Source organism: Macrosteles quadrilineatus, unplaced genomic scaffold, assembly GCF_028750875.1.
Source record: "Macrosteles quadrilineatus isolate MER2022 unplaced genomic scaffold, UCM_ALF_1.0 Scaffold_1__1_contigs__length_201487025, whole genome shotgun sequence".
NCBI lineage: Eukaryota > Metazoa > Arthropoda > Insecta > Hemiptera > Cicadellidae > Macrosteles > Macrosteles quadrilineatus.
This window is the reverse complement of record NW_026542594.1, coordinates 64,617,967-65,141,129: the sequence shown is the minus strand read 5'-3', so window position 1 is coordinate 65,141,129 and position 523,163 is coordinate 64,617,967. Positions and strand designations below refer to the sequence as shown.

The window sequence follows — 523,163 nt, the reverse complement described above, 5'->3', positions numbered from 1 at the left end:
TGGTAGGCTTACTTCTGGTTCACTTAAATTAAATGTCTATTTGCAGTATATTCAAACTCAATGATACGTAAACGAATTGTATACTTTCAGTATCCAAACCCAATGGCACATTTGGTTAACGTAAATTAATTGTTTACTTACAGTATCACAAGTCAATGGTACGTCTGGTTCACGTCAATGGAATGTCTACTTGCAGTATCCAAACTCAATGGTAGGACTATATTTGGTTCACATAAATGGAATTGCTGTTTGGAGTATTTATTAAATCAGGCATCAGCCTAATTCCGGTGGCCCTATCATTTATTGTTTATTCATTTTTTAGTAAATTATGCTCGATGATATTAATCTGATTGTTCTTCCCTTTTTCTCTGTATGGTTTTGTAATGTGCTATTTTATTGCGATTTGTTGACTAACATAGGTTGCGACCAGTGACAATACACAGATTCTGTATATAGTATATAGGATTCTGTGCATAGCCAATGGTTGCGACTCAAATTCAAACTCTTTACTCACTCAAAAACATCTTAAAAAGTACAACGTACAGGGATAGGAGTGTCGTCATAGTATTGTTGCCTCACATTGGATACTGTGTCACTCTTGTTTACCTTTTTATTGTTATCTCGCAAATAATGTCATGGCGACCAATTAAACCATAAGGCCCATGTTAAGCTTTTAAAAGTTTAACTTAACCCTTTGAGTGCCAACGTCCGGGGAACCGGACGTTTTTAAAGCGAGCCAAAAGTGCCGACGTCCGGCCGACCGGACGTTTTTAGAACGAGCCAAAAGTGCCAACGTCCGGCTGACCGGACGTTTTGTAATGATCGAACAGTTGTCATAACAACCGAATGGATACTCGGATTCTTTTAACCCATTTATTAACATTGAGTCAAAGTTACTAGATGTGATACATCGATTTTCGTTGGTCGAAATATCGAAAATTCGATTTTTACGAAATTTTAACCTAAAAATCGCCAGATCGCGCTCGGCATTTTTAGCGCGACCTTTGGGAAAAATCATCGGCATTTTTTGAGCGTTACTTTTATTTCTCGCCTGGCACTCTAAGGGTTAAAGTTTTTTTCACAGTCGCAACAAAATATTCAGCTGTAAAAGAATTTCCAAATTGGGTAAATAGTCACTTACACTATTCTTATCACATCAAGTCTTAGGATATATTTAAATTGCAGCTCTTTTACAGGGTTGTGGTGTCTGAACAACATACTTATTCATGTTTGTTCAATTTTTGTACAAAGTAATACCTACTTTTTATTTTTACAAATTTGTTAAGAGATAATGATGTTAACCTATTGTTAAAACATTCTTAATAGATGTATTTAGATAAACTAGGTCCAGAATATATCCTACTCATGATTCAGATTTAACCAACAACCTCTAAAGAACACCCATCGACCAGGATTGAGTGCTTAGTATCCAATGAGCGTTGCCAGCTGATGTGATAGAGAGAGAGGGAGAGAGTCGATTGCACAAACCCCATGGCTAAAAAAGGCAACAATACAATCTATATCTATAAAAGAGGAACTATGTATGTATGTGTGTGTGTATATATGTTATGGAATCCGAAACCGCTAGACAGATTTTAATGAAACTTTCAGGCATTGTTAAGCATCTTTCAAGGATGGTTCGAGTGAAGTTTGGTGCAGATCCGTCAAAAGGGCTCTGCCCTAGAGGGTTTTAAGTGGGCCAATGTCAGACTTTTTGATCGACAATGTTTACAAATAAATATAATTTAAAAGCAGATGTTTACTTTCACCAACTGTTTTGTAGGTTTGAATAATCACAACATTCTGTGTTAGCATTAGTCATGATTTGAAATAGTGCCACAGTGTTTCTACAGAGTGCAGCACAGAAAACTATTTTACTTTTTAATAAGTCCAAATATATTAAACCCCAATCGCAGCACACCTGTGCACTTAACAACGTTTAAATTCTCCGATGTTAAATATTAAAACATAAAAACCTTTATCAAAGTATTAGGGAAACAATAAAAGGGATGACTTTTTTAATTTATGACAACAGCTAATTTGCAACCAAAAGGTGAGTGAGCGTAGCGAACGATCATCAACCTGGAGGCGAGTAAGCGTAGTGAACGAGCTAACCTGAAAACAAGTGAGCGCAGCGAACGATTTCCAACCTGAAGGTGAGTGAGCGTAGCGAACGAACTTCAACCAGGACGTGATTGAGCCATGCGAATACTTATGAAGTTAAGCCGGGCAAAGCCCGCGGGGTACAGCTAGTTAATTTATAAATGTGAACGTTACCACGTGCATTGCTTCCTCGTCATATCGTTGTTCTTGTAACATCAATTTTTGGATTTTTTTACTCTCCTCTTATTCGTATTCTATTATTTCACATTTTCTAATGAAAAAATTAATTTTAAGAATAACAAAAAAAGTCAATTCAATTCTTTGATTTCATTATTAAATTGTGTGTATTCGGGAGTGAAAATTTGAACAACAAATCTTCTTGGCGGGACTACGTAAACAGTGGTGGCTGGTGGGTTAACACGTAGACTGCTGAAAACCTTTACAATGGCACTCCCTAAACTGCAGGCGGAGCCCCATTGCGCTACTGAATCAGCGATCGCTATTGGCATTGAGATATCTCAGTAAGGCAAATCACAAAAGAGCGGTGTTGATTGTTCTGCGTTACCCCGAAAGTGGACGTAGTTCACTGAAACGCCCAAAGGGTGCACTGCCTGGATCAATAACCAGAGTCTTTTTAATATGGCTCGAATAGAGAAAATCCCCGGAAACGGGACAAAAGCATTGCCAGACGGGATTTTACAGGAATGTTTAGTACTAACCTACACCAAAATAAAGCTCGTATTCTAAGCTACAGCCTGGCAACAATCACATTGTCGCCAGCCGAGTGCTGGGCTCAGACAGGCGCAATATTTGGCAGGCGAGCACACTACTCATATAGCAGTAGGCCGCGAGCAGTGCCAGTGCCGCGCTACTGCTATAGCAGTAGGCCGCAGTCAACGTGTTAAAGTAGTGGGAGGAAACATAGCAACTATTTGTGAGCTTACCATCAGAGAAAGGTCTTGGTTAAAACGAAAAAAATTAGTTATTTAAACGTTGGTTTAGACTTTTTTAGTATTTTGTTATATAAACTGCTTTATTCATAATAGTCTTCATTCTCTCTTTATTCATAATTAATTGTCCTTGCCACTCACATACTTAGCACAAATATTTTTAACAGAATTTATAAACATCTCTGAACAACAATCATATAGGCCATACACAATTCAAGATCTTCCTTCAAGACCTAAAAGAAATTTATTATGTTGATAAGTGATAACCAATCTGTACATAAGACTAACAAAGATTATATTTTGAATCTAAGTTAAATTTAACCATTAAAACAAATACAGCCAAACCAGGCATACGCACCAGGAGGTAAGTTTTTACGGTTTGTTTGAACAATAATTATCATTATCAAACACATATGAATTTTAATAAAATAAGATATTCATGTAAGACTAAGGGGTGGGATTCTAGATATAAGGCATCGAAACAAAGTACAGAACATTTAATTATTCAATTTAGTTTATTTGAAAATTGAAGTACACCTAACAAATGAACTGCCAAATCACAATTAATAGGCTTACTTACTTTATTAATATTTACAACATAATATTTGTTCATAAGCAAGTTTTAGTATAATAATTCTAAATTTGTAGGTTTGAATAATCACAACATTCTGTGTTAGCATTAGTCATGATTTGAAATAGTGCCACAGTGTTTCTACAGAGTGCAGCACAGAAAACTATTTTACTTTTTAATAAGTCCAAATATATTAAACCCCAATCGCAGCACACCTGTGCACTTAACAACGTTTAAATTCAGTTATTTGAGTATTTTTGTATTTAGTTAAAATAAATGTGGTTCTCAAAATATTTAGCTTTAAGATTCTCAAAATCTGATTGCTCATCAATTTGGCACCAAACTACTAACTAAAAATATAATTACTAAACTAAGTAATTATAATACAGGTATGGACAAATGTACAAAATATTTAATACAATGATTTGAACATGATCCATGACTTTGAAAACTGTCTTAAAAAAGATTTATAAATCCATAAATACATACTATAAAATCTAAAATACATGAACATTTGGAATATTGTAAATTGAGCGTATCATACAATTCATAGTAAATAATTTATAAAAATATATATTCACCGTTTAAAATACTTCTTCAATAATGATAGTAATATAACTGGTGTGCCTGTTAGTGACAACTGAACACTTGATGCAAGTGTTGGTCGATGTCAAACTTTAGTCACACTCAGTACAGTATCAGTATAACATACACATTTATATATATAATATTAAAAATATTGTACCGTCCTAATTGTGTAATCAATCGAGATCTTGGCATATTCATTTTCATAATATATATACATGTTTTTATGATAAGACTTATACCAAAATCAAAAGAATTTTGTCTTGTTTTATAAAATAACAAGTAAAAATGTACGCCAAATGCAACAGGAAAATCTTAAAGGTGAAAACTGAAACGTAAAACTACTTTAAAATACTGGCTGTAATAGTATAAAATTGTCGTTGTTACACTTAACTGTGCAAAATAATAAATAATATTAAATACTGATTAAACCATTACTAAATACTTAAACGGTATACAGTCTTACTTTAAGACACAAACTAACCTATTTCACAGCGAATGTGAAAGGATTTTGTTCTTTTTACTTAACTATTATGACCTTATTATTACTGATACCCATAGTAAAAACCCCTTACAACCCATGAAAGTTTCAGTCAGATCACATATACTGAGCAAGGTGTGAAGGTGTATGTGATGAGCCCAAAATATATATAAGAAATCAATCTTAGTTCACATTAAACCTATTTAGGTCATTTTCCATGAGCCATTTGACTTGTCAGTCATAGAAAATAGTCTAAATGTTGTTTGTTAAAGGCACACAATGTTTGAGTATACAGGCTGGAAGCCACAGTTGAGATTTCTAGTCTTTGACTTCGATGTCTTGGTTTATCTACAATATGAGATTCATATGAGTTCAGAGACAAACTCAGGTTGCCCGTCTTTGTTGACTCGCAGTTCTGCAGGTCTGCCTCTGAACACCTCGCTGTTCTCCGGAACTTGAAATGTTGAGCCTTGGAACCCTAAAGCAGCCTCTAGCATCTGAAATGAGAGTTACATCTTATGCTTTTAGTGATGAAGCAGGAGTGAAAAACTTCACTACTCAACATGTATTCACCTATCGGTGAATTTAACAGTTCACTCTGTTTACTTTGAATTGAAATTTCAAAGTAAATTATAACATTGTTTCCTGGGGACTAATCAATATTTATTTCTAAAGTCTCGCCTCAGAACTTGGAAAGACCATAGGGCAAAACTCTATACCAATATGAAAATGGTTGTAGTCCTATAATGTTCCTTGATATAGTAGCAATATTTTTGTAAAATATTAGACCAGTCAGTTAGGTAGTTTATAGACAATTGACTAACACGCATAATAAGGCAAACACCATTAGATTTTTATATATTTTTGATTAGACTAGGAGTCTGTTTCTCCCTGATATTTTCAGACATGAGGGATCGGTCGGGGCCAAAAAAAATTTCCAGGCCAAGGTCGGGTTAGGTTGAGAGGTAGAAAAGTGTCTGAAAAGATGTGGGATCAAAAATTGACAATATGCAACGATAGTGTGAGTTTTTCACGGTTTTGCCGCATTTGTGGGACATGATGATGACATCACCATGAGCATAAAAGATGGTCAAGATTTTTCCTTGACTACAAAAGGATGTACACAATTTCGCAGTGATCACAGAATACGTTCTTGGTTTCACCGTGGCCGCAGAGGATGATCTCAATTTTCCCTAGGTTTTTTGAAAGATTTTTCAATTTTTTTAGACTGTAAGATGTTAAACAATTTGATGTGATTGTGGGTGATTTTTACGATATTACCTTGATATGGAAAAAATTATATACGATATAATGTATAAACCTATTGTAATATAATAATTATATAGATGATTTGTTTGATTCAATTCTTTCCTAAACCAACCTAACTTTAGTCTAAAACCTGAGAGACAAAATTACCCCTAAATTAGACGAGTTGAGACAACAACATTACCTGTTGGCTGTGAGAGCTGACATTGTCCAGAGGCAGCACTGAGCCACCTAGCGTGGCATAGTCACCCAGAGACAACATAGTGTTGAGACAACAACATTACCTGTTGGCTGTGAGAGCTGACATTGTCCAGAGGCAGCACTGAGCCACCTAGCGTGGCATAGTCACCCAGAGACAACATAGTGTTGAGACAACAACATTACCTGTTGGCTGTGAGAGCTGACATTGTCCAGAGGCAGCACTGAGCCACCTAGCGTGGCATAGTCACCCAGAGACAACATAGTGTTGAGACAACAACATTACCTGTTGGCTGTGAGAGCTGACATTGTCCAGAGGCAGCACTGAGCCACCTAGCGTGGCATAGTCACCCAGAGACAACATAGTGTTGAGAGACCCTCGTCTGCTGGGCTGCTGTATAGTGGCATACGTGTTGTCCATCTATCAACAAAAACACCTCCTCAAGTAAAACATTGTTCCCTTAACATTAACCTTTTATAAAGATTTTCATTTTTAGTTTATATTCACAATGTTCTTGGTATACACATTGCTTCACCCAATACACAACACTTTTTACAGCAAACATAGAGAAATAAACATAGTTTTTATAAAACCTGACTATCAAACCAATTTTGTTATACATACAGCGATAGTAAGTATTTAACTCTTTTTATACAACCATAGATAACTATAGGCCTAAAGTTTTTTTTTTTTATTTAAAGATAAATTTATGGTTGCATTATGAGGAAAAATTCCAAGCATGAAAGTAAGCTAGTAAAAATAATCATTCATAAATTAACTCAACTACTCATTGACCTTCAATGGGTGTAGCAGTAATTTGATCCATGTTGTTGTCCAAGTTGTATGTTGTGATGGTTTTATTAGTATTTTTCAAATGAACCAGTATACGTACGTAACTATCATCATCAAACATGTAGGTACAGTACTATAAGGTTAGGGTGAATGTATTCTGTACACTGACCATGGACATATCTGCTGAGTCTCTCCTGTCATGTCCAGGCTGTCCGCTGATCTCCGGCTCACAGAACACTTGCATGGTCAGCTCCTGCTCCTCATACAGCTTCAGCTTTCTGCAAATTTATAAAGCTTTCATTATCTTGTTATTTTTTACTTCAACATTAACATGTCTGATTTCCGTTACCAGTTCGAACTGTTAAGGTCCCACTTTTATACTCTACAACACCAAAACTAGACCCTCCCCAACACACACCCGCATTATTTGACTAAGGATTAAAGCATAATAATTATGTAAACAGTTTTTTAAACATTCACAAATTAATAATATTTTACACACTCAATAATTATTATTTAATTCTGTTCATTAATAATATTTATTACTATATTATTATTGCTTCACCCAAACCTGTCAGTGATTGGACAGGTCGCAGGTGGCGGATAGCAAACGCTCCATCAGATATGGTGGACAGCTGCGTATGAGGGGTACCCCCAATAAGCAGTCGAGGCAGCAGCACCTAGAGGTCGTTGGGGGGGGGGGGGGAGGGGTTCAGAGGCGAGGTGACACTCACCAAATTCCACAAGAGCCCAATGATAGTGCTGTGCCATGGCGAAGAAGTGCCACCATTAAATAAACGCTGCCTGTTCTGCCTACAATATAGTTTGGATACATAAAAACTAGGGGAAGGAAACTCTTAGGTAAAACCGAGGTTAGTTTAGGATCTTAGAGCTGTAGTGGAAGCAGTTAACTGGATAGCACATTCAATAGCAGAAGGTGGCTCTAAAATTAAACCCCTGGCCCTTCAAGTTGGGGGTGGAGCGCTGGGCTGACTGTGCCCTATAAAAACCATCAAGTTACGCATCGTCAACAAAATAAAGTTTCGGAAAAAGAACAGGACTTATGGACGATGAAAAGGACTACCTAGAGGGCTATACATTTAGGAACAAGGAACGTGAGAACTTAAGCAGTGAATGGAGCAAGTGAAATGTTATCAGAAGAACTAAAAAGATATAACATGGACATTTTACATTACAAGAAGTAAGATGGCCCCAAACGGGAAGAATAAACACTAAACACTATTACAATATACTACAGTGGCTGTGAAGATAACCGTTACTACGGAGGAGTAGGTTTTTCTGTGAGCAAAAGAATAGCTGAATCTGATATGTTTTGAAGCGGGTAATGAGAGAATGTGCAATATTAGAATTAAGGGTAAATTTAACTAAATAGAACACATCTATGATATCTTTCTACGCACCAACAGAATATAGTGATGAAGAAACCATAGATAACTTCTATGAGCTACTTGGACCAAATGCCAAATTATGATATGAAGATAGTTTTAGGAAATGCAAATGAAAAAATAGGTAAACAAAGTATATGGAAAGAGATTGCAGGAAAAGGAAGTCTCCACGATGAAAGAAATGAAAACGGAGTGAGACTTTGCAGTTTTGCAATGGCAAACAATCTCAAAATCATGAGCACACACAAGAAAGGAGATTGATAAAGAAATGTGGATATCGCCAGATGGCAGAACTAAGAATCAAATAGACCATGTTTTAGCGAACAACAGGAACAAAAGTAGTGTTTTGAATTTTAGAAGCAGAGTGTCGATCTGATCATAATCTAATGCTTACCAAAATCTAGTGTAGAATATCCATAGAGAAAAAGAAACAAAGTGCAAACACAGAAAAGATTGATATAGAAAGATTGAAATACAAGCACAATTTAAATGAATATACATCAACTTGCAAAATAGATTTCAAATTTTGAATGAATTTATAAAGGATAAACAAGAGAATATGTAACAAGAGATACTATGGAAAACATACAAAACCAATATACTGGAAACAGCAAAGGAAGTTTGTGGAAAAAAGAAAAGAAGAGAGAAAATTCCATGGCTGGACGAAGAATGTACAATACAGAATAGAGGCATGAAGAAGATGTGGCTGAACAGCAATAATAGTGAAGACCGGGAAGCCAACCAACCATAAACAAATCTACAACACGACTGCTACGAAGGAAGAAGAGGGAGTACATTAACAGTTTATTGGAGAAAGCCAAGAACAAGAACGATAAAATATCTAACAATCACAAGGAGTTTTATAGCTGTGTAAAACATTTTAGGAAAGGATATACACCTAGTACTTTTGGAATTACAAACAAAGAGGGATATATACTCACTCAGAATAACAGAAGTAGAAAATCAAGAAGGATAACAATTTGCAGATCCTTATATTGAAGAACCATCAAAAGAAGAGGCTATTAAAAATTTAAAAAAACAATAAGGCAGCAGGAGAGAACATGGTAGTATCCGAAATGCTAAAAGGAGGAGGTAAAATATGTGTAGTGAATAATGACCCCAAAATAATCCAAAAACGTTTAGAACAATACACAAACACTAGGGAATGCGTAGAGTCACTTATGATGGTGCCTGGTAACTTAAATACAGTATTGAATCGTTTGGAAAATAAATTTGGAAGACCAGACCTAATAATAAGTAATTTAATTGGGAAATTAGAATCAGTTATTTTGAAGTTTAATGGAGCAAATGAATGCAATCTAGAAAAACTGGCAGATCATATTGAAAATCTTGTAAGCACAGTAGAATTGGTAGATAAGCCAGAATACTTGTTTAATCCCATACTGTTAAACCAAATAACGAGTAAACTTAATAATAGTTTGAAGTTGCAATGGGGAGAGTATTTAAATGAGTTGGGAAATGACTGTATCGATCTAAAGACATTCAGTATTTGGTTGCGTAAGAAATCAGATGCATTCTTACATGTAAACACTAACTTTTCTCAACATAAATCTCATGACATTACATCTTACAAGAGAGATGTATCGATTGGAAACAATAAAGGAGTAAGGAGTTTTGAAAACAAATTATGTTATGGTTCTGAAAACAAGTGTTTAGTGTGTAAAGACAAACATTTATTGTTCCAATGTAAAAAGTTTAAAGAACAATCTGTAGATGAACGGGTTAAATGGGCATTATCTGAGGGAATTTGTTTTCTTTGTGAGAAGAAAGGTCATACAGCACCTAGTTGTAAGAGTAAGGAGAGTTGTAAAAAATGTAAGAAACGCCACAATACTTTTTTACACCTCCCAAATAAGATTGATTCTGGTACTAGTAATGTAACAAACTCACCAAATAAAGACCAAGTTTTGCTGCGTATTCTTCCAGTTAAACTTCATGGACCTAAGGGAGATCTGGAAACTTATGCGTTCTTAGATGATGGTTCAACATTGACTTTAGTAGAAGAGGAAATTGCAGGTAAATTGGGAATTGAGGGTCCAGCTTCTGAGTTGATCATGCAGTGGTCAAACGATGTGACTAGATCTGAGGGAAGTTCCATGAAAATATCTCTTAATATTTCGGGACTTGAAGATAATGCTAAAAAGTATTATTTGAATAATGTAAGAACAGTAAAAGATTTGTCACTTCCTATTCAGTCGATCAATATGGAACATCTTTCAGTTAAGTGGAAACACTTAAATAAGATTAAAGTCTCTTCTTTCAAAAATGCTAAACCTACCATTCTAATTGGCCAACAATTGGCCTCTTCTTGTCTCTAGGAATGTTGTGTACGTACATGGTCCAGCAGTAAGTAAAACACTTATAGGTTGGGTTGTACATGGAATAGTTTCTGATAGGAATGAACACCCAACATCACAACAAGAGCATGTATTCCATCATGTAAATTTAATCGAAGAAGATGAGTTGGTAGAACCAAGAGACTGCTGTAAAGAGCTTAGAAATTTAGTTGGCAAATCCTTAGGTGAAAATTGGCAAGATGACGTGAATGACAACAAACTACTGTCTGAAGAGGATAGAAGAGCCGAAGATATATTTCAGAAAACTACAAAGAAGGTAGGAGATCGATGGGAAACAGGTTTATTGTGGAAGAAAAATTTTGATTTACCAAATAATTACTCTATGGCTAGACAACGATTATGTAATCTGGAAAGAAGAATGGATAAAGATAAGGAATTTTGTGAAAAATATGTACAGAAAATAGAGTAATATATTACTAAAGGTTATGCTACAGAAAGAACCTTGGAAGAAGCAAGACTTTGTCGACTTTCAGAAAAGGTATGGTACCTCCCACACCTTGGAGTTGTAAATCCTAAAAAACCTGGAAAATTCCGGATTTGCTTTGACGCTGCTGCAAAATGTAAAGGGGTTAGTCTGAATGAGGCTTTGCTAAAAGGACCTGACTTATTGGTTGATATTCTTGGGCTGATATTCAGGTTCCGTCAACAAAAAATAGCAATGACAGCAGATATAAGAGAAATGTTCCCACAGATAATGATTAGACCAGAAGATCAATTAGCACAACAATTTCTTTGGAGAGGATTTGATAGAGAAACTGAGCCAAAAGTATACATCATGAGAAGAATGATATTTGGCGCAGTGTGTTCACCTTTTTCTGCTCAAAAGGTCAGAAATACAAATGCTCTAGAACAGATCCAGTCATATCCAGAAGCTTGTGAAACTATAATGAGAGATCACTGCATGGATGATTATGTCGGAAGCTGTCCATCAGAAGCGGAGGCACTGAAGCTAGTAGAAGGAGTAATGAAAGTTCATGCCAAAGGTGGTTTTGTTATCTGCGGATGGGTTAGCAACAGTAACACAGTTTTGGATAGCGTTCCAGAAGATTTAAAATCAACACCTGGTAAAGAAGCCAAGGTTTTGGGAATCAAATGGAAACCAGACAATGATTACCTCAAGATTGATTACAATAGAAGCATCGATTTAAGTCAAAACAGCAAAGAGAAGCCACTAACGAAAAGAGAAGCACTGAAATTAGTACTACAAATATTTGATCCTTTAGGTTGGGCTGCACTTTATTTGGCTGAGGGGAAAAGAATCATGCAGAAAATATGGTGAAGTGGGATGGGATGGGATGATATAATTCCTGAAAACTTGGTACTGATGTGGGAAACCTGGTATAACAGTCTTCAAAGAGTGGTTGATTTGGAAATACCTCGTTGTTATGGAAGCGGCCTTCATGATTGTGACGATATTCAGTTGCATGTCTTTTGTGACGCAAGCAAAAAAACATGCAGCAGTAGCTTATATCAGGACAACCAAGGGAAACAATATTGAAGTTAGTTTAGTTGCCAGCAGGCACAGAGTTGCCCCACTTAAAGTTATAACAATACAAAGACATGAACTTATTGCTGCTACTCTAGGATGTAAACTTCAAAATGTTATTCTTCGGGAACACTCTACAGAAAACATAGCTGATTATGCAACTAAGACAAGAGAAATCAGTGAACACGTAGAAAACCAATGGTTTAATGGTCCCAGTTTCCTGAGGGAACCAGAAATGTTTTGGCCTCAAGAGGATTTCAGCACAAAATACCAACCACTACCTGAAATCAAAAAGAGATATGTTGGCCTGACAACTGAAACTGTAAATCCAACAATTTTACCGGACATTATGCGTTTTTCATCTTTCAGTAAATTATTGAATGAAGAAACTGTTACCTAAGGGTTCAACAGTAACAGCCTCCGAGTTAAAAGATGCAGAAACTCTTTGGATTAAGAAAAGTCAAATAGACAGCTTTGAAAAGGAAATATCAACACTCCAAGCAGGCTTTCAAATAGAGGGATCACCAAAGTTTGACAAAGTAACTCCCTTCCTGGATGAAAATGGAATTCTTCAAGTTCAAGGGCGACTGGAAAATGCAGAATGTCTAACATTTGTCAAAACATCCAATTATATTGGACCCAGAACACCGTTTTACAAAACTGTTTTTTGACAGATACCATAAGATGAATTTTCACCAAGGGCAAGAGACTGTTGTTAATGAAGTTCGACAACGTTACTGGTTTTTTCGTCTAAGAAAAGCAGTAAGGATTAGCTAGAATCGGTGTAAGCTCTGTGCTTTACTAAGAGCTAAACCCTTACAACCTAGAATGGGAGATTTACCAGAAGCAAGACTCACAGCACATGTAACTCCTTTCTTTAATACTGGAGTAGATTATTTTGGTCCAATAACAGTCACTGTTGGTAGGAGACACGAGAAGAGATATGGAGTTTTATTCACATGTCTAAGTACTCGAGCTATACGTTTAGAGATAGCTCATTCTCTAACTAGTGACTCCACTGTAATGGCAGTAAGAAGATTTATCGCAAGAAGAGGATCGCCAAAAAACATTTATTCAGTTAACGGGACAAACTTACGAAAAGCAAATAAAGAAATCAAAGAAGCTTTGGAGGAGTTAAAACAATCCAAGATAGAGTCCAAACTTGCACCTGATGGTTATCACCTGGCGATTCATTCCACCAGCAGCTCCTCACATGGGTGGAGCGTGGGAGCGGTTAATTAAAACTGTAAAAATAGCCTTACAAACTTGTCTAACAGAAAGATTTCCAAAAGATGAAGTGTTACAGACAGTGTTTGCCGAAGTTGAGAATGTGGTGAATAGCAGACCATTGACACGAGTTTCAACAGACGCAAATGATGATGAAAGCCTAACTCCCAATCACTTTCTCATAGGAAGGTCAGGTGCAAATTCTCCTTGCACAAAAATACCTGAGAAGACCAGTCTTCGCAAATCTTGGAAAGTTGGCCAGCAAATTACAGACAAGTTTTGGCAGTGATGGATAAAAGAATATTTACCACAGGTAAATTATAGACCGAAATGGTTTAAAGAAGCCGTGCCTATTGAAGAAGGAGAATTGGTGTTAATTACAGATCCGAACGGAGCTAGGTCTGATTGGAAAAAAGGAATTGTATTGAAAACATACCCTGGAAAATAAAATCAAGTGCGAGTGGTTGACCTCAAGACCGACTGCGGAACAACAGCAACAAAAATTTGCAGAATTACACATCATGAAAACTTGTAAACTAAAAGAAAATGTATAGTTCTCTGAGGTGGAAGAATGTCACCACTCATCATCTTTACCTTTAGTTCTGCACTATTAATTTCCCTTTTGTGTTTTATATTTAATAACATATGTTCAGCTGTTTATCGTTTATATTATATTTAAACAAATATTCAATTACATTCTGTGGTTCATCCAAACAAGACCTATCTCTTCTCTTTCTTTTTATAATAATACTGTTTTACTACTCAAATTACCAACAACCTGCGTTCTGCCAATAATATATTTAACTATCATGTCCTCCTCCGGTTTGGAAGTGGTGGAGGACAAAACCAATGGTATTAATGATGGCGGGGGCAGCGGTGTTAACAACAGTGAAGAATCAGAAATAATCAATAGAATAAATCAGGCTAATAAAAGTACATAATATGAATGAATCTTTTTTTCCCTACTGTCATAATCTTTAAAAAAAAATAGAGGTTGGCAGCCTCTTTTAACCTTGCATTTGCCCGTCCACATAGACTACAGATCTGTGCGTGGAACGTATCCAGCAAAGCAAGGGGTGAGCCGGTACAGTACAAAGGTGAACTGTACTGATAAATTTTAGTGGCAGTGACCAGGATCCGAACCCACGACATTGCTGCCTTGGGCCCCAAGTCCGTGACGCTACCAACTGAGCCACCAACTCATCTGCCTTTATGCAGGTTATAATGTTTATAGTAATATTTCTGTCTGCACCCCTCAACAATTCTAACTTAATATCCCCACTTAACTTAATACCTGTCCGTAATTAAATACAGTTTTAACCGACAACATACTGTAGTTCCCATGTGTAGGACGGGCTAAGGCCCCACTAGAAAAACATGCCATGCTGCAGAGCAGGCAGGGCAGCACTACGTCACAGTGTTGGATTGCTGTACTAATATCCTACAGTTAAAAATCTGATAAACAGCCAGCTTATTTACCTAAAACATAATGGGATATGGCAGTAAATTGATCAACAAATCTATCCACTAGTGTGACATCATGGATCCTGCATCATTGCCTGTTTTTCTAGTGGGGCCTTGGAAGGACCCACAGCTGGTTAGTTTTACTTACTGTTCAATCCACAAAGGGTTTTCAGTGGTATTTAAATCATCGAGAATGGCTTTTTTAATAAGCATATCTGAAGATTTCATGTCCATAGGTTCTGCAATAACCCTGGAAACATAAAAAGTTACTCATGTAAGGTTTTAAATAAAATAATATACCTATTTTGATTTTTACACTGTGATGAATGCAGATTAAACAGAATTTATGATTCTTGAAGCAAATACAGCTGTTCGCTACAGCTTACTCTGTTCCTGCTCGCATACTGGCGATGTGGTATTTTTGTGATAGGCCTATCATAAATCAAATATCTATTTATATTCGTATATAAATATAAATATATTTATATTTCGTCTATAAATATTCATATGTGTCGTGTGTTGAGTGTATGTGTGTAATGAAACCATCAATGGATAGCTAGCCAAGCAGTTGTAAAGTATTTCTTGGACTGAAGACCTGGAGACGTGTTTGACGATGGAAATTCGCTGATGTAAAATGTAACACATAGCTGTTACCATTTGGACCTTCATGACAGGTCTGAACAGCATGACTACTGTAAACTCATAATATTCAATATAGTAGTACCGAGGCTATGACAATGAACTTTGATATGTTGAAAATACGACCCAGTCCCAGATATTTTACAGGAAAATTTCAATACAAAGACTTTTGTGTAACTTAAAAAGATACAAGATATCAGGAGTACGGATACAAATAGTCTACTTCTTTATTCCTCTTACAGTCTTCCAATACTGTTGTATATGCAATAGCAAAAGCTATATTCACCAAAATAGCTGAATGCAGAAGCAACTGATTAAACACAACTTACCAATGTCTGAAGCAGCAGCAGACAACAATGACAGACACACAGCCTACGAAGAGGACTATTAGAAGAGCGATCAATGCAGCAAGGGCTGGCTCAAAGGTATCCTCCCTCACACGCACAAATGCTGGCTGTAATCAGTAGGCATACTCATTACAATGTTTAACTTATAAGTATGATAGCTAACAAAATATTAACCAGTAAACAGTATTTTCTGTACTATGTAGTCTGAAAACAATTACTTACGATCACATTTTCAATGGCAAATCCAGCATAACAATCCTTGAGGAAGTCATATTTTGCATCAATGACTTTCAGAACCTCAGGGACTGGGGTGATTGTCTGTGTTTTGGGGTTGACCACATGAAGATACATGTCACACCTAAAACAATATTTCTTTTAGCACTTTAAGTCAAGTCTAATTGTTTTATTTATCTAGTTTAGATTAGAAAGGGCTTATTGCCTGAGAATTAAGGATGCATAGGGCAGGATAAGCAGGCTTAACTTAAACATTGCAGGAATTCCACTTCATTCACTAATGTGACACAAAATAAAGCACAAAGAAAACACGGGATATTTCGAGGCCACAGGACCCTTTTTTAACATTAAGAGTCACATTAGATTCTGGAAGTTTTTCACTGGTAAAGGACAATTTGAATTTACAAATGAATATTTAACAAATGAATAGAGTCATTGATTATTACAAGAGTCCAAGCCTGCTTTAGGTATGGAAAGGGGAAAGGAAATTGTTATCTGAGATTGAGGTTTGGGGGCTCCCTGGTTTTGGTAAACCATTGATATGAAAGTTCCCATCTCCTTAGTTGTGATGGGTTACTACAGGTGGGAGGAAAAGATCTTATTTACAGGTGGGAGGAAAAGATCTTATTATTTTTTAACAAAAAAATCTGTTTAAATCTTGTATATTGTGGCTGGCAGCATAAATAAGCACTGGTTTGTCTGGGTGGTTGTTTTGATGTCTGTCCTATGATTGTTAATTCTTGTTCTGAAACTGATGGTGGTAAATCCAATATATTGAGATGGAAAATGGTTGCATTGAAGTTGATAGACTACATTTTTTGTGGAGCAGGTATTGTGTAGGGGTGTGCGAAGCATCGAAAATAAATCTAAATCCCGATTTGATTTGATGCATCATATACTCATCAAGTATTTGTTATTGTCTACCAAGCAAAAACATAAACCAATCAGCTGATATAACTGCTACAGATTAATAGTATATTTCATCACTAGGGCCTCGGAAAATGAGCGAGGATAATAGTCACTGTTTGCCCGTGTGGTGAACTATATTTTTTTGTCATATTGCATCATTAATATTAAAGCTAGAAAACAAAATAATTTTTATGTAAAGATAACCTCTCAAAACGACTTCCAGCTTGTTTTCAATTCTGCATGACTGGTCCCATGACAAAACGTTTGCCTGTGCCGCGTCGTGTGTGGAACTAGTTCCCGAATTTATGTTAATCGTCTTCGTCTGTCAATGTCTCGTGTTCATTTATTTAAATGTTAGTGTTTTTGTGTGTTTGTAAAACTCGACGATCTCGCAAGAGTGACAACAAGAGCCTGAAGATGAGGTTATAACCTTGAAACTGGTTGCTCTATACAACGTAGGATCACAGACGGAAACTATATTATATATTATACCATTTTATTATTCAAGAAGTGATCCTGGACCAAATAACATCAATATGAACTTACCTAATAAATCAATCGATAAATAATTTTGATCGATACAATTGCCACAATCAAAATTCATAACTAACAGTTTACAATACCGTAGCTGAATTTTACCCCCTAGAGAGTAAAAATGTTTCTTTAGACCCGCAACGCATGCATTAAAAAACCGCTGTTTTTGCTGCAGAATGACAAAAAACTTTTTGAGCCACTCTTTCATGTGGTGTTTAAAAAAAAACTTGTATTTTACATGCAAAGAGGATATAAAGATGTTAAAGTTGTAAAGTTTTTTTTATAAACACCTTGTATAACAGTTCTGTATTACTCTTGTATGTACATTTTTGAAATATAATACATAAATATGTCTTATTCACTTGTACAGGGTTTGATTACTTACAGAACTTTTTAAATCAACTTCCTGTACAGGTTTATAACTGGATTTCTGTTACCCGTCTAGTCGGACCTAGGGTGTGACAGTTAATAGAGGTTCTACTGTACATAACTAACAGGTACCGGTACACACCAGTCAGTCTGTTTGTGGCCAAGTTGGTTGAGATGGTAGCGGATGTCATCAACTACCACGATGCTCTGTGTGGCGTTGGACAGCTCAGAGACAATGCCTTCTCTCTGGCGATTCACCTCCTCAGGTGGCCGAGACAGAATCACTCTGATCAGCTGCGGCTGCTCATACACCCAAACCTGCAAATAACATCAAACTTGCAATATTGTAAACTAATCTAATTGAATATTGTGTTTATTGATCACTAGGGGTCTGCGGGTCGCCGATATTTTCGGGTAGGGCCAGCGGAAGGCCCAAGAGACCGGATCGAGTCAGAGATTTGTTCGGGCCAAGATCGGGTTGGGCCAAAAAAAGAATAATCATTTATTTTCAAAGAAACACTCTTATATTATATCTAGTGATGGTCGGATCCGGATATCGGACTACCGGATCTGCCGGATCCGAGCTAGAACCGGCACCGGATCGGATCCAAAAAATTCCGGATCTTGGGCTGGATCCGGTTTTTATGGATCCGATTTTTTCAAATTTTTTCCTAGCACAAAGCTGTCTGTATCACTGTACAACACCGATTTTTTTACTAATACAAAGCTGTCTGTATCACTCTACAACCCCGAATATTTTTACTAGCACAAAGCTGTCTGTATCACTGTACAACCCCGATTTGTTTACTACACACAAAGCTGTCTGTATCACTGTAAAACACCGATTTGATTACTAAACAAAAAGCTGTCAGTATCTACAACCCCGAATATTTTTACTAGCACAAAGCTGTCTGTACCACTGTACAACCCCGATTTGTTTACTAAACACAAAGCTGTCTGTATCACTGTACAAAACCAATTTGATTACCAAACACACAGCTGTCTGTATCACTCTACAACCCCGAATATTTTTACTAGCACAAAGCTGTCTGTATCACTGTACAACCCCGATTTTTTACTAAGACAAAAAGCTGTCTGTATCACTGTGCAACCCTGAGTTTTTACCAACACAAAGCTGTCTGTATCACTGTACAACACCGATTTTTTACTAAGACAAAAAGCTGTCTGTATCACTGTGCAACCCTGAGTTTTTACCAACACAAAGCTGTCTGTATCACTGTACAACACCGATTTGATTACTAACACAAAGCTGTCTGTATCACTGTACAACCCCGATTTTTTACTAAGACAAAAAGCTGTCTGTATCACTGTGCAACCCCGAGTTTTTACCAACACAAAGCTGTCTGTATCACTGTACAACACCGATTTGATTACTAACACAAAGCTGTCTGTATCACTGTACAACACCGATTTGATTACTAAACAAAAAGCTGTCTGTATCACTGTACAACACCGATTTGATTACTAACACAAAGCTGTCTGAATCACTGTACAACCCCGATTTTTTACTAAACAAAAAGCTGTCTGTATCACTGTACAACACCGATTTGATTACTAACACAAAGCTGTCTGTATCACTGTACAACCCCGATTTTTTACTAAGACAAAAAGCTGTCTGTATCACTGTGCAACCCCGAGTTTTTACCAACACAAAGCTGTCTGTATCACTGTACAACACCGATTTGATTACTAACACAAAGCTGTCTGTATCACTGTACAACACCGATTTGATTACTAAACAAAAAGCTGTCTGTATCACTGTACAACACCGATTTGATTACTAACACAAAGCTGTCTGAATCACTGTACAACCCCGATTTTTTACTAACACACAAAGCTGTCTGTATCACTGTACAACACCGATTTTTTTACTAACACAAAGCTGTCTGTATCACTCTACAACCCCAAATATTTTTACTAGCACAAAGCTGTCTGTATCACTGTACAACCCCGATTTGTTTACTAAACACAAAGCTGTCTGTATCACTGTACAACACCGATTTGATTACTAAACACACAGCTGTCTGTATGACTCTACAACCCCGATTTTTTACCAACACAAATCTGTCTGTATCACTGTACAACACCGATTTTTATACTAACACAAAGCTGTCTGTATCACTCTACAACCCCGAATGTTTTTACTAACACAAAGCTGTCTGTATCACTGTACAACCCCGATTTTTTACTAAGACAAAAAGCTGTCTGTATCACTGTGCAACCCTGAGTTTTTACCAACACAAAGCTGTCTGTGTCACTGTACAACACCGATTTGATTACTAACACAAAGCTGTCTGTATCACTGTACAACCCCGAATGTTTTTACTAGCACAAAGCTGTCTGTATCACTGTACAACCCCGATTTTTTACTAACACAAAAAGCTGTCTGTATCACTCTACAACCCCGAATGTTTTTACTAGCACAAAGCTGTCTGTATCACTGTACAACCCCGATTTGTTTACTAAACACAAAGCTGTCTGTATCACTGTACAACACCGATTTGATTACTAAACACACAGCTGTCTGTATCACTCTACAACCCCGAATATTTTTACTAGCACAAAGCTGTCTGTATCACTCTACAACCTCGATTTTTTACCAACACAAATCTGTCTGTATCACTATACAACCCCGATTTTTTCCAGATTTTTTTACTAACACAAAGCTATCTGTATCCATGTACAAGACCGTTTTTTCCCCGAGTGTTTGTCTCTTGATGCAAACAACATATATGGCAAGGCCATGTCTCGATGTTTGTATCTAGATGCAAATAACTTGTAAGGCAAGGCAATGTCTCAGTGTTTGCCTCTTGATGCAAATAACTTATATGGCAAGGCCATGACTCAGTATTTGTCTCTTGATGCAAATAACTTGTATGGCAAGGTTATGACTCAGTGTTTGCCTCTTGATGCAAATAACTTATATGGCAAGGCCATGACTCAGTATTTGTCTCTTGATGCAAATAACTTGTATGGCAAGGTTATGACTCAGTGTTTGCCTCTTGATGCAAATAACTTATATGGCAAGGCCATGACTCAGTATTTGTCTCTTGATGCAAATAACTTGTATGGCAAGGTTATGACTCAGTGTTTGTCTCTTGATGCAAACAACATATATGGCAAGGCCATGTCTCGATGTTTGTATCTAGATGCAAATAACTTGTATGGCAAGGCCATGTCTCAGTGTTTGCCTCTTGATGCAAATAACTTATATGGCAAGGCCATGACTCAGTATTTGTCTCTTGATGCAAATAACTTGTATGGCAAGGTTATGACTCAGTGTTTGTCTTTTGATGCAAATAACTTATATGGCAAGGCCATGTCTCAGTGTTTGTCTCTTAATTCAAATAACTTATATGGCAAGGTCATGTCTTAGTGTTTGTCTCTTGGTGCAAATAACTTATATGGCAAGGCCATGACTCAGTATTTGTCTCTTGATGCAAATAACTTGTATGGCAAGGTTATGACTCAGTGTTTGTCTTTTGATGCAAATAACTTATATGGCAAGGCCATGTCTCAGTGTTTGTCTCTTAATTCAAATAACTTATATGGCAAGGTCATGTCTTAGTGTTTGCCTCTTGATGCAAATAACTTATATGGCAAGGCCATGACTCAGTATTTGTCTCTTGATGCAAATAACTTGTATGGCAAGGTTATGACTCAGTGTTTGTCTCTTGATGCAAACAACATATATGGCAAGGCCATGTCTCGATGTTTGTATCTAGATGCAAATAACTTGTATGGCAAGGCCATGTCTCAGTGTTTGCCTCTTGATGCAAATAACTTATATGGCAAGGCCATGACTCAGTATTTGTCTCTTGATGCAAATAACTTGAATGGCAAGGTTATGACTCAGTGTTTGTCTTTTGATGCAAATAACTTATATGGCAAGGCCATGTCTCAGTGTTTGTCTCTTAATTCAAATAACTTATATGGCAAGGTCATGTCTTAGTGTTTGTCTCTTGGTGCAAATAACTTATATGGCAAGGCCATGTTTCAGTGTTTGTCTCTTGATACAAATAAATAACATATATGGCAATGGCATGTATCTTTCCGAACTGAATCCAACCCGATTTTTCGGATATCTTCACACCTCTAGTTTTTAGTTTTGTACCTGGATGATAAGCTAACGGCCTATAATTTTGTCTCAAAAATATCCTGTCAGTATTTTAATCTCACCCGAAGCAACACGTGATAAAAAATAATAAAAGTATGATTTAAATTGGCATTCTGTTAATTACGTTTTTTTTTTTTACCCGCCCTTATGATAGTGTGTATCTGGATCCGGATCCGAAGATCCGAAGATCCCGATCCGGATCCGGTACCGACATTTTCTTGGATCCGCCCATCACTAATTATATCTATTAATGCAGAGGGATTTAAATTTTCAAATCAGAATTAAATATTAAGTTTGCTCACGACCTTTAAGAATAATGGTTTGTAAATTACTTCTTTACAGCTTCAAAGTGGTGTTACAACTATTAAAACTAATGTGATGTTTTGTCAAATTACGTAAAAAACTTCGCATTTTATGCCCTTTAAAATGATTTAACCCATAAGGTTATTGCTGTATTAAAAGTTTGAAAAGTTTTGTCAAATCTGCATCAAGGTCAGAGTTTTAGGAATGAAAACATTGAGCCAAATGTAATACAGTATCTGTTATTTTCTTTGTTATCTTTTAATCAGCTGACATCTGATCGATCGGCTTGGTGTTAAACTTTGTTTACAAAACCAGCTGATTTCCTTTGTTGACTCGTAAACATTCAAATTATTAACTATTTCATAAATATACTTGGAAAATATTATAATTGTTTAGTGCTATGTCGGTGTTCACCAAGGAAGTATCTTGATATGATTTTATTTTAAAGGTTCTGTTCTCAAATGTGGCTGTAATCTGGCGTGAATACAGTCGTTAGTTTAATAATAGGTGACTTTCAAATGAATGAAGATTCATCAGTGTCCATACGAGTTTCCATGAGCACTAAACATCGTTCTGTTGGGAACGTGGTATAAGATGTGGGTGTTGAAGAAGGTGTGTCAGATGTGTCAGGGGTGGTTTGAGGACGATCCACGGTCAAGAACAAGGACAGTTTCTCGAGACTTAGGTATTTCTTAGCTATTGAGCAAGGAAAAATTGCATCCCTCCTATTTCACACGAGTACAGATTATTGAACCAAGAGATTGTCTACAGAGACTTCAGTTATGTCGCTCTGTTACAACATCCATAATGGACATCATTCATTATGCTACAGAAAACCCACATGTGATACACCATTGTCGAAACCAAACAAGGTTTAAAGTGAATGTATGGGACGGATTACTCTAAAACCAGTTAGTTGGCCCTTTCATTGATCTTCCATATTCATTAAACTGCTATCAGTATCTCGACGTCCTTACTGATACTCTACCAAGGTTCATTGAAAACATCCCGTTGGATGTGCTTCAGCAAAAAGTTTGACAAGCATATGGTGCACCTCCCCACTTCGATAATGGTGTGCGAATTTACATTGGAAATACTTTCCCCATGTGGATTGGAAGGGGCGGATCAATTGCTTGGCCACCAGAGTCACCAGACTCCAATGGACTACTATGCTTGTGGTTACCTCAAACAGGAAAAACCGAACACCAGTTCCAACAGCGGATGAGCTAAGAAATCGTACTTTAATAGCTTCCAACCTTCTTCAAGAGGAGCTAAAATTAAAGGCAACAGTGAGAAACTTTATGAAAAAATCTGCACATGTATAAGAGCAAAAATGGTGGACATTTTAAAAATTGGCTTTGATTAAAAATCCAGAAACCAGACTCTATAGGATTTATTTGGTTTATCTGAAAAATGTATTAAACCTAGATTTTTATCAAATTTATTCTGAATCTTTGTCATAGAATTATAAAATAATGGTTAATAGTTTGAATGTTTACGAGCCAACAATTGCAATCAGCTGGTTTTGTAAACAAAGTTTAACACCCAGCTGATCAGATGTCAGGTGATTAAAAGATAACAAAGAAATTGACAGATACTATATTACATTTGGTTCACTGTTTTGATTCCGAAAACTCTGACCTTGACACAGTTTTGAGTTAATTATTCAAACTTTTAATACAGCAATAACCTTATGGGTTACATCGTTACATCATTTTAAATGGCATGAAATGCGAAAGTTTTTTACGTGATTTTACAAAACATCACATTAGTGTTAATAGTTGTAACACACCTTTGAAGTTGTAAAGAAAAAATTTACAAATTATTGTCCTTTAAGGTCGTAATTCCTTTCTAAAGGGATCTTTCCATATACCTAATGTTAAAAATACCTCAGCTATACTTATTTGTTTGTATTACTGTATTCTGTTTTGTTTATTTCAGCTTAACTTAACTAATCAGTTTTATTAATACTTATGGAGTAAAACAGGGTGAAGCCCGTGGGTAACACGTAGTAAGATATAAAAAAGAAATAATATAATATAGGCCTACATAAATAAAATCTTTTTTTCATATTTTATCATTAAGTAATATTATAAACACAGATAGAAGATTTAATAAAACCAAACAAATCTGTAATTTAATGATTTTTTGCCCGACCTGAAAGCCAAAATTATTGAACCGACCCAAACCAAAAAAGTCTGACCTGCAGACCCCTATTGATGACAGAATTTCTTGACAGCTCTAACCTTAGCAATAAAGGATTTAAGAAACTAAATCACTTCAGAGGCGGAATACTAGTTAAGTAAGTTAAATTTAAGAAGAGAAGGGCATATTTATATTTATCTACACTTTTGTGATTTGTGGTTGGCTCAACAGTTCAGGATATGAAAACAAAAATATCAATGACTTTAAGTAGGGAATTCTCTAACACAAGGCCGCGGCGTAATGGAGCTTCTGCGCAATGATTATGTTTACAAGTTTGTTATTACTATTATTACCATGGCCATAGGCAAATCTGTGCGCCATTGCCACACACTAACAAGCCATACAGCCATGTATTAGAGGAGGATATGCTTTAACAGACTCACATGCACAGTAGCCTTAGCCTCTCTGAAAGGATGAGCATTCTCTCTGGCGACCAACTCCAGCAAGAAGCGGTCTTGGTTGTACTCAGCGACCAGTGTGACAGTATGTACTCGGCCACTGGGCGACACACTGAAGGGCGATGGCACGACAGAGCCAGACGAGACAGTGGCGCCACCACGATACAAGTGACTCGCCACCACCATGTATGTGAGACTGGCGTTGTGTCCAGCGTCTGGGTCTGAGGCTATCACTTCAGTCAGGAACTGGCCTGTGTCTGCCATCACGTTCACTCCTGCAACCGACCACCATTACTTTACTTTACAAAATATATACAAGAGTCAAAATAGAAAACCCTTTACTATTTTTAGAAAACTGGTGTGTCTTTTAAGACTTGTTTGTATAAAATTTAGGCGGTTGAAGGGGAAGCAGCTCCATCCCTTCTACGTTAACCTATGATTGAAACAACAGCCGGACAGCTGTCAGTAAGCTAAAACCAGCAATTGGCTGTAATTTAAATTTTTTAAGTGGTTGGTAACCCTATAAAAACTTCCCCTCAAACCACCTAAATTTTGTGAACAGACTATAAAAAGGGGATTTTCAGTAAAACCTATAGGAAATTGAGTCATTGTACTGACTTAATTAATAACTACTATCGGAATATATAAACATGCACTACTTTAATCATGGCAAATTCAATAACAATAACAGCTCTTGTACCTGCACCCTGATATACACAAACACCCAAGATAACTGAAACCATAATGAAACATAAATTATCAATCAATTAATTGACAGATGAGCTAGCCAACAACAACTGTCAAACTTGGTGTGGGGAGTTGGGTCCAGCTTGGTCATTTGGAATGTAATGGACCAGGCAATAACACGGATCACATAAGGATCAGTTGAGAAAACATTGTCATTTCAATCATTTTATACAGACTAGAAAACTAGTCTAGATTTTGTTCAGTGGTCGAAAACTCAACCAAAAATAATATACAGACTTTTCTTTCACCGAACGCTGTAAATAAAACATGTGATTGGAATTTCTTACATTTGTTTTGATTTTCTGTTTTTATTTCGTCACCGGCATGGCAACCCTTTAGGCCCATGTTAATTTTTTTTTTATTTTAAATTCTTTTTTGAGCCTCTTTTTAATTTATGAAGGGATTATGCACATCTACAGGAAAATATATTTCTAACATTATGCTTAGATTTTCCCTGTGTTGCACATGAGCTGAGAAAAAAAGTTTTTAAGAATCACACTTGCCTATAGGATAAAAATAGTTTTTAAATTTTAACCATTAATTAACCCAAAAAAATAGGTTATTCAAAACAGCTGGCCCGCTTTATTTAGGTTGATCGGGGTTTACTGTAGTCGTTGTCACAATATATGGGGGAGGGTGGAAGCAATGAATAGAAATCCTTTAAGAAGCAAAATGCTTATATGGAGAATAGTCAGACTGAGTCAGAAATGAGCTTCACGCGGCCAGTGCTACGATCACCCGCAGGGCGGCTGCGCTACTCTAAATCTCTCTCTCTCTTTCTAAGCAGATTCTTTGTCTCACTCTCTCTCACTTAGTCAGCTGACTTGGCTGCGTGCTTGTGATAGTCTACCTAGCGGCCGCCGCAGGAACCATCGAAAATTCAAATATTTCCAGACTGAATTTTTAGCAAAGGCATTGCGCTTCTTAAAGGGTTTGTTTTCATTGGTAGAAGTGTTGATATTACAGATGGAAATGTTGTTATAGTCTTAAATGATGCTCATCACTGTGACCGTGGGAGTAGATTGTAGAGTTGCAGAGTTTACAAGGATGATCAAAATGTTGTTACAGTCTCAAATGATGCTCATCACTGTGACCGTGGGAGTAGATTGTAGAGTTGCAGAGTTTACAAGGATGATCAAAATGCTTACACTGTTCTGGAAGATAGTCACATTAATTCCATGATGTCATGGGAAATGGTTGCTAATGTATTGTAGTTATCACAGAAAGTTAAATGAAATTAAATTATATAAAAACTCGTTTATATTTTCTTACACTTAACCTGACATTCATAAATATATAGAAATAATAATACAAGGTGAGGCATAATAACGAGCGATTTTAAAAAGCGCGCGAACCAAGCTGCGTTGGAGGGAGGTGGAGGGGATAGCATCAGTTACGTTTGGCGCGAAATAGCATTTAGTCACAATGGAGCGCTGGACCCCACAGCATCGTGCGTACGCTGTCAAAGCCTTTTATCAAAACGGTAGTTCATACCAGTTAGCACGTCGTGCATTCCGCAACCATTTCAACATTAATCGGAATCAGCCGGTGCCATCTGCCTGTGCGATTAAAAATTGGGTTAAGAACTTTGAAGAGACTGCGTCAACGACAAGGAAGAAAACAGGAAGACCGAAAACTGTGCGCACACCTGAAAACGTTGAACGTGTAAGAGTCGCCATTGACAGAAGCCCTCGTCGCTCAGCTCGCCGACACAGCGTTACACTTGGGATTTCAAACCGAACGGTAAGACGAATTTTACACCAAGATTTGCACTTCCACCCGTACAAAATCCAAATGGTTCAGGCCCTAAAGGAAACGGATTTTGTAAGCAGAAGCCGGTTCAGCTTAGAATTTTTGGATTTGATTAATGAAGACGAGGACATTGTAAACCGTTTGTGGATGAGTGATGAAGCGCACTTCCATTTCTCAGGTTATGTTAACAAGCAAAACTTTCGATTTTGGAGTGATGTTAACCCTAGAGAACTGCATCAGCAGCCATTGCATTCCAAAAAAGTAACTGTGTGGTGCACCATGTCTTCATTAGGGATAATAGGGCCATACTTCTTTGAAGATGGCCAAGGCAATGCGGTGACAGTGACTTCGCAGAGATACGCAGAGATGTTGGGCAACTTTTTTACTCCACAACTTGGACAGTACGAAGTGAACGATGAAATGTTTTTCCAGCAAGACGGAGCAACATCCCACACTGCTCGAGTAAGCATGCATATTGTCAATCAGTTGTTTCCAAATCGTGTGATCTCCCGAAATGGAGATATTGCATGGCCCTCTCGTTCACCTGACCTCACAGCATGTGATTTTTTCTTGTGGGGTTATCTGAAAAGTAAGGTTTACCAAGGTAATCCTCCTAGAACAATTGAAGCCCTAAAAGAGCGGATCCGGCAGGAAGTTGGTCAAATCCCACTGGCAATGCTACGAAATGTGATGAGTCACTTCAAGGTCCGGCTGGAGGAATGTGTACGTTTAAACGGACGCCATCTTACTGGAGTTATTTTCAAGAAATAACTGACATTTTACTGTTGCAGAAAATGCTTTTTCATGTTTTTTAATATTGTGGAATAAAAATAATTGTTTAACAAAGGGTTTTTATTTAACAGTATTTTTAAAATCGCTTGTTATTATGCCTCACCTTGTACAATGGGATTACTTAATCTAATTAAACATGAAACATATTTAACAATTTAAGTACTGTACATTTCTCAGAAAAAAAAAGTAAAAACATGCAAATTTGACAATAAAAACCACATTTACACACTCTCGCATACACGCATCAGCAAACTTGCAAAGAAGCAGTAGCCATACGACACGCCAACTGAGACCATCTTCTCAAAGTAGAGCTTCTTTATTGCCGCCACAAACTGTTAACGTTTTCCAAGTGTCTTAATGTGCAGGGATAGGCTGTTCCACAGACGACAAGCGGTAACAACAAAAGCTATGTCATAAGCCGTGGTCACATGATGAGGTATACGCAATGTGATCGAAGAAGAACGAGACATTCGTGAACTACCCTGAGACCCAAAATTAAAATTGAATTTGAAATATTTTGGAAAGCCTGTTTTCAAAATTCCTAATGTGAGCCTAATGTGTCGTTGGACTGCTGAGTTTGCCATTAACAACGTTAATAGTTAGCTTGGTTGATGAAAAGTGACTGACTCCAAGCCTTATTAGCAGATTTGCAATCCTAATGTTGCTCCTGAAATTTACAAAAACTTGTGATTCTAGAGTTGTACTTACAAAAGCCCTTATATTATGTTTTACCCTTCAATCATAGCCGTAAAATGTAGGTACAAACTCCTTGAAATCAACTATTTTTAATTTTTATCATTAACTTTAAGATAAATATTATTAAGCTACATTTACCAAGCAATCAGATTTAAACTTACCAGCGTAGTAGACAGATTGTTGGAACATGGGCGCATTGTCATTCTCATCAAGTACAACGATCCGAACATGTGCCACACTGGTGGCATTTGTAGGCAAGCTGCTATCCTGTAAAATAAAAAAAACAATGATTGTGAAAATTAAGTACTGATTAATTACTGAGGGAATATTAGCATCTAGCCTTCTCATTTGACATGTTAGTACAGAAGTAATCTTTATACCTCTTTCACTCTAGATTTCTCTAATGGGGTGATTAAACAATGGCAACTTGTTGAATGCGTGGATGAAGGAAACCCCAAGAAAGAATAGAAGAACAAAGAGAAAGTATAATGACGTTTTTATGTTTTTATCTTTATACACTTTATTGAGTGGTGTTATTATTATCTTTAAATATGATTTTACACTTCTTTTAGCGAATTTCCCATATAGGGAATAAGCTATTACCGTAGTACTCATGGTAAGACCTGGACGCGGGACCGATGTTTTTTTTCGTTTTGAGGTCCCTAGAGGCCAAAAACACCATCCGTTCAAATTCATATATATATATATATATATATTTATATATTTATATATATATATATATATGTGTCCGTCAGCACGATAACTCGAGCAAAAATGATCCGATTTTGATGAAATTTGGTACAAACGTGTAAACGTACGTTTATTCTAACGAGTTTGCGATCCAGCATGATCGGACCATGGGAAAGGGGGTTTACGGGGGGTTTTATGGAGTAAAAATAGGTTTTTCCCATTTTTGACCAAAAAACATAAAATTTAGCAATTTCTTTCCAAACTATTTTGTAGAGCTTAAAAAAACAAATAATTTAGTATATTGAAGCGTTATTATGCGCCTAATGGTTACGGAGAAAATTCCAAAAAATTGTAAATTTAAAATTCCCATGTTATTCTTATGGAGAATAAGTAAAATGTTGTAGTTTGCTTGTTTGTGAACATATCTTGATCAAATTTGGAAAATGTTTTTATTTCTTACTAACTATTCACATTTTACAAAAAAAAGCAGTTTTACCCTCCCTGATGCAGCAAACCTAAGTACTTGTTTTTAAACTAATTCTATTTAAATCAAGAATAAATGTTATATTTGTAAGTAGACATTTCAGTGTGAATCCAATCAGTCAAATGGAAATTCGCTTAGTCTGCAGGTTTGCTGCGGCGGGGGTTTATGAGTTATATAATCTAATGTTTTACAGGTTTACATCTATATAAATAAAATTAGAGTTTTGTCTGTACATTGCTCAGAATCATAAATTTTTAGGTTATTTTTACATTTTAAACATTAAAGAAGCCGAAACAAGTCTCATCTAAATTTCTGTCCGTCTGTAACACTCAAGATGGCATTTTACGCAATCTTCTCCAGGAAAACGAGAGTACCTGTCAAGATCCAAGTCATTTAAATGTATTCTCTGGATTGGTGAGAGTGTCTTTAACCATTAAAATATGGCCTCAATACTTTGTAAATAAAATACTAAATAACTTCTTGATCAGCATTGTACGTGTTATTAAATTTACGGAAAGTAAATAAAGATACGTCTTATAACACTTAAAACATATATTTACTCTTATACTGTTACTCACAAGACGGTAAATATACAAAAGATGGTAAGTGGTTAGTGGTAAGTGTTAAAATAAAATAAATAAATAAAATAAAATTACGGAAGTTTTTGTCCAATTTTTATCACATAATCATCTATGAAATAACAAACAGCTGTTCGTATCAAGATTATTTTTTCTAGCTCTCACTGATATGTTTACAAATGTTGTTTACAAATACCGCAACTATTTCCGATCCTGTTTTGAAGGCAAATCTCATCCTAGTGAGATTAAAAACGTTTTTCTTACATAAAGGATTTGATTAATCGCAAGTGGAATACAGTCTAACCTTGATATAACGAACCTCGATACAACGAATTCCTTGATATAACGAATTTTTTTAAATCCCCTAGAACTCTCCATAAGACACAATGTTATATTTTACCTCTACATAACGAACAAACCATAACAACGACCTTGATTTAACGAATTTTTCGTGATTTCGGCTAAAATAAGACACCTCAATATAGCGAATTTATCATTGTCAGAACCTCTACATTGCGAATTTAACCTCTGCATAACGAATTGTCTACGTCTTTCCCTCGATATAACAAATCCCCCACCCCCTTGTTGTTTTTGAAAAATCTGTTTCTTTATCAAATGAAATGGAAAGGTGACGTCATCGCTTGCGCTAACATTCGTCTGCTCCGTTTTACGTGGTTTTACACATCTCTGTCTGCTGTCGCTGCGCACGCAATGTTGCAACTGAGAACTGATTTCATTCACTGAGGACTGATGACGACGTAATGTTTAGTAAGCTGTGATTGGGCGATAAGTAACTATGGTGAATTGTACAATTTTTGGATGAAGAGAAACCTAAGAAAGAATATAAAAACAAAACCAAAGAGAAAGAATAGCAACATCGTTATTTTAACATTCCTTTTTCGAGTGTTTTTATTATCTTTAGGTTGGCTATGATTATACACTTTTATAATGTCTTATCTAATAATTTACTGTATTGTTTTCAATACGATTTGTTTCAACTAGCAACACCAATGCTATAGTTAATGATTATTATTGACATTCCTCTGTTGTGATAAATCAGTACTGTACTGTAAGTAGCCTACCGGCCTATCACGAGCAGTAGCTTACAAAACTTTCTACTACTGTTTTGTTTTGTTCTTTACATGGTTTATGACTACGCAATACAGTGTTTGGCTAGGTTTTAGGAGGGTTAGAACAAGCTGTGATTTTAAACTTACAGTTTTTTAACCTGTACCAAGGTCAATGCCATTGTCATGATTGCGCAATATTCCAGATCCCTCCCCTTTATTATGCCGGATAATTTAGGTTCTACTGTACAATGTAAACAAGTAAACACTGTACTGTAAAGTATTGTAGCCTATGCTACTTTAATTGTGTTTTAATGATGTCTAATCCCGACCTATATTGACCGACGCTGGTTCTGAACCTCGACTTAGCGAAATTCCTGCAAACATAACCTCTATATAACGAACCTCGTTTTAACGAAACCCTTGATATAACGAATATTCAGTTCGGTCCCTTCAGATTAGTTATACTGAGGTTGGACTGTAATATAGTGTAACCGTAAATTAATTTAAATAACTAGGCATCATCCAGGTCAGGAACCAGAGATTCTTTGTGTATAAAATTGTTCTGGAGTTTTGATAACCAGAAAGAAGACATTGAATCAGTGTTGTGACGGCTGGGAAACTTCAATTTATTAATGATCGTCGCCAATAGCTTAGAAACAAGGTTCCACTCATTGACGGCGCTTCAATGGCGGTTGTGTAAAGTGTAAAGTAAAAAATCACAACTGCAGTGGGTGATTGTAACAGAGGTTTACGGATGATGCTAAACTCGCTTTTCCAATGTGTCACACATCATTGTTTAGGGAATACGTAATCTATTAAATAACAGAAAGTTGTTTTATAAGGTTGTTTTTTTTTTCAAGCTGACACCGATAACTTTTTACGAGAAAATCCAAAACCAAGAGATAAATAACCTTGATTAACGCATATAATTGGTCGGATGTACTATAGTTCTTAACTGTAAACGTTGGTTTTTGGTACGGTACTGGTTCTTTTCCTTTGAACCGTTGGTAGCAGCAAGAATCATTTTTACGTACCAACACATCACTGTAATTTACAAATTAGTTATTGTTGGTATTGCACCTTATTTATTACAGGCGTATTCAATTTAATTGATGTCTTAATTGTATAAGTTTTGCTTTTTCCGTCTGGATTCCAAAATGTTAGTTTATGCTAAGAAAACAATGACGCATTTCAGTAAAACATTTATTCAGCAAACCATCATGAATTGTTCAAACGCTTTGAACGTTGTTTATGTATCAATAGTTCGTGGCCTATTTTGGTAATTTTTATTATAAATTACCAATCTAAATCACCTATAGATTTACTGTACTTCATTTCATATAGCAAACCGATTCATATAGCATTTCGACTGAATTTCGGGTCAACTTCGGTCCAAGCAAATAAAATTTGATATGAAAAAATTTTATGACATTAACAAAGATTTCAAGTACTAATTTTATACGTACTTTGTTATGCTTAAAGCGTAGCAAATTCCCTAATTAAGTTCTGTATTTTTTTGTGTATGTCTGTTGGTAACGCATTAATGTCCTTATTTCTCAGTGTTTCACGGAAAGGACAAGAGCACCTTGATAATGAAAATGTCAACCAGAATTCCATACTAAGCTATCAAAATTTCAAAAGAAAAACACACCCAATACCTTCCCTGTAGCAGCAAACCTAAGTAGTGTACTCATCAAAATTTTAGGATATAAATCTGACAATTTTAAGGGAATATTTTAGTAGAAATCCAGCCAGGAAAATGGAAATTCGCTTAGTCTGCAGGTTTGCTGCGGCAGGGGTGTTTAATTTTTATGTAAATAAAAATGTGCTAATTTCGAAGAAAAAATAAAATTAAAATAAACTCATCAAGCTGTTGTTTATCATAAGGTGAGTAAGAAACAGTTTGTTTTAGTCAGTAACTAAGCTTGACAAACATAGCCTCCTCTAATACAAGACCGTTTAATCTGTTATTTTATACAAAAGTGGTAACACCACAGACCTGGCATACTGTAACCGCCGTTGCACTATTTTATAACGGAGTGTATGTGCAATGTTTATGTTTACAAGTTTGTTTCCTGTTATTACCATGGGAATAGGCATGCAGGTGCAATGTTGCCAAACACCAACGCCACGGCCTTGTATTAGAGGAGGCTATGTTTAATGTTGCTATGCTAATCTTTAACTCATACTTGGCGTTTTCAATACACCACCTAATGGTGTTACTCAAACTTTAAGTAATACATGGATTAGATTAGAGAAGTATGGTACAAACCTTGGCAACATAATAGTCAGGGTCGTTAGTTGCTTTGATGTATATCTCGTAAGTATCTCTTGTCTCCCTGTCTAGACTGGTGTTGCTGTATATAGTGCCGTCCAGACGGTCCACGATGAAGCTGCGGTCATGATTGCCCTCCACAATGTAGTAGTAGACTTTAGCATTCTCTCCTTCATCCTTGTCCACAGCCATCACCTTGCCTAAACCAGATTATAATATTGATGAACAATCTCACATAGCAATGAATACTGTGTGCACAGCACAACAGTATTTTAGTTATTTTGGCTGAATTTTCATGACTTATTATGATTAGAAACAATTCCATCTCTATCATTTACCAAATATTCGGTAAAAATAAATCTTGATTAATCGTCAATATGTGAATATTGCTGGTCACCATGCGAAAGTCAGTAGCTTTTTGATGGATAGAAACTGGACCCAGCTATGCATGATGATTGGGCTATTAAAGGTCTTTAGCTAAAGAACCATCTGATCTTAGTCACTAACAAATCCATACAAGGCATCTCACTCCTTCCTACCAAGGCAATGCGGCAGCGCAACACTACGTCACAGTGGTGGATAACACAGCCAGCTTAGTTACCTAAAACATAGGGATATGGCATTGAATCTATCAACAAATCCATCCACTAGTGTGACATCATGGATCCTGCAGCATGGCCTTGTTCATACACTCATAACTTTGGTTGAATTATACATCCAGTAGTGTCCCCATCTAAATTGGTGATGTAATGTAGTAGAGAGAAGTGCCTAAATGTTTAGTTGCCACTAATCCCACGGTTCTAGTTATACATTATGGTGGAATGTGAAGTATACTTTCAAAGAACAGTAGTGTGTTAATGACCTTAAATACCCCAACTCTGCCGTTACAATTTTGCATCTGTTAGTAATCCACACGTTATTCTCTAAAATCGCTAGACATTACTATACTTTTCCATGGTTTCATTTTGTGAATGTAATTCCTTTTAAATGTTTTTCTCTTTTTTAATTTTCTTCAACAGGTTCAAAAATTTGAATTTCAAATCTATATATAAAGCCAAAAGTACCCATGAACTTTTGAGAAAACTACAAGTCACACCCCCATAAACCATATCTATATATAAAGCCAAAAGTACCCATGAACTTTTGAGAAAACTACAAGTCACACCCCCATAAACCATATACTTAAAATGTTCGTCATGACGAGAAACCTTGCGCAAAATTATCCATTATGTCATAAATTGCCCTTTAAGGTCGTAATTCCTTTCTAAAGGGAACTTTTCATATACCTAATGTTAAAAATACCTCAGCTGTACTTATTTGTTTGTTATTCTTTCAATTTATTACCTTATTAAAATCAGGTGTGATTATTTGTTTCTTTTACTGTATTTTGTTTATTTCAGGTTAACTTAACCAATCGATAGTTTTATTAATACTTATGATGTCAAACGGGGCGAAGCCCGTGGGTAACAGCTAGTCTATAATAATGGCATTTTATTCCTCATCTATTCTGACATCCATCTCAATCAGGAATGGACGGGATGAGACTTTTATATCATTTCCGATTTTTGGGGCGGGACTGGATTCCTCTGTGCAATAAAAGGGGTTGTTTAAAAATACTAAAGTTTAAAAAAGTACATTCTTGCAGATTGCAAAAATTACAAACAAAATCCATTTGCAGTCTTTGTGGCACTGCTCTATAAAAACCAATAATGGATAAAAAAAAACAGGCAACAAAAACTGTTAACCATTTCATTTTTGGTGCAATTAAACAGTGAAACGTTATCACTTGGTTATAATTTGTATGTAGGCTAATGCATTGTGACAAGATAACATTTATTTTTAGGCAACATGGTATTGAATTAATAACTCATAAGCATTTGGGTTGTTATTATGAAAACACAAAGATGTAAACAAAAAGGACCTGACATGTAATTTTTTAACCATGCTGTACAATGACGATATATTCAGTACAGTCCGGGGAAGGGGGATTCATGTCGCTGCAGACTGGTTTTGTTTCCGCCAATGAGACTGACTGTACCTTTTTGGACTACAACGTATGTCAGATTACAAAAAATGTTGGGTAATCGAGGGACAGCTGGTTGTTTAATTTACCACTCTATTATCATTATTGTGAAGCAACTATATATTAATAAATCATTGTTTACAGTCCGCAAAAGATATATTTTGTTAATGGTTCACAATGAACTAGAAAGAAGGCAGTATTTAGGTAACCTCATACTAGACTCACCTATGCGGGACCTGGGTGGCAGGTTCTCCATGACGTGGAACATGTAAGGCTGAGACTCTGTGAACTGTGGCAAGTTGTCATCTACGTCCTGCAGGATGATAGTGAGGAACCTCAGAGCCTCGTACCACTTGGGGGACGCATGATCTCTGGCCACCAGCACCAGCTGTCAAACAATCAGGAGTGAACACTGGGAGTAACTATGCAGTTTTATGTATGGTTGTGCATTAGTTTCATTATGGTATTAAAAACTGTTGGCAAAGAAAATTAACACTAATTCCAACCAAAAATCGCATACTGATATTAAGTTTTCTGTGGTCTCGGTGATCAACCAAGATTTAAGTCCATAGCCAGTTAACGGATCAAGAATTAAGTAATATGTTTAGACTTAGGAAATGTGTGTAAGTGGTGGAGGAAGTTTGGAGGAGGTCTCAGACATTAATTTGTACAATGTTTTTCATGGTAAAAGCTGACTGTTGTCAGTCTTGTTTGAAGCGGTGGTTATGGGAATTTGCCTGGAAATAGCGGTTTGATTGAAACAAATAGATTGTCGAACTAATAGGGAATGTCTTTATAAGACTACCAAGGACTACTGTCAGCTCTGGAAGTCTGAAACAGGCTAGAATAGTAGTGGATGAAGCAAACCAAGGATCACGAAGTTGGCCTCAGCTTAGAGTTTTGAGCCAAGTTCAAGTCAAACATGCTTTATTCATTGTTTTTGTTTTGTATATAAGATTAGTACATTAAAAATGTGTCATACATTTCTTAAAACTAACCCTTATAACTAATACAATTTCTGTTGGCAATTGTTCAATCATAGGCATTAATCAATCTTAGTTATTTAAAAACTCATCTAGTGAGTATAATGCTCTCTCAACTAAATGTTCTTTTAATTTTCTTTCAAATTTCAACAAATGTTGATTTGGATGTATCATGGGAGAAATTTTGTTTAAAAATTAGGATCCGATATAATTTGGTTTTTACTCAATCATTTTTAATTGGTGACTTTGCAACCTTATTTGTTTACTGTTTCTTGTATTGTAATGGTGAATCAACTGACCAGTCTCAAATTGCTCTAGCTTGCTTGAAATGAATGAAATAAAAAATGAAATGATATGAACAATTCTTTATTTAACCAGGCAAAGTTAGGGCCACATGGCCCTCTCTTACACTTAACCTGACAAACTTAAATATAAATAAATAAAAATAGAATGAAATTTCTTAATCTAATATAAATCTATATATTTAACACATCAAGAACAGATTAAACAAGAATGCAATTTTACAAATAATAATTATTATAAATAGAAAAGACAAAAGAAAACACGTTCTCACTCTCACACGCGCACGCACAAGCAATCGCGCAAAGACGCAGAAGCCCTAGGACGAGACCATTTGCTCAAAGTAATGAGTTTTTAGTGCCGCCACAAACTGGAAACGTTTATCAAGGGATTTAATGCGCAGGGGTAGGCTGTTCCAAAGACGGCAAGCGGTAACAACAAAAGCCCTGTCATAAGCAGTGGTCCCATGATGAGGTATACACAATGTGATCAAAGAAGAACAAAAAATTTGTGAACTACCCTGAGACACAAATTTAAAATCAGATGTAAAATATTTTAGGGAGCCTGATTTCAAAATTAAAAAGACCAATGACAAAATTTTGATGGATCTTTGATAGTTTAATTTCAAGATGTTTGCCTCAAGGAAGTATGGCGTAATATGCTCCTCACGCCGCAGACCATAGACAAATCTCAAACAATAATTCTGAGACCGCTGGAGCATACCCGCCTGAATCACAGTCATGTCATTGATCAATGAGTTGCAGTAACTGAAGTGGGGCAGTACAAGTGATTTGATCAAATTAAGTTAATTTGTGTGTTGTGGCAAAAAGTTCTGCAATCTTTTCAGTGAATGTATGGAGGCAAAAACCTTTTTTCGTGTGTCCGTAACTGCTGTGTCCCAAGTAAGTGAAGAGTTGAAAGATATGCCAAGATTCTTTACTTTGTCGTAGTAGGGAAGTGCTTTGCCGCTCACTGTGATTGGGTTTATTGAGTCTAAGTCAATTGAAGGGTGAAGTCGAGGGTGACAGATTACAATCGGTTTTGTCTTTTCGTGATTTAGTCTCAGTCCATGATTCTCAGTCCAAGTAACGATTCGGTTGACATCTTTATTGATCTTTCTGACACAGTCATTTTCGTTTTTGCAGTAAAATGGTGATAGATTTGTAGGTCGTCAGCGTACATGTGGTGTTTACAGTTGCTCAAGGTCGAGTTTATGTCGTTGACGTAAAGTACAAAGGGCAGTGGTCCAAGGATTGATCCTTGAGGCACACCGCATGGCATGTAACAGTCATCCAGTCTGATCTTGTGTCACCAACCTCCACACATTGCCTATCTGACAGATAAGATCTCAGCCATTTAAGAGAATTCTGGGAAAACCCTATTGCCCTTAATTTCTGCACCAGCAAGTCATGATTAACAAAGTCAAATGCTTTGGAAAAATCAAACAGAGTTAGAATTGTTCCTTGTCGACGCTCCATAGCGAGTCTAATGTCTTCAGTCACTCGAAGGAGTGCTGTTTCTGTACTGTGCGCTGATCTGAAACCAGATTGATAGTCAGATAAAATGTTATTTTCAGTGATGAATTCAGTGATTTGACAGTGAACGATCCTTTCTAGGCCTTAACCCTTTCCGCTCGTATGTCGCGGTGGCCGCGACATCCATTTTTGACGCTTCCACTCGAATGTCGCGGCTGCCGCGACATTGTTTTAAACGACTTTAAACTCATTTTATATAGTGCAGAAATGTTTAAAATGATAAGAAAGACTGATCAATGGTTTTCTCAATTTATTTTAGCTGCCCTTGGATCAAAGAAAACAACCACGAACGATTTAGTTGGCTTTGAAATAAGTTTGGTTCGTTTCGTGTTTGTTTACTTGAACGTCTGCTTCTGCTAGTTTATATTCTTTGTTCGCAGCGACTGTTATCGCGATTTTTATATTATATTTTACTTGTTTTGGGTAACTATTGTTTAGTAAACATTTTTCAGTGGTTAATTACCGATAATTTAGCAAAGTGAACGGGTAATTATGTTTATTTCACGTTAAAATGGATGACAAACTTTCTTTGTCAGACTCCTTGATCAGTAAATTATTTGAAGGAGGTTTGACTTCTGATGAAGAATCCGATTTAGATTGTGCTCCGGACTTAGATAATGAGGAAATATTGTTATTTGATGACAGTGACTTAGAAGAACTTGGTGATTTGGCCCATGATGTAAACTTTGGAGTTTTAGTAGGGGATTCTAAAAGCCCAGCAAAAGCTGAAACTGTAAGTAGGCCTAAGCCTAACCTTCATAGGTCTAGTTTTCTACAAGACACCTGCCCTTCAACAAGTCGTAACTTATTTGTTGACTCTGATGACTTGCCTATCTCTGGTGCTCTATTACAAAGCCCAGATGAAACTTTACCTGTAAGTAGCCTACATGAGCCTAATGTTCATCAAGAAATCGAACCCTCAACTAGTAGGGATTTATTTGTCAGTCCAGTTATTGATGAATTACTTCCTGTAGTAGCGGTACCGGTACCACCAAAGCGTAGCCGAGGTAGGCCCAAAAACATATGCAGTTCTAAAACTCCAATTTATTCAAGAAAAAGGCCTACGCCTACGAAAAAGAGTCCAAGAAGCTCACAGCCTAAGCAACCGAAGAAACAGCCTTCCAGTGAAGACAAAAACTATAAACCTTACTTAGATTCTGACCCAGATTTTGATACTTTTCCCTATACTCTATTGTCAGGGTACAAGGCCCCATTGGGGCCACAACAACCTCAAACCCCTTTGGATTTTTTTCAATTATTTCTTACTGGGGAGTTGATAGATCATATTGTAAAAGAAACAAATACATATGCATACGAGCACATTTCAATGGCTACCCCCTTGCAGAAAAGATCTATTTGGTCAAACTGGAAAGATTTAACTGCAGATGAGTTCAAAGCTTTTTTAGGCATTGTGATTAATATGGGTCTCAATCCTAAACCTAATTTACAGGATTATTTCTCTCATGAATGGCATAAAAAACAATCCTTTTTTACGGATGTCTTCTCCCGTGATCGTTTTTTTCAAATTTTTTGGTGTCTGCACGTGTCTAGTAAAACTCCAGCTGGCGTTCGCCCATCAAGAGGATCTAAGATTAGCCATTTAGTGACATATTTACAGGCTAAATTTTGTGAATACTTTGTTCCACCCTATTGAGCTCAGGGCCGGATCTACAAAATATGGGCCCCCCTGCAAAAGTCCTCCAAGGGCCCCTACAGCTGCGTACGGGGCTCCGGGGGGTTTTGGGGGGTGTGGAGAACCCCCCAAGAGAAAAGGGGGGTTCGGGGGTATTTCACATTTTTATAGCCGTTTGGTGACCTTCTAAAGCAATTTTTAACGCCTAAAACTGTGTCCAATAATAGTCCAAAAACTCCCATTTCACCTGTCGCTTGTCACGAGCAAGTAGACATAAGTAGAGTAGAGTAAAGTATATTTTTAAAATAGTTTTTACCAATTTATTTAAAAGATCAGATTTATTATCCTAATAGAACTAGGCCTATATTAAAATATGAATAGCTATTGCAAAACATAACAACTAATCCTCTATTGTAGTTTCTATTTCATAATTTAACTTGCACTTTTTAAACCTAGTTTTAATTTTTAGTTTTAATCTAATTTCTAGAAAATCCTTTTCTACTCTTGCATGACTTTTGAGATTGGGTTATAAACTAAATCAGGTTTTGGCGGGCCTAGTTAGCAGCTTTAACTCAACTCTCTGTTAAAAACTTACAACCTCACCACTGGCATACTTCGTAAAAATGTTTTTCACCTAATTCATTGTTCATTAATTCACACTTTTAAAACTACACTTATAACGAAAAGAAACAGAGGTACAGGTACAACTATGTATATTAATTAATTATTTAATTTAACAACTATAGAATACCGGCGGCACGGCACGATAAACATAACCTCACAAAACTACAGTAGTATTCACTATTTTGACTGATCTCTAAATAATTGCGTTGACAGATTGAGAAAATTGAGATCGCTCTCTGCACCCAGCGCTTGTCGTGGCAATAGTTTAAACTACTGTTTGGACGGAGTCCCAAACGCCTTCGAATTAGGTAATTAGATAACGCTACAAAGATTAGTACAAGCTCAGAGTAAATAAAACAAAATTTTGTTTTATTTACTCTGAGGTACAAGTAAGTCCCTCCTGTACCACGACAGACTTATGACTTGCTCAACTGATGTGAGAGTGAGTGCTAGTGCTAGTTGACACTTCGTCGTCCACGTCGCTCGGTCCGATCGGGCTGTAGTGGATCTGTGAAGCTCGCTATGCAGCTGACGTGCTGACTGGACTGAGCTGACTGAGTATGGACTGACTGAAAGTGGTGAGATTGAACTGTAGCTAGGGCAAGGTCCCGAGTTGTCGACGAGTAAAATCACAAGTCTAAATTTACTTAATAATTCTAACTTTAGTTTTGATGTTGACAATATTTATTTATTTGTCTGTAAAAACTAAACTTGCCGTCCTATTCAATTATGTTTATATGCATTAAAATAATTTTAATTTTTACGACCTCTTTGGGCCCCCTAAGGGCTTGGGCCCCCCCGCATTGCGGGGTTTCGCGGTTCCTAGATCCGGCCCTGATTGAGCTCTCTATGGACGAAAGCACTGTTTCCTTCAAAGGGAAAGTCCATTTCAAACAGTACAATCCTAAAAAGCCTATAAAGTGGGGCATGAAAGTATTTGTTATATCCGATTCAAGAACAGGCTATGTTTATACTTTTGAACCTTACTATGGTGCTGCAACCACGGCTATTTTGCCTTTCCCTGAACATCAGTTCACCATGCGGATTGTGATGCTTTTGGCGGAACGAGTCAGAAATCAGTGTGGGTTTGAGTGCGGGTTCCACATTTATACAGACAGACTATACACCAGCTTGGCCTTAGCTCAGGAGCTCGCCAAAATAAGAATACACCTAACTGGTACGGTCCTAGGGAATCGACAAGGAAACCCATCTTCTTTTCAAAAGAAAAATATGAAGTCAAACAAGATGCAGTTACATGAAGTGCGTGCCTTTCGACACAAGGATAACGTTTTAGTATTGGCATGGAGGGACCAGAGGGACGTTACCATGCTTAGTACTGTGCATAACCCTTCAGTAGTGGAGATAGTGAGGAATAAAAAAGGAAGCACAGAAAAAGAGAAAGTTTTGAAACCCACAGTCATTATGGACTACAATGAGCGAATGGGTGGGGTTGATGCAGCTGATCACTATATATCGTCGTATATGTTTGTCCGCAAGTCCAAAAAATGGTGGAGAAAAATGTTTTTCTGGTTACTGGAAGTAAGTGTAGTAAACAGTTTTTTACTATACAACATGTATCAACAAAACATTGGAAACAAGTGTTGTGAATCAAAGAAGTTCAGGGAGATGCTGTTGTTACAACTTGTTGGGGACTTCCGCAATCCTAGTGGTAAAAGACGTGGTAGGCCTTCCACAAGCGACAAAGAAGAGAGGCTTAACCAAAAGCCCCACTTCATTGCAAGTTTTCCTGGAGTGAATCAGAAAAAGGACTGTGCTGTATGCAGCAACCGGAAAGTTCCTGGTCAAAGGAGGGAAACTCACTTCTTCTGTGAGACGTGTGAACGCAAACCTGGCCTTCACCCTGGTGAATGCTTCAAGCGGTACCATACCCTCAAAGACTACAAACCCTAGGTAGGTCAATAATTTAAGTAGGCCTATCTAAATATTAGTAATCTAGAATAACCTCAAGGTTCCAAATCAGAAATAATAGATATATTTGATAATTCAGCGTTTTTTTAATATTTTTTGTTATATGTCGCTAATGAAAATTTATATTTTTGGTTTAGTATAACAATTTTGGTGTATTTATATTTTCGGTTTATATGAATAAATAGGCCTACAGATAAATACTGTTTATCTCAGTTTACTAATCCTGTTTGAAAATTACAGGCAAAAGAACTAAGAAACAGAAGTCGCCGTGGAAACCAAAAATTCCAAAAACTCAAATTTTAGAAATTTACATATTTTATTCATAATAATACAAGTAAATGTTTATGTAATTGATATTTTTTGTTTGTTTTTACATAAGGAATGTAAATAATATTTTTTCAATACTCTAAAAAAAAGTTTTATATTTTTATTTTGCCTAAATATATGGATTTTGTAAAAATTTATTTTGCTTTTGTTTATTTATGACCATACCAAAAATAAAATTTTAAAACTAAAATTGTAATTTTATGTTTATATTGTATAACAATTTATGCTGAATAAGAATCAATAGCTCAACCTTATTAAATAACTAATATTAGATAAAAAAAAACACTAAAAACCAAAAACATGCCATTTTTCTTTAAATTAAATGCAAGTGTGAGGGAACAGCCATGCAAAATAATTCGAGTGGAAAGGGTTAAGATAGAGCGGGCAAAATACTTATCGGCCTGAAATCCCCAACCAGGGTTGGTGCTGAGATCTTTTTTAGGGGACGGACAATGGCAGACTTCCAAAATAAAGGGAAAGACAGTGCCTCAAAGATGCATTAAAAATGAACGTGATAGTAGGAAGAATGGCATAGAGGATGTCTTTGACCCTGTCTAATAACGTCCAACACTATACATTTTTAAACAATTGCTAAGACTCAGGCTCCTTGCAATGTTGCTAAAATAACAGTACATGGCAACCTGTTATTAGCAGGTAAAAAGAATTATGTTAGCGTTGCTGAGAAAAAACGACAATTTAGAATTTAAATATCTAGAAAGAAGAAATAAAGAACGAAAGAACCATGAATTGGAAAGAATCCATACTGGCACAATTAATACAAAGACTTTACACTGTCATTGATAGCTTTTACAACCGGAATGAATTATGGTTCGATGGTTAAGTGCCAGATGGCTAAGTGGTTAAGTGTAAGCGCTATCCAACAAAATCGTTGTTTGAATTACTAAGGGTAACATACTGGTTACTATATCTGTATATGTGTAAATATGTGGTTTCCCTGGACACTAAATTAAAATACCTAGCTCAATAAAATAAAAGGGCAAACTGAATTATTAAACTCAACACTTTTAATTGAACCAACTAAAGAAGACATAGATTAAAACTATTATTGTTTTTAACAACACATTTAACAATTTAACCATCTGGTATTCATCATTGAAGTATAACATTAAAAACAGACATGTGGCAAATATTAAATTGCACTCAACAATATGCAGACATATTAACATACTTGATACTGTTTCTTGGTCTCTCTGTCCAGGATGATCTTGGACCTGAGTTCTCCTGTCTCAGCATTGATGACAAACTCATCAGTCTCCTGGACGTTGGAGTCATTAGCCTTGAAGTGGTAAGTGACTCTACCATTCTCCCCAGGATCTCCATCCTCTGCTCTCACTGTCATGATCAGAGTGTCAGCTTCATCCGTCTGCAACATTTATACATTGATAAACTCATCAGTCTCCTGGACGTTGGAGGTATTAGCCTTTAAGTGGTAGGTGACTCCACCATTCTCCCCAGGGTCTCCATCCTCTGCTCTCACTGTCATGATCAGAGTGTCAGCTTCATCCGTCTGCAACATTTATACATTGATAAAATCATCAGTCTCCTGGACGTTGGAGTCATTAGCCTTGAAGTGGTAAGTGACTCTACCATTCTCCCCAGGATCTCCATCCTCTGCTCTCACTGTCATGATCAGAGTTTTAGCTTCATCCGTCTGCAATATTTATACATTGATAAACTCATCAGTCTCCTGGACGTTGGAGTCATTAGCCTTGAAGTGGTAAGTGACTCTACCATTCTCCCCAGGATCTCCATCCTCTGCTCTCACTGTCATGATCAGAGTGTCAGCTTCATCCGTCTGCAATATTTATACATTGATAAACTCATCAGTCTCCTGGACGTTGGAGTCATTAGCCTTGAAGTGGTAAGTGACTCTACCATTCTCCCCAGGATCTCCATCCTCTGCTCTCACTGTCATGATCAGAGTGTCAGCTTCATCCGTCTGCAATATTTATACATTGATAAACTCATCAGTCTCCTGGATGTAGGAGTCATTAGCCTTTAAGTGGTAGGTGACTCCACCATTCTCCCCAGGATCTCCATCCTCTGCTCTCACTGTCATGATCAGAGTGTCAGCTTCATCCGTCTGCAATATTTATACATTGATAAACTCATCAGTCTCCTGGACGTTGGAGTCATTAGCCTTGAAGTGGTAAGTGACTCTACTATTCTCCCCAGGATCTCCATCCTCTGCTCTCACTGTCATGATCAGAGTGTCAGCTTCATCCGCCTGCAACATTTATACATTGATAAACTCATCAGTCTCCTGGACGTTAGAGTCATTAGCCTTGAAGTGGTAGGTGACTCTACCATTCTCCCTAGGGTATCCATCCTCTGCTCTCACTGTCATGATCAGAGTGTCAGCTTCATCCGTCTGCAACATTTATACATTGATAAACTCATCAGTCTCCTGGACGTTGGAGTCATTAGCCTTGAAGTGGTAGGTGACTCTACCATTCTCCCTAGGGTATCCATCCTCTGCTCTCACTGTCATGATCAGAGTGTCAGCTTCATCCGCCTGCAACATTTATACATTGATAAACTCATCAGTCTCCTGGACAATGGAGTCATTAGCCTTGAAGTGGTAAGTGACTCTACCATTCTCCCTAGGGTATCCATCCTCTGCTCTCACTGTCATGATCAGAGTGTCAGCTTCATCCGTCTGCAACATTTATACATTGATAAACTCAGCAGTCTCCTGGACGTTGGAGGCATTAGCCTTGAAGTGGTAAGTGACTCTACCATTCTCCCCAGGATCTCCACCCTCTGCTCTCACTGTCATGATCAGAGTGTCAGCTTCATCCGCCTGCAACATTTATACATTGATAAACTCATCAGTCTCCTGGACAATGGAGTCATTAGCCTTGAAGTGGTAAGTGACTCTACCATTCTCCCTAGGGTATCCATCCTCTGCTCTCACTGTCATGATCAGAGTGTCAGCTTCATCCGTCTGCAACATTTATACATTGATAAACTCAGCAGTCTCCTGGACGTTGGAGGCATTAGCCTTGAAGTGGTAAGTGACTCTACCATTCTCCCCAGGATCTCCACCCTCTGCTCTCACTGTCATGATCAGAGTGTCAGCTTCATCCGTCTGCAACATTTATACATTGATAAACTCAGCAGTCTCCTGGACGTTGGAGTCATTAGCCTTGAAGTGGTAAGTGACTCTACCATTCTCCCCAGGATCTCCACCCTCTGCTCTCACTGTCATGATCAGAGTGTCAGCTTCATCCGCCTGCAACATTTATACATTGATAAACTCATCAGTCTCCTGGACAATGGAGTCATTAGCCTTGAAGTGGTAAGTGACTCTACCATTCTCCCTAGGGTATCCATCCTCTGCTCTCACTGTCATGATCAGAGTGTCAGCTTCATCCGTCTGCAACATTTATACATTGATAAATTCAGCAGTCTCCTCGACGTTGGAGGCATTAGCCTTGAAGTGGTAAGTGACTCTACCATTCTCCCCAGGATCTCCACCCTCTGCTCTCACTGTCATGATCAGAGTGTCAGCTTCATCCGTCTGCAACATTTATACATTGATAAACTCAGCAGTCTCCTGGACGTTGGAGGCATTAGCCTTGAAGTGGTAAGTGACTCTACCATTCTCCCCAGGATCTCCATCCTCTGCTCTCACTGTCATGATCAGAGTGTCAGCTTCATCCGTCTGCAATATTTATACATTGATAAACTCATCAGTCTCCTGGAAGTTAGAGTCATTAGCCTTGAAGTGGTAAGTGACTCTACCATTCTCCCTAGGGTATCCATCCTCTGCTCTCACTGTCATGATCAGAGTGTAAGCTTCATCCGCCTGCAATATTTATACATTGATAAACTCATCAGTCTCCTGGACAATGGAGTCATTAGCCTTGAAGTGGTAGGTGACTCTACCATTCTCCCTAGGGTATCCATCCTCTGCTCTCACTGTCATGATCAGAGTGTACGCTTCATCCGTCTGCAACATTTATACATTGATAAACTCATCAGTCTCCTGGACGTTGGAGGCATTAGCCTTGAAGTGGTAAGTGACTCTACCATTCTCCCTAGGGTCTCCATCCTCTGCTCTCACTGTCATGATCAGAGTGTACGCTTCATCCGTCTGCAACATTTATACATTGATAAACTCATCAGTCTCCTGGACGTTGGAGGCATTAGCCTTGAAGTGGTAAGTGACTCTACCATTCTCCCTAGGGTCTCCATCCTCTGCTCTCACTGTCATGATCAGAGTGTCAGCTTCATCCGTCTGCAACATTTATACATTGATAAACTCATCAGTCTCCTGGACAATGGAGTCATTAGCCTTGAAGTGGTAAGTGACTCTACCATTCTCCCTAGGGTCTCCATCCTCTGCTCTCACTGTCATGATCAGAGTGTACGCTTCATCCGTCTGCAACATTTATACATTGATAAACTCATCAGTCTCCTGGACAATGGAGTCATTAGCCTTGAAGTGGTAGGTGACTCTACCATTCTCCCTAGGGTCTCCATCCTCTGCTCTCACTGTCATGATCAGAGTGTCAGCTTCATCCGTCTGCAATATTTATACATTGATAAACTCATCAGTCTCCTGGACGTTGGAGGCATTAGCCTTGAAGTGGTAAGTGACTCTACCATTCTCCCTAGGGTATCCATCCTCTGCTCTCACTGTCATGATCAGAGTGTACGCTTCATCCGTCTGCAACATTTATACATTGATAAACTCATCAGTCTCCTGGACGTTGGAGGCATTAGCCTTGAAGTGGTAAGTGACTCTACCATTCTCCCTAGGGTATCCATCCTCTGCTCTCACTGTCATGATCAGAGTGTCAGCTTCATCCGTCTGCAATATTTATACATTGATAAACTCATCAGTCTCCTGGACGTTGGAGGCATTAGCCTTGAAGTGGTAAGTGACTCTACCATTCTCCCTAGGGTATCCATCCTCTGCTCTCACTGTCATGATCAGAGTGTACGCTTCATCCGTCTGCAACATTTATACATTGATAAACTCATCAGTCTCCTGGACAATGGAGTCATTAGCCTTGAAGTGGTAGGTGACTCTACCATTCTCCCTAGGGTCTCCATCCTCTGCTCTCACTGTCATGATCAGAGTGTACGCTTCATCCGTCTGCAATATTTATACATTGATAAACTCATCAGTCTCCTGGACGTTGGAGGCATTAGCCTTGAAGTGGTAAGTGACTCTACCATTCTCCCTAGGGTATCCATCCTCTGCTCTCACTGTCATGATCAGAGTGTACGCTTCATCCGTCTGCAACATTTATACATTGATAAACTCATCAGTCTCCTGGACGTTGGAGGCATTAGCCTTGAAGTGGTAAGTGACTCTACCATTCTCCCTAGGATCTCCATCCTCTGCTCTCACTGTCATGATCAGAGTGTCAGCTTCATGCGCCTGCAACATTTATACATTGATAAACTCATTGCCACTTCTTTTATCAAATAAACATTTTACAGCTTCTTGGCTGCAGAAACGAATTTTCTTGTAGATATTTCTTAAAATACTCTATGAAATCAGGACTATCTAGAGGTTTTATACAACTCCCATTTATACATATAGTTTTATACAAGTCCTCAGACTCGACACAAGAGTTCATCTTGTTACCCAAACATTTTAGATTTTGTTGCACTTAAATAAAGAATGTAACAACAATTAAAAATAACCTCCGCTGCAGCAAACCTGCCGACTAAGCAAATTTCCATTTGTCTGAATTGATTTTCAATCAAATCTATTTAAATAACATTAGGTTTAACGAGTACTTAGGTTTGCTGCTACAGGGAAACTAATAATTTGTGTTTTTAAGTAAAATATTAATAGCTTAGTATAAAATAAATAAATTTGTCAAGTTTGATCAAAATATATCCATAAACAAGCAAACTACAACATTTTACAATATTCTCCATAAGAATATCATGGGAATTTTAAATTTACAATTTTTTGAATCTTCCCCGTTACCAATAACCGTACAAAAAACTTTGATATACTAAATTATTTGTTTTTTTTTAACTCTTACAAATATCTAGAGAGAAATTGGGAAATTTAGTGTTTTGAGGGTCAAAAATAAGAATAACCATTTTTTACCCCATAAAACCCCCTGTAAAACCCTGTTCCCAGGGTCCGATCATGCTGGTTCGCGAACTCATTCAAGTGTATTTCGCCTTACACCTTTAAACTAAATGTCATCAAAATCTGACAAAAATTACTCAAGTTCGCGTTCACGGACATATTATATATATACATAAATACAAATTTGAACGAATGGTGTTTTTTGCCTCTGGGGACATCAAAATGAAAAAGTAAATCGGTCCCGGGCCTAGGTCTTACTGTGCCACCTACGGTTACAGCTACTTCCCTTTAGGGAAATTCGTTAAAAAGAAGCAGGTATAACTACAAATTGAATACACACCTCTGTTACATAGACAGTAGCATTCTGGGAGGGAGGGTCGATGAACTTTGGCTGGTTTTGGTTGACATCCAGGATGGTTATGTCCACTTTGGCTTGGTCCGTGTATTTGCCGTCACTGACGCCAACTAGCAACGTATAGTGGTGTGGTTGTCCCATCAGTGATACTTGAGGATACAGGATCCCAGTGACAGGGTCCAGCGAGAACACATCTGCAGGTCAAATTGTACCTTGTAATATTCTGAATTAGTTAAAAAGGCAGATGATCGATAAGTCAAAATACATTAATATAGTGTTTGGGGTTCAGGGCTGAACTAAATTGTTTTATTAATTTGGATACATTTTTTAATAACAAAACACAGTAATTTTCAATGATATAGATTACTTCCAGCAAACATGGACAGTTCCTGATTCTATCAGCTTGCACTCTGGGCATTCTTTAACAACTCTGGTGTTGACAAGTTATAGGTCGGCCACTTAGAAAGCGACCTCCTCTTACATGCATCTCTATCTGTCCGGCTGACCTATACAAGCTAAGTTGCATGTCAATTTGACTACCAAAATTGGATCTAATCACAATGTGTGAAAAGCCTCCTGCCTGGAGAAAACCCACCACAGAGCGAGTAACCACAACTATCATCCCAATGGATGACATGTGCAGGAGGCTGACCTGCTGCCTGGTCCACAAAGTGCTCACGCTGGGAGAGCCTCAGTACCTCAGCGAGAGAGGCTTAAGTACAGGGGGGAGATCTGTCTGTGTGGTACTCATTCCGACCGCAGGCTTCACTTTCCTTAAGTGAGGCTTGAGGTTGGAAGAAAGTCATTTTCTTATTTCGGCCCGCAGTTATATAAAGGCCTCCCTCAGGACATAAAGAGCTCCAAATCATATGGTTCATTCAGAGCCGCAATGCAGAAAAACAAATGTAAATTGTAAATGTTTTTTCTTTGTAGTTATTTTGTATATTATATTTCTGTATATATTAGGTTAGTTTAGTTTTAGTTTGACTTGAGTAAGTTAAGTTTGAAAAACATGTATATGAAACTCGCTTGCAAATAAAGGCCTTTTTATTTATTTATTTATTTAACTAATGATGCCTGATGATAATGTGTAAAGAGGTACTTTTAATTCAATCAATACATACCAGGACCAGTTAGGTTTATAGCTTTCACACATTTCAGATTGGCTTCAGTCATTTTACTAATCCAATGAATTTCATTGGTTGTAGTTTAGTTTTTGAATTATTTATATTGGATGGATTCAGTTGAATCACCCTGTTTATGGGATAAAATTACTTTGAGCTATGAACTAGAACTTTTTCAGTGGGCCTGCATCTCTAACTGATTACAAGTTGGCAAGTTCAAAGGAGCAATGGTACATTTGGCAATGATTATTATTTTTAGTTATTGAGAAGGGAATGCATTCTGTTTATTTGTCACTGTCAGGCTCATGTGCATCACTAATCTTCCTGTCACAGAGAAACCATTGTTACCTCCGATGTTGCCAGAGAGGATGGAGTACTTGAGCTGTGATGTCTGGTCATTGTCCTGGGCCCTCAGTTGTACTATGGGGCCTGGTGGGGACAAGGAGATGGTCTCTTCTATACTAGCCTTGTAAAGGTGAGTGGTGAATATGGGAGGATTGTCATTAACATCCAGCAGCTTCACCTTCACCTAAACACACGTTCATAAACTTTATTGACAATTTTGAAACTTTTATTACATTGTTTACCCAACAAAAGTGTTCGAGGCAGTTGACGGCAATGTTCCCAGCACAAGTAATTTGATATTTCACTCTTACAAGGAGGCTTTTTCAGAATGAATTACAAGAGCATTCTAGAAGAAGTAATTTCTCTACTTCCTGAAATATGAGTGAAATAAAAAATTAGATGTGATTTGAACTTTTTGTGCCCTGTCAACTGCCTGGAACTCTTTTCTTGGCAAGTGAGTTGTGTATCCATTAGGGATGGACGAGATTGGATTTTTAGTTTGAGACAAGACGAGACGAGATTTTTTATTTCTCATAAAATTTCGAGACGAGATCGAGACGGGATTTCCCTTCTCATACACAACGGGAAATGCACGTTCAAAATTTTTACCTGATTTTGTAACATTGTTACCTGATTTTGTAACATTGTTAGATGACTGTTTAAATAAAAAAATAATGATAATAGGCAAGAATATTTACAATATTTTATTAAAAAACATCAGCATAACATTTTTTTATTAATCACGCCTAACTTATTAAAAATGCCTACGATTAGGAAACATAGTGATATCAGTTAGGATGGAGTTAAACTTATCCTAAAATAAAATAAATCATAAAATAAAAGCAATATTAATTTTTATAAAATAGTTACTTGTTTTGACTTTTTATAGTAATAAAACATTCCTCACACTGCTTACACTTAACAAAACTTCTCAAATGTTATTAAAGTAATATTATTAAAATAATTAAAGTACCTAATATTTACATTTAAAGAATTAATTAAATAAGAACGCCTTCGCAAAGGAAACGCAACTACAACACGCTCCTGTATTGCGGGTATTGCATTGACTTTCTGCAGGCGTTTTTAATTTTTTTTTTTTTTTTTTTTATTCTCGTCTCGATAAAAATCTCGGCCAAAAAGAAATCTCGTCTCGTGTAACGAGATTTAAAATTTCCCGAAATTTCAAGACTTGACCATCCCTAGTATCCATTCCTCCTTCCATGACTTAAGCCAAGTGCCCTTTCCTCCAATAAATATGAATATGTTACTTAAGTTATCTAGTTCATTCTAGTGGTATCGCTAGTCACTAGAGATGGACAAATCGCGAAATTTCGGGAAATTTTCGGGATGGGATTTGATCCAGTCGTTGGCGATTTCACCACTTCGTGAGTGACGATGACGCCGCTATCGCGCCGGGACCACGGAGTCATACCAACAATCCCGCTGTGACTGGGATTCACAAGTTTCTATACCTGTAATTTTTTCCCATTTTTGTGTGTTTATAGATCAGTGCCACAAACGGTAAAAATTGATTTTGTTTGTCTTTTTTGGCAACTGCAATACTCAAGACTTTCTTTATAGGCCTATGCACAGAAAAAATCCTGTCCCGTCCCGAAAATCAGGTAAGGAAATAAAAATCCCGTCCCGTCCCGTCCTGAACTAAAAATTCAATCCCGTCCATCCTTACTAGTAACAGTTACGGACTATGAAACAATTTTAATTACAAAAATACAGTAAATTTGGGTCCCGATTATAAAAAAAGATATACGTAGTCTCTCGTGATTTACCATATTACAACATATGTTGCTTCTGACATCCTAATCTTTTTTGTAAAAGAGATTAGCATCCTCTTTTAACCTTGAGTTTGCTAGTCTACATAGGCCTCAGGCGTGTGAGTGTGGACAAATCCATCAAAGCAAGGGGTGAGCCGGTATAGTACAAGAGTTGAACTGTGCTGATAAAATGTAGTGGCAGGTACCAGGATTCTAACCCATGACATCACTGCTATGGATCCAAAGTCTTCCCTCTTCCAACTTAGCCACCGACTCATGTTGAATTTTTTTCCACATACAGGATATCTTCTGACAACTATAATACAACTTCTAATGTTATGTATTATAAAGTCAATAACCACTTCTCTGGTTATTAGTGATGAGTCAATACGAAAATTGATTAATTCTCGATACCGTACCAATACTATATATTTTTTATTTTACTAAATTTTCTGTTTGATTGGTTATACTAAACCGCTCCCTTTCTTTAGGTCCTCAAACAAAGTAATTTTAAGGTAATGGGGGTGTTTTTCAACTAAAAAAATTAATACAGCAAAGAAAAATTCCAACCAGCCAATCCAAGTTTAAACCCTTCTGAACACATTAACACGTTCGCTACTGCAATAGTACGAAATTTTCCATTCACATGGACCAGCGACGCACATATGCGACGGCTGGTTTCCACCCATAGACTGCCGTCGCATATATGCGACAGCTAGTCACATTAAAATAGACTGCCGAGCCGACGTATATTTGCGTCAGGGTTCTAATGTTATTAAAATGCTTATATCTTTGTAGTGGTCTATTTGAAGGCACTGAATTCCCTGCAGTGGTCTACAGAGATGTCTGACGCACAACTGCGTCGCTTGGTCTGTGGATATGATGATTGGTGACGTCATATAATAGTTGGAAAAACTGGTCTTCACTTTTCTGCATCACTGTATGTACGTATGCAGTATTTATGCTGCATCATCCTATGTAGCTTTTATATTTGTTCAGTTATAAACTGTTCTTGAATAATCTGTTTATGTTTTTACTTACTTTCACCTTAAAACGCAAAAAAATGAACTGTCGCATATATGCGACGTTTAGTCTATTTCAAGAAAACTATGATAATTTTCACTATTGTCTTCGCTGTAGACCGGGCGTCGCAAATATGCGACATTACAAAAGGTTATAAAAAATAAAAAAAACCAAGAATAATTTATTTACAAACACGATTGTAGCGTATTACAATGTAAATGATCACTGTTTTACAGGTTTTCACCAGTGGTCTGTGTGTACTGTTATCCAAGTGACAGCCGGTCTATGTGTAAGATTTAAATGTATACCTCGGTCTGTGGCAATAACCGCGGTGTCGCATATATGCGACGCTCAGTAGCGAACAAGTTAAATCAATACCACATCAAATATAAATGAACATAGGCTATCATAAACATATGTGTAAAAAAAAATTATACTAAAACTAGAGGTGTGCATCGTGCAAGCCTGAGATTTTCGATCAAGCCAAACCTAAGGTAATATCGTGATCATCTGCTGTGGTGGAGTGGACATCATCGTCTCCGTGGTCAGGGAAATGTTATCATTGTTATCCCCGAACAAAGCAAAATTCTGATCATTTCCCATGGCCGTGTAGACATGATTAGCATCTCTCACGGTCATGAAGACATCATCATTTTGGAGAAAACTTGCAAGAATGTAGTACCGGTAGTAATTTAAATTGTTACAATTCAAGCAGCACTCAAAACTTTTTAATTCTTCACCAAAATGTCCAAAATTTATCAACTCGTATTGGAATATTAGAAGTAAACCTTGATGAAATTAAACCAGATGTTATTATATTGACAGAAATAAATATGCGTGAAACAGATTTATCATTTTTCAATATTAAAAACTACAAAATAGCATCTTCCTGGACTAGAACTACAACCACTGGAGGAGGGGTATTAATCCTCACAAATTCGTCACTTAATATTAAAGAGGTTGCACTAAAAGGAATACAAAATATAACATCAGAGAAGGAGTTTGAGTGCTGTTTGGTTGAAGTAATAGTTGAAAGCATGTCTTTTGTACTGATGGGTGTATATAGGACTCCAGAATATAAATACAATGATCCTTTTTTATCCAAACTAGAAACTACACTAGATATATTGACTAAGAAATATGAAAACATCATTATAGCTGGAGATGTAAACATAGATATTTTAAATCATAACTCATTGTATTATAGATTTTTGAGCATTTTGAGAATGTATAATATGTCATATAAAGTAAATTTTCCTACTAGGGTTACACTGAAAACTAGATCAGCAATAGACAATATTATCACTAATATAGATCATGTGCAATTAATTGTAACCGGAATCATTACTCATGTGTCTGATCACGATGCACAACTTCTTGAAATTGTGGATTTAAAAAGTAAGAATAAAAAGAAAACAAAGAAAAGGCACAGAAAATTTACAGAGAATAACTTAAAAACCTTTCTCAGTGATTTAGGCAATGAGACTTGGTATGATATTTACCAGTCATCTGTAGATAAAAAGTATGATGCATTTTTTTCTATTTTTAGTTACATTTTTGATGTTAATTTTCCCAAAGTTTTAAGTGCAGATAGTGGATATAGTAAATGTAAATGGAATTCAAAGGAGTTATTTAAAAAAAAGAGTGAGATAAATGAACTGGAAAAGCTAGGTAGGATAAGACAAAATTTTGACACATATCAAAAGATAAAGGTTAAGAAAAAGGAACTAAAAGAATCAATACACCAAGCCAAACAAACATTTTATAATGAGAAAATAAAACACTCTTCTAATAAAACTAAAGCAACGTGGAACATAATTAAAAGTGAAATAAAGCTTAACTCAAAAAGTTATTTTACCAGCAACATACCGATATGTATAGAGCAAAATGGTAAACTCCTTAAGCATCCAGTAGCTGTCAGTAACAACTTTAATAATTTCTTTGTATCAGCTGTGGAAAAGCTTATATTGCCACACATTTCTCCTTCACTTACACAAAAAACAGATATCCAGAAAAATATTTTACCTACAGATAAGTCATTTAAGTTTCACACAATAACGGAAGAACACCTCACTAAAGTGGTCCTTTCCTTTGAAAACAAGTACTCTGCAGGTTTTGATGAAATTCCAATCACCATAGTTAAAAAATCAATACACATTATCCAGAAACCACTAACACATATCATAAACTCTTCTCTTATTTCAGGAATCTTTCCTTCAAAATTAAAATTGGCTAAAGTAATTCCCATTTTTAAAAAAGGTAATAAAACTGATCCCTCCTGTTACCGCCCTATCTCTCTCTTACCTGTTTTTTCAAAAATTTTTGAACGCATTGTTTACATTCAGGTCTATAAATATCTGGAAAATAATCAACTATTTGATAAAGAACAACATGGCTTTCGGCAGGGCAAATCAACAATAACAGCTGGTATTGAATTCATAGAAACTATAATAAATGCTGTTGACAGAGGAGAAAATGTTGTAGGAATCTTTTTGGATCTTAGTAGGGCATTTGACAGCGTGTCACATAGTATATTGTTGACTTCACTAAAAGAAATGGGAATCTATGGAAAAGAGCTTGCATGGTTTACATCATATCTAGAAAACAGAAACCAATTTGTTGAACTGGATTATGTTGTGGAGCATGCAAACACAAAGTACGTTGAAAAATGTAGATCTCAGCATCAGACGCTGAAATATGGGGTGCCGCAGGGATCGATCCTGGGGCCTCTACTTTTTCTCTGCTATATTAGAGGTATGCCAGGAGCGATTCCTGGTAACGGCGGGTCTATGTGTCTGTTTGCTGATGATTGTAATGTGCTTATTCCCGGAAGATCAAAACAACAGATTGAAACGTTTTCTCAGGAGAGTCTTTTATCCACTAAAGAATTCCTTGACCGAAAAAATCTGCTTATTAACACAGAAAAATCCAATTTTATATCATTTTCCACTAAACAACGTAGACAAAATTTTGAACCAAACATTTGCATAAAATCAGAAAGAATAAACCAAGTAAAGCAAACAAAATTTCTTGGTCTAATTATCGATAAACATCTATCTTGGGAGGGCCATGTGAACTATGTGGTTAAAAAGGTATCTTCCGGTATCCATGCGCTGCGACAGATGTTCAGAGTATGCAGTTTAGACACTTTAAGAGTTGTTTATTTCTCATTAATACATTCACATATTTCATATGGAATTGTTCTATACGGGGCAACAACAAAAACTAATTTAGATAAAGTACTAATTAAGCAGAAAAAAGCTATCAGGGTGATGAAAAATCTTAAAAAGAAAGAGCCAGTCAAGAGCATCTTTCGTGAATTACAAATATTAACAGTTTATAGTCTTTATATTTATGAAACAATAATTTATGCAAAACAGATCCAACTATCATCCAGCTCAACAGAACAATTAGTATATAACACCAGATTAAAAATTAACCTACCTCGGCATAATCTCGAATTTTACACTAAAAAGGCATCTTACATAGGGCTAAAATTTCTCCAGTCTATACCAGCTCACATCCGAAAAGAAACAAAATTTAATAAATTCAAGAAGCTCTTAAAGGAATATTTTTTAAGAACTCCCTGCTACTCAGTAACAGAATTCTTTAGTATTAGTAAAAAACAGTTAGGCCTAACTTAATTTGAATTCCAAATACTGTTATCCTTAAAGTCATGGTTTTGTTAAAAGTTCAAGTAAAGTAATTTTAGTACTCTTTTTATGTATTTAATTAGCAGTAAGCAATTTTGAATTTAGCTTATGACTCTATTCAAGTTCATGTAATGTGAAACTATAATGAATAAAGAATGTTTTGACTTTGACTTTGACTTTGATCAACGTCTCCTGGAATCGCACTGAAACTTGTGTTCGACATCGTCTAACCCAGTACCGTAACTAAAACGTCATCTTCATCAAGGCAAAAGCAGTAATTTTTTGATCGTGCGATCTTCACAGAAATGTCGGGTATCGTTATCGACTTTTGACGATCGATTCTCGATTCTGATACTAATCGATACATATTCACATAAAATAGGTTATAAAATAGTAACTGTAAGTGTACCAGAGCAGTGGTGGAGCGGGCAGTGTCAGGCGGGGCCATGTCTGTAGCTACAACTGTCAGTGTCAGATCAGAAGTGGTCTCCCTATCCAGCTGTGAAGGGTCTGCCACAGTCACATCCCCAGTGACAGGGTCCACGGTCAGGGCCCCACTACCCCCCGCAATGTGGTACCTCACTGCCCCGTATTCCCCAGCATCTGAGTCCTCAGCATTCACTGTCGTCACCACAGTGCCCACTGGTGCATTCTCATTAACACTTGCCAAATATTCTGTCTAGAATACAATAAAACACATTAAAATGTTATCAGGACTGAGTTTAGCTAAACTTATTTTTAAGAGTTAGAGCTTTGGACTAAATGCTTTGAACTTTTGAATTTTTTAATCAGTCCCATAAACAAAAACTGGGGTAACATTCAATATCACTTCCGTCCAGTAAATTTTCAACTTTTAAATTGAACAAATTTTAAAAACTCAGGCCGAATTATAGCATTTACTCTCTCTTAATCTCATGTATTGGCTGAGCCATTGGCAAGTAAAATAAAATAGATATCTGTGCTCTTGTAATGTTGAGTGCTATAAAGTTGGACTGTCATGCATATCTAATCTTAAAGGTTTTGTATAGGCCTTATGCTCTATGTTACATTCTTAAACTATTTTAATATAAAGTAGTATAACAAGTGTGGACCATTACCTGGTTGAATACAGGATCCATGTCGTTAATGTTGACAATATTGACTGTGACATGAGCCTGAGCTGAGAACTGAGGTGCTCCACTGTCATAAGCAATCACTGTCAAATTGAGCTGCGGTGTCTTCTCATAGTCAATCTTCTGCATTGTTGTTACCATCCCTGAATAACCACAAAAAAACGGAATTTAATATAGGGATAGACGGGATTGAATTTTTAGTTCGGGACGGGACGGGACGGGATTTTTATTTCCTTCCCGATTTTCGGGACGGGACGGGACGGGATTTTTTCTGTGCATAAAAAGAAAGTCTTGAGTATTGCAGTTACCAAAAAAAGACATACAAAATCAATTTTTACCGTTTGTGGTACTGATCTATAAAAACCAAAGAATGGGTAACAATATACAGGTACCTATAGAAACTTGTGACTCACGGTCACGGTGCGATCATCAAAATGACCGCGGTCACGGGGTGATCGTCGGTATGACTCGAGGTCATGGGATGATCGTCGGTATGACTCGCGGTCACGGGATGATCGTCGGTATGACTCGCGGTCACGGCATGATCGTCAGTATGACTCACGGTCACAACGCGATCGTCAGCATGACTCCGCGGTCACGACGTCGGTATGACTCGCGGTCACGGTGCGATCGTCGGTAGGACTCCGCGGTCACGGCGCGATCGTCAGCATGACTCCGCGGTCACGGCGCGATCGTCGGCATGACTCCGCGGTCACGGCGCTTGTCGGTAGAACTCCGCGGTCACGGCGCGATCGTTGGTATGACTCGCGGTCACGGTGCGATCGTCGGTCCAATAATCGCGGTCACGTTGCGATCTTCGTTATGACTCGCGGTCACGTTGCGATCGTCGGTATGACTCCGCGGTCACGGGGTGATTGTCGGTATGACTCGCGATCACGGGATGATCGTCGGTATGACTCGCGGTCACGGCATGATCGTCAGTATGACTCACGGTCACGGCGCGATCGTCAGCATGACTTCGCGGTCACGACGTCGGTATGACTCGCGGTCACGGTGCGATCGTCGGTAGGACTCCACGGTCACGACGTCGGTATGACTCGCGGTCACGGTGCGATCGTCGGTAGGACTCCACGGTCACGGCATGATCGTCGGCATGACTCCGCGGTCACGGCGCTCGTCGGAAGAACTCCGCGGTCACTGCGCGATCGTCGGTATGACTCGCGGTCACGGTGCGAACGTCGGTCCAATAATCGCGGTCACGTTGCGATCTTCGTTATGACTCGCGGTCACGATGCGATCGTCGGTCCAATAATCGCGGTCACGGTGCGATCGTCGGCAGGACTCCACGGTCACGTCGTGATCGTCAGTATGACTCACGGTCACGGCGCGATCGTCAGCATGACTCCGCGGTCACGACGTCGGTATGACTCGCGGTCACGGTGCGATCGTCGGTAGGACTCCGCGGTCACGGCGCGATCGTCGGCATGACTCCGCGGTCACGGCGCGATCGTCGGCATGACTCCGCGGTCACGGCGCGATCGTCGGTCCAATAATCGCGGTCACGGTGCGATCGTCAAAATGACCGCGGTCACGGGGTGATCGTCGGTATGACTCGAGGTCACGGGATGATCGTCGGTATGACTCGCGGTCACGGGATGATCGTCGGTATGACTCGCGGTCACGGCATGATCGTCAGTATGACTCACGGTCACGGCGCGATCGTCAGCATGACTCCGCGGTCACGACGTCGGTATGACTCGCGGTCACGGTGCGATCGTCGGTAGGACTCCGCGGTCACGGCGCGATCGTCGGCATGACTCCGCGGTCACGGCGCGATCGTCGGCATGACTCCGCGGTCACGGCGCGATCGTCGGCATGACTCCGCGGTCACGGCGCGATCGTCGGCATGACTCCGCGGTCACGGCGCGATCGTCGGCATGACTCCGCGGTCACGGCGCGATCGTCGGCATGACTCCGCGGTCACGGCGCTTGTCGGTAGAACTCCGCGGTCACGGCACGATCGTTGGTATGACTCGCGGTCACGGTGCGATCGTCGGTCCAATAATCACGGTCACGTTGCGATCTTCGTTATGACTCGCGGTCACGATGCGATCGTCGGTCCAATAATCGCGGTCACGGTGCGATCGTCGGCAGGACTCCACGGTCACGTCGTGATCGTCGGTATGACTCCGCGGTCACGGGGTGATCGCCGGTATGAGTCGCGGTCACGGCGTGATCGTCGGCATGACTCCGCGGTCACGGCGTGATCGTCGGTATGACTCCGCGGTCACGGCGTGATCGTCGGTATGACTCCGCGGTCACGGCGCGATCGTCGGTAGTACTCCGCGGTCACGGCGTGATCGTCGGTAGGACTCCGCGGTCACGGCGCGATCGTCGAAATGACTTCGTCTCCTGCGTTCGCGGACCTATCGCTCGCGAAGCGGCAAAATCGCCAACGATCGGACCAAATCCCGTCCTGAAAAATTCCCGAATCAAATGTAATCCCGTCCCGATAATCGGGAATATTTTTTTCCCGAAATATTCCCAAAATTTCGGGACCCGTCCATCCCTAATTTAATACCATTGTGTTAAATAGTACATAAAAAAATAAATACAGTATAACTCCCATTATCTGGATCAATTGGGATCGGACCCCATCCGGATAACCCTTACAGACCCGTGTCAGTTACCCTGAAAATGTTTACCAATTTTAGAATTTTTTGTATAAAAAAATCATGAATATAATTTATATTACCGTAAACTTTAAATAAACTGCACTGAACTTAGTTTTTCCAGCCAGATTTTAAATTATTTTCCCAACTTAAAAATCTTAAAATGATTTGGATGATTGCAGTTTTCATATTTGGTGTTCTACTTGACTTGACATTTGATGGCACAGTGGTCAGTACGAGCACAGTATTATTCACCAGTAGCGTTGTTGATGATGAAGTATGGAGAGGGTGGCTGTATCTCATAGTAGGCAATGTTAGAGTCCTTGTCAGTGGCAGTGAAGGTGCCGAGGTGAGAGCCGGGTGGCTGGTCCTCCATCAGGTCCAGGATATACGAGGGGTTCTCCTTGGTCCAGGGTGGAGGGAACTCCGGGGCGTAGTCATTCACATCAAGGATGGTCACTATCAGAGTCCCTGCAACACAAATGTACTCTTTAAACTAACTTGTTGTAACAGGGGTGCAAGTGAAACAATGGACATCCCCACAGTCACACACATAAATTGGTGGATATATTTAACGCCATAAATTATATGTAGCATATATCCACAGTGTGTAATATATATATCCCTAAGACAGAATTATCTGTTCCTACGTTTCTAAATAAGTAAAAACCATTGACGTTGATTAGTGTAAGAAGACTTTCTTCTCATACTAAAGTCTAAAGCCTGCTTGTATGTTGGTTGTAGGTTCGTGTTGGTGGCGTTAGAGTGTGCTGATTTAGACTTAATGTTTAATATAGGATATGATTTTTTTACTCATTGCTTATAAAATCAACAGGCAAGCAAATAATTTTAATTATAAATGTTTATTTAACATGTTTGTTTACCACCAAAAACCTTTAGCATAATCAATCAAGAACAAACTTACAAATTGTGATTAGTTGATCCACAAGGAAAATAAGTGACCTGAGATGCCCAAGAGTTTCTCACCTGCTAGGGAAACTACGCACAAGAACATTACAAGCGAACATTTGACCCCAGAAGAACAGTTTTAGTTAGTGACTTTTACCTGTGCCTTGCTGTACTGTAGGAGCAGTGATGTCGGTGACCAACATACTGATGCTGACTACTGAAGCTACATCCCTCAGTAGCGGTCGCGCCACACTCACCTCCCCTGTGGCTCTGTTGATGGTGAAGAACTCCTACAACACACAAACATCAATAGAGTTTACACAATACACCAACTAGGAATCTGCGGGTTGCGGGTCCCTAATATTTTTTGGTTGGGCCAACAGTTTTTGGTCTGAGGGATTTTCTAGGACTGAAAATATATTTCTGGTTAAGCTTGGGTCAGATCATTATGGGCTCAATTTTTTAGGAGAGCCATGGTTTTTTTAAGAGTTTGCAAAAAGTGTCTGCGAAATTGTGAGATCAAAAATTTAAAACCTTGTGGCTATTGTGGGTGTTATTGGTGTTAATGGGTTTTCCACTATCACAGGAGACTACTGTATAATAAAGTTCGTAGAAGACATTCTTGATTCTACTGTGACTAATTCTGTTGCAGAAGATTGTGTACAGAATTATAGAAATCAAAATGTTATTAATACAGTACATTCATAATATATTTTTTAAATCACAATTTCCAACGTAGTTTGTTTTTGCCCAAGACTTAAAGGCTAAAAACTTTACCAGGCCTGCGCAGAAGTCAAAAAGTCTGACCCCAAATAATTATTTTATATTTTTATTTTATAAACACGATGTCTTGTATTATAATAGTTTTGTATTTTTAGTTAGTTTTGACCTGAGTTACTCTGTAAAACAGTAATATTTGTACTGAGAGACGCTCGGAAATAAAGGCATTTTTATTTATTTATTTATTATTAGTAATTTCTGATAGCTCTTAATTAGTCATCCAAAAAGACTATTTTTATCAAAAAAGGAACTTGGAATGGACCCTAACAAACTTGAAATGATATCATTTAAGGCTTTAAAAAACAAGATTTTATTAAAAGTTATAGTGTATTTCATGAAACCGCTCTGAGAATTAGCACTTCCAGCATTTTTATGAGAATATGATTTAGTTCATACAGTAGCATAAAAAATCTCAGCTTTAAACATTGAGGATTAAATCTCATTCTTGAGATATAAAGATTTGACTCTTAGGACAATTGAATATGCACACCCTTTATATTATGTATTTGTTACGAGCCTCAAGATATTTTATTATTGAATGAACAGTGCAAACCTTAAAGGTAACATCACTCTTGACTTCTTTGCCGTTCTTGTCAGTAGCAGTGATAGGATCAGTGGCAGCAAAGTTGAGGGCTTCAGGAGAGTCTACGTCCAGATCTCTAGCTACCAGTTTGTAGATAACAGTACCTACAGCAGCATCTTCAGCCACCTAGACATGTGCAGATAAAATATATTGGTTCTATCTTCTATACAACAGGTTCCGGCTGGGGAGTATAGTAAGTTTGATTATAGCCCCTGAATTGTATTAATGTGACTAAAATAAGCTATTTATCTTGTGTCAACAATTTGTTTGCGTTATTTATAAATAATGAATATATTTTGCCATATCTGTAGCATCATCATGGTAAAATACAAAAATATTAAATATAACTATTATACAAAACAGATTGATACAATATAGGTTAGTTATCACATGTGACATAATTTTACTATCTGAGTGAAGAACAGAACGGTGAGCTATCTCAGACCGATGGTGCTAAAGTTTTAGCTAAACATGTTGTGGTAAATCACATTAAGAAATCGTTGACAAATAGCCAGCAGTCAGGTAAGTACAGGTACTAAGACACTAAGTTCAAAAATGATCACACAGCAAAAACATGTTACGGCTACATAAATGCATACAAGCAATCTATTTAACTCAGAAGATGATTGTTGGTCGGTAGTAAAATAATTGCTTTTATATTACGAAAAATATCACACATTTAGTGGTAAAAACTTACTTCAGCCCTCTGAGTAGAAGGATCAAAAAATGGTATCTTGTCATTGCTGTTGAGAACTTTGACATCTACCAGGGCAGTGCCAGTCAAGGGAGGAGTACCTGCCAGACAACAAACATATGTTTAGCTTTACAAAGTACGCCATAGCTGTTGTGAACTTTGACACCTACCAGGGCAGTGCCAGTCAAGGGAGGAGTACCTGCCACACAACACACATATGTTTAGCTTTACAAAGTACGCCATAGCTGTTGTGAACTTTGACACCTACCAGGGCAGTGCCAGTCAAGGGAGGAGTACCTGCCACACAACACACATATGTTTAGCTTTACAAAGTACATCATTGCTGTTGTGAACTTTGACATCTACCAGGGCAGTGCCAGTCAAGGGAGGAGTACCTGCCACACAACACACATATGTTTAGCTTTACAAAGTACATCATTGCTGTTGTGAACTTTGACATCTACCAGGGCAGTGCCAGTCAAGGGAGGAGTACCTGCCACACAACACACATATGTTTAGCTTTACAAAGTACGTCATTGCTGTTGAGAACTTTGACATCTACCAGGGCAGTGCCAGTCAAGGGAGGAGTACCTGCCAGACAACAAACATATGTTTAGCTTTACAAAGTACGCCATAGCTGTTGTGAACTTTGACACCTACCAGGGCAGTGCCAGTCAAGGGAGGAGTACCTGCCACACAACACACATATGTTAACTTTACAAAGAACAACTCTATTTCATTTGGTTTCAAATATTTAAGCGGATATAATTGTGACACAAATAATTGATTTAACATTTATATAATTTAACAAACGGAGTGATTCCTCATATTTATTGTATCAAAACTTTGCCTGGCACACAAAATAAGTTTTTATAAAGAGAGGTGCAACAAAAGAAGGATTTGAAAGAGCTATTAGCCCTTAGCAGCAAAGCAAGTACTGTATAAAAATGTTCAATACAAACTTGAAAGATGTTTAAATTATTGGTGTTTCAAATCAAACACAAACAGGCTAGTAAGTGATTTTAGTAATCGTTTGGTTGAAAGCTGAGTGATAAAGGTAATGCAGAATGAAACGTGGTCAGTTATCCTTGGGAGTTGTAGAGGTTCCACAAAACACGGAATCATTCTATTTAGAAAAAAAACTCAATGAGTTTCAGTGACACAAGTTGGTGACATTAACAAGGCGTGATGATTTTGATTGGATGGTCTGATCTAAACCTCAAAGGTAGACTGATGAACTAATTGTTCCCGATCATTGTGCTTTTGACTAAAGAACCAGGTGCTCTAAGTGAGTAACAAAGCTCACTCATCCAACACTCATCGTCTTTATGACCTGCTACTTTGCAGTCCCTACCTCCATCCACAGCTATGACGTGTATGCTGTAGGAGTTACGCAGGTCGTAGTCCAGTTTGCTAGCCACTTGTATCTCTCCTGTCTTGTTGTTGATGCTGAAGTCATCAAACGCTCCCTTCTCTATCCTGTACACCAGCTCTGCGTTGATACCCATGTCTGCATCTGTGGCAGCCACTCGCACCACACTTGTACCTACTGGTGTGTCTTCCATGACCACTGAAGAGTAACTGTCCTCAGAAAACACAGGAGCGTTGTTGTTGACGTCCAGAACTGTGATGTTGACAGAGCAGTTGTTGTGGAACATGCCATCACTTGCCTACACAAACACAAACTTCATCAACAACAATTTTAAGAATGGCATGATCAAGATATAAAATCCAGGTACGAACTAATAAAGAAAATTCTACTAATATTTTAAGTCCACTTATATTTATAACAAAAATCAAATTTCTACTGAAACTAGCTGTTCAAGACTCAAACCAAACATACACAATAAAACAATCACTTTGGTTTATGGGTGCTTATAACGACTCAAAATGATTAACCTAATAGTAGTGTCACAAAGTGTAAAAAAACTAGAATATTTAACTTGATTTCACAGGCATAAGTAAAAATAAAAAATGCATACATAATAGCCAAGATTATTATTCTTCCTCACTGATAATGCCTCTGAATTACACCATAGATAAACCAAAAATTAATGAAAACTTAACAATGTCAGTACATAATTTACAATTTAAAATAAAAAATAAATTACAGTCAACCCAATTTTTCAGTACCATAAGTCAATTACTAATGAGGTAGCTGAAATTATTGTATTTGAAAAAATATATTTTAGGGCGTCTGCTTAGCTAAAACTTTACCACATAAAAAACCTCCAAGATTTCTATCACACAGACTGGATTTACCTTGGCAGTTTGCATTCCCAAGTCAATCATGCCCTCCTGCTATACACAAGTGTTTTATTATTGCTTGATAGCCTGAGGTTTATATTGCTGAAGTGGTTATATACCTGAATGATGAGGTTGATATAGTCAGTGTTGACTTGAGACATGTCCAGGCCACGAGGGTTGGCCACAGTTATCTCTCCAGAGTGTTTGTCTATCACAAACAGTCCATGTTCATTGCCATCCACTATAGAGTACATCACCTGTGACGTCTTGTCTGCATCTCTGGCCTATAACATTCACACTACTCAGACACACCTGCTAGCACAACTAAAACCAAATACAAAAATATTTTACACCCATGAATTATTTTGTGATTTAACTTTGTCAATTGTTATCATGTTTTCCTGATCTTATGTGCACAAAATCCAAATTTTGTTAAAATTTTTAGTGGACACACACGTAGTATGGATAGTTAATACGTTGCAACATGCTGTGCTTAATTTGAAGTGCAGCTGACAATGAATCCAACCATCCTGTTAACTTCCATCATAGGTGTTCAGAGCCCTCTCACCAAGCTCTGCCACAGACCAGGTAATCTTGTCAAGAGTTGCACACCAGACCTGACCAGGACAGAACTCAACCCCTCAAACTGTCTCTTGGCACTTAAACAACACTGGTCAACAAAAAGCAATTAGTGTAGGAACTGAGTTCTCATAATAGGTGATGTTTTATTTTCTATATTTGCCTAATCTATTTTCTATATTAAGAAAGTTTTATATGGTACCTGAACCTGAAGCGGGGGTTCAAACTTTGTAGCTCCTTCGTCAATAACTGCTCGATAAACGTCACTGGTAAACGCAGGAGGGTTGTCATTGCTGTCCAACAGGGAGATCTTGAGCGGGACTACAGTGCTCTGACCCTGGCCTTCGGCGTCCGTGGCCTATAAACAAGCATATAACATTAACTAACAACAGCTTAGTAAATATGTTGATTTCTAAAGATAAATGAAACAAAAATAAATGTGCACAAAGATTTTAGGAGCCAAACAAAATACATTAGGCAGTGTAAATTTCTGGTAACAGATGTATTTAAGGAGTTCATGTTTTAAAATGCTATAACAAAACAAAATACAGCAACATTTTGTCCAATAACATATTCTGATTAAACAAAGCTATCCTAAATGGTTGAGGATGGAAAAGTGTATGATGAATTTATTAAATTTATTTCCAAATCAATCAAAGGTCCCTACAATTTATCTTACTAATATTATAAATGTGAAAGTTTGTGTGTTTGTTTGTTTGAAGTTCAATCACGCATTAACTACTGGACGGATTGGGCTGAAATTTGGCATAATGATAGCTTACATTCCCAATTAACATATAGGCATATTCTTATCTCAAAACTCCTTTCGGGCTCCGCCCCAATGGCTCTGTAGTTCCCCATGTTAACCTTATGAGTATTCATATTTAAAGGGAATAAAAGAATTTAGTCAGCTGTTTCAAATAAAAAGGTTTGTTCAATGATATGCAAAAGCATTAAAAAATTACAAGATTTACCAACAGGGTGCAGCACCATTTTTTTTGCATTTATGAAAACAGCTAATATAATTTGAACTAAGCAGAAACAAAAAACTGTGATACGAAATGAGAACTGTCAAAGAAGAATTGATTACAGTTTGTTTATGTTTTCAATTTCATTAATAATTCGTGATATTTTGCGAATTTTTAATAATTTATTATTAGTGGTAGAACATTATGGCAATGGTAGATGTGTAATACATATACCTTAAATTTAGAGAAGCAAATGTTATCAAACTGTGTCCTTACCCATTGCAAACAGAATGCTTATGAGCATAACTGCAATAAACATTTTATACTTATATGCCAACCCCGTACGAAGGACGGGTACTCTGCTAGTAAAAGTATAAATATAAATTAATTATTATTATTGTTGCAGTTTCAAATGTTCAATTATTGTAAAATAGTTAACTTACCAAAGGTTAACATTAATACCATTGAACACGGTTATATCCCTGAATCTGTCTTAATAACATATGATTTAATTAATATGTCATTTCAAATAATGGTAGACAGATGTTTTTTCGAGTTGTAATCCTTTGGAAAAGTTGCTAAATTGTAAGACCAAAACAGGGTAAAAATATAAAAAAAATATTAGTTATCTTCTGGTTGTGAATGTGCTCTAAAGTTTGAACAAAAAATTAAAACTCATATTTTTCAGAAATAAGTCTTATTTAAAATATAATAGGCTAATCGATATCAAAATGTAATACCGAAAATCTGTTTATACACACTCAGATAGTAACCCAACAAAAACAATAGATAAAGTTAGAATTGATCTGCCGGTCACGCATAGCAATACAAATTCACTTTAGCGCGGCACTTTTGGGTCAGTGACCCGAGCGACGTAATATTATTCCGAAGTTTAAGATTCCGAAATTGAACAACAGGATGGTGATGATAATGTATCCCTGTGCTCACAAACTAAAATTTAGGATTCTAGTGACAGCAAACAAGAATATTTACCTAAACTTCCAAAATTAAGAGAACTATGGTAGGCAAATGTGGATGGACTTTAACTCTACCGTTTTGTTTACTGTACATTATGGTGATTCCAATTGTGATAGCCTACAGGGTTTTGCACGAAGTTGGCATAGTCACTTATTCTAACAATTTGCAAGTAAGATAATTATTAAATAAGGCGATGGCGAGCCATTACATTTCGAGCAAAGTTAAGTATCTGTTACACGGACCAACTAATATTAAATAATCGACTCTGAGCTTGAAATATTCTACCCAGGTTTAATAACCAATGTTAATGTTAACTTGAATTGTTGTGTTGTATATTTATATTATTGTATAGTTTATTAGTTATTATAATTTGTTTACTTATTTTTAAATGCTCATGGGTTTGAATCATTTTACACCTGGATAAAGCATTTTCACACTTTTGTCCCTCTAGACTTATTACTTAGACTATTTCCTTTAAGCCATAGCTAACTATCATTTTGGGGGTTTATAATCTTTACATAACGCCTAATAATTATATAGGTGTTTATTTATGTCACGTGATTTACATTTGGCTTTGTCTGATACATCATTTAATCAATTTGGGCACAGATAGTCATTTTATTTTCTAGCTATCAAAGATTGTATTTAGAAGATTGTACTTTGTATAGTATTATTTGAACTGAAATTTTTTTATATAAAATACGTATTTGACAGGAAATTGTTATTTGAATTAATACACTAACATAATGTTTATTCTTAGTATCATCGCAGAGAGGTGCAGTCTTTTTTGTAAACATTATCCATGTAAAGTTTTGTAAGGATCTAAGTAAAAACTTTGAATACCAAGAGAAGAGTTCTCATATAACTGTAACAAATGTAGTTTATGTTTTTCGTATTCCACTAGAGGCTATTGCAGTTGTAGCACGATTGAAAACACCATAACGATCGCTAACCAATGCAGTAGAGTTGATCCTCATTTGCCTACCATCTTTTGTCTTCTTTTTTGAAAGTTTAGGTAAAGATTCTTGGTTGCTGTCACTAAAATTGCAAATTTTAGTTTTTGAGCACAGAGATACATTATCATCACCATCCTGTTGTTCAATTTCGGAATCTTGAACTTCGGAATCACATTGCGTCGCCCGGGTAACTGACCCAAAAGTGCCGCGCTTAAGTGAATTTGTATTGCTATGCGCGACCGGTAGATCAATTCTGACTTTGTCTATTGTTTTTGTTGGGTTACTATCTGAATGTGTACAAACAGATTTTCGGTATTACATTTTGATATCCATTATTATATTTTAAATAAGACTAGTACAAAATGATGTTTTTCTTGATTTTTGCCAATACTTGCAGCCGATGCGCGACCAGACGATATTAACATACAATACTATTATTTAAATATCAAATTCTTAGCGTCTTGTGGATAACATTTTAAACTATTACATATTTAAAATCGCAAATTTAAAAATTGTAAAAATTTCTGCAAAAAAATTAGTTTTTTTTTATTTTTTGTTCAAACTTTAGAGCACATGCGCAGCCGGAAGATAAATACTAATATTATTAATATTTTTACCCTCATTTGTTCTTACAATTTCAAATTTAGCAACTTTTCCTAGGTATTACAACTCGAAAAAAATATTGATTTTTTTCGACCCACCCTATTGTTGATGTTTACACTTTTCAATTCTTCTAGTTAGTTGTTCATTACAAATTATTATACAAGGCAGTTCACTGTTTGGTTATTGAATAAAAATAGTTTACATTTCATCCAGTGTGTGTATTTAACAGTACTTATAATAACAGACAAAACAGAAATATTACATGTAACTCAAATTTTCTGAAGTTGTGCTCAAATTGTTTTGTATTCAAATTCAACATAAATGGAGATCAGTTCAATTCCTTACTCTCTTTCAAGAACAACAAAGACAACAGCAAGAAAACCAGAACAAATTTATTAAAAAAGTACTAGAAACTGTCTTAAAAAAGAATGATCAACAGACTGAGAGACCAAGTAATGCAAATGTCCATATGTGTGATGATGTGAGTAAAGTTTTACATAAAGCTAAGCAATCTCAATTCCAAACTAGTGATCTAACTTCCAAACAGCAACAGTGTCATACCTCACGCTTTCGAACAAGTCCAGATCTGAAATCTCTTAGAATTGGTAATCTTTGCATCAGGTATGGAAAAGTTAATCACCAAGCATCCGAGTGCCGCATCGACAAATCTAAATTCAAGTGCAACAAATTTAAGAAGCAAGGACACAAATCTAAAGTGTGCATTTCGACCCTTATAGCAGAACAGAAGAAAATCAATTCGCAAAGTGCAGCCAACTGCATCTAGTGCTGTTCTCCTATAGATTCTACATTGACATTTCCTGATTACGGACTCAATAAAGTAACTAATGTCAACTCAAACCCGAATATACTAGAAGTAAATAATGACTCAGACAAATACATGATCATGGTAAATCTCAATGGTAAACCACAACGATTCGAAGTAGACACAGGAGCAAAATTCACACTTCTAGCTAAAAATGATTTCGACAAATTCAAATTGGAAATTCCATTGGAAACAACTAACATTGCTTTCAGAACTTACTCAGGTAATATCAAACCTGAAGGAAAAGTGAAAATAAATGTTTCTTACTGTGGAAGATACGTCAAAGAAGAACTCCACATTGTCCCAACAGGACATGAAACACTCTTTGGACGTCAATATATACGAGCACTAGGAATCGAACTGAACGAATTGAATAACGACACAAATCAAAGCACCCGAATTTCTCAAAGGAATCCAGTCTCCTGAAGAAATTTTTGAGGAGAAAATTGGATGCGTTCCAGACTTCAAAGTGTCATTACAGCTTTGAAATGGTGAAAAACCTATTTTTATTAAGGAACGAAATGTCCCACATGCTTTAATCGACCAAGTGAACAACGAATTAGACTCACTGGAAAATGAAGGAATCATTTCACCTGAATAACATATGATTTAATTATTAATATGTCATTTCAAATAATGGTAGACAGATGTTTATTTCTTATAATACCAGGCTACCAGCTTGAGTCACAACAAACACACAATTAATGATTGCAATTGTCTGTTAAAAAGCTACTACATACCAATACTAAAAGTACAAAAATACGCACACCATTTTGGAGGACTTTATATTATTATAGTTATAGTTATAGTTATATTATAGTTATAGTTATAGTAGTTATATTACAGTTAAAGCATATATGCAGCGTTTGGAGCTTTGTAGTAGTAGTACTGTATAATAATTAATCAGATGAACAAAATGAAAAGTCACCTTGAAAGATAGAAAGTAGACCTGACGGGTCTCAAAGTCCAGACAGTGCGGGGCACCTGGCTGGTCACAGTCCGCCACAGTAATGGTTCCTGTCTTCTTGTCAACATCAAACCTAGTATACAGCGTACAGCATGCTGATTATCAGATATTAAAAAAGGTATACAAATGTATTTCTAAATACTCTGGCCATTGGCACCCAGAAAATGTTTTTTGTCTCCTACATTTTTTCACCAATGGGAATAAGATTAGTGGGCAGTTAGCATACAATAAATAAAAATCCAGGAATTAATTATTTTTTAGAAGGAATGTGTTACTGCTCAAAACTAGTACGCATGTCACTACCACAATTTTCTGATTAAAATAACATTTTGTATCAGCTATAAAGATTTATAAAACTTTATTTGACTTAAGACTTTATGTGTTAAAATTGGTTTCAACAAGTTTTTATGATAAAAAAAATATTTTAGCTTAGCATTCTTTTATTACCTAATAGGTTTTAAACTGTGTTAGGATGGTTGCATCCAACAGGAACTTTATGAGACTAAAAATTCAAAAGATATGGATTGAATTCAGACCACAAAGCCTGCTATTTACAAAACCATAAAGGGTTCTTGAATCTTCTAGGCTTTGTATAGTTTTATTCAACACCAAATGTTCTGAAGAGTACAGACTTATAGTCTCTTAAAAGCTGTTCATACAGCTTTTTTAAGCTTTGCTTTATAATGTCATAGGTTACAAAACAAAGTTTAAGGCAGTCCCTACACAGCTTTCAAAACTATCATTATTGACATTGTAGATGTTAGCCTCCGGATTGTCAAATAATAATATTTTTTTTTTATATTTGCTATTATGAAATTGCAATTGAGTGGATTGCTTAATAGCAGGTATTTAAACCTTTTTACTATCTAATATTTGTTTGCCAACACACTATAAAAGGGTTGGAGGGTTGTCCCAGTTTATTTTCTCCTGCCTACAGGGTGTCTAGTTTATTTCCATTATAAAAGTCAAGACTAATTCCAGACTTTTCAAGACTAATTCCAGATTTTTCAAGACTAGTTTTTTTCAAAAATTAGTGGGTGTTGATACCAAAATGTATCGATTCTTGATTCTTGATACCGATACCGTACCAATTTTTAAGCTTAACCAAATTTTCTAAATAATACTACACCAACCCCTGTCTTTGTCATAAAGTAGTATTATGATAATGTGGTGTTTTCAAGTAGAGAAATAATGCAGCAATAAAAAATTCTAACTAGCAAATTTGGTTTTTTTTTATCATGAAATCTTCTGCGTACCGTACGTTTAGACATCATCATTGACTTCAGCGGTTACAGAAACGTGATTGTCGTCGTCCGCGATCACGGAAAAATCATGAACATTTCCCGCGGCCTTGTAGACATCAATGACATCATCGTTGTCTCCCGCAATCTCAAAAATATCATCGTCATCGTCCGTGATTGCGGCAAAATCATGAACATTTCCCGCAGCTTTTAAGACATCACCGTTATCTCCCGCGGTCACGGAAACGTCATCGTCATCTCCCGCAGTCACGGAAACGTCATTGTCGTCGTCCGCGATCGCGGCAAAATCATGAACATTTCCCGCGGCTGTTTAGACATCACCGTCATCTCCCCCGGTCACGGAAACGTTATCGTCGTTGTCCGCGATCACGGCAAAATCATGAACATTTCCTGCGGCCGTGTAGACATCATCGTCATCTCCCGCGGTCACGGAAACATCATTGTCATCTCCCACGGTGACGGAAACGTCATCGTCGTCTCCGCGGTCACGGAAACGTCATCGTCGTCCTCCAAGTTTGTGGCAAAATCATGAGAACATTTCCCTCGCCCGGGTAAACATCAACGTCATCTCCCGCGGTCAAGGAAACGTCATCGTCATCTCCTGCGGTCACGGAAACGTCATCATCTTCTGCGGTCACGGAAACGTCATCGTCGTCTCCCGCTGTCACAGAAACGTCATCGTCGTCTCCCGCTGTCACAGAAACGTCATCGTCGTCTCTCATGGTTTCGGAAATGTCATCGTCGTCTCTCGTGGTTTCGGAAACGTCATCGTCGTCGTCCACTATCGCGGCAAAATCGTGAACATTTCCCGAGGCCGTGTAGACATCATCATCATTGGCTTTCGCGGTTACGTAAACGCAAGACGACGATCGCGGCAAAATCATGAAAATTCCCGACTTTGAAATCAAATTTAAGACTAAATCCCGACTTTTCAAGACCATTTTGAAATTCAATACTAATTCCCGACTTTCCCGATTTTCCCGACTACTAGACACCCTGTGCCTACTTACTTGTCAGCACCGTCGCCTATCAGCTGGTAGACGATGCTGTCCTGACCGTACATTCCGCTGTCTCTGTCAGAGGCAGTGAAGGTCGCCACCGCAGTGCCTGGTGTTGCTGTCTCACTGACTGAGGCTACCAACGCCTCCTCCTGCAGCTGTGGCGCGTTGTCATTCGCGTCTGTTATCTCCACAGTCACAGTAGCGGTGGAAGACAACTTTCGCTCTGTCTCTGTCTCCTCAGCTATCACCTACAAAACAGAAACCACCTACAAATAGATAATAACTCACATTTTTAACTGCATATTTTATAACTGATTTGTTTTTACACCACAAGCTTTTTTATATCAAACCGGGTGAGTTTTTGGTCCTTGAACTGAAAAGAAGAACTTCTATGAGAGTTATAATAGAAATGGTACCACTTATAAATTATTAACGAATACTAAACAAACCACAAATTAATAAAATCAAAATCCATGCTGCTGCAGTAGGGCCTATGAGAAAAATTTACTTACAACCCTGCTAACTTTAAAATGTGTGTTTTTATAATGTATAAAATGCAGCCAATAACTAAACAAAAATTAATATCCTCACCAAAACAATAAATTTCCTGTTGTTAGGGTCTTCATAATCCAGATTACCATTGACCACTCGTATGGAAACTGCAGTAGAACCACTGGCATGGGTGGGTTCAACAGCAAAGGAATTTGAAACATCAGACAGACGTAGGGAAAACTCTGCATTCTTGCCCTGTAAATGTAAAAGAAATTAATTTAAAACACAACCCAGTTAACACAAACACATTGTAACTAACCCTTTTATCTCGTACAACCTCAACTTTCTGAAGACAAAACTCAATACATTACAATGAAAAAAAATTCAACTGTGTCATAAACCTAATTGTTAAAAAAAAAAACAAAAAAAGCCAGCACTTTGCAATGTACAATGTCATGTGCAATAAGTATCTTTGGTAAAGAAAAGGTTATATGAATCCTTTTGGCATTTACCTACTATGGAATTTGGAACAGTATAATTTGAGCTAGTCATTAAATCTGCTTAATAACAAAATCATGGTTTCATGAAGAACATTATGTTGATTTGATCTGAAGAGTTACAAAAGGTTAGGCCTGGCAGAGGCTCCACTTACCACATCAGGGTCAGTGACTATCATGTTGAGGTTGGGCAGAGTCGTGCCGTCTGCAATGTTCTCAGGCAGACTGACGCTGTATTCTCGTTGGTTGAACCTCGGAGGCTCATCATTGACATCCTTGATGGTGACGGAGGCTACAGTGGTCGTAGTGGTCAATGGGTCATTACCTAACACCCCATCCACCATCTCTCTGGCCTACAGCCACAATTGATTGAACATTAGTAGTTGTAAATATCACTTAGTAAATATATTCAACTCAACCTATATTTTTTAGTTTGCCTACCTTAATCTCCAGTGATATTACACCTGTAGAGTTGAGTAGAGCTTCACGGTCCAGAGGCTTGGCTGTCCTCAACTCTCCAGTCTCACTGTCCAGCAGGAAGTAGTCTAAGGGATCTGCAACAGTCACTGACAATGTTACAACAGATCCACTATGTAAACATAAATTATGTAATGTATAATGTAAACGTGAGGACATGCAACTGTTGTTAAATACAACCATATATCGTTTATTTATTTAACATGCAATTTCTTTCCAAAGTGAATGTTAAAGCCCCATATTTGTAATATTATGTTGCCTCAATGACAGAAAAGGAGAGAATCATGTACTATCAAGAAACCTGTTGTGGATAAACAACAAATGTTTGAATTGCCAATACTTATTTCAAAGTAAAAAGAAAGGTTAATCACTCACTGGTAACCAGCTCGTAGTATATCTTCCTGGGCTGGCCTCGGTCCCCGTCCCTAGCCTGTACAGTCATCACCAGAGTTCCTATGGGGTCATCCTCTTGTATCACCCCAGTCAGAGAGCCCAGAAACACAGGCCCTGTGTTCTGTACATCTACCACCTTCACTTCCAGCCCTGTAGTTGTGTTGTGTACTCCATCCTGACATCAGCAAATCAAATACAGTATTTTTACTTCCTGGGAACTAAATATTTGTCTTAATAGTTTTATGATTCTGACTACTCAATTAAGATAGTTTTTATTTATTTTATTGAGACTCATATTAGAATCAATTGAGGCTTTGTGTCGGTGCCAGAACATAAACTAAAAATTGTCTAATAGCTTGTGACAAATTTTTGAGAACAGATATTCAAACACAAAACTGAAAAATATTAAGAATGAGAATGAGATCTAATTAGCCAGTAAATATATCATGCAAAAAAGAGGGCTGTCTAGATTGCAACAGAGGTTTCTCTTTCGGGCGATGGTTTTGCCACAATCTTAGTATCAGAGAGTTTATACTCAATATACATCTATCTACGGTAACGTGAATAGCATATCTCTAGTGCTTTGTCTGAAATGGAATGTTAAAATACTAGTGCTGAAATTGCACGGTAATACCGTTTGTTAAGTGGGCTCTGTGATCAGATTTATGTTAAAAAACTATTCACATGCCGATTGAAATTTGTTGCCAGGTTTGAAATTTTTTCGGCAAAGGAGTCTTAACTAATCTAACCTGACACAAGTTTATACTTGCCCTACATCTATAACGAGTGTCATGACTGTGAACATCTCTCCTATATTCATTCAAGTATAACACGTTCGCTACCGCAATTTTGCATTCATATGGACCAGCGACGCACGTTTGCGAAGGCCGGTTTCCACCCATAGACTGCCAACGCATATATGCGACGGCTAGTCACATTAAAATAGACTGACGTTGCATATCTGTGTCGGTGTTCCAATGTTATCGAAAAGCTTTTATCTTTGTAAAGGTCTATTTGAAGGCACTGAATTCTCTACTAGAGTGGTCTACAGGGATGCCTGTCGCACAACTGTGTCGCTTGGTCTGTGGATATGATGATTGGTGACGTCATATGATAGTTGGAAAAACTGTTCTTTACTTTGCTGCATCAATGTATGTATGCTGTATGTATATTGCATTATCCTATGTAGCTTTTATATTTGTTCAGTTATAAACTGTTCTTGAAAAATCTGTTTTTATACAAAATTAACTATAAAATTTAATTATAGTTACAGTTATAGTTATATTATAGTTATAGTAGTTATATTACAGTTAAAGCATATATGCAGCGTTTGGGCTATTTCAAGAAAAATATAATAATTTTCACTATTGTATTCCCTCAGGGTGTCTAGTTTATTTCCATTATAAAATTCAAGACTAATTCCAGACTTTTCAAGACTAATTCCAGATTTTTCAAGACTAGTTTTTTCAACAATTAGTGCGTGTTGATACCAAAATGTATCAATTCTCGATTCTTGATACCGATACCAATTTTTATAGCTTAACCAAATTTTCTGAATAATACTACACCAACCCCTGTCTTTGTCATAAAGTAGTATTATGAAAATGTGGTGTTTTCAAGTAAAGAAATAATGCAGCAATAAAAAATTATAACTAGCAAATTTGTTTTTTTTATCATGAAATCTTCCACGTACCGTACGTTTAGACATCATCATTGACTGCAGAGGTTACAGAAACGTGATCGTCATCGTCCGCGATAGCGGCAAAATCATGAACATTTCCCGCGGCCGTGTAGACATCAACGTCGTCTCCCACGGTCACGGAAACGTCATCGTCGTCTCCCGCGGTCACGGAAACGTCATCGTCGTCTCCCGCGGTCACGGAAACGTCATCGTCATCTCCCGCGGTCACGGAAACGTCATCGTCGTCGTCCGCGATCGCGACAAACTCATGAACATTTCCCGCGGCCGACCATGATCGCGACAAACTCATGAACATTTCCCGCGGCCGACCATGATCGCGACAAAATCATGAACATTTCCCGCAGCCGAGCAGATATCGTCGTCTCCCGCGGTCACGGAAACATCACCGCCATCTCCCGCGGTCACGGTAACGTCATCGTTATCTCCCGCGGTCACGGATACGTCATCGTCGTCGTCCGCGATCGTGACAAAATCATGAAAATTTCCCGCGGCCTCGTCCGCGATCGCGGCAAAATAATGAACATTTCCCGCGGCTGTTTAGACCACACCGTCATCTCCCGCGGTCACGGAAATGATATCGTCATCGTCCGCGATCACGGCAAAATCATGAACATTGCCCGCGGCCGTGTAGACATCATCGTCGTCTCCCGCGGTCACGGAAACGTCATCGTAGTCGTCCGCGATCGCGGCAAAATCATGAACATTTCGCACGGCTGTTTAGACATTACCGTCATCTCCCACGGTCACGGAAATGTTATCGTCATCGTCCGCGATCACGGAAATGTTATCGTCATCGTCCGCGATCACGGCAACATCATGAACATTTCCCGCGGCCGTGTAGACATCATCATCGTCTCCCGCGGTCACGGAAACGTCATCGTCATCTCCCGCGGTCACGGAAACGTCATTATCGTCGTCCGCAATCGTGACAAAATCATGAACATTTCCCGCGGCCGAGCAGATATCAACGTCGTCTCCCGCGGTCACGGAAACGTCATCGTCGTCGTCCGCGATCGTGACAAAATCATGAACATTTCCCTTGGCCGAGCAGATATCATCGTCGTCTCCCGCGGTCACGGAAACGTCATCGTCGTCGTCCGCGATCGTGACAAAATCATGAACATTTCCCGCGGCCGAGCAGATATCATCGTCGTCTCCCGCGGTCACGGAAACGTCATCGTCGTCTTTCGTGGTTTCGGAAACGTCATCGTCGTCGTCCACTATCGCGGCAAAATCGTGAACATTTCCCGAGGCTGTGTAGACATTATCATTGGCTTTTGCGGTTACGTAAACGCAAGACGACGATCGCGGCAAAATCATGAAAATTCCCGACTTTTAAATCAAATTTAAGACTAAATCCCGACTTTCAAGACCATTTTAAAATTCAATACTAATTCCCGACTTTCCCGATTTTCCCGACTACTAGACACCCTGATTCCCTATATACTGGGCATTGCAAATATGCAACATTACAAAAGATTAAAAAAAAATAAAAATAAAAATATATATTATTTACAAACTCGACTGCAGGGTATTACAAAGTAAATGATCAATGTTTAACAGGTTTTCGATCAATGTTTAACAGGTTTTCGCCCGTGGTCTGCGTGTACTGTTAACCAAGTGACAGGTGGTCTATGTGTAAGATTAAATTGTATACCTTGGTCTGTGGCAATGATCACGGCGTCACATGGAACGTGTTAACTGGTATTTTTTTCAATAAATTTGGAAAATACAGTTAATACTTGATACTATTTAAAAAGTCAATACAATTATGGTATCTATCTACAGCAGCCATGACTTTTATCTAAAACTAAAAATGTCTTTGGCATGAACACATGATTGGGAAATTTAATTATTTTACAAATCATATTGACGACAGAATTTCTTTGTATAATAAAACACAAGACTTTCCCGACAGAAAAACACCGCCCAACACCGCGCCGTGCCGAATGCATCATACCGTGCATAGCTGAACTGTTCGCGGCAAATTATTATCTCTTCACTTCGCTGTCAAAACATATCATTTGTAGTTTAAATTTAAATTTAATTTATTTTAACTGTCATAACCTATCCAAACTTGCTGATGATGAAAAAATCAAATGAAGGTTTACTACTGGTAATCAAAAAAATAATTCTGTTCATAAAATAAAATTATAAATGCCTCAAATTCAATTATTTAATTTTTTTATTATAAAATTAAACTGTCATAACATAACCAAACTTGCTGATAATAAAAAAAAAAGAATGAAAAAGTTAGTGCCTCTTGATGGGTTTCGAACTGGCTACCTTCAGATCATCAGCCCGGTGTGCTATCCACTACACCACCGAGACCGCTGGCTCTGCAACGTATCGTTGCGGTAATGGTGTTCGCTCAAGAGGTGGTGGGCGGTGTTTTTCTGTCGGGAAGGAAATGTTAATAAAACTTCTAGGGGTGGGCGAGTACTCGACCTTCGAGTAATTACTCGAGTTTTTTCAAATACTCGACCTCGAGTCGAGTAGTAATTACTACTCGAAAATTTTGAGTCGAGTAGTTATAAATAGTGCCAATTCACGATTTTCTACATCCATATTTAATAAATTATATTTTGTTTTGTGTTGATGCCTTATTTAATCCCCATTCCTACAAAAAACAACTATCTAACCTCATATAGGTTAGACCAGCGTAAACCAAATGTTCAACAAACACCCATCGTTATTCGGCAGAGCTAGCAAGAGGACTACTACTACTAACAACAGACTTTCACTTTCCTACAACAGTCAACAATACGTCTCGATAACGATACAGTAAGTTGAAATAAAGCATTGAATGAATCTATCGAATTGCAATAGTCGATAGTCAACAAGGGAGTCTCGTGACTAGTAGGCCTAACAATGGCAGACGATTCTTGAAGATATTATAAAGTACAGTATCAGATTTAGTTTGAACTGCCATAAAAATTTTGTCTACCAAAATATAGAAATAACAAAATATTTTATACCAAAATATAGAAATACAATAAATAACAATAACCTATTTTAGCATAATATTTTTTCAAATTAATCGGTATTGGTGTTTAGTTTTACAAACCGATAAGTTAACGCAATCTCATTGGGTCTAGGCAAATGGTAGAAAGAAAAGATCAGTTCCACTTTAAACTCAGTGTTGCCAGATGGACGATAATTTTTGTACTTTTACAACTGTGGTATTGGCGTAAACAAACTATAAGTATAATTTTCTAATGAGTTTACATAAACATGATTTAAATTAGTCAAACTATTAACTTTTTTTACGAAATAAAAGCTATAACAATTTTATTATAATTTTTCCGACATTCACCATAATGGTGTAATGATAAATATGGCAACGTCAGCCCTGCAAAACAGCTGTTTGATGGAAAAACAAAGCAGAAGCAGACAGCAGGAGCAGACCGACTAGAGAGAGAGAGAGAGAGAGAGAGAGAGAGAGAGAGAGAGAGAGAGAGAGATAAAGATGGTGACGCATAGCAACAACAAGAACAAAACAAAACAATGGATTGGAGTGAAGTTATGTCAACGTCAGTTTTGAATGTTTTTACTTTGAAGTGAATTTGTAACTTAAAATAAAATTGATTTTGTTAGTGAAAGTTTAATAGAAAGTAAAATAAACATATTCTGTTTGTGATTTTGATTGTGCAATTTTCAATCTGGTGGCAGAAACATGACAACTACAGTTTGAATTGTAACTTAACCTAGAAAATGTGAGTTTATAAAGAAAGGCCAAATAGGCTATACCAGGCTACAGTGAAATGTGTTTTAATTTTAAATTAAGTGTTTAATGTGGGATTTTATTTCGAGATAATAGGCCTACTATGTTTTTATTTGATATTTTCAGTCTGTCAGAGACGAGTGACTTGATCATTTTTATGTATGTACTGAGTGAAGAGGCTAGCCCTAGTACCCATAACCTTCAAACTTCAGACAGATGAAGTGCTTATCCAAGTGATTACCTATTTTAAAATACCTCATTGATGTTTTTAACTTGTGATACAATATGTAGTTTGATATAAGTTTTCTGTTAAATAAATAAATTTATTTTTATAAATTCTGTTTCTTATTTGAATTGAAATTATTCTTAAAGTTAGGTACCTTATTAAGTTAGTTAGTTAGGTTGATTATCATGTTAGTGAGGAGGAATTAAAGGCAAGAAAAAATAAAACACAATAACAAGTGATCTGTAGGCCTAAATAATTTAATGCTGCAGCCATCAAGTAGTCTAGGCCATATTTTCTTTAGGCCTAAGGTAGGAGGTACTAATAATTAGTAACCATATAACTTAGAAAATTTGGTATAAGTACTTAAACTACCTATTTAGGCCTAGACAGGGTTTAGGCTAGGATGAAATTTTTTCAGCAAAATGCTGCAAACTCTCTGCAAAGACAAAAACTAAGTTAGGCCTAACTGTAGAAAAAATATTATTCAATAACTTAAGCATTTAAAACAAAAAACTCCAGTAGGCTAATATTACATTTGTTTGAACATTACATCTTTCAATTTTATTTGTAGAAAATTTGCCATAGGCCTAGCCTGCAAAACAATGTAAACTTAGCATTTTTAAGTTGTGAATAGCAAGATGCTAAAAATACTACCGCAGCATAAACCCTGGGCCTAGGCCTACTTAACGCGCAACTACTCGACTCGACTCGATACTCGAGTTTTTACTCAAATACTCGACTCGACTCGACTCGAATTGAAAAATCACTACTCGCCCACCCCTAAAAACTTCCCTGATTAAAACAACCATTAAATGTTTAGCTTTACTTACCGTGGCCACAAGAAGCAACTGATAGAATTGTCTCTCATTGTAGTCCAAGGTGTCTTGTAGCACCACACCTCCATGGTAACTGAACTGACTCGAGTTCCAGCTCTCTATTGAAAACTTAGAACAAGTCTTTGGGAACTGAAAAAATTAAAATAACAAAACTAAAACAATCAAAACAAAACAAAAAATTGCATTAAAACTTAACCCTAGTGGCTAGACTAATTTTCAGTATGTGCTTTGTGGAGTAGCACGCTTATTTTCGTGAATTTGTAAAGGGGTTTTTCAAAAATCTGTTTAACATTAGTAAGTAGAGATAAACTATTGAACCGTATATTCATTTTGTTCGTAATAGTCAGTAGAATTCAAAAATGACTAACTAGAACTCATTAATACAAACCAATTTAAAAAAGGTGGATTTTTAGAAAGAAAAAAAATATATATACAGCGTATATAATTTTAAATTTTATTTCAAAAGCAAAAACTTGTCACATGTAACATAAATTTTTATTGCAAAATTCAAAATATGCAAATTTTACTGAATTTATTTCTCTACATAGATATATCATAATATACACAAAAGAATAATTTTTGTTGATTTACTAGCAATAATACGGAAAAATCTGAAAACGTAAATTTCTACAACTACACTTTGATAGATCCAAAAATGCCCTCTAATAATAAATCAATATCATAAAACCAAACATTTTTTTAGGCCAATAATACAAACTTAATATATAAAAGAAAGTTGTGTTAGTTACAGCGTTTATAACTAGAAAACTACTGAACCAATTGGCACGAAAATTTACAGGGATATTCCTTAGGTACTAGAATAACATAATAGCCTGTTTCCGCTTCAAAAACCCTTAAGGGAAGCGTCCTATGACCCTTTGCAGTTTACATGTTAATCTTATGGAAGAATGTTTTATTTTGTTTACCATGCCATGTTTGTCATTTCTTGATTAAATTAAATTAAGGAAACAGCTGTTGTAATGATAACCTAATTTTTTAAAACAAATCTATGCATAACAAATGAGAGCTATCAAATAGGTTTCTATTCCATTTGTTTTTTACGAATATTTGTTGTCAAATGTAACGGAAGGCAAGTAAGCGCAGCGAACGAGCTCCAACCTAAAGGTGAGTGAGCGTAGCGAACGAACTTAATCAGGACGTGATTGAACCATGCGAACGAGCATTTGACATAAAACCACATTAGGACAGGACGACGTCTGTCGGGCCAGATAGTTCTATATACGAATAACTAAATAAGATAAGTAATAGAATATTTTGTTTTCACATAAGCTATAATAATAATGTAAACAAAACAAATGATCGATCAGCTGTTATAGGCCACAAAACTTCACTGACTGTTTATCATATTTTGGATTACATATTATGTAGGCTATACATATTTATGCAAAATATTCATAATTATTACACCTAATACAAAACACTAAACTAAAACGCACATTACACTGTAAAATTACGAATAAACCAACACTTTGTCTTATATCGGACAAAACTCACATCAATGCCGACATTTTAGGTTAGACGATAACAAGTGTCCTGTTCTTTCAGCTTTGAAAAATCCGACCAGCCTGACAACATTGAATTCTACTGTCCTTCTTCTATAAGAGCATATATATAGACAACATATTTGTACTTTTCACATTATATACATATGCGATTTAGAAATCGACAATTTTTGTCGATGCACAACATGAGCAATACGTAAAAATTGGCTATTTAAAAAAATTGTTCATCAGCTGTTGGAATGTATTATGACACTACACTTTATACAGAATGAAAGTTTACTTCATGCTTGTTGCAGTGGTACTACTTGTTTTTGTTAGAAACGAAAGTTAAATTACGTCTGCTTTGATTTTTTGAAATGACTCATCTTTTACGATTGGGCAACGAAACATAGCGTTTGCGAGTTAGAGCGGTTTTTTAATTCAAATGTAACTCATTATAAGATCGATATACTTATGTTATAAGGTTCATCCTTATAATAAAATGAAACTTCAGAATCTCATCTTTACATTGGTATAAGAGTTATGTAATTTCACCGACTATAACTTTGCGTAACATGCAACGGAAAAAAACGTTACGATAATCAACAAATTTTGTCGCCCGCCACTCCAGCAACACATATTGAAATCAACATTTTTTGTTGACTCGCCACTTCTAAAGTTAATGCAGCCTACTGATAATTTTTTCATATAAGATTCTTAAATAAAAGCTTTGGATTTAAAGAGTTGCAAACTGAAAGATTGTTAATCCTTATTCGGCAACTAACAGTACGGGAAACAGATAAACTTTACAAAAGATTTCATAATATAGACTCCTTATTTTAAACAATAACATCAATGTATTACCTGATCATTACACTCTTCCCAGCAGGTGAGGTGTATAGTGAGGTAATTGCTGGAGATAGGAGGGAAAGTGATTTCATATAGCCTGGTAACTGGATTAGGTCATTCTAAATCTTAAAGTATCGTAATAAGCAGAAAGGACTATCTTTCATAGCTGGTCAATATAGCAAATTTAAGATAAAAAGCTGAATACCAAGATATATTGTACCAGTGTCACCAAGTACATAACAACAACCTTAAATGATCCTACGAATATTATAAACTAGTTGTTTGCCCGTTCTACGTACGGGAATCTTGTAGTAAGTTAAAACCTTATATTCAGAACAGGAGTTGGTTTGCATATTTAGTGTGCATTTTTCCAGATATGATGGCAAAACTATAATTGTTTAGGAATTCATATAAACCTTCTCAAATACAATATCTGACAGTTTCAAAGCCAAAACGAATGCTTCGCAATTAAATGTCACCCGACCGTGTTAGTCCATATTTTATATCTAACGATAAAAGGAATTGCTTTACAGTATAGATCTATGAGGCATAGCCCTAAGGTAGGCCTGTAATTGAAAGTTACTTTTCACACTGGTTAAAAGTAGTTATAACACTACCTCAACCTCACTACTGCACACTTTATTCGGGTTGAAATTTTTATTAACAATGGTGCTCTTGTCTTTTCCACGAAAAATAAGGAAGGATATTAATGCGTTACCAATAGACATACACACACAAATACAGAATTTGTGAGGTACCAAATTTTAAGGGGGGTAAAAAAACGTATTGTTAGTCAACAAACACCATAACTTACCGGATTTTTATCCACAACATCCTACTCCTAGGCCTATGTGTTGGCCATAGCTTGGGCTATGGGCCAAAGAACGTAGGCCTACTTTTAATAACAGTGAAGTACACAAACACACCCACAACGATATATTTATTCATAATAGCACTCCGTTTCACATAAGAAAGTTAAAACGACCGATTTTACGAATATTTAACGCCGATGACAACATCACTTAACCTCGAAATGGTGTTTGTTGACCAACGACAGACGACAACTAGACCGGCTCAACAGGCGAATCCCCGATCAGCTGTTGGCTAGTTTCCGAAATCGCCACCGCAGCGCTTGAGCCGCGGCCGAGGAAATCGGGATTTGAGCCGGACAAGAATTATTCGCTGTTCAACCGTCGACTTGTTCACGAGAAGCTCTGACGACTGTACGATATTATTACGAAGGTTAGCTACTATATTAGTTAGGCCCCTTTTTTACGTTTTACGTTGTTTCTGTTTTACCTTACGCATACTTAACTTATTATACCTTTTCGTTTTCTTAATATTCCGTTTCGAATTATCTAAATTTAATATCTTAACTTGAGTCTTGACCCGCCAGTTCCTGCCTGCCAGTGACTAGCGGTGGCTATCGTTTATTTAATTACCATTAATTAGTTTCGAAATTACGATTTCTCCGTTCGCTTAACAAATAATTATCACGTCTAAAATTATATCTCGTTTTCACCGTTTTAATACCCCGAGACTTGTCGTCTATGTTCTAAACCCCGTCTTTGGCGGGTGAAAGAATCAAGTCTTGGGAGCAGCTGATTTGAACAATCAAACAGCTACGAATATTAATATTAAATCTATTTTAAACAACATCACGATAAATTCTCCGTCCAATTATATTAATTAGGCCCCGAAGACTCTGTAGGAATTGTTTTGCCTTTTATTCGATATTAGATCAATTACCAACGTCTTCAACTAATTAGTTTAAAGTTCATTACGAGTATTTAAATCACATTGGCTTAAGATTGAATACTCGTCGGCCCTACAGAGTCATTCTAAAAGTTAGGCAAAATTCTCCAAAGCACTTTTACGAAGGCTGGGATGATATAGCTCCAACTGGGCGTCTGCAGGATTTCCTGAGCGCTTCTAGAGCTCTGAGCCTTCGATTAAATTTTAAATAAATTGATCAGTCAAAGCCGTGACAACTTCGTATCGACCCCTGGATTTTTCTCGGCTCCTTCTGAGCACTCCGGGGAAGAAATTTGAGTGTGGCCGGTTCTAGGGGTAGGCCTAGCCTGACTTGGTGAATACTAGTTTATTCCCTCCCTAGAATTTTGCGTCACAAATTGAGCCCACACAACATTTTGGAGTCCAGACAGAAAACGCTAAAAATTATACAGTAAGACATCAATTAAATTTAATAAGCAATAAGGTGCAGTGTTTAAAAATAAATATTGAAAATAGTGATGTGTTTGTATGTAAAAATGATTCTTACTGCTACCACCGGTTCTAAAGCAAAATAGCAGTATCAAAAACCAACGTTTACATTTGAGAAAACATATTAATGACAGTTTGAAGAAACCACCTTTATCCAAACAAAGGTTTCTTATTTAAAAGATTACGTAATCTCTAAACGATAATCGGTACATATATCTAGCAAACATTAGAAGGAAATGTGACAAAAAACGCACAAATCTGGGGTTTTGTACGTGTGTAGTTTTATTTCCTAAGTAGGAAAAGTACCGATATCGTTGTCGAAATGTAAGTAAGTAGAAACCAAAAGTGACACATTGGATAAGCAAGTTTAGCTACATCTGTTAAGTTAAACCTCTGTTACGGTACGATCACAGCGAAATCAGAAAGATCTTCAAAGATCGCAGCAACATCCACGATCACCCACTGCAGTTGTGATTTTTTACTTTTTGCACTTAACACTTAACACAACTGTCCTTGAAGCGCCGCCAATGAGTGGAAACCTTTGTAAGCTACGGTATTGGTGACGATGATTTAAAAAATGTAAGTTTCCTTGCACTAATACAACACTGATTCACGGTATTTTCCCCGGTTATCAAAACTCAAGAACAATCGTTGCACTTGCGATTAATTAAACCGGTTAAGTTAGGCACAACGTTTTATATCTCACTTGGTTTGGATGTGCTGACTACACTTGATCGGAAATGGTTGTGGTATTTGTAAACAACTTTGAATGTAAACATATCAGTGACAGCTAGAAGTGAGAACTAACAGCTGATCGTTATTTCATAAAATGTAATAGGGAGAAAATTTGACAAAAATCGAACAAAATTGGGTTTTTGGTGGTTTGTTATTTTATTTTCAAAGAAGCGAGGCCATGTTTTAATAGCCAGAGACACTCTCACCAATTCAGTAAATACAGAAAAATGATTAGAACCTTGATCGGTACTCTAGTTTTCTAGGAGTAGGCCGCGTAAAATGACATTTTGGCGTTACAGACTGAGTCACAGAATGGACAGACAGACATACAGACAGAAATTGAGATAAGACTCGTTTCGGATTTCTTAGGCTATGAAACGTAAAAATAACCAAAAACTGCATGATTCTAAGCAATGTACAGACAAAACTGTAATTTTATTTATATAGATGAGAAAGTTTAGATGTATGTATATGTATGTTTGTGACAAGTAAACGCGAAAAATACTGGTCGGATTGAGCTGAAATTTGGCATGATGATAGCTCACATTCCAGATTAACATATAGGCATATTCTTATCTCAAAAATCATCCGGGCTCCGCCCCAGTGGCTCTGCAGTTCCCCATGTTAACCTTATGAGTATTCATATTTAAAGGGAATTAAAGAATTTTGTCAGCTGTTTCAACTAAAAAGTTGGTTCTATGGTATTCAAAAGCATCAAACGTTATAAAATTTACCAAAAGGGCTCAGCACTATTTTTTTTATTTATGAAAACAGCTAATTTAAATTTGTACTAAGATGTAACAAAAAATTGTTTACAGTTATGCTTATGTTTTTAATTTCATGAATAACTTGAGATATTTTGCGAATTTAATAATTTATTTTTCTCTATTGTTTAGGTGAAGTAGCAGAACATTATGGCTATGGTAGATGTGTAATACTATTATATAAAAAAAAATTAAGAAGCAAATTTGATCAAACTGTGACTCTCCCCATTGCAAACGAAAAGGTTGAGTATAACTGCAATAAGCATTTATATTTATATGCCAATCCCGTACTAAGGACGGGTACTCTGCTAGTTAGAAATAAATAACACAAATGTGCTTCTATACTTAAACAGAACTAAATCGTAGGCAGGAACAGGAAGCCTGTGCAGCCCTGCCTCACATTTTAATGCTGACCGACCAGCCAATTCTTCAGGCGAAAAAGAAAAGCAGCAGTCATTGTGCATGGTTTGAGATTGAGAATTAAGCACAAGTAAAAACTGCTGTCTCAGTGAAGATATTATGCCTTGGGGTTACAGTTGAGTGAAATGTACAGTTGTTTTGTTTTGTTTACCTGAGGATGTTCCACACACAGAACCTCCAGAGTGTCTCCTGAGAGATCTGCGTCCTCCACAATAACACCAGAGAACACCGTGGTGCCTGCAGGCGTGTCCTCTGCCACGGATACCTCGTATGGTGACTAAAACACCAAACATTTCATCAAAATATTTACTGTTACTAGAAATAAATTACTAACTTTGTAACTTAATACACTTCAACCGGATCAGTTAAAATGAGGGTATCAGCAACAGAACATTGTAATAGTATGCTCAATATTAAATTTATTTTTTTATGTACCAAGAGTACGTAGACACTTAATACACAGTTTGTCTGTAAATTGATGTCTCCAACAGCTCCACGTGAGTCCATGTAATCTATTTTTTTAAATCCTACACCAGCATCCTTTTTACCCGATCCAATACTATTATCCCAACCCCTATGCAACAATTAGTTCTTAGTGTCATAGTTGCTATTGCTAATAACAAAGTGAGGGAAATAATTATAAATAAAAATACTTTAAAAAAAATGCCATGTTTTTAAACGCACTAAAAAGTAGAAAATCTATAATATTAAAACGAAACAGTGTTTTTTTATTTCACGATTCTGAATCAACCACTCGACGGATTTTCATGATTTTTGTGTTGAAAGAAAGATAATTTTGAGAACTAGGGAATGTCGAAGCCATAATTTTAGTTTAGGGTCCCAGTTTTTTAGAAATTAAGTTTTATTTTTTAAAAAGTCTAGCAGCTGACGCTAAGATTCTAAACTAGCTTTTGGTATAATTAATGAAAAAGGATAAATGCAAATTATTTTACTGCTCCACTCTTCAAGGAAAGAATAGAAAAATAACAATGTTTACATGTTTTAATTCTTCATGGTAGCTTTTTCTTTACAATTAATGTGTGTCTGCTTTAACTTTGTTTGGATTAGGCCCGGAAATATTGATGTCATAAAAAGAAGATCAAGAATAATCAGGAATCACGATTTTAAATTACCACCACAACCTCAGCCCGGTTTTATACAAAGATAAACAGATGGATGACATAGACCTAGGATACTGCAATTAGACAAACCATCCTTTTATGAAATCGTGTTCAGTTGTGGTTACGTTTGGTGGTGCCTATATCAGCGCCCCCAAACGTGAAAATATCACTTTTATTTCGACTATGAATATATTGTAGTTTAAATTAACTAATATGGGAAATTACGATTATTAACGGTATGGATAATAAACATTGACAATTACGTCATTAGCTTTACTAGCGTGTTTACTTTTTATATTCCTGCTAAATGGGACCAGTTTTTTTTTTTTCAAATGAATGTTATTTGAACCAAACAGCTGTTTCAAAACAAACTGTTATTGTTTTTACTTTTCTTTGTTTAAACTTATTTATTTAGCAATTAATGCAGTGAAATTGATATAAAGGATAGGTGTGGCGATTAGTTTTGATGTTAGGACACCAAAGTTAAAAAAATCGGCTGCACTTTACTTTAGGTCCTACACTCATTCGAATGAAACAATCGACTAATCAATATATCGATCGATATTTTCAATTGAATGGGTGTAGGACCTAAAGTAAAGTGCAGCCAAAAAATTATGTGTACTGTGAATTTTATTGGATATTATCGTTTTATTTTAGGTCGTTTCTATTCAGACCTACTGGAAATTGTGTATAGTAGTTGTATTGTGGTGATAATAATTTTGGAAGAGGCAGGTATGCTATGGAAGGTGGTATCGTTGACTAGGTCTATACACTTCTCAATTGACTATTACTCTCTCTACTGTAGACTACTTATAATCAGTGTGCGTCTGTGCGAATCGGCTGCAAATCTCACTTCAACGCTTTTCACATAGTAAAAATTGCAGAATTGCTGTTTAGTTGTAAAATTATCGGATTTAAAATGCATATCGTATAGGCCTATGATGGAATAAAACATATTTGGTCACACAACATTTGTTTACAAGATGATTGTTCACATTAAAACTGCAAGAAACTTTGTCTTTATATGTGTAAACTAGCTGATCTGAATTGTACACGGTTTTAACTGACTACTGAATTCCCGTACGTAGGACGGGCTAACACCTCGTAATTTATAAATATGTGGAGAAAATGTCCACATAATCTACTTGTGAGCTATGTTTCAAGTTTCAAGTCTCTAGCTCATCTGGAAGTTAGTTTAAAATTGATTGCAAAATTTGTACCGGATAAGAAAGCTAGCTAATGAAAACATTTTAAAATGAAGCTCCTGCCAAATATGAATCGGGCTCTGAGATTAAGATCTGTGGGAAGGAAGTCAATTCTATTGAAATTGAAATCCATAGCCAGTTAATGAATAAGTATGCATAAAAGTGTTTATAAATAAACAAAGTACATAATGCCCTAGGGAGTTGCAGAAAGATGTACAATTTTGCTGAATAAGGCCAGCAGCTGGTCTTTACCAGATACATCAAGACGGTGACTAGAATTTAGGAATCTCTGCTAATTGATTTACGTTTTTAAGACTACCAGGGATTACCATTCTACTGGGAAGTCTTGGACACATCCCCTAACATATATAGGGCTGTTCAGTCACACCACGATCATTTTGCAAATGTTTTCTTTTCATTGGTTACTACTTCTAACAAAACTGATAAAGCCGTCCTACACCATGCAAAACACCACTAACATCGTTCAAATGTTTATGACCACCTCCAAACTCGCTCCACCCATAACGCCCTTTTTTAAAACCCAAACAACTGCATTATCTTCCATCAACAGGCAATGAACTTCAATAGGAGTTAGCACCTTAGACCACAGAAATCTAATTACAAAACCTGATTCACACTTAGTAAAGTGTTGTTTTCCCCTCACATCTTATCAGCTACTACGTCAAAACTAGATAGGTGGAGATTTTAACTAGCTCTCTTGGTTGTGACTGGAGATAATAATCGTAATTTAATATTAGAACCTTTATAATAGGATTAGGTAATAAAACAAATTGTATGCTGTACATACACTGTTTTGAACAAAACTCTACCTACTTAAATTAGCCTACTGAAATGAATAGATTACTTACATTTTTGAACACTGGAGCATTGTCATTTTCATCAACTACAATGACAGAAACAGGAACTTGGACTAGATTATTGGCAATGGAGTTATCTGTATTGTCTACTTCGTCTTCTAGTGTAACAAAAAACCTCAAGGTGTCGTTAACCTGAAAAAAGTAAATACAGTTAGATAATATTCACTTTATCGTAAAGCATTAGCTCAGCAACGGTGGCACAATTGCTTTCATTTTCAGTCTATCTGCAGAGGTTTTGTTACTAATATTTTTATATTACCATATAAGATTTTGCAGTTTAAACTATGGACAGTTAGGATGTACGTTTCAGCAAAAGACACATTCTAAGAACACTTATAATTTTCATAAGTACACAAAAAATTAATTGATAGGTTGAGAACTAACAACTAAAATCAAGTTGTTGTATTGTTATTTAATTAAACTCAATGTAAATGAACATAAGTTATTGAAATGATGTATAATTTCTTCAAGACATGAATATCCAGTTAATAAAGGAAATATAATGAGCGTTCAACAAAACATACTGATGAAAAACGAGGGAATCTTAAAACTGTTATGGGTAGTAAACTGGTCACTAAGGAAATTAATAAGGCTCTAACTATTTTACTATACATTACTTGGCAAGTCTTAGCTACATTGGTTTAAATAAATCACACATATGTCTCGAACCACAATTATTTGAAGTTCATTCACGCATTAACTACTGGTCGGATTGGGTTGAAATTTGGTATGAAGATAGCTCACATTCCCGATTAGTGAGATATGAGTCAGTGGCTCAGTCGGTAGCGTCGCGGACTTCGGGCCCAAAGCAGCGATGTCGTGGATTCAGATCCTGGTAACTACCGAAAACATTTTATCAGTACAGATCACCTTTGTACTGTACCGGCTCACTCCTTGCTTTGCTGTATACGATCCACGCACAGGCGGTTGGTCTATGTGGACAGGCAAATGCAAGGTTAAAAGAAGCTGCCAATCTCTTAAAAAAAATAACATTAAAGACATGTTCTTAGCTCCAAAATCCTTTCGGTCTTTGCCCCAGTGGCTCTACAGTTTCCCAAGTTAATCTTATGAGTATTCATATTTAAAAGAAACTAAAGAATTTTGCCAGCTGTTTCAACTACACAAGTTGGTTCTATGCTATTCAATAGCTTTAAAAGGTTAAAGGTTTACCAACAGGGTGCAGAACTATCAATTCTTTTTGAATTTATGACAACGGCTAATTTGAACCAAGCAGCAACAAAAACCTGTGAGAACTTTACTTTTTTATATTGTTTAGGTGCAGTGGTAGAACACTATGGCTATGGTAGATGTGCCATACTATATTATACCGTAAATTATAGTAAACCGAATTTTCTCAAAACGTGTCCTCTCCAATTGCAAACGCAAAGCATGAGTATAGCTGCAGTAAGCATTTTATACCTATATGCCAACCCCGAAGGACAGGTACTCTGCTAGTATTTTGATAAGTTAATAGGAACAAACCTCTCTATCTAGAGGCAGAACAAGTTTGACCTCTCCTGTGGAAGGGTCTGCCTTGAGTCTATCCGTACCCACAATCCCATAGTGTACAGGGGAGCCCTCAGGGTCACTACCCTTCAACTGGTGTACTATGGTGCCGACCGGGGTGTCCTCTTGGAGGATCAGGTTGTCCATGTCATCTGTGAACACTGGCGGCTGGTTGGCTCTCACTCTCACTCCTACAACACAGTTAATATGACAAGGTGTGGACTAAATCTCTTGGCCTGTGCTTAATGTTGCCTTTAATCATAGAACATGTTGATCACGCACACTAGGTACGTGGTATGTTTGAGTCTACACATCCCCAAAGGCGAGGCTAGCTATGAGAGCATTTAAAAACCAGTCTCTTAAAGTCTGTAAAGGGCCAATAGATTTCAGGACAAAAAATTTCCTAATTCAAGTAACACTCCACCGCAGCAAACCTGCAGACCAAGCAAATGCAATTTGTATGACTGTTGTTAGCTTTGTGTGAACTTCACCTAAGTATAAATTTTCAATAAAAAGATACTTATTTTTTACGATAAAAATAATGTACAGTAGAGATTTGAATTTTTTTGTTATATTCAATAAGAGGTATTATCTAGAGCTAGGGGGAGCAAGCTGGCGTAGTGGTTAGAGCGCAGGACTTCAGTCCCTGAGGTCCCGGGTTAGATCCCCGCCAAGACACCAATGGATTTTATCTAAGTGATAATGCCACAACCCCTAGGTCTAGCCTGAACTAATGTGAAAAACAATCCCAGGCTCATGCCTAGTGTCCTAGGAAAAAAAATATCTGGAGCTGAACAACTGATTATTGGCAAATTAATTATGTTGTTACCAAATACCTTAACTTGCAATAAGTTATTAGATTGATTAACAGAGACAGGTGAACTTACCCAATGTGAGCAGCGAGAAGCAGATGAGCCAGACTAGTGAGCTCCCAGCGGCCATCCCGGCCCTGCTCCTGTCAACATACATACATTTTAGCAATCTTACTGCTGCTATTTATAATGCTCTTTACAAAATGGTTAACTACACTACCAGTCACAGCAAAAGTATGTACTAAATGTACATATCACAGCAATCAAACAAAAATGAAATGCATTTTTATTTCATCATTTTTTCATTACTGACTTACCAGGCAGGTCACAAAAAAACTGTTTTCCTTTTTAGATTAAAATATATTATGTTGCAGCTAGTGAAATTCTAGTTACCTACTGACAAAATTGTGTTATTTTTCTTAGCCTCAAGAGCCAAAAGAATAACCCATTCTTAAGGCCAGGCGCATACAGGTGATTTTGAGTCGCGCAACAGTTGCCCGACTAAAATGTTCAACATGGTTTTAAATTGGAGTGCACACACCAAGGAAACAGTCTAGGGACAGTTACGCAACTGTTGCAACCGATGTTCCTGGACCCAATTTGCCAGCGACTGCTCTGCGACTGAATTGTTGCGGGACTGTCGCTCCAGGTTTGGTATCCATTGAAACAAGTGTAGACGCGCACACATGCAACTAAATTGTCGCTGTGTCGCTCAGTCTCACCCCAGGAGTTCAACTACTCGTGGCCAGAACTGTCACTAGTGTTTGCTCTCTTGTTGTGTGAAGTTTTTAGAAAATTACAAGTATGAGTGTGCGTGATGAGGATGTCGAACAATTAATTGATGAAGTTGAGAAGAGGTCGCCTTTATATGGGATTATATGGGATGAACCCAGTATTTTCTCTTTTTCTTTTGCACGCGAAACTTCAGCAACAAAGCGCATACTACGGCTGTATCATTGAAATCCATTCGGAACGCTGTAACGAATGTATGTCCAACACGTCTCAAGACTAGATTCACGACAAAAAAGTTGCCTGTGTGCGCACTCCAGCTCAACTGTCGCTAGACTTCAGATTCTCCGAGTGGGTTGCGCAACAGTCTCCCGATTAGTCGGGCAACTGTTGCGCGACTCAACATCGCCTGTGTGCGCCTGGCCTAACCTGGCCACTCTTTTATTATAAAGGTTTTGTCTATAAAATATTAAAACTAAGGTGTAAAGTACTGCAGATACTGCAGCTATTTTAAACCAATAATGTAATAAATTGATGTACAGTATGATATTACTTTTCAGCAGAGTGTAGGTCTGTGTTATTAAGACTACAATTGTATTCAATTACTCCACAAATGTAAAACAGTTTAGTATGGATCAACAGAAAACAATTGCAGGAGTGCACTAATCTTAAATTACATTTAATCTACATTGCTAACATTATTATGAAAATATGAATTAACATAATTCGATTAGGCTTATTTTTTTGCCCATGAAAATACTGGACAAGTTAAATTTGGTAATATCCAACAAAACATGATGGGTGAATCATAATTCAGTTGATTTGATCTGTGGTGTGCATAAAATAATATGAACCAATAATCTAAATGAGACACTTTCCAATTATAATATTTTACATTATAAAAAGGGCAATTATGTTTTATAAAAACCGTCCTTCTAGTTTAATTTTTAAACTAATTTAGTGTAGCATTTAATTATTTTGTATTATTTATGTAAGCTAAATAATAAGTTTATCTATTCCATATTCTTTGTGATATCTACATTAATGAAAATTAGCATTATAAGTGATGCCCACTAGTGTGTATGTAGGCCTCCTCGCTGTGGAGTGTGATGGTGAACCCATGTACCGTTGAGTGACGTCACCGCGCTGACCGCCCGCGCCTAGCTGTCACTGACAGTCTCGCATTCCTAATTTGCGACCGACTCTGACGTAGAAGCACTGTGAACGTGCATCACTAACAGTAATACAGTTAATAATAATTTAATTATCATGATAAACTTATGTTTTGTAGTTCCAATAAAAAAGCATCAGTGAACGAATAATTATGTTTAGCACTACGATCAACAACCTGTAAAACAAATGTCACTAACATTATTCACAGGCTGACAGAGCGAACGGTCAGAAGGCAACGTGACACTTTTGTTGGCTTCGGGGAGACTTCAATCAAACTTAAACTATTACTCGTAGAGAAAAATTTACAAATGTCAATATTACTACACATGTCCACTTACGTACAGCATGGATAATCGATTATAGTAAACTGTATTCTGCTACTAACGATAACACGATCGCCCACGTACCAAATAATTAAAAAATATATTCGGCTAAGACAAAAGAAATTCTTTAGACTAAATTAGAATATACAGCCAAAGTGTTTATTTGATTTCAAATTGTGAAATGTTTTTGTGAGTACGAAAATAAGTCGACTCTGGAATCCATGTAACTAACAGCAACGCCAGACAAGGAGTATTTGTATGAGGCACTACTAGTTATATCTTGGAGTACAACTTTTTTGTGTGTTTTACGCCAGTGGCATTTCTTACGTTTTGAAAGGGAACGGTCCCAACCCTGGTGATTTTGACATAAAATCACAATGACTCACTGCACAAAAGTAGACTTCCCGTTATCTTAAAAAAAAATTGGGTAGGCTACGTAAATCAAAGACACTACTAGAATTAGTTTCAAAACATGTAAAACTTTGGATAAGTTGTTGCCGTTGCCGGTAGTTGGTAACTGGTAGGCTGCCGATGTTTAATTGTAAGCGAATTTTGAGATGGAGCATCGACCGCGGTAATTACAGTTTCTCAGGAGTGAGGCAAACTCATTGTGTGGTTTGTATTGGGCAAGTAATCTGAGACTCCCAAGTGGGACGAGAAACACCCGAGTGTTGTCACAAGCCCACGCCACTACCATTACCATACTACTACTACTACAGTGACTGCGACTCCACCCCAGACCTACTACTGTAGGTACTGCACCCATACTGTCAAGGACTGGGACCTCGTCGTACAACTATATGGGCATCACTTCTATCTCAAATTTAAGTTAAAAACATTTCAAGTATGTACTAAACTATTAATTCGATTGACAGCGATGAAGTGCAAATATATTAGTATTGGACGTTGTTTAAAAAAAAAACACACACACAGATATTAACAAACATGATTATTGATAATTTACAAAGTACTCAAACGAAACGGTAAACAAGAAAGCAGAGTTAGTGAAGAGGAAACGGTAAAGTGTGTCGTCGGGTTACCGTTACATAGCACGTATCACGTCAGTCGCGTCACACACCGTACAGTAGCAGAGTTAGTGAAGAGGAAACGGTAAAGTGTGTCGTCGGGTTACCGTTACATAGCACGTATCACGTCAGTCGCGTCACACACCGTACAGTAGCAGAGTTAGTGAAGAGGAAACGGTAAAGTGTGTCGTCGGGTTACCGTTACATAGCACGTATCACGTCAGTCGCGTCACACACCGTACAGTAGCAGAGTTAGTGAAGAGGAAACGGTAAAGTGTGTCGTCGGGTTACCGTTACATAGCACGTATCACGCCAGTCGCGTCACACACCGTACAGTAGCAGAGTTAGTGAAGAGGAAACGGTAAAGTGTGTCGTCGGGTTACCGTTACATAGCACGTATCACGTCAGTCGCGTCACACACCGTACAGTAGCAGAGTTAGTGAAGAGGAAACGGTAAAGTGTGTCGTCGGGTTACCGTTACATAGCACGTATCACGTCAGTCGCGTCACACACCGTACAGTAGCAGAGTTAGTGAAGAGGAAACGGTAAAGTGTGTCGTCGGGTTACCGTTACATAGCACATATCACGCCAGTCGCGTCACACACCGCACAGTAGCAGAGTTAGTGAAGAGGAAACGGTAAAGTGTGTCGTCGGGTTACCGTTACATAGCACGTATCACGTCAGTCGCGTCACACACCGTACAGTAGCAGAGTTAGTGAAGAGGAAACGGTAAAGTGTGTCGTCGGGTTACCGTTACATAGCACATATCACGCCAGTCGCGTCACACACCGCACAGTAGCAGAGTTAGTGAAGAGGAAACGGTAAAGTGTGTCGTCGGGTTACCGTTACATAGCACGTATCACGTCAGTCGCGTCACACACCGTACAGTGTGTATACAACGTGTAGGCAGAGAGTAGAGCGTGTATCTACAAGTTAATCTTCAAACTCGAAATTAAATATGACAAAATTAGGCCAACGTCAAAGTGAAACCAGCACCTTTAGATCGTCATCTCAATGGTTTATGAAATGAGTGGAACAAAATTCACTTAGTACCATCATGCATTAACGCTTAACAGTTTCACCTCACACTTGTAAACATAAAAAACATGTTTGGTCTCCGCAAAGTTTAAAGAGTACTCCCTTGTAAAAGGGTCATAGAACCTAGGGTTATATTTAACGAGTAGAACAAATGTAAATTTACCTTCAAATGCCGATCAAAAACAACATGAAACACGTCAAGGCAGGCTTAAGATTTTACAGATTATTTAAATAGAATTTTGATAAATGTAGAATAGATTGTTCCTCTGAATTAATGCATTAGAATACAGAAAGAAAGTAACTTGTCAATATAGCGGAGTTTAAGTATCATTTAACTGCCAAGTGCCAGTAACCACAGAGAAGGATGAGTTGAGTAACCTAACCTCCCAATCTGTTACATTAGGTCTGTACAGAAGAGGTATTTGCCTCGCGAATCGCAATACAACGCCGGTGCGGTCAGAATGGCATTTTTGGAAATCTAAAAGAATACACAAGCGTTACTTGTTAATGGGCTGTTAATGGATTAATTTTACTAATTATAACTAAGGTCATAGAGAACAAGAGATAATTATAGTTAATATGCTTGGCCGCGAATCACAGCACCTATTTTTACAATCACAGCGTCAATTATTAGAGCCGATAACTATTGAACCCCAAAAAAATGCTACACTAGCAAACTAATTTATCCAACAAAACTTGTATTTTAACAGAAAACCTTTAGATAATCACAGAACTCTTTGGGTCAATCTAGGGTAACTTTATTACTTTAATACTTTTCAATGAATTGAAAAGTAAAATGGGCTTTTAAACTGATTAAAAAGGGTTTCCTTTCGATCGCTTTCCCTAATTTTACGTTTATTTCTGAGGAAAGCTCACACACTTTGTAGTCAATGGACAGACAACACGCACCTTTCAAAACAAAAACTTCCCATGAGAAAAGAAAACAGTTCGAGTTCGAAGTCACTCCTTTCACTGAACTAGTGAGCTACTAGCCCGGCGTTGCGAGTCCAGCAAGTAAGCTCCGATGACGTGCAGTAATTTTCGTTGTTTAGTCTATGGTTAATTGTTTATTATCATCGGAAAACCTAGCCAGGTAATATCAGTAGGTCAAGGTGAGTGACGGTATCGTCAATCGAACGTAATAGTAACGTAGGCTATCCAATGATCTATGTCATGTCTACAGATCACGCCTCCATGCTCGTAGGAATCTGCACAAATTGTCTTAGTCGAGTGGTACCCACTTTCAAATATGGCGGTCGCTGGTTTGATTCCAGACAAGATCGGTTCTGGATCCAGATGACTTCTTTTGTCACTAAGATATTTCAATCAACGATGCTATCTAAAAATACCGACACTAGATAGTAGCAGGCAAGACCAGGGTTTGGAGTGGAACTATTTCCTTAAAAAGAAAGTAAAAAAATCCAATGACGTTGGAAGGCACGGGTAAACTTCCCTAACGTATAGCATATATTGTACAGCAAGAAGTACGTGGCCCTGTAACTTTCAACGTTACGATTTCGAATACTACTATTAACTGGTTCAGAGAGAATTCCGATTTAAAATATGTCAAGAAAGTCCAACGATCCAATGAAATAATAATACAGTACTGATTTGTGATCCTGTAACACACACAAGTTTTGCAGATCAATGTGCACATCCTTAAAACAACTAATATACATCCTCAATCATCAAGCCCTACAAAGAGTATACTAAGATACTGTAATTATACATTTGCCGCTATACAGTGTACTACAGTCAGCCGGCAGCCGGACAATTGTGGGATATGATGCGTGGTAACTGTGCCACATTACAAGGATATGAACACAGTCAGTGACTGTGAATACTTTCCCTCCGTCTCTGTCCCTACAACAAGCGTTACGTCACATACCAACTGAGCCATCAGTACACTCTTCAATGCTATAGCTAGGTAACCGAGTGGCTTCTATGTTCGCTAATCCATCAATAATCCATGACCTTAAATTCTAAATTGGTTATGTTTGCTGACGATACTTCTGCTATCTTCACCCATCCAGATAAATCAATGTTTCCACAGCTTATAAAACAAGAATTCCAAAAGCTGGAAAGTTGGTTTCAAGCTAATGGACTTTTACTAAATCAATCCAAGTCTCTTTTAATGAACTTAAAAAAAAATTATTTTAATAACAATTTTTCACACGAAAACACCACTCTATCTTGCAACCTTGCTAACTCCACCAATTTTTTAGGAATAACAGTAGATCATAAATTAACCTGGAAAACTCACATAACAGACGTCATCAAAAAGTTAAATAAAGCATATTTTGTAACTCTCATTCTTTCTAGATCAGTTGATATTTCTACTCTTATGATGGTATACTATGGATATGTTTATCCTATTCTCAATTACGGAATTATTTTTTGGGGAAATTCCGACAAAAATAAAAAAGTTTTTAAATTGCAAAAAAGAATAATTAGAACAATTTATTCTATCAAAGCTAGGGGTTCTTGTAAAAATACTTTTAAAAGCAATAATATCCTTACTTTTCCCAGTCTGTATATCTACAATTTATTAATTTTTATGAAACAAAATATTTCTAAATTTTCTGTTAATTCGGACAATCATAATTATAATACCCGACACAAAAGCTGCCTTTTATACCCTAAACATAAATCCTCAACTTTAGAATCTTCTCCCCACTACTCTGGTGTTAAGTTTTACAATAACCTGCCTGATTCGATTAAATCTGCAGCTTCCCTTAAGTCGTTTAAAAAACAGTTATTTAAGTTTTTATGTAGTAAATGCTGTTATAAGGTAAAAGATTTTTTCCACTGACTCTTGTACATTAGTTTTAAGATATTTGTTTTATCACGATTATTGTATTGACGCTATTTATGTATATGTATACTAAATGAATAAATGATAAAAAAAAAATACTGGTTTATGGTTCAAAACTGGACGTAGATGTCCTGAGCTTTTAATAAAGGTTTATAGAGCCAAAATTGACTAGTCTTGGTTTTATGTATATGATTCATGGGGGGGGGGGGTTACTTATAGTGTTCTCAAAAGTACATGGGCACTTTTGTATTTAACTCATTTCGTACAGCTAAAAAGTTACCACACCATTCATTCAACACCTTGCAGAGAGTACCCTCTACGTTCAACACTCATCTTCGCCGTAATACAAACCTTGTAGTGTCGGCGTCTAGAAATCTAATCCGATATTGTACGGAAGAGTTAATTAATTTGTAGAACCCCAGTTTGGTCGTATTTCTTCCTAAAAACAAACTTTACTTGCACGCGGAAATAACATTTACGTAATAAATAACAAGTCGCTGATTCATCTAATCCCATTAAGTGACATTCGTTCCTATTGTGTAGTTGTTACATCCAGGACCAGGACCCAACAATGGAGACAAGAGTCGCGTCGTTATCGACCGAGAGAGCGAATATCGGTTTCTCCAGAGGTCAGAGGTCAGAGGTGAGAGGTGTAGAGTCAGCGAGGTAGAGTGACTCGACGAGCCGCGACCACAGACAATCATAATACAACTTACTTTCGCGCGTTTCTGACAATTGTAAACTGAAAATGCTGCAAGTATCCCAAACACCACGTTACATCGCCTAGAATAGTAAAATAATAACAATACCTACATGCTACGACACACAAATTGTATACGATGCTAGGAATTCTGAGGGAGAAAAGATCCTTACAGTACCTATGGGAAGATGAAGAGAATAAACAAACACAACATGTCTGAGCGGTTTGTGGCCAGACGCAACACAGTGTCAACACGTGATCATTTACACACAAGTACCAACAACCTTTAGCTCGGAGTGTGGGTTGACAGCGTAAGTATTGGTAATTATTTTAACTTGTTACTGTAGCTATTTTTTATGGCAGCGACTTATTATTATTTTTTTATTGCGGTCGAATTATTAGCATTGCCAAGTAATATAGGCCTATTCGACAATACAGTAGACAACTTCATATATTAAGAGGCTGACGCAAAAAACTATAGAACCTAAGACGAGAAACATTAATTTAGAAGCGCGACGAATTCAATCAAGGAAACTACGTGCCAGAACAAAACGTGTTTTGTCTGAAACTTCATAAATCAGTAGCTAATGAAGGGAGCCGAGAGTCAAAGAAGAATAAAGCTATACCTTATAACGACCGACAATGGGTGTTGGGTATTGCTGGTCCAGGCATTGTGTGGTACAAGATTGGCCAACAATGAGAGGAAACTGTGGTGTGTGTGTGTGTGTGTGACGTGTGCCTCAACCCAGCCTCTTATACCACGCCCGTCCCACCTCCCACACTACGTCTCAGTCTCAGTCTACAAACAAAACTTAACCTAATTAGGGCTCGACTAGAAAACTTCCGGGCGCTTTACTAAACAACTCATTTTAACTAACGTTAGACACGAAACAAGTTGGACGTCATCGGTTGTGTTTCTGTTTTAAGTTTTGTGGATGGCTTAAACTCAATACACCTGGGACTTGGTATCAAAAATCTGTTTTATTTCCAAAATTGTTTACAAAATGATAAACAAAATACGAAACAATAGTCCCATATAGGCCGTAAAAGACCTGTGCGCGGGACGAGCTCTATTACAAATTTGAAATAATCTAAAAATTAAAATTAAATTAATCCGAATACTATTTAAAACCAAGCTATGAGACAGCTAAAGGAACAGTTAATGCTAAGTAAAAGGTAGTCGGGTGAATGGAGTTGCAGTTACTGATGCAACTTACTTACGCTAACTACGCATTCTACGCTAACTACGCTAACTACGCTAACTACAACTAACATTCTGTACGCTAAATGTTGTTTGGTGTACTGGTGTATTAATTATTGTTATGTATTGTATACTGAAGTGATAAGTGTCTCAGACTGATCGAGCCCAATCTCCGACAGCCAACTGCTTACCAAACGTCTATAGACTGGTACAAAAAAATCGCAATATAAAAAGCATTGGTAAGGTTTGCAGACTTGAAAACTCGGGGTACCTGCATCCCTACATTTACAGCTCCTCTGGTGGGATAGTTATGCGTGATTGGCGTCACTATCAAATCTTGATTGGAGTAGATATATACAAGTAAAGTTTTGATAAAAAGTTGACGCACCGAAAGTAATTGAGTGTTTTTGAATAATAAATTTGTAGAGAAACGCCTGTTGAATTGAAAAGCTATTTTAATAATTAGTTTTTGTATGACAAACAGTGGCTTTAAAATATTACTACTAGCTCCTCCCCATACTATAATTCCATATTGAAGTATTGATTGGACAAATGCATAGTACTGTATAACATTTTTATTTCATTAATGTTAAGAATTTCGCGTACGTTTTTAAAAACATAAATTAATTTCCTAAGTTTTGTCTTCAAATATTTAATATGGGGTTCCCATCTTAACCTACTATTCAATATCACTCCCAAGTACTTGTAATGATCTACTCTCTCCAAATGTAAACAGCCACAGGTAGAGTTACCTGGATCTCCACAAACATGCATCACCAGCCTGAGGTTGGCGGGAGGCTCACTACTTTGTCTGAGGTAAATCGGCATATATTTTGTTTTTAAAACATCCATTGATAATACATTTTGGTAGCGTAGAACCATTTTTTAATAAGGAACATATCTGTTTGCGCTACATTGAATGTTTGGTCCCAGGTATTACCTTTGAATATAACTGCAGTGTCGTCGGCAAATAAAAAGAGCTTTCCTGTGATTGGAAGTTTGTCTAAATTATTTATATAAATCAAAAAAGGGATGGTACCAGCGTACTGCCCTGGACAACTCCGTAGTCTATTTCACGTATATCGCTAAAATTGTTGTTAATAGAAACTAACTGGCTTCGTTTATTCAAATAACTACTGAACCATTTTAGGGCCAAACCACGAATTCCGATGCATTCCATTTTATTTAAAAGAATATTTCTATCAATTGAATCAAATGCATTTGCAAGGTCAATGAACACAGTCAATGCTTTTTCATTTCCGTTAATACACTCCGAAATATATTTATTCATAGCGAAGAGAGCATCACTAGTATTTTTACTCTTCCTAAAACCATACTGGCATTCTGATAACAAATTATTATCTTCCAAATAATAGTGCAATTGTATTTTGACACATTTTTCTAAAATCTTAGACATAACATTCAACAGGGATATTGGGCGATAATTGTTTTACTCTTGCTTTGTGCCAGATTTATACAAAGGAACTACTTTCGCTATCTTAAAACGGTCAGGAAATTGTCCAGAGAGAATGCTTAGATTAACTAGGTGATTGAGTGGAGGTATCAGTGCCGGAATATTATTTTTTTAATAAAATCGCCGGAATTCCATCTATACCAGGAGCATATCCACCACGCATTATGTTTGGGAATGGATTGGTGACCTGATGTAGTTACCAACGTTAATCTGTTGGGAAGAACTATCATAAAATAATCTATAAGTTCGGTAACTAATTGCAAAGTTAAGTTTACTATTACGCTATAGCTTTTGAAGGCAGTACACTTACTTATACAACACCATTGAACGATCTTTCTCGTATTTACTTGTCGTTTTAAGAAAAAGAAGAAAATCTTTGAACAAGTTTTAAAAGATCGGTACTAAAAATACTTTACAGGCACACTGTTTTGTATAAAATTGCATCTTAATATCAGGGTTTTTGACAAATAATGAGTATAAACTTAGGTAATAAAATCGAAAGAGTGATACAATTTGTATTTTTCCTTGGGTTTAAAACCCTTCACCATTTTCACGTATAAGTACACGTAGTTTCTACTATTGTCAACAGCTTTGTCTAAGCCTATAAGCAGTTGTTCAAATGTGTGCAATTAATCTCCATTTAGGAAAACGAAATGCACATATTCTTGATCAATGATGAGAAATTGTTGGCGCACGTCACAGTTACTAACCCAACATTTTTACTTGAACATAGTCTCTTTACTAGAAATTCAAAAATGTAATTTTTATTCATGTACCGCCAATGAAAATGTGTTTTCATCACTCTGTATTCGAAAATAGCCCATTTCCATACAAATGAGATCTTCGAAAATCTTAAATTTCCATACACCAAAAACATGTAGTGGTCAGCTGACTTTTCCTGACATAAATATTACTTTTGCTACATAAACATTACTTTGCCTGACATCAACAAAGTTACAATCAGCTGAATTTTACACTAAAATCAATTGTACAGCCGTATGTATTGTGTTTCGATTAGAAAAATGAATAGATTACGAAATATCTAAATACTGTTTAGTTTTATGAAGTAGTTTTTTTTTCGTGATAAAAATATCGTTCAATACTCGTCACGAAAGTCCCATTTCTGGGCGAGGTATTGTTTCCCATGATCGTCTTCGACTTGCTCGTAAAACATCTGTCCCCGAAATGGATCACTTTCGTGACTAGTATAATATACTATTTCATCATACTGCCCGTAACTGAAGTAAAATACTTTGATGTGTATAATCGTAGCTAACTACGAGTTGAAAAGTCAATGTTTGGCACGCCGAACGTTAAATTTGGCCAATATGCTACTGAGGAGTATCGTTCACACAAAACTATGCCCTAATATGTATAATTGAACATTGCCTTAGTTTGTGGATTATTCCTATGACACAATTATGAATAATGATCACGCTGCACCGCCTCGCGAACTGTAAGTGAAACGTATACATAAATATACGTTTTATTAACCGATACCCATGAAACATGAACTCGGGTCGAAAAGAACCAATTCAATTTACATCGCATACCAGTGATGTAATGTTATTTTACGTATTTTAATGTGCATTCCATAAATACAAAATAACACGAGCCATGCTGACCTTGACCAAGAAACTTATAGAACAGTATACTAAATTAGGCGAAAAAATACAAACTGTAAAATGTTAACATTCTGACACTGGAACAGATTTGAACAATATGTTTGATCTTGGTCATTTGAGATGATTCGCTACAGTCGGACACGGTTATTTCACGTAGTTCACGGATTGACGGTCGGTAACGGTTGCGTTAAGTTAACAAATTGGATCAGGTTGACATTATCAATCAGCTGAGCCCCCACGTTGGGCCTGTATCTATATCAGAACACACTTTCACATCACTCGCTTCAACCATTGACTATTGGATACTGAAGTAGACATCCCATCTATATACAACAGTTGTCGTATCATCATCATCATCATATCTATATATTAAAACGTGACAGGGAAATCTGGTAAATAAGGAAATATTTGAGCTAAAATTTTATCGACTAATGAAAATTTGCTTAGTTTGCAGGTTTGCTGCGGCGAGGGTATTAAAATATCCGTGTACCTCTTGAGCTAGGTCCAGAAAGCTTAGGCTGAGAAGCTAGACCGGCGCTTACCTGCTGTAAGCTCAATTTTTTGTTCCAGGTCGTTAAACGGATTGGTGAATCTGTGTGTGGCCCAAAGGTTGTTCCGTACGGCGAGTACGGTGACTATACAGTAGGTCCAGTGACACTCGTACATACCAAGGACACAAAGGTGACTAAGACCCTGGTACGACTTTTACTGGCCGCCAGCACATTCCTTTGCTGACTTAGACTAGTTAGAACACCGCGTTTAGGCGAAAGAGTTGCCATTGGGGAATGATAAACATCGCGGTTTCAATTATTTAATGTTTATACAGAGCAAAATCACAAAGGTCATATTGAAAATATAAACTAATTTAGGACGAAAACCCAACTAAGGTGGTGACTTTAAACTGTTTAAATTTTGAAAATGAATTAACTAGTGTTTATATGTCACGCCTTTACATCCTATAACGATAGGCTCCAGCCCGGAACCGTTTTGCATATTAGCTAGAGGGCCGCGGCGTTATCACAGGTAAAAGCCATCGGTGACTGGCGGGCTGTATCACTATACCAGATCACTCCTTTATGTACTTAGGGGCTAGAAGGGAACTCTACACTAACGACAAGGACCACAAGTCGTACTGACGCTGTTCTCATTGCAATCGTATGCGGCGCGGCCTAGGGTTGGTCTAGGAGGATCCGTGGCGCCGATGTTTAGAGGGACGAGGAACAATACAGAGAGATGTCACCGCCACGACCTGGCCCACTCGTCACATCTTGCAAATGTCAAGGTCGGCGCTACCCTGGTCTGGTCTGGTACGTTCTACAGTACAAACAACCTGGCCTTCTATACCTACACGATGTGGACGTTATGTACGGTACCGGTACTCAACTAGGTGTACGTGTACAATGCAGTTGTCTGATTGCAACATTGAGCGGAGCTAGCATATTAATCCTATACTTATCTAAAGCCAATGTTACATCTGTTTCTCGTAAATGAGATACTGTATATACCTGCAGTATCCAATGCCAATGGTATATTAGGTTCAAATAAATGGAATGGCTATTTGGAGTATTTAAAAGTCAATTTGTGTATCAGCCTAATTCTGGTGACCCTAATTATTGGTTTGTTATTTCATCCGTAGTAAATTATGATCAATGATATAATTCAGATTATTATTCCATTTTTCTTTCTACGCTATTTCTAATGTGATATTTTAGATGATTTGTTGACTAACATATGTTACGACTCTTGTTTACCTTTTTCTTGTTCTCTCGCAAATAATGTCATGGCGACCGATTAACCCATAAGGCCCATATTAAATTTCTAAAAGTTTAAATTCACGTAGAGAAAAGCCCTGTGGTCCGATTTGTACCATTTCAGATTTATACCTTCCCATGGTTGGTTACCAACGGTGCTAAATTTCGTGCAGATTGCTTCAGCCGTTCATGAGGAGTATTATTTGTAAAACAAAAGCACGAGTGTAGTATAAGAGCTTCGCTTCGCTCCGCTCAATAAAACTATTTAAAATAATGGAATAGTCAATTTTCAGTACAGTAATATCATTTTTAAACACTGAATATCCTTAAGTGGGTTCTACCCGGTAGCCTGAAGTTCAAATCAAGATTGCGGATTATATGGGTTGAAATGTAGTTCGGGATTAAACATGCCTCTATTGTACAACCTCTCAAAATTCTAAAACTAATTTGTTTCAAATTATCGTGAGGTTTTGTGCTCTTAACATGTCAGAGCTTGCAATTGACGGGGAAGAATAAATGTTTAACCATTATTCAGAAGTTAAAATCGCATGTGAAAAAGGCAAACTTAATTTACAGATTTAAAAAATGATTAAAAAAAAGAAACAACGAAGTTTCAGTTCATCCACTGCATAGTTTGGGTCTCTGTGAATAATTTACAGTTTATCTCAACTCGATAAACACTTTATTAATGGCCCGGAGTTCTTTTTTGTAGGACCATGTTCACGAGGTAACCAGCCGGCGGATGAACTGACCGGTCTCTTAAACTCTACTAACAAAATTCAAAGTACATGTTGGATGTCAGATCCTCAACCTGAGAGACCAGTTCCGCTTCCGTCGTGACGTCCCTTTCTTCTACTTTCGAACAACTACCAAAGAAGTCTCGCGGCGACGGCGATAGATTACACAACTGCAGTCTGCAATACTGCAATAGCGCTATCCATTATCAGTGTAGCTTGATTGAAACAAATTACATCATTAGTAATGTGTTATTTAAATACTAGCTGTTGTACCCGTGCTTTGCACCGGGAAGAGGACACAAAATAGAAACATTTTAATCTTTATCTCTTGCATATAATGGTTACACATCCGCCAACGCTTTTAGAATCAAAATTCAACTTTTATGGCCTTAATAGAAACGTATAAGTTATGACTTTTAAATCTGGTAAGTAGTGGATACCACCATTTTGGTTTTGATTAATTTTAAATCTTGTGTAGGCTGATATGAGAAAAACTGACCAAATCTCCGAGTTAAACTTTGACATACATGATTTACCTTCATCTCCCTTAATTACACATCTTTTAATTTATTATTGACATTTTAAATTTCAATTTTGAAGTTGCAAAAATACTAATTATTAAATTTAGATATCTTTATATTAAACTCTTCTTTATATTAAATCACAAACCCTTTCATCTTCAGTTTTTTCACTCACAATAAATCATTAGCAAAACTAAGTCAGCTGTTATAAACTTTAGAAATATTGCTGTGCCTTATCAATACAGTCTTTTGAAATATTAAAGAAACTATATATAGGTACTATAAAAAATTTCAAACAAATAATTTAGCATTAAAGACAGCAGACATAACTAATATGATTGTCAAGCATCAAGGACTAAAAAATGTAATAGCAAATACAGTATATGTTTCATTGCATCTCTGATTCTACTACCTATACAAAAATATCAACAAACAACTTAATATACAAACCAGTTCATTTAAATCAGTTCCATCGTCCATTGCATTTACATTTTCACACTTACCAGTAAGAAAACGTAGTAACAGATTTCATTGATTTTAGAAACAAAAGAACACTGTGTACTGCTTAGTTTTATGATATTTTCCTTGGTTTAATTTACTCAGTGGTGTGGCAAAACACAAATAATAAATGTATCAAATAAAGTAAATGTGAACTGAAAGCTATGTTAAGATAAAATAAGAGTATTTTGTATTACCATTTGATAATTAAATATAGTTACACATATACAACAGATAAAAAAAAATCAACGACAATTTAGTTATTGATGATATTCTTTAGTTAAATTTAAGCATAGGTTTAGCAAAACACAATAACTTAATTTACCTAAATATACATATAAAAAACAATGTGATGTGCAAGTTATGTTAAGTTAATCTAACACATGTGAAGCAGTTAGAATTTATTTAAAGTAGCCTCCAAATTCATACAAAACATCTATACATTGTAATTTTCATACTGTTTCCATGAAAACATATCAATAACATTATTTTCACTTAAGATTATTAACTTAAGACGCTTTAAAAAATCCAAAGCAGAGCCGGAGTTGATACAGCAACGGTTATAAAATTTTTTTTCTATAATCATTGACATAGTTTTAGAATAAATAATCCATGGTAAAAGGTTAGCTTAAAATAAACCTACCTCATATGGAAAATATTATATTTAATTTCTTTGTATCAGCTGTCTGAAATTGTGAAATATGCAGTTTAGCAGTTCTTCTTGTTTATATTTAAATGTCAAAGCAAATGTAAACAAACATTGTTGGTGTTCTCATCACAGCCATGGAGACCAATCAATATTTACTTTTAAAATGTTCGCCTCAGAACTTTTAAAGCCAAAGGGGCAAAGCCTACGGTCAGTATTGTAATGTAAATAGTCCTATAATGGTCCTTGGTATGGTAGCTATATTTTTGTACAATTTAAGCCCAGTTGGTTAAGTAGTTTTTGCACCTATTAGTAATACACATACAGACAGACACCATTAGATTTTTATATAATAGTATAGATATAGATACCACAAACGACTTAATATTATAGAGAGAAATTTTCTGGTACTGTATCTATATACAATTGTTTCAATAAATACCTATACTGTAATGAAATGCATGTACAAAACTGCAATGTACAGGACATAAACTTAAACTATGTTTAGAAATACCCCTGCCGCAGCAAACCCGCAGACTAAACGAATTTCCATTAACCTGATTGGATTTACACTAAAATGCCTCCATAAAAATAGCACATTTATTTCCTATTTAAATAGAATTAGTTTTACGAGTACTTAGGTTTGCTGCAACAGGGAGGGTAAAAATTTTTTTTTATAAAATGATAATAGTTTAGTAAGAAATAAAAGTATTTTCCAAAATCGATCAAAATATGTTCATAAACAAGCAAACTACAACAGTTGACTTATTCTCCATAAGAATAACATGGGAATTCTAAAATAAATTTTTTTTAATTTTCTCTATAACAATTAGGCGCATAATAACGCTTCAATATACTAAATTATTTGTTTTTTTTAAGCTCTACAAAATGGTTTAAAAAGAAATTGTGAAATTTTGTGTTTTTAGGGTCAAAAATGGGAAAACCCTATTTTTACCCCATAAAACCCCCCATAATCCCCCGTTCCCATAGTCCGATCATGCTGGTTCGCGAACTCATTCAAGTTTATCCCGCCTTACACCTTCAAACCAAATTTTATCAAAATCGGACAAAAATACTCAAGTTATCGTGCGGATGGACACACACATATATATATCAATTTGAACGAATGGTGTTTTTGGCCTCTGGAGACATCAAAATGAAAAAGTAAATCGGTCCCGGGCTTAGGTCTTACCATGAGACCTACGGTAATAGCTACTTCCCTATAGGGAAATTCGCTAAAACAAACAATACGTTAAAAACCCCGAACATTTTATTCTTTGACTTCCCTTGGAAGTATTCTTTTTTACCCGCGGAAGCCGATATACAATCTGTTTAACACATAAGTGTTAGTCTGAACTTTACATACGAATGCAGCACGATCATCGTCTATTATCTGAGCGGCAACGGCCTTGATTAGATTTTGACGTGCAAAGTAACTTGCAATTGCAACCCACCTTAAATTTTTAACTACTGTATGTACTGTATTTGACATTAAAAAAAACTAAACCATCATTATTGTAGCCCTTCATATCTTACAAGGTTGCCACAAACCGATTTCAAATTTCACAAATAGTTAAAAATTTAAGAGGGGTTGCAAGTTACTTTTCAGCCACTCTTTATGATTAGGTTTAGTTATAGCACAAAGACTATAGACAACACAATGTTGTCTATAGTCTTCGGTTATAGTTAGAATTATTGTACAAGGCCAAAAGCATCCAATTAACACATTTTAGTGATTATGTGGCATGTAGGCCTACTTATGGATGTAATTAACACTAAGTTTGAGGCAAAAATGGTAACGATGTATCGATGTTGTGATATCGATATCCAGAGGTGAATTACCAACGATATTTTATTGGCTCTATCAATCTACTGTTCTAGGGACTATAATGGGTTGACAAATAGATATTTAGAGAATGTTTGACATCCATATACAGTAGAACCTTGATAACAAGACTCTCAAGGGGATTGTAAAATAAGACTTGTTATCAAGGTTGACTTCTCATCGAGGTTTGTAATAGGCCTAACTGTGATTAGAGGTAAAATAATTTAAAGGGGATTTGAAAATGACACTTGTTATCAAGGGCGACTTGTTATCGAGGGTCTTATCAAGTTTCCACTGTAATATGTAGATGTGTCTATATGGAAATCTGAGCAAGAATGCAGAAAACCAAGAAAACTCGCAATAGTAACACCAGGGAGAAATAGATAGAAAAACGTACTGATAGGAGATATGCATAAATCCGTTATCCTCTTAACTACCGGTACGTGAAAATAATATGCTTGTCCAACGATTCGATATTTAGTTGGCCGATACATTGCCATTGATGTATTAGGCCTACTAGGTAAGCTCCAAAATTCTATAATAAGCCACATTTACCATATACCAAGACCATATAGCATTGAGTGATGGTAAATGTCACACAACGCTGGTTTGTTCACTACTTAAGAGCTCACTTCTCCAAGGACGACACGCCACTACGCCACCGCCTGCGTCTCTCCCTCAGATACACTACACAGTGCTGCACTACCACATTCGCCTGTGAAACTTCATTCTACCTAACCAATTTTCTTCGCAGTTTATATACATTCTCAGAAGGGATTTTTATCGCGTGCCATTAGTCCATTCTTTTTTTGTAAACGTCAACTAAGTAAGAATAGTGCAGAATTTCTTGTTCTAAAACGAGGTACTGTGTTGTATTTCGAAGACTTGAAACGTTAGTATCACGTATGAGGTCTGGTGTGACCAGGCCAGATGGAGGTACTGAGGTACACAAAGGAATCTGCGGCGTGAACGGTCGTCGTGCGGCAGCAAGGGTCAATGTCCATCTCGCGAGTCGCGGCGGCTCGGTCGGACTCCCCAGTACAACAACACAAGCTAGCTGTAGCTGCGTATTAGACCAAACGACTCAGCTGTCAAAAAGCATATTGTTTTGTTGTGATGTAAACTAGCTGTTACCCACAGACTCCACCCCGTTATACTAATAAAACTATTGATTGGTTAAGTTAAGATGAAATAAACCAAACAGAATACAGTAATGGTAATACAAACAAATAATAACAGCTGAAGTATTTTTAACATTAGGTAAACGGAAAGTTCCCTTTGGAAAGCAATTACGATCTTATAGGGCAATTTATGAAATAATGGATAATTTGCCGCAAGGTTTCTCGTCATGACGAACATTTTAAGTATATGGTTTATGGGGGTGTGACTTGTAGTTTTCTCAAAAGTTCATGGGTACTTTTGGCTTTATATATAGAAGAAGATTGCAATTCATTTAATCAATTTTGCCTCATTTAATCAATAGTCAAGTTTTGAATTTTTTACTTATACTATAAAGCAGTATAATATTGGTATTCTTTGCCACTTATGAGATTATTGTGAAAATTTACCTAAAGATTAGTAAAGCATTGACTACTGGAAAAGACAAAAGTTTTCACTGTATATCGAGGTCTGAAATCCGATCCCGTTCCCAGGTGAGAAAGTATATACACCAAGCCAGGAAGTTATAAACAGAGAACTGTAGTAAAGAAATGACAGCAACGCACACTTGCGCACACACAATTGAATTAATTACATCTCCGATATGAAACGATAATTAATTAGGCCTAGTACGAATAGAAACTGAGATTTTTTGTTTTTGTTTGATCACCTTAACCACAGAAAACATATTACTATTACTATAAGGTTATAGTAGTATGTTTTCTGTGCCTTAACTTAACTTAAGGCTGGCTTTTTCTATTGTAGATATCTAGATTTAGCTGGGTCTATGTGGACTAATCTAGTCATGAGGTACTTTTCAATCGAGGACGGGATCAGATTTCGGAACCCAAAATGTTAATAAAACTTGGGGTTTTTATGGGAAATGTCAGCAAGAATCTCCTGAATACTGTCACAACACAAACTCTTGGTCGTCAAAATTAACTTTAAACAAAGCGTCGATATTCTAGTTTTGTCAAACAATGAACGTGAAGTAATTACGCACCCAATACATAATCACCACCGCATCTCCCCATCCAGTCCTAAACTTAAGACCTAATTACATAATGACATAAAGCGGAAGAGATCGCTAGGTTGGCATGCAAGTGGAGAAACAGGTTACGGAGAGTGTGATAGTAGGACCGGCCTTGCCTGAGGCGGTGTGATATCACGTGTACAGACCACCAGTGCCAGTACAGCAACAGCAACACCTTCTTTCAGCAATGTAGGGGAATAGCGACGATACAACAATAAATACACTATCTTTACATGAAGTAATATTTCTGTGCAGATAGAAAAAGGTCACAACCCAAATACAATCTGATCTAATACCTGACAAGCCCAATGATAAAGGTGTGTGTGACTAAAAATTAATCATCAAGAATCTACTTGACAAAAATATCAAAAGAATGTCAAACTGTATCAATTTTTACATAGTTTGCAGCATCTATGTAAATAACATATTAGCAAATTCCTTCCAACTTGTATGTTAACGTTAGCCTCGTCCACACAAGGAGATTTGTCTGCAAACTGTTTTCACACACTGACTGTTGGCGTCTCAAGCCTTTGTCCACCACGAAGTTTTTGCTTTTTCTTGTTTTACGTCCATACAAAAATAAGACCTCTAGTACACACAGTCAACACGTCTAGCGGTGACGAGTGAAGAAAACATATTTTTGCCTTGTGCGTGTTATGTATTTCTCAGAAGGTGGTGGACAAAAGAATGCTTGAAGGTACATACAACACTTAAATTACCTCTACAGGTTTGGAAATGTAGCTCAAATAATAGCCGCGCACAAATTCCTTCACAAGTCCTTAGTAAATAACCATTCAAAATATCTAACAAAGATAATTTCTCATAATACCACGAGTATATAAAGCTTTGTTTCTTCTTTCATGTTTGAGTGTTTTCCATTTTGTTGGCAAACAGAAAACTCCAGAAACTGAATATTTTAAGTCAATCGTTTGTAAAGTGTTTGCAGACTATTTTAAACATTTCTTATCCACTAGGAATTTGATTAGTGCAAGAGTGTTCAAATGCATACAATGTTTTTGTATTAAAGCCCAAGTAAACGTGCGTTTTCCTCCAACTTCAGCACGCTACGCGGTTAAGGTCAAGAACTCTGCGTGGAACGGCGTAAAAAGTTGGACGCAGCGGAAAAGTGTTTTTCTACAATCGGCCAATGCGTTGCGTGACTAGCAAATTCGCGGTACCCACGGTAGCATTCTGCTTTGGATCGGAGAAAAGAGGTGTCTCGCTTTCATTGTCAAAGATGAAGAGATGGATGAAGGTGTAGACATAGCCCTAGCTCTACTGTACAACAGGCGAAAATGCTTCAGCGAACTATTTAAAATCTATGTTTATAGCTATGAGGGTGCATTTAGTATTCTTATTAATAAGTACCCGATTGACGATGAAGTAAAATTAGCAATACTTTGACTTTAGGCTAACTTAAGATCACTTTCCCTGTCTTGTCTTGTCGACTTGGTGCGAAGTGACATAACTTGGAAGCCAACAATCAGAATGGAACAGAACTAACTCAAGACACACAGACAATTAATGTCTGTCATCATTACCAGTAAACTTAGCAACATCACTCAAACTAGTTTTCTCCATATTTATAATAGCCCAGTTCGGCAGCGTGGTTAACAACTGACTGCTCTCAAAGCAGACCCCCCAATCACGCTGTACGCTTTGTGCTGCGCGGTTCAGTTAGTCGCACATCGTGTCGCTAGGAAAACACTCCCATGGGTTTCAAAGGGGTCGGCGGCTCCAGGTCCGTGTGTATGCAGCACGCTGCGTAACTGGCTTAACTGCGTTGCTAGGAAAACCCTGCTTAAAAATGCTCTTTTGATGGGAGAACTTCCTGAATCTCGAGTTACCCTGTCAGAACCATTCTTGGAATTAATTTTTTTTGCCCATTCACTGCAAAAGCTCACAACGTTAGATGGACCTGTCTCCTAATACAGATGTATTTTTATTTGTTTTGTAACAAAGGGTGCACATTTTGAAACCATAGACAAACTCTCTTCCCCTGATTTTATTTCCGCTTTGACAAGACTTATATCAAGACAAGGTCTTTGTAAAAATATATACTGTGTCAATGGAACTAATGTTGTGAGTGCTAAGAAGATCTTGAAATCAGCAGTTAAGTATTTTTTTAAGAATCAAGAAATAAACTTAGTATCATTGAATTCAACTCAAAACTCAATCAAGTTCTACTTTAATACACCTTCGTTAACTTACCACGGAGGTCTCTGGGAAGCTGCTGTGAAAAGTATGAAATACCACCTGCAAAGAGTTGTGGGAGAGACTGAAGAATACAACACTGTAACTACAAAAATATAAGCAATCCTAAACATTTGTCCTATAACACCCCTCTTTGCAGATCCATCAGACCTATCGGCACTGACACCTGGACTTTTTAGTTAGAACTCCACTTACTGCAGTTCCTAAAGAGAATGCAAGAAAACCCCTGATAAAAAGACTGAAAAGATGGCAACATCTTCAACGCTTTACTCAACACATATAGCATCGAAGGAGACAAGACTACTGTCATACTTTGCAAGAATGCAACAAATGGAACAAGCAAACACAAAACTCAAAAGTTGTTGATGTGGTTGGGATTCAAGACATCCTTACACCTCCAATGAGTTGGCCATTGGCTCGAATTGTTGAAACTCATACTGGTTCGGATAGCATTACAAGAGTTGTACTGTGCGTAAGAAGAGTGGCCTTCTTACTAGACCCACAGTCAAGGTCCTTCCATTGCCTGTACTCGAGGACTAAAATTTATTTCCTCATACCAGAAAATCTATATTGAAGAAAAAAATGCTATTTATCTCAGCCATTTACATTAAACAATCTTCTATATTATACTCAGTAAGTTGATCATATAATATTTAGTTTTAGGCCAACTGAAAAAATGGCGACAGGCAGGGTCAGCATATAGATTAACTTAGTTAGTATATAAATAGATTAATCTAGGGCGCGTGGAAAAAGTTTTAATATTGGGAAATGGTTGAGTGACAAAATGTATCATACTATCTATGATCAGATCAGTTTGACAAATCTTTATAATAATATTGACACTGCAAATGCTGTTTATAAAGTAATTTCTACATGTATTACAACGATTACCAGTCATAGTTGCCTGTTCATATTGCCAAATGTTTTCATTGAGAATGCTCTCATGTGACAGTTCCCATGCTGTCATGGAAACAGTCTTTTTTTTTGTCAAGATATTTTTCATCAAGAACAGAAATTTAAATCATCGGAGCAGTTCAGTCGCGACGGCCTTAGCCGCGCGGCTGCAGACGCTTGATAGGAAACGGTTGCATTTACCTACTTTGCATTAAAGCAGTCAATTTCTTCAGCCACGCAACTAGAGTCGTAACAGTCGCAGGATAGGAATTGGACCTTAAGGCCGGCTTTTGCTGGAACCCATATAATCATATTTATAACAACAATGTCTTTGTGCTATGGCTGACTAATGTAATTGGAGCAGTAGACCATTAGCTAAGTAGTGTAAGGAATTGGTCTTCTTTTGTAGGAGCCCTGCATTTGTATAACTGAGGGTTCAATCTCACCTCGGTCAGATCAGAGTGCTTTGACAACACTACTCCAAAAAGAAGGCATTGCTATGGTCCCTTTTATGCACCTGCAATTCTTTGTCTCTAATGGGTGCTTTTAGGCACTGCGGAACGGGCAGCATGGCAGCAACCGCTGTCAGTGCTACCAACCCTCCCCAGTCACAGTTACAGGACGAGACTGCCTAGTGAAATTAATGTTGGCAGCACTTTCCTCCCCACCACAGTTGATATAAAAACCTGTGGCGCCACAAGTTCCAAACCTCATGTGAATTTAGCAGCCGCATGTTTTTTGTAGTGCGATAAAAACCACAACCGCAGGCATAAAATGGGCCTAAGACACTAGGTAATCGAAAAAATGTGACCGGTCAGGCACTGCTACACCAAATGGCACTGCTCCAAAAATAAAGCACCTAAGATAGGTTAGGTACTAGGTATGGTATTCCATTAAAGAGTGATCAGTCAGGCACTGCTAGATAGGCCTACCTAACGGCTGACGGCACTTCTCCAAAAAGAAGGCACTGCTAAGACACTGCTTCAAAAAGAATGTTCCGCTATGACGCTACTCCGAAATATGTGTGCTGCCAGACACTAGTCCAATGGCTGATCCAAAAATAATGTGATTCTGTGACACTAGGCCTACTCTGAATGAATGTGCACGGTCTGGCATAGCATTTAGGAAAAAATTAATTGCTGTATTTAAATATTACAGTACAGGCTAAACTAGCAGAGGTCCCGTCGTTTATATGGGGTTTAAATATATTTGTGTTGTGTTTGCATGTTGCCGAAATGCTGATATGATATAAACTTTGCTTTAGGCCTACAACAGGAAGAGCCCACGGAAGAGCCACATTTGGTTTCTTTTTTGAGTAATTTTGGACTGATGTTGATGAAAAATGCTTGAAATTGTTATTTTGTTGTGTTTAACCGAATACAGTTTAGGCTAAGATAGAACAAAAACAGTAATATGGATGTAGGCTAATAATACCCCCGCCGCAGCAAACCTGCAGACTAAGGAAATTTTCATTTGACTGATTGGATTTACACTGCAACGTCTACTTAAAAATATAACATTTTTCCCCTATTTAAATAGAATTAGTTTAACAAGTACTTAGGTTTGCTGCATCAGGGCGGGTAAAACTGTTTTTTTTTTTTGTAAAATGTTAATAGTTAGTAAGAAACAAGTTGTTTCCAGTTAATAATATTACCTACATTTCAATGTCATTTCAATAATTTAAATACAATTTTATCTTGTCACTACATAATAAATCAAAAGTCAATACTCAATAGGCTACTGTTTTAATAAAGGTTTTAACAGAGTACACAATACTGCCTGACAGAACAGTTAACATTTACATCTTACTTTTTACATGTTAAAGGTGACTCTTTCCATAAGATTTTTTCGCAAACACTCTAATAACGTCTTTAATCAGAAGACCTTGGTTTCGTTGTTTTTTCACCATTATTTTTAGGTAATCGAAAGCGTGGTACGTACAATGTCCAATGCTCAAAGCAGGACTACGACAGATAAGACCAACTTTTTCAAGTGTCTGTCCTTGAAATTTTGTGATGGTCATGGCAAAAGCGATTCGGCATTTGGAACTGCAGATTTTTGAATTTCAGGAGAAAATTTCCCTCTGACGATTCTAAACTTAATTGGAATAATAATACTCGTTTTCCAGCCGAACTTCCAGTAATCATTTTCATAGACTTTGTCATTAATCTCTTTCACCATTATTCTGGTTCCATTAACCTGTCGTTTTTATGGATTTCAATTTCTTGTTAAAATTAAAATTCCACCTTTTTATAAACATAACAACATAACTTGTGAGACATAACCACTTGGTGTTAAAGTGTGGAGAAAATCATTAAGGACATGTAACCGGGACATGTTCTTCCTCTTCTCGAATCAAAGTGTCCACTCAGTAGTAAACTCTGCTGTCATTATTTAGTTGCTTAGCTAATTTATTATTAATTTGGTCACCATGTTCATTCTTTGGTTAAATTATTGCATGAATTTTGTCTTTTTAAAGCATTTTCAGAGAATCGTTCACTGAAGGTTTTGTCAATATTTTTATTCGCAATACATTGTGGTGGAAGACTTATGAATGTCTCACTCTCTTGGCCATTCCTTGTTTGTAAAGGATATTCAGCAAATATTGATTCCCTTGGATTCGCTCTTATGTATTTAGCAAATGAAATATTTTTAAACATTGACCATAAAGGTGATATAATTATTGAATTTTCTACCATTTCACAGCGGCTCGCACCAGAGACTATGGTAGCTCATTTCCAGATCTTACATCCAAAACCTTTCCACCAAAAGGCATTGCTTGGCCTTCTCTTCTGGCGATATCTCGCAGTAATCATTCTACAGATGATAAAGCATACTTATTGGACATAGAAGCTTCATCCCATAATATTATTTTACACATATTTTTTAGCTTCGTTACTATTGGATTTTATTCCGGAGACTGAGGCTGGCTAATTTAATTTTATTGGCAATTTAAATCTGTTTTGTACTGTACGCTAAGACCTCGTAAGTAATAATAGTCTGTTTTGTGACAGCATCTGTCCGTGCAATATTAAAAAAAAATCAAGCGGTCACATAATATTTCTTTGAATTTCAAAAACCAGCGTAGGTAACTTTTCACAATTTATTATCATGCCATCTTTGTTGTAAATACAACGCCGAATCGCAAACACAGGAATGTTTCTTCTAGGTAGAATTTTATGATAATCAAAATTAGGTAAACAGAAAAAGTACATACTAAAATGACAGAAGGGAAACAGGCTATTTTTATGAAGACAGATTTTTTAAAGAAATAAATCATATGTTAGGTAGGTAATCTTAACAAACTTTTACTTGTATATTTAAAATACATGAAAACTTTAAAGTCCAATGGGGCAAAGCACATTGAACTGATCGTGACAAAAGTTATTCCATGACTTCTACAGAGAATTCCCTTTAATTTGACACCATAATCATCAAAATCGGTTCATAAATAAAAGAGTTTTGCTGTGCACAAGAAATTCCTTACGGAATTAGTATAATAGATGAAAACATCTTACAAATTTGATCAAAATATGTTCATAAAGAAGCAAACTACAACAGTTTACTTATTCTCCATAAGAAAAACATGGGAATTTTAAATTAACAATTTTTTGGAATATTCTCCATAACCATTAGGCGCATAATAACGCTTCAATATAGGCCTACTACTTTGTTTTTTGAAGCTCTACAAAATGGTTTGGAAAGAAATTGCTAAATTTTATGTTTTTTGGGTCAAAAATGGGAAAAACCTATTTTTACCCCATAAAACCCCCCCGTAAACCCCCGTTCCCATGGTCTGATCATGCTGGATCGCAAACTCGTTCGAATAAATGTAGGTTTACTCGTTTGTACCAAATTTCATCAAAATCGGATCATTTTTGCTCGAGTTATCGTGCTAACGGACACATATATATATATATAACTTATAAGTTATATATATATATATATATAAATATATATATAGCCTATATATATGAATTTGAACGGATGGTGTTTTTGGCCTCTAACTGAACTACAGTTGTTGTAAAGTTCCTTATGATTTCTTCTGTTTACATTTTATTTTGTTACTCCATTGTGGTACTGTAGCCTAAACTAAATGGGAAATGAACTGGGAAATACGAAAACTGGGGAGAGGATATAGGCTAGGTACGATACAATAATATAGGCTACATTTAAATGCCTTTGAGTTTTGTAACATTAGCACTTAGAATGCCTTTAAGCATACCTACATTATTGTATTGTACCTAGCCTATATCCTCTCCTCAGTTTTCGTATTTCCCAGTTCATTTCCCATTTAGTTTAGGCTACCGCAATGGAGTAACAAAATAAAATGTAAACAGAAGAAATCATAAGGAACTTTAAAACAACTGTAGTTCAGCTAATGTTTGTGAGCTCGCCACAATTTTGTTTACCGTTATATTAAGTTTAGGCTAAAAACCTAGTTTCTAATGATATAACTTATGCTAGGTATCAATATAATTTTCGGTTTCCACAGCTATATCGGGTACAGCTTCTGAGATGGGCTACGCTAATATCGTTTGAAACTATCGATTCAATTAGAAAGACTTCATTCAATTAAGTTAACTTACTATGTTCATGGTAACTAGGTCAAAAAAATCAAACAACATAGGTACAGAGATAACATTTTAGTAGGCCTACCTACTCAGCAAGTTTGGTTAGTTAGGTTAGGTTATGATAGTTTCATTTTATAAGTTAACTGATAGGCCTAGGCCTAACTTAGAGTTAAAAATATCAGTTAAGTTAATAATCAATATTTTCAATCGATATTTGCGTAGCCCAGTTAAGAAACTGTACCCGCTATAACTTATTAGGTAGGCCTAGGTATATCTTTGAATCAACGTTGTTGTTATTTTTACAAATAGGCCTAGGGTTGTTGCACATTTGTTTATTGAATATTATTGAGCGGAGCGAGCGAAGCGAGCGAAGCTCTTATACGTCGACTCTTATGCATTTCGTAATACGCAAACTCCTCCTAGACGGCTGAATCAATCGTTTTCAAATTTTGCATGGTGATAAAGACCATACCGGTGAGTGCCAACATCTATATCGCGTTAAAAAAGTCTCCCAGGAATCCGCCCCACTGGGTCTCAAAGTTTCAATGTAATCCTTATGGAAGCAGTATTTGACACATAAACAAAGACATATAATCAGCTGTTGACTTTTGAATGCAGTAGATAGAGAAATAGCTGATAGCATTATTCCACAGATATTAGAACAGAAACTGTACGGATCATGAATATAATTAAATGACAACATTAACTTGAGGTCCGTGACGTAGGAAGTGGTGAAGGAAGTACTAAAGGTGAGTCTGGAGTGTGCAAACCACGTGGAAACGGTTTATGACGAATAGATTAAGGTATCTGCATTCCTAAAATTCTATGGGCAGGGAGGAAAACAGGTCCGCGACGTAGGAAGTGGTGAAGGAAGTAGTCAAGGTGAGCTGTCCGGAGTGTGGGAACTGTTTATGACGATTAGATTAAGGAATCTGCAAACCTAAAATGCTATTGGAAGGGGAGAAAACAAGTCCGCGACGTAGGAAGTGCCGAAGTGGTGAAGTAAGTAGTAAAGGCGAGCTGTCCGCAGTGTGGGTTTTGTTTATGACCATTATATTAAGGTATTTGCAATCCTATGATGCTATGGGAAGGGAGGGAAACAGGTCGATGACATAGGAAGTGGTGAAGGAAGTAGTAAAGGCGAGCAGTCCGGAGTGTGGGAACTGTTAATGACGATTAGATTAAGGTATCTGCAATTCTAAAATGCTATGGAAAGGGAGGAAAACAGGTCCGGGACGTAGGGAGTGGTGAAGGAAGTAGTAAAGGCGAGCAGTCCGGAGTGTGGGAACTGTTTATGACGATTAGATTAAGGGATCTGCAATCTTAAAATGCTATGGAAAGGGAGGAAAACAGGTCCGGGACGTAGGAAGTGGCGAAGGAAGTAGTAAAGGCGAGTTGTTCGGATTGTGCCGATCTGTTTATGACCAATAGATTAAGGTATTTGCATTTCAATAATGCTAAAGGAAGGGAGGGAAACAGGTCCGGGACGTAGGAAGTGGCGAAGGAAGTAGTAAAGGCGAGCAGTCCGGAGTGTGGGAACTGTTTGTGACGATTAGATTCAGGGATCTGCAATCTTAAAATGCTATGGAAAGGGAGGAAAACAGGTCCGGGACGTAGGGAGTGGTGAAGGAAGTAGTAAAGGCGAACAGTCCGGAGTGTGGGAACTGTTTATCACGATTAGATTAAGGGATCTGCAATCTTAAAATACTATGGAAAGGGAGGAAAACAGGTCCGGGACGTAGGAAGTGGTGAAGGAAGTAGTAAAGGCGAGCTGTCCGAACTGTGGGAACTGGGTATGACGATTAGATTAAGGTCTCTACAATCTTAAAATGCTCTTGAAAGAGAGGGAAAATGGTCCGCGACGTAGGAAGAGGTGAAGCAAGTAGTAAGGTGATCAGTGTGGAGTGTGGGAACTGGAAACCGTTTGTAGCAGTTGGATTAATGTATCTGCAATGCTGAAATGCTATGAGAAGGGATGGAAGCATGCCCACGACATAGGAAATTGTGAAAGAAGTAGTAAAGGCTAACAGTGCGGAGTTTGGGGAATGTTTGTGACAATTAGATTAACGTATCTAAAATACTAAAATCCTATGGAAAGTGATGAAAATAGGTCCACGACGTAGGAAGTGGCTTAGGAAGTAGTAAAGTATGAGCATAGTGTGATTACCGTCTGTCGCAGTTAGATTAATGTATCTTTAGTCCTCAAATGCTATGAGAAGGGAAGGAAACAGGTCTATGACGTAGGAAATGGTGAAGGAAGTAGTAAGGCTAGCAGTGCAGAATGTGGGAACTGACTTTAGCAAAAAAGAATTAACGTATCTGCAATCCTAAAAAGCTATGGGAAGAGAGGGAAACAGGTCCACGACGTAGGGGGTGGTGAAGGAAGTAGTAAAGGTGAGCAGTTTTTTGACTGCGGGAATGGATTAATGTATCTGCAATGCTAAAATGCTAAAATGATTATGAAGAACGAATCGATACATATTTTCAACACATTCAATCGTTTACAATCGAAATTTCCAACTGAGTTGACAACAGCTGATGTTTACTCCATAGAGGCTAAAAACGATTTTTACTCTCTAAAGAGTTAAAATGCTACTTTAGACCCAAAACACATGCATTAAACGACTGTTTTTACTGCAGTATAACAAAAACAATATAATATGAACCCTTGATGACTCCGCTCAATTTTGTGGATGCCTTTGCGAACGCCACCTAGTTTTATATTGTATGGCATCCTATGTCAAACTAAAAGTAAAATGGTTATACCGTTGAAACAAAGACATAATTATCATCTAGTAAAATGTACTCGGCACTCACCTTAATAAATCCAAATAACATAAACAATAACTGAAGCTCTCAGAAAGTGGACGTGGCTGGGATCCAACCAAGGCCTATTCCATCACTTGGGGCCCGTTTCCGTGCAAAAGCCTCATGGATGGTATATGTCCCGCACAAATTGAATTGTAATAAATATAGTTTGAAAACTAATTTAACTTATGTTTTATAAAGGTTTTATTCGGTTAGAAGAAGGGTTACTAACTGACGTTTAGCCTTCTGTTAGATTTTCAAATATTAATCAAACAAAAAAGAAAAGGCTGAACGAAATACTCAAGAGTGTATCTTTATACCACAAAAAATATGAATAATTTATTAAATAGGATTAAATAAACCCTGCACTAAATAAACACATAAATCCACTTCCAATGTCAGTTAAGTTTTAGTAGGTCTAGGGGTTCTAGGCAACTCCTGTCAAGTCTCCTAACGGTAACAAACAAAGTTAAAGACGTCGTCGTCTGTCTGTTGTAGTACTGTACGTACACTGAACTGACAGAACCGAACTGAACTGACTCTGTTCTGGACTCTGGACTCTGACTGAACTCTGACCTCTGACTGACTGTCGATGTCGAGTCGACTCCGATGCGCGAGTGATGCGCGATTACGAGATGTTACAATCGAAACATTTCGATTGTTTGAACCTCGATTGTTTGACGTTTTGATTATATTTTTGCTTAGCGAGAGGTTCTTACCGACCGAGAGGTTTTATCGGGATTACGCTGGGCTCACAACGATATGGTAGGCATTCAGTTAAATATCGAAATTGTTTTCTACCGGATGACAGACATCGACTTTTTAGTATCAATTCAATTCAATTCGTTTATTCACGACAGAAGCCATTGTACAATGATACCATTACATACGGGAGATAACAAGCAATAATAAATACTAAATAATAGGAGGTGAGAGGTAAGCGTAAGCTCCTCAGGGAGGGGGAGCTGTCTATGACAGCTCCTCCTCCAAGACCGCTGTGAGTCGACTTTGTTCAGCAAAGTCGTACTGTGCTATGCACAGCCTGCAAGTGGTGCCTCTGCACTCGCTGAAGGCAGCGGATCTAGCGCTGGCTGTGTCGTGACTAGACAGCCCTAGGGTAGGGAGCGGCTGCTCTAGTACTGGCCTTGGGCGGAGGTGACAATCACCAATCCGGCCAAGGCCCAGATAGCTAATGTTACCGCCAACTGTTACAGGTATGTGTGCAGCTGTGACAGGACTGAGCTGGAGACGATGAGGGGTCCTACCCCGAAAGGGTCCAGTCTTGGATATTAGCAGGCGTAGTGAGTGGGTCACGGTTCGGCTGCTAAACTGCTAACTTTTTTGCTTTTCTTGTTTTAGTAATGGCTGAAAGTAAACGAACGGAATCATTACCCCAGGTGGGTACCTGCTCAAGCGGGGAATCCCACTCCTCCTTTTTGGAGGACAAGCCCATGGATTCTGGGGAGGGCAACGATCAGCTTTCCTTTAACAATGATAATGTTACTGTGCAGAACACCGCTATGGAGACGGAACCTGGGGAGATCCTGGACACGCCAGAGGTCTTCTCGAGAAGTTCCTTAACAGCAAGAACTCCACCCAATTCATCTACTGATGTGCTTGAGCTTTGCCACAGGTTAGATGCAGACCTGAATAAGCCACTAAACACCAGCAGTGCTGGCGACTCTCCATCTCTGGCGGATGTTTCGTCCGACTCTGAGATCACTTTTACAGTTATGACCAAAACTGAGTACAATATGTCTGTTAGAGAAAGGAAAAAGGCTGAGGGCACGTGGATCCCTAACAGACAGTGGAGAAAGAGGAAGCGAGAGTCCTTGAGTTCTCCTGGGGAAGGTTCAGGCGTATCACCGATGCGTAGAACCGGATCCGATAGTAACCCTGGGTCGTCTCAAAATCCTCCTTCTAAGAGAAATAAAAACTCTAATCAATCAGCAGATGGACTCGTTGCAGGAAAGTCCAGCTACAGAGATCAGCTTGTGGGTCACAAGTTGGCAGTAGCTCCAGCGGCCTATCCCGATGCGAGATTCTCTGTTGAGGAATGTGATTTGTTGCAGGACAAACTGATGGAGTTGGTGTTTGGTGATGACGGCGCCAACATTCCTCATCAGTTTGAAAAAATTTACCATGAGAAGGGTGCTCTTGTCGTAACTTGTGGTAATTCTGAAACAACTGACTGGCTAAAGAGGGTGGCACCGAAGCTGGCGCTGGGAAGTGAGGGGAGTATGGAGGTCATTGTAGCAGACTATAAGGATCTGTTGCGCACGACCAAAGTGCTCCTACGCACTGACAGGCGCTTGGCCAAGGTCGAAGCCTCTAAAGTGTTTGTTCAGATTGAGCGGCAAAATCCTGGTGTCACGACAAAGGACTGGCGCGTCATTGGTGGGAAGAGGAAGGATGATCATCAGATTCTTGTTCTTGCTATTGATGAAATGAATGCGCAGGTTCTGAAAGATCGTGGCTGGATTATCTATCTGGGTCTGGGGAAAATACAGCTCAGAGTTATCTCTGGTGCTCCCTCTGATGACTCAGGTCCTTCAAGCGAACCTACAACACAGTAAGGCTGCCACGGCTGTGTTCTGTCTGAGCACGGTTAAGCAGTCCTTAGATTATGCCTTGATTCAAGAACCCTGGATCAATAATTTTAGAATTGCGGGGATGGGAACTATAAAGGGTAGCATCTTCTCTGCATCTGTACCACACCCTAGAACTTGCATTTGGGTTAAAGAGGGGCTAAAATGTAATCCAGTTCTAGAGCTTTGTTCGAGGGACGTAACAGTAATTAAGACTGTATGTACTAAATCCAACATAAAACTGCTGCTGGCCTCTGTTTACATGCCACAGGGCGACGATGGACTGCTCCCATCGGCCGAGGTCAGAAGATTGGTCGACCTCGCACACGAGTCTGGATCTGAACTCGTGATAGGCTGCGACTCCAATGCCCATAATACGGCCTGGGGATGCAGGGACACTAACAACCGAGGTAGGTCACTTCTAGAATACATAGCTTCTTGCGGCCTACTTGTTGCAAATGTAGGCTCAGAACCAACTTTTTTAAGCAGGATAGGCCAATCAGTAATTGATCTTACCCTGTGTTCGGCGGGTATGGCTGACAGGATTATTGACTGGTCAGTGTCCCTTGAGCCATCCCTGTCTGATCATAGGCACATTGTCTTCGGGTTGGGGAATTTCTGCGGCGAGGTTCGCTTATTCAGGAGCCCAGTTAAAACCGACTGGGCATCCTTCAGAGCTGATCTTCGGGGCAGAATTGCCTCGAACCTGAACACATCTCCTATTAACACAGTTGATGCGCTTGACGAGGCGGCAGATCGTCTAACTAGGTGCATAGTTACATCCTTTGAGGATAATTGTCCTTTGAGCAAGGGAAAGAGCAACAGGGCTAGTTGGTGGGGTCCTGAACTTGCCTCTCTTAGGAAGAGAGTAAGGGCCCAATTTAGGCGAGCAAAGATAACCAATAATTGGGATACATACCATACAACTCTCACAGAATATAACCATGCAGTACGTAAGGCCAAAAGGCTCTCATGGAAAAATTTTTGTGGAAATTTAGAGAGTATCAAGGATACTTCTAGAATACATAAGGTACTTGTTAGAGACAGGCATGTTACTTTGGGTGCCGTTGAGGGACCGGATGGTGTAATGGCTTTTGAACCTACCGAAATACTAAAGGTTATGGTAAAAACTCATTTCCCTGGTTGTATTGTTTCTGAAGTGCAGCAGGAGGAGGTGAGTCCAGAGCGGCCTAACCTGGGCCGTCGTGCCACTCATTCTATGTGGAGCACTGCTTGCCGCATAGTCACCTTCAGCAAGGTAAGATGGGCTGTTGGCTTATTACGACCCTTCAAATCGCCGGGTCCTGATGAGGTAAGACCTGTTTGTTTGCAGGAGGGTCTTGATACAATTATACACCCACTCTGTAAACTTTTCAGAGCCAGCTTAGCGTTAGGACACATTCCCTTAGGGTGGTGTAATTCGCGTATCGCATTTATTCCTAAACCAGGAAGGGATAGTTACACTGACCCTAAGTCATTCAGACCCATTTCTCTATCTTCTTTCTTTCTTAAGATCCTAGAAAAGTTGGTCTCAAGATATATGATGGATACAGCTCTTAGGACACATCCTTTACATATTAATCAGCATGCGTATGTCTCAGGAAGATCATGCGAGACTGCGTTGCACCAACTTGTAAGCAAGATTGAGAAAGCTCTAGAGAGCAGTGAAGTGGCCCTGGGTGCCTTTCTCGATATTCAAGGTGCTTTTGACAATACTGGTACTCCAGCGATTCTTAATGCGGTGAGAGCAAGAGGTTTTCACGGTATAATATGTAGATGGATTGAATCCTTGCTTCTCAGTAGGAAGGTTAGGCTCTCACTCCACAATGATACGATCGAGGCAAGAACTACTCGAGGATGTCCTCAGGGGGGGGGGTTCTTTCTCCTCTACTTTGGAATTTGGTAGCAGACGACCTCATAAGGACCCTCAACGAAAGTGGGGTTTTCGCCTTAGGTTATGCTGATGATGTTGCAATCCTTGTGGTTGGAAAGTTCCACGGAACCATAACTGACCTTATGAATAGAGCTTTAAGGGTAGTGGACCGTTGGTGCCAGGAAGTTGGGCTCTCTATAAATCCCAGGAAAGTTGTAATGGTACCCTTCACAAGAAGGAGGAAACTGGACGGGATCGGCCCACTAAGACTGCAGGGTACTGTAATAGAGCTGCAGAATCAGGTGAAGTATCTTGGTGTAATTTTGGACAGATCACTTCACTGGGGACCACACCTTCAAAAAGTCATTGAGCGTGGCAAATGGTCCCTTATGGCATGCAGGCGGATGGTAAGTGGCACATGGGGGTTACAGCCTAAACTTATGCACTGGCTGTACGTATCTGTTGTTCGACCCGCCCTTACATATGGTTCGCTTGTGTGGTGGCCAAAGATGGAATCAACTATAGCTGTCAAAGCTTTAGCAGGAGTTCAGAGGCTTGCTCTTATTATGATAACTGGGGCAGTAAGTAGCTGTCCTGGAGCGGCACTTGATTGTCTGCTTGACATGCTACCTATTGACATTTATATTAAGGTGGTAGCAAGTAAAACAGCCCAACGCCTTAGATGCGAAAACTTATGGATAGCCTCAGGGAACAATAAAGGGCACTCTAAAATTGTTCAGGTGGTACATAATGATGAATTGGACTTACCTTCAGATCACATGTCCAAAAAATACTCCTTTGGAAAGCCTTTCAAAGTACTAATACCAGATAGGAAGGATTGGTCTGGCGGAAAAGGACCCATACCCACAGGTGACTTAGAATGCTATACTGATGGTTCTAAGATCAAAAATGGGGGCACTGGAGCAGATGTGCATTGGATGAATGGAGGCACTGGTATTTGTCTTCCAATGGGGGTGTACCCAACTGTCTTTCAAGCGGAGGTCACTGCCATTCTAGTTTGTGCTCAAGAACATCTTAACAAAGATATCAGAGACAAAACAATCAATATCTTTACTGATAGTCAAGCGACCTTAAAAGCATTAAACTCTTACGAATTCAACTCCAGGCTCGTGTGGGATTGTCTTGCTTCTGTGTCTGAGTTGGGTAGGAGAAATGACCTTACGCTTTGCTGGGTACCAGGACACTCAGGCATTAAAGGAAATGAAGCTGCAGACAGATTGGCAAATACTGCCTCTGCGACATCATTGTTAGGCCCGCAACCCTTCTGTGGCATCTCACGAAACAGTGTATGTTCTGCGATTGCGTCATGGGCCAAGGAAAAGCATCGCAAACGCTGGGTCGATGTTCCCCTTCTTAGGGTCAGCAAGCTTACTCTGTTTAGGCCCTCCAAAAAGGTTGCCTTTGACCTCTTGAGACTAGACAGACGAAGAATTAAATTAATTGTTGAACTGATAACTGGTCATGGAAGATTCAGGAAACATCTACAACGGATGGGCTTATATGATGGTGAACCGATCTGTAGGTACTGTGATAGGTCAGAAGAGACAGCTGATCACTTACTCTTTGATTGTATTGAGCTCTCTGACGCTAGATCGATAACTCTTGGAAATATGGCTAGAGGTAGATTTCTTCCTGAGGATGAACTAATTGGGAAGCTACATGCATTCATTGGGCGCCTCAACTTGTAGGTCAACAAGAAAGCAATTAAGTATCTGGGGTGCGCAATAATTCGATTTCGGATGAAGTGCTTTAAGGTCTCGACCTGCCCCTGTCAGATAAGATAAGATAAGATACTAAATAATACAATAGGTGAGAACACAATATGCATAAGAATAGTAATACTACTAAATAGTACATACAAAATTAGTAACAGGTGGACTATGAACAAAAGAAGCTAGCATTACAAAAATATATGTAAGAGGATATACAGGTAACGTGCGAAAGGCATAATAATAATACTGAAAGAGAAACAAGATCCATACAAATCTTAATAGCAAGACATGTAATAATATTAGTAAATAGTGCCATACAATAGTGAGTAAAAATCAGACTCTGGACAAACCAAAAAAAGAAAAAAGCTAGCATTGCAAGTAAAAGTACAGGGGCCCATTTCATAATAAACTACAAGTTACAAGTTACAACTTGTAACTTGTAATTTCCATAAGATTTGCATTGGGCGATCAGCTGATTTACTAATAATATTAGTTTGTACTTTATTATGAAATGGGCCCCTGGTGGTTAACGGGTGAGTCTGTCCTGCTAAGTTTGTGCGACTTGAGCAAGGCATTCGATGTCGTAAACCACAAAATCCTTCTTGCTAAACTGAGTAGGTATGGGGTGGGTGGCGCAGTCCTTGGCTCACTGACTGAATACCTGAGTGACCGCAAACAGTATGTTACTCTGAGAGGTGCCTCTTCCAGCGTTGGCAGCATACCTCACGGCGTGCCGCAGGGCTCGGTGCTGGGGCCAGTGCTCTTCACTATCATGATCAATGACCTCTCACTTAACAACCGTACTCTACTGTTTGCTGATGATACTACTCTGTTCTCTAGAGGGAAAGACCTAGAGGATCTCCGTGGAGAAGCTACTGTCTTACTGGAAGAAGCGAAGAGCTGGTTTGCCGTCAATAGGCTCAAGGTGAATGAGGACAAGACACAGACCATCCTGTGTACCCTCAAACCTGTTGTGGAAGATGAAGCTGTAAAACTCCTGGGCTTCTGGCTTGACCCCAGGTTAAATTGGAAGCAATAGACAAGGTATGTGTTAGGCTATCTAGAGTTACTTACCTACTAAGAAGACTTCGTCCTACTTTAAGTCAACCCTCTCTGCTGATGGTCTATCACGCCCTCTTCCACAGCCATGTGTCGTACGGCCTTGTCCTATGGGGCCATTCTACAGCAGCCCATGACATCCTACTGCTCCAGAAGAAAGCCATGAGGATAGTGTCATCTGCTGGCTACAAGCAGCACTGCCGCCCTATATTCATCCGGCATAGGGTGCTCACTGTATTCAGCCAGTATATCCTCGACATCCTTGTACTACTCAAAGACAAGGTGGGACTCTTTGGCAGGAGGGAGGAGGTCCACACCCACAATACCCGCAGAGCCCCAGACCTTGACATGCCTCGGTGCCGACTTGCACAGACAATGAGGAGTTACCCGCGTTCGGCAATTAGGGTATTCAACACCTTGCCTAAGCGAGTGCGTGACATGGACCTGCCAGACTTTAAGAGGGAGATTCGTGATGGACTGCTGAATAGGCCATTGTACGCCTTGCATGAGTTGGAGAGTGAACCCCTTTTTTTAACGTGACACGTCCGCCACAAAAGTAGAAGTCAAAGTATATGTAGATATTTTTTAATGGTTTTATAGTGTTTATATGTAAATAGTAAAATGACGCAATCTATCCGACATGTCGGTCAACGATGTAGAAGACAAGTATTCAAGTAAGTAAGTAAGTAAGTATTCAAGTAACGAGCAAAGAGATACAACTGAAAATACAAGTATCGGCTCCATCGGCTCTGCTCTGGCTCACCGGCTGTTTCTGTCTCATGGTGGAAGTAAACTATTTAGAGCAGGCCCATAATTATAAAATCCCTCTCTATAAAGTGCAAGAAGCATTTCATGTAACAATTGGGGAAACAACGTTTTTAGGGTATTTCGACCCTGCTGAGAACGAATCTGCCTGTTGCCAACTTGAAATTATAACCGGAAGTGCGGTATCCAAGATGGCGGCCAAAACTCTGTTTGTCCCATATCTCCCTTGTTAGTTTGGCCTAAAATAATGGTTTAAACGTGTATATAGGGGTTTTGTCAGATGCCAAACACATTACAACACTCAACATTTACTTAAATTAAGTTTTGAGAGCATATATTCCAAAATAGCGCCCAAGATGTCCACCAAAAAATTATAATTCCGCATATCTCCCTTTTGTTTTGGCTTAAAATAATTATTTAGACGTCTGCATAGGGGTTTTCTCAGATTCCAAACACATTGCAACACCCAAAATTTACTTACATTAAGTTTTGGGGCATATATTCCAAGATGGCACCTGAGATGGCCGCCAAAAACTCTAATTTCCGTATATATGTCCCTTGTTTGTTAGTTTCGATTAATTACGTTTACAAAGGTAATTTCTCGGATGTTAATCACATTGCAACACTCATTATTTACTTCATTTGAGTTTAGAGACTTTTAAGATGGCAATAAAAACTTTGTTGTGCTTACGTGAGCTCCCTCTGCGTATTATTGTATTTAGTGTTTAAAACCAGTCAGATATCTATTAGTGGCTGAATATGTGCTACACTATTTTTGAAATACCAATTGAAATTTAGCAATGTTAAAGTAGAAGGCAAATTGTTTAATGTACTCTGGTGGCACCGTAGATAACGCACCAACTATGTTTATATTATACGGTATGTTAATGATTTAACAGTAGCTTTAAGTAATGTTTGTGTATCGCCATACATGTACGCTGATGACTTTGCAGTTCAAATAAGTTGCTCAAATGATAATTTAACTAATCAAATTCTCAATAATATCAACGATTGTTGAGGACTGGACGGCTGCAAATTTTCTGTGTCTCAACAAAGAAAACTCAAACCTCAAATTTAACCTACGTTCTTGTTCTCACTACACACCTGAAGAGGTTAAATTTCTAGGTTTAGTTCTGCAACCTAACATTAAATGGAATAATCATGTTGTCAGTGTGTGCAAAAAAGTGTGTAAAGGTATTTTTATGATTAGATGACGTATCAGGTTGATTGTTGATTGTGATGTTCTGATGTCAATATACTTTGCTCACATTCAGAGTCACCTATCGTATGGAATTGTAGTGTGGGGATATGACAGCAGCGTTAACAAATTACTGATTTTGCAGAAGAAAGCTTTAAGAATCATATGTAAAAAGAAGTAGTAGAAGAAGTAAAAAGAAAAACTCATTGTAAACCTTTGTTTAGAAAACTTGGTGTGCTAACTGTACCTTCATTATATTTACTGGATTCTTTAATGTACATTAAACAAAATCTTAATAATATTCCTACCAACAATTCAGTACATTCATATTTTACCAGACAGAGCCATTTTATCAGAATTCACCAATGTAATCATCAGACTACCATTAAATCTACTTTTGAATTAGGTAAGAAAATCTTTAATTTGCTGCCACATAATGTAAATACCCCCGCCGCAGCAAACCTGCAGACTAAGCGAATTTCCATTAACCTGGTTGGATTTACACTAAAATGCCTCCATAAAAATAGCACATTTATTTCCTATTTAAATAGAATTAGTTAAACGAGTACTTAGGTTTGCTGCAACAGGGAGGGCAAAAAGATTTTTTTTATAAAATGATAATAGTTTAGTAAGAAATAAAAGTATTTTCCAAAATCGATCAAAATATGTTCATAAACAAGCAGACTACAACAGTTGACTTATTCTTCATAAGAATAACATGGGAATTTTAAAATTACAATTTTTTTGAATTTTCTCCGTAACAATTAGGCGCATAATAACACTTCAATATACTAAATTATTTGTTTTTTTAAGCTCTACAAAATGGTTTAAAAATAAATTTCGAAATTTTGTGTTTTTAGGGCCAAAAATGGGAAAACCCTACTTTTACCCCATGAAACCCCCATAAACCCCCGTTCACGTAGTCCGATCATGCTGGTTCGCGAACTCATTCAAGTTTATCCCGCCTTACACTTTCAAACCAAATTTTATCACAATCGGACATTACTCAAGTTATCGTGTGGATGGACACACATTTTCTCCATAAGAATAACATGGGAATTTTAAATTATCACTATTTTTGAATTTTCTCCGTGACCGTTAGGCATAAAAGAGCGCTTCACTATACTAAATTATTCTTTTTTACGCTCTACAAAGCGGTATAAAAAGAAATTTAAAAAAAAATTGTTTTTAGGGTGAACATGGGAAAACCCCATTACCCCATAAAACTCACCATAAACCCCCGTTTCCATATGGTCCGATTATGTTGGTTCGTAATCACTCGTTCGAATAAACGTAGGTTTACACGTTTGTACCAAATTTCATCAAAATCGGATAATTTTTGCTTGAGTTATCGCGCTAACGGACATATATATATATATATATATATATATATATATATATTTATATGTATATGTATATATTGATTTAATGTGTTCATCTACGTCTTCTTTGGTGACTCTTAAAACCAAACGAGATACAAAAATCCAGGAAGATTTGTCCACAGCTGCTACCTACAGTACAATTTGAACTCAGTGAGCCAATGCAACGACTTGACTAGTTAGTAGGCCTAGATCTGTTATTTCCATTTTGCCTGAGGACAAGACACAGACCATCCTGTGTACCCTCAAATCACAAAACATAGAACACAAAATACAGCTCAACAAGTACATATATGTTTTCTCAATCTTTTGGGTGCTGTTTCGGGTTAGGGCATTGCTTGATCGCCCCCAAGCAGAGAAGAGTCACCTTAACCTTCCATTTCATGAAATCCGTCAAATCTTTAGAATCCCGAATCCTACTTTTAATTAACAAAAACAACATGCACCACGAAATACCACATTTATGTTTCTTACTAACAAAAATCTATTCACCATTGAATTATCTGGAAAATAAGATTGTGTTTTGTTTAGTAATGGACAACCACAGAAAACATTGAGGTCTCATGGGTAAAAATTCACAGACCACCTTTTCGGCATGGAAAAAAGTTCAGTTTTTCTTTATTTTGTTGTTCTTCTTCCACGTCCTCTTCCTTCCTTTTCGTTTTGGTGTCTTCTCGTCTATCAGTTTACGAGGTTAGGAAAACCTTTCATCAACTCAAAATGAAGTAAGTTAATCCATTTGCATCTCGATTTTTTATAAATATTCTCAATTTTAATTATTATCATATACTAAATTTAGAGAATGTCGTCGGAATTATATGGCGTTTTACTTTTTATTGAAGTCAGTACCTATTAGTATCCTTTATAATATTGAGGTTATGAAACTAACAAGAGAAGCCTATGCCTAGTCGTCTATAAGATATAGGTATACAATATTTTGTTAAATGCATATGACAGCCTATAACTTTCGAAATATTTTTATTTTTTAGTTATGTACTTGCCCCCCTTGTTTATGTGATAGGCCTACTACAGAGGTGTTTATTTTGACCTTGTTTAGGCCTACTTTAGACAGAAAAGAACTAGGCTTAGGCACATAGGCCTAATGTTAAAATAGGGTAATTTTATTAGGCCTAAGTTATACCTAAGATGTCGCTTCTCTTTTTACCAAGTTGTAGGTTAAAAGTAATCAGGATGTAAGTTAAGTTGGCTAAAAGTTAACATAGGCTAGGTTTGAAACAAGCTGACTTGTTCAACTGATAAGTTAACTCAGGTCTAAGGTAACGTACATTATTCACTTTGAATGCTTAAATGTTAAGGTGGCCTTGGGAACCTACAGTAGTAATTTATGGACACTAGCTTTTACCAAGTGCATACCCTCCAGGATCAAAACTAGGGGGGGGGGGGGTACAGTTTCTTAACTGGGCTATGCTAATATTGATTGAAACTATTGAATTGAAAATATTGGTTAATAATCAATATTATTAGGCCTAAATATATCTATTATAAAATAAAACTATCATAACCTAACCTATCCAACCAAACTTGCTGATGGTGAAAAAATCGCATGAAGGTTTAACTTACTAATCGAATCGATAGTTTCAATCAATATTAGCATAGCCCAGTTAAGAAACTGTAGGACTACCCAGGGGGGGGGGGGCATGAGCGTATTTGAATCAGGGGTCGCTAGGGGATACCCCTAGCAAAAACAATTTAGGCCTATAGAAATTAGCGTGTTCTACGCCATCTTGAGGCATAAGTAACTAACCTTGCTCGATAATCCAGTGTTTATACTTAAAGTCTTATAGTTTATAAACACTTAAGTTTAACCCTCTATCTGGCGCTGGTCGATTTTTGACCACAAAAACGAGTTCTCAGTGGCGCTGGTTGATTATCGACCAAGACGACATGGGTTGGGATTTGCTATGATTAAAATATAAAAACCGCAGGGTGTCCACATTCTGGAAAGTCAGGGATGGTCATGGAAAGTCATGGAAAAAAATTTTGGTAGGCTAATTGAAAGTCAGGGAAATAGGCAAGAAGTCATGGAAAGTCATGGAAATTTCGAATTATGGATGGATTTGAGGGTACCATTCAATGCTCTAGTCAGCTGTAACCCGGACTGTTGTAGCATTTATCAGGATTTTTCACAAATGTTCGACAATTCAATTTATTACAGTTGTATTAGTTTATGAGTTTTCGGTTTGTTTTAGTTCATTGTTGTACCTATTGTACTCCATTGTTATCTGTTATTACATATTTCAGTATTTTCTGCAAAATAACATGTCCAGGTAGTTATATTTGTGTGTGTATGTTATATTATAATTTGCGTGTAAAGTTTGTGAGTCATGGAAATCAATGGTAAATGGTCATGGATAGTCATGGAAAGTCATGGAAATTAATGACAAATTTTTTGTGGACACCCTGAAACCGTTTTAAAACGAAATAAATCTTAGGCCTATAGGCCTACCATTAACTTAGTATGTTTAAGATGAGATTCTGGGGATTCATTTTCATGCATTAAGTAAAACATTACTGAGTGAGTATTAGCGAGAAACATAGTTTGAAAAACTAGAGAGTTCAAAATAAGTTAGGCCTATATGACTATGATAAAAATGGATGTAACTTACATTACAATTGACTCTGTTCTAAGTTAACCTAACCCTACCAAATTTTTTCGAACAGCTTAAAATTTGTTTTTACATGGCAGAAATACATATTTGAGAAGTGTAGGCCAGGTTTTTATTCAATTTCGTGACTGTAAGTAAGTCCTTTGATTGATTCTTTGAAGGTAGACTACTTAGATTAGGTACGGTAAGTTAAGTTTTTAAAGTTTAGGTTACCAATGAATAGAGTAAACATTCTCAAAATTATTTAAGTAGCCTAACTTAATTATGATTAACCCACTAGGCCTATAGGCTATTTCAATACAGTAGACTCTCACTCATCCGGACTAATGTAGCGGACGTCCGATCCAGATTACGATAAATCCGGACTATCGAGAGTCGAGCAAATACTTTACAGTAGTGTATATAGCCGTTTTTTTTTTCCAATTTTAACCCAGGTCCACATTATTGATAGCCGGGCAAATGCAATTCCACCGGTATATATTATTACCGCTGTTTTATCCGAGTTTTTTGATTATCCAAGGTAGTCTTGGTCCCGTTTATTTAGGATAATCAGACTTCTATTGTACTGTGCCACAAAAAAAAAAATCACGATTGCCGATTCGGACTAGCGGTAGTCTGGACAAGGCCGATCCGGATGAGCGGGAGTCTATTGTAAAACAAAAACATTCTGGAGGTTACATAAATCAAGAATTCGGTTCATTATAACGTTTAAACTTTTCTTTCCTAATCTAACTTAACATCAAAACACTTATGCCTTTACTACTGCTTTGTTTTTATTGTCCTAGATTTCTTATTCTTTTCCTCCATCAATCCTTATTTGTAGGCCTACATTGTTTACAAATTACAGTATAGGCAACAGCGACAAAGACAAGCAGACAAGAATTACAACAAAATGATCGTACAGTAGAACCTCTTTAATCCGAACCCCTGTAATCCGAAGTCGTCAGCTTTACTCAGGGCTAGAGATATACAAGGGCTAGGCCACGCGAGCTCAGAAAGTGATGCCAGGTGCCTCCCCACCACTCCGTCGCTGTGACGTCACGGCGATACCTCGGGCTCCCGGCACCGTATATCTTTGCCTGTGTGAGCGCTGGTATTACCGCACATTTAGCGTTTATTAAGCTCTATTTTGGACATTTTTTATTATCTATTAATGTATTTTATAAAAGTAATTGATTTTCAAATAGGATAACATCAATTTTAATAAGTAAAAAATTAACTTTATTAGATATCTAAGGATGGGAGTGGAATGTAAAGCGATGGCTAAGAATACTGTAGTTATTGATCCAATGCATTAAAATTACTGTGTAATATATGTGTTCGTATTGCTCGAATGTATCTGAATGTATGGATTATTAATTGTATTTATTTATTACTTATTCATTCGTACCTTTTAGGATTAATTGAGGTTATATAAAATACATTGAGGTTGTATTAAAATACATTAAAGTACCTATACTTAGTATTTTGTAACTTTACAGGAAGGAAAAGAATTTCAATTAATCAATTACATTTTATTATAGGCCCTACATATTTCAATAAATTAAAATAACATATAGTTGCAAAAATACATTAAGTTGCCTGACTAACTAACCTCAATCTCTGTTGACCATTATCTAACACGTCGAGTTTTGGTGTGATTTTACTTTATCAGTTTACATCGTGATTATACGTTGTAAATGTTTGGTTACGATATTATTTATTGTGCCTCGACTGTAAAGTGACATTACTTTTAGAAACTTGAGACACTATTTTTTAGCCAGTTTTTGTGAACTTCATTGACTGTTTACCAACAACGAATATCGCGGGTTTGACTTTATCACTTTAATCGTATTAGTTATAAAAATTGTACTTATTTAGTTTATAAACTGTTTTATGTGGATATATTTACTTAATTTGAGGTCTGGGACATTACATTTAGCCCGTTTTTGAAACATTTCGTCATAATTAACAAACGATTTAATCGCCAAATGAAAAAGGCACAGCAGCATTTTATAGAGAAAAAAAACTATATAAAACATTTATTTTTGTATATTTGCCTTTATAACTATGTATATTCATATGGGGGAATAAGTTTACTTTCATTTTATATGGTTAGTTTGGGTTTTGAAAATAATATATACCTACGTGTGAATAAAAAAATGTTTTTCAAGACAAATATAAACATTTTTATTAAAAGTCACAAACATCTATTGAAATGATCAGTATACATAAACAATTCTTACTTCATTTGATCTCCAATATTATTGCCTAAAAATGTTAACTTTTACTTTATCTCTTGATAATACATTTATTTGGTTTTATTTGAAATTTGTTGTGCATAATCGTGAAACTTGTTATTTTATTGTTTTTGGGCCAAAACTTTGTACCTAAATGGTAATTAGAATCTTTTTACATTTCCATGTAGGGAAATAAATTCCAAACAATTTGTATATCTAATGAAACATTTTTGGTTCATGCAGCAATTTTTTTACCTACTGACAATATTTTCTACAATGTTTTTAATATTTATTTCGTTGCCATTTTCAAATTCTTCATTTCATTACGAACACTTCAAGTTGGAAATAATAAATACGGTTCATAGGTTTGATCTGTTGGTTTAGTTTATATGAATTTTCGAAAATATGACTGCAAAATCGCCAAAAATGCCTTGCCACTACAGAGTTCGCCCATTGCAATTTGGAGTGTTAACGAAACCCGCTTTAAAAATCACACTATAAATTACATTATTACAAACACAATTATTAATATGCGCGTAGATGCCGGGCGAAATATGCACTGCCGTGCTAGGCTACCGTCGCGCCTCGCGCCGATGTATCTCCGCTACGTCACTGAGGAGGGGCGGGGGAGGGGAAGTAGGATCAGGCGGCGACCGCTAACATCAAAGGAGTGAGCCAGCCCTTGTATATCTCTAGCCCTGAGCTTTACTAGCATCACTTTGGTATTTGAATATATTATTATGTGTCTTTATTTGTGTTCATTAATGGAAGTGTTTAACGTACTAACTTTTAACTAAAGTAGACATAATTAATAGCATTCCGTGTTTTGATCCATTCCAGCGCCTTCACGCGGGCCCTCAGGACAGTTGATGCTACCCGCATGACTGCAGAAAATGTTTTTGACACATGTTAGTAGAGGATTTCTATCGATCGGTCAAGTGCCAACTTAGCTGGAACTCTAAGGTCTACCTTGATGTTTTCTGGTAGACTAAACATCTAGTTTCTGGTGATAAGTTAGCCTAAATTACCAAAGTTTCCCATCATGGTCACCTTATCATGCATAGTTTCCTATTTGGTAATTAATGGAACAGTTAAAGTACCTATTGAGTTTTTACGTGCACAAGAACAATAAACTTGGAAGGCTATAGTTATTTACCTTTTTTTTTTGCCCTAGGACGCTAGGCACGAGCCTGGGATTGTTTTCACATTACTTCATACTAGACCTAAGGGTTGCGGCATTATCACTTCCATAAAATCCATTGGTGACTTGGCGGACTGAAGTCCCGCGTTCTAACCACTAAGCCAGCTCACTCCCAAAAATGAATGAACTGTAGTTATTTACCTTGGCGTCATCGGCCGCAACGACATGTCTAGAGCGAGTCATTGGTGTTGAACTATCGAGGTTCTACACTGTATTATGAATGTGATGAGTTATTTTAAGTTGAGTAACTTAGGCTCAAAGAGAAAAGTTGGATTGATAAGTTAATAGAAAGAAAATTATGTTCTTTGTAGATACGATTGATCTAACTTTCTAATTAAGTTGACTTAGTGTGTTAACTTATTTTAAGTTTGACCAGGTTGGCTTCCTAACTTAGCCGAGATAATTGCAAATGTCCTCTCTCAACTAATTTACTGCTATAGCCTCCTCTAATAAGTTACAAGGCCAGTACAATACAAGTTACAAGGTAGTTACAGGATTAACAAACTTGTAATAAATAAAAAGCATTGCACATACGCTTTATTTTAAATTAATGCAACATCTGTTCTAGTATGCTAGGTCTACAGAGTTACCACTTTTGTCTCGCCGCGGCCTTGTATTAGGGGCTATGGTACTGCCTATTTATTTAGCATAAATGTCTGCTAAATGTATTGTCAAATTTCAGTGATTCTAAAGAAGCCTAAGCTTATTTGTCATTTGTTATCAAGGGATTGGGATTTAAAATACTAGTCAGAAATTTGGTAACAAATTATGCTTTGTTTAGTTTGTCTTTATCAGGATTGGAATGCGTTAAGGTTATAAATCAATGATTTTGAATAATTGAATTCTGATTTTTGCTCTTTGTTTATTTAATTACTTAACCTTAAGTTCAAACAGTATCATTTTCTAATAAATTTTAAGAAAGTGTGTGATAAAGTTTTATGAAGTTAGGTCTAACAGTGATAGCCTTGGCTAACCTATGTAGTAAAGTTTTTGAAGCAATTTTTTTAAAAGCTTACTGATTAGGTTGAGTTTTTAAGTAGTTCTAGGGTTGTCGCTTGAAAGCACTCTATTTTTAGGCCTACCTGATGACCATAGATCTTAACATTCCATTTAAATATAGGTTTAACAGCAGCTAAAACTCATGTTTCTGGCACCTGAACGTTTTAACCCTTCAGTGCTATGCGACGATATATCGTTGTGTGTCTTTTTCCAGAAAATTGCTACAGAACGATATCGTTGTTCGTGTTTCATCCGAAAAGTGCTAAGCGCCATAAGTTATATCGTGCCGGCACGACTTTTAATCGTGTGAAATGGGCATATTGGTTTACTCGGTTGTTGCTTCGAAACAGCGATGGTTTCTTTCTATTTCTCATACGAGCGAGGCCCGATATATTGTTCTTTAGCACTTTCAAGATGAAATATTTTATTTTTACCAACTTTTTCTCGCACACCAGACTTTGCCCCCGTGGCAAGTTACTCTGAAGCAGTCTTAGTATTGCAGATACATTCTCAAAATCCACACTGCTCGCCTTTACTACTTCCTTCACAATTTCCTACATCATGGATCTGTTTCCTTCCCTTCTCATAGTATTAAAGTATTACAGATACTTAAATCTAACTGACACAAACAGTAACCCCCACTTTGCAATGCTAGCCTTTACTACTTCCTTTACCTACCACTTCCTAAGTCGTGGGGCCTGTTTCCTTCCCTTCTCATAGAATTTTAGGATTGAAAATGCATTAATCTAACTGCCACAGACGGTTCCCACACTCTGCGATGCTAAACTTTACTACTTCCTGTTGGTGAAATTAAAGGTAATGAAAGAATAAATTTTTATAAACTTTTATTTTCTTACAAACACAACACAACACTGAATTATATTTTGTAAACAACTGCATATGTAAAATATAAAAACATATGATGGTCCATCACTAATCCAGACTAGATGAGTTGGGTTGCAATATTCAACATCTTCCCTCACCCAACTTAGCTAGGTAAAAGCATAGATAAAACATACTCCCTCAGTAGATTTCTCATCCTAATGGAACAGCTGAAGACAATTTTATTGTTAGTTCTGTACGGTTTATGTAGAGGTCGTGTTTTGTTTACAATTTGTTTCCCGTTGATACAGTCATTTAAAACCTCGTTTAACCAAATAATACGATCTAATCACAAACAATATATTGTCCCCTAGTTATTTAACCAAACAGTGAAGCACAAATCAAGAAATTAACCCTAAAATAATAGAAACAAAATTTCGTCGACACTAGCGCCCAGTGTGGCGTACATGAACTAGACATGAAAAACGAGCTTCAAAATTTACAATGGGATGAGAAGTCTACTTGTGTTGGTTAGTCTATGGTAAAAGTAAGTAAATCTAAGCATATCAGTATCAGAGAACATTTTATACGGGAAAAAGTACAAAATGGAGAAATAAAATCGAACTACAAACCCACAGAATACATGGTTGCTGATATTTTTACTAAAGGACTAAGCGAACCAAAACATCAAAAATTTCAAAAGTGCCTAGGACTTTAACCTAGCTAAGTTTGGTGAGGGGGGATGTTGAATATTGCTTTGTTTTGCATCTTCATTATTCGTACAAGTGTCTTTTGACCTAGCTCCACCCTCCTCAATTACTTTTATTTTTAAATCATTAGGAGAAGGTAAAGTCTAGACTCAATTGCTACCCGGAAATTTTCAAATGATGATGATAAACTGGAAAGTAGCATACCGGTAATGCTAAGTAAATCTGAATTGATAATGATGTCCATTTCTTGAAGTTTGTCAACAATCTCCATAAATTTGTTGACATGATCCCTAGCATCTTCTCCATCTTTCATTTTATGAACTATTAACTGCTTTAATAATGTGGCTTTCCTTGCAGGACCAGAACTTTGGTAATTGTTCTGCAGGCAATCCCATACTTCTTTGGAAGTTTTACAGTTTTTACTAATTTCAATTCACTAGGTGAAATTATCAATATTAGTTCTGATTTTGTTTTAAGATCTTTAACCATCCAGGCATTCTTACTAACTTCATCCTCAGGACATTTTGTTCTCCCCAGATACATATTCCATTAGGTTTTGTTGGATTAACCCTTAGAGTGCCAGGCGAGAAATAAAAGTAACGCTCAAAAAATGCCGATGATTTTTCCTGAAGGTCGCGCTAAAAATGCCGAGCGCGATCTGGCGATTTTTAGGTTAAAATTTCGTAAAAATCGAATTTTCGATATTTCGACCGACAAAAATCGATGTATCGCATCTAGTAACTTTCGACTCAATGTTAATATATGGGTTAAAAGAATCCCATTCGGTTGTTATGACAACTGTTCGATCATTACGAAACGTCCGGTCAGCCGGACGTTGGCACTTTTGGCTCGTTCTAAAAACGTCCGGTCGGCCGGACGTCGGCACTTTTGGCTCGTTTTAAAAACGTCCGGTTCCCCGGACGTTGGCACTCAAAGTGTTAATATAGCTTCAGCTTGAATTTTCCAAGTGTCATAATTATTTCGTTTCAAAGGTTCAATTCTATAGCCAAAACTCATTTTACTTATTTTTAAGCACAGAATACTGTAAAATGATTATTTTATTACTCCAAATGGCCCATAACCTTTGTTGGTGAAATTAAAGTTAATGAAAGAATAAATTGTTATAAACTCTTTTATTTTCTTACAAACACAACACAACACTGAATTATATTTTGTAAACAACTGCATATGTAAAATGTAAAAACATATGATGGTCCATCACTAATCCAGACTAGATGAGTTGGATTGCTATATTCAACACTTCCTACGTTGTGGACCTGTTTTCATCTCTTTCCATAGCATAATAGCATTTTAGATACATTAATCTAATTGCCACAAACATTCCCCACACTCTGCAATTAGCCTCTACTACTTCTTTCACCATTTCCTATGTCGTGGACATGTTTCCATTCCTTCTCATAGCATTTCAGTATTGCAGATATTAATCTAAGTGCTACAAACAGTTTCCAGCCCACACTCCACACTGCTCGCATTTACTACTTAATTCACCACTTCCTACGTCTCGGACCTGTTCCTCCCCTTCCCATAGCATTTTAGGATTGCAGATATCTTAATCTAATCGTCATAAATAGTTTTTCCACACTCCGGACTGCTCACTTTTACTACTATTTCCGACGTCTCGGACTTGTTTCCCTCCCTTCCCACGGCATTTTAGGATTGCAGATACCTTAATCTAATGGTCATTAACAGTTCAAACAAACAAACAAACATTGTTCATATAAATTTAAAAAAAATAAATGTTTCCTACACCATACAACTAATCAGCCAAGTTAATTATGTGTTGGGTTGGTTATGTTATTATTGTCCATCATTTACGTGAACCAAATAAAGTATCTTAGATAGTAAAATAATATTATTGAGAAATAAATATAATTAATTTAATTAGGTTAACGTAGCCTAACTTATTTATTAATTTATTTATATACTTCCAGGATAGGATTGTGTGCATACAGTGGCTATAAAATATATCCTGGTCATGGAAAAACTATGGTCAAAGCAGATGGCAAGGTAAGTTCTTTGTATTTAATATTGTGTTACAATAACTAAGTTAGGCCCTAAAATAGGTTTAGGGGTGATTCCATAACAAATCAACACAATTTAAATCAAAATTTAACCAGACCATCTTAGATTTTTATGACATTTGGTATACTGGTAGACCCTAGAGACTGAGGAAAATACAGGGTGTCTACCAGTCGGGAAATTTGGGAAAGAGACAGGGATTTTAAAAGGTCGGGAAAAGTCAAGAAAAAGAAGGCTAATTAATTTCGCCCATAGGTCGATAACATTCTAACCTTTCAAAATTAGGCATGAACGGGACCCAAAACTTCAAAAAAGTTTTCTGGATCGTGTATTCTTGATCATTGGGACGGGATTACATTTGAGGAGTGTGCGATGCATCAAAAATGCATTGGAATTCCGATTTGATTCAGTGATGATCAAAATAACGATTTGAATCATGGGGGTATCAGTATTCATATACGTTATTGAATCCTTGAATCCCTATCCATAATACGTTATTGAATCAGTTAGCATACGTTATTGAATCAGTATCTATACACGGTATTGAATCGATTCGATATCCATATACGGTTTTGAATCATTATCCAAACTATCCATATATACGTAGTTGACTGTTACATTGATTCTGTTACTTTGACTATCAGTATCCATCTAACTTTATGACATTATTCAAATTATTGACATTAATTATAAAAGTTACTCACTGATACATTGACAGATGACGATAATGTCTAGGCGGTCGGGGTAGATGTTCATGAAATTACCTAGAGTATGGCTTGACTAAAAATGTCAGGCCAGCAATCCTCTATTATACAATTTTGTTTTTGACTTATGTTGTTGAATCTTCATTTATTTTTAATATGGTTGTTTTGTTTTTAGCGAATTTCCCATATAGGGAATAAGCTATTACTGTAGTACTCATGGTAAGACCTGGACGCGGGACCGATTTTTTGTTTTGTTTTGAGGTCCCTAGAGGCCAAAAACACCATTCGTTCAAATTCATATATATATATATATGTGTGTCTGTTAGCACGATAACTCAAGCAAAAATTATCCGATTTTGATGAAATTTGATACAAACGTGTAAACCTACGTTTATTCGAACGAGTTCGCGATCCAGCATGATCGGATCATGGGAACGGGTGTTTATTGGGTTTTGGGTTTTATGGGGTAAAAATAGGTTTTTCCCATTTTTGACCAAAAAATACCCCCGCCGCAGCAAACCTGCCGACTAAGCGAATTTCCATTTGTCTGAATTGATTTTCAGTTAAATATATTTTAATAACATTAGGTTTAACGAGTAGGCCTACCTAGGTTTGCTGCTACAAGGAAACTAATAAAGTGTGTTTTTGAGTAAAATATTGATAGCTTAGTACAAAATAAATAAATTTGCCAAGTTTGATCAAAATATATTCATAAACAAGCAAACTACAACATTTGACAATTTTCTCCATAAGAATAACATGGGAATTTTAAATTTACAATTTTTTTAATTTTCTCCGTTACTAATATTCGAACAAAAATACTTTTATATACTAAATTATTTGTTTTTTTAAGCTCTTTAAAAAGGTCTAAAGAGAAATTGGGAAATTTTGTGTTTTGAGGGTCAAAAGTGAGAAAAACCAATTTTTACCCCATAAAACCCCCCGTAAAGCCCCGTTCCCATGGTCCGAAAGTGCTGGTTCGCGAACTCATTCAAGTTTATCCCGCTTTACACCTTTAAACCAAATTTCATCAAAATCGGACAAAAATTACTCAAGTTATCGCGTTCACGGACGTATATATATATATATATATACATATATAAAAATTTGAACGAATAGTGTTTTTGGCCTCTGGGGACATCAAAATGAAAAAGTAAATCGGTCCCGGGTCTAGGTCTTACCGTGCCACCTACGGTAATAGCTACTTCCCTATAGGGAAATTTGCTAAAAACATAAAATTTTGCAATTTCTTTCCAAACCATTTTGTAGAGCTTAAAAAAACAAATAATTTAGCATATTGAAGCGTTGTTATGCGCCTAATGGTTACGGAGAAAATTCCAAAAAATTGTAAATTTAAAATTCCCATGTTATTCTTACGGAGAATAAGTAAACTGTTGTAGTTTGATTGTTTATGAACATATTTTGATCAAATTTGGAAAATGTTTTTACTTCTTACTAACTATTAACATTAAAAAAAAAAAAACAGTTTTACCCTCCCTGATTCAGCAAACCTAAGTACTTGTTAAACTAATTCTATTTAAATCGGGAATAAATGTTATATTTTTAAGTAGACATTTCAGTGTACATCCAATCAGTCAAATTAGGCCTACCTCAAAATTACTTAATGGAAGGACACTAACACAGGGGTTCGTGTAGTTTAACCAATCTATTTAGAAAATTTGGTAAAAAAGTTGAAAAAAAATTTTGGTATTAAAAATTGATTTTTCAGGTATCGGTATCTCGATAACTTTTGGTATGGACACAACACTAGAATCTATAATACGTTATTGAATCCCTATCCATCCATAATATGTTAAATTGAACCAATATCCATACATTATTGAATCAGTATCCATGTACATTATTGAATCAGTATCCATCTATCTATATATTAATAGGCAAGCATGTTTCTTTAAAACCTTTTTTCTCAGCTCGTGTGCGTCGTAGGGAAAATCTATGCATACTGTTAGAAAGATATTTTCCTGTAGGTGTGCAGAATCACATTATAAATTAAAATAGGCTCAAAGATAAGCACAAAAAATGAATTTGAAATTAACAAAAAATTAACATGGGCTTTATGGGTTGCCATGATGGTGACGAAATAACAACGAAATATAAACAGAAAATCAAAACAAATTCCAATCACATGTTTTATTTACAGAGTGGGGTGAAAAATAGAGAAGTATGTAAAGTGCAATTGGATTTTTTTAGCTAGAAGTGGTTAAGCTGTGGTGGAATACCTTTGAAGATGGACCTTTTTAATACGATCATGTGTTCATTCGTGTCAAATCAAAACAAACAAACTGGCATAATATATTCTTGGAATTTGACATACTTAATCTACTTTAATAAAATCACTTAGTCATTAGCTAATCATTAGAAAATATTATCCAAATCAACTAATGAATAAATTGTTATTTAATTATTGCCTTCAAATTAAGTGATGGTTAATTGCTTTGAAAATAATTAAATTACATATTTATGTACATATTTATGGTCGAGTTTCGACCACTGGACGACCTCTAGTATACATTATTGATCAGTATCCATATACATTACTGAATCAGTATCCATCCATACTTTATTGAATCCGTATTCACCATATTATATATACATTATTGAATCAGTATCAATGTACGTTATTGAATCAGTATCCATATACATTATTGAATCAGTATCCATAATACATTATTGAATCAGTATCCATAATACCGGGTGTTTCAAAATGAATAGCTGGGTTTTAACGCTTTATAACTTTTATACTATTAAACTTACCACCATAAATTACGCATCAAATGAAAAAGCAACTCAAAGAGTTTATGCCTTCCAAAGACACATCATTTAACAAAATGATCCAGCAGAACTGTAGATTTAATTGTACAAAGTTAAAAAGTAATCTCCAACTTTTTTCATCACTAGAAATTCGGAGGTTACTTGACGTTTTTGCAAATAACTTTTAAATGGTGAGGAAATCGACCAAAGTGGAAGGTAATATTCTGATAGAGAATAAAATTTCCTACAATCTACTACTATGCATTTCAAGATATACTCAATAAATGTAGCCTAAATTTGGCTTAAAATAAAAAAGTGTGAAATTTAATGTTTGCTATGTTTATTGTCTACATTGAAGGCGGGGATTTTCAATTTTTTCATTTTGAGGCAATTTTTGGTACCTTTCTTCAATAGTAGATTGTAACTTAGGAAATTTTATTCTTTTTCGGAATATTACCTTCCACTTTGGTCGATTTCCTCACCATTTAAAAGTTATTTGCAAAAACATCAAGCAACCTCCGAATTTCTAGTGATGAAAAAAGTCGGAGATTACTTTTTTACTTTGTACAATTAAATCTACAGTTCTGCTGGATCGATTTTGTTAAATAATGTGTCTGTGGAAGGCATACACTCTTTAAGTTGCTTTTTCATTTGATGCATATTTTATGGTGGTAAGTTTAATAGTATAAAAGTTATAAAGCGTTAAAACCCAGCTATTCATTTTGAAACACCTGGTACATTATTGAATCAGTATCCATATACATTATTGAATCAGTATCTATATACGTTTTTGAATCAGTATCTTTATACGTTTTTGAATCAGTTAGCATACACTATTGAATCAGTATCTATACACGGTATTAAATCCGTATCCATATAAGTTTTTAAATCAGTATCCATACGTTATTGAATCAGTATCTATATACGGTTTTGAATCAGTATCCATAAGTTATTGAATCAGTATACATACGGTTTGGAATCAGTATCCATACATTATTGAACCAGTATCTATATACATTATTGAATCAGTATCTATTATACATTATTGAATCAGTATCCATATATGTAGTTGACTGTTACATTGATACTGTTACTTTTGCTCTCAGTATCCAGATATCTTATTGAAATTATTCAAACTATAATTGAGCGGAGCGAAGCGAAGCTCTTATACTACACTCCTGCCTTTGTATTACAAATACTCTTGAATGGCTGAAGTGATCTGCACGAAATTTAGCCCAGTCATAGTAACCAACCATGGGAAGGTATAAATCTGAAATTCCTACTTTTAGAAATTTAACATGGGCCTTATGGGTTATAGTCCTCGCCACCCTAACTTGAGGCAGCCCAAAGCCACACGCGATATCTAGTGCGGCCTTTACTTGGGCTGCCTTAAGTTAGGGTGGCGAGGACTATAATCGGTCGCACAGAATCATCTATAATAGCAAATTAGAAATACTGTACAAAGAAAAAGGGAAGAACAATCGGATTAATATCATTGAGCATAATATACTACAAAATGAATAACAAACCAATAATTAGGGTACCCAGAATTAGGCTGATGCACACTTAAATACTCCAATAAATAGGCTGATTGACTTTAAATACTCCAAATAGCCATTCCATTTATGTGAACCAAATATAGGCCTGCCATTTAGTTTGGATTCTGCTAATAGACTATCCATTTACGTGAACTAGACGTACCATTAATTTAGACTTTGAATAGGTACTGCAAATAGGAATTCCATTAATGTTAACCAAAGATACCAGACATTCCATTGATATTAACCAGACGTACCATTGATATGAACCAGACATACCATTTACTTTGGATAGGCCTACTGAAAATAGACACTCCATTTATTTGAATCAAATAAGCCATTGACTTAGGGTACTGCAACTAGATAATTCATTTACTTGAACCAAATGTACCAATGAGTTTAAATACTGCAAGTAAACAATTCATTTACGTTAACAAAATGTGCAATTGTGTTTGGATACTGCAAGTAAACAATTAGTTTACGTGAACCTGACGTATCATTGACTTTGGATACTGCAAGTACATTTCTCATTTATATGAAGCATGTGTACCATTTATTTAGGATGCTGCAAATAGACATTCCATTTATGAGAACCAAATATACCATTGACATTGGATATTGCAAGTATACAGTATCTCATTTACGAGAAACAGATGTAACATTGACTTTCGATAAGTATTGGATTAATATGATGCTAGCTCCGCTCAATATTGCAATCAGACAACTGCTTTGTACACCTAGTTATATAAGTTATTCACTGAGACATTGCTTAGCCAAAAAAGTTATTACCATCCAAGTACATGACATTCACTGAGACATTGCTTAACCATACAGGTTATTATTGACATATAGACATTGCTTAGCTCCCTTTTAAATGACAATGATAATGACATCCAGATTTCCATTATGATAATGACTAACTTTTTGTCTTGTGTGGGTTAAAGTATCTTAGATAGTAGAAGAATATTATTGAGAAATATATATTCAAGACTACCATAGAGATATCTCTATTCATTAGACATTTACAACCTTCTACTGTATTTATACCGGTACTGTTGCTTGTTCTATGTATACTTTTGGCTGTTAACAGAAATATGAGCCATTTTCTTGCCACATTTTAGCTGGTTGATGTCAAGTTGAAATTTGGTATTTTCTTAGTGTGGTTTACGTATACCAAATGTCATCAAAATATGAGACTGTCAGGTAAAATGACTTTGTTGATTTGACATGGAATCACCCTTAGTAACCGTTAAAGGTTAGACTATATGTGAATTTAATAGCCTACATGAAAAATTAACTTGAATTTAATTATTCCTAAACTGTGATAAAAGTTTATCATATAGGCTAGGCGACAAAACAACTTGCTACGAACATGGTGTTCAATAGACCGGAAAAACTGGGAATTTAAATTGCATTTTTAGTACGGGAAAACGTATTGTCATTTGTACATAAATGTTTGTTCATTGTACATCATGATTTTGACAAACTAATGGATGTTGCTATGAACGCCGAAAAAGACCATGGATGTACGTTTCGGTAATTGTAACATTAACATTATTTAAACTTATAACGTTATTAACTTATAAACTGATCCAAAATAAGTACCATAGCCTATGTTACTACTACTACACAATAGTGAGATCTGATTTTACAGTCATTTACTTACACTCAATACATGGGTCTCATTTACAAAAAGATTTGGATTAGAGATTGAACATTTCTGGATTTTACCACATTTCTAACATAATTTTGGTAATGACGCTCAACCAAAACCAATATTTTAACTGATTATGACTTTGTTCGCAAATTGGTAAATTTAGTTACGAGTAAGTTTTAAGTGAGTTCGGGTTAGATTAGTAGATATTTTTCTTTTGGAGAGGTTATCAGTGGTTTGATTTCGTCTGTTAATTTGTCTTAGAGTTTTTTGTAAGTAAATCAATAGGCCTACCTAAGTAAATGAGGCGCTCCATTCCAAAAGTCATTCATTACAATTTAGCAATTTTCAAAAAGTTTCTTGATTTTAATTATCATGTTTTTTAGTTGATTGATTAATTGATTGATGAATTATCATACCTTTTCTGCCTTGACTTTGATTTTTAGACTTCATATTTTGCTTTCAATTGAAACCATTATGTTTTTGGTGATTGTTTTGAATTTTCTGTTCCTCTGATGGAATAAGTTGAATTTTCCTCTTTTTATTTAGCCTTCTTGACAAAAAATTTTTCCTAAAAAATTTGAATACCGTATGAAAGATTACAAATTTACTTTGTTCTAAGTTACTAATTTTTCAGACTTTCACATTCCTCAATGCTAAATGTGAATCATCACACCTGATGAAGAGGAATCCCCGTAAAGTGACATGGACAGTTCTTTACAGGTAATAATATCTCAGTCGCAAAATCATGATATCTTAACTTAATTAAATTTGTGCATGTAATTAAAAAAAAATAGCTCTATAATGAGGGCATAATGCCCTTTAAACATGAAATAGAGTGTAGTTTAATAAACTTATGGTTGCTAGTTAAAGCCTAAAAAGATTTGATTATTGATGCAGTTCCATTTTTTTCATTGCTGGCCTTATTATGCTGTGTAATATCAGATTGGCTGTAGAATCAAGACAATTTACAGCTACCTTAAAGAGGATGCCTACAGCTTGATCACTCAATGAATGCGGCTGAAGCTCAGCCCTACGTGTGAGGGACTCAACCAGGGTGTGCACCCGTCCCTATTTTGGTTCTTTAAGCCCTTATCTATCACTATGTTAATCCGGGGGAGGGGGACCATGTCCCGATTTTCCCTAACCTAAGGTGGCAACCCTGGATCCAACTCACACACACTCTCACCACTGTCTTGATTGTGAAACATGACTGAGTGCCCAGACCCCAAAATGGATACGTGGAACTTTTACAAAAAAAAATCTGTTCATGAGAGATTTGCAGGTGTTCAAAAAATACAACTGAAATATGATTAACATCCTTTTATTACCAACTCAAATTAATAATTAACAAATATGCGCCCTTAAAAACAACAGCAAAATATATACAATTTGGTACAAGGCTTGGAAATACAAGTCGATACCACTATTAGGCCTAATACATTTACCAATATATCTATATAAACTTTACCAAAACAAAAGTTCGAGGTTAAGGACCAAGTTGGCAACTTAAAAGAAATTACTGAAATTAAGTTAGGCTAGGCCTACTTGGAATGAAAGTTTTACGATAAGAAAATTAATCTTAAAAGGCAAGAAATTGAAAATATGACATGAAACAAACATTTAATTGAAATGGCCTACAATGAAATCAATTAAAATAGTATTTTATCAAATTATCAATAACAAAGGTAACCTTTAAAAGGCAAAAAGTTGTGGGGAAGAATTTAGTACTGGCGTTAACCGAAATGAAATTTAGAACAATTGGGCCAAAAGTTTCCCCGTTAAAACAGAAATATTTAGGCTTTTACTAACATAACATGGTACATACACAATATATTTAAATAAACAAGGAAATGTGATACCCTACAAAATACATGAATTCTTGTAACATTGAAACACTCGTAGATCCATAATATACTGTGTCCTTTAAACTTTTACTGTAGACCCCCTCTTAACCGACCTCTTATTAACCAAAAATCGGATTATCCGCCTTCGATCGTAAATTAATACAGTTTGTTTTAACCGACCTTGCTTTGAGAGCAGCTCGGCTTAACCGCCGCTTTCTAGGAATCTCGGCATTTCCGCTCCCACGCTGGGCGATGAGAACTGAACCATACGCTTATCTCCACAGGATATGACTAAGAATAAGTTATTTTGTGTTGATCACAAAAAATATAGCATAGCCTTTTGTCAGTTTGTCATCATCGTTCGTAGCTCGAGCACATCTGATCTGATTTGTTATCTGTGCGGCAAATTTATAACATCATAAAGTGCGGTTAGGATTTTGAGAACTGATTATCTCATCGCCGGAGTCAACAAACAACGCAACTTGTAGAGAAGGCAGGGAAGGGGGGTTAACAACTACAAGGTCAAGATAGTCTTTGTACCTCGAGCCTCCAGTGAGAGGCTACAAATAAACGTCCTGTCTTGTAACAAAATGGTCGCTTGTATCTTTAATGTCGACAAAAGGTTCTGTACTGTATTGCGATGTATTTGGAAAGCATCAATTAATACTTTTCAGTACTAAGGTTATTAAAATAGGAATTTTATTGACTCATGCCTAGTATTATAATATATTCCACTGAAAGTAGGCCTATATTTGACTTAACCGTGTTTTGTGTTTATTTCTGACTTTTCTATCAATATGAAAAAAGGAGATAAGAGTAGTTTATTTTATAAATAATGCAAGTATGACATCAAAATAATGATTATAATTCCAAATGACTAAAGCACTTCATTATGTTATGATTTTAGGGATTGCCCGTTTTATCCGACCTTTTGAGTTATCCGACCTAGGTCCGGTCCCATTAGGGTCGGTTAAGAGGGGTCTACTGTAGTTAGTTCCAGTTCCACAACTCAACTCGCAGCGATAGAGAAATAAAATCATTTAATTTGAATCAGTAAAACACAAGGGGATTTATAGTCTGTAGTATAGTCCAGAAATAAGAAATAGGCCTAGTTAGGGAAACACTAAGTTCAAGTTCAAGGCTACAGAATTTAACCCTCCCAGTGTTACTTGACGAAAATTCGGCAAGCACCACACTTTGTATAGTGTTACTTGCCGATTTTTCGACAAGCAGACATCGTTTACGGCGAAGGCTCTATAACTGACTGAATCGGATTGAACTGGATCGAGTTAGGTATCGTTCTTTCCGTTACATTCTAAGCTGTCTCCAGATGTCTGTCTCTAAGCGCTATTCATTTTAGTTCTGAAAATATTGTAGCAGACAGCTGACGTGCGTGTATTTGTAAACAGCTAGGTTCCCCCGGACCGATGACTGATGTGTTTTATTACGTTTATCATTGTTTTAGTGTTAAAAATCAAAAGTAGTGATATACGTGGTGCATTATAAGAAGATTTAAGTGGTTTTGAAGTGCTGGTTGATGATCCTGAAGAAGTAGGTAGTGATATTGATGTAAATTATCAGCCAGATTCCTAGCTATGGTTAGGCTATGCATTCTTAGCTAAACGCTATGTACTGAAATCAGTTTTTTGCCCATAACTTATTTATTTGCAAATATACTTCCTTATATTATTATATATTTGTAATCCTCATAAAATTTAGAACAAAGTGGCTATTTTCAAATATTTATAGGCCTATAATTTATACAATTTCATTAGGCGTGAACTTATTTTTTTTTTGAAAATTTTCGAAATTATATTTTTTTTACCTAAAAAATTTTTTTTTTGAAAAAATGTTCCTTATGTTTTATATATAATATTGAAGCCCATGATTTTCCAAACAAAATGGTATATAGAACATTAGAATTAACATTGTTTTAAGCTTCTCAGATCCGTTTTAATAAAACCTTGCAAATGCGCCAAAAATAGGTGGACATTAAGGCCTAAACTATGGACACTTGGAGGGTTAAAAGGCTGAAACAGTAAAACTTTAATTTGGGAAAAAAACTTGATGTAAAATAACTGTTCTTGAAGGTAGGCTGATAGAAAACGTTGGATGGAGTAATAATAACATGGAGTAGATAGCACCTGGTTTGTAGAGATGATGAAGGCCAAAGTTCTCGTAGAATGTTTCCTGGTGAAGTCCTTCCGCTGCTAGTTGGTTGAGGTTAGGCCTAGTTTAGTCCGGGGGCGACTCCCTCATCTTGCTACGAACTAGGTCAGGAGGCATGATGTGTCCGCTGCTGTCGGTCCGGTACAGGAGCCCTTAAAATACACAGGCCTACTTAAAAGTTGAAGATAACCAGTATTTCAGAATGTTTATCAAACCTAAACCTTTCAAAGAATATTGACTTAGTCGTTCGAGAGTTTTCAGGCAGAGCTTGTTTACAATAAAATTTCAAGTAAAAATTTAAATATCTGTTAGTCATGGTTAAACAAATAATCTATATTTCTTTTCTTGGCTTAACAAAACAATACATATTTTCATTCAGTTTTCTGTTACTAACTCTAATACAATTTCCAACCTAGGCCTAGCCTGTGGATTTTGTTAAAAAAAAAAAAAAAAAAAAAAAAAAAACTCTTTCACTTAACTTTAGTTTAGGAAATTTGTAAACACAAATAATTAATGACTCAGAGCAACACAATAAATTTAAATCAACAATTTTACCAAAGTCGAACACGTGTTTCCTGAATGCCAACATGAAATTTTCTTGTCTGCGACACAACAAAAACTAACTTTTAAGCACAAAATTTTATCGACAACTTCAATTTAAACATTTGACAAAACAAGTTAAACAATTTAAACAACTTTAAAAAACATTATAGACAACATTTTACACAAAATATAGAAAAAGGGCAAATCTCTTGCGAAAGCTTTCAAGAACAGACAAAATGTTTGAGGGAAAATGGCTAAATGGGAAAATTCCATTTGTCCGAATTGATTTTCAGTTAAATATATTTTAATAACATTAGGTTTAACGATTACCTAGGTTTGCTGCTACAAGGAAACTAATAAAGTGTGTTTTTGAGTAAAATATTGATAGCTTAGTACAAAATAAATAAATTTGCCAAGTTTGATCAAAATATATCCATAAACAAGCAAACTACAACATTTGACAATATTCTCCATAAGAATAACATGGGAATTTTAAATTTACAATTTTTTAAATTTTCTCCGTTACTAATAATCAAACAAAAATACTTTTATATACTAAATTATTTGTTTTTTTAAGCTCTTTAAAAAGGTCCCGTAAAGCCCCGTTCCCATGGTCCGATCAAGCTGGTTCGCGACCTCATTCAAGTTTATCCCCCTTTACACCTTGAAACTAAATTTCATCAAAATCGGACAATAATTACTCAAGTTCGCGTTCACGGACATATTATATATATACATAAATTCAAATTTGAACGAATGGTGTTTTTTGCAGGGTGTCCACATTCTGGAAAGTCAGGGATAGTCAGGGAAAGTCATGGAAAAAAAATTCTGGTCATTGAAAGTCATGGAAATAGGCAAAAAGTCATGGAAAGTCATGGAAATCCCCAATGATGGATGGATTTGACGGGACTTAATACTCTAGTCGGCTGTAACGCCGACTATTGTAGCTTCAGAATTTTTCATAAATTCACAACACTTCACAACAATTTATTAGGCCTACAGTGTTTGTATTAGTTGATGAGAGTTTTGAATTTGTAATAGTACAATACAATCTGTACCTACTTTATCGTATAATTTAATTTGATATTTGTAGGATATTGTTGCAACAGTAGTGTACAGTATATTAAAATGTTACAACTTGATTATTACAACTCAAATTGCAATAGAAATATTGTTATAATGTTTTGAGTTGTCTTAAGTTATATCTTTTTAAGCTAATTTTTGGAAAGCTGTAAACTCAATAAACAATTAATAATAAAAAGTATACAGTAAGGAAAAAATAAAGTGGAGAGTGAACTTGGCCAGCTATGGGGACGGAGTAGACTGGGTTTTCTTTTTTCCTTCCATATTTTGAATACCATATTTTTACAAAATGTATTACTCCATTGTTATCTGTTAATACATATTTCAGTGTTTTCTGTGAAATAATGTGTCTAGGCAGTATTTTGTGTATGTTACATTATAATTTTCGAGTAAAGTTCGTGAGTCATGGAAATCAACAGTAAATGGTCATGGATAGTCATGGAAAGTCTTGGAAATCAATGACAAATTTTCTGTGGACACCCTGTTTTTGCCTCTGGGGACATCAAAATGAAAAAGTAAATCGGTCCCGGGCCTAGGTCTTACTGTGCCACCTACGGTTACAGCTACTTCCCTATAGGGAAATTCGCTAAAAAGAAGCAGGTATAACTACAAATTGAATACACACCTCTGTTACATAGACAGTAGCATTCTGGGTGGGAGGGTCGATGAACTTTGGCTGGTTTTGGTTGACATCCAGGATGGTTATGTCCACTTTGGCTAAAATGATGATATTTTGATTACGTGACACGACGTTTATTTGAACGAGTTGGCAATCCAGCATGACTGGACTATGGGATCGGTGTTGTAATGGGGGGGGGGGGGGTGTTGTTAGGTAAAAATTAGTTTAATAATTTTTTGATCCCCAAAACATCAAGCTTTGCAATTTCTTCATAAACTGTTTTGTAGAGCTTTATGGGGCCATTAACTCAAAAATCAAAATAAGTCAAATTTCCTTGTATTCTTATACAAATGTTTCTAAACTTTATATGATTAAAAGTTTATTGGGACTAAAGCTGGTACAAAATTTGACGAATTCCCCCTCCCCCACATGATTTTATTTTGATGATCTTACTAATATTATAAATCTGAAAGTTTGTGAGTTTGTGTGTGTGTTTGTGTGTGTGTTGCTCAATCACGCATAAACTACTGGACGGATTGGGCTGAAATTTGGCATGATGATAGCTCACATTCCCGATTAACATTAAAGCATATTCTTATCTCAAAAATCCTTTCGGGCTCCGCCCCAGTGGCTCTGTAGTTCCCTATGTTAACCTTATGATTTTTCATATTTAAAAGGAATTAATGAATCTTAACAGCTGTTTCAATTAAACAAGTTGGTTCTGTTCTATGATGTTCAATAGCATAAAAGTTACAAGGATTACCAACAGGGTGCAGCACTATTATTTTTTTTTATTTATGACCACAGCCAACCAAAAGGTGAGTGAGCGTAGCGAACGAACTTCAACCAGGACGTGACCGAGCCATGCGAATACTTATGAAGTTAAACGGGGCAAAGCCCGCGGGTACAGCTAGTTGTTTATATTTTTAATTTTGTTACTGTAGTTACAAACTTTAATGGGAAAAATCAAAAGATGTTTTAACAATTTTGCTTACAAAAAATAAGAATTTAAAAAGTGTGATAAATAAATTTTTTTTACGTTTTACTTTATTTTACTTACTACAGTTTGTGCATTATACATCCAAGCATAAGAGTGCGAAATATCAACACCGTAGGTTGAAAAATAAATAAGTTACCCTGCAAACATTCCGTCAAAACATAGAAAAATCTAACTTATAAGAAATTGGCTAAAACAATGAATATACCTATATAGTTTTTTGTCCTAAATGCGTAAAAAATAATATGGAGGTATCTATTTACCCTTTTACACCAATACATTAGATAACTCTAGCTGTTAGTTTTCAGTTCTGGAAAGGAAAAAAACACTTCTAACAAGTATAACTAGTATCTTATATATTAAAAAGATTTGGATTTTCTTTTCCGAGTTCGTTTGTCTCTTCTACCACACCGATTTTCATGATTGAGGTCTCAAATTGAAGGTATGCACGCACAGATTTGCCATCAAGCATCGGCATATATTTATCTATAATCCCACTCGGCTTATACGTAAAAAAAATTAGCTCCCCATGTATTTCTTATTCAATTCAATTCAAAACTACTTTATTCATCTCTTGTACAAAATACATTGAATAGTGTCAACAGTTCAGCTGCAAGTAGGCCTAATATTTATTAAATACATTTCTAACATAAGAAAATAAAAACAAATTTTCACAAACTTAATTTTTTTTTTTTTATAAATTGTAAACGAAAAATACATATGCTGAATTAGTTTTTGACCTCAAAGACTATTCAACTCTCCAAAAGAAAAAATAGCCTTGCTGATGAGAGTTATGAGAGTTAAATTTGGCTTTTCTTTTCCGAGTTCATTTGGCTCTTCTACCTGACGGATTTTCATGATTAAGGTCTCAAATTGAAGGTATGCATGCACAGATTTGCCATCAAGCATCGGCATATATTTATCTTTAATCCCACTCGGCTTATACGTAAACGAAATTTGCTCCCCATGTATTTGTTATGGGAGTTAAATTTGGCTTTTCTTTGCCGAGTTCGTTTGGCTCTTCTACCCTACCGATTTTCATGATTGAGGTCTCAAATTGAAGGTATGCACACACAGATTTGCCATCAAGCATCGGCATATATTTATCAATGATCCCACTTGGCTTATACGTAAATGAAATTTGCTCCTCATGTATTTCTTATGGGAGTTAAATTTGGCGTTTCTTTGCCGAGTTCGTTTGGCTCTTTACCCGACCGATTTTCATGATTGAGGTCTTAAATGAAGGTATACACGCACAGATTTTCCATCAAGCATCGGCATATATTTATCTATAATCCCAATCGGAATATACGTAATCAAAATTTGCTCCCCATGTATTTCTGATGGGAGTTAAATTTGCTTTTTCTTTGCTGAGTTTGTTTGGCTCTTCTATCCGACCGATTTTCATGATTGAGGTCTGAAATTGAAGGTATGCACGTACAGATCTGCCATCAAGCATTGGCATATATTTATCTATAATTCCAATTGGCATATGCGTAAACAAAATTTGCTCCCCATGTATTTCTTATGGGAGTTAAATTTGCTTTTTCTTTGCCGAGTTTGTTTGGATCTTCTACTGACCGATTTTCATTATTGGGATCTCAAATTGAAGGTATGCACGTACAGATTTTCAATCAAGCATCGGCATATATTTATCTATAGGCCTAATCCCACTTGGCTTATACGTTAACAACATTGTCTCGCCATGTAATTTTAGTCATGGTCGCATCTGGATATCGGACTACCGGATCCGCCGGATCCCAGCTAGAACCGGCACCCGATGGGATCCAAAAAATTCCGGATCTTGGGCTAGATCCGGTTTTGATGGATCCGATTTTTTCCTAACACAAAGCTGTCTGTATCACTGTACAACCCCGATTTTTTTACTAACCCAAAGCTGTCTGTATCCATGTACAAGACCGTTTTTTCCCGAGTGTTTGTCTCTTGATGCAAATAACTTATATGGCAAGGCCATGACTCAGTTTTTGTCTTTTGCTATCCAGTGGGACCACCCACAACATCCCAAGACGAAAATTACCCGAGCAGGGTAATGCCAAACAAGTCCTGTTTTGACAGTTCCCAAGTGTCAGCTGCAAAAGTCGTGCCGCGCCAAAAATTCATTTGATTTATAATTGTCGTAACATTGTTATATACTTGCTGGAGGGTTTGTTTAGTATATAATAAAATAAAAGTTCAGAATGTGATCTTTCAAATGGTATAAATATTGTTCATATCAGAGTTGATTATAAGTGGTTTTTTCACCGTTAAAAAAAATTCAGCCCATACTAGCGTATTACGCTGGTGGCCATTCTAGGACGCTCGTTGGTCACTGCTAGGGTTAGAACATTTAACTTTTTAATTGAAATTTTCGTGAAGAAGGGTTTGCTAGTCAGAGATAAGAATAAACATGGACATTTTAAAATTCAAATTTTTTAAAATTATATCTGTGATTGTTATGCATGCAACGCTTCAACATACAAAACTAATTCTTTTTTTAAAATCTACAATAGTTTTGAAAATTTTTTTGAAATTTTGTGTTTTTAGGGTCTAAAATGGGAAAACCAATTTTTACCCCATAAACGCCCATTTCCATAGTCCGATCATGCTGGTTCGCGAACTCATTTGAATAAACACGTTTGTACCAAATTTAATCAAAATCGGATCATTTTTGCTCTAGTTATAGCACTAACAGACACATTTAAATACATTATAATATACATATTTGAATTTGAACAGAGGGTGTTTTCAGCCTCTGGGGACCTCAAAACGAAAAAGTAAATCGGTCCCGGGTCTACATCTTGCCATGCTAAAAATGAGATCAAAGAATGGAAAGATGACATAACTAAACAACTTTTAAATTTTAAACAGTCATTAATTAATTCCGTGGTGAGGCAAAGAAGCTAACTTAAATTGCTCTGTGGACAGTATTACTGTGAATTTTTTTTATTTAAATAGAAAAATCAACATACAAAATGTTGATTTTTTAACACACTTGAATTGGTTTTGGCTTTTAATGAGTGATTCTTAATACTAATACTGATGTCCAATCAACTCATTCTACAAAAGTTAACTTAAAGTGAGGATCACAACTTTATTTGTGTTACTAGCAGATAAAAACTCTGCAGATTTTTATAACATGCCCTTACCCTCAATTAATTCAACTTCTGATTAGACGCAAGCACAAGAAGGGTCAGGAGGAGGAGCAGACCAAGAAGCGCTCGAGGAGGACACAGAAGTTCCAGCGAGCCATCGTTGGTGCTTCCCTCACAGACATCATGGCCAAGAGAAACATGAAGCCAGAAGTGAGGAAAGCTCAGAGAGAACAGGCCATCAGGTATTTCATAGAGAGCCGTTTTGTGTTAATGTTTTTGTTTTTCTTTCAAGACAACACAAACTTAAGTTCAAGAGAATATTTTCTTTAGTTGAAACGATTACAGTAGACTCCCTCTTATCTGGACTCCTCGGGACTAAAGCCAGTCCGGATAAAGTTCCGGTTAAACCGACGTCCCCAAAACTCATTAAAACAGACCGTTTAAATACATACTGTATTCAGTATTTGACATAAATTTAGGAGAAAATTGTATTTAGACATGTGATCACTGGTCTCAAATCTTTCCCACGACAAAAATAGTTTCAGTACCGCCCACTTCTTGCCGATCTAGTCCGGTTAAACCGATGTGCTGATAAAAATTGTCCGGTTAAAGAGATGTCATTTCCGCCGAGTGTAGTCCGGATAAGAGGGAGTCTACTGTAATTCCCTAATGTTATAAATTTATAATAATCAATAAAAACAAATCCTGGTTCTTTTTACGTTAATTCACTACCACTACTTTTATTATTGCAATTCCGATCAGTTATGCTAGTCTATGAATATATCAATTATAAAATGAAACTATTCTAAACTAGGTAACTTTGTCTATTCAACCAAACTTGCTGATTATGAGAAATTTCTGTTAGTGAATAAACGGAATTGCAATACAAAAATTAGTGGCAGTGAAATAACGGTAAAGGACCAAAATCCTTAAATAATAAATTCAAGTATAGTTTTATTTAGATTACTGTACTTGGCCATTATCACTGGTTTCTTAAGAAACTCAATTTTCTTGTTTACTGTGTGTTTTGTTTACTAAGATTGCTTTGATAATTCTTTCATTGTTGCTGTATAAAACCACATAGGCTCTCCATATAAGCCATCTACCATATAGGCCAATCTGTTGTAAATTGTATCCCAAATAAGATTTGTTTTGAGCCATAACAAGACTAAATGTCGCATAGGTGTGGGAACCTGCTATGGAATAGTAGTGGTTTTATGTATTAAATACAAATACTTATCTCTTAATGTATCATAACTAATTGATCATAACATGATACCAAAATTTGGTTTCAGAGCTGCTAAGGAAGCTAAGAAAGCCACTAAAGCGGCCAAGAAGCCTCCTCCAGCACCTAAGGTACATTATCTTGTTAGATTTTAGCTGGATAGATGAAATCATTTGCAAATGAAAGTGTAAAGGTTGATTCGCACACATCAGTTCTGGAAATTTATTCTTTAATGAATTTCCTGTTGCACTATTTACTATTACTAGATCCAATTCGGAGACGAGACGATGATGATGATGTCAACACAGCCGCGGGAGATGTTTATGATTTTGCCGCTATCACGTAAGATGACGATCACGATTTCGGGACCGTGGGAAACGATGATGATGTCTACACAGCCGCGGGAGATATTCATGATTTTGCCGCTATTGCGTAAGACGACGTTCACGTTTTCAAGACAGCAGGAGACAAAGATGATGTCTATTTCTCCGCGGCCACATGACTCGTTCATGATTTCACCGTGATTGGAGAAGACAAAGATGTCTAAGCGATCGCGCAAGATGTTCACTATTTCTCCGCCGCCGCATGAGTCGTTTATGTTCCGCCATGATTAGAGGAGACTAAGACGACGTCTCAGCGCTCACACAAGAAATTAATAGACTTATTTATTAGCTAGTCTCCTAGGCCTTTATGTTAATCAGATTGTTGGAAACAAAAGGTCAATTCATCAAGTTAAAGCAATACCACGCGTATTTCTAAACCCTAAGTTCTTACCTTCAAAGAATCAGAATATAGAGGGGCTCTCTCTGGTAAGGGCCGCCGGGGGCCTCATAAATTCTAAATACGGCCCTGTGGACATGTTTGAAGAATATGGTTACTAGGCTATCCTCTTCACTCATTACATTTAGTGTCCATCTGGCAACACTGCGCTGAAGTGTAACTGATCTTTCTGCCAAGACCCAGTGAGATTGCGTCATTCCGAATTCCAATGCATCGATGTTCCTTGCAGTAACGGCTTTTAAAACAACACTAATAACCGATTAAAGTGAAAAAATACAATGCAATAATAATTTATTTTTATTTGTTGTAATAATATATTTTGGTATACAATATTTTGATGGCAATTTAAACTTAATCTAATACTGTACTTTATAATATCTCCAAGAATCTTCTGCCTATGATTTACTAATCACGAGACCCCCTGTTGACTATCGACTACTGTAACCTGAATGCTTTATTTTGTTTAACTTACCATATCGTTATCGAGACATATTGTTGACTGTTGTAGGAAAGTAGTAGTGGTCCTCTTGCTAGCTCTGCCGAATGACGACATGGATAGTTGTTTGTTGAACATTTACTTTACTAAGCCCATATATTAAGTTAGATGGTAGATTTTCTTTTAGGAATGGGGATTAAATAAGACATCAACACAAAAACAAATATCATTTATTAAATATGGGCACGTAGAAAATCGTGAAGTTGCACGATTAAGTGGCAAATTAGTTTTAATTTTTTTATATTTTTCTTACTAAACTGTGACTTGAATTTTCTAGTAGTAGTTACTACTCGACTCGAGGTTGAGTATTTAGAAAAAGTCGAGTAATCGCTCGAAAGTTGAGTACTCCCCCACCCCTACTATTTACGCTCATCCGGGGCAGGTCCTTCAGTGGCTGTGCCGGGGTCCGTCACTCAATTTCAGATTTCTTTCCATCGAAATAGGATTGTTCGGACACCTGACAATCGTTTGATGTATATTTTTGACATTTTAAGAAGTAGTGTTTTTTTTCATACAAATAATTGTGTTATTTGTTAAGTACTGTTTGTACTAATCATCAAGAAGGACGATGAACAATTGATAGAATGTGTTCAATTGATAGAATGTGTTTGCCAAAATATTGTTTTGTATGATATATCTAACCTTAAGTACAGTATATATTGAAAGCTTCCGCGATCGTGGAGTCATTATGCTTTATTACACAAAATTCTGACTAGCGTTGTTGCCATTTAATAAACAACTAACTAGTGTATTTCTAAAGTATATATTTATACATACGAGACATTTTGCCCAAGTTTATTTTTCCCATTTAGCTCTTGGAACTGTTTGTTTGATTCAAACAATGGAATATTTTCAAATGGTGAATTTTGTTACAGGGAAAAACAGCGCCAAAGCAGAAAGCCACAAAGGTTCAGCCCAAGGCAGCTCCTCGTGTTGGAGGGAAGCGTTAATTGTTTTGACAATAAATTGTTTTAAACAAGTTTACTCCTTATTGTGACCTGGTTTAGTTTATTATTAAATTGATTTGTCCTTGGTATTATTCAACATAAAAGGGCTGAGTGCTGCTGTGTTGGAAACCAATTTTGCAATCAAGTATTGGTACATTAGAATGATTTGACTGGGACGGTGGCGTCGTCCTATAATCCAGCTACTAGGAGTTCACGAATTGTGGATCATGCACTGTGGACTCCCTTGTCTGGATTAACGTTCGCACTAGTGAGTACTACGACTACCTGCAGTACTATCCTGATAATTAGACCAATTTGTTAATTACAAGGCAAAAATAGGGTTTGGATTCCACTATAAACTGTAGGTCCCATAGTTACCATTGGCTGTATGGGTTATTAATTAACAACTGTGTCTAAGGAATACTTGGTTAAGTTGGTGAGTCCGTGGCTCAGTCGGTAGCGTCACAGACAAGGCAGCGATGTCGTGGGTTAGGATCCTGGTCACTGCCGAAAACAGTTTATCAGTAAAGTTCACCTTTGTACTGTACTGGCTCACCCCTTGCTTTGCTGGATACGTTCCACGCACGGGTCTATGTGGACGGGCAAATGCAAGGTTAAAAGAAGCCGCCAACCTATTTAATTTAAAAATATATATATATTATATATACGACCTTAGTCACTACACTAACAAGACTATAAGATCGCGCCACTCATCCTACATTTATCTCCATTCATACTTGGCTTTAAAATACCTACATTAGTATGGTCGCCATTTCATCTTAAAATACCTACATTAGTATGGTCGCCATTTCATAAGAAAGTATTAAAGTAAATAATTATACAGGGTGATTGATATAAGTGTGCCAGCCGTTTTATTTGAAAACTATAAGAGATATCAAAAAAAGTTAAACGGTAAGTGCCTTGGATTTTTTATTTAAAAATTATAGTCTAGTCAAAAAAATTATTTTAGCCGCCATTTTTCCAATATGGCCGCCAACTTTGATTTTTCTTATGGAACACCCTGTATTTTATGATGTATTCTGGTAGAAAAAGTAATTTTAATACGATTTTATTCTTGTGATTTTTTTTTCATAAACCTAACCGTTTCAAAGATAATAATGGTTTAAGTTGTGAAATTTTGAATGGTTTTCGAACCAAACAGCTTGCATGCTTGCTTAGGCCTTTATCGAAACTCTTTCTCATGCAGAAATTTCAAAACTTTAACCATTATTATCTTTGAAACGGTTAGGTTTATGAAAAAAATCACAAGAATAAAATCGTCTTAAAATTACTTTTTCTATCAGAATACATCATAAAATACAGGGTGTTCCATAAGAAAAATCAAAGTTGGCGGCCATATTGGAAAAATGGCGGCTAAAATAATTTTGTGGACTTACCACAATTTTTTAAATAAAAAATCCAAGGCACTTACCATTTAACTTTTTTTGATATCTATTATAGTTTTAGAATAAAACGGCTGGCACACTTATATCAATCACCCTGTATACCTATTTGATCTTAACAGTAGCATAAGGTTCTGACCCAAACCTTCATCTGTTCTTATGGATCTAGTACAGGTAAAACTTACCTAAGAAAACATAAAAATTGGTCCGTTCATGAAACTTGCAGGGAACGTAGTAATTACCATTAGGTTTTGAAATCTGAAGAGTCCCTAGTGATTGTGGAGGTGGAAGTACCATTTTATGGGGGTAGTGATTTTGAGAAAATTTTTATTTATGGGATCCAAGCAAGGGCGGTGTCGTTTTCTATGTTTCTTAGGATCCAGAATCGGAAAAAAACTTAATAAAAGCAATACAACCGACAGTTTATTAGAAAAAGGCTAATTTATTAATGAAAAACTAAATATGACAAATTAATTATGGTAAAATAATCCAGTTAATATCAATTTTAGCAAAATTGATCATTACGCTGTGTCATATGTTAAAGTTGTGAGGAAAATTAACCAAGAAACTGGTAGTTACACCTCTTTAACCACTACGTGTCATATTGTTCATCAGCTACTAATGCATCATCGCCATCCATGGAATCGTCAGGGTCTCTAACTCGTTCTTCTCTGAAACTGACAGCTTAGTAGTGGGGGTGGGTAGCAGAAAAATATTTCAGTTCTGGCGGTGATCCTGCAACTTAGGGTGAAGATAATATATAAGACCAAGAATGTAAAACCGCCCAGACCCCAATTTTTAAGGACCTTGGTCGCCCGTAATGACGTCATCAATATGGCGCTCGTAAGAGGATGCTGGGTGGCTATGAATTGGTTATAATACGAAAATGCCTAAACCTATTTTAATTAAATTTGGCAAACAAGTGCTTGAATACAATATCTAATCCCAGGTTGTCAATGGTCGAGTTTGATCAAGTAATTTCAAAATGGCGGCCGCTAATAACTAAAACAATTAAATATTGTTTAGTGTAGGGATAAATCAACCAACTGTGAATTTATCTCACCCTGCGAATGTAAATCATCTATATAAAAAATCTTCCTTCGCACCCATTTCATTCGCGGCCTTAAGGACAACTCTATTCGTGAACATCTTTTACAATCTTATATGATAATCTGAGAGTTCCAGGAAATCGTATCTAAGGCAATGGCTTTAGAAGGTTCCAGGCTTGACTCTAAACTAATATCTCTGAAACATCTTCCTACATCGACATCAGACCTACCAGATATCAATAAGGTTTCACATCTAGACAGCTTGACTGTTCCCCTTCTCAAAACAATGTCTCTAGCAGGCCCAAATCAAAACCCAAACACACTCCAAATTCTCGAATCAAATTTGATGAATTGGGAATCAACAAGTTATGTTTGCGATGCGGCAAATCTAATCATTTATCTAAAGAATGTCGAACGGACAAAAGCAAACTAAAATGTTCTGAATGCTCAAGACTAGGACATGTAGGTAAAGTTTGCACCAGCACACTTATGAATAATAGGTCCAAGAATAGCTCACACTCAACTAACCAGATAAACAACACAAGTGACCACCAGTATGAAATTAACATAGTAGACATATTTCAAACCGAAACCTCACCACGTTTTCTTATATTTGTTAATATTGAAAACAAACCAGTACAGTTTGAAGTAGACTCCCGTTCAGGCTATACTTTACTTCCCCGAGACAAATTCAACCAATTAGATCTCAATCTAAACTCCAGCCAACTAACTTACTTTTTAGATCTTACACAAAAGATGTATTCAAACCCTATGGAAAAGTAGAGGTCAATATAAAATACAAATCTAACATATACAAAGGTGAAATCTACATTGTACCTGACAACTACCCACCTATCTTAGGACGTCAGTGGATTCGTAGTCTAAAAATTGAACTACAGTATCTGAAATAGACAACCAACAAGTACATTAATCTAACTGCTACATACGGTTTCCAGTTCCCACACTCCACACTGCTCACCTTACTACTTCCTTCACCTCTTCATACGTCGCGGACCTGTTTCCCTCTCTTCCCATAGAATTTTAAGAGTGTAGATACGTTAATCTAATCGTCATCAACAGTCCCCACTCTCCAAACAGCTCGTCTTGACTGCTTCCTTAACCACTTCCTACGTCTCGGACCTGTTTCCCTCCCTTCCTGTAGCATTTTAGGATTCCAGATCCATTAATCTAATCGTCATAAACAGTTCCCACACTCCGGACTGCTCGCATTTACTACTTCCTTCACCACTTCCTCCGTCACGGACCTGTTTCCCTCCCTTCCCATAGCATTTTAGGAATGCATATACCTAAATCTAATCGTCATAAACAGTTTCCACACTCCAGACTGCTCACCTTTAGTACTTCCTTCACCACTTCCTACGTCACGGACCTCAAGCTAGTGTCGTCCTTTTGTACCCTTGTTTGTCAAACTTCTTACTAGGCACAATTTATATTTAAAAATAATTTTCTTTTTTAGTACCGTAGGTAAAAACAAATAAATCTTCATCTTGCTTCAATATATATATATATATATATATATTCAAAATTAAAACCTCTTCAAAACAGTTTCAACCATAGATAAAACATACTTCCTTAAGCGGGGTTTACATTGGTCAAGTTACTTGAATCAAGTTTACTGGAGTCAAGTAACTTGAACAGTGTAAACGCTTCTTCAATTGATTTTTACCTCGTTCAAGTAGTGCTTGACCCCTAGATTCAAGTGTCAAGTAAAAGTTGAACATGTTTGATTTTTGGAGTCAAGTTGGCTGCACTTGAAACAAGTAGGAAGGTCTCTTGACCAGTGTAAACACACATTCAAGCTCACTTGCTTCAAGGATTAACCTAAAAATCTAGTGTCACGTTGAGTGCTGTTGTTTTGTTATTGTTTATGTTAAAAGCATCTTTCTAAAAATGAGTTCAAAAAGTGTTAAGTGGACAAGTGATCAAATTATTGAATTCCTGGAGGTGTACGAAAACTATCCTGTACTGTGGAACTCGGGTTTGAGTGAATATAAAAATAGGAATTTAAGAGATGCCGGATTTAAAGGTTTGGTAGACCAATTGAAAACCAATTTTCCCGACATCACCTCTTGGATGTGGTAAGAGCCAAAATAAAACTAATCAAAACCATTGTCAGCCAAGAATGCATTAAAATTGCGAAATCCAAAAAATCTGGTTCAGCTGCAGATGAACTGTACGAACCTAAACTTAGCTGGATCCATGCTGCAAAGTTTTTAATGGGTCGTTCGTCCAGCAGACCTTCTACTTCAACTCTGGTAAGTAAAAACTACATTTCTTTATGTCTACACATAATTTATTAATAAAATGCTTTTATATACTATAAGTTACATATTTACATACAAATATTGCAGTAATAGTATTTTAACTGAGTACCTTCAGCATACAACATACAGGAAAGGCTAACATATTACATTTGTACAAAGTTAAAGGCTGTTCGATGGTTGATCAGCACCAATCCACTTCCATTGCCACGGTAGTGACCCTTGTTTTGAACAGAAGAAATTTTCATACTGCTCTCTAAACTTTTTGAGCTCAAGTTTGTAAGCATTTGTCGAAGTCAGTTTCGATGTCCTCAACAGACATGATGTATTGAGAGTGGTGCGCCATGTGCCTGGTATGATTGTGCATGTAGTCATGTCTTCCACATCTACAGATGAAGGATGAAGGTAATATTTCCCTGATGATTTGTGTAGCCAGTTGTGAAGTGCACAACAAGTTTTCACAACCAAATCTACAGTTTGAGGAATCAATGCAATAGGCCGTTCGAATACTCTAAATCTAGAAACTAAAATGCCGAAAGCATTTTCCGAAACTCTACGAGCTCTAGAAAGTCGATAATTGAATATTCTCTCTGAATTTGTTAAGTTACGTTTGCTGAAAGGTTTCAGTATGTCCTTTCTTAGAGGAAATGCATCATCTGCAACAACAACCGCATTCTGTGGTAAATTTAGGGTGTTACGTTCCATTGCAATGTTCAATGTTGATGCTTGAAAAACTGCACCATCATTTGACTTTCCATTAGCACCGACATCTATGTATAAGAAATTGTATTCGGCATCAACTAATGCGAACAGTATGATGCTGAATGTACCCTTGTAATTGTAGTAAATCGAACCGCTCTCAGCAGGGCACTTAATTTGGACATGTTTTCCATCAATTGCTCCTATGCAATTGGGAAAGTTCCACTGCACTTCAAATTTGCGTTGCACCAATTCCCACTCTTCCTTTGTACTAGGCACCTGAAACAAAAATGTATTGCCTCAATTTTTTTCAGAATATTTGTATTATTTTGTACAGTTATTCTGTTTCGTTTCAGGATAAGGAATTCCAAATTCTGCCCACACTTACTGACGCATCTGGGACTGACGATATAGAGGATGTGGATTCTCCAAGTTCTCCAATTGTTCAACCACAACAAAAAATAACTAAATCTAAAACACCTGGAATGCAGCCTCCACGCTCCAAAAAGCAAAAAATATCCGAAATACATGCTGTTGAACACATAGTTGATAAACTACATGTAATATCACAAAACGTTAAGCCAGCTGGCAAAAATGGTTCTGTTAGACACACTAGTGATGAACTGTCTCATTTTAGGTTTCAACTAAACTTCTTAAATAATCATCAATTTTTATTTCAAATATGTTTTTTATTACTCATTATCCAAAAACCCTGAAAATAATACAATCTTTTAGTTATTTGTCTACTGATAGATTTTATATAAACTTGATTTTAATTGGAATTTTAAAAATTTATAATTTTAATATATGAATTTAAATAAGAGAAAGCAAGGCATTTATTTCATTCGGAGACTTCTACAAAACTTAACTAAATTTAGAAAAAAGAAAAACTTACCCAAAATGGGGTTAAACACTGAATTTAAACAAGTTGACTTTAGTAACTGACTGTAAAAGAGACAGCAGCACGTGGCAGAGGGCCTTATATAACCTTGGTAATAGACAAATCTGTGCAAGAAACTAACTAAACATCTGATTGGTTGTTGAGCCTTGCTTTGTCTTTTAGGCCTACCACACACGAGAGACTTTTTGTCGGCCGACTGTTGGCCATCTGTCTGGCTGGAGTCGGGTGGACAATCGAAAAGTCGTCAAGACTGTTTGGTCGTTGACTATAGGTGCGCACACGCCACGACTGTTTAGTCGTCTTTCGAGTGTTAAAAGGATATATATGACAAAAACCGCTGTCATATGTGCGTTACTGATAAGATTTCGTACAAGAAAACGTAAGAGAAAATACTGGGTGCATCCAATTTATAGTCCAAGATCCAATTTATAGTCCAAGATCCAATTTATAGTCCAAGAACCTTGAAAGGCCTCTATACCTGGATTCGAGGAAATATCCGGACTCATGAATGAGTGTTGATAGTTTTGACCAATTGTTAATACCCCGGCTTCAAATACCTCATCCCATAACGGTTAGGGAATAAGCTGTAACCGTAGATCCCACGGTAAGACCTGGTCCCGGGACCGATTTACCTTTTCATTTTGATGTCCCCAGAGGCCAAAAACACCATCCGTTCAAATTAACACACACATATTTGTCCGTTAGCACGATAGCTCGAGCAAAAAAGATCCGATTTTTGATGAAATTTTGTACAAACGTGTAAACCTACATGTATTTTATTTGAACGAGTTCGAGAACCAGCATGATCGGACTATGGGAACGGGGGTTTTATCGGGAAAAAATGGGGGTTTCCTATTTTTTTTAAGATAACAACAAAAGATTCCGTAATTTCTTTAGAAAACATTTTGCAGAGCTTAAAAAACAAATTATTTAGCATGCTAATTGTTATCATAATGGTTACAGGGAAATTCCAAAATATTTAAAGTTAAAATTTTCATGTCATTTATTTGTAGAACAAGTAAACTGTTGTAGTTTGCTTGTTTATGGATGTATTTTGATAAAACTTGGCAAATATATTTATTTTATACTCAGCTATTAATGTTTTACTAAAACACTCCCTGAATACCCTCCCTGTAGCAGCAAACCTAGGTACTCGTTTATCCTAATTTTATTGAAATACGTAGATTAAATACAAAATTAAATCAGGCAAATAGGAATTTATTTAGTCTGCAGGTTTGCTGCAGCGGGGGTATTTTTTTATTATGGCCAAATACTCCTTCAAAGTATTTTTATAAAGAGGGGACCGTGCCTCAACTTCATCGATAAGTTTATCAACTTTCTCGTCCCTCAAAACACTTGCACTGGTGGTTGTCGAAGCCTTAACAATAACGCACAAATTAATTACTAATCATAATAACAATAATAATACACATGATAACAACGCACTAGACTGTCAGACTGGCAGACTTTTTAGTCGTCAGTGTGCGCGTTCTAACTCAGGGCCGGACTTACGACTTCAGGGGCCCCGGGCAAATTTTCCAATGGGGCCCTAGGATTTCAGTTCAGGGGGGGGGTCCTCCCCCGGGAAAATTTTCTAAATTTAGGCTTCAAATAGAGCAATTTAAGGCCAAATAAGCAATAAGTTCTATATAAAAAAAAATTCTTAAAATATAACTATTTTAACATATTTTTATATACATCATATTTTAATTTTATACACAAAAATAAAAATGTATTGACGGCATATTGGTATGGTATCATGGTAGGCTACCATAATATATTTGGATAAGAAGTATTGATATATTTTTGTTTATTACGTATTTAAATTATCGATTATTGCCGTCGATTTGTATGGTTTTTCAATATTACTACAATATAGGTGTGATTATTTTATTTTCATAATGGTTTTGGTACCTATGGCATTCTCGTTTTTATAATATGTGAAAGTCCTAGTATGAAAAGTACCATTGGGGACTTTCAAGTTTGAGTTTTTTTATTGAGGAGCAAAATCTTGCAATGTCTAATAAACACTCACAAGCTAAGTATTTATATGAGTAACTGAAAGATGTTTAAATGGATCCAATATCGATTAATACAACACAAACATAGCATTGAATACAACATTACTCACTTCAGCTTTGTTTTTGTACTGTTAGTTTGCAGAATTACAATAAAATAACACAAAAGTAAGACAATTTCAACCAACTTGACGTGACCACTAGTCTCAAAGGACAAACTATGGGAGTAAAGTGACTTAAATTGTTTTGGATAGGCGATAAGGCATTTTATGTGTGTGTAAGCGCGTGCGTGAGAGTCAGGACTAGACAGGATCCCTTATCAGCTCATCATCATTTATTGTTGCAGCTGCTTCTGCTTATTCGCTTATTTACGATTTCATACGACAACGCTCACCCAATCCCAATAAATGTAATTTTTTGTTAACATCAGACGACTCTAGTTGTTTTAAAGTGTCTATATAGATTTTAAAAATCTTACTGTTGCTACAGTATATGATTTTGACTCCAAAGACGTAATTGGAGATCAAAATTTGGACGCATAACTTAATTAATTACTATTTTACAAAACCTTTCAATTGAACGGATAATATATACTTCTACCCCTTAAAATCCTGATTGGTATATACTTAGAGGTAAAAGAAAAGAATAACATTTAATAAAACATAAACGGAGCAATGTTTTTATTTTTAAAAGTATTTGAACTCCAGTGAATCTCCATTTAACACAATACAATTTTACAAGTTACGTTCTACGTTGGGACTAGAGTTTTCATATTTATTGTATTTTTGCCCCAAGCGCGGGACCCCCTTCAACCCATTCGCCGCGGCCGTACGTTCGGGCGAGCGGCTTCATTGAAACTGAAACTTGTCCGTCACAGCCTAGCACATATGCTCAGCTCATGTAAACCAGGCCTAAGCGTGGGGCCCAGTGCAACTCTGAGAAAAAGTCCCTTAGGGTCAAGAATCTCATTCCTAGTAATGCCTTAAAATGCACCTAACAATAACCTTAAACATAGGATAGCGAAAATAAAAATAAAGCTGTTACAAAAGAAGGCCATTTGTTAAGTGTCTGATCAATAATGTACGTCCGGCCCTGTTCTAACTTATCTCCATGCCTTTATCAATAAGACACGACAGTTGAGTCGGGGAGCAGTCGGCGGGAAAATCGGTCAGCACCAAACTGCCCCGACTGTCTGCAGACAGTCTGCCGACTGTCTTGCTGCGGTCGGCCTGTGTGCGCGCTCAGATTTACCACTATGGGGCCGACTTTGACTCCCGACTACGACTAAATAGTCGGCCGACAAAAAGTCTCTCGTGTGCGGTAGGCCTTACATGAATGACTGAGCTAAACAGGAAAATTGGCATGTTATTGTACATATGGTACACTTTGATTATATTTATGATCCATACTGTTTCTGTTCTAATATCTGTGGAATAATGCTATCAGCTATTCCTTTACGAAGTGACTATTCGCACGTCAAAATGCTCCACAGCCCGTTCCCGTTCCAGCTCCAGTTCCAGTATTCTGTTACAGTTCCAGTATTCTGTTACAGTTCCAGTATTACAAAAATAATGCAACGGGAACATTCAGAACGTTCAGTTTCAGTACTAACTAAGAAGCCTTGAAACGTTTACGTTCAAGAACAATCGATGGAGCCAGAAAGAAATGTGTTAAAGGTTAAAAAAAAACACAAAAATGTTGATTTGAAATATTATCAATTGACTTACAGATGCATACACAAACACAGTGGTACAAGGAAAAGTACAAGCTCGGGAAAGCGGCCAAATCGAAAATAAGATTTTAAATAGGCCAATAATTAAGATTTTAGGCCTACTTGTAAGCTTAAGTTGCAAAACTCGTCCAAAATGTGTTTACCGGACTCGTATGGTAATCCCGTACTCGACTTATAGTATTATTAGTTTCGCACGCGAACGACCACACTCGTCCGGCAAACACTTATTTTCAGGACTAGTAACGTAATATACTACTATTACCGGACACTAATCAGCTGATTATATTGTATTTAGGTGGCAATGAGTGGTTATAACAAAAACATAACCTCTCTTAGTGATTTTTAGTCCTTTAGTTGGTGGAAGTATATAAGGATTTGTACTGATTTAGTAGTATGGCGTAAAACTATCGTACGTAACTCGTCCAAAATGTGTGTACCGGACTGGTATGGTAATCCCGTACTCGACTTCGTCTCGCACGGGAACGACCACACTCGTCCGGTAAACATTTATTTTCAGGACTAGTAACGTAATATAACATATCCTACTCCTACGTCATACATACCTAACGTAATGCCTAGCCTACTTTTGGGCTATCTAGGCCAACATAGGCCTACCAATAGTAAGCCCTACCTTTTATAGGCCTAGCCTTTGATTGGTAAAGGTAAAGTAGGCTTACGTTTTTTACGATTCCTATATTATTGAATCTTCTAATGTTTATTTCTAATAAACATCTTATTATTGGCCAGCACCTATATTTTTGATTGCTTATAACCTCTTTGGCTCTGTTCAACGTTCAACTCTTTAACCTTTCTCTCTTTACGAAGTCGGACCGCATCCATTTCGATTTCGGCTAATAATATGAGGTACTGCCTTTACCGTACCTAATACTAGGATATCTTTGTGTGCAACCTGTTCCCAAACAGCTATAACAGCTACTAGATTAGGAACGTAATGTGACGTCATTTTGAGCAGACGTGCGTGGTAGCGGCGCACGTCTGACGTGCGAATAGCCACTGCCATTTCTTTACCTACTGCATTCAAAAGTCAACAGCTGATCATATGTCTTTGTTTATGTGTCAAATACTGCTTCCATAAGGTTTACATTGAAACTTTGATATCCAGTGGGGCGGATTACTGAGAGACATTTTTAACACCATATAGATGTTAGCACTCACCGATATGGTCTTTATCACCATGCAAAATTTGAAAACGATTGATTCAGCCGTCTAGGAGGAGTTTGCGTATTATGAAATGCACAAGAGTCGACGTATAAGAGCTTCGCTCACTCCACTCAATAAAAACAGGTATAACAGATTTTCTTAAATGACTTGTTTTAGGCCTATTCATTGTTATTCCTAAGAAACAAAGAACGTAGACGAAAACCGCGCTCGAAATTGCGAAATAATAGAAATCAGAACTCAGAATAATCCAGCAACAGCAACAGGGTATATGGGTTGGCTTGTTGGCTAGCAGTCAGTCACAGTCACAGTCCCAGTCACACCACAGTTACAGAGTGATACAGTGAACGAGAAACCCGTCACCGTTAATCACTGATACTAGACGCCTTGGAGTATCAGTTACCACAGTGATTTTCAAGTATCAGTGAAAAATATCAGCGACGTGATTTCAATCCCATCACTAGTCCAAATCCAGATCTTACCATGAGATATACGGTAACTTAAGCTTATTCCATATTCTCCATATCAAAAATTTGCTAATATTGACATTGGTTACATGATATTGATGAAAACATCCAAATTTGAAATAAAGGTTGCATGGTTCATTGCCTTAACCTGTTAAGAAGGATAACTTAGATAAAAAAAGTAACCAAGGCGCCAACCACTGAGCTATAATTCTAACTGGAGGTAGCACTGAATGTCAAAGATGCGTGTCGCCAGCCGCCATGTTTGCGTGAGGTGGGTGTCCATAAGAAGCCATATTATTGCTATAACTATTATTATACTTGGCTTAAAATACCTACTTTGTATGTTCGCCATTTCAAAGAAAATTATTAAAGTATTAAAAGTATTCAAGTATGACAAAAATACTCACTGCTATACCAACCTAGTTATAAGAAGCCATGTTATTGCTATGGTAAGAAAACTTACTGCTATACCAACCTAACAAAATCAGCGACTCGCTTTTGACAGACTTCTGCCATGGCAGTGCTACCTCCAGTTATAATTTTAGCTCAGTGGCGCCAACCGCCAAGCCCCAAGCCAAAAAAAATGAAAATGACTACTGTACTGACTGCGGTACGGTACAACACAACTAACAAACAATAATAAATAACATTTGATGCAACAACTAACAAGATCCAAGATTAACAAGAACAAGATTGATACCAGATACAAGTCAAGAAGGCAGCAAGAGAAAAATATAAATTTGAAAGACGGCGATTCAAGTAAGTATAAGTGGGTACACTTCCATATCTGTGCCTACTTTTGAAAAATAAAAGTAAAATCACTTAATCAGAAATTAGGGTACAGTTTCTTAACTGGGCTATGCCAATATCGATTGAAACTATCGAATTGAAAATATTGATTAATAATGAATATTTTTCAATATATTTATTATAAAATTAAACTATCATAACCTAACCTAACCAACCAAACTTGTTGATGGTGAAAAAATCGCATGAAGGTTTACTAGAATCTATAGTTTCAATCGATATTAGCATAGCCCAGTTAATACTGTTAATACTGTTCAATGAAATGGCGACCATACATAGTAGGTATTTTAAGCCAAGTATGAATGGAGATGAGTGTAGGATGAGTGGCGCGATCTTGTAGTCTTGTTAGTGACTAAGGCTGACATTCCTTAGACACAGCTGTTAATTAAAACTGTACCCGTATAGTATCTAAAATTGTTATATTTTCAAAGGTAACAATACATTTATTCAGAATAATGTCTTATTGTACAAGTAAGATAACCTTTTTATGTCTTTAAATGACTTGAAAAACAAAATTTTAGTTTTGCCAAAAACAAAAATTGGATATTGAAAGTTAGATCTAATTACTTTTTGTAAGTAACTTTATTATAGGACCGTACCGTATGATAAATGGTACACATATTTATAGGAAATATATTTCTGATCAAAAATAAAAAGAATATATAGGTACCTATATATAGAGAAATATAAACAAATAAAGGTCCCACAAGCATTATTGTGGCGTGAGACACATACAGATTGTTGGCTAGGCTAGGATGTATGCCTTAGCTATGCCTAACCTGTAAACAATCACTATTTCAATAACACGAATTTGAACATATAATATTTACCAATCGTAATAGGCCTATGGATAAATAAGTAGGCACTATTACTAACTCACACACCACCTTACAATACACTTCTTTTACACTAAAACACCAACCTTTGATGAAAATTAACACAGATAATAATGTAGCCGCACTGAAAACCATATTTTGATTCTGGCGAGCAGAACACAAACAACTAGTTTTTACAGTGTTGGAAACGAATAATGTGCCACCTGAATCTCAATACTGAAAGGCACCAAAACATAGATATTATTCAAACAATGATTATTCAGTCTTGGTGACAAGAATGTTTATATTATCTGGCATCTCAGAAATTGTATAGAACAACAATCTTTCCATAGGTAAGCTGTAAAGAAAAGTTGCTTTGCAAGATTTCTACCCAGAATGGATTATGAGAAGCGCTTGTCTCACCTAAGATCCTCTATTGGTAAGTTAATCTATTGGTAATAAAGAGCCTAGATCGAGCTACATTAAAGTTTGTTGATTTTAAAATGTAATCAGATCAATGATATCAGTCACTTTGCTAGCTTAAGTCAACCTAAGATTGCTAACTTGGTGATTAGATAGTGTCTTAGTGTTGATGAAGAATAGCCATCAAAGGGTATATCTCCTTCGATGATAGTTCTTCATGATAAAGAGGACTACAGTAGACTCCCTCTTATCCAGACCCCTTTTAACCGGACTACACTCGGCGGAAATGACATCTCTTTAACCGGACAAGTTTTATCAGCACATTGGTTTAACCGGACTAGATCGGCATGAAGTGGGCGGTACTGAAACGACTGTTCTTGTGGGAAAGATTTGAGACCAGTGATCACATGTTTAAATACAATGCTCTCCTAAAGTTGAATATCACAGTAAACGGTCCGTTTTTAAAGAGTTTTTGGGGACGTCGGTTCAACCGGAAAACCCATTTATTGTCTAACCAACAATGGGTCAAGTTTAGCCTATTAAAGGATTCATCTATCTGCCACTTGTGTCTTGTGTTGTGGTGGTGACCATCACTTCTAAATTTAAAATCATTAAAATTGTTCTTAACTCTACAGAGACAAACATAAATATATACACTTAGTACAGTCAAGATTTCCTCAGCAACAAATAGTGGTTTTCTGTGTGCATCAAGAGATGATCTGTTCATGACTCTAATGGCCTTTTTTTTGCAGTTTTAGGACACATGACACACAATTACTGTTACGCCACAGGCTAATACCATACATCAAAATACTGTGAAAAAAGCAAAGTAGGCACCCCTGAGAAAGTTTTTAGGTAACAAGTTTCATAATTGCCTCAACAAGCAAATTACCCTAGTACAGACAGATTGGATATGTGGGCTCCAGTTTAAAGTTGAGTCTAGAACAATGCCTAAAAGTTTTGCATGGCCTATGTTACAGTGTTCAAAGCTGGGGGTAACTTTACACAGAGAGAAAAACAAACTTTGAGTTTTATTATGGTTATTGACAAACCGTTTGAATTAAACCAGTCAGTGCTTTCAAGCAAGGCGTTAGACATCGATAAACTTAGTTGTTCTAATTCGCTATTAGGCCTACTACTGTACAGAGCGGTGTCATCGGCAAAAATTACAGAATTACAACTTATACTATCAGGCAAATCATTAACTAAAATTAAGAACAAGGTAGGACCCAGCACCGATCCTTGCGGCACGCCGCTCTCAACTACTGCTGTCTCAGAAAACTCATTATTAAAACTAACTTTTTGAGATCAGTTAGACAAATAGGATTAAAAAAAAAACTGAGCTCCACTTAGGCCATAAAATTTTAGTTTTAAAACAAGGATGTTATGCGGGACACAGTCAGAGGCCTTAGTCAGATCACAGAAAATGGCAAGTGAGCTTGCACGGTTTTCAAAACCTTGCAGTACTGATCTGACAAGGCCCTCCACTGCATCCGCAGTTGATATACCTTGTCTGAAGCCAAATTGAAGTTTGGAAAAAAGTGAATTTGATTAAAAAAATTTACATACCTGTTGTTTTGCTGCCTTCTTAAGTAGCGAATTTCCCTATAGGGAAGTAGCTATTACCGTAGGTATCATGGTAAGACCTAAGCCCGGGACAGATTTACTTTTTCATTTTGATGTCCCCAGAGGCCAAAAACACCATTCGTTCAAATTTTTATATATCTATATACCGGTATAGAGATATATATATATATGTGTCCATCCGCACGATAACTTGAGTAATTTTTGTCCGATTTTGATAAAATTTGGTTTGAAGGTGTGTGTTTGAACTTGAATGAGTTCGCGAACCAGCATGATCGGACTATGGGAATGGGGGTTTATAGGGGGTTCTATGGGGTAAAAATAGGTTTTTTCCATTTTTGACCCTAAAAACACAAAGTTTCGCAATTTCTTTTTAAACCAATTTGTAGAGCTAAAAAAAACAAATAATTTAGTATATTGAAGCGTTATTATGCGCCTAATTGTTAGGGAGAAAATTAAAAAAAATTGTAATTTTAAAATTCCCATGTTATTCTTATGGAGAATAAGTCAACTGTTGTAGTTTGCTTGTTTATGAACATATTTTGATCGATTTTGGAAAATACTTTTATTTCTTACTAAACTATTATCATTTTATAAAAAAAATCTTTTTTACCCTCCCTGTTGCAGCAAACCAAAAGTACTCTTTAAACTAATTCTATTTAAATAGGAAATAAATGTGCTATTTTTATGGAGGCATTTTAGTGTAAATCCAATCAGGTTAATGGAAATTCGCTTAGTCTGCAGGTTTGCTGCGGCGGGGGTATTTTTGATACTATAGGTACAACCGATATGGGCCTATAGCTACTGGTAGATGACCTGTCACCCTTCTTGTGTATTGGAACCACTTTAGATATTTTAAGTGACTCTGGAAACACCCCAGACTGGAGGTACTGATTTACACAAGCTGTAAGAGGGAAGTATGGCTGGCAAAACTTTTTTTAACCAAATTGAACTTATGCCATATATATCTTTACTTTGGCTGGACTTCAGCTCACTCACATACCACTCCACTTGGGCACTTGACACTGTCTTCCAACGGAACTGAAGTGTATGGCCTATGTTGTTGGTCAGGAGATCCATGGCAGTAGCTAGGGACCAAAATAGGAGTTGAAGTTCCCCGCCGTTAGTGAGCAGTCATCTTGACGTCCAGACACCTGCCGTTGTGCATTTATGAGTTCCCATGCCTTCTTCACTTTATTTGGAGCTGCATCGATGAGTTTGCCGTTAGTCTCAATTTTGGCTAGATGAAGAGCTTTTTTATTCCTTGATTTGGCTACAGAATATCTATTCTTCATTTCCTCAACATATGTGTTTTAGCGTAGTGCCCACTGCAACTTGGTGTGTAAGCTGCCCACTTCTTTATTCATTTCAAGGAGTTCACGGCTAAACCAATTTACACTGATACATTTGGATTTTTTCTTATTTAGGCTATGGTTTTATAAGGAAAGCACATCCTCATACCATCAATAAAAATGTCCATAAACTTGTCAAATTAGCCTGATTCGGCAAACGGTAACTCGGCATCCCAATTTACATTGTTTAAAAAACTTAAGAACTTATCTGTATTTTTTTCACTGAAGCAGCGGATCGTTATTTTCTTTGGAGCGACATCGGTTAGAACTGAGGTGGTACAAATCCTAGCAGCCAGGGCAGAATGGTCAGATATATGTTCCATTACATCAACAGATATTGATTGTCATGGCAGATTAGTGATGACATTGTCCAGGCACTCTAGACCTCTACAAATTGTTGGCTTATTATGGGCACAATAGGAGTCAACGCTTCGTAGCATGTTTTGCAAACTCACTGTTGCTGTTTCATTTACCTTTACAATGTCTATGTTGATGTCACCACAGATAATTACTGGGCACTTAAAAGTGACTTTCAATACAAAACTGCTCCACATTTACAGTCATTGCAAAATTACTTTTTTGTGGAGAAGAGTCCTTTGTGAAATACAATGCATACCTGTGCGAACGTGTACATCCTTGGTTTTTAAAGTTGAATAGTTAGCACATTACTAATTTAAGCACTTTTTCATCCACTATCGCAAACATGGCCAATGGTTGTTTTCTAATGGGCACACGTTAAAATAGCAAGGATTTTGCCCACTGAAATTTTAGTAGGCCGAAATAATGCAAAGTTAAACATATTATTCATTGCTTCTTTACCAACTGAAAGAACATTGTGTGGTGTGGGTTTCAGCTTCTCAATGTTAGCTGCATCACGGCCGTCTCTATCTAAGGCCTGTAACAACATATTGATAAAAAAATGCTACAGAACAAAATATTTGTATTTCTTTTAATAAGCTTTAATTTTCTATAGGACAATAATTTGACTAGTTTTATTTATTTAAGAAATAAAATACTTATTTCATATTGAAATAGTTTTTACTAAAACATTTCATTACAACAACTTATTATTAAATCTGAAAAATACAATAACAATTTATATCGTAGGTTAATTAATTAGGCTAATATAAATGGTAATATTCCTGTAACTCCCTCTTTTAAGCTCATATTTTAAACGTCTGTGGGGTTCTCAATGATCTACCAGATTTACTCCGTTAAACTATTCTTGTGTTTAAACAAAATGATGCTGTAGATGGGTTGGGACAATGGAGTTTGAATAAGCATTGGTTGTGGATGAAACTGTGCTTCTGGAGTTATGTCAGGGAAAACTTATGTACTCTAACCAGTGTTTCCAACCTGTAGTACTTGTGCAGAGGGCACTGCGGTGTTGAATGTGATAAAAACTATGTGACTTGTTGAAATAATAACACTACAAATATTCCTGAAATCAAACCTCTTGTACTTGGTACTCAGATATTTGTCAATTGCAAACAAATATAACCTTTTCAGAAAAGTCTGTTTCATAATTAATAGGGACCGCTTGCAATGAACCATGGTCAAGACATTCTAAAATAGTGTTTTCTGACCTTCAATCTCAGCCTTCTCATGAATGTTTTGTATTATATTTTTATTATATTTATCTTACAAGCGTTTAATATGTTAACTTACAGTATGGATTCCTCGTTCATTCCAACCCATAATGTTACAACACTAAACAGAATTTTTGTTATTCCTTTGGAAAAGGGGTCAGTAAAATGATAAATAATAAACAAATACCATTCATGATTGAGTTTGGAATGGAATGTTGAAGATTTTCTTTGGGAACATGACATGGAAAACTTCAGTTTGTTTAACAAAATGCCAAGCAAAATTAATAAAACCAGAAAAGAGAAACAAAATAAATGTGCCCATGCCATTTTGATAGTAATCTGTGATTGCAGAACTATCATTATTATCCCGCATTCACAAAGACTTCATCATCTTGTGAACTAAAAACAGAAAAGTTTTCAGTGGAGTATTTCCGTACTCCAATGAAAACGGTTGGAAAAAAGTGCTACAGTAGAACATTGATAACAAGAGTCTCATAGGGATTATTAAATAAAACTTGTTATCAAGGTTGACTTCTTATTGAGGTTTACAATAACATGTGATTAAGGGGGAAATAAATTCAAGGGGAGTCTGAAAATGACACTTGTTATCAAGGTTGACTTGTTATCAAGGGTCTTGTTATCGAGGTTCTACTGTATAAACAACATTTTCAGTGACAAAATTAACTTTACCTCAGGCTGTACATCATTATTAGTTTGTTAATAATTATTGTTAAGTTATAAAGAATGTTATTTGTAATAGTGTTGAATATTAGTTGAATAACCTATCCAATGTACGGTACTGCAATTAATTAGTAGTCTTAGGTACTTACAATTTGCAATAAGTTTTTTTAATAAGCTTAAAAACAAGGAACTTTGAATTCTTTGCAGATGATGCAGACCGTGCTGTAGATGAATTCGATGACAAGTTCAATAAAATTCATAAATATATAGGAACATCACAGTTACCTGATACTTCAGTTGTCTTCGATAGTTACCTTCCACTCGAACGTTCAAAGCACAAGTAAGATAAATTTATTGCTAAATAAAACATTAAGATATATTTTGAAACATGTTAATATATTAATATGCCAGACACATCGAACATGCTACAAACTTGAAACTCCACAGCTGCAATAAGCACATATGTAAAAACACCCCAGAGGTCCACTTGATTCCGTCCAATCAGAAAAAAATGGTGGAGCATCAAAATAATGGTGGTTGTTGTTAAAGTAATTTTATTTGCACAACCATTTCAAATCAATTCCTTTAGTCCTAATCCAAACCGATATCCATTAATCGCTTTGCACTTTTGAAATCACTCTAGTAGACCTTTTTTGCAAATTGTGTTTTGTGATTAATCAGAGTTTAGTTAGGCTCTGTGGTAATAAAAAATATGTATTTATTGGGACTATAACTGGAGAAAATCATGAATTAAATGTAATCCTTCCAAACTCCTGAGGATCGGGAATATATTTTTTCCACTTTTTCCAGTACCTGTCCATCTATAATGCTCATCTCCATAATTTAATACTAAGTGGATTACCATAATGTATGAATAGGTTTGTATGTAGCCTATTTCATACATCTGGTATAACTTAGCAACCTCTTTGTGGAACACTCCTGTATACTATAAATACTTACTTACTCCTGTGACCATTGGAAACCAAGGTGGTCTTTGGCCTCGTCAACCATGTGCCTCCAGGATCCTGTCCTCTGCCAGCTCCAGGTCTGCTCCCATACTCCTTAGGTCCTTTGTAACTTCGTCAATCCATCTCATCCTTGGCATTCCCAATGGTCTCCTGCTCTCCGGCGTACCTCTTATCACTTCTTTTATCATCTCCCTCTCACCTCTGCGTTGAACGTGGCCCAGCCACCTCAACCTTCTACTCTTTACCACCCCCAAAATATCTGGTTCCTTATGATTCTCTCAACTCCCTATTTTTTCTTATTCTCCTTGAGTCTCCGTCTTTTATTGGTGCAAAAATCCTTCTCAATACTTTATTTTCAAAAGTAATAAGTCTTTTTTGGGATTTTTTTGTGAAAGACCAAGTCTCTGATCCGTATAGCAATACAGGTTGTACTATGGTTTTATACATTACTAGTGGTCGCCTTATTGTGCAAACTTCTCTATTTCCACTCCACACTGTAAATAAAACATGTGATTGGAATTTCTTCCATTTGTTTTGATTTTCTGTTTATATTCCATTGTTATTTCGTCACCAGCAAGGCAACCCATAAGGCCAATATCAATTTTATTTTTAATTTAAATTTATTTTTGTGCTTATTTTTTTAACCTTTTTTATTATAGCCTATAAAATAAAAAATATATAAGATAAAAATCGAATGAAGGTTTAATAATAAATAAACAATAGTCCTGTTTATAAAATAAAATTATAAATGTTTCAAATTCTAACAAAAGATGTATAGTTAAGAAGTAATCGCATTCCAAGCAAAATCTTTGACAAAACGTGAATGCCACCGGTGGGATTCGAACTGGATACCTCATGGACATTAGTCGAGTATGCTAACCACTACACCTCATATCTATGTGTATCGTTGCGGTAATGGTGTTCCCTCAAGAGAAGAGTGACGTCACGTCCCCCACTCCTTCGCTAAATAGGTTCTCATCGGTTTCTGACCGGACCCTGAGATGCTAGTCTCGGCGGCGGTGTCACTTTTGATCCTGACAATACTCGGATAGTTGACATTTCAACATTTTTTTAAATACTTTAAAACCTCGGATAAATGAATGGTCGGACAGTTGATTTAACCAAAGATTATTATTATTTACACCAACCTCGGACAAATGAAAACTCTGACAACTGATATTTTAATATAATTGAATAAACTCGGACGAATTAAAACTCAGACAGTTGATTTATCTAAATATTATTTTTATTTTATTATCTATTAGTTATTTTATTTATCAAACCTCGGACTACTGAAAACTCAGACAAATGATGTCATCCCGTCTCCTACTATTTCTTCTGCATGACAGTTAGTTTAAAAAAAGGTTTAGATTTTATTTTATATTTCGTGTTTATAAGAGATATACCTCTATAGTTCTTGCATTCTAGCTTGTCCCCTTGTTTGTGCAGCGGAACTATAACTGCTTCAGCCAATCCTTTTGGCATTTTTTTCTTTTCTCCATATTTGTAGAATTAGTTTGTGTATATTAATTAATAGTTCTTCAGTTGCATTTATAATTAACTCTATTGGGATGGCATCTTCCCCAGGCGCTTTTCAATTTTTCAATGATTTTAAAACATGCTTTATTTTTTGTATTGTGGGTTCAGTACTATAAATAACAGAAACGATTTTATAAAAATGAAATGTACTACTTTAGTATGAAAGAATTTAATTTTCAACTGGCTATCTTGCTTGTGCTCCCAGTTGTACAATTCTCCCCTAATCTTTTAGAAAATATGACAACACTAGTAGCTGCACGACTATGTAGGCTAAACATAGGGTGGACTAGGGGGAGCTAGTGAGGGGACTAGCATAAAAAAAAAATGTTTTGTTGGAACAGGTGAGCTATGATTGATATGGAACAAGCTACTATAGTTCGGCCACTTAGAAAACGACCTGCGCGCTAATGGTAAACCAATGCTGGAGGAGGTCGCTTTCTAAGCGGCCAAACTATAGTTATATACACATTACATTTCAATAGGAGATCATGTGTAAAATTATAGCATGAAGATAACTTTCATATAAAATTGTTTCAATTAATCAATTTTTGTCTTCAAAAACAAACACAAAATGCCAACTAAACAGTGAAAATTTTATCAAGGACCAATCGACAAAAATTTTACATTTTATATTTAAAAACTATCCACATTAAACAAAAAAATTAAGTTTTTGCCTTGTCAATTTGTTTATGACATATCACAATTATCGAACTTGTGAATAAATTAACTGCTTCAAAACTATTTTATATGAAATAAAAAGGTCAAATACCTTTTGTTTAGTCAGATGATCTGGTTTTTATCTGGAGACCAAGATTTCGAAGGCTAATACAAAGTAGTTATAAAATCCTCTTCATCCCTGGGGTTTTGTTTTGGAGACACTTACATAAACACAAAAACATTTAACGAATAGTTTGATTAAATTTTAATACTGATAAGATAGGTGGACGCAAGAGCCGCAAGATCATGACTGACTTGTTTTACAATCCTTTCCACAACATACAAGTACAAGACTTAATGGCTGGTGGTAGTAAAAGACTGGAGGTTAGTGCTTTTTGAAATGCTGTCATCACTCCTACGCTACAGCTCCATCCATCCCCACTGTTAGGGTGTTGCACAAATGGTTTGTTGGTACTTTATCTTTAAAGCTACACAATTGGCAGTGCAGTCGAATTGATTGTCAGTCGACCGGTGAGCACCAAATTTCAAATATTTTTACTTATTTTTAAATATTTTATTGGTTTGGTTTTCAGGGAGTTTATTGAATGCATATCAACAATATATGAGATTAGAAACATAAATCAAAATATGTCTACATATGAATCAACAATGAGTTCAGCAAGACTTAAATCATCATTGCAACTTGAGGTTAGTACAATATTATCAAGTGTCTTGACACAATGTCCCAATATACCTATACTCCGTTCACAAAATTTAGGCAGTTTGAGGGAAGCGATTCCATTCCCTCAATTTAAGCCAGGTTTTCCTAGACGTAGAAGAGGAACACGGAGGGCGGAAAAGCAATTAACATGCTTTCCACTCAGCTTCTAGTAAAACAGTAACATTAAATTTCCTAAGACAAGAGGAGTCCGCTCTCCCCGTTCCTCTCACCGCGCCTAGGAAAACCCAGCTTTACCCTAACTTAGAAATAACAGCTGACAGCTGATCAGCTGATATAGGCATTAATCTAAAAAAGTGGTGGAGGAACCCAGTAAACCTTCCTCTTAAACCGCCTAAATTTTGTGAACGGACTATAGTGTTTTGGTTGTCAAATAATATAGGCCCTACTCCTGTAATCAAAACTTAAAACTTAAAAGAAATAAGAACTTGACTGTTAACATTTTTATTAGCATAGTGTTATAGTTTTAATTCAAGTTTGGTATTATCAACTAGATAGTATTAACAATGTAACTTTTCTAAAAGCAGATCAGGTCAATTAATTTAACAATCGGATCTAAATGTATATATATTTTTTTGTTAAAAATGGAAAACATATAAACCCTCTACTCATAAAGTTTTTAGTTTGGATAATATGTAAATTTTCTAAAAATTTTACTATGGGTCACACAAAAAAACCAATTAAGTCCTCATCTTTAGAACACAATGCAACTGCTTATACGTAGCATTATAAATGTCACTTAAATGTACTTTCATTTAAGTTGTTAACAAATCTATTAATGATCCTACAAAAATATCATCATCCCATCTATATAGACCAGCTGTCACCAACCTTTTATTAAAAATTAACGTAGTTGTGTGAACCAGTCACAGAATGCAGTAGAGTCTAAAATTCTATTTTATTCCTTATCTTTTGTTTTTGACCAAGTTAATGGGTCATAACAGTTACTATAAGTCACTCCATTAGTATGACATGTAAACAAGTTTTTGTATTCGAGAGAATTTGGTAATTTAATTCAGCGCCAACTATCAGTGCTCACATCATCTACGATTTTGGTTAAAAATCTGACAACAAATTTAACATGGGTATGGAATGTCTAGTTGTATCAATAGTCAAAGATAATATGGATAAAAGTAATATTAGTACACTAGAGTCTAGGAGCGCCACTGTGATTATTATTATTTTTTTTTAAGTATACGTTTCATTGGCACATATGGTGTTGTATAGTATTTAAAATTTGATGCTATCTATCCGTAACCACGGTCAAAGATAAAGAAGACAAGTATCCAAGTAAGTAAGTATCCAAGTATGATAAGTTGATGTGATGGCCCCACACTGGGCCTAGCCGGCCAGCCAGCAACAGCTACTTCCTAGATCCTGGTAATACTGTACCTACCTAATTCCCTATATAGGAAAATCTCTAAAAAGAAAATGTAATTATAACTTGAGGTGTACCAGCCATAGATTTTCGATCAAGCCAAGCTTGAGGTAATATCGTAGTCATCTCCCACAGTCATAATATTCATCTTCAATTTTAAATAAAGTATCATCGTCAATCACAGAAAACTCCCCTTCAAGGAAGATGGCGGAAATAAATTGTCCTTTTTTATCTGGTCTGTAGTTTTGAGCATTTTTGGTTGGTCCTTTTTTGTATTTGGGGTATATTTTACTGGCTTTTATGGCAGATGGGAATTTGCCTTCTTTAAATTATAGATTTTTAAGACTAACCAGAGGAGAGATGAGTTCTTGAGAGCAGTGCTTTATAATCTTAGAGGAAAACTCATATATTCCACTTTCAAGGGAGTTTATTATTGTTTCAACTTTTTTATATGATGTTAGAGTAAGGTGTGTTGGACAGACTGGTTCCTCTCCATTCTGCGCTGTTTCAACAAGGTCTATAACGATTGCTCCGTTTTGGTCAAGGGTATTTTCAGCTATCTTTGAGAAGAATGTATTGAAGGGTTTAGCCATTTCTTTTGTGTCGTTTGTGAGTTTGCCATTTATTTATAATCCCATGAGGATTTTCTCTTCACATTTTCCTTTCCTTTCCTTGTTTATTACTTGCCTTAGCACTTTTGGTTTGTTGTCAGCTTGTTCTATGAAGCTAGCTGTTGAGGACATATTTAGGTTTCTTAGTTTCATGTTGTACAGTGGAGTCCCGATAATCCGAACTTCGGTAATCCGAAATTCCACTTAATCCGAAACAAAAAAAATATATTTTTTGTATTTTTTATAAAAAAAAAATTAAAATATTTTAAAGTTGTTGAAACTTTTTTGAAATTTTATGAAAATTTTTTGTAATCTATCCTATACTCTAATACGAGCAATGTTTGCTTGTATGTATGCTTGCTTGCTTGCTTGCAGAAAGATCTCGAAAACGGCTCCGACGATTTTCTTCAAATCTTGTAAATAGTTTATTTTTGGCCTAAAAACAAGTTTCATGCAGTTAGAACTGCCAACAAAAATCTAATTACGTAGAAAAACGAAACTGAAAGTCACATTTTTTTAACATTAGTCTTATGGGTTGCTAAGTAACCATGTTGGTTGAATTAAAAATAACAAGGAAAAGGTAAACAAAAGACTTGAAGTTGTAGCACGTGTTCATAATAAACCAACTACCCACAGTATACTAGCAAATTACAAATACAGTACAAAAGGAAAAACATCACTTGTTAATATTGAGCAAAGATTATACCAAAGATTGATTATACTTAAGATTACTCGAGACATTGTAGTCAAGGGTAGCAGTGCGAAGTCTAGGATCTGTTTATGACGAATACATCCTAAAATGCTATGGGAAGGGAAGGAAACAGGTCCGTGACGTAGGAAGTAGTGAAGGAAGTAGTAAAGGCAATCATAAAATGCTATGGGAATAGAGGGAAACAGGTCCGTGACGTAGGAAGTGATGAAGGAAATAGTAAATGCGAGCAGTCCGGAGTGTGGGGACTGTTTATGACGATAAGATTAGGGTATCTGCAATCCTAAAATGCTATGGGAAGGGAGGGAAACAGGTCCGTGACGTAGGAAGTGGTGAAGGAAGTAGTCAAGGCGAGCTGTCCGGAGTGTGGGAACTGTTTATGACGATTAGATAAGGGTATGGGCTATCCTAAAATGCTATGGGAAGGGAGGGAAACAGGTCCGCGACGTAGGAAGTGGTGACGGAAGTAGTCAAGGCGAGTTGTCCGGAGTGTGGGAACTGTTTATGACGATTAGATTAAGGTATCTGCAATCTTTAAATGCAATGGGAAGGGAGGGAAACAGGTCCGCGACGTAGGATGTGGTGAAGGAAGTAGTCAAGGCGAGCTGTCCGGAGTGTGGGAACTGTTTATGACGATTAGATTAATGTATCTGAAATCTTTAAATGCAATGGGAAGGGAGGGAAACATGTTTGCGACGTAGGAAGTGGTGAAGGAAGTAGTAAAGGCGATTAGTATGGAGTGTGGGAACTGTTTATGACGATTAGATTAACGTATCTGCAATTCTGAAATGCTATGGGAAGGGAGAAAAACAGGTCCGCTACGTTGGAAGTGGTGAAGGAAGTAGTCAAGGCGAGCTGTCCGGAGTGTGGGAACTGTTAATAACGATTAGATTAAGGTATCTACAATCTTAAAGTGCTATGGGAATGGAGGGAAACAGGTCCATGACGTAGGAAATGGTGTAGGACGTTGTAAAGGCGAGCCGTGTGGAGTTTGGGAACAGATTTATGTATCTCCGATACTAAGACTGCTTTCAGAGTGAACTAATGATTTTCTCCGAGCAAAGCTCGGTCCCCAGGTACTAATATTAAAACAAAACAGGGTTTTTTTATTTCACAATTCTGAATCCACCACTTGACGGATTTTCATGATTTACTTCTTTCACCATTTCCTATGTTGTGGACATGTTTCCATCCCTTCTCATACCATTTCAGTATTTCAATTTCAGATACATAGATCTAACTGTTACAAACGGTTTCCAGTTCCCACACTCCACACTGCTTGCCTTTACTACTTCCTTCACCTCTTCCTACGTCACAGACCTGTTTCCCTCCTTTCCCATTGCAATTTAAGATTGCAGATACCTTACTCTAATCGTCATAAACAGTTCCCACACTCCGGACTGCTCGCCTTGACTACTTCCTTCACTACTTCCTACGTCTCGGTCCTGTTTTCCTCCTTTCCTATAGCATTTTAAGATTGCAGATACCTTAATCTAATCGTTATTAACAGTACACACACTCTGGACTGCTCGCCTTTACTACTTCCTGAAGGATTGTACAAATGTTAGGATTGTAGATACCGTACTCTTCTTTTTGTAGATAAGGCTGAACACCATCTCCGCAGCTTTTGCTTTACCCTTTTACTTTCTCCCCCTATACCATAGTATATCGAGATAGTATTGTTTTCGTCAAAATTTTTGAGTTTGAGTTTATATATGGACCCAAAAAAGTGGTTTTCGAAGTGATGTCTGTGTTGTGTGTGTCTGTGTGTCTGGATGTGTACAGAGCTAGGGACTACACCTGTGGTCCGATTTCTATGAAATTTGGTGTGTACTGTAGGTTCTAATCCATGGTATCTCCGGGCGGTTTTTTATTTTTTTTTATTTTTTTATTTATTTTTTTTTTTATTCTTAATGAGGATTTTCCTGTAAAACCCTACAAAATAATGGAAAAATCGGATTTTCTCAAAAACAGCACAAATGATTTTGGTAAAAAGTTAGTATGTTGTAGCTCTTTAAATTCTGAACAAAATGGTACGACTCCCATTTCTGTAAAAATTACAGTTCAAAAGTTATTGTAAATTATGTTTTTTCTCATAATTATTATGACTTCATAAAATAACAAAAAATATGATTTTAGGAAAAAAGCTGGTTTTGATTTAACTTAGTAGCCTATGTTATGGTCCTTAAAATTGTGAAAGTTTTTTTACTTTTTCCCCCTATACCATAGTATATGGAGAAAGTATTGTTTTCATTAAAATTTTCGAATTTGAGTTTTGAGTGGATATATTCGTTTTGGGCCCCCCTGGACCCAAAAAAGTGGTTTTCAAAGTGATGTCTGTGTGTGTGTGTGTCTGGATGTGTACAGAGCTAGAGACTACACTAGGTTCTAATCCATGGTATATCCAGGCGTTTTTAGCGAATTTCCCATATAGGGAATAAGCTATTACCGTAGTACTCATGGTAAGACCTGGACCCGGGACCGATTTTATGACTTTAAATCTGCTAAGTAGTGGGTACCACCATTTCATCTCCCTTAATTACATATCTTTTTATTTATTATTGACATTTTAAATTTAAATTTTGAAGTTATTACTAATTATTAAATTTAAATGAACATTATTTTAAAATTTCATTCTTTTAATTACAAATCCTTCCATCTTCAGTTTCTTCACTCACAATAAATCATTAGCAAAACTAAGTCAGCTGTTATAAACTTTAGAAATATTGCTGTGCCTTACCAATACAGTCTTTTGAAATATTAAAGAAACTATATCTATAGGTACTATACAAAATGTTAAACAAATAATTTAGCATTAAAGACAGTAGACAAAACTAATATGATTATCAAAACACCAATGACTAAAAAATGTAATAGCAAATACAGTATATGTTTCACTGCATCTCTGATTCTACTCTACAAAAATATCAGCAAACAACTTAACCCTCCGAGTGTCACGTGTTTTGGCCTTAATGTCAGCCTATTTTTTGCTCATTTGCAAGGTTTTATTAAAACTGATCTGAGAAGCTTAAAAACAATGTTAATTATACTGTTCTATATACCATTTTGTTTGGAAAATCATGGGCTTCAATATTATATATAAAACATAAGGAACATTTTTTCAAAAAAAAAATTTTTATGTAAAAAAAAATATAATTTGGAAAATTTTCAAAAAAAAAATAAGTTCGCGCTCAATGAAATTGTATAAATTATAGGCCTATAAATATTTGAAAATAGCCACTTTGTTCTAAATTTTATGAGGATTACAAATATATAATCATATAGTGAGGTAAGTTATGAAATAAAAAAGTTATGAGTGAAAAACATGTTTTGCGCGTTTGAAAGAAAATACCGAAATCGCCAAATGACTCAACACCTTTCATAAAAACACATATTGAACCAACCAGAGTATTTCATGTTGTATGAAATTTTATTTACAGTTAGTACAAAATCAGCCTACTAGTAAATGAGAAAAATACAGCATGGTTTTACCTTGATTGGGGCCAGAATCCTTTGCCGAACTTGAAGAATTCGTTTGCTGAACTTGATAAATTACAAAGTATCCAAAATATATTTACAAAAAGTCACAAAAGTTAGACAAAAAACTTGCAAAGTTGTTGCTGTCAATAGTTTTCAACACTTGTAAATAAAAACTAAACACTTATGAAAAGAAATATTATATACAGAAGAATTAACACATGGGCCTAATCAGAGTCCTCACCGCTACTTTGGTCTAGGGTCACTTTGGCCCTTTTTCTGCCCCTCTTTAGCCTCAAAAAGTGCTGCATTTTGTGGAAGCATTCTCGGTGAACACCCACATTACAACCGGGGCACCAAAATCTAGACCTGCCTCTAGTTTTGGTGTGACCACAAACGATACACTTTCTTTCTTGTCTTTGAGGCAGTTTTTCAAGTCGGTGGTCACCGCAATCTCCGTGGGGTCCAGGAACTGGTCCAGGTAAGGCATCGCAGGTTGCTTGGCCTACGAGGGATTCTACAATAGATATGTGGAAATCTCTTCTTGATACAGGTTTGTCAGTGTTCTCTCTGTACAGAATGTAAGCATTTACGAGCGCAATATCAATAAAATTGAAGAACAGCTTCTTCCAGTACTTGGAAGTGGTGCGGTTGCAAGACATATGGTACACAGATTTGTCGCTTACATCTACACCACCCATAAACTGGTTGTAATGGTGTATCAAAAGCGGTTTCATACCTCTCAGTCCCTTTTTACTTGTAACAATTTGATCTTCCGCATGGTATGCTGTAGAAATCAAATACACAATTTTCCTACTCAGTTTCTGACGGTAACCAACCAATAACAGATTTCCCTTTCTAAAGTATACTGTTTCCCTTTCTCCTAAGTTATAGTTTTTAATTCTTTTTGATAAAAATTTTGACTTTTTGTTTATGGTTCCGGTGATGAATGTTTGTCGTTCAAGAAGGTGTTCAGCCAATGGGATTTTCGTGTAGAAGTTGTCGGTAAAGACATGATATCCTTTGTCAAACAATGAAGATTTTTCAACCAAGTTCTTTACTACCCTCTCAGTAAATAACTCTTCATCATAATTAGCTTCAGCAAGGTAGTCACGTCCACTGTATAGTTCCATGTGCATAACATAATTGGTGGCACTATCGCAAAGTTCGAACTTCTTAATTCCGTATTGCTTGTGTTTCTTATTTGGCATATATTGAATAAATATGCATCGGTTCTTTGTTCCTACTACACTTTCGTCGATGGAGAGTTCCTGATTTGGTACAAAGTGTTTTTTGAAACTTGAATTCAGATGATCTAACAACCACCTTACTTTTATCCAATGGTCATGTCCAGGCTGACCCCTCTCAACAGCGCGGGCCGATGTCAAATGCAAGAAACTGCTTATTAGTAAAAACCTATTTATCGCCATGGTGTTTGAATAAAATGCTATATGTTCTGTTTTTCTAGTGTCCCAATATGATTTGATGTTTTTTCTAACTGTCATTCCCATATTGATAAGAATAGCAAAAAACTTTTTCATTTCCTGTATGGAAACATTGGTCCATTTTTTGAGCCTAGACTGTGGACTCAAATTATCTCTCTTTTCATCTAATGTTCTTTGAGCATAGGCATTAGTCTCTCTAGTTATGAGATTCCAAAAGGCAGCTGTCAAAAATAGGTTCAAATAATTGATAGGGGAAGAATTTCTGGGGGGTAAATCTTTGGGTCCTGTAGCCCTAACTTGAAACTGAGGTCTGACATCTTTCGGAGGTTCGGGGGGATACACCCTAATCCAAGGTTCTATGTTTTGCTGTACTGGTATTAGCCTAGGCCTACCTGCATTAGGGTCTTGTTCATTTTCAATTTCAAGATTTTCGTCAATATCTGACGTCTCTAAATCGTTCAAATCGGGCACATATTCCTCTCCACTCCCTGACGAAAAGTCTAGCAAAGATAGTTCAGAATCTGAATGATAATTAACTTCTATGTCACTACTAACTTCATCCGGATCGTCAATAAGTCCTTCACCATCACTAATTTCATCTTGTAGTGCATTACGTATATCACTACTGTCCATTTTCACCACTAAAAACGACGATAAACGTACTAAAACACACAAGTCACCGATGCGAAATATCCAAGATGTCTACAACACGAACGTCAGCTGTCTACTACATTTTAGGATCGGCTCAGATAACCTACAGCGCTGAGACAGACATTTGGAGAAAGCTTAGAATATAATGGAAAGAACGATACCTAACTCAATGCAGTACAGTCCGATTCAGTTAGTCATAGAGCCTTCGCCGTAAACGGTGTTCGCGAGTCGCTGCAGCGACGCACGACACTATACAAAGTGCGTTACGCGTCGCTGCAGCGACGCATGACACTCGGAGGGTTAATATACAAACCAGTTCTTTTAATCAGTTCCATCGTCCATTGTCTTTACATTATGCACACTTACCATTAAGTAGACATAGTAATAGATATTTCATTGATTTTAGAAACAAAGGAACACTGTGTACTGCTTAGTTTTATGATATTTTCCTTGGTTTAATTTAATCAGTGGTGTGGAAAAACATAAGTAATAAATTTATTAAATAAAGTAAATGTGAACTGGAAACTATGTTAAGATAAAATAAGAGTATTTTGTATTAACATTTGATAATTAATTATAGTTACACATATACAACAGATTTTAAAAAACAAAACTCAACGACGTACAATTTAGTTATTGATGATATTCTTTAGTTTAATTTAATCATAGGTTTAGCAAAACACAATAACTTAATTTACCTAAATATACATACAAAAAAAAAACAATGTGATGTGCAAGTTATGTTAAGTTAATCTAACACATGTGAAGCAGTTAGAATTTATTTGAAGTAGCCTCCAAATTCCTATAAAACATCTATACATTGTAATTTTCATACTGTTTCCATGAAATCATATCAATAATATCATTTTCATAACTTAGACGCTTTAAAAAAATCCAAAGCAGAGCCGGAGTTGATACCGGGAGTTGATACAGCAACGGTTATAAAATCTTTTTTTTTATATAATCATTGGCATAGTTTTAGAATAAATAATCCATGATAAGAGTTAGATTAAAATAAAGCTTCCTCATAGTTATGGAAAATATTATATTTAATTTCTTTGTATCAGCTGTCTAAAGTTATGCAGTTTAGCAGTTCTTCTTGTTTACATTTAAATGTCAAAGCAAATGTAAACAAACATTGTTAGTGTTCTCATCACAGCCATGGAGACCAATCAATATTTACTTTTAAAATCTTCACCTCAGAACTTTTAAAGCCAAAGGGGCAAAGCCTACGGTCAGTATCCAAATGTGAATAGTCCTATAATAGTCCTTTGTATGGTAACTATATTTTTGTAAAATTTTAGCCCAGTTGGTTCAGTAGTTTTTGCTCCTATTAGTAATACACATACAGACAGACACCATTAGAATTTTATATAATAGTATAGAAGATATATATGTGTCCGTTAGCACGATAACTCAAGCAAAAATGATCCGATTTTGATGAAATTTGGTACAAACGTGTAAACCTACGTTTATTCGAACGAGTTCACGATCCAGCATGATCAGACCATGGGAACGGGGGTTTATGGGGTAAAAATAGGTTTTTCCCATTTTTGACTCAAAAAACATAAAATTTACCAATTTCTTTCCAAACCATTTTGTAGAGCTTAAAAAACAAATAATTTAGTACATTGAAGCGTTATTATGCGCCTAATGGTTACGGAGAAAATTCCAAAAAATTGTAAATTTAAAATTGCCTTGTTATTCTTATGGAGAATAATTAAATTGTTGTAGTTTGCTTGTTTATGAACATATTTTGATCAAATTTGGAAAATGTTTTTATTTCTTACTAACTATTAACATTTTACAAAAAAAAAAAAACAAAAAAAAACAGTTTTACCCTCCCTGATGCAGCAAACCTAAGTACTAGTTAAACTAATTCTATTTAAATAGAGAATAAATGTTATATTTTTAAGTAGACACTAGTGGCCTGTAGGGACATAAGTCCCTAAGAAGCTCAATAATGTAAAACAAATTAGGCCCTAACCCTAGATTTTTTCCTGATCAACATAAAAAAAACAATTAGTGTACGTTTATTTGGTTGTATTCCTCTTAAAGGTGCGATAAACTTTACATATTCTATCAAAATAGGCCTAATCATCGACTGATTCCTAACTCTTTTGCGACTGGTTAGGGTTACATTACCCAGTTATTGAAACCAATCACAAAATTACTTTTCATCAGCATTGACATGCATATTTTTGGTGTGTTTAAGAAACGTAAAGAAACGGGGACTATACCTCTAGGTTTTAGTATTATATGTGGATGCTCCCTTTACTATTATATATCATATATGCTAGGCTATATTATTTTAAAAACTTGTTTGCTTAGAGCAACAGACAGTAGACAGTTTCTGTTTAAAATCGCCAACAATATTGTTTTCCGCCCATTGGAACTTGTCACAGTACTTACTTAATTAAGAAATATATTTCCTGTACGAACCTATTCCATCTTTATTTTCAGGTTATTTTATAAGAGTAGTGGTTGAGGTTATTCCACTTCATACAAAATATTGACTAAAAACTACAATAAATCTCAAATTTAAAATGTTAGTAAATGTACAAAGAAAGTGTAGAATAAATCTTGAATATACGTGGGTTATCCAGAAAGTAAAGAACGTTTCGTTATGACGCCGCTAGGCGCGCGCCGATCTCGTACATTTTGGTATGTGCGTACTCGGCAACTCAGTCGGCATCCAGCCGTGACAATTGGAGCATTCTAGTGCTGCCCGTTTTTTCACAATTTCAACTTAAGATGAGCGCTACAATAAAAAATCCCGCCAGTTAAGGGGTGCGGTCAGTGATACGGTTTGTGTTGGCATTAAACTTAAAATCGATAGACATTTATCGCCAAGGGTATGAAGTTCAAGGAAAAAAACGTAATGATTGAAAGTTTTGAAAAAATGGTGCATTCAGATAAAAAATGGCCGATCTGACGCTCATGAGTCATGACGAAGCGAAGGGCGGACGCCGAGCATTGTGACTGATGGAACTGGTCACTAAAGTTGATGAAAAGGTTCGCAAAAACCGCCGATTCCCGATAACGGGTCTTTCGCTTTGTTGTGTGACAATTTTAAACAACAAAGTCCGTGAAAATTGAGGAAAAGTTTCGGTTTTAAGTGTTTTCCAACAAAAACCGTATCACTGACCGCACCCCTTAACTGGCGGGATTTTTTATTGCAGCGCTCATCTTAAGTTGAAATTGTGAAAAAACGGGCAGCGGTAGAATGCTCCAATTGTCACGGCTGGATGCCGACTGAGTTGCCGAGTACGCACATACCAAAATGTACGAGATCGGCGCGTGCCTAGCGGCGTCATAACGAAACGTTCTTTACTTTCTGGATCGCCTAAGTATGTTTTGAAATAAAAACAAAGCAGAAGTTTTCCATCTAATCTCAAATCGTTGATTATTTAGTCAATGCGGTTATTTCATGTTAAACGTTAAAAATACACCAATTTGAAAAGTTTCACAGTAAAATAATTTATTTCAACATTTTATAACGTAGCTAAAAAGTCTTAATTATAATAGGTAACGTTGTTTTTTATAGTACATTGCAGAATTGACTGGCAATTAAGTCATCTAAATGTTAATATTGCGTACCGGCTTGGTAATAAATCGTGATCAGCTGTATTGAAGTAAACAAAAATCTGCAGTAAATGGCTTCTTATGCTATTGTTATGGAGAACATTTGACGTTATATTGAATTTTGTGTTAAAATTTGGGGAATTTCACTATTTTTTCCGCCGTCACGGGGTCGAGACCTTTAATTTGAGCCCTCTCCCGTTGTTCTACGACTTCCCAGTCGCCCACAGTTTTGACGCAAAGAATCGGCTTACGTAATTAATATATAGATACAGTAGAGTCCCGCAAACTCGGCGTAATGTGGACTGGAAGGGTGCCGAGTTTGTGAAATGCCGGGTTATCAGAAACTAGAGTTAAAAATAAGAACAGTACAATTTTTAAGCTTTTTGATTGCCTTTTTTATTTATATTTATTTTACAAGTCAGTATTAAGTCATCAGATATAGTACAACAAATCCTTGGTACGAGTTGTGAATGATTTGACTTGAGCTGGCTTGAGTCCATGTTTAACTCAGACCCAAAAATCACTAATTTTCTGAGCCAGGTGATGGCCGAGTTATCCAGACTGCCGGGTTATCGAGTGCCGAGTTTGCGGGACTCTACTGTAGATAGATTTCAGTGTAAATCCAATCAGTCAAATGGAAATTCGCTTAGTCTGCAGGTTTGCTGCGGCGGGGGTATGTTATTTAACATAGTATGTTATGGTCCTTACAATTTTGATAGTTTGGTTGTTTGAAATTTTGTTTTTTAAGGGGGATTTTCCCATAAAACCCCATAAAATAACGGAAAAATCGGATTTTCACAAAAATGGCCCAACGATTTTGATAAAAATTGAATATGTTATCGTCCTTTAAATTCTGATGCTAGCAGTGCTGAGTGTGGGAAATGTTTGTGGCAATTAGATTAATGTATTTAAAATATAATACTTATTTAAAAAAATAAACTGTATGACTGGATGGTTAAAAATCCTTTTTACAAAATTGAAGATTATATAAGTTTTGAAATAAATATAAGATTTTGAAGAGTTAGTTAAAATTGTTCATATATAAGTAGTTATTTAAATTTTAGATATATTGTACTGTAAACACTGAATCTCCTTGTAACTATGTATAACAAATGATGTGTCCTATTAAGGAACGCGGCAGCGTTCCGCCCCGCCAAGTCCCCCAGCGGTACACAGCTGCTGCAGTGTATATATACATGACGTGACAAAGTGGCTTTTTTACTCGTCTATAGCTCTGAAGAAACAAAAGCTATTAAAATAATTGTTCATCTACTGGATAGGGGCAATCATTCTCAACAAAATTTAAAAAAAGAATTTAAAAAACGGTTGTGTTTGAGCCAAGAAAAACTAGTTTGAAAATTCACAAATTTTCCGTGTTCTCCTTCTTCTCCTTAAATGTTGACGGACCTACAGCCCAAACCACTGGCTCAATTTTAATGTTTTTTATGTTGTTTGAAAGCCCTTAGCGTGTAGATGTGCCTTTTGAGGGTCTCAAGTCGGTGCGTTGACCCATAAACCCTTGGCAAGCCCTCAAAGTACGAGTTTGGCCCATTTAAATAACATGGGATTAAAATCAAAACAAAAGAAGGACCAGCTGCGATTAAATCTTAATTAATTAAATGTTAGAGAAATTCATAGGAACAGCTGAAAAATTATTTTAATACTTTTATAAAGTACTAGCAGAGTACCCGTCCTTCGTACGGGGTTGGCATATAAGTATAAAATGCTTATTGCAGTTTAAAAATAAACAAATTATGTAACTGAAAGAATCCTATTATAATGAAATGACATTAGCGTATGGTTTGACAGCTCCATTTAAGTAATGTTAAATAATGTTTACATTCAGGATAGTGACATCATTATTTTAAATATGATCCTTACCCTCTCTGTTCTAATATTCATGCAGTATTTAAATGAATGTTTGAACCAGCTGTATGGAATTGTGAAATCAAAATTAATTTGACAGTTAGTACTGCTTGTTTACATTTTTAAACTTTGTAGGTTTGTTCTTTGTTCTCATGGATACCATCAATCAAAATTTACTTTGAAATCTCTCACCTCCGATTTTTGAAAGCCCACGGGGCAGAGGCCTAGGACAATATTGAAGCGGGAATAGTTCTATATGTATCCTCGGAACTGTAGCTTCATGTGTGTGCAATTTGAGCCCAATAGGTTCAGTAGTTTTTGAGATTAGCTCATACAAACACACACACACACAGACACCACCTCTTCTTTATAATAGTATAGATTTTTTTCAGGTATACTGAATGATTTGAACTACTTACTATATACAATTACTTAGAGCAGTGATATTCCCCGATACTTTCCATTGAAAAATGCAGTGTACCGATGGTACACTGGTACAGCAGCTCGTCATTTTTAACAGTTTAATACTACTTATCAAAACATATGAAACCTAGGAACTTGAAACTTAGTACTAGTACGCTAGTACTAAGGTTTGTTCTATGTTTTGATACACTAAAACAAATAAAACGATCGGGAAAATCACTCTACATATGATAAACAAGCAATTAAAAAGTGATATGTAAATTTAGGATAAATGAGTTATTCAATATTTGTTTTGCCTTATGCTATTTCTAACAAACCTAATTAGTTTGATTACATTTTTACATCTCTAATAAGGGCTCAATTTACACTAGTCTTTAGATATACGGGTTTAATTATTAGAACACTTATGTAACATCAACACATTTTATGTTGTTCAAGATGAGCATTGATGAAATTTGAAACTGAGTTTAAGCCCAGTGGGTTTGTTAAATAGTAATTTTGGTACGTGTGTCAAAAAGTTTTTAATCTGTTTAAAGCAGATAAGACCAAAAATGTAGAATTTAGTTCTACATTAACAATATTATTGAAATTAAATGAGATGTAGTTGTGCCGTGGTCTATATATCAGAGAAAAGAGGATTTTTATTTTAACTGTTAATTTTCTACAAAAATAAATAAAATCTAACAAAAAACCACTAAGTGGTAACACTTTCCCCGCCAGGTCAGCAATCCAAAAAAGTTAATAAATCATTACTTTTTCCGCCAAGAAAAACAATGTAATGTATGTAAGTTTGGCAACTTGGCGGCAGACTTTTGCTTGGTTTTTTTTTTCATTTAAGTTACGTTCGTGGATAATTTCACAAATCAACTTCTCTAATTAATTAGTCCAACTAAGTATAATTTATGAAATGTGGCACAAATAAGGTAAAATTTTGTAAAATAAGCTCTCACCTAGCAATGTACCAATGGGAGGGATACTTGCTCAATGAAACTAGTTTTATGGTATTTTTTAAAGGGACTTTTGCTCGATCCCTTTAAAAAATACCATAAAACTAGTTTCATTGAGCAAGTATCCCTCCCATTGGTACATTGCTAGGTGAGAGCTTATTTTACAAAATTTGACCTTATTTGTGCCACATTTCATAAATTATACTTAGTTGGACTAATTAATTAGAGAAGTTGATTTGTGAAATTATCCACGAACGTAACTTAAATGAAAAAAAACCAAGCAAAAGTCTGCCGCCAAGTTGCCAAACTTACATACATTACATTGTTTTTCTTGGCGGAAAAAGTAATGATTTATTAACTTTTTTGGATTGCTGACCTGGCGGGGAAAGTGTTACCACTTAGTGGTTTTTTGTTAGATTTCTTGTATGGTGTGTAAATGGAAATTAAATATTTCTTTATTATATACTAGCTGTACCCCGCGGGCTTTGCCCCGTTTAACTTTATAAGTGAGCTCGTTCGCATGGCTCAATCACGTCCTGGTTGAAGTTCGTTCGCTACGCTCACTCACTTTTAGGTTGGAGCTCGTTCGCTGCGCTCACTTGCCTTCAGGTTAGCTCGTTCGCTATGCTAACTCGCCTCCAAGTTGAAGTTCGTTCGCTACACTCACTCACCTTTTGGTTACAAATTAGCTGTTGTCATAAATGTAAAAGAAATAATAGCGCTGCATGTTGTAAATGGACTTAAATTATGTAGAATGATAAAGAGAAAGGTGTTTTAGGTACAAGTTTTACTTAATACAAAACCACAACATAGCTTTCCACAAAACACATCTGGTATCCATGACAACTAACTTATACATAGAACACATGTGATACCAAAATGAACTATTCACACAAATCATATTTCAACACCCTCCTTATTTGTGGAATCCCTGGAACTTAATGCAGTCTCTGAATTTTTCACAGTCAAGCCTTTGTTGGAGAATAGGTGAAAATGTTTCGTCAAAATCTGTTCCCCTCCTTTGATCGAATCCTTTGACAATGTTCCCCTCCTTTGGTCGAATCCTTTGACAAGTCACCTGACCCTTGTCATTTTCCTTTGATTTGAAAACCCATTTACAGTTTAAGGGTTTCCTCAAGGCTGGGGTTTCGACCAATTCACAAGTCTTATTTTCGATTTGAGACTTAAACTCACGGTCCATAGTGTTCTTCCAAGAGTCTTTGAACTCACTATTCAATGCTTCTTCGCGAGATATTGGATCGGATAGCTCGCCAGAGAAATAAGTAACATAATCGTTCAACGCAACTGGGAGGTTTCTGACGCGCTGCGGTCGAGTTGTTGTGTCCGGAATAATGTTCATGTCAGTAACATCAGTTACATCGTCGTTACTTCGGTTTACATCGGATCCTGTAGGAAGCACATCATCATTATTGGGCACACTTGGACCGGTTTGTGTCTGACCACTAGTACTGTCCTGACTATCAGACAAATTTTCTGTTGTTTCGGGAAACACATAAAAATCAAAGTCTTTACTCACATTTTTCAATAAAGAACTTCCCCACTGATTTTCAGAAAAAGTAACGTCCCTAGATATGAAAGTAATTTTCTTCTGAGGATCATACAATCTGTACCCTTTACTAAACTGACAATAACCGACAAATATACAAGGAGTAGATCGTGGACTAAGTTTTTTACGTTTCTCGGCAGGAATGTGAGCAAATGCCTTACAACCAAAAATTCTGAGATGTTGTAGAGTAAGCTTGTTACCTGACCACACTTGTATTGGAGTTGGTTCCACGGACCTGCATGGTGATCTGTTCAGAAGGTAAGCAGCAGTATTCACAGCTTCAGCCCAAAAACTAGATGGAAGCCCAGACTCTATCAGCAAACATCTTGCTCGTTCTAGGAGGGAACGGTTGAGACGCTCTGCCTTTCCGTTTTGCTGAGGTGTGTAAGGACATGTAGTTTGATGCACAATACCTGATGACTTAAAAAACTCAGTTAAGTTGCGATTACAGTACTCCGTACCATTATCTGTACGCAACACTTTTATCTTCTTGTCAGTTTGTTTTTCAGCAAACTCTTTGAACGTTTTAAAGTGACCATTGACTTCGTCCTTTGATTTTAAAAAATAAACAAAACACATGTGACTGTAGTCATCTAAAAAGGTCAAAATATACCTAGACCCTCCAAGACTATTCACTTCCATAGGACCTACCAAGTCAGAATGTACTAGCTCCAGATAATGGCTACTTTTAGACTCACTCTTAGGAAAAGGTAAACGATGGCTTTTTCCTAACATACAGATATCACAAATAGTTTCTGGCTTACTACCAGAAATGTTGATATCATCAGCTAAGCCATCAACTAATCTTGTAAGGCTATTGAAATTCAAATGTCCCATACGCTGATGCCAGAGCGTTAAGCCACTGCTTTGCATGGATAATGCAGATGTGTTCGTAGGCATATCCAATTTAAAAAGATTGTTTATTAAACTAGCAGAAGCAATGAGCTGACCTGTTGAATTGAAAACTTTGGCTCCATCACTATTGAATACCACAGAGTTTCCTTTATTTACAATTTGACTCACTGATAAAAGATTAACTTTTAAGTTAGGCACAAAATGTACATTACTTACATTTGCTTCCGAGACCTCACCAGAAATACATATTGGAAGCTCCAAATCACCGACTGTATCAGTCACCATTGTCTCATTATTCGCTGTGGTGATAGTTAGTGCTTGGCCTTTTCTTGCGTTCAGAAGCATGTTAACGTCAACACATAAATGACAAGATGCACCGCTGTCTAAAAAGAACTCATTACTAACGCCCGATTGCATTGAAAATGCAGCAAAGAGTGACGTATTAGATTTGCCAGAGTTTACGTTATTTTTGCCCACTAATCTCGTAGATGTACAGTTCTTTGAGATGTGACCGTAAACATTACATTTATAACATCTCGGACCTTTCTTCATATTTGTGTCCGAACTACTCGTGTTTCTGTTCTTTTGATACACTTTGTGAACTGTCCCTCTTGAACTGGAACCATACAGTGCAGAATCAGTTCCTGCAAAAGTCATATCACGTTGTACTGGAGACACATCTTGCAATAACTTCGTTTTTATCGCATCCGCCGTGACTTTATTGCCTGAAGATTCAATTCCCATTATCATTGGTTCATACCGGATGGGTAAACCTGCTAGTAAGATTGTTCCAACCCATTCATCGGTTACCTGCAGACCCACATTTGTAAGCTTGTGAGCAGTTGTGACTATGCGGTTCACGTATTCCTCAACAGAACTACAATCTTCCAGCTTTGTAGTTATTAGAATACGGAGAAGTCCAACTCTCCTGCTTAATCCATCATCTTGAAAAGCCTTCGTTAAATTGTCCCAAGCTGCCTTTGCGGTGGTTGTGTTTTGAATATGTACATAATTCACCGGATCAACCAATAAGATCAGCTTTGACCGACATTTAGTGTCCTTTTTCTTATCCTGTTCTACACCAGATACGCAGTCCCACAAATCCAAATCTTCCAGGTAAGCTTGTACTGCAAACTTCCATGTGTCAAAATTCTCACGACCTTTAAGCCTTTCAATTGGTAATGAATTTTGAGTCATATTGCTGTTACAAACTTATGAAGTTGGTATTCTTTAAATGAAGCACTGAATAAAATATCCTGGGCCCATAACCTGTTGTAAATGGACTTAAATTATGTAGAATGATAAAGAGAAAGGTGTTTTAGGTACAAGTTTTACTTAATACAAAACCACAACATAGCTTTCCACAAAACACATCTGGTATCCATGACAAATACATAGAACACATGTGATACCAAAATGAACTATTCACACAAATCATATTTCAACACTGCACCCTGTTTGGTAATCCTTGTAACTTAAATGCTATTGAACATCATAGAACAAGAACAGAACCAACTTGTTTAATTGAAACAGCTGTTAAGATTCATTAATTCCATTTAAATATGAGTACTCATAAGGTTAACATGGGATACTCCAGAACCACTGGGGCGGAGCCCGAGAGTCCGATCAGAATAAAAACAGCTTAGTTTTCCTATTTAATGCCTAAAGAATCAGTGTGCCAAATTTCAGCCTCCTAGGTAAATGGGAAGTAAGAGAATTAGTGATGAGTGAGTGAGTGAGTCAGTCAGTCAGTGAGTCAGTGAGGGCTTTGCCTTTTATATAGATTATACTAATGTATAAAAGCTTGCATTTATGCTATGAGTTCATAAATATTCATAAGAATAAATATTCATAAGTTCATAAGAGTAATAGCTAAACCTCTCTTTAATTTTAACTTGACAGGAGGTTGAACATGAGAGGAACGAACTTATTCTGCAGATGCTGGAGAGAGAGGTAGCTAGACTGCAGTCCTTCTACTCAAGGCTTGAGTGCGGGCATGGCAGAGGTGTATAAATATCATGTTAAACGTTTACAAATAAATAAATATTTCAGCAACCTAGTGTTTGTTATATTTTACAACCATTTTTGAATTAAATTGTAGTTCAATGTTTTTATAGATGGGTCCTTATTATAACAAAATAAGGACAAGCATTCAAGGTTACAAGCCTATTATACAAAATAAGAACTTAATAATTTTATTTGCAGTAGTTCACAAATGGTATTAATTCGAATAAAAGAAACAAATTACAGTACCGACTACGAAAAATAGATATTCCAAAACCTGTAAAAGATCCAAATTAAATGTTCTATCTTTTTACATCCCAATAAACTACTATTTAAGTTAGAAGACCATAGATAAAACATACTCCCTTAGTAGATTTCTCATCCTTGTGGATCAGCTGAATACAATTTTATTGTTAGTTCTGTCCAGTGCACTGTCTTAAGAGGTCGTGTTTTGTTTACAATTTTATTCTTGTTTTCAGTCATTCAAAACCTTGTTTAAACGAATAAAACGTTCTAATCATAACTAATAACTCGTCCCCTAGTTATATAACCAAACAGTAGAGAACAATGTTAGTAATTAACTGTAAAATAATAGAAACAAAATTATGTCGACACTAGTGATCAGTGTTTTGGTGACACACACCGAAACACTGAGGCCATGTCACGAACTAATTGGAGATGAACTAGGCACGAAAAACAAGCTTCAAAATTTACAATGGGATGTGAAGTCTACTTTAGTTGGTTAGGCCTACTCTATGGTAAGACTATAATGCATTTTCCAACCTAATAATAATCATAAGAATAATAATAAACATACTTCTGAGAATATACATTTATTTGATCGACTACATTGCTCTAACTTCCTAATTATTCGTAGGATACGACATTATGGTACTAGCGACTTCCGTACTTGGACGGAATTCGCTAACCCCGCTTAGACGGGTTCCGGAGTTAGCCAATTCCGAAACCCAACAAGTAAGCGAGTTCCTCTCATAAACCAAATTTGAAGATAGGGCGTTGAACATGGGGTTTGCGAGTTCCAGAGTTGGCCATTTCCGCAGACCCTCACAAGGTAGATGACCTGATGACCACTTTGAAACTGAAGTGGAAAGATGTTTCCATATTGGGGTCTTAATTAGAAGAGGCATGTGATAAAAGAAAATGAAGGCATTTTTTTGTGAGGCCAGAAACCTTTTAAGGTTTCAGTGGCCACAGAAGTAACATAAAGTAATAGTATGCTATGGAAGGTAGTATGTACCTACTTCTAACCAGTGTGGATATCGGCTCCAATCTAACTTCAAGGTTTGCTGTTTTACAAGTTGCTGTTTGTTGACAAAGCTGCTGTTTTGTTGTAAAATCATTAGATTCAAATTAATATGCTGTCAGATGAAAAATAGGTGGCAATGTTACATTTGTTTAAAAGGTTTTTTTATATTTAAAACTATCAGAATTTGCCTTTATGCAGGTTAATATCTGGATGATAATGTTTTTGACTGCAGCTCTTGAGAAATTCGAACTTAATAAGTAAATAGCTGAAAAAATATAGTGTAAACTGAGTATTTGTGATCCCTGTGCTAGAACGTACCCACAGCTATTCAAGATTTTATCTAGTGGTTAAGGTTTTTAGAAAAATTTAAATAATTACAATAATTTAAAAACAAGTTAATGAATAAAATTTATTTTCAAAGCATTGCAAATTATGCTATAATAATTTAATCATGTTATAATTTTTCAGTAAATAACTTACAATTCAAAACTTTAGAGTTTTGAATTGTATGTTATTTAGAATGTTAAAATGTTTAATTAATCATTTACTAAATGTCTACTGAAAATAAAGTTTACTTAAAATCAAAACAAGTAATTATTTTTACGCTACAGGATGAATAGTAAAAATACTCCCAGTAAGGTTCAACAGCTTATTTTCCTCTAGTACAAGATTTACATTCTGAAAACTCCTGACCTGGGGTCTCTGGATCAGTACAATCTAAAGACAACTTTGCAATACTCAAGAAGAGCACAGCAAAGGGGCTTTAGCCTACTGTTTTGAAAGTGTTATGAAAGGAACAAAATCATCCTTAGTGCTCCTAAGAACATGTGGACGAGCAACAGAAATAATCCCAGAAAATTATATAAGCATGGATATGGAACCAGCGCAGGGGAACAAGTCGATGGCAGAACTAGAGTCCTTATATGTACCAATGATCACCAATCCAAGGTAGTTGAATCATTGTTTGCCGTTTGACCTTGTCATGAACTTGGATGACATCCACCTTGGCAAAACGATTTTCTGGTTGCAAAAGCACCTTGGTCGCACACTTAGCTGATCTCTATTATTAATGTCATATCCCCAAGTCAATTCAGCCAAACTGTTTGATATCAACATATTTCTCATGGGTCTGCCTTATCAGAGAAAGAGAAAACATTTATCAGCTCATAGATGACTTAATTTTATGGGAATGAAATATATTTTGAAATAATTAAGTGTTGTGTTAGATTATTTTCATCAATTGTCACAGGAAAGTTTCTTAACACTTAAATCTCTCTTAACCCTGCTTTCTATACCCCCATTCACTCTTTTAATAAATTTGTTTCATGAAATTTTCTCCACACTCACAAATTCCAACCTGTAAAATTTAGGCTCTTATAAAACAGACTTGTCATAGATTCAATATTTACGAGTATTTGAATAAGTTGTTCAATGGTCTAGTTATCTCACACATAGGCCAGGCTTTTGACCTCACAGTACCCTTTTGGCCGCTTGAGGCTTGTTTTTTGAGGTTCAGTAGCTTTCAAATATATTTTTGGGTTTACAACTGTTATCATGATGGGTTTTCACTAAGTTTTAACCAAGATTAATTAATCATCGAATATCATTTTTTAATTACAAACTTTTAAAAAAAGCTTATCATTGAAGACAATATCAAATGAGTTGCATCATTTAATTTAGTATTCTGCAATTGTGATTAGCTTAGTTAAAAAAGTAATTTCCAATAAACCAATGAGGCGGAGGATCTGGGGACTGATTTATCGGGCTTATGACTTTGTCCGAGTTATCAATTGTTGGACAAGAGACAGATGTCAGGTTATCAGACAGATAGTGCCAGATCAAAGTGCACCTCTCCAAGGCATATGTTTTAATAGAGTGTAAACTCTACCACAAACACCATCTCCCCACCAGCTCTACTAGAGGTGAGTTCTTCTCTAGACTTTAAGGAACCATACTTTTGGGTATTACAGCTACTAACTGTTTGAAGAACGGGGAGTGGTTCTTCTGAATCCCATAGGTTTTTATTGAGCGTTACATTTTAAATTTTATTGAGGACTAGCTGTTACTTTGTTGGCTTTGTCCAACATGCTTTTGGGTTTTATTATGAATCGGCTGAAGTTGTGACTTCACTACGGGCCAACATGGCCTCTTACATTATTTATCTGTATAATAATAGTTATTAAGGATTGAATCCATTGTAATAGCCTAATCACAATCAATCAATTCAATTCAAATCAATTACTTAAGCTAATTAGACAAATACAAATGGGACTACTGAAGTCAAACTAAGGGAGAACTTCATTCGAAAAATTTACTGCCTTTCTACCAAGAGCTTCAAACTGATCCCTGGAACAAAATCTCAATGTTTTTTTACCAAAATACTGTTCTATCTCCTTTCACTTATAGTTATACCCTTAAACCAAAATTGCCAATATAAGCCAGTCAAAATATATAAATTAATGACCCAACCTCCAAAAAAATACGAAAGTCTGGAAACTTTGGAAACCAAAAGTCCCCATAAATATAAAGGCGAGCTCTAGCGGCAATTAGCTAAAACAGGGCCCATTATTTGGTTTTTGGCTAAAATCTCGAGAACTATTTGTCGGAGCTAAATGTGACCATTTACTAAATAAATGATTATTAAATTTCCAACAAAAATAACATTTACACTTTTATTCTATTCTTAATGGTTTCCGAGTTATAGGGCGCTAAAATATGGCGTTTTTGGTAGGTACCTACTGTAGCTTTTTACCAAGATATAGTTTAAGTTTTGTAGACATCATTTTAGGTATTCAGTATTAATGAATGGATAATTCATGCGAAATAATACATTTTTACATCGTAAGGGTTGTTTGTAGTACCCAGGAGTTTTTTTTTAACCACGCTGGGGACGTACAATGTGGCATTTCTAATAATATTTGACAATGTATTTTTGGATACCAACAATTATTGAGGGGTTCACAACTTTGTATGAAAAATTCCATAGAAAATTATGTACAGAAAACTCAATCAACTCGTGATCGCTTCTTGGTAGAAATCCCTGCCATCGGGTTTCTGTACTTGCTGCCTGAATCACGGTAAGAAAAGGTAACTATGTACGACATGATGGTGTGAGAGAACCATTATACAGACAAGATCATTTAGGGATAGGGGTCAAATTCTATTAAATCATTCAATGGTAGTTGCTGATGAATTTTATTATTTTGCAATATTTTGAGAACAAGTATTATGACACCTAGAGTTATTTAATTTGAGGGAGTTACTTAATTTTTAATGTTTTTGAGGCCATAATAAAAACAGCTAATTTAGCACTTTGAAGTGCTTTATGGAATTTAAAATATTTCCTTAAAGTTAAAGAGAAAGGTAATTAAGGAAACGAAGAGTAAACTAATATGATGAAAGTAAACAAATAGTAAATCAACATAAGAACATTACAACCGATTTAGCAAGGTAATTGAATAACAAGGAAATACAAATGTGCAATCTCACTTGACTTCTAGTTAAGCGTCCAGCAAATACAGTGTTTTGATCTATAAAATGCTCGGTGTTTGTTATTTGCACTGAATGATCCGTTTCTTTAAGGTTCATCTATCTATATATTAATAGGCAAGCATGTTTCTTTAAAACCTTTTTTCTCAGCTTGTGTGCATCGTGGGGTAAATCTACGCATACCGTTAGAAAGCTATTTTCCTGTAGGTGTGCAGAATCCCTTTATAAATTTAAATAGGCTCAAAGATAAGCACAAAAAATGAGTTTACAAATTTGAAAAAATTAACATGGATCTTATGCGTTGCCATGCTGGTGACGAAATAACAAAGAAATATAAACAGAAAATCAAAACAAAATGGAAGAAACTCCAATCACATGTTTTATTTACAGTGTGGGGTGAAAATAGAGAAGTGAGTACATTACATATTTTTGGTCGAGTTTCGACCACTGGATGACCTCTCGTACTTATTTAATACGCAAGCAGATTTTTTGTGACAATTACTCTTCCGAAACTACTGAACCGATTGACATGTTTTTGGTGTCATTGGAAAGAGCGTAACGTGAAGTTGTGCAGGAAACTTTCTTTTTAAGGAAATAATGAGAGATTGAGGCCCTGGAGCCCTTTAAAGTTTCGTATTTCTCCATAAGGATAACATGGGAGATAGTTTTTATTTACAGAAACATATGTCGATTGACATGTTTTTGGTGTCATTGGAAAGAGCGTAACGTGAAGTTGTGCAGGAAACTTTCTTTTTAAGGAAATAATGAGAGATTGAGGCCCTGGAGCCCTTTAAAGTTTCGTATTTCTCCATAAGGATAACATGGGAGATAGTTTTTATTTACAGAAACATATGTTTGTTACTTGAAAATAGTCAAAGTCTACTACATAATAATTGCTGTGTATTATGACTCTTAATGTATACCTACTACATTTCAATCAAGGATTGTGTACCTTAAAGTTTACCCATAATGGATTTTACTACTTTATTTTAATGCTGGGAATAGTACAATTTAGTGGAGAATAAGTTACCATGATTTAGAAAACTTTACTATAAAAATGTTTGTATTTAAATCACAAATCTTTGACATTATTAATTCATTTGAAACTAAACAGCTGATCGACAAATCAAACAAATCATCTACTTCATGTGAATAATGTTATTACACAAACATAGTTTTTTAACCATTAATGCTGGGAATAGTACAATTTAGTGGATACCATGATTTAGAAAACATTACTATAAAAATTTTTGTATTTAAATCACAAATCTTTGACATTATTAATTCATTTGAAACTAAACAGCTGATCGACAAATCAAACAAATCATCTACTTCATGTGAATAATGTTATTACACAAACATGGTTTTTTAACCAATATATCATGATTCTTTTTTACTTGTGGGTGTATTTTGAGTTTGCCGTTATGAAAGCACCAAGCCAAGTAACTTTTATCAAATTTTCTTTATAAACTAAGAGTATTAATGAATTACTACATGAACTTGACAAGTCAGGTAATTAATTGTCAGTATAGTATACCAAGGGGAAGAAGAGTTGGTCCATGAAAACAGACGAAGGCGGAGACACCCATCTAGAAAATCCAACTGAGTTTTTAAATATAGAGGTCAGTGGATTGCCAAGACACAGATTAGACTAATAAAAGGGGACAGTGGTTTTATTGATGAGGAATATTAATACATCAAAAAGGGCCTTATTAATGTCACAAGGCTTCACGTGATCAGAATGGTTAACAAACTTAATAGAATGTAAAGTCTTAACTGGAACAAGTGAGTGGGGACGTATTTTGATTTCGAGGAAAAAATTTACCCGTCTGAAACAAACTTACCTTTTGAAATGGAAAGATGCTAATTTCTGTTACCAAGGCATTTGCAGCGCTGTTCTTACCCAGACCAATTTTAGTCATGAGCAAATATATTATATATGTTGTTTTAAGTAAGGCTACATCTTTTAATAGGATACGCATATTCGTTACGGAAAACTCTGACCAGGGTAATCTTCCTGAAGGTAACTTTAAGGCTAAAATCGTAGTATTCATGGAAGTGCTTTTGTGATAAAAATATTGTTTTTTAGTGTTTGTTTTTAAATGTGTGTTTTCCTTAAGCAGCATTTTTATGACCCTCAAAATTGCTACATAGGCCTTGGTTTGATTGGTTTGATATGATAAAATGTTGTGTTAAATGTGTTAATCTTTAAAAAATAACTACCCTATAACCTTGCTTGCTGCCTATAACATACTTGAACTTGAACACTTATTTACTAAATGTAATACACATACAGCTAGAAAATGGCTGGACTGCTTCCCTTTCAAGGCTTCATTATTACTGTTTAATTTTCGTCGTCGAGTCAATATATAATACGATGAATTTCTTTTCTAAATTCATATGTTATTTTGCGGGGCATTGAGCCGCACAGGTTCACTAGTAATAATTAAATCATCAGGGTCGTCAAAGTCTTCGAAGGTGGAAGTAACACCATTCAAGCAATCTCCGTGGCAATTGTGATATGTTTACAAAACGTCAATGAAATCTGGGTAAAAAGCTACGGTAGGTACCTACTTTAGTTTGCACCGTTGTTGGCACCCCGAAAGTTATTTGAGAAAAAACGCCATATTTTAGAGCCCTTTAACCCCGTAACCATTAGGAATTTAATCAAATTCAATTTTAATCAAATTGAATCAAATAAAAGTGTAGATATATTTTTTGTTGAAAATTTAATGATCTTTCAATTGGTATGTAGCCACTTTTAACTCCGACCAACGGTTCTTGAGATTTTAGCCAAAAACCATAAAAGGTGCCCTGTTTTCGCTAATTGCCGCTAGAGCTCGCCTCATACTTTTGGGGACTTTTGGTATAATCTTATTTCGGTACCTAGAAATAAGTGTGCAAAGTTTCAAAACTTTCAGATTTTTTTCGGAGGTTGAACCTTTTTTTGACTGGACTAATCAGATCACAACAGTTTTGTAAAGAAACATACTGTATTTTTTTAGTCACAAAACCAACATGGCATGTATATTTAAGTTGATCTGACTTAAAGTGTCAATAAAAAGCGTTATAAGAACCCTCGTATAGGGATGTTTTGTGTGCCGTTTTCGGGCCGCAAAACACGATTATATCTTCTGATTAGGTACAACAACGTTGCATTCCATGTATTCAAGACAGAATCACCTTCATTGGCATGAAAACTGCAAAACAAAAACGTCTGTAAATACCCCTGCTGCAGCAAACCTGCCGACTAAGCGAATTTCTATTTGCCTAGATTGATTTTCAATTAATCTATTTTATTAACATTTATGTTTAACGAGTACCTAGGTTTGCTGCTACAGGGAAACTAATAATGATCAAAATATATCCATAAACAAGCCAACTACAACATTTTACAATCTATATTTATAAAAGAGGAAGTTTGTATATATATATTTGAATGTTATGAGCTCGGACACCGTTGGACCAATTGCCATGAAACTTAGGTGTAAAATTTTATGGAGGAGGTTTGTAACACATCCATTTTAACCGAGCTCAACTGGGTTCCTCCCCAGAGGTCCAAAAGGGATCCCAATTAGGCTTATGGAAGAAGGATATTGTAAACACAAAAGTGAAAAGCTGTGGAAATCAATTGAACATTTTTATGAAAGACATTTTCAAACATGATGATAGCTTACGTTCCCGATTACTTACTTACATACTGATGGGGCGTCACAAATCTCGTTCCCGATTAACATATAGACATACTCTTAACTCAAAGGTCCTGCTCCGCCCCATTGGCTCTGGAGATTCCCATGTTAACCTTATCAGTTGTATTCATATTTAAACTGAACTTAAGTATTTTGCCGGCTGTTTCAACTACACAAGTTGGTTCTATGATATTCAATAGCATTAAAAAGTTATGGCTTACCAATAGGGTGCAGCACTACATATTATTTTTTTTTAATTATGACAACAGCTAATTTGAACCAAGCTGCTCAACAAAAAGCTGTGGTACACAATGGGAACTGACAAAATAGGATTGTTTGCAGTTATGCTTAAGTTTTTGATTTATAAATAACTAGATAACCTGATGCTCGAAATCGAGCAAAACTGCAACCTGTAATAATAAAAAACAACGAAAACATAAACAGCAAGACCTCAATCAAAGAGTAATTCTAAAGTCTATGACTGATTAAAGAAATACGAAAAATATTATGTTGTAAGAAATTATAAAACTAACCTACAATATTTAATATAGATCCGCTCTCATACTGCTTTGGTCATCTCTTATGTATTGTAGGTGGGTCCCCACTATGAGAACGTAGATGTCAACCACACACTGTAAAGTGAGCTTTTCCGACCTAATGTTGCAAGCCAAATCCCTCTCTTGACGCAAACCAGTACGACACGTAATATAGTACTGTTAAATTATTTCTACGATAGGTTCTGTTTTAGGCGTGTTTAAATTAGAGGCCCCAACCAAAGTCTCCAGTTGGGAACATTGGAGGACAAGCAAGTGGATCTGACGACGGATCTAGAACGGATTCGCGTTTAACATTATTAGTTTTTGGAAAAAAAGAAACTAAGATTTATTTTGGCTGGTGGTCCTCTGTTTTCAGCTTTAAAAATAGTGGCTACATTTATACAGGTCGCATCATTGTAGCGAGGAAAGTCAATTATTTTGTTTCTTATTATGTACATAAGAATCTCCCTTACTCCTCGGTACCCCTCGGAGCTCTCGTCCCTACACATTTCTGCCACCGTTTAAAAGATTGGGCAAATGGGTTGGCAATGTGACCCTATTTCCCACATATTTTATCGTTGAATCTTTCCTTTCAAGTGTCATGGATCTTTAAATTGTAGATCCCCTGTATGATCCTCTCATCTAAATGAGCTTCAGAGCTGACCATGGCAAAGGCGGAATTGAATAGACAAATTTTATTCTAATAATTTCTAGATCCAAGCCTCACAGCCCTGATTTCAGATTGGGAGTTTCCAATAACTTCCTGAAAGTATGGTGAATTCTGCAATTGAGGTAAATGGTTCTCTCGTTTATGGCAACAAAGAGTAACAAATGAACTGTATCGGCCAAACTCTTTTTTTTTTTTTTAATGTAAGCCACCACAATGTAAACATTTAACGTTCATTTGTCAAGGTTAGATGTATCTCACACGATGGTTGCCACTCTGTAATCTTCAAATGATACATTGGGAGATTGATGCAAGCGGTCACGTTCGCGTTTCCTCCAGCCACTCACAGTCTTCGTCTTACTACTGGTAGCATATTATTTTAAATTTAGATGAATTACGAAAGTTAACAAAACAACAGAAAACACTACAACGGAACTATGTTATACACGTTGTAAATTACATGATATTGTGATGTAACTGCACTGGAAATAATCACTTTCAAACATTCATTTCAACACACCAAACTGTAACCAAAACAACACGATAATTCAGTAAAATATGATGTAAGGTAAATACATTCGACTATTTACAAACAATTTGTTGTCAAGTCTTGATAGGAAACTATTTAAGAAACATATATGGTTAAAAGATGTTTAGATAAAAATATAGAATTCCGGCTTTGCTCTGGAATAAATAAGTCCTGCAGTCGGTCAAACTTAAAAACTAAAAAGAATTAAATATTTATTCTTAAACACTTTGTTGTCTAGTATTGATAGGATGCTCTTCATTATGAACCAGACTTAGTTAACAGATTGAAACAAAATATAAATTCCAGCTTTACTCTGGAAGTTGTCCTGCAGTCTGTGGTTAACCTTAAAAACTATTTCAAACTACGTCCATATGTTATTTGTAAACAAAGGGAAATGAGTTTAATCAAATGTAAACAGATGGCGCCGCCTTCCAAACTTTAGCCCTTAACTGCACTTACGTGATGCCCTTTCTTAATATTCTGAGACGTATTTGCACAACTACATGAAAATACCTTTAATTTGACACCTCAAACGTTAAAATCCATCAAGCGGTTATCGAGCTATGACTGTGAAAAGAAAACCGCTTGCGTATTAATATATAGATTTGTGATAACTTATCGCGCGAATATTTGGTAATTTACTTTTTTATTTTTTCTGTTGTTTAGGTGCAGTGGTAGAACATTGTTATGGCTATGGTAGATGTGTTATGCTATAGCATACCGTAAATTAAAAGAACCAAATTTTCTCAAACCGTGTCATCCCTCATTGCAAACACAAATCAAGAGTAACTGCAATAATCATGTTATACTTATACGCCAACCCCATACGAAGGACGGGTACTCTGCTAGTATTCTGTATAAGAATAACATGGGAATTTTAAATGAAATTTTTTTAAATTTTCTATGTTACCAATAACCGTACAAAAACACTTTGCACTTTGATATACTAAATTATTTGTTTTTTTTTTAAAGCTCTTTAAAAAGGTCTGGAGAATAATTGATAAATTTGGTGTTTTAAGGGTAAACAATGAGAAAACCCCATTTTTACCCCATAAAACCCCCCGTTAAACCTTGTTCTCATGGTCCGATCATGCTGTTTAGCACTCATTCAAGTTTATCCCGCTTTACGTACACTTTCAAACCAAATTTTATCAAAATCAGACAAAAATTACTCAAGTTATCGTCTTCACGGACACACACACACACACACACATATATATATATTATATATACATACATACAAATTTTAACGAATAGTGTTTTTGACCTCTGGGGACAGTAAAATGAAAAAGTAAATCAGTCCCGGGCCTAGCTCTTACCATGAGACCTACGGTAATAGCTACTTCCCTATAGGGAAATTTGCTAAAAGGGCTCAAAATGTTATTAGATTTGTTGATCCAACATGCAATTGCTGATTACTTTTCTACAAAATTGTCTGACGGTACATGTATTGGGGTAATCAGTGGTCGGGGAGCGCGCCAACAAGTGGAGAGAGGGAGGGGTGGCAAATCAGCAAACGTCGCTGCCTAGAGGCGGCAAATAGCTAAATATGTCCCTGGTCCGACTATTTATATTATAACAAATAATACCTGAATCTGTTACCCTACATTTTAAGGACATTCTGACAAATAAGCTATTAACTGTGAAGCTGATGCTGAAAATATAGATTCTTCTGCTTATTTTTGGATGTTTCAAGTTAGTCCTACCAGCTAGCCCCTGTAACAATTGTGCTGTAGCTCTGAATAAGAAAATTAATGAATGTATGTTTATTTTTGTTTTCAAATTCAAAGTCAGGCACCTTTAGAGGATGTAGCTTGGTGTAATATTTTATGTTACATGCTAATGTTGCAACTTGTAACTGGCACAGATACCCAGGGTTCGATGATCTCCACAGTTTAATGCTGATTCTTGTAGCATCAGCGATTGCCACACCTGACAATGAGGCCTAGTTTTTTAAGTGTCTCGGTCCAGGTGTTGCTAAGCTCTTGTGGTAAGGTGTACATCGCCATCTCTTACAAGCTGTTCACCATTTGATTATCGATACTAAAGGTTTGGATTTTTGCAACTATTATATAAATTTTAGAAAAATTGTTTAAATAACTTTGTTATATTGTACGGTATGTTTTTTTATATTTTAAGATAGCTATATTGTCTACATTGAAAAACGGGGGTTTTTACATTTTTATTTGGAGACAATTTTTGGCTGCCTTTATTGAGTATTTTCAATTACCGAATAGTAATTTGTAGACAATTTTATTCTCTTTCGGAACATTACTTTCCACTTTGGTCGTTTTCCTCACCATTTAAAAGTTATCTGCAAAAAGGTTAAGCAACCTCCGAATTCATAGTGGTGAAAAAAATACCGAGTTAGAGATTTTTTTAAACTAAATAACAAAACTAAATCTACAGTCCTGCTTTGGATCGATTTTGTTAATTAATGTATCGTTGGAAAATCTTTGAGTTGCTTTTTCATTTGACGTTTCATATATAGCGGAATGTTTAATGTAGGTACAGTAATATAAAAGTTATAAAGTGTTAAAACCCTGATATTCATTTTAAAACACCCGGTATTTAAGAACCATATTATTTTCTTCTCTATTTTTACCCCATTGTGCACAAGCATATAAACTAGTTAAATTTAAAGTAGGATCAATATGTATCTCAATTGAGTAATTTATCCTATAGAAATAATTGATCAACTATAATTTTGTATCCCAATGTTGCTTGAAATAGGAATAAAGCAAAGGGCCTTATCGTAATAATCACAATTTTGTCAACATTCCTTTATCCTTGTCACAACAGATGGTGGCTCATATAATACTGATCACATCCAGATAATGGGCCGAGTAAATAAAAACGAGTAAAAGAGTTTACTTGTCTTAAATTTTCATAATTTGAGTATTTACTTGAACAGAAGTGAATAAACACGAGTATTTACTTGTACTTGTTAGTAAAGCCTTGCCAAGGAAGTATACCCTCAGAAACCTATAAATTTTGTGTGAATAACCACGAGCAAATACTTGCCTAAAGAGTAAATACTTGTTTTTCAACAAGTTATCAGTAACCCATGCTTGTTTGAGTTTACTTGTTGATAAATGTATGTAACACATTCAGTATAGTGTAATAAATTTATTTAAATGATGCATGACTCAAGTGATTTCCGCAAAATAATGCATGGGGAAAAGATGGAACCTTAATTCAAAAGTGCAAAAACATAGATTAAAAAAATAATTTAATTTTTAACTGAAGTGGAACTGTATTCTTTTGCTATGTTCAAGCTATGTGATAATGAAAATCCACAAGTCTCAATAATGCAAAACCTTCACAATTTACATGTTTTTTTAACAAAGTTCTTGGACCTTCATTAATAATATAAGATGCTTATACATCAAGCTAGGTTAATTTATCGTTTTATGCCTCAAAATAGCTTTAAAATCTTTCATTTGAGCACATAATGTTAAAATTTTTCCCGGCGTGGAAGGATCTCCAGACCCCCTGCAACATTCCCCCCCAAAAATATAGGTCTAGGAATGACCTTGCAGTGAACGTATGCACAATCAACTATTATAGTTTCACACGTACTTCAGCAGGGCTGTTAACTAAGTAAAAAGTGAATTATACACAAAAGAGCACATAGGGGAACCCGTTTAATGAGGAATAAGCTGCAAGTATTTGTAATGTATAAAGTTTACTTTGGAAGTAGTGAATACTTGCAAGTATACCCTCAGATCAGTGAGTACACCCTCTCATTTAGGAAGTATTTACTTGCAAGTAAAGAGTCGCTTTTATTCACAAGAGTTTACTTGGAGGGATGAATACTTGCAAGTATTTACTCACAAGTAAATACTTGCTGTACTTGTTTTTATTCACTCGGCCCAATGTGTGTGATACTAGTCAATATTGTAACTTTGCTGTGTAATGAGATAGTCTATTAAAAAAAACTAATTGAAACTGGGGAGGAGGGAAGTTTAAACCAGACAACTTTAAATCAATTCTGATAAAAAAATTTTAGAATTATATACTAGGATCATTTTGATAATTACAACCCAATTGTTTCTTGTGTTTGCTACCAAAGTGTAAGAATTAAGGTTTCATTGTTAATCTAATGTTTACTCCCTGAAATCAACACTGTAATTCTTTGGAAATACTGGAGGTGTAAAACTTAAATAAAGAGACCTTTTGGTGACCAAGAACGAATCAACTAACGCAAAGCTTTTACTATATAGTGGTTTAAATTACCTTGTTACTCTCAAAAACGATCCTTTGTAGTATGCGAGACTACAGCTGTTTCATGGTTCAAAGGAGCACATCATCAGGTCGGAAGAATGTCAAAGTAGTCGTCATTGGGTATCCCTCGCAGTGGAGTTCGTCAAAAGTTTAAAAATAAATAGATAACAAAACACCTAACACATGGAAACACGAAAATTTAAACCGCTATATAGTTAATTCAGACGATCCAGAGGCCATTCCATCATGAAAAGCTTTTAATTAGTTTCAGGCAATTGTAAAACCATTGTGACGGAAACTCAAACAAATATCTTAAAACAATCTTCATTGTTTAATGGGTGCTCATTATTTATTCAATTTGGGTTATGAAAGTAGTAAGCAATTAATTAGCTTGTGTAAATAAACATGTTTTATATAATCATCTAATGTTGATTCAAGAACGGCTTATATTCATTTTAAAATAAGATTATTAATCAAAAGAGGTCCTTGATAGTTCTGCTTGGTTGTTCTCTAATGATCACGTAACACTATCTAGCTGCCCTAGAGAGCGCCAGTCTGTGATAGTATGGAGACGAAAATCCCACTGAGATGACCTTTTAAGCCCACAGGTCACTTATTATCTTGTCAAATGATTGTATTGGTTGCTCAAACATTGATAAAAGGAAAAATCGTTACTCCAAGATTAAGACTTATCTTACACACCCTTTCTAGTAACTAGCTATAGTAACGCTTCTTGGAAATTTAAAATGTATTCATCATTGTAGTAAAAATGCATCAAAAAAATCTTCCATGAAGACTAATGAAATATTCCTGTTAGCTCATGTATGGATGTAACCCACAGAGCATAGAATAAATATAGAGTTGCCACTCCTATACCTACAGCTATACCAGTAGTGAAGCCGATTTCAGCCATCTTGGTAAGAGAGTCAGGCTCGGAACTTTGAAAACACGGCGTCATTACCACTGTGTTATTCTATGCTACTTTATGCATTAGATTAAGCTACCGCTTCTAGGATACATATAGAACTATCCCCCCTTCGATATTGACCTAGGACTCTGCCCCGCGGGCTTTCAAAGTTCTGAGGTGAGAGTTTTAAAAGTAAATATTGATTGGTGGTTTCCATGGTAACAATATAATGGTTTAAGTTTAAATGTAAATGCAGACTGGGCCGGCCGCCATCTTGGTACGAGAAGCCTGCTTCACTCCAGACGGCAAGTGCCGCCTCTATATTTATTATATACTCTGTGATGCAACCATATAAAAATCCAAGTGTGTAAAGCACACTGTACAAACACACGTACACAAATCACATTGTACAGTAGACTCCCTCTCATCCGGACTCCTCGGGACCGAGGCCAGTCCGGATAACGGTTTTTCCGGTTAAACCGACGACCCCAAAAACTCGTTAAAACGGACCATTTACTGTGATATTCAACTTAAATTTAGGAGAGCATTGTATTTAGACATGTGATCACTGGTCTCAAATCTTTCCCACGAGAACAGTCGTTTCAGTACTGTCCACTTCCTGCCGATCTAGTACGGTTAAACCAATGTGCTGATAAAAATTGTCCGGTTAAAGAGATGTCATTTCCGCCGAGTGTAGTCCGGTTAAAAGGTGTCCGGATAAGAGGGAGTCTACTGTATCTGTATGTTTGTAGTGGTACGTAGTGTGAAAATCAAAAGTATATTGCAATTAATAACGAACTTGTTGTTTTGGAATGTGACATTCCTCGCTAATGTTTTATGCTAATGCCTTTATGTTTTACAACCTCTCAGAAAATTACTCTACTGTTTTATTTAATTCAATGTCGCAATATCTTCATTCTTTAACAATACAGTTTACGTTTACAATTTCTTTCCAAACCATTTTGTAGAGCTCAAAAAAACAAATAATTTAGTATATTGAAGCATTGTTGCATGCCTAACAACTACGGAAGAAATCCCCAAAAAATGTAAATTTAAAATTATGTTATTCTTATGGAGAATAAATAAACTGTTGTAGCTTGCTTGTCTATGGACATATTTTAATGAAAATTTGATATTTTGTTTACTTCATACTAAGCTATCAATATTTTGATAAAAACCCCCTATTTTCTTCCCTGTAGCAGCAGACCTAAGTACTCATTAAAATTAATGATATTTAAATAGGAAATATATCTTACAATTTTAAGGAAATAATTTAGTGGAATTCCAGCCAGGTAGATGGAAATTCGCTTAGTCTGCAGGTTTGCTGCGGCGAGAGAATTTTTTTCGATAGGACGCTAGTCACGATCCTGGAATGGTTTTTCACATAAGTTCAGGCTAGATCTAGGGGTCGCGACATCACTTAGATAAAATACATTGGTGATTAGGCCGGATTTTAACCCGGGACCTCAGGTATCTAAATCCTGGGATCTACCACTAGACCAGCTCGCTTCCCTACAGATAACTTTTACTCAAGTTATTGTGCCAAAGTATAAGTAATTAATAAATAATAAGCAAGTATGTAAATTTGAACAGATGATGTTTTTGGCCTCTAGGGACCTCAAAACGAAAAAATAAATTGGCCCCTCTGGGCTAGGTCTTACCATGAAACCTATTATTTTATTCCTAATAAGGGAAATTGGCTGAAAAAATCTAATCGTCTTTAGTAAAATAAGTTGCTGCCTATTTGAAAAATTTGAATAAATTCACAACTGTTAATCAGAATACATTGTTGGTCAGCATTAGTAGTGCTAATGAGTGAGAATGTGCAGTGTCACTCACTATGCATACCTTTGCAGTTATTTTGTGAGTGCCTCATCTGAAAACTGTGGCCTCACACATGATGTTGGTTTTCAGAGTCCACCCACTTTTTTACCCACTTAACTTTTATGAAAGTGTAAAAAAACTAAATTATTTGCAATGTGAAAATTGATTGTTTTATTTTTTTATCATTCTACAAAAAGCATAAATTTAGTGTTTATAATTTAGTTGAAAATTATACAAGTAGTTCTAAACGATTCAAGCCATGAATAACAGTAATCAATTTCAAAATTTAAGTAATATTTCATTAAAACACCTGAGTGTTTACTTACTTATAATTCAAGGTTGATTTTGTAACTTATTAAGTAAACATGTCTTATCGATAGAACTATAGTAGAACCATGAACATTAGAGAAGTAATGAACACTTTCAAGTGGTTGCCAGGCGCCAGATCTGGAGTACCTGCCATCAATCACGACAAGTGACAACTACAGCTAGGGTGTCCCTCAAAGAGTTTTAGACGTTCAATTTTATATTACTAGCCTAAATATGAACCAAACGCTTTGAAACGTTACACCACTTATACTTTTGAAAATATTTTGTGAAAATTTCAGCTTTTATAAAATTTGTAGAATCAAAATGGTGGTTATAATTTTACCTTGCTTCCTATAAAAAACTCCTTTCTTGAGTTATTACCTGATTTGCATTGCAGTTTTATACCTTATTGCTGATTAGCTGTTTGATTGAAGAATGCTGCAGGAACCAGAAAAAGATTTAACTGATAATGAATAAAAGTTTGAGGAATTACTTTTGTTGTTTAACAAAAAGCGAAGTATTGTGCAAGGAATATTGCTTGTGGGAACAATATAGTTAGACCACTAACAGTTTCAGATAATTGTCCACTTCCCTAATGTTGGATTACTAGGTGGCTTAACTCCTGGGTAGCAACCTGAAGTTGTCTAACTGCTTCTGTAATGTCACCAAAAGTAATATCCCATGCACTTTACCTTTTTCAAAAATTAATTAAAGTAATTCCTTGAACTTAAATTTGAATCAAAAAGACTTTGGTTATGTTTTTATGGCTCAAGCAATACAAGATGTCTGTTATTTAACCATGAGTATCAAAACTGCAACACAATAAACAATACTTGAAGGAATTAGAAAACCATACAAACTACCTTGCTTTAAATTTATTGGATAACAGTAACTGTGTATATAGATTGAAAAAATGTGATGTTTTGGACTTGAGTTATTGTTTTTAAAATTTCATGGTCTTAAAACTTTGTAACAAATATGGAAAGTTTGTGTGTTAGCTTTTTTGTTGAATAACTACTGTATTCTGTATCATATTTGCTTTTTGTTATATTTATTTGAAGGCAGATTGTAAATTAAATAAAATTAAAAAAAAACTGCAACACAATAAACAAATCAGGTGACAACTGAAGAAAGTAAGTTTTTACATGAAGCAAAGTGATAAAATTTTCAAAATTCCACTATTTTTTCATATTAGAAAGCTGTAATTTTTTACACAATTCTTCAAAACCGTTTCCAATAATTGTATTCAGTTTCAGAGCTTTTGGTAGATAAATGGGCTAGTACTAGCAATATAAAGTAAAAGCTCTAAATCTCTCTGTGGGACACTTCTGGTGGGTTATGCCAACAATAATTAAAATACAATATTTCATAAAAGTACTGTACACTGTACCTATTTATTTTAGATAAAAGATAATCATCAAATAGTTAAAATTCATTGTACAATCGTTATGCACAAACACCTGTAATTTTTACATGGAGTGTTTACAGTTAATTATTAGTTAAAACGAGGACTCAAGAAACACTGGTCATATTGACCTAATTTGAAGTAACAACTCGTAAAATGCAGCCCACATGACATAAATGACAGGATGCAGCAAATTTTGACAGTTTTGTCTATTGTCAGAAAGTTTCTAGTTGAACACAAGGTTACAGTCGTCCTTTATTGTTTTTTTACAAGTTATTGATTTCTCTCTGGCATTTGGTTAGTATTTAGAGTTTACTAATTGATTAATTAAACACTTACTGTAAAGTAGTTTGAATGCACAATTCAGTTTTACGTTTTTAAACAGCTTGTATGCTTACGGTAACAAAAAACTTCAGTGATTGAGCTGATTGAGATTGAGCTAGGAGGTTTACTTATTACGCTTACTCGTATTTGCTGATGTAGAATATAATATTAATTAAAGGTAATCTACAGTCATGTTTTTATTAATCATTCATCAGTAAATCTTAGTTGGGGTCCCAATCACAGCGGTTATCTGCTGCTCTATGTACTTGAGTAATCAACATATCACAGAAAGCACTTAAAAAGGTTAACCCACTCAACACTGTTATCACCTGAAGTTTAGAAAAGGCGGTGTTATCTGAACACCCAGAGAGTGCTTGATAACAGCTGATTGATAATGACTGTGATTTGTTGGCTAATTGTTGAACGATCTATAAGGTGATCATCAGTTTGTGTTGCAGGGTAAGAACCACAAGTGATGGGAGACATGGACGACCACACCACCCAGGCAATGCTCAACAAGAGCCCTAAACCCCACCAGGAGGGCAGCAAGGCACCGCAGTACATCTTTACCATCGCAGGTTTGTTACCATAACTTTATTGATTGCAAATGCTCAATAACTAACCTGTGTTGTAACAATCGAATACTCTCTTGAACAACTAGATATGTCTGTTTGTCTATATAAAAGAGAATTGACATTAATTATAAACAAAAAGATTTGTTAATATTGCCAATATTGGTCAAGCTTAAGTGCCTAACTAGCAGTGAAACGGCTCTTAAAAAACAAAAACTGCAAACAATTCACTCTACAGTTTTGATTAATGGAATGATGTGTGAAAAAAAAACTTCTTGGAAAATTCTGGAATAAATAATATGATTTATTTTCCTACTATTGGTAGGTATATAAAATACCCCTATCCCAGCAAATCGTCAGTTAAAGTGAATTTCCATTTATCTAATTGGGTTTAACAAAAAATATTTCCTTACAAAGGAATTTTTTGTAAGGCGCCACTTTTTTATAGTTTAGTTGAATACCAGCACTCACAATGGTGAAGTCATGAGTGTGTGTTGTAAGTTTCTCCTCAGGGAGGAGTTAGAAGACGAGGCTCTACTTGACCCTTGTGGAAGTATCAATAGACGATCGATAAAAAATACATAGTGATACGTAGTATTTGGGACGGATACGTATCACTAGGCGTCACTAGATAGGATATAAATAGAAAACTGTAGTGATCAATGAAAAAATTTATTTTTATCAATAAACAAAATTAGTGATATCATTAAGAGTACATGAAGGTCGAAAAATAAAACTGGGAGTCTAAATAAAAAATATTTATTCATACAAAACTGATACAGTATTTAAAACCACAACTAAATAACACATCATATTCAACTTGGAACAGTCAGGCATTTTCTATTTTAATTTGCATAGATGAGGATTACCTAAAAAATTTAAACACGACCATTTGAGCAATGACAATGCAAAGTTTGCTGGAAATAAAGAGTCGCTGGTTTCTTCTACAATTTAATGTAGAAAATTAAATGAATGTCTAAGGAAATATAACCAAAACAGTACAATCGTAACAGCACATAAATAGAAAAATTAATGTGAACAAAAAGAAAATTATGGCTATTTTAACCCGTATTATTAATATGCCTCGAGTGAACTGGACTGTTTTGAGGTTCTGTGCATGTGTCACTGCGCATCAGTCCGGGCGCGATTATCACTCAGACTGGTACCCAGGGCAGTGGTCCACGACTGTATAGCTACCGACTCTTGCGATAGACGCTCCAAGCAAAACAGGAAAACGCAATCTCCGTCAGAACAGTGCTCAACTACTATCGCGGAGCGATTATCGCCACGCGACTATCGCTGCAATCGCTCCAAGCAAAATAGGCCCTTAGTATAAAATTTAAAAAAACTGTCAAGTTTGATCAAAAAATATTCATAAATAAGCAAACTAGAACATTTTACAATATATTAAACATTTTTTGAATTTTTTCTGTTACTAATAACCGTAAAAAAACACTTTGATTTACTATATTATTTGTTTTCTTAAGCTCTTTTAAACGGTCTAGACAGTAACTGGGAAATTTAGTGTTTTGAGGGTCAAAAATGAGAAAAACTATTTTCTACCCCACATAAATCCCCTTTCCTATGGTCTGATGATCATGCTCGTTTGCTAAATCATTCAAGTTTATCCCGCTTTACACCTTTAAACCAAATTTCATCAAAATCGGACTAAAATTTCTCAAGTTATCATATATATATATATACATGTAGTGAGTCGGTGGCTCAGTCGGTAGTTTCCCGGACTTCGGGCCCAAGGCAGCAATGTCGTGTGTTCGGATCCTGGTCACTGCTGAAAACATTAATAAGATAAAAATGTTTATGTAAAAAATACAAAATGGTGGATGTATAGTTAACAAAGTGATTTTGAAAAAAAATTATACTTGATTTTCTCTTTATTTTGGCCCAAGGAATCACTAGGTAAAATATGTCCCCACCTTTATTGAACACCCTTTATACATCTTAAAACTATGTCTTTCCCCTACTTTTCAACATAGTTTCCTTGGAAATTCAAACACTTATCATATATATGGACTAACTTTGAAATTCCCTCTTTAAAAAAATCACCCACCTATGCCTTGAGCCATCCCGTGACTGCATCTTTCAGTTCCTCATCATTGTCAAATCGCTGGAAGCCAAGCCATTTTCTCATGTGACTGAAATCCCCCTTTATGTATCAGGTGGTAGACGTTCGGGGCCAGGTCTGGGCTGTATGGAGGATGTGAAAAATCATCCCATTTGAATTGGTCCCAAAGGTCCTTGGTTTTCTGGGCAGTATGAGGACGTGCGTTGTCATGCAGAAGGACAACACCAGACGACAGAAGACCGCGGCGTTTATTTTGGATCGCCCGTCTTAGGTTCTTCAGAGTTTTAACATATGAATCCGCGTTGATTGTTGCACCACATTCCATAAACTCAACCAGCAGCACCCCTTAATTGGAGTCCCAAAACACAGTTGCCATGAGCTTTTTTTTTGGGAAAATCTTGCCGGGCTTTTGTTGGTTTGTGTGGCAATGCTGTGTATGACCCCACAACTTAGACTGTTCTTTAGTCTCAGGATTCACGTATTTGACCCAGGTTTCATTTCCAGTCAAAATTCGGTTCAAAAAACTTTCTCCTTCCTTGTCGTATTGAGTCAAAAAGTCCAGAGCCGAGGTCATTCGTTGAGTCTTGTGGTTTTCCGAAAGGACTTTTGGGACCCACTGAGCACAAAATTTATGGTAACCTAACCTGTCAGTCACAACTTCTTACAGAACAGTCCTGGAAATTTGAGGAAATTCATCCGAAAGTTCTGAGATGGTGAATCGTCGGTTATCACGAATGGGTTGATTTCCTCAACCAGTTCATCACTGACCACAGATGTCCTGCCACTTCTTTCTTCATCTTGCCCGTTCGTTTGGCCATTTTTAAACGAGCGAACCCATTCCTGAACAACTCCTTCACGCATTATTTTAGGTCCATACACAGCACAAAGTTCTCTATGAATAGCTGCTGCCAAATACTGTTTGCCCACGAAAAACCGAATCACAGCACGCACATTACACTTGGCGGGATTAACGATTGCAGTACTCATTTTGACTAGCGACGGCAAAAAAACTAGCACATGGACAACCCTTAGACTACCACGGCTGGACGCTGACTGACCTGCGACACGCGCAGTAGCAAAAATGGTCACGCTACCCCCTCTATTTCCCATGCAAGAAGCAAACGGAGGCTATTTTCCGAACTGCCCTCGTATATATAAATATAAAAAGATTAGAACGAATGGTGTTTTTGGCCTCTGGGGACATCAAAATGAAAAAGTAAATCGGTCCCGGGCCTTGGTCTTACCGCGACCCACCTACGGTAATAGCTACCCTATAGGGAAATTCACTAAAAAAAGTAAATTGATTATATGTCTAACTGAAAACAAACAGTCTAAGTACTTTATAACCTATAGAAATAGTTTCTTTCCTATTATAAGGTAAGTTCGCTAAAAACAATTGATTTTTAAGACTAATTTTTAAACAATATACCATTGTCTTACAAGCTATGTTTTGGCACATCTTTATGATTAAGTGTGAATTTAAATGTGTTCAGCACATTTGAGAAACAGATTAGGATTTAAAAAATGAAGTTCTGGTACCTAAAAATGAATGAAAATCAAAGAAGATTAATAGCTAACATGATCTGTTTGCAGCAACAATGTGTGCCTTCTGCGCGGGCACGGCTCTGGCCTGGACAAGCCCTGCACTGCCGGCTATCATGCCAAAGGACAACGAGACCAGTATCAATGGGACATTAGTGATCACCCCGGAGGAGGGGTCGTGGGTGGGGTCGCTGCTGCCTGTCGGAGCACTGCTGGGGGCGCTGCCTGCTGGCTACTTCAGCAACCGCTTTGGCCGCAAGCTAACCTGTGCCTCTCTCTCTCTCCCGTTTGTAGCTAGTTGGTACGTGACCAATCCTACAGCACTCAACAATGTCAATGTTAGAGGACAGCAGTCAGAATTGAAATCCATTTTTTTAACACTGAGGTGTGACAAGTAAAAATAAACTTTTGGCCTACCTTTAATTTTTATGAGCTCAAAAGTTGAAACTTACGTTGATGACGTTTTATCAACTTTGTAACAATTTAGAAACTGTTATTTTCTATCCACCTAGGAGTACATTCACAATTTTTCCAGAAATCAGTTTTACTCTACCTTTGAGGTTTTTAATTAAATTAAGAGTCTGTGCTTTTAATTGTTCTGATCGGACTTATTAATATACTATGGACCCCTTCTTTTCTCTGTGTAAATGACTCCATGGCGATATTTTCATTTACCCACTTGACAAACTATGTTTAAAGTGTTTTCGTTGTCAACAGCACGACTTGCCTTACTGGGAATGCTGTTACCGTTGCTTTTATTGATATTCCATACAAATTTTTACCCAAATGTTTTTACAGGCTTCTGATAACCTATGCCTCGTCTGCTATGCAGCTGTATCTGGCCAGAATTATAGTAGGAATAGCTACTGGAGCTTCATCAGCTGTAGCCCCGATGTATGTTGGTGAAATAGCCGAGGCATCAGTCAGAGGTTAGTGTACTGGAAGCCTTATGAATTTCTCTACATTGGATTCAGATTGTGCATGGAAGCCACTATTTACTTTTGTTATAAATAAAACATATTTAGAGGCAAGGGAGGATATAGACTAAGGATATCTAGCTGTAATAACATATGCACCATACTAGTGTTCACACTGGCCTTGAATCTGCATTGATTTGTTTCATAAATATTATAGTTTTGTTCCTCAAATATTTAGTATACGATTTTTAAATGATAAATTATTCCTCCTCGATGCTCATGTTTCTTGATAAGAAACATTAGTTTTAGTGTTGATGAGATTGTTTTCTGTTGCCTCACTATGGAGGAAATTCACAATAGTCGGGTCCTGATCGTGCCGTGGTGTGTTGGTGTTGTTAACGATTAATATAATGAATCATAAGAAAACAAGCTAGATGAATTACGAGTATATGATATTTTAGATTTTTATCAGGAACGGCTATCGCTAGTTCAATGGTTTTCTAAACATCTTAATATTCACAATCATGTTAATGTAAAGTTAAAAGTTAGATTCCAGAAGGCAATTGGTGTCTTCTGTCATCTGTCCAACGCCTTTGACTGTGTGAGGCATTATATTCTTCTAGAAAAACTTCAACTATATGGAATTGTCGGTTCTTCTGGCACCTGGTTCAAATGACAATCAACCAAGCCAAGAAATGGGGCAAACCTGACAAAAAAACTAGCACCTGACACAAAATCACTTCAACCACACAAACTTATGAACGATGTAACAATTAATATAACACCATCTTTAACAACTCTCTTATGCCTTATGGTTTTATGTTTAACTTTTTTTTTATTTTTAGTTTAGTTTATAGTTTTATTTTGTTTTGTGTATATATTGTGTAATACTTCAAGAACGTTACCAATGATAAATCTATAACATTAAAAATTTATCAAACTGTTGTCCGGTTCTTCATGGTGTTCCTCAAGGGTTTAAAGTTGGACCTCTTCTTTTTATTCTCTACATAAATGATCTAGCAGCCACATTGGATTCCAGAATCGTATGGAACTTTGGTTCAAACAAAATGGCCTTCATCTCAACCGTTCAAAAATGCTCTTAAATTCATTTTCACAATCCACAGTTAAATGCAGAAAAGGTAACCATCAGCCTAGATTCTGGGGAACAAAGTCAAAGTCATCTTTATTGTCACAAAACGTTTTTTTAATGCTCTGGCACAGCCAGACAAAACAGGTGACATTGTCAAACTATACTAAAATAAACTAGCTTATATTGGTAAAAATAAATACATAGTAGGAACAGAACAAATCAATGCTTCTGAAAACACAAAATTTCTAAGGTTTGTATATGAATAACCATCAAAAATGGACAGAACATCAATTTCAGGTAAATAAATCTTTAGCCAAAGCTTTTTTTGGCTTAAGAGTCAACTTCAAAACAGCGGGACTAAATGATGCTTTAACTGTTTACCATTCCTATTTCATGTTCAGGGCTTGCTATGGCATTATTTCTTGGGGCAGCTCTCCGATCATAGATACCATAAGAGTTTTAACTGACACGGCACCTCGTACTGCTTGTCGTCCAATTTTTGTGCATTTGAAACTATTAACAGTTCATTCTTTGAAAATATATCGACTATGTATATTTGTTAAAAAACACTTGACCTCAATCACGTAAAAATTCACCAACATCCATATAACACTCGACATAGAAACACTCTTCAGTCCCCTATCCATAGAACTGTTATTTATGAGAAAGCTCCTTTGTATATGGGTAGGAAACTATTCAACCAACTCCCTAACCAAATCAAATTGACAGAAAACATGGATATTTTAAAAAACTTTGTAGGGTACAAAGGGAACTACTTTGTTCTTATTCAGTTGAAGAATATTTTTGTATTTTACTTCACTCTTTTTTGTTATATTTTAAACTTATGACCTTATATTGAATATATTACTGATAAAATCTATCTATACTTATTTAATACGCAAGCACGATTTTTGTGACAATTACTCCTCCGAAACTACTGAACCGATTGACACGTTTTTGGTGTCATTGGAAAGAGCGTAACGTGAAGTTGTGCAGGAAACTTTCTTTTTAGGTAAATAATTAGAGAGTGAGGCCCTAGGGCCCTTTAAAGTTTCGTATTCCTCCATAAGATTAACATGGGAAACAAACATTGTTTTGAAACTCCAGCTGTTGTCAGAAATTAAATATTAAATAATTCGTTTCCATGGAAGCATGAGAAAATTCACAATGTTTAAATTTGCTTTGACATTTTATTGTAAACAACCAGAACTGTCAAATTTCTATTTCACAAATTCCGACAGCTGATCCAAAAAAATGCATTTTCCCTTGACCATGTAAAACAACTATGTGGTAGGTTTATTTAATCTTAAACTTTATGATAGATTATTTATTATAAATCTATTTCAATGATTATGAAACAGATTTTACCCGTTGCGAAGCAAAAATTAATAGTGAGAAGAAGAACATATGTAAAACAGTCAATGTGTAAATTTTCTATGTTGTATTAAAAATGTGTTTAGTTTTGGATGTTGGTTTGTGTTGAATGATATCGGTTATTAGTTATTGCATTTTTATTTTAAGGATTTGGCATATGAGTAAGCCTATGTTAAATAACACCATTTCAGAGTTCTGCCAGTTTTTGCCTAACTCTTATCCTGTAGAGTTTAAAGTGGCCTACACCTTATTGTCTACATATTGGCTAAACAACTTAGGTACGGTACTTTATAAAAGCTGAAAGCCTTTTTACGTTGACTTAATGTAAGCTTACCTTTTCCCGTACATGGGCAGATTGATTGTTAAAAATTAACCCTTTAAACTGGAATAGGACTGTCATGTAAATAGTGAGTATTTCCTTTAGTTAATAATCTTATAGTTGACTCTTTTAAAATCATCAGAAATTATGACTGTTGTTAGTTTTTAAACAAGTTATTTGTTTATAAATAACTCCTGTACTTCTTTGCAATTGCTCGATTTCGAGCAACATGTACACTAGTACTTATTTAATATGCAAGCAGGATTTTTGTGACAATTACTCCTCCGAAACTACTGAACCGATTGTCATGTTTTTGGTGTCATTGGAAAGAGCGTAGCATGAAGTTGTGCAGGAAACTTTCTTTTTAGGGAAATAATGAGAAAGTGAGGCCCTGGAGCCCTTTAAAGTTTCATATTTCTCCATAAGATTAACATTGGAAACAAGAATTGTTATGAAACTCCAGCTGTTGTCAGAAATCAAAAGTGAGAAGAAGAGCATAGGTTAATCCTAAACAGTCAATAAGTTTGCTAATATAGTATTATAACAGTTTGCTACAAATATTTACTTAGCAATTGCTCGAATTCGAGCAACAGGGACACTAGTAATTACATAAATACAATAAAATAAAATGTATAACATAATGTATTTTGTTGTGAAAAACTGACGTGTCATATGTTTACTGGTGATGTATCATAATTATGTAAATTCTATGTGACAAATAAACATTTAATTTCATGTGGTCAAGGTGATTTAGCGGTGTGGTGACACTACAATCCTTTCATTAAACTGTCAGACAAAGTGTTGTGTCAATAATGCTGTATACTGAAAAGCAGTGATTTAATAAAGTTGTATTCATTTTATACAACAAAAAAGGGTTTTCCCAGATTATCTGACCAGCTTTATTCTTCTGGTGTGGGTATTCACTAAATAATCTTTTGTCCCTGCCATTCAGGTTCTCTGGGATCCTTCTTCCAGCTGATGATGACAGTGGGTATCCTGTACACGTATGTGCTGGGTGCTGTAGTCTCATACACTACTCTGGCCATTGTTTGTGGTGTAGTGCCCATTGCCTTCCTGCTCATGTTCTTCAATGCCCCAGAGTCACCTGTCTACCTCATCAGCAAAGGCCGTCGCAGCGAGGCAGAGGCTTCACTAAAGAGACTTCGGGGACGAGGATACGATGTCAGCTACGAGTTAAATGAACTGCAGAAGGAAATTGAGAAATCATCTGGAAATGAAGTTTCATTTAGTGATATTTTCAAACGGAAGGCCGCCTTCCGCGCCCTCATCATCTCCTTGGGTTTGATGGTTTTCCAACAGATCTCTGGTATTAACGCAGTCATCTTCTACGCAAACTCAATTTTTCTAGATGCCGGAAGCACTTTAGACCCTGCCATTTCTACCATCATTGTAGGAGTGATTCAGGTAGTTGTTACTTACGCGTCATCTCTCCTCGTAGACAAAGCAGGGCGTAAAATACTGCTCCTCATCTCAGCCGCAGTCATGGGTATCTGTCAAGGATTACTTGGACTTTACTTCTATCTCAAGGAGAATGGCAACGATGTCAGTAACATAACCATGATCCCACTAGCAAGTGTTGGGCTATTCATTATCATTTTCTCTCTTGGTTTTGGTCCCATACCTTGGATGATGACTGGAGAACTGTTCTCCTCAGACATCAAGGGTCCTTGCACAGGAATGGCTGTTGGCCTCAACTGGTTCCTTGCCTTCCTTGTTACAAAATTATTTGGACCTTTGAAGACCCTTTTGGGATCAGGCATTACATTTGGAATGTTTGGTGTCATTTGTGGAGTAGGTGTTGTGTTTGTTTTGCTTTTAGTCCCAGAAACTAAAGGTAAAAGTTTAGACGAGATTCAGCGCATGCTTGGAGAAGAAGATAACAGGAGGAAGAGTCTTGCGTAGTTTAAATTTTGAAATTAACTGCAATGAGCATAACAGCTAAAGATTGTTTCCTATTAGAAGATAAAATAAAATAGCATTTAATGCCAAAGACTGATAACATCTGTGATTTCAACTGTTATACAATTCACTATAAGGGAAGTTGATGTATATGAGTCTGTTGTAAATAGTTATGTAAATACTTGTTACTCTTAATCCTGAGACGTTTGGACCAATTTAGACTTTTTTGCATTAAAAAACCGGCATGGTATGTTGAAAAATCATACATTCACACATTAGTATTACAGAAGTAATCAACCTTGGTCTATTTATACTATAAGTTTTATTTTTAAATTACTTACCATTACTAATTACAGTTATTAAGTCTGTAGTGCTAGCTAGAAACAATACTGGTACTGTACACCATAATTCTTCAGTTAGTCATGAATTTTTCTTTTTTACTAGTGCAATATCTATTCCTCTTATTGTTGTGAATAGTTATAGTATGTACCATAAAAAGGGTTAAATTTAAAAATTGTAAATTTTTCATAAAGAAAGGTGGTTGATTTGTTTTAATGTGTAGAATTTTCAGGCCTATTTTGTGCAATAAGATGTAAATAACAAATAAATGTGTAGTTAAGTGTGCTGCAGGTAGTGCTTGCATTATTACATATTCTGTATAATCTAATCATAATTTATTGCAGGCCATCAAATTGTTCACAACTATGCTTAGGATTAGTTTTCAGTAAAATAGCCTACAAGTTTTCCCACTCTAAATATATGTTTAACTATTATCTGATTTTGTTATGATAAATAGGCTTATAAACATTTAATGGAGTATTTTTTTAATTGCTCAGAAAATTATTTGTTTAAGAGTCTCAAGGATAAGGATAAAATGTGCTTGTATGGTCTTTGCTGCTTTAGTTATACATTATAAGGTCATACACATGGTATAGGTATACAATTCTAAGAATTTATTTATATACTTGTAAACTATTGGTGATGCTTTTGTTATCAATAAATGTGTATCGCTTTTTAAACCTATGACCAGTTAATCTTTCTTACAAAACCTTGTATCTATTCAGCTCACAAGAGACTACCAGTAACACACCATTTGAAATTTTAAAACTACTATTTTGTCTAAAACTAACTTAACACTAAAAATCTACAGTAGTACTCAAAACAAAATATTACAGACGGCAATTAAAAACATATTAATGTTCAATTCTTTTTACTGGTAAAAAATTAATTGGTTGAAGGATATTTCAAAATTTTAGAAAATGCAATTGGAAAAATAACAGCTTTCCTTAAATATTTTTACAAAATGAGGAAACATTTAATAAGAAAAGATGGATTTAGTGTTTGATTTTCTTACATTTTAATTGGAATATGTTAACTAATTTGTTTTGTTGACGTAAATAAATTTTATATTAGCTTCGAGTATTTTTTTATTTTCTAGAAATGTAGGTAGAACATAGGTAGTATGTTTTATTACATGTTTTATGGGGCATTTTCAGAGGCTAAATTGCTTTACAGTACCGTATCTAGTTTCATTCTTTAGTACCAGGGACTAAGCCTAGCTTGGTAGGAGTTAATGGGCTTCATAGTTGTTAACACAATATTATAAAACATAAACATTTTATAATATACAACAATAGTTATTTGTGTAACAAGTGGGCAAAGTGGCACTTTGCTGCAGAGAGCAATGTTTACGGAATGATCTCGAGTGCAGCAAAGGCCTTTTGCACTCGTGTTACACATTATATTTTTCCTACAGTCACTATAGTGGAATAGAATACAGAATAGGACCGAAACCAGTTCGAGTCGGATGGGGCGGGGCATGCGGCATCCAATCAGCTTTTATAAAACTGTCCACTGTTGCCAAGTTGTGCCACGCACTCAGTCTCTGCCCGATAGCCGACCTGTGCGTTTCTAGTATACCCTCCTGTTTTGTCAAGAATTCGTCTATGAACTGTGTTTCGCCCAATGAATACGGACAACAGTACGTGACGTGGACGACCACGAGTACACGTGAAACGTTTGCGATATCGTAACGTCGGACGTGGTGTTCCTTTACGTAATGCAAATATCTTGATAGGCCTATATAAAAATGTCATTGTCCCTTAAAATTTTTATTTAAGTTTCATACGTCAATATTTTCTTTTGTAAATATTTTTATGTAACACTTTCAAGTGCAATGTAATAATATTTTCTAATAAAAATAGTTATGTCATTTTGACAATAAATTGGCAGTTATGTTATCTATTTCCCTTTTTACCTGGTATGTTTTTTGAGGATTTCTATAGTACCTACATTAGAAGTTTTTTTTTTTGTTATAGAAGAGTGAATATATTGTATGACTATTTTAATGAATGCAACACATAACGTAATGTATGTAAACGTTAGTTCAATTTTCATCTATATAAATAAAATTAGAGTTTTGTCTGTACATTGCTCAGAATTATATAATTTTAGGTTATTTTTACGTTTTATACATTAAAGAAGCAGAAACGAGCCTTATCTCAATTTCTGTCTGTCTGTCTGTCTGTCTGTCCCTTTGTCTGTAACACTCAAGATGGCATTTTACGCAATCTTCTCAGTGAAAACCAGAGTACATATCAAGATCCAAGTCATTTTAATGTATTCACTGGATTGGCGAGAGTGTCTTTAGTGATTTAAATATAGCCTCACTACTTTGTAAATAAAATTACGGACGTTCAAAAATGCAGTTTTGTGCGATTTTTGTCAAAATTTCGTTCAATTTTTATCACATAATCGTCTATGAAATAACTAACAGCTGTTCGGATCAAGATTATTTTTTCTAGCTGTCAATGACATGTTTACAAATGTTATTTACAAATACCGCAACTATTTCGAATCACGTTTTGAAAGCAAATCCCAACCAAGTGAGATTAAAAACGTTTTTCTTACATAACGGATTTAATTAATCGCAAGTGCAATAATATAGTCTAATAGTGTAACCGTAAATGAAATTAAATAACTAGACATCGTCCAAATCGGAACCAGAAATTCTTTGAGTATAAAATGTTTCTTGAGTTTTGACAACCAGAAAGAAGAAGACCTTGAATCAGTGTTGTATAGGGCTGTGACACTGAAATGATCGTCGCCAATAGCTTACAAAAAAGGTTTCCACTCATTGACGGCGCTTCAATGGCGGTTGTGTTAAGTGTAAAGTAAAAAATCACAACTGTAGTGGGTGATTGTAACAGAGGTTTAACAGAGGAAGTACTAAACTCGCTTTTCCTATGTGTCACTTTCTGTTTCTACTCACCGTGTGATGCAATCGCTGGACCATACAGCCAATAGGCCCATAGCTCATATCTTGGGTACGTAAGCCTACATATTTATTCATAACAACCTTTTTGACGACAATCCTTGATACCGGTACTTTTCCATAGAATACATGGCCTACCTACTTAAAAAATAAAATTACAAATGACCAAAACCCCAACATTGTGTGATTTTCGTCACATTTCCTTCTAATGTTAATAGATATACTAATCATTGTTTAGAGAATGCGTAATCTATTAAATAACAAAAAGTTGTTTGGGTAAGGTTGCTTTTTTTTCAAACTGACACCGATAAGTTTACGCTATAACTTTTTACGAGAAAATCCAAAAGCAAGCGATCAATAACCTCGGGACTAGATATTAATGTATTTAATTGGTCCGATTTACTATAGTTCTTAGGTAGGTTCTTACGTAGGTACTGGTTCTTTTCCTTAGAACCGGTAGTTTACAAATTTGATATCGTTGGTGTTGCACCTTATTTATTAGAGCCGCCCGTATTCAATTTAAGTGATTTCTTAACTCTGTATAGTTTTGCTTTTTCTGTCTGGATTCCAAATCTTAGCTTACCTGGTATGCTAAGAAAATGATAACCTATTTGAGTAAAACATTTGTTGGGCAAACCATCATGAATTGTTTACGCCTTTATATTGTTTATGTATCAATAGTTCGTGACCTTTGTTGGATTGTTGTATTGTGTTGTTTTGTTGTATGTTGGTAACGCATTAATGTCCTTATTTCTCAGTGTTTCACGGAATGGACAAGAGCATCTTTGATACTGAAAATGTCAACTGGAATAAAGTGTTAATTGGTGAGGTCGAGGTAGTACTTTAAATACGTTTAAGTTAACCGATGTGGAAATCAACTTTCAATTATAGGCCTACTATAGGGCTACGCTTCATGGATCTATAAAACATTTTTTAGTTTAATCATTGGACATATGGACCATAACGATCCGGGTGACATTTAATTGCGAAGCATTTATTTTGGCTTGAACTGTCAGATACTGTATTTGCGGAGGTTTATATATAATAGTTTTGCCAGCATATCTGCAAATATGCAAACTAATTGCTGTTCTTAATCTTAATATAAGAAGGTTTCAACTGACTACTATAAGATCCCCGTGCGTAGAACGGGCACACAGCTAGTTCAATATAAAACTAACGGTCTTTTTTGTCAAATCACAATATTACAGCAGAAATGTCTTCGTCACTATTGAGCTACCTATTCTCCGTAAGTTTAAGTTCAGTCGAGTGGCAATAATAAGATTAACGGAGTGAGGGTCACAATAGGTGTTCAAAGAAATGCAGCTTTGGGGTAATTCCTAAACATTAACCAACTTCGTTTCCTAAACACAACCAAACTATAGCTGTAAATGTTTAATATGGAAGATTTTACCTTCTTCATTTCCATGTTAATTTGTTTTATGTATCAAAATATAAGCAGGGCAACAATTTACAAGACTTTAGAACTGCTATAAAAGTTTTTGGACCATATGTATTCATTTGCTCTTATTGTTACGGTGATTTGTTTAAAAATTGATAGGCAACATATTTCCAGAGACTTGTAAAGGTGACCCTATATAAAATGTATTTTCATTTTATATTTATTAATTGTATGTTAATATATTTTTCAAAAACTAAATCTAGTAGAGGTTTAAGTCATTAATTGTGCAAATAATCTATCCATAATCATGTAAGGGATGAATGTATCTTCCATGTGATATAAACATGACGACACTAACCGATACCGCCAAAAATTAATAATTTGTAGTGTTAAACTACCCTACAAGTGGGAAGACAGAGTCAGAGGGATGCCCGCGCCCGCTCCCCGGCTCTAGGTGAAAGTCAGCTCACCAGCCAAGAACGAAGTGACAACGTCGCATCCCCTACCTCCTCAGAGGCCAGTCCTATTCTGTATTCTATTCCACTATAAAAAGCATACAAATAATTATTCTTTCAAACACCATACAACACGTTTTTAGGTTCAACTGGCAAAACAAATAGGTGCCCTAGAGAAAGAAGTACCCGGTCCATATCACTCTGCTATTTTTCCCTCGGCAAGAAATGTGTCCGCGACTTGAGAAAATAGTTCCGTATGTTTTTGTAATTTGAAGTGGTTTCCGCGCCTAAAAAAATGCTTTAAAGGTATTTTCTTGTTTATTAAGATCGTAGGAATGTTTTAAAAACGTTTAAAAGAAAAGTCCAGAAAGATCAGAAATACCGAAACTATAAACAGGACAGGTTAAATCGTAGTTATAATAGTCAATCAGCTGCTCATAGTATAATTATCTTTTAGTGTTGCCAACCTATTTCCAAGCGTACACGGATTACGTGCATAATAGAATCACGCTGTTTTGTGTTGTTTCGTTGGAATCCTGATGTGCGCCAAAGTATAAACCGTACGACAGTATAAATATGCAGCAATTAGCAGCTTTCTGTACTATAAACAGTACAAGGAAGCCAACTTTGTCGGGTGACTGTAGGTAAATGTGTTTTTATTAATAATAAAAATAAACAATCACTGGCAGTTCGTCTGGCAATAACAGACACAGTCAACAATACCATAAACAATCACTGAAATAATAATAACCCTGCAAAGTAAAAATATGCAATAAAACAAAATTGAGATAAACATATAGGTACTAACCTACCATAAGGTGCTATGTGTAAAGTATGATTCCCGCCTCTAGTCATTCATTTTTTGCTCACCGAACACAGCACATCCAATGTAAAATATAAAATAAACAAATCATATCGATTTCAAAATAGTGTTTCTTTAATTATTTTATGTAGATCAAATTCGTTATATCTCGGTATGTTTGGTAATTGGTGATAACAATTTTTCTATTACTTCTAAAGAGGTTGAGCTTCTGTTCTTTCATTGGGTTTTCACATACGGTAATAGTTTTATTCCAATTTAAATACCCTGATATAATGAATTGACTTTGAATATTAATTTAGTCCCTAATTCTAAACTTTTTAGTTTAAATCATAAAAAAAATTTTAGTTTATAAATTTTATAAACCTACTCACAGACATAGCTTGTTTTAGAATATAGGATAGGATTACGATATCATTAAAAATTATGTTTTTACCGACTTAGCTGTTTAATGCCTACATATAATTATTTTCCCTTTACATTAGGCACATTAGCATCTCTGTTGCCCATAGTGCAAAACTTAAAGAGAGTGGTAGGTAAAGCACTTTACCTACGACTGTTTTTTTAAAGTAGCTGTTTCAGTACAGTTCTTAGAATTGAAAAGTATCTCATAACAGCATTGTTTACTTTCATAACAGCATAGTTTTACTCACAACAACACGGGTAACGGACCAATGAGGTTCAAGGATTGAGAGAGGAGAAGTAAAATTGTAATGATTCAAAATTCAACTAATCAGCTGTTCAGGCCAATTTAATTGTTGATTGGTGCAATTAGTGTGTTTTGTTGCATCACTGTCAGTGGCAATGGGAGGTTTTAAACGAAAAAATAACCTCTTTTTAGAAATTATGAATAGTGATTTTTAGTAATTAAAACAATGTCGTAGGTAAAGTAGTGTACGCAACTCGTGTAAATAATGTTAACGACACTCGTAGAAGTTTTTAAGGCACTCGCCAAGGCTCGTACCTTAAATTTTCTACTCGTATTGTTAACACTATCTTTACGCAATCATTGCGTAAACTACTATAAAATATTGTAAGTTTTTTTTGTTTAAAACTATAATTTTATTTTTGGCTTCAGTATAAAACGGTATGAATAAATATGAAGAAAGAGTTACAAAGGAACATTGCAAGAGGATGAAATAGATCAATCAACAATCCAGTAGTTGTATGGAATCCTGTCAAACAGATTGTCGATAAAATGCCTCATAGTGACCAACAGCTTCTTCTTGATTGAAGGCTTCATTTCTCGAAGCAGTTCTTGAGCATTAGAGTTGATAAACAGGTTCAGAGCTGCCTCTGAAATACCAGAGCATTACTTAAAAAGTTAAGGGTTAAGCAAATTTATCAGTGTTAATGTAATCCCTATTTCCAACTGTAATTAAACTAGCTTTTACCCACGGGTTTCACCCCGTTTGACTTCATAAGTATTAATAAAACTATTAATTGGTTAAGTTTTTAAGCTGAAATAAACAAAACAGAATACAAACAAATAAACAAATCCGATTTTAATAAGAACCTTTTATTGAAAGAATAACAAATAAATAAGTACAGCTGCAGCTGTACTTATTAAAAGAAATACCTGTTAAAAATACCCCATGGGGTATTTTTAACATTAGGTAGATAGAAAGTTCCCTTTAGAAAGGAATTACGACCATAAGGGCAATTTATGAAATACCGTAATGGATAGTTTTGCGCAAGGTTTCTTGTCATGGATGAACATTTTAAGTATAATGGATTATGGGGCTGTGTCTTGTAGTTTTCTCAAAAGTTCATGGGTAGGTACTTTGGGATTTATATGGATTAAATAAATACAGTATCTCTTAATCTCGGTATTTTTGGGAGCATTTTTGGGAAAATCAGATATTTTTACTTTAAGAAACACAAAAAATCCTAAACACTCTAATCTACTAATAAACTTTGAATTTCAACTAACTTTTTTCTGTGTCAATAAACGTTCAATGTAATATTACCTTATTTTAGCTATAGGAATATTTCAAGCCTATTGGCACCAAAGATTTCCTCATATAATGAACTGATCTTAAAGTTACAACTCACCTAAAACTGCATTTCCATTATGGACGTTTTGTATTCCCATTTGCAAATCTTTCACGCTGAAATCCATCTTTAGGTCTTCTAGTCTCAAGTATTCTTGGCCATCAATAGCTTGAGGGCTTGCTCTGAAATAGACTTTTGCTCTGACCCCCCCTAAAAAACAATTGTAGTCTATTATGTTTTACATTTCTAAATAATTGCTAAGTAAACCAAATTATAATCTGAATGGAAGTAAATTAAAATTTTATTGTTTCAAAAAATAATTTTTAGCAAAGTTTAAACTCCTGTTCCTGACTTAACTAGAACAGCCAGTATAAATATCCAACATGCCAAGCTCTGTGTTGTCTGACTCACCATACTCTCCCCAATAGTCTCCGCCTCCCGTTGCCTGGACCATGATGAGCACCCCTGAGCTGCGGTAGTTAGCTCTAACTGCTATCTTGGGGATGTAGAACGCCAACTGGAACTGCAGACTATTGAGGTCTGACCTGCACAAACACAGCCTAAATAAACACCTGCTTATCATAAGTTAGTTTTTCCAACCGAGGCTTAGGCTTAACACTCCACAAGTAACTTTAATTTTAATACACAAGACATGACTCATAGAGTTATGAGTAACAAGTAGAGCACAAGGGGTGACACTCGTAACTAAAATCCGGACTCGCGAGAGATGATCACAGTGGGGGGTTTGCATGTTAAACAATTTTTTAAGATTTTTACTTGATGTAAGGGGAGTGGGCCAGAGTTTATAGTGTGAAGTGAGGTCAAGTAGGAACAGGAAACCAAGCCTGAGGTTCTGAGACTTCTATGACTGCCAATTGGTGAAAACATGTTTTTTAACTAAAGTACAAGAAAGAGCCTAGAGGAAAACTATTTGTATCACCTCTCAATCAATCAAATACTGTAGCAGACCAAATGACATAGGTGGGCATATCATCTTCTCTATAGCCGTCAGAACCAAAGCCTAGAAGTTTATGTATAGTTAATCTTACCTTACACCAGTGACGGTGAGGTTACTGACACCAAAGGCCTCGATGTTGCGGAAGGTGGCTCTATAGCCATCAGGCCCGGAACCCAACGCCAGATTGATTTCATCAATTGTTATAGGTTCCACCTCTGTCACACCTAACTCAGGAATACCTAAAATAAAGTGTAAATTATTAAAAAAAATAATAACACTCGCGTTATGTAGCATTTCGGTAGCGTGTGGAGTGGACTGTATTTATAAGTTAAGCGGAGTTTGATTCTTCAAATTAGAACACTGAGATACAATTAACAAATAGTTTTAATATTAACAAATAAACTTTCAATTTCACAGAGCTTTACATTTACATTACAAAAGAGAGAGAGGAATCTTGAGTCTTGATGTGTTTGTTTTCAACTAACAAAATTACTAATAAATTATTTCATTGTTAAATCACATATGTTGTTTTAAACATTAAAACAAATTAAAAACCAATGTCATCTGTATTTATTTTTAGTTGATAGAAAGCATTATTATAATAAAGTTAATTATACTGAATATTACTGAACATACCCCCGCCCGTGAACCACTAAGAGAGGTTCACCTAATAATTGAGAGAAAAAAAAAATTATTTAGAAATGAACATATTTACAACATACTTTTGGTTAACAGTCTAACTTCTTTCGTTATCATTCATCATTGATTGGGAGGGGTGAGACTTTAGTTATAGGTCTGGAGAGTGTTCCTGATGAAGTTTTTAATTGTACAACTTGTACAAGACCATCTTGCCCTGGGGAAGTTGAAATGACTCGTCCCATTCGCCATGAAAGGGGAGGTTGGTTTGGTTCATGCAATAGGACAAGATCTCCAATTTTGATGTTAGGTTGAGGACTTCTCCATTTCCCTCGTTGTTGCAACGTGTAGAGGTATTCCTTTTGCCATCTTTTCCAAAAACTTTGGGTTAATGCTTGAACAAACTTCCACCTTGACAATCTGTTTGTTGAGACATCATTCCAGTCAGCTTCGGGAAGAGATAAAAGAGGTCCTCCAATCAGAAAATGACCTGGAGTTAAACAATTAATTTCGCTGGGGTCAGATGAAAGTGGGCTTAAGGGCCGTGAATTTAGAATTGCTTCGATGCGAGTTGTTAGTGTGATGAACTCTTCAAGAGTAAGAATCTGTTCACCTATGACTCTCCGAAGATGGTGTTTGACACTGCGGACAGTTCTCTCCCAAAGGCCACCTTGGTGCGGAGCTGCGGGAGGTAAGAAATGAAATTTAATGTTGTTTTCCATGGAAAACTTACTAAGAGCTTCTTGAGTTTCTTTCTGGACGAAAAAATTCTTAACAATCTTTTGAACTTCATTAGCGGCACCTACATAATTTGTTCCGCAGTCCGAGTAGATGTTGCTACACAACCCTCGTCGAGAGACAAATCTTGTCAATGCTGCTAGGTAAGCTTCGGAACTGAGATCTGTAACAACCTCTAAATGTACAGCCTTGACAGAAAAACAAATGAAGATACAAACGTATACTTTGATTGGACAGGACTTCCTTAATTTGCAAGGTTTAACTGAGAATGGACCTAAAAAGTCCGTCCCGCAGTTGTTGAACACTCTTGAGGGTAGGACTCGTTGTGGAGGAAGATCTCCCATTTTCTGAGTTGTTGTCTTAGGATTGCATTTGAAGCATCGGATGCACTTGTAAACTCTTCTTCGAATAACACTTCGAGCAGATAGGATCCAAAACTTCTGAGATATAACGGCTTGTAAAAACTGAGGTCCAGCATGCAAGTGTTTCAAATGGTAATGATCAACGATGAGATTGGTGACATGGTTAGTTTTGGGCAAGACAATAGGGTGCTTTGCAGCGTAGGATACTTGAGCGTGCTTAAGGCGGCCTCCAACACGAATCAATCCATTTTCATCTAAGAAGGGGGAGAGAGACTCAAGACGGGAGGAACAAGGTTTTCCAGCTTTAAATCTAGAAATATCTTCAGAAAAAACTGTTTGTTGAATCATTTTACAGATAGTGATTGTTGCTTTATCAAGCTCTTCAAGCTTTAAAACCCCTGATTCTTTAACCTGGTTTTTTAGGTTATTTTTGAAGCGTAGAATGTAAGCGATGACTCGCTGGAGGGTTGACCAAAATGAAAATCTATTGAATAAGTCTGGTTTTTGAGTTGTAACCATTATTGGTAAAGGTTCGGTCTTACGTTCTGGCAATTGTTCGTCTTGGAGAGGGGTGAAGCGAGGAATAGGCCATGATTCCTGATCCAGAGATAACCAATTGGGACCGTTCCACCATAAACTGTTGTCTTTCATAGAAATGGGAAGGGTTCCTCTACTGGCAATGTCAGCTGGATTACAATGAGTTGAGACATGTTTCCATATGTAAGTAGGAGTAAGTTCTTGAATTTCTGAGACTCGATTTGCAACATAAACTTTTAAGCGGTAGGGTACAGTTTTTATCCATGACAAGACTACAGATGAATCACACCAAGCATGTAATTCGTTGACAAGATAATCTTGAGAGAGTAGACAGTTGCAATAGTTCAGGAGTTTGGACAAAAGATGGGCACCACACAATTCTAGTCTAGGGATGGAGATCTTCTTAAGAGGAGCTACTCGAGCTTTGGCAATTAACAGATGTACGTTGATTTCTCCGGAAGAACTTACACATCGCAAGTAGACACAAGCTCCGTAACCTGTTTCAGACCCATCACAAAATCCATGTAAACTGATATGAACAGCATCAGCTACGGAAACATATCGAAGTAAGCTAAGTTCGCTTAAGAAAGGAAGTTGTTGGAGGAACTTAGATCATTTTTCAGTTAGATCCGGAGGTACAGGCGCATCCCATGATAAACCTAGTGCCCATAAAACTTGTATCAACGCTTTTACCCAAAGAGTGACTGGAGTCAACCAACCGTTTGGATCAAATATTCTGCTAACTGTTCCAAGTATACCTCGTTTAGTGGGAGGTGTATCTGGGATATTCAACTGATAAGAGAAAGTGCTGTACATAAGACAACCATTGTTCTGGTGAACCATTGAAAGTTTTGAGAGATAGAGGAGGGAGTTTTAGAGAGTGGCTATCTTGGTTTGAGGAAGAGCTACTAGGCCTAAGTAAGGGGTAGGCTACTTGATGGAGTATTTGGTATTGAGTCAGTATTTAGAACTGGCCTATGACTTGTAGGATCTTGAGATAGGTGTTTCTTCGTGAGAGTTTGAATTCCTACACATAAATCAGATATAGTATCGTGTAATTGAAAGAGTGTATCTTCTTCATAATCATCGGGAAGCGTGTCACTATTGAATAGTTTCTCAAGGGAGGTTTCAAATTCTGAGTATTTTCTTAGTGTTTCTGAATCTAAGAGTTTCAACTTATTTATTTGTTCTTGGGACAATTCAGGTAATAGGTACATCTAAAGCTTGGATGTTAGTTTGGATTTTGGCTAAACGATTCGCAATTGAGTTTAATTGCCTAGAGAGGGTGACGAATTTCATTGTTTAAGTGTTTGGGAACTGGAGTGAGAGAGAGAGATTAGAGGTTGTCAATGTTGTCATTATCGTCTGCAATACGAGACACAGATAACAGATGGCATTGTTACATTAGCGCTTTTAGTGGTTGCTATGAGCATTACAAAATACCAAATTGTACAGTTTGATACAAATTGAAATGTCAATTAATAAATTACAACAAAAACAATACTGTATGCATAAAATAGAGGAATCAAAGTCCTTTAGATATTGACCTTTTAGATCTACAGTAGTCTTGATAGTCTTCTTACTTCTTACTGATGAGAAAGGAGTGAGTAGTTCATTTTTAAGGTTGCAAGTTGGAGTTTGAGTAGAATTAACTAATTGTGACTTATAGTTACCAAAAGAGCTGAGTTTCAGATGATCTGCGGCCGAAGGACCATGTAGAATTTCGGTAGCGTGTGGAGTGGACTGTATTTATAAGTTAAGCGGAGTTTGATTCTTCAAATTAGAACACTGAGATACAATTAACAAATAGTTTTAATATTAACAAATAAACTTTCAATTTCACAGAGCTTTACATTTACATTACAAAAGAGAGAGAGGGATCTTGAGTCTTGATGTGTTTGTTTTCAACTAACAAAATTACTAATAAATTATTTCATTGTTAAATCACATATGTTGTTTTAAACATTAAAACAAATTAAAAACCAATGCCATCTGTATTTATTTTTAGTTGATAGAAAGCATTATTATAACAAAGTTAATTATACTGAATATTACCATAGATAAAACATACTTGGTTAGTCTATGATATTACTGAACACGTTATTATTTTTAAAACATAATAACAAAATATATTCAGAGTTTTATAGGAAATGAATTGCAAGTCATTTTTATGAATTTATGTCTCTAATGACAAATTTAGATTTTTTTTAAAGTGTATATATGATACTGTATGTGACAGAAATGAGAATAATTACCTGAAGGAAAGGCAGAGTATAAAATAATTATAACACTGTAAAGTATCCAATTTTATTTTGTTCTTTCTTTCAGAGTGTGTTTACTACCAAATCATAGATTTTTTAGAGAACTTTAGTGCAAACCTTTTGTTATATCACATTTTTACTAACTGATAGCCCACTAACACGTATCATCTGGGTCTACAATCAACCTTGATGCTTGGGATTGAACTAGTAAACTTCAGATTTGAAGGGAAATACTATAACCACTCACTACTCAGATAACAATCATAATGTTATCAGCTTAACTCTTTACATAGGTACTTTTGGTACAGTAAAAGTTAATTTACTTACCTCTCCTGAAGTTCATTGCTAGATGGTTTGCAGCATATGTGAGACATTGGTTTATATTTGGATCTGACCTCGAACATGGATGTAAGTAATAAGCTGCAAAAATAAAATACATCAACAACAACTTGAATATCATATCAACTTTCCTATAGAAAATTGGGTAATTTTTTTACCCATATGGTGAGATTTAAATGCCTGCGATCATAATAGAAGTTCAGTTAATCAAGTTTATGACACTCTGGCCATGTTTTTGAGGGTTTGTTCAACATATTTATGTACCTATCTTGCCTTTTTAAAGGCTTTTATCCAACAAATTACATTTTTTGGCTCCAAATAGTTTTTATATACTATTTGGCTTTGTGTACCTATTATAAAATCAATATGACTCTGACTTTTACCAATGTTGAATGTTAAAAATATTTATATACGGTGAAGTGTAGGTTAAAGTTAGTTATCAAATCACATTTCTTGATTTTTAGGAATTAATTTGAATGAATATTTTCTGCAAAATCTATACTTATAAAAGTCAAATGCCATTCACTGATCACTATATCCCAAAAGCTACAAGCCATAAAAACCTAGGAATTGGCATGAAGGTTCCAATTAACTTCTAGGTGTGCAAAAGAAGAGTTTTCAAGAAATTCCATCAGGGCTCTGTCCCAGTACTAGAGTCTCAGTTTCCTGGTCAGGATGAGAACCTCTTCTGTGAAGGAGTGGAGGAAAGTGGGAGAGCTCCTTATGTCGATTCAAGAAAAAACATAAAAATTTATTTTATATTTTTTGAATTACAAAATTAGTTTTTTAATTATAAAATTAACTTTTTAGTTATAACATTAATTTTATAATTTTTAATTATAAAATTAAACTGTCATAAATTAACCTACCCAACCAAACTTGCTGATAATATAAATACCCCCGCCGCAGCAAACCTGCAGACTAAGCAAATTTCCATTTACCTGGCTGGCTTTCTACTAAAATATTCCCCAAAAATCGTCAGATTTATTTCCTATTTAAAAAACATTATTTTTGTGAGTACTTAGGTTTGCTGCTACAGGGAAGATATTGAGGTGTGTTTTTATTGCAATGTTAATAGCTTAGTATGAAATAAAAAAAATTCCAAATTTGGTTGAAATATATCCATAAACAACAGTTTATTTATTCTCCATAAGAATAACATGGGAATTTTAAATATACAATTTGTTAAATTATCTCCGTAACCGTTGGGCATACAACAATGCTTAAACATACAAAATTATTTCTTTTTTTAAGCTTTACAAAATGATTTGGAGAGAAATTATGAAATTTTGTGTTATTAGGGTCAAAAGTGAGACAAATAATTTTTTTACCCCATAAACCCCTGTTCCCATAGTCCGATATTATGCTGGTTCGCAAACTCACTCGAATAAATGTAGGTTTACACGTTTGTACCAAATTTCATCAAGATCGGATCATTTTTGCTCAAGTTATCGCGCTAACGGACATATATATATATATAAATATACAGAGTGAGTTTTAAATGAGTTCCCCCCTACTTTTTTTACATTTCTTAAGATATCGACTTCGGACCACGTCAGATCACTGTAGAGAAGCAAGTACTTAATTTTGACTGAGTATACATTTTTGGCCACCATCTTGGGTCCACCATATTGGATACAGAGTTTTTTTCAAATGTAAAGGTAGGGTTGTGACCCATCGTTTCAAACTAGATTGTTATGCTGAATACGATGCTGCAATCCGTTTAAAAAAATCTTGATCCATTCTAAATTTATGAGAACTCTTTATAACTTAATTTTTAGCCCATTTTAACATTGGGCATTTACAAACCAAGACCATAATCGCAATATTGTGCTAGGTAAAGATAAGTATACACCACCAGTCATTGTCAACCTATATTAACTTGGTTATGACGGATGTATTTTTTTTTTGGCCGCCACCTTGGATCCGCCATTTTGTAATGAGATAAATTACCTATTTAAAATATGAAGGTGGTGGTATGACCCATAATTTTGAATTAATTTTTTATGCTGAACTCAATGCCACAATCCGTTTTTTGTTATCAAGCTTTCTTGATGAAATATTACAATTATTTTATTTCAAATGTCAATATTTCAAAAACAAAATAAGAAAATGAAAAATGGATTTCACCATTGAGTTCAGCATAAAAAACTAATTCAAAATGATGGGTCACAACACCACTTTCATATTTAAAATAATTTATCTCATTTCATAATGGCGGATCCAAGATGGCGGCCGAAAAAAGTACACCCGTCATAACCAAGTTAAAATAGGTTGACGATGAATGGTGGTGTGTACTTATCTAGCACTATTTTGCGATAATGGTCTTAGTTTCTAAATGCCCAATGTTAAAATGGGCTAAAAATAAAGTTATAAAAAAGTTCTCATAACTTTAGAATGGATCAAGATTTTTTAAAACGGATTGCAGCACCGTATTCAGCGTAAAAATATAGTTTAAAACGATGGGTCACAGCCCTACCTTTACATTGAAAAAAAAACTTTGTATCCAATATGACGGATCCAAGAATGTGGCCAAACATTTATACCCAGTAAACATGAAGTATTTACTACTCTACAATGATCTGACATGGTCCGGAGTTGATATTTTAAGAAATGTAGAAAAAAGTAGGGGGGGGGGCTCATTTTAAACTCACCCTGTATATATATATTGCTGTATATAAACTAATTAGCTAAAATGTATATTTACGTAACCATTTGCTATAGTTTTGGGTTTTGTGGCATCAATAAGAGGTACAAAATGAAATATATCAGCGTGTATATCTGATGTGTTTTATACATGTGATGCAGCGGTACTAGAGTTACGAAATTTATTTATATATATGAATTTGAACAGATTGTGTTTTTGGCCTCTGGGGACATCAAAACGAATTAGTAAATCGGTCCCGGGTCTAGGTCTTACCATGAGACCTAAAGTAATAGGTTATTCCCTATATGAGAAATTCGCTAAAAAGATACAAGATAAAAATCGAATGAAGGTTTAGTAATTAAAAAAAAATATTTCTGTTCATAAAATAAAATTATAAATGCTTCAAATTCTAACAAGAGATGTACAGTTAATAAGTAATCGCATTCTAAGCAAAATATGTGACAAAAAGTTAATGCCACCGGTGGGATTCGATCTGGATACCTCATCAGTTGAAGTAAATTACAAACTAAAATTAAAAAGTTAATGTTGTAAATGAAGACGTTTTCCCTTAGTTTCAACTTACCCTACTTAGTCATACATGCTAAACTAAATTAAGTGATTATATACAGGGTGTTTCAGAATTCGTATCGGATATTTTAGGGTATTGTTCCTGGGTAAAAAACAAATTAAAATATTATATTTAAATTGACCGAAAGTCCTTAGTTACTCACACAGCCGCCATTTTGTTTTTTCGCTTATTAATTGTTTTCTAAAAAAAATGTAAGAGATACAAAATTGAAACTTTGCAAAAACATTTATGACAACTAGACAAAGCTACAAAAAAATTATGAACATTTTTAAAATCCATAAAACAAAATGGCGGCCTTTTAAAAGTTTGTTTCTTAAATTACTCAAAAACCGCCGAGTTTACAAAAAATTCACAAGAATAACTTTTTTAAGATAATGTAATTACAAATCGATATTAAACCCTAACCTTTAGGATTGGATGAATATTAACTGAGTTATGGCAGCTTTAGTAATACGTGACCGCTGAAGGTTAGATGTAGTGCATGCCGAGGCATGCGGCCTAGTCTGCCACAACAATGCAACAGTCTTCGTCCGCTTTGCAAGTTATTTTTAAACGATTTTAGATTATTTAAAACAACAATAAAATATTACATAACCCCAAAAAAGTATTTTTTGTTATCAATTATCAATCATTAGGAATGGCTTAAAAATTGCACAGCTTTTTACTGTTTTTAAAATTCACACTTAACACCCTAATTTTTTAAATCAGCTGTAGTGAAAGTCAACGCACTTGTTTACAAACTAATCAGCTAATTTTATTTTGTCTGAAGATGTTATTGTTTATTCAATGTAGTCAGTACCTCTATCCTTATACAGTGAGAGTACACTTTAAAAGTAAGTGTAAAAAGTTAGAGGAACTGACTACATTGAATAAACAATAACATCTTCAGACAAAATAAAATCAGCTGATTAGTTTGTAAACAAGTATGTTTAATTTAACCACAACTGATTTAAAAAATTAGGGTGTTTAGTGTGAATTCTAAAGACAGTAAAAAGCTGTGCAATTTTTTAGCCATCCTAATGATTGATAATTGATCAAAAAAATACACTTTAGGGGTTATGTAATATTTTATTATTGTTTGAAATAATCTAAAATCGTTTAAAAATAACTTGCAAAGCAGACGGAAACTGTTGCATTGTTGTGGCAGACTTAGGCCGCATGCCTCGGCATGCACTACATGTAACCTTCAGCGGTCACGTATTACTAAAGCTGCCATAACTCAGTTAATATACATCTAATCTTAATGGTTAAGGTTTCAATTGATTTGTAATTAAAGTATATTAAAAAGGTTTTTCTCGTAAATTTCTTGTAAACTCAACGGTTTTTGAGTAATTTAAGAAACAAACTTTTAAATGGCTACCATTTTGTTTTATGAATTGTAAAAATGTCCATAATTTTTTTGCAGCTTTGTCTAGTCGCCATAAATGTTTTTGCAAAGTTTCCATTTCGTATCTCTTACCATTTTTTAGAAAACAATTAATAAGCGAAAAAACAAAATGGCGGCTGTGTGAGTAACTAAGGACTTCCGGTCAATTTAAATATGATATTTGGATTTTTTTCTTACCCAGGAACAATACCCTTAATAATATCCGACACGAATTCTGAAACACCTTGTATAAATGGATTTAGCCCTAATATGTTTTTTTAAATATTTTGTTGGCCTATCAGATTAAACATTTAACTTTTTAATTTAAATTTTCGTTAGCGAAGCCAAACGGGTTAGCTATACTCATATAGTTGGTTGTATTGTATTAATTAACCAGCTAGTCTTCAAGTGGGCCTATAGTGACTAGACTTCAAGCTGATCTGTGTCAGTAACACATCTCATCCATTCAACGATTCAACACTCATCCTTACTCATCTTCGCCCTGAAATACTCACCCTGGTGTTTCTGTTGATGCTTTTTACCCCTATTCAACATCAACATGATGCACCCGGTACTAGAGTTACGATATGTTTATAAATTAAATTTATCCAACATCAAAATGCACTTCTAAAATTGAAAACAGTACATCAGTGAAGATATCAAATTACCTTTTAAATGCATTAGAAGGAAATTAATTTATTGGGTACAAACACTAAATTATATAATCCACCCACCAGCTTATATATTTCATTTTGTACCTCTATTGATGCCACAAACCCAAAAACTATAGCAAATGGTTACGTAAATATACATTTTAGCTAATTCGTTTAAAACATTCGTTTGTAGAGATAAAGGGTGTTAGATTGTACTTACGCGTGTTTGTCTGGTATAACCTTTGGCTGTTGACCCCTCGACCAGCTGATATACTGTAGACAACAGTGTAGGAGAGAACAGTGACTAGCGCCGCTGTCAAACCCATCTGTAACATGTGATTGTGTTGTTGTGATTGTTTATAAACGTGACAATGATAAACGCGGTCCTAGTCTTCAACAACTACGGTAAGCCTAGACTTATGAAATTTTACACCCACTATCCAGAAGTGAAACAACAGCAGATTCTAGCGGACATTTTCCAAGCTGTGTCTCAGAGAACTAGTGATAACTGCAACTTCATAGAGCGGAGTTGTCGGTTGGGAGACGACCTGAGGATCATGTACAGACACTTCACTACTCTGTACTTCGTGTTCTGCTGTGACGCGTCCGAGTCGGAGCTCGCGATCCTAGACCTGATCCAAGTGTTCGTGGAAGCGCTAGACAAGTGTTTCAAGAACGTGTGTGAGTTGGACCTCATCTTCCACGTGGACCGCGCGCATCACATCCTAGATGAGATCGTGATGGGAGGCGTCGTTCTGGAGACGGACATAGACGAGGTGATTACGAGGTACGAGAACCAGAGACAAGCCGAGTACAACGAGAACAGAGTGACTCCAGTCATCTCCATGCCATCCATACCTACCATAATCAGGGACCGACTACCTAGCCTGCAGGACTTCAAGATGCCGGACGTGGCCTACGCAGTGCGTGACATCGGCGGCTTATAACACTTTGTTTACTGTTTGTTTTTTTATAATGTTTGATAAATAATAATAGTAGCCTACAGCTTTTATAATCGATGACTAACCTAATCTACTGTCGATTCCTAATAACTACACATCTTATTTATACAAAAAATAATTACGGTGACATAGAGGGGTGAAACAGTGAAGTTGTATCCAATAGTCCGTAGTACAATGTGGATCCAAAAGGAGAAACCCTTCTTTCCCAATTTCAAGGTAACCCTTGGGAAGTGAAGCCTCCAAAGGCACATAAGAAAGCCTTTCTTTTTGGACTGTACAATATAATAAAAGGTGTGTTTTGTCTGATAAATCCTAAACATATATGTGTATTGTTAATCGTTTATTTCACCACTAGGGCGTAATGTGACTATTTTCGACTCGAGTTCAAGTTTAACGGTCCAGGCGAAGCCGAAGTCGGAAAAAGAGCGAGAGTTGAACGGATACTTTTTGCCCGTGTGATGAACGATATTTTTCGTCATACATCGATTTACATACTTTTGATACATGTTATTGCTTACAATCGAGGCTTAGAACTGTGTTTATAATAGCTGACTTGTACACCCTAGGTACTAAAGAGGCTTTTACTCCCTAGGGAGTAAAATAACTACTTTAGAACCGCAACACGCATGTATTCAAAACGGTGGTTTGCTGCAGTTTGACGAAAAGTAGATGAAAGATTAGCCTTGTAATATAATTTTATTTGTATAATATTTAATCACAGTTTAGTTTTGTAAAGGATTCGATCTTATACTTTAATTATTGTCCCTGCAGTGATGTTTAAGACACACTGACGCGAAGTTCTGTGTTGACATTGACGAGCGCCTCCCTCGTCACCGAAATACCGTTTTTGACACAGAATGTCATTAGCGACTCATCAGTATTGCTTTACGTTTGAAAGAGAGTGTCCTCCATAAAACAACATCGTGTAGATGGACGTGTTATTTTTAGCATATCATATGTCGAAGGCTGATTATACATGTACGGCATTCTTTAGTTATCCATGGAATCTTTGAATAAAACGTCGGTTGTTTCGTTTATCAAGATTTAATGTTTTTAAGCCATTTTGTAGTCAGTCTCTACAGTGTGGTTGTAATGATGCCACTCTTTACATTAGATAACTTCATAACCCTCCGTCCGAATTTGGTCCAATCCGTCAACCAAAACTAAACAAACCCAAGCTGAAAACCATAAAATTTACAAAGTAAACACATGTAAACTTTTCATCTAGAATCTTTAGTATCTTTAACATCTTATAATCATTATAGATAGGTGTCTAGAGGGTATGATGCAGATTAAATTTGTTTTTAGTGTAGGGGAATGAGGGGAAATAACAAATATTAAGTAACATTTTGCAAGCACGGTGTTATGTTTAACTTTTAGTTATTGATCAAGACACGAACATACAAAACACTAAGTGAAAAATATATTAATAAAACATCAAAATGTACTTGTAATAAACCTTGACAGCAAAAGTGTGACTTTCAGTCTAAAAGAAACTCAATCTCGACCTCCAGTTTTTTTTTAGGTAAATCTGTTAAAACTTCCTTTGTCTGTTAATGCTGGTAGAAATAGTTTACAAATTAATATCGAGTGTGTTTTTAGCGAATTTCCCTATAGGGAAGTAGCTATTACCGTAGGTGGCACGGTAAGACCTAGACCCGGGACCGATTTACTTTTTCATTTTGATGTCCCCAGAGGCCAAAAACACCATTCGTTCAAATTTTTATATATGTATATATATATATATATATATATATATATAAGTCCGTGAACGCGATAACTTGAGTAATTTTTGTCCGATTTTGATGAAATTTGGTTTAAAAGTGTAAAGCGGGATAAACTTGAATGAGTTCGCGAACCAGCATGATCGGACCATGGGAACGGGGCTTTACGGGGGGTTTTATGGGGTAAAAATTGGTTTTTCTCACTTTTGACCCTCAAAACACAAAATTTCCCAATTTCTCTTTAGACCTTTTTAAAGAGCTTAAAAAAACAATTAATTTAGTATATAAAAGTATTTTTGTTCGGTTAATAGTAACGGAGAAAATTTAAAAAATCGTAAATTTAAAATTCCTATGTTATTCTTATGGAGAATATTGTAAAATATTGTAGTTTGCTTGTTTATGGATATATTTTGTATTTTGATCAAATTTATTTATTTTGTACTAAGCTATCAATATTTTACAAAAAAACACACTTTATTAGTTTCCTTGTAGCAGCAAACCTAGGTACACTCGTTAAACTTAATGTTATTAAAATATATTTAATTGAAAATCAATTAAGACAAATGGAAATTCGCTTAGTCGGCAGGTTTGCTGCGGCGGGGGTATTTTATGTTAGTATATAGTTAGCTATTAGTTAACATATTTTGAAGTTGGGGGAAAAACCTAAAGAAATAAATCGTGGATCCTTATCCTTGGAAGTAAAAGACAGTAAGTTTAATCGTACGAATATATATATGTAGGCTATAGTTAGCACTATCTCTCCAAATATAAAATAACAATAGTTGATTCTCTACAACGCCAGTTAGTAGAAGTAATAATACAAAAAATAACAATAGTTTGGGAAGCTTTCCCAAAAGCGTTTGAATTACACGCACACTTTCTCTACAGGGTTGTACCCTGTTATCACCGCGTTTTATATTAAATTTTATTAAACCAAGAGACCGAGCTTTGCTCGGATGGAATTAAACATACAATTTATTAGATAAGTTAGTTAGCTAAATTAAAGGTATTTTTTGTGAACGAATCAATGTGAACAATTTTTAGATGATATAAGAAATCGTTTTCAGCCTCTATGGAGTAAAAATCAGCTGATGTCAACTCAGATATAAATTTCGATTGTAAACAATCGCATGTAACGAAAGTATATATCATTTGTAGTAGTTTATTGTTGCCTTATTGCAAATAGTTTGACATATCGATAGTATAATGTACACTAACCCAATCGACGAAACGGTTGAATCTTTCACTAAACAGCTGCTTGTTTCCGTTAGCCTATCAAATTAAAGTGAAAACAAGTTAGATGTAGTTTAGTTTTTGAGGCTACTTTAAATGAAAACTGTTTAGTTTTGTAAGGTCGTTTCTTCAAATAATGATGCAATATGACGAAAAATATAGTATATCACGGGCAAAAAGTGTCTTTTCAACCCTCGCCCATTTTCCGACCTCAGCTTCGTCTCGATCGTAAAACTTTACCTCGGGTCGAAAAGTGTCACTTTAAGCCCTAGTGACGAAATATATATATATACTATAATACACCTTTATAAATACATATAGATTGCAATAAAAATTGTCTGTATCAGCTGTCTTTATTAACTGGAGCTACAAAAAGGTGTTGGTGATAACATGGGCACATTCAAGGGCTGTGCTGTAGGGCGGAAACTGGATTTTTCCCAGCTTTGAGACTAACTCCAATCGATTTCTCGTAGCCAAATACTCCATAATGAAAAAAAATATCCTTGGACTAAAAAAAAATTTTGTTCGTACGCGTGCTTATTTTAGAGTAGAGGAATAGGATAGGATTTTTCTAATTAATACGAATTCAATAATAATCATCTATATATTAATTTGAAACTGCTTTTCTTTGTGACAGCTATTTTGAGAGAACGGCTGGGCGTAGAAACTCGGTAGAGGTGTCTAAAGAAAGGTCCCGGTCTGTAGATGAGCCATCAAAAGAGAAACATAGAGAATTCCCTCGGGGCTCTGCCCCAGTGGCCTTTAAATTCCCATCCCATGTTATTCTTATGGAGGAAAACGAGGTTTTTGTCACAGCTAATTTGAGAGAACGGCTGGGCGTAGAAACTTGGTAGGGGTGTCTAAAGAAAGGTATTGGTCATTAGGTGAGCCCTCAAAAGATAAACGAGGTAAATTTCCTTTAAAGTTCACTCTGTAATTTTGTTTACATTTCGGCCATATGGATAATTTTACACTACTTTTAATGAACCAGCTGTTAATATTAAAATTGTATTCAAAGGTCTACTGAAACTGTCAAAATTAAATGTTTACATTATTATTTATGATTTTAAATGGATTCTCCACTGCATGGCAAGTTTTTTATAGTTTCAACAAAATAATGAATTTATGATACGTTTTAAATTTTTTGTTCAAAAATATATGGTTTATTGCTCATAGAAAATTTTAAATTATGAAATAAGTGTGACATATCAATTTCAAAGTAACATATAACTTTCCTTATCGGGTTAGCTTATATATATTGTAAGGTTGGCACTTGCATTTTTTTCCTACTTTCAATCACCATTTATTTTTAAATTCAAAAAAGAACACCTGAGATTCACTTATTGGTATAAAAGGTTTTGATAATCGGGTTGAAAATTGTGTCATAGATGAGTAAGTTGAGGATGAGAGCTGTGTTCAAGTTTTGGAATAGACTAACTACGGAGTCTATGGTTTTGGTAAAGTAGGTGAACTAATGTCAATTCAGGTATTAAAAAAATGTGTACACAGTTTTTACTTTGATGTACACATGTAGCTAGGTCGAACAACGCATCTAAACCTCACTACATACAAAACATTAAGAAACACAACTGTGTCATCACATCTCATCACATTTGCATATATTTGTTACCAAGGCTGGACTAGGTTATGGATTTGGTTCCGCAAATGTTCAAGATTTGTGGTAAAATTTCCTACAATTATGGTTAATTCCAATTCACAAAATACATCCACAGCTTTATGTGATCTATATGGCCAAGGCAAAACTACCCCACAAGTTAATGAATTACCAAGTAAGAACAGGATGATTAAATACATGGGTCGATGTGGCAAGAGAAGGAATTAATAAAATTGCTGAGATCGAAGTAAGAATGTTACTGCTTTCTGGAGAATCAGATATTTTTATCAAACAAAAAAAAAACTGATTTAATATGCTGATAGAATTCTGTATTTTTATGACCAAAGATGAAGATTACTTATAAATCAAGATACAATCTGAATGATTTTCCTAAAGCAGGTGGAATTAGTGGTTAGTAATAAAATTGACTCTTTCCGTAACATGATTAACTAATTGCATGAACTCATTCTCCCTCCCATATAGTGAAAGTGGCTTTGGTATGAAACAAACTCATGAACAAACAATTATAAGACTCCTAAAAAACCTTTTGGGCAACCTAAAACCGATTAAAAGGTAGGAAATATTGTGTTAAACAAATTCATCAATCACATTTTTAGGGAACACAATCGTCATACTTATTATTGGTTATCCTCCCTTCATTTAAGTAAGATTTTAATGACTTCACTCTATCCATTGCAGTTAGCTGAATTTACATAAAACCTCAAGATTAACCGTCGATTTCGACGGGGTTCCACTAGTATTATTAAACGTTATAATTGGGGTCATTATAACTACATCAGCTAACAATTGATTCTCTATTTGGATAGGACTTAAAATATAAATAATATCATTCATTCCCATATTAAAATCGTAATAACCAAATAAGTTCAGAATATATAATACAATTTTTTTTTATAAAAAAGGTACACGTATCTCTGAAACTAATTGACCTAGAGACTTAACATTTTGTATACATCATTGTAGTGTTATAAGTAACATTTGGACCCAATTCTATTACTGTCACGTTGCTAGTTTTTTTTAGAAAAGAATTATCTCTTGTCAAATTTTTAAACTTTATTGGTGTCATACACATTTTTTTTAAGGTAATACTTTATATAAAATTCTGAAATTGGGTCTGTTAACTCATAAAGGGTTGATTATTATAGCCTACAAAATTTTGAAAGGCTTAACTTTACACCTTTAGAAGATAAGTGTGCCTAAAGATGGCAAATTTGACATTGGCAAGGCATTTCCCGCTAAACAACGCATCTAATACGTTGATCCCAACCTATTGTATCGTGTTGGCAACACACTTGATCGTCATGTTGTATTGTTCAGCATATTCGCAACGACTTTTAACTTGGGGTATATAATTGTCCAAGTAAGTAAGCCTAAACTAGTTTTTTACAAGAAATTACCTAATTCGCATTTAAGAGTGTAATATACAATTTCAGAATGCATTCCCATAAACTGCCTGATATTTGTAGAAAATGAAGACGAGCAATAAATGTCCAAAACGCACGAACAACTACTTCATGCAATGTTTTGAAATAGTTTAATGTAGAACACTTGTTTGAAATTGAAAATAATACTTTTCATATGTTGAATGTACAAAATTTAAGAAAGCAGACCTTTAAATGGTGAAAATATTCAATTCTCTCAAAGCAGGCAAGTCTTTAAATAGTTACATCTTATAATCATATGGACCCATGCACGATTATTTCTGCCTGAATTGCTAAATCTGGCCAAGATTGAGAAAATATCGATTGGTTGGGTTCAAATCAAATCAAATTATCTTTATTCACTCTATACATTTTACATACATGAATAGAGTGTCAAAGCATACAAAATTAATGGTTATACAATTTAATCTAAAAGACTTAACCATACAATTTGAGAATTATTTTAGAATGGATGGCTTATTCGTTTTTGATTTAGAAACTCATCTATCTATAGGGAGCCAGATCAATTAAGAATGATTTACTTTCTTAACAAAATGGGGTATGTTTTGATCTTTTTTTAGTAAGGCAGGCAAAATTCTTATGAATAAATATCCGATATACGAAGGCTTCATATTTGATAGTTCCAGCCGATGATGACTTTTTACAGTAAGATTGTTCCACCATGTATTGTATCTATGGGATAATTCAGTGTTTTTATCCTTTAGCGAATTTCCCATATAGGGAATAAGCTATTACCGTAGGTTTCATGGTAAGACCTGGACCCGGAACCGATTTACTTTTTCCTTTTGAGGTCCCTAGAGGCCAAAAACACCATCCGTTCAAATTCATATATTTATATGACAAAAACGATCCGATTTTGATGAATTTTGGTGTAAACTTCAATTTATTCTAACGAGTTTGCGAACCAGCATGATCGAACCATGGGAACGGGGTTTTATGGGGGTTTTACCATTTTTGACCCTAAAAACATAAAATTTTGGAATATCTTTCCCAACCATTTTGCAGAGCTTAAAAAAGAAATAATTTAGTATATTGAAGCATTGATGTATGCCTAATGGTGACAGGGAAAATTAAAAAAAGTATAAATTTAAAATTCCCATGTTATTCTTATGGAGAAAATTAAAACTGTTGTAGTTTACTTGTTTATTGATATATGTTGATAAAATTTGGCAAATTTATTTATTTCATACTATAGACTATTGATGTTTGGCCAAAAACACTTTTTACCTCCCCCGTAGCAGCAAACCTAAACACTCGTGAAATATAATGCTATTTAAATCGGGAATAAATATGTCTTATTTATGGAAATATATTAGTAAAAATGTAATAAGACAAGTGGAAATTCGCTTAGTCTGCAGGTTTGCTGCGGCGGAGGAATTATCTTTAATCGACCAGAACTGTGGATTCACAAATGTTGATTCAATTGATGAAATAGTTGTCTTAATTTATTGCTTTATTAAAAAAAAAACATGAAACGTTATCGCTCCCGCTCTATGAAAGAAATCCTTGTCTATTTATTAAAACACATTGGTTTCCTTTTCGAGTCAGTTCGGCTCTTCTACCCAGCTTCTACCCGACCTACTTTCATAATTTTGGTCTTAAACTAAAGGTAGGCCTATGCACAAACAGATTTGTCATCAAGCGTAGGCATTCATTTATCTGACGTATATTTCCAGCTATGCACAAAAGAAACTTCCTCCCTGTACATTTCTTATGGGATTAAATTTGGTCTTTCTTTTCCGAGTTCGTATGGCTCTTCTACCCGATCGATTTTGATAATTTTGGTCTTAAATTAAAGGTATGCGTGCACAGATTTTCTACCAAGCATCATACCTCATTTAGGTGTCTACTGTATTGCTCCATTGCTCGACCAAAAATCATAAATTCGATTTTTTCGAATTGTTACTTCAATTGAAGATGTATTTCCCCAGTTCTAATTACACTAAAGTATATCCTATATGTTTTGGTCTAGGAACCTTCAGTGAAATACCAGCCTTTATTTGAGCTAGGCTATTCATTATTAAGATCGGGCGTACCTGAAGCACACTGCTGAATCACGAATCAACAATAACTATAATTATTTTAGGACTTATCTGCAATCAATTATACGTAACCCCATCTTTATTTTAGGTATTTTATATGTTTTGGTTTTAAAATACCTCTAGAAATCAAGGCTTTCATTTGAGATATTGATTGTTTGAATCAGTTAAGCTTAAGATTTAACTAATCAAAAAACATGAATTTAATTATTTCTCGAATATGGAATTTAAATATAGCTTTATTTACTCAATTCTAATTACGCTATCTTATATGTTTTTATCTAAGTAAATTTAGTGTGATACCAGCTTTTACTATCGGACGTACCTAAAGCACGCAGCTGAATCACGAACAACCCAAATTGTTCCAAAAATAGAGTTATATTTATCATGGATTGGTAGTTAAATGATTTTGCTTGAAACCTAAACAGTAACTATCACAGTCGATTTCGACGGGTTTCACCTAGTTTTAACGAAAATCGCTCTTGTGTATTTCCATTAAACTGTGTGGCACAGTCAAAAATAATAACTTTATCGTAATGTTAACATTCTATAATGAGAGTGAAAAGATTAAGTCCAGGAAAAAATAAACAGGCAGACTATAAATAAATATCAACAGCTAAGTTAATGCATCTTCAATTTAAATTATATATATTAAATACATCCCTTTAACTGAGGTCCTTGCCCTTAGGACTTTTGTTCAAGTATGCGGTTGATAGGTGTGCGGCTTACGGGTTTCTCAAAGGTTTGTGATCCTCATTAGCTTTATACATAGAAGAAGATCCATCTGTATAGTTTATTATACGTTATAACAACTAAATTCTTACAATAAAAGACCGTACTATAGATCAAAGAAGAAGTTTACATATAAAGTTGTAACATTACAAGTCGAATGAATTAAAAGCCAGTTCTAGTTATGACTATGTTTACCTCAGTCGGTGTACAGGTCCGATGAATGAAGTCTGACGAGGACTACGAATACGGTACCTGTGAGAGCGGTGACCTTCTTTACTCAACTGACGACGACACACACCACACCGCGTGTCTTCTTCTCAGTCCTCACCCCACACACACACACACACACACACAACTACACTACATAATCTGACGTGTGTCTACTGCCTGTTCTTCTTTCTTACAAGTATCATGGAAAGCTCGGTTTGTAGCATTTCATCGAGAGCATCCTCCAAATCCAAAAACAAATCTCTGTGTTACAAATCAAAATTTTTGGGCATTCTCACCAAATGTAAAGCACACTTCTCTTATAGGTTGTCGCCTTTAAATGTTTCCTTGATCTTGTTGCCAATATACTTTTTTCTGGTTCACTAAAAAATTATCGTGAATTGAACATGCCTGTCGTCTCAATATAATGAGAACGGCTGGGAAGATAAAACGGTTGGTAGTGGCTCTGGCCAAAGTTTCAAGCTCTTCGACTCAAAGTTGGAGGTCTAACAGGATACAAAACTATCAATAAGCTAGTAACACTTGAAGAATAGTTTTCTCACCCTCTAGTACCACAATGTTACCTTGACGGCTGATATTTCATAATCATTGTTTGATTTCCAGCTTTAGTTTTGATGTATTGACCGACACATATACTAGTAGCTCTAAATTCGAGTGTTTGATCTATCTGCCAGTCATCTGATATTGTTTGATGCAAATGTAGGTCTGTGACACCTCGGGTGAAAGTAAATCAAGAACCTCCGGACTTTCTCATGACGTAAACTTGGCCAATGATCGTTCTAGGAAGTTGGGCGAAAGTGATGACTTTGAAAGGAAATCATGGGAAACGCATTGCGGGTTTTTAAATGACTTTACACTTTTTTCTTGTTTAATGTCAATGCCAGTGAACCTAAAGACGATTATAAGCTTTCAAGCCTTTGAACGTGTTCTGGTAATTTTTAACGCACATTTAGAGTATTTGACTTTTGTAATCTATAATATTAAAACGAAACAGTGTTTTTTTATTTCACGATTCTGAATCAACCACTCGACGGATTTTCGTGATTTTTGTGTTGAAAGAAAGATAATTTTGAGAACTAGGGAATGTTGAAGCCATAATTTTAGTTTATGGTCCCAGGTTTTAGAAATTAAGTTTTAATTTTTTTAAAGTCTAGCAGCCGACGCTAAGATTCTAAACTAGCTTTTGGCATAAAATGTACATTCAGCTTTTGTGTCACAAATTCAGCATTTGGATAAAAATGTAAAGACATACTAGGGTTGACTTATTTATACTATGTGTAATGCTAATCATTGATACGTTCAATTCTTCTGTAAGAGGATGACAGATTAATTAAATATGCATAGTAAAATACTAGGATGTTCAAATTATTTTTAAAGCAATCTTTGTAATCTTCGATTTGTTTTAGAGCAATATAATTTGTTTTAACTAACATCTGGTTAAATATAAACTATGGAACTATGAGGTTATTTTATTTACTCTTATTTTGTCATTAATTATAGGAAATAAGTAAGATTAGTAGAGATAATTAGACCACAGTTTTAACCAAAATTAATTAAACCACAGTACAAATCAAGGCTCTGTACAAGAGTCTTAATAAAAAAGGATAAATGCAAATTATTTTACTGCTCCACTTTTCAAGGAAAGATAAGAGAAATTACAATGTTTACATGTCTTAATTCTTAATGGTAGCTTTTTGTTTACAATTAATGTTTGTCTGCTTTAACTTTGTTTGGATTAGGCCCGGAAATATTGATGTCATAAAAGAATATCAAGAATAATCAGGAATCACGATTTTAAATTACCACCACAACCTCAGCCGGGTTTTATACAAAGATGAACAGATGGATGCCATAGATTGAACACAACGTCAACATTGACCTAGGATACTGCAATTAGACAAACCATCCTTTTATGAAATCGTGTTCAGTCGTGGTTACGTTTAGGGGCACCCACGATTACTAGAAAAATACCTATTTTTCTAGTAATCGTGGGGGCACCTATATCAGCGCCCAAAACGTGAAAATATCACTTTTATTTCAACTAGGAATATATTGTAGTTTAAATTAACTAATATGGGAAATTACGATGTACGTTTATTCAATGAGGGTGAGTAATTATCAAGGATAGAACTGATAACGGCATGGATAATAAACATCGACAATTACGTCATTAGTTTTACTAGCGTGTTTACTTTTTATATTCCTGCTCCATGTGACCAGTTCTTTTTTTCAAACGAATGTTATTTGAAGCAAACAGCTGTTTCAAAACAAACTGTTATTGTTTTTACTTTTCTTTGTGTATACACTTATTTATTTAGCAATTAATGCAGTGAAATTGATATAAAGGATAGGTGTGACGATTAGTTTTGATGTTATGACACCAAAGTTAAATTATGTGTACTGTGAATTTTATTGGATATTATCGTTTTATTTTCGGTCGTTTCTATTCAGACCTACTGGAAATTGTGTATAGTAGTTGTATTTTGGTGATAATAATTATGGAAGAGGCAGGTATGCTATGGAAAGTGGTATCGTTGACTAGGTCTATACACTTCTCAATTGACTATTACTCTCTCTACCGTAGGCTACTTACCGTACTTTTTTAATCAAAGTAGGCCTACGTCCGTGCGAATCAGCTGCAAATCTCACTTCAACGCTTTTCACATCGTACAAATTGCAGAATTGCTGTTTTATTGTAAAACTAGCTGTAACCCGCGGGCTTTGCCCCGTTTAACTTCTTAATTTTCAAGATTATCTCGTTCGCATGGCTCAATCACGTCCTGGAAATGCATATCGTATAGGCCTATGATGGAATAAAAACATATTTGGTCACACAACATTTGTTAACAAGATGATTTTTCACATTAAAACTGCAAGAAACTTTGCCTTTATTTGAGTAAACTAGGTGATCTGAATTGTCCACGGTTTAAACTGACTACTGAATTCCCGTACGTAGGCTAACACCTCGTATAAATTAAGAGTAAATTAAAAATGCAAACTCCTGATATTTTTATGATAAAAGCACAATTCCTGTTATAATATCTTTCATACGTATTTGAGCTATAGTTTGAGTTAATTTTTAGTAGACATTAGACAGTTTTACGGGTACACGTATAATTTTCATGACATTTTTATTGCTGTAGGCTTAAATATAAAAAGTAAGTTATATATAGATTGTTGAATCCTAATCCATATCACTTTTAGATTTCCAACAATTTGAAAGAAAAACCACCAACATTACCAAAGGATTATACAATTTTCATGCTACTTTGATAAATGTATGATTGAATACACAAATGCAAATAGATACTAGACATGCATCGTGCTTTATGGATTATAGATTTGGAAATAAAGTAATTTCATCCCTACCATGGGGTTTTTAATAAAACGGGTTCATATTATGGGGAAGTATGAATTTTAACAGATGTTTGATGACTTAAGTCCAGTTGGAGATGTAAGAGGGTGTTCCACCCATCGATGTATATAAGGTTATATACATCGATGGTTCCACCCACCGCTGTTTACCGCGTGAACACGGTCCTACAAAAAATAACCTCGTGACATTATTAAAGTGTGGATCGAGTTGAAATCAACTGTAAAATACTCTCAAGAATCCAAACTATGCACTGGATGAACTAAAACTTCTTAATTATTTATTCAAGTATTTACATACCTAATAATTTTTAATATCCGTATATTAGTATTTTTCACACGTGATTTTAACTTCTAAATAATAGTTAAAAATTAATTTTCCCCGTAAATTTCAAGCTCCGATATGTTATGAGCACGAAAAGCACTCACTCATTGGAAACAAATTAGTTTTAGAATGTTGAGAGCTTGTACAATAGAGGGGTTTCAATCCCGAACTTTTCGATCCATATAATCCGCCATCTTGTATTAGATTTTCAATAATTTGAAATAAAATTCACCAACATTACCAAGGGATTATAAAATTTTCATGTTACTTTGATAAAACTGTATGATTGAACCACATTCAGGCTGCCGGGTAGAACCTTCTTACAGTGATGGCAATTATTTTCCGAAAATAATAATGGTTCACAATAATTTACACTTACTTAACATAAGTATAAAAAAGATTCAATATTTTGTTATAAAGGTTGTTTTAGTAGTAAATTTAGTTATAGGGTGTAACTGCATCGGTTTACACAGTTTATGGTGTTCTTCATTTCAACATGTAGAACCCTAGACTGTACTGTAGAGCAGAGAGCAGCAGACGACATGAGCAGCAGACAGCTGTGATCACTGATCAGCTCCAGCTGAGTGCTGAGAACCGTTATCTCTGGTCTCCGTCTCCGGTCTCGGGTCAATGTCTTTACATCATATCCTTCCTCAGAGTGATCAGTCGTCATCTGTCCTGTCATGTATCCTATCTGAGGTCCCGGGTTCAAATCCCACCAAATCACCAATGGTGGGATTTTTAATGTTTAATGTAATTTTGATTTTTAATGTTGATTTCCCTATTAAATAACAGAAAAATCTGATTTTCTCAAAAATGCCCGAACGATTTTGATAAACATTTTGTATGTTTTAGCCCTTTGAAATCTGAACAAAATGGTACAAATCCCATTTCCGTAAAAAATACGGTTCAAAAGTTATAAATTATATTATTTCCCCATAAAAACCATATAAAAAAACGAAAAATAGGGTTTTTGAAAAAAAAAAAACGGTTTTGATTTAACTTAGTATGTTATGGTCCTAAAAACGTTGAAAGTTTTTTTCATTATTTAGAACTTTTGATTTTTTATGGGGGATTTCCCCATAAAATAACAAAAAAATATGATTTTCTCAAAAATAGCCTGAACAATTTTCTTTAAAGTTTAGTATGTTATAGTCCTTTAAATTCTGAACAAAATGGTACAAATTCGGATTTTTGGAGAAAAGCTGGTTTTGATAAAAATAAAATATGTTATGGTCTTTTATAATTCTAATAGTACAACACCCTATTGCTGTAACAATTACGGCTCAAAAGCAACTTAGTACAATTAAGCAACAATTATTGCAACTTTTGTGATTTTTAACTATAAAATGTCATATTTACTCTCAGCACCTCTTACCGATAAAGGTTGTTGACAAGCTTATGGGAGAAAGTATGTGTCAGAATGCTGATACCGTTTATTTGAATTTTATCTATAACCATTAGGCGCATGATAAAACTTCAGTATACTAAATTATTTGTTTTTTTAAGTTCTGCAAAATGGTTTCTAAAGAATTTGCAGAATTTTATGTTATTTTTATGGTCAAAAATGGGAAAAACCCATTTTTACCCCATAAACCCCCGTTTCCATAGTTTGATCATGCTGGTTCACAAACTTGTTCGAATAAATGTAGGTTTACACGTTTGTACCAAATTTCATCAATATATATGAATACTGTATATATGAATTTGAACGTATGGTGTTTTTAGCCTCTGGGAACATCAAAACGAAAAAATAAATCGGTCCTGGGATCAGGTCTTACCATGAGACCGAGACCTACGGTAATAGCTTATTCCCTATATGGGAAATTCGCTAAAAGTTATGGGAAGAGGTATTTGACGCCAGGGTATTAAAAATTGGTCAAATCTATCAACACTCATTCGTAGGCCTACATGAAAAACTTGTTCGGATATTTCCTCAATCCAAGTATAAGAGGTAAAACTGGCCTTTCAAGGTTCTCGGACTAAATTGGATGCACCCAGTATTTTCTCTTACATTTTCTTGAACGAAATCTTATCAGTAACACACATATGGCAGCGGTTTCTATCATAAACATTCTTTTGACACTCGAAAGACGACTTAACAGCATGTTAACAGTCTTGACGACTTTTCGATTATCCACCCGACTTCAGCCAGACAGTTGGCCAACAGTCTGCCGACAAAAAGTCTCTCGTGTGCGGTAGGCCAGTGACAGTAAAAAATTGGGCATATTTACAAGAAAAAAAATTAGTTAAAAAAATGTAAAAACCACACTTGGTTCACATGATCTAATCTTACTGGTTTTCTAACGCCCTGTTTACACGCTACGATAAATATCAGCGATCTGATGGGTACCAACCAAACCAAATCGTTACAATAATCAGAGCTTGTGGACGAAAGATATATCGGGGTTGGACAGTTCATGAAATTTTGGATTTTTCTGGCAATGACTGGCCACTATATCGTGGTTAGAGCAACAGGTTGGAACGTGTAGACAGCGCTTCAACTTATCGCTGCGATTATCTGCCCAAAACCCTGTTCTATTGTGCCCTCTTCGTAGTTCTCTCGGCCAGTAGCCTCAACCGGTATATAGCCTCGTGACATATGACAGCCTTCTGCCATTCTCATATAGTTGGGCCAGTCGTTGGGTTCATCTCTCAACTCTCTCAGTAGTCTCACATTCAAAAATCTTTTTTCTCTTGAGAAGCCATGAACTTACTTCTACTACTTACTTCTTGGTTTGCGTCGTCTCTTTCTCGCTACTTTTGTCAAACATATTACATACAGGGACCACAACATACATATCTCTTCCATGTTGATCACAAATGAGAAAAGACCAACAAATTGTAAAGGAAGTTGGGGCAAAAAATCATTGCGTATAGACATAACATCAATGTCCAATTTATCGCAACAATTTGTTGGTGCAGTCAGATCACTGCGATATATCATAGCGCGTAGACGGGCCTTAACTCATTCTAGTGTAGCCAGCACAACACATTCATATCAAATAATGGACCTTAATTGCTTAAGATATTGTGTTTACAGACACACACAAATGAGTACAGTACACATTTTTAATTTGTAAAGAGTTACCTATATAGGCTATAAAGATATATCCATTGGGGGATATATATCTATAGGCCTACATATATTTTTACAAATAGTGTTTTGGCCTCTGATGTGGACATCGAAATGACAAAGTAAATTGGTCCCGGGTATAGATCCTACTGTACCACCTAAGGTAATACCTCCTTCCCTAAAGGAGAAATTTGTTAAAATGGTCCTGGGTGTAAGTCTTACCATGAGAAGAAGTACGTTTCTCTATTGTACAGGGTGAATAAAAAGTCAAGACCCCCCCTTCTAATATTTTTCCAAGTAAATATACAGAGATATCCTTTTGGTGGTCAAGCAATCTTAGCAGGAAGTTCCATTTTATCATTTTGAATTTTTGAGTGTCCCCAAAAAGGGGGATTTGGGGGGCAACTCAAATATTTTAAATGTAAACCCCCTTCAAGTGACACCTCATTTTGAAGTGTTTACAAAAACTTATAGAATGGTGAAAACTAGAGGTCGCTATCTCTTCTCTATCCAAAATGGTAGCCCGTCAAATGTTGTGGAAAATCAATGGTAAAATTTTTAATATTGGCTGTCATTTTGGACAGAGAAGAGATAGCGAGCTCTGGTTTTCACCATTCTTTAAGTTTGTTTAAACACTTCAAAATGAGGTGTCACTTGATAGGGGTTTCTATTGAAACATTTTTAGTTGTCCCCCGAATCCCCCCTTTTGGGGGACACTCAAAAATTTTAAATGTAAACCCCCTTCAAATGTGACACCTCATTTTGAAGTGTTTACAAAAACTTAAAGAATGGTGAAAACTAGAGGTCGCTATCTCTTCTCTATCCAAAATGGCAGCCAATATCAACAATTTTACCATTGATTTTCCACAACATTTGACGGGCTACCATTTTGGATAGCGACCTCTAACTTTCACCATTCTTTAAGTTTTTGTAAACACTTCAAAATGAGCTGTCACTTGAAGGGGGTTTACATTTAAAATATTTGAGTTGCCCCCCAAATCCCCCCTTTTGGGGGGACACTCAAAAATTACAAAATGATAAAATGAAACTTCCTGCTAAGATTGCTCGACCACCAAAAGGATAACTCTGTATATTTACTTGGAAAAATAATAGAGGGGGGGGGGGGGTCTTGACTTTTTATTCACCAGCTGTATAATTGCTTATATGGGAAATTTGCTGAAAACTAATTTTTTTAAAAAGGTTGGCGGCATCTTTACTCACCAATTGCCCATCCACGTAGGCTATCCATATTGGCATATTGAATCCATTCAGGCCTGTGCGTGGAATGTATCCAGCACAGCAAGGGATGAGTCTGTACAGTACACGGGTGAACTTCTAATGATTAAAAGCAAAGTCAGGTACCAGGATTTGAACCTACAACATCAATTGGGCCTTGGGTCTAAAGTCCGTAGCGCTACCGACTGAGCCACTGATCCCCTAAGTCATAGTAGACTTTTTTATTTTACACTGTACTTAATACAATACACCATTAACTCTAGCCAGGATCTGAAATAAGTGTAGCCTATAAAGTTTATGAGGTTGATTTATTTGTTCCGTCAGGTAACTGTGTGACACTCTCGCCAGGCTTGGTGATGAGAGACATGGCTTCTAGGTATGGAGGTGACAGAGGCGCCTGGGCAGGAGCAGTGTATTGGTACGGCTTACCATCCAGCTGCAAAACAAACATTATGTTTTGTCATCAACTTCTCTGACAATTTATTGTATAATATGAAGCAACATACAGGACGCCTAAAGGCTGTTGATAGCAATTTAATTTTTAACCCTCCGAGTGTTATTTGTCGATGCTTCGACACATAACACACTTTGTGTAGTGTTTTGTGTCGATGCATCGACTCACAAACACTGTTTACGGCGAAGGCTCTATGACAGACAAAATCGGATTGAACTGGATCGAGTTAGGTATCGTTTTATTTGGCAGATTCAGAGCTTTCTCCGGAGGTCTGTCTCTAAGCGCTTTTCATTTTAGTTCCGAAAATATTGTAGCAGACAGCTGACGTGCGTATTTGTAAACAGCTTGGTTAACCTCGCACCGATGACTGATGTGTTTTATGACGTTTATCATTGTTTTAGTGTTAAAAATCAAAAGTAGTGATATACGTGGTGCATTATAAGAAGATTTAAGTGATTTTGAAGGGCTCGTTGATGATCCTGAAGAAGTGGGTAGTGATATTGATGTAAATTATCTGCCAGATTCCTAGCTATGGTTAGGCTATGCATTCTTAGCTAAACGCTATGTACTGAAATCTGTTTTTTGCCCATAACTTATTTATTTGCAAATCTACTTCCTTATATTATTATATATTTGTAATCCTCATAAAATTTAGAACAAAGTGGCTATTTTCAAATATTTATAGGCCTATAATTTATACAATTTCATTGAGCGTAAACTTATTTTTTTTTTTTTGAAAATTTTGCAAAATATTTTTTTTACCTAAAAATTTGTTTTGAAACAAATGTTCCTTATGTTTTATGTATAATATTGAAGCCCATGATTTTCCAAACAAAATGGTATATAGAACAGTATAATTAACATTGTTTTCAAGCTTCTCAGATCCGTTTTAATAAAACCTTGCAAATGAGCAAAAAATAGGCAGACATTAAGGCCAAAACAAGGGACACTCGGAGGGTTAAAACGTTTTTACTAGCTCGCTTTTTTGTCTGTTCAGTACAAATTTTGCAATCGATTTTAAACCAACTTCCCGGGGAGCTTGAAACTTGAAAATTGAAATATAGCTCACAAATGGATGACAATGTGTACTTAATTATTATTTAATCATTTTATTTTTGTATTTCGCTTGGTCTACACAAGGCCACACTAAAAAAACAGGCCGTAATGCTCGTCCAGCATGACGTCACGATAGAAGACGGCAATGACGTAATTTTGCCGTTTGTGATCAGCTGCTTGTTTTAATCTTTCATTGGAAAATAAATAAATAAGTACTTATACGTCATAGCCGTCTTCTATCGTGACGTCATGCTTGGCGAGCATTACGGCCTGTTTTTTTAGTGTGGCCTTGGTCTACACCACATGGGCTTCCAAATGTTTAAGTTTAATGTTTACAATTTGGGGGATGTAAATATATCAATTGAAGTCAGCTGTAAATACTTTAATTTGACAGTTTGTTTAAAGAGCAGAGGTTAAGAGGTACAGGTTCTGCTCTCGAGAGATTCTTAAGTTTTATGATTATGAGAATAGTAGCAACAACATGTGATTACAGTTAAAAAGGTTTGATTATGTAAGCCTTAAAAAATAGATTTAAAATACTTACACATTTAAGACTAAAAAGTATAAAATAATTTATAAATAAAAAAAACTTTTTAAAATGCCACCGTTTTTAAACACACTAAAAAGTAGAAAATCATGTATAAATTTGTGGAGAGAGAATAAAAACTTGTAATATTAAAAACGAAAAACGTGGGGCGCATGCAATAGATAATAATAGTAAATTAGCTCAGTATTTTGACTTTTGAATGGTGATTTTGTTTTATACAGTCGGGATAGTAAAAGCTTGGCTTGAGCTCGATTTCCTGACTAGGTGCTTGATCACTCGAGCTTATAGGCTAGGCTAGTCTTACTTCGGAAATTGCGCACCTCAAATTTTGGTTATTAATACCAAAGTGGAAGGCAATATTTTAAAAATATTTTTTTCCTATTCGGTTAAAAAATGGCAAAACAAAAATAAATAAATGATAGGTGCAGTGGGGCAAGAGGGTAGTGGGGGTATGTGGGCCTTAATAAAAAAAAAATCTAAACCTAATTGAATTTCAATGAAAATCTTGTATTATGCTTAGTTTCCTAAAAGCAATACCAAACATCAGCAAAAAAGGATACTTGGTCCATGTCTTATATTTCTTAATTTTTTTGTTCTAGACTATAAGACAAAATTTCCAATAATTAACCTTCCAGAGGCCGCATCACGGAAGTAACCTCCAGGGATGTTTTATTTTTTGGGATTATATTATTTTGAGTGGTGTCGGTAGTTCTAGAATCGAGTGAAGGTCAAAACTCACCCCTACTATTTTATATTTGTTAGTTTTGTTCAGTTTTGTAAGAGGCTCTGGAGGTAGCTTCTGTGTGCGTTCTGCCGATTCTTGTACAGCCTGGAGGCAACTTCTTTGTGCGACCTCTAGTTTAGTGTGTATTTACGTTGATTATTGCGTGTAAATAATCATCTTTTACAATTCATGACATTATTTAGTAAATATATAGTTTTGAAAAGATGAGTGAATAAGTTAAATCTCTAATCTCTAATCTGTTCACTCTTAGCCAGTGCTGAAAGGGAGATTCACGAACGACGTATGTACAGAGACATTTAGTATTAAGATACCCATTATGTTACATTACTTAAAACATCAGGTATTGTGAATGTTAACATCTAGAACCACATTATAGGACATTGTGGTAAAATTTAAATTAACTTCTTGAATATATTCTTGTAAAAGATTTCTTCATATACTTTTATGTTAGAACAATTGATAGAATAATAGTTTAATTTTATATTTATAAAATATATTTAAGTTATTTTATAATTAAGAGTTCACTAAACACAATTTTGATGTTTAAAATTAAAAATAAAACTTAATTTGTGCACTAAAATACAAATTTTACTTCATAAATGTTTTTTTTTATTGACCGGGAAGTAACTTCAGGTGCACCCTCTCCTGTTTTGAAAACCAATGCGCCTCTGAAAGGTTAACATTGATTTTGCATAAATTAGGACTCTAGTACCCAACTTGCACTGTAATTGCCGTGATGATAGGGTATGTGGGTTTTATAATTTATTGGTAAGTGCATCTTGATCACACATATTTTGTGGTCTTGGTGCAATATTTTTGTAAATATGAAAATACATTTTGTTGGCCGAATTGTTGGAATAGGCCTTTTTGGAAATTCTTTCCTAATCAAATTTAAAAGGAATAAGAACAAAAAACTCATTACACTGCCTTTGTTTGGCTAGAAGGAGAAGATGATTAAAAGTGTGTTTTTTTATGATTTTCAAGATTATTTTATGTTTGAGCATTATTACCTACTAGCAGAGTACCCGTTCTTCGTACGGGGTTGGCGTATAAGCAAGGCCCCACTAGAAAAACAGGCCATACTGCAGCACAGACAGCGCAACACTACGTCACAGTGGTGGATAGTTGTACCATTAATATCTTACCATTAATATCTTACAAAGAGCCAGCTTGCTTATTATTTACCTAAAACATATGGGAATGGCAAAGGCAATGAATTCATCAATGGAATCTATCCACTAGTGTGACATCATGGATCCTGCAGCATGGCCTGTTTTTCTAGTGGGGCCTTGGTATAAGTATAAAATGCTTATTGCAGTTATACTCTAGCTTTGCGTTTGCAATGGGGGAGGCATGAGAGAATTTGTTTCTTTATATTTACGGTATGCTATAGTATTACAGATATAGTATAGTATTACACATCTACCAAATACAATTTTTACAATCAACCTCATAGATTCAGAGGGAATTGAAGGGAATTTATTGTAGTTTTAGAATATGTAATAATATTGTATCCCATTTAATTGTCAATTGCCAAAAACAGCTGTTTATCATCTAGTCAGGTGACCAAAACATTCCACCACCAAAATATATTTTGAACTCTCTAGTATTTCAAACTATGTTTCTCGCTAAATAATACTCGCTCAATAATGTTTTATACATGAAAATAAATCCTCAGAATCTCATCTTTCTAATGGTATAAGATTGATAGCGATTCAATCCGTTGGGGAAGGAATTAATGCGCTGCCTGCAGGACTCTTGGGCAGCAATTAATTTTACCGAAATTTGTAGACTTCTACTCTAAGTGTTATGAAAATAAAACCTTAGGGAATAAATTAATAATTCTTTTACTATTTTGTTCACAGTGAAATTGTCTAAAAAAAGTCGTAATTTGATAATCAAAACATAAAATAATAAAATAATTAAATAAAAAAATCATAAAAAATAAAAAAAAATTTACAATTTTTCAAAAGTAAACTTTATTTACAAATCCCAAGGTCAATCCAGACATCAAATGGCACTATTGTTATAAAGTTTAATCGATTTCCTACTTAGAAAATCACAAGTTGTTTATTTTTATAAGTAGGCCTAGTTACATTGAAAAAAATGTTTGTTTTACCTTACACACAGCTGATTTCGGGTGACATCTGGTTTCCATGGCAACACAACTTTGTTTGTTATTCGCAAAAATAAATGGGACAATATACAAAACAAGAAGCAAGATATTTATAAACATCAGAAAAGTAAGAAGAAACAAAAAGGTAATAATAATTAAATACGTGCGGCACTCGTAAATCAGCCGCTGGGCCTGCAGCAGCTGCACGAGTAACGCTTGTAAGTTGGCGCCAATGGGTTAAAACGATTTTCATAATTTAACGATAGAAAAGCCCGACCCATGTCGTCTCGGTCGATAATCGACCAGCGCCACTGAGGACTCGCGTTTTAGTGGTCGATAATCGACCAGCGCCAGATCTAGGGTTAATCTCCCCCTGCCCAAGGAAAGTTAAAGGACAGAACCAGGTTCACAGAAGAATTTTGTAAAATAATTCAACCCAATTGGCTTAGTATTTTTTCACTCACCCGTAACAAACACTCATACATACATATGGAAACCACATATACAACATATACAACAGATTAAATTACCATGTTGTCTTGAAAAGGAACTAAACTCAATGAGAATAACCACAGTTAATACACATTGTTGTCTCTCACCTCCAGACTGTAGTTGGTGTCAGCGTCATAGCACTCATAGCCACTGAGGTCTCCACAGGCTATGAAGGGTATGATCAGCCTGTCTATACCCTCCAGCTGGGACCAGTCACAGTCTGTGTTGTCCAGTAGAGGGTTGGTCATGGTAGGAGTGAACCCTACAGGTGGCCTATAGTCTTGGCAGACGACAAACGCTTCTGCAAAACAAAAATATCTTCATATGCAGAGCATTATTGCGGAGTTTCTAAGCTATAGTCATCTTTTCCATACATGCTGTTTTTATAAATCCCATACAAATTACAAGTAGGCCTATAGAGATGAGAGATGCATTGTTTTCGGACACAAGGTGGCAGCCCTGCTTCCTTTACTTAATTACAGATTAGCTGATCGTGATGAGTATTGCTGCATGGTTGGTTTAGTGATATTTGGAATTTACCTAATGTAAATAAGACTCAACATTGGGTTTCACAAGTTCTAAGATAAGGCCTAGGTATTATAGAATAATTAATTTAATGAAATAAGGAATTGTATGTCAAGAGAGGTTTTAAATTATGTTTTCAGGTACAGTATCTAATAAATCAACAATAGGCTATGAAAAATGTAAAATGATGATTAATTTTAAACTTAGTTTTTCCAATGAATATACATGAATCCTACAATCTAAAACAAGCGCATATACGGGCAAACTTTTTTTTTCTGTAAGAGGATTTTTGATTTTTTCTTTGATATGGGGTATTTGGCCATGAGAATTCAATTGGAGTTGGTGACAAGGATGAGAAAAAATCCAGTTTCTACCCTACAGGCCTTGAAAGTGCCCATGTTATCGCGAATACCTTTTTGTAGCTGAAGTTAACAAAAACAACTCATACAGATTATTTTTACCGTCATCATTTTGATTTACGTGTAAACAAAAATAATTGTATTGGTTATTTTGGACTAAACATTTTAAAGAATAGTTATATTCAGTTTGGTTTTAAGTTTTAATACATATTACTGTTATTAATGTTTTCAAGGTTAATTTACAAGATTAAGAATACTAGGGTTGCTTTCAGAGAGGTGAAAGCCAGTTGAGCGGAACAAACGTGATTTGATATTTGTATAAGTAACTAAATGTAAAAAAGTCAATAGATGTATTAATGCTTGTTTTATTGATTAATTAAAATTATAATAATTCAAATTTGTTTTTACTACATCTTGTTATTCAGACACCTCTTCCAGAAGTGTGTTATGGTAGTTTTGACCAGGAAAATATTACAGTAGTTGGAATCTGATATTAACATCCAAAAAGGGCATTAAAGTATAAAAAAGAGAAAGGAAATTTAACATTCAAATTCAACTGTAGCCTACAACAAAAACATTGGTCTTCATTTTTCACCCTTACAATCGGTTAAAGTATTTAAGTATAAAAAACAGTAACTATTTAAAAAATGAGTATTAAAGTAATAAAGTATAACATCAGGAGGGGAAATTTGACATTTAAATTCAACTGTGCAACATAAACATTGGTCTTCATTTCAACCCTTTCAATCGGTTAAACACAGCTTTCTTTGCTGAAAATAATTTATGATTGTTAATAACAAGTATTCTTGATATGATTGTAATGTAACTGGAATGTAGGTCTTCTACCATTATTGACCTCACAAATGTAAATAAATCCAATTCATATAAAATAGCCTTTCTAAATGTACAATGTCTAAGGATTAAATTCAATTTGATGCCAGTCTTCTGCTCTGAGTCATATCTTAACATCCTATGTATAAGTGAGCATTGGTTGGCGGAAGAGGAAATTGATTTTTACTCTAAATTCGAAAACTTTCAGCTAGTGGCATGCTACTGCAGAAGATTACGTCTAGGTGGAGGTGTGGCTATCTTTGCAAATGAAGACCTAGAAATAAAACCCCTTGATTTGGAAAGTTATTGTGTCGATCTAGACCTCGAAGTGACTGGCATTGAACTATTAGAAACATCAATAATAATTCTGAGCATATATCGATCTCCAAATGGCCACATTGGCAATTTCTTTGAAGGGCTGGACACCTGTCTCTCCGACTTTTCAAGTTTGAATAAAACAATAATACTGGGAGGAGATTTTAACATTGCCCTAAATTGTGACGAAGCCCACACAAGAACCTTTGCAAACATACTACGAGCACACGGCCTATTTATTACCAGCGTTGCACCGACAAGGGGAGATCGATGTCTGGACACGATTGCAACGAACCTGGACCTGTGGGACTACGAGGTTGAGGTGACTGAGCCTCTGATTGCGGACCATGGAGCAGTGATAATTAGTACATACAACAGCTTGGTGAGTAGCACTCCTATTTTCCCTGCATGGCACCTAGAGTATGCACGAAGCTTTAGATTAATTAAAGAGGATCACCTTCCACAGTTCAGAGAAAGCCTATCACAGATTGACTGGACCTGCGTCTTACAGGTTAGTGATCCTGAAGAGTCTTTTAAGCAATTTTTTAATCTAGTCAATGATAGTTTACCATCACTTCCCTTCTAAGACAGTGAGAAATTCATCCAATAGGCCTAAGTTTGCTAAGGTTAAACAGGGAAAGTAAGATGTTAAGATATGGTATACACCAGATCTGGCTAGGTATAAGAATTTAGTCTTAGCCTTAAGAGATAGATACCTATCGGCCTCCTGTCAATACAGAAAAGAACAACTTCGTCTTATGTACAGTAAAGCTAAGAACTCTTATAAACTTAAAGTCGATGAGGCCAAAAAGTTGTTCAATGTTAAACAAATTGAAACTGCTTTAAATCCCTGTAAGGCAGCTTGGTCCCTTGTAAATGAGTCCAGGGGGAAAACCAAATCCAAAACCATGTTGAGCAACGCTAGCCCGGATGAGTTTAATAGGTTCCTGCTTGATAATATCAATGAAATTGTAAATAGTATTCCAAATACAGATCTGAATCCCCTGAATAGTATAAGTCAACTGATGTCTCATGTTAGCTTGACGGAATGGAAACCAGTAGATTCTGTGTATATAGTTAATCTAGTTTCAGGGCTAAGACCTACAAGTAGTCAAGATATTTATGGAATGACAACAATAGTCCTTAAGGCACTGGTGTGTGAAATTGCATATCCCCTAGCTACGGTCATCAACAAATGCTTAAAAGTAGGGGCCTTTCCCAATATTCTAAAGGTGGCTCGTACGGTTCCCATATTCAAAAAGCTTAGATCCTTGCAACCCGTCCACCCGTCCAACTTAAACAGCTATCGGCCAATCTCGTTGATACCTGTCTTTAGTAAAGTTTTTGAGTCTGTCATTAAAGATCAGCTGGTAAATCACTTTGAATCTGGAAATCTGTTCTCAAACTTACAGCACGGGTTCAGAAGGAGCCATTCGACAACAACTGCTGTTACAGAACTGGTCAACAGAGTGCAAGCGGCTTTTGAAGCATCTGACTCGCTGGCCTTGACACTGTGCGACTTAAGCAAAGCTTTTGATTGTATATCTCACAGCATCTTGACAGGGAAACTTGAACGTTACGGGGTGGGGGGCGTTGCTCTCTTGTCCATTAAGTCCTACCTGGAAAATAGGCAGCAAGTGATATCACTTAGCGGTGCTCAGTCAAAACCTTTGCCAATCCAACATGGTGTTCCTCAGGGATCGGTACTGGGACCAATTCTATTTCTGGTCTCAATCAATGACCTTGACTTGAGTGGCTCAGCACTAAGATTTGCAGACGACACTACAATTTTGTCACTACAACACTACAACAGGTTCTACTTCTGCTCAAGCTCTCGACAACGCAGAAATTCTTTTCGAGGAAGCCAAGACATGGTTCTCAGCCAATAAATTCAAGCTGAACGAGGGTAAGACACAAAAGATCGTGTGTACGCTAACTAGACATCCTCAGATTGAAACTAAAGTTAATCTGCTTGGTTTCACTATTGACCCCAAACTGACATGGTCTGAGCATATTGAAGTTGTATGCAGAAGGTTATTGAGAGTTGTGTGTCTGCTAAGAAAGCTGTCTAAGCTGGTAACACCACAATACCTACTGGTCGTCTATCACGCCCTCTTCCATAGCGTGCTAAGCTACAGCCTGCTGCTTTGGGGGCATGCGCCTAACTGCCATGAAGTTCTTCTAGAGCAAAAGAAGGCTATCAGGATAATAACGTTTAGAAAACGATTGGACCACTGCAAGCCTCTTTTTATAGAAACCAAAATTTTAACAGTTTACACAGCCACTTTGTTCTATTATGTGCATCATATGTAAAAAACAACATTCAAAATTTTCCGACCAGAAATACAGTCCATACGTACAGAACAAGACATAATCAGGAAATATACCTTCCCTTTTGCAGGCTCTCTAAAACTAAAAATGCTTTCCCGACCATAGCGCTCAAGATTTACAACAATTTGCCCCAAGAAATTAAGAACCTTGAAACAAGGAAGTTTGACAAAGTGTTGAAGGCATGGCTAGTAGGAAGGCCACTCTATAGCCTGGATGAGTTTTTTAAAAACTAAACCGAAACTAAATTGAGGCTACATCCACCGCCATAAGTTACATGTACATATATATAAATAGTAAGATACAAGCGTATCAGTCAGTATTTTATTTTATTTTTATTAATTCTAATTGACACAACCTATCCGGCATTGCTGGTCTTGGTGAAGAAGAAGGTAATTGGGACGATTTAGAGACGGCATTTTAATACTGGCCTTAATAAAACCATTGACCATTGGATACAGAAGATTTTGATGAAAAAGCTGGCTATAAATTTAACATGGGGATGGAATGTCTAGTTGTATTGATAAACAAAGATAAAACATAGGCCTACGAAAAGTGTAGGGCTATTTTAATGCAAGACTCAAATGTAAAACACCTTTAAAAGACTAAAATGAACTGAATTATCAATCATGTATTTCAATGTGTAAAAAAGTAAAAACTGCAAAAAGACTAATTTATTGAACAATAAAATAAGATGGCTGAAATGTAGGTCTAAACATAAGTAATTTAAGTAAACATCGCATTCAGCTGATTTAAGTGAAAACAGAATAATAATAAGAAGGGAAGACATGCCTTAAATATACAATGTAGATAATATAATTAGAAATAATTAGTAGCCTACTTCTGGACAGGCCTAGACAATTGTCCATACCGTGGTTAAAAGTGTACTTCTATAAACCCAGGTAATTAATGATTTACTTATTATTACGGTTGTTACTGGACGTATGTATAGTCCGTGGCTTGGCAATCATATAACAGTATTTATATAGGTTAGGCTACTATTATCAACATTTGAAATTAGGTACTGAATTGTTACCAAATTACTGTTTCACAAAATGCAGATTCCATTTTCAGCCGAGCCATTAAAATGAGGATTTGCCAAACAATTATTAATATTACAGAATAGTATTTAATGATATACAACTTTTCACATTTCATAAATTATATGTTAGTTTTGCTATGGGCAAAGGTCCAAATCCAAATGTTCTTTTCTTTTGGTTTTATGTAGTAATTTGCTAGAATCATTGACTTTATATAAAGTCAATGCTAGAATACAGAAGATGGTTTGTTAAGACCAAATGCAAACATTTTTGAAATCGTTTCCCCGTTTAACCAACTATTCCAAAAGATAAAAATTATATGGTGCAACACAAATAAACAACTCGATCACCTACCTATAACCTACACTTTACCTCCCTAATCTAACCTTACTTCAAAACACTTAATGTAGTCACGAATACTCATAAACCCCGGCCTACCTTCTTCACATGCCTAAATTAGATCAGTGTTCAATCTGCGTTTTATTAATAAGTGTAATAACTTACTGCACCGTCGATTTAATTCAACATTATATAACCTGTGATGTATTATCGGATTAAATATCGATTTCGATGCGGTTCGATATATTGCTTATTAAATCCTGATTTCTAACATTGGTTGTTTCTACTCAGCTGGCAACACAAATAGGTTCCCAAAAAATTAGTCACTGGTCCGTATCCCTCCGCTCCTTGTTTATGCTCCGCGCATTGAGAAAGTAGTTCCATATATTTTCTCTATTTTCAGTGAATTTCGCGCCTTAAAAAAATGTTTTAACGGCATTTTAATGATTATTAAAATTATAGGAATGGTTTAAAAACATTTAAAAGAAAAGTCTAGAAAGTTCAGAAATACCTTATGATTCTCTTGTTTACATTTTTCTTGTAAACAAAAAACTGTCATATGGCAACTTTAGTCCCATAAGCCTAATGTTAAAATTTGGAAATTTTAAGATCGTATTAAATTGCATTAGCATTACCTAATTGAAATTTGTTTGTTTAAAAACCCTCTCACTATTAGTCTAAGTAATCTTGTTAAGTTTAGCTGAAATGTGTTCTGCCGTTATTGAGTGATGTTGCTTTATTTGTTGCATTGAAGTTGATCCAAAAGAAATACGCTCGCTTCGCTCGCTCCGCTCAATAACCTCAGAAGTGAATATAAGTAATCTGAAAGGGAGTAAAGCTACAATCGATCCTCAGGAAACATATTTCACCTCCTCGTCTTCACCGAGCCAGTTCCAACCAGCTCATACATCTCACCAAATGTCTCAAAACCTCGTCCATGTCACGTTTCTAAGAACAAAAGGTGAGAAATAATTTAAGGTCTTATGGCCGTGCAAAAAAAATGAACAACAGGTCGATCATCTTGAGCAGGATTGTCGACGAATCGCTGCTCAAAGTTTGGAAGAACGCCAGCGCAATGCAATTCCTCAAACCTCTAAAGTCGCCATTTCAGCTGATTTTGGATATTCACCATTGGAACCGTTAGACGTACAGTAGAGTCCCGATAGTCCGAAATGGTTGGAGCCGGGCCCATTTCGGATTACCAAATATTTTGGATTAAACGTTTTGTTTTTTTTATTTTTTGAAATTTTTTTTTCGTCTTAGGACGCAGGCATGAGCCCGGGATTGTTTTTCACATTACTTAAGACTAGACCTAGTGGCTGCAGCATTATCACTTAATAAAATCCATTTGTGATTTGGCGGACGAAAATGAAAAATGTTAATAACAAATACCCCCGCCGCAGCAAACCTGCAGACTAAGCGAATTTCCATTTGACTGAATGGATTTACACTGAAATGTCTACTTAAAAATAAAACATTTATTCCCGATTTAAATCAAATTAGTTTAACAAGTACTAGGTTTGCTGCATCAGGGAGGGTAAAACTGTTTTTTTTTGTAAAATGTTAATAGACAGTAAGAAATAAAAACATTTTCCAAATTTGATCAAAATATGTTCATAAACAAGCAAACTACAACAGTTTACTTATTCTCCATAAGAATAACATGGGAATTTTAAATTTACAACTTTTTAGAATTTTCTCCGTAACCATTAGGCGCATAATAACGCATCAATATACTAAATTATTTGTTTTTTTAAGCTCTACAAAATGATTTGGAAAGAAATTGCTAAATTTTATGTTTTTTGGGTCAAAAATGGGAAAAACCTATTTTTACCCCATAAAACCCCCCGTAAACCCCCGTTCCCATGGTCCAATCATGCTGTATCGCGAACTCGTTCGAATAAACGTAGGTTTACACGTTTATACCAAATTTCATCAAAATCGGATCATTTTTGCTCGAGTTATCGTGCTGACTGACACATATATATATATGAATTTGAACGGGTGGTGTTTTTGGCCTCTACGGACCTCAAAACGAAAAAAAAAAAATCGGTCCCGCGTCCAGGTCTTACCATGAGTACTACGGTAATAGCTTATTCCCTATATGGGAAATTCGCTAAAATGGTGAAATATTTACTAAAATACTCTACAAAAAAGGTCTATCTCGCCCGGCCGCTACAGAATACTTTGACGAGGTACAGCTAACTGTGTTAAAAGTTTAATAAAAACAAAATTTAAAAAAAATTAAAAAAATTTTAAAAAATTTAAAAACTTTTCAAAAAACTTAAAAAGTTTTTAAAATTTGTTTATAAAAAATTTATTTTTTGGTTTCGGATTAAGCGGACTTTCGGATTACTGAAGTTCGGATTATTGGGACTCCACTCATGAATGCACACGACGTGTGTCCGAACTGATCCAGGGGGTAGTTTTTTAACATCCAAACTGATCCGGAAATCTGACGGGTAGAAATTGGGGTAAAAAAAAAAATAAAAAACGCCTGCAGAAAGGCAATGTAATACCCGCAATTCAGCAGCACATTGTAGTTGCGTTTCCTTTGCAAAAGCGTTCTTATTTAATTAATTCTTTAAATGTTAATATTACATTAATTATATTATTATTTGAGAAGTTTTGTTAAGTGTAAACACTAAACAGTGTGAGGCATGTTTTACTACTATAAACAAAGCCAAAACAAGCACTATTTTATACAAATTAATATTGCTTATATTATGTGATTTCTTTTATTTTAGGATTAGTTTTACTCTATCCTAACTGATATCACCATGTTTCCTAATCGTAAGCATTTTTAATAAGTTAGGCGTAACTAATATACATTTTAATGCTGATGTTTTTTAGTACCGGTAAAAGATTTGAAATATTCTTGCCTATTATTATTATTTTTGTATTTAAACAGTCATCTAACAATGTTACAAAATCAGGTAAAGATGTTAAATGTGCGTATGAGAAGGGAAATCCCGTCTCGTCTCAAACTAAAAATCTAATCTCGTTTATTCCTAGTATTTTGTTATGCAATGGCAAATAGAAAATACTTTTATAAACAATTCAGTGTAAGCTTTACATTTTGAGTTGAATACGAATCTGCTTACCAATACTTGAGTTACGAGAGCTCCTGGGTTTTGCAAGTGTCACTCTTGGGAAGAATATTTTGAGCTGTGAGTAGAGTAGAGATACATCACGGCCTCTGAAGATCTTGGCTACAAATGTGCCTCCCTGTTTGAGGATATGAGTGGTGATGTTGAGAGCTGCCAGTAGCAGTTGTCCCTGGATGTACTCGTCAATGTCATGCAGCCCAGTCACTGAACAATAAAACTTAATCATCAATTGTCTTGGAATAAGTGAAAGCCTATTCATATATTTGTTTGGAACTATGTACTTATCAAGTGTTACGTCTTATGGGCCTAAAAATCATGCTAGTAAAAGAGATAGCAATCCACCGTCACGACTCATGATTCAAATACTAGATTTTAGTAATATTAACTTCGATTAGGTACCGGAAATATTGTATGCATTGAGGTAATCAACCACATTTTGTAACATATGCAATAGTCATATTATGGTTTTACCATTATTTTTACTCATTATTAAATAAAGTTACATATTTTAATATTTTTATAGTGTTACTCTATTTAACTGAGTGGGATGAACTGTCGCAATCCTGGAAAGTAACCGTCAATTTAGGCGGGTTTCACCTATTATTTAAAAAATAAATAAAAGATAACTATACTTAATCGCAAATAACTCAAAAAACGTTAGGTTTAGAGAAAAATTGTAATAGGTAACCAAAAATGTGTATTTATAAATGGGCTACATTTTCCTTTTGAAGCTTTTTTCTGTATCTCTAATAATAAAGAAGGTACAGCCAAAAATACAGAAATAAGCCACCATTTTTGAGGATGGCGGCCTTAGCACAGCTTAAATTTTAGGGAACTTTTAAGAGGGCTTTATCTTGTCAGTTCAAGATGGCGGCTAAACATAATAATGTTCCTGAACATGCCTCTACGGTACAAGCTCTCAACATTCTAAAACTATTTTTTTCCAATGATTGTGTGCTTGTTGTGCTCTTACTTGCAGTGGGTGGAGCAACAAAACTTTTAAGCTGTTATTTAGAAGTTAAAATCACATGAGAAAAAGACTAATTTACACATTTTCAAAATTATTTTGGAAGTACTTAAAAAAACACATACAAAGTTTCAGTTCAGCCAGTGCATAGTTTGGATCTTTGTGAATGTTTTACAGTTTGTTTCAAATTGATTAACACTTTAATAATGCAAGGAGGTTCTTTTTTGTAGGACCATGTTTATGCAAAAACAGCCGGCGGGTGGAACCCTCTTAATATTTTCAAAAGGAAGATACATCCAACATCTGTTGCAATTCCGTGCAATTCCAATTCCTTGCTTGTACAATTTTTTGTTGTTGGTCAAAACAGATTTTTACAGTAGCCTACTAATATTTAAGTGAAAATCAAATCAGGCAATTGGAAATTCGCTTAGTCTGCGGGTTTTATGCGGTCCCGTATTTAAGATCACCACTGTAAGCTATTTTTATTTACAGTCTCAGAAACTTGTCCAGTAAGTTGGCAATTCAGTTAGACAGAGTTTTGAAATATAATGCTAAATATTGACTTTATGAGGCCATGATAACTGTCAATTGGATGTACCTTAAATTAAAGGTAAATATTTCTTATTGAAATTGAAATTGTACTGCAGTGTGATTGTGATTGTAAGTATTTTAGATTAGCGAGATCCCACTGTGTGATCAAACCACAAGAAAAGTTATTAATTTTTATGATTTATAATTTATATTGCACCATATTATATTGAAGAGGTGAATATTATGTCTTAGGTTCAATTCTCTGAGGTATTGTTACCGTCAGGGGCTCCGTCACAGACCACTAGGTCAGCTGATTCACCCTTGAAGTGACCAATTATCTCCTCTGCTGTGGTCAGCTTGGTGATGTCCCCTTGTATTTGGACCACACCAGGCAGAGGAGCCATAGCTTGCAGGTCTACAGCTACGATCTTCACATCCTGGCTGTCTGGTTTACTGCAACAACGGCAATGGTTGGCAAACGGGTTATGTAGGTTTGTTTTACCTATATTGTAGTACATTCAAAGAACAGTTTTGGATGCAGAATCAGCTCGATCTTTGTCAGTAAGAAAGCGTTTACATAATATTCATCCTTCATTTTTATTGTTCTTAAATGTTATCGTTAACGTGGTCTAATTGGGTCGGTATAACCAGGCTGTATAGGGTGACATGTCGACCTGATCAGGCTGACACCCTGGAATGCGACGTTTCAATATTTTGCCACTAGACGTCTACTTCTGGCACCCAGAGGTGCCCATCCCCCCAAACCCTGAGGCAAGATCCCCCGCAAACTAAAGGAGTAGTTACCCTCCCAATTTATGCTACCCTCTATTTAAAACTACCCCCCCCCCTGCCAATTTCCCTCTCAATTTCTCCTTTACCACATACTTGAGGTAAAAAAAAACTTGCTGACAGTAAAAATGACATGTTTAATAGGAAACACCACACAACAATACAAAATTATATCTAACTAACTGGGTAATGGAATCTGTTGGCTGACAACATGTGCTTACTGACAATATGTATTGCAATAGACAACGTCCTCAAAACGTTTAACAATATACTAGGTGAATACTCTACCCTAACACAGTACTGTAACTGTACAATACATTAGGTGGCGTAAATTTGTACAGGGCATAAGCATTCAAACAACTTTAAGTGCATGAATAATACTTTGGTAAAACGTATCTTGTTTCAAAATTAGGCAGTCACGAAATAGGACAGACTAGGAGGGGTTGCTGGCCACTCTCAGGCCCAGGCTGCCTTCTACAAAAATACCTTTAACTGCCACCAGCACAAAAGGTTTTTGTGAAAAATTAATCTTATAATTAATTTTGATAGCGCCAGGATTTTGTTTCATATAATATGGAAATGCCCTTTGCTACGTCTGTCCCCCCCATCCAGTCATCACTATTTTTTATGGGGAAAAAAATATATAGGCCTTATATGATGTACAAAACCGTATAACTTATTTACCAAGAAAAGTAAAGAGAAATACAAAATAGCCTACAAGTAAAAGTAACATTTATTTGTGAAAGTGGAAGTGTTTGACCATTCAAATTAGCAGCAAATAGTTTTCTTCACTTCCTGCTAAAAAATTTTGGTACCGACCCAATCGGTAAAAAATTATTTCCACCCCAAAGGACAATGTTTTTGATGCAGAAGCCCATATATAAACCCTTACCAGTTAATACAAATTTAAAACAGTTTAATTAAAAGTCTAAGAAAAAAATTGGCAAAATAGTGATGAGTCTAAATATTATATTGTTGTCAGTTTTAAATTACCGGTACCCATCACCATGTGATGGCATCAGTTTAACAGTTGTAAACTGTTATAAAATTCATAGTTGTGAGGGCCTATACATTTTTATAAGTTAGAGAAACACTTTACTACCTACAAGCCCAAATTTTTTGAGGAAGAAGGTTAGGTACTAAAACATTTAGCAATGTTTGTATAAAGAAAACTGAGCATATAAGTTTGGTTGGTTTTACTAGGTTATTCCTAGTTTAGAACAGTTACATTTAAATATATTTTTTTAAATGATCGTTTGTTGATACTGAACAATATTTATTTATCGTAGCTGTCAGCTGATGTGTTTCAATTTGTTAAAACATGTTCGCGGCAGCATGGGAGCGTTCGCTCCCATACGGAACCCTAATGCCATCCTGGTGGGTGCGATCGCTCCCAAGCTGCAATGCAGTACGAAATGATTTATTTTTAAGCCAGGATTAGAGCTAGAAACTTGAAACCTCGCACAGCACTGCTTAATAGTATACTGTATTTTGTTGTGGTGGAGGTTGGTAGTAAATTTCCCCGTAAAATCCCCGTCCGGCAATCTCAAAAATCTACTTTTTGTCCCGTCTTTTTCCCTCCATTTGCAATACAATTCCAATGGGACCGGCTACGTTCCAAGCAGTGCTGCTTTCTGTGGATGTTTGGCGAACTACGTCGAATCTCGTTGTAAAGCAGGACATCCTCACACATTATTTGCTATTCGTCAGAACGAAATTGTAAAGCCAATCACACGCAGCAATCGGGTTTGTTTGACGCTGAGGGCTGCGCCGCACTGGGGATACGCCCGCCATTTGACGTGCCGCGTACGTGTTAATATCAATATATCGAGAAAAAAATCATCGATAATAATAAATGTTCCCTTTAACAAGAAAGTACCGCCTAAACTTTCAGTATAAGTTAAGCACAACTTGAGCTTGCAGTGCAAAAAAATTGCCTAGTACTTAAATGAACTGAGAACTGAGAATCTAATCATAAAAAAGTAGCTTGTCGAGTCGATTCAATACCCGGCTTTTAACTTCCTTGGTATCTTTCAAGTAGGCCCTAACTTAAAGTAAGCCCGACATGTCAAACCACTAGTGCCACAACAACACTTAACTAAAACACTAACTTACTGCAGCTTTTTGGCAAGAACTTGACTCCAGCTTCCAGGAGCAGCACAGAGGTCCACTGCTTTATTTACACCTGTAAAATTAGAGTTTAGGTTGTTTCAAATTATCATTTTAAACATTAAGGCCTATCAACTTTGTAGATTATCCTTAAAACTGAAAAAAAACTAGATATCACTAGATTTTCCCTAGATATCATCGACCAGAGTTTCAAATTTTGTATCTTAAATGTGAAGCAATTCTGCTTAAACCTCGACTCTGAACTGGTAGAAATTTACGTACCAAGTCTGAATGTGACTGTCATATGTGTTTATCATTCACCAAGTGGGAATTTCAAACTCTTGTGAACTCAATCAATCAATCAAGAAATTTATTTACACAATAATTAGCAATACATAGGATACAAAAGTGCAAAAACCACAAATAGTTTGTCTGCACTAAAAATATTGTTTCTTATTTACAATACAGTTTTGTCAGTTTGAATCAGTAGCATGCAGTTTTATGTGTCCTTAATTGTCTCTTGAGTAATTAATAACACTATTGGAGAGATGTCTGACTTCCCTGGAGAACAATTTTTCAAACTTGGTTTTGATGGGTGATATTAATGTTACCAACGAGGGGCCACTCGTGCATTGACAACATAGCAGTAAATCTGAATACCTGGGAATTACCGAGGCAGAGGTCAAAGTCTGGCCTTGACTGGTATAGTCCCGAGTTGTCTAGGCTAAAACAGCACATGCTCGCCCTGTAGGATAGGTTTTGCGAGACCAACCAAGCGGCGGACAAGGCAGCTTACCTAAACTCCAAAAAAGTCTACAAGCAAAAGATTGTGGAAGCCAAGAAAGAGGCAAATGTAAATCTGATGGTTTCAGCCAAAAATCAATGTAAGGCAGCTTGGGATGTGGTCAAAACGGCCACAAGAAACAGTCGGGCGATACAAAAACCCCTACATAATCCAGACCAATTTAATAGATTTTTTATTGACTCTGTGAATAGTATTGTAGCCGGTCTGAAATCTTCAGATCATAATGATATATTGCTGAATGTTGAGGTGAGTACCCAAATTACATCGTGGCAGCCTACTACCCCAACCGAGATTGAGAAAATTGTTGCTAGCTTTAAGAATTCAAACAGCCCTGATTTTTACGGTATGTCTACAACTTGATTGAAACGAGTGATAGGAAAACTTTCTCAAACCTCTATCGCTGGTCCTGAACAACTTTTTGAAGAGAGGTGTTTTTCCTCCCAGCATGAAAATCGCTAGAACTGTCCCCATCTACAAGAAACGGGAGAGAGATAGGCTATGGACAGCTACAGGCTCGTTTCTATCTTACCAGTCTTCGGTAAAGTTGTCGAGGCTCTGATGACTTAGCAGCTCTGTGAACACCTGGAGTCATATAACTTTCTGACGGATGGTCAATTTGGATTCCATAAGGGCTGAACCACAACAGGGGCGGTAATGAGGCTTGCAGGTTTGGTTGGCGAGGTATTTGAGGCTTGTAACACAGTCACCCTCACATTGTGCGATCTAAGCCGCACATTCGATTGCGCTAACCATACCCTACTGGTTAAGAAGTTGGAGAGTCATGGAGTAGGTGGCACTGTCCTCAAGACAATTGAATCATATCTTTTGGGTGGACAGCAGGTGGTCTCCATTGAGGGGACAATTTCAGCACCTCTAGAGGTAGCTTATGGAGTCCCGCAAGGATCTGTCATTGGGCCACTTCTCTTCCTATAGTCCTCGCCACCCTAACTTGAGGCAGCCTAAGGCCGCACGCCTTATATCTAGTGCGGCCTTGTGCTGCTTCAAGTTAGGGTGGCGAGGACTACAGTCATGATTAATGACCTTGACAAGACTGGAAATGTTGTATTGTTTCCGGAAGATACCACCCTTGTGTCACGAGGACTGCATGTTGATCAGTCTGTAGCAGGAGCGGAGCAAAACTTACTAGAAGCCTCGAACTGGTTTGAGGCCAATGGCTTCCAGCTGAACCAAACTAAAACACAGTCTCTTGTCTGCAGGCTAGCCAAACCTGCTCCTCCGAATGATCCGGGGAAGTGTTTGGGATTCACACTCGACCAAAAACTAACCTGGAGTGACCATATAGACCAAGTTTGCAGTAAACTATCGAGGGTATGCTTCCTGCTTCTGAAACTGAGTTATCTGGTCACAGAGAAATAACTGTTGAGCGTGTATTTCAGTGTGCAATTTTTCATTGCCATGTGAGCTATGGTATTTTGCTGTAGGGAAACGCACCAATGACCGAAGAAATATTGATCCTGCAAAAGAGAGCTCTGAGAATAATCACCTACAGCGATGATTTGGCTCACTGCAAGCCTATATTTGCCGGGCTGGGCATACTTACAGTGTTTATGTAGTCACTACTTAGGCTATATCCTCGCCTGCATAAAATACCCGTTAGACAATATTGAGGAGTTTCCTACCAGAGCAGCAACACATCAACATCTTAAGTTACTAGGCATTGTACCCGACTAGATGTCCCTAGAGTTAGGCTGTCAAGGACTTAGAAGGCCTTCAGTAATGGAGCAATAAATATATAGGCTACAATAAGTTGCCAAACTCTATCCTGCACCTTGAAAAAAGGAAACTCCTTAAGATGGTTACAGCGTATCTCAAATACAAAGCCTACTACTCTCGCTGAAGGAGTACTTTGAAGACCCGCTATTAGGCCTAGGCGGCCTAAGCCCAGCCATCAAAACTGGCTGGCCTGGCTGTATGCCTGTCCACAGCCGCCTCAGTTTAAATTATATGTTAATTGTATGTTGTATAGGTATGTGTAAATAATTGATTTTACTTATGTTTTAATGACGCTCCCCCATGGGGTAAAAGATGAAGAATCGGTAATAAGGTAATCGGTAAGTTACATCGATGGTTGACTTATAACATAATTTTCCTAAGCCTACCCATCTCAGATGGCAACTTTGTTTGTGAAATTAAGCTACCCTAAAAGCTAAATGGTTAGGCTAATTAAATTAACTTACTGTAAAACTCACCATCAAATATCTTAAATTGTTCGTCAATTTGTAATAGTTTAAAGGCACTTCTTGCTCTCCAGCCTTGTTCTTTAGCCAATCTATAGTAAATGTCACGTTTATCTTTTGATGATTTACCCATAATTATTTAACGTAGGCTAGGCCTTGTAGAAAATATTTTCTTCTAATCTCAAAACAGACTTTTTATGTCTCATGAAAAGTTGAACTTTATAATGTGCTAGGCCTAGTTGGTATTTCAATAACTGTCATAACCTCAAAAGGCATCGAGAAAAATCAAAACAGAAGAGGAAGAGAAGTTGTTTGTAAGTTTGGTTTGTTTATGTGTCAAGGAAGGAGGGTTTCCATGAATTCCACCTGGTTCTCAGATGAAAAACAGATTACAAGACGACATGTTTTTCTACTTCTCTTTCTTCCTTTTATTTAAGGTATGACATTTTCGCTTATTATACCATATACGGTGATTATTATACCATATACGGTGATAATAATATTGTCTACGGAACGAGACTCTGGGGTCACTCGCCTAAAGTCAACAAAATTCTGGTTCTGCAAAAGAAAGCGATGAGGGTACTTAGTGGAGCCCAGGATCTCGCGCACTCCAAACCACTGTTTCTCCAAAACAAAGTCATGACTGTATATAATGTATATATTTTTCAATGTCTCCTAGAAATTAAGTCCAATGAAATATACCTACCTAGAAATCAGCATGTACATAGCCATAACACTAGAAATAGGTTTGATATTTTCACTGTAAGGCACAGACTGAGTAAATCAATTAATTGTTTTCCTGTTACAGGTTGCAAGTATTTTAACCATCTGCCTCTTGAAGTGAGGCGTTTGCCTTTACAAAAATTCAAAGCCTTTCTAAATAATTGGCTCCTAGAAACACCTTTATTTGACTCTAGTGAGTTTCTTAAGACAGAGGTCCACCTGTAATTAGGTAATGCATGGTGTGTGCTTTTTTTTAACTGCTTTTTGATTTTATTTTCTCCAAATGTGCATGGTTTTAATCTGATTTATTTAACTTTTTATTTTGTATGCTATTTGACTTAAACTAAGCATGGTTTGATTTGATTGTTAACCAATCTCTGATGATGGTTTATTTTTATTTACTGAATTATGTATTGACATAGCCTATTATGTAATGTTTAATGGCCAAATAAACAATTTGAATTTTGAATTTGAATTTGAATTTATAGTCAATGGACAATGATACTACTGTAGTAATAAAGTTACTATTTCAATACTAGGAAGAAACAAGTATATTTATTTTAAAGTCTAATGAATTCTCTTGCCAAGCACACTTTTCTGATTGAACCTCTCTAATGATTGACAAAATGATGCTTTCCGACTTAGATACAGTACCGGTATCGAAAACGACGACTTGTGTTTGCTGGCCACCGCCTTCCATTCGCCGCAAAGAGGAAGGAAACCACCACTTGACGCGTCGAATGAGCTTGCCGCGGACTTCAGTTTCAATTCGATTTCGTCCGAGCACACGAACTCCCCGCTGGTTCTCTCTTTATGTCTTGAAGTATGTTTGTGGATCTTACCAGGCCGGAGAGGGATGCTTTTTTGTCACAAACCTCCGGATGTCTCATTCCAGGGTAAGTAACTGTTTATGTACATTTTTAAAACTCTGAATAACTTAACTACATCTGAGGAGTGTTTCACTAGCTATATTGAATATTAGTTTGCTCTGCACACGTCTTACAAGCTTCACTGTTTTTATTTTAAGAGTATGATATTATTTTAGTAATATTTTTAAATATTACATTCAATGACACCGTTATAATCGCCTGTTACAAATTTGTCGTTGTCCATAACCTTAAATTGGTAGTGTTTGGAGTGCTAACATTTACAAAATTCTGTTTGTAAAAAAAAAAAATCACTTTCTCCCTTCCCCGTAGTAGCAAACCTAATGCTATTAAATGGCAATAAATATGGCTTATTTATGAACTTTATGAAAATATGTCAGTTAAAATCCAATCATACAAACCAATACCAGCACCAAACAAGAAATAAATTTTTTTTTGGAATTTCTTTTTGTCAGTTGTTTATCGCTTAGTCTAACTTACAGGTTTGCTGTAAGGAAGATAAATTGTAATTGAATATAATATGTAACTATAAAATCGCATAAAGCGTTTCTATCAATACCAGGTAGAAAACAAGAGGGTTTAACAGTTTTCATTAATATTCACACTACCTCTTTACCAATAATACATCCTATAGCTACTCTACGAGCTATGTTTGTTAGTTTGTCTGTCTGTAATATTTATCTCAAAATCTACTGAAGGACTTTGACAACATAATTGGAATTAGGGACTTATATGCCTAAAAACGCGATTAAAGTTTTTATCGTGGTATTCCTTCTATGGTGCGATTGAGTTTACATATTATTCTATCAGAATCAGCGGGTTTATTGATGATAGTAGTCATAGTTTAGTTTGGACCACACTCAAGTATTCATAAGCTTCTCCATCCACATTTCCAAATATTTAATTGATGATATTATTAAATTTTTCATTCAATGGATACATTATCAAGTTGTTTGAAAAACATTTAAACGTTTTTGATGTTTATAAAAAAAAAAAAAAAAAAAAAAAAACTAATCATAGATTGATTTCCAAAGCCTTTGTCACTAGTTAGGGTTCCATTTCCCAGGTTCCCTAGCCAATCACGAAATTTCTGTTGATCAGCATTGACGTGCATATTTTCGGTTAGTTTAAGAAACGGGAAGAAACGTAAACTATCCAGGTTTAACTGTTATTGATGGATGCTCCCTTTACACACAATGCATCCTATGGTATATTATTTGAATCTATTTTCGCTTGAAACAACAGGCAGTACATGATTAAAATCTCCTCAAAACAGTATTATTTTCCCACCCATCAGAACTTGTCATAGTAATTACTTAATGAAAAAATATATTGCCTACAATACCCATTTAATTTTTATTCCCAGATAAAAAAAAACATTTATGTTAATCTACGTCATACACATTATTGATTAAACACTACAATAATCGTCAAATGTAAATAAATATACAAACATATAAATCTCCACCATAATGTTACGAAAAAAACTCGCTAAAAACCGGTAAACAAAGCAGAAGATTTCCATTTAATTTTAAATCGTTGATTATTATACTGTATTTCATATACTAGGTGTACAATGCAGTTGTCTGATTGCAATATTGAGCGGAGCCAGCATTTTAGTTCAATGTCAATGATATATTTGGTTCGCATTTTAAATAGTATGCCTATTTGCAGTAGGTATCCAAAGTCAATCATAAGTCAGGATTAAGTGAATGAATTGTCTACCTGCATGAACCATATTCTATTTTTCATCTGGTTCTCATAAATTAAATGTCTACTTGCAGTATGCAATGCCAATTATATATTTGGTTCGCATAAATGGAATGCCTATTTACAGATTCTAAAGTCAATGGTACGTCTGACGTAAGACGGATTGTTTACTTGTAGTATCCAAACTCAATGGTACATGCAAATGAATAGTCTACCTGCAGTATCCTAAATCAATGGTCCATTTATTTTGTTCACATAAAAAAAACGCCTAATTGCAGTATCCGAAGTCAATGGTAGGCTTAGGCCTACTTCTGCTTCACTTATATGGGATGTCTATGTGCAGTATTCAAAGTCAATGATACGTCGGGTTCACGTCATCAAATTGTCTAATTGCAGCGAAACTATGAGTCTTATATTTGGTTCACCTTAATGGAATTCCTATTTGTAGACTGCATTCCTATTTATATCCTGTATATCCTATCTATACTTCTCCACGCAACCACAGAAAACATACTACTATAACCGAGTATGTTTTCTGTGACGCAACATAGGCTTAGGCCTAATTAGTTGACTATTCATTGTTGTTAAAAAGAACAGAACGATTATACGCATGATTTTAGCGAATTTCCCTATAGGGAAGTAGCTATTACCGTAGGTCTCATGGTAAGACCTAAGCCCGGGACCGATTTACTTTTTCATTTTGATGTCCCCAGAGGCCAAAAACACCATTCGTTCAAATTTTTATATATCTATATATATATATATATAGACGTTTTCACAGAACTTCGGCGTCACGGGCGATTATACCATGACTTCAAAATGCTAAAAGTTTGGATCGAAAATGGTATGATTTCGTTGCGAAAATCCAGAAGTTTGAAGTCATACCTATTTGCTCATAATTGTTAACGGGATTATTAAGTCCTCGCTTACATTGCACATAATCACTAAATCTACTTTTTAAATACCTATATTTTCAAGAAATATAAACATTTATTATGTTAACCTTTTTATAAGCCAATTTGTATTATTTGGTCTTGAAGACTGTTTGTACGAGCATATACTTAAAACATGTTTACCACAAGTCAACGTACCTCCATTGTCTTTAGATTTAAAATGCTATGGTGAACGGTTATGTGTACTAATATTATCATTATTGATTATTTATTTTCTAAATTAATTGATATGTGAAGTCGTATAAGAAGGCATATGTTTTGCGACACATTTTTACCGTTTGGGGTTAATTTTTTAGCCAAGTATTGGTCTACTTAAAATTTTTTTTTTCATATTACCGTTGATTGTTCTGTTGGTTGGTAGTAACTGGAAAATGCAAGAACTTATTTGCCGGGAAGCAAGCATTCAGAGCAGGCGACTATTTGGAGGTCAAAGGCCGTTCCGTGTCATTTATTATCAAACGCTAGAAATCAGTTAAGTTAGGTTAGGTTAGTTTAGTAAGTTATTTTATGTATCCAGTAAAAATATTTGGATTATAAATACTGCTACATGTGCCTAAACTAACCTAACCTAGTAGTAACAGGACAATGCTGGAATGTTTTGCCATAATGAAATTATTTGGAGTATAGGTTAGGTTAGGTTATTTTAGTCAGTTATTTTATGTTTCCGGCAAAAAAATAGGGTTAAAAACTGCTAGATATGCCTAACCTAACCTAGTAGTAAAAGGAAAATGCGAGAATGTTTTGCCGGAAAGATAGTATTTGGAGGTTAGGTTAGGTAAGTTTAGTCAGTTATTTTATGTTTCCGGCAAAACCATTAGCGTTTAAAATAGTGCTAGATATGCCTATAAGCGAACCTAACTTAAAAAACCTAACCTAACCTAGCCTAACTAAACCAAACCAAACCTAACCTAACTGATTTGTAGCTGCTAATAATGAATGACAACGTGGAACGCCCTTTGACTTTCAATAATCAATTAGTCAATTAGTCACCTGCTCCGAATACTTGCTTTCCCGCAAAAAGTTTTTTTTTCAGTTTCTACTTACCAACAGAACAATCAATGAGTATGAAACATAATAAAGGCTATATCGCAACGTTGGATTTATGCATTATATAAAATTGTTCTCCTTTTAAATAAATTACAGTATGTGTATGACATCTTTGCACTCCGGAATTAAAGTGTAGCATAATCAAATCAATAGCTGCAGTTTTTAGCTTTTAGCTTTGGAAGACATCTGAAGCGAAAATTCATACATAATCTGCAAGAGAGAGAAGCTACAACTGATCGTAAGGAAACTTTAAATTGATACTTTTCGGTGTCATTGGTTGCAATATAAGCTATAATTGTCTATAAATTATTTATATTAACTTTTGATTGAAGGCATAACCTAAAAAACTCTATGAGTTTTGTAATTAAGAAAATAATTATTCTTTGTAGTTTAGCGAAAAGTGACGTTCAAAACACGAGTAAAATTTGGTATATACATATTCTCGACCCGATAAATCTCGCACTTCAAACAAGGTCTCAAATATGAAATGACTCATTTTCCACTCTTGCTATTAAATATACTTTTCTGCGAATCATGTTCAACAAAATAAATAACTGACGTCATTGTGATGCATACAATTATAGAAGACTAACAGCATTTTGGCGTCATAATTGCACTCTGGTTTCAAAGAACTGTGAAACGTTTTGAAAATTTGCAGCACTGTGGCGTCATTTATCGATTTATGCCCTATTAAGGAATTGGGATTTTATCGTAAGCAATGTGTTATCCATCATAAAACATTCTCGAGTTACTTACCACATACAAAATCCTATACTCTAAAACAAGCAAGTTGACGGACACATTTTTTTCGTACTACGATATTTGATTTTTTTTTTGTTTAAAATGAGTATTTGACCACGAAAAACCTATTGGAGTTGTTCACATGGCTGGGAAAATCAATTTACCGTCATACAGCCCTTTAAAAGTGCCCATGTTATCGTCAACACCTTTTTGTACCAATATAATTGCACTCTGTGTATTATACAATCTGTATAAGCATACACAAATTTCTAAGTTTTGCGGAAAATAATAGAAATTGTACCGCATATCAGCGTCAATATTGCTATCTACCTCAATTAGCCGAGTACTCGCTCAGCATTTTGGTGTCATTAGTTTTATTTATAGCCCATACTTATTTGTTTTTAATATAAATCATTCAATAAATCTATAAATGTATGTCTATGGTACATATTCTACGAAAAAATTAAATACAACTGCTGACTTCAATGTGCTGCGTAAATTTTACAAATCTTACAGCATTTTGGAGTCATAATTGCTCTCTGTATATACATTCTTTTCTTATGCACACACTAATTTTTTAAGTGTTGCGGGAAATTATAGAAATTTAACAGCGTATTAGCGTTATTATTGCTGTCTTACTCTATTAGCTTCGTGCCATATTAAATTTCTAAGCATTTTGCTGTCATTAGTCTTAATTTATTACCTATACCTACTTGTATTTAATAAAATTGTTCAATAAATCTATAAACGTATGTCTATGGTTCATATTTTACGAATAAACTAAATACAACTGCTGACTTCAATGTGCTGCATAAAATTCAATAAACTTACGGCACTTCGGCGTCGTCAATGCTCTCCGATTTCGAAGTGCTGCGTAAATTTTACAAATCCCACAGCATTTTGGAGTCATAATTGCTCTCTGTATATTATACACACTTTTCTTATGCACACATTAATTTCTAAGTTTTGCGGAAAATTATAGAAATTCAACAACATATTAGCGTTATTATTGTTGCCTTACTCTATTAGCTTCGTGCCATATTAAAAATCTAAGCATTTTGCTGTCATTAGTCTTAATTTATTACCTATACCTACTTGTTTTTAATAAAATCGTTCAATAAATCTATAAACATATGTCCATGGTTCATATTCTACGAAAAAACTAAATACAACTGCTGACTTCAATGTGCTGCATAAAATTAAATAAACTTACAGCGCTTTGGCGTCGTATATACTCTCTGGTTTCGAAGTGATGCGTATACAAGCTGCTATACCCGTGCTTTGCAACGGGAAGAATTAAAAAAAAAGTTGGGCTGATGTGTGTTTTAAAATACAGCAACTCTATGATTTAGTTTGAAAATATAAAATGATTTAAAAGTGTAATCCTACTTTCAAACCCCCCACTTTTGATGTTAATAGATCCAAAAGAATATACCTACCTCCATACGGACACATACCTTAGCATCAATTTCTTCATATTGCTGCTTCATGAATGACGTTTTACCATAATTCTTCAATTTTAGTCAAGCCTCTTTCCATGTAGCTTACTATATAAATTACAAAATAAAAACTTTGAACAATACTTAAACAAAACTTATACAACCTTTCTTTAAAACCAAACATAACCCTCCTCAATCTTCATTTTTCTAGTAAATAAACAAACACCAATTCATTGCACTGACCAGCTGTTTCATGAACTAAATTGAATTATATCATTTGAACTTTGGAAATATGCCAGGGGTAGCCCTTTGGAAATCAGCCTGTGGGGCAGAGCCCTTAGGATATTCGTCAATATAAATACTTTTCGGCAAATCTACACACTCTAAGCTTCATTTTGATGTGCCATATGCCTATATTTTTATTTGGTAAATGGCCTTAACCGTTTACATAAAATTTGATTGTATCACTTTAATAATATAATAGATTGCTTATGATAAAAAAATATATGGGTGCTAGTAAAAACAAACTTTTACAAGTATAAAAGTACTATTTATCTATTTAAAATTGTATTATAATTTTTAATTTTAAATAACATCATCTTTACTTATCCATGAGTTTTTACTTGATGGAAAGCCTAACCACTTTAGGAGAACCTTATTGTCTTTTTTCTTTATGACTTTTTCAACCAGGCATGTATCACTATGTTTCACCTTTGTTAACTCCTCTTGATAGAATCCTCCAGATATTGGCTGATTTTCAGCATCCACACGTTTGTAAGTGATGGGATCTGTTGGTTGCACTTGAATGATGCGGAATATTTCAGTTGAATAGTTTGGAGTATACCCCTTTTCAAATTAACTTTTGTACTTGCTTATTCGTACAAAATCATCAATATCGAATTTTTGTTTGCTTTTAAGTTTTGACCGATTGTACGAGTAAACTGTTTGAAGTAATTCACTTTCATGCTTTTTAGTAACATCACAAGGTTTCTTTTTGATGGTAGAGTGTTTTTTTGTATTGTAGAACCTCATCAATGTTTGAAGTATTGATCCAGTTTTAATTACCATTTATTGTAAATTTTTTCCACATGATATTCTTTAAAGTGCGGTTAAACCTCTCAATCATACTAGCTTTTAAACAGCTAAATTTAGAATAATGATTTATCTTATATTTTATTATTAATTTTTTGAAAATATCATTATAAAATTCAGTCCCCAAGTCAGACTGAATATTTTTTGGAAATCTACCCTGTTTAAAAACCTCTTCCATAGCTAAAGTAATTTCCTTTCCTGTTTTGGTTTTTAATGGTTTTGACCAGGCATATTTAGAAAATACATCAATTATCGTAAGGATGTATTTTAAACCTTTGTTAAATTTAGCATATTTAGTCATATCAATTAAATCACATTGCCAATGATTATCATATCCCTTTACAACTACTTTACGTCTTATTAAGTTTCTTCTCACTGGTTTGTGTAGCTCATTGGTAATATCTTCCTTAACACCCATCTTACTTAATATATAACTCCACAATCCTTAAGTTCTGAAATAATATTGACTATTTCGTTGTTATGACTGTTATTACCAGCCGCCTCGGATGCTTTTAGTATTCGCAATCTTTCTACTATTTCATTGACATCATTATAATGGACATAGTCTGGAGCGCATGGATAACTATCAAGTTTTATGTATGGTGTTTTTAAACCACTTCCTCTTTTAAATAAGCTTTTTATATAATTTCTATATTTAAATGTGTTTGTCGCTTGAATCCTCTCACCATCGGTGTATTTGGCTAAGTGAGCATTTGTGAGCAGTAGGATTACTTTATAAGACTCCAAATCATTTTTCGTGACAATTGATTTATTCGGTTTCTTTTTAAACATCAATTCTAACAATCCTTTAGTAGGTTTAAAACTTGAGTTATTAGTTTTTATAATATTATCCGATGGTGAATATCCTATTTTACTTTTACCAATCATCCATTCACCATCTTTTCCTAAATAGACTCCATATGTATGATCCATCTCGTTTTTTACATTCTTAATAGATTTTTCTAAACAATTATTAAAGGATTCACCACTTTCACTTTCAGACTGCGATTCCTCTGATATTTGTGAGCTAAACTTTCCTTATCACCATCTTCTTGGTTTTCCAGTAGTAACAAATGTTCAGTTTCACTGTCATACATTTTGTTTTTAAAAATGCTTTTCTCATTTTTCTTTCTTCATTTTTTTCTTTAATATTTTTCACAATTTCTGTAATTGGCTCAACAATTGGTTTGAATTTCTTTTTAAATATTTCCTCATCATCAATAGTACCTCTTTTTAAAGTTAAATATTTTTTTCTAACCGCATTGCTGGTTTTAATTAACTCCTTCTTGATGTCCAGACTCATCTAGAGATGAATGCAAACTGTTTAATATTCCCACTTTTATTCAGTTATAATGAATTTATCAAAACCATTACGATACCTCCCATTATTCAAATCATTCTCCTTATCGATAACAAGAAAGCCGTATTTTTCTTTCCAACAATTTTGACACATTTTTTTAAAATTTTCAAATGTCATGTCTGGGTTAACATGATTGTTAAAGATATGTTTGAGGTGGTTACTATCCTGGTTAAAAATATTTAACATATTCGCATTATCTCTTATTAACTGTTTTGGTACTCGGGTGTATGATTGGCAAAGATAAAAACAGTCAACATCTTTATGTCGACCCATACTAAAAAAAGTGCTTACGTTGTTTTGCTTATAACATATTATGTCATCAAATATTGAGCTTTTCTTAGCATCACATGGTTTAATTACTTCTTCGTTTTCTGAATATTTGTAATAACCAACGCCTTTAACTTTACTTAAAACATTTTCTAAAAATTTATATTTTGGCTGATATAATGATTTTGAATAGATGTAAATATTTTAAAACCTTAACCCGTTTGGGTCAGTAACCAGCTTTAATAATACTGCAGTTTTACCACAGGATGATGGCCCTGCTATTATACACCTAATAGAGTTAGGGAGGAGATTACTATGCCTCCGTCTGGAAGATGCATGTTTCCAATCAAAACTTTCAATATTAATTTCCTGTTTTTGTTTTAATATTTTCCTTTTCAAATTTGCAAGTTAGGGGAACCTTCTAGTTTGAAGACTTGTTAAAAAATAATAATAATGTATTAAAATACTAACTTAAGAATAAGGATGCATAAAATATAAAAGAGAAATAAAATTAAAATACGTTATTTCCACATTGTCCTATTTTCCATTCGATAATATAACAATTTCATTTTTTCTATAGCAAGTTTTACAGAATGTATTATTGAACTACCAAAACTATTTAAAAACAAGTTGTCAATATGAATGTCTTTATCCTCTTCGGTATGGTGGGTGAGTTTGTAAATGAAGTCAACAGTTTCTTGATTTGATGAACGGTGTTTCAAGTATAATAATACACATTTTCCAGAAATAATGGAACATTCACTTTGCACTCTCACATGGTTATAATCCCATTTTGTACAAAAGTGTTCAAGAAACAGAAAGATCTTGTAAGGAGGAGGTAGGCCGTAGCTATCAAAATATTCCCCATGATGAAATTGGTCAATAAATACTACAACCCAACGATTTCCAGTATTAAAAATATACGAACTTGGATATTTGATGAAGCGATGTAGATTTACTCTTGTGTCAAATATCCCATTAAAATGTTGAGTGATATGGGAATCTCCGGAGATGAAAAGTTCTAGTTCTGCTGCATACATAGTTGGCAATGCTCCTTCTTCGGTGGTGGTCCGTCGATGTGGTCCACGCCTTTAGGCTTATTATTGTGACCGGTACAATAGATGAGATCCCTCAGTTTATTCTTCGTGCAGCTCGGAAGAAAGTCCCACACATACTGTAGGTCGGGCAGTGACACGTGATGGACTATGTACTCCTTTGGGAGATATGATATTTCCGGTATGTGCAGATTCGATAATGATGGATTTCCATATTCATCACGTTTATTGAATTTACCAATTATTTCACCAATTTTTCTTATGACACCTTCTTCAGTTTGCAAAAGTGTGGACGTTTTTAAAACGTTATCCGTAAACCAGTTTAGAAGCAATCAGACATGTTCACTAGCACATTGATCTGTTTTTTGTATGTGATAAAAGCATTTTCTAAAACGTGTTCGTTTTTTTTAATTCGTTTATTCGAGGGCAAAAGATTGTGTCTATATCAAAAACATGTTTATTCTTGTCTGTCAAAATACCTTTAATAACAGCTAGTTTTTCCGACCCTTTGACGTAAATAGAGTCATAGTCTTCTAAAATCTTATTAAAAACGTTCTTTATTTCATTGTATGGGACGTATCCACCATTCCAATCCATTCCGTGATAAAAGTGTTTTACCCATGATGCGACCTTTGGCTAACCTACCTTTATATTACCTTTTAATTTTTTTTGTCATGAGTAATGCCAATAGATTGACTTTCCTTGCATAAGGAATGTTAGTTTTGAGATTACAAAGTATAGAATAAATTAGAAAATGATATAACTTCCGCACGACTCATAAAGGCTCTAAACAGAAAGATAATCCTTATTACTATTTTATTGTTCGTTAATGTAATAACTGATGAGATGGTGGAATAGTATATTACGTTACTAGTACGGAAAGTCAGTGATTACTAGGACAAGTGTGGTCGTTCCTGCGTAAGTCGAAGTCAAGGGTGTGATACAAGTACGATAAAAACATTTTTGACGAGTAACGTACGTTATTTTTAGCCTTTACTACCCTAAACTTACCTAACAATAAACCAATTTTCAAAATCTATTTTATGTTACATTTGACTCAAACAGTCACTACCGCTACCCATATCTTCTATGAGAGATTGTACTTTCGTTTGTAACCACTACATTTCATTGCAATGCTACACTAAGTTTAGATCTACTTATTCCCAAAGAATGTTTGCAATATATTATCTTTATAATTAAGTTTATTAGTCTCTTTCACGTTCCGAATCCATATTTCTAATGATGTGGATGTTTTCTTCCTGTAAAAGTATTATTTATTTACTTATTTGTTTCCGAAAATACAAAATTACAAAACTTATACAATTTAGCTACAAAAGCTTTTAATGGCTTATTGGTAGCAATTATTATAAATTTTTATTTCACAGTGCTTTTTTATTCAATCGGTCTTTTCTTTTTCAATCAGTCTTTTGCTTACCTTGTTCTTCTGTAAGTAAAATACCATTAAACACTTAACTTAGTACCATTAAAACTTAGTACCATTAAACAGAATACAATAATATACCAAATTATAGAACAAACCAATCATAGAATTTAAAGTAGTCAGATATGAACAATTATTGATAAGCAATGAATAAGGTAACAGTGATAAAGGAATTTTAAAAATTATTAAACTATGGTAAGTAACAATAATAAACATTTGAAGCAGTTAACAACAAATATAAAGGGAACGAAACACAGTTGGTTTAAAATCAGATCTAGATATAAATTCTTTAACCTTAACATAGTCAAAGCTTTAACTTTAAAACTCTACAGTAACATATATTCCTCAGCTGTATCGGTAAACTATAACATGAATGGAACTTAATATTCCCTTGTTCTTTTAGAATATTTATTTGTTGTTTTAGGCACAATAAAGAGCATTTGTCTTGAGTTGTAACTGTACATTAGGGTTTTTGTAAATGTCCCTGTGTGGTTAATAATGGTAATAAAAATGTTAAAAACTTATAAATAGGCCTAACAACAAAAAGCTGCAATTCTCAACAATTTACTCAGCACATTGAAAAATTAAGCTAAAATGTTGCAGGTTTCATCACATTCTTCATCAGATGAATTAGGTTTTTTTTATATTATTTTGTTTCGTGGAATGTAATCCAGTTAAAATTATTTACAGTTAAAAAGAATCAAAATTGTGGGAATACTTTATAGATACCATTTTTGTAGAGTTGTTTATAGTTAAACAGATAATAATAGCTCATATAGAATGTAACTATAACACCGAAATGCTGCAACTTTTAAGGCTTTATGCAGCTATTTGAGATCAGAATGCACTGATGATATCAATATGCTGTACCTTTTTCTAATTCCAGGCAAAACTTAAACATTAGTTTTTCCTTATCTATTATATTATTAAAGTGATACAATCAAATTTTATGTAAACGGTTAAGGTCATTTACCAAATGAACATATAGGCATATGTCACATCAAAATGAAGCTTAGAGTGTGTAGATTTGCCGAAAAATATTGATATTGACGAATTTCCTAAGGGCTTTGCCCCACAGGCTGATTTCCAAAGGGCTACGCCTGGCATACTTCCAATGTTTACATGATTTAATTTAATTTAGTTAATGAAACAGCTGGTCAGTACAATGAACTGGTGTTTGTTTATTTACTCGAATAAGATGTTTGTGACTTTTTATGTAGATTGAGGAGGGTTATGTTTGGTTTTAAAGTGAGGTTGTATACGTTTTGTAAAGTATTGCTCAAAGTTTAGTTTTTTAATTTATATAGTAAGCCACATGTGAAGATGCTTGAATAAAATTGAAGAAGATGGTAAAACATGTAATTCACAAAGCATCAATATGAAGCAATAATTTATGCTATTGCTACACTAAGGTATGTTGTCATATTCTTAGGGATCTATTAACATCAAAAGTAGGGGTCTGAAAATAAGTAGGTTTACGCTTTTTAATCAGTTTATATTTTCAAACTAAATCATGGAGTTGCTGTATTTTATAACACACATAAGCACTACTTTAATAGCTCTCTAGGCACAGACAATATAATAATTTCCATTGTCTGTGCTCTAGGTCATATTTTCTTCCCGTTGCATAGCACGGGTATAGCAGCTTGTACAGACATACGTTTAGAAATAAAGTAGCATCATTTATAATGGAAAAGATAAAAACATAGCTTAAGTAATAATCTTTGATTCCTAATGCTGCAACATTTGAACAATGTACCCAGCACTTTGAAACGAGAGTGCAATGATAACACCAAAATGCTGAAGGTTTTTTTATTTTGCACAGCACATAGAATTCAGTATTTGCTTTTACTTTGTTTTATAAAATATGGTGAATATACATTTAGAAGTTTATTGAATACTAGTGAACCCGAGCGGCTAAACGTGCCGCAAAATAACATACGAATTTAGACAACAAATCCATCGTGTTATATATTGACTCTTAAGTCGAAAATAAAGTAATGAATGAAGCCTGAGAAGGAAAGTAGTCCATCCATTTTCTATCCTATTTTATTAAATAAAAACTATTGTAATGGTTTAAATACCTTTAGTCCCCAGTTCAAAATAAGTCGATCTATGCGATCTAGGTTTCGGTACGTTGTTAAGCCATCTGATGAATTTACAACAATTGTTTTAATGGGGTTACGTTATAAATATGTAAGATTAAGGTAAAAGTTTATGAGTTTCTGCATGCTTTAATGCATCTCTGAATATTTTACTATATATAGGGCCTTTTTTATTAAGCTTTGAAATCACGGACACCTTTTTCGATGACCCTGTATTTTATGCACCTAATATAGGTCAGAATGCAATGATCAGCTGACATACTGTAATTTTTCTATGATTATATGCATCACTCAGAAATTAGTTTTCATAACTTTACACTACACTTAGAAATATTTTTTCAGTATAGAGACGTATGTTTGGAAATTAAAGAGCGTGATTTATAATGGAAAACATAAAACATTGTTTAAGTTGTAATATTTTCCTAATTCTATATCCATGGCGCTGAAGTTCTGCAACATTTCTGAAATTTACACAGCACTTCAGATTCATAATGCAATGATGACGCCAAAATGCTGTTTGTTTTCTATATTATCACGCAGCACATTGAAGTCATTATTTTTTGTTTTGTTTGTTTCATGCAATATGATCCAAAGACATACATTTATAAGTATACAATAAATAATGTAAGCAATGGAAGCTTATATAACCTCAAATTTACGACATGAAATGCTCCAATTATCCATAATTTAATGGAAAACTTATAGAGATAAGTGTTTTTCATATATACTACAAACACATACACATGTTTTGAAACTAACGAGAATATATCTATACATAAAGAAAGTAATTGCCATGTACTTACTTACTGGACGAATGACTGATTCAGTCACTGATGGCTATATTTCAAAATCTACAATCCGCAAGAGCTCATGAATTGACTAAGGTTCAACTTAAAGCAATTGATACGCAATTCAAAGCTTTAAAAAATCTATCAGGGCTCTGCCCCATTGTAAGCTATCCTTACGGAGAACAATTTTTTTTTACATTTTAACAGGTGTATACTTTGTAACAAGTTGCAACTTTTTAATTTAATTATTAACTTTGTAAAGAGTTGGTTATAATTAGATTGTTTATAATGGAAACATGTGTTGATCTATTTGACTTAATGAATCAGTTAAAATCAAAATATTTGCTTTGCCTCTTTGGTTTGAGATTTTGTTTGAAACTGCATGACACTTTAAGTATTGGAAATGGACTTAGAAAAGAATACATAACACTATTCAGGAGTTTTGAAAATTTGAGTTTCACTCCGACAAAAAACAGTTATATTACATTTTTTATACATAAAGTCGGTAGATTATCAATTTTAATTCAATGAACAATTATTTACTATATACTCATTTTTCTATCAAAATTTCAAGAACTTGGATTATATGAGATTGTTTATGTTGCCTGTACTTCTTGAGTAGGTAAGATTTTTGTTTCACACTAGGCATTTTGCCAGCTTGTGTAGCATCTTAAGGAGTCTTATTGAGGATAATCATATTTACACAAGCGCAGTCATTCACGACTATTGTGGCTGGGTTGATCGGTCAACTCAAAGTTGGATATGTGGCGTCTATATTTTGTAATTATAGACCATAGTGTTCGTGATAAGAAGATAACTTTAGAAGAACACTGAAAATGCCACATAAGCTGGCAAAATACAATGACGCTGATATGCTGTAAGATTTCTTTAATTTTCCGCAACACTTAGAAATTACCGTATTTGCATATCCAAAGTGTATAATATTTAGAGTGCATTGACGACGCCAAAGTGCTGTAAGTTTATTGAATTTTACACAGTACAATGAAGTCAGTAGTTGTATTTCGTTTTTTCATAGAATATCAACCATTGACATACATTTATAGATTTATTGAATGATTTATAGTAAAAACAAATAAGTATAGGTTATAATTTAAAACTAATGACACTAAATTGCTGACATTTTAATATTGTACGCAGCATATTTTAATAATGGAAGGTACCAATAATAACGCTAATATGCTCTGAAATGTCCATAATTTCCCGCAACACTTAAAAATTAATGTATGCATAAAAAAGTGTGTATAATATACAGAGTGATGCCAAAAGGAGACGCCATGACATAGTGATGCCAAAATGCTGTAAGATTTAAAAAAACTATGCAGCACTTCGAAAACAGAGTGCATTGATGACGCCAAAGTACTGTAAGCTTATTGAATTTCACGCAGCACATTGAAGTCAGCAGTTGTATTTAGTTTTTTCATAGAATATAAACTATTGACATAAATTTATAGATTTATTGAATGTTTTATAGTAAAAACAAATAAGTATAGGTCATAATGTAAGCTGTAAATTAAAACTAAAGACACCAAAATGCTGAGATTTTTAATATTGTACGCAGCTAATAGAGGAAGTTAGCAATAATCACATTACTATGCTGTGAGATTTCTATAATTTCCTGCAACATTTAGAAATTAGTGTATGCATAAAAAGTGTGTATAATATACAGAGTGAAATTATGACGCCAAAATGCTGTAAGATTTCTGAAATTTACGCAGCACTTTGAAAACAGAGTGCATTGACGACGTCAAATCGCTGTAAGTTTATTAAGTTTCACGCAGCACATTAAAGTCATCAGTTGTATTTAGTTTTATCATGGCAAATCAACCATAGACATACATTTATAGATTTATTGAATGATTTATAGTAAAAAAATGAGTTTAGGTAAAAAATTTAAACAAATAAAACAAAATCTCTGAGATTTTTAATATTGTGCACAGCTAATAGAGGAGGGTAGCATTAATAACGCTAATATGCTGTAAAATTTCCATAATTTTTCAACACTAGGAAATATGTGAATGCTTATGACGCCAAAATGTTATAAGTCTTCTTTAATTGTACGCATCACAGATAAGTCAATCATTTATTTGGCAGAGCATGATCCACGGTCAATATATTACCTGTTTAAACAATTGCTTTGGTTAACTACAGCTACAAAAAGACATTGACGATAACATGAGCAGTGTATGACGGTATCTGGATTTTCCCAGCCTTGTGACCAACTCCAACCAATAGTTTTTTCGTGGCCAAATACCCTATTTTAAACAAAAAATCAAATATCCTAGAACGAAAAAACTTTGCCCGTCAACATGCTTATTTTAGAGTATAGGATTTGTAAAATGGTAAATAACACGAAAAGGAATGGATGACACATTGCTTACGATCAAATCCCAATCACCTAAGTAAATCGATCAATGACGCCAAATAGCTGCATTTTTTTTTCAAAAACGTTCGCAGCACTTTGCAACCACAGTGCAATTATGACGCCAAAATGCTGTTAGTTCCCTATAGTTGTACCCATCACATTGACGTCATTGATTTATTTCGTAGAACATGATCATGGAAAATAAATTATAGACAATTATAGCTTATATTGCAACCAACAACACCAAAAACTTTCAATTTCTTAAGTTATTTAGAGCCAATTGATCTCGGTGTAAAATAAAAATGCTGAAATCATATTATTGTTCTAATATTCTAAAAAATACTTAGAAATTCCCGTGTATTTTTGAATCATATTCTGATAGTTTTACACTCGTTAATAACAATAGAATAAATAAGCATTGCTTTAATTATGACATATTGGGTTTTGAGAAAAACATTACGCAGCACTTTGAGGCTAGGCTTGTTTTTTTTTACTTCTTTATCATGTATAGTCATTTATTGTTTTCTTCTAACTAGTATTGAAACACACACGCCTACTTTAAGTAAGCAGTAAGTTTTGCATGACTTTAAGTTTATGAGGGCTCAGATGTTTTTTTTATCGAAAAAAATATTCTGAATATAGTCCTAAATGAATTATTTCACAAGAAATGCATTGCACATACAAAACCCCCAAAATGCATATTATAAGCCATAAGCTGACGTAGCCATATGAGAACGTAAATGTCAACCACACAATTTAAAGTGAGTTTTTCAGACCTAATGTAGCAAGCTAAATTCCTCTCTTGGCGCCAACCAGTATGGCACGTTAAATAGCATTGTTAAATTATTTCTACGATAGGTTCTGTTTTTGTCTTATTTAAATTAGGGGCCACAACCAAAGTGCCACAACCGGCGGGGAAAATTAGAGGATTAGCAAGTGGATCTAACGACGGATCTAGAACAGATTCGCGTTTAACATTAGTTTATGAAAAAAGAAACTAAGATTTATTCGGCCAGGTGGTGCTCTGTTTTCAGCTTTAAATAGCTGCATCATCTATACAGGTAGCACCATTGGTAGCGAGGAAAGTCGCCTCTTTTGTGTCTTATTATGTACCTACATAAGGATCTCACTTGACTCCTCGGAGCTCTCGTCCCTACACATTTTTCTGTCACATTTTTAAAAGATTGGGCAAATGGGTTGGCAATGTGACCCTATTTCCCGCATATTTTTTTCATTGCATTCTTTCTTTGAATTGTGTTTCATGCGCTGTTGGGTTCCAGAGCCAACATCGTCCTTATTATACATCTGTGTGTGTTCAGGATGACCTTCTTAAGGAATTAGATTACCTACTCGGAGGTAAAACCTGTCATGGATCTTGAAATTGTAGATCCCCTGGGTGATCCTCTCATATAAATGAGCTTCAGAGCTGACCATGGCAAAGGCGGAATTGAATTGACGATTTTTTTTTCAAATAATTTCTAGATCTAAGCCTCAGAGCTCTGTTTTCAGATTGGGAGTTTCCAATAAGTTCCTGAAAGTGTGGTGAATACCGCAGATAAGGTACACGGTTCTCTCATTTATGGCAACAAAGAGTAACAATTGAACTGTCTCGGCCAGTTTTTTTTTTTTTTTTTTTTTTTTTTTTTTTTTTTTTTTTTGCTTAAAATGTAAGCCAACACAATGTTATCATTTAACGTTCATTTTTCCGAGGTTGGATGTATCACCACGGTGGTACTGCCACTTGTAACCTTAAAATGTTCCATTGGGAGGTTGATGCAAGCGGCCACGTTCAAATTTCCTCCAGCTACTCAAAGTTCTTCGTCTTACTATTTTTGTACAATTAAAGCTAAATAGTAGCTTTATCACGTGTTGTCTAATTTTATTTCCTTTTTAAAACGATATTCCTTCATACGATATTTCATTACTATAAACCTCATCTAAAACTATTAATATTAGGTTTACATTTAGTTTCGATTTTAATTTTCCTTTTAAATCGTTAATACGAATAATTGTTCATAATCAAAACTAGCTTAAATGTTGTATACGTAAGTAGGGGATGAATAAAAGTCACTAATAAATCCTTCGATGACACATAAATTACGTAAACATATAAATACACGACAACCGTCTTAGCACTATTATGAAGCCAGAACGCAACGATACTTATATAACACAACGAGTGCTACGCCAAAATGCTTTAAATGATGTAAGATTTGACGAATAAATATAAAGTCAGTCAGTCAGTGTGTTGCATTTTCACTTTAATCTTGCAAGATTATATAGGTAGATTTTAAATTAACATGAATGACTTATAAATTAAAAGGAAACGTAGCTCTGAAGATTAAGAAAAGCAATTGAAAACATTAAAGACATCGATCGCTCGAAAAACTACAATTCTTCCATCTTTTATGCAGCACTTTGAGGCCAGGCATTTTATGTTGTGGGATTTTTCAGTTCCCAAAGATTTCAGCTTTCAGATGTTTTACAAAATAAATTTAGCCCGCAGGTGTAAAAAGGTTTCTAATGTACAGGGATTAATTATGACGCCAAAATGCTGTAAGATGTCTAAAATTTAAGCAGCATTTCGAAAACATAGTGCATTGACGACGCCAAAGTGCTGTAAGTTTATTGAATTTTACGCAGCTTATTGAAGTCATTAATTGTATTTAGTTTTTTCATAGAATATCAACCAATTTTATAAAGTTTTAGATTTTATGAATGGTTTACAGTAAAAAACAAATAAGTATAAGTTATGATTTAAAACAAATAAAACTAAAATGCTGAGATTTCTTTACATTGCAGACAGCTAATAGGGGAAGGTAGCAATAATAACGCTAAAATGCTGTAATATTTCAATAATTTCTCGCAACTATCAACAATTAGTGTGTGCATAAAAAGTCTGTATAAAATACTGAGTGCAATTATGACGCCAAAATGCTGTAAGATTTCTGAAATCTTCGCAGCGCTTTGAAAACAGAGTGCAATGACGACGCCAAAGTGCTGTAAGTTTATTTAATTTTACGCAGCACAATGAAGTCAGCAGTTATGTATTTTTTTTAACAGAATGTCAACCATTGACATACATTTAGAGATTTATTGAATGATGTATAGTAAAAATAAATACGTATAGGTAATTATTTTAAACCAATGACACTTAAATGCTGAGATTTTTTTACATTGCAGACAGCTAATAGTGGAAGGTAGCGCTGGTAAACACAAGATGGCTTTTAAAACAAATACCGTGAACACATCTTTGATAAGTAGCTCGGATGAGCAAGAAAAGAAGTTGGAAGTAGAGCGAGACCCTTTTGGGCGAAGCTCCAAGGTCCAGAGATCGCCAACATCGAAAGGCGTGAAGACGTCCCCTCCACCTGCATCTTTCAGGTGTACAAAAGACTTGACTTTGGGATCTCCCTTGACAAGTGGTGAAGGAAACGGTGGACCACCCTCTAAGTCTGGTGAAGGGATGCCGGAGGAATCCCTAACAGCAGCGTTAGATTTGGAAGTGTCGGGAATGGTACTTCTGCGTCAGCAATATCTTGACGCAGAAAATGACATTGAAAACCGGCTTCGAAACATGGAGCAGACCATAAAGACAATGCTTGAAACCTTTAAGACGCAGAGAGGAGTTAACCAAGTGGTTAAAAATGGTATGGCTAAGATCGAGGACGACCTTGGTTTTGTCTTCGCCTGCCGGCTGGTGAGCAAGGCGGCCATGGAAAGGATCGCCGAGAAGGCGGTGTCCCTACCTGACGACAATGCGCGACCTTCCAAGAAACGCAGGAGGCCTACATCAGAAAGCCCTCCAAAAAGAAAAGAATTTGTTCAGACAGCAAAGCCTAAAGTTAAGGTCAAGGTGACCCAGACTTCTAGGTCCTTCTCTGACGTAGTTGCCGCTCCAGTGAAACCTCAACAGCCACAGCAACCTGTGACACCCATTGAGGGTAGCTCCCGAAAGGGGTCAGTCGTAGAAACACCATCTGGGACTGTGTGGGAAAAGCGCCTTACGAAAAAGGAGAAGAGGAAATTGAGGCACGGGGAAGTCGGCTCCAAGACATATGTAGCAGTGAGGGCGCAGTCGACCGGCGTGGCCCAAGCTGTGCCTGGCTCGGCACTCGCTTCTAAAAAGCCGCGGCCCAAAAAGCCCAGGACTGAGGCAATTTTGGTCAAGCCTTTGGAGGGAAGATCATTCGCCGAAGTCTTGGGTGTTATCAAGGCCAAGGCTAAGCCAGAGCAAACCGACACGGTTGTACGGTCGATTAGACAAACCCGGGACGGGGACGTCCTCCTCGAACTGGGTAAGTCTAAAGATAAAGCCGCCTTTGCTGCCGAACTAAAGGCAGCTGTGGAAGGTCAGGGCACCGTTCGTGCTCTCGAACCCAAGACGTCCGTCGAGGTTCGGGATATGGATTGTGTGTCAACGGAGGATGACGTCATTGATGCCCCAAAAAAAGCTGTCCCCGAGCTTGCCGGACAAACGGCTAGTCTGAGGATGTGGCTCACGAAACCAAACCGAAGTCAACAGCGGATGGCGGTCGCCGAAATGGCAGACGCAAACGCCAATAAGGTTTTGGCACTCCAGCATTTGAGGGTTGGATGGGTTAATTGCAGGATGAGACGGAGGGTGGAAGTAACGAGGTGTTTTAAATGCCTTGATTACGGCCATTCCTCCCAAAACTGCGAAGGGCCCGACCGAGGCAAGAACTGCCTTCGATGCGGGGAGGTGGGTCACACTCGTAGGGACTGTAAAGTCGAGACCTGTTTCCTCTGTAAGGAGAAAGGCCTCAATGATAAAAACGCTAAACATATAGCTGGGTCTGGGCAGTGCAGTGCATTTAAAGGCGCACTACAACAAGCGAAAGCCCAACCACGAAGATAAGGATCCTCCAGTGCAATGTAGATCGATCCAGGACGGCTGACGCGCTTCTCAGTCAGCTTGCCCTCGAACACGGTGTTGACGCGCTCTTGGTCAGCGAACAGTACCAGTACCGGGACAGGGACCCATCTCTTTGGTTTCCCGATACACTTGGTACTGCTACGTTCTGGGTTCGTAATACAGCTAAAGTGCAGGCGAGGAGTCAAGCGAAGGGCCGAGGATTCGTTTGGGTCCGGTGCGGGGATGTCACTTACTTTAGTGTATACCCAACCCTTAACGAGGCTATCCGTGACTTTCGTGGAAAGATAGACCGCCTGGAAGAGAGCGTGCGCGATACCGCCGGGCACGTTGTCGTGGCGGGGGATTTCAATGCTAGGGCTGTCGAGTGGGGAATGACTCTCACTAATTCCCGGGGGAAGTACATCCTGGACTTTGCTGCCAGGGCTGAACTTGTTGTCATAAACGAGGGCAACACACCAACTTTCCAGCGTCCCGGAATGAGGGGAACGATCCCAGACATCACGCTTGCATCTGAGTCCCTCTTGCCGAGGATACGAGCCTGGAGAGTCCTAGAGGATTATACGGCCAGTGACCACCAGTACATCATTTTTGATGTCCTGGATAGTCATCAGAGACAAGCAACCGTGTCTCGGCAGGTGCCCGTTCGGTGGAACACCATAAAGCTGGACGTGGCCAAATTTTCCGAAGTCATACTACGGGGAGAGCCAGTGGTACCTGCTGCATCTGGCGTGGCTCACGCAGAGACATCAGTTACATCATTGATGAGGCTGATAGTCTCGGCCTGCGAAGAGTCAATGCCTTGCAGGAGATCCCGGTGCGTTAAGCGACCTGTGTACTGGTGGATAACCGAGATCGCAGAACTGCGACGGGCAGCATTGAGAGCCAGACGTCTTGCTACCAGGGCCAGAGAACCTGAAGATAGACGTCTTAAGTGAGACGCTTACAAGGTGGCTAGGGAGTCTCTTCGCCGGGCCATTAACCGGAGCAAACGCAGTTGCTGGGAGAAATTAAGGGACGATGTCGATTCCGATCCGTGGGGCCTGGGTTAAGATTGTAACCAAGAAGCTTGGCACCCGCTCTCCACCTTCCGTTATGGACGGGGCCTCTATGGAGAGGATCGTAAAGTCCCTTTTCCCGACTCACACACTGCGCCCATTGCGGGAGTTCGGAAGGGTGGACGACGTACCGCTGTTCAGTCTCGAGGAGTTGGAGGCGGCCGTTCTATCCCTGAAGAACAACAAGGCTCCTGGACCGGATGGGGTACCTGGTGAGGCCCTGAAGAAAGTCTTTTCAATAAATCCGCAAATCCTTTTGAGCACGTACAATGCCTATCTGGCCGAGGGGAAGTTTCCCTTCTGCTGGAAAACAGCTAGGCTTGTGCTCGTGGGGAAGGGAAAAGGAAACCCAGACCTACCCTCCTCTTACAGACCTCTCTGTATGTTGGACACTGCTGGGAAAGTCTTGGAAAAGTTGATCCGTTCCCGACTGAATTCAGCCGTCGTTGCTGCAGGAAATCTATCCCCTCGTCAGTACGGCTTCAGGAAGGGATGGTCAACGGTTGACGCTATTGAGGAGGTAAAGCGAGCCGTAATGAGAGCTGAGGAGTTTAACAATTATTCTCGTCGGTTTGTGCTGTTTGAACACTTGATGTGCGAAACGCATTTAATTCCGCGAGGTGGTGCGATATGCTGGACGCACTGGAGAACACTTTCCACGTCCCGGCATACCTCATGCGCATGATAGAGAACTATCTCCGGTACCGCCTCATCATCTACGACACTACAGAAGGCTTCAGGACGATGGATGTAACTTCTGGTGCTGCTCAAGGATCCATACTGGGCCCGGATCTCTGGAACGTCACCTACGACAGCCTCTTGAGATCCGAGATGCCTGAGGAAACTGTCCTAGTTGGGTATGCAGATGACGTTGCGGCTTTAATAGCTGCACGTAGCATTGAGCTTGCCCAGCTGAAACTAAATCGAGTCATGTGAACCATTAACGCATGGATGGCAGAACATGGTCTCTCGCTCGCTCTGAGCAAAACTGAGATTGTGATTCTGACTAAAAAGAGGATTGACACCATCGTGGTGGGGAACGTTGAAGTCCAAACCACTCGTGCCGCAAAGTACCTTGGGGTCATGGTGGACAGCAAGCTCAGCTGGCGAGACCAGATCACCCGTACGGCGGACAAGGCCGCTAAAATGGTTTCTTCCCTTAGTCGGTTGATGGCCAATGTCGGAGGTCCACGGTCCAGCCACAGAAGGCTGTTGATGTCTGCGGTCCAGCCCGTGCTCCTGTACGGTGCGGAAGTCTGGGCAGACGCTCTCAATAAGGAGATATATAGGATGCGGCTCGCCCGAGTGCAGCGTCAGGCAGCACTAAGGGTAGCATCTGCCTATCGAACAGTGTCCGAACCCGCCGTCCTGGTGGTTGCTGGAGTCATCCCCGTCAAACTTTTGGCGGCGGAGAGGAAGGCAATTTATCAGCGCCGTGGGGAGGACCAGGCAAGAATTGAGGAACGCACCCGGACCTTCCAGCTGTGGCAGGAGAGCTGGGAACAGGAGACAAGGGGGCTCTGGACCAGGCGACTTATACAACAGGTGCAGCCTTGGATTGATCGGCGGTGCGGAGAGGTAAACTTCTACCTCACCCAATTTCTGACGGGTCACGGCTTTTTCCGGTCGTTCTTGTTCAGGATGGGCAAAGCCGTGTCACCCGATTGCATATACTGCCCAGGCATTCCCGATGACGTGGAACACACTTTCTTCCACTGCCAGCATTGGGAAAGGCCCCGCCTAGAGTTCGTAGGACTGCTGTCGGTGGACACGGTCGTACCGATGATGATGGAGGGTGAGGACAATTGGAACTGTGTGTCACTTTACATCCAGGGTGTTCTTCGCGCCAAGAAGCTTGACCTCGACCGGGATGCGGTGTAGGTCAAAAAAATAAATAATGCCAGAAACGGTGCGAGCCCTGTGGGCTTAGGTCACATGTTAGCCTGACTTGAAGTAATGTGACAAACAATTCCAGGTCTGTGTCCAACAGAGTAGAGGGGGTTTTTTAGTGAGTAGTCTGTGATAAACTCAGGAGTCTCACATAACAGGCTGGCTACCTGTGGGCGTAAAAGCATTTTCCCTCCTCACCCTAAAAAAAAAAAAAAAAAAAATAGTGGAAGGTAGCAATAATAACGCTAATATGCTGTACAATTTCTATTAGTTCTGTCAACACTAAGAAATTAGTGTATGGATAAATAAGTGTGTATAAAATACAGAGTGCAATTATGACGCCAAAATGCTGTAAGATTTCTGAATTTTACGCAGAACTTTGAAAACAGAGTGCAATGACGACGCCAAAGTCCTGTAAGTTTATTAAATTTTACGAAGCACAACGAAGTCATCGGTTGTATTTAGTTTTATCATGGAAAATCCACCATAGACATACATTTTTAGATTTATTGTATGATTAGCAGTTAAATAATAAGTATATGTTATAAATTAAAACTTATAACACAACAGTTCTGAGATTTTTAATATTGTACGCAGCTAACATCGATTCCCGGCTCACGCCAGCATGCGGCACTGACATCTAAGATGCCACAAGCCTATTCCAGATGGCACTCCCGAAAGAGTGCACCGCTTCTGGCCGATGGAGAGCTCACCTCCATACGACCCCGGACCGTAGCCCGTGTGTGGGGGTGAGCAACTTTTGGGATACATCGGAATGTGATCGTGACGTCATAGAATAGTTCAAGTATCGACCAACAACCGGATGGGCGGTTTTAGTTCGTAATCGTATCGTAGTCGTAAATTTTGCTGTCAACAAATGATTTGGATTGAAATGAATTGTTAAGCTGTTTAGTATTTAACAAATTTGGGTGATTTATATATAGCCCTAAAACTTGTGTTTTACTTTCCTGTATATTAAACTCCATTTGCTCTAAAGTGTCGAACTATAGAGGTTCTACAGTACCTAAACGGATTTAATTAAACATCAAATCAGGCAAATAAAAATTCGCTTAGTCTGCACGTTTGCTGCGGTGGGGGTTTTAATACTAAGTTAAGTAAGTCCTAGCTTACATTTGACTGTCTCCTGGTTGTTTAAATCTGCAATGAAATCCCATTTTTGGGTAAGTTGGGCTAATTATTTGGTTCCCAAATAGGCCTACGGTGAAAAATACTATAGACTATTTTTTTATAAGTTTGAGTTCTTTCCTAATTGCCTGAAGTTGAAGAAGTTTACTGACACAAGTTATCAAATATAAAATTTGTAAATACAGTGGAGAATCGTATTAAAACAAAAACACTACGGTAACTGAATTAAGAAGGGCTTATCCAACCTTTTGGCCACTACCTCTGTTATATCCTAGGCCTAGACCTATGGTGAATAAATTTGCAACTCCCGTTTTAATTACATTTAGCTAATTTAGTTACAATTACAAACAAATTCAGCCTATCACAGTCAGAATCCATAGCTATAAACTGCAATACAAATAGGACTAGTTTACAATTTAATTGAATCTCATGATTCTTTAAGTTATTTCCTTAGAAAATAGGAGTTAACAAATTTAATATTTGTTTGGTAAACGTCACTTTGGTGTTTTTTAGGAACTAAACAGTAAAAAAAAAACAGAAAAGACACATTATCTGCCTCTCTAATGAGGGAATGAAAATAATTTCAAGTCCAAGTCAAGGTCTAAGTAACTTCATCATTCGGGTGGGATCTGGTAGTTTACTCAAGGAATCAAGACTCAAGTGCCAAGGGTCGAATCAAAGAGTTTAGCTGTATCAATCGATAGTCCCACGGCTATTCGATAGTTAAGTGACGTCACAATCACATCCGAGGTATCCCAAAAGTTGGTCACCGTGTGTGGGACACCTATCTAGCAACCCGTCCTCTCAGACGGGCCTCCGGGTTCGCCCCCATGTCCTCTCAGACAGGTTATCGGGCCTGCCCCCGATCCGTCATTAACGTGGACGGACACACATCCCCGGCCGAAATCGAGAACTACCGGACATTCACCGGCTTTAACCACTGCCCCCGAGAGACCATCGGCAACCTTCACCCTCGGTACCAGAAGAGCTCTGGTCAGCTTTCGGCACTGTGGGTAACGACCACACAGACCTCCCCAATTTAAGACTGAGGGCTAGTCTTCTGGCTGGGTCAACCACTGGACCTCCGGTGACAAGCCTGAGACCACGAGGATGAGGCCAATAATAGAGGGGGGGAGAGAGAGTGAGAGAGAAAAAATTTTTATTTATTACAAATTGTTTTGCAGCAATAAATACTCAAAATAATAAAATCACATGGGTCACAATGACCTAGTCTGTGACTAGACCTATGCGTGATAATAACTCTAATATACTGTAAAACTTTCTATAATTTTCTAACACTAAGTAAAAAAACACTACAAAAAAGATGAAATAGCTGACAATTCCCTTTAAATATGAATACTCAAAAGGTTAACATGGGGAACTACGGAGCCACTGGGGCGGAGCCTGAAAGGATTTTTGAGATAAGAATATGCCCACATGTTAATCGGGAATATGAGCTATCATCATGCCAAATTTCAGCCCATTCCGTCCATTAACTTGTCGTTAGTTTTGCATGTACACAAAGGTCGAGCCCATCAGTCTTTTCCTGGTTTGTCAAACCTGGTTTTGCTCATGCAAAACATCAAATTTGATGTCCACACGCACAATCTTATTTGTCAAACGCAGGCTAGTCTACACGTACAAACTTATCGTCAGTTTGGCATGATCATGCCAGGTTTGACAAATAAGACTGAATTGAAAGCAGCGTCCACAGTATCAAGTTAGTTGTCAGTTTATTCTCAACTATGGAGGAAGAGTTATTGTTGTTAGTGACTGTAATTGCTATTTGTGCTAAAAGAATTAGATTAAAGCGGTATAGGCGTACACGGTGGTCACGAAAATGGCTACTGATGAGACAGAAATACTCGCATGTGAATCTAATTCGAGAACTACAAGACGAACCATCTGATTGGCGTAATTACTTACGTATGGACACAGACACGTATTGTAAATTGTTGGATCTTGTTACACCACACATAAAGAAGAAAAATTCTGTCATGAGGACGTCTATCAGCCCTCACGAAAGGCTCTCTGCAACACTGAGATTTTTAGCAACAGGACGAAGTTACAAGGACCTCGAGTATTCGACTATAATTTCTATCAGCTCTGACATACAAAACAGACTAAAGTGGAGGAAAAGTTTGACCGATTAATCAGTCGCTCGTCTACACGTTCAAACTTGTCGTTAGTTTTGCATGTACACAAAGGTCGAGCCCATCAGTCTTTTCCTGGTTTGTCAAACCTGGTTTTGCTCATGCAAAACATCAAATTTGATGTCCACACGCACAATCTTATTTGTCAAACCTGGCATGATCATGCTAAACTGACGATAAGTTTGTACGTGTAGACTAGCCGCGTGATTGAACTTGAAACAAACACAAACTTTCACATTTATAATATTAGTAAGATTGGGTTTGAGAAGAAACCTTACGCAGCACTATTTTATTTGACTTGCTTAGTAAAAAGTTATATATCCTGACTTCGAAGTGCTATAGCATTTTGAAGTCACGAGACACAAAGCATTTTGGCGTCACAGACTTTCGGAGTCTGATTTCAAAGTGCTGTGAAATAACTCAAAGTGCAGCATTTCGGCGTCATGCTTTCGGCGTCACGATTTGACGCCGAAGTGCTGGATGTCAGTGCAAGTTGACTTCAAACTGCTGCGAATTCAAACATATATATATATATATATATATATATGTGTGTGTCCATCCGCACGATAACTTGAGTAATTTTTGTCCGATTTTGATAAAATTTGGTTTGAAGGTGTAAGGCAGGATAAACTTGAATGAGTTCGCGAACCAGCATGATCGGACTATGGGAACGGGGGTTTATGGGGGGTTTTATGGGGTAAAAATAGGTTTTTCCCATTTTTGACCCTGAAAACACAAAATTTCACAATTTCTTTTTAAACCATTTTGTAGAGCTTAAAAAAACAAATAATTTTGTATATTGAAGCGTTATTATGGGCCTAATTGTTACGGAGAAAATTCAAAAAAATTGTAATTTTAAAATTCCCATGTTATTCTTATGGAGAATAAGTCAACTGTTGTAGTTTGCTTGTTTATGAACATATTTTGATCAAATTTGGAAAATACATTAATTTCTTACTAAACCATAGTACCTTTTAATATTTTACATAAAAAAAAACTTTTTTACCCTCCCTGTTGCAGCAAACCTAAGTACTCATTAAACTAATTCTGTTTAAATAGGGAATAAATGTGATATTTTTAAGGAGACAATTTAGTTTAAATCTAATCAGGCAGATGGAAATTCGCTAAGTCTGCAGGTTTGCTGCGGCGGTGGTATTAATCACTCAATATAGAACTGATTGTTAATCAATTCGTATTACATGCAATAGACTAATATGCTCTTTAGTATTCATCAGATTTTTTCTTTTGTACTGTATTTATAATGTGTTAGATTTGTTGACTAACATATGTCGAGGCTCTTGTTTACTTTTTAGTGTTAACTCGCAAATAATGCCATGGCGACCAATTAACCCATAAGGCCCATGTTAAATTTCTAAAAGTTTGCATTCATGTAGGGAAAAGTCCTGTCGTCCGATTTGTACCATTTCAGATTTATACCTTCCCATGTGGGTACTATGACTGTGTTAAATTTCGTGCAGATCGCTTCAGCCGTTCAGGAGGAGTATTTGTAAAACAAAAGCAGGAGTGTAGTATAAGAGCTTCGCTCGCTTCGCTCAATAATTTATCCTACTAATATTATAAATGAGAAAGTTTGGATGTATGGATGTATGGATGGATGTATGGATGTATGTTTGTGACAAGTGAACGCGAAAAATACTGGTCGGATTGGGCTGAAATTTGGCATGATGATAGCTCACATTCCCGATTAACATATAGGCATATTCTTATTTCAAAAATCCTTTCGGGCTCCGCCCCAGTGGCTCTGGAGTTTCCCATGTTAACCTTATGAGAAATGAAATTATTGAATCTTAAAGTTACAAAAATTACCAACAGGGTGTAGCACTATTATTTCTTTTACATTTATGACAACAGCTAATTTGCAACCAAAAGGTGAGTGAGCGTAGCGAACGAACTTCAACCTGAAGGCAAGTGAGCGCAGCGAACGAGCTCCAACCTAAAGGTGAGTGAGCGTAGCGAACGAGCTCCAACCTAAAGGTGAGTGAGCGTAGCGAACAAACTTCTACCAGGACGTGATTGAGCCATGCGAACGAGATAATCTTGAAAATTAAGAAGTTAAACGGGGCAAAGCCCGCGGGTTACAGCTAGTTATATCATATTTCAATGATTACAGGTTCAATTCCTTTAATTTTTGCCATCTCCCATGATTTATCATACGGTAAGCTAAACATCTTGACTCAAAAATATACAAATTTGTAAAATTGCACATTTAGTGGGGTGGGTTAGCAACAAATTACACCAAAATATTTCACATCTGGCAACCAACGCGCCCCTTTGGATTCAGATAGTACATGGGTAGACGAGTCCAAAAAGCCCGGGACACAAATTTTTCGGGCACTCTATGTGTGTTGATGACGTAATCAAAATGGCCGCCAAAGTTGTGTGACACGATTCTACATTTCCCTATATAACTCGGGTTCATATTTTAATAGTGCCCTACATGTTTAGTGATTATTAATCACGAAAAAATTACCTTTCCGATGGTGTATTTTACTTAATTGTTTAGATTCATAATACTACGAATATTTATAGTTTTATTAAATATTTTGTTTTTTATTTAGATTTTTTAAAGTCATTTTGCTAAGTGGCATGGATACCGTTACACGTAGCTGAAAACTTCTTACATACACTTTTTTGTCAGAATATTACCTTTCTAACGGTATATATAACTTATATTTTAATACAAAAACAATGCTGAAAATTTGCCACAACAATGTAGTGGTACACAGTGAGTCGTTATGACAACAATGCAATTAATATGGGGTCCGAAAAGTAATAGCGCTATTTAGGGCTATTAAACTTTCACTTCCGTTTTAAAATTAGAGACAATAAAATTAAGTACACGAATGAAATACCCCCGCCGCAGCCAACCTGCCGACTAAGCGAATTTCCATTTGTCTGAATTGATTTTCAATTAAATATATTTAAATTATGTTTAACGAGTACCTAGGTTTGCTGCAACAAGGAAACTAATAAATTGCGTTTTTTAGTAAAACATTGATAGCTTAGTATAAAATAAATAAATTTGCCAAGTTTGATCAAAATATATACATAAACAAACAAACTACACCATTTTACAGTATCCTCCATAAGAATAACATGGGAATTTTAAATTTACAATTTTATCAATTTTATCCGTTACCAATAAACGAACAAAACACTATGATATACTAAATTATTTGTTTTCTAAGCTCTTTAAAAAAGTTCAAAGAGAAATTGGGAAATTTCGTGTGTTGGAAATTTCGCAATTTCTCAATTACCTGTATATGGATTTGAGCAGATAATGTCATTTTCGTGTTCTACATTAAATTTTGAATAAGAATAATAGATAATGACGGAGGATCAGTTGTAAAAACTCCATTGTAAATAGATTCAAATATAAAAATTAAGACGTTTGATAATAGTTATTTGTGCAACTAGTGAGAAAAGTGAGCAATTGACTCACTCGAGAGAAATCCTTACTCACGAGCCGTAGGCGAGTGAGGAATGGTTTCTCGAGTGAGGCAATTGTACTTTGAACTCGAGTTGCACATTATACTTTTCCTACAGTTTCCATAAAACAAATAAATTTGTGAAGAAACATAACCTATTTTTACACAGAAGTGAACTTTTAATATAACATTTAATGTGAAGTGACAAATACAACAGTACAACAGCTGACCAGCTGATTTACAGCCAGTGCTGCCAACGTATTTCGCGCGCATACGACGTTGCCTGCATGTTACGCGCTCACTATTTCGTGCCTTCACGTTGCAAATCTGGAGTGAGACAAAGTAATTATAGAGTTAACATTGTCTCACTGATGAGCGAATTGGCCACTTTGCTTTCTCAAATCAGTGAGGGAACATGTACATTGTTAGGTAACTGAAGGAAAAAATTTAAAAAGCATTGGTCTATTGCATTTTTTCACACCCTGTATACAAGAAAGTGTCCGAATATGTTAAAAACTGCGCCATGTTATAAGCTTTCCAACCATATGCTACACTATTGAGGTTTAGATATTCTTTGTTTGTTTAAGTGTTTTGAATACCAGAAAACAGGGGACTTTTTTACTTTTTTACTGTTGAAGCTGAAACATAAATACAACTTTTGCTTGCCGTCTTTCTATGTTTTAAATGTTAAAGACACCATGTTTTGTAGTCTTCAAACCACTAATGCGTACATAAGCATACATAAAGCTCAATGGTGCAGCATATGGTTGGAAAGCTTATAAAATGGAGCTGTTTTTACCATATTTGGACACTTTTTTGTATACAGGGTGTGAACAAATGCAATAGACCTCTTAATTGTTATCTATGAATCTATTTACAATGGAGTTTTTACAACTGATCCCCCGTCATTTTCTATTATTCTTATTCAAACTTTTATGTAGAACACGAAAATGACATTATCTACTCAAATCCATTTACAGGTAATTGAGAAATAGCTGAATTAAGTTTGAAAACATAGTTGTTTTTTAAAAACATAAAATAATTTTTTGGGAAGCTAATTTTTAGACTTGGAACCATTTATATGCATCATCACACTATGGCCTTAGAGCCGAAACTATATACTTTGTACTTACACAAAAAAAAAAATTTGTCACACTGAGTAATAATATATAAAAATTTGAACGAATGATGTTTTTGGCCTCTGGGGACATCAAAATGAAAAAGTAAATCGGTCCCTGTCGGACACTGCTGAAAATTTTAATACATTTTTTTTATAAAATTAGAGTTTTGTCTGTACATTGCTCAGATTCATAAATTTTTGGGTTATTTTTCGTTTTATACATTAAAGAAGCCGAATCAAGTCTCATCTCAATTTCTGTCTATCTGTCTTCCGTCTGTCACGGCCCAAGAGCCATTTTACGTGGCATTTTCCTAAAAAAACTAGAGTACGTATCAAGATCCGAATCTTTCTATATATTTTAATGTATTCACTGGATTGGCGAGAGTGTCTTTATCTATTAAAATATGGCAACACTACTTTGTCACTGGGTTAATCTGTTTGTTTTAAGCCTGTATTACATTTTTGATGTATATGATATTTATGAATTTGGATATAAAATTTAAACAATATTGTATTGTACACTCTTTTGTTTTAACGAATTTCCCTATGGGTAAGTAGCTATTACCGTAGGTGGCACGGTAAGACCTAGACTCAGGACCGATTTACTTATTCATTTTGATATCCCCAGAGGCCAAAAACACGATGCGTTCAAATTTTTATATATGTATATACGTCCGTAAACGGGATAAGTTGAGTAATTTTTGTCTGATTTTGATGAAATTTGGTTTAAAGGTGTAAAGCGGGATAAAATTTAATGAGTTCGCGAACCAGCATGATCGGACCATGGGAATGGGGTTTTACGGGGGCTTTTATGAGGTCAAAAAAAATGTTTTTTTTTAATTTTTTACCTTCAGAAAATTTTCCAATTTCTCTTTGGACCTTTTTAAAGAGCTTAGAAAACAAATACACTGTCACATTTGTAATTTAGTATATCAAAGCATTTTGTTCTAAAAAACACAATTTATTAGTTTCCTCGTAGCAGCAAACCTAGGTACTCGTTAAACATAATTTAAATATATTTAATTAAAAATCAATTCAGACAAATGGAAATTCGATTAGTCGGCAGGTTGGCTGCGGCGGGGGTATTTAATTCTTGTACTTAATTTTATCGTCTCTAATTTTAAAACGGAAGTGAAAGTTTAATAGCCCTAAATAGCGCTATTACTTTTCGGACCCCATATTAATTGCATTGTTGTCATAACGACTCACTGTGTACCACTACATTGTTGTGGCAAATTTTCAGCATTGTTTTTGTATTAAAATATAAGTTATATATACCGTTAGAAAGGTAATATTCTGACAAAAAAGTGTATGTAAGAAGTTTTCAGCTACGTGTAACGGTATCCAAGCCACTTAGCAAAATGACTTTAAAAAATCTAAATAAAAAACAAAATATTTAATAAAACTATAAATATTCGTAGTATTATGAATCTAAACAATTAAGTAAAATACACCATCGGAAAGGTAATTTTTTCGTGATTAATAATCACTAAACATGTAGGGCACTATTAAAATATGAACCCGAGTTATATAGGGAAATGTAGAATCGTGTCACACAACATTGGCGGCCATTTTGATTACGTCATCAACACACATAGAGTGCCCGAAAAATTTGTGTCCCGGGCTTTTTGGACTCGTCTACGCATGTACTATCTGAATCTAAAGGGGCGCGTTGGTTGCCGGATGTGAAATATTTTTCAGCTATCCTACCCCACTAATTAAAATAATTTATTTTAACATTCTAAGACATAATAAAAAAAGCTTTAGCTATGGATAACGTTATCCCTGATTTTATTAAAGTATAATATTATGTTTTATCTATGGTGCAGTACATTAACTGGCTATTAAGTAACGCAAACATGTTTATACAGGGTGTTCATTTGAAAACTTTCCATATCTGTTGTGTGCAAAGGTAAGGCTTTTAACACTTGTTTGTTCTCATTTCCCCCTAATTTGGACATGCCAAATCCAATAAAGTTACAGTATTTTCAATTTTGAATAATGCCCCAAAAGGGCCCAATTCGGGGGATAGAGGTGCTTTTTGAGAAATTTTCAAATGTAAACATGGGTTGTGTGATACATCAATTTAAATGTCTAATCACTCCGATCATTTTGATGCAAAAAAGTGTAATTATCTTTAACCGTATTAACAGGGTGGGTCAAAACGTTTTAAAAAAGGACTTCGAAGCTAAGTACCGTATTACCCTAACTACTGAACGGAACAGCGCCAAATTTCTTTCCAAGCTTATTCTTGAGCTACTCTTTAAGATAACTTGTAGTAAGAGCATTTTCCATGTTATTTTCTAATTTAAAAAAATCCCAAATTTTAAAAAGAATAAAAGAAAGCTGAAAACTCAAAATTCTTAAATAGCAAGGTATAACAAATTTCATACCACGTGAAAGGTCCTTTTTTAACAAGCATTTTACGTATTTAAGTTTTCTTTCTATCTCTTACCGTTTAAAAATTGCAGTAGAGAAACATCATTTTCCATGGTAAAATTGTAACTGAGTAGAGACCTTTAATTTTAGTCATCTCCATTCTTTCTACGACTTTCCAGACTACTAGAATTTTGACACGAAAAATCGCCTTACGTTATTTAATATATAGATTGGACCTTTGAGTGTTGCAATACGGGACAACGAGCTGCCATACCCGTGCTTTGCAACGGGAAGAGAATGGGAAAGATAATAATGTGGTTGTTAGGGTGTGCCATTTGCAAATTATTATAAATAACTTCTTATTATTATATGTACCTTGGTTATCTGTGTGTTTTTAAACATAAATCAATCATTTTATAAACCAAACCACTTAGTGTACTGTAATAAAATAATTTTCCTTGAATTCAGGTAAGGAGATTAAATTTTCTAGGCGTCATCACCTGTTTAAGTATCGCTGGTGTGTGCTTGAAAATACTGAAGCTATATGATTTAGTTTCAAAGATAAACATAATTGAAAGTGGGATCCCTATTTAGTTTTAAATCACTTTTAGTTTTAAATGATTTACTTTTACGAACTAGATGTATCCAAAAGAGTCTAATACTAGTATACCTCGATGAATGAGTAAAATCAATGAATCGATGTTCCATAGGATGAAGAATAAAGATGCTTTAGCCATAATTCTTATATTTTAGTCCACTCTCTTCCCATGCAATATCATATTATATTAAGACTAAAAGATAAGACTAAAGACTATTATTAAGAATAAGATTATATTTAAAAAATATATATACAAAGCCTTTACTACCTTTCTAAACTATTCAAAATCATCTTACTAAATACACAAACTAAACAAACTAAAGGTCCATAACTTAACTTACAAAATAAACATCATAAACATCGTGTTGAAATTGCGTTTGTTCAAATTTTCACAGTGTTATAAAACACTATCGTAAACAATTTCAAATAGCTGGGTTATTTACTTACAAGCTGTTTATTATTGATTTAATTTATTAAATAATGTAAACTTTGAAAGCATATAAGACCGAGCCCTTAGGAAACCGAGCGGTTGGACAGAGCCCTTAGGGGATTCGTTCATTGAACCAACGATTTTCGGCAAATCCACACACTCTAAGCTCTATTTTGATGTGACATTTGACTATATTTTTATTTGGTTAATGACCTTACGACCGTTGTCTAAACTAGTCATTTCAATTCAGTTCCTGACGGATTGAAATTCACTTAGTCTGCAGTTTGCTGTAGCGGGGGTATTATTCTAAGAAAGGGATGTAATTACGTTTCCAGGTGCGATTCCAGTATCTAATCAATTGACTGGTTAATAATTTACGGAAATCGTAGAAAAAATAAATATAAGTTTATTTTCCTTTAAAGTGTGACTGGCTACGACTGTATTCGATCTGTATGACTATCCAATTATTTAAAATATAAGTGTATTGCTCCTAAAATATGTTATTATAGGGCCGCACTGGAATGGGTTCCTTCAACAGTTCACTACAAGTGTCAGTAGACGAGGTCAAGTTAAAATAGGCAACCAAAAATAAAATCAGACTCACTTAATTTTTTTACAAAAACTAACTAAAAATATAAAACTAAAACTATATCCAAATATATAAAACAATATATTTTAACCAATGCCTTGTAGATTTGATAAAATAATTTACCTATATATTTTTAACAACGCTGCTGAGGATATTTTCTAGAAACACGCATTCCCCGGCTGTTTAGTGTTTCAAAGAAAATCAGGGAAGTGGGTAATTATAAAAGTTTAATCGGTTTTGGCAAGTTTGCAGATAAGATCAGCGATCAGCTGTTTGTAGGAGGGTTTCAGCTGAGAAGTGACGTGATTGCCGGTCATTATAAGCCTGGTACCACAGTAGTCAGATAGACGATTGACCGTGGGTGTATTCGTGCTGCAATTTAAGCCTACCACTCTTGATTTGCTACAATTGCACGGCAACATGTTACTTTGCAGATTCCTAGATTTCTTCACCATTTAACTCTGCTCGCTTAGTTAAAGTTTTTAAATCGTCTGTTCTTAAATTCGAGAAATTTGATCCTCAGTTTCCACTCCACATCTATTAGTCTTGATCAATTACCCTTTTGGTTTTTGTTGCCTTGAAGTTCTTGATGATATTTTTTTATACCTGATGCGCATTTCGCCACAGGTTGTGGCATCTTCAGAGTTCACGTTTACGAAAATAGATTACGGTTATACATACAGTATTTCTAAAATACCTATTATACAGGGTATTTTTTATTGGGGGGGGGGGGGGGGTCACAGTCTTAGAGTGTGTATTTGTAGGCCTACGTTTTTTTCTACGGTTTCCTTAAATTATTAACCAGTTAATTGATTAGATACTGGAATCACACCTGGAAACTTAATTACAGCCCTTTCTTAGAATAATACCCCCGCCACAGCAAACTGCAGACTAAGTGAATTTCAATCCGTCAGGAACTGAATTGAAATGACTAGTTTAGACAACGGTCGTAAGGCCATTAATCAAATAAAAATATAGTCAAATGTCACATCAAAATAGAGCTTAGAGTGTGTGGATTTGCCGAAAAAAAATAAATTTGTATGTTTAGAATGTTGTAACAGCTTATTCGCTTGCAAGAGAGTCGTAAAAGTAACGCCACTTCGGCATGACGAACAAGTGACGTTCTGATACCTGATAACACACACAATTTGCGTATGAATGAACAGTTGCTATCGTTGAATACCTGGATTGCATGGTTAGGATTCCGCAGTGTGAGCGGATAGTAGGCCTACACTCTGCAAAACGGCCCAAGTCATCGCAGTAGAAGTTGAAAAAGTATATTCTACCAATTTATACAAAATAATCTTCTGGATCCAGGTCGATGATACTCATAGATGTGTCCGTAACGTTGTACGTATGCTGTACTGCTGTGGTCACTGATGTGAACGAGTATCTGTATCTGACCTTGGTGCTGTCAGAGGTCACCTGGCTACCTTGGTATTACAGCAACAGCGCGGGTGGTTGGTCATTGTGGTCTGTTTATTATCAACATAACATATATGGATACAGAAGGTCGTAGGGTATTCGGTTGATTGTGCTGAATAAACGTGTACTTCAAAATAAGTAGGTCTTAAACAGTAAAATATACAATAATTTCATGATGCAGAGGACATCCTTTCATAACCGACCCCACGGGATCGGGCCTTGGTTCGATAACATAAAAAGGTCAGTCAAAACAGGCATCTATGTAAATATTTAAAAGACTTACGGAGTTAAGTTTTAATCACGCTGGTTATTGCTGTACAATCACGCTCTCAAATGTCGTGATTGTTGTCTTGCTTTTCTATTTCTTGTGTGGATTGATCCACAACACCAAGATTGTTTTATTACTGCGTAAAGGATGATGAATTCTCTAGATTCCTAGATAAGGTCGGTTAAACCAACCAGTATAAATATTCAGAGCAGATCAGGTCTAAGTTATCTTTTTCTGGATATAGACGGTTCATCCAGCGTCGGTTTAGAGAGGGTCTGCGGGGGACATTTTGTAATCAAATATTTTTGTGCCAGTTGATGAAAACCAAAGGCATTTAAAATAGTATCTCCTTAAACACTGAAGACTGTTGTTTTGTTACAATACAAACTTATTAGCAATTGATTTCATTGTTGTAGGGTGAGTGATTAAGTGAATACTTTGTACAATTGACTATAACAATGCTCTTAATGTAATTATGTTCATCCAGAGTATTAACAAATTCAGTTTTCGCATATAAATCATTTAACCAGTGAATTATTTAATATTATTTAAAAATTTAAAATTGTACTTAACACCTCCTTGTCACCAAATAACCCATTCAAGATTCTCACGTCGAAGCTGGACACCCTGTATACTATATAAAATATACTAGATGTTTAAACTATAGATTCTAGTAAATGAGCATTTTTCATCAAGTATATTAACGCAGCCTTTAACCCGTGGTCAAATTGGTTGTAGTGTATCAGTACACGCTTTATGACGAGATTTTGTGCTTCCTTGCAAACTCGTAGTCCATCAGGACAAATCGTCATAAACAAGCATCAGAAAAAAATGTCATGAACATCTATCAGAAAACATCGTCATCAACATCCATCAAAAAACATCGTCATCAACATCCATAAGAAAACATCGTCATCAACATCCACAAAGAAATTTATCGGTCTTGTTACTACGTATGTAACTTTTGATTTGATAGCACATTTAATTGATAGTTTATTTTTTATCTGAATATCTATAACTTGATTGTACTGTACTTAGAGTTTTAAAATAAGTAGAAGTGGACAAATATTTTTTTGTTTAAAATTTGCGTCTTAAATCCGTTTTTCTTCTCCCAACCTTGCCTAAAAAGGGGACCCATAATCAATAGCTTCTAGGGACTTGGTCAAAATTTGTTACGATACTGCATACATAATAGATTGTCTTTTACATGTATAAGTGGGGCGCTAAACGGTTACTTTGTTGTATTTGCATTCACACAACACATGTAACGAGGATGTAAACAACCGTGTATATTGTCACTACTCCTACCTCCTACACAAACAAACAGTTTTATGCAATTGCCGCCACAGCCTTCTGTGTTTCCTGTGTCATAAGATTGTGTTGGCAGTGGCTTGTAAGCGAATGATTGACAGACAAGGCCATCTAAAGCTCATCACCTTTGCCAGTTAGCATGACTTTAAAAATGAATTGTTAACGTCACAGATAGGGAAAGACATGAAGTGAAATCTTGACAACGGAAAGTGTCGTTTCATTTAATGGTTAGTATTGGGACTGCGTACCTATAAAGTATAGGCGTTGGATAGCTGTAGTTATTACTTAAGAAGAAGGAAATAAGAACGTTCTAGAGGTAACAAAAACAATATTTTACAGAAGGTTATTATTGTTGACTATGGTTTGGACCGGCTAACTTGTGAATCGTACATTTACAAAACTACGAAACTCTTTACTTAGTGAATCTACTGTATGTCATACATTGCATCTCGCATTTCAAGTGAGCTGCACATCGATCATTTGTCCAGGAATATTCAGTAACTAAAACACAAAATTGGAAGCAAATAGAAAATACTTGTTTCAACAGTTCGTATTTTATAAAACAAGTTTCAGATCGTCACTTATGTGTGTTTACCTAATGGGAAAAGTTGCTATTTCCCAACAAAGTTCACTTTTTTTACACGTCTACTAAGTTTATTATATAAAATGCGATTCTTTGAAGAGTTAATTAATCTAAAAACTATTTACCAACCCTGTAAAGAAGTACAAAACGCGACTATTCCATCAATAACATGCATATTTGCGAAACGACAATGCCGTCTGTAGAATAATGTAATAAACTGTCAAAAACAATCAAATAACTTTCTCCAGGCGGCAATACGCCCATCCAGATATTGATAAACGGTGCAATTTTAATATATTTAACTTGTTATATTTATAAACGGGAGTAGGGTGAAAGGAACTATGATAACTAGAGAGGAACATTTACAGTTTTTATGATATCCTGATGAGTTCGGTGGCTAAGGTAGCGATGAAAGTACAGGACAGGCAGTCGCAGGACACGGTGGCGCGGCCAGCCGTGGCGAATGTCCTCAAGGCCCGACACTTTCACCACACACACTAACACCAACACACAAACACACCAAAACACTGGGTATAGGCATTGACTTTATCCCATCTATATGAAACTACAGTAACAAATTTGTATTAAAAAAGAACATAAGGTGAATGAGCCACTCAAATAATGTGCCACAGCTACAATCTTAAATTCTATTGTCTCTCTTAGTTTCTGTTACTTTGATAGTGATAATATAGGTGGTATAATATGCCGTCCTTTCAGTCTCACCTCGTCCAAAGTTGGCACATTCAACAGAAATCCGTTTTTACATCTGTGCACTCTGGCGGTGGCTTAATTCATGGTGGAAAAGCCTCAGTCAGACACTGCACGATGGTTTTGTAGTGGCACTTATGAAGAACGACATAGCGATAGGTTGAAAAGTATGATAACTCTCAGTCAGACACTGCACGATGGTTTTGTAGAGGAACTTATGAAGAACGACATAGTGATAGGTTGCAAAGTATGATAACTCTCAGTCAGACACTGCACGATGGTTTTGTAGAGGAACTTATGAAGAACGACATAGCGATAGGTTGCAAAGTATGATAAGCCTCAGTCAGACACTGCACGATGGTTTTGTAGAGGAACTTATGAAGAACGACATAGCGATAGGTTGCAAAGTATGATAACTCTCAGTCAGACACTGCACGATGGTTTTGTAGAGGAACTTATGAAGAACGACATAGCGATAGGTTGCAAAGTATGATAACTCTCAGTCAGACACTGCACGATGGTTTTGTAGAGGAACTTATGAAGAACGACATAGTGATAGGTTGCAAAGTATGATAACTCTCAGTCAGACACTGCACGATGGTTTTGTAGAGGAACTTATGAAGAACGACATAGCGATAGGTTGCAAAGTATGATAAGCCTCAGTCAGACACTGCACGATGGTTTTGTAGAGGAACTTATGAAGAACGACATAGTGATAGGTTGCAAAGTATGATAAGCCTCAGTCAGACACTGCACGATGGTTTTGTAGTGGCACTTATGAAGAACGACATAGCGATAGGTTGCAAAGTATGATAACTCTCAGTCAGACACTGCACGATGGTTTTGTAGAGGAACTTATGAAGAACGACATAGCGATAGGTTGCAAAGTATGATAAGCCTCAGTCAGACACTGCACGATAGTTTTGTAGAGGAACTTATGAAAAACGACATAGCGATAGGTTGCAAAGTATGATAACTCTCAGTCAGACACTGCACGATGGTTTTGTAGAGGAACTTATGAAGAACGACATAGTGATAGGTTGCAAAGTATGATAAGCCTCAGTCAGACACTGCACGATGGTTTTGTAGAGGAACTTATGAAGAACGACATAGCGATAGGTTGCAAAGTATGATAACTCTCAGTCAGACACTGCACGATGGTTTTGTAGAGGAACTTATGAAGAACGACATAGCGATAGGTTGCAAAGTATGATAACTCTCAGTCAGACACTGCACGATGGTTTTGTAGAGGAACTTATGAAGAACGACATAGCGATAGGTTGCAAAGTATGATAAGCCTCAGTCAGACACTGCACGATGGTTTTGTAGAGGAACTTATGAAGAACGACATAGCGATAGGTTGTAAAGTATGATAAGCCTCAGTCAGACACTGCACGATGGTTTTGTAGAGGAACTTATGAAGAACGACATAGTGATAGGTTGCAAAGTATGATAAGCCTCAGTCAGACACTGCACGATGGTTTTGTAGAGGAACTTATGAAGAACGACATAGCGATAGGTTGCAAAGTATGATAACTCTCAGTCAGACACTGCACGATGGTTTTGTAGAGGAACTTATGAAGAACGACATAGCGATAGGTTGCAAAGTATGATAACTCTCAGTCAGACACTGCACGATGGTTTTGTAGAGGATCTTATGAAGAACGACATAGTGATAGGTTGCAAAGTATGATAACTCTCAGTCAGACACTGCACGATGGTTTTGTAGAGGAACTTATGAAGAACGACATAGCGATAGGTTGCAAAGTATGATAACTCTCAGTCAGACACTGCACGATGGTTTTGTAGAGGAACTTATGAAGAACGACATAGCGATAGGTTGCAAAGTATGATAACTCTCAGTCAGACACTGCACGATGGTTTTGTAGAGGAACTTATGAAGAACGACATAGTGATAGGTTGCAAAGTATGATAAGCCTCAGTCAGACACTGCACGATGGTTTTGTAGTGGCACTTATGAAGAACGACATAGCGATAGGTTGCAAAGTATGATAACTCTCAGTCAGACACTGCACGATGGTTTTGTAGAGGAACTTATGAAGAACGACATAGCGATAGGTTGCAAAGTATGATAAGCCTCAGTCAGACACTGCACGATGGTTTTGTAGAGGAACTTATGAAGAACGACATAGCGATAGGTTGTAAAGTATGATAAGCCTCAGTCAGACACTGCACGATGGTTTTGTAGAGGAACTTATGAAGAACGACATAGTGATAGGTTGCAAAGTATGATAAGCCTCAGTCAGACACTGCACGATGGTTTTGTAGAGGAACTTATGAAGAACGACATAGCGATAGGTTGCAAAGTATGATAACTCTCAGTCAGACACTGCACGATGGTTTTGTAGAGGAACTTATGAAGAACGACATAGCGATAGGTTGCAAAGTATGATAACTCTCAGTCAGACACTGCACGATGGTTTTGTAGAGGAACTTATGAAGAACGACATAGCGATAGGTTGCAAAGTATGATAAGCCTCAGTCAGACACTGCACGATGGTTTTGTAGAGGAACTTATGAAGAACGACATAGCGATAGGTTGCAAAGTATGATAACTCTCAGTCAGACACTGCACGATGGTTTTGTAGAGGAACTTATGAAGAACGACATAGTGATAGGTTGCAAAGTATGATAAGCCTCAGTCAGACACTGCACGATGGTTTTGTAGAGGAACTTATGAAGAACGACATAGCGATAGGTTGCAAAGTATGATAACTCTCAGTCAGACACTGCACGATGGTTTTGTAGAGGAACTTATGAAGAACGACATAGCGATAGGTTGCAAAGTATGATAACTCTCAGTCAGACACTGCACGATGGTTTTGTAGAGGAACTTATGAAGAACGACATAGCGATAGGTTGCAAAGTATGATAAGCCTCAGTCAGACACTGCACGATGGTTTTGTAGAGGAACTTATGAAGAACGACATAGCGATAGGTTGCAAAGTATGATAAGCCTCAGTCAGACACTGCACGATGGTTTTGTAGAGGAACTTATGAAGAACGACATAGTGATAGGTTGCAAAGTATGATAAGCCTCAGTCAGACACTGCACGATGGTTTTGTAGAGGAACTTATGAAGAACGACATAGCGATAGGTTGCAAAGTATGATAACTCTCAGTCAGACACTGCACGATGGTTTTGTAGAGGAACTTATGAAGAACGACATAGCGATAGGTTGCAAAGTATGATAACTCTCAGTCAGACACTGCACGATGGTTTTGTAGAGGAACTTATGAAGAACGACATAGCGATAGGTTGCAAAGTATGATAACTCTCAGTCAGACACTGCACGATGGTTTTGTAGAGGAACTTATGAAGAACGACATAGCGATAGGTTGCAAAGTATGATAAGCCTCAGTCAGACACTGCACGATGGTTTTGTAGAGGAACTTATGAAGAACGACATAGCGATAGGTTGCAAAGTATGATAAGCCTCAGTCAGACACTGCACGATGGTTCTGTAGAGGAACTTATGAAGAACGACATAGCGATAGGTTGCAAAGTATGATAATTATATTCATAACTCAACGATATTGTAGCGACCTTTGAGTCCAATGTAGAACAGGGTTAAACTGATTTGAAGGATAGGCTACTCGGAAAGAACAGGTTGGTTTAATATTTGTTAATAATGAGTATAAGACAGAAATCTATAGTTTTGATAGATCTCGTATATTTTGCACGGTGTATCAACCAGTTTGCGATTATCTTAGCATGCGTTAACAGTAAACAAATTCTGATTATTTCTAAAACAATAGAATGAAGTTGAATACCGATCCTGTCAAGGGAGGTGAAATTACTCCAGAGGGACAAATCTCAAAATAGTTCAGTTTATTCGAAACTCAAATAAAAATAGAATGCGCATGTTTCATTATAGTTTCTGATGACAGGACCACAACTAGTCGCCACTGGCAAGGTACGTGCCAGTGACGTAGTGAAAAGCTTTCCCTGAGTTTCCACCTACTCCGATTCGCTACGATCGTTTGTTCCGGTGGGATTGTGAGTGTTTCTTGATTAAAGGTTCAAACAGATAGAATTCAAAAAATGTTCTATCACTAGATGGAAAGCGTATTGTTATTTTGTTTGTCTATGTTTACCCCAGTGCCATTTTTTAGTAAAGTAAATTCAACGCTTTTAGGGGAAAGCGGTCTAAAGGTATTTAAGTTTTGTGGGTTCTCCGGGAATTGAACCCGTCCCTCCCTCACGGAAATCCGAAACGCTTAACCACTAGGCTAGCAACACACCCATTTACTGTAATTACCAGTAAACAATACCAGTTATTGTAATTAAATCATTTTTTTATTTGAATCAAGTGTCTTCATTTTATCTTGAAGACGATATTACGACTTGTTACCATGTTTGTTATTTGTCTCAACAGTTGGCTCTATCTCAACACTACGTCTTAGGCCTATTAATAGCGTAATATATTGTTCTGCATATGATTTAATTTTGTTTATCTCAAAGCCGTCACACATTGGTGTGTAGTGTAGGCAAGAGAAGGATGTGATTTTAGCCTTGTTACTGACCAATATCAGCAGGGCATTTGGACACGTGTTGACAGCTAGCTCGGTTTTAAACAACTAAAAAGCCTTGGACTTTTCTCAGGATCGAACGTAATGTCCTCATTCACTCAGCTACAATAGTATATTTTATCACTAGGGCGTGAAGTAACTCTTTTCTACCTGAGCTCAAGTTTTATAATCGAGGCGAAGCCGAGGTCGAAAAATGAGCGAGGGTGGAAAAGACAGTGTGTTGAAAAATTCTACTTTACGTCCGCAACGCGTTTATAAAAACGGATGTTTTACTGTAGTATGACGAACAATATTTAAGTATATATTACGTTTATGGTTGTGCATTGTATACAAACCAAGAAACAGGGAATTAATTTCGGGTTCGATTGAACTCAGTTGGGCTTAGCATTAAAGCGACCTAATGTATAAATGAAATATATAGTAATTGTTTAAGACACGTAAACTAAGATCGTACTGTATGACCTTTATAACACTTAATCCGCAACCGCAACCTGTTTATATGATGATACAGTATTATAATAGACAAAACTGTCTTTAACTTACAATTCTGTACCGATTATAGTAAAAAGTGATTAAAGGCAATTGAAATAATAGGGCATTAATAGATCTATTGTATAAGTGAAGTGAACCGTTGTAAGAACTTGTGTTTGGTAGGTGACTAAGTGGCGGGCTCCACCTCCTTGACCGGGCCAGGGCGAGCGTCTCCCCTACATGGACATCACCATCACTTCCTACTGTACCGAGGCCACCCGAGCAATGCTTTGATAACAATTATGTTGTCGTTTACAGGTTTTACAGCCGGGAATCTTTATTGTGTAAACGTCAACTAAAGTCTCAAATTTAATCGATTAAGGTTTTTGTTTTAACTAACACGACTGATATAGTTTGGCAGGGAATAAAATTACTCGTAGATTAATAAAACGTAGATATCATGCGTTTTAATTCCACCATACTGAGATGTAAGTGGCAGAAGCGGTTCTGAGCATTGTTATGCACCTTTTCATCCTTGGATTAATATGACTTCACCAATCATGTTGATATGAAGGAATGATGTAGTGCAATTAGTATTAGGTATTAAAGATAATTTATTACACAATGTTTGAAAAATAGCTTAGAGTAAATCATTTCAATCAAGCAGTAATGAAAATCACCGTAGGTGCGTAGATTATGCTTTTTAATTTATCCTACTCAAACTGTAAATTTGTTTGACTGCATATGCTTTTCAGTGTGAAGTGAAGCAGTGTGCGTTAGATCAGATATGTATAGTAATGAAAAAGGAATAATCAGTGTTCTGGCTCTACAGTAAAAATTTGGAAAATCCACCTAACATGTAGTTTTCATACATCCTTTTGGAAGGATTATATCCTTTCCACAAAATGCAAATTTACTATAGTTCAAATTAAATATCTGTATCGTTAAGTGAAGGCGAGTGTATCACTAAACTACTGTAATACACAAAGGTTTGTACATTTTGAACAGATTTTCGTGAAAGATTGTTGCCTTCGCAAGACCATATAACTGTAGTAAGGTTCTGGATAAGGTTATGAATACAGAACCTAATAAGGTTCTGTATTCTAGTTTAGTAGAGTGCACTATACACAGGTCTGCAGAGCGACAAACGATGTTCATGACGATGAATATTTCACCAAAGTTAGACTTACTCGATAACTGATGTATTATCGTCAAGGAGAAACAAAGACCAATATTTATGCAGAATGTTCTTAGGACATAAGTATATGCATACTACTGCCACTGGTTAATTATTGGTCATTTACAGTATTATGCTGATATTGCTGTGCCGATCAGCGCTAAAGACAACTCACAGTACACTTAATGAATGTACAAATTTAGACTGTACAACTTTTCAGGTTTTAATCTGAAAGATACGTTTGATGTGATACTAGTGTGGTATTAACTTCGTCACAGTTTTATACTTAATTTTAATATTTATTTTACAACAGTTGTAAGTATATTGTTTCATTTTTTGTTGAGTTATGCCTCAAGTTTACTGCATTTTACAGTATAAAATGAATGATTTACAATATATCTCTTGTATATATCATCGTAGTTTACAATTTTTTTTTAAGTTTGTATAGTGACTACAGTATTAAGTTTTCAAGTACATGTAGCATGATTGTCAACAACATCGTCCTGGTGCGTGGATATTTTTCATCGCTCTGTCAGCAGAGACACTATATCGACCGCGCCTGCAGGCTACGCTACGACTACGTCTCTACAGATATGTTAAAAGTTTGGTATTTATGTAGTCGAAGGCACGCACAGCCAGTGGAAGTATTCACTACCCGGGATCAGGAATAGGGTCCTGATCTTCCTGATCCCTACCTTGTTTATTTAAGGATAGTGGTACATACTACCTTACTACTACCGTACTACCTTAACTGTAATCTTATTTCTTTACCTTTTTCAAAATAAAAAAATGAATTTTAGTACGTTGCGATGTGATTACATTTGAAGGGATTTATTCGTTTAACTCTTCAGAAGTTCTCATCATTGATGAAATTCTAACGACGAAACGTAGAACATGTTACATCTTTGAATACATACTGTGGATGAAAAAGTTCTGGTTTTGTTTTATTAAACGTAAACGTTTTGCAATCTTTGCTCCAGACGGATCAAGAATAAATTGCCATTTTGCCGCATCTTTGCAGTTCAACCATTAACTGTTAGATACTAAAGTAACAAAGTAAGTAGACATTCCATCTATACGAACCAGCAGGCAAACTTTTTTTGATTTTGAAAAAGAACATTGTTTTGTGAGCCAGTTACAGAATGCACTACAGTTAAAAATTCAATCTTCCACATTATTTTTCATTGCTACGATAGCTTGTGACAGTTCCTAAGAGTGGCTACAACAATAGGTCGAAGGTTCAATTGAATAAAAGAAAAGCATACTTCTTCCGATGCTTTTGTGAATCCGAAAATATTGTTGGCTTGTCTGTTTGAACTGCACAGCGACTTGGTAATGCATTCATTGTACAATCGTTACAAGATTGACTGTAAGTCGTTTAACTCACGAAGTGCCAACTAACAACCTATTTTATTTTGCAGCACAAGCAATAACCATATAATAATTCTAGCTAAATTTTACTGTATGAATCGTAAGTACTGTATGTTTTCAACGTGACATAGATTGTGGAGCGTATTATACGGTAAATACAGTAGTCTAAGATCATCAACTAGTTAGTGTCATAACTTGTGTATTAAATATTTCAGTAACGTGTCTCTTAATGCCCAACATTAAGGTACGCGCTACAGCATGATATAGTAGTGAAGTAATACAGTATTCAAAATCAGACTTGCTAGAAGTCTCTTAACGTACAAGACCATAGTGTCTCACCACGTCCACATTATTTATTTATCTGAGTATTTTGATCCATAAACAGTGGACAACAGTGGCAATCCTACAGAGTAAGTGTACAATTTATATGATACGACCTATCAATGGTTCTTTAGTTTCTTTCTTTGAATTTATCTTCACTTCGAGTTTTGCCATGTGTTTGGTTGGCGCCATATCGATGGTTGGCGCACGCAGAAATTTATTCTCTACAGTTTGCGCATCGTTAACTTCAAAATGTGCAATTTAACTGGGACTGCAGATGGCTAGGCCTATTGCTTGTGATGCAAAATAAAACGGGTTGTTAATTTTCGCACTTGATTACTGAGCTTATACTAACTTACAGTAAATCTTAATTGGTACGATTATTCAATAAATGCATTACGAAGTCGCTGCACACAGAACAAGGCAACAATATTTGCAGATTCGTAAAAGCGTCAGAAGAAGTATGTTTTTATTCAACAAAAGAGCCTCCCTCTGTCAAGTATCGTTTGGCGGATAAAAGTAAAGAAGGCGGAGGTTGGCACGGCCCGATATAGTCGTTATTGACTAGCGAGTGGCGAACTCACCTACATTAGGCCTACAACAATCGATGTTCGTCCCTCATCTTTAAGTAATTGTTGTTTCCTGTCTTGTCAAACAATGTTCAGCCTGACAACTGTTTTGCCTGATTAAATAGAAACGCATTTACTTTATGTCGATGTATGAATTAAACCATTTCTCTAAAAAGTGCATACAATGTTTACATGTGATGGGTTGTACGTCTTACTTCCACCATGGGGTTGTACAGTGTAGGGCTGTCCCACAGTAGTAGTAGGTTCTACTAATTGGTCAACTGGCATAAATTGTGTTAAGAGCGGTAGTGATCATTCTAGGGGGTTCAGTCCTCCAAAATCCACCATTCACCATAGTGTGAGTAAACAAGCAAAAACAACAGTTTTTATGCATGCGTTGCGGATCTAAAGTAGCATTTTTTACCCTCTAGCTAGGGAGTAAAAAGAGTTTTTAGCCCCTAGGGAGTAAAAATCAGCTGATGTTAACTCAGTTGTAAGTTTCGCTTCCAAACAATTGCATGTATCGAAAGAACTGGCATGTATCGATTGTTTAATCGAATGTAGGCCTAGATATTGCTGCCTTATTGTAAATAGTTTGACATATCTTATTAATTTTATGAAAGTTTGTTTGTATACTTCGGGCTCTGCCCCAGTGGCACTGTAGTTCCCCATGTTAACCTTATGAGCATTCATATTTAAAGGAAATTAAAGAATTTTCAGCTGTTTTAACTAAAAAAAAATGGCTCTATGATATGCAAAAGCATTGAAAAGCTATAAGATTTACCAACTACATTATTACTTTTTGGCATTTATGAAAACAGCTAATTTGAACTTAGCAGCAACAAAAAACTGTGATACGCAATGAGAACTGTCAAAGTAGGATTGTAAACAGTCATGTTTATGTTTTTAATTTCATGAATCATTTGTGATATTTTGCGAGTTTTTTTTATCTATTGTTTAGGTGAAGTGGTAGAACATTATGGCTATAGTAGATGTGTAATAATATAGTATACTTTAAATTTAAATAAGCAAATTTTATTAAACTGCGTCTTCCCCCATTGCAAACTCAAAGCTTGAGTATAACAGCAGTAAGCATTTAATACATGCAAATCCCGCACGAAGGACGGGTACTCTAGTAAATATTATAATGTATACCAACACAATCGCAATAGGCGAAACGATTAAATCACTTACTAGACTACTAGCTTGTTCCCATTAGCCTAAGGTTTTAAAGAATTTAAAGAATTTTAATTTTAAAGACCTACGGTAATGTGGTAATATCTACTTCCCTCTCTAGATAATTTTGCTAAAAGTTAACGATTCCTGGGGTTTTGACATTGAACAATGTGCTAAAATAATTAGACCACATCAACGGATGCCATCGTTACTGACTCATAATATGAATAGTGCATATTTAAAATATGCTAACTGTTGTACCCGTAATTTGCAACGGGAAGCAGACGCGAAATAGAATCATTATTGATCTTTACATCTGTTGTATAAAATAGTTACACATCCACCAACGCTTTTAGAAACAAAACTAGTGGCTTGTAGGGACATAAGTCCCTAAAAATCTCAAATGTAAAACAACTTTTTGCAATACCGGTATTTAAACAAACTCAGAATAACATTATCTATGTATCAGAATAGGCATCCCTACACCATATCTTTTGTGTAAAAACCAGTTTGTTGTTCTTCTTTGTTTGCTTTTGTAGATGTCATTTTCAATAAATAATTTGAATCACTCCAGTGGTTTAACATGAAAAGGCAGCAAACATATCATTGTTTGTGAATAAATACTGGTTTACTAAGGTAGCTTTGGTCTTGTGGTTAATGAGGATAAATAAAAGCTTCCCTGTTTGGAATTTTAAAAATTCATTGGAGGTTCGCCTTCAGATGAATTGAAGACTTCGCAATTTCATCTGCAGTAGGCTTATTATACCTACGACGATCCATATTTAACCTGTCTACAAACCTAAGTTCTAATTCACTGTCACCTTGTACAACCATTTCTTCCGAAGCTCTTTTGTAAATTTGTGCAAATGGATTTTCTAATAGAATTTCAGCTAGTTTTGAAAATATTTCAGGTTTTAAGTCACTATTTTCTCGACGCCTTTGACGAATTTCTTTTGCTGTTGATGTGTCAATAATGTACAATTGGCCATACACGGGGTCTTCATCATGTTGAGGCAGCAAATCTGAGATTGAACGATAAATCTGTCCTTGAATTTTGAAACAGTATGGTCCTTTTCCTGGAATATCTTTCTTACTGGCTGAAAAATAAGCAAAAGCCATCGCACTGTTGCATTGTCGAATGAATTCATACAGTTGTGGGCTCTCTTCAAACAAACTTTTAAGTTCTACATTAGTTTTTGACTGAGGAAGGTTAATAAGTCCGTTATGGCAACATGTCATAAAATGATTATTCGTTAGTTCTTCTCTAAAATGAAGAGCACTACATTATAGCACTCTTGGTCCAATAATCCCGCATCATGGATCTTTACATTTCTCTCGTCTACCATGGGTCTCCTAAAAAGGGGTTGTAACATATCTTGATTAAGTTCGTCATTATCTACTCTTGCTCTTCTACGCGCACTGTCATTCCTATGAACAGCTCCCCGCCTTTGTGGTATTCCCCTGGCGTTCATATTAATCACAGTACTTATAATGAAAAGAATATATATCCAGCAGCCTACATACCAAAACATCTTGAATCCCTGGTGATTTTATAAAAGTATGATCGAATATGATTACTCTACGTTGTATATTCACTGCACTAAAAAAATGTACTTACGAAGGAATGCAAATACACCATTTTAGAACTAATAACATTTATAGGTTATTTTAGTTGTATATATTTACACAACCTTAACCTTAAAATGTGTAGAAATATAAAGAAAGCAACATCATTTAAAATAAACTTGAACATATGATTTAAAAATAAAAACAAAACAGAAGTTAGATTTAATTTCGACTCTTTGATTATTTATACAGAATATTTATTCTATGTCGTTTATTCCTTTAACACGACAATAACGTAAAAGCATGAAAAAATGAAACTTGAGTATATGATTTAAATATAAACAAAGAATGCAGACGTTTTTCCGACTAATCTTCAATATTTCAGTTTTATTATAGTATACATTTCATAGTTGACTGGCTAAAAGTAAACCAAACGTGTGTATTGATCACTGTTTTCAAATCTGTGGCACAGCTGTTTTAATTTCAAAATATGTAAACAAATTAAACCCCATGTTGTTTTAATGGGAAAAGTTTTATTCTGTTGCGAATTTATGGTAAAAAAATAAGAAAAATGAATAGTTTCCCCTCAAAATTCACGTCAAGACCTTTAAAATAAGACCCCTCCCATCCTTCTACGGCCATCCAGTCACTCACAATTTCTTTACAAAAATTTGACTTACGGAATTATATATATAGATTCAACCGTACCGCTTTATTTGATAAACGTTTATGGCTTTTCAATGAGGTAATTAAGTAGGAGGATGCTGTACCTCAAAACTCCTTAATTTCATTTAAATTTACATCATGAAATAATTATTCAGTTCCAATCACGCAACGATTTCCCTAGAGTACTTTGTTTATAGGAGTCTGTATTATGTTGATAACGTGCAGTATCCAAGTGTGAAAGTAGGTCAGTATGACTGAAGGATCGTTGTGGGCTAATTTTCACGCTACCTGGTAGCATAGAAGTTAGCTAAAGTTTGAGAAACTGCAACAATAAAAGTATTGACAGCAGCAGCAGCAGTAGCAGGGATGGCGTGCTACGTAGGCCGTGATGCGCCACACCTGTTCTATAGCCTACGTTAACAATGTATTTACTCGTGCATCATTATGTATGTTTTGCATTCATTGTGATTTGTATTTTATTTATATAACTAGCTGTTTGCCCGTTCTACGTACGGGAATCTTGTAGTAAGTTAAAACCTTATATTCAGAACAGGAGTTGGTTTGCATATTTAGTGTGCATTTTTCCAGATATGATGGCAAAACTATAACTGTTAAGGAATACATATAAACCTTCTCAAATACAATATCTGACAGTTTCAAAGCCAAAACGAATGCTTTGCAATTAAATGTCACCCGATCGTGTTAGTCCATATTTTATATCTAACGATGAAAGGAATTGCTTTACAGTATAGATCTATGAGGCATAGCCCTAAGGTAGGCATGTAATTGAAAGTTACTTTTCACACTGGTTAAAAGTAGTTAAAACACTACCTCAACCTCACTACTGCACACTTTATTCGGGTTGAAATTTTTATTAACAATGGTGCTCTTGTCTTTTCCACGAAAAATAAGGACATTAATGCATTACCAATAGACATACACGCACAAATACAGAATTGAGTCCACACAACATTTTGGAGTCCAGACAGAAAACGCTAAAAATTATACAGTAAGACATCAATTAAATTTAATGAGCAATAAGGTGCAGTGCCTATAAATAAATAGTGAAAATAGTTATGTGTTTGTATGTACAAATTATTCTTACCGGTACTGCTACCACCGGTTCAAAGGAAAAGTAGCAGAACCGGTACCAAAAACCAACGTTTACATTTGAGAAAAGAACTGTAGTAGCCTACTTACGACTAATTCAAACTGTCCTAATCAAACTGTATTATAGGTGTTAATTAGTTGGCAATTATATAAATAAATAGATACACACAGGCCACAAAACATGTAACATGTAACGTAAACAACGTAAAGCTTTGAAAACTCACTATGGTTTGCTAAAAAAAACTTTCACTTGATGTGGTGCAGTACCGGTACCAAAGTTATTGATCTCCTTTGGTTTTATACTCCGTTCAAACAGCCGTGGCACCTGACGGATTAGAAGACCCCATGGAAACCCTTGGGGCCTCCTAATCCCTCAGGTGCCACGGCTGTTTGAACGCACTATAATTTTTTTTTTAGTTTTCGAAAATCAAAGTTATTTCCTATAATAGCATTATTTATAAGCAGCTTTTAATGTTAACATATTAATGACAGTTTGAAGAAACCACCTTTATCCAAACAAAGGTTCTTAAGATTACGTAATCTCTAAACGATAATCGGTACATATATCTAGCAAACATTCGGAGGAAATGTGACAAAAAACGCACAAATCTGGGGTTTTGTAGTTTGTAGTTTTATTTCCTAAGTAGGAAAAGTACCGATATCGTTGTCGAAATGTAAGTAAGTAGAAACCAAAAGTGACACATTGGAAAAGCGAGTTTAGCTACATCTGTTAAGTTAAACCTCTGTTACGGTACGATCACAGCGAAATCAGAAAGATCTTCCAAGATCGCAGCAACATCCACGATCACCCACTGCAGTCGTGATTTTTTACTTTGCACTTTACACAACTGTCCTTGAAGCGCCGTCAATGAGTGGAAACCTTTGTAAGCTACGGTATTAGTGACGATGATTAACAAAATGTAAGTTTCCTTGCACTAATACAACACTGATTCACGGTATTTTCCCCGGTTATCAAAACTCAAGAACAATCGTCGCACTTGCGATTAATTAAACGGGTTAAGTAAGGCACAACGTTTTTAATCTCACTTGGTTTGGATGTGCTGACAACACTTTTTTTTATTTATTTATTTACTTTACAATCTGTTCTATTACATATGGAACAATAAGTAAATACTATCATATACTATGTAATACGAAAAATTGACTTTGGAACATTAAAAATAGCTGTTAAGCACTCTCAACAACAAATTTGTCAATAAAAACACTTTTCAAAAATCTGTAGGGCAGGTCCAGAATTGATGGCCTCTTAAGTCTGTAAATTGTGTCCATGTTGTTTAATAAGTTAAGAGCTAAATGATTTTGATGAGATTCCAATTTCGTAATATATCGTTCACTTATGGTCATGATTTCGTCCTTAACTGTAGGCATCTTAAGATCTTGATGTAGTGTTCTATTGCTGACATACCATGGTGCATTTGTTATCTTCCTCAGCATTGTCGATTGGTATCTTTGGAGAATTTCTATATTATAAGTACTCGCTGAGCCCCATATTCTTTTTGTCTATGCCCATAGTTGCACTCCATATGTCCAGATTGGTTTCAATATAGTTTTATATAGCAACAATTTATTTTCTAGACTAAGTTTTGATTTCCTTCCGATGAGCCAATTTAACTGATTAGATTTTAAATCTAGATTGGAAATGGTTGCGGTATTTGTAAACATCTTTTATTGTAAACATATCGGTGACAGCTAGAAATGAGAACTAATCCAAACAGCTGATCTTTATTTCATAAAATGTAATGTAATAGTAAACATTGGGAGAAAATTTGACAAAAATCGAACAAAATTGGGTTTTTGGTGGTTCGTTATTTTGTTTTCGAAGAAGCCAGACCATGTTTTTATAGCCAAAGACACTCTCACCAATCCAGCAAATACAGAAAAATGATTAAAACCTTGATCTGTACTCTAGTTTTCTAGGAGTAGGCCGCGTAAAATGACATTTTGGCGTTACAGACGGAGCCACAGAATGGACAGACAGACATACAGACAGAAATTGAGATAAGACTCGTTTCGGCTTTCTTAGGCTATGAAACGTGAAAATAACCAAAAACCGCATGATTCTAAGCAATGTACAGACAAAACTGTGATTTTATTTATATAGATGTATTTTTTATAAAAATTAAAAATCCCTAATCAGTGCGTGTAACAAAGAATTGGCGCGATTAATGTAGTTTTAACAAGTTTATTATGAATTGATAATGGTTGGTTATTTTAAATAAAAAATACTCCACTAGAGCAAACCGGCAGACTGAGCGAATTGCCATTTACCTAGTTGTTGAATTTTCACTAAAATATTCCCTTAAAATTGTCAGATTTATTTTCTATCTACATAATATAAATTTTAATGAGTAGGCTACTTAGGTCTGCCGCCACATGGAATTGAATAAATTGTGTTTTTATTTAAATGTTAAGTTTAGCGTAAAATTTATTGATTAAAATATAATACCTAAACAAGCAAATTACTACAGTTTATTTATTCTTGATAAGAATAAGGTAGGAATTTTAAAAATTACAGAATATTGGAATTTTGTCCGTTACCATTAGGCGTTAACCAACGCTTCAATATACTAAATTATTTGAATATTTACTTAAATCTTCAAAACGGTTTCAAAATTAATTGAAAATTAGTATGTTCTGTGGGTCAAAAATGAAGCCTGTTCCCATAGCCCGATCATGCATACGTTTGTACCCAATTTCGTCAAATTGGTAGATTTTTCTTCTTACCAACAGACACACACACACCTCACATATATCACTCATATATGTGATATACCACATATATATAAAGAGCTTAAAAAACAAATAATTTAGTATATCAAAGTGTTTTTGTACGTTTATTGGTAACGGAGAAAATTCCAAAAAATATAAATTAAAAGTTCCCATGTTATTCTATTGGAGAATATTGTAATATGTTGTAGTTTGCTTGTTTATGGATATATTTTGATCAAACTTGGATAATTAATTTATTTTATACCAAGCTATTAATATTTTACTAAAAAATCTCTTTATTAGTTTCCTCGTAGCAGCAAACCTAGGTACATGTTAAACCTAATGTTATATAAATAGGTTTAATTGAATATCAATTCACAAATGGAAATTCGCTTAGTCGGCAAGTTTGCTGCGGCGGGAGTATTTGTTTTCAAATCTGTAATCTGTTCTATGTAATTCTTATGGGGAAAATCCATCTTTGAGAGAGCCTTGGACCCTTATGGGTATGCATTTTTAATTCTAAAACCTTATTGCAAAACAAAAAATTGACACAAATTGTTCGACACCTCAAACGTTGAAATTGGTCCACAGACAAGGGAGGAGTAGTGTTCGCAAAACACGGCTTCACGTATTACAAATTATCTGTATAGATATACAGAATTGTAAATTGTATACAAGATACATATACATTATCTTTATGTATGTACAAATTATCCATCATTTTAAATCCATTATTATTATTCTCCATTCAATGATTGAAAACAGGCGTGCTTACAGAAGGAAACAGCAACAAATGCGGGTGCAAGTAGACGAGGAACCAACTGATGTCATGCCGTAGATAGGCTTTACTTTCAAACAGCAAACAACCCTGTAATCATTCTTTTTCAAGAAGTGAACAGGAGCTCCGATTAATGATTAGAAGAAATATAGAATCGTTGTTTGTCCTAAAAACATACGTAGTCCCTAAATTTAGAAAATATTTTCACATAAATAATGGCCCCTGACTAAACTAATCGCTCATTGAAGACTGTTGTTTCAGATACACTGGCCACTGTCCCACGCTTAAGTTTAAGATCGGGAAGCGATATGGAGCCAACACTCAAGAGATAATGAAGGTAATGAACATAAATATCACTTTTACACAAACAAAGGTTCATAGGGAGCAGCTATTAAATAAATTTGAATATTGAAAAGTCCATAAAAGACTTTGCTAACTGATAAAACTTGTATTCAACTAATAATAATAACTATAACGTTTATTTTCGATACGGTTGACAAGCCTGTCAACTTTATAAATTTTCCCAAAATGACTCAAATGCAAAATAGTCTGCAAATTCGTAATATTGTACTAGAGAATAGATATGATTAACATTGTAAGGGGAATGGACCTGGAAATACATTTGTAATTTAACTTTTAAATCGTCATGATATTGTAACTGTGGTATCTCTGTGTGCAGGAGCTGAGTGATCGCGGGGTGCTTAAGAGACACTTTGCACACGAGTACAGACAACCTGACCCTCTACAGGCAATGCTTACTGATGGCAAATTCTCAGTCATCGAACATTCCAAGGGTCAAACCAGAGATCTCAAGATCGATTCCAGTAATCGCTGCCGTCGCTACATCTTAGGCTACACGGGTGAGCTCATTATCATGGGTAGCTCCCTTTTGCCTACTCAAATGTTAGATAGATGGTGAACATTATATGCTAATGAAATATGTAATAACTAATCTGGCCACTAAACGTATTATTTACTAACAAGAATTACGATTGCAATAGCTTATCACACACAGTATACACAGTATACACTAAATACCATCAAAAAAGAAATTTGATTTTTGCCATTACTACCCATTTATTCACAAATTGAGATGGTAAGTGCTTAATGTTTAACCCACAGAACTAACGCATTGTCTCTAACATTAACCATTCCCTCCACAGGTTACATTCCAGGCATGCACTTCCGCTACGGGACGTCATTCAGGCGCGCCGCTGACCTGAGTGTGTCAGAGTTCTCTAGGAGGATGTCCCAAGAGGCGAGTCGTCGGGCGCTAGAGGGTGCTGGAGTGAGAGCAAGGAGTCGTAGCGCTCCTAGGCTGGCCAGTATACGTGCTAGAGACCAGGTCAGGGGGGCCCTGGACCAGTACTGCCAACACAACAAGTCTGAAGGTCAATAATACGTAGCAAGATACTTAGACTACACAGTACAATAAGTCCATCTGAGATAAATGCAATTCCCAGGCCAGTACTCCACCAATAAATCGACTGTCTAATAATGTTGTCACAACTTTTAGACTTGTGTAAATAATGTAACTGTAGAAAATACAATTCATCATCTTAACACAATACCGTAGTAAAGGTAGGAATACAATTGAGGTATGTGAGGTTGTATTGAGTTACGCTAAAACCTGACGAGCTAACCTGTAATTAGCCTGTAATTAACCTGGTTAACCTGATATTACCCTGTAATTAGTGAGCTTTTTATGGGTTCTTTTACAATTTAGAAGATTATTTTTGTCTTGTTTAGATAAAATTGTACAAAGAAAGTAATTCATCTCAAATTTTGCTAAGCTGTAGTTGCATTGGTTTACCAAAATATTAAGAGTAGTTTCCTCGCAATTGCACTCTATCCAATTATATACATACTGTGATATCTATAATTTAGTATCTCCATCGTACGCAAACTACGTCACTAGTATCATACAGTCATACGATATATAGTGATATAGCAATGAACTCCACTTGACCAGACCTTTAAAATGACGTGCATATCAACCTATGCTTACATTAAAGATTATGCACCTACTCCTCATGGGCCGTCCCCTGGTGAAGGTCAAAAAATGGTAATGCTTGCAAAAAGTAGTTTTCATACATATAAGTTGATGTGTAAAGTTTGAATTTTCTAACGAATTTAGTTAAAAAGATATCAAGCAGTTTCCAGACTTTTTTGTCACCCTGTATAGTAGAAATAGTCATATTTCCATAAACTCATTTTACCAAGTGATATAAAGTCAGGTTTACTGTGATATGTTAACCTATGTAATGTCTGCAGAGGCACACATCACTCCAGAGTTCCCTCCCATCGCAGGATACACTGGTCACATCCCCAGAGTGAAGGGGACAGAGGCATCGTTGAGTCAGCGCTACCACACGGCAGCCAAGCGAGGCCTTACCTTGTTAAGATAGGTGTACTGTGATATGTTAACCTATGTAATGTCTGCAGAGGCCCACATCACTCCAGAGTTCCCTCCCATCGCAGGATACACTGGTCACATCCCCAGAGTGAAGGGGACAGAGGCATCGTTGAGTCAGCGCTACCACACTGCAGCCAAGCGAGGCCTTACCTTGTTAAGACAGGTGTACTGTGATATGTTAATCTATGTAATGTCTGCAGAGGCCCACATCACTCCAGAGTTCCCTCCCATCGCAGGCTACACAGGTCACATCCCCAGAGTGAAGGGGACAGAGGCATCGTTGAGTCAGCGCTACCACACGGCAGCCAAGCGAGGTCTTACCTTGCTGAGACAGGTGTACTGTGATATGTTAACCTATGTAATGTCTGCAGAGGCCCACATCACTCCAGAGTTCCCTCCCATCGCAGGCTACACTGGTCACATCCCCAGAGTGAAGGGGACAGAGGCATCGTTGAGTCAGCGCTACCACACGGCAGCCAAGCGAGGCCTTACCTTGCTGAGACAGGTGTGTATTGTACAACTAGACTACTGGAGACACAATCCTGCTCACATATTACATATCACCTCATACATAAACCCCGCAGGTCCACAGTATTGATACATGTGTGTTTACCTACAAGCTTACACTCAGGTACAAATATATGCTTCCATATAAACAAAAGCAGAGATAAATAAATAGCTTTCATACTCATACAAGCCTTAAATCTGAAATATAACAATCTATCCACTTACATACGTGTTACACATTGAAATCTACTTTATTTGGATATCAGCACACTATACTAACTTGTCTATCGATGGCTAAATTCAGCTTCGTTCATTTGTTTATTATAAAACTGGTTACAGATTTAGTACTGAATGGATTCTCTAGTTCTACTAACAGTCAAACACTATAATATACAATATTTTGTGACATGTATGTCTGTGCTAAATGCTAGAATTTTAAATTCGCTTGTACACTCACTTTTATAATTGTTATGTACCAGCATAGAACAATACTACGCTATGTACACATTATCGTTGCTCTATTAGTTGCTCACAACATAATTCAGCACCAAACAGCAACACAAAACCTCCTACACGACGACATGTCTACATTCTACAAGTCCTTCCGCTTAATACCTACATATCAAAAGGGAACACGCATGCTTAGAGCACATTTGCAATTCCTTGTAAATAAAAGCATATTGGTTCTGTATAAATCTACTCACACATATACAGGGTGTTTCAGAATTAGTGTCGGATATTTTAGGGTATTATTCCTGGGTAAGAAACATATCCAAATATCATATTTAAACAGTCTGGAAGTCTTTATTTACTCAAACAGCCACCATTTTGTTTTTTTCCTTTAATATTTTTTTAAAAGAGAATGGTAAAACATACGAAATTGAAACTTTGCACAAACATTTCTGACTACTAGACAAAGCTACAAAACAATTATGAAAATTTTCCAAATACATAAAACAAAATGGCGGCCATTTAAAATTTTGTTTCTTAAATAACTCAAAAACTGTTGATTTTATGAAAATTTTACAAGAATAACTTTTTTTAGGTAATTTTATTACAAATCGATTGACACCTTAATCTTTACAATTGGACGTATAATAACTAAAATATTGCAGTTTTAGTGATACGTGACCACTGGAGGTTAGTTGTAGTGCATGCGGAGCCTTGCATTGTTGTGGCAGACTTTAGCCGCATGCACTACAACTAACCTCCAGTGGTCACGTATCACTAAAACTGCAATATCTCAGTTATTATACGGCCAATTGTAAAGATTAAGGTGTCAATCGATTTGTAATAAAATTACAGTACCTAAAAAAAATTATTCGTGTAACATTTTCATAAAATCAACGGTTTTTGAGTTATTTAAGAAACAAAATTTTAAATGGCCGCCATTTTGTTTTATGTATTTGGAAAATTTTCATAATTGTTTTGTAGCTTTGTCTAGTAGTCAGAAATGTTTGTGCAAAGTTTCAATTCCGTATGTTTTACCATTCTCTTTTAAAAAAATATTAAAGGAAAAAAACAAAATGGCGGCTGTTTGAGTAAATAAAGACTTCCAGACTGTTTAAATATGATATTTGGATATGTTTCTTACCCAGGAATAATACCCTAAAATATCCGACACTAATTCTGAAACACCCTGTATAAGTTGTGAAAAATGTTTACTTTATTGATTACCAGTAAGTTACCTTACATAATGATTTAAGGAGATAGTATCGCTTGTCAACTATTGCCAGTACCCTCGGCTGTTTGCTAGAGCATGTGTGAATTGATAAGTACACTGTGTACCTTTCTGACACAGCTTATGGGTGAAAAAATTACACATCTTGCAAAGATATAATAAAATGTTCACTTTACCCTAGATTTACAATTTGCAAAACAATAAATATTTTTTAGTTAAAACAAAACTGTTAAAAGCAGAATAATACTTATCTTTCAATCGCTCCTTTGATTTTCTTATATTTGTTAGAATACTAAATGTATCATTTTATTTAGCCAAAGCGCCACTGAAAATATTCTTTATTATAAATTCTTTATTATAAATATAAATTGTAGCAAGAGGGGACGATAATTTATAAATACAGTTTGCAACACTACAGTTAATTAGTATTGACCATTTAGGCCAGTTATAAAACTAAATTATTCTACTAGATGAAAACAAGATCGAAGTCTGTTTATATGTAATGTTATGTTACCATACAATTTTATGTTATGTATATCAAAATTATTGAGGATTACTTCACATAAATGGTAGCCTAAACCATGGAAAAATACGATCAGGTTTGTAAATTTAAATAGCTCAATTTATTGGTTTATTGTTAGTACTCCTCCTAATGTACAGCACATATTTGATTTCACATTAGAGTACATATTCAATGCAGAGTTCATTGCTAGTTCCAATACTACTTTTGAGTAAATTCCAAAGTACCCACCTTGAATCTTGAATAAGAAAACTATTTAGCCAAAAGCTACGTTCTGTAACAAGGCTAGAAATATCTTTAGTGTTATAACGGATTAAATAGTTTAAACATAACATTTTGAAGGGCAATCGTTTACGGTTTGGCTCAGTTGTTGCTATTTCTGCTCAATAGCTTGCAATTAACAATGGTGTATTTGTAATACACTTAAATAAAATGGTTCACGAGGTGTATAACAATGCATAGTAACTTCCAAAAATGCAACAAGATGGCATCAACTGCTTGACTCCATTGCTTATAAAGGTTTTAGATATGAGCTCTTAGTTGAATATGTAATACTCATGTACAGTGTATAAAGGCCTGCGTTTCCAGGAAGGTAGCACTTCATTATCACGGACTATGACCAAAGAAAGGAACAAATATTTTTTACTAAAGGCTAATATTTTAAAACGCCAACCAAACAGTATTTCACTTCAACCATCAGGCATTGAATACTTCTTGCGTACTTCAATTCTTACTTTTATCTAAACTTCTGCACAAGAAGTAAATTTTCCTTTTCAATTTGTTAAACATCAAAATGGTTGCAAAATCAATCAGTTTGTACACACTTACTAATGAACTGCTACAATCCGTGGTTTAGCGGTGACATGTGTATGTATGTGTATGTGTGTTGTTGTTGTTGTTGTTGTTGTTGTTGTTGTTGTTGTTGCTGTTTGCCGTTGCTTGTTCAATGTTGAGATGCTTGCTAGGAGTCGGAGGCATATGAGGCATCGCAACACTCCTTTTCCCGCTCTCGCTAGTTTCTTCCCTCCAAGTGTAAGTACTTATCTGTGTACACATCGTTTAAACTTTAGTGTATATGCGAATGAATATTTTATATCAATTATTCTGATTTTATTATAATCTATATTCTTTGTTTGAAGTTCATTGTTGGTGATGGTGAGTTAATGTTGTTCAAAGGTTTAATGCGGTCATTTTCCATCACGATTGTAAAAAACATTACACAACGTTTCGGGATCTGGAATCTGTCCCCGTCCTCAGGTGAAAAAAAATTAACTAACACATTACAACTAACAATACGCAAACGCCCAACCTAAGTTGGAATACACTACAGAAGGTACCAGTCAAAAATATGCACTGTATAACAGTCAAGTCATGATACAACATGCAAATAATAACCAAAATCATTGGAGACATTGGTTTGACGTAGTCTCATTGGTGGAGTCATTGCGAACGGTGCTATTAGTGTTCCATTGTATGAGCTTTTTACGTTACACCTTTTATAGATTATAGTGTTTTGTGATTGGTTATTATTTGCATGTTGTATCATGGCTTGACTGCTATACAGTGCATATTTTTGACTGCTACCTTCTGTAGTGTATTCCAATTTAGGTTGGGCGTTTATGTATTGTTAGTTGTAATGTATTAGTTAAGTTTTTTCACCTGAGGACGGGACCAGATTCCAGATCCCGAAACGTTGTGTATTGTTTTTTACAATCGTGATGGAAAATGTCTGCAATAAACCTTTGAACAACATAATCTATATATTAGTAGGCAAGCTCATATATATTTTTGTTTGTTTTTGGATTATAAAATTTTAAATAAAAATAAATGTGTATAGATTGGTACTTAATGAGGTTTGCGTCAAATGAGTGCAGTGTTTACACCACAATGTTAGCTATGTTACGAGTATTTGTAAATTTTATAACCAATGTATTGGTATGAAACATAAAATAAGTCATAAAGACGTAAATATGAGTTTTCTTAAGTACATTGCCACCGCATAAAATACTGTATGTATTTGGTTCAAAATGAAAACTATAAGCAAATCACTATTCTTCGTGTACACACAGAGAAGGAGGGAAGATTTGTGTAGTTACAATAATCTACGTCAGGTAGCAGCACAAATCAATACTGAAGTCATGGTAGTACTTGGAGTCGTCGCCGCGATAGCAGCACCTATAGGTACGTCGGTAGTTACAGTTAAAACTACACCCGCTAGGTTGAGCACGCATCCCCGTGTTAAATAAAACTGTAGTAACAAACAATTTTTTTATAAACTCAAACATTTTTTATCATGCATGTACTTTACCAGCAATTGACGTGGTTTAAACATTATTGTTAAAATAACAAAAAAACTTTGATTTAATTTTTCTGTGATGATTATTAGGGGTTACCTTTTGCGTATTTATTCCTAACCAAACAAAACACTTTTCTCACTACATCAGCAAACGTGTAAGATGATCAAGATTTTCGTGAATTTCCCTATAGGGAAGTAGCTATTAGGGCTACCGTAGGTCTCATGGTAAGACCTATATATTTAAACGTCTGTGAACCGTAAACCGGTGAAAAATTGAGTAACTTTTGTCCGATTTTGATGAAATTTGGTTTAGGCGGGATACACTGAATGAGTTCGCGAACCAGCATGATCGTACCATGGAAACGGGGTTTTATGGGGTAAAAATTGATTTTTCTCATTTTAAACCCTCAAAACACGAAATTTCCAAATTTCTCTCTAGACCTTTTAAAGAGCTTAAAAAACAAATGATTTAGTATATCAAAGTGTTTTTGTAGGCTACGGTTATCGGTAACAGAGAAAATTCCAAAAATTATAATTTTAAATTCCCATGTTATTCTTATGGAGAATATTGTGAAATGTTGTAGTTTGCTTGTTTATGGATATATTTTGATCAAACTTGACTGATTAATTTATTGTATACTAAGCTATTAATATTTTACTATAAAGTACACTTTATCAGTTCCCTTGTAGCAGCAAACCTAGGTACTTGTTATTAAAGCTTATGTTATTTAAATAGGTTTAATTGAAAATCAATTCAGACAAATGGGAATTCGCTTAGTCGGCGGGTTTGCTGCGGCGGGGGCATTTAAGTTTATTACGTGTTGGTTAGTAACGTCGCTTTAAAACAACACCCAAATATGAGTTAAATAATACTTCTAGATATATGCATAAGTGTATTTATAGGTGATTAATACTTAACTCTTACCAAGCACCAACAGCAAATTACGAAACTAGGGCCATATTATATACGTAGTATGTAAGATTTCTCTAGGAAATCTTGTATATCAATTAAACTAAATATATAATTTTCTTCAAATAGTGCTAATCTCATCTTTATACTATAACTGAAATACAATTGCAACAATAATGTAATTTTAAGGTAATGTTCAATGTAATTTTGTTTAGATTGTCGGAGATTTGTATGTGTGACACAACATTGGACTATTGTAACATATTAGTATGGTGAATATGGTAATTGTATGCAAAAATGTAGCTGTACAACCGAGCGGTGGACACGCGCTGGCTTATCTGCTAAATAAATACAACAGTATCTGTATAAAACTAATGCCGTTTGTGCTAATATTAGTTTTGATTAGATCCATCGATTACTCGGTTAACCATCCGTGTAGATAAATTAATCGTAATTGCATGTACAAAACGATTGCAAGACAATGAAACTAAAAAGTCCGATCTGCATACTGAAGGTGTATATGGTACTACATTTCGATATACTTACATATTATATTGCTTTTTACAATATTGATACCACACCATCGCTAGCTAGTCTCGGCAGTTCGAACCGAGATCTGGGCGCTGTAGATGCAATGTAGCCTAGAGGATCTTTTGAGTCATCATACACAATTCAATTACAGTTTGAGAAAGAGAGGTTTAAAAAAATAATGTTTAATAGTAGGTCTAAATAAAATATAAATATAACGAGCTGTTGGCCCGTCCTACGTACGGGATTGAAAAGTCAACTAAAACTGAAATTATATTAATATTTCCATTTCTAATCCAAGCAAAGTTCAAGCAGTTAACCATTTCCTGTAAACAAAAAGCTGCCAAGATGAATTAAAACATGTACACATTGTTATTTTACTATTCTTTCCTCAAAAAGTCGAACAGAAAAATAATTTGCATAATTTTTCCTTTGAATACTCGGGGGCAGATCCTCGATTTGTATACATCAGTGGTTATAGAATCTTGAATCTTACTTATTTTCTATATTCAATGCCAACATCCCAGAATAATAAACTAACCTGTTAGTTTGAAATACAACTTTTATATTCAACCAGCTGTTAGTTAAAACAAATTATATTGCACTAAAACAAACGTAAAATTTTAAAGATTGCTCTAAAAAATAAGTTAGAACATCTATCATTTTACCATGAATATTTAAATAGTCTGCCATCCTCTTACCCATAAAATGGACGTATCAATGAGCATAGCATTACACATAGTATAAATAAGTCAACCCTATGCATGTAATTATTATCCAAATGCTGAATTTGTGACACAAAAGCTGAATATTACCAGCTGTTATGTTAAGCAAATTATTTTATGCCAAAAGCTAGTTTAGAATCTTAGCGTCGGCTGCTAGACTTTTTAAAAATTCAAACTTAATTTCTAAAAAACTGGGACCCTAAACTAAAATTATGGCTTCGACATTCCCTAGTTCTCAAAATTATCTTTCTTTCAACACAAAAATCATGAAAATCCGTCGAGTGGTTGATTCAGAATCGTTAAATAAAAAAACACTGTTTCGTTTTAATATTATAGATAATTTGGTTGCGACTGGTTTAAAATAACACTACTGTTTTCACTCTCTCTAACAAACACATGTTTAGCCTCTCTGGCCGCCATTTGAAGTCTCAAATCGGTAAGCTAATGCAGTATTGATATTGTATATCTTAAGGTGTATAAAATCAAATACAGTAATTTCCTTTTAGGAGTAGTAAAGCATTTTTCAGTAAGCTATCATTTTTCATACTCTAGTTGGAATGGATAGTAGCCTATCTCCGCACACAATACCAACTTGATACCTTTTGATCTTTTAAACGACTTTGTTGATGTTTGATAAGGTAAACGTTTCAGGTAAAAATTATCAAAGGCGGAAGCTTTAAAGGGTCTGCCACTTACAATACTGAGAAATAGCTGAACAAAAACACAACACATGATCGTAAGGGTACAGCTGAACATAATTTCATAATATAAATTATTGAAGGTAGCTCTATCTAAAATATCACCGATGCATCGATTGACCTATTAATTAGTGCAGAAAAAAAACTACTTTGCAACTAAATAAACTCATAAAAACTAACAATATAAAAAATACACTGGAGTTTAATATTGTGGCTGCTGGAAGGCAATGGGCCCTGGGCAAGTGCGCCTTCGATTTGAAATGTATTCAAATAGAACAGGAAAAGACAGACTTGAAATTTGCATAGTTATAATGAATAACAAATATTGACTATTAGCTGCACTATTCCACTAAGTTATTAAACCATTATAGTAACGTGAAACATAGATAATTTCAACACTAATCATGATAGCCATTTGGTTATATTGGTTGGAAAAATGTGTTTCTATATACTGTACTTATTCAATCTAAACAAACCAGTTTGAAAATATGCTTGGAAATAATATTATTTATTTTTGGCTACTTTATATGGGAACAGATGCTATAAGGTAATTGGAAATTGGTTTGCATTCTGGTCCCTGATTGGCTTTAAAAATCGTGGTATTTAAAAGTCACAATAAAAGCGATTTTTGAATCTTAGACATGGTTACACAAAGTATACATGATATGAAAACATAATAGCGTTTAATATACATCCGCCACAGCAAACCACACCTGTAGACTAGGCAAATTTCTATTTGCCTGATATAATTTCCACTAAAATATTTCCTTAAACATACCAGACTTATTCTCTTTTTAAATAACATTAGTTTGAATAATCACTGAGGTTTGCTGATATAAGGAGTGTGTTTTCAGCAATATTTTAGTATCTTGGTATGAAATAAATAAGTTTACCAAAATCGGTAAAAATATATCCATAAACAAGCTAACATTAGCGATTTTAAAAACAATGTTTCCGTATCCATTTGCCGTACCACAATGCATACTAAATTATACGTTTTTACATTAAAATGACATAGAAAGAAATTACAAAATTTTACGTTTTGTGGGTAAAAAAGGGTGAAACAAATTTTACTCCACAAAACGCCCCCCCCCCTTTTATGACGACATGGTTCGCGTACTCGTTTGTATAATCGTAGATTTATAAATTTAGTTGGGCCAAATTTCATCAAAATCGGTTGATATTTACAGTACTCGAGCTATTGCACTAACGATTAACGAACATACATAGCCGATCACCCGAGTCCAGGTACAACATGAGACCTCAATAGCTTATTTATTCCCTATATGAGAAATTCACTAACAAAACTATAATTTTGTTATAACCTTGCTTCCAAGCCCCGGGGTATAACATTTTTACCATTTTGGTCTTATGTGATCGTTGATTTTTACACACGGTCCTCACTGCTAAAAGAAGGGGTTTAAATAAATTACCCGACATACATTCCCCAAATAATAGGCTGATGATTCCCATAAATCTGTACGCTGTAAAATACAATAACTTGTTAACAATTTGTATAACATTATAGTTCTTGAATTTTTAATTTTGCAATACTGAATTTACTGAAATTACAAAAAACTGGAGCTAAGGGGTTCATTACCTTTAAATATTTTGCTTCATCCTAAACAAAACTGTTTTGGAGTCATTTAATAGTTTCTTCATCCTCCTTTGATAGGTTTTTGCGGAATCTTTATTTATATATACAATCTATTTTTTTAATTCATTGACTTTGTTATTATAACCACTTTGGCACAGTAGACTTTTGCAGCCTGCCTCCGTACCGCGACCGGTTATTAGTAGGCATATATTTTTTACACACATTTTTTTAATGTTAAATGTTTTTCGTGCGTTATGTCTTTGTGTATTTATTTAAACTAGTGTACATGTTGCTCGAAATCGAGCAATTGCAAAGAAGTACAGGAGTTATTTGTAAACAAATAACTTGTTTAAAAACTAATAACAGTCATAATTCCGATGATTTTAAAAGAGTCAACTAAAAGATTATTAACCAATGGAAATACTCACAATTTACATAACAGTCCTATTCCAGTTTAAAGGGTTAATTATTAACAATCAAACTGCCCATGGACGGGAAAAGGTAAGCTTACAATTTAAGTCAACGTAAAATGGCTGTCAGCGTTTATAAAGTACCGTACCTAGAGTTATTTAGCCAGTTTGTAGACAATCAGGTGTAGGCTACCGTACTTTAAACTCTATAGGACAGAGTTAGGCAAAAACTGGCAAAATTCTGAAATGGTGTTATTTATCATAGACTAAAGCGGCCCACACACTAGCGCGCATGTGCCTTGCGTGGCTCGTGATGAGGCGACTGCGAGCGGCTCGAGGCACATGTGCGACTTAAATGTTGACCACACACTACAGACACATGCGCGCGCACCACCGTCTTTGACGATGCTAATAGTGGGCTAAACTCCATTGTATCGTCACCATGCTATTTTTTTAATATTAATTTTTAATTTTGCATTTTTTAACAAAGACATTTTTTTTTAAATTTGCAAGCAAAGTCACTAAAGAATAAAATTTTCCTTCAAAAAAGACATCAGTCGTGATTGTACTTCAATTAATTGAGTAGTAATCAGTTGTATGTACTGTATTATGGTTGTTGGTTTTACAATACGATTATGGGCCAAAAATAGTGAGAAATAAGGTATTAAAGAATATAAGGGTTGTATTATTTAATATAAGGGTATAAGGGTCGTATTTAGAGTATAAGGGTTATAGACTTAGATTTAATTAGTTTAATTAGTTCTAATTAATTGGTTCACATCGATATGAAGCTCTCAAAGAGTTAATTTCAGTATCCACAAACTTATCGTCACTGTCAGGAAACACCCCCTTGCATTTTGTTATTAATAGCTCCTTAATTTCTTTTCTCATTTAATTGTTTGAAAAGTTTACAATTTTCACGTCCCAAGAACATGTTTGTGGTCTATAAATCTCTATAAACTCAGACCAAAACTTTCTTATGTCATTACAGGACATCTTAACCGCACAACAAAGAAGTTATTAACCTAAAAACAAGGACAAATAAAATACAACACGTGGGGCAGTTAATGTTACACTGTGCCACGCAGGCGCAGAGACCTTGCATTTCCCGATTTACAGTATATGCAGCTATGGTTAGTACTGCTAGCTTGCGAACATGTGCCTCGGTTTCCCACAGACTGGCGCGCATCATAACAAGCTCGCGCACTTGTGACGATGCTCGAAGGTCCGGCGGCAGGCACCAGGCACCTCGCATGCGCGTCGCGAGCATGGGCACATTTACCCACACATTGAGGCGCATGTGCGTAGAGCTGTTCGCGCGTCACATGTGCGCGCACAAGCGCCCCAGTGTGTGGGCCGCTTTACTCATATGCCAAATCCTTAAAATAAAAATTCAATAACTAATAACTTATATCATTAAACACAAACCAATAGGCCTATCCAAAACTATACACATTTTAAATACAACATAATTTACACATTGACGGTTTACAATTAACATGCTCTTCTTCTCACTATTAATTTTTGCTTTGCAACGGGAAAAGTCTGTTTAGTAATCATTGAAATAGATTTACAAAAAATAATCTATCACAAAGTTTAAGATTAAATAAACCTACCACATAGTTGTTTTTTTTTTATCAGCTGTCTGAAATTGTGAAATAGGTATTTGATAGTTCTGCTTGTTTACATTCAAGTCAAAGCAAATGTAAACATTGTGAATTTTCTCATGCTTCCATGGAGACAGATTTATAATATTTAATTTTTTGACAACAGCTGGAGTTTAAAAACAATTTTTGTTTCCCATGTTAATCTTATGGAGAAATACGAAACTTTAAAGGGCCCCAGGGCCTCACTCTCTAATTATTTCCCTAAAAAGAAAGTTTCATGCACAACTTCACGTTATGCTCTTTCCAATGACACAAAAAACTTGTCAATTGGTTCAGTAGTTTCGGAGGAGTAATTGTTACAAAAATCCTGCTTGCGTATTAAATAAGTACGAGAGGTCGTCCAGTGGTCGAAACTCGACCAAAAATATGTAATGTAAACTTACTCACTTCTCTATTTTCACCTCACACTGTAAATAAAACATGTGATTGGAGTTTCTTCCATTTGTTTTGATTTTCTGTTTATATTTCGTTGTTATTTCGTCACCAGCATGGCAACGCATAAGATCCATGTTAATTTTTTCAAATTTTTAAACTAATTTTTTGTGCTTATCTTTGAGCCTATTTAAATTTATAAAGGGATTCTGCACACCTACAGGAAAATAGCTTTCTAACGGTATGCGTAGATTTGTCGACCGGTATGTACCTTATAGTCTATTTGTCTAAATATTATATGCAACTTAGGTTAACTCTGCAGATTTCCTTCACGAAAAATGTTTTACAATTTAGACGTCAGGATAGTGCTAGGCCAGTCATGGGTTCGCTGTCGTGTATGTTGCCAAGATATTCCATCCCCATCGTTGTCGTCATGTATTTAATAAAATTTCTCTTAAATGATGTGAGCCACCTACAGATTGCGCTGATCTAAATTACTGATTTCTGCCGATTACACGATGGTTTTTACCAAGTCAAACTGATGGAATGACTTATTATGAGCTATAGCAACTGTTGTGACACAGCAACCATGTCAGTAACAAAAAATAAGGTACAAAATAGAGTTTTAGACACTAGCGCAATCTGTGACTGGCTCACACAGCTACATTCTTTTTTAGTAAAAAATTTGCTACAGCTGATCCATATAGATGGGATGTCTTGGTGACACCAAAGCATAATGATAACCAAAATGAAAAGTGTGGCAAGGCTTTTAGGTTGAAGTTAGCTCACATTTTTACTTTAAACTGATAAATGTATTTTACCATTTCTCCACATTAAAAAGCGATATTGTTTTGGAAAATTATTAAACTATCAAAAGTGATAATTTATGTGATAATTATAATTTATAAATGATAATTTAATTAGTGTGTTTTGTTAACCGAGGTGAGAAATCACAACTTTCATTATTGCATTCCTTTTCATCAGTAAATAATTGATTAGTAGTCATTTTATAATCCACATTGTCGTCGTTCTTTAGCAATCATAACCTTAAACTTTAATAAATTGTATTAACTATGCTTTATTTTGGTTATCTGGTGTTAAGCGAAGTGTTTTTATCCTTGTTTTTAAGTATTTTCAAATTTGTTATTTTTCGGTTGTTTAAAAAACGTTTTATTGAGTTTGCACCTTGGGAAAAAGAGTTACAGGCTCTCGAGAAAATATGTTATTTACCAAAACCATACTATGGTGTATTCAGCTGCTTTTAGAACTTCATCAAATCAGGGAAAGTGGTGTGTCGAGGCTTAGTGATATTAACTAGCCACTAATTTATATAAAAATTCGTGATTTTCATAGAGCCACATTCGATAGGTTTTTGCCAATGATTAGAGGTAATTTAAATTTGTTGAGATTACTTAGCATATACATTAAATTTCAAACGTTATATTATTGAAGTTATTTTATGTTATCTTTTCATCGTAAAAAACAAACAAATATCTGTGTAATCGAGGAAGGTAGAGTTTAGTATAACATGGTATTTTATAGCTGCGGCGACGATAGTGACTAACTAAAATATACCTCTTAAGCATATTACTGAAGAAGCTATGAGCAACTATTGTAAAAAAAAACTGCGTTAAAATTTCCTTACAATCAAATCAGAAGTTATTTTTACCGTGTGTCAGATTACCGATATCATTATTGTTATATAATTGCCTTGACACTGAGAATTCTATATGTAAATGTAGCGACGAACACCAGCCAGGCCAAGCTGAATTGTCCATGTCGCCATCCATTGTCACAATATGTACACCACTGAGGATTCGTTTGCCCAATTACTCTTCCCTTGTTCCCCCGAGTAGACGTGTCGTGTGGACGCTCATATTGAATTTGTAGGTTTTGTTTATTTCTGTATTTATTCATACCATTCAGTGAATAATATATTCCGTCAACGTCTTATTCATACTAATTTAATTAAATAGCTACACCGTGCCTCAACAGATAATTTTATACCATGAAAAAGATTGTTTCCGTGAAAGTATTCCTTAATCGACTGTCTAAAGTTTTTTAAGGGTGTTTGGTCGAAAATTTTCATGTCTGACTAGCTTTTATGTTGCTCTGTTATTATTATTGTACAAACTCAGGAGGAACTCCTGAAGAGACCTTGAGAGAAGAAACTTCCTTTGTAAAGGAACCCCAAAACCAGAACAATAAATCAGTTTATTATTTTAATTCAGTAATTAACATCTTTCTTATTTGTCTAATCTAATGGTTTATGTTTATACTTTCATTATGTGTTGCCAACTTTAGTGGTATTAGTTTCTTTCTGTTCAAAGATACGTATCCGTTAATTGTTTACAGAAAGTAACGAATCCTAAGTATTTACACTAAGCAGACACTCATCTCCATCCATACTTGGTTTAAAATGCCTACATTCGTATGGTCGCTATTTCAATGTTAAGTATTAAAGTATTAATTCAGCAAAACTTTTGATTCTTATACAGGGTGAGTTTTAATTGTCCCCCCCCCCAACTTTTTTCTACATTTTTTCAAATATCAATCCCAGACCACTTCCAAACATTGTTGGGTAGTAAGTACTTCATTTTGACAAGGTGGCCATTTCCGGCCGCCATCTTGGATCCGCCATATTGGATGCAAATTTTTTTTTTCAAATGTAAAGGTGGGGTTGTGACCCATTATTTCGAACTACATTTTTACCCTGATTACAATGCCGCAAACCGTTTAAAAAAAATCTTGATTCATTCTAAAGTTATGAGGGCTTTTTAAAACTTTATTTTTAGCCCATTTTAACATTGTGCATTTACAAACTAAGACCATAATCTCAAAATAGTGCTAGATAAAGATAAGTATACACTACCAGTAATTGTCGACCTATTTTCACTTGGTTATGACTGATGTATTTTTTCGGCCGCCATCTTGGATCCGCCATTTTGAAATGTGATAAATTATTTTAAATATGAAGGGGGTGTTGTGACCCATCATTTCGAACTACTTTTTTAAGCTGAAGACAATGCCGCAATCCATTTTTTGTTATCAAGTTTTATTTATGAAATATTGAAATTTTTTTGTTAAAAATGTCAATATTTCAAAATCAAAAAATGAAAATGAAAAACGGATCATGGAATTAAGTTCAGCTTAAAAAAGTAGTTCGAAATGATGGGTCACAACGCCCCCTTCATATTTAAAATAATTTATCACATTTCAAAATGGCGGATCCAAGATGGTGGCCGAAAAAAATACATCAGTCATAACCAAGTGAAAATAGGTCGACAATTACTGGTAGTGTATACTTATCTTTATCTAGCACTATTTTGAGATTATGGTCTTAGTTTGTAAATGCACAATGTTAAAATGGGCTAAAAATAAAGTTTTAAAAAGCCCTCATAACTTTAGAATGAATCAAGATTTTTTTAAACGGTTTGCGGCATTGTAATCAGGGTAAAAATTTTGTTCGAAAAAATGGGTCACAACCCCACCTTTACATTTGAAAAAAAAATTTTGCATCCAATATGGCGGATCCAAGATGGCGGCCGGAAATGGCCACCTTGTCAAAATGAAGTACTTACTACCCAACAATGTTTGGAAGTGGTATTGGATTGATATTTGAAAAAATGTAGAAAAAAGTTGGGGGGGGGACAATTAAAACTCACCCTGTATGAGCTTTTGAAAGAGTTCATTATTTCATTTCCACATGCATTATATGGGATTTTTTTTTAGTCTATACCCCCATAGACAGAATCCTAAAGATTAACCACACTCTTACGAGGAATATAATAAATATAATATTTTTCTAAGGTTGTGTTTAAAGATTGTTCTGCTTGACATATTGGTTTAAAACTATTCACAAATTGACATATGTATATTCACTTAATCCACTCAATCTTTGTGTACGGATCTCTATGAAAAGTAAAGAGTTGGTTAACACCCACAAAACTATTCTCATAGCGATTAATCGATCTAACGATGTTGTACTCTTCTGCCAAAAATTGGGTCAGTTATCATCAAAATAATACGCTGCTTTAGAATTTTCATCATCACATGGCTGCACGATAAATTTAAAAAATGCGTTACAAGTTGATTTAATTAATCTGCTAGTCAAAATAATCAGTTTCAAATTGTTTTGTTGGTATCATTTTATCTTTTGATTGAGTTTCAAACTAAAATTTTTAAGTTATTTAAATACAGGGTGATTACAAATGTAATAGGCAGTTTGTATTTTAATTTAATATACACTTTGTCTATTTAATTTGTAATCACCCTGTATACATGATTAAACCAAAATTAAACTTATAATCAGAATATCAGAACTAAAAAATTATATTTTGTGAGGTGCGTAAGGCAGGTTGTCATTAGAAACTCATTCTAATGACATGAGGTTTACATGAGGTTACACAGTCATGGAAATGACGTTTTGTTCAATAAAACTACAATAAAAATGAGTTTGAATAATACATTTAGATGACCTGTGCAAATAAGCTAAGAAATATTATACAAATTAAACTTTTAAAAATTACTGATATTAATAATACTTTATTGCAGGAGCAAGAGAAAAGAAGAGGTATGTCTCATGTAAACAAAACTGTTGAGAGTGCGCTGCCTAGCCGACCCTTCACTTGTAACACGCCGGGATGTCCCTACATGTCACACTGACTACAGCCAATGCGCTACCGCTAGATAGCCCTGCTCCACAACTGTTGAGAGTGCGCTGCCGAGCCAACCCTTCACTTGTAACACGCCGGGATGTCCCTACATGTCACACTGACTACAGCCAATGCTCTACCGCTAGATAGCCCTGCTCCACAACTGTTGAGAGTGCGCTGCCGAGCCAACCCTTCACTTGTAACACGCCGGGATGTCCCTACATGTCACACTGACTACAGCCAATGCTCTACCGCTAGATAGCCCTGCTCCACAACTGTTGAGAGTGCGCTGCCGAGCCGACCCTTCACTTGTAACACGCCGGGATGTCCCTACATGTCACACTGACTACAGCCAATGCTCTACCGCTAGATAGCCCTGCTCCACAACTGTTGAGAGTGCGCTGCCGAGCCAACCCTTCACTTGTAACACGCCGGGATGTCCCTACATGTCACACTGACTACAGCCAATGCTCTACCGCTAGATAGCCCTGCTCCACAACTGTTGAGAGTGCGCTGCCGAGCCAACCCTTCACTTGTAACACGCCGGGATGTCCCTACATGTCACACTGACTACAGCCAATGCTCTACCGTTAGATAGCCCTGCTCCACAACTGTTGAGAGTGCGCTGCCGAGCCAACCCTTCACTTGTAACACGCCGGGATGTCCCTACATGTCACACTGACTACAGCCAATGCTCTACCGCTAGATAGCCCTGCTCCACAACTGTTGAGAGTGCGCTGCCGAGCCAACCCTTCACTTGTAACACGCCGGGATGTCCCTACATGTCACACTGACTACAGCCAATGCTCTACCGCTAGATAGCCCTGCTCCACAACTGTTGAGAGTGCGCTGCCGAGCCAACCCTTCACTTGTAACACGCCGGGATGTCCCTACATGTCACACTGACTACAGCCAATGCTCTACCGCTAGATAGCCCTGCTCCACAACTGTTGAGAGTGCGCTGCCGAGCCAACCCTTCACTTGTAACACGCCGGGATGTCCCTACATGTCACACTGACTACAGCCAATGCTCTACCGCTATATAGCCCTGCTCCACAACTGTTGAGAGTGCGCTGCCGAGCCAACCCTTCACTTGTAACACGCCGGGATGTCCCTACATGTCACACTGACTACAGCCAATGCTCTACCGCTAGATAGCCCTGCTCCACAACTGTTGAGAGTGCGCTGCCGAGCCAACCCTTCACTTGTAACACGCCGGGATGTCCCTACATGTCACACTGACTACAGCCAATGCTCTACCGCTAGATAGCCCTGCTCCACAACTGTTGAGAGTGCGCTGCCGAGCCAACCCTTCACTTGTAACACGCCGGGATGTCCCTACATGTCACACTGACTACAGCCAATGCTCTACCGCTAGATAGCCCTGCTCCACAACTGTTGAGAGTGCGCTGCCGAGCCAACCCTTCACTTGTAACACGCCGGGATGTCCCTACATGTCACACTGACTACAGCCAATGCTCTACCGCTAGATAGCCCTGCTCCACAACTGTTGAGAGTGCGCTGCCGAGCCAACCCTTCACTTGTAACACGCCGGGATGTCCCTACATGTCACACTGACTACAGCCAATGCTCTACCGCTAGATAGCCCTGCTCCACAACTGTTGAGAGTGCGCTGCCGAGCCAACCCTTCACTTGTAACACGCCGGGATGTCCCTACATGTCACACTGACTACAGCCAATGCTCTACCGCTAGATAGCCCTGCTCCACAACTGTTGAGAGTGCGCTGCCGAGCCAACCCTTCACTTGTAACACGCCGGGATGTCCCTACATGTCACACTGACTACAGCCAATGCTCTACCGCTAGATAGCCCTGCTCCACAACTGTTGAGAGTGCGCTGCCGAGCCAACCCTTCACTTGTAACACGCCGGGATGTCCCTACATGTCACACTGACTACAGCCAATGCGCTACCAATAGATAGCCCTGCTCCACAACTGTTGAGAGTGCGCTGCCGAGCCAACCCTTCACTTGTAACACGCCGGGATGTCCCTACATGTCACACTGACTACAGCCAATGCTCTACCGCTATATAGCCCTGCTCCACAACTGTTGAGAGTGCGCTGCCGAGCCAACCCTTCACTTGTAACACGCCGGGATGTCCCTACATGTCACACTGACTACAGCCAATGCTCTACCGTTAGATAGCCCTGCTCCACAACTGTTGAGAGTGCGCTGCCGAGCCAACCCTTCACTTGTAACACGCCGGGATGTCCCTACATGTCACACTGACTACAGCCAATGCTCTACCGCTAGATAGCCCTGCTCCACAACTGTTGAGAGTGCGCTGCCGAGCCAACCCTTCACTTGTAACACGCCGGGATGTCCCTACATGTCACACTGACTACAGCCAATGCTCTACCGCTATATAGCCCTGCTCCACAACTGTTGAGAGTGCGCTGCCGAGCCAACCCTTCACTTGTAACACGCCGGGATGTCCCTACATGTCACACTGACTACAGCCAATGCTCTACCGCTAGATAGCCCTGCTCCACAACTGTTGAGAGTGCGCTGCCGAGCCAACCCTTCACTTGTAACACGCCGGGATGTCCCTACATGTCACACTGACTACAGCCAATGCTCTACCGCTAGATAGCCCTGCTCCACAACTGTTGAGAGTGCGCTGCCGAGCCAACCCTTCACTTGTAACACGCCGGGATGTCCCTACATGTCACACTGACTACAGCCAATGCGCTACCAATAGATAGCCCTGCTCCACAACTGTTGAGAGTGCGCTGCCGAGCCAACCCTTCACTTGTAACACGCCGGGATGTCCCTACATGTCACACTGACTACAGCCAATGCTCTACCGCTATATAGCCCTGCTCCACAACTGTTGAGAGTGCGCTGCCGAGCCAACCCTTCACTTGTAACACGCCGGGATGTCCCTACATGTCACACTGACTACAGCCAATGCTCTACCGTTAGATAGCCCTGCTCCACAACTGTTGAGAGTGCGCTGCCGAGCCAACCCTTCACTTGTAACACGCCGGGATGTCCCTACATGTCACACTGACTACAGCCAATGCTCTACCGCTAGATAGCCCTGCTCCACAACTGTTGAGAGTGCGCTGCCGAGCCAACCCTTCACTTGTAACACGCCGGGATGTCCCTACATGTCACACTGACTACAGCCAATGCTCTACCGCTATATAGCCCTGCTCCACAACTGTTGAGAGTGCGCTGCCGAGCCAACCCTTCACTTGTAACACGCCGGGATGTCCCTACATGTCACACTGACTACAGCCAATGCTCTACCGCTAGATAGCCCTGCTCCACAACTGTTGAGAGTGCGCTGCCGAGCCAACCCTTCACTTGTAACACGCCGGGATGTCCCTACATGTCACACTGACTACAGCCAATGCTCTACCGCTAGATAGCCCAGCTCCACAACTGTTGAGAGTGCGCTGCCGAGCCGACCCTTCACTTGTAACACGCCGGGATGTCCCTACATGTCACACTGACTACAGCCAATGCTCTACCGCTAGATAGCCCTGCTCCACAACTGTTGAGAGTGCGCTGCCGAGCCAACCCTTCACTTGTAACACGCCGGGATGTCCCTACATGTCACACTGACTACAGCCAATGCTCTACCGCTAGATAGCCCTGCTCCACAACTGTTGAGAGTGCGCTGCCGAGCCGACCCTTCACTTGTAACACGCCGGGATGTCCCTACATGTCACACTGACTACAGCCAATGCTCTACCGCTAGATAGCCCTGCTCCACAACTGTTGAGAGTGCGCTGCCGAGCCAACCCTTCACTTGTAACACGCCGGGATGTCCCTACATGTCACACTGACTACAGCCAATGCTCTACCGCTAGATAGCCCTGCTCCACAACTGTTGAGAGTGCGCTGCCGAGCCGACCCTTCACTTGTAACACGCCGGGATGTCCCTACATGTCACACTGACTACAGCCAATGCTCTACCGCTAGATAGCCCTGCTCCACAACTGTTGAGAGTGCGCTGCCGAGCCAACCCTTCACTTGTAACACGCCGGGATGTCCCTACATGTCACACTGACTACAGCCAATGCTCTACCGCTAGATAGCCCTGCTCCACAACTGTTGAGAGTGCGCTGCCGAGCCGACCCTTCACTTGTAACACGCCGGGATGTCCCTACATGTCACACTGACTACAGCCAATGCTCTAACGCTAGATAGCCCTGCTCCACAACTGTTGAGAGTGCGCTGCCGAGCCGACCCTTCACTTGTAACACGCCGGGATGTCCCTACATGTCACACTGACTACAGCCAATGCTCTACCGCTAGATAGCCCTGCTCCACAACTGTTGAGAGTGCGCTGCCGAGCCAACCCTTCACTTGTAACACGCCGGGATGTCCCTACATGTCACACTGACTACAGCCAATGCGCTACCGCTAGATAGCCCTGCTCCACAACTGTTGAGAGTGCGCTGCCGAGCCGACCCTTCACTTGTAACACGCCGGGATGTCCCTACATGTCACACTGACTACAGCCAATGCTCTACCGCTAGATAGCCCTGCTCTACAACTGTTGAGAGTGCGCTGCCGAGCCGACCCTTCACTTGTAACACGCCGGGATGTCCCTACATGTCCCACTGACTACAGCCAATGCGCTACCGCTAGATAGCCCTGCTCCACAACTGTTGAGAGTGCGCTGCCGAGCCAACCCTTCACTTGTAACACGCCGGGATGTCCCTACATGTCACACTGACTACAGCCAATGCTCTACCGCTAGATAGCCCAGCTCCACAACTGTTGAGAGTGCGCTGCTGAGCCGACCCTTCACTTGTAACACGCCGGGATGTCCCTACATGTCACACTGACTACAGCCAATGCTCTACCGCTAGATAGCCCTGCTCCACAACTGTTGAGATAGCGCTGCTGAGCCGACCCTTCACTTGTAACACGCCGGGATGTCCCTACATGTCACACTGACTACAGCCAATGCTCTACCGCTAGATAGCCCTGCTCCACAACTGTTGAGAGTGCGCTGCCGAGCCAACCCTTCACTTGTAACACGCCGGGATGTCCCTACATGTCACACTGACTACAGCCAATGCTCTACCGCTAGATAGCCCTGCTCCACAACTGTTGAGAGTGCGCTGCCGAGCCAACCCTTCACTTGTAACACGCCGGGATGTCCCTACATGTCACACTGACTACAGCCAATGCTCTACCGCTAGATAGCCCTGCTCCACAACTGTTGAGAGTGCGCTGCCGAGCCAACCCTTCACTTGTAACACGCCGGGATGTCCCTACATGTCACACTGACTACAGCCAATGCTCTACCGCTAGATAGCCCTGCTCCACAACTGTTGAGAGTGCGCTGCCGAGCCAACCCTTCACTTGTAACACGCCGGGATGTCCCTACATGTCACACTGACTACAGCCAATGCTCTACCGCTAGATAGCCCTGCTCCACAACTGTTGAGAGTGCGCTGCCGAGCCAACCCTTCACTTGTAACACGCCGGGATGTCCCTACATGTCACACTGACTACAGCCAATGCTCTACCGCTAGATAGCCCTGCTCCACAACTGTTGAGAGTGCGCTGCCGAGCCGACCCTTCACTTGTAACACGCCGGGATGTCCCTACATGTCACACTGACTACAGCCAATGCTCTACCGCTAGATAGCCCTGCTCCACAACTGTTGAGAGTGCGCTGCCGAGCCAACCCTTCACTTGTAACACGCCGGGATGTCCCTACATGTCACACTGACTACAGCCAATGCTCTACCGCTAGATAGCCCTGCTCCACAACTGTTGAGAGTGCGCTGCCGAGCCAACCCTTCACTTGTAACACGCCGGGATGTCCCTACATGTCACACTGACTACAGCCAATGCTCTACCGCTAGATAGCCCAGCTCCACAACTGTTGAGAGTGCGCTGCCGAGCCGACCCTTCTCTTGTAACACGCCGGGATGTCCCTACATGTCACACTGACTACAGCCAATGCTCTACCGCTAGATAGCCCTGCTCCACAACTGTTGAGAGTGCGCTGCCGAGCCAACCCTTCACTTGTAACACGCCGGGATGTCCCTACATGTCACACTGACTACAGCCAATGCTCTACCGCTAGATAGCCCTGCTCCACAACTGTTGAGAGTGCGCTGCCGAGCCGACCCTTCACTTGTAACACGCCGGGATGTCCCTACATGTCACACTGACTACAGCCAATGCTCTACCGCTAGATAGCCCTGCTCCACAACTGTTGAGAGTGCGCTGCCGAGCCAACCCTTCACTTGTAACACGCCGGGATGTCCCTACATGTCACACTGACTACAGCCAATGCTCTACCGCTAGATAGCCCTGCTCCACAACTGTTGAGAGTGCGCTGCCGAGCCGACCCTTCACTTGTAACACGCCGGGATGTCCCTACATGTCACACTGACTACAGCCAATGCTCTACCGCTAGATAGCCCTGCTCCACAACTGTTGAGAGTGCGCTGCCGAGCCGACCCTTCACTTGTAACACGCCGGGATGTCCCTACATGTCACACTGACTACAGCCAATGCTCTACCGCTAGATAGCCCTGCTCCACAACTGTTGAGAGTGCGCTGCCGAGCCAACCCTTCACTTGTAACACGCCGGGATGTCCCTACATGTCACACTGACTACAGCCAATGCGCTACCGCTAGATAGCCCTGCTCCACAACTGTTGAGAGTGCGCTGCCGAGCCGACCCTTCACTTGTAACACGCCGGGATGTCCCTACATGTCACACTGACTACAGCCAATGCTCTACCGCTAGATAGCCCTGCTCCACAACTGTTGAGAGTGCGCTGCCGAGCCGACCCTTCACTTGTAACACGCCGGGATGTCCCTACATGTCACACTGACTACAGCCAATGCGCTACCGCTAGATAGCCCTGCTCCACAACTGTTGAGAGTGCGCTGCCGAGCCAACCCTTCACTTGTAACACGCCGGGATGTCCCTACATGTCACACTGACTACAGCCAATGCTCTACCGCTAGATAGCCCAGCTCCACAACTGTTGAGAGTGCGCTGCTGAGCCGACCCTTCACTAACACGCCGGGATGTCCCTACATGTCACACTGACTACAGCCAATGCTCTACCGCTAGATAGCCCTGCTCCACAACTGTTGAGAGTGCGCTGCTGAGCCGACCCTTCACTTGTAACACGCCGGGATGTCCCTACATGTCACACTGACTACAGCCAATGCTCTACCGCTAGATAGCCCTGCTCCACAACTGTTGAGAGTGCGCTGCCGAGCCGACCCTTCACTTGTAACACGCCGGGATGTCCCTACATGTCACACTGACTACAGCCAATGCGCTACCGCTAGATAGCCCTGCTCCACAACTGTTGAGAGTGCGCTGTCGAGCCAACCCTTCACTTGTAACACGCCGGGATGTCCCTACATGTCACACTGACTACAGCCAATGCTCTACCGCTAGATAGCCCAGCTCCACAACTGTTGAGAGTGCGCTGCTGAGCCGACCCTTCACTTGTAACACGCCGGGATGTCCCTACATGTCACACTGACTACAGCCAATGCTCTACCGCTAGATAGCCCTGCTCCACAACTGTTGAGAGTGCGCTGCTGAGCCGACCCTTCACTTGTAACACGCCGGGATGTCCCTACATGTCACACTGACTACAGCCAATGCTCTACCGCTAGATAGCCCTGCTCCACAACTGTTGAGAGTGCGCTGCCGAGCCAACCCTTCACTTGTAACACGCCGGGATGTCCCTACATGTCACACTGACTACAGCCAATGCTCTACCGCTAGATAGCCCTGCTCCACAACTGTTGAGAGTGCGCTGCCGAGCCGACCCTTCACTTGTAACACGCCGGGATGTCCCTACATGTCACACTGACTACAGCCAATGCTCTACCGCTAGATAGCCCTGCTCCACAACTGTTGAGAGTGCGCTGCCGAGCCGACCCTTCACTTGTAACACGCCGGGATGTCCCTACATGTCACACTGACTACAGCCAATGCTCTACCGCTAGATAGCCCTGCTCCACAACTGTTGAGAGTGCGCTGCCGAGCCGACCCTTCACTTGTAACACGCCGGGATGTCCCTACATGTCACACTGACTACAGCCAATGCTCTACCGCTAGATAGCCCAGCTCCACAACTGTTGAGAGTGCGCTGCTGAGCCGACCCTTCACTTGTAACACGCCGGGATGTCCCTACATGTCACACTGACTACAGCCAATGCTCTACCGCTAGATAGCCCTGCTCCACAACTGTTGAGAGTGCGCTGCTGAGCCGACCCTTCACTTGTAACACGCCGGGATGTCCCTACATGTCACACTGACTACAGCCAATGCTCTACCGCTAGATAGCCCTGCTCCACAACTGTTGAGAGTGCGCTGCCGAGCCGACCCTTCACTTGTAACACGCCGGGATGTCCCTACATGTCACACTGACTACAGCCAATGCTCTACCGCTAGATAGCCCTGCTCCACAACTGTTGAGAGTGCGCTGTCGAGCCGACCCTTCACTTGTAACACGCCGGGATGTCCCTTCATGTCATGTAGATAACTATGCACTAAGGGTCCTTTGTTGTTTAGTCTGGATTACATTGTAGTTAAAGATTCTTGCGCATAAATACTAGGAATATTCATCTTCAATCGTTTCTATTTTAAAATATATAAATTTAGCATGTACAGTGTTGTTATTCCATAAAATGGAATTTTTGTAAGTCATGTAAATCATAATTACTTGACCGTGTTTACAAAATATGCATTGGAAGAGTTTTCATTTATCATTATCGACTGTTGTCTTGGGAAAATTTATCTCCGCTTTTATGTATTCAAATGTTGAAGCGGAAACTTCATTTCGGCCTATCTATTATATGATAACAATATGACGGTCCCTAGTATTTAGTAAACAGATTTATTGGCATTACGGCTACTGGATGCTTGTGTACAGATAAGTTTTTTCGTGAATGCATAGAGTTGAATTCATATTGATTATTACATTACTCGTAGTGACTAACGAGATTTGGGCGATAAAAGTGCCACGTCATAATCAGTTGACCTGTTTTAATGTCTATCTTGAGCTGTCATTGATGCTGTATATACACCACTGAGGGATTCGTTTATTCAATACAGTACAGTATTTCCTCTCTCAACCCACCCACAAGGGACCGGACGTAGGTCGGATAACCTGAGACCTGTATTTTCAATATCTCCCTATAAAATGTACTCTACATCAGTAACAGTGCAAGTATGACAAATCTGCAACTTATCAAAACTATCTCACTCTTCCATATTACAGTAGACACTCTTAAAAATTAGGATACTATAAATATAGAAAAAACATGGACACGTTTAATTTCATTCCGCTGATTGTTACGTATGTTGAAAACAAAAACTCAATATACAATTTCTCTATGAAATTACTTGAAAAAATTCGTTGATATTATCGTTTTGTCATTTTCCCAAGAGAGTTTCCCGTGTGATTCGTACTAACATTAGACATGCACTAACTAATCTATTCAATCACTGCGATAATAGTGAGAATGGAAGTCATATTCCTGGAAATGGTCGGTTAACCCAGCCAGTTTCAAAGAGGATAACAAACTGCACCGTCCAAACCCACCCTCACCTCACGTTTTGATAATTAATTACTCCATTATTTTACATAATAGTAAAAGATAATATGCTATGTTGGTTCTCAATGTACGACGCTCGACGTTCATTAATTCATTCATATAGCCCGCTCCATATTTCCTAAATCGAATACAAATTAATTAATAAAAATCTATATATTTAACAGTTTAATACTTCGTCCTCTTAACTCTCTAAATGGTTATAATAAAAGTGTAACATCACCTAACCGAAGCCTGTGTCGAAGCCAATGTGGCAATTTTCTGCATTAGGGTCGAACTTTGCAAACACCACTCAACAATTTTGTTGTGGAAGTTGATTGTGCATTCATTTAGATTTTATTGTATGTATAGTTATTGCTACTGCTCTGGACAACTCTTAAAAAATGTCATTCTAGCCTAAGAATCTAGTTACATTCACCTTTTGTAATAGTTTAAAAGCTGCTATTGCGATTCAGAGGTTGTGGGTCGTACCATAGTATATGAATCATTTCAAGTTTAGTTTGAGTGAATTTCTTATTTAAGTGGGCTTACTTTGTATTTTGTTACGGTCTTACTTTTTATGTACTCGTTATGTCTGTGATCTGTAAATAGTCACAAAATCACAACTGTAATATTTTGACTTACAATTGTATATTTATTTATCGTTACTCTTTTAGTTTGTACGTTTTGTGTAGGCATACCTACTCTAAACAATATTTTCACCTTATTTGTTGTGTAATATGTAGCTTCAAATTAAAGTAGAATACACTCTCAAGAAAATCAAAACTATAACTTACATAAAAAATTATATTAAAAATGTCTATATTTACTGTTTATTGATTTGATGGAATTAAAAACATCTTGCTCTTTGCTAAATGCACCATGTAACACATTTTTTTGTATTAAATTGTTGGAGCCAGATATCGAGGATCCAACTATACACTATCATCACTACAGTGGCCTACGGAGTGCCTCCTGCCTCCTCCGTAAAGTACAGTAGGCCTACATATACTGTACGATGAAGGACTATGTTTACACAAAACAAAGAGTAGTGAAACAAAGTTAAACAAAAACACGATTAAATAATCATTTATACAGATACAGTATTCCTCAAAAAGAAAGATTAAGATTGTATAGAAAACATAAGTTTTTAGTTCTTGAAATCGTATAAACATCTAAAGTGATCTTGTTCATTGTAATACCGTGGGAAAGTTTTGTTCTAAACACGGCAGCGTCAATTGTAAATATTGTTTTATATTAACTAGTACCTTGTGCTTCATAGACAACAATTCAAACTACAGTATAGAGAGCCGTAGTTAGGCCATAACAACTAACAGGTAATCTAGCATAAGAATAAAAGCCACATGTCTCTGAAGAACCTTTTTTGGTAGACAGTCGAACTTTTCGTGGCCTTCTACTATTAGTTACCATAGTATATATCTTATAAACACATAGTACCTCATACTTGCCAAGATTTTTGTGAAATCTTGGTTAAGACTAAAATATTTTGTACATAATGGTATTTTACTATTAAGCTGCTTAATGGTAATTATAAACAGTATTATTGTGTGTTTCTACTTTTTATTTACACCATATTCCAGAATAACACTAAGTTAAATTAAAATTGTCCACATCAACTTAAGCTGTTATTAAAAACAGAAAGTAAATAATATCCCAATCATTTACAAATTCTCATTTCCTCCTTAACTATTATAAAACATGCGTTATCTAAATTAAATCATATAAATACATGTAAAAATGTCACTAAACTTACTTTTTAACAAATTTACACAACCTTCAGCATAGATAGAAAAGTACGCTTATAAATAAGTTAAACGTTACATGAGTACGAGTTGCAGACAAACATTTCTAAAACCACTTGGAATAACGATATGGCTTTCGAGAAAATAATTGCCATCGGTGTAAGGATTTGTTATCGTTTAAGCTTATAGACATTGTTGGGAACTTCATAGTAGCTTTTTTTAAATTTAAAATGTTTGAAAAAAGGCTACAAAAATTTAAAACCTTTCCTCCCGTTTTAAGTAACTATCTTTTAAAACTGAAAATTAAGTTTGTATCAGCCAATAAAGTAGGATATCAGTTTATAAAGTAGGTAAAGAGTGTCACGAAATGGCATTACCTCGTCAGATACACAGGTCATGGGTATCAGCCAGGTGATCACGTAGACAGAGAGACCAAGTCATCACTACAGTGGCCTACGGAGTGCCTCCTGCCTCCTCCGTAAAGTACAGTAGGCCTACATATACTGTACGATGAAGGACTATGTTTACACAAAACAAAGAGTAGTGAAACAAAGTTAAACAAAAACACGATTAAATAATCATTTATACAGATACAGTATTCCTCAAAAAGAAAGATTAAGATTGTATAGAAAACATCAGTTTTTAGTTCTTGAAATCGTCCGCAAAATTATAGTTTTCGATTTAACTAAAATATGGAACTGAAAAAATTTAATTTTTCGGCTCACTAACCTCAAATTTTGTTTATGGCACATTATACATGTTGTTTACTACATTTGAAACACACATTTTGAAAACACTGCTAATCACACGATATTAAAACTATGTTTGTACATAGTTAACAACAGAAATGTTAACATTGATGACGACTCAATTATAACCAAAATTATGTGGTCTAATTTCATAACGATTCGAAGGTTATTTAGTATGGTGAAAATAGTTGTTCATCACACGGAGCGAATGTGTCTTTTTGGTACTTACTGTTATTGTAGTTCCAAGCTCGGCGAAACGATTGCGTACCAAAAGGAACCTCTTTTGCTCCATGTGATGAACAATATGTAAATTCATTTCTGTTGTTTACAAACATAACTTTAATATCGTGTGATTAACAGCATTTTCATAAATGCACTGATAAAATTTTGAGGTTAGCGAACCGAAAATATTTCCATGATTTGTTCTGTGCTCTATTTGAGAAAACCATAATTTTGTGGACAATTTGGAGAACTAAAATCGTCTGTTTTCCGGACAGTATGATGAAAGAACTGTTCAGCGACAGCTTAGGATAGTACATATCTTTGATCTATTGTTGTATTTGTTTTACAATGATGATCCTAAGAAGTAATGTAAAGTTTAAATAGAAGATTCAGCCTCTTACGTTAATTTTAACTTTTTGAATATTTAAAATAGTTAAAAAAGGCATACATATTTTAAGGAGACGAAGACAAAGAATGTTCCCACATAATTAAATTATATTGTTTAACTAAGATTTTGTAAATAAACACTGATAATATTATAGATTGTTAAGAATCCTAGTATTAAAGAAATGCAGCCAGAAAACTCAAAATGTGACTTACTGCATGAAATATTGTGGGATAGACAGGTCGAAAACTTGCAGACAAAAGATTAAATACGATGTTGATATTTTAGTAAACGAATTGTCTAGAGTACGTATTTTAAACCAAACGTTTTTAATCGTAGATAAACTTATTGGATATTTTATGTCGGAATTGGATTCAAATTCCTCTCTTGTTTTCCCCAGAGAGGTCGTGTTTTGGGTTTGATACAGTTATATATGCCAGAATACATGGACCGGCGTGATTACACTCGCAATAATACGATCAATCATATGAAGCTAAGTCAATTTATTGTACTATTTAAAACATTGTCCTATTTTGCAACATACAGTGTTTTTAAATATGATATATTGGTATTGAAGTTAAGTAAATGGACAAATTGACACAACACTTGTTCTAGTTAATTTATATGATAGTTCAGTTAAAATCAGCAGGTTAACGTCTATAGAGTGAATACTAGACTCATACATTATTGTAACCCACAATAGACATACATAAAGATTGAGTGTTTAAATTTGAAATATGGATAGGTAATATGTAAGAACATTCATTCAATCATAGGGTTAAATTATTTTTTGCACACAGAATCAAGCCGTAACTGATACATTCCATTATGTGGCATGCCAAGTAGTTTGAGGAAGTTACTCGTAGATACTGTACAAATAATTGTACTCTGCTAACACAATGAAAAATTAAATTTCAAATTACTGGAATATTTATACATTCCATTTTATTATATATCTTACTATATAATAGTGCGTATTCTTAAATGCCTCATCACTTATCCTTTTTAGTGTATTTCTTATACAGGGAATACGCTATTATCGTAGGTATCAAGGTAAGGCCCGAATCCAGGATCGATTTACTTGTTGTTTTATGTGCTGAGAGGCAAAAAACATAATCTGTTCGGATTCAAGTATATATTACATAATCCAGTAAATATCACACAATTTTGATTAGATTTTATTCAACGTATAGTCCTACATTTGATTGAGATCGCGAACCAGCATGATAAAACTATGGAAACGGTTTTATTGGAGGGGGGGGGGTGGGTTATGGGGTAAATAAGGTTTTCCTTAAACACAAAAACAAAAATTTAAAACTTACAATTTACGGCTTCTTTCTAAACCAATATGTAGTAATACAAAAAAATATATTGAAGCGTTATTGTACGTTTCAGGATTGCGGAGGTAATTCAGTTAAACTGCAATTTTAAAATTCCCATATAATTCTTATGGAAAATAATTACCCCATTGTAGATGCTTATAAATAACAAATCTGATCTTATTTGGCAGTGGGTTTATTTCACCATAATCTATACCAATTTCGCTAAAACACGTCTGTATCACCACCTGTGTGTGCATCTGTACCTTCACTGTATCAGCAAACCTAAGTATTCATTTTAGCTCAATCCTTTTTAGATAGGAAATCTATCTAGGACATATCTAGGGAATTATTTGAATTGAAAATCCAATCAGGGAAAAGGGAATTCGCTTAGTCTACAGCTTTACTGTTTCGGAAGGTATTTTATTACTAGTTTGCATTCGTATGGAATTTACTATTTTTTTTTTATAAACTTGTTTATGTTAAATCTGGATAGTTAAATAAATTATTATTGACATATACACGGAGCTATTCATGATGAACGTGGCTAAGCACAGAACGTGATTCAGCTACGTGACTGTAGTGCGGGTTGCAGAGTTTCAGGCGCTTCACCAGATATTCTAGGCACAGAACGTGATTCAGCTACGCGGCTGTAGTACGGGTTGTATTAGAGTTTCAGGCGCTTCACCAGATATTCTAGGCACAGAACGTGATTCAGCTACGCGGCTGTAGTGCGGGTTGCATTAGAGTTTCAGGCGCTTCACCAGATATTCTAGGCACATAACGTGATTCAGCTACGCGGCTGTAATGCGGGTTGCATTAGAGTTTCAGGCGCTTCACTAGATATTCTAGGCACAGAACGTGATTCAGCTACGCGGCTGTAGTGCGGGTTGTATTAGAGTTTCAGGCGCTTCACCAGATATTCTAGGCACAGAACGTGATTCAGCTACGCGGCTGTAGTGCGGGTTGCATTAGAGTTTCAGGCGCTTCACTAGATATTCTAGGCACAGAACGTGATTCAGCTACGCGACTGTAGTGCGGGTTGCATTAGAGTTTCAGGCGCTTCACCAGATATTCTAGGCACAGAACGTGATTCAGCTACGCGGCTGTAGTGCGGGTTGCATTAGAGTTTCAGGCGCTTCACTAGATATTCTAGGCACAGAACGTGATTCCGCTACGCGACTGTAGTGCGGGTTGCATTAGAGTTTCAGGCGCTTCACTAGATATTCTAGGCACAGAACGTGATTCCGCTACGCGACTGTAGTGCGGGTTGCAGAGTTTCAGGCGCTTCACTAGATATTCTAGGCACAGAACTTGATTCAGCTACGCGGCTGTAATGCGGGTTGCATTAGAGTTTCAGGCGCTTCACTAGATATTCTAAGCACAGAACGTGATTCAGCTACACGACTGTGGTGCGGGTTGTATTAGAGTTTCAGGCGCTTCACCAGATATTCTAGGCACAGAACGTGATTCAGCTACGCGGCTGTAGTGCGGGTTGTATTAGAGTTTCAGGCGCTTCACCAGATATTCTAGGCACAGAACGTGATTCAGCTACGCTGCTGTAATGCGGGTTGCATTAGAGTTTCAGGCGCTTCACTAGATATTCTAGGCACAGAACGTGATTCAGCTACACGACTGTGGTGCGGGTTGTATTAGAGTTTCAGGCGCTTCACTAGATATTCTAGGCACAGAACGTGATTCAGCTACGCGACTGTAGTGCGGGTTGCAGAGTTTCAGGCGCTTCACTAGATATTCTAGGTACAGAACGTGATTCAGCTACGCGACTGTAGTGCGGGTTGCATTAGAGTTTCAGGCGCTTCACCAGATATTCTAGGCACAGAACGTGATTCAGCTACGCTGCTGTAATGCGGGTTGCATTAGAGTTTCAGGCGCTTCACTAGATATTCTAGGCACAGAACGTGATTCAGCTACGCGGCTATAGTGCGGGTTGCATTAGAGTTTCAGGCGCTTCACTAGATATTCTAGGCACAGAACGTGATTCAGCTACGCGGCTGTAGTGCGGGTTGCAGAGTTTCAGGCGCTTCACCAGATATTCTAGGCACAGAACGTGATTCAGCTACACGACTGTAGTGCGGGTTGCATTAGAGTTTCAGGCGCTTCACTAGATATTCTTGGCACAGAACGTGATTCAGCTTACTAGCCCCTTCGACATCTTAGATGCATCCCTTAGATCGAGCCCTTAGATGCATCGACATCTTAAGAGACATTTGAAAATGTTTAAAATTAGTTTGAAAGAATTGTGTGAAAATTACAGCTTCCTAACATTTGTAGAAATAAGATAATGGGTGGGAAAAACCAAGAACTATGTGCAATATTTGATAATCGGACATAAACAAGTATGCTGAGTATAATTTTTGTAACCCTAGGAAATTTGAATTTTGTGAATAATTGCTACTACTGATTGGTTACAGCTTTAGCTATTCGGAAGTGGAATAAATACAATTACAAATGCAAATTAAAAGTTAACCATAAGTAACTATAATAAGTTATCATTTTAATAATATAATATACATTGTATAATAAATTAATATGTACATATTTAAGATTTAAGACTTGCTTAGAAGTAGGCCAGATACTCTATCATCTGACATTTGTTGAATAATAATAGCGGTAGGAAGAGGATGCGGAAGTACACAGGGAGGATGAATGAGCCCTTGCCCTTCGCCCCCTTCACCCCTTCCACGCACTGACGTCATCTCCAGCACGTGCCCGCGTACTCCAGTCACTGCCCTACTGACCTCGCCTCAACAACATTCCTCTGCTTTTTATTTCCCTGTTTACCAAAAGTTAGGCGATATTTGGCATAGAACAGTCTCACAACCGTAAATAACCCGTGCTGTCATAACTGGGTCGAGTTTTGATTTATACGGTAATACCTTTTTGTAGATAAAATTTTCACTTATCGATGATAATTAGTTTTAACTGTTAATGGCTTTATTTTATGGAAAATTAAGGCTGATTTCTCGCCGATGGCGTTTACTTGAGTTAGAAAACTCACAAATAACAGGCACATGCAGTTTTTTTTCTATGACGCAAGGTTCTAGTCCGGAACTGTTTTAAACACAACTTCCAAGTCCTAGAAGGTCTCGCCATTATCGATAGATCAAATCCATTGCTGATTGGTGGGATTTGTGGCCGAGACCTCGGACTCCGACGCCCACACCATACATATATTTTTTAACTTAATTTTTTTTTTATTTGTATAAAACTTAAAAAAATATTTAAATTTTAAATATTTAAATATTCGCATTACCAATTCCCCCTGAGAATTGGTAGGCCTACCAAAATACGACAAATTTACTACTTTCAAGCTCCATATCTCCCTTAATATTCAACATAAAAAATATTTCTTATATATTTGTATCTCTAATTTTTAATATAATTGAACAATAAAAAAAATCCGAGATCAAATTTTCGACCAAACACCCTTTAGTGTAGTGAACAAATTAACAACAACTAGAAGATAGTTGGTGAAGAGGTAGAGTGTGTAGCTGAGGTCTCGGGTTCAAATCCCGCTAATTAACGACGGGTTTTTAGTATGTGATAACATCGTGACAGTCTAGGCCAAGCTTGACGTAGGGTCTAACTAAAATAGTTTCTGGCTGTAAAGTAGCGTCCTGAAATGTGGAGGTAAGACTAAAAAGCCATAAATCTGTTCATACCAGTGATAAATATAGGTTGGATTTATAAACGGTCACAAAGGTTTGTTGTACAGGGTGAACAACCTAACCATGTGACTCTCCGTCTCAGAGACTACTTGGTTTGGAACAATCTCTAAAAAAGGGACTTTACTTTGCTCTTTATGTTTATTAACATTGTAATATTGATCTACCATTGTATAATATAAGACAGTTGCATTTGATTTTTTTATCAAACCCCCTATTTTTATGATGGATGCATACTGTTCATGCAAATGTAACAATTACAAATTAATAGTTTTATTATTGCAATACTTGAATACTATAATGTAAGTATTATTAGTTGTTTTTTAAATCCTAATAGTGCTAGAAAAATTCCTTAGAAATGTAATAATACCTTATCATTATGAAAATGCATGGGGGAAACTTTGAACGGTTTGATTTAGATTATAGCCCAATGCAGAGACTAATTAGTATTCACATATATTGTACTAAAATTGGGTCAAGTAAATCAGAATCATCGGTATTTTTATAAGTTTCGTCTTCAGCCTTTATGATATTATATCCATACTTTTTAGAGCTTATATCTGAACATTCCAAGCACTCGATGCTGTTAACATACTACCCTATCATGAACTCCTTCGGCCAGAGGCATTGCCGCTGTTACGTATTTCCCATAGCAATTGAATTGCTCGAGAACTGTATGTTATTATACTATGTACTTCAACTGACAAAGGAATCTCTTGAAAACTCAATAAAACTCAGAGGATAATGCGTAAAGAAATTAATACCTGACAACCTCTTTTCAAAACCGGGTCGGCTATTTCCGTCTCTTGTAATAGTCTGAGCGTGCTCGCGAATCACAAATAGAATAAACTCGGCTCACCTGAGGTCCCACCCAATTCAAGAGCGGACCTGAATGAGTGCCACGGTGGGTGGGGGAGGGGGTGGGTACCTGTGACGTCACCAAGGCACGTGTAGGGCTACACAGGGCCAAGGCCGGCCTATGACATGATACATGGAGATCATAACACGCATCATCAAACTTCACCAAGGACACGTGAAAACCTACTGGCGGCTTTTGGTGGTTGAATTATTTATTGGGGATTCGTAAATTTCCAGAAAATAATAGTAACTATCTCGAAGCAATCCTTTATAATGGACTTTGTGCTGGATCAGTTCTCCGAAGTCTGAGAAGCTTAGACAGCTTTTATTTACAAGCATACATTTTACGAGCGTCCATCCTCATAAAACCGACTGGCGTTGAATAGCAAAATATCCCCGCTTGAGCAAATTTCAATTCACCCAAATAGCTTTTCACTTACCTTGACAGATTTATTCCCTATTAAAAAAAAAATATTAGGTTTAACGAGTACTTGGGGTTTGCGGTTACAGGGAAGGTAGTGAATGGTGTTTTTAGTGAAATATCCAAAATAAATACGAATTAAATAAATGTGTCAAACTTTATGAAACTATATTCATAAATAAGCACACTACAATGGTTGTTCAATTCTCTATTCTCTATCCAAAATTAATACGAATTAAATAAATTTGTCAAACTTTATGAAACTATATTCATAAACAAGCACACTACAACGGTTGTTCAATTCTCTATTCTCTATCCAAAATTAATACGAATTAAATAAATTTGTCAAACTTTATGAAACTATATTTATAAACAAGCACACTACAATGGTTTTTCAATTCTCTATTTAAAACACACACAAATTTAAATGTACAGTTTTTAGCGAATTTCCCAATTAAAGCAGCTATTACCGTAGGTGGCACGGTAAGACCTGGTGCCGGGACTGATATTTTATTTTGATGTCCCTAGAGGCCAAAACGCTATTTGTTCAAATTTATATATACTAGTAGAACCCCGTCGAAATCGACTGTTAATCATGAGGTTTTATGTAAATTCAACTAACTGCGATAGATAGAGTGAAGTCATTAAAATCTTAGTTAAATGAAGGGAGGATAAACACAATAATAAGTATGACGATTGTGTTCCCTAAAAAACGTGATTGATAAATTCGTTTAACACAATATTTCCTACCTTTTTATCGGTTTTAGGTTGCCCAAAAGGGTTTTTAGGAGTCTTATAATTGTTCGTTCATGAGTTTGTTTCATACCAAAGCCACTTTCACTATATGGGAGAATGAGTTCATATAATTAGTCTATCATGTTACGGAAAGATCCAATATTTATTACTAACAACTAATTCAATCTACTTTAGGAAAATCATTCAGATTGTATCTGGATTTATAAGTAAATCTTCATCTTTGGTCATAAAAATACAGAATTTTATCAGCATATTAAATCAGTTTTTTTTTATTTGATAAAAATATCTGATTCTCTAGAAAGCAGTAAGATTCTTACTTCGATCTAAGCATTCCTCTCCTTCCTTCTCTTGCTACATCGACCCATGTATTTAATCATCCTGTTCTTACTTGATAATTCATTAACTTATGGGATAGTTTCGCTTTGGCCAGATCGATAACATAATGCTGTGCATGTATTTCGTGGATGGAATAAACCATAATTGTAGGAAATTTGATCACAAACATTTGCGGAACCAAATCCATAACCTAGTCCAGCCTTGGTAACAAATTATGCAAATGCGATTAGATGTGATGACACTGTTGTGTTTCCGAATACTTTGTATGTACCGAGGTTTAGATGCGTTGTTACATGTGTACAGCAAAGTAAAAACCCTGTACACATTTTTTTTTAATACCTGAATTGACATTAGTTCACCTACTTCACCAAAACCATAGATGAAACATACTCCGTAGTTAGTCTATACCAAAACTTGAACACAGCTCTCATCCTTAACTTACTCATCTCTGACACAATTTTTAACCCGATTGTCGAAAACTTTTATACCAATAAATGAATTTCTGGTGTTCTTTCTTGAATTAAAAAATAAATGGTAATTGAAAGTAGGCAAAAAAAGGCAACTGCCAACCTTACAATATATATAAGCTAACCCGATAAGGAATAATTATGTTCCTTTAAAATTGATATGTCACTCTTATTTCATAATTTAAAATTTTCTAAGAGCAATAAAGCATATATTTTTGATCACAACATTTAAAACGTATCATAAATTCATCATTTTGTTGAAACTATAAAAAACTTGCCATGCAGTGGAGAATCAATTTAAAATCATAAATAATAATGTAAACATTTAATTTTGACAGTTTCAGTAGACCTTTGAATACAATTTATACCAACAGCTGGTTCATTAAAAGTAGTGTAAAATTATCCATATGGTCGTAATGTAAACAAAATTGCTGAGTGAACTTTAAAGGCCTCTGGGGCAGAGTCTCAAGGAAATTTACCTCGTTTCTCTTTTGAGGGCTCACCTACAGACCAATACCTTTCTTTAGACACCCCTACCAAGTTTCTACACCCAGCCGTTCTCTCAAATTAGCTGTGACAAAAACCCCGTTTTCCTCCATAAGAATAACATGGGATGGGACTTTAAAGGCCACTGGGGCAGAGCCCCTAGGGAATTTACCACGTTTCTCTTTTGATGGCTCATCTACAGACCAAGACCTTTCTTTAGACACCCCTACCGAGTTTCTACGCCCAGCCGTTCTCTCAAAATAGCTATGACAAAGAAAAACAGTTTCAAATTAATATATAGATATGTATATGTAATTTTTGTCCGATTTTCATGAAATTTTGTTCGAAGGTGTAAGGCGGATAAACTCGAATGAGTTTGCTAACCAGCATGATCGGACTATGGGAACAGTGTTTTACGGGTAGTTTTATGGGGTAACAATTGTTTTTCCTCATTTTATACCCTCAAAACACGACATTTCCCAATTTCTCTCTAGACCATTTTAAAGAGCTTAAAACAAATAATTTAGTATACAAAAGCGTGTTCTAAGGTTATTGGTTATGGAGAAAATTAAATCAAATAAAACTAATTGCTGGGGCGGGGGCATTTTTTAACTTTTTGCTTAACTATTAAGTGAACAACAACGCTTCAATATACTAAATTATTTGTTTTTAATTTTTATAGCTGAATTTGGAAAGACATTGCAAATTTTGTGTTTTGTGGATCGGAAATGGGAAAACAATTTTGTAGGTGTAAATGCAAATGTAAAATCATACACCACTAAATTTCGTAGGTTAACTATTACTGCTTGAACACGTGACCTGCTAATTACAAGAAGAGATCTGATTAATAAAATATGAAGCAATAACGAGTAATTTAAAGAAGAGATTACTGGAATATAAAACAAATCAGCTAACGTGTTAAAGCGGTCAAACACACTTGTATGTCAACAATCTTGTATGTCTCCCCTTTCTTCACTGTACGTCATGTTTGCAAAAGATTATATTGGAAGTTCTTTTTGTTTCTGTATTAACTTCTACACTCGCAAAACGTCAGTTGGCTCAATATTTGCAACTAGTGCTGGGCAGACTCTCGAGCTTTATTCTCTTGTCGATCCATGGATTTTCGTTCAATTTATTGCGTACACCATGTACCAATTAACTGTTAGTCTGATTTATAATAACTAAATTTGTAAGTATATTTAAATGTTTATCTTGATGGTAAACAACTTGTTCATAAAAACTGCTATCATCCTTTGATTTATAAGTCACCTGCAGGGATTTACGGACGCAGTAACCTTTTTATTTCAACTCCCCGTTGAGAAGTAAGGATTAATTTTTTACTTCCGTGATCACTAAATCTTTGACGTAGGTTGGAAAGCTAAACAGTTTTCCTCACTGTTCAACGTTGTAACACGTCACAGCTACTTTAAAATATTAGATATTTGCAATGTACACTACTTAAAAAAAACCAAAATCAAAACCTCTTAGTGAGATTTATAATTCGAGGGGGTTGAACTAGAGAGGATCTAACCGTCGAAAATATTTTATTTTTAAAATTGCAGGAATGAAATAGAGTTACGAGTGCTGTCTTTTAATGGTTGCTTTTTGATTGCGGTATTTGTTGTAGCACACATGCAGTTCACATTTAGAGAAATATAATACCTCCGCAGCAGCAAATATGCAGACTAAGCGAATTCTATTCGCCTGATATGATTTTATAAATAAATAAATAAATAAAAATGCCTTTATTTGCGAGCGTCTTTCAGTACAAGAACTGTTTTACAAAGTAACTCATGTCAATATAACTAACTTAAAAATATACAAAAATTATAAGCTATATACAATACTTTACATCTTCTTTACTTTTCTTTTGAAAGCCAGGACCCCCAGCTGTTTTAGGTCCAAGGGGAGATCATTATAAATCTTTGGGCCAAAGTAAGAAAACCCTTTTCTACCCACTTCTAGTCTTACTTTTGGAATGTGGAGCAAGGCGTTCTGCCGGGTCACACGTTGAGTCACCTCCCCACGTGCCACAAGCCTCTCCACCAAGTACTTAGGCTCTTGCTGAACCAAGACCCGGTGGATGAGGCTACAAGTCTGCGCCCTGCACACGGCACCCATTGACAGCAACTCCGCAGCATCCCGAAAAGGGGATACGCGTTCACGCTTACGGATACCGTAAACGAAACGAATGGCGGAGTTCTGCACTTTTTGCAATCGGGACATCTCTTCCCTTGAGATGCTGTTGCCGTATGCAGGAAGACAGTAATGGAGCACTGACAACACTAGTGACTGTACCAGCTGCAGCTTGGCTGTCTCTGGCAGGATGTTTTTGTACCGGTACAGACCACGCAGCCTTCCCAAAGCCACCTGGGAAACATAAGTGATGTGGTCCGAGAAAGTGAGGCCACTGTCAAGTACCACACCCAAGGTCTTGACGGTATCCCTCACCATTAGAGGTTTTCCCGCGATTTGAACGTGCATGTCTCCATTTGCAACTCTGTGAAGAGTAGTGGGTGTAGCAATATGAAGAATCATGCATTTTTCAGAGTTCAATTTCAAACCATGTTTGCGTGACCACTCACTTATTCTAACCAGATCAGAGTTCACTCCTGCAAAAGCTTGATCAGCAGCCTGAATCTCATAAGAGAAATGCAATTGGCAGTCATCGGCATATGAATGCACATTGCAGTGACTCACACATCTGGACAAATCTGCAGTGTACAGGGTAAACAAAATGGGCCCCAGACAGGTCCCCTGAGGCACTCCCCTTGATTTCTCTAGAAGAGGTGAGATATCGGTACCCACCCTGGTAACTTGCAGTCTGTTTTCCAGGTAAGATCTAAACCAAGCAACCGCATTGCAATGAAAACCAAAATGTTTCAATTTTGCTAGGAGCAAACCATGGCTTATGGAATCAAAGGCCTGTGAAAAATCAAGCATGACTACAGAGCTTCCACCTGCCCCCGCTCCTCGCCCCAAACAAGTCTGCAAACATATTTATCAATGCAGTACAGGTGCTATGGTTCTTTCTGAACCCTGATTGCAGTTTGGGAAGCAGATTCTCGGCATCTAAAAATTCTGTTATTTGGCGTATTACTAATTTTTCCAGCACTTTGGACATAGCAGGCAAGACCGATATTGGCCTTAAATCATTAAAGTTTGAAGGAATCTGTTTTTTGGGCAATGGATGTACCATACTTTTCTTCCACGCGTGTGGAAATTCACTGTTTACAAGAGACATATTCATAAGGTGAGTTATTGCATCAATGGCATAAGGGCTGACGGCTTTTATCATTGCAATACTTATGTCATCAACACCGACAGCTCTAGAGGTAATTTCATTAATAGCTTCCCTCACTTCTGATACTGATATTTTTCTAAACTGGAATTTATTTACATTACGTGTATCTTCATTATATAATCTAATCAAATCTGCATCTGCTTCAAAAAATGATCCCATTTTTACAAAAAATTCATTCATTTCACTGACCCTAAAATCATTTGGTAAATTATTTCTGCCCTTTCCTGCTACTATATCACTCTGTTTAAGGCATTTCCAAAAAGCTCTCGTATCTTTACAATCTGCCAGTTTTTCTGAGAAAAAATTTCTTTTTGCTTTCCATACAGCCCCATTCAGTTTGTTTCTAACTTTTTTATAATCTATCCAGTCGACATTCTGTCCCGAGCTTGAAAATTTCCTCCTTAATTTATTTTTCATTTTTGTTAACACAATGATTTCATTATTTCTCCAAGGTGCTTTTTTCTTTGTCACTCTCTTTGTTACTAGCGGCGCATGTTTATCATAAATATTTTTTATAGCAGAGCAAATGAAAGAATTTATTTTACTAGCGTTGGTCATGTCCATTACTAATTCCCATTCGATATTCTGTTTATTTTTTTTTTCACCAATCTATTGATATAATGTTAAGTTTATTCATAAGTACTTAGGTTTGCTCCTACAAGGAGGGTCATAAAGCGTGTTTTTAGTAAAATATTAATAGTGTAGTATAAAATGAATAAATTTGCTAAGTTGCAAATCAAAATGTATCTATGAACAAGCAAACTACAACGGTTCTATTCTCCAAGAGAATAACATGGTTGATTTAAATTTAATGTTTTCTCCGTAATTTTCTCCGTAATCAGGAACCGCACAAAATACTAAAATACACTAATTAATGATTTATTTCTTAAACTCTTCAAAATGCTTAAGAGAGGAGTAGAGAAGTTCTATGTTTTGAGAGTGAAAAAAGGAAAAAAAGAAAACAACTAATTTTACCCACCAAAACCCCCCATATAACCCTTCCATTTTGATCAGGGTTGCGATATTGACCTATAGTTTGGCCATTTAATTTGTCTTAAGAAACCCTTTAAAATGAGGGGTCACATAATAGGTGTTTACATTTGAAAGTTTGGGGCTGTCCCCAGAATACCCCATTTCGGGGGCCAGGTACAAGTTCTACCTTTAATGAAAGAGTGCATTTTTTATGTTGTAAACATGTGCCGAGTTTGGTTTTCCCACTGCTACACGTTATAAAGTTAACTGGGGGTGTTCACACTTTATCCTGCTTACTTATCTTAAATATTAAAATGACTGCCATTTTGATTAGGGGTGCGATATTGACCTCTGGTTTGCACCATTCAATTTATCTTAATAAAACCTTTATAATGAGGGGTCACATGATAGGTGTTTACATTTGAAAATTTGGGGCTGCTCCCAAATTACCCCATTTTGGAGGCTGGGGCAAAGTTGTAACATTGATGAAAAATTTCAACTTCTTAAGTTGTAAATATGTGCCGAGTTTGCTTTTTCTACTGCAACGCGTTAAAAAGTTTACTGTGGGGGGGGGGTACCAGACTTTTACCTAACCCCGTATATGAATTTGAACGGATGGTGCTTTTGAACTCTAGGGATATCAAAACGAAAAAGTAAAAAGTACCATGAGACCTGCGTCAGTATCTTATTCCCTATATGGGAAACGCGCTAATTAGTGGACAGTATTTTATTTTTGTGCTTATTAGTTTTATGGTACACGAGTATAACAACGGAGATATCGTTACTGACTCGATTGCTATTAAATTAAATATTGTAGATTTGTGTTACGTAAGGTTATATCCTACTAAAAATAGAGTTACATGGCCAATGTAGGAGATTACTTGATCATCTAATGAAATTATTTATTTATCACGAGAACAAAGCGTCGAATTCATAAAGACCGGCCAAAAAAATTATAGATGTCTATCGCGAATACTAGAAAAATACCGGTATGGATCATAAACATAAACAAATTACGTTTTTGGCCCGAATCCTATACTAATAGCATTAACACATGGTTTAGACAGTTCCATTCAAACAATGTTAAATTATGTTTACTTTCGGGCCAAAAACGTCATTTGTTTATGTTTATGATCCATACCGGATGTCTATATAGGCCTACTCTGTCGGCGTCAAATTTTGTTGTCGATCCGAATTTTACACGAAAGCTTATACACTAAAAAAACAAAGCCACTTCCTAAGCAGTAGTCGCGGATTGTTTATTTTGATTGCTGAGGTCACTGGGTTAGGTCGGTGACTGGTCCACGTGCCGATGACGTCACGGGCCGTGGGGCGGAATGGGGTAGGAACCATTCATATGCGCGGCTCGCGCCTTAGGCGTAGTCTCGATAAAAAGGAGGGGGAATTTCTCACAAGATCCAATTGGAATCTCAAGGAGTTTGATTTAAAAAAATCCGTTCTAAGTTTAATACAGTATAACCTTAATTAGAAATAATAATTGGATAAGTTAAAACGCAATTCTCCAGTATTCATATAAATTATTATTCTATTCTTACTTTCGGAAATACCTGCACAGGCCTTTGTATTGGTAAATACTCGTAGTCAACATTAGCCAGAGAGCTGAAACCCAGCTAATTTGTTTTGAATATTGAATAATATCCGAAAATATAATCTGTAATGGGAGACGGACCATTAGGAGTCGGTTTCAGCTCTCTAATGTTGACTACGAGTATTTAACAATACTGTACTAAGGCCTTTGCAGGTATTTTTGTAAGAACTTTGGACATCCACCATTTTGTAACGGATGATAATTTTGAGACGCGGTTTCTGGCAATTAATTCCTCTTGACTATTAAATTCCTCTTTAAAACTATGCTTACATTAATGATTATGTACCTACTCCTAATAGGTCGTAAAAAATCCCTCCCTGGTAGAGGTAAAAAAATGTTAATGATTGTAAAAAATAGTTTTCATACATTTAAGTTGATGTGAAAGGCTTGAGTTGTCTAACGGATTTAGTTAAAAAGATAATAATCCGTTTCCAGACCTTTTTGTCATCTTACTGTACAACCCCTCCAGTATTGCTACATTAGAGACGAGAAGTAAATGGTGAAATTTTTACTAATAGCATTCTGGTCCATTTTGGTTATAAACTCCCGACCCCGCGCGAGCGGTTGTAGAGTGGGGTCGATGTTGTAGTGTAGGGTCAATAATATTGTAGTGTAGGGTCAATAATGTTGTAGTGTGGGGTCAATCATGTTGTAGTGTAGGGTCAATAATATTGTAGTGTAGGGTCAATAATATTGTAGTGTAGGGTCAATAATGTTGTAGTGTAGGGTCAATCATGTTGTAGTGTAGGGTCAGTAATATTGTAGTGTAGGGTCAATAATGTTGTAGTGTAGGGTCAATCATGTTGTAGTGTAGGGTCAGTAATATTGTAGTGTAGAGTCAATAATATTGTAGTGTAGGGTCAATAATATAGTAGTGTAGGGTCAATAATATTGTAGTGTAGGGTCAATAATATTGTAGTGTAGGGTAAATAATATTGTAGTGTAGGGTCAATAATATTGTAGTGTAGGGTCAATAATATTGTAGTGTAGGGTCAATAATATTGTAGTGTAGGGTCAATCATGTTGTAGTGTAGGGTCAATAATATTGTAGTGTAGGGTCAATAATATTGTAGTGTAGGGTCAATAATATTGTAGTGTAGGGTAAATAATATTGTAGTGTAGGGTCAATAATATTGTAGTGTAGGGTCAATAATATTGTAGTGTAGAGTCAATAATGTTGTAGTGTAGGGTCAATCATGTTGTAGTGTAGGGTCAATAATATTGTAGTGTAGGGTCAATAATATTGTAGTGTAGGGTCAATAATGTTGTAGTGTAGGGTCAATAATATTGTAGTGTAGGGTCAATGTTCGATATGGATCTGAGTTGTCATCATGGCCGAATAATATGTTAGAGGATTTAGGTAAGCGGCTATTGGGAATGAAAGGGTTATATCGCTTTCAGTTGAATTGTAATGCTCTGCATATAAACAATTTAGTTTACAGACCGAGACCACTTACCCCAGCTTATCATTTGAGGCTGGGAAAGCTATGTTTAACGTAAACTAAAAATTAATCATTACATGTTCTTGTCTGCATTTTGCAGCATATAATAATTTAATGTATTATAATACATGGCTTAGTATGCAATTTGTTAACAATTTTGTAACATAAATATACCATTTTACGATATCAGGTTTTCAATCATTTATTGCCAAGAATAGGTATTCAACATGAGGTCGCTTCATGACTAAACTATCTCCGTACAGAACCCTGAATAACGAACAGTAATGAAGGTCACGGTAAAGCTACACACTTGTGAGAAAGAACAAATCATGCAAATCTCTTTTAATATTAGTATAGCCTAATTATTTCATAATGTTTAACATAAACACATTTTTGTGCAAACATGAAAAAATATAAATGCTGGCATAACTATTAATGGCTCTACTAAACACAGTTTTAACTGAACAACGGAAGGCGCCAAACGCAATGTTATAATGCTGTTATTGTTTTGCATTTCATGATTGCAGGCGGTCTCCGGGCTCGCTAGGCCTCTGCCTACCGCAGGGCTACAGTGAACGTAACTTTGATGCGACAAAAATAATACATTTTTAAAATTATACGGAGGATTTTCTTTCAAGCCCTTACTTTTCCCTATTTCCAAAATATGATTATTATCCTATCAGTTTCAGTCGAAGACAACTCATATCTTTGTGTCTAGCAGTAGAAATTTATAATTTATTTTGTGGTTTTTGACAACTAAGTCACAAACTAGTAAGTATTTTGTTGTCTTTGCAATTGCAATTAAGGTTTGCCTACGCCTAATTTGAGGACAGACAGGAAACACATTCAAATAATTAAACAATCTTGGATTTTTTCTAATAGAAGCAATACTTGCTAGAAATGTATTACCTATTACTCTGAATGTATATCAACCCCTCCCCGTCCCATACCACGAATACATGTTTATGGAGTAGTTTTTAAACTATGGATACACTCAATTGGACTGTGCTAGAAGACTGCAAGTTCCTGTGTGGAGCATCAGGACGAGGACGGTGTTTGTATGTGTGAGTAAGAAAGCACGCTGAGGCGCCTCAGTGCTGCTATAAATTGCCGTGATTATCAGCCAGCTTAGGTGGAGTAATTTATAGCAGCTACCAACCGAGCCGACCAATACACTCGTCATATCTATAATCTTGATAGTTTCAATCCTACCTGCCTATCAGTTTCAACATTAATACGTGATCAGGGTATTGATAACGTGCATTTTACTATGCGTGTCTAATGTACGTTATCCTAAAATGTTATCAAATTAGTAGTATCACTATTGGTGATTAAATTCATATCAGTACACAGTACATAAATCTACATCTACTTCAGGGGAATATATTTGTTTATTGTAAGACAAAACTTAACTCGAGCAAGAGGAACATAATATGAAGCCATCACTAAGTAGTAAACATATCGTGACATGATGTAGTGTAGCTATATGACGGTAAAAACAATGGTTATCTCTATGCCTAAATGAAATCCCCTCAAATCTTCTCTTACAAGATCATTTTCTAACAGGGAGGGTAGCCTTTATTTAAATACTGTATATATTCAAGTAACTAAACATTAGAGTCTGTGTTAGTAGGTTATTTGTAACATAATGTTTAACAAGTATATCCCCGCGAAATTTTCAAAAATCATCAAATTGCCACCTGAACTTAAAGGAACCAATTTTTCATTTTATTTTATTCAGATATTATTTACGACGTTTGTGATGTATTTTGTGCAAAAAACTTGAAGTTTTCTAAATTATAATTATACAACACAGTACGTAAATAGACGTAACGCTCAAGCATTACGTTAAAAATTGGTTAATACCCTGATAATGAAACAAGGTGTATTCATACAACGTTGAAGGCAAATCTACTATGTATCGTCCAAAATGAAGACAAAGTAGTCTACGTAAATGTTATACTGTACGCACAACACTAAAATATGCCACGTTGGGTAAACCGCGTTGTGTGCTTTCCAATATGTTGCCTAGCCATGCCGATCATGCCGATCTATGCACGCTCTAATAGAACACCTAATACCTGGTGCTATGTGATGCATAGTGTAGGATATATGGAATTGGTAGATTTGTGTGTATTTACAATTTAACAGAAAAGTGTTGATGCCTTGTGTTGAACAATATGAAATGGTAGGCATACATTTTACACAATATTGCTACACGAGCAGACAGCCTGTATAGTGTATAGTGTGTTGTCCACACGTGTAGTTAATTGTTCGTTGTACACAGCACACGAGGGATGCGGTATTGATATATTCAATGTTCCAAACTCACGTCTTGAGCTCACTGAACCTGAACACATGTAACACTGTCAGATGATATCAGAACATCTTCCTATTGTGAGCTTCGTCAACATAGGTCTCGTCTTTTATAAAAAAAATAAACGAATCCAAGGATAACATTTTGAATACAATTTTGTAATACAAGAAAAACTTTGTTTTAATTCTTAACTTCTAATGGTTTTATTTTAATACCGAATGATAACTTAATCACAAGACAACTGACTCCTGAAAAAGTGCCGATGTAGCTTGGTTGCAATTGATTTCATTTCAATGGATAAGCAAACGTATATTTTATAACAAAAAAATCTTCATCAAAAAATATCTTTTAAACACACGTGATTGGTTTTAGATGTTACAAATTTAGTAACCAATTGAATCAATTTAATTTAGTAAAGTATTGACTATTATTACACACAAAAATGTGTTTATAAGCATAGAATTTCAAAAGTACTATTGTTAAATCTAAAGCTTTTAAAAGTTTATTTTATGTTTGTGACGTTTGCGGCTAGTGTCGACTAAATATTTTAGGGTAGATTTTGCTCTCTGTGCGTAGCTCTATCAATAAAATCTGAGGTCGCTGTACATATTCGCATGTGTTATGCATGGTATGACTAGAATGTTTGTAATGCACAAAATACACCGAACTGGAATCTACACGTGTTAAAAAGTACCAACTAACGAAACCATCAAAAAACCTTTTGCAAAGAAAGTCTTAAATGGAGGATAGGTCCATTGCAAAGGAGTTGTATCCAGGCACAAGAGAGGTCAAGTCTAACTAGAATTAGGGATAAGTCTTGATGAAAGCATATTAAACCGTTTATGCACTTTCAACGTGTGGACATATCTGATATTAAACCGTTTATATCCTCCGGGTAATATTCGCATACGAGCATCTCGCAGCGTTGTCCAACGATGTTATTACTTTTGTTGGATGTATTTTGCTCTAAAGTTATATTTTTCACTATCTGCTATATCTAAGTAGCTAATATTTTCTTTGATGTTCGAATCAGATAATCCCAAACGTGTCGGTGTGTAGCGCCATGTTGGTTGGCTAAACAATTCAATTATGGTAGGAAATGAAAGTTTGAGTTCTGCTATATTATAAGTTTACTTTACATGAATGGGTTTCTTGTTTTGGCAACAAGAAACACGATTTAAAGTAATTGGAAAACACACACTCTACATAAAGATGTTGTTTAATATATACAAAAACTGCGACGAACACGTACTTCTTACTAGCCTACCAAGTCACCTAGAAAATACAGACTCTTCTACAATTGCTTGGGGGTTTTCTCCCAACTGTTAAATACAGTAGTCTTAAATAAGAAGAAAAGTAACATTTTACTACATTATTCGTTATCACTCTTACAATTTATAAGCAAAGAAATAAATTTATGGAAGAGAATAAAACCCTGATATCATAAGAACATTTGGAACATAACTGACTTAGCCAGATCACATTTTCTAAACTGGGAACACAACTCTTAGTCAGAATGGCGTAAAAAAAAAAAAAAAAAAAAAAAAACAATATAGATATAAGATAATAAGCAGACAGATTATCTTGAAAACCTGGAGGGACTGTTAGAACAGTAGTTTTTATCTCATAAAAAAAATAGTATTTTTAATAGTTACTCATTTCATGCGCATTTCGTGAACACGCAGTTCCAAACAAAGTTCAAACTTCAATTACAAATCTGAATTGTATCAATATGACTACGAGAATGACGCAGTTATCTTAATTCTCACGAATGACTTGTCAAAGAGAACTCGCGATATTGCTCCCAAAGTCTTTTAAATGCGCAGAAACAAATAAATTGGAATTATCAGTTTGTAGGAGTTGAGCTCTTGAAATATACACTACGGAGAGATTCATCTACCTTTGTATCAACAGACAGGTTCCATAATATGGATATACTAGCCGGAATATCCTGCCTTGCAACGGAAGAGACAATGTTAATTCTTAGAAATTGTCAAAAAAATTTATTTACACCCTCCATTTCATTTATGAACTAAATTCAACCGTACAATAATTTATCTTGACAAAAGTCTGTTGTAAACTCAGGTGAACATTTTAATTTAGGCTACCTAGGATGATATATAAGTGGTGCCGACTGCCGACGCACTTATGGAAATATAATATGACTACCTATATACCTATATGATTTTATGTTTAAAGGATACGCTTTTATAAATGTATTTATTTTTTATATCAACGTTCTAAGGCAATTTGGTAAGTAAAACAAATCTTGCAAATAAGGGTACTGTAGTTAGTGTATAAAAAAAATCATTGGTTATTATTAATGTCTTATCAAAGGGAAACAAACAGCCCAATTGGTTAGATTTTAGTAAGTTTCTTTACCTGCATCTCATTATGTATATTTCACAGAGGGAGCATAAATAAACAAATATTCTAATTTTCACTACCTGATTTTAGTTTATGAAACATCCTTTTTGTTAATAACTACACAAATTTCATGAATGAAAATATTTTAAGTGCAAATTACATACAAACAATTGGTTTTAATTTAACAAATTTTATCGGTAAGTTTTTCGTCTATGGTGTTACTTAAGTGTTTAACAATTCAAGACAATTTCATTTACATTCTTACATTCACTATACAAACAAAAACAATAACACGCTCAAAGTTGGTTTGAGCAATGATTTAGGTCCCAATGATTTAGGATAATGCAAGTAAACAATTTGTTTACGTGAACCAGACGTACCATTGACTTTAGAATGTGTAAATAGACATTCCATTTAAGTGAACCAGGCGTACCATTGGATACCGCAAATAGGCATTCTATTTAGGCGAACCATATATATCATTGGCATTGGATACTGCATGTAGACTGGCATTTAATTTATGAGAACCAGGTGAAACATAAACTTTGGTTGCTGCAAGTAGACAATTCATTTACGTGAACCAGACTTATAATTGACTTTGGATACTGCAAATAGACATTCCATGTTAACCAAATATATCATTGACATTGTATACTGCAAGTATATATCTCATTTACGAGAAACTGATGTAGCATTGACTTTAGTAAATTACTGGATTATTATACTAGCTCCGCTAAATACTGCAAGCATACAGCTGCATTGTACACCTAGTTATTATAATGATATAATCTACCACGTTATTATTCGATACTAGATTTAAAAGAGAAATTTTCCACTTTTCCGTTAGCTTAGACAATTATAGTTAGTTTATAGTTAGTTCTCCAGTAGCTGCAAATTGCATCTGTGTTTTTTTCTTTTAGTTTTTAGCAGTGGATTATATATTTATTAAGGTTAACATATTTTATGTAAAGGGATTTAATGTAAGGTAGGCCTAATTTAATATAACTCAAAACAATACAAAATGACAGTGACACCTGCAAACGCCGTATTCGGTGGTCTCTAAACGAATGTTGTGTTGGAAAAACAACACGGTACTCAGGAAAGGTGACAGGTAAAGAAGCGTTTTATTGGTGCGTGGATAAGGATTTTAGGGACGATTTTCTTCAGCAATCGCAGTTACCTGACAAATTTATCCAACTCCTTCGACACTTGAGAGGTCTTAAACTTGACTATTTTGTATGCTAATGGGAGAGAAGGAAAGGTATAATCAATATAACTCGAATGAAAATGAACTAAGAGCGCAGTGAAGAGACTGTTCTTAAAATACGGTTTACAACAGTTTCCTGGATTTTTTGGCTGGTAGACAACCAGTTTTACAAATGTTATAAATAGGTCGGCCGCTTAGAAAACGACCTCCTCCAGCATTGGTTTAGCATTAGCACGCAGGTCGTTTTCTAAGCCGCCGAACTATACCTAAGGAGTGAGGTATACTAGTTTTATTTTGACATGGCTAACGCTCATTGTATTGTTGATTTGGGTGAATAGATGAGTAAAAATAAGAAAAAAATACTGACTAAAAATAGCATTGAGTGCATAAGTTGATAATACTGGGCCATGGTCAGTAATTTTCGGTTCCTAAATTTAGTTTGCCACCACTTGAGCCCATATTCTAAGACTAAAGAGATAAATGTTTTCTACCTTTGTAAAACATTCAATAGACGGAACATATATAAAGTTTCATTTGTATACCAATGAGTTGGTAATAAAATTAAACTAGTTGGGAAATTAAAGTAATCTACTTGACTAAATAAGCTTTACATTCCCTGTTCTAAATTAAGGAATAGTTGTGACTTGAAAGTTTTTGAAATGTAACGTTTCAAAACATGTGTGTCTAATTATCCTACTTATATGGAGCCAACGCCCATACTGATCCAACATATCTAGAGAAAATAAAAGTTTGGTTGTCTGAGACGAGAACTTCTCTGATCTGTTCATTTGCCTTTACTAAAAGCCATACAATGATTTGCGTAGTTGATCAGTTTGGACTAGGCGTTAATTAACAGTGTAATTTGCAAAACATACGCACAAACAGCTGCTCGCTATTGTTTAATTACAGCACTGACATGATAGGCCGATGTTCAGCGGACAGAGTGCGCGTCTAGGGAACAATCAGTCTTCACAGACGTTACTTGGAGACGCATAAGATATATACGTCAAAGGAAAATTCAAACCAAATCGTAATTTAATTTTCTCATTTTCATAATTATGTTTCGGCAGAATTAGGGCCGCCTTCCCTTAACAGAGAATAATGCTGTTCTTTAGATCTGCAGTATGAAATAGTTACTCAATAATTTTACGAGTATATAGACAAACTTAATTTTACTACTTAGTGTACTAAAATTCTTCAATTTAAATCAAAATAAAGGGTTTAAATTTCATGAGCAACCTATCTCAGTGTATCATAAGAGCTGATTTTTTAAATTGAAGTTGGAAAGATACACTTATTTTAAAGTTTAAAGAACAAAACAAGTAAGACAAAAGTGCAAGTCAGTCAATTATAAATCGAGTGATTATTCCTCTCTCCTTGTTCAACACAAGATTGGCAGATTAACTGCCTAGCTTGAACATTTTAAGGAAAATGACTCTTGATCAGTCTGATCAGTCTCTCTGATCAGAGTTAAACTAAATTTGGGAAAGCGGCCCTTGTCTAACAATTTGTGTATTCAATTTTTAAGATATGCATATTGTCATTACAATGGTAACTGCTGTGAGAGTGAGAAGTTATAATGTTCCTATGTTGCTAGAGGACTTAGTTTTTGTTATCTGAAAAAAACAGATTTGGTTTTAAGTACAGTTTTAGTATTTTCTAAGGTCTAAGAAATACATAATTTATAGATTAATAACTCCTCTGTAATTATTGAATGAAAAGATAAATGTATATTAAAACTGTGCAAATTAATGAGTTATCATCTGCATCAGATACATGTAGCTACAACAAAGAGACAAAGGGGCTTCAACCCCGGGAAATAATTAAACATCAGTGATCACTGGTGGTATGAAATGTTAGGTACAGACACGTACAGATAACATACACGTTCAACAACAACGTACCTTGTTAAAGTCACTACATATATATACTTATTCTAGATGTTTGAAATCGTTACTGACTATACAAAAATCTTTTGTTCTTTCGGGAAACAGAATTCCAAATGCTTTAAAAATACAAAAATTACATGAATAACATATCTAGAAATGGTTACAACAAATAATATACAGTTAGGTATATTTTAGTATCCATCATGAAATAATTTACATTGTAATAGCAGTATTATTTTCCAGATCACGTCTTTAATTTATGTTTGGAGGTTTTGAAATTTATTATTGCTACAAGGTCTTTTGGCAGAGAGTAGAAAACCCCAGCCCCTGCTGAGCTGAACGTTTTTTATTATAAAATTATAAATCATGTCTATGGATGGCGGTACATACTATGTCATTATTGTAGTTGTGTGCTGCTCCCAATATTAGAATTGTATTCACTTCAGTCTTAAGAGTCATTATAGATATTAAAATGTATAATCCTTACATGGTGAAGATATTTAACTCAGCAAAATGATGTTTTTCTGGACTTTTTTGTAAAACTAATATGCTGTCCAAATGTTGAATGGTTGTCGTACCATATAATTCAATACAAAGTTTAATATGCGAGCTTATAATATGAGCATAATAAACCCTCAGTAAAACATCCAACTAGCCAAATTTTAGCGATGACTGTAATTATGGGTTGGGGATGGAATACCTAAATTTAATATCGATAAAAATATCAATAAGGAAACTACAAAAATATATTTTCCACGTGTTGTAGTTCACCAACCAAAGATATTAATAAACCTCCTATTAATAAACCTATTAATGAGTCCTTAAATCAATTAACAGTTCTAACCAGCTCATTTGCTCACTAAATATATGCTATAAACTATTTGATCCTCTAAACTAGCATAATTTAACACGACCTAGTAGTTTGATACAGAATAAGGTAGGTTTTATTCTATTTTTGATTCTAGAATATGTATTATAAATTCGCTTTACCCTGAACCTACAACCTACATGAAATTTTAAACCCGCGCGTTTAAAACCCGTTTTATTATAAATTGATCGGAGTAGTATTCATAGTGCTACAGTTGGAGACACTTAAAATATATATTTACGCATATACTGTTACTCACAAGACGGTAAATATACAAAAAAGATGGTAAGTGGTGATGTGGTAATGTGGTCATATCACCACTTACCATCTTTTTTGTATTCTTGAGTGTGGCAGATTGCGTGAAAATATAATAAAATCTAAGTTCTTACCGTCAACGCAATCAGGAGTAAAATTCCACTACGGCCGTTTCGGAGATGACTCCATCGTCAGGTGCGTAGTGGTACACTAAACTATAGTCTTGTCACATTTAACACGAGTTTTCTTCATTTGCATTGCGTCAGGGGGTGAATAAATAATACACATATATTTACAGGACGGACACACGAAAACACGAATACACGAAAACATTTAGAGCACGTGCACGGCTTGAAAACTGACGACCGACTGTTCAATCCTGGTCACTGCAGGAGTTACGTGGATGACTGGAACAGCTGATAACACGGTGTGCCAACCTTATCTACTCAAATTAATACTTTCCTGTTTGATTTCCATTATTCTCTCAAAAATTGGATTGGCAGCTGAATTTGTTTGGGAGTTAATTACTAAGTTGGGTTCTATGGCTGTACTGCTGTAGATATGAAAATTTTCGATGCAATTAAGTTTGTGACTTTTATTGCCAATATGTAGTATTTCTAAACTGTTGATGTCGGAATAATCATGGCAATACTGTTGAATATGTTCGGCATAATTTGAAGTAGGGTTGGGTTTCTTAATGGCGCTTATGTGCTCTTTATATCTGGTTTTAAAGCACCTACCAGTCTGTCCAATATAATACGAGTCACATTCTCCACACTTAAGTTTGTAAACACCTGGCTTTTCCAACAATGGTGTATTCCTGTGTCGAGGAGCAGACAGCTTACGTTGGAGGCTATTACTGGTTCTGTAAGCAACTGAATAATTGTGTCTACTAAAAGGACGGGTTGCTAAACGTTGGTTTAGTTTACAGAACTCTAACGTGACGTATTTTTTATCATCCTTATCGGCTTTATTGTTGACTTTTTTCTTGACTCTCCTGTGCAGTTTATCAATTAATTCTGTGCTGTATCCGTTATTCAAAGCAATGTACTTTATGGTGTTTAATTCACGGCTATAGTTCTCTTCATTTAGAGGGATATTAACCAATCTGTGTAGCATGGAGTTATAGGCTGCGATCTTGTGGGATTGGGGGTGATTAGAACTGTTGTGGATGGTTGTATCTGTGCTAGTGGGTTTCCTGTAGATGTTAAAAAGGTGTTTATTGTCCGATTTGGTTATTGTCAAGTCAAGAAAGTTAATTGAAGCATTTTTCTCGTGTTCCGTAGTGAATTTAAGCCTGGGATGGATGTTATTAAGGTATTTTCCAAACAAATCAATTTGTCTATTGTTGCCTTTGAATAAACAAAGCACATCATCAACATATCGGTGCCAGTAAACGATCTTTCCTTTGTGCGCATTAATGTCGGCCAATATGCGCTGGTGTTCTAAGTTGTCAAGGAAGATTTCAGATAAAATTGATGATAAGGGCGAACCCATAGCTAATCCTTGTTCTTGTAGATAATATTTGCCGTTGAACTCAAAATAATTCTGTTTAAGTATAACTCTTAAAAGTGATACTAACTCAGCTATTTTATCATTTTCCAGAGATCCCTTGGTTCTTACATATTGTTCAACTAAGTCAATGGTTTCATCAATTGGCACACTTGTGTACAAGTTGGTTACATCAAATGATACAAACTGTGCGTGGGACGGAATATTTATGGTTCTGATCTCGTTAACTAAATGTGTGCTGTTCTTAACGCTGCAATTAGCTTTGAATTCAATGTTGTTTCGAATAATTTTGTCTATAAGCTTGCATAAATTGTAGGACGGTGCATTAATAAAATTAACTAAAGGTCTGATCGGAATATTCTCCTTATGTATTTTTGGAAGCCCGCGCATTTTTGGAGCACTGGGGTTCATGACCTTGACCTGTCTCTTCTGATTAACATTAAGGAGGTGTTTACATTTATTAATAGCTCTATTGACTTCACTATGATACTGTTTGGTTGGATCTTTGGTTAAGCTAGTTATGTCGTTTGCTGCAATAAAATTATCTACTTTAAGAGTGTATTCGTTCTTATCTAAAACTACGACCGTATTACCTTTATCGGCCTTAGTGACAATGGCCTCATTGAGGTCAACCTTATCTTTTAAGCTTCTTAAGGCTGACAAGTCATTCTTAGCTTCATTTGAAAGCTTATCAATGCTGACCATAGTATGATTTCGTTGATTTATTTTATTAATGATCTCGTATCTAATTGGGTTTCGTTTATCATATTTTACTGTTTCAACACAACTCTCAATAAAAGGGAGTCAACCAGATCGTGTTTCGGTTTATGATGGAAGTTATGTTTAAGACCTTTATTAAGTAAAGCTGTTTCTTGCTGGTTAAATTCGATTGATGTTAAGTTTACTATTCTTGGATGAAATTTGTGAGGATATGAGATAACTTTGGCTGTGTCATTTTTTACTTTAATTAAATTATCAAGCTTCTTAAGCTGGGTTAATCTTTTTTCTCTAATGATGGGTCTTATCCAATCGTCAACAGCATTGATAACAATTCCTGCTCCTCGACACAGGAATACACCATTGTTGGAAAAGCCAGGTGTTTACAAACTTAAGTGTGGAGAATGTGACTCGTATTATATTGGACAGACTGGTAGGTGCTTTAAAACCAGATATAAAGAGCACATAAGCGCCATTAAGAAACCCAACCCTACTTCAAATTATGCCGAACATATTCAACAGTATTGCCATGATTATTCCGACATCAACAGTTTAGAAATACTACATATTGGCAATAAAAGTCACAAACTTAATTGCATCGAAAATTTCCATATCTACAGCAGTACAGCCATAGAACCCAACTTAGTAATTAACTCCCAAACAAATTCAGCTGCCAATCCAATTTTTGAGAGAATAATGGAAATCAAACAGGAAAGTATTAATTTGAGTAGATAAGGTTGGCACACCGTGTTATCAGCTGTTCCAGTCATCCACGTAACTCCTGCAGTGACCAGGATTGAACAGTCGGTCGTCAGTTTTCAAGCCGTGCACGTGCTCTAAATGTTTTCGTGTATTCGTGTTTTCGTGTGTCCGTCCTGTAAATATATGTGTATTATTTATTCACCCCCTGACGCAATGCAAATGAAGAAAGCTCGTGTTAAATGTGACAAGACTATAGTTTAGTGTACCACTACGCACCTGACGATGGAGTCATCTCCGAAACGGCCGTAGTGGAATTTTACTCCTGATTGCGTTGACGGTAAGAACTTAGATTTTATTATCTTTTAGCGAATTTCCCATATAGGGAATAAGCTATTACCGTAGGTCTCATGGTAAGACCTAGACCCGGGACCGATTTACTTTTTCGTTTTGAGGTCCCCAGAGGCCAAAAACACCATCCGTTCAAATTCATATATATATATATATATTTATATATATATATACTAGCTGTGTACCCGTTCTACGCACGGGGATCTTATAATATTCAGTTGAAACCTTCTTATATAACGAACAGCAGTTGGTTTGCATATTTTAAGATATGCTGGCCAAACTATTATACATAGCTTCATTTTATGTTGTTTTTTGTTGTTCCGGATCGGTATGACAATCAATAAAAGGTTAAATTACCTCTGTGTCTGCCGGTCGATCCTATAACGGTAGGCTTACTTTTATTTTTACTATCTGATCTCGTTTGCATGGCTCAATCACGTCCTGGTTGAAGTTCGTTCGCTACGCTCACTCACCTGTATGTTGGAGCTCGTTCGCTGCGCTCACTTTCCTTCAGGTTAGCTCGTTCGCTACGCTCACTTGCCTTCAGGTTAGCTCGTTCGCTACGCTCACTCGCCTCCAGGTTGCAAATTAGCTGTTGTCATAAATGTAAAAGAAATAATAGTGCTAGTGCTGCACCCTGTTGGTAATCCTTGTAACTTTAATGCTATTGAACATCACAGAACAGAACCAACTTGTTTAATTGAAACAGCTGTTAAGATTCAATAATTTCATTTCTCATAAGGTTAACATGGGCTTCCAGAAATTCCACGTCAAAAATCGACAAAAACTTGATTTTCAAGGGTTTACTGTTAAATATCTAACTGTCTCATATTCGATGAAATACGTCTAAAACCATCTCATATATGTATAGTATTTGGAAAATAAGTTTCAGGCGGGACAGTGCTATAGTTATTGAGGAGTAGTTGTAATAAAGTGCGTATTTTAGCGTTACCAAGAGAATGACAGATAGACAGACAGACAGACAGACAGACAGACAGACAGAAATTGAGATAAGGTTTGATTCGGTTTCTCTGACCTATGAAATGTAAAAATAACCAAAAAGTTCATTATTCTAAGCAATGTACAGACAAAACTCTAATTTTATTTATATAGATATATATTTATATATGTGTCCGTTAGCGCGATAACTCGAGCAAAATTGATCCGATTTTGATGAAATTTGGTACAAACGTGTAAACCTACATTTATTCGAACGAGTTCGCGAACCAGCATAATCGGACCATGGGATCAGGGGTTTATGGGAGGTTTTATGGGGTAAAAATGGGTTTTTCTCATTTTTGACCCTAAAAACTTTAAATTTCTAAATTTCTCTCTAGACCATTTTGAAGAGCTTAAAAAAACAAATAATTTAGTATATTGAAGTGTTTTTGAATGTTCATTGACTACGGAGAAAATTAAAAAAATTGTAAATTTACAATTCCCATGTTATTCTTATGGAGAATAAATAAACTGTTCTATTTTGCTTGTTTATGGATATATTTTAATCAAATTTGGCAATTTGGTTTATTTCATACTAAGCTATCAATATTTCAATTGAAAAAACACACCTCAACATCTTCCCCGTAGCAGCAAACCTATCTACTCACTAAAATTAATGTTATTTAAAAATGGAAATAAATCTGAAAATTTATAGGGAATATTTTAGTAGAAATCAAGCCGGGTAAATGGAAATTCGCTTAGTATGCAGGTTTGCTGCGACGGTGGTATTTTGTATATTTACCGTCTTGTAAGTAACAGTATAAGCGTAAATATGTGTTTTAAGTGTTATAAGACGGTTCTTTTATTTACTTTCCGTAAATTTAATAACACGTACAATGCTGATCAAGAAGTTATTTACTAATAAACTGTAAATAAATTCAATTAGATGTGTAGGTAAGAGTAATATTTTAAATGAATAGAGAAAATTGTACATATTAAGGAAATGGTTATACTTTGAAAACACTCGAGGTTCATTTGGGGCATTGGCTTGAATGAGATAGCCAATGATAAAACCTAAATGTACTCCTGGGACTCTTGATGAAGTTACATAGTAAACGTTGGACTGTAGGGAATAAAACGTGCATCGTAAAATAATAAAAACGAGCAGTTGGCCCGTAATACGTACGGGGATCAAGAAGTCGCTTAAAACTTAATATAATTCAGAACAGCTAGTTTACAGGCACAAAGAAAGATTCTGGCAGTTGCAATAAGGAAAATCATCTCGTAGATAATAATTATAGCATTACACGTAGTAAAAAGAAGTCGTTCCGACGTATGTCATTTCATTTTTATCCAAAAGCTGAATTTGTGTCACGCTGAATGTTTACAGGTGTTACGTTAAGCTAATGAAATTATTCCAAAAACTAGTCTAGAATGTTAGCGTCGGCTAGTAGACTTTGTAAACATTAAAACTTAATTTATAGAAAACTGAACACCTAAACTAAAATTACGGCATCGACATTCCCTGGTTCTCAAAATTATCTTTCATTCAACACAAAAATCATGAAAACTCGTCAAGTGTTTGATCCAGAATAGTGAAATAAAAAAAACCCTGTCACGTTTATATATATGATGATGATGATGATGATGATGATGCTCTAACATTTTACACTTAATAAAGGTTTTATTTATGATCTTCCAACACTTGATGTCGATGAAAATATTATAATATCAAAACTAAGATCTAACTAAAGAAAAAAAACTTATTGTAATAAGTTGTTGTTTTATGATTAGATGAGATCGTCAAATATTTTGCACAAGAACTGAAGAACTCAACGATAAACATTGACGAATATTATTGACTTTCTATAAACAGTTTCTATTTTTTCCGTTACCTATTTTCGATATTTTATTGATTCATCTAAAAAATTATCACATAATACTGCAAATGTACATTAATTACATTACTATACTAAGTCGGGCACGATATTTTAAAATACATATCTAGAAGAGGTTTGTATTATATATATTATAAAAGTTAATGTAGGAAAGTTGCTGAAGTGCATACAATGTAATGTGGTAAACCATAAGGGAGTGAAGTGAGATGTGTGCCACTTGTAAAATACCTTTGTCAAAGATATAACACTGAAAGGTCCACACAACTGGAAGTTGCCTGAAACTCAACTGAGACAAATATCTGCGAGTGCGACTAGTTTATATATGACTAGCAGCTATACCCGTACCTTGCAACAGGGTCATAGTATGCAAAAGAGAAAATGTTGGTTCTTTGAAAATGACTTAAAAATGGTTTCACTCCTACAATTTAATTTAGAAATGAAATTGAACTGTATTACTTAACTTTATAATAGTACGTTTTCGTTAACTCAGACTGTGAACACTTATTTAGGCTACATAGGATACAAAATCAATGATAGATTTTAAGGTATAATAAAATAACATGTTGAATGGTTTACTAAATAATGGTGTAAGTACCTGCATCTATGTGATCAACGTGTTGCTAAAATGCAACCGGTTTCGACTCACAAAGGAGTCATCGTCGGGGCAGTACAGATGTCTTCTTGCTTCATTTGAAGGTCGTCAATTCGTAATAAATAAATACATTTAACACGCACACGTACACGAACATGCCACTGGGATTTTTGAGATAAGAATATGCCTATATGTTAATCGGGAATGTGAGCTATAATCATGCCAAATTTCATCCCAATACGACCAGTATTTTTCACTTTTACTTGTCACAAACGCTTGTTTACATTTAAACTTTGTGAGATTGTACTTTGTTACCATGGAGACCAATCAATATTTGCTTTTAAATCTCTCACCTCAGAATTTTGAAAGCCCGCGGGGCAGAGTCCTAGTTCAATATCGAAGGGGGGATAGTTCTATTGTATCCTCGGGGCGGTAGCTTTATTTTTGTCTAATTTGAGCCAAATCGGTTCAGTAGTTTTCGAGTTAATCTCATGCAAACACACAGACACACAGACTAACAGACACTACCTCTTCTTTATAATAGTATAGATAGGTAGGTAAGGGTTACTTTACATAAAAGTTATGTGGATATCTTTAAACTTAAAATATAATGGTTAAGTTGATAAAATATTATTTTTTGCTGAATAATTATCAGAAATTCAGCAATTTTTTTAAATTATGGAAACATTTACATTAATAGCAGTTTTATTATATACTACAAATATTTTATTAAATTATCGAAAATCTAACGTTTTAGCGAGTTCCTCCATAGAGAAGTAACTATGCCACAGGTGGAATGGTAAGACCTTAATCCGGGACAATTTTACTTTTCCATTTTGATGTCCCCAGAGGCCAAAAATCCTATCAGTTCAAATCCTAAGGGATTGTTGACAGTACAGTACAGGTTGTTCCTTACCTCAACATATTATATACATTTTTAGTAAAGAGTTTTCATTTTTATTTTGGAGGGAGTAAAAGTTACACGGTACAATGTTTACTGATATCATCTGATTGAGACCTGTGACTAAACTCCCTCAACACATATATAATGGATTTTACTACTTATGGGTAATGGGTTTCAAACTGGTGGTGAATAAAGTAATAAAACATGGGAATTAAATAATTCAATATGATTGAAGTTTTACCAATATTGTTGTCTTCTTTTGTAAAAACGATAAATCACTAATGGACTGTGGCTGAAGAAGTAAGGAAACCGTTAAGATCGGGGGTTCCCGAGTGGTTAATTCTTTTTTAGTTTTTAGTTTTACACGGAATAAGTTGGTTTAATTTAAGAAAATATCGGCAAGTTTATTAAAATGAACTCTAGTTACACGGCATATTTTAAAATCCAACTATTTTGACTACCTGTAACAAAAATTATTGTTATGATTGATTACATTTCGTCCCCTAATGTAAACATGATTGAGTAGGCCTATACAAAATAACTTCTTGATCAGCATCGTACGTGTTATTAAGTTTACGAAAAGTAAATAAAGAAACGTCTTATAACACTTCATGTCATTCGCCTATATTGGGTCTGACGATGATTGGAGTGTCCATACGAAATCGATCACCACTTACCACATTTTTTGTATATTTACCGTCTTGTAAGTAACAGTATAAGCGTAAATATATGTTTTAAGTGTTATAAGACGTTTATTTATTTACTTTTCGAGTATACAAATATTTAATACTAAGAAATATAATAAGGGGATTTGTTATTGCAGGTGTTGACTGTACCGGAGATTATATTAATCCCAGTTAGAAATGAAGCCTGAAACCCACAGCAAATAGTTGGAGTGCTTTAATTCCAATAATGTTTGACAAGCCAAGAAAGTCTCTCCATCTCTGGCGGTGGAGTGGAAATATCGACAGACGGTTTCACTTGGGTGGAGCTATATTTTTATTCAGTCCTGTAATATTTCTTTTCAAACAATGTCAGTTTGGTTATTGATTAGAAAAGATAAAATAAACTACACAAATATTAAAATACATTTACTGTTAGATAATTTTAAAGGATGACTTGTTAAATGTATGGTGTTTATAAAAATATTTTAAAAATAAACAAGACAAATCTTTAAGCCACTGAAACATTTCCCTCTGAGGTCAAGTGCGTTCTCAGTAAAACTTATCAGAGACGTTCAGGAGTAACAGGTGTGTGTAAAATACACTGTGTCAGAATACACTTTAACACATTAGCTACCAACTATACTCATCTCTCAGTTACAGAGGAGTGTGACGGTTGGTAGGGAACGTGTTAATGTCACATATTACGTTGTAAAATACTGTTCGGCGAGTATACCTCATAAAAAGTTAGTTTTATCATTTGTATATGTTATAATTTCATTTATAGACTTACCGCCCAATATCACCGTGTTCTTACAAAATTAATTAAAATTTTGAAATATATATTTTCCTTATTCGCCGTATTAATTCACCTTTACCAAATAAGTTACTATTTTCTATTACAAATTATTAAAAATCTATGTCCATCCACTGTGTAAAGCCTTTGACATTAAACATATACTGACAAAAGAAAACTAGTTATTTGATTACTGTCCAAACTCGTACCCCAATCCAATTCCTACTCTCACCCTGCCTAAAAGATGTATTTACATTATATTAGACTGAGAAGTGTAAAGGTTTTTTTATAATAGTATCAAGATAGCAATTTAGTAGCCAGTGTTGAACTCTCACGCACATGCAGACGCCCATGTGATAATTTTTGTATTTATATATTGTAATGCTGCATTATTAATTCTTAAAAAAATATTAATTTTATTTGATTTAAGTTAAAATGTTTGTGATGAATTTTGTATTTAAAAGCATGTATTTTAGTTACCTCTTGTATGCAATTAATTATGTAAAACGAAACATTATTTCATTCCTGCATTGTGTTGAATAAAATACATTTATAGGAAAATGCAAATATTGTATAAGTATGATAGGGAAAGAAAAATCATACTTAGGAGACCATATCTATAAATATAATGCATACTTTTATTTATAAATTGATAGTATCACAAGACTTGGTGACATCGTAGTATACTCACGACTCAACAATGGATTATTGGCATAGTAAAATCTATTTATTCGTTTTAACATTGAGCCTGATTAAAGAGAAACTAGAAATTGAGACTCCAAAAGCAGTTACCTAACTAATTGTTTGAAATAAGCTTTTCTCTTAAGGGTCTGTACCTATTACTGAGTGATCCTGTATTACTTTACTATATAATTTAGTATGCTAAGGCTATTACTTGTACAAATCCTAAAACGTGATAACATTTTGTTTGCACTGGTCAAAAATTTTCGAAACTACAAGAGATTTTTTGGAACACAAATCTGAAGTTTGCTGGACTGATCCTAGTTGGAGGAAATTCTCTATAAGATGCCATATGTTTTATAATTTGACGTACGATGATTAATATCTATAAAGAAAACCCTCAATAGATATTTCTATATAAGTTTGCCCAAAGACTGTTTCATGATTAATAAATAAACAATCATATGTTTTTTAATTGTTTTGTTAAAAGAACAGTAAATAGTTTAGTATGTTGTTTTGTCGAATACAATAAAGAAGATACCTAGTTTTTGTTAAAATTTATTTTGTCATTTCTAATGTTTGATATTAATCGTCCGTGATATCAAAGGAATTGAATCACGTACAGTATAGTGACGATAACAAATTGTTGATGCAATTAACAAAGGTTCAACGTCAGACTCGTCGTGGAAAACACATATAAGGTAAAATACAATCACCTGTTGATAGAATGATCGGTGTTAAGCCGGTTGCGGTGGAGCCGATCGCCTAACACCGTGGTAAGGTTAAGCCTTTCAAAAGCTTTTTGCTGTCGTCGTCTAGGAGCTTGCATGTTTTCTGGGTCGTAAAATATGTTCAAGCACAAATAAATCCTCATGCAAGGGAAAGGATATTTAAGTAATTAGCATAATAGAATTGTTAGCAAATTGTTTTACATAAATATTTTCCAATCCTTTGCACTTAAAGTTACAGAAAAGAAAGATTAACTTAACAGAACGATTTGGAACTGATGACAGGTTATGTGAAAGAAATTAGTCTATAACAGTTCCGGGGCTACTACAATAAATGTAAATTTACATAACTGTTAATCTTTTGATTGTTGCTGAAATTTATAAGAATTAATTGTTTAAACTTAACTTAAAGTTAACTGGGTGCCAATCACAGAAGCGTCCGCGTATTTGAGAAGAGTTATCAGGACATAATATTGTCATTGGTCCTCACCACCAAGCTTTATGATTAATTTAAACTAGGCTACTGATTAAAATAGGGACGATAATTTGGTAAAGAAAAATTTTTGGGGCATATATAAATAGTTACATATCATTTGCCCGAGTAAGTTAAATGTATAGTGTTATTAAAATTATTTTTAAAATAAACAGACAAATCTTTGAGCCACTGAAACATTTCTGTCTGACGTCGAGTGCGTTCTCAGTAAAAATATCGAGAACCTTCAGAGATGTTCAGGGATCGTATTTTATTGTATGTTTGACGCAAGGTGTGTAAAAAGTGTCTTGAGCAAGAAACCTTAACACATAATGCTTTGTAAAATACTGTTCAGTGAGTATGCCTCATAACTAGTTAGTGTAACCAATACAACAGTAATGTAACCTATGCATAACAAAACATCTTAGAACATTATTTCTGTTAATGGTTGTTGTGTGTATAATTTGTAACACGATATGCCAGTGATGTAATTATATACCTTCAGAGAACTGCGTTTACATTTTTACAAGTCAACGTCTATAATGACTGTGGCGACTAGCGCCACGTCTCATGAAGCTCCTGCTCGCTAGGAGCATATACTTCTTGATTACATTTTAAGCTTAAACCCGTTGAGTTGGTATATCGAATTTTCTCAAAGAGGGAGGTGCAGTTCTAGCTCTTGATAACCTTGAAATCGGTCCAACCAGTTTCGGCCTCTACAATTTTGGTTACTGATAAGAGCAAAAACTGACAAGAGTCTGCGTTTAATGGCTACTAGGGTACTGTTGGCGCTCCGGCTGAAGTGGTTGGTGTAGGTCCATGGGCCAGGGTCGGTAGCGCCATCACTGAGGTCCCGATGGACCAGCTATATATATATATATATTGTCATCGTTATAATATATTATATTATAAAAACATGTATATTTACAAAAACAAGTATTTAATATACAATACCTCGTGACACACAGATTCAAAGAAGATCATTTAGGAGTGACATTATACTGTATACGTAATTGTAATATTGATAGTAAAACTCCATTGTAAATACTATATCTATTACTAACCATATATTCAAATGAGCATTCGCGTTTAGAGTTAAGCTAACTGAAACGATTTCGGTGGACAAAAGCTGTAATCTCGTTCCGTTTTATCCACTCTCCACGTGGTCGGTTCAGTAATGTAATTCCAGATAGCAACGAGGATAACGTTATTGACTATAAACTGACTCTGCCTGCAACAACTGCCTTTACGACGTGACGAGGCGGTGCGTGAGTGATTCATGTCATCCGTGTCACGAGTACTGTATGTAATACAACTACATTACAGTTAAACACACTCAATATTGTTTTAAATAAACTGTGCAATTAGTTAATTTTTCAATGAAGACGATTAGACAACAATGGTATTGTGGATTTTCCTTAATTTAATCGTTCTGTTATGCCTGGTTGACATGTCTGAGATAATAGTGGTTTCACATGAAATTAGTGTAAATCCTGCTTCGTGGCAATCCTGATAGTTTATAGTGTCTCAATTAGTTTTGACTTTCTACTAAGTCATCTTCAGGCGTAAAGGGTGTCAAACGCGTGATCCCTTCATGAGAAGGTTGTCGTTACACAAACAGTATATAAACACACGAACACGAAGAATCGCATTAAAATGGTGAAAACGGTACTTTAACTGCAGTGTGAGAATGATGTGTCACGACTGGATAGATACCGGTACATAGTCTAGACACACACAATTTAAATTATTCACCATATTTAGGGGTTTGTTAGTGATGGACACAATCTTACACTAAATATCAATAAAATTTTAAGATAAAAACTATATATATATATATACATATTTATCTATAAAATAAAACAAATAAAAATATTCTATAAGAAATTATTAAACATAAAATTGAGACTCATAAGAAACATTCGCCAAAATGTGCTTTATGTTTGTATTCAAATTTCATAACCATTTAAAATATGAAACATCATACCTTTTCCCATTTCTATCTTCAAACGCATAGTGCATTCATACCTTTCGTAGCTTGAAATCATATTTTCAATTTATTTTGTAGCATACATTATGTATGTTAAACATTTGTAGGTTAAGGTTAGAAAATACCAAATGATAACTAATATAGAATTTTTCACGTAAGGACACATATAACCTGGGACATACGATACGTTCAGTTTACCGCGACAAGTTGGTTCCAATGAGAGAGTTTCCTACGAGAAGTCTTGCTTGTGAGTCAACAGTTTCTCCGTCGACACTTGAGCTCACAACATTCACTTCTCTTTCTCTGGAGTCTGATTCATCCTTATCATTCGTAAGTGCTGAAGATAATTTTCATAAACAGAAAATAAATTTAATAACACGTACATACAATGCTGATCAAAAAGTTGTTTAAGTTTCACATCTGATTAAAATTTAGGCATAAAAATACAACTGATATTTTAGTTTAAGTGACTCATGCTATTAGTAAATTTTAAAACGTGTTTTATGATTTTGAAGTTCAAACGCACAATTTTGTTTGCTTGCAAAGTGTAGGTTACTGCCTTTTTATACGAACAAAACACTGAATTATTGATAGTTAACTTTTTATAATCACGCTAGCCTAAAAGAACTAATGATTAATTCGACATATGAACAAACATTTGATTAAACTGTATCAATGCAATTAAGGTATTTATTTATTGATATTTTCAAGAGGATGTAGGGCGCACGTTCCGCTAAGATATGAACCCTGGGGCTGAGATGGCTGTCTGTGTAATAGGCGATACGTTAGATTTGAGTCTTGTGCCTTTCGTATTACGATTTAAAGGGGTTCTAAGTGACCTGTTTATCACGGGACTTGTAAAATGTATAAACAATCATTAACAAACAGTGAAGTTCATTTTGTTCAAGTGGAATGTTTCTGAATATACCTTAAAAATAATTGGGTTTGATCTTTTTGAGGTAGGTACTTTGGTCCCCAATAAGAAATGTGTTTAGTTCTTCATGTTATTTTTTACTTAAGTGTGAAAAAGGTCAACAAGATCTTTTGTGATATCTTTTATGTTACTATTGATAACAGAATCTAAACATTTTTGTACTGGGCTTTATTCGTATTTTTCAATACATTTATTGGGATTAGCTTTTTTGTAACATATCTTTTCACATCACTTTTTTCTATTAACAACTGTAATGTGTTAAACATTTTAGAAACAAAGGATCAGCTTGGAGAACATAGGAGCTTACAAACTAATTCGAACATCTATATATATAAAAGGCAAAGCCCTCACTGACTGACTGACTCACTCATCACTAATTCTCCCACTTCCCACTTACCTAGGAGACTGAAATTTGGTACACTGATTCTTTAGGCATTAAATAGGACAACTAAGTGGTTTTTATTCTGATCGGACTCTCGGGCTCCGCCCCAGTAGCTCTGGAGTTTCCCATGTTAACCTAACGAGTACTCATATTTAAATGGAATTAATGAATCATAACAGCTGTTTTAATTAAACAAGTTGGTTCTGTTCTATGATGTTCAAAAGCATTAAAGTTACAAAGATTACCAACAGAGAGCAGCACTATTATTTTTTTTTTATATTTGGCAACAGCTAATTTAAACCAAAAGGTGAGTGAGCGTAGCGAACGAACTTCAACCCGGAGGCGAGGTAGCGTAGCGAACGAGCTATCCTGAAGGCAAGTGAGCGCAGCGAACGAGCTCCAACCGTAAAGGTGAGTGAGCGTAGCGAACGAACTTCAACCTGGACGTGTGAGCGCAGCGAACGAGCTCCTACCTAAAGGTGAGTGAGCGTAGCGAACTAACTTCAACCAGGACGTGATTGAGCCATGCGAACGAGCTCACATATGAAGTTAAACGGGGCAAAGCCCGCTGGTACAGCTAGTATATATATAAGGATCAAACGATGACGGTACATGTCAATATCTTACAGCTTTATCTACAGCAAGCAGTCAAATCTCTAGTGTTTACACACTACTACTGAAATACCTCTCTACTCTCTGATCTGTACTTTTCAGAATATATCTGTAGGATCAAACGATAACGGTACATGTCAATATCTTACAGCTTTATCTACAGCAAGCAGTCAAATCTCTAGTGTTTACACACTACTACTGAAATACCTCTCTACTCTCTGATCTGTACTTTTCAGAATATATCTGTAGGATCAAACGATGACGGTACATGTCAATATCTTACAGCTTAATCTACAGCAAGCAGTCAAATCTCTAGTGTTTACACACTACTACTGAAATACCTCTCTACTCTCTGATCTGTACTTTTCAGAATATATCTGTAGGATCAAACGATGACGGTACATGTCAATATCTTACAGCTTTATCTACAGCAAGCAGTCAAATCTCTAGTGTTTACACACTACTACTGAAATACCTCTCTACTCTCTGATCTGTACTTTTCAGAATATATCTGTAGGATCAAACGATGACGGTACATGTCAATATCATACAGCTTTATCTACAGCAAGCAGTGGATCAGATCATGGTAAGACCTGGACCCGGGACCGATTTACTTTTTCGTTTTTGAGGTCCCTCGAGACCAAAAACACCATCCGTTCAAATTCATATATTATTTATTTATGTATGTGACCGTTAGCGCGATAACTCGAGCAAAAATCATCCGATTTTGATTAAATTTTGGTACAAACGTGTAAACCTACGTTTATTCGAACGAGTTCGCAAACCAGTATGATCGGACTATGGGAACAGGGGTTTATGGGGGGTTTTATGGGTCAAATATTGGGTTTTCCCATTTTTTACCCTAAAAACTTAAAATTTAGCATTTTCTTTCCAAACAATTTTGTAGAGCTTAAAAAACAAATAATTTGGTATATTGAAGCGTTATTATGCGCCTTATGGTTACGGGTAAAATTCCAAAATAACTGTAAATTTAAAATTCCCATGTTATTCTTATGGAGAATAAGTTAACTGTTGTAGTTTGCTTGTTTATGATCATATTTTGATCAAATTTGGAAAAAGCATTAATTTTATACTAAACTATTAACATTTTACAAAAAAATAAAACCTTTTTACCCTCCCTGTTGCAGCAAACCTAAGTACTCGTTAAACTAATGTTATTTAAATAGGGAATAAATGTGATATTTTTAAGGAGACATTTTAGTGTAAATCCAATCAGGCAAATGGAAATTCGCTTAGTCTACAGTTTTGCTGGGGCGGGACTATTTAAATTAGGTAGTAAAAATACTGAATTACTAATTCATAAACTTAAATATATCTTTGTTTATCGCTTTCGTCATAGTTTTTCATACAAAAGATTTATTTTTGTTACCAAGGATATTGAAAATTGTATTTATATTAATTCAATCAACGCACGCAGTAATTTAAACGAAATCTAGTTTAGTAAATATACTTATATTAGGTAACTTCTTGGTATATACAAGTGGATCTGCCATCTCCTAAGAAGATTGCTCAACCCGGAAGACATGAGATCCAAAAAACGCCGAAACTTAACCTCTCAATGCTCAAAAGTATAACAGATTGTCACGTCACGTCAAATACGTGGATATACACGGCTACGTTGTACTATTTGATTGAGTAAGTACACGTCTATGGAGTGTTAATATAAGAGCAATAGCCTACATATAAATAGAATGTAATTGTCCAATTAATGTTAATAGGACTAAATCTAAAGCAATATTAATCGCTCGAAATGTATTCAGTAATTTGTAGTTTTAAAAACAAACTTAGCACACAACATCTACAGAAGGAAGTAAACCGTTAGAAAGCAATACATTATTTTGAGACTTTAAAGTTGGACGACAAAGATATCAATTTGGTAAATTTGATGCGTAATAATAACGTAATCTATTTGATTAGTAATATCAATAAGGTCGTAATACTATGTATTGGGCATCACCCTACACTAGATCCAAACATCTACAGTATCTAGAAAACAAAAAAAGGATAGATATATTAGACAATAAGTTATTCCTAGATATATAATTGGATAGGTCCCTCCATTATGATTATGTTGATTAAATTAAATCAAATATTTTGTTATCCAATTTGTAAACTCAAATCTCTCTGGATTTTGAAATTTGGATTACTTTACCACGTCGTATTGTCATCAGATTTCATGTTAAATATTATCTTTTTTTTGATTGAGAGAAAATTTCCGTTTAAAATTTTGCATTATAAAAATAATTTATGTTTGTTCTAAGTTATTGCCAAAGGATATCTCTTTGAGAAGGTCGACCAATGTGTGTGATATGTTTACTTCCGAATCTTTCATAATATCTTCAGTTGTAATATGTTAGGATTTGTCTCAGATTTAATGTAGGAGTGGGATTGTACTAGAGACTAGAGGAGACAGTATACAAGTACGGTATATTATGTGATTTTATCTAATCTAAATTATCAATATTAATTTTAAGCCGTTCCTCGACCCGGGCGAGTCGAGTCACAGCTTGGCAGAGATTTTTTTGGATACCGGCAATGGATACCAGCATTCGCATACAAATCAAAAACAGTTATCATACTCTCATATGGATGTATTAATTCACATACATCCCTGCGAGAGGCAAATGCAACTATTTACATTTAATGTATTTTAGAAAAAAAACAATTCCTATGAGTTTAATAAATATAATAGTAAAAAGTTAAGTAGCTTTTAAAATTTATACAAACGATAGCAGAATTTTTATTAAATTGAATAACCTGTATAAAACAGAACACTCGCAATGAAAAATATTGCTTTGTTTACTTTGGGCCTGCAATAGTTCAGGGGTTTACCACCAGATGGCATTGGCTTATATCTCTGGCGGCCAGTTAAGGAATTATCTACCCTTAAAATTTACGATCTAAAGAGTGATGAGGTCAATAAAGGATTCAATAAATTTAACTAGTTTAAAACTGACAGAAACGTAGATATGAAATATTTTTTTAAATTTAAGTATAAATTATCCTTATATACTTTTTTATTTCATGTTTGTGTACGTCATGAGAGTTTACATGAGTATTCACACCAAATCTCAGCATCGATGGAAGTGTTGAAAACTTGACTAATGATGTAAATTTGAGAGCAACACATTTCTTAACTGAACCTTAGGTGAGTTACAACTTCAATTCTCAGTGTTACTGCAGATAATAAAAACTAACATAGGTAATTATTGTGTTAAATGAATAACCATTCACAAAACTTTCAAAAGTCAAATTTCACGTCCTTCAATTTACTTTAAATTTACTTTTATAATTCATAACCATTCATGCGTAGCCTAAAAGATGCAATGTTGACTGTTATCACAGGCAATATACCATTGGACTATGCCATAATAGTCTGTGCTGTTATATATTTACAGCATTTTTATTAAGTTTACATTAGACCTGCATTTCATCAGTTAAAACTGTAACAATTGTGTTTCGTGTTTTTGTAGGATACCATTTCCAAACACCACCTTCCAGTAAAGCATGTTGATAACACTTAAGTTGATTTGTTGATGGTTTAGTTACACATTACAAATGAACACGACAAATGCAACAAAATGTTTAATAGTGGTGATACGATTGGCATCTCATGAAAAACAGAACAGGCAAACAACCACAACCAGGTAGTTACGATTGGAACTACCGACAGGTCCTAAATCCATATAAGTTTATTTATTAATATTTTAAAGCCCATTCTTAATTATTCTTAATATTGCAATTCTATTGACTGATCCTCAATTTCAACAGAAACAACTTAATGAACCAGAGAAGAAATATTTCTTAAGCCATCACAGAGGTGGGTCGACAGGGCCTGTAAATACAACGGATTGTTGGGAAGTAAATTACAAGTTTGCCAAACTATACGTTTATTATGTGTATAGCGTCTACAGAAAGCTTCAAGAACTTTAAAAGTCATAGAATCTTTAGAGAAAATTCAAGATGAACCTTAATTTTTATTCGAAAAATGAAAAATATGCTTTTCAATGTAGTATCGAGGTATAGTTTAGTCGACCACAAAACAAATAGCATACTCTTGAAATAAAACTCGCATTATCAAAATAAATTGAATCAAACCGACGATTAATTTCTGCCTGAGAGTGCTGAGCTGCTGTCCATAATTTGATTTGTGGCATATTTAACTACATTACTTTTTATAGCCTAGCCAATCCAGGAAAACATGTTGGAACTACAACTTCTTGTCAATGACACCACCATAGTATCAAAAACTTAAGAGGCAATAATAAAAAAACATAAAATTACTTGTATATACGATTATTCGAACGAGTTCGCGACCCGGATTATGGGAACGAAAGTTTACGTTGGGTTTTATGGGGTAAAATTGATTTTTCCCATTTTTGACCTTAAAAACACAAAATTTCATCATTTCTATCCAAACCATTTTGTAACGCTTAAAAAAGATATAATTTAGTACATTAAAGTGTTGTTGTATGCCCAACGGTTACGGAGATATAAAAAAACTGTAAATTTAAAATCTCCATGTTATTCTTACGGAAAATAAATTCAAACTGTTGTAGTTTCCTTGTTTATGGATAAATTTTGGAAATTTGGTTTATTTAATAGTAAGCTATCAAACATTGCAATAAAAAATCACCTCAATATCTTCCTATGACTAATTCCAAGATACCTCCTTCCATGCCGGAAATCGGGTGTCAACAACCCGACGCTATGATGTTACCAACCCCCGTAAAAATATTACACGCACTGCTATATAGTGCTGGTTATTTAAAGTAAAAGTAATTCATAAATTTATAGTCCCAAACTATGTTAACCACATTCGCCACATCGTGTATGCAGATGCATAAGAACGGCTGTTACTGAATTTGCTTTCTTCATCAACAGAGTAATTTTACGATATTTAACTTGATTTCTGATCAGAGTTTAACTAATTTGCTTTTATATTTAATGTGCACATTTGTATAATAATATGCTATAATGATACATAGTAAGCAATATAGCAACACAAGATAACCTGTTGCTCGAAATCGAGCAAAACTGCAACTTGTAATAAAAAAAAAAACAACAACAAAAACATAAACAGCAAGACCTCAATCAAAGAGTAATTCTAAAGTCTATGACTGATTATAGAAATACGAAAAATATTATGTTGTAACAAATTATAAAACTAACCTACAATATATAAATAATATTTAAATAAATATAGATCTGCTCTCATACTGCTTTGGTCATCTCTTATGTATTGTAGGTGGGTCCCCACTATGAGAACGTAGATGTCAACCACACACTGTAAAGTGAGCTTTTCCGACCTAATGTTGCAAGCCAAATCACTCTCTTGACGCAAACCAGTACGACACGTAATATAGCACTGTTAAATTACGATAGGTTCTGTTTTAGGCGTGTTTAAATTAGGGGCCACAACCAAAGTCTCCAGTTGGGAACATTAGAGGGCAAGCAAGTGGATCTAACGACGGATCTAGAACGGATTCGCGTTTAACATTATTAGTTTAAAAAAAAAAATGTACTAAGATTTATTTAGTCTGGTGGTCCTCTGTTTTCAGCTTTAAAAATAGCGGCAACCTATACAGGGCGCATCATTGTAGCGAGGAAAGCCAATCAATTTGGTTCTTATAATGTACATAAGAATCTCCCTTAACTCCTCAGAGCTCTCGTCCCTACACATTTCTGCCACAGTTTTAAAAGATTGGGCAATGTGACCCTATTTCAAACAGATTTTTTCGTTGAATCTTTCCTTTCAAGTGTCATGGATCTTGAAATTGTAGATCCTCTATGATCCTCTCATCTAAATGAGCTTCAGAGCTGACCATGGCAAAGGCGGAATTGAATTGACAAATTTTATTCTAATAATTTCTAGATCCAATCCTCATAGCCCTGATTTCAGATTGGGAGTTTCCAATAAGTTCCTGAAAGTATGGTGAATTCCGCAGATGAGGTAAATGGTTCTCTCATTTATGGCAACAAAGAGTAACAATTGAACTATATCGGCCAGACTCTTTTTTTGTGCTTAAAATGTAAGCCACCACAATTAATTTGTCCTAGGTTAGATGTATCCCACACGATGGTTGCCACTCTGTAATCTTCAAATGATACATTGGGAGATTGATGCAAGCGGCACGTTCGCGTTTCCTCCAGCCACTCACAGTCTTCGTCTTACTGGTGGCATATTATTTTAAATTTAGATAAATTGCGAAAGTTAACAGAACAACAGAAAACACTACAACGGAATTGTTATACACATTGTAAATTACATGATATGGTGATGTAACTGCACTGGAAATAATCACTTTCAAACATTCATTTCATCACACCAAACTGTAACCAAAATAACACGATAATTCAGTAAAATACGATGTAAGGTAAATACATTCAACTATTTACAAACAATTTGCTGTCAAGTCTTGCTAGGAATCTCTTTATTTAAGAAAAAGATTTACTTAACAAATGATAAAAATACTTTAGATAAAAATATAAAATTCCGGCTTTGCTCTGGAATAAATAAGTCCTGCAGTCTATGGCCAAACTTAAAAACTAAAAAGAATTAAATATTTATTCTTAAACACTTTGTTGTCTAGTATTGATAGGACGCTCTTCAATGTGAACCAGACTCAGTTAACAGATTGAAACAAAATATAAATTCCAGCTTTGCTCTGGAAGTTTTAAGCCCTGCAGTCTGTGGTTAACCTTAAAAACTATTTCAAACTACGTCCATATGTTATTTGTAAACAAAGGGAAATGAGTTTGATCAAATGTTAACAGATGGCGCTGCCTTCCAAACTTTAGCCCTTAACTGTACTTAATCGGTGCCCTTTCAAGTGCCCTTTCCCTGAGACGTATTTGCACATCTACGTGAAAATACCTTTAATTTGACACCTCAAACTTTAAAATCCATCAAGCCGTTATTGAGTTATGACTGTGAAAAGAAAACTGCTTGCGTATTAACATATAAGTTAGATACAGTAATTGTTTTGTGTAGGATGTGACACTCAACCACACAAAAAATATTGACGGAGTTTTTAAAGTTACCTAATACTTATGAATAAATGTAATTGTTTGGATTTTTTATATATCAATAATATATAAATATCAATAATAGTCACAGCTATTGTTTAACAAAAAATAATGATAGAAGATATAGGTACCACATCACTTATTGCATTCAACATTACAACATGTAAAACTAAACATGTATTGGACTTCCGTCCTGACGTAAAACCTTGTATAACTTATGTTTTAAGTTTAACTTTTATCGTTAAATAATCATACTATCTTCCATAATACTTAATACAATAAGGGGGTTTCGTCCTACTAAAGCAAAAACACTCATATTTATACCACATGCGTTGCGGGTCTAAAGTAACATTTTTATTCCATAGGAAGTAAAAATAAGCTGCTGTAATCAGTTTAAATTCTGATTGTGACAATGGTACCAATCAAAATTATTTTCTATTGATTAATTAGGTAAAGGTTTAGCATATTGTTGCATAGCTGGACATATCGATGGTATAATGTATTGTAAACACAATCGTAATACAGTAGAAGAAATGATTTAAATCACTTTCTAAACAGCAACTTATTTACGTTAACAGTATTGAAAACAAGTGGGAAGTTATACAATAAGGGTTTTCGTCAATATTCGTCGGCCTATGGTCAATCGTGAAAAATTAGTCGTGCACATAAGCACGTGTAATAAACCCTACGCTTAAGATCAGATTGAATATTGTTCATATTGGATCGAAAACAGTTTTACCAATACATAAAAGTTATCTATTTACATATTTGATATTGATTCAACAGGAAAAGAAACTAAAACAGCAAAAGAATTAACTAAGTGATTAACAGTCATAATATACATGGAATAGCTATTAGGGGTTCATTTGACTGCTCCTTCATTATTTGTAGCTCTTACAACTGTATTTGAAAATGTATTGAAACATCACCAAACAGCTTCAGCAAAATATTTGCGACCATCCCTTTCCCTGCAAATTATAATTGCCATGTTCATGTGAGAGATTCCCGTTTCTCCCTCGCCCCTACCAACTACCTGGCCCGCCGTCGTGGCTTTCGTCCCTAGGATTATAACTTCTTAACCCCTCGCTAATTGCCGTGGCTTATGTCCCCCCAGCTTAGAGCGATAAACATTCGTGGCTTTCGTCCAGCGCCCCTACTGACATACCTCTCTACTCACTGATCTGTACTTTTCAAAATATATCTGTAGGATCAAACGATAACGGTAAATGTCAATATCGTACAGCTTTATTTACAGCAAGCAGCCACATCCCTAGTGTTTACATACTACTACACTGACATACCTCTCTACTCACTGATCTGTACTTTTCAGAATATATCTGTAGGATCAAACGATAACGGTACATATACAGCTCAAGCTACAGCAAGCACTCGTATCTCTTGTGTTCAAATACTATTGTTTTCATACCTCTCTGTACTCCTAGTACGAATAGTTGAATGGACGAGAATACAATAAAATGTAGTGATTAATGGCTTAGTATTTATTTTTAAGTACATTTTTTTGCGAATTTCCCTATAGGGAAGTAGCTATTACCTTCGGTCTCATGGTAAGACCTAGGCCCGGGACCAATTTACTTTTTCATTTTGATGTCCACAGAGGCCAAAAACACCATTCTTTCAAATTTTTATATCTATAAGTATAAAAGAGGATGTTTGTATATATATTTGTTTTTTTGGCAGTGATAAACTCAGACACCGCTGAACCGATTGCCACGAAACTTGGTAAATACGTGTAGAATGTCAAGGAATAGGTTTATACACCATCAATTTCGTGATCCGTCCAATCGGCTCCGCCCCAGTGGCTCTGGAGTTTCCCATGTTAACCTTATGAGAAATGGAATTAATGAATCTTAACAGCTGTTTCAATTAAACAAGTTGGTTCTGTTCTATGATGTTCATAGCATTAAAGTTACAAGGATTACCAACAGGGTGCAGCACTATTATTTCTTTTAAATTTATGACAACAGCTAATTTGCAACCAAAAGGTGAGTGAGCGTAGCGAACGAACTTCAACCTGGAGGCGAGTTAGCTTAGCGAAGGAGCTAACCTGAAGGCAAGTGAGCGTAGCGAACGAGCTAACCTGAAGGCAAGTGAGCGCAGCGAACGAGCTCCAACCCAAAGGTGAGTGAGCGTAGCGAACGAGCTCCAACCTAAAGGTGAGTGAGCGTAGCAAACGAACTTCAACCAGGACGTGATTGAGCCATGCGAACGAGATCATCTTGAAAATTAAGAAGTTAAATGGGGCAAAGCCCGCGGGATTATAAATAGTCAAAGGCTAGACAACGTCTGCCGGGTTCAGCTAGTATCTATATATAAATATATATACGTGTGTCCATCCGCACGATAACTTGATTAATTTTTGTCCGATTTTGATAAAATTTGGTTTGAAGGTGTAAGGTGGGATAAACTAGAATGAGTTCACGAACCAGCGTGATCGGACTATGGGAACGGGGGTTTATGGAGGGTTGTATGGGGTAAAAATAGGTTTTTCGCATTTTTGACCCTAAAAATACAAAATTTCACAATTTCTTTCTAAACCATTAGAGCTTAAAAAGACAAATAATTTAATATATTGAAGCGTTATTATGCGCCTAATTGTTACGGATAAAATTAAAAAAAAAATTTATCTTAAAATTCCCATGTTATTCTTATGGAGAATAAGGCAGCTGTTGTAGTTTGCTTGTTCATGAACATATTTTGATAAAATTTGGAAAATACATTAATTTCTTACTAAACTACAGAGTACCTTTTAACATTTTACATAAAAAAAAACTTTTTTACCCTCCCTGTTGCAGAAAACATAAGTACTCGTTAAATTAATTCTGTTTAAGTAGGGAACAAATGTGATAATTAATTTTAAGGAGACATTTTAGTGTAAATCCAGTCAGGCAAATGAAAATTCGCTAAGTCTGCAGGTTTGCTGCGGCGGGGGTATTTATAGTTTATGACTTATTACTTAAAAGTTTTATTTTATCCTAATGTTTTGGCTGATTTAAAAAGTGTTCATAAAATCTCAACGCCTTTTTCGTGGGAATAATGAAACCCTAGAGGAGTGAGCAGGTCTATTAGTAGATTGAGAGACCTCGGTTACCGAGCATTTGGATTCTTGTCTCGCTAATCAGCAATGGATTTTATCTTAGTAATAATTCCGCGATTTAATGGGCCTAGCTTGAAGGAATATGTAAAACCTTTCGAGGCTAGAGCATAGTCAATATAAAAGTATAAAAGCTGAACAACTGACAAAGAATTTACAAAGCTTTATTTTAAAGTTGGAGTATTGATAGTATATTTTAAATCGACATATATTAATCTCTGTATAAATAAATATCTTAAAAATGGCTTAAGTACTTTTTTGACGGTATAGCTTTCTTAATTCTTCACCGGTTTTCATAAATAAGGTGACATTTTAAATCTGTTATTTAGCACTATTCCGGAAAAAATAACTACCCACATTTCAAGAGTTTCATGAAGCTATATAAATAAGTACCGGTAAGTCTTTTTGCAGTTTCACAGTTTCAACTTTCAAACTACCTTACCCCATCGTGGACACTAACATCTCATGTAAAAGCTTCAGCTTTAAACACATAAGAGCAAAATGACGATCCGATTTTCGCAGAATGGTTTCTTTCTGCAAACTGTAATTTCGATATTTTATCAGAATACCCCAAATTATCCATCGAAAATACAAAACATTTCCACCGTGACTCCATAATAGGCCCTACACAGTTTATCTTTGTTGTCTAAGTTATCTCTGCCAGCAATATAAATAAGGCACATAGACAGACGAAGGCGAAGGAAGGATTGTTCGTTCTAGACCCTACTTATCACACATTCAATTGTTTGTGGCGTAGTCAAGGGTGCGCGTTTTCAGTTAAAAATATGTCTATGTAAAAAAACAATGTATGTATAAAAATCATAAAAAATCGTAAATAAGCTTAGGTAACATCAACGACGTACTAACTACGCAGTATTAAGTGGGATTTGATGAGGATACAATGCGAATGCTTCGCACAGGCCGGCTAGTTATATAGAAATATTGATTTGGATTTGAATATATCCTGGTCATCTTGAGACAAGTAAATAAGAAATTTGCAACAGAGATTTAACATTAACAAAAATAATAGTGCAAGCAATACTATGAAGATGAATAGAAGGAAGTGAAAAAGCTTATATTAATTATAAACTATCACACTAACCCAACTGAGAACAAAACAAATAGAGAGTATGACGCAGTGTCCTACTTTACTAAACCTGTGTCTAAGAGTGCTATCAAAGTTAAACAAGATCAACAGTACAGACTTGATTCACCGGTCGTCTGTAAATAACAAGGGCATACATAAGGAAAATGTTTATATATAATATTCTGGGTACAGTGGTTATTCATGTTATCAAGTTTGACCTTCATTGTTATGTAGGTATAACAATAAAGACAATAAAGTATATCATGTTGTCATTATAATGAAATTTGCAATCAGGCTCACTTATTTTGTTATTTAATTTTCTTTTTGTTAGTCAGAAAAACAAGTATTTTTAATATTAAAAACTGTGGGGGTAAATGAATTCAATTAATTTATGTTTGTATTAAGTAAACACTTAAATAAATAATACTTTTCAATAAGATCAACAACAATTAGATTTCATTTAGATCTAATTAACAAATAATATAAGATAAAGGTTATTTTTAAACAATTGGGAGATTTTACAATTTAGTGTTAAGCTAGTTTCTCATTATCTTTTTATTGAAAAATTTAAAACAAATACAAACATTTTAAAGTTTAGAAATTCAATTAAGTATATGGCTCCAGTACAGCATTACAATTCGTTTAAATAAAATAAATATCAAATGAAAGGCGGTAGAAAAAACAACTTCATATTTAACAATACTGATACATACTGATTGATTTGTCAGCACTTCGGTGATTGAAAGTTCGAAGCTATGTTAAACATGAGTTCTTGGGTCGAGAACTAGAATAAACCGAATGAAAAAATATTCAATTTCGGAAAGAATGACATCTCAAGCTATCAAGCTTGATTTGAATTTTCGCTATGTTTAACCATTGACTACACAGAATAGTAATGTAAAAATTTGAAACCAAAAACGTGGTGCAATCTGTTGAGATGGTCTACCAACTAATGACAATATTCTGTGTCAAGTGAAAAATCAATCAACCGTTTGCTATGGCACTGCATTGATCTTAATTGATTATTAACCTAATGCACCAGTATTGTCTGGTGAGATGGTCCTGTACTACATATAATTTCTTGGCTTACAATTTTTACATCACATGGAGAGTCTATTCTGTGTATTGTCAATAGTTTAACTGATGAACTCGACAAGCGAGTTAGTAGTCCTCCACCTCAACGTCGTCGTGTCGCAGCGTGGGCCTAACTAACATTACCGCTCCCCAGCACTGCCGACCCTGTACGCGCTAACTACGTTGTCGACCAAGGCCTTACAATACGTCAGCTGTTTGTAATAGTTACATCACATGGAGAGTCTATTCTGTGTATTGTCAATAGTTTAACTGATGAACTCGACAAGCGAGTTAGTAGTCCTCCACCTCAACGTCGTCGTGTCGCAGCGTGGGCCTAACTAACATTACCGCTCCCCAGCACTGCCGACCCTGTACGCCCTAGATACGTTGTCGACCAAGGCCTTACAATACGTCAGCTGTTTGTAATAGTTACATTACATGGAGAGTCTATTCTGTGTATTGTCAATAGTTTAACTGATGAACTCGACAAGCGAGTTAGTAGTCCTCCACCTGAACGTCGTCATGTCGTCGTGTCGCAGCGTGGGCCTAACTAACATTACCGCTCCCCAGCACTGCCGACCCTGTACGCCCTAGATACGTTGTCGACCAAGGCCTTACAATACGTCAGCTGTTTGTAATAGTTACATTACATGGAGAGTCTATTCTGTGTATTGTCAATAGTTTAACTGATGAACTCGACAAGCGAGTTAGTAGTCCTCCACCTCAACGTCGTCGTGTCGCAGCGTGGGCCTAACTAACATTACCGCTCCCCAGCACTGCCGACCCTGTACGCGCTAACTACGTTGTCGACCAAGGCCTTACAATGCGTCAGCTGTTTGTAATAGTTTGCAATGAAATTTATGTAAATTGGCAACACATAGTGTATTTTTGATATTGTTTGTTTTTAACTTAATTTATTTGTTTAAGTATTTTATTGAGGAACTTTCGAATTCTAGTCTTGTAACTGTCAGAACATAGGCATTATAATACAGCATCACCAATATTGGTAATAATAGATGACCCAATGAGGAATGACGACTGTATCCAGACTCTCACTTGCTCAGGATGATACAAGTAACCCTTAGGTACAAGAGGAACTATAACTAGCTATTTGGTGACTAACCACATCTTCAATACAGGGTGAACAACTTAACTGTGTCTCCATTGGTACCCCTCGGAGTGTTAGTAATTATAGTGTGAGTTCGTACTTACAACAAAAGACACAATTCACGATAGTTATTGATAGAAATTTTTAGTATTCTTTGTTGATGATTCGGAAATAAAAAGAATTCAATATAATTTTATTCATTTTCGTTGTTTGTATTGTTGCGATGTTCCCTAAGAAAACAGTTTAAGTAAGTGAATGATTCAGAGTAGGAGTATACAATATTAGAAAGATTGAAGTACCAATGGTTGAATTGTAGTGAAGGGAATAAATGATTGAAAGAAAATTAAGTAGGGTAAAGAGAGTTAAACTAGAGAGAGTTATGAGAAATATTCGAAGAACCATAGAGGGGTAAATGTAGAGGTATTGACATATTGAAATTTACAGAATATATGAGAGAGAGAAAGGATGAACACAATGGTTACAAGAGAAAAGACACTGTTTTATTTATATTTTTGTATACAACATTTATCTTATATCAATAAAATAAATAAAACAGTGTAAATAGGATTAGACTTCAACACATTTTGCTGGGAAATAGTTGTAAGTAAAACAAAGAGCCTAGACAAAAGAGCATTTAGATAACATGTTGAAAAAATGTACAGTTGAGTTCATAGATAGACTTCACAATCATTAATTTTATGTTACCTTACCTAAGTAACCTAACTTCTTGTTTTTTTTCTGATCACTAAGTTTCATAAAGAGTTAGAATTACAAAAAATCTACTTTCACCTTATTGACGAATAGTGTTTCAATAAAACATTAGACATACTTAAGATATTTGAATTATTTTTAGTAATGATTATTAACAAGGATAAATTTATCAATACAACTATAAAATTAAAAAAATCAATAGTTTTTCAAAGAAATATTGTAAGTATGCGAAGACTTCGTTTTATTGAGACAAGCTTGTCAGATCAAATAATAATTTTAAACATTTTAAAATTATTCCTTATATTTTCTCACACTTCCTAATAAACTGTAGTTTAAGTTTAATAAAGAGTTAATACAAACTACAACTCCGTGAAATGTATTGCTTCATTTCGCAGATAGGTAATTTAAAAAATAATTTATGATGTGAAATAAATTATTATTCTTGAATCATAGTAATTTTAGGATCGTCTAAACTTTGAATAAACCATTATCAAAAAGTAATAGATGCAAGTAAAATGATAAAACTTAAGATAAAGCTTATTATTAGGAAATTACTCTATCGTCTTAGTAAATAAGAACCGAACAGGGTTCAATCCAACTTACACGTAATTAAACCCATGTAATAATCAAGTTTACTCTATAGCAACCATTTTAGGTTTAAAATTCGGGTGATAAATACGTAGAAAATAGCCAAGACAGGAAAAGCATATATAATTACCCAGCTTTTGGGAATTTCATTGATGACCTTTCTAGTACAAGTGAAAAATAATGTACTTTTCATATGACAAACGTTCACTCCAACCAATAACAAAAGAAGCAAACATAAGTACCTATTACTTATTAAGCAAGATGAAACAGAATAATTTACTCACTTTATGAACAACATTGCAAAGATACAGAAAAGAGTGAGGGACTAAAAAAATGTTTGTATCAAAGTGTTCAACCTTAAAAATTGCTATTATGATATTTACTATTTTAGTCTTTTTGGCCTTATGAATCAAGTAATCTGAAAAATTACGCGAGGGACCCTTGTGCAAATCACGAGAGTACTACGACTATCTGCAGTACTATCCTGATAATTAGACCAATCCGTAATTACCAAGGGAAAATGTGGTTCGCATTTCACTATAAACTGTAGGTATCTTAGTTGCCATTAGCTGTATGGGCTATTAATTAACAGCTGTGTCTAAGGAATGTCGGCCTTAGTCACTAATAAGACTACAAGATCGCACCACTCATCCTACACTCATCTCCATTCATACTTGGCTTAAAATACCTACTTTGTATGGTCGCCATTTCATAAAACAGTATTAACAGTATCACGCGAAGGGATCCTTGTGCAATTATTATTTTTATTAAAATTATCATTTTAGATAACTATTAGGTAAATAAAGCTACTTATTTTATAATAATTTTTGTCTCTCATTTATAATCTGACTGTGGTTAAACATTCAACTAAAAGATCAGCTATTCACATGATTTAAATTTCACATTTAGGCTAAACCGTACCAACGAAATTTGGTCAACAACACTGAATCTTTGAATCGCTTCGCTAGATCATTCCCATGCTTCCCCATCATCATTTGCTTTACCATGAAACCGGTCGGTAAAATAGATTTAGTATTGCTGAAAAAGTACGTAACAATCATTATTGTATTGGGTTTATAGATTTTTATTAGTTTAAATCACGTTAAAGGGATTTTAAAGTGGTGATATGAATAATCCTCATGGTGACAGTTGCAGTTAAATGTTATTGATGGTAATACACAGTACTAAATGTTCTGATTCTGAACTATTTTCCTCGCCAAAATTAGTGGAAGTTTGAAGAAAGATAAACGAATGATGGATTCCTAGACTACGCAACAGCGATACATCCGACAGCAAAGCAGCTGACATAACGTTACAGCTAGTGAAGTGTTTGATAAGTATTACTTGTGTAGGAGAGAAAAGTCCACATATTACGCAGCTCTGACTAAAGATAGAGAATATTATAATCTTAATCTTATTACTCAAAGTCAACAGCGTGCAAGTGTAGCCCTCGCCTATCTGGGGTTTGGTGAAAGAAGATGAAATGATGTTTCATTAAAGGCACACAGAGGATTACGTTGGATTATCTACGTAGCAGGATTGGTGTTTCAGACGCCTCGTCTAATTATCAAGAGTGTCTTTGTATTGCTTTAAAGCTTATTCATGCCGTGTAATCTAATAGATGTTCTTAAAATAAAAGATTTGTGATTCAAGACGTTGTATTTCGATTGTAGAATTTCAGGAACAAGCACTTTTTGTTGAGAGACAACTTAAGTATAAAGATATTATTAATAAATATAACCAGAAAAAGCTATGTAGGTACATAATTTATTGAATACAAGAATTTTCCCCCCTCTTCCCTGCATCAAACCTGCAGATTAAGCAAATTACTATTTTCATGGTTGGATAGTAATAAACTGTGGTTTTATTAAAATAGTAATACATTTATTTTATTTTATTTTATTTACATTACCTTACAAAAACACGTTAGTACACGAAATTGCTTTATTTTAAGCTCCAAAAACTATTTTGGAAAAGGATATAAATAATTTAATTTTGGGGGGGGGGGCAAAAATGGAAACCCCTATTTTATCCTCCAATAAATCCTGCTCCCATTGTCCGATCATGCTGACTTTTGAACACGTTAAAATAAATGTTGGTTTACACGTTCGTACCAAATATATAAAAAACATAAAGTTTTATCAATAATACAAACAAATATAAAGTAAAGTTTTTCTCCTATTAAAAATAAAAAAAAACTTTTCGTTCGTTCAATAAAATTACGACAAATTTCGCCCATAATGTTATTTTGAAGTGTTCTCTTAATTCAAAACGTAATGTTATGTTGGGAGTAGACACAGTTGTTAACCTTCTTAGCATGTGATTAAATGTTTACTATTGCTTTTGGTTATTCCAACACTTATAGTTTTGTCAAATATTGGACTTTCGTGCTTTGTTTATGTACTACATTTAAAATCTTGTCTTTACCTTCTTTGTAGTGCATATATAATTATGTAAAAGTGTTCTTTTATGTTATTGTTGTTCCTTTGCTAATAATGTCCAGAATAGCAATGTTTGCATTACAATATTTACTAGAGGTCGTCCGGTGTTCAAAAACTCGACCAAAAATAATATAATTTACTATATTTTTATCATTTGTTGTAAATACAATATGTGTTTGAAATTTCTTGCATTTGTTTAGATTTTCTATTTATATTTCGTTGTTATTACGTCACCAGCATGGCAACCTATAAGGCCCATATTAATATATAAAGGGGTTCTGCTTATCTGAAGGAAAATATCTTTCTAATAGTATGCGTAGATTTTCCCTACGATGCACACTAGCTGAGAAAAAAAGTTTTAAAGAGACACGCTCACCTATTAATATATAGATTTGTGTAACGAGTCCGTTAATTTTATATACTGTATTGTTATTTTTCATCAAATTCTATTTCCTATAGCCTTTATAATTATTTAATATTCAAATATCGTCTATGTTTGGGGCCCCTAAATAATTGTATAGTTACCAAGGTCAAATGCATTTATTAAAAGGAAATATATTTATTATTTATTGTTGTAATTATTTGTTAACACACAACACCGCACCACACATAGTAACCATTACTATTTGGATACAATTTACGACCGGGTAAACGGCATGGGAAATTCTGTTAGTAGAATAAAAAAGTAAATATGTATAAGATATCCGAAGATATCTTCTTTAAGTGCTTTTCCATTTTTTTGTCATAGTTGTCTGGCTACAATTCGTTCACAATATGTATGTGGTTTTAGGGGAATAAATCTATCCCCTTCACTTTACCCTTATCTTTAAAATAATAGTTTAACAGCCAATTAATAAATTAAATACAAAAAAGTGGCGGGGAAATTTCCCCTCCAACCACCTTAATATTTTGAATGAAGTTTAGTCACTAGCAGTTTAGTATGGTATATTCTGATGACTATTTTGTGAGCCTTTAAGTGCATTATTAATTCCCAATCGTTGTGGGACCGTTGAACCATCAATTCCTCTGGGACATATGTAGTGTAGGTAGACTGGTAGAAGGGCTGCATATTGCAGACTGTATCCCCCCGTCTTGAGCATAATCGCATCAGTGTCGAGAATCAGTGAACATTAATGAAGAGGTTCTGTAGATGGAAGCTATTCTGGAGCATGACGTCATCACGTGATCAGTCCCTAACGCTAAGCATATCTTCAAACTTTCATCCTTCAATATTTTACACTAGCCTCAAAATACAGATATTAATAGTATCACATGTCCTTTCTTAATATCCGATTGGAATTTTGAATTTGTACTTGGCTTAATTAATTTATCATTAAAAACATTAACTAAATAAATGTTCGTCAGGTTGGATGAATAGTAAAACATGTTTATGCTTGTGGAAAAAATCTGATTTCCACCCAAGAAAAGTATATACCTCAGTGTATACTTTAGTTGTTAGCTAAGAAGGCCTTGCATAAGTATTTTATTTAACTATCGACTTACTTCTATAAAATACAAATATATTTGGAGTAATTTATTAAATTTAAAGTGAAATGCTTTGTGGTAGGTCAAACAATAATAAATCTAAAATGTTCTCACAACATAAAATGGCTAAAACAAAAAAAAAAAAAAACTATTAGTTTCATTTCGTGTTTAGATTTGACTTGAACCTGTCTTGACGTCATTTCATTATTTCTTGAGTTAAAGTATTTAAAAGCATCAGTTGACCATCTAAAGAGTTGTATTGTCCCATGTGGCCGAGTGAAAGGTCATACATAGGTTATGTTCTGTAATCTGGTGAGGAAACAAGCTAATGCCTGATCACCCCCCCTCCCCCGGTGTTTAATGGAGTTTCTACAGTGTTTTTGCAACAAACGAAAATAAACAGGTAGTAAATTTATTTTTTCAATATTTCAATTTATTATACCACATGCATTTATAGATTTGAAAGCAGGCAAATAATTTCCAGGGGGGCAGCATTGGACTAGAAGTACCTTATATTATAAAAGATTAATTATCAATATATAAATCCCAAAGTGCCCATGAACTTTTGAGTTAACTACAAGTCACACCACCATAAACAATATACTGAAATGTCCGCCATGACGAGAAACCTTGCGCAAAACTATCCATTGTTTCATAAATTGCCCTTTAAGGTCGTAATTCATTTCTAAAGGGAACTTTCCATATACCTAATGTTAAAAATACCTCAGCTGTACTTATTTGTTCGTTATTTTGTTTATTTCAACTTAACTTAACAAATAAATAGTTGTATTATTACTTATGAAGTCAAAGGGGGTGAAGCACATGGGTAACCATAAAACACAATTTTCGTTAAACAAGTTATTGTTAATCATGAAAGTTTAATTTAAACATTATAGTTGTATGATATTAGTACCTAACAAGATTAATGTTTCTATTTATTTGTTTAATCAACTTTAAAGGTCATACGTACAAAGGAAAAGTAAGTTACTTAACACATTCTTTATATCACCAATTTGGTTTGGATTGATTTTAAGTGTTTATCTCCATGAATTTGTAATAGAATTACTCCATACATTTCAGTCTAATATGTGATTTGCATTTAATTAATATATATTAAATATCTCAACTTTATACTCGATAAAGTAATCACATTTAAAATGCTTATTTATACTATAACATATAGAAATCGATACTATTTTTATTAAATATACCCCCGCCGCAGCAAACCTGCCGACTAAGCGAATTTCCATTTGTCTTGATTGATTTTCAGTTAAATATATTTTAATAACATTAGGTTTAACGATTACCTAGGTTTGCTGCTACAAGGAAACTAATTGTGTGTTTTTGCGTAAAATATTGATAGCTTAGTACAAAATAAATAGATTTGCCAAGTTTGATCAACATATATCCATAAACAAGCACACTACAACATTTGACAATATTCTCCATAAGCTATAAGCTCCATAAGTCTTTTACACTGTCATACTACAAAAATAAAAGACTTACTTTGATGTAAATACATTTGTTTGCTCCCATATATCTAATGGAAATTATAAAAATGTGTGTATAAATCCTTTTAAGGATGGTAAAATAATGTCATGGAGAAAATTAAATATTGCCATTTACAAAAACTATTGAAACATTTGATTTCACTTATAATGTGTAGTTGAGCCTTCGTATAGCCTTTGAAGTACTGTATAACACATTTTTAGTGTTTGTTGTTTGTAATATGTGTATTAAGTGGCATCTACTTTGTCGTCAAGTTTGATAGGTTAGAGTTAGGAAATTGCAGTTGAACTAGTTCTGTAGTAATTAGCCATACAAGCCACACAGCGCTCGACGGAGCCTGTACTGCGCGTCAATCGTCGATAGCCGATACCTCAACTTCTGTAAATGAGATACTAGTAATCAGTAATAGGGGCAAGTTTGTAAATATTGTTATTAAACCTTACATTGCTTCCCAATCACTAATATAAAGCAATTTAAAAAAAAAATCAGAATCAATTTATTAGTTTTACTCTTACCTTATTTAGTGTTACACTATAAGTTACACTATTTTGAATAATCAACTCATTATAATTCCTTACAAACTACTTAAGAGCATGTCTCATAGATTATGTTAGACATTTTCATTTGTTTAGCTAAAAGAAAATCTAGTTCATATACAAGTCATTGGTAAACCCTTGAAATGCTATTTATAAAATCGCACTGTATTTTAGCGATTAAAGTAAACAATATTCAGCTTATTTAATTCAGGTTAATTTATCTTATAAGGATTAAGATTATATCATAAGTCCCATAGTAAAACCTAGTTTTGGGACCGATTTACTTTTTTCTTTTAATGTTTCAAGAGGGCAGAAATACTATTAGTTTAAATTCAAATATCGTATGTCCGTTAGCTGGATAACTCGAGTAAAAACTATTCGTTGTTGATAAAATTTGTACAAAAGTGCAATCCTACATGTGGTTTGACGAGTTAGCAACCAACATGATGGGAATATCAGGACCAGGTTTTATGAACTAAAATTGGGTTTCCCATTGTTAACCCTTAAAAATAAAATTTCACAATTAATTCCCTTTTCAACAATTTGTAAAGCTGAATTAAATAATACTGTTCATTGAAGTGTTGTTGTGCACTAAAAATGTAAGCTAAAGTAAAAAAAAATCTTTTAATATTCTTATGTTATTATTATGGAAAATAATTAAACTGTTGTAGTTTGCTTTTTCTGGATGTATGTTGATCAGATTTAGAAACAAAAATATTTTCTTACAGGACAATACAATTTTTACCAAAAAACACTTAATAACCTTCGTTGTAGCTGGAAACATAAGTAACAATTAAACTGTATCAAGGTTATTTAATTTGGGAATATATCTTACATGTTTTAGAGAAAAAGTCCAATCAGTCAAATGGAAATCAGCTTAGTCTGAAGGTTTGCTGTGCGGTATATTTAAATATGACATAAAAATGTTACCCACAATTAAGACCACTTTCAGGGGAAATAAAATAAGGTTGGTTTAGGCTAATTATTTCTTTCGTTGACAACAAAAACGACGATGATAAATGGTTCATCCATGAAGTTCACAAGCGCCTCTGACGTCACAGCAGTCTATCCCAGGGCTTACCCAGCGCAACTGAGCCATATTCTAACTCATGTGGACGTTTTTCATCAACTGATGGAGCAATCATAACTCACAAGCGCCTCTGACGTCACAGCAGTCTATCCCAGGGCTTACCCAGTGCAACTGAGCCACGATCTAACTCATGTGGACGTTTTTCATCAACTGATGGAGCAATCATAACTCACAAGCGCCTCTGACGTCACAGCAGTCTATCCCAGGGCTTACCCAGCGCAACTGAGCCACGATCTAACTCATGTGGACGTTTTTCATCAACTGATGGAGCAATCATAACTCACAAGCGCCTCTGACGTCACAGCAGTCTATCCCAGGGCTTACCCAGCGCAGCTGAGCCACGATCTAACTCATGTGAACGTTTTTCATCAACTGATGGAGCAATCATAACTCACAAGCGCCTCTGACGTCACAGTAGTCTATCCCAGGGCTTACCCAGCGCAACTGAGCCACGATCTAACTCATGTGGACGTTTTTCATCAACTGATGGAGCAATCATAACTCACAAGCGCCTCTGACGTCACAGCAGTCTATCCCAGGGCTTACCCAGCGCAACTGAGCCACGATCTAACTCATGTGGACGTTTTTCATCAACTGATGGATCAATCATAACTCACAAGCGCCTCTGACGTCACAGTAGTCTATCCCAGGGCTTACCCAGCGCAACTGAGCCACGATCTAACTCATGTGGACGTTTTTCATCAACTGATGGAGCAATCATAATTCACAAGCGCCTCTGACGTCACAGCAGTCTATCCCAGGGCTTACCCAGCGCAACTGAGCCACGATCTAACTCATGTGGACGTTTTTCATCAACTGATGGAGCAATCATAACTCACAAGCGCCTCTGACGTCACAGTAGTCTATCCCAGGGCTTACCCAGCGCAACTGAGCCACGATCTAACTCATGTGGACGTTTTTCATCAACTGATGGAGCAATCATAACTCACAAGTGAAATATATAATTTTACTTGTCCAATAATAATTTTGTCATCACAAGTTTTGGAGTAGTTTATTTATTTTTACAATTGTTTAAAATTGACAAATTATCTTTTATTAGTGTCTTTAATAGCGTATAAAATTAGGTTTATCTAAAACAAAATATTTTTATTGCCTTAAACTAAAAGGTTGTTTCATTGGTATGAATGATTATCCCCCTGATCCAATCAAAGTTAAAGCAGTATTTAGAAATATTAACCATTTTATTTTCGTTATTGCTTCTCCTGCATATATAGGCGAACATTATTAGTGACCTCACATGTTGGTAGAATGTGTAGCCGTTAAATATATTTTCAGAATTTTGAGACACATACTCATGTGTTATGAACTTACCACTTAATTCTATCCTTGAAAAGTATGACCAAGATAATTTAAATTTATCGTGATGTATAAGTTTTCGAATGTTAAATCCTCACTGAATCTACATAATCTTCATGAAGTAATGGAGTAGTTAATTCCTCTCTCTGGGTTAAAATGAGACTTGATGTCTTGTGAAGCCGCTAAGCAGCTTACGAGTCACTGTTTCGACCTGCACCCTGCGAGGGTCCTAGTACAAAACTTAATGACGTTGTTCATTACATTAATTACCAACCATTATTGATTCTCTCAGTATTTATGAGTAGTGTCATAGTAACAGTTCACCGCCAACAGCTGTCGGGCAGATGTTAGCAGATGTTACAAAGTTAATTATTTTAAAGGGCATTCGGAGGAAATTACGTAAGAGCAGGTGGTTTTGGTCGTACGTCACTTGTGACGTATGTGGGTACTGTTTTAATTGTTTAACGAGCGAAACACAGTTTATACAATTAAATGATGGATTTAGTTAAATTCATAGTCAACAGTACTGTGTAGTATTCTAGTAAGGTCAGCGGGGCGCGGCGCGGTGTGGCATGGGTGACTCACTGGTCGCCGCGGAATTGGGTTAGTTGGACGGAGGAAAGTTTGGTCAGGGTCGCGGCCATGTCCGACCTTGTTACTCAACCTTCGCGGAGCTGTACCCAGATTTGGATAGTATCCACACAGTTCGCGTTTGGACATAGCGGCGGAGTGTTGTACGGTCCTGGGTCTATCGTTTTGCAGTGATGCCATCGTAATACTACACCTCGATTGACTCAACAACACAAGGTATTGTAAAAACCAATTTTAATTTATATCTTATGTTAGATAGTCGCAGGTTAGCTGTTTGTGGTTAAAAAATGTTTATACAGAAATATGTTCCTAATAGTAGATATATTTTCCCCCTGTTAGAAAATATTTGTTGGTCTTAAAAAAACACATCAGTAGTGTTGTATTAGGGGTACTGGAGACCGTGACGTAAAAAATAAAGTAAAATTAAACATCGTTTATATTTTGTTAAATAGTTTGACAGATTAGACTTTGTGGTTCAAATATGTTTATATAATGGAGTCTTTAGAAAGACTGATTTTTTTAAGTGAATTATACCCAATTCCATGTGTCCTGACTTGTGTGAATCAAATAAATTAGTTTGCCATCTTCAACGTCAGGAGGCTTTGGCACATTTAATCGTGTCGGAAAGCAAACCTCTAAAAACTTGTTGTCATAAAAGAAAATAAATGTTTTACCATTTTCATTTTGTCTTTGTTCTACTAATTGATAATGTTTGTTTTGTAACAGATATTTAAATGTTACTTTTTCTGTTTCTATTGGACTTACTAGTTGAGGAAGCTTCATTTCTTGACATATGGCTTCAGGTGATAATTGATTAGAATAATTTGATCCTGATGCATTCCAATGTAGTGGTAATTTAATTTGCTTCTGAAACTTTAGACGTAGTGACATTGACTTGCGAAAATTGCTAGTTTTAGTAGTAGTAGATTTCTTTAAATCTTCTTTTATTCTCTTTAGTTTATCTTGTGTGATTGTACTTGGCTTATCCATAGTTAACATCAGAACAGAGCTAGCATATGTGAACAGTCTCCGTTGAAGGTTCAACACTGAATGATGTGATGTTGGAGACTTCCTTACTTAGTAGGTAGAATTACCCGACAGTAGGGAAATTTACCCGCGAAGCAGGGTAAACCTCCCAACCGACCCCCTCCCAACTGGCTCGCGGATAAAAGTAGCGGCAGCGAACGGACTGTAGTCAGTCTCACCCAACTGGCACAGCTGACTGGTTGAGTGTAGACTGACTGACTTTTGATTAAAACCTTTCGTTAGATTTGGCCAATCTAACTTAATGTTTTAGTCAATAGCATGTGCTGCATGTTGTTTTTTTAGCTTGTATCTTAGATGGTTTTACTTTATGGAGTGCATCGTGTCTTTAGTACTTGAATTGCGCAGAGTGTTGTATTTTTCTAATCATGTGATATTTCGGCTAACAAAGGATAAAGAAGTCCCCCATTAAAATGAACAATCTTTTGTGACTGTAAATATTCTATATTTAAAATTTAAGTTGACCATTTTGTAATTAGTTGAGAGGTCCAACGGCCTGCATACTATTCTGCATTTGGTTAAATTAAATTTTAAACTTTTGTTGTCATTGGTAGTTTACTTATGTCAGCTAACAATGAACACTTTCTTGTGACTGTAAATATTCTATATTTTAAAATTTAAGTTGACCATATTGTAATTAGTTGAGAGGTCCAACGGCCTGCATACTATTCTGCATTTGGTTAAATTAAATTTTAAACTTTTCGTTGTCATTGGTAGTTTACTTATGTCAGCTAACAATGAACACTTTCTTGTGACTGTAAATATTCTATATTTTAAAATTTAAGTTGACCATTTTGTAATTAGTTGAGAGGTCCAACGGCCTGCATACTATTCTGCATTTGGTTAAATTAAATTTTAAACTTTTCGTTGTCATTGGTAGTTTACTTATGTCAGCTAACAATGAACACTTTCTTGTGACTGTAAATATTCTATATTTTAAAATTTAAGTTGACCATTTTGTAATTAGTTGAGAGGTCCAACGGCCTGCATACTATTCTGCATTTGGTTAAATTAAATTTTAAACCTTTGTTGTCATTGGTAGTTTACTTATGTCAGCTAACAATGGACACTTTCTTGTGACTGTAAATATTCTATATTTTAAAATTTAAGTTGACCATTTTGTAATTAGTTGAGAGGTCCAACGGCCTGCATACTATTCTGCATTTGGTTAAATTAAATTTTAAACTTTTCGTTGTCATTGGTAGTTTACTTATGTCAGCTAACAATGAACACTTTCTTGTGACTGTAAATATTCTATATTTTAAAATTTATGTTGACCATTTTGTAATTAGTTGAGAGGTCCAACGGCCTGCATACTATTCTGCATTTGGTTAAATTAAATTTTAAACTTTTCGTTGTCATTGGTAGTTTACTTATGTCAGCTAACAATGAAAACTTTCTTGTGACAGTAAATATTCTATATTTAAAATTTAAGTTGACCACTTTGTAATTAGTTGAGAGGTCCAACGGCCTGCATACTATTCTGCATTTGGTTAAATTAAATTTTAAACTTTTCGTTGTCATTGGTAGTTTACTTATGTCAGCTAACAATGAAAACTTTCTTGTGACAGTAAATATTCTATATTTAAAATTTAAGTTGACCACTTTGTAATTAGTTGAGAGGTCCAACGGCCTGTATACTATTCTGCATTTGGTTAAATTAAATTTTAAACTTTTCGTTGTCATTGGTAGTTTACTTATGTCAGCTAACAATGAACCCTTTCTTGTGACTGTAAATATTCTATATTTAAAATTTAAGTTGACCATTTTGTAATTAGTTGAGAGGTCCAACGGCCTGCATACTATTCTGCATTTGGTTAGATTAAATTTTAAACTTTTGTTGTCATTGGTAGTTTACCTATGTTAGCTAACAATGAACACTTTCTTGTGACTGTAAAGATTCTATATTTAAAATTTAAGTTGACCATTTTGTAATTAGTTGAGAGGTCCAATGGCCTGCATACTATTCTGCATTTGGTTAAATTAAATTTTAAACTTTTCGTTGTCATTGGTAGTTTACTTATGTCAGCTAACAATGAAAACTTTCTTGTGACTATAAATATTCTATCTTTAAAATTTAAGTTGACCACTTTGTAATTAGTTGAGAGGTCCAATGGCCTGCATACTATTCTGCATTTGGTTAAATTAAATTTTAAACTTTTCGTTGTCATTGGTAGTTTACTTATGTCAGCTAACAATGAACCCTTTCTTGTGACTGTAAATATTCTATATTTAAAATTTAAGTTGACCATTTTGTAATTAGTTGAGAGGTCCAACGGCCTGCATACTATTCTGCATTTGGTTAGATTAAATTTTAAATCTTTGTTGTCATTGGTAGTTTACTTATGTCAGCTAACAATAACACTTTCTTGTGACTGTAAATATTCTATGTTTAAAATTTAAGTTGACCATTTTGTAATTAGTTGAGAGGTCCAACGGCCTGCATACTATTCTGCATTTGGTTAAATTAAGTTTTAAACTTTTGTTGTCATTGGTAGTTTACTTATGTCAGCTAACAATGAAAACTTTCTTGTGACTATAAATATTCTATCTTTAAAATTTAAGTTGACCACTTTGTAATTAGTTGAGAGGTCCAACGGCCTGCATACTATTCTGCATTTGGTTAAATTAAATTTTAAACTTTTCGTTGTCATTGGTAGTTTACTTATGTCAGCTAACAATGAAAACTTTCTTGTGACAGTAAATATTCTATATTTAAAATTTAAGTTGACCACTTTGTAATTAGTTGAGAGGTTCAACGGCCTGCATACTATTCTGCATTTGGTTAAATTAAATTTTAAACTTTTCGTTGTCATTGGTAGTTTACTTATGTCAGCTAACAATGAAAACTTTCTTGTGACAGTAAATATTCTATATTTACAATTTAAGTTGACCACTTTGTAATTAGTTGAGAGGTCCAACGGCCTGCATACTATTCTGCATTTGGTTAAATTAAATTTTAAACTTTTCGTTGTCATTGGTAGTTAACTTATGTCAGCTAACAATGAACACTTTCTTGTGACTGTAAATATTCTATATTTTAAAATTTAAGTTGACCATTTTGTAATTAGTTGAGAGGTCCAACGGCCTGCATACTATTCTGCATTTGGTTAAATTAAATTTTAAGCTTTTGTTGTTATACCTAAACACAGACTCTTTCCTCACTACAACAGAAGGAGAGATAGAGCATGTTTGCTCCATCTCTTCTTTTGGTATTATTTTAAATGACCTTGACCTACTTACAGGACTTTGAAAATATCTTGGAAAAAATATAAAAACGGTAGTAATGGATCTGCCTTGTATATGTTTGAATCCGACCGGGCATATATTCTAGCTAGGGACCTACTATCGCTAGTTAATTTACATAAGCAGGTGCAGCGTTGTTCTACCCCCACCACTCAACCCGAGCGTATAAAAGGGCTGCGAGCAGACGGATGATTGTCAGTCTTGCACAACCGGTGAAGCTGACCGGATGGGCAAACTGGCTAAAGACGAGACCCTTAGTTTAGAGTTGGTACCACTCTAACCTAAGGTTCTTGTCACTTAGTAGTTATTTTAGAAGCATGTTGATTGTAGTATTTGTTGGCTTGTAGTTAGAGGGTGTTTTGCGTATTTGTATCTTTGGTAAGGGTGTTGTATTTCTTAATTATGTGTTGTTCTATTTCAGGTATCAAAATAATAAAGTCCCTATTAGTAATTTTATTTTCAATTTGAGTTGATCATTGTATGTTACAAAGTTCTAAGTGACATTAGTAAGTTGAAAACGTTCACACAAAACAAAAACATGAAACCAATAGTAAATTCATGACATAGAGTTCTCTTTGACATACACACATTTTTATGGGGACAGTTCGTTGACTGCGCTGCTCCGGCTATTGCTAATGAGTCTTTGATCAATACCATGAGGACAGTCCTTTGGCTGCGCTGCCTCTGATCAAAAAGACTGATACATTGGTCTTTAGCCAATTCAGACTTACACACAAACATGAAAATAAAACAAACACTAAGTTCCCCCACTACAACAAAATGAGATAGATGACATTCACACCTTTTTAAGGGGACAGTTCGTTGACTGCGCTGCTCCGGCTATTGCTAATGAGTCTTTGATCAATACCATGAGGACAGTCCTTTGGCTGCGCTGCCTCTGATCAAAAAGACTGATACATTGGTCTTTAGCCAATTCAGACTTACACACAAACACGAAAATAAAACAAACACTAAGTTCCCCCACTACAACAAAAGGAGAGATGGAGCTTATTTTTGCTCCATCTCTCCTTTTGGCATTATTTTGAAATGACCTTGACCTACTTACAGGACTTAGAAAGCTTCCCTTAAAATACATAACAAACACTAAGTTCTCCTATTACAACAAAAGGAGAGATGGAGCCAATTTTTGCTCCATCTCTCCTTTTGGCAATATTTTTAAATGACCTTGACCTACTTACAGGACTTAGAAAGCTTCCTTATAGTACATTATTGGGAACCGAGAACAGTTCTTTTAAGTTAACACCAACGGACACAACATTTCCCCTCCAACCACAAGCTTCCCCCCTCCACCCACAAGCTTCCCCCCTCCACTTGAGTTTTGCTATAAAAGGAGGTTTGCTTCGCAGGCAATCATCATTCAATGGTCTGAAGTAGTCTTAGCTAGCTGAGTCAGCTCCAGTTACTATTCACTGTTTCATTTGCTATCATGGCTTACCTTAGAATTCCCACTAGACCCTCGAAAGTAGTTTCTTCATCTTCAAAGTCTCTTCCTCGATCTATTTTAATTTCATCGCATGCGTCAGATCCAAAATTGGTTCTTCGAGAAATACTACAGTCAGAAGGTGCAAGTCCTGGAGCAGAAGAACAATACACCTTCCGGACCAGTGGTGATCAATCTCCTCCGCTGATAGATATATTGTCTTCATCTTCATCTTCACAAACAAACTTGTCTTGTTCATCTACTTCGGAGTCAACCTCGTCTGATTCATCTGCATCTACAAGCTCTTCCTCATCCTCTGACTGCACTGTTGCTGATGTTCTACTAACACCTACTGCCACTAGAACTGCATCTCCACCTCCAACTTCTACACCATGTATTTCTTCCTTAACAACTCCACCTTTACAATTCACTATCCCACCACCCATCATATCCCCCCTAAACGACTCCCTACCAGCCACTTCCAAATCCTTTGGCCACTTACACACTTCTCCTTCAGATAAGTGTAAACAATTAATTGCTGACAGGAGGAGAAAATTTGCACACACCCTCTCCAAGTGTCGATATGTTTTTAAAAAGGGTGTTAGTAAGGGGGAACACTGTGAAAAGGTTTGTGTTTTGAATAGTGATATGTGCTCCATTCATTCAAAACACAATAAAAGCACAGAGTCTTCCAATAAAATTAAAGAACTTCCCAAAGCAATCCGGGTAAGAAGAATGAAAAGGTGTACGAAATATTTCTTTGTCAGATGTGTATGGTTTAATAACATCATTATAAAACGTAACGATACAGGAGAGCATTTTTCTATTAGATTACCAAGAGATGTTGTAAACCCTGAACATCCGAAAAGAACTGACTACCTTATTCGGGATGCTAAAGGAAGATTGTCTTGGAAATCTTCAATTTCCAAGATCAAAAAGGCACGGTAATTTTTTCCTTTTAACATTTTACATTACAAAAGATTAACACAGTAAATTCAATTTTTCCAAATTCTTAAAAAAAATGTGTGAGCAATTTGTTTAATTCTGATACATCATTGTGTAAAAAAACATGGTGCAGAATTAAATGAATTGTTCACACATTTTTTTTATTACGTTACAATGACCTTGACCCACTTCTTAAACTTAGAAATTTCTGCAATATTTTAAAATAATGAAAATATCAATTTCCCCCACTACTAAAAGTAAGGTGGTTGGTTTAAACTCAACCCTCACCCCCAACCAGTACATAAAGGTATAACAAACGTGAAAATTGAAGAATAGCCTGTATTTACGTTAGATTATAAAAAAATTGGGGATTGGGGTGATGTTATTAATTAAATAGTAGTAGTAGAGGGGAGAGAGGGGAGAGAGGGGAGGGAATAGTATAAATAGGGGTGGATGTTCACACCTTTCATCAGTATGCTGCTGCTTCTTGAATAGAGAACATCTACAACATGCTACGCTGCGCCATTTGTCAAGCCACATTCGAGGATGAAATAGATCTTCTACTTCATGAAATAGTCGATCATCCTACAAATGAAGAGGAATTGGAAGGATATCAAGACTTGATTGAAGAATTGAATAAAATAGGACAAGGAGAAGAAGAAGAACCGACACCATCTACTTCAAGAGATCGAGGAGAAGAAGAACCAAAACCATCTACTTCCATGCTACGCTGTGCCATTTGTCAAGCCACGTTTGAGGATGAAATAGATCTTCTACTTCATGAAATAGTCGATCATCCTACAAATTATGAGGAATTGGAAGGATATCAAGACTTAATTGAAGAATTGTATAAAATAGGACAAGGAGAAGAAGAAGAACCCAAACCATCTACCTCAAGAAATACAGAAAAAGAAGAACCAAGACCATCGACTTCAAGAGGCCAAGAAGAAAAAGACCCGAAATCATCCACTTCAAGACCAAGTGTTATTCATTACGCACCTAAACTTGAAACTTCACCTTCAACCGCTACATCTTCAACAAATGTGGAACTACACGCTCATGCTCTACCAGGTAAAGTGGTAACACATTTCAAAATTGACAATGCCACATTAAAACTGGAAGAATTTATGTTTAGTGCAAAAGGACTAGTAATTAAAACGTTGCAAAATGAATTACAAAGATTAAATTTTATAAAGTTTGGACTATTGCTGGACGCTATGTTTACCAACATGCAAAATGAAACATCACCTAGAGGATTTTTAACAAAAAACAGAACCATTGTGTTTGCTTCAGATATTGAATTAATTGTAGATGAATGTTTTGAAGAACTTTTGACGAAATTGCAAGAACATGAAGGTAGAGGATCAGGATGGACTGTATTGAACATATCAGGCTTGGATGTAAGAGTGCATAAACATGGATATGGAATGAGAGGTAGTAGCTATATTCCTCTACCCAAGACAATTGCAGGCACTAAATCATGTATTAATATACAAAATGATGATAATGAGTGTTTTAAATATTCAATGTTGGTGAAATATATAAAAAATAATCATCCAGAAAGGATAGGAAGAGAATATGAAGAGGTGCAGCACAATTATAATTTTCAAGGAATAAGCTACCCTGTGAAAATTAAGGATATTGCCAAATTTGAAAAACAAAATCCAACTGCTTCTGTAAATGTATATGGTTTGGATTCATCAAACAATGTATATCCTCTACGTATAAGTTCACACGAACTAAATAATCACACCGACTTATTATTAATCACCAAGGGTGAAATATCACATTATGTTTATATTAATAATTTTAATAGACTACTTTCATCACAAATGTCAAAGATGGATAGAAGTAAAACAATTTGCAAAAGATGTTTCTGTCATGTGAATAAACCTTTGAGAACAGGAGGTTCTAAATGGTTGTTGGAACATAAAAGGTTATGCAATGGAAATGAAGAAGTCAAGATTAACCTACCACCAGCTGATAGAGCATTTGTACAGTTCAATAATGTAGTTCATCAATATAGAATTCCTATTGTGGTGTATGCCGATTTTGAATCTACTCTACTACCGTTGGAACATCAAGAAGAGGATACGTCAAGAAGAAACAAGTACCAACTACATTCACCCAACAGTTTTTGTCTACTCATCAAGTCAACGCTTTCCGAAGAATATTTACAAGATTATGGACTGACAGCTGAACCAAAAGTGTATCGCGGTGAAGATGCAGCTAAACACTTTGTTGACGAGCTGTACAATATAGCTGAAAAAGTAGAGGCAATTTATACACAGGTAAAACCTATGACACCTATGTCACCCGATGAAGTTCAAGAATACGATTTATCAACATCATGTTATTTGTGCAAGAAAACATTTACAGAAGATAATCATAAAGTGCATGACCATGACCATCTGACTGGAAGCTACAGAGGTGCTGCGTGTAACGCTTGTAACTTAAACTATAAAATTCCTAACTATATTCCAATTGTAATGCACAACTTAAGCGGCTATGATGGACATTTTATAATACCTGAATTAGGAAGGGACAATGGTAAAATTGATGTATTAGCCGTAACGATGGAAAGGTTTATAAGTTTTTCAAAAAAGGTTGGTAAAATGAAACTCAGATTTCTTGACTCCTACAGATTTATGCCTTCTAGTCTTATGAAACTATCAGAAAATTTGACAAGAGAAAATTTAATAGAAACAAGTAAAATAGTAGACAACAACAAATTGGATTTAGTTCTTCGAAAAGGAGTCTTCCCTTATGATTACATCGATGGATTGCACAGATTTGACGAGACATCACTTCCTCCACCAGAAGCCTTTAGCAACAAGCTGAACAATTCAGAAATATCACCAGAAGATTACCAACATGCATGCAGAGTTTGGAACGAACTTGATATGGAAACATTAGGGGATTATTCAGATTTTTATGTTAAACTCGATGTTACTTTGCTTTGTGATGTGATGGAGGAATTCAGAAACACCTGTTTAGGAGCATACGGATTAGACCCTCTTCATTCTTACACCTCTCCAGGATTAGCTTGGCAGGCTATGTTAAAAGAAACCAATTGCAAACTTCAACTTTTAACAGATATTGATATGGTGCTTATGGTTGAGTCCGGTGTCAGAGGAGGATTGACTCAAAGCGTTGTAAGACATGTAAAAGCCAATAATAAAGATCTGCCAAACTACAACCAGCAAGAACCATCAGTTTATCTTGGGTATTTTGATGCAAACAATTTGTATGGATGGGCAATGTCCAACCCCCTTCCATATGATAACTTTAAATGGATAGACCCAGAGTCAATTGGAGATATTGTTCAAATTCCAAAACATGGTGACAAAGGATATATATTAGACTGCGATTTCGAATACCCAGAACATCTACACGACCTTCACTACGATCTTCCTCTTTTACCAAAAACTGAAATCTCGCCAACTGGAAAACATCCTAAATTAATGATGAATTTAAATAACAAGCAAAGATATGTAGCGCACTTTTGGACTGTACAACAAGCACTTGAATTAGGACTTCGTCTAACCAAAGTACACAGAGTTTTGGAATTTTCTCAATCTTGCTGGCTGAAACCCTACATCGATTCCAACACTACAAGAAGAGCAGCAGCAACGTCAGCCTTTCAGAAGGACTTTTTTAAATTAATGAATAATGCCATATTCGGTAAAACTCTGGAAAATAAAAGGAAACACAAAAATGTAAAACTTGTAACAGATGCTAGGAAATTGGAGAAACTTGTACAGAAGCCCAACTTTGGATCATCAGTAATCATTAATGAAAACCTTGTTGCCGTATCTATGAAGAAAACTAGTATAAAAATGGATCGACCTTTGTATATAGGAATGTCAATATTAGATATATCAAAAACGCACATGTATGATTTTCACTACAACAAGATGGTTGCACATTATGGAAGAGAGAACATAGTTATAACTTACATGGATACAGATGCTTTTATTTACAAGATAATTACTCAAGATATGTATAGAGATCTTCGCACATTTGTATATAAAGATGAATTTGATTTTTCTGACTATCCTAAAGATCATCCAAACTACGATCAAGACAGAAACAAGAAAGTATTAGGGAAATTTAAAGATGAGGCTAACGGAGTGTTACTTGAAGAAATCGTGGCACTTATATCAAAATTGTATGCTGTGAAACTACATGATGACAACATTATAAAAAAGGCAAAAGGTGTAAAGAATTTGTATTTGAAGAAAAATGTACTTTTTGAAGACTACAAGCAAGTGTTGTATGAAGATAAAGTTTTAACTGCACACTTTAACACAATTAGGAGTTATAATCATCAACTATACAGCGTGACAGAAGTTAAGAAGGCGCTCTCCTGCAACGATGACAAACGACACATCCTACCAGACCGGATCCACACACTTCCATTTGGTCACTATTCCCTTAACCCTATCGACTAATTACCTTTTCATCGTCCTACACCACTTATCCTTTCTCCTTTCCGTAAAATTGGGGGAACACAGCATTGCCCGCTGTGTTCCCCCTTTTTTACACAAGGTTTGAATGACCTTGACCTATATAAGGAGATGTAAGAAAAAATGAAAATCATTACTTTGCCAACATTGACAGTAAAAACACAACATAACTATATAAGGAGATGCACGAAAAAATGAAAATCATTACTTTGCCAACATTGACAGTGAAAACAACATAATGGCTTTTAAAGAAAACATTGTAAATGAGCTACACAAACCTGCAAGAGTAAACTTTCCAAGAAGAAATACAACTGTAAAAGGAATAAATGATTTGTATCAAGCAGATTTAATTGAAATGCGGCCATATAGTAAAATAAATAAAGGACATCATTATATACTTACAGTGATTAACTGTTTTACCAAAGTTGCAGATGCATTACCATTAAAGGATAAAACTGGTAAAAGCGTAACACAAGCCATGGAAATCGCTATAAAGAGAGATAAAAACAAAATGAAACATTTACAAACTGATGATGGCAAAGAATACTTTAATAAAAGTTTTTCAGAGTTAATGAAAAAATACAACATAAACCACTACTCAACCAAATCTGAAAAAAAAGCGGCTATAATTGAAAGATTTAATAGAACGTTAAAAGGAGCGATGTATAAAATGTTTTCAAACAGAGGAGCCTACTTATGGATTGATATTTTACCAAAGTTAATAAGTGATTACAACAACAGGTTTCACAGAACTATTGGAATGACGCCAAATGAAGTAAACAAGAAAAATGCTAAACTTGTATTAAAAAGAATAAAGCACAATACAAAACCTAAAGTTGAAATAAAGAAGCCTAGAAAATTCAATGTAAATGATAAAGTTCGAATAAGTAAGTATAAAACGATATTTACTAAAAAATATCTACCTAATTGGACAAATGAAGTATTTACCATATACAAAGTGCAACCAACTATACCAGAAACATACATATTAAAGGATAATAAAAGCAATTTGTTACAAGGTGCGTTCTACGGACATGAACTATTGAAATCTACAGTAGGTGATGTATATCTTGTTGAAAAAGTGTTACAAAGGAAAAAAGACCAAGTTAAAGTACGATGGCTAGGTTTTAACAAAAAAGAAGATTCTTGGATACCTATAAAAGACCTAATTTAACGGGAACAGCTCATTGTATCATTGGATTTTGAATAAGATGGAGATTGTTCATCATAAAGATCAATTCAACATTAGTAATATTGATGATTACACTGTTGATAACGACACAATCAACATTGGCAAACATGGTAGTTTACTTCCAAACACAGTCAGATGTATTATAAGTGGTCCTTCAAACTGTGGAAAAACTAATGTCGTATTTAATTTGATTACAAATCCTAAAGGATTGAGGTTTAATAACTTATACATATTTTCAAAGTCACTACATCAGCCAAAGTATCAATTGTTGGAGAAAATCATATCGCAGGTGTCAGGTGTTAACTTTTATAAATTTAACGCCAGTGATAAAGTTTTGCAACCAAACCAAGCTAAACCATATTCAGTATTTCTATTTGATGACGTTTCATGTGAAAATCATGATACTATTAGGAACTATTTCGCCATGGGAAGACATAATAATATTGACAGCATATATATAGGACAAACATACAGTAAAATTCCAAAGCAGCTTATCAGAGATAATGCAAATGTTATAATTTTGTTCAAACAAGATGAAACCAACCTGAAACACGTATATAACGATCATGTAAATGCTGATATGTCATTTGATAAGTTTAAACAAATTTGTGGAAAAGCATGGGCAGAAAAGTATGGATTTTTGGTCATTATGAAAGAACAAGCCATAAAAGACGGACGATATAGAATAGGGTTTGATAAATACGTTCTGCTTCACTAAATATCACTATTTCAAATCAACACTTCGTACTGTAAACATGGCAAGTCAAGAAAAGCTCTTAAAAGAAATAAAATCACTTAGTGATTCTATTAGACATAAAAACAGAGCTCTGAAGCTAGGTATAAGCGAAAGAGAAAAGTTTATAGAATCAACATTTAAACCTGTTACTGATCCTTTAAACAGATTAGTTAAAAATATTGAAAAACCTTTCGAAGGAGATGCTATTCTACCAATTTCTAAGTATGAAAAAGAATCAAGAGGTTATGAACAATATAAACAATTTCAATCGACTGAAGAAAGTGGTGAAAGCGAAGAAAGTGAAGAAACAGAAGAAACAGAAGAAACTGAAGAAACTGAAGATTCAAGAGAAAAGGAAGGATTTTCCGCACGTTCAGAAGAAGGATCTACTAATCCTACAAATTTAAGTACATTAAGCACAAACATAGCATTCAAAGGGAATTTGGGCAGAAAATATTTATTACAAATGTTACATTCAACACAGGCTAATCGAAGATATCACATTTATGGAGCTAGACTTGAAGACAATGGTATTATGATTGGAGACAGTAATTTGGATATTGATGAAAACGATAACATCCTTATTGGTAACCAAAAATATAAAGGTACAACAGGACTGTTTGAACTTATTTTTAAAAACAAACCTGGTAAATATACCAAAAAAGACCTATCAGTGTTTAAAAATATACTAAATGATACAAATGCACATAAAAAGCAGTATTCCAAAGATTTGCCCATTTATCGAAATCGATCAATAAAATACACAAGTGTCATAGCTGATCTTTTTCCAACACAAGTGAAAAAATCTCAACTTAAAAGAAGAGCTATATCTACAGCTGAATTAAATGTGTTACACAAAAGACCAAGAACCAACGAACCTACATCTTCAGGGAAAGGATTATTAAAAAGTCTATACAATACCAACATAATATATTATAATGATGTCAATAAGCTGGTTGATCGAATGAGATTATTACATGAAGCCATGGAAGCCGGTCATACCGGATTGGACAATGAATGGGTAGCTTTAATCGATGAACTACGAAATCGAAGGATTATTGCTTAATCATCGCATATAAAAGGAGGACAAGAATCGAGGGAACTCAGTTGAATCATGAGCGTGGACAAGTTTGGAAGGTATTCCAATTTTGGAGAAAAACCAAAATCCAATGGTAAAAGATATAGTTTACCATTAACAGCTGAAGGAGATTATAACATAAGCAGCAAACGATTGAAGTTTGTAAAAGATCCAGAAGATGATAATGATGCAATAAATTTGAAAACTTTAAAAAGTGAAAAATTGTTGAGCTTACAACTTCAAAACGACTCTTATAATGCCAAGTCTCATAGAATAACAAATGTTGGTGAACCAATAGAAAACTCCGATTCCGTCACCAAAGATTATTTACTTTCAAAACTGTCAAATACTTTACAAGTTAATAATGAAGTTTACGATGTTAAAAACAGAAGAGTTACAAACTTAGCTGATCCTGTCGATAGTCAAGATTCAGTCAATAAAGGATATTTACATTCTATAATCCCTGAAAGAAAAGAAGATAGATTCTCTTTTTATAACTTTGTTATAAATGATATAGGATACCCTAAAGAAGATTCGGATGCAGTTAACCTCAAATATGTTAAAGATAATTGTATTATTCACGATAATGAACAAATTGATTGCAAAGGTAAAATATTACATAAGGTTAAAGAAGGATTAAAACCAACAGATGCTGCCACTGTAAGTCAAATCATGTTACAAAAGAATGGAAATTGGCATGCTGAGAACAAAAAGATAACTAATGTAAAAGGGGGAGTAAATCCTGAAGATGTGGTAGTTTTTAAACAAGTTCCTGTAATAACCGATGAATATAAACATAATAATATAAAGACTACCACTTTTGATTGTAAAAACTTACCATTAGCAAATGTTCATAATGCAGTTTTACCTCACGAAGCGGTAACTTTGGATCAGATGAAAGATCATATAAAAAGCCAGTGTATAATAAAAGATGAACAAAATGAAGAAATATACACATGTAATAATAAAAGAATAACAAATCTTGAAGATCCACAACAAATGGATAATGCTGTCAATGTAAACTATCTTGCTAGACTTTTGGGTACTGTAATGTTTGATTTTCACAATATGATACCAGCATATCCAGGACATAACAAAGTGCATCCAGATCAAAGAGATCAATGGATTGATAGGGTTATTATGAAGCAATATTTTATGTCTAGCAGAACAAAGATGCTTAGAACTAAACCTGTAGAAAGATTTCACCATTAGAAAAATGTTTAAAATACAGTTTTACCTCACGAAGCGGTGACTTTGGATTAGATAAAAGATAATATATAAAAGCAAGTGTTAATAAAAGATGAACAAAATGAAGAAGTACACACATGTAATTATACAACATATTCAAAAATATAACAAAGAAGATGATAATACAAAAAGTATAATATGGATTGATAAAGGTACATAATAAGAAATCAATTCATAAATGAAACATTCATTGTCAAACACTTGAGGAGTGAAGCCGATGTGGGTACATTCCCCTATAAATAGAGATGTTAAAGGTAAAGCACATCAGTCGTGATATAGAGAGCTTGAAGAGAGGAAGAGGATTGACATCATCAGCAGTTTCTCTATTATCTAAACCAATTGGAGCAATTGTTAACAAAACAATAGATTTACTACCAGTAGAACTGCATTTGCCTGGAGGATATCAATACTGTGGACCTGGAACAAAATTGAAAAAACGTCTGGAAAGAGGAGATTCTGGAATAAATAAACTAGATCAAGCTTGCAAACAGCACGATATAGCATATTCAAAGTTTGCAGATACAAAAAATAGATCCATAGCGGATAGAGCGCTTGCTGAAAAGGCTTGGCAAAGAGTAAAATCTAGTGACGCAAGTTTTGGTGAAAAAGCAGCAGCTTTGGCAGTAACAGCAGCAATGAAGACAAAAACTACGTTTGGAGGAGGAAAGAGGAGGAAAGGCCGAAAACGAACGGTTAAAAAGCAAGGAGGTAGTATTAAAAGGAAAAGAAGGAATAATCAAAATAAAAAAAACAAGAAACCAACAATATGGTCAATGATAAAAAAAGGAGGAGGATTATACTTAAGACCATACCGTGTGTATTAAACAAGAAAAAACAAATACTAATTCCAAACAAAGAGTTGACAAATAAAGAATTAATTATATACGCTTCTTGTATGAAAATACCATTTTTTAGAGGAGTGTTTATGAAAGATGCATTGCCCGGTAAAATATGGAAAAATGAGACTGGAATAGTTAATTTAGAAAACAGTGAAGGTCCTGGCACTCATTGGATATGTTATAAAAAACTTGATCAAATTATTTATTATTTCGATAGTTACGGTAATATGCCACCACCTAAAGAGCTTCAACGTTACTTTCGCACAGCAAAAGAAGTATTTTACAACTATAACAGAGAACAACCTGACGATACAACAATTTGCGGACACTTATGTTTAGATTTTTTAGCTAGAAGCGTTAGTCAACTTTAAGATGTCTTCCTATACGGTCTCATTGACCGGCACTTCATCAACTCTGCGCAGTATTCTATTTCCAGCTCTACGATTGCAAAAAGGAAGATTATGGGAAGCTGCATTATTGGATTTAACAACATACAATTCTATTCCAAATATTTCTGAAGGAGTCAATAACAAATTACACTATTACAAAAGCAAAAATAATTTAGGAGAATTAACACCAATGAAAGAAATTAGTTTACCGACAGGATCTTACGAAATAGACCATATTAACGAATTTATACAAAAACAAATGAAAAACGAAGAACTTAACGAACTTGTTCAAAAGGAATCAGAAAAAGAATATATAACAATAAGAGGAAATAACAATACCATGAAAGCTGAAATAACTTCTTCCTATTATATTGATTTTACTCAAAAACATTCAATTGGAGGATTATTGGGATTTTCTGAAACAACTCCAATACTAGAACCTAAAAAGACCTATTCTGGTGATAAAACTGTAACAATACTGAAAGTTAATACGATAGACATTACATGTAACATTATACAAGGATCATACAGAGATGGAGAGAATAGTCATATATTGCACACATTCTATCCGACAGTCGCCCCAGGTTTTAAGATTGTGGAAAAGCCACAAAACTTGGTGTACCTTCCCTTAAACACCAGTGTGGTTTCAGACATCGTGTTGAACATACTAGATCAAGACGGAAACCTCATAGACTTCAGAGAAGAACGTATTACGATCAGGATTCACATAAAAGCATCCACCTAAACCATGGGATTGTCATTCAAGAAGAGAGAGTTGTCGGGTAAACACCTAACTAGCTCATCATCTGCAAAAGGATTAACTACTGAAAACATTCAGTTTTTACAGGATATTGGATTAAAACTCATTGAAAATGGAAATACTGGATATAGCACAAGGACCGACATTCGACGAGACTTTATGGGAAAAGGAGTATCACACGCACAACCCCTACGCTTCGTCAAAATTGAATAATAATGATGAAATTAGAATTCCTATACAACAACAGGATATTTACACTCTTCCGTGCGAAAGTTATCTATATATTGAAGGAAGAGTAACAAAAAAAGATGGAACAGCTGGAACCACCGTTCCTTTTATCAATAATCCAATGGCATTTTTATTTGATGAAATTAGATATGAAATATCTGGAGTAACTGTGGATTCTACAAAGAAAGTAGGTTTAACAAGCACATTAAAAGGATTAGCATCTTTGACACAAAACGAGAAGAATTTGTTAAGAATTGGAGGATGGGTTGCACCCGATAACGACACAATCACCCCTGATTCTGCAGGGAACTTTGATTTCTACATACCATTGAAATTATTTCTAGGCTTTGCTGAAGATTACAGAAGAGTAATAATAAATGTGAAACAGGAATTAGTGTTATTAAGATCATCAAATGATAAGGATACTATTTGCGCAGCAGCTGGAACCACTGATGCAAATTTAGACTGGAATTTAACTTTGGACAAAATCGTTTGGAGAGTACCACATGTGCGATTAAATGACGAACATAGAATAACACTGTTGAGACAACTGAAATCAGATAGAGATATTGTAATACCATTCAGAAGTTGGGAATTTCATGAATATCCAGTTTTACCTAAAACACAAAGACATACATGGACTGTAAAAACATCTACTCATTTGGAAAAAGCAAGATATGTAATATTTGCACTACAAACAAAAAAAAGGAATAATATACTAGCTAATGCCGGCCATTTCGATCATTGCAAACTAACAAATTGTAAAGTGTTTCTTAATTCACAATTTTTCCCTTACGACAACTTTAATATTTCTTTCACTAAGAAGAGGTACACTGTTTTGTATGATATGTACGCTAGATTCCAAAGTTCATACTACGGGAAAACAAACACCCCGATACTGTCTCCCGAGCAGTACGAATCAAAAGCTCCAATAATTGTAATAGATTGTTCAAAACAAAACGAATCTGTAAAGTCATCAAGTGTGGATATAAAAATAGAAATGGAGTTTGAAGAGAACGTTCCTGATGCAACATCTGCATATTGTTTAATTTTGCATGATAAAATTGTAACGTACACACCATTGACGGGATTAGTCAAAACAGTGTTGTAAATGAGTTTCACCACAACCACCAGTCGGCTATAAAAGGAGGAGCTTCGCACACCACCAATCAGTCTTTGCTCGTTCGTTGAATGGGTAACATCCTACACTACATCATGAGTAAAATGAGTTCTCCATCAGTCGTTCAAAAGGATGCAGAGGAAGCAGCATTATTGGATCAAGAAAACCATCAAGAAATCGTCAATGAAATAGAAGAATTTTTAAAGTTTCGAAAACAAGAAGACAAAGAAAACAAGGAGGACAAAGAAGAAAAAACTAAAAAAAATGGCACTAAGAGGAAGCGGAAAGATGAAGATACAATCCCAATTAATATTTTGAAAGAAGTTTTCCTACGCATTTACTATCCTATCTCACTATGTTTGGGTAAAAGTGTAACAGCTGGACTAATGAAATCATCGGAATATACACCTACAGTAATCTTGCAGCATGGTACAAAAATGGTTATATTTTCTGAAACGGCATGGGAATCTTTTATAAAACATTTAAATCTAATTGAATGTTACTTAAATACTAATGTTTGCGGAAGGAAAACTAATATTCGACTTTTGGATTCTGACAATGAAATTGACATAGTAAAGAATCGTGGAACACTACAAGTACGATTTAGAGATTTAACTCAACATGAAAGTAAAATTTTACTCTCACGTGAAGAATTCTACATTTTAATGCATGCAACGTCTCCTATCTCTAGATATATGAAACAACTTGTATTCTCAAGTTCAATCATCAAGGAGTATTTAATTGACACACTAGAAAAACAACCGGAAAGCACCATATTATACGGACACGTGGATACATCTATTTTTAATAGATTGCCTCATGAAGTTGGTATGTGGAGACAGTTAAGGAACTTCGAATCAATTGATGAAGAAGCGATAGAAGCTGTTGAAGAATATGAAACTATAAACCAAGAAGAACCAGCAACCCAAGAAGTGTAATTAAAGAAAACAGTATAAAAGAGTGACCAAGGCGCGGTGTGAATTCAGTTGAACACTATACGTGGTGGTGTGTAGATAGGGTTAAACATTATGGATATGAAACCCTGTGTAATAGAATTTCAAGCATTTCGTGATAACAAAGATGAATTTGTGATAAAAGAATTAGTGATTTTAGATTTGATTACACATGTCGTATACCCGTTTATATTTGAAGCTCCATTTTCAGTAAACCAATTGAATGACAAAGCAAGAAGAACAAACAAATGGATAACTAAACATTTTCACCATATTCAGTGGAACGAAGGATTGATAAGCTATAAGCACTTGAACAATATCATGTATCATTTTTCTAACAAGTTTTCCCATATTTATACAAGAGGATCGGAAAAAAGACAATGGATACAACAATACACATATCACGATGTTTTCGACATAAGAATGGACAAGGATCATCAAATTAATTATGGACCTATTTGTACTTTAACAGATCACTCTTATCGCACAGTAACACAATGTGCACTACAAAACGCATACCGATTAGCTAATTTTCTAGTTCTTCACTATTGGGACAAAAATAAATTCAAACAGCAACAGTGGAAGTATTACGAAGGAAATAGCAGTGGAGGGGGGAACGTGTGCTATAAATACAGTGGACAGTCTCAGGATCCTCATCAGTATTACTCCAGACATCGCAGAGGCAACATCTCACAGGGTAGTCCTAATCAAGAAAATGGCTTCACAACAGTTTCTCCAGTCTTTGGTGGATCAGTTCAACACCCAGTCCAAATCCAGCATTCTAAGTACTAAGAAATGTCACGAATTGAAGGAACACAAACACTACATCGTTCACGAGCTGAAGAAGACAGAAACTTCACATGGAGACGCAATTTTAGCATCACTGAGCGAGGCACCGTTTTCACCAGGTGATGAACCGAAATTTCAAGTTTATCTTCCAAGACGATTTGTGCAGCAACTACAAAACGAAGACCTGCGAGGTATTCAACCAGGATCCCTCTATTTGGTATCACACGGAGTTTGCGGAAACAATTCCACTGAACTATCTCTACACATCACCCATCAATGTTAGTTTTAAGTTTTTTTCTGTAAATAACCATCTATGTACATATGTTTGTTAAATGTTTTTGTCATTAAAAAAATAAATAAAAAAATTAAAAGAGGAAACAACATATCAGCATATAATTAATTCTATATGCTGATATGTTGTTTCTTTTTTTAAAATTCAAACAAATGACCTTGAACTTTTTACTATAAATAACAGGTCCTACACGCAGTTGCTCTCAGTCTTGTTTCAACAATTCACCGAGCATCATGTCACAGCGTAAATATAATTTACCTTTTGTTTACAAATCCAAATACGATTTGGATAACTATTGTTGTAATTTAAAATGTTTTAGAAAGCCTGAGAGTAAAGTTGATGGAAAAGCTTGTAAAAAATGTGAGTCTGTTGGCTATTGCAAATGTAGGTGTAAAACATATCAAGACAAGCATCAAAATTACATACACGATCTAACACAAATGGTTAACCTACTATGGAAAAATGTAGACTAACTTGTGGCAGATGCATGAGAGCTGCTAACTCTTGCACTATAAATAGCAGCTCACAACACATTGCTTTTCATTCTTGTTTTAGAATTCAGTCGAGCAACATGTCACAGTGTAATTCAAATTCATCTTTTGATCCCAAATCGGAATACGATTTAAAATACTATTGTTGTAATCTAAAGTGTTTCAAAACACCTGAATGTCAAGTAGATGGAATGGCTTGTAAAAAATGTGAATCGTTCTCCTATTGTCAATGTAATTGTAAAACGTATCAAGAAAAACGGAAACATCACTCACAAGACAAGGGACGTAGAATCAAAATACTTTTAAAACGGATGGAATGATACCCTCATGATGCTCTCCCCCACCTCTACTACTTTCCCCCACCCCTACTGCTTTAGCTCCGCCCACTTCGTCAGGGACCTGCACTTCTTTACACGCAACAGTCACTTCGCATCCAGCTCTTCACCAGTCAACTCAACCTTTCTCCTTTACTTTGCACAAGATGGCCAACCTACAACAACAACAACGACAGTGGACAAGCGATATTGAAGACTCTGACCTACACCAAGCATGCATCGAAGCAGAAGAGCAAGAGCGAAAACGAAAGGAAAAAAACTACTTCAACTGCTAGAGGAGGAGAAAGAGATTCGCCGCAAATTTGATCGTGTTTGGTGCGCTCAGCCTCGAGACAACATCGAATGGGCCGAGCACAATGCAGACATGGCAAGATGGAAAGAGCTCCATAATACAATAGAGGAGTTGAAGAAGTAAACATCCAAATACACAAGCGTCGCCGAGCTACACAAAACGGCCTTTATAAAGGCCACCAATAACCTCATTCGTTTTACACTTTAGCAGACGCTCACTCTAGATACGCACGTTCGCACATGTTTTCCTTATTAATTGTAATAGTATATAAGTTATTGTCATCCCTCATGTTTTATACAAATAAACAATGAACAAAACAAGGAAGCTATCCTACACTATAAGTGTAGGGTAGCTTCCTTTTTTTAAAACACAAACAAATGACCTTGAACATCATATGATCACCCTCATCTAAATCTATCATTTAATTGTATAAACTGTGTTTCGCTCGTTAAACAATTAAAACAGTACCCACATACGTCACAAGTGACGTACGACCAAAACCACCTGCTCTTACGTAATTTCCTCCGAATGCCCTTTAAAATAATTAACTTTGTAACATCTGCTAACATCTGCCCGACAGCTGTTGGCGGTGAACTGTTACTATGACACTACTTTTATGAGGAATTTACTACCACAAGAAATATCAATAGTTGTCAATTGTTTGGGGTTGCGGTATTTATAATTTTTAATTGATACTGACTTATTTTTACATATAGTATCTTATATCAAATTTGACTTTTTTCAAAAATATTGCAAAAAACCAGTCTAGTGACAGTACATCAATGCAATACAATTACAAATATTTTTGTTTGATAGGTAATACTCCTATATAAAAAATCAAATAACCGCATTCGATCGAATGCACATTTAAATATTTTAAGAAAGAAAGGTTCCATGACAATGTGTAAATTAAGTTGTATTGAAACAAATCTGTATTTTTTAAACCGAAATAGATTGAAATATTCTGTTTGTGGCAATAATTGTAACAAAGGTTCCGACATTGTTTTCATCAAAAATATTTCTTAACACCCCTAACATGGTAGGGGGTAGGGGGTGACCTATTTTTTGTCAAATAGCAACCTCTATTAATTGACCCATCATTTTGAAGGGTTTGTCAAAAGAAACACAATGTCACAAATCCGAGGTAAATATCTTACAAAAATTAAATTTTGGAATACCCGCCATTTAAGCTAGGGGTGAGATATCTACCTCAAATTTGCGTCATTGTTTTTTTCTTTTAACAAACACTTCAAAATTAGGGGTCACTCAATAGGGGTTGCTATTTGAAAAAAATAAGTCACCCCCTACCCACAACCCTGTTAGGGGGGTTAAAAATAATTTTGGTATAAAAATTGCGGAACCTTTGTTAACATTGCCACAACCAGAATATTTATACCTATTTCGGTAGTTTGTGGACCTTGTTTTGACAACAATTCGTTTCTGGAGATAAGGAAACTTCTGCTGTGTTCAAGTGGTCAACTGTTATCTACATTTGCCTAACTACCCTATTCAACCTAAAATACCTTAAGTTACCTAAACACAACATGGCTTTTTTCAAACCATCATAGAGGCTTTGAACTGATAAATATAGTTGTTTTTAGTTTAAATTTCGTTGTGTTTTGTATATTGCTTTTTTAGAATATACAATATATAAAATGTAATAAATATTTGGAAAAACTTTAGGATTAGTTGGAGTAACTAGGTAAGTTGGATTATTATTCACTTTAAAACGGGAGGAGTAGGAAAAGTCTCCAAACTTATATTAAAATAGTTATCCTTCGCAATCATGAGCTTCAAAAACACAGTAGATCAATTATCATTGTAATAGAGTGTTTGTATAATTTGTGGCATTTCATCATTTTAACCTCTAATATAAAGAGTCGATACATTAGTCTGCTCATTTATAGTTAGCGTCTTTGAGGATGCGATGATCTCCAGATTGACTAGAACTGGGAATTTATTAAAATAATATACAACCATAATATTATAAATAAATAGTTATGCCACTGAAGAATACGCATTATTCATCCATCACGCTTGTTGCGTTTCCACGTAACTCTTTAAACATTGTAGGCATTTTTTTTTTTAATTTGTAATACTTTTAAAATTAGTTTCGAAATTATGCTAAGCATAGTTTAATTGTTTTTAAGTGCAAACAACTCTAAAATTTCCCAGCATTGTTGGGCTCAGAGAAGAATAAGAGAAGTTAGAATAAGCTTTGAAAACTATTGACAATAACGTGAACTTTGGCTAAAGTTTGCCTTCAATTTCCCCCTTTCTACTTGGATAGAATAGGTCCTAATGATTGAGATCATTTTATACATTAACACCCTCTTAAGTGTGTTTGAAATACTTAGAACATTAATTAGAGTTTTCTTTTGTATTTCTTTTGTGTTTTGCGTATGTCAAATTTCCTGCTCGAATGTCCTTTGACATGTGTGGAAATGTTCTTTTGCCAATGATCGGTCGTGGGACCAATTGTGTGATGAGGATATGTGTATTATGGTGAACGGCCCGGATGATAATGGCGGTACACTGGTTTTGCTGACGACACCACCCTCCTGTCACCTGGTGCAAAAACCTGGTTTGTAGAGAACCGTTTCCAACTGAACCCAGAGGATCGTTAGCCTAGCCCACCTTTCGCAAATCAAAATCAGATGAAGCTTTTGATGTTTTTGTTTAACAATAGGCTAAGCTCTGACCAGCATATGGACCAGATATTCTTTTTGCTCTACTGGAAATATCCTATGTTTGCCAATATATTCTCCTGGGCCTTCTTTATGTCTGGGGCAAACATGAAGACTTTATGTCCCGTGCCACGGTCCATTCTCACAACACGACATGGAATGATTATTTAGGCTAGAACAGTATAACACGGATATTTCCTTATGTATCGACGGGTTTCTTATTATTATATTCTATTTGGGTAGGAAAAGAGAAAGTAAAAATAAAAACTATATAAAGAACCAGGGGAGTATGCCTAATAATACACTTTATACAGATCTTAGAGTAAAAGAAATCCTCAAGTTACGATAAATTCATATATTTAAAAAATGATTAAATAATAACCAGCAAACATTGCCAAAGAAAAGTTTGAACATCTTCATTATTATTTGTTGGTATTAAACTATAATATGTCACTTATTTATACAGGGTGTTTGTTAGTAATATAAGTGTAACAATTTTTAACGCTTTATTATGCACGCAAATTACGATGAAAATACGCAATTTGGATGTTTATATCTCATTCATACTTCTGACAACAGCAGTTTTTTATTTTTCAGAATGTATTGACATTGCCTACATATCTCTCTTTTCTAAACTTTTAGCAAACATAGTGATAATGTTAGTGGGGGTTTTAGAATTTACATGAAATGTTCTATCAGAAAACGTATAGTTTGTTGCAGCCAAATCCATACAACAACTTCTAAATTTTATTTGAATACAAAATTTCAAAAAATCAATTAAAAGGGCACCATAAATCGCCTTAAAACATTTGTTAATACATTGTGTTAAGAATTTATTTATTTATTTATTCATTTATTTATTCATTCCGACGGCAATCGCCATTTTACAAATAATACATTGACAAGATTTACATTCAACAAGATAATACAATAGAAAACACCAATAAATGAGTAAGAAGTTTGGTGGTGGTGGTGGACAGTTTGAGTAAATTGCAACAGTTACAACGTTGTGAAAAAAGTAACAATAACAACAGTGTAAATAATTAACAACAATAACAATAACAAGAAACAGTGTGAATAATTAACATCAATAACAATGACAAGAAACAGTGTGAATAATAAACATCAATAACAATAACAAGAAACAGTGTAAATAATTAACTACAATAACAATAAGTGTGAATAATTAACATCAATAACAATCAGTATCATCAAAATGACAACATTGTAAATAATTAACATTATATAAATTTACTATACATAACAATAATAGACTATGGCAATAGATAACAACATAATAAACTGTGAAAAAGCTAACGTAACATAAGAACAAAACTATATAACAAAACTATATAACAAAAGGATGGATCTGGAGGGAGAAAAACTTTTTGATAGAATGCTGACAACAAGACATTTCATCACTTAACACTTTTGAGCGTGTGGCCCTCTAAAGGCACCCCCAAGGAACTCCAAGAGCACAAATCCCATCACTTGACACGAACTGTACAATATGTGAGATTTTAAGTCCGCCTGAGTTTTTAACGCGATGTATAAAGAAAATGTCTAACCGAGTTGTAAAAATTATAAGGTTGTAGGTTTTTCAATTATGGTTTTGGCTGTAAATTTTATTCAAATTCTAAATAAAATTCACTAAAAATATCATTATGTTGGCCAAAAGTAAAAGTCAAGATTAGTTGTTATCAGGCAATGTCAGGAAACCTTGAAAGAACGGTGTTGCCAAAAGTAGGAATACGATATAACTATCCAAATGACGTATTTTTATCGCAATTTGCGTGCATAATAATGACTTAAAATCTTTCATACTGACTACCAAACACCCTGTAAATGTTGCATATGTTTTTCAATTCAAAATTATTATAAGTAGACCGAATCCAATACTGTTATGGAACGTCATTCATTTAATTGTGTTGCTGGGAGTTTGTCTGGTTCGTCCTTGGTCGCTGGCCTTCGCCCATGTTGAATCGCTCTGATTGCGTCTTGCAGCTGACATAATGTCGTCTGTGTTTGCCAACGACAGATTGCTTTGCATCTTCTATTCGGTCCTTTTATCAGTAAATATAGCATTAGAACATAGATAAGCAAGCGTTGCTTCTTAGCATATTGTAATGATTAATTCAGGGTTTGTAAGTCAAACAGTTACGGTCTACCTAATACTACTGGAAATAATTTGCGTTATTCTAATAGATAGTTTCTTGCGGTAAGAGTTATTCAATGCACGTTTTCCATTTGATTCAATGATTTTCCAGCAATTATTTTAGTATATTAAAACCAAACAAAATAGCTATGACGCACTTCTTGTAAAAACAAAAGATATACGTCTAAAAAAACACTTGTAATAATATAATTACACTTATACTGTTGACTCACAAGACGGGAAATACATATAAAAGTTGGTAAGTGGCATATTTGCACCAACGCGTATTTTCATATTTGCATGTTTGGATATTGTATATTTGCTACTTACCAACTTTTTTTGTATTGTATTTACCGTCTTGTGAGTCAGCAGTGTATGTGTAAATATATTATTACAAGTGTTATTAGACGAAAATCTTTTTTGTTTTTTTTCGGGTACCTAATTTAATAACACACACGATGCTGATCATGAAGTTATTTACGTACTTCTTGTAAGTAGGTATACTTCCATATTCGATTTTTTAAATTAACTATGTTTCATTCTGTTGGTGTTTTAAATGTAAATTTTACAATTTGTTATTCTTATTTTCGTGTATTATACCCAAGGGATAATTTGGTAAATGTGCTATGTAAACGGATTTGGATAATTTGGATACATTTGGTCCAAAACAGAACATCTATATAATATTAAAACGAAACAGCGTTTTTTTATTTCACGATTCTGAATCAACCACTCGACGGATTTTCATGATTTTTGTGTTGAAAGAAAGATAATTTCGAGAACTAGGGAATGTCGAAGCCATAATTTTAGTTTAGGGTCCCAGTTATTTAGAAATTAAATTTTAATTTTTGAAAAGTCTAGCAGCCGACGCTAATATTCTAAACTAGCTTTTGGTGTAATATAATTTACTTAACATAACAGCTGTAAACATTCAGCGTTTGTAACACAAATTCAGCATTTGGATAAAATTAAAAGACATACTAAGGGTTGACTTATTTATACTATGTGTAATGCTAATCATTGATACGTTCAATCCTTTGATAAGAGGATGACAGGTTATTTAAATATACATAGGTAAAATACTAGGATGTTGAAAGGATTTTTTTAAATAAATCTTTGCAATCTTCTGTTTGTTTTAGTGCAACATAATTTTCTTTTAACTAACAGCTGGTTAAATATAAAAATGCTCTGTAGAACTATGAGGTTATTTTATTTACTCTGATTTCTCATTTATTTTTAGGAAATAAGTAAGATTAGTAGACCACCGAGAAAAGTAACACCATCGATGTATACAAGTCGAGGCTCTGTACACGAGTCTTAATAAAAGGATATGCAAATTATTATACTGCTAAACTTTTTTAGGGAAGGGTAGGAAAATCAATTTTTTACACGTTTTAATTCATCTTGGTTTGTTTACAATTAATGTTTTTAATGATTCAACTTTGTTTGGATTAGGCCCGGAAATATTGATGTCATAAAGAAGGAGATCAAGAATCCTCAGGAATACAATTTTATATTACCACCACAACCCAGACGGGTTTTATCAAAAGATATACAGATATGAATGACATAGATTGAGCACAACGTCATCATTGACCTAGGATATTGCAATTAGACTAACCACCCTTTTATGAAATCTAAAAAGTTGTTTGGCGTGTGTTTAGTTGTGGTTACGTTTGGAGGCACTGAATATTTTATAGTTTAAATAAATGAATATGGGGAATTACGGTGTACATTGATTCAATGAGGGTGGTTTAATTATTAAGGATTAGAACTGATAACGGAATGGATAATAAACATAGACAGTTAATTACGTCACTAGCTTTACTAACGTGTTTTACGTTTTAAATTCCTTCTACATGTTACCAGTTCTTTTATTCAAATGAAACTAAAAAACAAACTATCCAAAACTAATCCAAAACAAACTATATGTTGTTGTTTTTACTTTTCTTTGTTTACACTTATTTATTTAGCAATTGATGCAGTGAAATTGATATAAAGGATATGTGTGGCCGATTCGTTTAATGATGTCAGGACACCAACGTTATAATTTTGAGTACTGTGAATTTTATTGGATGTTTTCGTTTTATTTTAGGGAGCTTCTATTCAGACCTACTGGAAATTGTGTATAGTATGAGTAATTGTATTGTGTTGATATTGATTATGGAAGAGGCAGGTATGCGATGGAATTGGAAGGTGATATCGTTGACTAGGCCTATACACTTTCTCAATTGATAATTACTCTTTCTACTGTAGGCTGCTATAAAATTCGTCTTTATACGTGTAAGCTAGCTGTTCTGATTTATACACAGTTTTAACTGACTACTCCCGTACGTAGGACGGGCTAACATTTCGTATCTAATTATAACAAAAGGTTTTATTTTGTAAAACTATGATATTTAACACTTACATGTAATACACAATCCAACGTAAAAGAGAATACATTACGCACGTTAGTATTTAATTTGAAATTTTTCTCTGCTGGGGAATTTAAAAAAAACATATCTTTAAGTACATTTAGGGGGGTTTCATGTCCCATCTTTACATCCTAAAACAACGCTATTCTCCAGCTCGGAGCCTTTTTACACATTACTTTATATTATGTCTAGAAGGTTATATTGTCAATTTTATGAAATGTATTGGTGACGAACGGAATTAGGATCCGGGATCTTCAATCGAAGTCCCGAGCTCTACCACTAAAAGACCAGCTCGCTCCTATGTAGTATAGGTACTATATTTAGGGTTGGAGGTCAGGTACTATGCTCTAACTGTGGTAACTGAGCTACGATTTAAGTCGATGAACAAATAATAAGTAACTTGACTAACTAGATAAAAATATATGTTTCAGCTTCCAAATATTTCCACTCATGTGGAATGTTAACAAAATATTAACTTTAATTCGGTAAGTTGTCAATTACTCGCATTACTCAAGCAATTATTGACGTATTATTGTGTGTCTAAAAAACAATAGCGAGAGTAATAAATAACACGAAACATGACGTAACTGAAATATAAGAAATAGAAAATTATTTCGAATATTTTGTATGAAACATTTTGAAAAGTTATTGTCGTGTCCCCACACACTCGTTCATTAATAAAGACGCCATGAATAAAATGTTTTAAAAATAACGCAACAACGTATTTAGATAATAATCACAGTTGGTTATATCGACATTCATCGTCCATTGAACGTGCACTCGTGTGTCTGCTTGCGTGCGTGCGTGGGTGTGTGTGTGTGTGTGTGTGTGTGTGTGTGTGTGTGTGTGTGTGTGTGTGTGTGTGTGTGTGTGTGTGTGTGTGTTTGATGGAGATCACAGCCTCTTGTTCAACAATCACCCAGCAAACAAACCTGTCATTATCAGACTACAGTTATATGACATCGTCTGTTGGTAAATATACATCGTTCCGCTATATTTAAACATTTTATACGACTGTCATTCACTTGTAAATTGTTTGATGGATTTAAACACATTGACTACCAGTATTTAAAAATGTGTTTGCTATGTATTATAAAAATATAAATGTTAATGCATACATAAGTTAAAATTTGTATATAGAGTGTTGAATTACATCATAAGTTGTGTGAGCAGTATAGCTTCTGCAAAACGGGCTTTGTTAAATGTAAGTATAAGTAAGTTGTCTCTTTGTTAAGTGGATGCATCTCATCGTCGTTAAATTATTGGAACAGAAACCTTGCACGGAATAAGATTAACGACGTTGCATGTGGTTGCAAGTATGTGATACCAGCGTTCCTCCTCCCTCTACTATTGCCAACTAGCATGGCTTTACTAGAAACCACCTGATATGTGCTGTAATATACTCAAATCGGTTCTCATATCATTGGATATTAATACAGGAACCTAGTATGTGTGTTGATTGATGATAATTATGTTCTTACGATTAAGAATAAATATGTTCTCGAATGATCAAACACAGATAATCAATATATAAATCAATTATAATGTTTTGTCAATACATTTTTTTTGCTGAAGTATTTAAAACAAGTGAAGTGATTTATTTCAACTCCAAAGCATGGGGCGAGTTATAACATATTAGTAGCAATGTTCAGCGAAGTTCTCTACCCAAGCCCTTTAAAATGAGACTTGGTGCGGAGAATACCCTGGAGGAAATGGGACATACAGGTCCAATTTTCGCCACCCTCCATCATTATCGTAATAACCGTGTCCACCGATAACTTGTTGTGACTACATGTTGTTGAGCCTCCATGCGGGAACCTTTCCAACGCTGGCAGCGGAAGAAGGTGTGCTCCGCGTCGTCGTCGAGAGTGCCCAGGCAGTAGATGCAATCAGGTGACACCGCTTTAGCTATCCTAAAAAGGTACGACCGGAAAAAAAAAACGTGACCTTTCAGAAACTGGGTAAGGTAATAATCCACCTCACCATACCGTCAGTCAATTCATGGTTGGACTTGCTGAATCAGTCTCCTGGAGTCCCGGGCCAGCTTCCCCGCGTCTCATGTTCCCAGCTCACCTGCCAGAGCTGGTAGGTGCGAATGCGCTCCTCTATTTTTGCATGGTCCTCCACACACCGCTGATAAATTGGGTTCCTCAATGGCACAATGGTGTCCATCAGCTTTTTGGTCAAAATCACGATCTCAGTTTTTTTTTCAAAGCGAGTGAGACCATGATCTGCCATCCATGCGGTTTATAGTTCACATGACTAAACGATAAACACTACGAGCAGCTATTAAAGCCGCAATGTCATATGCATAGCCAACTAAAACGGTTTCCTCTGGCATTTCAGACCTAAGGAGGCTATCGTAGGCAACGTTCCAGAGGTCCGGGCCGAGTATGGAACCTTGGGCAACACCAGAAGTGCGCTCATTGTCCGTGCGCCTTCTGTAGTATCATACATGAGGAGGCGGAACCGGAGGTAATCCTCTATAATGCGCATGACGTATGCAGGGACGTGGAAGGTTTTCTCCAGAGCGTCCAGCATATCGCACAATCTCTGTAAGAGGACGGAAGTTCTGGGTCTCCTTTTTCATCCCTACGAGCACGAGCCTAGCTTTTTTTCCAGCACAACGAAAATATCCCTTCTACCAGGCAGGCGTTGTACGTGCTCAGAAAAATCAGAGGATTGATTGAAAGAACCTTCTTGATAGCCTTGCCAGGTACCCCATCAAGTCCTGGAACCTTGTTGTATTTTTAGGGATATAACGGCAGTCTCTTCTCCTCATGAGTGAAGAGTGGGACATCGTCCATCCTCCCAAACTCACGCAGTGGACGCAGCGTATGAGCCGGAAAAATTATTTGACAACCCTCTCAACAGTGGCCCCCTCCATGACGGAAGGTGGAGAGCGGGTGGTGATTTTTTGGGTTATTTGTTTGTAACCCAGGCCCCACGGGACGGAATAGACATCATCCCTTAGTGTTTTCTAGCAATTGTGTTTGCTCCGGTTGATGGCCCGGCGGAGAGACTTCCTCACCATCTTATACGTCTCCAACCCAACTTACGGCGTCTATCCACGGGTGCCCTGGCCCTGGTAGCGTGTCGTCTAGCTCTCAAAGCAGCTCGACGCAAATCCGCGATCTCGGCAGTCCACCAGTATACGGGTCACCCATCGCAACGGAGTCCCTTGCGGGGCATTGGAGTATTCTTATTTTCTTGGGTGGGCTTTTGCTTGCTGTAGTGCAGTTTTAAAAGATCTGCACTGCCCAGACCCAGCTATATGTTTTGTGTTTTTTTCCGCGAGCCCATTTTCCTTACAAAGAAAGTAAGACGAAAAGTCCTTACGAGCGTGACCCACTCCTCTGCACCGAAGGCAGTTCTTGCCTTGGTCGGGTCCCTTGCAGTTTCGGGAGGAATGACCGAAACGGAGGCACCTAAAACACCTGGTTACTTCCATCCTCCGTCTGAGCCTGTACGTAGCCTGAATGTAAGAGTAATGTCCATCCGTATACAAAATCATTCTTTGAATGAGGAAGTATTAAAAAAATTCTTTGATCATTTCCTAGAGTGAAATAAATATGCACGGTGCTCCACGAAGAATTTGCTATTTTTGAATTTATATACCAGACGGTGATGCATCGAAGAGGCTGCATACTTGAAACTCCACAGCTACAACAAACACATATGTAAAAAAAAAATACCCTTAACTTCTTGACTTCGACCAATGAGAACCAAATTGCGAAATATCAAATCATTTTACGTTTACATTTAAGGGAATTTTATTAGCAAAATAGTTTACCATTAATACGTAACAATATTTTGTATGTATGTTTTTACATACATTTTATAAATGGTATAAAATAAATTAGCTGTATGGGCTATTAATTAACAGCTGTGTCTAAGGAATATGTCGGCCTTAGTCACTAACAAGACTACAAGATCGCGCCACTCATTCTACACTCATCTCCATTCATACTTGGCTTAAAATACCTACTTTGTATAGTCGCCTTTTGATTGAAAAGTATTAAAGTATTTAAGTATGTATTCAAAGACTTAATATAATATTAAGTTATAAGTGGAATTAATGTGTTTATTATAACTGAAGATTTTCAAGTTTTTAACGCACTTTATGAATACCTTCTGCTATATTAATAAAAAAAATAGCAATCTCTTCCTGAGACACGCTGTATTAACGTTTACTTGTTCCAAATAGTAAATGCTTTATAATAATAACAACACGTTTTAATTACAGCACCATACAACTGTTGATAAATAAACTACACGTGACTGTAATTGAATACATTCCGATATGAGGGCTATTTATTAGTTACGATTACCATTAATTATAAATGCAGTTAATAACTTTCTAAAACGATCTGTGCAGAAAACCATTAACTTCAATCATTATTTAAAAACTTAAATCGATTTCATCTCGTATGTATAAAATTAAATATAATAGGTTAAAGTTATACTTATGGGATGAAATACGTAACCAAACACTCGCAATCTCATTTGAACCTTTTTAAACAATAATTGACATTTCATATTTGTAATAATTACTGCGTTATAGATCCAATTTCTGTTTAGGGTTAATAGACAATATTTATGTACAGTAGTTTGTTCAGATTCCCAGTGAAGTTTAATGCCCTAAAAATCTAAACCATGTAACTTAACAGACCTAATAATATGCATTTAAAATATGGCTTAAATGAATCTCATTTTACACATGATTGATTATTTTGAGGCCAATAATATTTGCTGAGGAATTAATCGCATTATTCAATTGCTGAGGATGGTGCGTTAACTTCGCCGTTCACCACTGACTATTGGATACTAAAGATGTTACTATTGGTACACTCTTATGCGTAATATAATCCATAAGACATATACATGCATTATTTATATATTTACAGATATTATCTGTCTTTACCGAGCTATACTTTGTGCTTGCTGAATATCACACGTAAAACATTGGGCACTCACCTTTTTTTCTAATCCACTAAAACATTAACAAGATGAATGTGAGAATAATTTTTGCAGAGATATTAATATTAATGCGGTATTGACTATTAGTTTTGTTCTAATACAACTTTTTCCAACAGTTACAAATAAATACCTAATACTTTAAATTTAGTAACGTTACCCAATTTCAGGAACTTTTTTTTATAAGTGACTTTTAGCGAATTTCCCATATAGGGAATAAGCTATTACCGTAGTACTCATGGTACTCATTACCGTACTCATGGTACTCATGGTACTCATTACCGTAGTACCTCAAGACCTGGACGCGGGACCGATTTTTTTTCATTTTGAGGTCCCTAGAGGCCAAAAACACCATCGAAGTCATATATATATATATATATATATATATATATATTTATATATATATTGATATATATTGCGAGTCCCATGCCTCGCCGCACGATGGTACGGTGGTACGATGGTGGTATGACTCATGTCGGTGTGAGAGGTACCGGGATCGATACCCGGCGCCTCCACCATGCGAGTCCCATGCCTCACTTTAAGTTTTAGTTTCCTAAAATGATTCACTCGCTTAGCTTAGTCAAGAGGTGTTAGGTTAATGAGACATAAGACTGCTTAAGGGTGTTACTCAACGTGTAATGAACAAAAATTTAAATTTAGAAAAACAACAAAAGTAACAAAGTGTAACAACAGCAAAAGAAAACTAAGAAAAGGCAAAAATCAACAATAATAAGATAAATTAAATTACAACGTTAAATTTACAAGAAAAGAAAATCAATTGAAAATTCAAAAGAATTAGTTACTGACAAATTACATGACTTGTATGTTTGACAAATTTTTAGTTATATATTTTATTCTTTTTACATACTGTTAATTGTCCCAGAAGCACACGCACCGATACACGCACTCCCAAACTCCCGATCTTCTTTCTCCGGTGGCCCGTGGTGATCTCCTCGATGTTTTCCTTCAGATCCTCCAGCTCCAAGAGTCTTGACCCCTCCATCTTCTTCATTAGCCCTTCTCATTGGCTGATTACCGATAGGGTGTGTGGCTTATAGGTTAACGGTGTTTCTTGGAAGTCAGCCCTACCGGTCATCGCCTAGCTCACATCAGCTGGGAAAGGAATTTGTAAATCGATGCTCATGCTACTGTTCAACTCTGTTCACACCGTCGACTAAGTGTAATGTGAACAGAGTGTCTGCATAGATGAGCACCGTAGGTACGGGGTTAATCCCCTTTCTTACAATATATATATATATATATATATATATATATATATATATATATATATATGTGTGTGTGTGTGTGTGTGTGTGTGTGTGTGTGTGTGTGTGTGTGTCCGTTAGCGCGATAACTCGAGCAAAAATGATCCGATTTTGATGAAATTTGGTACAAACGTGTAAACCTACGTTTATTCGAACGAGTTCGCGATCCAGCATAATCGGACCATGGGAACAGGGGTTTATGGGGGGTTTTATGGGGTAAAAATGTGTTTTTCCCATTTTTTACCCTAAAAACAAAGAATTTTGCAATTTATTTCTAAACCGTTTTGTAGAGCTTAAAAAAAGAAAAAAATTAGTATATTGAAGCGCTGTTGTATGCCTAACGGTCACGGAGAAAATTCAAAAAATAGTTTAATTTAAAATTCCCATGTTATTCTTATGGAGAAAATAAAAATTGTTGTAGTTTACTTGTTTATGGATATATATTGATAAAATTTGGCAAATTTATTTATTTCATCCCATACTATTCACGTATGGTCAAAATACACTTTTTACCTCCCCCATAGCAGCAAACCTAAGCACTTATTAAATTTAATGTTATTTAAATAGGGAATAAATATGTCTTATTTATGGAAATATTTGAGTAAAAATGTAATCAGACAAGTTGAAATTCGCTTAGTCTGCAGGTTTGCTGCGGCGGGGGTATTTTGTAGTTGTATTAGTTCTTAAAGATTTCGTTTCTTGGTGCACATTTCACCAAAGGTCGTGGCATCCTCAGAGGTCACTATGTTATGCTTTCATCTTCAATTGACTACGTAATCTTCAAGAACTAAAGGCAACTACAAAACGAAATCTTTATTGTCATTATGAGAACATATACATCAATTGAAACGTGTTAATAGATGTTGGTCATAAAATTAAGCTGGCTAAACGGAACTCTGTATGTACCGGGAAACGCAATACAGGAAATTTTTTGTGAGCTGTTATCCAACAAAAGAAAATCAAATGGAACTGTTTGGTTCTAACCACGTTAAAAAACCAATAAATACAATGTTGTTATTAAACAAAACAAAAACATGTTGCCGATTCTGAGATAAGCCCTTTTATCAATTGTAATTTTGAGAGGTTATCGACCAGGCCCAGTAAACGTATAACGTTTTAATAACTCCAATGAGGGATTTACAGAATTGAATAGTATTTCGTGTACCTGTATATACACAGAGGATGCTTCGTTATGCATGGTTAATTGTATCAATTGATTAATTAATTATACTCCGTGTCCGTTAGTTAATTTATATGATTAATTTTATATTGTGTACCGTAATTCATATTTACTCATATCACATATATACACTTTCTTTGAGTGTATTAAATAACAATTTTATCACTTTGGAAAGTCAAAATACGTGGAAATCGTAACCTGCCACACTAAACAATCTATATATTTTTAAAATTATTGGGTTTTCTTTTCCGACTCTGTTTGTCTCTTCTAACCGACCGATTTCCATACTTTTAGTCTCAAAATAACGCTGTACACGCACAGATTTGCCATCAAGCATCATCATTCATTTATCTACTGTATAACTCAAACAAAAAACATAAATTAGATTTTTTTGGATATTTACATCACTTAAAGATGTATTTCACTAGTTCTAATAACATTATCCTATATTTTGTTTTGTTCTAAGAACCTTAAGCGAAATACCAGATTTCATGTAAGTTATTAATTATCAAGATCGGACATACCTGAAGCACGCTGCTGAATCACGAATCAAGAATAATTATAATTGTTTTAGAGCTTATCAGCAATCAATGATACGTTACTCTATTTTTATTTCTGTTATTTCATATATGTCTTGGTCTTAAAACACTCCTAGAAATAAATGTTTTCATTTGAGATATTGATAGTTTGAATCAGTTAAGTTCAAAATACTGTATTATTCAATTAAAAAACATAAATTTGATTATTTCTCGGAAATAGACTTAAAATTTAGATATACTAGCTGTTACCCACTGGCTTCAACCCGTTTTACTTCATAAGTATTAATAAAACTATTGATTGGATAAGTTGCTGAAGAAATAATAAAACAGAATACAGTAATACAAACAAATAATCACACCTTATTTTAATAAGGTAATAGATTAATTGAAAGGATAACAAACAAATAAGTACGGCTGAGGTACTTTTAACTGAGGTATATGAAAAGTTCCCTTTAGGAAGGAATTACGACCTTAAAGGGCTATTTATGAAATTATGGACAGTTTTGTGCAAGGTTTCTCGTAACGACAAACATCGTATATGGTTTATAGGGGTGTGACTTTTAGTTTTCTCAAAAGTTCATGGATACTTTGGGATTTATATATGGATTTACTTAATTCTTATTACGTAATTTTATATGATTTGATCTAAGAACCTTCAGTGAAATATCGGTTTTCATTTGAATTATTGATTTTTATGATCGGACGTTACCTAAAGCACGCTGCTGAATCACGAACAACCCAAATTGTAAAATATGGGGTGATTTATCATAGATTTATTTAGCTAAACGATTTTGCTTGAAACCTCAACCTTAAATACGGGTTTCACCTGGTCTCGAACAATAAACCGGTCAACCGGTTGATTTTCTCTAATGCGATTTCTACTTTAACACTCTAATAATATAAAGAAATATACATTATATTCATTTCAAATTTGTACTTAGAGTATTACCCCATCTTACTTTAATAATAATACTAAAACCACTTTGGTTTGAAATAGCTTAATTATGCTATATGAATGTATTTAACTAACTATTTGGCTCAGCAATAAAAAGCTTGCCTAGTGGTGACCGCGGTGCACACCTGGTATTCAATAAGGAAATCCGAGTATTTCCGGGAAACCGGTCTCCGTGTACTGTATAACTCGTATAAAAAAAATATTTACTCGTTTAGAGTAACTTTGGAGTGCATTAAGAGTGATAAACTAAACCACTTTACTCTCTAGTAACTTAGATTTTACATGACAGAATTATGTGCCTGAGATTCAAAGTAAAAAATAAATTTAACATTAGCCTTCATAGACCATCAATGTCGCTCGAAAGTTTCAAAAAATATTCAGAGCTAATTGAAAAGTCAATCTGAAAATAATGACAGCTTAGCGATATGATATATTTTATTACAGAAATGTTAGTCAGGATCACCAGGAGCGAATTTATGCTATATGAACATTGGTGTTATATGTGATACGCGAAGGGGCCTTGTGATTATTCTGGCGAAAAATTGTTCCAAAGCTTTTGATGGAAATTCCGTGTGTGAAGGCACAGATGCGTGTGTGAGTGTTGGATGATGGATAAATGTGATTAGAGCAACTTTTTAATACTATAAAAACAATATTTCGTACACATTTTAAATTAGTGCTGATAATATGACTTATAGTACCTACCTAAAAAGATAAAATGTTTCAAACATCATAATACTGTAGATGCTTCATCAACATAACAACAGGATTTTTTTAATTCGTAAGGATTACATGTTTGATGACTAAAGGAATGGAGTTAATATATATACTGTATATGCCTATTTAATTATTACAGTCAGGGCAGTTTATTTGGGGTTCCATTTTTGATCATAGTATTAAAAGAAAGATGGTAACTCATACAAATAATTTAAGTAAAACCCCATTGAGTTTGATAAACGAGGTAATCTCACTTCGAACAATTACTTCCGCTTCCCTTGATGTACTTTGATGTATTTTGTTAATTCAAAATAAATTTTAGTTGCTTAAAAGAAACGTTCTGTAGCTATTTTTTTAATGGGTAACTACTATGACGTCACGTCGCCTCAAAGAAGTAATTAGGACAGCGCAGTAGGCCTACTTATAAGCCAATTCACTGAACAGCCTAGAGGTGAGTATTGTAGCTACGATTCCAACTTTCAGTTCACTCTATGAATTTACAAACTAGTTAAGAAATTCTTCCTAATCCTACTTTGACCATTCAAGAATTTCCAACATAGGGAGATGCACGTATCTTGCTGGACCGTTGAGAATTTTCATGTTTTTACAAGAACAATTTTGTGTACGTCAAATAAATCTACAGTAATAGTATTCTCAATTATTGGTGGATGCTGCACACGAGCAGCGTCTAGTATAACCTTGGGGTTATGTATGGGTCAATACTCCTGTCCAAGACACGCTCAAAGGTAATGGCATCATCAGAGGCTCCTATCTAATATACCCTAGACACCATCTCTCTAATTACTATGACAATATTCAAAGGAACTTCATATTGGCTTTCGATCGTATTAGGTCTTATAATTTGGTAAATATATTTAAATTGTTTTTGCGACGTCAAACTACTGGCGATTCTGCTTGGACGGAAGTGGATAATATCATTTGTGTGAGTTTAAATTGGAGTGCTTGTTCAATCTTTCGTTGATCCATTGTAAACAATTGCTTGCATAAATAAATAACTATTTAAACAGTTTTAAATGTTATTTATCTGTGACTAATGTGATTTATACATTATTTAGTTCAATCAAATTGTGTAGTCTATATTTAATGAACAGAATGAACCGCCTTGAATTTCTTCGATAACTTTTATAGTACCTGGGGACCGAACTTTGCTCGGGAAACTAAACATTAAAGAATAAATAATAATAAATTTAAGCTTTAATTTAAAATACCTTATGTTACACGCTTTCATAGAACAAATTGTCTTAATAACAACACTGTTATGGTGTATATGGCATAATTAATGAAAATATTGATTGACATCAAATCAAGAGTTAAGTATTTATTTTATCTATACAAAAGACACTTTAGGATTGGATAGTGAGTAGTTTTAACCTTGAAGAATCTTTTGCAGCCCTTGATTGGGGTTTCCATTGACGAATAATTCCTGGATATTTAGTTTTTGTTTTGGCTTGGTTTAGTATAGGCCTAATTGCACTATTTTATTGACACTGACAAATAATAGGCTAGGCTGCCCTAGGCCTATAAGTTAATTGGGAGTTTATATAATATCTAGTCCTAAACTTATAGCCATCTTAAGGCATACATGACTAATGCCACAGATAAGTAATATAAACACTAATCCTCTGTAGGCCTAAAGCTACCATATTTTATTTGGGTTAGGATTAGTACTTTTTTGAGAGTTTCATTATGTACTGAACACACCTAGATATAGGGTATTAGTGATTCATGAAATTATCCATTTATAAAAAGCAACCTTACCGAGTTACCTAATAATGTGGGCACGTACCGGTCACGCAATGTACCCAGTGCCAGTACTTAAAACAAAAATTCAGACTTAAGGCCTATGGATATTAGTTTCAAAACAGAGCAGAATAAGGCATTTTTAATCTAGAAGGCATTAATTAGTGTGAATAAACAAAACATGGATGACCAAGAACTACCAAGTCAAGCTAAGTTACTAACCCAGTTGTTTAGGCTAGGATAACCTGAAAGGATCCATCTCAACACGGCTTAAACTTTAGAACAAATCCTAGTGTTTGATCTATTTTAAATTTTATTTTTCTGAAATATGTAGCTAAATTATCCAGTGCAATCATCCCACACTGCTAATTGCAACACTCTTAGTGCTAGTAGTAAGTTAGGTTACAATTAATTATTTTCCAGTCAGAATCAGACGACATTATTGACAACGACACGACACGACAACCAACGAAAAGAGTAATTTAGTGATGATAATTATCATTAAAACCATTAAAAATATAAAAAATAAGATATATCGCTTTTTATATTGGCAAAAGTATTAAATAAACAGTAATAAAGCTGAGGCTGAGGCTAATGTAAGAATAGTTTTTTTCATGAATTAGAAACTCATTACTCTCTAAAGTTTTATAATATAATACAAATTCTTATACATCAAACGATTTAATGAACTGGAACAAAGTCGAGTCGTTCCCTTTCTCTCTGTCACAAGTTGACAAAATTGGATGTCAGAAGCCAATCAATGAATCAATACACATCAGATTCAGAAATAACAGTCACCTGGACCTCGGAAAGTGCTTCAAGAGCTTTCTGCGCATGCGCAAGCTGAGGTGCACGTGGGTACAGAACGTCACGTTATGTCTTAAAATGTAAACAAAATGACAATAATGGCGGAATGTTTTCTCATAAGGCCCATGTTAATTTTTTAAAAGTTTGTACTCATATTATGGCGAAAATAGATTTTCCCGGCTATACCACTGGTCTAGAACTTATTTTTGACACAGAACTTAATTCCGTAAATATAAACGTTTTTGTTAGGGCCGATTCCCAGATCGAGTTGACAATTATTCAAACTTTACTCGTATTATATATAGGATATTTAATTGTTGTACAGTAGTATATTAATGTGCAAGATAATAATAATTGGGTAGTTGAGTATCAGCTTTACTTGTACCAATGCTTAGTCTACCGAGCTGGTTTAAAAGCTATAATAAATATTAAGTATATAAATATATATACATTTTTGGAAGTAAAGACCTTTTCATATATTTAATAAGGATCAATTAAATTCCAATAACTTCTATCTCATGAGATTTCTCCCTTTTCTTGTAGTACTCCAGCAAAGTTAAGTTTGATTAAAACAGCAAGTACATTAACAATGTCTACAAGATAAATTAAATGTATATTTGGCTGTACTCATAACGTAAAATTCCACTTTCATGATTCTCACTTATTTATAAATGTATTATGTTTCAGCATTAATCTACTTATTACATTTTCTTAATTTAGGAAAGTCTCATTCGTTAAAAGTTTCTGTTGTTAAAACTGGTTAACGACTTCAGTAGTGATAAAAAGTACGATTTCGGTTTCTATGAGATTCAGTGTCGTGAAAGGTCAGGGATCAACTTAAATATCTCTTGATTGAACTTGGTTAATACAATTATTCTGAAACAGATCTTACTAGTTCCAGTGCACAAACTTACTTGCATGATGAAATGTTTGCCATTTATAACAATTACATATCGTTGTATTCATTTACTCGTTGCTGTGATTTTACTCAATTTCTGACTCACGAATATTTTAATCTGTTGTTATTGTAATACACAGTGTAAAAAGGAATTACTAGAAAAATTGTATACTTCAAATAGTAGACACATATTGTAATGTAATGTTCGTAAGCCTTTGATGTTCGTATGTCCTTGAATGTCTGTTCAACACAAATATTCAAACGCATAACAAGTTATTCAAACCTGAGCCTAAAACATAGTCCAACAGAAATTTGTATTTTCTTTTACACTTTCCTATTAAATGAAAAAAAAAACAATATTCCATTTACTTCCTTGAAAACTAGATTTAGGTTAATGACAATGACGAAAAATAGCAAAACTATTTTATTGTTTCATTTATGGCTTAGTTTCTAATATGTACAATATATACAAACAAGATTTATACATATACACATTTTACACAGGTTAAGACACAATATTCAGTTCTGTGGATAGAAATAACTTCAGTAGGCTATATTAAATAGTTCAATTTAGACTACCGTGCAAGCATAACCATAGTCAAATTATTGTTTGTAAAAATACAATATCTTATCCTTTTGCGTCATTTTAAATTCTTGATAAACTCAAATACTTAAGTACCGGTAGAAAATATTACCCAAACGATGAATAAATCCCAGTTATTATACACTTTTACTTACATAATATTCACATGTGTCATGGGAAATAGGAGAAACGGAATGCGACACTTGTCTATTAAAATCAACAATCATTATAAACCAATTTAGAAACCTGCAACAATACCATATTGTTTGGACATGCTACCAACACAAATTAGAAATACTGTTGCATTATTCTTCGTAGAATTAAAACAACCGTGTAAATACTTCAATTCTAAAATCTCATGAAGTTTGGATAAGGTGAATTTATGAAGATCAAAGTTTTCTCACGTCTAAAAGCACAAGTTTTGAAATAAACAAGATTTAAATAATCAACATATCTTTAATATCTTTATAAGCTTAAAATATTACAGACTTATTCTGTTGCGCCAAAAATGTTCATAAAATATTGTTTTCTTGGTCTGTACATTAAGTTTACATAATACAATATCGTAGTTTACACGTAGTTGGGCTACAAAAAGTGACTGCCTAAAACAATTACACTTCTATGCTTATTGTTATAAAATTGACAGTTTAACGATGAACATGTATAGCTTTCAGGAAAACGACAAATCTAATGGAACAGAAACTTTGTAGTTTATTGTATAGAAAGCTTCATATTAAATCAGTCGTAGGGTAAACCAATCTTTCTGAATTATCAAGATAAATCAGTAGATACACAGACATTAATTGAAACATATCTTATAAACAAACTGTCGTACATTTTATCATAGACAAAATTTTTGTCTATGATTTTATACGGTATAAAATATTATTTTGAACTATACACAATGTAGGATATATTTTGTAAACAGTTTTCTCACAGATATTTACCTTATTTTTGAAACATACTAAAACATAACTTTTAACAAAATGTCTGATGATGATGGATATTATTTTTTTTAATCCTGCCGGTTCTGTTCAACCCTAAAGTGTAAATATTTGTTTCCAATTAACTAAACATAATCAATGGACGCATGCAAGTAATCCTACGACGCACGATAAGTTCAATGCAATAAATCGTATCACGTGAATGTTATATGATAACTTTCAATTACTTCTTCAATGACAACCTATTCTGATTGGTTGGAACACGCCTACTTTTGCTGGACAGTTCACATACTTAGCAAATGCACAGCACGGTTAATATTATAATGAACAAAATTCAGAGATGACATGTTAATGATGAGCTTATAAACAGTTAACTGTAAATTAATTGTTTAGTAAACAAGAAATTCAACATTGGACTTCGACACATCACTAATTCCATTGTTGTGATATCTTTATGTTTTAACACATACATTAAACAGATAATTTTATAGCAGATAGTTATACCTACATTTCTCATCTTTATGTAACAGCGAAAGCCAATTTTATTGTTAGTTCTGTCCGGTGCACTGTAGAGGTCGTGTTTTGTTTATAATTTGTTTCTAGTTATTTCAGTCAATTAAAACCTCGTTTAACAAAATAAAACGATCCAAACATAAACATTTACTTGTCCCCTAGTTATATATCCAAACGTAAAGCACAAATCATGAAAATAACCCTATACTAATAGAAACAGCATTTCATCGACACTAGCTATCAGTGTCACTGGACATGAACTAGACAAGAAAAACTGGCTTCAAAATTTACCATTGGATGAGAAGTTTACTTATGTTGGTTACCTTTGTGGAAAGAATCTAACTTGTAGAAAGAAATTTCTTAAAATAATATTTTATTTTTTCGATTCCTTTTGCTGGCCACTAAGCTCATATTTACTGATCGTTTATATTACTTCCCGATTATGATTAATTACGGATAATACAGTAATAGTTTTTAGGTTTCTCTTTAGGTACTTTTAACATACAGTATAATGTATTTTGCTAATCTCTAATCACATATTTTAGTACATATTTTTACTAATTCTAATATGGAAATATACATCAAACAAAATTACAACGCACACTGATTGCTTGATGTATTGATATTCACTGGGTACAGAGTGGCATATGTACACAACTGTTAGTTTTATCGTCAGCAATTGGTCGATTTAAACAAAATCGTTGAAAAGCAAACAATGTGCTCTGCAAACCTGGCTCAAAACTTGGCGATGACTATAGAATTAGTTGAAGGCACAGTACTTGAAAGATCTGTGATATATGATGGTGAAACGAGTTTGTGGTTATTCATTTGATACCTAACTTAAAGATACTTTTGTACGAGATATGATACCCGGTAGATCATTAAATAATTCTCTGAAATACAGTTTGAAAGGCTTATGCGTTGTATCGGTATAATCCGATTATTCGTAACTCCGTCCAACATCTTTTAATAAAAGACAATTTAGAAAAACTCTTGATTGAAGAAAGAACGAATCAACATACAAAAAGTTATGACAAGAACCCATTGTTGGAAAGACAAGTTCACTAAACCTTGTTGCAGAAACTAAACTGGAAGAGATTAGCTGTCTTAAAACGGCGGCGGTGTATAGCAAACAATACCGCTTTGTTACAAGTAAGTCGGTTACAAAACTTTACTGCTTACAATCAATCACTTCTTATAAAACTTTCCTACCGTAAGATAACTTTCAGTGTAAGTCCTCTTTAGTTACTTGATTATTGTACATTTCAACACATTATTGAAATCAAATTTATTAATATTTGTGCTCGAATTGTAAATACGATGAAACGTCATCACTTTCATAATCATGTTATTACATATTTATAGTAAAACAAAAATATTATGGGTTTTCTAGAAAGTGGTTATTGTAGTTGAAAGTGTGGAGGACGGTGGACGGTGTAGTTAGACATGGTCCTCCCTGGACACAGGCCCGTGTATGCTGAGCCCTCTGTGGCTGGTTGTGGCAGTGCCCGTCGTTAGACATGGTCTACCCTGGACACAGGCCCGTGTATGCTGAGCCCTCTGTGGCTGGTGGTGGCAGTGCCCGTCGTTAGACATGGTCTACCCTGGACACAGGCCCGTGTATGCTGAGCCCTCTGTGGCTGGTTGTGGCGGTGCCCGTCGTTAGACATGGTCTACCCTGGACACAGGCCCGTGTATGCTGAGCCCTCTGTGGCTGGTTGTGGCGGTGCCCGTAGTTAGACATGGTCTACCCTGGACACAAGCCCGTGTATGCTGAGCCCTCTGTGGCTGGTTGTGGCGGTGCCCGTCGTTAGACATGGTCTACCCAGGACACAGGCCCGTGTATGCTGAGCCCTCTGTGGCTAGTTGTGGCGGTGCCCGTAGTTAGACATGGTCTACCCTGGACACAGGCCCGTGTATGCTGAGCCCTCTGTGGCTGGTTGTGGCAGTGCCCGTAGTTAGACATGGTCTACCCTGGACACAGGCCCGTGTATGCTGAGCCCTCTGTGGCTGGTTGTGGCAGTGCCCGTAGTTAGACATGGTCTACCCTGGACACAGGCCCGTGTATGCTGAGCCCTCTGTGGCTGGTTGTGGCGGTGCCCGTCGTTAGACATGGTCTACCCTGGACACAGGCCCGTGTATGCTGAGCCCTCTGTGGCTGGTTGTGGCAGTGCCCGTAGTTAGACATGGTCTACCCTGGACACAGGCCCGTGTATGCTGAGCCCTCTGTGGCTGGTTGTGGCGGTGCCCGTCGTTAGACATGGTCTACCCTGGACACAGGCCCGTGTATGCTGAGCCCTCTGTGGCTGGTTGTGGCGGTGCCCGTAGTTAGACATGGTCTACCCTGGACACAAGCCCGTGTATGCTGAGCCCTCTGTGGCTGGTTGTGGCGGTGCCCGTCGTTAGACATGGTCTACCCAGGACACAGGCCCGTGTATGCTGAGCCCTCTGTGGCTAGTTGTGGCGGTGCCCGTAGTTAGACATGGTCTACCCTGGACACAGGCCCGTGTATGCTGAGCCCTCTGTGGCTGGTTGTGGCAGTGCCCGTAGTTAGACATGGTCTACCCTGGACACAGGCCCGTGTATGCTGAGCCCTCTGTGGCTGGTTGTGGCGGTGCCCGTATTTAGACATGGTCTACCCTGGACACAGGCCCGTGTATGCTGAGCCCTCTGTGGCTGGTAGTTGCAGTGCCCGTCGTCAGCGTCGTTAGGAAGGTGAAGCTGATACGACGGTCCTTCGCGAACACCGACGGCCTGTGGACACTCGTGTACTGCATCCTCTGAGCCCGCTGTGTTCGCTCCTTCTTCTCCCTGTCAGGTCAATGGTATACTTGAAATATTGAGTAAAATAATCCATCTTAAATGTATAATTACTTATAAGCCAGTTGAAATGGAAATACATTACGAGCAACCCTCAATTAGACCTTTATTTGAGTTAAATAAAGTATTCACTTAAAAGTCGAACCCCTCTGAATATTGTAAATCTTATTAGTAAGCCACTTGAGAAGGATGTAGAAAATATTTAAATGTATTTTTTCGATTCCGAATTATATAAGCTGCCGAAGCGTACCTTCCTTTTTAATAACGAACAAAACGGTTTCAAAGTTTTACGAGTTATATGTACCTGCCGAGGACAGAACCAAGCTCGCGACGGAAGTTGGTGTTGAGCCAACCGTAGAGCAGAGGGTTGGTGACCGTGGAGCTCATCGCCACCAAGTGACAAACTGAGAACACCAGGTAGATGGTTTGGGGGGAGGTGAGCGCGTGAGGGTTGAGCTCCATGACGACTGTGAAGGCAGTCATGGGCAGCCACGACAGGGCGTACACGATGGCGATACAGGAGAGGATGATCATTGTGCGACGGTTACGGCGGAACTCTCTCTTGGCTGCAACAAACGACAAACACATCTATCAACTTCAAGTCAAACGTGCGAAGGAATCATTACAACCAACAGCAGAACTAACAAAAGAAGAAAAACCTAGAAAACTAGTCCAATTTATTTAGTTAGTTTTATCATGTTTCAGTCCAGGGAGCCGAAACTCCATCGGACTGAAGCTGTTCTAGGAACATGTCCTTTTATTGTACTATTCTTTTAAAGGCTATTTTAATCTTTCGTTTTTATGCAATTAACGATTGTTTTACAAAACTTTAAAATCATTTGAGTAAAAAAAAGACTCGTAATTTCGTAATACTGTAAGGTTCCATTTTAGCCAATACAAGTTTTAAATTAAAATTTAAATAATAAATGGTAGTGGAAATTGTAGTATGCCTTTGGTTCATGTTTGAGCTTGTAGAAAACCATAACATTCTACAGTTAAGATAATGTACAATACCTCTTTTACATATAGATTGTCTCGGTCCTGGTGGAGATATCAGATGGACACTGAGGTAGGCAGAGATCTTCGTGTGGATGATTGTTAGCACGAGAACTGGCACAAGGAACTGCAGAACTGATAAACTAAGAGTGTAGATGCACTGGATAAGAGGCGTGGGCCATCGCTCTACACACACCTCGTACATCACCAGACCTGTCAGTGTCAATCATCAACATCAGTACAAGGAACTGCAGAACTGATAAGCTAAGAGTGTAGATGCACTGGATTAGAGGCGTGGGTCATCACTCTACACACACCTCGTACATCACAAGACCTGTCAGAGTCAATCATCATCAGTACAAGGAACTGCAGAACTGATAATACAAGTGTGTAGATGCACTGGATTAGAGGCGTGGACCATCGCTCTTCACACATCTCGTACATCACCAGACCTGTCAGAGTCAATCATCAACATCAGTACAAGGAACTGCAGAACTGATAATACAAGTGTGTAGATGCACTGGATTAGAGGCGTGGACCATCGCTCTTCACACACCTCGTACATCACCAGACCTGTCAGAGTCAATCATCAACATCAGTACAAGGAACTGCAGAACTGATAATACAAGTGTGTAGATGCATTGGATTAGAGGCGTGGGCCATCGCTCTACACACACCTCGTACATCACCAGACCTGTCAGTGTCAATCATCAACATCAGTACAAGGAACTGCAGAACTGATAAGCTAAGAGTGTAGATGCACTGGATTAGAGGCGTGGGTCATCACTCTACACACACCTCGTACATCACAAGACCTGTCAGAGTCAATCATCATCAGTACAAGGAACTGCAGAACTGATAATACAAGTGTGTAGATGCACTGGATTAGAGGCGTGGACCATCACTCTACACACACCTCGTACATCACAAGACCTGTCAGAGTCAATCATCATCAGTACAAGGAACTGCAGAACTGATAATACAAGTGTGTAGATGCACTGGATTAGAGGCGTGGACCATCACTCTACACACATCTCGTACATCACCAGACCTGTCAGAGTCAATCATCAACATCAGTACAAGGAACTGCAGAACTGATAAGCTAAGAGTGTAGATGCACTGGATTAGAGGCGTGGGTCATCACTCTACACACACCTCGTACATCACAAGACCTGTCAGAGTCAATCATCATCAGTACAAGGAACTGCAGAACTGATAATACAAGTGTGTAGATGCACTGGATTAGAGGCGTGGACCATCGCTCTTCACACATCTCGTACATCACCAGACATGTCAGAGTCAATCATCAACATCAGTACAAGGAACTGCAGAACTGATAATACAAGTGTATAGATGCATTGGATTAGAGGCGTGGGCCATCGCTCTACACACACCTCGTACATCACCAGACCTGTCAGTGTCAATCATCAACATCAGTACAAGGAACTGCAGAACTGATAAGCTAAGAGTGTAGATGCACTGGATTAGAGGCGTGGGTCATCACTCTACACACACCTCGTACATCACAAGACCTGTCAGAGTCAATCATCATCAGTACAAGGAACTGCAGAACTGATAATACAAGTGTGTAGATGCACTGGATTAGAGGCGTGGACCATCGCTCTTCACACATCTCGTACATCACCAGACCTGTCAGAGTCAATCATCAACATCAGTACAAGGAACTGCAGAACTGATAATACAAGTGTGTAGATGCATTGGATTAGAGGCGTGGCCATCGCTCTTCACACACCTCGTACATCACCAGACCTGTCAGAGTCAATCATCAACATCAGTACAAGGAACTGCAGAACTGATAATACAAGTGTGTAGATGCATTGGATTAGAGGCGTGGCCATCGCTCTTCACACATCTCGTACATCACCAGACCTGTCAGAGTCAATCATCAACATCAGTACAAGAACTGCAGAACTGATAATACAAGTGTGTAGATGCATTGGATTAGAGGCGTGGCCATCGCTCTTCACATATCTCGTACATCACCAGACCTGTCAGAGTCAATCATCAACATCAGTACAAGGAACTGCAGAACTGATAATACAAGTGTGTAGATGCACTGGATTAGAGGCGTGGACCATCGCTCTTCACACATCTCGTACATCACCAGACCTGTCAGAGTCAATCATCAACATCAGTACAAGGAACTGCAGAACTGATAATACAAGTGTGTAGATGCACTGGATTAGAGGCGTGGGCCATCGCTCTTCACACACCTCGTACAACACCAGACCTGTCAGAGTCAATCATCAACATCAGTACAAGGAACTGCATAACTGATCAACCAAGACTGTATATGCACTGGATTAGAGGCGTGGGCCATCGCTCTACACACATCTCGTACAACACCAGACCTGTCAGAGTCAATCATCAACATCAGTACAAGGAACTGCAGAACTGATAATACAAGTGTGTAGATGCATTGGATTAGAGGCGTGGGCCATCGCTCTTCACACATCTCGTACATCACCAGACCTGTCAGAGTAAATTATCAACATCAATATAAGGACTACAGAATTGATAAACCAAATGTGTAGATGCATTGGATTTCGCTCTACACACACCTTGTACATCAAAAGACCTTTCAGAGTCAATAATCAACACTGCAAGGACTGCAGAATTGATAAATCAAGAGTGTATATGCACTGAATAAGAGGCGAGGGCCATCGCTCTTCACATATCTCGTACAACACCAGACCTGTCAGAGCCAATCATCAACATCGGTACAAGGACTGCATAACTGATCAACCAAGACTGTATATGCACTGGATAAGAGGCGAGGGTCATCGCTCTTCACACACGTCGTACGTAGTCAGGCCTGTCAGAGTCAATCATTGACAAACAGTAGTAAGTAATATTACTTTACTAGAATTACTAACAAACTATAGAATAACTCTTGGTATTCTATGGTTTTATAGTATTACTATTGTATTTTCTTATATAAAAAGTGTGGCGACTGAAACACTTAGTACTATTACCAAGCTAATATAACTAGAATATACTTTCCTTGCTCATTGAACACTCGTGAGACACTGGGATATATGATATGTCCAATAAAATATACATACCGTAATAATAAGTATGCCTACTGCTCTTTAAGAAAAGGAATTGCAGACCTAATCATGAATAGATATGCTAAATTGCAGATTTGAAGGCCATGAAACTATTGCATAGGACGATTGCTATGACAGAGATAACATTTAACAGATGACATTTCAAACCACGCCACTCACCCCCAATTTTGATGACTTCCACGTCCTGGTAGAGCACCAGGGGGACCATAACTAGTACAGAGAAGGTCCAGAGGAGAGTGATGGTGACTGCGACGCTGCAAGTGGCCATCTGACATACCTGGCCTCTTGGCGACCGAACTATCGTGTAATACCTGCAGACAATAACAAAGGTGTTAGCGTTGGCTGAGGCTTGTGACACTGCAAATGGCCATTTAACATACTTGGCCTTGTGGCGACCGAACTATTGCTAAACCTGCAGACAACCTGTTTTGGGAGATGCGGCTGGTGCGTCTATCGCTCAGCGATGATCCCTCTGCGTCAATCGCTGGCCACTGCTTGCTTTGCATTGTTTCAGGTTATTCTAATTTGCCAGAAGCGTCCATCGCTACAGCCTCCGGCGTCTGTAACTGAGCTGCTCGCGTCTATCGCGGACCATTGCTCCTAGAACAGGAGACGCAGTCGCTAGCGTCTATTAGAAGAAGAAACACGTGTTTTTGTTGTTGACTGTTTGTTTTAACCCAAGTTTTAGTGACATGTCACAATCAAAGTGGGGATTTAATAGCAAGGGAAATGATAAATCGATTGAAGCCATCTCAGTACATTTCGCTTTTCTAGAACGGAGTAGTTTTTCATTGATAATTAATTGAATTATCTAAACTTTTATTTAATAATATAAAATGTATCCCCCTTCAGGTCTCTTTTAAAACATAGAACGCACTTCTTTCCAGTGTTCGCACGACGTTTCTAAAATTTCTTAATCGTCTAATTCCTCAGCTAAAAAATACCTCACTATTTGCTTTTTACAGCTCATTTCACAAACAGCACTCCTTTCACCCCCAAAGAAAACCACTCACTAATCAAATAGTCTTAACGAACCGACGCTTTTGGCAAAACAGCCCCGAGCGATCCTCGCTAAGCGTCAGGACGCACCAGCCGTTTCTGGCAAAACAGGCCTTTAGCGTTGACCAGCGTTTGTGACGCTGCAAGGGGTTATTTTACATACATTTGGAGGTGCCCAACTATCGTGTAATACCTGCGAACAACAACAACGGTGGTTAGCATTGACTGTGGCCAACAGTGTGTAGCCAGCAACGAGTAGTGGATATACTGTAAGGCTCGCCTCTTCATACCTTCAATATGTAATGATGCGATCCAACTGAAGGTTGACATTAGAAAGTAGGGTCTGGACCGTTAAATCTTTGCTTTAAAATTGTATAAGTTACAATTACTACTAGTTAGTTAAAAAGCCTGACGTTACTTCCCCCACTCTAAAAAATACAAGCCCTTTCTTGAGAGAATTTTTCTTTCTTAGAGAGCAGTTTTATTAACTACTGTTTTACAATGTGCAATCTCTTTAACATTTATGTAACCAACTGAACCCGATTTGAACTTAGTTTAAAATCAATTGATTTCTTTATTTCTGCGGCCAAAATAAAGTTACGACCAATCAATAATGAAGCCTGTAAATATAGATTCCTCCAATTATGAATGCTTTATATAGGTCAAGCATAATGACTAATAATTAGTCATTATTAGTGTGGATAACAAAATTTGTATTACCAGAAATTATATTAGCCGCAGGTTTTAAAATAGAAAAGTTTTCATTGTATTTAATAAAACCTTAACCTCATATGTGGATGTGTTTGTGTAATTCCATCTGTCAGTATTATCAGACACGTTTGTAGCGGTCCCATATAAAGGCCGTAGACCTTGACTCCCCTTTAGCCCCTCCCCACCACCACAAGTGTAAGTGTACACACACCCTTACTGGGCCAAGGACGCTACCGACGCTGCATGCCAACTTATTACCTTATTTACATTTCTCTGATAACATTTATTTCATGGTCAACAGTGACAGTTGCACAAGTCAGATTAAATTTCATGTGAGATAGTAGCGTGTAGTGAAATAAAAACCTCAGTAAAACGTTTACCTGCAGTATCAATGTCCTTGTTTCATCCAGAAGTTTTAGAAATTACCTTTATTTTTTGGCTAACCAATTTTAGAGAGGACGTTTATTTGTTAACTATAGTTCACAATTTCAGATAAAGGAGAACTGAATCAGTTGATTAAAAATGCATTCTAATGCATTAGTGAACGGAGTGAGCGAAGAGAGCGAAGCTCTTATACGTCGACTGTTATGCATTTCGTAATACGCAAACTCCTCCTAGACGACTAAAGCAATCGTTTACAAATTTTGCATGGTGATAAAGACCATATCGGCGAGTGCCAACTATATGGCGTGAACAAAATCTCTCAGGAATCCGCCCCACGGCGTCTCAGAGTTTCAATGTAATCCTTATGGAAGCATTATCTATATATATATATATAAAATCCAATGTATGTTTGTTTGTATGTACGTATGTTTGTTTGTTTGTTTGTTTGTCCTTTATGGACTCCGAAACCGCTCGACAGATTGTAATGAAACTTTCAGGCATTATTAGGCATTATTCAAGGATGGTTTGTGTGAAGTTTGGTACAGATGCGTCAAAAGGGCTCCGCCCCAGTGGCTCTGGAGTTTCCCATGTTAACCTTATGAGTACTCATATTTAAATGGAATTAAAGAATCTTAACAGCTGGTTTAACTAAACAATTTGATTCTGTGATGTTCAATAGCATTAAAAAGTTAATAGGTTTAGCAACAGGGTGCGGCACTAATATTTTTTAAATTTATGACAACAGCTAATTTGCAACCAAAAGGAGAGTGAGCGTAGCGAACGAACTTCAACCTGGAGGCGTAGCGTAGCGAACGAGCTAACCTGAAAGCAAGTGAGCGCAGCGAACGAGCTCTAACCGAAAGGTGAGTGAGCGTAGCGAACGAACTTCAACCAGGACGTTATTGAGCCATGCGAACGAGCTCATCTTGAAAATGAACGAGCATTTGACATAAAACCACATTAGGACAGGACAACGTCTGTCGGGCCAGCTAGTTTGACATATAATAAACAAAGGAATTAGATCAGCTGTTGACTTTTAAATTCAGTTGATCAAGAAATAGCTGATGTCATTATTCCACAGATATTAGAACAGAAACGGTGTGTGGATCATAAATATAATCAAATGACGACATTAGCTGGAATCTTACACTAGGAGCCTTAACATCTTGTTTGGACGTTTATTGACAGTTCCATTTTGAATAATAAAACAAACATGTTTGCTTTCGGTACGTTCAACCATTTCAACTAAACTAACAGTTGAAGTTGTGTTTGAAATGTTCTAGGCTTACTTGAGAAAAGCTTATATTATCTTTTTAGTAGCCCGTATATTAGCGATGAAGTTTGGGAATTAGTACATGAATTTTGTGGGGTTTTACAAGAACAGAACTACGTGTTTCAAAGCGAACAAAGTTGATGTGTTTACATGGTAGTACATACAGCCTATCAACAAGGACCACTAGGAAGCACAACAATTTTAGCCAAAACTTGACGGCTTGAGCTCTCTTGTCTCTCATGTCTTTGGTCACTTTCCGATTGATTATAACAATTATTAACGTGTGAATGTGTGTATTAATGTGAATGTTCATATAACTTCTGTAACATTTGACTTAATGCTCACATTCATTAAAAAAAAAAATAAGCCAAATTACAAAATTAATTAAAATCAATCTATAAATTTAATATTGTAAAAAAAGATTTAAATTGTTTGACTGAGTATTTTCATCTAGTTGGCTAGTTAGTTATGTTTTAGTAGTTATGAAGGCCTCGGATCATATATATTTCGTGTTTTCACTTATATAATCACCACTGCATGAAGTATCTTTATGCAGTTATCAGTAGCCAAAATGGTAGAATCCGAAACTATAAGGGTTAATTTCTAGGCTATCACTAGCTGGAACTGTACCGCCTTCTGTTTAGGAAAAAGTTGATGACTAACCCAGAGGTTTTAAACTTAAAATGTAAATGCAGGTTTTCGAGAAGGCCTAAAATGACATCTCGGTGTTTTTACTCCCCTTCATTACAAAACTTTGTTTAGCCAATCTAATTACCCCAATATTTATCTCTACACAAATGTTGTCTTCACTTGGCCTACCACACACGGGAGACTTTTTCGGCCGACTGTCTGGCTGGACTCTGGAGTCGGGTGGACAATCAGAAAGTCGTCAAGGCTGTTTGGTCGTTGACTGTGGGTGCGCACACGCCACGACTGTTTAGTTGTCTTTCCAGTGTCACAAGGGTGGATATGACAGAAACCGCTGTCATATGTGCGTTACTGTTTAGATTTATAGCAAGAAAATGTGAAAGAAAATAGTGGGTGTATCCAAGTTATGGTCCGAGAACCTTGAAATGCCAGTTTTACCTCTTCTACTCGGATTTGAGAAAATATCCGGACAAATCTTTCATGTACTAATGAATGAGTGTTGATAGTTTTTAATATTATGACTGAATACTCATTCAAAGACTTTTTATAAAGAGGGGGCCGAGCCTCCACTTCATCAATGAATTTATAAACTTTTACGTCTCGCAAAACACTTGAACTTGTCGCAGCCATAACGCACTTGACTGTCTGCGTAGCGCACACACAAACAAACTCTGACAGACAGACATACTTTTTAGTCGTCAGTGTGCTCGTTCTAAGCCTTTATCAATACGTCACTACAGTTGAGTCGGGGAGCAGTCGGCGGCAAAATCGGTCAGCCCCAGACCAGAATGCCCCGACTGTCTGGCTACGGTCACAGAAAACGTACTACTATAACCCAGAATGCCAACCCGCATGGTAAAAAGCATTAAGCGTTTTGAGAGAGCTTTGCCTGTTAATCCGTAGGCAGCGCCACCAGCGTTGCTATGCTATTGCAATCAACTTTGGGTGGCGGGACCTATATGACTCCCGACTACGACAAAATAGTCGGCCGACAAAAAGTCTCTCGTGTGCGGTAGGCCTAAAACTGTAGGTAAAAAGAATTATGAAGCTCGATTGAGAAGGTAATAATATAAACTCTGCTGACTCCGCTCAATTTTGTGGATGCCTCTGCGAACGCTACCTAATATATCAATCAATTTAGACTAGGCCCGTTTTCAAAAAAAGGCAATGCAAGAAGCATTTCATGTAACAATTGGGGAAACAACGTTTTTAGGGTATTTCGACCCTGCTGAGTACGAATCTGCCTGTTGCCAACGCGAAATTTGAACCGGAAGTGCGGTATCCAAGATGGCGGCCAAAACTCTATTTGCCCCATATCTCCCTTGTTAGTTGGCCTAAAATAATGGTTTAAACGTGTATATAGGGGTTTTTCAGATGCCAAACACATTACAACACTCAAAATTGACTTAAATTAAGTTTTGAGGGCATATCTTCCAAAATGGCGCCCAAGATGGCCACCAAAAACTCTAATTTCATCATATCTCCCTTGTTTTTTGGCTGAAAATAATTATTTAGACGTCTGCATAGGAGTTTTCTCGGATGCCAAACACATTTCAACACCCAAAATTTACTTACATTAAGTTTTGGGGGCATATATTCCAAGATGGCACCCGAGATGGCCGCCAATATTTAGTGTTTAAAACCAGTCAGATATCTATTAGTGGCTGAATATGTGCTACTATTTTTGAAATACCAATTGAAATTTAGCAATGTTAAAGTAGAAGGCAAATTGTTTAATGTACTCTGGTGGCACCGTAGATAACGCGTAGTACAACAGAACCTGTAATCAAGGAATTTTTAGAATTAAGTGTGTATGATGTTGACGAATTTATCACTTATTAAAGGTGTCCAGTTATGTAAATAGATATTTATTGTAAAATATGACGATACCATACGTATTTTTTTTATGTTTTACAGCAATAAATAATTTGATTTGATCTGAACGTGTAGTCCAACAGAACCTGTAAAAATTATTTTTTAGACCATCCCTAAAATCCGCAAGAGGTGGTGCATGTAAATTAAATTAAACAAAGGTACTTTATAACACATTAATAAATAATAATAAACAATTAGGTTATAATATTAACAATGATACTGTACTGTTATATTGCATTGATCTTGTGGTACCACCCATCAATGAAGGTGGGAACTTAGCAATAGGGACGCAATACGTTATTTTCACATTTAACAAACGAGAAAACATAACAAATAGCGTTTACCGTGATTATTTAACAAATTGTTCAAAAACTCTCTATTGCTAAGTTTGAATAAACTAAGGATTTAATACAATTTGTACTTACCTTAAATAATTATTTCGTAGAAATGCATATAAATGTTTACTTTCTCTTCACAAACAAACTTTTATAGACGGTTGGAAAACAAAAGATTTTACCTTATTAACAATTATTTTGTACACATGTATACAATTTAGTCCAGTCAAGGAATGAGGTGTAGAGTGCGTGAGCAGGTACCTAAGCGATTCCTTCAGAAAATTGTTCAGGGGGCTTAGGGTGTTAACATACCAAAAGTCCTGACTCCTAGGTGGTGAGCCAGGGGGTGGAGGGGGGAAAAAGGGGGGGAGAAAGGTACGCATTTTGGGTTTTTTTATTATATCTCGAAAACTATCAACTTTTTGTATACTATAATAAATTATAAAATTGAAGAAGATTAAATTTTCTACAAGAAAAGTATATTATGTGTTAATTTTGGTTCAACAGATTACGAGTTATAACTTATTTAATTAATATCTTATTAAAATACTCCTTCCATAAGAAACACATGTAAATTAGTATGTGAAATGGGGCGAATCCTATCCGCCCAAAGGAAATATAACTGATATTCTGGAAATCTTGACAAAATTTCCAGTAATTTGACACTTTAATCATTAAAATTGATCCAAAATTAAGGCGAGGGCGAGGTAACAAAATGTCGAGTTTTGGTGTTTTTTTATTGGAAATATAAAAAAACCTCAAATCATCCCGTTTTTAAACGCTCACCCTCGCTTTAATTTTTGACAAAATTTCATGATTAAAGTGTCAAATTACTGGAAATTTTGTCAAGATTTCCAGAATATCAGTTATATTTCCTTTGGGCGGATAGGATTCGCCCCATTTCGCATACTAATTTACATGTATTTCTTATGGAAGGAGTATTTTAATAAGATATTAATTAAATAAGTTATAACTCGTAATCTGTTGAACCAAAATAAACACATTATATACTTTTCTTGTAGAAAATTTAATCTTCTTCAATTTTATAATTTATTATAGTATACAAAAAATTGATAGTTTTCGAGATATAATCAAAAAACCCAAAATGCGTACCTTTCTCCCCCCCTTTTTCCCCCCTCCACCCCCTGGCTCACCACCTAGGAGTCAGGACTTTTGGTATGTTAACACCCTAAGCCCCCTGAAAAAGTTTCTGAAGGAATCGCTTAGTTACCTGCTCACGCACTCTACACCTACTTTTGGATCATTCATTGACTGGACTAATTGTTTACTTTCTCTTCATAAACTAACTTTTATATACGCTTGGCCAACATGTTGCCATAAAAAAAAAACCTTTAAAAATATATTTTATTCATTGAGACCCATGGTAAACAAACCTCCATTGATGGGTGGTACCACAAGATCAATGCAATATAACAGTACAGTATCATTGTTAATATTATAACCTAATTGTTTATTATTATTTATTAATGTGTTATAAAGTACCTTTGTTTAATTTAATTTACATGCACCACCTCTTGCCGATTTTAGGGATGGTCTAAAAAATAATTTTTACAGGTTATGTTGGACTACACGTTCAGATGAAATCAAATTACTTATTGCTGTAAAACATAAAAAAAATACGTATGGTATCGTCATATTTTACAATAAATATCTATTTACATAACTGGACACCTTAAATAAGTGATAAATTCGTCTACATCACTACATCATACACACTTAATTCTAAAAATTCCTAATTACAGGTTCTGTTGTACTACGCGTTATCTACGGTACCACCAGAGTAGCCTACATTAAACAATTTGCCTTCTACTTTAACATTGCTAAATTTCAATTGGTATTTCAAAAATAGTAGCACATATTCAGCCATACTAATAGATATCTGACTGGTTTTAAACACTAAATACAATAATACGCACGGAGCTCACGTAAGCACGACAAAGTTTTTATTGCCATCTTCGAAACATATGTCATCTAAACTCAAAGGAAGTAAATAATGAGTGTTGCAATGTGATTAACATCCGAAGAAAATACCTTTTTAGACGTTTAAATAATTAATTTAAACAAACAAACAAGGGATATATATATACGGAAATAAGAGTTTTTGGTGGCCATTTTAGGTGCCATCTTGGAATATATGCCCCCAAAACTTAATGTAAGTAAATTTTGGGCGTTGCAATGTGTTTGGCATCCGAGAAAACCCCTATGCAGACGTCTAAATAATTATTTTCAGCCAAAAAACAAGGGAGATATGCGGAAATTAGAGTTTTTGGTGGCCATCTTGGGCGCCATTTTGGAAGATATGCCCTCAAAACTTAATTTAAGTCAATTTTGAGTGTTGTAATGTGTTTGGCATCTGAAAACCCCCTATATACACGTTTAAACCATTATTTTAGGCCAACTAACAAGGGAGATGTGGGGCAAAAAGAGTTTTGGCCGCCATCTTGGATACCGCACTTCCGGTTCAAATTTCGCGTTGGCAACAGGCAGATTCGTACTCAGCAGGGTCGAAATACCCTAAAAACGTTGTTTCCCCAATTGTTACATGAAATGCTTCTTGCACGTTATAGAGAGGTATTTTATAATTATGGGCCTGATCTAATTATCCATATATAAATCCCAAAGTACCCATGAACTTTTGAGAAAACTACGAGTCTCACCCCCATAAACCATATACTTAAAATGTTCGTCATGACGAGAAACCTTGCGCAAAACTATCCATTATTTCATAAATTGCCCTTTAAGGTCGCAATTCTAAAGGGAACTTTCCCTATACCTTATGTTAAAAATACCTCAGCTGTACTTATTTGTTTGTATTACTGTTGTTTATTTCAGCTTAACTTAACCAATCAATAGTTTTAGTAATACGTATGAAGTCAAACCGGGTGAAGTCCGTGGGCAACAGCTAGTATTGATATCAGTCTGTTAAGGTATGGATTTTCTTATTTGTTGTTATCTAGTATTTTTTTTTACGTTTACATTGAAGCGAAAAGACAAAAACAAAGTAAATTAGTTAATTCATGTGACTGCGGAGGAAACGGTTTTAACGCGAATTGAACGAACTGGACGTAGCAACTTATTGACGTTGCCCTAGAAGGAAGACTTCCTACTTTGAAAAATAATTAATTAAATTTGTTCAATGAAACTTGACTTGTATAACTTCATTCATTTCATTAACTTTATGAAAAAGATGCCTGCTTACACAGCTCACATTCCATTTACAAAAATATATATATATGTGTAATGTATATATTACATTTCCTAGCTGGTTAGGGATAAGTTATTAATTTCCACAGTTTGTGAAAGAACTATTCTTTAAGAAAGACGTATCTACGTACATTAATTTGTAATTTCCACGGGGGAATCATGATATAGACTTGAGTATTTTCCAGGTACTGTATTGGATCTACTAATGTAACATCGACTACCAATAATTTGATCAACCGGAACCATTGTTGGTTGGGTCCCACAGCTTTTCAACAAGGAATCACTGCATTTCCCTTACAATCCGGGAACCCATGTGTCTACGTCTACACAGTGACTACTAGTTTTTGTTATCAATGTTTGTACATTTAATTTAAATCAATAAGTTAACCCTAAAAACACTGTCAATTTGTATTCACGTCCTAGTTTTCCATTAATTCATAAAAAGGTAAATTTTGTAAATGGTAACTGGTTTGTCATTATGATAAACTAAACTGAACTTAGCTAACCTAACTTAGCTTAACACCTCAGTGTACTGTAAAAGAGTAGTGGGTAGCCCTTTTCTTGAAAAGACCAATAATATATATATATTATATTTATCTTTTGCCCTCCTCCTAATTCTTCCTTTCATGCGGGCTTTAAAACTCGTTAAATGATCATTCCCTCCTTAGCAAAAATATAAATAATTAATTTAAATAATTTAACTTAACCTAACCTAATTAGCCTTCAACTGTGGAACAATAAGCTACACACGCATGGGTAGACAGACTTGTGCTGTATTCTTGTACTAATGCCTTTTTATGGCAGATCTTAAGAAGAGGGGTACAGTTCCGTAAAGAACCCAAGAATCCAAGAAGCGGTTAAAATTCTCACGATTAAAATATTTCATATAATATAAATAATTAATGTAAATCAATATATATATGTACCTCTCTTCTTAAGATCTACCATAAAAAGGCATTAGTACAAGAATACAGCACGAGTCTGTCTACCCATGCGTGTGTAGCTTATTGTTCCGCAGTTGGAGGCTAATTAGGTTAGGTTAAGTTAAATTATTTAAATTAATTATTTATATTTTTGCTAAGGAGGGAATGATCATTTACCGAATTTTAAAGCCCGCATGAAAGAAAGAATTAGGAGGAGGGCAAAAGAGAGGATTTGAGGTAGGGAGACTACAGCCCCCTCTCTCGCGCAACAAGAGAGATGTCCGCGGAACAAAAGCGATGTTTCGGCCGGTCCCGAAACCTACCTGCTGACCCCCGGAGCAAAAGTGACATGAAAAAATTAGCCTTCGAACGCGGAACAAAGGTGAGACAGCCCTTATTTATCGCATCTCGCCTCGACAACGTCTTTTATTGGCAGGACTAAGTTTTCTATTATCAATATTTTAAGTGTGGCAGTCTGCTTGAAATTCGATAAGTGATATAAACAAGCATTCATACAGCCTACGACAAATAAAAAATATTAATGTGAAATAAAATAAAATCAAAATCTCTTTATTCCTGAATAATAATCCTGAATTTCATTTGTATACACTGGTGAAACTTGATAACGAATACGGTGTACTTCACCTGAGGGCAAGTATTACATAAGTCAATGATTGAGTTGAATCAATATCCTGTTGAAAGTTTCATTATTTTGTTTTCTTGGAGGAATATCCAATTAGGCCGAACATTTTCATAGGTGGATGTAGATAGCGTTGGGCATGAGGGGGGGGGGTCGGTTGTTACCCCTACTATAGACTAAAACACGCCACTCCGTGTAAAGTACTTCATCCCTCTGTAAATCTACGAAGCGGCAATACACAAACCGGTAAAGTTACAAAAAATATTTTAGCCGCCGTTTTTTCTATATGGCTGCCAACTTGGATGTTTACTAATGAAAGAGCATATATTTTATGATTATTTTACAAAATAAATGGAGTTTAAAAACGTTTTTATTGTTGGCGTTTTTTTTTCTCTAAAACTACTCATTGATCACTTACAGCGTGTTAAAACTAAGAAAAAAATACTTGCGGTGTACATTCTGTGTCATGTAACTCCTAATCGAGTAAGTTAGAGAGAAAATACTTTATGTATTTAATGGTTTTTTTTAGAATGTATATGCAATTGTAAGACTTATTGGTAGTTCTGAGCAATTACTTGGTCAACCCCGAACATTTTCATATTTTAATACGGTCATAAGGATGTTCTCAGAAAACAAGAAACATATAATTCAAGCCCCGCAAGGCCATCGTACAGGTGGTTATCTCCCGCTATCTCCACGTCCCACCACCTCCGAATTCAGAGTGACCCCTATAATCCTCGGTTACTGCATGCGTTAAGACTCCGTCCTAACCTAACCTAACCTAGCCTAACCTAACCTAACCGTACAGGTTGCCGAGCGATATGTAGGTTCAAAGTCCATGCGATAACAGTGGCTTGTGGGAGACGCGCGGAAGGCCAGTGACAGTACCGTTATGTTAGGTTAGGTTAGGTTAGGTTACGTTAGGTTAGGTTAGGTTAGGTTAGACTAATTCATAACATAACATAACCTAACCTAACCTAACCTAACGTAACCTAACCATGCGGGGCTTGAATCATATGTTTCTTGTTTTCTGAGAACATCCATATGACCGTGGTAAAATATGAACAATTTTGGGGCTGACCAAGTAATTTTTCAGAATTACCGACTTATTTACTCTTAGCATTTACCTAACCTTACTCGTTTAGTAGCTCGATGACGCAGAATGTACACCGCAAGTCATTTTTAGACAAATTAAGTTATTACCGTAGTACTCATGGTATGATCTGGACCCGGGATCTATTTACATTTTCGGTCAATCGACAAAGTAACAAAGTATGTAAAACATCTTGTATTTGGTCAGTATTAATATTTTTACCGATCACAATACCCATCAGTGATTTCGGCATTGAGATTAACGGCAAATAAGAACACAAAAGAACACTAAACGTGCTCAAACTAATTTGATAAATTCATAGACTTAAGTGATTTTGTTCATACGTAAACATGCAATAACTACTGATTGCTAGAGTTGTAGATCATAATAAATAATAGCACTTTACAGAGTAAAATTATGTTTTTTGCACTTCATATATGGTTAAAAGAGTATCAATACTATATTCTACAGTTATTTCTGGTAACATTTTGGGATTCATTTTTATTCAAGATATTTAGTTTATACCAACTAATAGTTTTATCTTATCGTAACAATAAGTTTACACCAATGAGTTATCACATCAGCACCTACAACATTTAAATTTTTTACTTCTATAACATCAGTGACATGAGTTTAGTTTGATGAATATATAAAATTTGAAATTAGCTTTGGCACCAACTGTAACAAAATAATTACATGAATCCTAAATTATATCTAATGATAAGCATTGTATAAATGTAAGTAGCCTAATTAACTGTATGTAAAGATTTAATTGTGTACCTCGACTGTGTTAATAATCACCTAGCACAATTAAAAGCATTGTTAACCATTGGAATAATAATGTGAAACTACCATCTACAGCATAGCTAGTCTTCAAGAAAGGCGTCATCAACCAAGTTAATTTAGAACTGGATGTATTCTTTCTGATTACAATCCCTAAGGAGTTGAAATGTCAAAAGTGAACATTTTCAAACGAGCTTCATTAAGTTTTATATTCGTGATTAATACTCATAGAGGATTTATATGCAAAAAAGATACGACAAAACGTAAGAGTATTTATTTAGTATTAAAACCCCTCCTAATTAGACTTGTAATTTACGGAAGTAAAAAAATACGTCCAATAACATTTAAAATATATATTTACCATTTATTGAGTTTTAGCCTACTGATGGGTCGCCGGAATTTTACCCCCCTGGAATTTTACCCCCTGGGCAAAGCTGACGTCACTATGACGTAGTAACCTCAGTGGCCAAAAGTTTGTTCGCGGCCGGAATTTTACCCCCGCGGATTTCGAAGTCTAATGAAAATAGTCAGAGCGTGATTAATTCAATTAGCGATAAAAACCGGAATTTTACCCCCTGTCCATATAACTAGTGTTTAGACAACTGAAATGTACGGGCCGGATTTTTACCCCCCGGAATTTTACCCCCGGAATTTTACCCCCCGGAATTTAACCCCCGGATTTTTACCCCCGGATTTTTACCCCCCGGAATTTTACCCCCTGGCCGATTTTAGAAATTGAATGATTGGTTTTTATTTCTGTTTTTAATTAATTGTAAACATTTCATTATTTAGTGGCCTTTCTTTATTTATTTATTTTGTAATCTCAACTAAGTCAAACGAATTCGCTGTTTAATTTTGATGTTTGGGATTTGCCTTTGGGGCAAACTGTTGGTTATTACGTATGTAAATAAGTAATAGGCCATGTTAATAAGTATGAAAAACTTAATAATAAAACTTAATAATAAAATGTTTACTATTAAATTAAAACAGAATGATGATAATTAATCATTCTAATTTTTATATCTAGCCAGGGGGTAAAATTCCGGGGGTAAAATTCTGGGGGTAAAAATCTGGGGGGTAAAATTCCGGGGTAAAATTCCGGGGGGTAAAAATCCGGGCCGTACACTCTAGGTTTTTATAATTTGATGTGTTCTGATTAAATTCACAACCGTGAAAATATATGTTTAATTCCGCGTTTAATCCATCTGATGGCGCGAAACTCAAAAGTTCGCGGCCGGAATTTTACCCCCTGGTTTGTGACGTCACGTTTGCCCAGGGGGTAAAATTCCAGGGGGATAAAAATCCGCTACCCCCTACTGATCACATTAAAATTCTATAAATTGGTGTAAATACAATACTGTATGTGCAAATATACTATAAATTGGTACATACAACGATCTATAATATACAGGGTACAGTAAGTAAACAGACGAAGTCTGGGAAATGGTTTTATGAGTCAAAATAAAAAAGAAATTTGTTTAAGAAAATGCCTCGTTAACAAGAAATCCCGCCCTATTGTTTTATGGTATTTAAAATTTATATATTCAAAAATATTTAAGATATCCTTAAACTAGTTGCGCAAAATAAGAGAAAACCCCTTCTATTTCAAAATGGGAGCCATATTAATATTTATATTTAAATTACCAAAATGGGTGATTTTATTTTGAAAAAAAACTTAATTTATCTAGAATTTAAAATGTCTTATATAACGGAATCAGATTCATTATTAAAAAGATAATTGGTTAGTTTAAAAGGGTCCAAAAAAATCCAAGTTATAATACCCATTTACCATTTCAAAATTATGCTTGTATACAGGGTGTCCCGTAACTCTCTTGACACATGTATATTATTGCTTGGGTGAAGACAAACATATTTCACCATAGGAACATAGGTCTGTGGTGCCTAGTTTACCGTCTGTCTGTATTTATGAGTTTTTTACAAAAGAATTAATAACTCATAAACGGTTTTAGATACAGCATTGAGATTTTTCAAAAATGTTTATCTTATTAAGACCTATTTTTCTTTAAATTATACTAAAAAAGCATCAACCGTTTAAAAATGGCGGCCATTTAAAATTGTTGATGCCAAATTTCACGAAAACCGTTAGTTTTACAAAAATTTGCAGGAAACAAAAACGTTAGTAAATTTTATGTAGATTTCAATGATACCATATTTGTTGAGGATCGATAAATAATAACAGAGAAATATCTTCTTTTCCAAATGCATGCGTCAATCTGGTGTTTTAAAACATTACAGCCGATTACATCATTGTTTGGCACTCGACCGCCTGACCTCAGTCCTATCGACTTCTTCCTTTGGGGCACCATGTTCCTATGGTGAAATGTGTTTGTCTTTAAGCAATAACGTTATATACATGTCTCCAGAGAGTTACGGGACACCCTGAAGAAAAGTAGATAAAAGGCGAAAATAACTACATATGTACAATTATTTTATTCATTTAGATCAATATTTTTGGGCATCACCAATCTTATTGAAATAAGGAGAACACAGTCCTTGCTGTCACCACAGTTCATCGCACACACACAAAAACAAGTTAATAAAAAATAAAATAAAATAAAATCACATACTTAAGTTCTCTTACTCCGACGTTTCGCCACACGGAGTTAAAGAACTTTGCTCTTTGATTTTATTTTTATTTTTGTATTTTTATTATTACGCTAAGTAGCGTTTCACTGTTTATCCGTTATTGATTCGCTAGTCCTAGTCGCCAGTGAGTGGCTAACACATCAAGGGGGTACCGTAACACTAAGTATCGTGCACTGTTTATCCGTTATTGATTCACTAGTCCTAGTCGCCAGTGAATGGCTAACACATCAAGGTGGTACCGTAACACTAAGTATCGTGTCACTGTTTATCCGTTATTGATTCACTAGTCCTAGGCTCTAGCGAGTGGCTAACACATCAAGGTGGTACCGTAACACTAAGTACCGTGTCACTGTTTATCCGTTATTGATTCACTAGTCCTAGGCTCTAGCGAGTGGCTAACACATCAAGGTGGTACCGTAACACTAAGTACCGTGTCACTGTTTATCCGTTATTGATTCACTAGTCCTAGGCTCTAGCGAGTGGCAAACACATCAAGGTGGTACCGTAACACTAAGTCTAGTATCGTGTCACTGTTTATCCGTTATTGATTCACTAGTCCTAAGCTCTAGCGAGTGGCAAACACATCAAGGTGGTACCGTAACACTAAGTATCGTGTCACTGTTTATTCGTTATTGATTCACTAGTCCTAGTCACTAGCGAGTGGCAAACACATCAAGGTGGTACCGTACCGCTAAGTATCGTGTCACTGTTTATCCGTTATTGATTCACTAGTCCTAGGCTCTATCGAGTGGCAAACACATCAAGGTGGTACAGTACCGCTAAGTATCGTGTCACTGTTTATCCGTTATTGATTTACTAGTCCTAGTCACTAGCGAGTGGCAAACACATCAAGGTGGTACCGTACCGCTAAGTATCGTGTCACTGTTTATCCGTTATTGATTCACTAGTCCTAGTCACTAGCGAGTGGCAAACACATCAAGGTGGTACCGTAACACTAAGTATCGTGTCACTGTTTATCCGTTATTGATTCACTAGTCCTAGTCGCCAGTGAATGGCTAACACATCAAGGGGGTACCGCAACACTAAGTATCGTGTCACTGTTTATCCGTTATTGATTCACTAGTCCTAGTCACTAGCGAGTGGCAAACACATGAAGGTGGTACCGTACCGCTAAGTAGCGTGTTACTGTTTATCCGTTATTGATTCACTAGGCCTAGTCACTAGCGAGTGGCAAACACATCAAGGTGGTACCGTACCGCTAAGTAGCGTGTCACTGTTTATCCGTTATTGATTCACTAGGCCTAGTCACTAGCGAGTGGCAAACACATCAAGGTGGTACCGTAACACTAAGTAGCGTGTCACTGTTTATCCGTTATTGATTTCAACGTTTAGTTCGAGGATCCAGCCATTAGACGAATTTGACGTTTGACATTTTCAGGCTTTGCTATCGCGATGAATGTAAAACTAAACGTAGTTTTATGTGTGAATGGACAACTAAGTCTATAAATACGAGCCTGATATGCATCTAAGTGTCATATTATTTTCCGATTTGCCCATCAATTTGGCTTATTATTACTCATCCACAAATATTCCCAGCGGTAATTTAATGACTGGAAGGAATCAAATTAGTGGATTGTTATAAGTGCAGTAAAAAATGTTTGTATCATATTATTTCAAGTAAAACCCCTCTCAAGTTGGGTGAAGTACCCAAGAAAAAGAGGGACTACAAAGCAATGAAGTTTCTTTACACTCTTCGATTTTCTGTTTATATTTTGTTGTTATTTCGTCACCGGCAACCCATAAGACCCATGGATTTTTTTTTATTTTAGATTAAATTTTTATGCTTATTTTTTAGTCTATTTTAATTTATAAAGGGGTTCTGCACATCTACTGTACACGAAAATATCTTTCTGACAGTATGCGTAGATTTTCCCTACGATACACACGAGCCAAAGAAAAGGTTTTAAAGGAACTTGATTGCCTATTAATATATATGAAAGTGTTCAATCATTAGTTTTAAACACAAAACACGTTAAACCTACATTCACCATTTGAGAGTGGCTACAAGCACCTAATAAGATTGTTACGTATATATTTGTGAAAGACCAACCAATTAAACGTCTCTATAGTTAATTTGATAAATAGCCTCACTAAGGATTGATAACCTTATTGAAAGTAACTGAACTGTAGACGATGGGGGTTTTACAGAGTACACTTCTACAAGCTGCGGTTCCTTTTACATAGAGTATGACATTTACTAACCTGTCAAGTGCTATTGCAGATATGGTTCCCGCACTGACTGTGATGTTGGTTCCCTGAGCTACAGGCACCATCTTGCAGAGGAAGACTCCCAAGGTCCACTCGGTCCTCAGCAGGGAGATGAGGGTGAAAGGCATGACCAGGAGACACAGCCCCAGGTCGGCGATCGCTAGGTTCACGATGTAGAGGTTGCGAGGCGTCGGACCCGAGTTGGACATGGTGCGGCGTGAACACTGTCGAGCCACTACAAAGCACAGCAGGGCGTTGGACACGACACCTGCAGACAAACACGGCGTGTGAAAACAGATCATCGTATAGAGAGATTTGTCTAATTCAGATAAACCTCTCTTTGCCTCTGAGATTTATCATTTGTCTACATAAATAAACCTGAACTACCAAATCACATCTAAAGACCAGTAACCCCTCCCTCAAACAAGTTACAAAAAACAAAACAAACAACAAAGTTACAAGAAACAAGAAAACAAGTCCCGGACTCTATCGTCTAGACCAGCATTTAAAACTCACAGTCGTAACGGGGTTTTCCAAGGGGTTGACCCTCATTAGCGCCGCGAGCGAGGGTTTGGAACTCTAACACGAGGCAGCAGGTTAAAATACAGTCTGGTACAGAAGTATATTTCTTGTCTCTACTATCCCAGGCCTAGCATCTAGTGCTAATGACACAGTACCAAAATTACAGTTAGGTTAGATTAAGATAGGTTATAAAAAAAAATTGAAAAAGGTATAAAAGTGTTATTTCATTTTCGGAGTTCATTTATTTTATGAAGACGACCTCAATATATCTTGTGATTTTGGTGCTGTGCCACTAGCACTTGATAGAAATTAAAATATGTATGTGTCAGAGAACCAATGCGGCCTAAGTCACGGCCTTAGTAAGCGGTCTCAACAAATTAGGACTTGAAAGCCACAAACCTGGTTAAAATGTGCACTAGAGATGTTAAGTATAATCACGTAAAATGCGTGCATGCTTTTGTCGTATCAGGTAACTAAGCTATTTCGAAATCGAGCAATTGCAAAGTATTACAGGAGTTGCTTGAAAACCTATAACAGGCATAATTTCCGATGAATTTAAAGAGTCAACTCAAAAGATTATGTAACTAATGGAAATACTCATAACGAATGCAGGGCAAAAGCGGACACGGAACATTGGGGAAACATTATTAAAGAGGGCAATAGCGGACTCTAGGAATTACTGACAGAGGGTTGGCAGGTCTCTGCAAATATTTCAAGGGTGGAACATTGTGACACATGTATCTACGACCGGAAAAGGGTGCGAGGGAAGGAGGCCATGGGTATCACAAAGAAATTTATGTTGAGTAAACATTTTTGTTGGTTTGCTTGTCACTCGTCCGATTTGAAAAATAATGGCTTAAAGGAAAGCTGGTATTTCACTGAAGGTTCTTGGACTAAAATGTATTTGATTATATAATTATAACCGGTAAAATACATCTAAAAATTGAAGTAAAAATTAAAAAAAATCTTTTTTTTAATACAGTAGATAAATATATGTCGATGCTTGATGTGAAATCTGTGCGTGCATATCTTCTATTTGAGACCTCAACCATGAAATTCGGTCTCGTAGAAGAGCCAAACAAACTCGGAAAAGAAAAACAAAATTGAACTCCCATAAGAAAAAATATATAATAGGATACGTACCTTGGTCCGTCTTCAGTCTTATTTTAGTCAATGGATGACTAGACTAGTTTCGGGTACAAAGACCCATTGTCAAATCCTTTTCAAAACATCATGCTATGTTTTGAAAAGGATTTGACAATGGGTCTCTGTACCCGAAACTAGTCATCCATTGACTAAAATAAGACTGAAGACGGACCAAGGTACGTAACCTATTATATATTCGAATATCAGTCTTGGTGGCAAAGATGTTTAAATGTTCCCATAAGAAACACGTCGGAGCTAATTTCGTTTACGTATAAAAGCCAGCCAAGTGGGACTGTAGATTAATATACGCCGATTTTTGATGTGAAAATAATCTGTTTGAGCATACCTTCAATTTGAAACCTCAATCATGAAAATCGGTCAGGTAGAAGAGCCAAACGAACTCGGAAAAGCAACCCCAAATTTAACTCCCATAAGAAATACATGAGATTAATAATATAGATATAGAAATAAATAGTATAGATATAGAAATAAATAATATAGATATAGACAATATGGGTTTCCTTTGGATATTTTTTTATGCAACAAAAACACGTTGTAAGTTATAATTTACGTAACTTCTTTGAAGAGTGGAGGTGAAATAAATACAGTATGTGTGTGTAAAAAATTGAACAAACCGTTCTACCAACAACTAATGACAAGTCTGGTTGCGTAGGCAACACTGTTGGGACAAGTTTACTTGCCTGAGGTGATGAGCACGGAGTAGAAGACAATGAGGACTATCTCTGCGTCAGGTCTGAGTATCCTGCGGGACTGGCGGTGTTCCTGAAGGATCTGTAGAGCCTCCTTCAGGCTGAAGTTGAACACCGACGTTGACAAGTTGAAGGCGTCCTCGCTATCCGAGTAGTCCTCGCCATCCTCACCAATGTTCATAGTTACATGAGTTTTTCTTCTCAAACTAGTCAGTTCGTCAACATTCTCTACACAGTTTTCTACGCGCAGTCCTCGTCGGATGTATTTTGTAAGAAGAGAGGTCACCACTATATTCAGAACCTGAAACTGAAAAGGATCATGGTTTTAAATAGCTCACATTTGTACAATTAATAAATCTATACAGTACTGTATTTTATGAAAGTGTTGTATTACAATAAATAAATAAATAAAATAATAAATAAATAAATTAATAAAAATGCCTTTATTTATCAAGCGTTTCTCAGTACAAATACTGCTTCTCAGAACAACTTTTGTCAATAACAATATAAAACTAACAACAAATAAATAGAGCAATAACAAAACAGAAACAAGACAGTATGAGTAACAATAATTAACCATCAGTGCACAATTCTTTGATCTTAACTCTAAATGATGATAAAGAATATTTTTTGAGGCCAGAGGGGAGGTCGTTGTACAGTTTTGGACCGAAGTACGAGAAGCTTCGTCTTCCAAACTCAAGCCTCACTCTTGGAAAGTGAAGCTGGAGACCACCATGGCGGGTACTACGCTGAGAGACCTCCTCCCGGAAAGAGAGCCTCTCAAGAAGGTACTGTGGCTCCTGTAAAACAAGAGCCTTGTGCA

The 523,163-nt window shown here is 35.9% G+C and overlaps 9 protein-coding genes across 16 annotated transcripts; 5 read left to right on the top strand and 4 right to left on the bottom strand.

The window, feature by feature from the left end:
- Positions 1-3,867: 3,867 nt before the first annotated feature.
- LOC128983410 (cadherin-87A) lies at positions 3,868-126,556 on the bottom strand. Its single transcript, XM_054402691.1, has 35 exons — positions 126,011-126,556; positions 95,315-95,382; positions 94,404-94,618; positions 92,913-93,053; positions 89,869-89,994; positions 83,219-83,353; positions 76,719-76,911; positions 76,308-76,420; positions 76,022-76,219; positions 75,469-75,624; positions 74,887-75,125; positions 72,576-72,687; positions 67,522-67,677; positions 66,860-67,024; positions 65,848-66,163; positions 64,497-64,594; positions 63,770-63,925; positions 62,594-62,726; positions 61,783-61,998; positions 58,880-59,037; positions 58,192-58,461; positions 51,338-51,518; positions 49,851-50,059; positions 44,612-44,806; positions 36,317-36,479; positions 34,066-34,268; positions 29,133-29,238; positions 24,970-25,259; positions 18,083-18,258; positions 16,117-16,252; positions 15,877-16,001; positions 15,057-15,158; positions 7,117-7,225; positions 6,441-6,575; positions 3,868-5,187 (listed from the first exon to the last, which is right to left on the bottom strand). Exons 2-35 carry the CDS (start codon positions 95,367-95,369, stop codon positions 5,053-5,055), a joined length of 5,616 nt encoding a protein of 1,871 aa, XP_054258666.1. The 5' UTR covers positions 95,370-95,382; positions 126,011-126,556; the 3' UTR covers positions 3,868-5,052.
- A 10,643-nt stretch (positions 126,557-137,199) lies between these two features.
- On the top strand, positions 137,200-167,713 carry LOC128983405 (60S ribosomal protein L24). Its single transcript, XM_054402689.1, has 6 exons — positions 137,200-137,321; positions 147,127-147,202; positions 154,520-154,605; positions 164,313-164,474; positions 165,528-165,588; positions 167,609-167,713. Exons 1-6 carry the CDS (start codon positions 137,317-137,319, stop codon positions 167,681-167,683), a joined length of 465 nt encoding a protein of 154 aa, XP_054258664.1. The 5' UTR covers positions 137,200-137,316; the 3' UTR covers positions 167,684-167,713.
- A 12,262-nt stretch (positions 167,714-179,975) lies between these two features.
- LOC128983402 (uncharacterized) lies at positions 179,976-210,133 on the top strand. 2 transcript variants are annotated; one of them, XM_054402682.1, is made up of 5 exons: positions 179,976-180,169; positions 181,386-181,471; positions 186,869-187,001; positions 190,419-190,533; positions 209,981-210,133. In XM_054402682.1, the coding sequence occupies exons 2-5, from the start codon at positions 181,429-181,431 to the stop codon at positions 210,089-210,091; spliced, it is 402 nt and encodes a 133-aa protein (XP_054258657.1). In that variant the 5' UTR covers positions 179,976-180,169; positions 181,386-181,428; the 3' UTR covers positions 210,092-210,133. The 2 variants fall into 2 exon arrangements, with proteins under 2 accessions (XP_054258657.1, XP_054258659.1); XM_054402684.1 differs by lacking the exon at positions 179,976-180,169 and adding an exon at positions 180,232-180,495.
- Positions 210,134-213,157: 3,024 nt separating this feature from the next.
- LOC128983401 (facilitated trehalose transporter Tret1-like) lies at positions 213,158-240,095 on the top strand. 2 transcript variants are annotated; one of them, XM_054402681.1, is made up of 5 exons: positions 213,158-213,271; positions 229,714-229,833; positions 233,504-233,753; positions 234,251-234,381; positions 238,105-240,095. In XM_054402681.1, exons 2-5 carry the CDS (start codon positions 229,731-229,733, stop codon positions 239,073-239,075), a joined length of 1,455 nt encoding a protein of 484 aa, XP_054258656.1. In that variant the 5' UTR covers positions 213,158-213,271; positions 229,714-229,730; the 3' UTR covers positions 239,076-240,095. The 2 variants fall into 2 exon arrangements, with proteins under 2 accessions (XP_054258656.1, XP_054258655.1); XM_054402680.1 differs by having other exon boundaries at positions 213,192-213,271; positions 229,702-229,833.
- A 5,957-nt stretch (positions 240,096-246,052) lies between these two features.
- Positions 246,053-268,161, bottom strand: LOC128983397 (protein takeout-like). 2 transcript variants are annotated; one of them, XM_054402676.1, is made up of 7 exons: positions 268,065-268,161; positions 258,322-258,427; positions 252,835-252,927; positions 248,065-248,212; positions 247,427-247,560; positions 247,076-247,225; positions 246,054-246,316 (listed from the first exon to the last, which is right to left on the bottom strand). In XM_054402676.1, the coding sequence occupies exons 2-7, from the start codon at positions 258,425-258,427 to the stop codon at positions 246,165-246,167; spliced, it is 783 nt and encodes a 260-aa protein (XP_054258651.1). In that variant the 5' UTR covers positions 268,065-268,161; the 3' UTR covers positions 246,054-246,164. The 2 variants fall into 2 exon arrangements, with proteins under 2 accessions (XP_054258649.1, XP_054258651.1); XM_054402674.1 differs by lacking the exon at positions 268,065-268,161 and having other exon boundaries at positions 246,053-246,316; positions 258,322-258,588.
- LOC128983398 (AP-3 complex subunit sigma-like) lies at positions 258,383-259,104 on the top strand. The gene has a single exon (XM_054402677.1). It carries the CDS (start codon positions 258,473-258,475, stop codon positions 259,046-259,048), a length of 576 nt encoding a protein of 191 aa, XP_054258652.1. The 5' UTR covers positions 258,383-258,472; the 3' UTR covers positions 259,049-259,104.
- Positions 268,162-276,397: 8,236 nt separating the features above from the next.
- LOC129005763 (putative tRNA (cytidine(32)/guanosine(34)-2'-O)-methyltransferase) lies at positions 276,398-298,117 on the bottom strand. The gene is made up of 6 exons (XM_054434769.1): positions 297,775-298,117; positions 294,766-294,835; positions 292,139-292,314; positions 290,358-290,567; positions 281,624-281,817; positions 276,398-276,542 (listed from the first exon to the last, which is right to left on the bottom strand). Exons 1-6 carry the CDS (start codon positions 297,893-297,895, stop codon positions 276,402-276,404), a joined length of 912 nt encoding a protein of 303 aa, XP_054290744.1. The 5' UTR covers positions 297,896-298,117; the 3' UTR covers positions 276,398-276,401.
- Positions 298,118-299,268: 1,151 nt separating this feature from the next.
- Positions 299,269-421,617, top strand: LOC128983393 (protein FAM166B-like). 5 transcript variants are annotated; one of them, XM_054402665.1, is made up of 7 exons: positions 299,269-299,381; positions 356,505-356,580; positions 356,923-357,103; positions 357,407-357,634; positions 359,031-359,164; positions 362,333-362,399; positions 420,912-421,617. In XM_054402665.1, exons 1-6 carry the CDS (start codon positions 299,311-299,313, stop codon positions 362,381-362,383), a joined length of 741 nt encoding a protein of 246 aa, XP_054258640.1. In that variant the 5' UTR covers positions 299,269-299,310; the 3' UTR covers positions 362,384-362,399; positions 420,912-421,617. The 5 variants fall into 5 exon arrangements, with proteins under 5 accessions (XP_054258640.1, XP_054258642.1, XP_054258639.1 ...); XM_054402667.1 differs by lacking the exon at positions 420,912-421,617 and adding an exon at positions 404,101-404,166; XM_054402664.1 differs by lacking the exon at positions 420,912-421,617 and adding an exon at positions 375,125-375,292.
- Positions 421,618-497,671: 76,054 nt separating this feature from the next.
- Positions 497,672-522,593, bottom strand: LOC128983394 (neuropeptide Y receptor type 2-like). The gene is made up of 6 exons (XM_054402670.1): positions 522,332-522,593; positions 519,957-520,230; positions 502,397-502,548; positions 499,164-499,358; positions 498,454-498,715; positions 497,672-498,140 (listed from the first exon to the last, which is right to left on the bottom strand). Exons 1-6 carry the CDS (start codon positions 522,519-522,521, stop codon positions 497,954-497,956), a joined length of 1,260 nt encoding a protein of 419 aa, XP_054258645.1. The 5' UTR covers positions 522,522-522,593; the 3' UTR covers positions 497,672-497,953.
- Between the last annotated feature and the right edge of the window lie 570 nt (positions 522,594-523,163).

What these genes read in the sequence shown, in the direction of transcription:
- LOC128983410 (XM_054402691.1), bottom strand. Translation starts at nt 95,369, where the DNA reads ATGGCCGCTGGGAGCTCACTAGTCTGGCTCATCTGCTTCTCGCTGCTC. An exon ending in ATACTACGAGCTGGTTACCA is followed by an intron (nt 76,421 to 76,718) that starts GTGAGTGATTAA and finishes TGACTGTTGCAG; the next exon opens with ATCCCTTAGACTACTTCCTG. An exon ending in TCAGCTCTCACAGCCAACAG is followed by an intron (nt 5,188 to 6,440) that starts GTAATGTTGTTG and finishes CTCTCATTTCAG; the next exon opens with ATGCTAGAGGCTGCTTTAGG.
- LOC128983405 (XM_054402689.1), top strand. An exon ending in TGGTCAAAGCAGATGGCAAG is followed by an intron (nt 147,203 to 154,519) that starts GTAAGTTCTTTG and finishes CTAATTTTTCAG; the next exon opens with ACTTTCACATTCCTCAATGC. An exon ending in CAGAGAGAACAGGCCATCAG is followed by an intron (nt 164,475 to 165,527) that starts GTATTTCATAGA and finishes ATTTGGTTTCAG; the next exon opens with AGCTGCTAAGGAAGCTAAGA.
- LOC128983402 (XM_054402682.1), top strand. Translation starts at nt 181,429, where the DNA reads ATGGATTATGAGAAGCGCTTGTCTCACCTAAGATCCTCTATTG. An exon ending in TCACCTAAGATCCTCTATTG is followed by an intron (nt 181,472 to 186,868) that starts GTAAGTTAATCT and finishes AATTCTTTGCAG; the next exon opens with ATGATGCAGACCGTGCTGTA. An exon ending in CTCGAACGTTCAAAGCACAA is followed by an intron (nt 187,002 to 190,418) that starts GTAAGATAAATT and finishes TTTGGTTTTCAG; the next exon opens with GGAGTTTATTGAATGCATAT.
- LOC128983401 (XM_054402681.1), top strand. Translation starts at nt 229,731, where the DNA reads ATGGGAGACATGGACGACCACACCACCCAGGCAATGCTCAACAAGAGC. An exon ending in CTCCCGTTTGTAGCTAGTTG is followed by an intron (nt 233,754 to 234,250) that starts GTACGTGACCAA and finishes ATGTTTTTACAG; the next exon opens with GCTTCTGATAACCTATGCCT. An exon ending in AGCCGAGGCATCAGTCAGAG is followed by an intron (nt 234,382 to 238,104) that starts GTTAGTGTACTG and finishes CCTGCCATTCAG; the next exon opens with GTTCTCTGGGATCCTTCTTC.
- LOC128983397 (XM_054402674.1), bottom strand. Translation starts at nt 258,436, where the DNA reads ATGTTACAGATGGGTTTGACAGCGGCGCTAGTCACTGTTCTCTCCTAC. An exon ending in AGACTATTGGGGAGAGTATG is followed by an intron (nt 247,226 to 247,426) that starts GTGAGTCAGACA and finishes ATTGTTTTTTAG; the next exon opens with GGGGGGTCAGAGCAAAAGTC. An exon ending in TAATGGAAATGCAGTTTTAG is followed by an intron (nt 246,317 to 247,075) that starts GTGAGTTGTAAC and finishes CTGGTATTTCAG; the next exon opens with AGGCAGCTCTGAACCTGTTT.
- LOC128983398 (XM_054402677.1), top strand. Translation starts at nt 258,473, where the DNA reads ATGATAAACGCGGTCCTAGTCTTCAACAACTACGGTAAGCCTAGACTT.
- LOC129005763 (XM_054434769.1), bottom strand. Translation starts at nt 297,895, where the DNA reads ATGGGTAAATCATCAAAAGATAAACGTGACATTTACTATAGATTGGCT. An exon ending in ACAATTTAAGATATTTGATG is followed by an intron (nt 294,836 to 297,774) that starts GTGAGTTTTACA and finishes CTAATTTTACAG; the next exon opens with GTGTAAATAAAGCAGTGGAC. An exon ending in CTGTGACGGAGCCCCTGACG is followed by an intron (nt 290,568 to 292,138) that starts GTAACAATACCT and finishes TTTATTGTTCAG; the next exon opens with TGACTGGGCTGCATGACATT.
- LOC128983393 (XM_054402665.1), top strand. Translation starts at nt 299,311, where the DNA reads ATGTTTGTGGATCTTACCAGGCCGGAGAGGGATGCTTTTTTGTCACAA. An exon ending in ACACTCAAGAGATAATGAAG is followed by an intron (nt 356,581 to 356,922) that starts GTAATGAACATA and finishes CTCTGTGTGCAG; the next exon opens with GAGCTGAGTGATCGCGGGGT. An exon ending in CTACATCTTAGGCTACACGG is followed by an intron (nt 357,104 to 357,406) that starts GTGAGCTCATTA and finishes TTCCCTCCACAG; the next exon opens with GTTACATTCCAGGCATGCAC.
- LOC128983394 (XM_054402670.1), bottom strand. Translation starts at nt 522,521, where the DNA reads ATGAACATTGGTGAGGATGGCGAGGACTACTCGGATAGCGAGGACGCC. An exon ending in TCTGCAATAGCACTTGACAG is followed by an intron (nt 502,549 to 519,956) that starts GTTAGTAAATGT and finishes TATTGTCTGCAG; the next exon opens with GTATTACACGATAGTTCGGT. An exon ending in CTTGGTTCTGTCCTCGGCAG is followed by an intron (nt 498,141 to 498,453) that starts GTACATATAACT and finishes TTGACCTGACAG; the next exon opens with GGAGAAGAAGGAGCGAACAC.